This window comes from Rattus norvegicus, chromosome 16 (genome assembly GCF_036323735.1).
Source record: "Rattus norvegicus strain BN/NHsdMcwi chromosome 16, GRCr8, whole genome shotgun sequence".
Lineage (NCBI taxonomy): Eukaryota > Metazoa > Chordata > Mammalia > Rodentia > Muridae > Rattus > Rattus norvegicus.
Window position 1 is genome coordinate 1,887,501 of NC_086034.1, and position 540,000 is coordinate 2,427,500.

The window sequence follows — 540,000 nt, forward strand, 5'->3', positions numbered from 1 at the left end:
TCGTTGTGGGTCTTTACTGTAAAAGCTAGTTGAAAGCCAAGAGTATTTATGTTGTATGGGTTTCTGCACCATAAGAAAGGAAGGAAAGGCTGGTGTGCTGGTGCAGGCCTGTAATCCAAACACTTGGGGGGCGCAGCCAGCAGGGTCAGGAGTCGCCTCATAGCGACAGTGTTAGCCTCATAGCGACAGTGCGTTTGTTTTTCACAGGCTTCATAGCAAGCTTGGACCACTTGAGACCCTGTTTGTTCTTGTTGTTTTGTTTTAAGAGGGGGATTTTGAACCAAACTTTGCTTTTTAAATATTTATTTTGTAGGCAGTTTCTAAAGTCTCCAAATTTTGATGGCTGGTTCAAGACCCGGAGAAAAGAAATGACCCACAAATTGGAGGCCCTTCATCTAGAAGCTCTTTGTGAAGAGGTCAGAAGAGTGTCTTAGTGCATACAAGTGTTCAGGGTACAAAAGTATTCTTAGATGCTTAGAGTAACAGTTTATTATATTTATATACTTAGTGTGTGTGTGTGTGTGTGTGTGTGTGTGTGTGTGTGCGCACACACACACACGCGTGCATGCTGTAGTGTATGATCTGGATGGACATTTCAGGAGCCAGTGCTCCGTTTCTCCCATGTGGGTTCCAGGTCTAATCCGGGGTTATCTGCCTTGACAGTAGTGCCTTTAACCACAGAGCCCTACTTTATCATAAATAGTAGTCACAGCTAATGTTCTCCTGTCCTGTCCTATGAATCAGGACTCTCTCAGTTGTCATAACGATTCCTTGAGGTTGGCGGATTGTGACCTGCAGTATGCTGCACCTGTGGTTTAGGAGTTCAGTGAGCTTGCCTCAGTTTGCACCCTGCAAGCTGTGAAGCCATGGCATGCTGTAGTCTGCTTTTTGGTCTATAACTGCACATCTCTTTCCAGTTGTGTGTTCAGTGACCTCGGTCAGTAGCATGAAATCACCTGCAATGGGAATATTATACCCTGGAAATTGGCAAATACTAAAGGAGGACTCATGTGTCTGCAGGCTCAGTCCCACTAGCTTCTGGTGTGACCTAGTCACCGTTTCCAGTTGGCGCTAGCATCATAATTGTCTCATAGCCTCCTTCAAGGACCCTTCTTGAGACAGTACAAACCGAAAAGTTTCACTTGTGTTGGGCTTAAATGTTGAACTGGGCTGGTCTCAGTGTTGTCTTTTGTGTCATAAACTCCTAGTGACTGCGGCTTTGAGAAAAAGACTCTTGACGAAAGCAACCTCAAGTAAGCCCTGTGAAGGGCTCATCTGAAGATACAAAGTTTACATTGAGTAATGTGTTCATGGTTGGTTACCTTGATTTGTTAGCTAGATACTCCTTATAAATCACTGATATAGCAAAGATTAGTACATGGTTAGTTATCTCGATTTGTTAGCTAGATACTCCTTATAAATCACTGATATAGTAAAGATTAGTATTGCATTGAACTGCTGTTTTGGTTTTCCTTCTTGACAAAAGGGCCACCTCAGAAAGGAGTTTTCTTATATTTTGTTTACAGTTGCTTTTGCTGATGTTGAAATTTATCTACTTAACACTTGTAGATTTTCATGAAAATTACCCTTGTGCTGTCCTGCTGTGTTGGAATTATGTGCCCCATCTTCCTCCCCATCTTGTCCTTTCCACTAGCCTTCCTGGCAGAAACAGAGAGGTTCTTCTGAGCATAAACTAACTGGGATTTTCTTACTGTTCTAGGACCTCCTTCTCTGGATCCAGAAACACACAGAAGTAGAAACAGTGGACCTTGTATTGAAGCTGAAAAATAAGCTGGTATGTAACTAAAGAGATGAAGATATAAAATGGACCTTTTTGTGAAAATGTTTTTCTCATCTGATCTAACACTCACTCTTTTGTCTTCTACAGAAGTCATTTTTTAAATGAGAACATTCAAGACTGGCAATTGATGATAGATCTCACTAGAAATATTTGGATCAAATGACTCAAATGTAATGACTCAAATGGATCAAATGATTCTAAATTATTTGAAAGACATTTAAACAATTTTAAAAATTATTTTATGAGTATAAATGTATGGCCTGCTCTTAGTAAGTGCACCATATGCATGCAGTGCCCACAGAAGCCAAAAAAGTGACACCCCCTCCATTGGCAGTGTTAAGCCATGTGTATGCTGGGACCTGAACCCACGTCTTCCACAAGTGTAGCCAGTGCCCTTAACTGCTGAACTCTCCATCCCTCAAAGACACATAAAACAGTCTTTTGAACTCTCTGAAACCATGTCTCGCCTAGATTTTATGCCACATAATACCCTTAGGCAACATCTGTAGATGTACAGAATGATCTTTTATTGACGTCCCTTTCCACCCCTCCCCCACTTGATGTTCTCTACAGTTTTAGTTACTGTAAATTCTAGGCTGAGACCTAAAGTTCCAAGTGATCATGCTATAAAAGGGTGTTTATATAGCAAATACAATGTATTGATACAGACTCACTAAAATCATTCCTTATGTAGTTGCAGGCTGACCGAGAGAATTTACCTGTGAAACCTGACACTGTGGAGAAGTTACGGACACATATAGATGCGATTATCCTCGCATTACCGGAGGATCTGCAAGGCATACTGCTCAAGACTGGCATGACATGATACTTAGCAGATTCTCCTGCCAGAAAGGACTGTGAACCATGAAGCATACTGACATTTTATCTAGACGCACACAGGAGCTGTCTTGGTGGCAGGAGCACGGAAACCGGCAGCAGTTGCGAGATACAGGTGGAAGGACTGAGCATATAAACAGACATTTTTAGTGCATTCTGTGGTGGTTCCACAATACTGGAATACCGAACGGCGTTTCCACGTCTGTAATCATGTTCTAAAGTGCTCTTAGGAGAGACCTGTGGGGCCATCCATGTAAGGCCTCCGAACTGCAGTGCCGGCACTGCAGATATTTTTTTAATTGGTGCTGCTTTGCCCAATCAATGTTGAAACTCAGGGGAATATAAAAATAATGTTCACACTGGCTGTCTTCTTAAGAAGGAAAACTGAACTTCCGAACTGTAGTTAGATATAACTGGGGCTTATGTAGTGCCTTCCATTGTCCTATATGTTTCACAGGGTCCCGCTGCTAAGTTTAAAGCTTTTTCTTTTTTAATTATGATAACTTTAAAGGCATTATATCAAGTAATCATTTGCTTAAAAGTGTTTCTCGTTGCCCCTTGTGTTTATTGACTGGTATTTTAAATTATCATGTGGTTCTCATGTCACAACTCTACCATTTTCACAAGTAAGACTTAGGAGTTTCTCCAAAGGAAGGAGGCATATGTAGTTCTGCTTATGGGAGAGTTGATTTCTCCCTTCCCCTTTCCTCCCTGGGCCTGTGTACCCTAATGAGCACGAATGTCTTTTGAAGACATTCTTACTATGAACACCATAGTCAGTTGCTTTTTAAAATAGTTATTCTTATGTCAAAGTACCCATAAGCCATTCATGGAATAATTATTTGAGAATTTTACACATTATATGTTGGGTGACACTATTTCCCCTAAATGGATGATTTTCAGAAGGCTTTTCCTGATGTTGTTTGACATGGGACCTATTGTGTAAATCAGCGTTATACATTGGTTTGTTTGTTTTCATTTTGTTTGTACTACCTTGCCAAAAGCAGACTGAGATAGTTTGGTTTGTGTTTAGATGGGAGTGTATGCAGAAGCCACTGTTCAGATAGGTACACATGAAGTAGCACAGATGTAAATAGCTGTGACTTCAGTCCCCTCCCTTCCAAACAGCCAAACCTAGGTGTATGTGTCTGTCACACTGTGACTTCAGAAGCCACCTCTTGTTCTCCGTTGATGTTATTTCTAAGGGCATTCCTGGTCTAGGAAGGTTTCTCTGTGCTTGTGACTGTGGTGTCATATCCAAGTGTGCCCTTAGTCATGGATACGGTCTCTTGAAGCATACCACTGTCCTAGGAAGAATATGGCATTTGGATGAAATCATTTGTCTGAATTGAATGGGTTATTTTGTGAAACAGTACTGACCTTTCAGAAAAGGGGCAACTACTTTTATATGCTAAAGTACTTCATAACTTTCTGGGAAACTTTATTTAGGTAGAAATGGCCATCTTATTATTTTTCAAATAAATGTATTTTAATAATTTCACAATTTATATGCAGTTTGTGACATGAATATGGAAATCATTAGTGTTATATCAAGGATTTTTGAAATATATTTCTACAGGATATATCATTTGAAGTTTATTTTGCACACCTAAAGAAAAACATAAAATATCAATTAGCATGAAAATGCTGTCTTTACATTTACCACATATAACAGAAACTCAACACATGTTGAAAACGAAATCATATTCTCCTACTTTATCTCTTAATTTCAAATTATGTCTGTGCAAGAATAGCTTAAGGTTGCATTGGAAACCCAAGGAAGACTGAACAGTAACTTAAATTTTTATGTGATTTTCAGAATTGTCTCTTTCTCTGTTTTTAAAGAGTTTAGTATTCAAACCCTGCCGTTTAATGTGTTGTCTCCACCAGCATCAGAAGGATTCAGTGCTTTTAGGGTGTTATGTAATGCCTAGTGCCTTCTATTTACAGTGGAAAAGAGGTTTTGTGGAGGCATTTATGGTCATTACCAAAAGGTGAATTAAAGGCCTTGGATTTTAAAACGTGTAGGTGGCCTGTGTTTGTCTCTTCTTTTCTGGTGTTTGCTTCCATGTTCCCCAGCCTGGCTTCAAACTCCATGCACAGCCAAGGTGACCTTGAACTTCTGATCTTCTTGCTTCTGCCTCCTCAGTGCAGAGGTTGAGGCCTGTCCCTCCATGCCTAATGTTTGCAGTGCCGAGGACTGAACCCAAGACTCCTGTAGTCTAGGCAAGCACTCTGCCACCTGAGCCCAGCCCTAACTTGAATTTCTTATATTTGGAATACTTGGAAAAACATACATAATGAAACTTGTAAATTATTAAAATATTTTATTTCTAGATTATTTTTTCAAACAAAACGAAAACCCAAATCCTTTTTTGTGCATTTTACTATGAACAGGTGAAACTATGAGATCCCAGCCAGATGCTGGTGGTACACACCTTTAATCCCCATACTCAGAAGGCAGAGACGATGAAATGAAAGTGTCCTGAAATGTAACAGTGTTTACACAGGGCACTCATTATGGGTACTTGTGTTTTGGTTTATTTGTTTTTATACAGTGTGTCTTTATGTAGCTCTAACGTCCTCAAACGCACTAATGTAGTTCCGGATGGTTTTGAACTCACAGGGATTCCATGTCTCTCCCTTCCAAGTGCTGTGATTAAAGGCAAGTGTCACCATGTCCAGCCTAATGTATGGGCACTTGTATGGGTGCGTAAACCAAAAATCAGTTTTGAGTGCTGCTCCTCAGGAACCATCTACTTTGGTTCCTGACACTCTCATTAACCTGACACCAAGTAGGTTACGATGGCTGCACTGGGATTGCAGGCCTGTGTCACTGCACCTGGTTTTTTAAATATGTGTTCTGGGTCTGAACTCAGGCCTTCATGCTTGTAAGGGAAGCATTTTACCAAGTAAGCTATCTCCCCAGCATCTAAGGGTAGGTAAGTAAGTATGTATGTATGTATGTATGTATGTATGTATTTTGTATGTATTATGTATGTATTTTGGTTTTTCAAGCAGGGTTTCTTTTTGTAGTTCTGGCTGTCCTGGAACTCACTCCACCTCTCAAGTGCTCAAATTAAAGGCATACACCATGACCACTTGCCTCATCTTTTACTCTTTTGTAAAAGGTAGCAATTATGCTGTAATAGTGGTAGAATGTTTGGCTACCAGATGCAAAGTCATAGGTTTGAGCTTCAGCATTAACAAAATGAAAGAAAAATGAATCTTAAAGTAGCCATGGACAAGATTGCTCAGTGGGTAAGGGCCCTTGTAGCCAAGCCTAATGACCTGAATTTGATCGCTAGGCCCAACATGGTGAAAGGAGAGAACAAATTTCCACAAGTCATCCTTGAACCTCTACATGTATGCCATACCATATGTACATGTGTGCATACAGTCTTTTTAAATGTTTAGATGAGTGTGTGTGTGTGTGTGTGTGTGTGTGTGTGTGTGTGTGTGTGTGTAGACGTCAAAAGACAATTTATGGAATTGGTTCCGTCTTTATGTAGGTTCAGGAAGGTTCAACGTGGTAGAATCAAGTTACGTCCCTGGTTTGCATGGCAAATGCCTATGTTCTGAGCCATCTTACCATCATGGAAAACACATTTTAGTTTTGGTTGGTTTGTTTGTTTGTTTGTTTGTTTTGACAAGGTACATTGCCCTAGCTGGCTTGGAACTCTGGGTATACCATGCTGGTCTCAAACTCAGAGATCTGCCTTTCTCTGTCTTCTCAGTACTGAGATTAAAGTCCAAATTTTAGTGACAGTTTTCAGGACACTTTTGTGAACTGCTCTGCCTTTCTCCTGAGTTTGTAACTCCTTTCCCCATCTCTATTTCTGGTCTTAAAGGAAAACACACAGTATCTAATCAAGTATAATATGTTAATTAGAGTTCTTTTACATTTGTTTTTTACTGTGTGTGTCTGTGTGTGTGTCTGTGTGTGTGTGTCTGTATGTCTGTGTGTGTGTCTGTGTGTGTGTGTCTGTGTGTGTCTGTGTGTGTGTGTGTCTGTGTGTGTCTGTGTCTGTGTGTGTCTGTGTGTGTCTGTGTCTGTGAATCTGACAAATAGCTGGCCAGTGAGCTTCCAGGCATTCTTCTGCATCTGCCTTTCATCTCTTGTTAGGAGCATACACCCACCATTTATGGGGCTCTGGGACTGAAGCCCAGATGTACCTGTTTGTGTGGCAAGCATTTTTATCTGTTGAGCCATGTCTCCAGTCCCTGCTTCCTGTTTTTTTAGGGATCGTTACCTGCAGCCTCTTAAAACCACCGTTTGAGTTTGTGCTGTTTTGGGAGATAAATCTTATCCTTGTTCCTTGATCTTTGCTAGTAGGAAGATCTAGCAGTGTAGTTGTAACAGGCTTCTAGGCTTGAGAAGTCTTACATTTGAGACCCTAGATATATGAGCTCAACATTAGGTAATTAAAACAAAATACAGTCTCTTGCTATATAGTCTGTTCTGGAGCTTGCCTTCCCAGAGTAATTCAAACTTGAGATCCTCCTGCCTCAGCCTTCTGAATGCCGGGACTATATGCCTGTACCGCCTCATCCTGTTAGTGTGAGGTAGTTGCTGCACCATCACTGCAGCTTTGAAGACAGGATTAATCTTGTTAAATGTAACTCAATTACTGCACCATCACTGCGGCTTTGAAGACAGGATTAATCTTGTTAAATGTAACTTGAGGGCTGTGGAGCACTTATTGGGTTGCTAATGCCTAACTTTTTGAAGCCCAGGAGACAACTGGGATCATAGAAAGCATTTGTGACAGAAGACATGGGGACTCACACATGCTGTAATCCAGCATGTGGAAAGCTGAGGTGAGATTACTATGAGTTTGAGGGCAACCTGGGCTACGTAGTGAAATGGATAACAACCTGTTTTGCAGGGATAACCTGTCTCAAACAGAAAAATCTGGGCTGAGAGTGTGACTTATCTCATGGAGTCCTACCCTAACATGCCAGCATGCAGCAAGCCCAGCATAAATTGGACATGGTGTCTCTCCTGGAGTTAAGAGGACCAGAAGTTCATGGCCATCCTCGACTACATGTTAAGGTTGAGGTTAACCTGGGCTACATGAAAACTGTCTCCCCCCCCAACACACACACCCCTGCTGCCAAAAAACGACAAAAAGAAAAAAGGAAAAGAAAGAGTAGTAGATAAAAAACTCCCTGTAAGAAATGCTAAAATAGTTCAGTGCACATGTAATTTTTATTTTTAAAGCAAAAGGTGAGGAGAAGTACTTTCCTTCAGGAAGGGAAGTTGGTAAATGTGGACTTAGAAAGGTCAAACAATGGGGTTGGGGATTTGGCTCAGTGGTAGAGCACTTGCCTAGGAAGCACAAGGTCCCGGGTTCGATCCCCAGCCCCGAAAAAAAAGAAAAAAAAAAAAGAAAAAAGAAAGGTCAAACAAAGTATTATTCTATTCCAAGTCAATATCATTTCCCAAAATTATAAAAGAGCAGGCAGACCTTGACACCCAGGGAAGTTTAGATCAGATATATAAGACCCCTCCCAAAATAATTTGTAATAAGTAAAATATCTTGTTTTAAAAGGAGTAAAGAGGGGTTGGGGATTTACCTCAGTGGTAGAGCGCTTGCCTAGCACACGCAAGGCCCTGGGTTCGGTCCCCAGCTCTGAAAAAAAGTAAAAGAAAAAAAAAAGAGTAAAGAAAGGAGCCTGGAGAGACAGCTCAGCAGTTAAAGTGTGTAGTATGTACTTTTTGCTACACAACTCTGTGTTCCTGGCAGGATGCACATGCGGCACCTGCCCTGGAGCCACCCGTGATCCATGGGTAAAACGCACTTTAACTTGAGGGTATAGCTTGACCTCTCTTCCATAGGAATTTTAATATAAGCCACACTCATTTTGTAAATAAAAATAATTCAAAGCAAAGCAATTTAAACAGATATTAACCGATGAGCCAGTGCTTCTGCTGTGCCCTGCCCTGCCCTTCATGAGATTAAGGCTGAATTATGTCTATAATGTAAACTTAAATGTCCTTCTGCTTACTGTATAAGCCTATTTATAAGATACAACTTTTATCATACTACACTGACAATCCCAGAAATCTTATGTGGACCATGTTCCAAGATCCTGAGAAATTGTCCTGGCAAGGCTTCTACACGTCTTTAATCACGTATTTGCTTTTCCTAACGTCTCTCTTCTGTGGAGCTTAACACCTGCTGCATCTCCATATGGCTCTCTGCCTCTCGTCCTAAACTCTTTGTATTAGTTTCAAACTGAAGGAAACAGTCCCCACGTGACTCAGACAAAAATCTGTCCTTAAAAACAGTTAAGTCAGATCTATAGCTCTCTGTCCTTTATGTATCTGGTGGCTGGAGGCGGCAGCTGTGTCTGCTTCTCACTACCTCAGTCCTAGCACTCAGGGAACCAGTCAGCCAATTTGCGCAGCAGGAGTTCCAGCATCTCTCAGCTGAGGCTCTCCCAAGCAGCAGCTGTGTTTCCTTGTTTCATGACTGGAGCCTTGTAACTGCTCTGCTCCACTGAGAAACCAGTTCTAACCACTATTAAACTATATCATCGTGTGTGTGTGTGTGTGTGTGTGTGTGTGTGTGTGTGTGTGTGTGTGTGTGTGTGTGTAATTCATCCAAATTAATAGTGGATTCTCACCTTCCACATGGCTCACTACCAGCCTGCCCAGCTTCCTTTGGATCTAAGGATGAAACACACACACACACACACAGTAGCTTATTTTTAATATGCTTTTAGCTCAGTGGCTAGGCTCTTCTAAGCCTTCCTCAGCTAGCTTGCCCTGCTTTTCACTCCCAGCTTTACACCTCTAAATCTGCCCTTAGTTTAGTTGTGTTTCTAATCTCTCACCTGCTTTCTCAGACCCAGTCCAGGAAGAGGCCAATGGCCACTCCACCCATGATCTCTCATGACTGGCAAATTCTTTCCTCCTCCTGCATCTGCTAACTGGCCTGTGGGAACCTGGAAGTCCTGCCTCTTCCACCCCACCATTGGCTGCTGGCATCTTTATTGATTGATCAAGAACCAATTGATGAACAGGATCTTCAGCATTCCCAATTCCTGAACAGAGCATCAGAACCACGCCCTATAAAAGTATGCCAGCTGTTCTTGGTAAGGACCTAAGTTAGATTCCCAGCACCTACATGGTACCTTACAACTGGCTGTCACTCCAGTTCCTGAGGCTTGGACATCTGGCTTCTCTGTGCACCAGCCATGCACACGATGCACAGACATCTATGCAGGCAAAACACTCATGCACATAAAATAAAAATGAAATTTAGAGGGCTGGAGAGATGGCTCAGTGGTTAAGAGCACTGACTGCTCTTCCAGAGGTCCTAAGTTCAATTCCCAGCAACCACATGGTGGCTCACAATCATCTGTAATGGGATCTGATGCCCTCTTCTGGTGTATCTGAAAACAGTTACAGTGTACTCATAAATAAAATACATCTTTAAAAAAAAAAAGGAAATTTAGAAAGGAACCAAGGGATGGTTATAAAAGTCATGAAAACTAAGGTAAGGTTTACTCTCTAGCAGGTTGGTCTCCATGGACCACTCTTGCATGTGTCTCATTAATGTATGGAGATTCAGTTTGGACATGTTAACATTTGTGTTACCACACTCCACATCTCTGTAACTGTTTCCCAGCCACAAGTGTCTGAGATCCAATGTTGTTGGTAAACTCACTGCTGTTCCCAGCTATGTGAGGAGCCCAGGTTTGTGAATGGAGAATCAGCTCCCTGTTGGTGAACACCTCCTAGGCAGCTGGGTTACACATTTCTGTGGCTCCATGTTCCCTCTTTGTTCATTGAAAAGGCTGGATGAGCTAAAGACTCCAAACATTCCACACTGATGCCTCCTGGAGAAAAGGCAGGTGGGTAAAATTCTTCATAGGCACATAGATACTTTTCTACTATTAAGGATAAATAAGGTTCAGAAGATGTAACTTCAGAAGATGAGTAATGGAGTAACAAGAGAATGAGAGAATGATATAGTTTACAGAGCCTACGGGAAAGCAAGGGCAAAAATTCTGCTGTTGTACATTGATTAGTAGACCAAGTTGCTTGTATTCTCTGGATAGTGATGATATATGTTAAATTGAGATTAAGTTTTATTTGTTTGCAATACTGGAATTTGAATGAATAGCCTCATGCTCACAAGGCAAGTTACCACTAGGCAAAGTAAGCAGATTCAATGGAGTACTATATGCTTGGTGCAATGTCTGGCTTTGTAGTGCTTCATAACCACTTATTACTGCTGATATTAGCACTATAGAATGTATCCTCTCAAATGTTTGAAATGTCAAGAGAAATTTAGCTCCTTTTTTGTTTTTGCTATGTAGCCAAGTAAAGTCTTTGAACTCACAATCCTCCTTTCCCAGACTCCAGAGTAGTTGGGGTTATAGATATGTGCCACTGTCCCTAGTTACAATTAAATGGCTTTGAAGTGTAGAAAAGCCTACAGCATTAAGCCCAAAAGGACTACATATACTACACTTGTAAGCTGAGAGATCACATTAAGAATAATTGGTCAGGGGTTTGGGGATTTAGCTCAGTGGTAGAGCGCTTGCCTAGCAAGCACAAGGCCTTGGGTTCGGTCCCCAGCTCCGAAACAAAACAAAACAAAACAAAACAAAAAAGAATAATTGGTCAGAGATAGGTGTGTGATCCAGAATTAGAGAAGCTGAAGCAGGAGGAGCTTGAGTTCCAGGCTGGGGCTATAAAGTTAGATGCTATTGGAAAGAGCAAGATGGTGAAGAGATAATCCAGTGATTGAGTGCACTTGCTATCCAAGCATTGTGGCCCAAGGTTGGCTCCTCAGACCCTTGTAAGAACTTAGAAGTTGGGGTTGGGGATTTAGCTCAGTGGTAGAGCACTTGCCTAGGAAGTGCAAGGCCCTGGGTTCAGTCCCCAGCTCCGAAAAAAAAAAAAAAAAGAACTTAGAAGTTACATGCACCTGTAACCCCAGAACTGTAGGAATAGGGGCAAGAGAATGACTGAGGCATTCTGGGACCAGTGTAGCTTTGGTTTTAGTGAGAGACTCATTACCAGGGGAGTAAAGTGAAGACTGACAGAGCACCTGATGTCCTTTTCTGGCCTTTAAATGTGCACGGTGCACATAGGCATAGAGACCACAAACATAAAACACACATAAATTTACATGTATGCAGATAAAAAGTGGGGAAACGGGAGAAGGGCTTGAGGAATGAACTGGTGTGTTGATGAGAGTTGGGGCAATATTATAACAACTATCAAAGTTGTTAGGATTAATGAGGTATAGGAAATGAAGTATAGAATTGACCTGAATAAACAGGAGCAATTTTTCCCCTCTGGGGTTCAGTTACCTTATTTCTCAAGTTACAAGTCATTGTGCAGAATGGCTACATAATAGTTACCATCAGAAGAGAGAGGTTACTATCCTCATTCTCTTCCCTTACAATGCTTACAATCTCTCTGATCCTGAATAACCTTATCTGTGCAGAGCATTCCAGCATGCTAGCTGTTAACGTTGTTTTATACTCAGTTGCCTACTTGATATATAGCATACTCTTAATTGGAAGTCTAAAAATATGGTTTGATACTACTTTTCCTTTTGTTTGTTTTAGGTTCTGAAGAGATGAACAGAATGATAGAATATTTTTATTTGTTTGTTTTTAAGATTTATTTCATGTATGTGAGTGCACTGTAGCTGTCTTCAGACACACCTGAAGAGGGCATCAGCTCCCATTACAAAGGGTTGTAAGCCACCATGTGGTTGCTGGGAATTGAACTTAGGACCTCTGGAAGAGCAGTCAGTGCTCTTAACCACTGAGCCATTTATTCTTCCTAAAGAAGGATCAGAAGTTCTCTTGGATGCTGGGATCAGAAATCAGGCCCTAAAGCCTGAAGGCAGGGGAGGAAGATTACATAAAGTTTGTGGAAATTTGAAGACTAAATTTGAGATCTTTTTAGTGGTGAGGATGTAGCTCAGTTGGTAAAATGTTTGTTTAACATACATGAAGCCCTGGGTTTGATCCTACCATAGTAAGTTTGGGGCCATCTTGGAATATGTGAGCCTCTGGGAGAGATTGGGGGTCGTGGTGTAGAGACATACGCAGAGAGGGAAGGAAAGGAGGACACTTGGAAAAGCAGCAAGTACTCTTCGCCACTGAACCATCTCTTCAGTACTTTTTATTATCTTTTTTGTTTTTAAGGTTTGTCTAGGTTGTTTGTGTATTTCCTGTGACTTTTTAAAAGATATATGGTTTATATTTTAGTTTTTGCTTTGGACTTTAAAAACAGTTATTAAATAAGGGCTGGGGAGATAGCTCAGTGGTCAAGAGTACAAATAAACCTTTAAAAAGACTAGGGGTCGGGGTTGGGGATTTAGCTCAGTGGTAGAGCGCTTGCCTAGGAAGCGCAAGGCCCTGGGTTCGGTCCCCAGCTCCGGAAAAAAAAAAAAAAAAAAAAAAAAAAGACTAGGGGTCAATGGCTGACTAGAGGCTGTTTGCAAAGAGAGGTTAAGTACAACAGAGTATGGTTAAGTTTGTTTTGCAGATAACATAAAAAGTACCAGTGGTCTCATGAATAAGAATATAGCAAATAGTTTTATTCAAGGCCAAGTGAAAATAGAGTCTGTATGCTACAGGGGAGCAGCTGGTCCCAGTGTGCCCTGGTTTCTGCTTCAGGCTTCCTTTTGCAGGCCCAAGAAAAGGGGAAGTTATTTCCTAGGGGTGGTGTATGCAGGTGGCTTTTTGTTTTGATTCACAGGCTCATGTTTGTCTTTGTTCGTGACGCATGTCCTTTCTTACATTACATGACACATGCCCCATCACAAATAGGCATAGGATAGCCAATAATGGCTTTCCCTGCAAGTTAATGCACAGGATAGTTTGGCACATAACATGTACATCCAGGGCCGATTTAGGCTAGGTTGTCCCAGTGCCCTCAGTTTCTGGTTACATGTTTGACCACAAAAGGGGAGTTACTAAGGGTTCTCAGGAGCTAAGCTTAGAGCAGGTGAGGGGCTCAGGTTGCAAGTTGCATTATTATTCAAGCTAAGAGGGCCCTAGGCTGTCAGGGTATCTCTATGCTCATCAGCCTTAGAAACGGATATGTGACAGAATATGTGCATTAAATTGTACAGTCAAAATTGGCGAATCATCGCATGAAGTTATATCTCCGTAAAGTGATTTTTTTAAAGTACAAATAAAACTCTTTTTTTTTTTGACTGTTTCAATATGGGTTTCTCCATTCCCTGGAAAGGTTTCCTACCTCGATAGTTAATCAGGTAACTGCTAATGACTACTGAATTCTATTTTAAATCCCCGTGCTGTGTCTACATGCTTGCAAACATACATACACAGTGACAAACTGTATATTGCTGGGTTCTCATAGAGTTAAGGCTATGATGGCCTTGTCTTCCTGATCCTCCACTTTGTATCTCCCAAGAGCTGGGATTACAGATGTGTCTGTCCTATCCTAAACAGCAGAAATCTGTGTTTTGTTTTACAGTCAGTCTCATGCAGCCCAGGCTCACCTTAAACTGCAGTGGAGCATGTTGGACTTCCCGATCATCCTGGGGACGAAGACGAAGTTCTTATGACAAGACTTTCACTAACTGAGCTATATCCCTAGAATTCTACTTTCATATCGCCTTATTGTATATACTATTTGTCCTCCACTCCACTAATGCTACTTTGGGAATATTTTTATTAGGATACTGTGTAGAGTTCTGATTTATTCTGGTTCCTCATAGTATTCTAGAGTGTGGATATGCTGTAGTTGACATGGTCATTTCCCTGTCATTGTTTGCAGTAGGCCAAGTTCTCTGCTTCCTTAATGCTTTTAGACTAGAGGGGAATGGTGTGGTCTTACCAATAACATTTAATAGGAGCCTTATTTATGAAGAGAAGTCATCACACGTTGAGCCTAAGAAATAGGGAAGGAACTATTTCAAACAAAAGGTACCTTCCCAGGCGAAATACTCATGAGTTGGTGTGATGGTTTGCATATGCTTGGCCCTAACTAAGACAGTTGGTGAACATTAACTAGGAAGGGTGGGATCGCCGGCACTACTAATTGTAAACTTCAGCAATGGGAAGTGGGGTGGAGAATTTGCATATATATATATATTTTTCACCTTATTTTGTAACCAGTAAAATAGTAGTAAATCTTTCATTATTATTCTGGGAATAAAAATGAACAGGACAGTCAAGGTTCCTGTTTCAGAAACGCAGTCTTTAGTTGACTTCTCAAAGAATTAATACTCTACTGGGTGTGGTGGTAGAAGTCTAGAAACCTGGCCACTCTGGATGGTGCTGTGCTGTAGGAGGATCACAGATTCAAGAGTGGCTTGTCATCTCAAAAGAAAAATTGTCCAAAAGTGGTAGAACGCTCTTAGCACGCTTGAAATCCTGGGTTCCGTCCTCAGTACTGGAATCGGATGGTAAACCGTCAGAGCATTCTCGTCTTATGATTAAGTAGAATTAGTGATTTCAGTATAACTTGGCGTAATGCCTAGGATTTTCCACCTTTAATCTGCCAGCAGGTCTGTTTTTTATTATCTCTGGAAAAGCTAGAGTCAGATGCTGCCATGCTTTTACTCTAATACTTTCACTCAATTGCAAAAATCAGAGACCCCTCTCCCCTTAGAGGGAGTCTTTAGATGTCTATAAGTTAAAAAAGTGAATAAAAATAAGTCTATACAAGACTTTCCTTTGTTATGCGTGTTTCCTTTGTTGTCTTTGGTTCTCCTATCCTCGCCTGCTGTGATCAGCGAGCTACTAAGAATGTTTCACTGAAATCCGTCTCAGCGCATGTCCCTACCCAGCCTGGAAAATCTTTATTGTTTAAACAGGGTCCATCTTCGTTCCTTCATTGTGACAAACATATTGCTCGCTTGCAAGGTTCGATTACATTTGTGGGAGTGGGAAAACACCAAGACTCCCCGGAAGGAAGAAGTCACCCAAAGGTCAGCAGCAACGTCACTACTTAGCCTACAATGCACATCTCGCCCGCCTGGAACCTCGTACTACTACTATTCATCCGGGCGGAAGCCACTCACCTCGAACCCCATTGGACGAGATGCAGCAAGGAATCATGGGAGCCCGCCTGTCCTTCCGTACGCTTGTGCCAACCGTCCGGGCTGTGCTCCACGTCCGGTGGGTCGCAAGTCTGCGTAGCAGGTTTAGGCCCTTTCGCGCAGGCGCTGTGGCACGGGTGGCGTCTGCAACGCAGGGGGGTGGGGCAGCGGTGACGCGATTCTGTCCGCGTTGGAGCGGGCGGGCCACCGCCTGAGTCTCCGCGGCCGCCGTGTGACGTGGCACAGCCGAACACTTAACGCCGCGCCGGAGCCACCGCACCAGTCGCCGAGCAGGTCCCGGTCCCGCTACGTCGTGTCCCGCGGCTCTGCCGACACTCCGGCCTGAGAGACGGGTCTTCAGCCTTTTCTCTTCCGCCCACTCAGTTGTGAGCCGGAACCGTGAAGGCCCGAGGGCGGACCAGACCCTCTCTTTTTGACCATCAAGTGCCACCACCGCTATGGGCCTCACCATCTCCTCTCTCTTCTCGCGCCTCTTCGGCAAGAAGCAGATGCGCATTTTGATGGGTGAGTGGGGCCGGGACCGGGAAGGCCATGTGTCTACGCCGGTGGCCCCGGGCCCAGCCTTCTCTGACTGCGGTGGGGGAGGGCGGTCAAGATGCATCCTTCAGGGGGAACAATGGGGGCGTGGGGCGAGGGACGAGGGACGAGGGACGAGGGATTTGTTCCCCACAGAGGCTGAGCCAGAGAGTTGGGCTAGATTTCCTGGCTCTTGGCTTTGCGTGCCTTTCTTTCTCTTCCTGATCTGATTGAGAACCTAAGGAGATGGAGCGGAGGTGTAGGTCCGGTTCACACTGGCGGAGCCCATTCTAAAGGTGCAGTTCTAAGGGTGCAATCTTCCACCTCGCTTTCCTGCCTACGGGCAGCGGTCGAGAGTAAAGCTGGCCTATTCCAGCCTTCCTCCTCCCCCTTTCTTGGTCGTGTACGCCCTGTGCACACACCATTGGTATGTGACCCGGGCTAGAAGCCGCCTGGGGCAGGAAGTGACCAGTCCCACTGTGGCGAAGGAGCACCCAAGGTTCGAAAAAAAAAAAAAAATCCGAGTCTTCTGAGCTCATTTTGCTAAACTTTACCTTGCTCTCTGGATTCGACATTTTTTCCTCATGATTATGAAGCCTGTTCTGTGAAAATGGAAGTTATCCCATGGGTGTCTTTCAGTTCTAAACCTGTTTGGTTTGCTATCCTTGCTCTTTCAAACTAAATATATCCATGTGGTCTGGATAGTAGTAACATCAAAAAGTCAGCTTTTAGAGACGAGATATATATTTTTTTAAACCGGATAGTTCTAAAGCATCTTAATTGAACCAGTAAAAAAAAAAAAAAAAAAAAAAAACTGCTTTGTGACAGGTTTTATTGCCCAGCGGAGGCCATTCGCTTGGGCATTGTAAAGAGGTCTCTACCTCACAGCTGAGTTGCAAGGACTTGAATGGTGCCTTTTAAAAAGCCCAGAACACTGAGTGTTGACACTTGTTGAGAGTGAGGAGAAAAGGATTCTTTTTAGCACTCACTCTCATGTAGCGCTTCAGTTTCTGTAATATTGCAGAGTATGGCTGTACGAGTTGGTTATTGTTCTTTCCTTCAGCCTCTTTACAGTTCATAAAAACAATTGTTCACGATCCATTCACAAAGATAAGTGAAAATGTTCTTTCATAGTTTTGCAGATACCCTTTATGAAAGGACAATTATCTGAAGAGGGCAGGCATGTTATTTAAGCTTTAAGTGGTTAGAAATTGGCAGTGTGAAAAAGGCTGAAGTCAAGGGGAGGACTTTGCACTGTGATAAATGGGTTTCTAAGAGATTAGCCAGTACAGGATTGTGTTAATGAAAAATAAAGAATTTATTGTACACGAATTCTGTTTTTCATTGCCAGAGTCTTGTGATGACTAAAGGGCTGGAGGGAGAAGAGTGGAATGATGCTTTAAGCACTTTACTATGTTTGAGAAACTTTCCTGTCCATCCCAATTGATAGAGAATGGAAGTAGACGAGCGTTTAGCTAGTTGTGATTATGGAACGGATAGAAGTCGGGGTTTAAGCTTACTCTTTTAAGTACTGAGTCACTCAGGTTTGTTTTTCTTTTAGGTGGTGGTTGTTTTATGACAACAGGGTCTCTACATAGCCCTGGCTGTCCTGGTACTCACTATGTAGTACGCAGACTAGGATGGCCTCAAACTCACAGATACCCACCTCTCTACCTGCCAAGTGCTGGGATTAAAGGTGTACACCATCATGCTTATGCCCAGTTAACTGGTCTCTTTTGAGCAATAAAACCTGTTACTGAGAAGCAGCTTTTAAACAGTGGTTTTGTTGTTGTTGTTGTTTTTTATAGCTCAATTAAGGTGCTTTAGAACTATCTGGTTTTAAAAAATCATTTCTAAAAGTTGCCTTTCTAATCTTATTATTCTCCAGCCCAGATGGATAAAATTATTTTGAAAGAGCAAAGACAATGAACAGCAGGTTTAGTGTTGTAGGTTTAGAGCTGAAGGACAGCTATGGGATAAATATCCTTGGTTTACTGTCCTTATTTTACACTGTAATGTAGAAATATGCAGTTTTTCTTGTTTAAAAGCAGTCTAGTCCTAAAGTCAACTTTTATGGAAACTCATCAGAGGAAATAAAAATGTCAGGGCTCCGTGAGTCGACTTGGAAGTCTGGTAATTTCCTGTGTGTTTGAGTTTCATTTTTTGTCTTTGTGGCTTAATAAGTGATTGACCTTGTCATTAATAATCACTTTTATGATATTCTCCCCATGGGAGTATTAGGAATTTTAGTGAATGAATGGTTGTATGTACACGTGTGCACATGTGCTCTTGTGTTGTTGGGGTGGATGTCAGTGTGTGTGTGTGTGTGTGTGTGTGTGTGTGTGTGTGTGATGTGGTTTTGTTCCTATACTCTAGCCTAGCCCTAAATGTTTGTTTGGTTTTGTTTTCCTCCCTTTCATTACTGGGCTCTTATTTTCTTTATTGGCCTTATATCGGCCTCCTTAACTCACAGGCTTCTCATACTCTTTATTTTATTTTTTGGTTCTGGGGATCAAAATCAGGGTCTACAAAACTGTTGAGCTACACCTGTAGTCCTAGATTACTGTTTAGAAGTGTATGAAGAAACCGTAATTAGGGCTAGAGAGATGGTTCAGAGGTGAAGAGCCCTGGTGGCTCTTTCAGAGGTGCTGAGTTCAATTCCCAGCAACCATTTGGTGGCTCACAACCATCTGTAATGAGATCTGTAGCCCTTGTCTGGCATATAGGCATGTATACAAGCAGAACACTGTACATAATAAATAAATGTTTAAAAAAGAAAGAGAGAAAGACAGTTACCCAGTGTGTTGGTTTGCCCAACTACTGTGGAAATGGAAGCTTAGTTTATATACTAGCTGATCTCCCCACATTAATTTGAGATGTTGGATAGATGCCTAATAGTTAACCGTAATTAAGAATGAGCCTAGCCAGGGAACTCCATGATGGCGTGTGTCAGTAATCCAGCACCAAGGAGGCTGAAACAGGAGGATACTGTGTTTTAAACACCAACAAGTAAGTAGCCAGCACAGTATATTGAATTTATCAACTTGTAGACAGTTGATCAACAGAAATGACGTACTAGGCATTTATTAGGAAAGCAATAGATCTGAACTGTAACGTAGGTCTATAAAAAGGTGTACTTTTGGCAAATAAATACTTAACTTTTTTCTGTAATTACTAATGTATTTGTAGAGGAGTTATTCATTTTAATCTAATTTCTTTAAACTTGGTGAGAATTCTTCTTAGGATTAAATGCCTCTAATTACTGAGCCACTGTGAAAGTTATTTGAGACAGGCTCTCATGTCGCCCAGACTGGCCTACTCACTATGTAGCTAGGGATGGGCTTCAACTTCTGTTCTGCCTCCTGAGTACTGGAAGGAGCCTCTGTTTGCTCATTTAAAAAATAAACTAGGTAATAAAAATGTACCATTAAGTGAGGCTTTAAGCTAGAGTGATGGATGTTCCATTTTATAAATCCTTTTATTAGGTAATTCTAGGTTCTGATTATTTTTTTAAATCCTTTTTGTGAAATTTAGACATGAAAAAAGTGTTCATAACTTGTAATTCACCGTTATATACTTTATGTGGGAATTGGACTCCAGTCCTCTAGAAGAAGAGCAAATGCTTACCAGTGACCCATCTCTTCAGTACCTACTTAGCACATTTACTCGCCACAGTTCAAAAGGTTTTGTGTTCCCTTTTTACTTAATAAATTACAAGCATTTTCTTATGCCATTATTTGCAAACGTAGTTGCTAGCCTTTGATAATTTGTTTCTAACTACTTCATTCATAAAAAAAGAAAATACCCCTCAATTGTGTTAGGTAGAAGCAAAATCTAAACATTAATTTTAGCAAAACCTAAATTTATTTTTCTGTATCTGTTTGGTCTACTTTCTGTTTAGATGGTCAATTCCCTGAGGAATTAAATAAAATATTAAGATAAAATAGTCTTAACATGGTAAAGATAAGATCACAGTATATAAATAGTATTTGAGAGCTGCAGAATTAGCTTTCTTATGTTGGTGGGTGTTTTGTGAGACAAAGTCTCATATAGCCTAGGCTGGGTTTGTATTCCTGATTCTTCTGTCCCATCTCCCATATTCTGAGAGTATAACAATGGGCAACTCTTTTGCTTGTTTTTCTGATTTTTGTAAATAGAGGTTTCTGATTATAAATTGTAAGTCACCCTGGGCCTTCAAGATGTCCCAGCAGATTCAGGTATCTGCTGCCAAGCCTGACTGCTGGAATCCCTCCCTAGAATGGAAGGATAACTGACTCCAGCACCACGCTGCCTTCCGACTGGACATGCACGCATACATACACACAGAAACATTTCATGATGGAAATGAAAACACTTCATCAGTCCCTCCAGTCTCCCTCTTTGACCATCCACGGCAACCACTAATATATTCTGTGTGGCTTTTCTGTTCTGGATATTGCAGCTAAAGGAATGAGTAATACATGGCAGGCTGTTTTACTTCTGGTGTTTTTACTTGGCATGGTTTTTTTTTCAAAGCTTGTTTAACATGTATTAGAATTCTGTGATGTTTTGTGGCCAAATGATAATTCCATTGTATTGAAAACCACAGTTTGTTTAAACACAACGAAGTATGGAAATACATACAACAAACTATGAATACATAGTTATTTTTTAGTTCTCATGAATAATGTTGTGCACATTTGGGAACAGCTTTGTGTGCAGACTCAAACTTACAGAGGTTCACCTGCCTCTGCCTACCAAGTGTTGGGATTAAAGGTCTGACATCCCATCGAGTCCCAAAGTGAATTTTGGTGTAAGAATTGAAAGATTTCATTGGGTGTTTTGCTCCCTTTCCCCCTTTTTGCTGAAGTTACCATTAAGCTATCACACTCAGATGTGCTCATCTTATTGATACTATTCCACACTTGAAAAACAAACATTTGTATAACAGTTAACTGACCTTTCTAGGGCCTGTAAGTAAGGATAAACTAGGCACTGACTAATATATATGTCATAGTCCATTGGAAGGAAGAAAATGTACCCAATATGTTCAGATGGGTGTCAGGGTTCGGTTAGAGAGCATAAGAATAAGAAAATGAGGTGGGCGCTGCTTATCCTTCTCCCACCCCTCGACACCCCTTCTCCCCTCCCATACTCTGCCAAGTTAGATTCAAATAATGGGGGGGGGGTGCAAACTAAGTCATGTTGTCAAGCCCTAAGGGCCTTCCTTTTGTGTTTCTGTCAAGAGGAGTGATAACTTTATTTTCTTCCTTTTAAACATCTTCTCCAGAGAGCTCCTACTGTTTGCAGGATACAGAGTAGAAAAGGTTGTTTTATAGGTGGAGGTCCAATTCCTGTAGCTTTTCATTTCTCTTGGACCAAATGAAAAAAGTCACACCTAAATGCCCAGGAATATAAACTGTGAGCGAGGCTAAAGCCTGCTAGCGTTGTTTGCATGTGTTAAGTTGTGGTTTGATTTAAACAGTAAGTAGGTGGTTTTGCCAAAACTAGTACTCAGTTGATTTAGTTATAATTTTTTTTAAATTCTTGGATAAAATAATTGCATGCAGCCAAATGAGATGTTCCTTAAAAGAAAAAAAAAAAAAAGTAGGGCCAGGTGTGGGGGCCCAGGCCTTTAATCCCAGTGCTCAGGAGGCAAAAGGCAGGTCTCTGAGTTTGAGGACAGCCAGTGCTACACAGAGAAACCCTGTCTCATAAAACAAACAAACAAAAAATAGTAATAATAAATTCAATTCAGTTGTTAGTTATTGATCTTTTATTTATGAGAGCTTTAGTATATAAAAGATGTAGGTCTTGAGAATTATACTTCAAATATTTAATTTATTTGTTCTTCACTACTACTACAATAGAGGTTTAATAGAATACCTTCTGCTGTACCCCATAAATAAGCTCACCCCCACCCCAGCTGTATCTCATGGATTAAGCACAGCGACATACTTTAGCACTTCAGAGGTAATGGCAGAAGGATCAGGATGTTCTAGCCAGCTTTGGTACAATATGAGTTTGAGGTCAGATTGGGCTACACGAGATCCTGGTTCAGAAAACAAGACCACAAAATTAAGAATGAGAGAAGAGTATGATGGGCCGTTTTCATAGCACAGATCAAGACTTTGGATCTTACCTGTGCATGTTTGATGCTAACACAGATTTAGGTAGCGGCAAAATCAGTCTTATCAGGAAACGCACATAGTTATGTATGTTACCCCTTAGCATTAACAACTTTTTAAAAGGAAGATTTCATACTTAATTTTTAACTATGTGTGTCTGTGTGTCGGTATGTTGGTTGTACACATGAGTATAGTACCTGTGCAGGCCAGAAGAAAGCATTAGATTCCTTAGAGCTGGACTTACAGGCACTTGTGAGCCCTCCGATAGTGGGTGCAGAAACTAAACTAGTACTTGCTCTTAACTAAGTCAGCTCTCCATCATGAAGAGCATTTATTCAATGCTCTTAAGAGGATTAATTTTTGGTCTGCAGATGTCCATTCCTAGCAGGCACAGTTTGTCTACAATCCTAGCACTAGGATTCAGAAATGTAGAGTCAGGAATATCAAGAGTTAAAGGGCACCCTTGGCCACATAATGAGTTTGGGGCCTCTCTGGGATACATGAAAGACCCTTTCTCCAACAAAGGCACTCAGTCAGTTGGTGGCACAGTGCCCAGAGATTAGATAGAACGCAAGTCTGCCAGATACTCTTTTTCTCTGTCTGTAGGAGTAGTTCTTAACCTTTGTAATGCTGAGAACCCTTAATACAGTTCCTCGCGTCCCCATCATAAAATTATTTTCATTGCCACTTCATTGCTGTAATTTTGCTACTGTTATGAATCATAATGTAAACATCTGTTATGTAGGTGGTCTTAGGCAACCCCTGTGAAAAGGTTTTTGACAGCCCCCACCCCCCAAAGGTATTACAGCACAGATAGAGAACCATTGGTCTATAAGTCTAAAGAGAAAAATGGAAAGGGTTATGGGAAGTATTGATTTGGAGGGTGGGGCAGAGATGAGAAAAAATTACAGTTAACTCACTTATGTATCAAGCAGTTAACTTTTCCTTGGAAACTGAATTGTTGAATTGCTTCCTTGTATATGTATATGTTGGATCAGATTTTAAATCTACGCCGTTTTCTTCTAGTTGGATTGGATGCTGCGGGCAAGACGACGATTCTGTATAAACTGAAACTAGGGGAGATAGTCACCACCATTCCTACCATTGGTAAGACAACTTATAGATGACCTTATACCGTGAGAAATTAAATTTTGTTTTTGTTAATTTTAGAGATGATATTGGTAAGACTTAAAAAGCTAATCTAAGAGAATTCCACATTAAAGGGGTTTATTTTTGTGGTACCTTATTAAGCACAGTGGTCATTTTGTTTTTTTCTTACAGGTTTTAATGTGGAAACAGTAGAATATAAGAACATTTGTTTCACAGTTTGGGATGTTGGTGGTCAAGATAAAATTAGGCCTCTCTGGAGGCATTACTTCCAGAATACCCAGGTGAGAAATGCCGTACATTTTTAACGTCACAGATTTTATACTGTTTACTCAGTTTCCATTCCTCTCATCACCAGTCTCATTCTTTAATAGACTCCGACTCATGCCTTCAAAAGTTCCTTTATGCAGTGTGAAAGAACTAAATCTCCAGTGAGATTTTGAATGGGAGTGAATGAATTCTCAAGAATGAATTACTTCAGACCTGGCCTGACCTTTATTCCAGCCCTTGTAAGGCAGAGGCAGAAGCAGGTGGATCTCTGAGTTGGTGGACAGCCAGAACCACACAGAGAAATCCTGTCTTGAACACCTCCCCATTGTCCCCCCAAATACCAAACAAAACAAAACCCAAAAAGAATGAATTATTTTATCAGTAGTTCTTTTTATTCTAACCTTAAATTTGAAATTAAGGTATGCATCACAGCGGCTCTAATAAGACAGTGGTAGAACAGTATTCTTAGCATCTGCCTATTAAATGCTAATAGCAGCTCACCTTCCCAGTCAACGTGTGACAACCTCAAATGCTTGCACACTTGCCATAAAAACTCCCCGGGACAAAATTATTTTCTGGTGAGAACAACTATTCTAGTTCTCCTGTTCTTGTGGTTTTGTTCTTGTTTTCTTCTTTCTCCCCTGAGTATTGCAGACATCCACCATTGTGCTGGGGTTTCTAAATGTGAGGAAACTGAAACTTAGAAGTGCTTCAAGATAGAGGAGTTCTAGCTGGGCCGCCATGGCAGGTATCTGTAACTGTAGCACTTGGAAAGAAGGGGCTGAATGTAAACTTGAGTCCAGCCTGTTCTGCATAGCAAGTTCCAGGTCAGCTAAGGCCGCATAGGGAGAGTCTATCTTTAGAAAGAAGATTGAGGCGTTCTCCTCTACCACATGAGGGTTACACGTCAGGTTTTGTTTACTACCAGAGTTGAAGATTTTTGAAGTAAGGTAAGCATCTGGGGTATTAAGATTTGCAGTGCTTGTTGTCCACCAGGGTGCAGTGTTGCCTGGTAGTAGTGACCACACTTGTTGAGTGGCTGCAGCAATCCTTCTTGGCTTAAGTAGTTTATCTTATTAATAGTAAGTGTATGAGAATCGAAATAAACATGTGGCATGATTTATTCCTGAAAAGCAAGAATATGTTCATTCACATGATTTTGGATAGAAAACAGAAAAAAATAGAAACAGAAAAAAGTAAAGGCTTTAAAAAACTTGATTGGAAATAGAAACTAACATAATAAATTCATGTATAACTAGTGCGGTCAGTTACTAGATATGGTCAGTACGTTTAACAAATACTCATTCGCAACATGTTAGCCCCTTCAACTGTTTTAAGGTAAGGTGTAGATATTTATTTTAAGGAGTATATTTTTGAAACAAAATTAGACAATGCTTTTTGCATTTCTAACCAGTTCTTCTAACTCTTAACATTTAAACAGTTAATTGTTTATTGTGTAAATTCCTCTCCCCTCATTAAATAAATCTAGTTCTTTTGCTTTTCTAAATAATTTTTTGCATTTTAAAAAAAGGTTCATTTTTATTTTGTGTGTGTGCACTTTTTGTTTGTTTGTTTGTTTGTTTTGGCCTACATACATGTATGTGTACTACATGTGTGTCTGGTGCCTGCAGAGCTAGAAGATAGTATTAGATATCCTGGAACTGGAGTTATGGATGGTTGTGAACTGCCATGTGGGTACCAGGGGCTGAACCTGGCTCCTTTACTAGTGCTCGTAACCACTGAACCAGCTCTGCTGCCCCTAATTTGTTTGGCTTTTGAAGTAGTCTTTTCTTAGAACAGATGGATTTATCTTTAGAAGCCTAGATTTTCCATACTGTTGTTCCTAGGCTGTTACAAGAAAGAACTAACTTGGAATTTATTCTTAAACTCTTCTCGTACTAGTATTACTTGGACTTGATGACAATATTTACATTGAGTGAGATTGGGGCTGGAAAGACGGCTCAGCAGTTCAGAGTGCTAGCTGCTCTCACAAGAGGCTGGGTCTGATTTCCAGCATCCACATGGTCTTGCACACCTCTCTGTAACTTGAGTTTCAGGGGGAGCTGATGCCCTCTTCTGACACCTCTGCCTCGCACACACATACCCATTAAAGAAGTAAAATTAATTAAAAACATTCTGTAGGGGTTAGAGTTAAGGAAAGAATATTTAACAGAACATTTAAGTGTAAGGTATAGACTTTTAACAAAGATGTAGTTTATTGTTTTATCAACTGAGAATTTCATATACTGTGCACTTTTAAAATTTCCAGAAGTCTTAAATCAGTTGTTTCCTAATGCTGCTTTTTTTGTTGTATAAAATTGTAACATTTATGGATAGCTTCAAAATTCTTACTGCTACCTTTTCATTTCAAATTTTTTCTTTGATATGTAAACCTTGAATTTTACATGAGATATTTGCTTGGGGCTTGTTTCTCCCAATTAGAGAGTTACCAGGCTACATTTTCTTTCCTCTGATGAAGTATATAAAAACTATTGACTGAACAGATGATTTATGAATACACATTAACGACAGGAAAAAAAAAGGGTAATGAATTTGAAAGAGTGTGGAGGGTTTGGAGTACATGGGAAATGTTAGAGGGAGAAGAGGGAAGAGGAGAAATAATTATATTTTACTCTTAAAAAATACCATAACTTAAAAAGGAAAAATTATATTTAAACAATTATGTTGCTAATGAAAATACTTTTTCTTAAAGATGATTAAACTATTGGGAAGTTATTCTTATAATCACACACCTGAAAACAACATGTTAGTACCATTATCCAATTCTACAATCCAATTTATTTTAAAACAAGAAACTCAGTACGTTGTCTCTCCACTTTTCACACTTTGTCATGCCTTTTACTATATACGTAAACCTACATTGCTCATGACATTTGGGGATCCTCTGTTTGTTTTCCTTTTGTCTTCACCACTGCCTTGATTTGTTCATTTTCTTTACTTTTGAGACTGGGGCTCACATAGCCAGAGCACCCTGGAAGTCAGTGTAGCTGATAGTCCCTTGTGATCGCCTGCCTTTATTTCTTGGATGTTGTAATCACAGAGGAGTGCAGCACCATGCCCAGTTATGCTCAGTGGAAGAGCTCAAACCTAGAGCTGCTTACAGGCTAGGCAAACATTCTTCTCTCTGAGCTACACCCCAGGACCTGTAGCTGCTCTTCTGCTGCCTAAATATTGGTGGGGAAGAGAAAGGGGTTACAGTTGTTTCTCTTAGCATGGAGAAAGGTCATTGGTTAATAAGATTTTTGTGCTTTGGGTGTGTGCGTGCGTGTTTTGTGTTTGTTTTTGTTTTGTTGGGTTTTTTTCTTTTTGGATTTGAAGTAAGAATTATAGGTTAAAATCACATGGTGCTTGAATCAGTTCTTAATATATGAGCCTTGTGCTTATGTGTTGTTTGGTTTTTATTTCAACAGGAAAGTCTTAGTTAGGGTTACTATTACCATGGTGAAACACTGTGACCAAAACAATCTGGGGATGTTTGCCTTATGCTTCCACACCAAAGGAAGTCAGAACAGGAACCTCCAGCAGAGCAGGGACCTGGATGCAGGAGCTGATGGAAGGTTGCTATGGATGGTTTGCTCTCTTCATTGCTCAGCTTGCTTTCTTGTAGAACTCAGGACCACGAGCCCCTGGATGGCACCATCCACAATGGGCTTGGGGCTTCATATATCAATCACTAGTTAAGAACATACCCTACATTCCTGCCTATAGCCTGATCTTTGTTTTTGTTTGTTTGTTTTGTTTTTTTACATATTTATTTTATGTATGCTTACTCTATTTGTATGTACACTTGTGTATCAAAAGAGGGCATCAGATCCTAGTATAGACAGATGGTTGTGAGCCACCATGTGGTTGCTGGGAATTGAACTCAGGACCTCTGGAAAAGCAGACAGTGCTCTTAACCGCTGAGCCATATGTAGGGCTTTTTTCATCTGAGGCTCTCTCCTGTCATATTGCATCAACTGACATAAATTAACCTGAGCAGAAACTTTTTCTTTTTAATTTAAAGTCACTATATTCTTTCTGTGTGTGTGTGTGTGTGTGTGTGTGTGTGTGTGTGTGTGTCTGTGCGTCTGTGGCTGTGGGGAGTACCACTGAGACACAACTCGAATTGTTGGGAGGAATCTACTCTTTCCTCTCACCATGTGGGTTCTGGGGATCAAACTCAGGTCATCATGTGCCTTTACCTGCTGAACTGTCTTGTTAGCCCCGTGTTAGAGACTGTTAAAAACTCTGCTTAGGGTTACTATTGCTGTGATGAAACACTATGGTCAAAGCAACTCAGAACCACCAGCCCAGGGACAGCACTACCTACCATGGGCTGGGCCCTTCTATGTCAGTAACTAACGAAAGTGCCCTGCAACTGGAGATCTTGTAGTGAGGTGGCCTTTTCTCACTTAAGGTTTCTTCCTCTCTGATGAGTCTGATGTCTTGGCGAGCCAGGACACAAGAACATATTTTCTACCCCATGTCTAATTCTCCATACTTTTTTGCTGGGTATTTTATATTTATTGTGGCTGTTTTAATTTATTGGAAAACATTTTCCCCAGGGTCTCATTTTCGTGGTAGATAGCAATGATCGTGAAAGAATTCAGGAAGGAGCAGCCGTGCTGCAGAAAATGGTAAGTATAGACTTTAGGTTGACCATCTGGAAGGTGTGTAGTTTTTTGTTTTTTGTTTTTTTTTTTTGGTTCTTTTTTTCGGAGCTGGGGACCGAACGCAGGGCCTTGCGCTTCCTAGGTAAGCGCTCTACCACTGAGCTAAATCCCCAGCCCCGAAGGTGTGTAGTTTTGAGTATTGTCTGTGGCTACATATTTGAGGGGTAGAAGTGAACTTGGGAAACTATATTGTTTCCAAGTTTTTAGCAATGCACAGGAAAGCACTCTGTGCCCCTGGTTCCTGTATAACTGTCATTTATTTTAGATTTGATGTAAGTGTAGCAGTCATTTAAGACTAGAGTCTTTCACATGGCATGTTATATCCACATTGTATAATGTATTACAGTTACTTTTATCTGTTCTTGGCACACTTATTGTACTGGAAACTGTAGGAATCCAAAAAAGAAACCTACCTAACTAAGCTTGCCACTTCAGTACCATATGCTCATGGGATACATACTGGTGATGATACCTACTTTTGTCCTTGTCCGTTTGAACCTGAGTGGTAATCATGAAGGCTGAATGGTGGCAAACATCATAGAATGGAGGATGATTGGCTTTAAACAGCTGTGCTGCAGGAAAGGCAACACAGGCCTGTGATTCTCAGCAGTTGGCAAGCAGAAACGGCAAAATCTCAATTTGAGGCTAGTTAAGGGAGAAACAGTAACAAAGGCAAAAATGTTTCTTTTCTTAAAGGCAAATTATTTGCTCAAACTGAAGGATGTGAAATTTATAAGAGTGTTTAAAATTTACATAGAGAAATGCAATTGGTGTTCAATACCTTGTTTAATGTTAAATAAAATGTGCATTTAGGAAAGCTTGTGCATAGTTTGGTTTCCGATGGGCAACTACTAATGGTTTAGCCTTCATCTCCAGCTTCTGGAAGATGAGCTGCAGGATGCTGTGCTGCTGCTTTTTGCCAACAAACAGGATTTGCCAAATGCTATGGCCATCAGTGAGATGACAGACAAGTTAGGTCTTCAGTCTCTCCGGAACAGAACAGTAAGTATTGGTAGGGGTAAAGTCGGGGTAAGTAGGCTAATTCTCAGCTGTCTATCAGCATTGTTTTGTTATTGTTACTGTTTGGAGGTGGGGTCTCACTTGTAGTCTTGGCTGGCCTGGAACTTACTATGTAGACCAGGCTGGCCTCAAACTCAGAGAGATCTGCTCACTTCTGCATATGCCACCATGCTGGCTCAGTTTAAATGTGTAATAATTATTTCCTTTGGACATACAGGACATTTGTAAAATGTGATTTAACAGTCTTTTTTTTTTTTTAACTGTAAATACTGCATTGAATTTGGCTTTTAAAAATACGGATTTTTCTATTTTTTAATTGTATTTTTATTTAATTTTATCTTCTGTATTGACGTATTAAGGGTGTTGAGTTGAATATGTAGAGGTTACAGACATACTTAAATTTCTACAATTCAAATAGCTCTACAGCTATGTGTCTTTGTGTATATAGTGTTTTATTTTTACTATTCCCTATGGTGTTGGGATGTGAACCCTGAGTGTTTTTTTGCACAGGTTAGGGTAATTATCCTACTGCTGAATAGCATCTCCAGCTTAGCAAGAATTTTATACTTGGTTTGCTTCTTTTAGGTGGTGCTCACTAAATATAGTCTGTGCTGGCCTTAAACTAAGGAGCATTCCCCTGCCTCCTGCTCTTCTTTCCTCGGTGCAAAGATTGCAGGCATGCAAACATACCATGCCCTACATGTTGGGTTGTTTATAAAAGGCCTGGGATGTATCGACTGTAATTAGATCATATTGTTTAGTACTCTGTGCTTGTTGACTTTTAAACCTTATGGAGAAACCTCTACTGGTACATTTTTTGAAGGTATTTTAAATACAAAATTACAAGAAGTACTGTGCCTGTATCAAATAGCTTAACATTTTATACCAGTGATTGATAATATCCCTACACATAGAAATTATATGTTTTAGACCTTGTTTTTTAAAGAAAAGAAAACAAAACAAAAGATGCTGTCAAAAACTGAGTGTCCGTCCTTGATAAGCGTCTTGCATTAATTTGCCAACACAGCAGATACTATTTATTTACTGTGTTGCGGTGCATGGATTAAAAAAGCTATATAGTAAGAGAGAACGTTTTCGTGCTATGGAGATATGAATTTCTGTCTCCCCTTCCTGCTGGATTAGTAGGTATTTGGTCTTTAGATAATTGGCAGCATGGTAAACCTATAGTGACCTGCAACATTAAAGTAAGATTTTATTCTAAGGTGAAATAAGACAAGACTGTTAAAAATAAATAAATTTTCCACTAAATGTGAATTATTTTCTAGGTGTTTCAAGTTTTGTGAGTTTTTTTTTTTTGTTTGTTTTTGTTTTGTTTTTAGTTTTTTTTTTTTTTTTTCTTTTTTTTTTGAGACAAGGTCTCTTTTTTTTTTTTTTTCTTTTCCTTTTTTTCGGAGCTAGGGACCGAACCCAGGGCCTTGCGCTTGCTAGGCAAGCGCTCTACCACTAAGCTAAATCCCCAACCCCCTCCTTTTTTTTAATATTTGGATTTTGTTGTGTTCATACAAGCAAGTAAGAATTTTTATTGTTTAAAACGAGATCTTTTGGAATATGAAACCAAAGACACTAAAATTGTTTATTAAAAAATGAAATTACTTGAAAAGTTAAAAGCTCTTAGAATATCAGCAGACATCTTTCGGAAATGTCCCCCTTTTACACTGTGAATGTGGGTTACTGAAGAGGGCTTGGGCTTGCCTAGCATACGAGAGACTGAGTTTGGTCGCCAGCATTACAAAAGTCAAAATTCGCTGTGGTCTACTTAGTTTATAACGAAGATCTTACGGATTACGTAGGTAGTTTGAGATTTTCCCATTATTCCTCAGATTATGTGGGGGAAAGGTGAAGTGGTAAACACGTCAAAGAATCGACGTAGTTTTCCACGGGTAGAGTGAGAAACGAGGTGTGTGAGCATATCCGAAGGAAACTATTGAGTGGCCTTTAGAGTTAGCCAGAGCTTTAAGTCCATGTTTGTGGGATGTAAGCCCTTGCTCACGTTCAATGCTGTGATTTTATAGTGCTGTTTTGTATACTTGTAACGACTTACTCAGTAGTGCCCTTAGGCATTTATGAGGAGGGACTTAATATTTTTTGTCTAAACCTGGCACTGTGTATTGTCTTGTTAATCAAGTATTTTCTTGTTCTTTTTTTCACAGTGGTATGTCCAAGCCACTTGTGCTACACAAGGAACTGGTCTGTACGAGGGGCTGGATTGGCTGTCAAATGAACTTTCAAAACGCTAAATGAAACTGGATATCTAACCAAGGACATGTTTGATAGAATTGGTCTAGGCTTGTTACAACAAAATTAGTTTGCATCTTGGTTATTAAAGGATATCTGAGACGGTTTGGGCAGAAATTACAGCATTTAAAACTTGTTTTGTTGCCAATTATTGTTTACCAAGAACAATGTTGCTGTTTAGCAATATGCTTGGGTTTAAGAGAAATTCTCCTTGGGGGAAAAAAGTGTCCATTATTATACTTCCCCTGAACCTGAATGCCTGGATAGATAGCGATTGTGACACCCTTAAATAAATCTGTTTTGAGTGTTTTTTGAGCCCACACCAATAATGTTTTAAAGTTACCCCCTTGGAACTCACTGATACCTATCATTCCTCGGGCAGTCTGCTGAGTTAAAAATGTAGCATTCCATTTGTATTTATTTCCCCCTTGCCAAAAAGATTTTTCTAATAATGCTTGTACTGGCCAGGGATGAGCTCCACAACACTATTCAGTTTTCTTGTACTGAGGATTCCCCCACCTCCCTCACATTATTGACTCCTGGCTTCTATCAGCCAAACTTTGATGTAGTTTGGATTTGATAGCTAATTCTGGGCTGGTTTCAAAGAGTTCATATTGAGATAACTTTTAATACTCAGCAAATTGTCTTCCTTTATATTATCTTTTTTATGTTGCATGTTGCTTTTGGAATCAGCCTGACTCTTTGCCCAGCATATGATAGTTCTGCTGGTATTTTACTGTTTACTGATGAACATATCTTCATTAAGAATTTTTTGAAAACTCATCAAATTCAATGAATAAGTTTTCTTCATAACCCATTTGGAATTATTCCTAATAAAATGATTTTAAAAAACATGATTGTGTGTTCTTTTGAGCCTTTGCAATATTTGAAACTGATTTCCTTACATAACAAAGTGGATTTTCATATTTTACATAGTATGGACAAATCCCAGTGAATTTACTTATGGTTTAAGTTGTCAGTTAAAATGTCGTGTGAATTAAAAAAGTAGGGTGCAGTATGAAGGCTTTTATTTTTTTTTCTAGTAGAATACCATTTAAAGCTATGAGTTCAGAGGTCAGATCTTGAACTCCAGAAGCAGGGTATGAAGGGTTGGTGAAGAAGCTCTGTCAGCAGAGTGCTTGCCTTGTATACATTGAGTTCGATCCCAGTATTGTGCCACAGAGGTGGTAGGACTCTCAGAACTCACCATCGTCCACTTACTGAGTTCGAGGTCTGCATAAGACCTTTCTCAGATATGACAAGTGGGTGTGCATACATTCAGCTGCTAATGTTAGGTGGAATGCATAGCTATGTGATGCTACTCTAGAGGATAGTCCACAAGCACTGTGGAGTGGCATTTCAAAATGTCCGCACAAGAGGTATACCACTTGTTGGCAACAGCGAGACATGCTGTAACTGTACTAGTAGGAGTGGAATTTTGTCTACATTGTCTCATGTTTTATAAACTGATTTTTTTTATGATTTGTGAAAGCTCTTACAGATGTAGATGAACTCATGGATTGAAAATTGTATTTAATTTTTCGTTTGTGTTCTGAGGCAGGGTTTCTCTGTGTAACACCCCTGGCTGTTCTGGAACTTGCTTTGTAGACCAGGTTGGTCTTGAACTTAAGAGATCCACCTGCCTTTGCCTCCCAAGTGCTGGGATTAAAGGTATAAACCACTACATTCAGCTTTAAAATTTTATTTCTGAAGTCAATTACATGCTTGTAAAATGTGTGTTTTTATATTGTTCATAAAATAAAAAGTACTGAATTTAGCAAAGTAAGTGAAGTTAAGCAGTTTGAGTATCTGAAATAGGCTATTGGATAAAGTATATTTAATTAGTCTGCTTCATTTGATGTGCTTGAAATGTCCTCAGCTCTTCTTTCCAAGTAAGAGGTGGTCTTTCTTTTTAGAGAAAATTAAAATAGTGATGTGTGTGTTTTTTATGGGATATAAAGTAGGAAATATGAAACTAACATAAGTTAAGGGGTTGGAAGTGTAAGTTAGCACTACAGTAACTTCAAAAACTAAGCTAGAGGGACGGCTCAGTGGTTACAGACTGGCAGATTGCCAGCACGGAGGTGGGCCTCACAACTATCTGTAACTCCAGCTCCAGGGGTTCCAAAGCTCTTTTCTGGCCTCTGGGCACTGTGCATGTGGTGAACAGATACACATGAAAATGAAACAAAGTGAAAAAATTTTAAATATTTGCCAGGCAGTGGTGGCAAATCCCTTTAATCCCAGCATTTTTGTTACATTTAGGCAGGTATTAATGAATTCCAAGGTTATTTCTGTAGTCCATGTAGCATGTTTTAAGTGGTTAAATTAAACTAGCTTCAGTAAGCGTCAACACCAGGAATCAGTCAGTACGTAAAGCAGCAGTGTTGCTGATACCTTCTAGATCATTGTTTACAACAGAAGAAATGAGACTAGGTTCCCCTCCAGCTCATACCCTCTACTCTGCAAACGAGTGTCATGTGTTCAGTTCCTGGGGCACTTAACGACAAGCTCTTACAAACGGTTCTGGCTTAGTAAACAGTGGTTTGTTTTTGTTTTTTGTTTTTTTTTGTCCAGATGTAGTGCCATTCAAATAGACGTGTATGGTATTCTGTCCACACAGTAATTTTCCACAATTTCAGTCCTTGTGTTCCATGTTTTAAAAGTTAAATGGAAGTTTTAAAAAGAATTAGGTTTTAAATAACTTGTAATTTTCCTTCCTTGCATTAGTTAACTCTCATGAGCACATATGCACACATGAAACTGATCCAGGTCTGGTGCTGTTTAGGACTCCATTTGGAGTCTTCTAAGTAGGGGACACATGTTCCCTAGAGGAAAGAGAAATGTGAACCAGAAAGCAAAAGTGGTGCACTACATACTAGAATCCTATAATCCGAAAACTTCATGTTGAGGGTGTATAGAAATCGGAACTCTGTTTGGCAGGTGGGGATTGTGTACCTGCCTTCAGTAATACTCTAGCAATTTCTCAAAAGGTAAGTGTTTCCACATGACCCAAGAGTTCTGCCCATGGCAAAGGACTGCCCAAGAGAAATTAAGACACCCACACAGAACTTGTACACAAATGTTAGCAAAATTACTAGTGGAAGCAGTATGAATGTCCATTAATCCATAAGTATAAGCAGTATGAATGTCCATTAATCCATAAGTATAAACAGTATGAATGTCCATTAATCCATAAGTATAAGCAGTATGAATGTCCATTAATCCATAAGTATAAGCAGTATGAATGTCCATTAGTCTATAAGTGTAAGCAGTATGAATGTCCATTAGTCTATAAGTAGATGAAAGTATGATAACCTAACAATGGAACCCATTACAAAAAAAACCAGTACGGATGCTACAACATGGAAATACCTAAACAACCTAAGTGAGAGAAGCCAGTCACAAAATACATACTTTTAAAATACATATATATTTCAAAGTAGACATTTCCTGGAGACAAAGGTAAAGAGTTGCCAGGGCAACAGTGACAACCCACAAGTACAGGGTTTCTTTTAGGTGTCAGACTTTGTCAGTCTGACAGTCAAATACAGAGTTCTTAAGGTAAAGATAGTTTAGGGTAAGGGGAATGTAATTTGTTTCAGATCATGTTAACACTACCATTAACCCAGCCTTTCTTTAACTGCACGGGACAGTCTCAGCATTCAGGCTGGACTCCCACTTAATAAGCAGCTGTGGGTAAAACTGAACCGATTCGTGTGCTTCCATCTCCCGAGTGCCAGGATTACTGCTACGTACCATCTTCGACATCCATCAGAATAGAGTGTATTTCCTGTATAACTTTATCATCAGCAATAACGTTTATATATGATAAATTCTTTTTAAAGTGCCTATTCAATATAAGAAAGTCAACTAAACTGTCAAATTCCCTTTGGATTCAACACCAATGGTTACAGAAAGCACAGATAAACTATCAAAAATGCACCTATGAATATTTCAGTATCCTAAGGAAATGTGCAATGGCAACTCTCCAGGGTATCAGAGGAGTTGCTAGATGAAATAGGCTTAGATTCACCATTAAATGGATATATGATGAGATAGTTTTTTAGTGTCCCAAGAAAATTGTTTTTGTTTTTCAAAACCGGGTAACAGACCTGGTCGTCCTGAAATTCTGACCAGGCTGGCCTTGAACTCAAGACATCCACCTGTCTCTGCCTCCTGAGAGATCAAAGGCTTGTGTCATCCCACCCAGCTTCCACTGAGTTTAAAAATGAATAATAAAAGTATTACAAGGGGTTGGGGATTTAGCTCAGTGGTAGAGCACTTGCCTAGCAAGAGCAAGGCCCTGGGTTTGGTCCCCAGATCTGAAAAAAAAAAAAAGTATTACATATCCAAGTTGTGGTGGTGCACACTCGTATTGCCCGCAGTCAGGTACAAATCTCTAGTTTGAGGCTAGCCTGGTCTACAAAGTAAGTTCCAGGACAGCCAGAACTACATAGAAAAAACCACAAAACATCACAGAACTTGGGTTTTGACAAATCAACAAGAGGTTCCTATCAGAATAAATCAGACTGGAAGTTGAGTGATATTAAATCAGCTGAAATGACTACTTTAACTGTTTTTCTAGGGTTTTTTTGTTTTTTTGTTTTGGTGTTTTTTAAGTTCATGGGTATAAGTGCTATGCCTGGATCACAGAGACACCAGTTGAGGATCCTGGATTCATTCCCTGGACCTGGAGTTACAAAAGGTTGTGAGCCACCATGTGGGTCCTGGGAAATGAACTCCAGGTCCTTTGGAAGAACAAGTGGTCTCTTCAGGCTCAGGTTTAATGTTTTAAATGTCACTTATTAATAGTTATATAGTGCATCAACCAGCTCAACTGATAAGCTTGATGTTTGAAATTAGTTTCTATATAAATTAAATTTTAGCATTTGTATTAATACACTACAGGTGGTCAAGTCATATTTTTCCCACCCCTTATTTAACAGGGTAAATGCCAGCTTACATTTACTGGCCTGAAGTTTGTTAACTTGAATTTAGAGATTTTTAAATCTATAATAGCTTGGACTTTTCATGATTATACATTACTCTTTACTATCATACTCAATTATATGCATCTCATTTTCTCAGTATTTAGACATTCTTGGCACCTGCTAATCTGTACCCAAAATAGGATTCTAAGTGGACCAATTTAAAAGTAAGTTCTTAGGGTTGGGGATTTAGCTCAGTGGTTGAGCACTTGCCTAGTAAATGCAAGGACCTGGGTTTGGTTTTCAGCTCCAAAAAAAAAAAAAAAAAAAAAAAAAAAATCTCAGAAATTGCAGTAGTGTGAAATATGGCCTTTTGTTGTGCAGGTCTTAGGCCTTTACCAGAATTCTTTGTTTATAGTCAAGGTTGTATTTTTACCTTTGATATTCACAGTTTTCTTTAAAGGAAGCAGTAAAACCTTTCCCACTTGGCACAAACTCATAAATAAAAGTAGCAATTCCTGAAGGTGGGCTTTGGAAAAGAAGGTTCAATAAGATGTTTAAAATAAGCATGTAGTATTTCATTAAAGTATCACTTCATATTAACTAGGATGGTTGTTTAAAAAATGGACATAAGTTTGTGAAGATGAAGGAAAACCTGAACCTGTATATAACAGTAGTGAGGCCACCGTTGCAGAAAGCCAAAGAGAATTTTGACCCAGCAATTTACTGAAGTATATACTCTAAAAGAACTGATAACATGTTTGGACTGGGTGTGTAGCTCAAAATGTGTGGACAGGTCCAGGGTTTGATTCCCTAGAACTACCGAAAAAGGGGATGTTCAACCAAAAACTTGAGCACAAGTATCCATAGAATTAGTCACAATAGCAAAAAGAAACAATCTAAATGTTCAGATAAGCAAGATGTATTATCCACACAGTAGAGAATATTCAGCTGTAAAAAGATGAAGTATTGGTACATTAACACAGATAAACCTGGAAAAAGATGACGTATTGGTGCACACTGTAACACAGGTAAACCTGGGAAAAGATGACGTATTGGTGCACACTGTAACACAGGTAAACCTGGGAAAAGATGACGTATTGGTGCACACTGTAACATAGATAAACCTGGAAAACATACCAAGCCCATACACACAGATATCAAAGATGGCAGACGATATATCCACACCAGTAGAGAATGAGTTTAATTTAGGCTTTCCTTTTTGAGTGATGAAAATGCCTTAGACTCAGTTCCACAACAGTGAATGTATTAAATACAACTAGGTTGTATACATTCAAATATTGGGGTTGGGGATTTAGCTCAGTGGTAGAGCGCTTGCCTAGGAAGCGCAAGGCCCTGGGTTCGGTCCCCAGCTCCGAAAAAAAAAACAAAAAAAAACAAAAAACAAAAAACAAAAAAAAAAACTTTCAAAAAAAAAAAAAGAACAAATATTAATCTAAGTTTTACCTCAGTGTTTTGGTATTATAATCAGAGTGCAGTATTATACTGTAATGCTAAAAGCTCACCCAGATAATAACTCATCACCACTTAGCAGAAATGGCATATTTCTTAAAAAATAGGACCATAGAACTTACTTCATCAGTGAAAGCTCTTAAAATCATTTCCTCCCTACAAATGAAATCAAGATAGTATTTCTTGCAAGTATGCTGAGCAAAAGATTTGCAATCACATTTTTGAGTAGTGCTTATTAAATTGGTGTTGGCCATATTTCAGAAGACTGCCCTATGGAGTTTTATGCGGAGTACAACAATCTTTTATCTTCCCTTACATTATAGAGACTTTTAGATTTTTAAAGAAAAGATACTGTAGCCAGAAATGATATTCCTGCTAATGAATTACAAACTGTGTTATTAGAATCAACTTTAAGAGTTGATTTTTAACAGAATAACATACTCTGAAATATTCACTTTTCCTTTACTAAGAACTTGTGACATAAATGTGCTTTGCCACAAAATTGCTAGACTTCTCAGAAAATTAAAATTTTCAAAAGTAATAGAAAAATCACGAAAATAGCTTTAAACACTTATGATTAACACCTTGTCCTAACTCCTAAGTACAGATAAGTTTGGTACAATCTCCATAGAGTCTTCCCTACCTTTGTATCCAATCATCCTGATATCTGTATGCTGGAGTCAAATCTTTACACTTCGTTATCTGAATATCCTGAAATGTCTGTATAGAATTGGATTATGCCATTTAATCCACAAATATCAAATTTCAGGATTTAGGATGTGGGATGTTTGGTAAATTACACAGTTCAGTCTCAACATGGAATTAATATGGGATGTCAATGCTTAGGTATGAATAATCTCATATTACAAACATTTTTCTTTCAAAATGTTGGCTTCTTGCTGAATAAATTACTGTTAGTTCCTTAAGAGTTCAAAAAAGTTTGTCAACATGGTTATCTGAAGGCAAAACAAACCAGATTTTGAAAGTAGTAGCTTTGATGTAGCTTGGCAGTATTACACATAGGTAGCATGCTCACGATTCTGGGTCCAATGCCCAGCAACACAAATAAAATATTGAAAAAATATTTAGCAAAAGAACTAGTTCTGACTATATAAACTGCCACTGAGATGCTCTCAAAAGGGGCACGCATATGGCTGGAAATGTAACTGAGGGCCCTGGATTTGATCCTTGGGAAGAGAAACAACCTACTATGGTATTTAGGAAGGCACAACTTGGTAACATCGACTTTTTAATCAACTTTTTTTTTAAGCATCCCAAGACACTGTCCCTTTACTGATTATTTCCCTTTAAGGAATCTGAATAAAGGTTCAATGTGAGGTACAAATGAAATGCTTATATTCCCAGACTTAGTAACCCAAGAGTAGCTGACTGCAGAGTATGAACATACACCATGTTAGAAGAATATGGGGAAAAACACTGAATTTACAGATTAAAAATGTTGAAACGGGCTTCAAGACAGGAAATTAAAACCTCCTCTTGGGGTGAGAGGCCTTTACTATCTAAGCCAGAAGTTAACTGCAGAAAGCTATTGCTTTGCTACAGTTAAACCCGGAAAATCACAAAGCGATGGCTAAAGCATCACGAAGAAGGTACAGCGAGAACAAATGCAGTAAAAGCATCTAAACTAGATGTTAACCTGGAATTTCTCACCTTACAACACTGGCTTCATTTAAAAACTGTCTTTATAAATTATGTGGCACTGTTCTGTTCCTTGAGCTATAATGCTTACATCTATAAAAAGTTTACTTCAGATACTGTCCCCTTTTTTCCTGTTTGTAGCCCGAGCTGGCCTTGAACTGTGTAACCCAGATCAGAACTGACCTCTAAGCAGTCCTGCCTCAGGCTCCTGAGTGCTAGGCTTTCAGCTATAAAGCACCATGCCTGCTTCCCTTTTTCCTATTTATAAAACTGACAGTTTTGAAAACACTTCTAGCTTAGAAATGTTCAATGATTCATTGACATTCTGAAGCTTCTATCACAAGTTTCTCATAAAATAATTGTGCTGTATTCTTTCATATCATATGGTCAAGAACCCTGTGTGCTTAAAAATATTTGATTTGAGTAAGAGTGAAGGCAAGAGATCAAGTCATGTTCCTGCTCCCTTTGAATCCTCTATTGTGCTTGCATCCTACCATTAAAATGAGTTTTAAAATGAGTTGAAGTGCAAATGAGAAGAAAATTACATGCATTTGTACCGTCATTTGTACACTCAAAAGCAATGCTAACTGAAAAACGAAGAAGCTGTAAGAATTGGTAATGATATATTTTAATCTTTTGTTAAAGCTCCAAAATTATTATAAATTCTAACTAAATTGAGGTAGTGATAGACTAATGTATTCCATGTGTCTCTGAAGTCTCTCACGTTTTACCTGCATGTCCCCTCCTTCCCCAATTATATTAACATAATTCAATGTAAAATGTGCTTTGAAAGAAAAATTGAGATTATTCAAATAGTACTTAAAAATCTTAATTACCAGCTTAAAAAAACTTATAAAATGTACACGATAATTCAATTTTCTTCTTGCTAGTCATAAATGCTTTCCTCCAAATGTAGGAAATTAAAAAAAGAGGGTAAAGATATTATATGATGCAAACATTATGAATTGGTTTTGTAACAAAGCCATCTGAAACGTAACTAGTAGGGAATGACAGTAAAGTTTAGTGTCTAGATCGCCTCATTGAAGGTTTATATATAAGCTTTGTTTCATATTAAATTTTCTGAAAAGTACTTAGCTTCCTTTCAGAGTTAGTGAAGCAAAATCTATTTCCATTTTAAGTCACATACAAGTGCTATGTGATCAGAAGGATGAGAAACACTAGGTAAGGCCTGGTGGGTGGTAACTTCTTCATGGCTAGGTAATGGGATCACCTGTTCAACCTCTAAAGCATTTAAGTCAATGAAAATGTAATCGAGACATCCATGAAAGCCACCGACATAATTTGTGTAGGCAGGTTCACCACAAGCGCTTTTCAGTTTGAAACAGTGTGTGAGAGACATGCCACATCTCTCCTCCTCCCCATTGGAAGCCCAGTCTTCATGATCCTCCGGAACGCTGCCATTGATGACAAAATGATACATTCCTGTTGATGGTGTGCTATTAAAGTCTCCACAAAATATAACTGGTATGCCAGGATATAGATCACAGGAAACATGTCTAATGTGAACCAAGGCTGCTGCCATTTGAATGAGACGAATGTATCCACCTACAAACAAACAAACAAAATTAGTGCTAAAGTTCTTTTAAAGAGCCCCCTCCAGGGCACACTGCAGCCACAAATCATGTACCTGAATAACACACACACACACACACACACACACACACACACACACACACACACCACACACCACACACATCTTACTTTTATTTTTTATTTACTTATTTTCTTGATAAGAGTTGTGAACTACGTGTTGGCATGAACTTGAAATGCTTCTGCCATAGCGTCCTCAGAATGGATTACAGGGTGTACCCCTACCCCAGCCCTATCTTGAAAGTCATCACTCAGACACTGTAGGTATTTCAAGTTGCTAAAGCTTACAGGAACCTATGTCTTGGGTCTCAGCTGGTGAAGTCTACCAAGTCCAATAACCTGAGTTCAATCCCAGGGACCCATATGGGGGAGCAAGAGAATCAACCCTGACCTCCACACATTCCACCGTCACACACATGCTAAATATAAACGTGTGTGTGTGTGTGTGTGTGTGTGTGTGTGTGTGTGTGTGTGTGTGTGTGTATACAGCTTTCGTAACATTAAGTCACAATGTTTAAGTTATTGTAAAGCTAAATAAAACCTACCTTTTGGGTGCCAGTAGAGATGAGTATTAGCAACACAGATCTTTTTAGAAGAGTCCGTGGTAGACTGAAGAACTGAAATCTGTAATAGGAAACATCAGAGTTCAGTCGGTATCTGCCAATCTCCTGAAAACATTTGTGGTTTTGGTTTTGGTTTGAGACAGTTTCTCACTGTATACTCTTGGCTGTCCTAGAACTCCCTATGTAAACTAGACTGGCCTTGAAACTCCTAAAACTCCATCTGCCTCTTCCTCCAAAGTTCTGGGATTAAAGGCAGATGCAATGCCCGACTCTCAGGAATGCTTTGTGTTTAAGACTGTAGGTAGAGGGGTGGGGATTTAGCTCAGTGGTAGAGCACTTGCCTAGCAAGCACAAGGCCCTGGGTTCGGTCCCCAGCTCCGAAAAAGAAAGAATAAAGACTGTAGGTAGAGCTATTTTATTCCAGTCTCTTGAAAACTAAGATACCAATTTTTAAATCTGATACTGCAAGTTTTAAGGTATGGTAATATGAGTAAACATAAGATTTTAATAACCATCCAATATGCACCATTATGAAAAAATACATTGTTGTGACAAAATTAAGAGTGAATATTGTTTTCAAGTGTGAAAACACTTGTCCTGGAGTCAGATCTAGCATTTACAGCATTGTGCCTCGTTGCAAGGTAAAGAAACCATATCACCTCCCTCATAGGTGTGTGTATTCAATTAAATGAACTTACACAGGAGTGCATAGAACACAATGGTGCTCAAAAATGGGTAGACATTCATTTACTCAGGGCAAAACCCGTTACTTAAAAACTCTGAACAAAAACAAACAATGAAAATGCCTGTAAAGACGACGGGCGTAGTGGCACACAACTTTAATCCCAGCACTTAAGAGGCAGGTGAATCTCAGTGGTTCAATGCTAGACTGGCGTACATATACAGTTCCAGGACATCCCCAGCTACACAGACCATGTCTCAAAATATCAACACAATTCAATAACAAGCAAAAAAAAAAAAAAAAAAAAAAAAAAAAAAAAAAAAACAAAACCCAAAAACCCCAACAAACAAAACAAAGCACCACAATTTAAAGCTTCGTTCCCATCCTGAACAATAATGCTAACATTGTCAAGTGGCTATGAGTCCTGGCTTCATACTTTTATGAACAGGCATAAGGGTGTTTGAACATTTTCTCATTTATGAAACAAAAATCGTTATCTGTAAAAACAGATAAAAAAGTCAATGACTTTTTTTTTTACACATTAGTAGCAATGGTAACAAAACAGGTCTTAAAACAGAGGGCACTTACACTTGTGACTGCTTTCAAGTGCTCTTAAAACGGTGCTTGACAAGTTACTATGTCTACCTGGATTTTACAATCATTAAGAATGTCTATTCATCTTGTTCAAGGAGACCTACGGCAGGATAGGCACACTAGGAGAGGTTAATATGTGCTGAATTAAGGAACAGGCTACACGTTTAAGATGCTAGAGCAAAAATAAAGACATATTTTCAATGACAAGTTCTAATATCCATCCCCCCTCTACTCCGCCAGACCCTAAACATGGGCGAGTATGAAGAAAACAGGCAGAGCTACTTGACCTGAAGGACAGACGATCTCTGGAGTACTTTCTCCTGTGCTAACGGGTTCAAAGCCAGTTTCTCTAGTAATTCTTTGTGCAGTGGGTCCGACTTCAGGGCTTCTTGAAAAGAAATGTCATGTTGGCTAAGGAGCCTGAACTTCGACTTCCGGTAGAAAGTGGCCAGGCCTTCGTGCTGCTTGATTCGGAACACACCCTCCAGCCCGAAGGCCTCTAGGGCCGGTACCAAGCTGTCCGAGAACACTGCGCGGTCCACCTCCTGCAAACAGATGAGGTCTGCGTTGTAGCCTGTGAGCTCCTTTTGAATAAGGTTCTGGCGGTAGTCAAGCTCCAGGGCGTAGGGGGCACAGTACGGGTACAGGACTGTCCGAGAAAACTCAGTCTGGGCGTACGTGTCTGCCAGGATGTTGTAGGAGACAGTGCGGATGAAAGAGTCCTCTGTCACCTTCTTGGTGTATAGATGTCGATGGTCAAAAGTGCAGGTGCCAGGCCCGGCCTCCACCGGGCACACGCTCTCTAGCTCGCGGCTTGGCCCGAAGCGCTGCCCATTGCCCGGCGTGCAGTGAAGCTTGAGCCGTAGCCCGATGTCAGCATTGCACGGGGTGTAAACGCGCTCGTCCACACCCGTCTCGATCCAAGCTGAAGACTGCAAAGAGTGAGACGATGACGCGAGACCGCTGTCTCCAGGTTCTGCCGCCCCGGGTTTGACTTCCTTGTACCAGCGGAACACGGAGCTGGCGGGATCCCCAAATTCCAGACCGAGTTTGGGACACACCGGGAAGCCAGCCATGATGTAGCGCGGCAATTGTAGCTCCGTGAAGGCAGGCGGGTTGCGCTCCACCTTGTACTTGACATCGCCGATCTGCAGCACCGCTCCGTCCTGCCAGGCGTCCACATTGAGCACATCCTCAGCTACCGCCTCCTCCCGGTAGTACAGCTTCACCACCGGCTCGCAGGTCGCAGCCGGTTCAGACCCTGTCGCCGCGCAGGCCGCGCCACCGCTCGAGTGGGCTCGGTTCTTCCTGCTCTTTTTGGCAGCCGCTACCTTAGCGTGCCCCTTGAGGGCGTTGGTAGCGATCCGGCTGAGAGCACGGCCCAGAGGCTCGCTCTGGTCCCGCTGCATGTTTTTGTGGCTGCCGTCGGCCAACGCAAAAGACAGGCTGAGCTTGGGCTCCGAGGGCACACAGCGCACCACCGCGCGCTCCATGGCGCGCACCGCCTCGTGAGTCGTTGCCTCGGCCGGGCTGCGCTGCTCCACCACCGACCGGACCCCACGAAGCGCGGCGCGGCCTGGGAGCCTCCACATGAACCTGGCAGCCGACGAGATCAGAGATTCAGAGACGCCCGGTTTTAAGTCCAAAGGGAGGAGCGGCGGCAAACAGCTACAAGACCCATTCAGACCGGGGACTTCCGGTCGGAAAGCAAGAACAAGCCGCGGTGTGAGCATAAAGCGCGCGGTGTTCCGAATGGCACTTTCGCCAAGTCCACTTGCTCGCTCGTTCTTGTCTTAGCCGCCGGTCTTGAGATTCAAGCGTCTTGGTGTTTGTATTCAACATGGGTTAAAGGCAAAGAGAGAAGGAAGTATAAAGGTGCTGGAGGGAACTACCAGACCCTGAAGTTTTGTTGAAAGTGCAGGCTAAGGGTGGGAACATTAGGCTTACGGAACCGGAAGTGACTGGTCGGTGTCTCCGGGAAACGCTAGGCTTTCTGTCATTCCTGTTGCTCCGGTCAGGATTTGGACGTCCGTTCTCCGCAGTTGACGGACTTGTTCCTTGTTTTTGGAGGTGTGGCGGATTGAGTAAAGCTAGGCCCTACTGTCGCGGAACCTGGGTAGCTAAGTAGCTCCGAGCTGCCCGCCAGGTTTCTCCACCAGCTAATGAGCGCCGAGGATACAAAACACAAGACACATAATTTACTTAAGCCTCACGGTTTTGTTGTTAGTTTTTGAGGTAGGTTTCGTATCCATCGCGGAACCCGGAAAGACTGAGTTAAAGCTACACAGCATAGTAAATTGACAGAAAAAGTCCCGACTTGTTTTCGAAAGCGGTTAGTGTTTTAAGTAGTAAAGAGCTTGGAAGGTCTTGTCTTCGTAGGGTTGCAGGGTTTAGCAAATAAAATTACAGGACACGGGTGAAACTTGAATTAGGAACTCCTTAAACGAAGATGCTAAACCTCTCCCCCTTTTACTTTATTTGAAGTTAAATTTAGCCGAGAGTTTTATTTCTATTTTTATTTCTTTCAAAACTCTTAACACGAATGATCTTGGTTTATTTGTAAACGAACAGTGAGCCCAGGGAGCAGTATCTTGTAAGAAAGACCCCTCGACTGTACCGAACTCAGATTGTCAGGTCTGGCAATAAACACCTTTATAAACCCACTGAGCCGTTTCGCCAGCCCAGACCTTTGGTTTGCATGATCTTTTATTTTTCAAGAAATATTCTGAAAATGTCAAATCTCATGGAAAGCTTGTTTTTTAATCCACAAGCTTGAAAGTAATGAGTAAATGCCTTTTTGTTGTTTTTGTTTTTCGAAACAGGCTTGCTTTGTGTATTCCTGGGTGTCCTGGAACTCTGGAGATCTGCCTGTCTGCCTTCCAAGTGCTGGGATTAAGGGTGTGCACCACCATGCCCAGCTGTAAATGCCATTATTGAAGCTATATTTTTATTAAATTGATTTATAGTCCATTTGTAATTATGTAGTTGAAACTTGACATTGAGCGATTAAGCAATAGTATGATTTTGATAATACATACTGGGGATGAAATGACTAGGAATAATTTTATTCTTAATTCATGTCAAGAAATACAATCAGAGCACTTGACTGTTCTGAGAAGTCCTGAGTTCAATTCCCAGCAACCACATGGTGGCTCACAATCATCTGTAATGGGTTCCAGTGCCCTCTTGTGGTGTGTCTGAAGACAGCAACAGTGTACTCATACAGATAAATATCAATAAAAAAGAAGAAACAAACTAAGGGTACAGTTCAGTGGTAGAGGACTTGGCTAGCAAGTGTGAGGATTTAAGAAGGGTGTAGAGAAAGAAAGTCGGCACTGTTGGTGAGATAGCATAGTTGGTGTAGTGTTTGCCATGCGAGAAAGAGGATTTAAGTTTGATCCCCAGAACCCAGATGAAAATGCTAGGCAGAGTGGTATGTGCTTGTAACCCCAGCTCTGGGATTACAGGTTGGAGCCTCAGGGTTCTGGGCCAGACAGCCTACCCTAATGAGAGACCCTGTCTCAAAACCCAAGGTGGTCATGCCTAAGGAAAGACACTGGAAGCTGACATCTGACTTCTATATATGAGCATACATGTGCATGTTCACCCCCTGCCCCCCCCCACACACACAACACATGTGCCAACGTAGACACATGATTTTCTTTTAAGTTTTAAAAGGAAACCTACAAAATTAAGCTAGGCACGGTGGCACACACCTATAATCCCATCATTTGGGAGAATCATGTATTCTAGACCAGCCTGGGCTAGTAGTGCTAGCTCAAAATAAATAAACAAACAAATAAATAAATAAATAAATAAAGCAATGCAAAAGAAACATACCAATCTCTGTGTATCATTTATAAATCTCCCAATGCTCACATTCATTCTGATAGGTGATGTTGGAAGTAAACCACACAAATCGCTTATATCCTATCTATACTTAATAACAAAATGATACTGTAGTTTTGGGCGATAGCACTCGGAAGTTTTGAGTAGTACTTGTTATCAGTTTGAGTAATTTCCCCGTGTAATTTGAAAAAGAACAACAAACAAACAAACAAAATACCAGTGATTAACAAAAGACCAGGAACACCTTTGGGAACTATTTCCTCAGAGTTAGCACTCAGAAGCTTTGGGAGGGAGCCAAGGCTATTCACTAAACTTGTTAATATGTAAATGTTTCCTTGTGGAACTGGTTTGGCAGCAGGAAAACTGCAGGATTGCAGGGGTCATGGAAAAAAGCTGAGAGTTTGCACTGCATGGCAGGGTTGGAATTCCTGAAGAGAAGCCAGGAGACCACTGGTGAGGGGACAGTCTCGGAGATTCTAGTATAGGGGAGCTGGCAAGACTGTGGAACGACCAAGGACAGTACTAGGTGCGAGTGGGACAGCTTTCTTCTGCTTCGGTTCCTGTTTCTAGGTTCCTCTAAGAGTCTTGTTGATATGAGCTCTCATTGGAAGAAGCAAACACCCCAAACTGAACCAATTCTATTCGTGGCCCTGTGGAGGAGGAGTGAGTCAGCATTGTTCAGACTAGCATCTCCAATGACCCAAGGAGGCGCATTCACCAATCCTGGAACCTGCCTGACACCCAGAGACAACAAAGAAAGAGTGTGTAACTGTGGCAGCCAATCGGCTGGTGCCAGCTGTGTGACCAGCTGTTATGGACTGAGGGGAAAGGTATAAAGGCACTCCTCACTATTTCAGTAAATGAGTCTGCTTCGGCTTCTCACCTGATTCCCAGAATCTGTATCATTGATTCAGTGCCTTCTTACCCTCTACCCCCAAGGATTGTCTGGGGGGTGGGGGGAAAGCTAGGGCAACAGGCATGCAATCAACCCTTAAGAGTAGTTTGTTTTCCTGGTGAGATTCCCTTGGAGAAAACTAAATTTTTATTTGCAAGTTGTTATCAATTGGAGCTAGCTTTTGGGTTAGGGATGGGGGTATACGTTCACTTCTCTTTTCAACTCTATGACCTCAACTGGTACAGAACTGTACCTGTGCCTTGAGTTCTTCCCCTGGCTTCCATTTGTGATAGAGCTGTAAGCCAGAGGTATGTCCTTGTTGGAATAGGTGTGGCCTTGTTGGAGGAAGTGTGTCATTGTTGGGGATGGGCTTTGAGAGCTTCCTCCAAACTGCCTCAGGATGCCAGTCTTCTGTTTGCTTTCAGAACAAGATGTAGATTTCAGATCCTTTCCACCACCATTTCTGCCTGAACACTACCATGCTTCCCACCATGATGATAATGGAATGAACCTCAGAACCTGTAAGCCAGCCCCAATTAAATGTTGTCTTTTATGAGTTGCCTTGGTCATGGTGTCTCTTCACATTAATGGAAACCCAAACCAAGACACTCCCCAAGTTGTTTTTACTCAGTATTTTGCTTGGTTTGTTTTTGTCTTTTCCAGGGCAAAACCTTTTTGTCACAATCTTTTGTTTTGTTTTCTGAGACAGGATTTCTCTAGGTAATCTTGGCTGTCCTGGAACTAGCTCTGTCAGAGATCTGCTTACCTCTGCAGTACTGTTCAGTGTTTTATCATAGCAATAAAAGGCAAACTAGGACAATGTCCAATGTCAGAGAAGCAAATCAGCTCTGTCTTGCTCTGTTCTTCAGTCTTGTTTTTCATTCATATCCTCCCTTTTTTCTGTCTACTAGGCTTTCCCAAAGACTAGAGGTTGGCTTGCTTCATGAGGTTTGTGTCTATGCCTCCTGAGAGATATAACTGTTTTAATCTGATTACATTTCTTTGCCTCTCATTTTTTTCATTCTACTGTTAGGCAAAAATGTCTCACCTTCCTTCCCTTGTCACTTCTATTTGTGTTCCCCTAATTATTCTCAATCTCTTAGTGCATCCCACTCACACCCACAATAATATATTACTGCACACACCCTTCTATCAGTTTCCCTTCTTACAGTGACTGGCAACTAAGACATGACTATTTTTCTGTACCGTCACTGTTTTCATACCATTCCTATTCCTTGAGAATGGTTATTTTGCAGACAGTATTCTCTACGGGGACGTACTGGTGATCAGCCTGGTCCCATGAACAAACATGCATCAGAGGAAAATGACATCAACTCTACTACCTACTCATTCTTGAATATTGCAGATATTTCCAATTAAAGAATAAGAAGGTTTTTAAAAAGTTCAACCTGGGGCTGGAGAGATGGCTCAGAGGTTAAGAGCACTGACTGTTCTTCCAGAGGTTCTGAGTTCAATTCCCAGCAACCACGTGGTGGCTTACAACCATCTTAATAGGATCCAATGCCCTTTTCTGGTGTGTCTAAAGACAGCAACAGTGTACTCATACATAAAATAAATAAGTAAATCTTTAAAAAAAAATTCAGCCTGGGCTAGCAAGATGCCTCAATGGGTAAAGGCACCTGTTTCCACAATTGAAGTGTGGAGCCGAATACGTAGGACCTGCGTGGTTAAAGGAGAGAACCAGTTCCTACAGGTTGTCCTCTGACCTACACACACACACACACACACACACACACACACACACACAGAGAGAGAGAGAGAGAGAGAGAGAGAGAGAGAGAGAGGGAGAGAGAGAGGGAGAGAGAGAGAGAGAGGGAGGGAGAGAGAGAGAGAGAGAGAGAGAGAGAGGCATAAGCTAAATAAGAAAATGTAAAATAAAAAAGTAACACCAGATATTCAGTTCCCATGAAAATAAAACCGAGAGGCAGCATGACTGCTCCACAAGTTACTAATCCTTAAATACTAGCTTCTAATTGCAATAAGTTTGATGAAATCGTAAAGAGCACAAAAGAATGATCCCAAGTATGCTCACAGAAATTAAAAAGGATGCACATTCGTGAAATGTGTTCCAAGACAACACACAGCTGGGTGAAATAAGGAAATCAATACATGATATAAAAATTGAACAAAGAGTTGAAAATACTGAAGCAAAATCAAACTGAAATACTGGAAACAAAAGCCCCAATACCTCAAGTGTCACCAACAGAAAGGATCATGGGAAGGAAATGTCAGAGCTTGGAGACAAGGAGAGGAATTGGAACATTCATACACTGACAAAGTATGAACATTTGAGATCTGTAAGACACTATGAAAAAACAAACAAATGAATTATGGGAATGAAAGAAGAATTTTATGCTAAAACAATAAAAAACATTTCAGTAAAAGCAGATTTCCCAAATCAAGGGAAGGATGCTCACCCATGTGCATAAGGCCTTTAGAACAGTTATGACCAGCAAAGAATCTCCCTCCATCATCTAGTTAAAATCCTAAATATAAACAAACTATTGAAAGCTATTAGAAAAACATGTAATTACAAATAAGAAAAAAAAATTTACAGAAATGTACAATGTACAAACTGAAGCCAAAGCTACATAGTGGTGAGACCTTGTCTGGAAGGAAACAGACATTTACAAAAATCTAAACTTCATATGGAAATACAAAGGGCCTACAACAGAAAAACTGATTTTCTTCATCAAAGAGCAAAGAAGTCTTTCATAAAAGAGCAAAGAAGACCAAAACTATGTGGTTCTAAGACTGTAATTGTTTTACTAAATCATAGTGATCGAGACAATGTTACATCACCCATAGTCAGGCATTCAAATCAAAGGAATACAACCGAGAGTCCAGAAACAAAACCCTACAGTTACATTATATCAAATGAGGGATTTTTGTTTTATTTTGAGATAGGATCTCGCCATATTGTACAAGCTGGCCTTGACCTCATAAATTCCAATTTCAGCCTTCTGAGTACCTGAAACCATAGACCTGTGTGCACTACCATCTCTGGATACTCGAGTGATTTTTTTAGAAATAAAGATGCCAATGCACATCAATGTCAAAAAGACAGTCTTTTTCAGCAAGTGATACTGGGGTGTTTGTATTTTCTTTTTTAAAAATAAGATTTATTTTACTTTATACATATGTTTTGCCTGCATGCATGTGTATATGCCATGTTTGTGCCTGGTGCCCAAGAAGTCTAAGAAGAGTCATTAGACTCCACGGAACTGTAGCTAAGGCTGGTTGTGAGCCACTATGTGGGTGCTGGGAATCCAATCTGTGTCTTCTGCAACAGCAACAAGTGGTCTAAACTGCTGTGCCATCCAGCCCTTGCATTTGCATATTCTTATGCAAAACATTAACTTGTAACCATGTAAAGATATAATGGAGTAAAACACAAAATTAGAAGAAAACAGAAACTCTTCATAGGAGTATCTACTTTTCATAAATGACCTCAAAATACACATTGGCTTTGTTGAGGTTAGACATGATTGCTCTTCAAGGACACCATTAAGGATAAGACAAAATACAGAGCAGGAATGATTATGTATATATTTGCAAAATATCTAATGTAAGGTTTGCATTTAGAATATACAAGGAACTCTTAAAACTCAGTGTTAAGAAGATAAATAGTGTGTGTGTGTGTGTGTGTGTGTGTGTGTGTGTGTGTGTGTGTGTGTGTGTGTGTGTATCTAGTTATCTCCTAGTCTGGTGAGATAGCTCAGCTGACAAAAAAGCTATGAAATCTTAACCTGAGTTTAATCCCTGGAACCCATGTAAAGGTAGAAGGAAAATATGATTCCTGAAGTTGTCCTTTGGCTCCAAAGGTTTGCTATGACATGTCACCCTCACCCCAGTCAGACACATGTATAATAATGATTAATTTACTTAAAGTTTTTCTTATGATATATTTTTATTCATGTTTTTTCTTCTCCTCCCCAACTCCCCACCCACCCAACTTCATGTTCTCTCTCTCTCCAAAATAAAAATTAATTAAAAAACTTAGTGAGACAAAAATATCAAAACGGAACAAAAAAACTCATGAAATTTGTTGGCCAGCTCCATGAGGCCTGCTCGGGAGTATAGTTGATATACCCAGTGATAATCAACTGAAAAAACTCGTTTTCCCTTTTCCAGTATGTATCAATTGCAAAGACCTTCTTCAGTAGAGGTGAGACTTTGTCCAGTTCTTCCTTTCAGTGCTAGGATTTTGTCTGGTTTAAACCTGCACAGAGCTTGTGCATGTGAGTTCAATCAGTACTGTTATGACAAATAGACACTATTTCCTTGGTACCATCTACTGCCTCTGACTCTTACAATCTTTCCGTCCCTTCTGAGTAGATCTCTGTAGTGGTTTGAATAGGAGCAGCCTCCATAGGCTCAAATAAAGTTGGATGCCTGATCATTAGAGAGTGGGGCTACCCGAAAGAGATGAGGAGGTGTCTTTTTCTTTTTTATATTACATCTCGACTGCAGTTTTTCTTCCCTATTCTCCTCCCAGCCCCTTTGCTCTCCTCCAGATCCACTCCTCTCTTTCCCTTCAGAATGAGCAGGCCTCCAGGGATGCCAACCAAACATGGCATAATTAGGTACGTACCTTTCTATCAAGGCATCCCTTGACAAGGCAGCCCAGTAGGAGGAAGAGTGTCCCACAAGCAAGCAAAAGAGTCAGAGACAGCTCCCGCGCCCACTGTTAGGAGTCCCATAAGAACACCGACCTACACAACCATAACATAAATGCAGAGAACCTAGGTCAGACCCATGCAGGCTCTCCAAGTCTCTGTCCAGTCTCTGTGAGCCCCTATGAGCCCTAGTTAGTTATTCTGTGGTCCATTTTCTCATGCTATCCTTGACTTGTTTGGCCCCTGCAATACTTCCTAGTGTTCTGCAGGCTTCCCAGAGCTCCACCTAATGTCTGACTGTGGGTCTCTGCATCTGCTTCTCAGATACTACCTCTTTATCAGATATATAATTGGTAAAGATTTTTTTTCTCCTTCTGTAGGATGCCATTTTGTACAAATCTGTCTTTGCTGTACAGAAGTCTTTTAGCTTCATGAAGATTCATTTATTAATTGTTGGTCTTAGCACCTATGTGAGTGGTATCCTTTCTTGCGCCAATGAGTTCAAACCCATCCCCTACTGTCTCTTATATCAGATCCAGGATATCTAATCTTATGTTGAGGCCCTAGATTGATTTGGAGTTGAGTTTTGTGTAAGTTTATAGATATGGATCTATTTCCTTTTTGTAAAAAATCTTTATTTTATGTATATGAGTACACTGTAGCTGTCTTCAGACACACCAGGTCCCATTACAGATGGTTGTGAGCCACCATGTGGTTTCTGGGAATTAAACTCAGGACATCTGGAAGAACAGTCAGTGCTCTTAACCGCTGAGCCATCTCTCCAGCCCCATCTATTTTCATTCTTCCATATTCAACTATCCAGTTTGAACAGCACCATTTGTTAAGGATGCTGTCTTTTCTGAAATATGTATTCTTGGCTTCTTTGTAAAAAAAACATAGATGTGTGGACTTATGCCTGGGCATTCAATTTGATTCCATTGATTAATGTATGTGCTTTTTATATTAATACCATGCTGTTCTACTATGGCTCTGTAATATAACGTGAAACCTGGCATGGTGATACCTATAGTAATTCTTTTATTATTCAGAATTTTGTTTTTGTTTTCTGTTTTTAGCAATCCTGAGTTTCTTGTGTGTCCATATGGAGTTGAAGATGGTATTTTAAAATTTCTTTTCAATTTCTGTAAAGAATTGTGCAGGAATTTTGATGAGTATTGTATTGATTTGTAGGTTGCTTTTGGTAAGATGGCCATTTTCACAAAACTAATGCTACCGATCCACAGCATCATTCTATGGCTTGGTCTCTCTTCTTCTTCTTCTTCTTCTTCTTCTTCTTCTTCTTCTTCTTCTTCTTCTTCTTCTTCTTCTTCTTCTTCTTCTTCTTCTTCTTCTTCTTCTTCTTCTCCTCCTCCTCTTCCTCCTCCTCCTCCTCCTCCTCCTCCTCCTCCTTCTTCTTCTTCTTCCTTCTTCTTCCTTCTTCTTTCTCCTTCTTTCTCCTTCTTTCTTCTTCTTCTGTTTCCTGCTTCAATGTCCTAAAGGTTTTTGGTTTTTGTTTTATTTGATTTGGTTCATTTTTTTTTCAAGACATGGTTTCTCTGTTAAGCCATAACTGTCCTGAAACCCACTCTGTAGACCAGGTTGCCCTCAAATTCAGAGATCTGCCTGCCTCCCTGCCTCCCTGCCTCCCTGCCTCCCTGCCTCCCTGCCTCCCTGCCTCCCTGCCTCCCTGCCTCCCTGCCTCCCTGCTTTCCTGCCTCCCTGCCTCCCTGCCTCCCTGCCTCCCTGCCTCTCTGCCTCTCTGCCTCTCTGCCTCTCCACCTCTCTGCCTCTCCATACTGGGATAAAGACATACACCACCACGATTGGCTCCTATTGTTTTTATTAAACAAGTCTTTCACTTGCTTGATTAGAGTTTTTCTGAAGTTTGTTAGTTTGTTTGTTTGAGGCTATTATGAAAAGTATTGTTTCCTTAATTTCTTTCTTGGTATGTCTGTCATTTGTATATAGGAAGGCTATGATTTTTGTGTATTAATTTGCTATCCTGTTTCATTGATGAAAGTGTTTATTAGCTATAGAAGTTTCCTGGTATAGTCTTTATGGTCTTTTATATATAAAATCCTGTCACCTGCAAATGAAAACATTTTGACTTCTTTCTTTCCTGTCCCTGTCCCCTTGATCTCCCTCAGTTGTCTTCTTTCTCTAAGACTTCAAGTGGTATATTGAATAGGGGTGGAAAGGATGGGCATTCTTGTCTTGTTTTTTAAATTTTAATAAAATTGCTTTGCATTTCTCTTCATTTAGGATGATGTTGATGATGGCTTGCTTTAAATTGCCCTTATATGTTGAGGTATGTCCCTTGTATTTCTCGTCTGCCCACCATGAAGAGATGTTGGATTTTGTCAAAGGCCTTTTCTGCATGAAATGAGACAGTCATGTGACTTTTATCCTTCAGTTTGTTTATGTGGTGGTTTGTGTTCATTGATTTATGGATGTTGAACTATATCTGCATTTCTAGGATGAAGCCAACTTGACCATGGTGTATAATCTTTTTAACGTTATGGTGGTTTGAATGAGAATGGCTCCTATAGGCTAATAGATGTGAATCCTTGGTCACCAGAATGGCACTATTTGAAAAGATTAGGGAGTATGGCCTAGTTGGAGGTCACTGGCAGTAGGCTTTGAGGTTCCAAAAAGTACTTCCCAAGCTCAGATTCTCTTTCTTCCTGCCGCCTGTGGATCTGGATGTAGAGGTGTCAACTACTGCCTGCCCCTCTGCCCTCTGACAGAGCTAAACCTGTGAAATTGGTAAATGCTTTCCTTGATAAGAGTCACTGTGGTCATGGTCATGCTTCTTCATAGACAAATATTTTACTGAAACGTTTTACATCTATGTTCATAAGGAATATTGGTCTGTAATTCTCTTTTTGGGGGTGTCCTTGTGTGGTTTTGGATTAGGGTAATAGTGGCATTGACTCCATCACACACATCAAATAATTTTTTTCAGTTAAATGACCAAATTTGTTAACTGGCAAAGGGTTTGAATAGGTATTTAATAAAAAAAAACTTTTAAAAAGAGACTACTGATGGAGACAGGTTGTCCAAGGATGTTCTTCACAGATTAACGTCGGTTAATGATGATTTGATTTATATCTATAAAATCTCTTCACTGGATCACTAAATTAATTCGTGTTTGCCTTCCCTTTTGTCCTTGTGTTTTAGCCTAGTGAAAGTAGCATGAAAAGCCCTATCACATAAACATGCAAGTATTTTGTTTTATGCACACAGATACTTGGTTTAACATGCTACAGCGTTCTATAACGTTCATTCTCTTACTGAAGTCACACATATGGAGCACTTACTGTGTGCCGGACACGGGAGTACATGATGCTTCATCATTAAACAATATCTGAGATGGCGACTAGCACACAGAAGATACTCACATGTTGCTTAAAAAATCAATAAATTTACCATCTGGAAACTGAAAAAAAAATCAGCTTTAGAGGAGATATCTGCACTGGGCCTGAGAAGCACGCTCTGAACTAAATTGTGGTCTGCTATGCCTCCTTTCCTCCAAGGCTGGGGCAAGAAGGGTGTTTTTGAGAACAAACCCTGTTGCTTTGCTGTTCTGCCAGGGAGAGAAGAAAATTTAGCACTATAATCTCCAAAACCTTCAGTACCAAGCAGTTCCTCAGAGTGGACAACCTTGCAAATAGGAAAAATGAGCTAATCCTGACAAAATCACTGATGCAGATATACTCAGGGGAAAATCTGTAGGGACTTGGTGGGAGAAATAAGGCCCGGGAAGAAGGAAAGTGTTTAAACACTATTCCCCACTCTTGGCCTGGCCTTTGAAAATACCAACTTAAGATTGATAGTTCCAGCTATCCCTAGAACACCAGAGGAATGGATGTAGCGTGTGGCAAGACAAGGTGTTAAATGTGGCAGGTCATGTCTGATGAAACAAGCCAGACATGGATCTCATGGGTTCTCCTGGCAGGGGTTTTATTTGAACGCAAACACAGTGATAAAGTAGAAAAGACAATAGCTGAGTGGAGCAAAGGAGCCAGTGTGGGGAGAGCACAGGAGAGAGTGAGTACAGGAGTGACAGAAGGCTCAGAGTGAAACCATTAGGTATGCAAACAGACACAAAATATTCCACAATATTTTATTCGTCCCTCATAATCTTCTTGGACTATACATTGGTGTTTCAGGTTACAACATTCCTTCCTTAAACATAGATGCAAAGTTTGCATACCTTAACCTGTTTGATTTTTGGTAAGGACTTCCTGAAAGTGTCGTATAAACAAACAGCAAATATAAGAACAAGATAAATTGTATTGAGGCTTGGTTACAGTAGTTTCATAAAGTCACTTTGGGGACACTTGAAGACTATTCTTCATTGACAATGAATATTTATATAAATCTATATATTCTCCAATGGATCCAATTTTCTACTCATGCCTTTTCCTGTAATTTGAAAATCTTGATTTCCTGGACTCCTTTCAAGGTAAGGCAGTTAGTTAAACAGCAACAACAGCAACAAAAACCAACTTGGCCTCAATTCGCTTGAGTTAAAAACAGTGTAACTGTTTATCTTGAGTCTGTCTTAGTTCAGCAACGGCCTCTCCTAGCAACCTTCATCCAGCCCTTCTGGTAGGTCATACAGTTTCCATGGTGACTATGTTGTTTCTACTGGATTGCTGTAGCCCTTCAGGAGAGAAACTCTTGTCTGTCTCTGAGTGGCAAACGAGAAGAATCAGATAGGTACCAGTTCTCTGCATTTCTCTTCCTTTCCCTCTAAGATCTATGACTTGGGTGTCTGCAGAAAATCTCCAAACCCCGGGGGCATTTGGGGCAAGTGTAGTTGAAACCATAGTTACAGTGTTGAGTGTTTATGCTTGCCATTTGCTTTGCATTAACTATGACTATTTTTTTGTCAATTATCACTTTCTAGGATGTTAGACAGTCTGATTCAATAATGTTTTAAAAAATATTAATGATATTAAATACCAGCTTGGGGGAGGGGCAATTTTGTTGTATTTTTTTTTGTGGTTTGCGTCCAGGGGAAAACAACAAACCCAGGAGTTTAGAGTTGAAAGGCTGTTTAAAGCATGTCTAATTCAGTTCCTTAATTTCAGATTTTAAAAGCTAAATAATTTGGCTTCATTTCTTCATAGCAAGTGGCTAGCAGAGCTGTGTTTAGAATTCCTGCCCACTCCTCTCAACTGCCATTCTTTAACCACTACCGCACTTGGTAAGTAAATCTGAACAGCTGGGGTTTTAGTTACCGTACCGGTGTGTAACATACACCGGATATATTCAGGCTTAATTTCATACAATAATGGCTTTATAAACTTTCTCTTTGCAGAGTATAGAGTATTTAGATCCTTAGGAGACCAAGATGTCAGATCCTAACAAAACTGCCATTACAGCAGAAAAGGAAGCTTTGAACTTGAAGTTGCCCCCTATTGTTCATCCCCCCAAAAACATAGGTGTTGACACACCAAAACAAAGTGAGTTGCTAAATTACCGAAGATCTAAGGAACAGCAGAAGAAAATCAATCAATTAGTGTAAGTAGCATATTAGTAAGTAATTATTGCTTTGGCTTAATGATTAGTGTTCTAGACTCAAAACTTTAGAAGACGATAGAGGTGGTCCATGGGTAAAATAAGGATTAAAATTAAAATTAATTAGAAAAGCAATTGAGAATTAATCATAATGATAACCAGTTTTGTAGAGTGCCTGCTTATTCAGATAATGTTCCTATTACTTTATCAGTATTTCTCACAGCACCTTGATGAAATAAATACTATTATTAAACTATTTTTATATTTTTTTTATTTTAAAACCATTACATGTGTGTGTGTGCATGCGTGTGCGCGTGGCACCTGAGTTTATGTGTGTGTAGTATGTATATACAAGAGCCCAGGGAAGTCAGAAAAGGAACTAGAGTTGTGAGCTGCCATGTGGGTGCTGGAAGTCAGACTTAGGTCCGGAGCCATTTATCCAGCCTCAACCTATATTTTTTAAATGAGTGAATTAAGGAGCAGAGAAGTAGTTTTCTCACGCCCCTGAGGTTTAGACCCAAGTGGCCTGTTTCTGAAGTTCAAGTATCTTGTTATTGTGTCTACTATTATACTAGCAACTGTACTGATATTTGAAAACAAATCAGGAATTTCCCTTCTTGGTCAAACTCTCTTATAAGAGGTTTTACAAGTGAGTTAAGTTTTACTGTTACATTGTTGACGGTCATATTGTCAATTAAGCTTTGAAAGTTACGTTTTATAGTTAACAGGTCTAGAATCATATAACTTCTTGGATTTATATAATTATTATCCTATCATTCACTTACTCATATTTAAAGCTAAATTTATGAGGAATTTTAACTTATATTACTATATATGTTGATAGAGGTCCCATGTCCTCTTCATTCTTTTAAAAACTCTTTAATGTGTGTGTGTAGCTGTGTGTGTGTAGATGTGTGTGTGTGTGTGTGTGTATCTGCAAATGTACCTGTAAGTAGCTCAGGAGCCACTAACGGTTCCAAAGATACTGTATATTCCTCTGTTTAAAGATATGCTTTGTAATTAAGATTTAGTTTATGGATTACCATGTCTAGAAAGTGTTTGAATCCCTTCCACACATTGCTTTAATCCTTTCTACAAATTTATATCATTTCGTGTGGTGATACTAATTCCCTGATTACATTGTGTGCCTGTCACTAGGAAGAGCATAGAAAACAATAGTAAAAGACTGTGTTTTTAACAAGTTTGCTTGCCAACAGGATAAGACAGTAAACACATAAAAAACAAGTTATAGGAACTCCTTCTATCAGTGGTTCTCAACCCATGGGTCATGACCCCTTTGAGGATTGACTGACCCTTTCTCAGGGATCACCTAAGACCACCGGAAGACACAGATATTTAGATTACCACTCATAACAATAGCAAAATTACAGCTATGAAGTAGCTACAAGAATAATTTTGTGGTTAGGGGTCACCACTACATGAAATACTGTATTAAATCACTGCAGCATTAGGAAGGTTAGGGACCAGTGCTTTAGAGGATGAGTGCTTTTTAATTTTTTTTTTTGAGGCAGGATTTCTTTGTGTAGTCCTAGCTGTTCTGGTACTCACTGTATAGACCAGGCTGGCTTCAAACTCAGAGATTTGCCTGCCTCTGCCTCCCTAGTGCTGGGATTAAAGATGCACCACCTCTGCCTGGGAAGATGATGATGACCTTTGAAGAAACAAGATATAGAAAGCATGGTGTGGGGTACATGCCTGTAATCTCAATACTGAGAAAGCTAGGGCAGGAGGATTGTGAGTTCAGGCTAGCCTGGGTTGAAAATAGTGGGATCCTGTGTGAATAAGAAATAAATGATAAGATAACATAATAGAGCATTCTCCCAGAATCATGGCAGGAACAGCTGGTGGAGACAATATTTAATAAATAGATAACAAAGGAATGAGAAGAAACCTTCCACTTAAACAAACAGGAGAAAGTCAATCCAGGGACACGGATAGCAACCACCAAAGTCAGGAAACAGGAGCTGACAACTGTCAGTGTCAGGAAGGTACGGTAAGCCTGGGGAAGACTGTAGAAGGTGAAGAGGAAATGGAAGCAGGGCTTTATAGGCCATGATAAAGAACTCAAGATGTATTTTAGAGCAGTGGATGCCTTTAAAATATTCCAAATAAGCCAGGTACGGTGGTGCATACGTTAATCCTAGCACCTAAGGGGCAGAGGCAGGTGGATCTCTGTAACTTCAAGACCAATAGGTGTACACACCAAGTTCCAGATCAGCCAGGAACATAGTGAGAAGAGGGAAGGGGGCGGAGAAGGGGGAGGGGGAGGGGAGGAAGTGAGTGAATGAGTAAGAAAGGAAGGAGGAAGGGCAGCCAAATATTGTAAACAGAAACACGACAGGAAATTATTAGAGATATTTTAATAAGCAGCAAAAGGGGAAGGTGGTATTGCTTGCATGGATGACAAGACAGTTTTTGTTTTGTTTTGTTTTATGTTGTTTTCAAGACAAGAGTCTTTCAGATCTATACCACTTTGATTTGCTGCTTGATAAAATATACTGCCTCAAAGTTCCCAAAAGTTCCCAACCATAGGACCATATTAACAACGATGAAAGTAGAACTTCCATGTATTTCTTTCCAAAAAAAAAAAAAAAAAAAGGACTGGAGTTAAACGTGATTTATTTACCTACCACAACTTCAGTCATGCCACCAGCATTTGCGATGGCCTCTTGAGTATCTCTGGCGCTCTTCATGTGACTGTGGCTCACGTGACCCCAGTCTGTTTTCCTTGTCTCCTCAGTCTCGATGGCATGTCAGCTGAGAGAAGCTTTGTGACGTCTTCAAGAGATATTAATACAGGGCATAAGGAAAGCTTTCTCTGATTTGTTGACATTTGAACAGAGGATGGCTTAGTCTATCTCAGGGTTCATTTGTAAGCTATCTCTAAGTTATGAGTGAAAAGGTTTTCTTTTTCAGTATTACTTCTTTATGGTATTCTTAAATAATGTAAAATTTAAGATATCATTGGTAATAGCCGCTAGGATTTATTTCTCATAAAAAGTTGAGTCAGTGGCAGTCATAATGACTCATACCTGTAATCTCAACACCCTGGCAAGCTGAGACAGTAGGAGTGCCATGAATTGCAGACCTGCCTCAACTACACAGTGAGTTCAAGTGTGAAAATAAGTAAGTAAGTAAGTAAGTAAGTAAGTAAATAAATAAATAAATAAGGTAAAGTTCTCTTGAAGATTTCTCTGTTTAGTATTAATAGATGTCTAAAATGTTCGACTTATAGTATTTTAGTGATTAATGCTCATTTTATCATAAAAATTTCTAATTGTAAATTTCAGAATTTCTGCAGCTAAAAAAAGTCTAGATAAAACCCTGGATAAAAGAATCCCCCCGTTACCGGAGCCAGACTTCCCTCCAACGGTGAGTTCTCACCTGAAAGCCCTGTACAGTTTTATGCCTTATGGGAATCTCAATAGCAGTCTTTGTTTGGTTTGTTTTAGAGACAGGATTTCTCTGTGTAGACCAGACTGGCCTTGAACTCAGAGATTCTCTTGCCTCTGCCTCCCAAATGCTGGGATTAAAGGCATGTGCCATTACCACCCAGCTTTGAACTCACTTTTAAAAGAATGGGTATATTTAAGATTTTATTTGATTAAAATGTTTTAAACGTCCTCATTGTTTGCTTTTGTTTTTTGTTTTGACAGATGACCAGTGAAATTAAAAAAAAAGGAGTGAGTTGAATTTTTTTTTGTCTTGAAAATGTTCAAAATAATTACCACAAAGTATTCTTCTAAGACTACCTACCAAGTCTCCTCCTAGGGAAGATGTCTAAACAGATATATATTTCTCTATCCAAAGGAGCAAGCATGTTGCAGACAACAAATGAAATTTTAAAGAGTTGTATTTGTGATGCTATCCCTTATTTGAAGATAATGTGTATAAATATTTTAGTTCTTATTCCAATTCCAAACTATTGAAAAAATATTCAAAATAGCAGTTATAAAAGAAATGCATCTGCCTCATAGAATTGGTATAATAATTATCCTACTGTTGCTATAATGTTTATTTGCACCTAGCAAGTACTTACTGAGAGTTACTATGTATTAGCTATGTGCCAGGTGCTATGCACTGTGTCTTAGAGATACTGCATGAGTAACAGCACAGGCTGGGAAATGATTGGCAGACACAAGACAACATGTAAGAGTTATTTACTAGTAAAGGATCCAGGAGTAGGAAACTGTGAAGCAGTTTGCAGATGGGCTATACATTTTCTAAGTCCATTAAGATTTGAGTGGGGTAGAGGCTTGAAGACATAACCTCCTTGTGAACTGAGAATATTATGGAAGAACCTTTTTTTAGTAGTCAAGATTTTTTGTTTATTTTATCTAATTAAAAAACATTACATTTATTATTTACTGTGTGTATGTGTGTGAGAGAGACTTTTTGAATATTTTTTATTCTGAAAGAATGTTGTTTTAGAAAACAGAATTTAGGTGCTAGACTGAAATGCTAAGTCACTCTGACCATTTGGCTTGTTCTTTTAATGTTTGCAAGTTAAACTACATATTCATGAAGCAGTGTGTAGAGAGTAGCCCTATAGTACCGATTCAGCCACAGTGGCTGGACCACATGTTAATGCTGATACCTGAGCACCTAAAGGAAGGGAAAAAAAGAGAAGAACTGCTCGGAAGTCTCATAAATGAGGTGTCAATGGACTTTGAAAAAAGCATGAAGAGATATTTGGGTAAGTAACATTTGGCACACACCAAGCTTCTTTTACCGCTGCCCATGCGCACATCTGTAATACCAGCCCTTGAGAGCTAAAGTTGGGGGAAAAGAGTTGAAGGTCATCCTCAGCTGGACAGTGGGTTTGAGACCAGCCTGGGCTACATGAGATCTTGTCTCAGAAAAGCAAAATAACTCTGGCAGTGGAGGCACACACCTTTAACCCCAGAATTTGGAAAGCAGAAGCAGGCAGATTCTGAGTTCAAGGCTAGCCTTATCTACCCAGTGAGTTCCAGGACAGCCAAAGCTACACAGAGAAACCCTGTTTAGAAAATACTAAAAGCAAAACAAACAGAAACCAAATACAACAAAATAGTAGAAGTAAGTTGAATATTGAACAATACATATTTTAAATGCATGTGTTTCTTCAATATAATTTCTACCTACATTTTATTTTTGACATTACAATCTAAAGACTTTGTAATTTAAGGGTACCTTTTGTATTTATCAGCTAATATTTATTGCTATTTGATTTTTCACTTTGTCCCTATGGTTTGAGATATCCTATTTTTATAATTGTCAGAAAACATTAATGTATTTTAATCTTTGTAATTTTTATTGGAATGTTGTTGTTGCTTGTGAGACAGAGTATCACTTCTCAGCCATAATAATGCTTCAAAATAATGTATGCATTAAATTAGTTAAACTAAATTAAATATTTTAAGGTGAACCAGTTAACATCATCTATGTGCTGAAAATGCTTAAAAGTACTGTTAAGTATTTGTAAACAGTGTGTTTTTTTTTATCTTCATAATATTGTATAATAGTGCTCCAGTGTTTTCCTCCTAGCCAGCTGAAATTCTCTAACCTTTTACTAACATTTCTGCAACCCCCATCCCCCCCAATCCCTGGTAGCTATCTTAGAATGAATTTCTTAAATGGCCATGCCAATGATCTTTGAACAGATAGAATGAAAAGGACTGAGACCTAAGGAGTGTCTCTGTATTGGAAGCCACCTTCAAAGGAAGGCCAAAATAATGCTAAAAGCTTGCTTTTGTGCAAGAAAGGGAGTTTTCCCTCATATGTATTTTAATGTACAACAAACTCTACCTTACAATATCAAGTTAGAGACTTAGATTACAAAAACTAACTTAATTAGAGAATAGATCTTACAAGGATTTTCAGGACATATTAACACTTATGCGTATTTTAGTACAGAGTGTTCTTGTGAAACCTCCAGTTAAATGGCTTGAAGATGAATGGGGCCCTTTGCCTGAATCTCCTGAGTGAGTAAACTATTTTTAAAAATGGTATAACGTCTAGCTTTGGATACAATTTAAAAATCAACTGATCTTACATTCAAGTCTACAATCGTGAATTAAGGAAGATTAAGTAGATTAAGGAAGGCCAAGGAAATGGCTCAGTAGGTCAAGGATATTTAAAAAAAAAATCTCCAAAGACATTCTCCACATTCATCACCTAGTTCTGCTTACAGTAGTAGGAGGAGCTATGTGAAAAATACTTCAATGTAACCTAATATACATTGTGAGGTACCTTACACCTGTAATCCTATAGCTCAGATATGGAGGCAGGAGAATCAGGAGTTCAAAGCCAACCTCGGCTATGCAGGGACTTACATGAAACTTGATCTAATAATAATAATAAAGCAAGAAGCAAATCTAACTTACCTTTGAGTAATCTTTGATGTATGCTGGACAGATTTTTCCATAAACCTAAAATGTTCTTACTTTTGTATTTTGAGTAGCCGATCTAAAGCAAAGTAAAAGTTAAGCCATGAGTCTGTGTCAGCCACAAATTATCTCTCTCCTCTGAAGATAATGCGCAGTTTCAAAATTCAATCATGCTTGAAAGATTATGACACTTCCTTTCCCGACCATAATTGCTTATTCCAAGCCCCCAGTTTTTCCCTGTAACATTAATTTCACAACTCATGTGGTATGTTATTTCAATCATGTCTGATGTGGTGCTTTGCCTTTCCAGAGGACTAGATTATTCCAATCCTTGGCATTCTAACTTTGTGCAGGCAAGAAGTCAAATATTAGCTAATTTGCACATTGTTCATCCAACTATGAAACTATTACTGGAGCTTGGTTATACAACATTTTCTGACATAATTCTGCTGGACTTAACAGGAATTCGGTAAATTTTATATATATACACACACACATATATATATATATATATATTAGTTAAAGCTTAAAAGCTGAATGACTTTTTGTTTGGCATATTTTATTATACAATTTTAAAACTGTTTATACACCTCTAGGCCTTTCTTTATATTTGAGAACTTTAAAATTATATGTCATCTGATTCAACAACTGTATCGAGAGCAGTTTGTAATTTGTCTGAATTATTTTCTTTCGTTCACCGTAGAGATAGAGGCCCAATTGACTGCGAAGCACTGAGAAATGATCTGTCAATTCAAGCGAGAAAGGCAGAAGAGAGGATAATGAACACGTGGTATCCAAAGGTCATAAATCTCTTTACTAAGAAGGAGGCGCTAGAAGGCATCAAGCCTGAAAAAGTGGACTCCTTTTATAACTGTGTTTCAATACTTATGTCAAATCAGGTATATACGTGTTATACATGTATCTTGAATACTTAAAATTCGATGCTTTAAATAAAATCAATTTAAGCAGAGCGCTAAGCAGTTTTCTAAAAGTAGATTAAGGAAGGCCAAGGGAACGGCTCAGTAGGTCAAACAGCTGGGCACACAGCCACCCAGGGTCCATTCCATCTGCCTTCCTACTCAAGACGATGAGGAGACAGGAGAACTGCTCAGAAGCTTACACAGTCCGTGCCCCAACAGAATCGAGAGAGGCTCTGCCTCAGCAAGGTGAAGGACAAGATCTGACTCCCAAAAAAGTTGACTTCTGACCCGAGTACCATGGCACATACATATACCATGTCAAGTACACGACTATCTTCATATACATATCACACACAAATTGTTTGTTTGTTTGTTTAATGTGTATTGGTGTTTGCCTGCATGTGTGTAGGTTTTGGATCCTGGAGTTACAGGCAGCCGTGAGCTGCCATGTGGGTGCTGGGAATTGAACCTGGGTCCTCTGGAAGAGCAGGCAGTCTCTAGTTTTACAGCAATATGTTAACAAAAAGACTAGCCTAGTAAATACATTTTTGATTAAATTCTAAGAATTAATTCTTCACTGAACTCTCATGAAAGGGTTATTTCAAATTGTTTCTGGTCATCTTTAGTTAATAAGCATAAAAAGAACATTAATCTTGTACAGTTGCTTTATGGACCCCTTACATATCTAATACTTTAGACATACAACTCTAAAAAATTAGTTTTGAATGAAAACATTCCTTTCAGTGAAGAGCTCTAAAAGTTCACGTGTTCTTCTTGCTTCTGCCTTGCTTCTTCAATAGGGCACAGTACTTAATTGGCAGATCTGTCCAACACAGTAACGAGTAGTCATAGTTTCCTTTCCCCTGCCTCACTCTCCTGGGGACCATGGTTACTGGGTAAGAAAAGATGAAGCACACTTGGAAGGTTGTTCAGATCCATGCAAGTCCTCTGGGCTAACTATCCAACAATTGATTCTAAGTAACAATGCACTTTTCATACTTAGAAGCATTGTGCACATTTCTAAGTTTCCATGGCTCTGCCATGGATGTAGAAGGGTAGTGTGCTAGAAATCCAACTCTCCAGAAGGAAAAGTATCCCAGTCCTTCTGTTTACTGATTTCTGCCGTATAAACATTTTCATCATGTGGAATTTAAGTTTCTCAAAGTTTAGCAACACCTCGAAGTTGTGATTATTTGATAGTTGGCCCTTCTGACAGTAGGAGCTGTCTTTAGTATCAGGCCATTGCCCACTCTTGCCTTCATATGGAAGCCTTTCTAATCACCAGGCTTCTCCATACTGTTTGGTCTTTTGAAATGTTTTATGTGCCAGGGACAAACTTACTAATAAATGTGGAAATTCTACACAGCCAATTTTAGAGTGCTGATATTCTACTACAAAACTTTGGTTTGCAAATATTGTTCTATTTGCTGTTTATTTATTTTTATGTTTACTTTGATGTGGTTTGTCTTTTTAAAAGACAAGGTTTCTCTGAGTAGCTCTGGCTGTCCTGGAACTCGGTCTGTAGACCAGGCTGGCCTCCACACAAAGATCCATCTGCTTTTGCCTCCAGAGTGCTGGGATAGGCACGTGCTACCACTGCCTGACTTTTATTTACTGTTTAGACATTTATAAGAATGGTTATGACTCCAGGAGTAACAAAGTTTATAGAGTTCATGTAATTATACACAATAATTCACTTTAGATAAAGATTGAATTTAAACTTTCTGAAATAATGGTAACTTTTGATATCATGTAGCTAAAAGATCTCTTATGGAGAACTGTAGAAGAATTTGTAAGACTCTTTGATTCAAGATATATACTCAGGCTTCCAATATTCAAGATGGAATTGACATTTGATGACGATAAAATGGAATTTTATCCCACCTTTCAAGATTTGGAAGACGTTGTCTTGGGTTTGATAGAACGGATATCTGAAACTTTGCAGGTATCACTTCTGTCCTAACCCCTGTGTCCTTATGTTGCTATGTCAGTATTTGAATTGAATGTCACTGTACTCTGTATAAAGGTAAAATACCATGGCACTTTATTCCCCTCCCAGCTATTTTAATTTATAAATTTTTTTTCTTCAAAAACATGTTAATTGGAGATGTTTTTCTTCTTTTGACCTTTTCCTATTGCTCTGAACTAACACCTTTGCATGTGTCTTGGTACTAAATTGTGAACGGTTTAAAAGAAATCTAAGGCATGATGGCATATGCTCTTAATCTCAACACTTGGGTAGATTACTTGCAGAGGTAGGCAGATCTATGAAATTGAGACCAGTTTGGTCTACAAAGAGAATTCCCAGACAAACAGGGATACATAGAGAAACTCTGTCTCAAAAACAAATAAAAACAAAGCAATATCTGAGTCATATTTCTCCTTTCTAATGCTTTTTAAGTATTACCACACCTCGATACAGTTAATAAATACTTGTAAAATGATAGAAAACTAACTAAACCTAAGGTGTTTTTTTTTTTTTTTTTTTTTTTTTTTTTTGCGGTTGTTCTTTTGTTTGTGAGTTTTTACATTTTGAAACATGATGTCACTTTGTAGCCTAGACTGGCCTGGAGCTGTATGTGCTCCTATTTTAGCCTCTATAGACAATCTGCTGGAATTCAGACATGTATGAAGCTCAGCTCCAATTTAAGTTTTTATATTGTATTATAAGTTCTTAAATTATTATTTTCATTCAGTGGCTTTTTTCTTGGACCACAGAAATTTAAAGAAAATGTTATTGATCAGTTCAGTTAGATATTTATTACATTCATTTTTGGTTTTGTTTCTGTTAGACTGTCCAAACAGTGCCTTCTTGGCTGTCAGGAACTACAGCGCCTGTCAATCTTGATACAGAACTTCCAGAACATGTGATGTACTGGGCTCTCAGTACACTGAGGATAGCAGTACATCAGAACTTAGAAGGTGTAAGAGCACATTATAAAACATACGGTACATATGAACTATATTTTTTATCATTCTACGCTTTAGCTAGAATTTGGTCAGCTATCTGGGTTTCTGCTGCTGTTTTGAAAGAGCCAGAGATAGGCAGTAGCATGGATCAGACCTGAGAAACTTGAGTTTTATCATCTGGGCTGCAGGGTGACTACCAATGGAAGTAAGGTGATAGAGTTAAGAGTTAGGGACAAGAAGAGTTGTTGGAGTTATAAATTAGCTAAAGCAGGGTGACCCAAGTTAGTTTCTGAAAACAGTTTGAAAAGCCTGACGTTCAGTTTTACTGCACAAGTATATCTGATATCGGAATGGATAGTTGTCCTTTGACAGGCTCTTGACTAAAGTCTGCTATCTAACGTAATCTATTCCTCCAAATTATTTTCAAAGCTTCAAGGTTCGTACTACAGGGCTGGAGAGATGGCTGTTAAAGGGTAGGCTCACAACCAAAAATATAAGTATTGTACTACATTTAACAATTAAGATGTGTCTAGGCAGGGACTGGAGAGATAATTCAGCGGTTAAGAGCACTGGCTGCTCTTCCAGAGATCCTGATCAATTCCCAGCAATCACATGGTAACTCACAACCATCTGTAATGAGATCTGGTGCCCTCTTCTGGTGTGTCTGAAGACAGCAACAGTGTGCTCATACATAAATAAATACAATTTTTTAAAAAATGTGTCTAGGCAGACAGTTCTATTCTCTCTTTGCAATATACTGAATAAAATTGTCTTTTTAGCTTCAAAATGTATTTCACTTGGTTTGCCTCTTAAATCTTTAAAATTTTTTTATTAACTTTAAAAAAAAGATGTATTTATTTTATGAATGTCCACTGTAGCTGTCTTCAGACACACCAGAAGAGGGCATTGGACCCCATTACAGATGGTTGTGAGCCACCATGTGGTTGCTGGGTATTGAATTCACGACCTCTGGAAGAGCAGTCGGTGCTCTTAACCACTGAGCCATCTCTCCAGGCCTTTTATTAACTTTTTTAGGTTATCATACAAAGCAATGGCTATTAAATCTTTTTAACTTATTTCTTTAAATGTAGTAATCTACATATGTTCACAGTTGAGTAGGCTACTCTTTGATAATACAAAATGCATTTACTATATTAAAATGTTATTCATATTTTAATTGGAATATTAATTTTCAGTTACAAACTACAACTGGCTCCTTGATGGGACAGCAACAAAGATGATAGAGAGATTTCAGTCAGAAAACCATACTTTTGATGAATACACAGAAGTAAGTGGTAATTCTTTTTTTCATATTTGCTCATATTTTTAATTATAATTACAGCATTTGCCTCCTGCCCTTTCCTTTCTCCAGCCCCCCATCACATATCCCTCATTCCCTTTCAAATTCATGGCTGTCTTTTCTTTGTTAGTGTTAAATATATATGTATATTGATATATTTAGGCATATATGTAATATATAGGCATATATATATGTGTATATAACATATATTATATATGTAATATATATATCTAAATATATAAATACAATACTCTGACTCCATTTAATGTTGTTTGCTTGTATATAATTTTAGGACTGATAAATTGGTATTGGATAACCAATTAGGGGGTTTATCCTCTGGGAAGATTAATCCCCTTCTCTCAGCAGTCCTCAGTTGCCTGTTATTTCTTGACTGTGGGGCTCTGCTCTCCCTTGAGATTTTCCCTTTTCACATAAGCATATCTATTGGTGTTGTTCTTTTGTAGGCCTTGTTGTTGCAATTTCCTGGGTGTACCTTCCCTGTCACTTAGGAGACATAATCTCACAGCAGAGTTCCTGGTCCTCTGGCTCTACAATCTCTTCCACCTCTCTTTCACATCTGAGCCTCAGATGCAGTGTTTGTGTTATAAATGTATCCACCGAGGCTAGGCATCTCACAATTGTTCTCTGCACTTCAACCAATTAAGACCATTACAGACAACTGGTTTTTTAAAAATGCATTTTAATTAAAATATAATTACCTTATTCTCCCCTTCTCTTTCCTCCTTCTAGCCCCCTCGACATCCCCAAACCCCTTCCCCCACTCCACTGATTTCTTTTTGTTGTTTGTAGTATATGGTTCCGGGACTGAGCATGTTATCTTGGATAGCCAATAGGGGCTCAGTTCTAGTTTTCCCTCTCTCAGTAGAGCGTAAGAGCCACAATGCCATACAACATGCCTTGAGACTGTCTCTCCTAGAAGTCACCACAGAAGCAAGACCCAGCCAATCACAATGTGAATAGACATGCTAACTTGGATAGGATAGTTCTCAGAAGGATAATTCTGTTTATTTTTAATGAATACTTTTGGAATTTTATTTAATTAGGATATTTCTGCTCTAGGTATAAATGCTTCAAATAATGTAAATAGAATTTCTTTCTTTTTTTTTTTCTTTTCTTTTCTTTTCTTTTTTTTTTTTTAGGAGCTGGGGACCGAACCCAGGGCCTTGCGCTTGCTAGGCAAGCGCTCTACCACTGAGCTAAATCCCCAACCCGTAAATAGAATTTCTTATCCAAAGCATCATTTTATTAAGTTGATTTACCTCATAACTATTTTATTGTTAATTCAGTCATATATTAAGTTAATAAAATTTTATTAAAACATTTTAAGATAGGATGGATTTATCTATTATTTATAGAGAGAGTATGTGTGCATGTGGAAGTCAGAGAGTAGTTGGTAATAAACTTCAGGCTAATCTGAAACTCAGTGTGTGACCCAGGCTGGCCCGTGCTATATGCCTGACCCTCTTGTCCCTACTTCTCAAATGCAAGAAGCACAGGGACACAGTACCATGCCCAGCTGAGCTCTGATCTAAGCAGATGTTTATCTGGAGATAGAAGAGAACAGAGAAGAAACGAATGATGTTTGATTAAAAAGAGAGGCCATCAATTTGAAATGGAACAAGAAAGGATTTGTGGAAGGATTGGAGGGATGAAAGAAAAAAGGGGAAATGGTGTAATTAAAATTTCAAAAACTAAAGGAATTTTTTAGGAGACTGAAAGTTTCTTATATGTTAACAAATCAAAATTTAATATAATTAGTAATAGAAAGCAAGAGAAGCTACAGAAACCATATGTCTGTCTGATACAGTCTATGGAGGTCATTCTTTTTACCAAATTTCTTAAATTGTTTTAGTGAGTTCTTAATTTCTAAGGTCTCCAATTTTTTTTGTAATATTTATCTCTTACCTGAATTTCTAATCCACACTGATGATTTTCTCACCATTTGAATTGAGTTCTTTAGTTATTCATCAGTTTATTTGACAGTACTTTTTATTTGGGAATTTTAAAAAAAAGTTACCTGTTCTTAAGTCTTTCTCTTGCCTATAGTTTTCCCCTTCCCACCCCAAACAAAAATAATAAATGGAAAAAGGGACAGGGAAGTAACATGGGGCAATGTATGAGAAAGTCATGTAGGGGAGCACAATACTACAGATATAGAAGAGAACACGTTTAAGTCGACCTCGCATTCCTTTCTTGCCGACTGTAGAAGATAGGCATTGCCACACTTCGCCCGGCCTTGTCAAGTCCGCTCATGCAGACGCGGAGCTGACCGCAGGGTCTTGCTCTTCATCCTGATACTCTGTGTCGCGCTTACTAATGTGCATCTACCGAGCCACTTCTTTGTACCTGGGCGACTGTAAGATGTTGGCAAACAGGTAGTAAGTTCAAGAGCTGCCTGGGCTACAGACGGGTGCGGCTAAGAGAGACCCTGCCTCAAAAGAGAAAGTAGAAAGGTGGCTGATGGTAGACTGCCTGCTGGGCAACAAGCAACAACAGAAAAAAAGAAAACAGAGAGGGAAGGAAAAAGGAATATTCTTTTTACATTTGTGTGTGTGTGTGTGTGTGCGTGTGTGTGCGCGCGCGCGTGTGTGTGTGTGTGTGTGTGTGTGTGTGTGTGTGTGTGTGTGTTACTGTAGCATTTCTGTGGAAGTTAGTTCTATCTCTACCATGTGGTTTCTAGGGATCAATCTCAGGTCATCAGGTTTGGTGACAAGTGCCCACTGAGCCATCTCACTGACTTAGAAGAAAAAAGAAAATCTGAGTTTCCTTATTTATGTATTTGTTGTTCCACTTGTTATTTAAAAGTAAGTTATTTAATTTCCATGTATTTGTATAGTTTCCATAGTATTCTTTATAGATTTCTAGTTTTGTTGCATATTCTATATGATTCCAAGTTTTCAAAGTTGGTTGGGCTTTGCTGTGTGGTCTGTTCGTATGATTCATGCTATCACTATGAGAAGAAAGGGAAGGCATATGATCACACCGTTATACCCAGCCTTACATGCTAGGGATCACAGTCAGGTCCTCATGCTGGACAAGAAGCACTTTGACTGTTGAGTTGTCTCTCCAGCCTATCAGTCACTCTATTTTTAGATCATAGAATCTAACACATTAATTAATTAATGATTAATTACTGATCAATGAGGTCTTATGATAGCTGTATGGTAACTGGTTTTCTAGTTCTGTTGTGTTCTCTATGCCCCTCTCTGACAGTAAAGTGGTATTCTCATTTCAGATTCTGTGTTCCACAGGCTTTTTTAATGAGTTTCACTTTTCCTTCTATTTCCTTTATTTTCTTGAATACGTTCATGAACGTATGTATGTATAGTAGAGCACAGGGATATTGTCTGTATCATATAAGGGCTTTTCATCCCCTGCCCCAGCATCTTTGTGTTACATAAACCTAGAGTTGTTTAATTTTGTCTCATGACAACTTTACATGAACTACACTAAAGTGATGGTTTGTTTTATGGTCCCCCCCCCTTGTTAAATTAATCAGTGCTCACTATTCTCTGTTAACATTGGCACTATTTACTTTTGGGCTATTATTTTTCCAGCTAACAAAAAGCAGCAGGTATTCAAGACAATCGTTAAATCAGTTAATGCCCCCTGATCAATTAGACAATGAAAAGGTTAAATTCAATTCATCACATATTGCAAACTGTAGGAGAATAGGATAACTTTGAGATAAAAATGAAGGAAAATCTTTCCCAAATGAACAAAAGGAGCAGGCTGTTTGGCTGTGGGTGGAATAGGGATGACAAGGAGGGAAGGTGAGGGAGCATTGAGGTGGGCTGCGACTTTAAGTCAAAGACTGCTGAGAGTTTGCAAGCCTGTTTCTCTTGCACAAAAATGTAACATGTGTTGTCAATGTTTTATACTCCTTTGTTTCATTTTTGAAATTCATCCCAGTGTTTAAGTATTAGGAAGTTGATATAAATTCCAAGATCTCAGATCTTTGGCAATGCCTACTTTAGCACAAAACAAAATGTTTCTTATATTTCTTTTCCTAAAAATTAAATTAGAACTATCAGAGAGGTATTCAATAATGGCAAAACAAATATATGCAGCTATAAACATTGTTGTATAAGTTTGTTTCCAAACAGAAATGAGGTGACTCAGCATATTTTTTAATTGAGGAAACATTGCAAAATATGCAGATTTTAGGCTATAGCACACTTGGTATTTACTAGTAGATTGACTTTCACAAAAAACCAAGAATGTTTGGGCACTGGCTGTGAAGTTCATATGCCCAGAATCTTCAGGCCTTGGGTTTAGTCTTGGCACCAAGAGAAAAAAGTTTGTGTATCAAAAGGAATAGGAGTCATTTAGCAAGAATAATATATTACATGATTAAGTATTTCTTTATAATATAGTTCTATAAAATCACTAATTATAAAATTCTAACTTTTTTCTAAACACTTTTTTTAAAGTTTATAGAAAGATTTTTCAGTCTTGCTTCAGAAATAATGCTTTTGCCTCAGTGGGCTCATTATCCTATGGTTCGTTTGGACTGTGAAGACTTGAAGACAGGCTTGACAAATAAAGCAAAAGCCTTTGCAAACATTTTATTAAATGACATCGCTTCAAAACATAGAAAAGAAAATGAATCGTAAGTAAAAAAATTAATTACTGTATTCAGAATAACAGGGCCAAAGAAACATTTCACCAAAATTACTCTTGTTCAAAAACAAAAGATTAAACATATATGTGTATGTTTTCCAACCTACCTGGAGAGGTATTCATACTTCTCTACACAGTATCATAGAGTTTAGAATATTTAAACAAGAATTTGATCTTCTTATTTGCTACACTGTTTCATTTCACAGGGCCATGAACTATGCTACACTCATTCATTCATACATTCATTCTTGTATCACATATTTCAGCAGGATGGATTAATAGCTTCATTTTATAAATACAGAAACTGGATCTTGAAGGTTGGTCTAAACTCATGACTCGTAATGAACACCATGCTGTGATAAACACCATGGCCAAGAACAACTTTGGGGAGAAAAGGGTTTATATGGCTTACACACCCAGATCATAGTCCATCATTGAGAGAAGTCAGGACTCAAACTCAAGGCGACGCAGAAAAAGGCTACCTAAGAGGTCGACTTGTTCCCCTTGACCTGCTCAGGACTATTGGCCCAGCGGTGGCTCGATCCACAGTGGTCTGGGCTCTCCCACATCAATCAACTGCCCCAGGGCAGTGTGATGGAAGCGAGTCCTTTACTGAGGTCTCTCTCATTAGACCGCAGCTTGTGTCAAGTTGGCAAAACTCCACAACACTCTTGCAGTAGCTGAAGCAGGGTTATATTAGGACTGTTAGACTTACGTCTGCTACACTGCTTACCTTAGTCTTGGAGAGTTTAAAAGATCACTAGACTTTCATTTGAAAATATTAGCTTGATTTTTATTGATATGACCTATGGTGACCTCAGACAAGCTAAGCTCAAATATTATACGATGTCTTAATGAGCCAGCCAGTTGATTTCAGCATAGAGATTTCCTGTTTTGTAACAACATCACATATTTATTAAATATGCTACAGATTACTTACCATATTATAGTAAGTCAGAATGTTCTGTCAGTATTTGCAGTGAATTTGAAACAATTAAAGAGCATGCTCTACGAGTTCCTGAGACAACAGAAGAAATGATGGAACTAATTGCTTTCATAGAAAAAGCTCGAACCACAGGAATTCAGAACTTGGCTCAAAGGATCCAGGTAAAACAAACAAACAAACAAACAAACAAACAAACAAACCAAAAATGAAAACTGAGAAATGATCATGAGGTGAATTATGAGCACTGTCATCCCAGGTCAAAAAGCAGAACAACTCAGAAGACTTTCGTGAGTTCTTCTGGTCATGTCATTGCTCTTTCTTCTCTTCCCCTGTAGACTTCTATGTGATTTTCTCTGAAATGATGTGTTTGATGTTCTGTCTTTTCACCAATTATGTGCATATTCTTAAACAGAGTTAAGAAAACGTTTTTGACTATCTCCATCTAAAAGTAGTCTTAAAAAGTTGAACAAGACTGGGCTGGAGAGATGGCTCAGTGGTTAAGAGCACTGACTGCTCTTCCAGAGGTCCTGAGTTCAAATCCCAGCAACCACACAGAGGCTCACAACCATCTGTAATGAGATCTGATGCCCTCTTCTGGTGTGTCTGAAGACAGCTACAGTGTACTTATATAATAAATAAGTAGATTTAAAAAAGATTCTATATACATTTAAAATATTTAACTTTCATCCTGTTTGTATTTTTTTTAACTTATTCACTTTATACCCTACTCACTGCCCCCTCCTGGTCACCCTCTCCCACAGTCCTTTCCCCCACCCTAACCCTCCCCCTCCTCCCTCCCCTTCTTTTCTGAGAGGGTGGGGACCCACTCTGGGTGTCCCCCCACTTTAGGATGTTTTAAAACTGAGTAATTCCTACCCAGGGAAAGAAGAGAAGGAACACTACAGATGCCCGTCATCACAGCCCATCCTGTCAGTGTGTGAACACTGTCCTCATTTTGATTACCACTTTCTTACTCTTCTTTTTTTTTTTAATTTTTTTTTTATTAACTTGAGTATTTCTTATATACATTTCAAGTGTTATTCCCTTTCCCGGTTTCCGGGCAAACATCCCCCTCCCCCCTCCCTTTCCTTATGGGTGTTCCCCTCCCCACCCTCCCCCCATTGCTGCCCTCCCCCCATAGTCTAGTTCACTGGGGGTTCAGTCTTAGCAGGACCCAGGGCTTCCCCTTCCACTGGTGCTCTTACTAGGATATTCATTTCTACCTATGGGGTCAGAGTCCAGGGTCAGTCCATGTATAGTCTTTAGGTAGTGGCTTAGTCCCTGGAAGCTCTGGTTGCTTGACATTGTTGTACTTTTGGGGTCTCGAGCCCCTTCAAGCTCTTCCGGTTCTTTCTCTGATTCCTTCAATGGGGGCCTATTCTCAGTTCAGTGGTTTGCTGCTGGCATTCGCCTCTGTATTTGCTGTATTCTGGCTGTGTCTCTCAGGAGCGATCTACATCCGGTTCCTGTAGGCCTGCACTTCTTTGCTTCGTCCATCTTCTCTAATTGGGTGGCTGTATATGTATGGGTCATATGTGGGGCAGGCTCTGAATGGGTGTTCCTTCAGTCTCTGTTTTAATCTTTGCCTCTCCCTTCCCTGCCAAGGGTATTCTTTTTCCTCATTTAAAGAAGGAGTGAAGCATTCACATTTTGATCATCCGTCTTGAGTTTCGTTTGTTCTAGGGATCTAGGGTAATTCAAGCATTTGGGCTAATAGCCACTTATCAATGAGTGCATACCATGTATGTCTTTCTGTGAATGGGTTAGCTCACTCAGGATGATATTTTCCAGTTCCAACCATTTGCCTACGAATTTCATAAACTCGTTGTTTTTGATAGCTGAGTAATATTCCATTGTGTAGATGTACTACATTTTCTGAATCCATTCCTCTGTTGAAGGGCATCTGGGTTCTTTCCAGTTTCTGGCTATTATAAATAAGGCTGCGATGAACATAGTGGAGCACGTGTCTCTTTTGTATGTTGAGGAATCTTTTGGGTATATGCCCAAGAGAGGTATAGCTGGATCCTCAGGCAGTTCAATGTCCAATTTTCTGAGGAACCTCCAGACTGATTTCCAGAATGGTTGTACCAGTCTGCAATCCCACCAACAATGGAGGAGTGTTCCTCTTTCTCCACATCCTCGCCAGCATCTGCTGTCACCTGAGTTTTTGATCTTAGCCATTCTCACTGGTGTGAGGTGAAATCTCAGGGTTGTTTTGATTTGCATTTCCCTTATGACTAAAGATGTTGAACATTTCTTTAGGTGTTTCTCAGCCATTCGGCATTCCTCAGCTGTGAATTCTTTGTTTAGCTCTGAACCCCATTTTTTAATAGGGTTATTTGTTTCCCTGCGGTCTAGCTTCTTGAGTTCTTTGTATATTTTGGATATAAGGCCTCTATCTGTTGTAGGATTGGTAAAGATCTTTTCCCAATCTGTTGGTTGCCGTTTTGTCCTAACCACAGTGTCCTTTGCCTTACAGAAGCTTTGCAGTTTTATGAGATCCCATTTGTCGATTCTTGATCTTAGAGCGTAAGCCATTGGTGTTTTGTTCAGGAAATTTTTTCCAGTGCCCATGTGTTCCAGATGCTTCCCTAGTTTTTCTTCTATTAGTTTGAGTGTGTCTGGTTTGATGTGGAGGTCCTTGATCCACTTGGACTTACGCTTTGTACAGGGTGATAAGGATGGATCGATCTGCATTCTTCTACATGTTGCCCTCCAGTTGAACCAGCAACATTTGCTGAAAATGCTATCTTTTTTCCATTGGATGGTTTTGGCTCCTTTGTCAAAAATCAAGTGACCATAGGTGTGTGCGTTCATTTCTGGGTCTTCAATTCTATTCCATTGGTCTATCTGTCTGTCTCTGTACCAATACCATGCAGTTTTTATCACTATTGCTCTGTAATACTGCTTGATTTCAGGGATAGTGATTCCCCCTGACGTCCTTTTATTGTTGAGGATAGCTTTAGCTATCCTGGGTTTTTTGTTATTCCAGATGAATTTGCAAATTGTTCTGTCTAACTCTTTGAAGAATTGGATTGGTATTTTGATGGGGATTGCATTGAATCTGTAGATTGCTTTTGGTAAAATGGCCATTTTTACTATATTAATCCTGCCAATCCACGAGCATGGGAGATCTTTCCATCTTCTGAGGTCTTCTTCAATTTCTTTCCTCAGTGTCTTGAAGTTCTTATTGTACAGATCTTTTACTTGCTTGGTTAAAGTCACACCGAGGTACTTTATATTATTTGGGTCTATTATGAAGGGTGTCGTTTCCCTAATTTCTTTCTCGGCTTGTTTCTCTTTTGTATAGAGGAAGGCAACTGATTTATTTGAGTTAATTTTATACCCAGCCACTTTGCTGAAGTTGTTTATCAGCTTTAGTAGTTCTCTGGTGGAACTTTTGGGATCACTTAAATATACTATCATGTCATCTGCAAATAGTGATATTTTGACCTCTTCCTTTCCGATCTGTATCCCCTTGATCTCCTTTTGTTGTCTGATTGCTCTGGCTAGAACTTCAAGAACTATATTGAATAAGTAGGGAGAGAGTGGGCAGCCTTGTCTAGTCCCGGATTTTAGTGGGATTGCTTCAAGTTTCTCTCCATTTAGTTTAATGTTAGCAACTGGTTTGCTGTATATGGCTTTTACTATGTTTAGGTATGGGCCTTGAATTCCTATTCTTTCCAGGACTTTTATCATGAAGGGGTGTTGAATTTTGTCAAATGCTTTCTCAGCATCTAATGAAATGATCATGTGGTTCTGTTCTTTCAGTTTGTTTATATAATGGATCACGTTGATGGTTTTCCGTATATTAAACCATCCCTGCATGCCTGGGATGAAGCCTACTTGATCATGGTGGATGATTGTTTTGATGTGCTCTTGAATTCGGTTTGCCAGAATTTTATTGAGTATTTTTGCGTCGATATTCATAACGGAAATTGGTCTGAAGTTCTCTTTCTTTGTTGTGTCTTTGTGTGGTTTAGGTATAAGAGTAATTGTGGCTTCGTAGAAGGAATTCGGTAGTGCTCCATCTGTTTCAATTTTGTGGAATAGTTTGGATAATATTGGTATGAGGTCTTCTATGAAGGTTTGATAGAATTCTGCACTAAACCCGTCTGGACCTGGGCTCTTTTTGGTTGGGAGACCTTTAATGACTGCTTCTATTTCCTTAGGAGTTATGGGGTTGTTTAACTGGTTTATCTGTTCCTGATTTAACTTCGATACCTGGTATCTGTCTAGGAAATTGTCCATTTCCTGAAGATTTTCAAGTTTTGTTGAATATAGGTTTTTATAGTAAGATCTGATGATTTTTTGAATTTCCTCTGAATCTGTAGTTATGTCTCCCTTTTCATTTCTGATTTTGTTAATTTGGACGCACTCTCTGTGTCCTCTCGTTAGTCTGGCTAAGGGTTTATCTATCTTGTTGATTTTCTCAAAGAACCAACTTTTGGTTCTGTTGATTCTTTCTATGGTCCTTTTTGTTTCTACTTGGTTGATTTCAGCTCTGAGTTTGATTATTTCCTGCCTTCTACTCCTCCTGGGTGTATTTGCTTCTTTTTGTTCTAGAGCTTTTAGGTGTGCTGTCAAGCTGCTGACATATGCTCTTTCCTGTTTCTTTCTGCAGGCACTCAGCGCTATGAGTTTTCCTCTTAGCACAGCTTTCATTGTGTCCCATAAGTTTGGGTATGTTGTACCTTCATTTTCATTAAATTCTAAAAAGTTTTTAATTTCTTTCTTTATTTCTTCCTTGACCAGGTTATCATTGAGTAGAGCATTGTTCAATTTCCACGTATATGTGGGCATTCTTCCCTTATTGTTATTGAAGACCAGTTTTAGGCCGTGGTGGTCCGATAGCACGCATGAGATTATTTCTATCTTTCTGTACCTGTTGAGGCCCGTTTTTTGACCAATTATATGGTCAATTTTGGAGAAAGTGCCATGAGGAGCTGAGAAGAAGGTATATCCTTTTGCTTTAGGATAAAATGTTCTATAAATATCTGTTAAGTCCATTTGGCTCATGACTTCTCTTAGTCTGTCGACATCACTGTTTAATTTCTGTTTCCATGATCTGTCCATTGATGAGAGTGGGGTGTTGAAATCTCCCACTATTATTGTGTGAGGTGCAATGTGTGTTTTGAGCTTTAGTAAGGTTTCTTTTACGTATGTAGGTGCCCTTGTATTTGGGGCATAGATATTTAGGATTGAGAGTTCATCTTGGTGGATTTTTCCTTTGATGAATATGAAGTGTCCTTCCTTATCTTTTTTGATGACTTTTAGTTGGAAATTGATTTTATTTGATATTAGAATGGCTACTCCAGCTTGCTTCTTCTGACCATTTCCTTGGAAAGTTGTTTTCCAGCCTTTCACTCTGAGGTAGTGTCTGTCTTTGTCTCTGAGGTGTGTTTCCTGTAGGCAGCAGAATGCAGGGTCCTCGTTGCGTATCCAGTTTGTTAATCTATGTCTTTTTATTGGGGAGTTGAGGCCATTGATGTTGAGAGATATTAAGGAATAGTGATTATTGCTTCCTGTTATATTCATATTTGGATGTGAGGTTATGTTTGTGTGCTTTCATTCTCTTTGTTTTGTTGCCAAGACGATTAGTTTCTTGCTTCTTCTAGGGTATAGCTTGCCTCCTTATGTTGGGCTTTACCATTTATTATCCTTTGTAGTGCTGGATTTGTAGAAAGATATTGTGTAAATTTGGTTTTGTCATGGAATATCTTGGTTTCTCCATCAATGTTAATTGAGAGTTTTGCAGGATACAGTAACCTGGGCTGGTATTTGTGTTCTCTTAGGGTCTGTATGACATCAGTCCAGGATCTTCTGGCCTTCATAGTTTCTGGCGAGAAGTCTGGTGTGATTCTGATAGGTCTGCCTTTATATGTTACTTGACCTTTTTCCCTTACTGCTTTTAATATTCTTTCTTTATTTTGTTCGTTTGGTGTTTTGACTATTATGTGACGGGAGGTGTTTCTTTTCTGGTCCAATCTATTTGGAGTTCTGTAGGCTTCTTGTATGCCTATGGGTATCTCTTTTTTTAGGTTAGGGAAGTTTTCTTCTATGATTTTGTTGAAGATATATACTGGTCCTTTGAGCTGGGAGTCTTCACTCTCTTCTATACCTATTATCCTTAGGTTTGATCTTCTCATTGAGTCCTGGATTTCCTGTATGTTTTGGACCAGTAGCTTTTTCCGCTTTACATTATCCTTGACAGTTGAGTCAATGATCTCTATGGAATCTTCTGCTCCTGAGATTCTCTCTTCCATCTCTTGTATTCTGTTGGTGAAGCTTGTATCTACAGCTCCTTGTCTCTTCTTTTGGTTTTCTATATCCAGGGCTGTTTCCCTGTGTTCTTTCTTGATTGCTTCTATTTCCATCCTCAATTCCTTCAACTGTTTGATTGTGTTTTCCTGGAATTCTTTCAGGGATTTTTGTGTCTCCTCTCTATGGGCTTCTGCTTGTTTATTTATGTTTTCCTGGAATTCTTTCAGGCATTTTTGCGATTCCTCTCTGTAGGCTTCTACTTGTTCTCTAAGGGAGTTCTTCACGTCTTTCTTGAAGTCCTCCAGCATCATGATCAAAAATGATTTTGAAACTAGATCTTGCTTTTCTGGTGTGTTTGGATATTCCATGTTTGTTTTGATGGGAGAATTGGGCTCCGATGGTGACATGTAGTCTTGGTTTCTGTTGCTTGGGTTCCTGCGCTTGCCTCTCGCCATCAGATTATCTCTAGTGTTACTTTGTTCTGCTATTTCTGACAGTGGCTAGACTGTCCTATAAGCCTGTGTGTCAGGAGTGCTGTAGACCTGTTTTCCTCTCTTTCGGTCAGTTATGGGGACAGAGTGTTCTGCTTTCGGGCGTGTAGTTTTTCCTCTCTACAGGTCTTCAGCTGTTCCTGTGGGCCTGTGTCTTGAGTTCACCAGGCAGCTTTCTTGCAGCAGAAAATTTGGTCTTACCTGTGGTCCCGAGGCTCAGGTTTGCTCGTGGGGTGCTGCCCACGGGCTCTCTGCAGCGGCAGCAACCAGGAAGACCTGTGCCGCCCCTTCCGGGAGCTTCAGTGCACCAGGGTTCCAGATGGTCTTTGGCTTTTTCCTCTGGCGTCCGAGATGTGTGTGCAGGGAGCAGTCTCTTCTGGTTTCCCAGGCTTGTCTGCCTCTCTGAAGGTTTAGCTCTCCCTCCCACGGGATTTGGGTGCAGAGAACTGTTTATCCGGTCTGTTTCTTTCAGGTTCCGGCGGTGTCTCAGGCAGGGGTCCTGCCGCTCCTGGGCCCTCCCCCACGGGAGCCCAGAGGCCTTATACAGTTTCCTCTTGGGCCAGGGATGTGGGCAGGGGTGAGCAGTGTTGGTGGTCTCTTCCGCTCTGCAGCCTCAGGAGTGCCCACCTGACCAGGCGGTTGGGTCTCTCTCTCACCGGGTCTGGGAGCAGAGAGCTGCTGCGGGCCGGGTTTCTTACTCTTCTTTATAGCTTTGCCAACTAAGTGTGTATTTCTACTTCATGCAGTTTGCCTGGCTTTGATATCTATTAAAGGGCAGTCATTTTTTTTGTATGCCTTTGCCCATTACCAGTGTTAATATCAGTGAATGTCACCCCTTTCATCTTAATCTCCTTGAAACCTAGTCCTTTTCTGATATTACATCAGCGTGCAATAATTTAGCTTCTAAATCGACTGCACAAGCACAAGGACCTGAGCTTGATCCCCAACATCCACCTAAAAAGCTGGGCCTGGTGTTGCATGCTTGTGATGTGGGCAGGGGAGGAGCCTGAGCTTGCTGGGAAAGCTCACCCATTTCATCACTGAGCCCTGAGCCAGGGAGAGGCTCTCTGAAAAAACAAGGTGGGCAGGTGGGCACTCTAGAGGTAGAGGCAGGAGGATCTGTGTGAATTCACTGCCAGCCTTGTGTACATGGCGATTTCCCAGGACAGCCAGAGCTGTTGTGTCCATATTGCAAAAAACCCCAAAGGGACCACCAGGAACCACAACTCTGATGCAAGCCCATGAGAGTCTTTCTTCAAGCTTGCGAGCCTGGGCCAGGAACCTTCCTGATGATGGAACAGGATAGGAGAGCATCCCCAAGGTCTAGGGGAAGGGGGTTTATAAAGGGAAAAACCTCAAGCTGGGGTTTCCAAACCTTGGCGTTATATGGGAGGTTAAAGGAATGTTGGTCTTTCAGCTAATTGGTTTACAGTACCTGGTTAAACCACAAGGAGGGAGCCTACATCAGAAAGAGCCCCTTGACCTGGGAAAGACATAGGTTTCCTTAGCCCCCTCTGTTGTTATCAGCCAGCTGCAGCTGCTGTGTCTATTTTGCCACTGCCAGGGACATTTCATGATTTTTCTCAGACCTTAAAGGTTGGGGCCAGGCCACCCTAAGGGCAAGTTAACTTAGAATGGAGTCTTAAGAACAAAATGGAGTTTATTTTGCTACCTCAGTCCTTTCAGAGCTACACAGACAGAGCTTTGGTTGTTTCACAAAACCAAAGTCAATTAATAAATAATATAGACAGCTCCTAAGGAGTGATACCAGAGATTGACCTCTGGCCTCCACAGCACATGGACACACACACGTATGTATATCTGCAAACACAAAGGCATTTTTAAATTTTAATATTCTGGATGTTTGATTATTATTTGTTGTCATTAATGAGCATGCAGCAGAAAACATTTCTCTACATTGATCCTGGAGACTGCATTTGTGCATTTCTCTCAGTGTGTGGAGGAGACTGGAGAGGAGAGAGGGAGGAGTAAGAGACTGGAGAGGGAGAGGGAGGAGGAGGAGGAGGAGGAGACTGGAGAGTCTTGCTAATTGTATAGTGTAACCTAGGCATGCCTTGAACTTAACCATCTTCCTTTCTGAACACCCTAGTATACCACCAGACCCAACTTTTTAAAAATTACATTAAAACGAATGGGTTAATGAATCCATGTGCGAGTGTGCACATGGTAGGACCTGTGTGTGGAGGTCAGAGAACAGCCCAAGGGAGTCGGTCAGTTCTTACCCTTTGTGTGGTTCCTAGGGAGGTTGTCGTGCTTTTCCTACTAGACTATCTTACCATCCCCAACTTTTTAAGTGTTACAGCACTGTAGCACAGCATATGATTCAATGAGACCTATAGGGACCACGAGGAACCACAACTCCGATGCAAGCCCATGAGAGTCTTTCTTCAAGCCTAACATATCCTGCCTCTCCAGTTAGATCTATCTGCAGTACTGAGTGTTTCCCTTTGCCCTTCACACCACAGTGCTTTCTGGGCTACCGTCATTAAGTTAGACAGTCAAACAGATGATAAGGCTACTGGAGATGTCTGTCGTTATGCTAAATCGTCAAAAAGATAAGATTATGGAGATGCAGGATTTAAGACAAATGATGATAAAAGTGACATCAAAGATTAAAAAACAAATCAGAACAAGGATAGTTCAAGACATTTTAAAATAAAAAGTTTCGAAGGTTGCCAAACATTTGATTTCCCTTTAAAATCATGTACAAGGACGTCAGAGAGTTACCTTGATATCACGTCAACAGTGAGTGAGAAATAACTCTGCAGGTGGAAGTGTGTTTGTGGGGGAGGTGCATGTGGGTTTTGTGTGTGGAGGGCAGAAGTCAGCACTGGGCGTCTTCCTTCTCTCTCTCCAGCTCGATTGTTCGTTTGGTTAGGGTTTCTCTCACTGAATCTGGGGCTGGCTCACTCACTCAGTCTTTCTGGTGGGAAGTCCCTCAGATCGGCCTGCCTCCGCCTTCGACATGCTGGCATCACAGGCACACGCCACTCCACCTGATTACTGTTTAGCGTGGGGGGGGGGGCGAACCCAGGTCTTGTGCAGCAGGGTATTGCACGCTGAGCCATCTTTGTTTTGTGTTTTGTTTTTGAGACAGGGTTTCTCTGTGTATCCCTAGCTGTCCTGGAACTCACTTGGTAGACTAGACTGGCTTCGAACTTACAGAGATCTACCTGCCTCTGCCTCTACTTCCTGAGTGCTGGGATTAAAGGCGTGCTCCACCATGCCCTGCTAAAAAGGTCTAGCCCAGGCTGGCCTCAACCTCGTGGTCCTCCTGCCTCTGCCTCCTTCAGCAAATCCTGTGGGCGTGTGCCACTAGCACATTTAAAGTGCTTTAAAACTTACATTAAGTTGTAGGTGTGTGACTTGAAGCCAAATAAACATATGAAATAAACTGTTGAAATAGCCATGTGAGTTGGACAGTGGATAAAATACTAAATGTGAAAGAATATTAGAAATTGTTGGCTCTATTGTCTTCTTTTGTAGGAATCTAAACGCCAAATGGGTTACTTTTTAGATACTTTTCTATTGTCTCAAGAAGATTTAAATTTAAATGCAAGTGTCCTCTTGTGGCCTAGTAAAATTAACCCCGTCTTTGATGAGAATGATGAAGTAAGTCTATTTTAAGTGTAAAATTCGTGCTCTGGCATTTTTAGTATCATTCCCCTACTCCCTCCTTCTACTCTCTCTCTCTCTCTCTCTCTCTCTCTCTCTCTCTCTCTCTCCCCCCCTCCCGCCTCCCACTCTCCCCCTTCCCCCTCCCCCCTCCCCCCTCACTTCTGCTGTGGGGCCTGGGTATTGAACATTGAACTCAGGCTGTCAGACTTAGCCTCAGTCACCTTTACTGGCTGAGCCATCACACACTCTTTCCACATTCTGGCATTTTAAGTACCGTGAGGACGTTTCATTTTCATACCAACTTGCCACTGATTTTTAAGAACTTCATGTCAGAAGTCGATTCACTTATTCAAGTTCACAGAGATTGGAAGTAGAAGACTTAGGATTTTAGACCAGATTGAATGTAATTTAAAATCCCCAAAAGTAATCAGTGGCTTTATCCTGAATAAAATGGACAAAGTAGAGACCAAGTAGAACAATAACAAAGAGCACGGGACAAGCCTGCTTTTTCTTGTGTGACCCTGTAACTTTGGTGTCCCTCTCGACTTCCACAAAGCCCTTTTTCTTTGAAGAGAAAATAATAGCAACGTAGAAAGGGCACTTAACAGCTCTTGATATATGGCATGTGTATACTCAAAAAATGTTGACTTTTAATATTATACCAAATGATTACTATATATTATATAGTTGTGTTTTGAAAACTCTTGGAAAGTTTGTCACTGTGATTTTCTCTTTGCATTTTTTTTTTTTGGTTCTTTTTTTCGGAGCTGGGGACCGAACCCAGGGCCTTGAGCTTCCTAGGTAAGCGCTCTACCACTGAGCTAAATCCCCAGCCCCTTCTCTTTGCATTTTTATGTCAGTCATGGACAGACAATGATTCTGTCTCCATTTTTCTCTAAATTACTATAAAATGTTCGTGTTTTCCTTTGAAAATTCCTTTCTTTTTACTACATTATTTAACATCATTAAATTATCTTTTTAAAAAGCTCATTGAGAATTCTAAACGTACGAAAGAAAATGAACTAATAGCCAAGAGAGAGAAACTGATTTTGGAAATAGAAAAAGAGTCGCGCCGCATGGAGGAGTTCACAGAGTTTGCAGAACTGGACCGCATGCAACAGGTCAGACACATGTAGGGCTGGGACTGTGGCTGGCTATAGCTTAGTTAATATAGGCAGATTAACACTGGCTTCAAAATATAGAGCAAGCATGAATTTACCACGTCAAAAAAGGTTTACTCGGTACTTAAGCCTGATACTGTGTGACTTATTATCATCTAGCGTGAGTAATGGTATCTTACTCCTCATCATAGTGATGTTAATACTTAAAGTCATTGTATAAATAAAAGAACATACCTGATGAAGTATTATTCAATCTTGTTATAATATCATCTGGATATTTCTAGAATGAACATTTGTTTGCTTTTAGTATGTGGCAGATGTAAGACATCTACAGAAACGTATTCAGGATTCGGAAGAAGCTGTCCAGTTTATTAATAAAGAAGAGGAACTTTTCAAATGGGAATTGACAAAGTATCCTGAACTGGAAAAATTAAAAGTCACCATTGAACCCTACCAGAAGTTTTTCAATTTTGTTCTGAAGTGGCAGCGAACAGAAAAACGGTAATTTTTTGGTAACACAGTAAAAACAGTAAGCAAATGATATAAACAGTGTTCTTAATCGGTTTGCATTCTATGTAGCTGGTTCACAAAATTAGATGTAGGGTGAAGTTTGTATTTACCTGGATAGTGTTATTGCCTCCTTGTAATTGATGTTTCTACACAGGCCTTGTCACCGAATGATGCTGTTAAATCTATTTTTTACCATCAGCTCTAGTTGTGTGCCTCAGTTGTCTCTCTTACAGAAAAAAAAAAGAGGAATCTATGCAAAAGTTTCTTAATACTTCTGCACACTTAAAAAAATGTGAGTTTTAAATGACTCTCCTTTAAATTCAGGTGGATGGATGGAGGGTTTCTGGACCTTAACGGAGAAAGCATGGAAGCTGATATAGATGAGTTTTCCCGAGAAGTTTTTAAGACACTGAAGTTCTTCCAAACTAAGCAAAAGAAAGAATTACAAGAAAAAAGAAAGGCAGCAAGAAAGCGATCTTTGATGGAAGAGAAACCCGAAGAAGAACCAAAGGAGAGTCCTACAATTACAATGTGTGCTACAGTAATGGAGCAGATAAAGGTCTTTAAGGTATACGTGTGCTCAAATGGCACTTAAATATTACACATCTCTTCTCAGCAGTAAGTTGTATAGTATATAAAATATAAAATCCATCCTCTGATCTTAGGCTTTGTATATGTCATTAGTCCAGCTCCATGTAAAAAGGGTTTAATTAATAAATAGCCAGTCTTCTCCTCCGAGTGCCTGATGCAAGATGAGCTAGTCCTACCTCGTCATTCGTGGGGCTGTGGTGATTGGTTCAGGGATAAGCATGCAGCCCATACTGGGCTAATAGTATTCCTCCTTGGCATTTTTAAACTGCCTCTGTAAAAGGAGTCTCTCTCCCTCCCCCTCCCTCTCCTTCTCCCCCCTCTCTCCCCCTCTCCCTGTCCATCTCCTTTTCCCTCTCCCTCTCCCTCCCCGCTTCCTCCTCACTGTTATGGGGTCACTGCAACCCCAAGCCAGAATGCTCTAGAGCTTTTAAGCATGCAAATCACAAAAAGCCACAAACATCTTTGCCAAGTTACAGTTACATTTTCCACCTAGGAACATTGCTTTGTGGCACACTTATCTGTTCTCACTGGTTGGTGTGCTCAACTGAGGCAGGAGACTTGCCCAGCATCCATGTGTCAACTTGCCAACCTTGGGAACTTAAACTTTTCTTGACCCCTATTCAAAAATGGAAGATTTATTCAAATTGGTTCCAATTTGGTTCCTGCTTATATTTACAGGATTTTAAGGGTAAGCTGTGAGTTTCCTGTAGCTCTAAGATGGCAGTTTTGAGAGGATAACATTGATACCTAGAGAAAAAGGGGAACTATGGAGGTTGATAGGGTGGCACATGCCTTTCCTCCTAATACCTAGAGGCTGAGGTAGAGGGATTACAAGTTCCAGGCTAGCTGGGCCATCTAGTAAGATCTCAAAAAACCCAAAACAAAAGAAAGATGGACATTGAGATCTACATCATCAGTGCAGTTTGAAAATATTTTTTGCCTCAGTTTTGGGTCAAATTCCCACCTTTATTCTAGGCAGAAATATTCATGTGTATGCACATGTACATGCACATGTGTTTACTATGCGTTCGTGTATGGAGAAGCATGTTTATGTACAGCTATCCATCCTCGCACGTGTGTGTGGAGCCCAGAGAACAACTATAGCTGCCATTGCTCAGGTTCATCTTCCTGTGCATGCACATGCATGCCTACGTGTGCGTAGACGTCAGAGAACTGCACACAGTGAGTTTTCTCCTTCCTCCATGCAGGTCTTGGAACTGAACCCATGTCTTCCATTTTATCATGTAGCCCAACCTGGCTGGGAACTCATGTAACTCAGGCCGCCCTCAACTTCATGATCCTCCTACTTCTACCTCCAGCACTAGAACTGCAGGCACAGACCACCACACTAGCGTCACTTCCTTCTTTTATAAAGTGGGCTGTGCACCAGTGGTTCTACTGGAGATGACACGTGTGTAGCTAGCATGTCCAGGCTACAGGTCTGTGAAGTTCTGCCCTATCCACGTCATACTCTTCCAATGATTGAAGGAGTTGCCTCATTAAAAAAGTAGTAAACTACTTAAGGATTACTTTCAATCTTTGATACAGTTTATGGTCCAAAAATTAATATCTGCAAACTCTCCTCTCGTAGCTCTCGTCTCTGTTACTCAGATGGTCAGTGTTGGCACTTTCCACAATATTTTCAGACTTCTATTACAAATACAACTGTGAATATATTGTCTTACTTTCCGTAACATGTAGCATGTGTTAATGTGACCCCCTTATTTTGCTTAATTTACCCTGAATATCATGTTGTTAAAACTTACTATAAGACTGTTGATAACATCTATTTTTTTATGTAACATCTGCTTCTCCTCTGGGTTTTCTGTGCTTTACCTGTTCCCACAGTCCCTCCAGGACTGTGGAGTGAGCATAGAAGTATTCTCACAGGTCACATGAGAGAACAAAGGAGCTTGGTGCTTGCTGGGTAACACACTTTACACTTGCCATGATCATCTTTGGTGGCTTTGACCACTCTAGTGAGTATGAAGTGGAATCTCATGGTTTTGACTTGAATCTACCTGAAGGCTGAATATTTTCTCACAAGCTCATTGGCCATTTTCATGCCTTCCTTGGAGAAATGCCTTTTTAGATCTTTCTCCCTTTTTACTGAGACTAGCTCATTCTCTATGCCCCTGCTTAGCTTGTTCACTGTGTAGCACGGACTGGTCTCAAAATGGCAGTGCTGTGATTACAGGTATAAGCTCTTACTCCTACTCCTGGCTCCTGGCCCATGTTCTTCCTTTTCCCACCCCTTCATATCTTCTCCTTTAAAAAAAAAATCCAACTGGTGATGGCTGCTGGAATGTTATCTGATCTTGTTCACTCAATATTGAGCAGGCCTCGAACAGGCACCACATAGCTATGGCAATTCACGACAGTTACGTCATGTCTGGAAGACAGTATTTCACAGACTTCTTTTCACCCCTGGCTCTTATATTCTTAACACTTGCCTTTCTACGACATTACCGGAGCCCAAGCAGGCATGTGATATAGAGGTCTCATTTAGCTCTAGGTACTCAATAGGGACTTACTCTTAGCACTCTGGGAGTCTCTGCACGAACTGCTGCCCACCAAAGATAGAAGCTTCTTCGCCTAGATGAGAGCAGTACTAATCTACGAGTCTATGCATAGCTATTTAGAAGGCAGTCTGACCTGCATATTTAATGGAACGACAGTAGTGTGTTCCCCCACAAAGGCCCATGACCTCCTGAGCCATGGGCTTGTCACTACATTTACAGTACCAGGCATTGGTTGGTTCCCTTCTGTGAAGCATGCCTTCGATCCAGTCAGAAAGTAGTTGATTATCCCAATAACCTTCATGTCGCCATTGCACCTTAAGCACATCTTGCCTGGTAGGTCTGTATTGTAGCATGCAGGGTCCAGCACTAGGTGACCCCACCAATTTCTTCTCTTCCTCAGCAGCCTGCATAGTACTTTCCATCACTATGGAAGCTAGCCAGCATGGAGGAAATTTTCTGATCAGTTTCAACTTGATTATGTATCCTACAACCAAAATGCTTTGTGTCTTCAGCAGTAAGGTCTTATCGTGACACTGAAAATCGGCCTTCCACAATCTGCGAGGAATCATGTTGAAGTTATGGTGAGGGCTGCATTGAACTTGTAGATTGCTTTTGGCAGGATTGCCATTTTTACTGTATTATTCCCATCAGACAATGAGCACGGGAGATCGTTCCATTTCTAGATACCTCTTTCAATTTCTTTTTTGCATTTGTGTGAAATGTTCTGTAAATATCTGTTAGGTCCCCCCCTTTTTTTAACAACATCAGTTAGCTCTAGCAATTTCTCTGTTTAGATTTTGTCTGGGTAATCTCCTACTATCAGTGTGTGCAGGCCAACATGTGATTTAAACTGTAGAAGTGTTTCTTTAACAAACTTGGGTGCCCCTGTGTTTGAGGCATGGATGTTAAGAATTGAAATGTCGTCTTGGTAGATTTTTCCTCTGATGAGTTTGTAGGGTTCTTCCCTATTTCTTTGATTAGTTTTGGTTTTGGAGTCTATTTTGTTAGATATTAAAGTGGCTGTACCAGCTTGCTTCTTGGGTCCATTAGCTTTGAATATCTCTTTCTTACCCTTTTCCCTGAGGTAATGTCTATCTTTGATGTTGAAGTGTGTTTCTTGGATGCAGCATCAGAATGGATCCTGTTTTGCATTCATTCTGTTAGTCTGTACTCTCCTAGGGTTGGAGTTTTTCTCTTAGAAAAACTTCTGTATGGCTGCATCTGTAGGGAGATATTGTTCAAATTAGGCTATAGACTATCTCATTTTCTCCATCTATGGTGACTGAGAGTTTTGCAGGGTGTTTTGATCTAGCACCTTAGAGTTGCAGCATAGTTCATTGACTGGTGCTGAGAGGTATCAGCGAGCAGTGTTTGTTGATTCCTGTTGTTTTGTGTTTGTGTGTTTATGTGTATGTATATGTGTTTCCCTTCTTTTTTTTTTTTTTTTTTTGGTTCTTTTTTTCGGAGCTGGGGACCGAACCCAGGGCCTTGCGCTTCCTAGGTAAGCGCTCTACCACTGAGCTAAATCCCCAGCCCCGTGTTTCCCTTCTTTTGTGATATATTTGTGTGTGTGTGTGTGTGTGTGTGTGTGTGTGTGTGTGTGTGTGTGTGTGTGTTTGGGTGTGTTTTACCTCTTAGGTTGAAATTTTTCTTTTGCTGCCTCTTGTAGGGCTGGATTTATATATTTTTTTTCCTTCGGAGCTGGGGACCGAACCCAGGGCCTTGTGCTTCCTAGGCAAGCGCTCTACCACTGAGCTAAATCCCCAACCCAGGGCTGGATTTATAAATAGATATTGCTTAAAGTTTGTTTTATCATGGAGTTTTATTGTCTTCATCTACTGTGGCTGAACGTCTTGCTGGGTGGAGTAGTCTGGGCTGGCATTTGTAGCCTCTTAGAGGCTGAAGGACATCTGTCCAGCCCCTTCTGGCTTTTAGTCTTCATTGAGAAGACCTAATTCTAATGGGTCTACCACATCTGTATTTTCTTGTTCTCTTAATGTAGCTCTTCTCCATTCTGTCTACTTGCTATTTGGTTATTATGTGCCGAGGAGCAGGGCCTTTTTGATCTAGCAGTTTTGGTGCTCTGTATGCTTCTTGTACCTTGAGAGGCATCTCCTTCTTTAAGTTAGAACATTTTTTTTGTCTATGATTTTGTTGAAAATATTTTCTGTGCCTTTCACTGGTTTTCTTCTCTTTCCTCCATTTCTGTCATTCTTAGATTATGGTCTTTTCATAGTGTCCAGATTTTGTGGATGTTTTGTGACAGAATTTTTTTAAGTGACTTTGTTTTCTTTGACAAAGGTATCTATTTCTTCTATCATGTCTTCAATGCTTAGGATTCATTTTTCATCTCTCATGTTGTGTTGGTGAGGCTTGTCTTTAAGGGTCCTGTTTGAAATCCTAAATATCTTTCATGTCCAGATTTCCCTCAGTTTTTTTTTTTTTTTTTTTTTTGGAGCTGAGGACCAAACCTAGGGCCTTGTGCTAGGCAAGCGCTCTACCACTGAGCTAAATCCTCAACCCCACTTTTGGTTTTCTTTATCGATTCCATTTCCACTTTCAGGTCTTGAACTGTTTTGTTTATTTTCTTTTACCGTTTGTGTTTCATAGATTTCTTTAAGAGATTTATTCAGAATATTCTATCATAAAGGCTAATTTAAGTTCTCTATCTTCTGCTTCAATTATATTGCAATAATTGAAGCATACTGTGGTAAGGTTGCTGGGCTTTCCTGAAGACATATCGTCCTTGCTGTTATTGTGTTTTTATGCTTACATCTAGGCATCTGCACCTGGGAGAACTGTAATTCAAGGTGCTGATATCTGGTCTTGTCTTTGGTGGGTGAGTGTTTTGTTCCTTGGTTTCTTTTGCCCTCTCTATTTCTTAAGAAAGTGGGGTAGCTGTGTGTTGTCTGGTAGGAAAGTCACCTGGGATCCTAATAGGTTTGGGCACTGGGGATTGTGTGTAAAATGTGTTCCTAGGTTTTGGGAGCTAACACTTAGGAACGGTAAGCAGGCTAGGAGATCAGGGTCTGAGGATGTCCACAACAGAGAGGAAAGTAGGGTGTTCCACCAGGATCTCTTAAATTTCCTGGGAGTGGTGACAGAGAATGAGGAGGGGCCACAATAGGTAGTTTGCTACAAAGCTGGGATTGAGACGGGAGGCTTGGCTCTGGAGGAGAGGATGGAGAGCGAAGATCCATAGCTGGACCTGCTTTGCTGGCTCCCTTGCTTGGCTGGTTATTCGGATAACCAGCATTTTCCCAATCAGCTTGTGGATTTCTGCTAGAAAGGCAACTGGGGTTTGAGTGGGGATTATGGTAGTCTGAATAAGAATAGCCCCCATAGGTTCATATAGTAAAACAGTTGGTCCCCAGTTAGTGGAGCCCTTTGGGAAGGTTTAGGAGATACGGCCTTGTTGGAGGAGGTATGCCATGGGGGTAGGTTTTCAGGTTTCAGAACACTCCTGGGACTCCCCAAGCTCGCTCTCTGCTCCTGGTTGTGAATCAAGATGGGAACTCTTAGCTGTTCCTTCACTCTGCTGCCTCAGACTCTTAATTCTCTGAAACTGCACCTGAATTAAGTGTTTTTTTTTCACAGTAATAGGAAAGTAACTAACACAGATTAAATTTATAGACCAATTTGTGTAGTACTATCATTTAAGACCATTTATTCTTTTATGACTAGTTTTATTAATATTTGAGAATTTAGTTGTTCTGATTAGATTTGTTCACTGACATGTGTTTAGGAAGAAGGAAATGTCAGTTGAGGAGCCTCCATCAGACTGGCATGTAGGCATGATTGTGGGGGCATTACCTTGACAGATAATTGGTATAGGAGGGTCCTGACCACTGTAGGGGGCACCAACCTTGTAAGTAAGCCAACCTGTAGGTAAGCCTAGGCTGCAAAAGAAAGTAGCTGAGCAGGTCAAGAAGAACAAGCCAGCAAGCAGCATTTTCCCACGAGCTCTGCTTCAGTTCCCGCCTCTAGGCTCACGTCTTGGCTTCCCTCAATGATGGTCTATATCCTGTAAGCCAAACAAACTCTTTCCTCCCCGATATTTTTGGTCATTGGTTTATCATAAAGCAGAGAACGTATTAGAACATTCATACCTTGTATTTTGATTACATTCACCCCCAGATCCTTCCAGATCCATTCTTTCCCCTTCCATACCCATCCAACTTTGTGCCCTCATAGTGTGCAATTCGTGCTGCCCATATACTTTTGGGTGTGTGCCCATCCGATACAGCAAGATTGACCTACCAGGGGCTGTGACTTTAAAGAAAATTCTCTCTCTCTCTCTCTCTCTCTCTCTCTCTCCAATCATTTATAAACAATAGCTCCTAATCTAGAAATGAGGCTTCATGGTCACCATCTCATCCACGGGTGGGATTTTGTCTGACTTGGTCTTGCATGGATCTTGTGCATGCTATCACAGCTACTATGAGTTCATACATGCAACTACCTTCTTGTTATGTCCAGAAAACTGTGTTTCCTTACAGTCAACCACTATCTCTGGTTCTTGCGATCTTTCTACCTGCTCTTCTGTTATGACCTTGGAGCTTTGGGAAGATAGGGTGTGACAGTGATACCACATTTAGGGGTGATTACTCCAGTCTTCACCCTCTGCACCTTGTCCAGTTGTAGTCTCTGTGTTAATTATCATCTACGGCAAAAAGAAGCTTCTCTGATGAGGTTTGAGAGCGCCATTACTCTATGGATGTAAGTAACAGTAAAGCCTTAGGACTCAGTTTAATACTGTGCCCATTTTGCAGAGTAACAATAGTATGTTCTCTCCCCCAGGGCCTATGTCCTCTCTAGCCAGTACAAAGCATGGTTTCCATCTTGTACAGGGGGCATTATGTTCAGTCATAAAGTGGTTGACAACTCCCATAACATTTAAATGTTACTATTGCACAAGAGGGCTTATCTTGCCAGACTGGATTACTTTTGTCCTCTGGTAGCATACATTAGCATCTTCCAGAACTAGAAAAACTAGCCATTAGGTATGATTTATCCAGGCCAGTATCTTCTTGGTTTCTCCATGTTTGGTTACTCAAGTGTGTGATATCTGAATGGTAAATAAGAGCAACAGCAATGGCCTGTTGTGATGGTTTGAATATGCTTTGCCCAGGGAGTGGCATTATTAGGAGGTGTGATTTTGTTGGAGGAAGTGTGTTATTGTGGGTATGGGCTTTAAGACCCTCATCCTAGTTCCCTAGAAGCCAGTCTTCTCTTGGCTGCTTTTGGATGAAGTTGTAGAACTCTCAGTTCTTCTTGCCCCATGCCTGCCTGGATGCTGCTATGCCCCCTCCTTGATGATGATGATGGACTGAGTGAGCCTCTGAACCTGTAAGCCAGCCCAAATTAAATGTTGTCCTTATAAGTGTTGCCTTGGTCATGATGTCTGTTCACAGCAGTAAAACTCAAACTAAGACACCTGCAATATTTTTTTGGGGGGGTGTCTATGGTACTTTACTCCAACAGAGGTAACTCATTTCCTGGCTTTTCATGTTTTTTTTTAAAGATTTATTTATTTATTTGTTTACTTATTTACTTATTATCTGTACGTACACTGTAGCTGTCTTCAGACACACCAGAAGAGGACATCAGATATCATTACAGATGGCTATGAGCTACCATGTGGTTGCTGGGATTTGAACTCAGGAACTTGGTAGAGCAGTCAGTGCTCCTAACCACTGAGCCATCTCTCCAGCCCTGCTTTTCATGTTTTGACCTGTGGTGTTTAGTAGGGTCATTGTCACCCTGATATGGAGTAACTACATCTAATCTCTTTAAATATATCTCTGTATATATTTTAGAAAGCCCACACAGTGGTGTAGGTTTTTAGGTGACTTTCAAAAGGTCTGTAGTACTGATTATCCTTTCCTGATATCCCTCCTCTACTCTGTCCTTAACATGATTTATTCTTCCAGTATGTTAGCACCTTTCCAGTTATTTAGATCTCTATTTCTTTTAAAATTATATTTGTAATGTTTACTATGTAGTCCCCCCACATTTCTTAAATTTGTTATTAAATTCTTTATTTTTGTGATACTAAGTTTCATGGAATTTTTTTTCTTACAATTCTTACTTTGGTAATTTATTGATTTATCTTACATGCCTAACATTGCAGGTGAACTTTGTAATACTTTTGTTCTTTCTTCCTTCCCTCTAAAAATCTAGTTGATGCTTTGATTATGCTCAGGTAATTTGAAGAAATCCAATCTTGCTATTATGAAGGTTTGATTTATAGAACCAATCTGTGTGGAAGTCAAATGACGTTATTGTTTGTGCTTTCATTCCTAGGAATATATCCCTACAGTCTCCATCCTGTGCAACCCAGGAATGAGAGCTCGTCACTGGAAACAGATGTCAGAAATTGTGGGCTATGACTTGACTCCAGATTCTGGAACTACACTGAGAAAAGTTTTGAAATTAAACCTTACACCATATTTAGAAAGTTTTGAAGTTATAAGTGCTGGTGCGAGTAAGGTAAATGTGGAGAAAATGAAACACTTGATGGGTTTGTTCTCTGATAGTCATAGTTTTGTTTTGGTGTGATGTATATAGTACAGGATAGCAATGGGAAGATATAGGAAGTAGATGATGATTGAAGACCACCCTTTTGTGGCATAAACATGTGCTCGCCTCTCTGAAATGCAGACTAGAAACTGTTCCTTTGACATCTTCCTAATTCTGCCACATTCTGATACAGTGGGTGTGTATACAGTGGGCGGTTGATATTAGCATTGGTGTATAGTTATTCCATTTCCATTAAGAATCCTGGGTGGATGGATATGTATGTATTATACTGTGTGTGTGTGTGTGTGTGTGTGTGTGTGTGTGTGTGTGTTCCAACAAAATCAGTATGGCCTTCGAGAAGGTTCTTGAAATAAGCAGAAAACTTCAAGCTACAGGCTATCTGCTAAAGGCCGCTTCAGAGATAGTCCAATGAGTGTTTTATTCAGTTGTCCATTTCAACAGTTTTCATAGCAACCAAAATTAGGATTTTTTCTATTTTTAATTGAAAATAGAAAATTTTCATATAATATATTCTTATTATGGCTTCTCCTCCCACTCCCTCCCTACCTCCCCTCCATTAGAAATCAGACAGGCATCTAAAATATAATAAAATAAAGCGAAACCAAAGAAACCAGAATAGAACAAAACAGAAGGGCTGAAGAAAAGCACAAGAAACATATCAATGCAACAACTGGCTTGTTTACACACACACACACACACACACACACACACACACACACACACACACAGAGGAATCCCATAGAAATGCAAAACTAGGGGCTGGGGATTTGGCTCAGTGGCAGAGCGCTTGCCTAGGAAGCTCAAGGCCCTGGGTTCGGTCCCCAGCTCCGAAAAAAAGAACCCCCCCCCAAAAAAAAGAAATGCAAAACTAGAATCCATAGCATATAATATGCAAAATACCTCTAAGGTTTGCTGGACATCTGATGCTAGGCATGGTGCCTGCCCTTAAGAGCGGTTTACCCAGTGAGAGTCCACCGGAAAAAAACTGACTTCTCCTTCGTGAGCTACCCTTGTGATGCCTTCTGGGTTCCCCTCCCAGCACTGGAACTGCAACAGGTGACATCCCATGCATGGTTTCTGCACGCTAACACATTCTCTGTGAGTTCACATGTGCATTAGTCTTGCTGTGTTTGGAAGGTCTTGATTGATTCCTTTGTCCTCCAACCCCTCTGGCTTGTACGGTATTTCCACTTCCTCTTCCACAGGGTCCCCTGAGAGAGGAGGAATTTGATGGATACATTTCATTTAGGACCGAGTGTTCCACAGTCTCTCACTCTCTGCACATAGTCCAGGTGTAGGTCTTGGAGTTTGTTCTGACCTACTGCAGGAGGGAGCTTCTCTGATGGCAGCTGAGCAAGGCACTGGCCTACGTCATTTTATTGTCATATCCCTTCAGCAGAATAGCAGTGGCTGGTTCTATCCTAGGCCCATGGCCTCACAAAAGAACTTTTAAATCATTAGAAAAGACTCCCTCCTTGATATGATAGGACATATCATATCATAGGGAGATAGACATAGACAGTTATGGTATATGCGCAATGTTTACTGAGTTATCCAGAGGAAGTGAATAACATAAATAAGTTCCTTTTTACATCATCCCATGTCCCCACCCCACCCCACCCCACCCCCATTTTACTCATCCTACTCTTTTTTGCATTTCTCCCTTTCAGGAATTTTCCTTAGAGAGGGCCATGAATGCTATGATAGCAACTTGGGATGATATTTCTTTTCATATAAGTCTATATCGTGATACTGGAGTCTATATCCTTTCTTCAGTGGACGAGATTCAGGCAATTCTTGATGATCAGATTATAAAAACACAGACAATGAGAGGTTCACCTTTTATCAAACCATTTGAAAATGAAATCAAGGTATGTTAACTATGATAGATAGCTCCTAGTCATCTATAAAATCTGAATTCATACATGTTCTCATGTACATATTTTGTATGGCTTTTTAAAGTGTCTATTCAAGTGAACTTTGGTGTTTTATGTGGTCAGATGTAGACATACACATTTGGAGATTACCGTGCAATCGGAGGCTGAGGAGAGGGTGTGGTGGTAAGAGCACTTGCTTGATTCCCAGCATCCACAAGATTTGTTCCCCCCCCCCCCCCCGGAGCTGAGGCCCAAACCCAGGGCCTTGCGCTTTCTAGGCAAGCGCTCTACCACTGAGCTAAAGCCCCAAACCCCACAAGATTGTTAATAACCATCTGTAACTGCAGTTTTAGAGGATCTGATGCCCTCTTCTGGCCCCAGTGGGTACTGTATGCACATGCTAAATAATAAAAGGCAAAACACCCACATGTATGAAAATTAAAAAATAAACAAGAAAACGGCATGCAATAGATTTGAGACATTAATATTTTTAAGAAGAAAATCACATTATACAAGATTTTTATTCAACGATTATAAATGTAACTTTTATTCTCCTGATGTAACTATTGTCTCTGAGGCTCACTGCCTCAGTCTGCTAACCTAGGCCTAGTCCTGGAAGATTCTAGCCTTCGTACAATCTTATCTAGACCTAGAACGTTTTCAGCCTCTGAGGCTTACTGCCCAATATGCTCACACTTTCTTAGCTCTTTCTGAACTCTGGCTGGCTGGTTCAACTCAGGTATTCTGGCTCAGATTCCTCTTCAAACTGACTGATTCAATCTGGCTTTGCTCTCAGCCTTTGACTGAATTGCTCTGCTTGATCTCAAACTAACTCCATCAATCTGTTCTAATCTTGTGATTCCTTCTGTGTTTACCTGTGTCTAGCTTGTTCTCTCCACAACTTGTCTCTGCAAAACTCTTCTGGTAAAACTGCCCCCTTGCTTGCTCTCTCTGTGCTTCTCTCTCTCTCTCTCTTCTCTCTCTCTCTCTCTCTCTCTCTCTCTCTCTCTCTTTCTCTCTTCTTTTCTTTTCTTTTCTTTTTTTTTTTTTTTTTGGAGCTGGAGACCGAACCCAGGGCCTTGTGTTTGCTAGGCAAGCACTCTACCACTGAGCTAAATCCCCAACCCCTCTCTCTCTTTTTTAAAAAATTTATTAGATATATTTCTTTATTTACAGTTCAAAAGTTATTCCCCTTCCTGGCTACCTGTCCATAAGCCCCCATTCCTTCCCCTTCCCCTCCCCCTCCCCCATATGGGTATTCTGCCTATACATCCCCCTTATTGCCCCCCCATGTATTCCCCTGCACTGGGGGTCCAACCTTGGTAGGACCAAGGGCTTCCCCTTCCACTGGTGCTCCAACAAGGCTATTCTCTGCTACAAATTCAGTTGGAACCCTGTGTCAGTTCATGTATAGTTTTTTGGTAGTGGTTTAGTCCCTGGAAGCTCTGTTTGGTTGGCATTGTTGTTTTTATGGGGTTGCAAGCTCCTTCAACTCTTTCAATCCTTCCTGTAATTTCCCCCAAGGGGGTCCTATTCTCAGTTCAGTGGTTTGCTGCTAGCATTGACCTCTGTATTGGCCGTGCTCTGGATGTGTCTCTCAGGAGAGATCTATATCCGGCCCCTTTCCTCATGCATTTTCTAGCTTCATCAATCTTATCTAGTTTTGACGGCTGTATATATATGGGCCACATGTGGGTCAGGCTCTGAATGGCCATTCCTTGAGTCACTGCTCTAAACTTTGCTTCCATATCCCCTTCTATGGATATTTTCCCCCTTTTAAGAAGGAGTGGGAGCATCCGCATTTTTGGTCGTCCTTCTTCTTGAGCTTCCTGTGGTCTGTGGATTGCATCTTGGGTAATTTGAGCTTTTTGGCTAATATCCACTTATCAATGAGTGCATACCAGGTGTGCTTTTCTGTGATTGAGTAACCTCACTCAGGATGATATTTTCTAGTTCATTCCATTTGCCTATGAATTTCACGAAGTGATTGTTTTTGATAGCTGAGTAGTATTCCCTTGTGTAGATGTACCACATTTTTTAAAATCCATTCCTCTGTTGAAGGGCATCTGGGTTCTTTCCAGCTTCTGGCTATTATAAATAAGGCTGCTGTGAACATAGTGGAGCACGTGTCTTTGTTATATGTTAGAGCATCTTTTGGGTATATGCCCAGGAGTAGTATAGCTGGGTCCTCAGGTAGTTCAATGTCCAATTTTCTGAGGAACCTCCAGACTGATTTCCAGAGTGGTTGTACCAGTTTGCAATCCCACCAACAATGGAGGAGTGTTCCTCTTTCTCCACATCCTCACCAGCATCTGCTGTCGCCTGAGTTTTTGATCTTAGCCATTCTGACTGGTGTGAGGTGGAATCTCAGGGTTGTTTTGATTTGCATTTCCCTTATGACTAAAGATGTTGAACATTTCTTTAGGTGCTTCTCAGCCATTCGGCATTCCTCAGCTGTGAATTCTTTGTTTAGTTCTGAGCCCCATTTTTTAATAGGGTTATTTGTCTCCCTGCAGTCTAACTTCTTGAGTTCTTTGTATACTTTGGATATAAGGCCTCTATCTGTTGTAGGATTGGTAAAGATCTTTTCCCAATCTGTTGGTTGCTGTTTTGTCCTAACAACAGTGTCCTTTGCCTTACAGAAGCTTTGCAGTTTTGTGAGGTCCCATTTGTCAATTCTTGATCTTAGAACATAAGCCATTGGTGTTTTGTTCAGGAAAATTTCCCCAGTGCCCATGTGTATGAGACTGTTCCCCACTTTTTCTTCTATTAGTTTGAGTGTATCTGGTTTGATGTGGAGGTCCCTGATCCATTTGGACTTAAGCTTTGTACATGGTGATAAGCATGGATCAATTTGCATTCTTCTACATGCTGACCTCCAGTTGAACCGGCACCATTTGTTGAAAATGCTATCTTTCTTCCATTGGATGGTTTAGCTCTTTTGTCCAAAATCAAGTGACCATAGGTGTGTGGGTACGTTTCTGGGTCTTCAATTCTGTTCCACTGATCTATTTGCCTGTCTCTGTACCAATACCATACAGCTTTTTATGACTATTGCTCTATAATATTGCTTGAGTTCAGGGATAGTGATTCCCCCAGAAGTTCTTTTATTGTTGAGTATAGTTTTCGATATCCTGGGGTTTTTTGTTATTCCAAATGAATTTGCAAATTGCTCTTTCTATCTCTATGAAGAATTGAGTTGGAATTTTGATGGAATTGCATTGAATCTGTAGATTGCTTTTGGCAAAGTGGCCATCTTTACTATATTAATCCTGCCAACCCATGAGCATGGAAGGTCTTTCCATCTTCTGAGATCTTCCTCAATTTCTTTCTTCAGAGACTTGAAGTTCTTGTCATACAGACCTTTCACTTGCTTGGTTAAAGTCACACCAAGATATTTTATGTTATTTGGGACTATTGTGAAAGGTCTCATTGCCTTAATTTCTTTCTCAGCCTGTTTATCCTTTGAGTAGAGGAAAGCTACTGATTTATTTGAGTTAATTTTATACACTGACACTTTGCTGAAGTTGTTTATCAGGTTAAGTAGTTCTCTGGTGGAACTTTTGGGGTCGCTTAAGTATACTATCTTATCATCTGCAAATAGTGATATTTTGATTTCTTCCCTTCCAGTTTGTATCCCTTTGACCTTTCGCTGTCTGATTGCTCTGGCTAGGACTTCAAGTACTATATTGAATAAATAGGGAGAGAGTGGGTAGCCTTGTCTACTCCCTGATTTTAGTGGGATTGCTTCAAGTTTCTCTCCATTTAGTTTGATGATAGCTACTGGTTTGCTGTATATTGCTGCTCTCTTTTAAGTAGCCTCCCTTCCCTCTCTGTTTTTGTCAGAGTTGGTCACATCCTATTCTGTCAAATCTTTCTCTCATTTGTCACTTTGTCAGACACTCAATTAAGCATCACTTTTAAATATGGGTGCTTGCTTCTACAAACTAACTTTACCTTCATTATTTGGGATTAAAGGTATGTGCTAAGGCTGAGACACCACAACTAGAAACAGGTTTTTCCAGTAAACAACATAGTCTCAGGGTTCACAGTGTGATCATTTTTTCTTTTCTTTTATTGGGTATTTTCTTTATTTCCATTTCAAATGTTATCCCCTTTCCCCTCTGGAAATCCCCTATCCCATCCCCCCCACCCCAGCTCCTAGTGCTCCCCTCACCCAATAACCCACTCCCTCCTGCCTCCTCACCCTGGCATTCCCCTACTCTGGAGCATCAAGCCTTCACAGTACCAAGGGCCTCTCTTCCTGTTGACGGCCAACAAGGCCATCCTCTGTTGCGTATGCGGCTGGAACCACAGGTCCCTCTGTGTGCTCTTTGGTTGGTGTTTAGTTCCTGGGAGCTGTAGGAGGTCTAGTTGGTTGATGTTGTTGTTCTTCCTATACGGTTGCAAACCCCTTCAGCTCCTTCAATTCTTTCTCTAACTCTTCCATTGGAGACCCTGTTCTCAGTCCAATTGTTGGCTGTGAGCATCCGCCTCTGTATTTGTCAGGCTCTGGCAGGAGACAGCTATATCAGGCTCCTGTCAGCATGCACTTCTTGGCATCAGCAATATTGTCTGGGTTTGGTGTCTGCATGTGGGATGGATCCCCAGGTGGGGCAGTCTCTGGATGGCCTTTCCTTCAGTCCCTGCTCCAAACTTTGTCTCCATATTTCCTCCTCATTCTTTCCCTTCCCTTCCCTTCCCTTCCCTTCCCTTCCCTTCCCTTCCCTTCTTTCTCCTCTCCCTCGTCTCAAACTAGCCATGATTGATCTGCATCAGAGGCTGAGTATTGGAATTATAGCATGAGCCACCACACCTGGCTCTGTTTTCATGTCTCCTCTCACTCCTCTTCTTTCCTCATTCCTTACCTGTCTTCTTCCTGTAATAGGACCTCACACTTGTTAAGTGCACACTGTAGACTGACAAGCAGATTTTTATAGCAAATAGAATTTAAAAACTTAATTCTTAGGAATTTTTAAATATAGCTAATTTCTAATTTTAGAAAGCTCAGATCACATATTACACTGTATCATTGTAGTAAAGTTCTCTGGGTCACTGTTTAATTCTATTTGTGAAGGGGTTGGGGATTTAGCTCAGTGGTAGAGCGCTTGCCTAGCAAGTGCAAGGCCCTGGGTTCGGTCCCCAGCTCCGAAAAAAAAAAGAAAAAAAATTCTATTTGTGAACAACAAGCAGGAGGGTAATAAATGAATTACTGTTCACTTCAGAAAAAAAATAAATGATATCTCTTATTGTTGATATGGGTAACTATGGAAAAATACAAATTATGACAATACCTTCATAGTTTAATGAAGTCCAGTGCTTTTGCCCCTTAGCGAGTACAAAGCCAAAAAGTTCAACCAGGAGATAAAAGATTAAGAAAAAGTTTGAGATTCCACTTCAAACCAATCAGAATGGCTAAGATCAAAAACTCAGGTGACAGCAGATGCTGGCAAGGATATTGAGAAAGAGGAACACTCCTTCAGTGTTGGTGGGATTGCAGACTGGTACAACCACTCTGGAAATCAGTCTGGAGATTCCTCAGAAAATTGGACATAGTACTACCTGAAGACCCAGCTATACTACTCCTGGGCATATTACCCAAAAGATGCTCTAACATATAACAAAGACACGTGCTCCACTATGTTCATAGCAGTCTTCAGAAGCTGGAAAGATCTCAGATGCCTTTCAACAGAGGAATGGATACAGAAAATGTGGTACATTTACACAATGGAGTACTACTCAGCTATCGAAAACAATGACTTCATGAAATTCATAGGCAAATGGAATGAACTAGAAAAATAACATCCTGAGTGAGTGTAATTCTAATACGCTGTCTTTGATAAATGGATATTAGCCCAAATGCTCGAATTACCCTGGATGCACAGAACACATGAAATTCAAGAAGGATGACCAAAATGCGAAGGCTTCACTCCTTCTTTAAAAGGGGAACAAGAATACCCTTAGGAGAGGATAGAGAGGCAAAGTTTAGAACAGAGGCTGAAGGAATGGCCATTCCGAGCCTGCCCCACATGTGGCCCATGCATACACAACCACCAAACTAGATAAGATGGATGAAGCAAAGAAGTGCAGACCCACAGGAACCGGATCTAGATCGCTCCTGAGAGGCACAGCCAGAATACAGCAAATACATAGGCGAATGCCAGCAGCAAACCACTGAACTGAGAATAGGTCCCCCGTTGAAGGAATCAGAGAAAGAACTGGAAGAGCTTGAAGGGGCTCGAGACCCCATATGTACAACAATGCCAAGCAACCAGAGCTTCCAGGGACTAAGCCACTACCCAAAGACTATACATGGACTGATCCTGGGCTCCAACCTCATAGGTAGCAATGAATAGCCTAGTAAGAGCACCAGTGGAAGGGGAAGCCCTTGGTCCTGCCAAGGCTGGACCGCCAGTGAATGGGATTGCTGGGGGGGGGAGGGTGGTAATGGGGCTGATGGGGAGGGGAACAGCCATGTAGAAGGGGAGGGGTAGGGGTTAGGGGGATGTTGGCCTAGAAACCAGGAAAGGGAATAGCATTTGAAATGTAAATAAGAAACACCCAATTTAATAAAGATGGAACAAAAAGAAAAAAACAAAAGAAGTAAATATATGTATATATACTAAAGGCTAACCATTATCATTATATATGAACTGAATATATGAAAGAAAAAAATTAGACAATTAAAAAAAAAGAAAGTAAGGGTTGACACACATGTATGCATGTGTATGTGTGCATGTACATGTGAGTGCACAAGTGTGCATGTGTGTGTGTGATGACATTTATACTGAGGAGGTAAATGTCTCTAATGTGGTCAGGTAGGCAGATTCTTGTCCATGCACAATTAGACATTAGTTTTTAGCTGTTCCTAGCAAAGCTTGTAATCCTAGACTCAGGAACCTGAGGCAGGGAAATCAGCATGTATTCCAATCTAACCTAGGCTACCTAGAGAGTTAGAGGCTAGCCTGGAATGTGTGACAAAGTCTTATCTCAAAACAAACAAAAAGCAAGCAAGCAAACAAACAAACAAGCAAACAAACAAATATCATGCTTTGAAATACATTGAATATTCGAAGGTGGCGGAGAGAAATTCCTCTATACATCATTAAAAAAATTCTACACGACCTGGAAGAGGAGTTGGGTAACCTTGGCTGATTTTACCTCGTTCCTCAGTTTTATTTGAAACAAAGAACCAACCTGACAGGATGTTTGTAGTCAAAAGCTCTCTTCTCCAACTCAAGAACTGTGTCACCCCTGTAAGTTTCCACTAAGTAACTAACAATAATATAATAATATAATATCAGAGCTCTAACTGGGGGCTATATAAACTGAGGAAAAGAGAAACCACTGACTGTTTGATTCCAGTTTTGACTGATGTTTACTATGTTGGTCACCGGTTTAGTGGCTTCATATTTACTAACTCATTTAATCTGTAAGCAGACCTTCATGGTAGGCATTATTATATGTCTGAATAGATAAAAAAGCTAAGCAGGGGTAATTTGCTAAATTTTACTATTAAAACAATAGCGAGTTCTAAATACTTTCCCCCTGTAATTTATAGTTTCTCCCTTTCAACCTGGAATTGAGTACAGTGTGCTTTTTATTAAGGCCTGGGAAGACCGTCTGATTCGAATCCAGGAGACCATTGATGAGTGGTTGAAAGTGCAAGCTCAGTGGCTGTACTTAGAGCCCATCTTCTGTTCTGAGGACATCATGCAGCAGATGCCAGAGGAAGGGCGGCAGTTTCAGACAGTAGACAGACACTGGAAGGATATCATGAAGTTCTGTGCTAAAGATCCAAAGGTGAAGGGTTTGTTTTCTTTCTTATGACAGGTGAACCTTAAAGAAAGCATTTGACTTTCTTCTGATTATTAAAACACAACTCATGCATTGTATACAAATTGGAAAGACCATAAAATGTAAGCTCATAAATGTAAGTTTGAAAGTATCAAAATAATTTTATTTTTCACTTCATAAAAGTACTACTTGCAACACACACACACACACACACACACACACACACAGTGTAACTACTTTAGATGAACAGTTAACTGAATTGACTCCCACTATATTCAACCACCTCAGAAAGTAAACAGATACATAAAACAGTGAGATAAAGCAGAGGACGGAGGATGTGTGATCAGCACAAGTGACTGTGTTTGCTTGCAATTGTTAATCAGGGAATACAATTGAGACCTCGATTGGTCTCGGTTCCTGTGTGCCTTTCCTATTAAGAGTACCTTGTACAGGATTCTAATGTTGAAAACCAGTTTTTTTCCACGCATTTAGCATAAACCACAGCTATGCATCGACTTTTAAAATGCATTCAACTTAAGGAATAAGTTTTTTCAATGCTGAGAGAAAAGCTAAATGCATACTAGATTTATTGAGCGTTAATTAGAGAAATGTATGGATTTCAAGGAAATTTATCTTCCTTTTTTATTTAGGAGCTTGCACATGATGTCTTGTAGATTAGAGGTCAGCAGTCTTCTTCTGTGAATAGCAGTTAACACATTTCGTTAGGCTGTGTAAAGCATGCAGTCTATTTTTCAATCCTTTGTTCACCCATCATATAGTAAAACGCAGCCAGAACTAACAGTTAACGAATGGGTATGTTTCTATCATGACAAAATATTGCTCATAGACACTGGCAATGTTGTTACTTAGGCAGGGCCTCTAGCCCAAGTTGCTTCAAATTCTCTCCGTAGCTGAGATGACCTTGAACTTCTCATCCTCCCACATCTACCTGTGGAAGCCTGGGGTTGCAGCCGTGGGCCAGCACGCTCAGTTTACACATGGTGCTGGCAATAGAATCCTAGGCTTCACTCATGCTAGGCAAGCATGCTGCCCCTGAGCTGCTTCCCTAGTCCTCTTTTAATTTTTTAACCTTCTGAAAGTATAAAAAAACATTCTTGGTTTGAGGACTATACAGAAGCTATCAGACAGCTAGATTTTGTTGGTGAGATGTAGATTGCTAAAGCCTGCTGTCAATCAAGTTTAAAATTCACAGTTATAAAACCTAAAATAATGAATGAATAATCATAAAATATGCACATAACTAATAATAATATGCATAATAACTAATGTTATTGGATTATATGTATGATGTAGTGAATTTTGTAATTTTTATATTATAAAAGAATTTCAAAGCTGGATGTGGTTCCTATAATCCCGGCATTTGGGGGGCTAGAGCAAAAAGAGAATTACAAACCCATGGCCAGCCTGGGCTATAGTGAGACCTGTTTCAAAAAGGAAGGGGAGGGAATATTTCACTACTAATTTTATAAAGCTTCAAAAAAGTTAACATTTTCCATTTCCCATTAGTGTTTATGTCTTCTGTGAAGTACATAGGTATGTCTCATATGACTCTGTGTCTTTTAGGTTCTTGCTGCTACTTCTTTAACAGGCTTGTTGGAAAAACTACAGAATTGCAATGACCTTCTGGATAAAATCATGAAAGGACTGAATGCATACCTTGAGAAGAAGCGACTTTTCTTCCCTCGGTATGGTAGACGGTCAACTGTGCTATCACTGAACATGTCTGCTGCGTGATGAGTTGCCACTAAGGGTTTTTTTTTTTTTTATTCCCATATTCTTTTCTAGCTTTTTCTTTTTATCTAATGATGAAATGCTAGAGATTTTGTCAGAGACCAAAGATCCACTCAGAGTTCAGCCACACTTAAAAAAATGCTTTGAGGGCATCGCTAAGTTGGAGTTCCTGACTAATCTGGATATTAAAGCCATGTACAGCTCTGAGGGTGAACGAGTGGAGCTGATTTCAGTGATTTCCACGTCTGCAGCGAGGGGTGCCGTAGAGAAATGGCTCATTCAAGTAGAAGACCTAATGCTCAGAAGTATCCATGATGTGATTGCTGCATCTAGACTGGTACGCTTCCTAGGATTAAATGGATGATCTGTAGTCTACAGATGCTGCCATTTGTTCATTTGGTGAACATTATTTTCCTCTGTGTTTCTAACATTACAAGTAAGAATTGACGAGACAGTATACTTCATAACACATACAACAGTATGTTATAAAAGGAAAATGTATTAGCAGAGAGAAGTAAAGTATATCTGTTTAGAATGGGGGAGGGCAGGGATAGGCTTACAAAGGAAGTTAGCCCGAGTTTGAGATATGAAAGAAAAGAGAAAATAGCTTAATAAAGAGTAGACATATCGGTATCCCGTGTAAAGGCCCTAAACACAAAAATGGTTTCATGAGAAACCATCAGAAGACTTCTGTGTGCGGAACAGAAGAGTGAGTGTAACGGAGAATGAAGATCGAGGGAGGAAGGAAGGAAGATGCACAGGGGGTCATTTTGTTTACACATGAAGGTCAGGAGTGTTTCTGTCAGGAGAAAGCCATACTCTGGTTTATATTTTTATACCACTTGGACTATGGTATAAAGAACGGATTAGTAGACTATCAGAACAGGAAGACAAATTAGGAGAGCCTAGAAGATAGATGGTGCCGGCTGACACTAAACAAGTGGTGGAGGCATGGAGGGAATTAGACACTATTAGAGAAATCTACTTGTATCCAATTTTAACAGGTCTTAAATCGATTGTACAGTAAAAGGGGGAGGAGGTCTCAAGAATTACTTTAATATTTTTGACAGGAGTGTATAGGGGAGATTTATTCTGAGGGAATGCTGAGAAGTAGGTCTGTGGACGCTTGTGAAAGATCAGAATTTTATTTTATAAATGTCAAAACTGAAATGTACCAGACACATCAGCTCACAGCTACAGTGTCAGCACTGGAGAAGCTGAGGATGGTGTGCAGCTCAGAGTTAGAGGCCAACCTGCTTTCCACAGTTGCATTTCAGGCTACAAAGTAACTCTATCTCACAACAACACAAAGTAACTACAACACAACTACTACAAAGTAACTCTATCTCACAACAACACAAAGTAACTACAACACAACAACTACAAAGTAACTCTATCTCACAACAACACAAACAAACAAAACCACAGGACTGGCTGACCAGGTGATGGGTCTTGCTGGGGCCTGATGGTCTGACTTGTGTTCCTGAAATCCACAGGATGGAAAAGGGGAGCTGATTCCCATGTGTTGCCTATTGATCTTCACACCTGCACTTTGGCATTTATCCCCGCCCCCACCATAGTGAGTCAAACCCTTTCAAAACACAGCAAATAGAATCCTGCAGTGTTACTTACACATTTCTAGTAGGCAGACAGCCATGTGCTTTAATATTTGCTGATCAGACCCTCTCAAACATGGTGTTAAATAAATTATTCAGTCCATTGTTGCTTTTGAGGCTTAACGACTTAAAACTCTAAATGAGATGAACACTCATGAGATGAACATTACGAATTGAAGGAAATATAGCACCTGGATACTTTTATGTACCTCACTTAACGCTAATCAAAATATTCTAATCTTGAAATGCATGCATTACTTCGTTCTGCTTTTAACACCACAAAGGAGCAGTTGTGCCGTGGGAGTAGTTTTGAAAGCCCTTGCTACCTAATTCCAGGAAGTCACCGCAAGAGTGAGGCAGCTTTCTCTTAAAGGGCCCTGTGAAGCGTCTCTTTCAAAATTATCATTATTTTAATTATGTGTAGTATTTATGTGTCTCCGTGTGAGAGTATGTGCACATCAGTGCAAGTGCCCACGGAGGCCAGAGACATCACATCCCTTTGGACCTGGAGACGCTGCCAGGTGCGAACTGCCAGACATGGGTGCTGGGAACTGGACGCTGGTCATTTGGAGGAGTGTTTACACTTCGTAACCTCTCTAGCCCAGGGCTCATTTTCTTGACTGGCTCTTCTGCAGCATCATTGCTTTTTTACAATTGAATCTTATTTCTTCTCCTTTCTCTGTGATTCCAAACAAACTAAAAACATGTAGGAAAGCATCAACATTACCTACGATGGAATGCCTTCATTGGCAGAGAAGTGTACCAGCACACATCTGGCAATCACTACTTTTACTTATCGCTTACATTGCTTTGTTATTTGAATGTAGCTATAAGTATCTCAATAAGAAACATCTCATAAATAATATCTCTATATTATGTTTAATGTATTTTTAATGAATATTTTTCATTAGCATCACCTTGAAAATATATTCTATAAAGTTTTTTAATTTATAATTTGTATTTGCTGTCCCCACTTTGTTATCAAAGCAAGCTACTTTTAAACTATCAAATCTTCCTTCCAAAATACATTTAAAGCTTTGAAACATGAAAGTATTAGGAATAGAAAGAAGCATATTGGGGTTGGGGATTTAGCTCAGTGGTAGAGCGCTTGCCTAGCGAGCACAAGGCCCTGGGTTCGGTCCCCAGCTCCGAAAAAAAAAAAAAGCATATTTCAAATTCAAATGTACAGATTGTTACGGTGCATATCATTTAATAAGTGTAATTGTATATCCTGGTTACATGAGTTTTTGGAAAAGTTATAGATAAGTGACATAAACCTTCTACCTACTAGCCCAGTTTTTTTTTTTAACATACTATGTGGTCTTTGTCTTAGTTGCTATGTTGCTATGATAAAAATAACCTCATCTAAACGACTTAAGGAAGTGTCTATTTTAGCTCACAATTCAAGGTGTAGTCCATTGTGACAAGGGAGTCCAGACAGCAGGAGCCAAGAGCAGCTGCCACACTACAGCCATAGCAAGGAGGAAGAGAGTCATGAGTGCTTGCTAGTGATTAGCTTTCTTTCTGTATACACATCAGAGTCATCTGCCCAGTGAATAGTCCCACCCACAGCTAAGATGGGTTGTAATCAAGTTATACCCCATAGTTACACCAGAGGCCTGTCTCCCTGGTGATTCTAGTTGACAACATTAACCAGCAATTTTCCTTTTTAATTATAATTTGACATCAATATGTATTTTTGATTTGTTTTCAAGCCTTTGTACATTCATAAACTATACTTAAACATAAACCCATCTCATAACTTTCACCCTCTTTATGTATGACTTTTCAAATGGTTTAGTGAAACTTTATATGTTCTTTATAATAGAAATAATTTGTATTGTTCACCAAAAACTGGACAACTAACCCAGCAAAAGAATTTAAAATTTGTTAGATGTTTTCAGCTCCCCTTCCTCTTGTAACCTTTTAAAACAGAAATTTATTTTAATTATTCAGGCTTACCCAGAATCTGCAAGGAAAGACTGGGTCAGAGAGTGGCCTGGCCAGGTTGTTCTTTGTGTGTCTCAGATGTTCTGGACTTCTGAGACACAGGAAGTCATAAGTGGTGGAAACGAGGTAAAGTATCATTTGATTTAAAACAACAGCATTCTTTTTCTCGTTCCATATTTTTTCATTTTCTTGTCAGTAATCTGCAACTTCTATATGTAGCATTAACATTTTTGAAAGCTTGTTATTTTTTACTAGGCTTTCACAAATCCACTCTGTAACTCACTTATATTTTGAAGTAGACTGTGAAGTCAAAGTTATTCCATAAATAAGTATATGCATAAGATATATGTTCTAGGCATAACTGTGCGTGTGTGTGTGTGTATGTGTGTATGTGTGTGTGAGTGTGTGTGTTGTGTGTGTGTATGTGTGTATGTATGTGTGTGTATGTGTGTGTATGTGTGTGTGTTGTGTGTGTATGTATGTGTGTGTATGTGTGTGTTGTGTGTGTGAGTGTGTGTTGTGTGTGTGTGTATGTGTGAGTGTGGTGTGTGTGTGTGTGTGTGTGTGTGTGTGCAATGCCAATTAAACTGCTGCCATTTTGTAGGGGTTAAAGAAGTACTACAAGGAACTCCAGTATCAACTAAATGACATTGTGGAGCTGGTGAGAGGGAAGTTATCTAAGCAGACCAGGATCACTCTGGGGGCTTTGGTTACGATTGATGTCCACGCTAGAGATGTTGTCATGGACATGATTGATATGGGTAGGTGACCATTTCTTTAATATAAAATGTAAAGAATTGATAGTGACTAAGAAACCAAGACATGGGTTTTTTCTTAAGATTTTTTTTGAATACTCTTTGGTTTGCTTTCTTTTTGTTTTTCAAGGCAGGGTTTCTCTGTGTGGTCCTGGTTGTTCTGGAAGTAGCTATGTAGACTAGGCTTGGCTCAGACTCACAGGATAGCCTGTCTCTGATGCCTCTGATTGCTCAGATTAAAGGCAGTCACCACAATTTCTTGGTGAATGATCTTTTCCTTAATTTGAAAACAAATTATTTTAATACTTGCTGTTACAATAAAATATTACTTTTCAAATTATTTTCACTTGATAATTTTATTGCATTCTTTCTAGGTGTCTCACATGATACAGATTTCCAGTGGCTCGCTCAACTTCGTTATTACTGGGAATATGAGAACGCTCGAGTTCGTATTGTCAACTGCAATGTCAAATACGCTTATGAGTATCTTGGTAACTCACCACGACTTGTCATAACTCCTTTAACTGACAGATGTTACAGAACATTGGTATGCACTTATGTTACGTTGTTCACATGTTAAACATTAGTTTTTGGTACAGAAAATTTTCTTCTCCAAATTTAATATATGCTATCATTTGTTTAAAACATTTTTTTACAATTATTTATGTGTGCATGTGTGTGAGAGTGGGGTGCTGCCTGTACCCAGGTCATAGAACAACTTCCAGGAGTCTGTTCTCTCCTACCTTATGGGATCTGGGGAGTAAACTCAGCTTGTTAGGTTTGGTACCAAATGCCTTTACCTGCTTTGTCGTCTCTCCAGCCCCTCTTTTATTAACTTATCTTTAATAGCCAAATGCACTTATCCTTCCCTAACCATTTAGTGTGTGTGTGTGTGTGTGTGTGTGTGTGTGTGTGTGTGTGTTCTCTAAGGGAAGAAGCGACGGAACTTTTAACAAACCATCCATTGTTCATCTGAAATTTAAGTTTCCCTGTGCATTTTCATTGGCCGCATCTGCCAACCCAACCCAGGAACTGAGGCAGGTGTGAAGAAACAGCAGCTCCCTAAATGCCGAGTAGTTAAAGTGCAAAGGCGAGCTCTCTAGTAGCAGATGACATGAGGATTATTGTGCATGTGATTAGAGAAATGACTCACACACTGCTGAGGTAAAACTCTGACTAACAGGTTGGGGATTTAGCTCAGCGGTAGAGCGCTTGCCTAGCAAGCGCAAGGCCCTGGGTTCGGTCCCCAGCTCTGAAAAAAAGAAAAAAAAAAAAAAAAAAAACTCTGACTAACGAGGAAGGAGAATGCGTACCAACTATAGACAAAGTAGAAAGCCACGGCAGTGGTCAGAGAAACACAGAGCAGTCCTTTGAAGATGCAGAGAGTAGAGAACATACTGTAAAGGGCACAGCCACTGTGCCAGGCACTTACCCTCCTTGTGACTGGCCCTCAGGAGAGGGTCTTCCTTATCTTCTACCCAAACCTCCACATCTCCTTTCTGAAGAAAACTATCCGGAGTTAATTTTACTGCCTCAGAGCTAGTCTCTCTGTTTTTGAAGGGGGAACTAGTACATGTGAAGAATTACACAACAAAGAGATTCTGTTACATTTTACTAGCTGTAGGCCCTTTAAACTTTCTGTTTGTATAGTCATAAAATTCTATGTTAAAAAGATAACAATATAGTAACACCTGGCTTCCCCGAAGCTACAAATACAAATAACTTCATGTGGCCAATAGCTGTCTGGTTTGTTTACTTGTTTTAGCTAATCATGCATTCTTTTCACCCAAACTGTTTTCTTTTCCAGATAGGTGCCTTCTATTTAAACCTTGGAGGTGCTCCAGAAGGGCCAGCGGGCACAGGAAAAACGGAGACCACCAAGGACCTGGCGAAAGCCCTTGCTGTGCAGTGTGTCGTGTTCAACTGCTCCGACGGGCTGGACTATCTAGCGATGGGAAAGGTAATATCACATGTCACAGGCTTCCAGCTAGGTCTGCCGGGCACACTGAGCCAGTCCCCATGCCAATAGTCCTGGATTGTATTTTATGTGGTACTTGAGCTTTGATTTTAGTGGTGAAGATAATGAATATCCTTGGAGCCTTTTCCTCTTGGAGTCTTTTAAGCTTAATTTTAATTTTGAGTTATAAGGTCAAATGTCTTTAAAAAAAAAAATTCACCATCTGCCTCCTGTCTCCTTAGTTTTTTAAAGGCCTGGCTTCTTCAGGCGCCTGGGCTTGCTTTGATGAATTTAACCGCATTGAACTGGAAGTGCTGTCCGTGGTGGCACAGCAGATCCTTTGCATCCAGAGAGCTATTCAGCAGAAACTGGAAGTGTTTGTCTTTGAAGGGACAGAACTTAGGCTCAATCCAAACTGTTTTGTGGCCATCACCATGAATCCTGGCTATGCAGGACGTTCTGAATTGCCAGACAACCTCAAGGTGATGTTTTGGGAGTATAAGTTTGTTTGTTGGTCATTTCCTTCTTCCCTTTCCCATGTGGTATAAGTTAAGCTCCAAGCCCTGGTTTGTTTGGTGATGCAGGGGCTTGGACTCACACACACTAAGCAGCCCTCACAGTCTTGAGACAGTCTCACTAAATGGCCAAGGCTGGCACTGGACTTGTAATCCTCCTGTGTCCGTCTCTAGAGCAGCCATCATTCCACATTTGTGCTTCTGTGCCCAGCTTCCAAAAGTGGTTTTAGACGTCCCAAACTATCGAGTACACAAAAACAAATTTAACTACTGCTGAAAAAAATCCTTCCTAAGTAGATGTTGCATTTAGAGAATAAACTTGACTGTCCACCCCTTTGGATCCTGCTTCTGCTCAGCTTTAAAAATGGCCTCTTTTACATCAGTAATGTATTGCATTTATCATATGCCTCAGGTTCTTTTCAGAACAGTAGCTATGATGGTTCCAAACTACGCCCTCATCGCAGAAATCTCCCTTTACTCCTATGGGTTTCTAAACGCAAAGCCTCTGTCTGTGAAGATAGTGATGACCTACCGGCTGTGCTCCGAGCAGCTGTCCTCGCAGTTCCATTACGACTATGGGATGCGAGCAGTGAAAGCCGTGTTAGTGGCAGCTGGGAACCTAAAATTGAAATACCCCAATGAAAACGAGGACATACTGGTGAGTATTAACCACGTATGTGCACTGTGGCCACCTGGGTGGGAAGCTGACCCTAGTGAGATCACCCAAGAGCTGTGACAAGCAATTGAGAGGTGAGACTGAAATGGTAAGTTGGGTTGTCTAGTGTACTTTATGCTTTGTGTAACGGCCCTTGGCTCTGATAAGCAAGGTTTCTGATTGTGGGGATTCTAGGAGCGATGTAAAATCAACCGACTTTGGCTAAGTGTGTGTAAGTGCAGGCGATTAATTACATTGTCCTCTTGTGATTTTAGCTTCTTCGATCAATTAAAGATGTAAATGAACCAAAGTTTCTCTCACACGACATACCTTTATTTAATGGAATAACTAGTGATTTATTTCCTGGTATTAAGCTTCCTGAAGCTGACTACCAAGTAAGTGAACCCATGAGAATCATTTACTCCGTACAGAAATCCAACTGATAGTGTGATTATTTACCATCTGATATTAAGTTGGGGCCTCAGTCTGTGTGGATGGTTTTGGAGGGGACTTTGCAGTCATTCCTTATTTTTCAAAAACTTCTGGAAGAGTTTGATAAGCATTAATATTAGTTTTTAAAAGATTTAGCAAAACCCCTGTGATTATTATGACCACAGAAGTACACAAAATTTAAATCAAACTTGAAATGGGAAAAATTTTAAAGATACTTAGTATGCTTTTATTTTGAATCTGTTAAGATTTAGTTTGTAGCTTAATACATGGTCCATTTTGTAAGTTTCCATGTATGCCTAAGAATTTGTATTCTATTGCTACTTGGGAAGATTGTTGAGATCTATTAGTTTTACTTGGACTCAAGTGTAATTCAGTTTGTTTCTGAATCCAATTGATGTTTGGCTTGTCTGCTAAATAATGGAAGGAGAATGCTAGCACCCTTTACTATCGGTGTCTCGTAATCCACGCCTGCTGCAAACCTTAGTGTTTGCTGTGTATGACCAGCGGTGGCTGTACTTTTATAACTGCCTTGGCATTTTGTTTTGTTTTGTTTTTGAAAATCTATCCTCTTTGTCATTGTCGAACACTTTGTATGTTTTATTATTTTTTATTATTTTCTAATTTTTAAATATTTTTATAGTTTTCAGCTTATTTTGTCTTTTTGGCCTTTTACTATTTGTAAATATTTATTTACTATTTATAATAAGTGTTTTTATTTTCACAGCTTATCTTTCTCATCCACGTGGTTTCGCTCTGTGAGTGCCCTATAAGATGAAACACACAGCGAATACTTTGGTTTTGTGTTTGTTAATCATTCAGTCCTTTGATGCATTTTTATTGGACCGTGTAATCCATTTGCATTCAAAGCCATTAAAAATTACTTTTTGTATGTGCATGTGTGTGCACATGCGAACATGCATGCCACGGCTCTCACATGGAGATTGGAGAACAGCTTGCAGAAGTCAGTTCTCTTCCTCCAGCATGTGGCTCTCAGGGACTGAACTCAAGTTGTTAGGCTTGGTGGGTGTCAGGTGCCTTATCTGCTGAGTCAGACCCAAATCAATTATTGATATGTAAGGTGTAACTCACGTTATTTTCATTGTTTTCTTTGCAATTTGGTTTTTTTCCCTTGTTTTCTTTGTTGTTTGAAGGCGATAGATATACTTTTCCTGGGATTTGCATAAAACATATTTATAGCTTGCTCTTTAAAGTTGGTAGCAACCTTGCTTGGCAGCTAACATCCACATAGAAGCAGATGGGCACAGTACCATCGCTGTCTTTCCGCGTCTGGGATCCCTCCCTCAGGATGATTAGTTTCTAGTTCTATTTACCTATGAATTTCATGATCTCATTTTTTAAAAATACTCCACTGTGTAAATGTACCCCATTTTCTTTATCCATTCTTCTGTTGAGGGACATCTAAGTTGTTTCTGTTTCTAGCCATTATGAACAGAGCAGCAATAAACATGGTTGAGCAGATGTCTCTGTGATAGAACAAAGTATCCAGGTATATGCCCAAGAGTGGCATAGCTTGATCTTGGTTTCTTTTTCCTTGTGTTGTGTGCGATCCAGCTATATTATAGGTCCTTTCCTTCAACAGAAGGGAGGAGAGGTAGGTTGAGACAGGGTCTCACGGTGTATCCCTGGCTGGTTTGGATCTCACTATGTAGAGCAGACTGGCCTAAAACTCATAGATTTATATCTATGTGCTTTTGTTCATAAGTGCTGGGATTAAAAGTATGAACATTAAAGCGGCCATGCTAGCATGACATAACATGACATATCACATGCCATGACATGATATCACATAACATAGTTGTAGTTGTGTTTGCCCAGTATCTTGTGAGGGTTTTTATTGCTGTGATGAAACATCATGACCAAAATCAACTTGGGGAGGAAAGGATTTGTTTGTTTGTTTGTTTGTTTCAGACACGGTTTCTTTGTGTGGCCCTGGCTATCCTGGAACTCTGTAGACCAGGCTGATCCCAAACTCAGATCTACCTGCCTCTGTCTCTTGAGTTCTGGGATAAAAGGTATGCACCACCACATCCAACTGGAAAGGATTTCTTTAACCTACATTTAATATCAGAATTCACCATCAAAAGAAAGTCATGACCAAAAACTCAAGCAGGACAGGAACCTGAATGCGGGAGCTGATGCAGAGGCCATGCCTGCTGGAGCTGATGCAGAGGCCATGCCTGCTGCTTGCTGGCTTGCTCCCAACAGCTTGTTCAGCCTGCTTTCTTATAGAACCCAGGACCACTAGCCCAGGGGCAATACCACCTACAGTGGGCTGGGCCCTCTCATACCAATCACTAAGTAAGAGCATTCCCTTCAGGCTGGCCTGCAGCCTGGTCGTGTAGCGGCATTTTCTCAATTGAGCTTCCCTCCTCTCAGATGACTAGTTTGGGTTGAGTTGAGTTGACATGAAACCTGCCAAGACATTCAGGAAAGACTAACCCATTTCTGAACTTAAGTCCCATCAGAATGATTTGCAGCAATAGTGCCTGTGGCTTTTTAACTTTTACCGATATTTTAGCTTCTCTGCTTATTCATAGCTGCTATGGTGTGAGGGGTTATCTAGCATATTCTTTTGTTTCTGAACCAAAAACAGAATTTTGGCAAACACCATTAAAAATAATGGTTCTTATTTAAACAAATATCCAACGCGATGATCATTAATATTAAAAGCATTTCAGTTTTATTTATTCTTTTTAATTTGAAAAATTCTTCCTGTATGATAATAACACTTTATAGAAACACATTTTACTTTATTTCAGGAATTTTTGGAATGTGCATATGAAGCCTGCGAAACACAAAATCTTCAGCCTGTTAAATTTTTTCTTGAAAAAATTATTCAGACATATGAAATGATGATTGTTCGACATGGGTAAGAATATTGATTATCTGTCGTAGTTTAGTGTTGTTTTAAACTAAAGAACAAAAAGAAGCGATAAACTTTTTAGGAAGGCTAGGGAGCTGCTTCTCAGGAGCTTACAGCAAAAAACAAAGCAGCAGGAGAGGACATGCACACTTGTACTCCTACTTGTGAGCATCAAGGCAGGGGGTCCTGAATTCCAGGCCAGGATGGCCTGTATATGAAGATCCTGTCTCAGAAACTGAAGCAAACAGAGCTTACATTGTTAGGTAACAATTCTGAAATCCACTTGGGCACCTGATAGTCCCATTTTCAGATATGCTTTTACTGTGAAACTAATGCCGTATAAACTTTAGGACCTTGTCTTTATAGGGAACCATCCAAGCAGCTATAATATGTATATAACTTATTTTGTAAGGTGGATATGTAATTTTGTATTCATAACTATATGAATATTTTTTCTTAAAAGAACTCTTAAAATGTGTAAACTTGATGTTCTTTATAATATCATGGACCTGATTCTGCTTGATTTTTGTTTCCTGGAGGGTCTTTCTAATCAGCTGCTTTCCACAGGACTTGACTTAACATTTGGAAGGTCGTTCTTCCTATTTATGTCTTTTTCCTCAATATGCATATAGTAACAAGAAAGAAAAGTGTTATTTTTAGTGACTGAAGAATGATTCCAGCCATTTCCTGTTTTCTGAAAGTTGGGGGGTCTAATAATCACTGTTTTTGAAAAGTTAAAATAAAAACATTTGTATTATGCAAAATTGGAAACACATACTAAAAGGAGGGAATAGTAAACCAGTCCTTATACATCCCGGGTTGAGCACACATATGCGCTGTTAGCCCAGACTCAGGAGGTAGAAACCAGTCACCATCTTCCAAGAATTATAGTCAGCTTTTATATGTTTTATCCTCCATCTGCCCTAAGTACAGCTATACTTCTCTAAATCCTTGTGGTAACCTTAGCCCTACCGGCTTAGTCGACTCTACACCCCCGGCCAGTTTGCGTGGAGTCTTGTTTCCTCCCGAAATGGCTGTGGCAGCCCTCCTTACCTGCACTTCCCATTTCTACACTTAGGTTACCACAGTCGATCAACCGCGGTCTGAAAACACAAAGGGACAATTTCATGTTTGGAGAGAGAGCACTGTCATAAAATCCTCTCAAAGTATATTATTATAATTATTCCATTTTATGACCAGCTATCGCTAGTCTCTTACTATGTCCGATTTATAAATTAGCCTTCATCATAGTTTTGAATGTGCAAGAAAAGACATAGTAGTACATGCACTTCTATAGTGCTCATGGTTTGGGGTATCTACTGGCCAACTCCCAAAGGATGGGGGACTTCGATCCTGAGACCCATATTAATCCTTCACAGATTTTAATACTGTGATAAAATAGCCCTGTCCTTGATTTGATCCTTTATACCTTCTAGATTTTCACTGTTGGACGTTTTCTTGTTTGCCGGCGTAGATGAGGATCCTACAGGTTCCCTTCCTTCTCCTTCACGCCCACTTGCAGACAGACCTGTCCCTCATGGCCCCTGGGCTCCATCTTTACAGTTTCTTGTTAAAATGCAGATGTCTCTCCAGTGTGCCTAACAGCACTGTATTCACTACCCTTTCCCCTTCCCCAGCTAGATCATGTCTTCCAATTTACCTGAATGATTAGATTTATCAAACATTCTACCACTGCACAAAATGGTCAATCATTTGTCCTTTGGGAACAGTTAATTTGCCCTGGCTTCTAAGCCAATGCGTTATGTCTCAGTTTTCTTCCCTGATGTGCTAAGCGACACTGTTATTTACAATGCCAAGGCTGATCTGTCATTCGTTCTGTATGTCCATTCATAGGTTAGCAGGGCGAACTCTGTTTATCCTAGTCACAAAAAGTAGCCACATCTCAATCCCTCCAGTCCCCTTCTTGCCAGAGGGGAGACAGCTCTGTGGGTTCCCTTCCTGGCAATTATCTACCGTGAATGACCTTGGTTGGAATTAGACACCTGATGTTTCTATAGGAGTGGCAAAGAGGCCTGTGTGGCAGGAGGAGGTCTGGAAATCTATGGCAAAGAGCACTTGTAATCACCATAGCCATCAAAAGCTTTAGAAACAACTCTTCTCATGGCTTTTATTTTAAGAATATAGAGATAATAAAATTTTACTGTCATTTTGAGAGATTCTACTATATGCCATCTTTGAGGGTTATGAATGTGGAAAATTTAGTGTAGACTTGATCAGTTTAGAAGTTAGACATATTTTCATCATATCTGGGGAAACATTTTAGAAATTAAAAAAAAAATATATATGGGGATTACCACAGAGCGATGTTTTCTATGTGGATACAAATAATTTGGTTGGTCATATTTTTACCATCTGCCTGTATAATTCTCTCTCATAGTTTCATGTTGGTAGGAGAGCCTTTTGCTGCTAAGACAGAAGTGCTGCATATTCTGGCTGACACTTTAACTCTTATGAATGAACGCAACTATGGAGACGAAGAAAAGGTCATGTATAGGACTGTAAACCCCAAATCAATTACTATGGGCCAACTTTTTGGGCAGTTTGACCCAGTGTCTCATGAGGTAATCTACAAGCTAACCTTTTCTATAAACAGTGCATCTTAAAGCAAGTAGTTAGAAGTATTTCTATGTTTAAAAGAGGTAAATCCAATTTATTTTGTGAAGGAAGCCTTTCAGCTTTTCCTCTGTCTCCTCAGTGGACGGATGGTATCGTGGCAAACACGTTTAGAGAATTTGCCTTAGCGGAATCACCTGACCGGAAATGGGTTGTGTTCGATGGCCCCATTGATACTCTGTGGATAGAGAGCATGAATACAGTACTGGATGATAACAAAAAGGTAAATCGCTATTACTTAAAGCACAGCTTGTTCACATAAAACTAAGCCATTGTAAGATTAGATATTTAAACTAAAGTGTATAAAAACTGAATATGTTTATTAATTATCTTCTCAGCAAAGATTATGCCATAGTCTTCTGTTTTTCATGGAATACATGCGTGTTATATTAAAGCTACTGTGTTAACAAGGTAATTGTGCTAGTCCCTGTTCTATTGCTGGGAAGGGACAACAGGACCAAGGCAGCTCTTAGAAAAGAATGCATTTGATTGGGGTCTTGCTTACAGTTTCAGAGGGCTGGACCATTATCATTGTGACAGAGAGAGTGGAGGTGGGCAGGCACTGGAGCCATAGCTGAGAACTGCACAGTGATCCTTGAGGGGAGTGGGGAGGAGAGATACACTCTGTGCTTGACGTGGGGTTTTAAATCTCAAAGCCCACATCTAGTGACACACTTCCTCCAACAAGGCCACACTTAACCCTTTTAATCGTTTCAAATAGAGCCTGGTGACACAGTCATTCAAATATATGTAAGTGAGCATTGAAATATATGAGCGTATGGGAGCCATTCTTAATCAAACCACCATAGTAATCTACTAAAAGATTAAGTTGGGCTGGGGAGATTGCTTAGCTGTTAAGAACACTGGCAACTCTTTAGAGGACTGAGGACTCAGGATCAGTGTTCAATTTCCAGCACCCGCCTGATCTGCTGCTCACTCACTGTCACTGTGCACTGGGGTGACAGATGCTCATGTGACCATAAACCTCAGACACATGAAAAAGAGTAATTCAAGTTACTTCAACCCAATAATTTCAGATAGACGTTTATAGAAGTGAGAAGAACATAAAGTCTCATTTCTTTTTTTAAAAAAACATTAAATACTACTTTAGTGTTTATCTGTATAATTCTACCCTGGGACATGAGAGGTATACAAAAGAACTTGACAGTGGAAGTCTTATAATGGTTCTTTTAATTGAGAATAAGTGGACATAAAATTCCAGAACCTGAATGCTATGATTTTAGTGGATTTGAACATTTTCACAGCTGTTACCAAAATAAAGATGCGGAAAATTCTCTGCACCCAAAGGTTTCTCATGTACCTTACAAGTCAGTATATTTTCTAGAAGTCATCACTTAATAAGTAATAACTGGTTTTAGCGCATTTTGAAGTTCATGTTAGTGGACTCATTCTTTAGTTCTCTCCTGTTTTGATCTATGTACATAAGGTGTCTGTGCTGTTTTCTACTTTATTCCTTATTCTCTTTTATGTCTGTATTAGTATCTACTCTGTGATGTCTCCGTTTATTTCCGTACTTAGTTTGTAGCATTAAGGACTGAATCCTTGGGCAGATGTTTGAGCAAGAACTCTACCATTGGGCCATTTCCCCCACCCAAGATTTTTTAAATAAATACATGAAAAGACTATCTTACTAAATAGTGAGTTCATTTAATTAGTACCCAAATGTATGTTTAAACACTTTATCATTGTGGTCATAGTTGTCATTCAGTAGTATTGATCGCAGTGAGAGAGAAAAGTAAACAGACAGGTGTTGATGATTCAGAAAGGAGGCTTAATCCGCAGAATGAAATGTAAGAATTTAAACTCACACAGAAGGCTGCTCTCACATCAGATGCAGGGAGTGTCATCTGATACACAGTTTGGCTACACAGAGTTGGTGGTGACAAATAAAATACAGTCCTTGTACTGACTTGTGTTCATGAAGTGGTGAGCCTCAGTTCTTTTCAGAAGAAACGAAGCCATTTTAATTAGCCATGGTGAAAGCTGGGAAGTAGATCTGCTTAGCGGTGCTTCTCAAGCTGTGGGTTCAACTTGAGGCCCCTTTGGGGTCACTTATCAGAGATCCTGCCTATCAGAAATCTGTATTACATAGCATCATAACAGTAGCAACAAAATAACTTTATGGTTGAGGGCACCACAGCATGAGGTGCTGTGTTAGAGGACTGCAGCATTAGGAAGGCTGAGAGCTTCTGGCTTACTGAGCACAGAAGCATATGTAGGTAGCACTGAGGACCGGGTTAATTTAAAAGGCTAGAATCACTCCATTCTACCAAAGGCTGTCTTTGCTAAATATTCGCTACACACAAGCAGCCTGGGCATAGGTGGAGGAATGGTGTGATCCTGAAAATGCACCCAGACTCTAAAGCTAACGGCATGCGCATAGTAGAAGCACTGCGCGCACAGCAGAACTTACCGAAGGAAGGAAGTAAAAGCAGCTGTGAGAAGACATTCCTCAGCAAGATGAGGCAAGAGGGAGTGAGACCCAGAATCAGGATACATTAGGAGGAATGTATCCCTTCTCTAATAACAGGAAAGAAGGAGTATCTGATGTTAACGGGCAAGAGAACTGGATGGAGCTGTGGGCAGAGCTAAGATGCTTGAATCAAATCGTTCAGAACTACGTAGGGTTTTTTTCCCGCAGAGATAAATTTCCAGATATATGGAATGAATGTCTGGAGCAGAGTAAGTCAAAATAAGTGAAGACAGGATGGTTAGGACCATAAGATGCTATTCCTCTGAAACGCTTACCTCATGAACACTGGCCCAGTCTGAAATTGGGCCAGGAATGGAGTACTTTGGTGAGAAAATCCTCCAGGCCTAGCAGGCGGCAGCAAAAGCAAGGCTTGCCACGGTCGGCGTTTGATAGTGGCAGCGCAGCAGAGTGAGGGTGATGCTGGTGTGACTTCCTAACTCCAGAGCAAGTAGAACAGTGTTCACAGTGTCATCCGATACACATTTAAAAGTATTCTGGATTACTTCTCTCAAGTGGTACTTTCTACAATTCTGGAAACTCTGCACTGTTAAGGTAGACATCATTCAGTCACTTGTGGCTTGTCAACACATTTGCAGAATTGCTTAGTGTAGTTGAAGAACGGAACTTGGGGTAGGGAGATAGCTTCGAAGTAGGGTGCTGGCTGGTATGCATGAATAAGGCCCTTGCTTCATCTTGTGCAGCAAGGAAACAAAGGTGTTGGAAGAATGGAACTGTGTTTAATTTTACATTGGTAAGTTAAATCCGAATAGCCCTGTACAGCTAGCAGCTGTCGTATTATGCAATACAACTCTTTGCCACTCTATTTTATACCTAAAGAGCTGAATCCAGAAACGTTAGCTGCTTCATTGTTGGCATATGACTAAACAGAGTAAACACGAGTCTAGAATGAAGATTATAGGAGCAGAGAGGAAACAAGAGAGAAAGGGGGGTGGTTGAGACTTTGTAGTGAAATTAATTTGTTATAAGAATAGTCGATAATAATAGTCACTAATAGTATTAAATGTAATGATCTCTAAGCCAAGGAACTTGAGATAAGGTAGTTTTAATGATGATGATGATGATGATGATGATGATGATGATGCTGGAAAAGAAAAGAATTTGAGAGATAGGATGTAATTGGTAAATTCAAGTTTTGAACATATTTGATAGAACAGGAAATGTTTTAGATTAAAGAAGTTAAGGAGGCATCATAAACACAGGGCTAGACTAGGATTTTTTCTGGCTTCCATCCATTCATGCCTTTATATCTCAACACATCTTTTATCTGTAAACAAATCAATTCTATCTAAATTTTAAAATATTTGAAAAATATTTGCCTTTAGCTTTGCCTTATGAGCGGAGAAATCATTCAAATGTCCCCTCAAATGAGCCTCATCTTTGAAACAATGGACCTTTCACAGGCTTCGGTAAGTTCGTAATATATATATAATATTCAGTTTATAGTTTGTTTATTCATTTATTGAATCAAAGTATTTTATTTTGTGTCCTAAGACGGACTTAGCACTGGATAGACAGATGACTAGGATGGTGTATGTTTAAGGAGGAGGAGCACATGCTAATGAATAAATGAACACACAGTTACATGTAAGTGCCCTCAGAGCATGGGGCGGGGGCTGAGTATCCATGGGAGCCATGGCAACAGGAAGACATCAGAAGATGTTTTGCTGGACCTAGTTTTGCAGAAGACTCAAGACTTCTTCAGGGAGATTAGTTAGGATTGGTTATTTCAAATCATGATCGGAAGATGTCTAAACACGAATAGGTACAAGATGCCTAGGGACCTGACGAGAAATAGTTTTGTGTACTGGAAACACGTAGCGTGTTTTAGAGTATAAAAACAGGCACGTATAACCGACATCCTGAAAGGATGTGGAAGTATTCGCTATACTGGTCAGGGACCACTCATGGAAAAGCAATCCTTTTTGCAAATGGAAAAAGGAAATGTGTGCTTCTTCTGCAGCCAGCCACCGTGAGTCGCTGCGGCATGATTTATTTGGAGCCTTCACAGTTAGGATGGGAACCAATTGTGGCTTCATGGTTGAACTCACTGAAAGAGCCTCTAAATGAACTAGAACATCAGAATCTGCTGAAAGAACTTTTTAACTGGCTAGTGCAGCCTTCTCTAGAGTTTCGCAGGAAGAAATGCAAGGTAACAGCACAGTAATTCTCTGTCTGACTCTATTTTCTGAAGATTCTGTACTACTCAATTAAATTTACAGTCACAATGCTGGAATGAACAAAGTCAGTTTTTCTTTATCTTTGTTTTTTATGTATTTACTTATTTACTATTTGTTTGTTCATTTACTTTGGCCTTGAACCCACTATGTAACTGAGGAAGAACTTGACCTTCTGATCCTCCTGCCTCCACCTCCCAAACTCCAGGTCATAAGCATCTTCCTTACATACCCAGCCTTCTTTGCTTTTATAATGCTTAAATTACAAATATCTTAAAAGCTAAAATTTAGCTAGAATATTTGTATTAAATCATAGTTTCTAGACCTTTAAAAAATCCCAAATACTTCTATACATTTTTAATTATTTTATTTATTATATTTTTATTTCCAAATGTTGTTCCCTCCTCCCAGAATTTCCATTTCATCTACCTCCCCTTTGCCTCTGGGAGAATACTCCCCTCTGACCCCCTTCACACACACTCCCAGTATCCCCCTTCCCTGGGGCATCAAGCCTCTATAGGATTAGGTGTATCTTCTCCCACTGAGGACAGACAAGGCAGCCCTCCGCTACAGATGTGCCAGGCCACAGACCTGCCCATGTGTGCTCTTTGGTTGGTGGTTTAGTCTCTGGGAGCTCTCAGAGCTCCAGGTTAGTTGTACTGTTGTTCTTCCTATGGGGTTGCCATCCCCTTCAGCTCCTTCAGTCCTTCCCCCAAACTTTTCAGTAGGGATCCCTGACTTCAATCCAGTGGTTGGCTTTTGTAGTAAGATGTGGTAATTTTTTTTTTTATTTTCGTCAGTTTCTGTTATGTCTCCCTTTTCATTTCTGATTTTGTTAACTAGGATTCTGACTCTGTGCCCTTTAGTTTGGCTAAGGGTTTATCTATCTTGTTGGTTTTCTCAAAGAAACAGCTCTTAATTTTATTGATTCTTTGTAGTGTTCTCTTTGTTTCTAATTGGTTGCTTTCAGCCGAGTTTGGTTGTTTCCTACAGTCTACTCCTCCTGGGTGTGTTTGATTCTTTTTGTTCTAGAGGTCTCGGGTGTGCTGTTAAGTTGCTGTTGTAGGATCTCCCCAATGTTTCTATGCAGGCACTCAGTGCTATGAGTTTCCTCTCAGCACTGCTTTCATCGTGTCCCATAAGTTTGGGTATGCTGTGCCTTCATTTTCGTTAAATTCTAGAAAGTCTTTAATTTCTTTATTTCTTGTCTGACCAAGTTATCATTGAGTAGAGAATTGTTCAGCTTCCATAAGTATATTGGCTTTCTATTGCTTTTGTTTTTATTGAAGACCAGCCTTAGTCTGTAGTGATCTGATAGAATGCACAGGATAATTTCAATTTTCTTGTATCTGTTGATACAAGACTGATTATATGGTCAATTTTGGACAGGTACCATGAGGTTCTAAGAAGAAGATATATTCTTTTGTCTTAGGGTGAAATGTTCTGTAGATATTTGTTAAATACATTTGGTTCATAACTTCTGTTAGTTTCTCTACATCTCTGTTTAATTTCTGTTTCCATTATCTATCCATTGATGAGAGTGGGGTGTTGAAATCTCCTACTATTATTGTGTGAGGTTCGATGTGTGTTTTGACCTTTAGTAATGTTTCTTTTCTAAATGTGGGCGCCCCTGCATTTGGGGCATAGATGTTCAGAATTGAGAGTTCCTCTTGGTGGATTTTTTCTTTTATGAGTATGAAGTGTCCTTCCCCATCTCTTTTGATAACTTTTGGTTGAAAGTATTTTATTGGATATTAGAATATGGCTACTCCAGCTGGTTTCTTGGGGACCATTTGCTTGGTATCTTATCTTCTATGGCATCTTCTATGCCTGAGATTCTGTCTTCCACCTCACTTGTGTTCCTGGTTATGGCAGACCTCATGGGAGTCAGGTAGACTGTGGGGTAGGGAGCAGGCATGTGTATTTGGCGTATGTTCTGTTCTGGTGGAGGTATAGACCAGAAGGATGATCCTTCCTATATTTTATAAAATGTTTAGGTGCTAGAGAGATGCTCAGTGGTCAAGAATACACACTGCTCTTATAGAGGACCTACATTCAGTTCCCAGCAGCCATATTGAGTGGCTCACAACTGTTTATAACTCCAGCCCCAGGGGTTCTGATGCTCATCTACACTCAGATACTAGCAACACGTACTATAGCATACATAGATTTTAAAATATCTTAAACACATGTCTTTATACACTCACATGAATGTTTGGTATTTTACAAACTCTCTTTATGCTGTGCTATTTTATTAAGGCTTTCAAAACAAATTACTACAAATGTGGAGTCTTTTTTTTTTTTTTTTTTTTGGTTCTTTTTTTCGGAGCTGGGGACCGAACCCAGGGCCTTGCGCTTCCTAGGCAAGCGCTCTACCACTGAGCTAAATCCCCAACCCCAAATGTGGAGTCTTAAATAACAGAACCTTACTTTGTCGTGGTTCTGGAGATTAGAGACTGGCATCAAGGTGTTGGCAGAGCTGTGCTTCCTTGGAAATACTAAGAAAAAAGTCTTCTGGTGGCTCCAGTTCTGTGGCTCATGGCTACATAACTCCAATCCCTCCTTCCAGCTTCTCATGCCTTCTCTCTATGGCATTTCTCTGTGGCACTTGGGGTCTAGGATTTCCTACCAGTTGGATAGTACATAATGATGTCCTCATCTCCAGATTCTCAACCACATCTTCATAGATCTTTCATCATAAATTCTTGGTATTATAATATAGAAGAGTCTTGAAAGACCAGCATTCCGCAATAGTGAACACACTTAGCCAGATTTAAAATAATATACTGGATACAGAAAGATACTCAATAGCTTCTCATCTTAAAATATGGTTTTAAAAAGAGAAAAGCTATGGAATTTACCAAACTAGACAGTTAAGATTACAAAGATTATTTATGGTGACTTCATAGAGAAAATAAAAGTTCTTAGCAGTATTTCAGTTTTAAATCTCTAATACTATAGAAATAAATAATGCAAAATAACTCCATCTTTGCAGGTAACAGGTGAGGTGATGGATTCTCTTTTCACAGCTGTCAGGATTTCTATACGTGGCCAGTTCTAAAGTGCACGTGGTTTATTTTCTCCCTGGTGATGGTTTTATGTGTCTTTCCATTGTTCTCCAACCATCTCCTCACCTCAGCCTTTCCTGTAGAGTAGCCTCAGTTCTGACCTCATCCCCTGCCTGAATCGTCAGGAGAGCATTGCTCTGGTGCAGTCTACATCTTACAATGAGAGTGAAGACTAAGTGCTCACCCGTCCTGCTTATTCCCTACCTTACAGTCATCCTTTGGAGGTTTCTTTCTAAAATGAACGCACTGCAGCCCACATCTTCACCTGCCTTCACATCCTGCAGGATCTCCTGAGGAGTCTGTATCGACATATCCTGCCTTACACATCCCACCCAACTCTATTTACTTAACCCTTATTTACCTTGAACATTCAGTTCAGCTGCTGCTGCTTCTCTTTTCTCAGGTTCCCTGAAACTAATTTCTGGGCCTATTTCTATCCCAAGTGCTACAGCAACATATCTCTTCTGAGACCGGCTCCTTTATATAATTATCCCACTTAAGCTTTTCCTGTTTTGTCTTAGAGTCATTCCTTTTCAGGGACCGAGTCTCTTATGTCTACTTCTCCCAGCTTGCTCTATGACTAAGTATATGATTAGTCTTTCATCAATAGAATAAATAACTGAATGGATGGCTCTAAGAGGCTTCATTTCTGCTACTCTTAGAACATCATTTATTCTCTCGTATACCATGTTACCATTTGTCAGAGGACTGAGGATACGAATACATCATGTACAACTTTGTTATACACTAAACCAAACTCAAAATCTTTGAGAAATGTTTTTATTGTGCCCACAGTTTATTTTCTGTAAGTTTAGATGTCATTAAAAACATATCAATACTGTATATGTTCTTATTTATTTTTATTAAGTGAAATACTTTTGTTCATTTCTCCTCCAAGTAAGATGGAAAAACTTTAAAAACATTTCATTATTTTCCCTTTGCAGGAATTGATCCCTACAGGTAACATCAATGCGGTTGTGGCACTCACGCGCCTCATTGAAATCCTGCTCTGTACTGTGGTGGAAAATGATCCCAGTAGCAAGCACATCCGTGTCTGGATTATGGTTGGTTTTATATTTCAAGTAGTTTTAAACACAAAATAAAGTATGGTTATAGAAAATAATGTTTGTGTGCAGAAAGACCCAGAGCAGGTTCTGATGATCGCTAAAGAGCAGCTGAGGGCACTAGGTTGGCCCAGCTGGTATTCTGAGTCTAAAGAAAGTAAAGAATGCCAGAGTGGATCAAACTGTGCTATTCTTTACGAAATGCCGTATGGGGGCTGTCCTTGATGAGGTGGCACAGGATTAAACTCACTTGCTTTGGGGTAATTTATTTTTGTCTTAGTGCTAAGCAGAAATATAGGCAGCCTAGAAACTACCCATGAAAGACTGGGGGAAGATATCCAACCAGATAGGTGGATACCAGCAGACCCCATGGAGAATTCTTTAGGACACAGCAGCAGTAGTCTTTGTTAGTTAATGCCTGGAGTTCAAAGAAGACCAAAGACAATGGCAGTACTGCACAGAAGCTACCAAGGAGAGAGAAAAAATTGTTTTGCTTTAGTTCCACATCTTTTAAAAAATTAATTAATTAATTTACATACCAAACTCTGTCCTCCCTCCATCTCCCCCTCCCCCTCTTCTCTGAGACAGTGTGGCCCCCCTGAGTATCCCCCGAACCCGGTGCATCCTCTCCCACTGAGGCCAGACAAGGGAGCCCTGTTGGGGAATGGACACCTCAGTCGGGCTACAGCCTAAGAGAGAGCCCCTGCTCCAGTTGCTGGGAGGCCCACATGGATACTGAGTTGCAAATCAGGCCTCGTTCTATCCCTCGTGTGCTCTCTGGCTGGCGTCTCAGTCCCTGAGGGCTCCCAGGGTCCAGGTCAGCTGACTCTGTTGTCCTCCTGTGGGGTTTCCATCCCTTTCAGGGCTTCAGTTCCTTCGCCCAACTCTTCCATGAGAGCACACAGCCTCCATCCAGTGTTTGGCTGTGGGCGTCGGCGTCTGTCTCAGTCAGCTGCTGGGTAGAGCCTCTCAGAGGACAGCCATGCTAGCTCCTGTCTGCAAGCACAATGGGGTATCAGTAATCGTGTCGGGGTTAGTGCCTGCGCATGGGATGGGTTTCAGGCTGGGACAGTTACTGGTTTACCATTCCCTCAGTCTTGGCTCCATCTTGGTCCCTACATTTCCTTTAGACAGGACACATTTTGAATTGAAAGTTTTGTGGGGGGGGTATCCTTTTCCCTCCACTAGGGGGTCTTCCCTGGCTACAGGAGGTGGCCTCTCCAGGTTCCATGTCCCCACTGTTAGGCGTCTCGGCTGAGGTCATCCACATTGACTCCTGGGAGCCTCCCCCATCCCAGGTCTCTGGGACTTTCCCGAGATCCCTATCCCCCATGCCTGGCCCCTGGCAGCTTCAGATTTCAATTCATTCTCTTGGCCTTCCGGCCCTCGCTCCTGTCTTTCCCCATACCTGTTTCTACACCCCTCCCCTCTCCCACCAGTTCCCTTCCTTCCTCTGCCTCCTATGACTGTTTTGTCCCTCCCCCAAGGGTGATTCAAGCATCTTTGACTGGGTCTTCCTTCTTCTTGAACTACTTTGAGTCTGTGGGGTGTTTCATGGATATCCTGTACTTTATGGCTAATATCCACATATCAGTGAGTCCTTTAGGGTCTGGGTTACCTCACTCGGGATGATATTTTCTAGTTCCATTCATTTGCCTGCAAAATTTATTATGTCCTTGTTTTTAATAGTTGAATAGTATTCATGCGTAAATGAACCACATTTTCTGTATCCACTCTTCGGTTGAGAGATATCTAGGTTGTTTCCAGTTTCTGGCTATTACAAATAAGACTGCTATGAACATGGTGAGTGGAGCACACGTCTTTGTGGTATGGTGGAGCATCTTTTGAGTATATACCTAGGAGCAGTATAGCTGAGTCTTCAGGTAGAACTATTTCAAATTTTCTGAGAAACTGCCAGATACCAGTTTGCAATCCCACCAGCCATGGAAGAGTATTTCTCCTTTCCCCACATCTTTGCCAGCATCTGCTGTTGCTTGAGTTTTTGATCTTAGCCATTATGATTGGTATAAGGTGGAATCTTAGGGTTGTTTTGATTTGCATTTCCCTTATGACTAAGGACATTGAACATCCCTTTAAGTGTTTCTCAGCCATTTGAGATTCCTCTGTTGAGAATTCACTGTTTAATTCTGAACCCCATTTTTTAAATTGGGCCATTTGTTGAGTCTATCTTCTTGAGTTCTTTGTATATCTTGGATATTAGTCCTCTGCCAGATAAAGGGTTGGTGAAGATCCTTTCCCAATCTGCAGGCTGCCCCTTTGTCCTATTGACATTGTCTTTTGCCTTACAGAAGCTTTTCAGTTTCATGAGGTGCCATGTATCAGTTGTTGATCTTAGACCCTGAGCCATTGGTGTTTTGTTCAGGAAGTTGTTTCCTGTAGCGCGCGCACACACACACACACACACACACACACTTATATGCAAAAAGATAACTATAACTAAAATGTAATATGATTTTTTAACTCTAGAACTCTGTCTCAGACATTTCCTGTCCCCGACTTCCAGCCAAATCTAACCTCCTGCTTTCTGCCTGCCTTCTCTCCTTTCACCCTTCACCAATGTGTTATGTCAGGTTGGTTTATCCCTTTTCTCCTTATGTTTGGAGTTGTCTTTTTCAGAATTTTCTTTTCACATTCTTCTACATTATCATTGTTTGCTTTTATATAATTATTCCAGGAATAGTCTGTCTATATATAAATTTCTGTACCTCCAGAAAGTTTTTGTTCTCTTGATAAACCTGAACCCCCAACAATGGTTCAGAATCATTTTATGACTTATGTAGATGAATCCATGAATGAAAATTTGAGGATAATTTTTTAGCCAGATTTTTTTTAACATATACATTGAATACAAGGCAAAAGGGCTATTTTCCAGTCAAAGCAGTCCTCCAGCCACCCTCAAGGCAACTATTGTTAGAGCCTCGCATAGCCCTGTAATGACATTTTACATATATAGTCTTTCCTGTGTGTGTACTTTATATGTGCCAATTTATTATATTTACTAATTTGCACCTTACTTGCTGTGTATCTTGATTTTTCCATGTCAGCATGATAGCTACATCATTTTTTAGAGCTGTATATACATTATAGAGTGTGTGTAGCATACTCTAAGTAACCAGAATGCCTGTTGAAGAAATAGTAGTGTAACAAATATTTTATGCATACGTCATTGTCACTAGTAGAAATTTATTTGAGGATAAATTAAATAAATGTCCCTAGGCCATTTGTGTAGGCATTTAAGTTTTCTAGCACTATTGCCAAAGAAACAGTTCTTTATAAGACTTATCTATACTCAGTTCTATTTTTTTTTTGTCTCTGCATGACCTTGTCAAGTACTTTAAACAGGTCTTAATATATTAAATTTTAGCTGTTTCTCCTAAATGTTCTTTGAAAAGTAATTGCTATAATCTTTTCCACCAACAGGCCACCTTTGTATTCTCTTTGATTTGGTCAGTTGGAGCAAGTTGTGATACAGATGGTCGTCTTGCTTTTGATAATTTCCTACGGTCACTTGTAACAGGAAAAAATGACAAAGCCCCAATGCCAGTCTTCATCAATAAATGGGAATGCCCATTTGATGAAAAGGGCCTGGTCTACGACTACATGTATGAGGTATGACCTAAATATGTATTAAGATGAAATGTGAACCACGAAAGTCTGGGCCGACTTGCACAGCGCCAGCATGCACAGCGCCTGCATGCCCAGCATCTGGGATTTCATCAGAGGGTTAGGACTCTCATGGAGAGACGCTTAGTCCCGTCTCCTTACGTCTCCTTGTAGAACTCGTACTTGTATTTTATGATGCTGTGTGCAATTTTAGAGCACTTTTCCACTCCAAAAGAATTCATCAAAGCCTTCTTTCAAACAGAAAACATTTCACCTGTCATCTTACTCATGCAAATTAAATTTTACAAGCATAAGATTTAAGTAGAACCTCGGTTATAATCCTACCTAAATTAAAGAAATCTGGAGGCAGAACTCAAACCCAGCCAGCAGTGGAGAACTAACTCGTTCACCTGCAAACACAGAATTTTAAGAATTTGATCGGAAAGTTTGTCTTGATTAGTCCTAGTAGAAAGTCAGCGAAATAATCTCTAAACAGCAAATGTTTCAGTAGCACAAGCATGTTTTCTAAAAACTGAAAGTAAATATCAAAATCCAGTTTAAATAGGTAATTGCCACTGAGAAAGAGAAAGTGGAAGTGGAGAACTATTCGTTTTCTTAACGTATATTGTTTTGTTATTCGAGACTGAGTTTCTCTGTGTAGCCCTGGCTATCCTGGAGCTCACTTGGTAGACCAGGCTGGCCTTAAACTCAGAGATCTACCTGCATGCACCACACCTGGTATCATTTTCTTGAATTAATAAAACTTTTAACTCAAAAATACATGTTTCTAAAACTTTAGTATGACTCTAAAAGGTTTTTTTTTTTTTTAATGAGTTACTAGGCGGCCAATGAGAAGCCAATGAGTAAAACCACTTGGCACACAAGCTTGAATATCTGAGTTCTGCCCTGTGTGTCCCACAGAGGAAGTCCAGGATGGATTCCCCAGGACTGTCCTCGGATCTCCACATGCATGTCGTGGCGCCTGATAGAACACCAGAAATAAATCCTTAGCGCCGGCTATAACCCAGGAGCAGGTGCTAGACACCTACTGCTTTGCCAGGAATTAACTCTTATAATTTGATAGGTGACCTGGGAATCGACAGGGGGAAGAGAAGACTTTCAGGAGAGACAAATAACAGTTGAAGCTGTTACTGACATGCAGATAGCAGAAAAAACATGCAGATAGCAGCACATTCAGCCGGTAGTTCAAAAGAACCTCAAGACTTTCCTTGTTAATTTAGTCTGCTGATTATCTTAGCTGAACAGCAGCCTAGATCAAAGAAACAAAATGGCAAACAAACACAGAGTTCTCAAATGATGTTTTATTTTTACTTAGAGTGCTGTTCATTTAAAACTTCAAAAAACATGAAAGATACAAACCAAAATCTAGCAAGTTGTACTTGTTACACTAGGATGACTTTGAAATACTCAGTGTATGCAAAAGACCATATTAAAGGCATTTAGGGATGATTAGGTAGTAAGAGGATATAAATTCAGCCAGCCATTGTGGTGCATGCCTTTTGTCCCAGCACTCAGAAGACAGAGTCAGGTGGATCTCTGAGTTCAAGGCCAGCCTGGTCTACATAGCAGGGCTATCTCAAAACCTACAGGACACAAAATTAGGTTTGTTGAGTTTATGATAAACTGATATTTAAATTCTTTGAATTGTGATAGACTGATATTTATATTCTTTGAATTATCATTAAAATTGTATTAATTGAGTAGTAGATTCATGCTTATCTATTAATCTGCTTTGTGACTTAAGATATTACTTATATTTTATATGGCTTATGATACTTCATTATAAAGGAGGAAAACACTAACGTTTTTAATTTGAGGGTTCATTTACGATATTTTAAAGTTTTTATGTGTACTGGCGTTTTGCCTGACGAATGTGTACGTGCTGTGTGCGTGCCTGGTGTCTGCAGAAGTAAAGGGAGAGCAACAGATACCCTGGAAGTGGAGTTACAGTTGTGAGCCAACGGATGAGCTCTGAAAAATGAATCTGGGTCCTCTGGGAGAACAGCCAGAGGTCTTATCTGCTGAGCCATCTCTCCCTGATTTAGGATTTCTGATAAAACTTAACTTTTCAAAGCCACAGTAAGTCCCTTTTCCAGTGCTAATGATCCAGGAACATCGGCTCTGGTTATGAGTGTATGTCCTCTCCATGTTGTCTCAAGCTGCAGGTTTTTACTGAGCAGCTGCCTGTTGCCCATTTGGATCTATCCCTCTACAAACTACACGTTTTTTCCTTTCCCCATCTTTCAACTAAGTTAACTTTTCCTCGTCAATTGATAAAAACTCATTGTGTGCTATAGATGCCAAGTTTTATCTAAGGCTCAAGCTTTAGATAGCAAATGGTCTAAATGTTGGAAAGATTCTTTCAGATGTAACAAGTGTACAGTTACAGTATTCAAAACATATTCTCTTCTAGTTAAGAAACCGAGGTCGCTGGATCCATTGGAATGACTTAATTAAAAGTTCTGATATAGAAGACAGACGTACCAAGATTCAAGATATTATAGTCCCTACAATGGACACGATTAGATATACTTTCCTAATGGATTTGTGCATTTCCCATGCAAAGTAAGAAACTCTAAACATGAGTTCTAAATGTAACAGTGCCTTTCTAATAAAACGTCAGCCTGTTTTAGAGCAAACTTTGAAGTCATGGTCACCGAGTTTCAGGCAGCTGAGACAGTGTCTGGGAGCTAATTAACATGTTTTAAATGACATCTAGTGTTATTGGAGAACCTAGAATTCAGCTTTTTTTTTTTATTACTCCAAGATTTTAACAGAACGATAGTACATTGCCTCTTAAGTCACCCAAACTCACTTGCAGTGTTATTATTGAAAAGCTTTATACTTTTGGGTAGGACATGGCTCGGTCAGGAAAATCCTTATTTCATAAGCATGTGGAACCAAACTCCATATAAAAAACAGTGAGTTCAGGTTGGTATAAAGCCAGAAGCATGGTGCACACTTGTAATCACAGCCATAGCAAGACGGGAGACAGACAGGCATATGGGCCAGCTAGCTTCTTGTAGCTCCTAGACAAACTTCCAGGGAAGAACCCTGTCTCAAACAAAAGGAGGAAATGCCTAGGATATCACCAAAGATATCTCTGAGCTCCATACATGTTATGCCCGTGCCTACCTGCTCATCAATATACACTTACAGAGAAGGGTGCACAGACAGGAGCGTGCACACATGTGCACACGCACGCGCACACACACACACACATGCACACGCACCCACTCACACACACACACACGTGCACACACACACGCACACGCGCACACACACGCACCCACTCACACCACAAGTTTATATATTTTACATACGGGTTCAGTGCCTCCAGGCTAGGAGGGCAGTGGCCTCAGGCTTGCATGGCGAGTGCTTTTACCTGCTGAGCCATCTCCTTGGCCCTTCTTTTACTGGTCTCTCATGCACTGCTGTAAGCATGGGGAGTATTAGAAAGAAATGACTTGACTACTGTTTAAGGTTTTTAAAATATGTATTTGAGTTTCTTTCCATAAAAATGCTTTTCTACCATTTTGGACTATGTCACTTACTGTTTCCATAAAGGCCGCTGCTCTTTGTGGGTCCCACTGGCACAGGAAAGTCAGTGTACGTGAAGGATAAGCTAATGAATCACTTGGAAAAGGGAAAGTACTTTCCTTTCTATGTTAATTTCTCCGCACGGACCAGTGCCAATCAGGTTCAGGTGAGTATAAAGCCAGAAAATTGGGCTTATAGTTATTATACTTTATCTTATCTGATAAATATTAAAGCATTCAAAGCTCCACGTTAACCACGAAACTTTATAAATCTGTGAATCAAAAGATAACACTTTTATATTAGCACTTAATTAATATTTGTCACTTCCTTCTATACTCTTCTCTATGGCTTTTAGGAGCACTTGCTGCTCACAGGATTGGTCCAGCTCAATTTCTGTTGATTCCAGCCAATAGATTTGCCCTAACTACAAAGTCTTGCAAAGTTACAATACTGTAGAATTTTTTAAGTAAAGACTTTTGGTATTCAGTTTTACAATGGACAAGCAAGCTTTTTAAAAAAATATCTGGAATAATGCACACGCCCAAATCCTAGCACTTGGGAGGCACAACAATTCAAAGTGCAGAGAAGGGTTTCAACAGATGCCATCTAAAATGATGCTGGGTTTACAATTTAGTATCAAGTAAGAGTAACTCATAAGGAACACACACGTAACAATGCTTACTGACTCCATGCTGTGGACACTGTTCCGATATTGTCTTAGACAATGGAAACAACAGCAAGGCTGTCACACTGTCATACGTAACTATGCCTCTGTCTTTTTACATTTTTAGAACATTATTATGGCTAGATTGGACAAAAGGCGCAAGGGAGTATTTGGACCACCTATGGGAAAGAAGTGTGTAGTGTTCATAGATGATATGAATATGCCTTCACTGGAGAAATATGGAGCCCAACCTCCTATTGAGTTATTACGCCAGTTTTTTGACTGTGGACATTGGTAAATAATTTAAAGTTTTAATAAGCCATGCTAAAGTCATAGCTCATTCTGTACTTTAGTTTTTCAAAGCAAAATGATGTTTTCCAAGTTATTTACAGAAAGTGATTATTGGTCAGATTGTATATATAGAAAATGTGGAAGGATTTCTTCTACACTTGTGAAACTGCTTATAGCTGAGTCTCAGCTTCATAATACATCCTGGGAGAGTGCAGAGATTTTTCTCGTGTATCTTTTGCCCTCACAAATGCATTGCTCACCACCCTTCTCTGCAGATGGCAGGCGCCTCCCAGTTCCTAAGCATGAATCGATACTCCATTGTAAGTCGGAGTTCTTAGTATAGAGCTCGCTTTTTGTTTAATATGGTCTATGAATGTAGAAAATGTACGGTGACACTCATTCATAATTTTGATGCCATAATTTGGAGAATTCTCTACAGCTTTATGCTCTGCACTGTTTTCCACTTCCCCTGACACTCATAGGCCCCTGCAGCCAATGATCCTTATAGTGTTTCTACAGTTCAGCCTTCCCATAATATTACTGTGCTAGTGAACGTTTAGTTGCCCGAACAAATACCTGAGACAATCAACTTACAAAAGAAAGAGTTCATGTTGACTCACGAGTTTTACAAGTTTCACCTCACCCTGGCTGGCCTTCTTGTTCTGGGGCTTGTGGCAAGTCCATACATCATGGCAGGGAATTTGTGGAAACTAAATCTGCTTATCTTATAACTGGGAAGCACAACAGAAGAGACTGGGTTTCTGCGATCCTCTCCAAAGCCTGTCTCCAGTGACCTGAATACTTCCCACTGGTCCTCATCTCTCCAGTGTTCTGCTTCTCGGCTGGCTGTCAAGCTTTCCCTTTGTGGGTCTTTGGGGACCATTCCAGATCTAAATTGTAGTCACTACGTCATTGAAATCAGTTAATGTATGGCATTTCTAGACTGGTTTCTTTCACTTTGTAACACACATTTAAATTTCTTCCATGTCTTCTTGGTGTTGAGTTTCTGTCCCTTTGTGTACATGTTCCATACTGTGTTAGCCACTCTCCTGCTGAAGAACACCTTCAGATTGCTTTCAGATTTTGACAACTATTAATTCTAAAACTGCTATCAACAGTTGTATGAAAATTCATGTGGATATATTTCAAACTGCATAGGTAAATACCAACTACAAAAATAACTAGTGTAATTAGTGTCTTTTTCTTCTGTTGCTTTGATAAAATACTCTGCCAAAAGCAACAACAGAGAAGGAGCTAATTTTAGCTCTTCCAGGTCACAATTTACCATGATGGAGAGACACCGGGTGTGATGGTTTGTATATTGTATATTGTATATTCTTGGCCCCAGGGAGTGGCACTATTAAGAGGTGTGGCCTTGTTGGAGTAGAAATGGCCCTGCTGGAGTGGTGTCACTGTGGGTATGGGCTTTAAGACCCTCATCCTAGCTGCCTGGAAGCCAGTATTCTGCTAGCAGCCTTCAGATGAAGATGTAGAATTCTCAGCTTCTCCTGCACCAAGCCTGCCTGGATGCTGCTGTGCTCCCACCTTGATGATAATGAACTGAACCTCTGAACCTGTAAGCCAGCCCCAGTTAAATGCTGTCCTTATAAGAGTTGCCTTGGTCATGGTGTCTCTTCACAGTAGTAAAACCCAAACTAAGACACCAGGACATCAAAACTAATTATTCACAGTCTGTCTTAAGTCAGAAGAGAATGTAGGCATGCTACAGCTCAGCTTGCTATCTCTACCCTTATATAACTCAGGATCCCCAGCCTAGGAAATGGTACCGCTTACAGTGTACAAGTCTTCCAACCACAATACAATTAAGTTACTCTCCCATAGAGATTCTCAAAGGCCCAACTCCTAGGGAATTCTAGATTTTGATTGTTAAGACTAACCTTCACAGCTTGTTGCTCCCACAGTGCGCCTCTGGGCCCCTGAGTCCCCATGGGACTCCACTATGGCTGCGGGCACTGGATTAGAGAGGGCCAAGCACACTTATGTCTGTGCTTCCCCTCCTCCCCGATGCCGAGGTGGGAGGGGGGGATTGGGTTGGTGCTTGGGGCTGGTTGCTGTCATGGGAGAAGGTCACGACCCCCTGGAGGCACCTCACGTATTTGCCTGGCACATGTTGTGCCCTGTGTTCCTCAAGAGACAGTGGGCTCAGGTCTGGCCCAGAATGACAACTCCCAAGATTGACCAGGCAGTTGGACCAACAACCATTAAGACTGTCAGAGAAACCCAGCTCTGGGTCCATCGTTATAAGCTGTGAGCAGACAATTTGGTCTCACCATACAGTCCTACCTATCCAGGAACTCACTATGTATAGACCAGGCTGTCCTAGTGCTTGGATTAAAAGTGTGCACCACCATGTCCAGCCCTCACAGATTTTAAAAGCTGGTGGAAGATGTTTTGAAGTGCAAGTGAAACAGTGAAGACCTCATCCCTGAAGCCTTGCGGAACATCAGCCTGCACCTGAGACTTTCAACCTTGCAGGTGTTCTGCAATCTCTGGGAGGCAGAGGGCATCGAGGAAGCCTCGAAGAATTAAGAGCTATACCCGGCAGCTGGCTAGGAAAAGGCTGACTGATAAACCCTGCCTCTCAGCACCCAGCCTGCCTGCTCGGATGGTCCTCATGAACGCTGCTCCAGTGGTGGAGTTCCAATCCAGATAGGAGGCCTTTGGTCAGCCCAGGAGAGTCTGCTTTCCAGACTGCTTCTCAGAGTCTAAAAGAGAACACCTCCAGGGCTTCAGTGAGTGCAAGGGTACAGCATGCTGCAGAGAGACAAGGCTGCCCTGGGCGTGACCTATGAGCGTGTCACACAGAGAGGCCGACATGCAGAGAAGTCCCAGGACATCAGGCTGGCCCCCAAGCCTGCTGTGTGCAGAGAGCAGCCAGAGTTCCCTGCCTGTGGTCTTGTTGCAAACCGCGGCACCGTGGAGAAAGATGAAGCTGGGAGACATGGTCCCTTAGAGCTGGCTTCTGACAGTGATGACTCGGTGGACCGGGACATTGAGGAGGCTATCCAAGAGTACCTGAAGGCAAAGGGTGGGGCTTCTGAACCTGTGTCCCAGGGGGTCCCCTCTGTCCCAGAGCCTGCCCACAGCAGTGCCCTGCCCATCCCGTGTCCCTCACAGCTCACTCCTGGCTCAGGCAGTGTTCCTGTGGGAGCCAGTGAAGACCAGGGCTCCACCTCCCCAGCTAGCATGAGCAGCGAGGACTCCTTTGAACAGAGCATCCGAGTTGAAATAGAACAGTTTCTTCGTGAGAAAAGACAGCGTGAACTCCCGAAGTGCAGTGGGTCTGTGGATACAAAATCAGACCCAAATGAGAGCCCCGCCAGACTTAGAGGAAACCGAGAAGCCTCAGCCAGGGCAGCTCTGATAGGAACCGGTAAGGAGTTCATCTTCCGAAAACCTCCCGGGCTAACAAAGGTGAGCACACAGTCGAGAAACTCACAGCCTAAGCTCACCAAGGAGCCTGAGACGCCAGTGAGCACAAAGCTGGCCGCCCACAGACCAGAGGCTGCCCAGAGCAGGGGTGGGACGAAGAGAAGCGTGCCTGCCCGGCGCAGCAAGCGCATCAGGAGCTCAGCCCTCAGGAGCTCAGCCCCGGTGCACCAGGCATCGGACTCCAGCAGTGACGATGGCATTGAGGAGGCCATCCATCTGTACCAGCTAGAGAAAACCAGGAAGAAGGCCAGTGGGGACCAACCTCTGAGAGCCCAGCCCAAAGAGGAAAGCCCTGGTAGTACCCAGCCAAGTGCCTTACCTGAAGCCCACAGGAGACCCCCTAGCAAGAAAAAGCTAGCAGTTCCAAAGGTTATGGACACCACCCAGGGGGGCCTCAACCCTGATCCCCTCTCTAAGCTCCTAACAGATTCAAGAGCCTCCATACCTCCTAGACATACAGCTGCCAAGAGTGAAGCTATGCGCCAGGCCTCACACCTAGCACACACATCCATCGAACTGATGTGTACAGAAGCAATCCTGGACATCTCCAAGACCACCCTGTCAGCCCCCATGGAAGGCAGTGACAGGCCACCATCCAGGAACCTACTCTTCTGTCCCCAACCCACGCTTCCCCGCTCTGAAAGTGACAGCAGCAACTCTGACAGTGATGACAGCATTGAGCAGGAGATCCAGAGGTTTTTGGGCCTCAAGGCACAAGTAGGGAGTCCTCAGCCTGCTCAGGGTCCACTGTCCTCACTTGGCCCCATTGACTATCCTGGTGTCCCCAAGGCCCCTCTTGCTAAAACACCAGATCTCCTTCTGGGCTGCAAACAGAAATGGAGAGGTGGGGACAGCACTACAGTGACCAAGAAAATAAAGGAGGGTAGAGAAAGTGCCCAGGACGGTGGCCACATCCGGGGGAAGGTTCAGCCTGGCCATGATGGGTGGGAACCTGTCAGGCAGGGCAAAATCACAGAGACCCAAGGAGGAGAGGCTGAAGTCAAGGACCGGCCTGTTCCTTCCAGGACAGCTGGGCTCAGTGATATACACCTATCACAAGGCCACGGGCCCCTCAGGAAGGTCAGTGAGGAAGAGAGCTCCGAGGATAAGAACAGTTCTCAGGACAGTGACACGGACTCGGACATGGCCATCAAGGACTTGTTAAGATCTAAGCGGAAGTTTAAGAAGAGGTGCCGAGACCCACGGGCTTTGTGTAAGAAGGTCAGTTTTGGCAGCACAGAGACCCGGTGTGGGGAATGGGAGGACCACAGACAGCAGGCCCTACGAAGCTGTCTGCCCAAGTGCAGAGGGGACAACAAAGACAGCCCAGGGGCCGAGGATGCAAGCCCCACCTTTCTGCCAAGGAGGAAAAGTCCAGAACGGGGTCCTCCCTCTAAGGACACAGAAGCCAGTGGCCATCCTCCTTCAGCCTCCAGCCCCACATCCGAGGACAGCTCAGTGGACAGTGATGACAGCATTGAGCTGGAGATCAGGAAGTTTTTGGCAGAAAAGGCCAAGGAGTCTATACAAAACACAGAACCACAAGGGGGCCCTGCCAAGCCGGAGATGGCCTGTAGGAAAGAGCCAACTCTGGGGTTGCAGCGTGGAGTGCGCACACGGAGCCAAAAAGCCAGCGGCACCCCTCAGTTGTCCGAAGGAAGAAGAGGCCCAGAGAGAACTAAGACACCGGCAACCAGCCTCTTGAGCCAGACTGGGAGGGGCACCCTCCGTGCTGAGCAGGCCACTGCCCTGGGCCAATGCAAGAACACCAGCGGGAACGACTCTGCCAAAGCCTCTCCACTAAGCAGGAAAAGTGCTAACGTTCACAAAGACCATGGCCTATAGGGAGCCCAGACTGCAATAGCAGAAAGTGTGTTGGGTCAGGTGCCCAGCTGTGCCAAAACGGGTGCCGAGGTTGGAAATGCGTGCGGGTTTGGGGGAGGGCGCTTTCACCTGAACTGGCTGAGCCCAAAGGCTCAGGGGACCCTGAGACAGCAGGACAGGAGGAATTCTGGCTCTGAGGACAAAGTTCTAGACCTGAGATGTCAGCACAGTGTTGGCAGGGAACAGCAGGACCACGAGACCTTGGGTAGTGATGCCAGTGAATTCAGTGACACTTCCGTGGAGGATGGGGGCAGTGCCACGGTGAGCAGTAAAGGCCTCAGGTTGTAATAGGCATGTCATGGCTCTTGCCATAGCCATGGGAATCAGTGTCCATGTCCTGTCTGATATGTGTGCATGCATACCTCTGTGTGTGTGTGTGTGTGTGTGTGTGTGTGTGTGTGTGTGTGTGTGTGTGTAAGAAGGGAATCCTAAAGCAAGATTGGGTCTCTTCCATGCAGTCCCTCTGTATAAATATGGACACTAACCTCAAATGACATTTTTATTTAATGAATGTGTCCTGGTACATCATTTTCTGTAGGTTTTTTTTGTCAATTATTTTAAAAGTGTTGTAAGAAATACTTTTTGAAAATGTCGTTCAGTCTTGCAGCTACAATTCTGTGCTCTCAGTGCATGTATGGTAGATGAGTAAATACTTGTGAGATCCCTGTGAGAGTCAGAGACAGGGGCTGGCACTGTTAACCATTTCTAGTGCAAATTCAGGCCTGGAGATAGCAGCTATCCACCTTGGAAGTGCTAATGTGGTTGAGGTGTGTTGGGATACCACTGGGACAAGGGGTCCCTGGCCAGACGCTGTCTCTGAATGCTGTAGTCATGGCCTGTAATTAGAAAACACTCCAAAGCACAGCAATTAGCAAATGGCTAACCAACCACCCCTGTCTGTGTGGGAATCTGGCTACTGGCTCTGTAGCTCAGCTGAGCCCAGGTCATCTAGGATCCAGTTGCTGGGGATGCTAATGTCCATATAAACCCCTTCATATGAGAGCTACAGGCTGGCTTTTAATCATGGCTCTAAAAAGTGATTCCACATATTCATTTTGACTGTCCTATTCTTGATGTATGTATGTATGGGTGAGTAGTGAGGCCGTGAGATAGATGGCTTGCTCCCCAAACACCTTAGCCACCTGTGATGGTGAGTCCCAGCCCTGGAAACAGTAAGGACAAACCCCCCCTCCCGCCCCGCTCCTGCTGTATGTGACTCAAAGCCCAGTTGTATGTGACCACTGATAATACCAGCAGTCTGCATGGCTTTCTGCAACCCTGCTCCTACCCAGGAAAGAAGGGCTTGGCCAGTGCTGAGGCCAGGCTGCAGGCATCGGGGGTCCTGGGAGTCAGGCAGAGTGATACCACCTTGGCGCTGAGGTGCCTGTGGCAGCTGGAGGCTGGGGATGTGCTGGATCCCAGATGTGAGGATTACATCTGTGTTGTGATTATCTACCTGTCTTCCCCTGAGTTCTGTAACTCAGTATACCAGATTGCTATGTGTCTACTTTGTGGCTGAATTCTGTTGGAATTGTAACAAGGAAGTAAGTTTTCTACTTTACACACCTGGGTCTGAATTGTAAATCACTTCTTTGCCCAAATGCAGACACATATTTCCACCATCCTCCGTGTCTGCCATGTTGGAGCTTTGATGTGGTACAGCATCTGTGGGCCCATTGTGGTCCTATATGATCTGGATCTGTGCATGATAAAGCCGTGTGCATATTTGATCATGTGTTTCTGAGAGAAACAACTTTGTGTCATCCACGTTCCTACCTTAAATTTTTAGAGTGCTTTTAACCCTCGGGGGAAAAAAAATCTTATTCTTGTATATAGGACCCACCCAGTTTTGGTTTTTGTGTTTCTAATAAATAAACCAAGTACTATCCAAAATAAAAAGACTGGCCTTCATAAATTATTTTGGTAATATTATGTTTAGCTTTAAGATGAGTATGGTAAAACACATCTGTATTCCTAGCAGTTCAGGAGGCTGAAGCTGGAGGCCTACAAAGTAAAACCCAGTGTGTGTGTGTGTGTGTGTGTGTGTGTGTGTGTGTGTGTGTGTGTTCTATGCCTTATGTTCTTTACTGACTTTCACAAATAGAAGTCTTTATTTTAATGAAGACCTCTTTTTCAATTATTTCACAATTTCACAATTTGAGTTTTTGTTATCATAACTTAAAAACTTATTGTACCTAAATTTAGATTTTTCTCAAATGTTATTTGTAGCTATTCTTTTGCAGGTTCTTCTTTCTTCCACCCTTCTCCACCCCTCTTCTTTCACCCTTTCAACCCCTAACACTAGCTAGGTGAGAAAAAAGGGCAGAGGGGAAGAGGGGTGATGTCACCATTAGACTACTTCCTGCTGAATGGGAAAGTTTGATCTTCACCACTAGGATATCTAGTTTCTTGTTGTTGTTGTTGTTGTTGTTTCATCTTTGTTCACAACTACTTAAACTGCAGCCAACAGCCCACCAAAATATATATACCTTCAAAAGAGTCCCCAGAATCCCCAGCATCACACAATTGCAGAAACTATCTGCAGCTGGCAAAATCACGCCCCCGCTAGAGCACCAGGCCAATCATAGTCAGCTGCAGGAGACAGTGTGAATCAGCCCCATGCCCCACACCTGGGACTGAAACAAGCATGTTCTTCTATTTCTGTGTTTTTCAAAAAACAAAACAAAACAAAATTCTCGCTAGAGTTATCTTTTAAGATTTTGATGGTTTTGCACTTAATGTTGAGGTCTGTGATCCACTTTGAATTAAATACTGTAGAAGGTGTACAGAGTCAGTGTTTTATTTTCTACATGTGGATGTCCTAGCACTACCTGATGAAAAAACACCATTTTTTGGGCAAGACCTTTGAACCCAACTCCCCACTCCTCAGACCTTCGTATGAAAGCTTCAATATTAAAGATCTTGATGGCCTGTGGAAAATAGTCGACCTAATTTTGTCATTTTGATATCTAATTAGAACTTCTCTGAAGTTTTATTTCTCCGTAATGGAGCCCTCTCTCTCTCTGTAAAACATGAGCTGGCAATATTTCGATTATTATTAATCACTCTGAGGATGTAACCTAGGATGGTAAGATCAGGGCTTTACTATAACCAGTGTGGTGTATCATTCAAACTGAGACAGAGCTGAACAGACCAGGCTCACTTTAGGCAAAGCGGGACCGTCACCCCTAACGATAACCAGCTACAAGTACACCGTGGGAACACTCTGTGAGAGGACGGATGGAGCTGTGGCTTAAATGCTCTCTTCTATGGAACTAAAACTAGATTGAGTGTCTCAGGCTGCCATGTTTCTTTGTCTTCCCTTTCTTTCTCTGTGTGCTCTCTAGGTATGACCTTAAGGACACCACCAAAATCACACTGGTTGATATAGAGCTCATAGCTGCCATGGGGCCTCCAGGCGGCGGAAGGAATGCCGTCACCCCGCGTTTCATCCGACATTTCAACATCTGCACCATCAATTCCTTCAGCGACGAAACTATGGTCCGAATTTTCTCATCAATCATGATGTTCTACCTTAGGACTCATGATTTTTCTCCAGAGTACTTTGTACTCGGACACCAAATAGTTAGTGCGACTATGGAGGTGAGTAAGTAACACACACACACACACACACACACACACACACACACACACACGCTGTTCCCTTAGCCATCTGTGGTTTCCACTCAGAGAGCCTGGCAGCAAGAGCATGGATTTGGAAGCAGAGATTCTAACTGTCGTTGAGCCCTGGCTGCTGTCCCTAGGTGGATCTCCTTTTGGAGGCCCAATTTTTTAATCACTGAAAGGACATATAATTCATGGGTAAGGAATTTGCCCATAGCCAGTGCCTGCCACATCGTAAGCATTTCCTTGGTGGTTAGGTTACACTGTGGTATTTGTTATTGCATTTTCTCTTTCCTATCTATCTTCCTTCTTGCTCTTCATAATTTTAAAGAGAGAGGGGAGAGAGAGAGAGAAAGACCTTAAGCTTTTATACACATTACTTTTCCTCAGACCAACACATTGCCATGAAATATAAGAGCATGCAAGGATGGGAGTAAAGACCCTCACCCCCATGGTAGAGACCTCCTGATGTGCTCAGGTGTATTATCGGCCCTCACTCAGAAGCTAGAACAGCCTCATATCCAGTGACAGAAGGGAAAATGCACCCAAAGGAAATTTAGTGGCAACCTCACCAAACTTGGGAAGCTTGATAGCGAGGGGGTCTGGCTACAAGGAATATCTTTCAAGGACACGCCCACATGGGCCTCCAACTGGGCCACATCTTCTCATTTCTCTAACTTCCTGATGATGCCACTGTGCTGTGCGTCCATCATCAGATCAGAGCTCCCAGTATCTAAGCCTTCTTCTGCCATCCAAGCCTTTAAACATGACCACCATGGGTGGGGACATTTCAGACTCGAACCATGACTGGGTAGAAGAATTATTCTACCACAAGAAAGTGCTTTTATTTGTAAAATGTAATATTTCCGATATTGCTTGGAGTGAGTTGTTGGACCTTGGCCAGGTAGAAAAGATACTTTTTTTTTTTTCTCTCTTGTTGGAGCAGTGGAGAGACCTACCATAAGTAGATGTTGGGACAGGTGATAAATTATAAAACTCATCCAAATGAAAAATAATGTCATTCTTTTTCTCAGGACATATTTTGAAATTAATTAACCTTCTTTAAAAAGAGTATTAACTTTCTTACTTTGCAGCACTCAGGAAAAAATATACTTTGTTTCTATATTACACCAGTTAAGATAGGAGGAAGATGAGGAACCAGCCTGGCTAATGTTATTTGTAATTTAAAAGACATTATTTGGAGTGCTGTGGAATGAGCTACCTGGTTTTAATTTCTAGTGAATTTTAAGGTGCTTGCTAGCTTTCAGGTCATCTGTAGTGGAACAATTATAACAAATGGGGAGTAAAGTAAGATTGAACAGAATCCAAGTTAAGGGGCTATTAAGTTCACCCAACATCGCAGTACCTGGTTTACTGCTATAGAGCAAAATGAACATGTACACCGTGCTACGCTCAGTAGATACGTGGTCCCAAAGTGATAGAATCTAGTAGGATGGGTGAAATATTGTTTATACCACTTCGTCAGGGCTCTAATTATAAGCATTTTATTTTTGAGCTGCGCTTTTCTTCCTTCACAGATATATAAACAATCTATGGGAAATCTTTTGCCCACTCCTGCAAAATCTCACTATACTTTTAACCTGCGTGACTTCTCACGTGTCATCCGGGGCTGCTTACTCATTGATAAAGAGGCCATAGAGAGCAAACACACTATGATCCGCCTGTTTGTGCATGAGGTTCTCCGCGTGTTTTATGATCGTCTTATTAATGATGAAGATCGGAATTGGCTCTTCCTATTAATTAAGAATGTTATAAAAGACCACTTTAAGGAGTCACTTGAAAATGTCTTTAGTCATCTGAGGAGAGGGAACTCCTCCGTAAGTATGCTTAAAAATTAAAAACATGTCAGGTTAGAATAGAATTTCAGCCGCAGTTGTTGTAATTAATGAGCTTATCTTACAAAAACGCACGTGGCTTTTATTGAACATATTCTCTTACTTTTCTTATGAGCACCTGCTTATTTTGAGATTAGTCTGTAGAAGGAGAAAAAAAGTGATACAGAGGACGAAACCCTCTGTGGTAGGTAGTGATGAGATGGTGCTGAGCACATAGCATGGTTCCATTTCTCAGAGACTCTTCTTTTACAAAGAAAGTCAGAAAGATGAGTTTCCAGTCAACAGAAAAGGCGTCTGAGGACACTCAGCAATGGCTGCTCTTTTTTTTTTTTTTTACGGAGCTGGGGACCGAACCCAGGGCCTTGCGCTTCCTAGGTAAGCACTCTACCACTGAGCTAAATCCCCAGCCCCGCAGTGGCTGCTCTTGCAGAGGACCTGAGTTAAGAGTCCTACCACTCTCCTAGCTGCTCACAACCACCTGTAAGTCCAGCTCCAGGGGATCTGACGCCATCTTGTGGCCTCTTCAGGCATAGCACACACATGATAACACTTGTATACATACCAGCAAAGCACTCATAAAATAAAGATAAATCTTTTGATTTCCAGACGATAGCAAAAGCAATAAAACCTTCCTTTTTATTATACAAACCTATCATTTTATTTTCTATCTCAATGTTTAAAAGATTAGATAATAGTCAACTATGACATAAAATAAGTTTTTGTATATTTTCTCTTTAAATTTATTTTTTAATTAACTTCTATTCAACAGATAAATGAAGAAGACTTACGAAACCTCATGTTTGGGGATTATATGAACCCTGATCTAGAAGGAGATGATCGGGTTTATATTGAAATTCTGAATATTCACCAGTTTAATGAAGTTGTTGACCAGTGTTTAGATGAGTATAATCAAACTCACAAAAGAAGAATGAATCTTGTTGTGTTTAGGTACCTCTCTTTTACATTTATGTATGTGCTCAAAACTTTTATTTATAAATTTTCATGAAATATTTAAGACAAAACATACATATTACCATATAAAATATCAGTAATTTATTAGTTTCTTATTTCGGTCTGCCCTCTCCTTAGTTTGTAATACTAAAAAGAAACTCCCATGCTTTTAGACAGAGTATGGAGGTCAGAGGGCATCCTTGAGGTGCCTGTCCACATCTTTCCACTTGTTTACAGCAGGACCTCACTGCCACTGGGTAAGCCAGGCAAGGTGGCCCCATGAGCCTCTGGAGAACCAGATTTAAGCTGTTCGGTTTGCTGCACGGTCTACTCCCTCAGGAAGTTTTGTGTATCTATATACTGAACATGATGTTGTAAAATATGTATAATAAAGTGACAGGTCAATCTTCATGTGTTTGGCTATGGATAATAACCCTTACTCTTGGCAGGTATGTTCTGGAACATTTGTCAAGAATATGCCGCATCCTAAAGCAGTCTGGTGGCAACGCTTTGCTCATTGGGCTTGGAGGAAGCGGCCGGCAGTCTCTGACTAGTCTGGCTACATCTATGGCAAAAATGCAGATTTTCCAACCAGAAATTTCTAAGAGTTACGGCATGAATGAGTGGAGAGAGGATATTAAGGTAAAATTATGAAGATACCTCAGTGAAGAATGAAAATAGTGGATCCCTTGACTAGTAAAGGGGAGCTGCCCTGGGTAGCTATGTCTACTGAGTGCTTATGCTAATACTGACTACTGAGTGCTTATGCTAATACTGTCTAGTGAGTACTTATGCTAATACTGTCTACTGAGTGCTTATGCTAATACTGACTACTGAGTGCTTATGCTAATACTGACTACTGAGTGCTTATGCTAATACTGTCTAGTGAGTACTTGTGCTAATACTGTCTACTGAGTGCTTATGCTAATACTGTCTACTGAGTGCTTGTGCTAATACTGTCTAGTGAGTACTTATGCTAATACTGTCTAGTGAGTACTTGTGCTAATACTGTCTAGTGAGTACTTATGCTAATACTGTCTAGTGAGTACTTATGCTAATACTGTCTACTGAGTGCTTATGCTAATACTGACTACTGAGTGCTTATGCTAATACTGACTACTGAGTGCTTATGCTAATACTGTCTAGTGAGTACTTATGCTAATACTGTCTAGTGAGTACTTGTGCTAATACTGTCTAGTGAGTACTTATGCTAATACTGTCTACTGAGTGCTTATGCTAATACTGACTACTGAGTGCTTATGCTAATACTGACTACTGAGTGCTTATGCTAATACTGACTACTGAGTGCTTATGCTAATATTGACTACTGAGTGCTTATGCTAATACTGTCTACTGAGTGCTTGTGCTAATACTGTCTAGTGAGTACTTATGCTAATATTGACTACTGAGTGCTTATGCTAATACTGTCTACTGAGTGCTTGTGCTAATACTGCCTAGTGAGTACTTATCACAGTGGCCACTCACTCTGTCTTTATCCTCGTCTGAGAAGATATATTTCACCTGGCTATATGCTCTCCATAAGGTCTTGTACAGACAACCACAGCTGCTTTGAGTTCATGAGAGCAACAGCCCTATCTTATCCAAAAAACAGTATCTCACCAGCCATTGCCAACTTCCGGCTCTTGCCGTCTCTCTGCTCCCTTCTCTGTGCTGTGATGGTACCTGAGCCTAGGGAGAGGGGGGAGAAGGTTTCCTGTTTGCAGCCGAGCATTACACAGTCACTGACTCTCTGCAGCTTTACTAGTTGTGAGTCTGTGTTAATGAGCATCCACAACAGTAAGAAAATCCTCTAATGAGGGAAGAGAGCCGGACTAATCTGTGTGGGTAAAGGGTAAGTGTTTATTAGGAAGTTTAATGCTATCTTAGGTAGGGTTTCTATTGCTATGACGGGACACCATGGCCAAAAGCAAGCTGTAGAGGAAAGAGTTTATCTGGCTTACACTTCTATAGCATAGTCCATCATCAAAGGTCAGGACAGGAACTCGAACAGACAGGAACCCAGAGACAGGAGTTGATGAAGAGGCCATGAAGGGCTGCTGCTTATGGGCTTGCTTCTCCTGGTTTGCTCAGTCTGCAGACCAGGACCACCAGCCCAGGGTACTGCCACCTACAATAGACTAAGCCCTCCCACATCAACCACCAATTAAGAAATGCTCTACAGGTTTGCCACAGCGTGATCTTGTGGAGACATTTTCTTCATTGGGGTCCTCTCCTCTCAGATGACTTTGCTTGTGTCAAGTTGGCATAAAACTATCCAGCACAAACACTATATCCACTCAGCAAAAACAATACCTTTAGGTTGTTTTCCCTCAGGAGAAGTCACCTTCCCTAGCAAGGATTCTTGGCCAAGTTTACAGTGCCATGTATGAGATCCCTCGGGTAGATCAGGCCTTGAAATCAATCATAAAACGATTGGTTGTCCCCCTGCCTGCACCCCATAATATTCATTCCTTTGCAGCACTGGGCATTACTGTGAAGGCTATCTAGCAGGGGGAGGGGCGTCCAGTCATTACAAGGGCTGACCGTCAGGTCTGGCAAGTGTTAAAGAGCGTGGCAGCAGCCTGTGCTGCTGTTTTTTCCCCTTCATGCGTGTAGGAAATCGCTGTGAAGCCCATGCCTGACAACTCCAACGGAGGTAACTCATCCCAGTCACTGGGCTTTTTGTTTAATAACCTGAGGCTTCTGGGAAGAACAGTGTGGTGTCACTTAACTTTAACCCTGTATCTAACAATCTCCTGAAAAGTTGTTGAAATTTTAAGAGTCATTTTTAACAGACAGCAAATCAGCTCTATCATACTACTAAGCCCATATTTTTATTTCAGGAATTTTGCTTGCAATTGGCCAAAAACAAACAAACAAACAAAAATAGCTCAACTAACTTAAGAAATAAAGGAAGGTTTTGGTTTACAGGATTTAAACCAAAGCCATTCATTCATACAGTCATTTAACAGGATTCAATTTAAGAGCACAAATTAGAAGTTTTTCTACATTCCCTGGCAGTGTTCTCCATTTGTCTTCCTTCTCCAGCTGGTTCATTTCATGAGGCAACACAGTAGTACTTAGTACTACTCACTGGCCTTTGTAAGCACCCTTCTCTGTACAACAAGGACTGTATTTTAAGTCCATCTCAGTCCTCAAAGTAACAATTTGAATGAGTCCTTCTTGATCCCATGCCTTCTGAACTTGAGGGCACAGGGTAGTTTGGATTGCCCACCAGTGGGAGACATGGAGGTCTTAATCGACAGCCCCAGCAGAATCAAAGCACCCTTCCATCAAAGGGTGAAAAGAAGGGGGAAGCAAACCCAGCCCACGCCCACCGCATTCTTCTCATAACTACATTTTCTCTTTAAGTCCTTGTTGAGAAATGTTGGTGTGAAAGGCCAGAAGACCGTCTTCCTGATCACAGACACTCAGATTAAGGAGGAAGCTTTCCTAGAGGACATCGACAGTGTGCTCAACACTGGTGAAGTTCCTAACATTTTTGCAGCAGACGAGAAGCAAGAAGTGATGGAGGTGAGCGCCCTTGCGGGGTGGGAGGGTCGGGGGGTGGGGTCCCACTCTCCGCACAGGGGTTCCTTCATCATGAAAACCTTGTTCTGCTCTTCAGGATAAATATAACTCACACAACTACGCAACTAAACGTACCTCACATGTCTACAGGATGTTAATTTAATACATCATTTTGGTAAATTTTAAATTCTAGCACACCTGTGAGAAATTGATTTATAGTTATTACCTCCATAAAATAGCAATGGTTTTATGTAGCCAGGCTTTGGCTACTTTGTAGATTCTTCTATCTTCCACCCCCTGACACTAGATAGGGAAGGAAAAAGGATACCATGGAAAGGGAGTGATGTTAATTGTTAGACAACTTCCTACTGGTTAGGAGTGCCGAGTTCCTTGGGGCAAATTTGATCTTCACTGTTAGGATATCTAATTTCTTATTATTTCTTCTTTGCACATGAGTTCTTAACAAACCATGTCTAACAGCAACCACCACCACCACCACCACCACCACCACCATCACCACCACCACCACCACCACCACCACCACCACCACCATCACCACCACCACCATCACCACCACCACCACCACCACCACCACCATCACCACCACCACCACCACCACCACCACCACCACCATCACCACCACCACCACCACCATCACCACCACCACCATCACCACCACCACCACCATCACCACCACCACCATCACCACCACCACCACCACCACCACCACCACCACCACCACCAGCCATCCAACCACCACCAGCCATCCAACCACCACCAGCCATCCAACCACCACCAGCCATCCAACCACCACCACCACCACCACCACCACCACCACCACCACCACCAGCCATCCAACCACCCACCCTGTCTCTCCGGGCCCTAACATTTATGTACCCACTGAAAAGTCCCTAGAATTCCCAGTATCACACAATTGCAGAAACTATCTGGCAAAGTCACGCTCCTGCTAGAGCACCGGGCCAATCACAGTCAGCTGCTGTGGATAATCTGAAGCAGCTCCATGTCCTACACCTGGCACTAAAACCAAAACACATTCTTATATTTCTATATTTTTCAAAGAAACCAGAACTTTAAAATTGTTAGTACAGTTTTATGTGTATGGTGATATCTTGCCAAAAGGAACTTTCTCTGATCAAGGTCGAGAGCAGCCATGACTTAGGAAATGAGCATAAATATTTGGAAGGTAGTTTGACAACAGTTCCACTTAACAAAACAGCCGGCTTCCCCCTAGGGTGTACGGTTTCATGAGCCATGGCTTCTGACCGGGTTTAAGTACCAGGAGTGAATCCCTCCTGAGCAGCAGGCCTCAGATCCAATCAGAGAGTGACTGGTTACCCCCATATCAGCCATGCTGCTCTTAGACCAGCAGGCAGACCTGGCCTTCATATTTTTAAACTTAACACAAGGGACTTGGATTCTATGTATTCTTTCATTACTTTGGGTTTTTTCATTCATTTTATTTTGACGATCTTACCATAGCACATCTTGATAGTTGTGTTTTTGTTATTTCAGTATGTGTACAAAAGAACAGACTTTTCTTATGACATTGTACTTTGCTCATCTCCTTCCTTTTGCACCTTCTCTTCCCTGCCAGAATCTCTCCTTTCTACTTTAAGTTCTACATTTGAGAGAAAATTTTCAGTATTTGGCCTCGTTTCCTTTCCCTCTTACTGTCTTCTTATTCTCCTCCGCCTTTCTGTAGTCTCCTTTCTCCACATTTCTATTGTATATCATATATATCATATCTATTTATTATATATGTATAATATATACATGTATGTAAAATCTTGGTTTTGCTTATGAGAGAAAGCATGCATTCAATATTTGTCTTTCTGAGTTTGCTTTTAATTTCTGGTTTAAAAAGTTGTGTGAAACCCAGAATAAAGGTTATAAGGATGTTTTATGAGTTTAGTTAGTCCCTTACTGGTGGATATTGCAGTAGCTTCTATTTTTTCCTCTTGAATGTTGCATTTAGGCCTGGATATAATCTTGATGAATTTTTCTGATTAACTTTATCTGGTAAATTCTTGACAGATATTTGATTTTAAACTGTAAAATTATAGTGCAGGCAGAGATTTTTGTAAGCATAAATTGTATCAAAACCATCCCTTTGTTATAAAAAATAAATTTTTATCGGATATTTTTTATTTATATTTCAAATGTTATCCCTTTCCCAGTTTCCTGTCCATAAAACCTCTGTCCCATCCTCTTCCCCTTCTTCTATTAAGGCATTTCCCCCATAACCATCTACCCCTTCCCACCTCTGTACTCTGGCATTCCCCTACACTAGGGGGAAGGTTTCCAATATTGGCAGGACCAAGGGCTTCTCCTCCCATTGGTGCCCAACAAGGCCACCCTCTGCTACATATGCAGCTGGAGCCATGGGTCAGCTGATGTATAGTCTTTGGGTGGTGGTTTAGTCCCTGGGAACTCTGGTTGATTGGTATTGTTGTTCTTATGGGGTCGCAAACCCCTTCAGCTCCTTCAGTCCTTTCTCTGACTCCTCCAATGGGGACCCCATTCTCAGTTCAATGGTTGACTGTGTTGTAATACCCCTGAGGTGGTCTTAGCTCAGGTCACAACCCACAGAACACAGCTTGACGAACAGATCAATGCAATGGCGAGAGGTTTATTGATCCAGGTACGTGGGGTTGCTCATCCCAAACTCAAAAAGCATACAACTTTTATACTTTACAGAGGGCAGACCTCAGCAACAGGGCTAGTTGACTTATTCTCATTGGTGGAACACAGGACAAAGGATCTGGTCAGGTATTGGCTGCCCTGCTCAAGGGGCTGTTCTTGGCTTAGTCAGTCAATTTCCTCATCTAGCCCTGCACCTGGCCTTGGAAAATCACTGGGAAAGGGCTAAGTTGGAAAGTCCCTTGTTGGGGGGAGAGGGACTGGGTGGTTGTGCGGGGTCAGGATGAAATTTCGTGGTTATTTTCGGAATTTACCACAGGGAGCGGTATAGAGTTCTTCCGAGAACAGTTATTATTATTTTAGCTGATCTTAGCCTGGTCACTTTGACTCAATACCTTGATCACCAAAACTTTGTCATATCATTAGGCAACCTGACCACCAGATGTTAGTCTCTCAGAAAGGTCACAAGTTTATCATCTCACTGGGCATCCTGACGTCAGATGTATCTCTCAGAAAGGTCACAAGTTTATCATAGGCATCCTGACGTCAGATGTATCTCCCAGAACCTTGTTTTTACGGCTTTGTTTTTCACATCTGTGAAACTTTGCTTCTTAGCTGCTAGCATTCGCCTCTGTATTTGTCATGCTCTGGCAGAACCTCTCAGGAGACAGCTGTATCAGGCTCCTGTCAGCGTGCACTTCTTGGCATCAGCAATATTTTCTGGGTTTGGTGTCTGCATGTGGGATGGATCCCCAAGTGGGGCAGGCTCTGAATGGCCTTTCCATCAGTCTCTGCTCCAAACTTTGTCTCCATATCTCCTCCTATGAATATAAAGATAAAATTTTAATGATAGTTAATACAAAACTGATATATTAATACCTGATAGCTGATAATCTCCTTATAGTAAATCTGTTTATTTTGATTTCTCTTCTGTAGGGTGTCCGTCCAGTAGCTCAGGTGGGCAATAAACATGGTGAACTCAGTCCCTTAGCCCTGTTTGCCTTCTTTGTGAACCGTTGCAAAGATAATCTTCACGTCGTGGTGGCCTTCAGCCCTATAGGAGATGCCTTCCGAAATCGTCTGAGACAATTCCCATCCCTCATCAATTGTTGTACTATTGATTGGTTTCAGGTCTGTTTTATTTTGTTTTGTTTTGTAAGGAGGGAACAGAGTTGTTAATTCTAAGAATTTTATCAAAATTTTGTTTAAGCTTGACTAATATTCAGCAACTGGTTGGCTAATGATTCATTGCTAATTAGTCATTAGCAATGACTAATATTCATTGATCAGTTAGTATAATAATGGACTTGAAGGAGCTATAGTACGTACTTACTAGGAGCTGATAATGTATTTCCCAGGAAGAGTTCATAGTCTAGACTAGAAGACATGAAAGACAATAGGCTGGAAAAGGAAAAGGCATAATATTGATATGCAAAATATATACTAAGGAAGAAAGAGAGTTTATAAAGTAGAGAGATGAATCAGTTGCATAAAAAGATGGATGTGGAACCACCATAGGATAGTATTTGTGTGTGACTCTGTGTGTGTGTGTGTGTCTGTGTGTGTCTGTGTGTGTTTGTGTCTCTGTGTGTGTTTGTGTCTCTGTGTGTGTGTGTGTGTGTCTGTGTGTGTCTGTGTCTGTGTGTGTTGTAGAAGGACTATGAATGGGTTTGGACCCCATGATTATGGAGCCTTGCAGTTGTTAAGATCTTCAGTCCACAAACTGGGGCCTTGGAGAGTCAGTGGTACAGTTCTAGTATGAAGGCCGTGAAGCTCATGACCTTGAAGAGCTCAGGATCTGAGATCTTCTGAATTCCCAATAAAGCCAATGTTCCAGCCTGAGGGCAGTCAGAGAGGGTAAACTGCTCCTCATTTGGAAGAAGGGCAACATTTTTCTTTAGTTCAGGACTTCTGATTAAAAGAGGCCTGCTGACGTGAGGGTGGTGGGTTGTGCCTTTGGGAAGCTGAGGCAGAGGAGTGTAGCCAGAGCTACACAGAGAAACCCTATCCTGAAACCTCCAGAACCCCCAGAAGGAGGATCTTAAAATGTGCACTGCTCTAAAAGGAAAGAATTACAAGCATCTTGTTGAAGATGAGTGAAAGGAACTCTGAGAAACATTCTAAGGAAAGTAAAGAAGCATAAACTGTTTACTTAGATATTTGAATATTGGTGTCAAGTGTCGTTTTAGGCACTCCTCGCTCCCGGGGGTCTCATTCCTTCTGTCAAGGCTGGAACGGAAGCCAGCAACAGATAAATGAGTGAACGAAATGTGCGGTGTTAATTAGTAAGTTCCGAAGATGACTCTCGCAGCAGAGACAGGCTAATAACAGAAAGAAGGTTGTTCTAGAAAGAGCATTCTAGGAAGAACTTTATGATAGTTTGGGACATCAACATAAAGAAAGTGAGAAAGTGAAGCACATCAATGTCTCAGAGAAGATTGTTCTGGTCAGAGAAAACAGCAAGAAAATGGTCCAGGAGCAAGATCACAATTGGCATAGTTCAGGACAAAGCAGGAGAAAGCACCACTGAGGCAGGAAGGATGGGCAAAAAGAACTTTTGGTGGAAAAATACCCAGAAACGCCAGCTTTGTGTGTTATGATAGGGATTGTGAGGCACTGCCAGGGACAGAAATCCAAATTAAAAAGGGGTTCCCTTTTCCTCATATGGGAGAAAGGGCTCGTGGGTACTGAGCAGACAGACAGCATCGTCTACAGCAAACATGCTAAATCGAGATACCTAATGGACAGCCATGCAGAGGGGCGGAGAAGGGGGTAATTATGTCCTTAATATGCAGCCCATCATGAGTCCTCACCGTGCGTGCTTGTTTTCATTTTAATGTATAAAAAATCTAAACATCAGGCCCTCAGTCTGCTTGATTCTGTTTCCTCATAAAAGTTTCAACTTTGTAACCCTAAACTCTTCCCCTATGTGATGTCACAACTTACACGCTTGCACTGAGGCTGCTTCAGCTATAATCCATTTTTCCTTCCTCTTTCCAGCCGTGGCCTGAAGATGCCCTGGAACGTGTAGCTGTGAGTTTCCTAGAAACCGTGGAGCTCACTGAGGTGGAGCGGCACGAGATAGTCCCGATCTGTAAACACTTTCACACTTCCATTATGAATCTTTCAGAAAGGTTAATAATGATGATATTTTAAACTATGCAAATTCCTTGTATTTTAAATGCCTTGTATTTCCCACATAAGCCCAATGTTTTGATGTTATTTCTTTGTCTTCTAATTTTACCGGCTACTTAATTAATTTAAACCCTCAGCTAGCTAACAAGAGAAAGGAAGAATTTATTATGAAGATCCAAGAGTGCCTCACGAAGACCTGGAAAATGAGCAGCAAAGTTAGACTCTGATAAAAACACACAACTGTTTTCTGATCTGCATCGCTGTGTGTGTTGTTCAAACTATCGATCTTTTACCCTTGTACCACAGAGTCATGAACTTGACTTGTTAGGTTGTCCGTATAGAGTCAGTTATCCAGCATACTTGGCTTGGACAGTGGAGACAAGCAGTGTGCTGAGGTCTGCATACTTGGATATCCCTGTATGTCCCTCCACATAGACGACATACTGTAACATGTATGTAACACACCATATAACTCATTTTTGTCCCATCTGCAGTCTCCTTTCCTGAGGCTTGCCTACCTCATACAATAGCTCGAGTGTCTTACAAGGCTAGAGCCTCCTAGCATATGACACATAGAAAAATGAAGACTGTATCTTTGTTTGCTGTAGCTCACCTTTCATAGGCACTCTTGATTTGTGCTTTTTCAACACATCACTATTGTCTGATATTTTTCAGATAAAAACTTTGGATATGGTTGCATGTCGATATCTAGAGTTCCATGAAGTTAAATCCTTAGCATGTTCTACATAACCCTTGAGCTTTATTCCTAATTGCCTATCTTCAGTGCTTGCTGAGTTAACACCATTGTGAAATCCATTGTTAATGCTGTGGTCTACTGCCTGACTCCTTCAGGTTCTTAGAAGAGCTGGGACGACATAACTATGTTACTGCTACTTCTTACCTTGAACTGATTGGCTCATTTCGGCAGCTTTTAACCAAGAAGCGGCAGTCTGTCATGGAAGCAAAACAGCGCTATGTGAACGGACTTGACCAGTTAGCTTTCGCCGAGTCTCAGGTAAAGCCCATGAGCTGTTCAAAATAATAAAATGTTCTGAGCGGGGGTCGGGGAGGGGTGGTGGCTGCACACGCCTCTAATCCTAGCACTCAGGAGGCAGAGGCAGGCAGATCTCAGTGTATTTTAGGCCAGCCTGGTCGACAGAGTGAGTTCTAGGACAGCCAGAACTACACAGAGAGACCCTGTCTCCAAAAACCAAAACCAAAACCAAACAAACAAAAAAGAAAAAATTAAAAAGAAGAAATGTAAGAAATGTAAGAGCAGCGTTGGCTGACGGTGTGTTACGTACACGGCCTGTGTCCCGTATATCACACGCACTGTTTCAGTTACTCTTTTAGCAACTACACGAGGTGTTCATCATCCATGTCCTCACTTTACAGATGAGTAAATGACCAACGAAATGATACTGCTGGGTTGTACCTCCACAGGGAAGGCTCAACAGCCCAACCTCATGTCAGTATTTTATGCAACAAGCATTAGAGACAATCTGTAAGCAAGTCCTCGGTCTGTCATTCATCATTATGTGAATGACATTTTGTTGGCTGGTTTGACAGAGATGTTTTAGAAAGTATGTTTAAGGTAACATAAAGAATTCTGCCGGGGTTGGGGATTTAGCTCAGTGGTAGAGCGCTTGCCTAGGAAGCGCAAGGCCCTGGGTTCGGTCCCCAGCTCCGAAAAAAAGATCCAAAAAAAAAAAAAAAAAAAAGAATTCTGCCATGGTGGGGTTACAGATGCTCCAGAAAAAAAATATAAGGAGGAGAGTCACTAAATTATTTGGATTATAAAATCAACCAACACATTCTTTTTACAGAAACTCTTTAAGGTGGCCCAAACCACAAACTCTCAACTTGTCATTTAAGAGTACAATAAATACATTTTAACAGATGTTAAATATAAAATGGACTTTTTTCTAGCGAGTTCAATGCTATTAATAGTTACTAGTGGTTTTGTTACTATTGTTGTTGTTGTTACTATTGTTGTTGTACACTGTAGAATAATTGGATTGCCTGTGTGTTTCTTCCATGGCCACTACCTTTTCCCAGTGCCTTGTTAAATACCTAAAGATTCAAAGCCTTTTGTGACAACCAAATATGCTCTCATGATACTGTTAACCATGCGAAGAACTGGGAAGATTAAGATTTTTCATGTCCAGAATTTTACGATGCATTTAACTTTCTGATTTCTATATCCACTATTCCAGAAGGTTAAAAGCCTAACGACAAACTGTCTGCGTAGGTTAAAACCCTAACGACAAATTGTCTGTGTAGGTTGGCGAAATGAAACTGGAGCTGGTTGAGTTACAGCCCAAACTGGAGGCAGCGAAAGTTGAAAATGCACGTATGATGCAGGTAGGGTATCAGTGTTTTCTTGATTCATGGGACAATCAAATACTGTAAAACTAGTTTTGAAAGTAACTCTTAACATTTTGTCACTGGAACCTAAATAGTTTATGCTATTCTATCGACTGGGAGTCTCACTGATTCTGCATGTTTGTCCCTTTTAAAGGGTGGCGTGAAACCCATTTCCAAATAAGGTGACTTGTATTTATGTTTCCTCTTGTTTTATTCTAGAACTGGCCTTTTGTTTTAAAACATTTTCTTAGTTCTTTCAGCATTTCACACACTGTATTTTAGTCATCTTTAATCTCCTCCCAGGTCTACTCCCCATTCTATACCCACCCAACTTTGGGCCTTCATTTTTTAACCCGTTGATTCCCATTAGTGTTACATATATACTCCTAAATACTAGAGAATGTTAGATCTGCCAGAGGCTGTGCCATTAGAGAAAGCAATTCCCTCTCTTCCAACAGCGATCACTTTCTAATAGCTCTTCGGCTAGGGATGGTTGTTGTGTGGGCTTCCCCGGGGCCCACTGCATACTGGCCTAGTTGTTGGGTTCACATACTCAGCTCTCCTGTTTCCTTGCAGTCATCTGCTGCCTCTGCCTCTTAAAGCCTCTCTACTCCCTCCTCTATCATGATCCCAAACCCTGTGAGGAGAAGGATGTGACCTAGAAGCTTTCTGGATGAGATTTGAGAGCTACATTAATCTTTGGTTATAACAAGGAATTGTTAGGACTCAGCAGAATAATGGTTCTCGCCTACAACCAACCCATGTGGTTCTTGGTCCACAAAACAGTGTCAAGTATGGGTTGCATCTTGAGATTGAGGCCTTAAATCTTATTAGAAGGTATTTCATTACCCCTATTCCATCTATTCCACCATTGCACCAGTGAGGATTTCTGGCCAGGCAGGTCTCTATGGCAGCCGGCCCAGTTCACAGCTGGGTAAGACTGATAATTACTTTTCTCCTCTGGTACCGTGCATAGCATCAGCACTATGGCAGCTAGCCAGTTGGGGTCAAGCTTCCAAGTTAAAGGCCACCTTGATTTCTCCATGATCTAGGTCTTCTCCAGTGTGTGATGTCTTCAATGACACTGTCTTATCATTTAGTTCTGGAGGGTCACCCAGAGCAATGGTCATGGCCTATTATATTTAGGTGTCTATGGAAACTTACTGGCCAGCAAGTCCTATAGATAGAGGTAACACATTTCTGACACTGGGCTCTTTGTAGTGTCTAGTAGGACATTGTTAAGAATAATTCCACTCAAGTTCCCTATGTATGTAGATATCTGAGGAGGCTTTTGCAGCAAAAATTTTCTTTCTCAGAAAGTCTTCAGTGTTAGTTGTTCTCCCTTGAATCTCTTCCTCTAATCCCATGTAACCCTTCCTGCCACATCACTCCCCTTTCCCATTTACATCACTGCGTTCGGTCTTCCCTCCTTTGAAACCTGTTCCTGCTCTGCCTCCTTATTAATTTTCTGATCCTGTGGTTATTCTGAGACAAACACATCTAAGAGTCAAAGCCACCATCCACAACTAAACGGGAAGATTTGACGTTTGTTTCTCTGGGTCTGGACTGCCACTCAGAATGACTGTGTCCAGCTCTAGTCATTTGCCTTCAAGTTTCATAACAATTTTCTTAACAAACCTTTCTAATATGCACCATCGCACGTTGAATTCCCTAACATTCAAGTAGTCTTTTGTCTCTAGGCATGAAGAAACAATGGGTTACTTGAAATTTTGTTTCCATTTTCCCACATTTCTTTTCTTCAGATAATTGAGATAGAATCTGCACAAGTAGAAGCAAAAAGAAAGATTGTGAAGTTGGATGAAGAAATAGCCAGCGGGAAGGCTGAGGAAGCCCAGGCTCTGAAAAACGAGTGTGAGAGTGACCTGGCGGAGGCCATTCCAGCCTTGGAAGCAGCGCTGTCTGCACTAGACACCCTTAAGGAAAGTGTTGGCTTTGCCCTGGGGTTTCATCAAGAAAAGGAAACAATGTGAAGTCTTTGATTGATCTGACACACTGTATTGTGGTGGTCTATGTCATTTAGTTGTCAAGTTAAATGAAGCTTGCATCTAACAGGTCTTCTTTGATACAATGCTATATTTACACATTTGTTTTTCCTATGTCAGGTATAATTTTCATTCAGAATACTTTAGTGGGATTGGAATGAATGGTCTTTGTGAATCCAAAGACGTTCTGCCCGTGGGCCAGAGGGAAGGAATGGATAGAACTGGAAACAGTCATTCTGAGTGGCGATCCAAACCCAGAAGAACAAACATCATATCTTCTCCCTCAGTTGTGGATGTTAGTTTCAAATCTTTAGATATTGTTATCTCTTAGAATAACCTAGAATGTCAGGAAATTAATAAGGAGATAACATGTAATCTTTGTAAGGACTTAGGAGCCCTCAAACATTTGAGAACTATTAAGCTTGCTCAGTGATCAGTTCTTTGTTGCTAATTCTCTTTTATAACCAAAAAATACTCATTTTTTTTCATTATTTCCCCAAATAACCTTTCTTGTTTTGAGATCACATCTCACCATGTGGCCCAGGCTAGCCACAGCTCATAATCACCCTTTCCATCATCTCCTGTGTGCTGAGACTAATGAATAACCCCACGCCTGGCCCTGACATTACTTTTTTACATTCTCATTATTTAAAGATAAACTATTGTGTAAGGATGTCTTGTTGTCTTTTACTATAGCCAGCCGATATTACAATTGTAAAATCAATGAAGAATCCTCCAGCTGGGGTTAAACTAGTCATGGCTGCTGTCTGCGTCATGAAAGATATAAAGCCAGAAAAGATTTCAGATCCTTCAGGAACTGGAGGCAAGGTAAGGACTGATTCGAACCACATCCACAATGCACAGATCCTGTTTGCAGCGACTGTAATCAAATTAAATACCAACAGCCTATAATCCAGGGAAAAAGTACTTACTGTTCTCCAGGTGGAGGGGACTCAGAGGTAACCGCAGAGCAGGGTCTGCATCTGTTCTAGTAACTATAGTGCCAGCCAGGTATCTTCAGTTCCAGTTGCTTCTGGTTTCCCCTGCTGTGGTGCTGTGTGTTCTGAGGCCTGTGCTCTGTAGCTAAGATTTTTAAGAATGTGTGACATACAACATACTGATGTGGTTTTTGAGAATCGAAGTAAAAGAAAAGAAAGAAACAAACAAACAAATCACCACACAGTGCGTGTCACCACGTCTGGTGATCCCAGCTCTCTAGAGGGGAGGCAAAAGGATCAAGGTCATCATTCAAGGGCAGCCTGTGCAGAACCTGTCTCAGAAAAAGGGGCCGGGGAAGGAGGGTGTTGTGTCTGACCTAATTCTAACACATGAGAGGCTGGGGCAGGAAAGCTGAAGTGAGCTCCAGGCCTGTTTGGGTTCTATGTTGAGTTGAGAGACAGCCTGAGCACAGGGTGAGTCTGTCTGTAAAACAATAACATAAGAGCAAAGGGCTCTGGATCCCAACATCCACGTTCTTAACCCTTGGCCCCAGTGACCACGTGACCTCTAGATGAATTGTCTTCACCTCTGGGTGACTCTATTCAAAAGATCATCAAAGCATCCAGGTCACAAAGCCAGAGGATCTTGGCTAAGGAACATCAAGTTCTTCTGTGGAAAGCCCCACAAACAGCAAACACACAATAAACGTGGCCTGCGTTGCCAATGTAACTCAAGGCATGCGTCCCTCAGAAGGCAGGCGTTCTACACTGAATTCACAGATACTTTCTTTCCACCTGGGCTTGGATTCCTAAATTAATTTTTAAATTATATTTTCCATTAAGATAACATATAAGTAGACATTGTCTAGTCATTCAAATTTGCACAGACACTAAATAAACTTAATAAAACTAAACAAAAAAAACAATCTTTTAAAAAATTAAAGTAATAAAAAATTTTAAATGTTATTTCTTTTTTTTTTTTAAATATTTATTTTATTTATTATATATGAGTACACTCTAGCTGTCTTCAGATACACCAGAAGAGGGCATCAGATCTCTTTACAGATGGTTGTGAGCCACCATGTGGTTGCTGGGAATTGAACTCATGACCTCTGGAAGAGCAGTCGGGTGCTCTTAACCGCTGAGCCATCTCTCCAGCCCTATTTTTTATTCTTCTTTTGTATATTATTGGATCCTGATTACAGTTTCCCCTCCTTTCTCTTCTCATAGTAACCCCCATCACCTCCCCTCTTCCCCAAATTCACTATTCCTCTGTTTCCTTTCAGAAAAGTGCAGGCAAAAGAGTCAGAGACACACTGGCTCCCACTGTTAGGAGTCCCACAAAAACACCAAGCTACACGACCATAACACAGATGCACAGGGCCTAGGTCAGACATACAGGCTGTCTGAGTATTGCTTCATTCTCTGTGAGCTCCTGTGAGCCCTGCTTAGTTGATTCTGTGGGTCATTCTCTTGTGGTGTCCTTGACCTTTCTGGTTCCTACAATCCTTCCTCCCCATTTTTCACAAGATTTCCCAAGCTCTCCCTAATGTTTGACATCCGTTCTTCGACTGGATGAAGCCTCTTTTGATGATGATTATACTAGGCTTTGGTCTACAAGTATAGTAGACTATTGTTAGGAATCACTTTTATTTAGTTGTTTGTTTATCTATTTATTTATTGGTTCAGTCATGTGGTTCTAGTCTAGGTCTCTGGCTGCTATTCAGTCTCTGGGTCCTAGTCATCCAGGTAGTGTCAGGTGTGGCCCGCTCATGAGGCGTGGATTTCAAGTCATACCAGTCATTGGCTGGCCACTCCCACAGAGTCTGGGCCACCTTTACCTTAGCACATCTTGCAAGAAGGGCAAATTATAGGTTGAAGGTTTTTAAAAGACTGAAGTGATAAAATGTATTTTCTTACATGAAACTGTTATCATAATGGCCACAGTAACTGCTTTTTTTAATTGTCAAAAGAAATAATCACCTCTATTTTCACTGATTAAAATTTTAATATGTCTATTCATGTTTAAAATACTTCATATTTTATTTACTTAACATTCTCAAGGAGAGGAGTCTCTTCTCCTCTCCTCTCCCCTCCTCTCCTCTCCTCTCCTCTCCCCTCTCCCCTCTCCCCTCCCCTCCCCTCCTCCTCTCCTCTCTTCTCCCCTCCCCTCTCCTCCCCTCCTCCTCTCCTCTCTTCTCCCCTCCCCTCCCCTCCCCTCCCCTCCCCTCCTCCTCTCCTCTCTTCTCCCCTCCCCTCCCCTCCCCTCTCCTCTCCCCTCTCCCCTCCCCTCCCCTCCCCTCTCCTCTCCTCTCCTCTCCTCTCCTCTCCTCTCCTCTCCTCTCCTCTCCTCGACAGCATTTCACATATCTCCCTGACTGGCCTGGAACACTGTAAGTTACCCAGGCTAACTTTGAACTCACAGAGATCTGTCCACCTCCTCTAGTTAGCATGCTGGAACTACAGGCATGTGTCACCACATCTGGCAGGAAATGAGTCTTTGTTTTCAGAAAGAAGTTAAGATTTTTAAGATATAAACATTTTTTTCTGACTAATGTGCACTTTTAATTCTACAGCTAATACTTTTCCCTAAATTTCATTTGTAGATATTTGATTACTGGGGACCTAGCAAAAAACTCCTGGGAGATATGAATTTTCTCCGAGATTTGAGGGAGTATGACAAGGAGAACATTCCAGTGAGTGATGTGGGATTTTCTTCTCTAAGTGTGATGTTGTCACAATATGGAAGGTCATTTACTAACAGCTATAATGCAAAAATAAAAACTTGCTTTCAGATGAGACTTAATAAATTGCTATTTTGGTGTACTGTTGACTTGAAAAAGTTCTCTAAATATCTTTGTGTAATAGTTTCTTTTCGGGCTGGAGAGATGGCTCAGCCATTAAAGGCTAGGCTCACAACCAAAAATAGTTTCTTTTCTAGGAAATATTATTCATATTTACATAAAATAAGAAGGTATCAGATTTTTCATGTGAATTGCTACTTATTAACATGTAATTGTTTGTATTCTATTTTCAAACAGTCTATCAATCCACGGAGTCTTTTTTAACATTTATGGTTTTTATCAGGGATATTTGTTTCTTCTATAATTATAATTTTGCCTTATTAAATAAATATTTATTTACTTTACATCCTCTCCTCCAAGTCCTTCCCTCCCCCAGCACCCCCCCCCTCCATTCCTCAGCCGTTTCTCTTTGGAAAAGGGCTGGCCTCCCATGGCTATCAACCGAACATGGCAAATCATGTTGCAGTAAGACTAGGCACCGCCTTTCCTATTCAGGCTAGAGGAGGCAGCCCGGCAGGGGGAAGGGGTCGCAAAGGCAGGCAACAGGGTTAGACGCAGCCCCTGCTCCTGCTGGCATGAGTTCCACATGAAGACCAAGCTGCACAACTGTAACATGTGTGCAGAGGGCCTAGGTCTGTCCCGTGCAGACTGTCTAGCTGGTGTTTCTGTCTCTGGGAGCCCCTGTGAGCCCAGGTCAGTTGATTCTGTAGGGTTTCCTGTGGTGTATTTAACATCTCTGCCTCCGACAATGCTTCTTCCCCCTATTCCTTTGGATTTCCCGAGCTGTTTCCATCAGCTGCTGGGGTGAGCACAGGGTTTGAACTCAGATTATCAAGCTTGCTGTCTTTATCCAATAAATCATCTCAACTTCTGCAAATTACATATGACTTTCTTATGATTATATGATGCATGCTATGGTTTTAAAGTCTAAATCTTTGTTATATAGGTGGCTGTTATGCAGAAGATTCGTAGCGAATATTTGACGAACCCTGAATTTGATCCCCCTAAGGTCGCTAAAGCCTCTTCTGCTGCTGAGGGTCTGTGCAAGTGGATCATGGCTATGGAAGTGTATGACAGAGTTGCAAAGGTATTTTTAGGATTAGCGTATCCATTTCTTACTAAAATATTCTCAGAAATAAAACCGTATTCCTTAAATTTCTAAATTTATTTTGTATTAGTTCTTTCAGAATTTCATACAGTGAGACTTGACTGTTTTCACTTCTCCCCAGTCCCTCCCAGATCCACCCCACTTCCCTGCCCACTCATCCAACTTTGTGCCTTGAATTTTAATCCCACCAAGTCTAATCTGGACTTGGTGCCCCTACATTCTTACATGTGGTCTTCTACTGGAGAGTGGTTAGTGAGTCATGGCAACACTCTTAAAGAGAACTGACAGTCTGCCCCCACCCCCAAACCCCAACCCCAACCCCCAACCCCGACTCCCAGTAGCTCCTCAGCTCCTGGGGTTTCCTTTCCACCTCCCCTGTCCTTTCTGGGTATTGCTTGAGTTTGAGTGGGCCTATGCATGCTGCCACAGGGCTGTGAGTGCATAGATGCAGCCGCCCTGCTGTGTCCAGAGGGCACTGTCTGCTTGTACTCGCTCACCCTCTTTGGCTCTTAGAATGTTTCTACTCCCTCTTCTGCCTAGATCCCTGAGCTTTGGGGGCAGGTACAGTCAGTATATATGACTATTTAGGGCAAGAAACTCTGCAGGGTCTTATTCTCTGTACCACGGCCATTCGTGAATCTGCTAATCACCGTCTACTGTGACTAGAAGCTTCCCAGCTGAAGGCTGAGAGATGCAGTACTCCATGAATATGTTAATAAGTCATTAGGAGTCAGTTTAATACTCTGTTCATTTAGCAGACTATAGTAGTAGGTTCTTCCTAATACCTAGGATCTGTCTAGCCACAAGAGAGAGAGAGAGAGAGAGAGAGAGAGAGAGAGAGAGAGAGTGTGTGTGTGTGTGTGTGTGTGTGTGTGTGTGTAAGCTTTTACAGTAGTAAGGTTCCTATATGATTTTTTTTAAGTCTTTAGAGTTAATTATCACTTTTTTTTTTTAGATCCAATTGATAAGATATAATTACCCACCTTAACATACAAAGCCCGGTACCATCCATCCCTTAGGAACATTAATAACAACCTGTAAATACACAGAGCAGAATCTTAACATCACCTGCCATGGCTTCTCACCTTCTCCTCTGTCTCTCTCCTTTCTCCTAATTATCACTTCTTGTATTCCTTCTTCATTAATCCCCTGTAACCTCTCTACATCCCTGCTTTGAAAGCCCTACCCTACCTCACCAATTTCTAGACCCCCGTGGGTATTCCAAATGAATCATACAGGTCTGAAAATTCAAAGCTAACCTCCACAAATGAGGGAAAACAAGTGACCTTTATTTTTCTGTGTCTGGGTTACCTTCCTCAGAATGATTGTGTCCAGCTCCATACATTTACCTGTGAATTAAATAACTTCATTTTTCCTAAAAGCCAAATACTATTCCACTGTGTAAATAACACCACAGTTTCCTCGTCGACTCATCAACTGATGGGCATCTAGGCCGTGTCTATTTCCTTGCTATTGTGAGTGGCACAGCAGTGAGTCTGGTGAGGACCAGGCATCTCCACAGTAAGCTTTGGGGACGTCTAAGCGTGGTGTGGCTGGGCCGTGTGGGAGAGCCATTTTTAGGTTTTTGAAGAACCTTCCCACTGACTTCCTTATCAGATATACCAGATTTCACTGCCATCTTATCTATTCTGACTTGAGTAAGACAAAAAAAATCTCAAAGTAATTTTAATTTACGTTTCCTTGGTGGCTAGGGATGTTGAACATTTTTTTAAATGTTGTTCAGGATTGTTTTTCATCTTTGGAGAATGTCTTTCATTCCGTGCCCTATGTTGTAATTGGAGTGTTTGGTTTCTTGGTGTTTAGGGCTTTCCCTTCTTTGTATAGTCTAGATACTCACCCTCTAGCGGACATATTGCTGGTCAGGATTTTCCCCATTCTGTGGGCTGCTTCTTTGCTCAAGTGATGGTGTCCTTAGCTTTTTAGTTTTAGGAGGTCCCATTTATTAATTCTTGGTGTTAATATCTGTGTGATCAGGGTTTGTCCCAAAAGCCCTTTCCTGCCCCAGTGAGATCATGTGTGTGCTCTCCTCTGTTTTCTACCCAGCTCAGGGCAGCAGATCCTGTGTAACAGTCCTTGGCCCATTTGGAGTTGTGTGGGATGAGAGATACGGACCGAGTGACATTCTTCCACATGTGCTCTCCAATTCGACCAGCATCATTTGTTGAAAATTCTGTCTTTTCTCCCATGTGTATTTTTGGCCTCTTTGTCAAAAACCAAATGACAAGTGTCCCGGCTGTGTTGGGGTGTCACTGTAGGACAACTTTGACAGAGTATTGGTTGAAAGGAGTATAACCAAAACTGCAACCAAAGGGTAGCCTCGTGCTCCAGAATAATCTCAAGAAAAAGCACTCCAGGCAACAGTACTGGGAGGTCGGGCATGAAACGAGAGGGTGGGGAAATCCGGTCAGTTAGCCTGGAAGTTGGAGGCAATGCTCTCCTAAAATAAGGAGGTGTTAAAGTAGCTCTAGCTGACAATTTGGAGATGGTGACACTCTTGGAAGTATGCAGACTAAAACCACTGTTGAAATAGCATCCCGTGGAAGAACTATTCTGCTAACATTCTCAAGTAATTCATCATTTAAACAATTCCCATGCCTCCCTTTTATAAAGACTGGTGACACCTTAAGTAATAGCATCCATTGTCTCTGAAAGTTAGTTTTGATGTACCACCATAAACATTTGCGAATGAAAGAATACGGGGCTGGAGAGATGGCTCAGCGGTTAAGACCACTGACTGCTCTTCCAGAGGTCCTGAGTTCAATTCCCAGCAACCACATGGTGGCTCAGAACCCTCTGTAATGGGATCTGATGCCCCCTTCTGGTGTGTCTGAAGGCAGTGACAGTGTACTCACATACATAAAATGAATGAATAAATCTTTACAAAATAGATAAATGAAAAACAAAAGCAAAAAAACTAAGTGGCTCTAGAATGGGTATGTCATATGTGTTCTATTCCATTGACCAGTGGGTCTGATTGCAGGGCAGTCTCACAGTGCTTTACTACCACAGCTCTGTAAGTATAACCTGAAGTGTGGAATGGTGACTTTTGATGGGGATCGCAGTAAGTCCTTAGATTGCTTTGCTTTGGATAGCCATTTCACAATAGTTATCCTACCAATCCATGAGCACCTGAACTCCCTGACCAGTCAGGACTAGAGAACAAGAGCCTGTCTCAAAAGAACAAGTGAAATAAAACAAAAGGCAGAAACGGAACCACAGGGCTTTACCCCTCCTTTTCAGTTGAACGGCAACCTCTCATTAATTGAAAACACTTTGCTACATATTGTGACATTTTTACTCTACATTAAACTATACTATTCCAGAATAATTTATTTTGTATACCATAGTCGAGAAATCCAAATGATTTGTCTGTTATATGAATTATGTAGGTGTTTTTGCTTAAGATTTGAGTGCTTATCATGTGTAATTTATTGTTAAACCTCATGTCTGACCATAGCATCTTTTACACAGAACACAAAACATCTGTGTATTGTCCCCTAACAGGTGGTTGCTCCAAAGAAAGCTCGCTTAGCGGAGGCCCAGAAGTCCTTGGCAGAGACAATGGAACTTTTGAATCAGAAGAGGGGTGAACTGGCCCAAGTAGAGCATCATTTGGAAAACTTACAGAAGACTTTTCAAGAGAAGACGGAGGAAAAGGCAGCTCTGGAGGATCAGGTGGAGCTGTGCGCTAAGAAGCTAGAACGAGCCACCAAGCTAATTGGAGGGCTAGGCGGAGAAAAGTCAAGGTACAGCCGCTTCTTGAGGGCCGGAGGACAACAGGCTTGAGCATGTGACTGTCCTCACCTGCTTGTCACAGCTGCATCTGGTTTTACAGTGGCTGATTGGGAATCTGAGGCCTTCTGTAAAGCACATGGCTGGGATTCTCCAAAGGAGCAAGACTAGTGTTGAGGATAGAGTTGATAACGTGTTTTCAAAACGGAAAACAAAAGGAGGGAGAAGAGGAGAAAAAGAGAGTGCAGTGTTTACGGTCTTTTATTCAAAGTGCTATTGGCATTCTTGCCCAGTTTTCTACATATTTTTAAACTGGATTGCACAGCCAGCTATCTCATTATTGATCATGTTTATTCCAGGAATTGCATGATGTAGTAGTTTAGTCCAGGTAAGATGATTTTGTAATAATTTCTATTGTCATGGCTTTTTTTTTTTCTGCAGAATCTAAACTTTGTAACTTAATATGTATCAAATAGTCTTGCTGCAAAATAGCATTTCTGGAATAAATTTACAATGTTTCCGGTTCTTATTATCTAGAAGTACTGAAACAAACACTAGCACAAAATCATCCTAGAGAAGATTTTGAAGTAAAAACGCTGGGGTTGTGGTTGTTAGAAAGGCAGAATACTACTGGACAAGCTACTGCCCTAAGACTGAAGTGTAGACATTCATATACCGCAGAGTAGCAGATCTAAAGGGATCTGATCTACTCATTTTACACATAGGCCTAACATGGCATAGCCTCTTCTTATAGGATTTAGACAAGAAGGCCCGTGCACTTTCTTTTTCTATTGTTTTGATTTTATGTATATGACTGTTGGCCCGCATGTATGTCTGTGCACCACTTACATGCCTGGTGCCTGTGGAGACCTAAGGAGGATGCTGGATCCCTGAACTTTACAGAGAGTTGCAAGCCACCACGTGGGTGCTGCAAACTGAACCCCAGTCCTTTAGAAGAGCAGTCGGTGCTCTTAACGATGAAGCCATCCCTCCAGCTGGCCCTTCCCATACAGTCATCTGCTGTTTCACCATTGGTTTGTTACACAGATGGTCTCAAGCTGCAAATGACCTTCAAGCAACATATGAAAACCTAACTGGTGACGTCTTGGTGTCAGCAGGAGTCATAGCTTACCTTGGTGCTTTCACTTCTGGATTTCGACAAGAATGTACGGAAGATTGGAGCAAGCTGTGCAAGGTATGTGGTTTACAGGTAGTAAGATTTGATTTAGAACATTAAAAAAAACATTCAAAGTGTATGTTGGAAAATATGGCAGCGATGAGAACATCAAAAGAAAACACACTGAACAATGGGAAGTCCTTTTGTCTCTCTCTCTGTCCCCAGCCTCCATCCCTCCACTTCTTCTTTGACTTGTAAAATACTCCCAAAGTCTAACATAAAATGCAGTTTTATTTCTGAAATATGTCATGACAATGAAATATGTATTTTAACTTAAGGATTGTTTCAATTAATAAGATGAAAAAAATGGACTTTTATTTCTTACAGGAGAAAAAATTCCCGTGTTCAGAGGAGTTCTCATTGAGTAAAACCTTGGGGGATCCAGTCAAAATTAGAGCTTGGAATATTGCTGGGCTACCAACAGACACGTTCTCCATAGACAATGGTGTGATCGTTAACAATTCTAGGCGGTGGTAAGGAACATAGAGTCTCCTCCTGTTTCATTTGGAACTATTCAAGCATATATAAAAGCTGAAAGACTGACAAGAAATACCAGTGTAATGGCCTCCCCTACATTCTGCAGTTAGTATTGTGTCCGATTTGCTGCTTAATCACCGATCCAGCTACTTCTCTGCTAACCCATCTTTCTTTTCTTTTCTTTCCTTTTCTTTTCTTCCCTTCCCTTCCCTTTCCTTTCCTTTCCTTTCCTTTCCTTTCCTTTTCTTTTCTTTTCTTTTCTTTTCTTTTCTTTTCTTTTCTTTTCTTTTCTTTTCTTTTCCCGGAGCTGGGGACCGAATCCAGGGCCTTGTGCTTGCTAGGCAAGCGCTCTACCACTGAGCTAAATCCCCAACCCCCCAACTCATCTTTCTAAGCATGCTTATGGATGAGGGGCAGACATGCACTTCCCCCTTAGCTGTTTCAGTATGCATATTGTTGACTAAAGATCGACTTTAGTTTATGTATTTTTAAGGTAAAAATGTGAGCTGAGTTTCCTCATTTGGAAGAATAAAATTCTTTTTTATTTTTTAAATTAAATTATTCCTTTGACAGTTTCCTGTGGGTATATAAAGTGTTCTGGTCAGATTCATCCTTTTACCCTCTCGTGGCCTCCTCCCACCACTGCTAGCCCCACCCCCTACTTCCTCCCACCATCCCTAGCCCCACCCCCTACTTCCTCCCATCAAGTTCCCACTGTACTTTCATGTCTTTTGTTTTTGCTCTGTGGAACAATTTTTTTTTAACTTTTTGTTTTAATTTAAAGTTCTAATTTTTGAGACTTGCATGCATGAATACTGTATTTATACAATTTCTATCCTCACTCTCCCCTCACCCCCCAACTCCTCCAGTGGTAACCTCCCTTCATAACATAAATATATATATATATATATATATATTCATTCCTAGGACCTTTAAAAGATAAATCTTTATGTAAAATACTTTGTATTTGTAACAACTGATGACTGAACATTCACTTAAATTGCATATCTTTTAGAGAAATTGCAGCATTTATGTGTCCCTCTTGGAATTTCCCTGTTAATTTCCAGGCCTTTAATGATCGACCCCCAGGGTCAAGCAAATAAGTGGATCAAAAACTCTGAGAAAGATAATCAGCTCAGTGTTATTAAGTTATCAGACTCAGACTATATGAGAACCTTGGAAAACTGCATTCAGTTGGGAACTCCAGTTCTCCTGGAAAATGTTGGTGAAGATTTGGATCCCTCCTTGGAGCCTTTGTTACTCAGACAAACTTTTAAACAAGGTAGAAACTGAAAGATGGTTGGATTATCTTGAAGTATGAAAGAAAAATAAATTTAATAATGATGATAATAACTTAGAATTGGCATGTCATTGTTATGTATGGGAAGAAATCTGAAGCCAGCTTTCAGAACTGAACCTTAATCCAGCATCCTCAGATAAGGACTTTGCTTGGTCTTCTTTGCCTTATTGACCACTCCCTGAATTTTATTTAGCTCTGTTGAGAGTGTGAGACAGTTGAAGCCAATCTGAAATCCCCTTGTCTTATAATCACTGATCTCAGAAAGTTCACTAATTATGAATAATAACAGGAATGCAGGCCAGAGTTGAATCTAGGTAAACCTTACCCACATGTGTGTTCCTGCTGATGAACATTGATCTCTGTCAAGCTCTGCCACTTTGGTGAGCTTTAATCACATACAAAGTTTGGAAATCTGATAGAAAAAATTCAAAAGCTATCTTCTTTGTTGTTGCTGTTTTAGTTTGGTTTTTCAAGACAGGGTTTCTCTGTGACGTCTTGGCTGTCCTGGAGCTCACTCTGTAGATCAGGCTGGATTGGAACTCAGAGATCTTCCTACTTCCGCCTCCCCCAAGTGCTGGGATTAAAGGTCTGTGCCACCACTGCCAGACTCAAAAAGTACCTTGATTCTAAAGTTCCATGACCACTTGACACAGTGTCCTATGTTTCAACAGAGTGCGTTCTATTGAATGTACTTGCACATTTGCCTCTGCAGAAGTGGTTTTTGTCACAGCGGGTTTTCTATCTCAAATTACTTAAGACTCTTTGCTTATAACTTAGGTAAGGCTTAGAAGTGCACAGGAAGAGAGACTAAGTAACTTTGGTTCACTTGTTATCTATTTTGTTTTTCTGGAATATAGGTGGTATTGACTGCATCAGACTTGGTGAAGTCATTATTGAATATTCTTTTGATTTTAAATTTTATATCACCACAAAACTGAGAAATCCACACTACATGCCAGAACTGGCTACAAAAGTGTCTTTGCTCAATTTCATGATAACTCCGGAAGGGCTGGAAGATCAGCTACTAGGCATTGTTGTTGCCAAGGAGAGGTTTGTATTTTTCAGATGCTTCATGTGGGTTAGAGTATCTGCAGGCCAGTCATACTTTTGTTTGGGGACTATTTTGAAATGACTAAAAATTTTATATCTTGTTATTATACATTAGACAATTATGTAGTCATTAAAAATAGCCATTCAGTAATAACCTTTAAGCCAAGTCTTGTTACTTCGGTCTTTTATTATGGGTAATGAGATTCACAGTACATGCCATAACTTCTGTCAAACTGAGCTAGGAACTTTGTCCACAGTAACACAGGCCCTGGGTAAAATCAGAAGCATATTCAGAGACTTCTATACAGAATGTTAACTTTAGAAACTTCTCAGGAGAGGGTATGAAGATAGGAGATAAAACTACATATGTGCTATAAATAAGGTTGTATTAAAAAATGATGGGTGAATCTGTGTTCAAGATGAAAAAAGAAAGGATTCAGATGAAATATACCTGAATATTATCAGTTATTTTACCTAACATATAAGAGCATAGGTAATTTTTATGGTTTTATTGGTTTGTTTTGTATTTTTCCATTACTAACATACACTGTTTTACAAATGAGAAAAAAATAACAAAACCCAGAAAAGCTACAAGAAAGAAATGCTTCTGGAAGAAAATAATTGATTTGAGTTGAATATTAATATGACTTTATTAAGTGGTCTGTTAAGTGAAATCAAATTAAAAGGTTATAAAAGTAACTTTATTACTTCCAAGATTTAAAAATAAGCCAGACCTATGTTACAGTACTCTCTATAGCAAATGGTGTTACTCTGACGTTTTACCCCATTTTTGCTCACTGATGCTCAACGTCAATTTTGCTTTTCACTTAAAAAGCCAGTCAGACCAGTCTTCCTTCTGGTGGCTGTTACTTTAGAAGAGTAATTGGTGACAAAGCCTGTGAATTGATAAGAAACCTCCTACTTGGAGTCCTTTATTTTCCAATATATAACCAGCAATACCACAAGAATAATCCAACACGTCCTTAGAGTTGCTGTCGCATTTTAAGTATACAAATGAATTTTCTTTGCTTAAGCTTCTCAAATCAATATTTGTATGAGCCTTTTCATTATCTATTGCTGTGATTGAATATGTTGACGAAAAAGAAGTTGTGGGAGAAAGGGTTTATTTTAGCCCACAGTTCCCATTTTTAGTCCTTAGCAGGGAAGTCCCAGCAGCAGGAGCAAGCATGGGAGAACGGGTCACGTGACGCCTGCTATGGGAAGAGAGCAATAGATATATGTGTACCAGCCCTCAGCTCCCTCTCTCCTTGTCACAGTTCAGGGGCCCATCCATAAAGTGGTAGCCAGCCTGGTCTAGATAATCCCTCACTAAGAATCCCTTCCCAGGCAAGTTTAGATTATATCACGTTAACCATTAAAACTCACCATCACAGGCTGTAACTATTTCCACCTTACTGGAGTAAAATTGATTCATTTTCTTTACATCTATATAATAGGTCAAATATTCACAAAATGTCATACATAATATTTAGGTAGAAGTTAGATTAAAGGCCACATATTTACAGTAAATGTATCTTTTTTTAGACCAGAGTTAGAGGAGGAGCGAAATGCTCTCATTCTTCAGTCCGCAGCTAACAAGAAGCAGCTCAAAGACATCGAGACAAGGATTTTAGAAACACTGTCATGTTCTGAAGGGAACATTCTGGAAGATGAAAGTGCGATAAAAGTCTTAGACTCTGCCAAAATGATGTCTAATGAGATCACGAAGAAACAGCAGGTGAAAATAAAGACTCCTAGAAATGTTTGGATCCTAGCATCTGAGTTTGTCTCTAGTCCCTGAGGAAACGCTGCAGTAGGCTTTCAAGAACAGCAAAACCAATGTTAAACTCAGAAGACAATTGTCTTACCTTTGAATTTCTCTACGTCTAGTTCAGTCTATACATTATCTATACACGGAAGAAGCGAAATGACTTGACTGGCTAGAAGGCAGCACAGTCAGGATTGCTTAGTTGACCCTTCATCTAGAAACTGCGCTTTGAAAGTTGTCTTACCCCAGTTAGTGTTTGGATTCTGAGGTGTGTGGAGATTAAGTCCTGAGTGCCTGAGCACCGAGTGGTTCTTGGGACCACTAGGGGATGTTCTGACACCAGCTTGTCATCTGTGTGTTTATTGGAGAAGGTGGGACGGGAGGGAGAGAGAGAGGGGAGAGAGGGAAGAGGAGAGAGGGGAAGGGGGAAGAGAACAGACATAAGTGCCAGATGGTCTACAGCCAATGATACATTCCAAATTCATCCAACAGGCGAGCACTATTTTTATAGCACATCTCTTCCCCACCCCCCTGAACACTTATTTATGAGATGAGACATGAAGCAAAGGCCAGCAGTGCATATGTGGAAGTCAGGGGCCAACTTCTGAGCACTGGCTCCCTCCTTCCACCCTACTGAAGCCAAATCTTTCTTGCTTTCTGCTGCTGCATCCTGACATAAATGTTAAGCTGAGGGGAGCGGGAAGGGTTAGGGGGATGTTGGCCTGGAAACCGGGAAAGGGAATAACAATTGAAATGTAAATAAGAAATACTCAAGTTAATAAAGATAAAAAAATGCATTCATAAGATAAGGCTGTAAGCAAGCCTTTAGGACGTTTTCTTAATTAGTGGTTGATGGGAGATGGCCCAGCCCATTATTGGTTAGTGCAATCCCTTGACTGGTCCAGGATTTTATAAGAAAGCAGACCAAGCAAGCCATGTGCAACAAGCCAGTAAGCAGCATTCTGCTATGGCTTTTGCATTAGTTCCTGTCTCCAGGTTCCTGCTCTGTTTTGAGTTCCTGTTTTGACTTCCTTCAGTGATGAATAGTGATATAGAAGCATAACCCAAATAAACCCTTTCCTGGAAAAAAAAAATGTTAAGCTGACTCTCCTGTCTCTGCCTCCCATTTTGCCATAGACGTTCTAGACTTACAGCTGGCAGCCACCTCAGCTGCCTTTTTGCATGTGCTCTGGAGAGGGAATCTAGGTTGCAAGAAGTGCTTTTACTACTGATCCGTTCACTTTTTTTTTTTCTCTTTCCTTTAAAAATATTTTTTGATGATTTTAATTTTTTAAGTTTTGTTTTTATTTTCGTAAGTGTACGAGTGTTCTGTCTGCATATCTATCTGTCCACTGCATGCATGCCTCGTGTTTTTCTGGGGCAAGAAGTAAGTAGGAGATGCCCTAGAACTGGAGTTAGATGGTTTTGGACTGCTGTCTAGGTGCTGGAAACTGGAATAGGGTCTCTGCAAGAGCAGCCAGTGCTCACAACCACCGAGCCACCCCTCCAGCCCCTATCACTCTATCCTTATATCTAAAGAAACCAAAGCAGAGGCTGCATCCGTCACTCAGCATCTCCAGCTCCACTCCGGGACAAGAATTTTAAGAGATTCAGTTTTGTAATAATGCGTTGGTGAAGATTCTCTCTGTCCGATGTCATCCCCCCCCCCATTTTTGACATTTTTAAAGAACCAAAGAAGACAGTGTCTTAGAGAAATACTCTATAGCAGCCCATACCCGAGAGCGTGTCTAAGATACTCTCCGGTATCTGTCTTCCCAATTCCTGTTCATCAGAGCAGAGGAAACGCTGGTAAACTTCCCATTGTGCCCTCAAAAAAATGATCCTGAGAGAGGAGAAACACCCCTGGTTACTTTCCCTTACTGTGGTGAAACTGCCTCAAACCAACACGGGAAGAGAAGGGTCTATTTGGTTTGCAGGTTGCAGTCCAAGAGCATGGTGCCCTACCCTTCATAGCTTGCTCAGCTTGGTTTCTTATACAACACAGGAGCACTTGCCCACGTGTGGCCTCGCTGAAAAGAAAGAGGCTGGTGGAGGAAGGAAGGAAAGGTGGGCCAAGGTTTAAGTAGGAGTAGTACGGTTTCCACAAAACACTATTAATTCTCAGTTGCTGCTGACTTTGTTTCCTTCTTACAGACAGGGCTGAAGTTCAGAACTTTCAGGTCATTTGCGATTATTTTATCCACAAAGAACAGACCTCTATCCAGGCTAGCTAAAATAACAAAAATTACATTTTTATTTCACCATTTAATGAAGATTCCAAGAGAGGAGTGTAAGATCTGTCTTTCTTCCTTCCCTCTTTCCTACCTCTCAGTTTCCTCGGCCTTCATTTTCCTTTTTTTTTTTCCCCCTAGCTTTTAGCTAGAAACCCCTCTCCTGTAGAATGTACTTGAATTAAGTTCTTATAATTTGTCATTGCGTTAAGGGCTTTTCAAATGTGTGTAAAATTCATTGTAAGAAAAGCTCACAATGGAGACCATCCCTGTTCATTCACCTTGGCTCTTCTCTGCTGCCAGGTTGCAGAAAAAACAGAGCTCAAAATAGCAGAGTCTCGAGAAGGCTACAGACCCATCGCCAAACACTCGTCAGTGTTATTCTTCAGCATTGCAGACCTGGCCAACATCGATCCTATGTACCAGTACTCCCTCACCTGGTTTGTGAACCTGTACATCAACTCCATTCACGACAGGTGAGCAGACCCCCAGCTTCCTCCAGTCTCCCCAGGTTGGATTCTTCACTATCCTTCCCACTAGAAAAAGTAATTATTGTCTCTAGTTAGTGCTCTAGAGTTCCCATGGTAGATCACTGAGGGAAACAAGGAAAAACAGAACAAAGGAAAGACAACTAAAGTTTCCCCTGTAAAAAGTTGTTTCACATACCTAAAATTTATGCATGGAGGGATGGTCTCACTATGTAGTCCTGGATGACCTAGTACTTGCTATTAGCCCAGGCTAGGCTCAGACTTGAGGCAATCTTTCTGTCTCTGTGCCACCATACCTGGCTCTTCTTTCTGTCTTTTAAACACTCCAATGATGCTCAAGACTTCTTTGTGCTGACATTCTGATGTCTTTCTCCAGCTCTAAGGTGTCTAAAAGGCTGTGCCACATTTATAGTCATTCCCTAGAGATTTTCACTTTAATGGGTTAATAAATGTATTAGTCACTCTCCTTGTTGTTAGGACGAAACACCTGGGAAAATCAACCTAAGAAAGGAAGTTTGTGTCGTTTCACTTAGATGGTCCATCGAGGAGAAGGCATGGTGTAAGGGTGTGAGGTGGGTAGTCACATTATGTCCATAGTGGAGGAAGCCAGAGATGGACGCCGGTGCTCAGTTCTTCCTCCTCTAGCCACGGACTGATGCCACCATTTCAGTTAACCTAATCTAAAAACCCTCACAGATATTCTTAAACCATGATTCTGAGTCAATCAAGTTAACCAGCAAGTGTAACTGTCACAATGAGTGTATACACATTTTGACATCACTCAATTTCCATTTTGCCTGATACCAGCCACAAGACTTTAGAAAAGTCAGTTACCCTTTCTGTAATTGCCTCGGTATCCATCTTTATAAAAGCAAAAATTATAATTCTCTGGTAATTCTGAAAATTAAGTGAGATGTTTTCAAAGTGTTGAGAACAATGCCTTGCATTTAGTAACTTCTGTCCTTGGTAAGGAATATTAAAATGTGACTTGAACCCACATGTGTACCATGAGAAATCTCTTTTTGTGTCAGTTCCTGGTAGAGTAATGATGGAGGAAGGTCAGGCTGAGGGATTTAAATGTCATTTACATATTTCATGATGACTTGGAGGAATTAGAACAGTTAGAAATTACTCACATGGGGTTGGGGATTTAGCTCAGTGGTAGAGCGCTTGCCTAGGAAGCGCAAGGCCCTGGGTTCGGTCCCCAGCTCCGAAAAAAAGAACCAAAAAAAAAAAAAAAAAGAAAGAAAAAGAAAGAAATTACTCACATGTGGCAAGTTTTACATTTGTATGTGAGTGATTGCAAATGCTTCTAGTGATGAAAACTTGAATAAAATTAGAACAGTTATAGGTTAATCTAGGTCACTTTACTTTCCCTATTCTTGTTTAATAACATATTTTTCTGATTTGACCTTTTAGCAACAGATCCAAAATTTTGGAAAAACGCCTGCGCTATCTAAATGACCACTTCACATACAACTTATATTGTAACATATGCCGATCTCTGTTCGAGAAAGACAAGCTGCTGTTCTCCTTTTTATTATGTGCTAATCTTCTCCTGTAAGTGACTTGTGTTCCCTTATTAACTTCATTGTTTTTACTTATTCACTTTACATTCTGCACACTGCCCCCCTCCCACACACCCCCTACCACGACCCTTCCCCCATCTCCCCTTCCCCTTCTCCTCTGAGCTGGTCCCCAACCCCAGGTATCTCTCTAACCCTGGCACTTCAAGTCTTTGAGAGGCTAGATGCTTCCTCTCCCACTGAGGCCAGACAAGGCAGCCCAGCTAGAAGAACATATTCCACAGACAGGCAACAGCTTTTGGGATAGCCCCGGCTCCAGTTGTTCAGGACCCACCTGAAGACAAGCTGCACATCTGCTACATATGTGCCGGGAGGCCTAGGTCCAGCCTATGTATGTTCTTTGGTTGATAGTTCAAACTCTGAAAGCCCCAAGGGTCCAGGTTGACTTTGATGGTCTGAAGGGTTTTTTTTTCCTCATCATTCAAAGTTTTTATTACATTTGTGTGTGTGTGTGTGTGTGTGTGTGTGTGTTCTTTCTCTCCTTCTATCACTTGAGACCTAGAGATCTCTCTCAGGTCACTGGGCTAGGCAGCAAGTGTCTTTTTCCACTGAACCATCTTGTTGGTCCATCAACATAACTTTAAAAAGATTCATCTGGGAACCTATTGTTTGCATTGTTTTTTTTTTTTTTTTGTGGTGTTCCATTGTAAGAATACATTAAGGTTTTGGTGGACATTTGAGCTGTTCTCAGTTTGGCACTATTATAAATAACAGCACCACAAACACTGCTGTATGAAGGCCTTGGGGCTCTCATGTACACACTTCTTTTTTGAAGTGAGCTAGAAAGAAACTTGCAAGATGTTCCCATTTATATCCCATTAACAGTGCAAGCTCCTATTGTTGTAGGTCTGCACCAAAAGTGCGTATCACCCAAAATACTCTTTTTAATACTCATCCTAAGTAGATGGCCTTGAACCTTCAACCTTTCTGCTTCAGTCTCCCAAGTGCTGAATTATGGGTATGTGTCATCTATTGTCATTTTCAAAATACATATTAGTATGTGACAAGCATTGTTCCTTGTTGTTTAAGCTTCCATCTCTGTGATGATTAATGATGTCAAGTCATATACATACACACACAACACAACACACACATACACAACACACATATGCACACAGCACACACACATACACATACACACACAACACACACATACACATACACATACACACACAACACAACACACACATACACAACACACATATGCACACAACACACACACATACACATACACACACAACACAGCACACATATACACACAACACAACACACACATACACAACACAACATATGCACACAACACACACACATACACATACACAACACAGCACACATACACACACAGTACACACACATATACAACACAACACACGCATACACACACACAACACATACATATACACATAGCACAACACACACATACACAAACACACACATATACACACACAAACACAACACATACACACACACACATAGGGTTTGGGTTTTTTTTTTTGTTTTTTTGGTTTTTTTGAAATTTATTTGTATCACTTTCCTTTGTTTCTGTTGGGATTTTGTTGTTGTCTAATTGACTTCCATGGTTCTTCATATAATCTAGATCCAAGCCCACTAACCATGTGTCATTATCATTCAGTATCTAGAATGCTTTTCATTCTCTTAATTCTCTTATTAACACGAATTCTTTTTTTTTTGTGCCAATTTAAATAGTTTTATTATTCCATGTTACTTGTTTTGGGTCCCTGTGGAACAATGCTATACCCTCTACTTTGACTTAATCGACCTCTTCAATGGTGGGGCCTGAAGAAGCACCACCAGATGGAGGAGCTCCTCCACCAGGGAAGCCACCAGGCATTCCTCCAGGCTTGCCACCAGCACTCTGGTACAGCTTGGTGATGATAGGGTTGCAGACCTTCTCCAGTTCTTTCTGCTGATGCTCAAATTCTTCCTTCTCCGCAGTCTGGTTCTTATCCAGCCAGCTGATGATTTCATTGCACTTGTCAAGAATCTTCTGTTTGTCTTCATCATTGATCTTGCCTTGAAGTTTCTCATCCTCAACAGTTGCTTTCATGTTGAAAGCATAAGACTCCAGCGAGTTCTTAGAGGAAACCTTATCTCTCTGCTTCTCATCCTCAGCTTTGTACTTCTCAGCTTCTTGGACCATGCGCTCAATATCCTCCTTACTCAAGCGGCCCTTGTCATTGGTGATGGTGATCTTGTTCTCCTTTCCTGTGCTCTTATCTACAGCAGAAACATTGAGGATGCCATTGGCATCAATGTCAAAAGTAACCTCAATCTGAGGAACCCCACGGGGTGCTGGAGGTATGCCTGTGAGCTCAAACTTCCCAAGCAGGTTGTTGTCCTTGGTCATGGCCCTTTCACCTTCATACACCTGGATGAGTACACCTGGCTGGTTGTCAGAGTAGGTGGTGAAAGTCTGGGTCTGCTTGGTGGGAATGGTGGTATTGTGCTTGATGAGGACAGTCATGACTCCACCAGCAGTTTCAATCCCAAGGGAAAGAGGAGTGACATCCAAGAGCAGCAAATCCTGAACATTCTCAGACTTGTCTCCAGATAGAATGGCTGCCTGGACAGCTGCACCATAGGCAACAGCTTCATCGGGGTTAATGCTCTTATTCAGCTCTTTTCCATTGAAGAAGTCTTGCAGAAGTTTCTGGATCTTGGGGATTCTGGTAGAACCACCCACCAGGACAATATCATGGATCTGTGACTTGTCTAGTTTGGCATCACGAAGGGCCTTCTCTACAGGGTCCAGTGTGCCACGGAACAGGTCAGCATTCAACTCCTCAAATCGAGCACGGGTAATGGAGGTGTAGAAGTCAATTCCCTCATAGAGAGATAACACGAATTCTTAATTTTAACATTACCTGGTTTATAGTCTTTGGTTACTGAAGATCTTTGCCGTCAGTCAACTATTATAAAAAAAATCATAATTACCTTTAAACTTCATTATTTTCCCTTTACATTTAGGTCTAAGCCAGGGGCAAAAGATCTGTGGGCAGGACCTATGTAGACGCCATGCTTTACCTTAGTCCACATGGTGCTACCCATTAAAGTCAGGTGTTCCTCTGCCTTTAGATGCTGCTGCTTTCCTCTAGCAAGTTCTACCATCCTTTCCTCGTTCTGCACACTCAGTGTTTGATGATGGTGTGTCATGGGGAATTTCTCCTCTGGTCCTGTCTACTTGGCCTTCTGTATGCTTCTTGTAACCTCCTTGTTAGATTGGGGAGTTTTCCTTTTATGTGTTAATAATGTATTTCTCTGCTTTAACCTGCTTTTCATGTCATTCTTCCTTCCTATTAGTCACAGGCTTGGGTTTTTTCACACTGTCCCATGTTTCCTAGATGTTTTGTGCCTCAATTTCTTTAGATTTGACATTTTCTTTGGCTGAGCTATCCTCCCTCTACCTTGCCTACAAGGCCTGAGATCCTCTCTTCTGTGTCTTGTGCTCTGGTGAGCCATTCCTCTTGGTTTTGACATCCTAAAATTCCCACTTCCAGTTTAATTTCACTTGGGTTGGTATGTAGTCTTGGTTGGATGTTGATTCTGTTCCATGGTTGCTGCTGCCTTCTCTGGGTCCTAGCCAAGCACAGTGTCTACTATGAGGTGTGGGGGTAGGGTGAGGAGGGGCTCCCGCAGGCAGGCTGCTGTAGGACTAAGAGTAGCAGAGGGTCAGAACTAGTGAAAACCTACTGAGTCCCAACCCAGTGTGGCCACTGAGGGCCCCGGCAGAAAGCATTTCTGAGGCTGACACAGGAATGAAGACAGTGTCCCATGTGAACATCAGCAGTTTACAACAGCTTATTGTTTGGGAACACAGGGCCAAGAAAGAGATTGAATACCAGGAACTGATGTTTCTTCTAACTGGAGGAGTAAGTCTTAAGAGTGCTGAAAAGAATCCTGATCCAAACTGGCTACAGGATAAAAGCTGGGAGGAGATCTGTCGAGCAAGTGAACTCCCAGTCTTCCATGGACTCAGGTAAACCGTGTGCATTTGGTGACTTAACTGTCTGTGTCTGGCCAGTACCAAATGAATGGTCCTCTGAGGGGGGAGTGAGGATGGTTACGGGAAAGAAAGGAAGGAAGACTCCAAGACAAGGGTTGGAAATCTGGAGGGCTGCCCAGTCAGTGCTGCTGCAGCCCTGAGTTTAATTCTCTTAGGCTTTACATTGTCTTGAAAAACAAAGCCACACAAAGCTAGCAAACAATTTACTAAAGTGTACCCGAGACATCCCTTCCCATCCCAAAGCCTCTGTTCCTTCCGCAAGGTCAATAGAATCTTCAGCCCCTCGTCCTGAGCCTCAGGCGTGCACCCTCTAGTCGTTCCATGCCTCTGACCTGCCTTGGCTCTGCCTGGCAGGCAGACACTTCTCTTCTCTCTCTCTCTCTCTCTCTCTCTCTCTCTCTCTCTCTCTCTCTCTCTCTCTCTGCTTCAGAGAATCAGCAAAATGGCTCCCAACACTTAGCTTTGAATGGTGACTTAAAAATTTGTATTCTAAAAGTTTTCCGTGATTCTATCTGGTTTACTGGCTATAGTAGAAAGACGGGCTCCTCACATAATGTAACACTTCACACACAAAGCCATGGTCTCCTGCAGCTTTGTCATCCCAATATACCAATGAAAGAGAGAGCTGACCGACCGTGTGGCCACACTGGAAAGAGAAACAAAGGGGTCCAGTAGCTCCCCTCCCAAGTCATTATTCAGAGCACTGATACGGGATCTAGGTCTACAGGGGAAGACTTGGGACAAGATGTGTGTGTAATTAATTAGTCCCAGTGACACTGGGCCGGTGAAGACCCAGTCACCTGGTCAGAAGGAAGGGTTTTTGAGTGTGACAGAGCATCCTAGCCTCAGGTGGGCTTTAACCCAAGAGCTAGGGTAAATAAGCTCACAGACTTCTCCAGAGTCAGTGGTTCCAGGTTCTTGTCTTGTAAACTTGAAAAATGGAATTCCTTAGTCCCAGAAGGGGCCTTAGAAGTTTTAGGAGAGACCATAGTGGGGATCTTAACAGAAAGAAGGCAGGGTTCCTGAACAGCAGGAGCAGACCCCCAGGGAACAGGCTGCTGTTGACTGATAGCCCAGGAGGATTTTATCCGGCTTGTAGAAGAAATGATGGTGAGACAGCGAGAGATTAGCTGGTCAGTCCACTCAGCCTCAATGTCTCCAGATGCCTCACAGTTTCCCAGCAACAGTGTGCACTTAGGAAAAAGAAGATAAGAAACCAAAGCAGGAAGAAAGCCCACCCTACTTTTCCTGGCCTCTAGCCAGAGCAGAGCCAACACTGTTTCCAGCTTCTGACTGTACACAGAAACCAAGGTCCGTGTCCTACACTACCTGACCAATCCCTGTCTCCTGTTGTCACTGCGGGTCCAGGTGTGTCTTCCCAACCATTGCTCCAGTCCTGCAACGTGGTCCAAAGAAATCTTCATGAGGGTTTTTGGGAGACGAACGAGTACGTCAGTTTCGGCGTGCAGCCTGGCCCTCATGGGTAATTGCCTTCATCTGGGAGGCAGGAGTCCACCCTCACACAGAAGGGGACTGCAGGTTTAGAACTATAACTCACCTCTTGGTTTCTAGAGCGGCAACACTTCTCAGACCTGTAATGGTCTCACTGCTGCAGGAAGTTCACACCCAGTTCAGTTAAACCCCGAATGACTGTCTGTTTTCAGTCGCTTTACCCTTTTTTATACATATGTGAGTACACTGTCGCTGTCAGACACACCAGAAGAGGGCATCGGATCCCTCCGCGGATGGCTGTGAGCCACCATGTTGTGGCTGGGAATTTATCTCAGGACCTCTGGAAGGGCAGTCAGTGCTCTTAACCACTGAGCCATCTCTCCAGCTCCCCTTTTATGGTTTTTAATCCCAAGTTAGCAGTAAAGTTCCTCACCATCTGTGAAGGCCAGGACAATAGAGCACGGACATCCAAGTGCTCCAGTGACACCCAGAACACAATGCATTCCAAGTTGATGAAGCAGAGGTGCTGATGTACACGTGTGATGAACATAGAAATCTTTAGGTAACTGTCATCTCCTTGGAGTCTCTTCTTTGAGGAAAGCTGGTCGGGGGTGATGTCTGCCAGTGTGAGGTTAAACTGGTCACTTGCCAGTTCAGATGGACCTGGGATCTGACTCTGGGCCTTTCTAACTCAGCACAGGGGCTAGTCACTGATGACAATGAAAATCAAAAACAAAACCGCTCTGGTTATTTTATTTCTCTGCTCCTCTCTCTCCATTTCTTCAAACCTGATGCTCTTCTTTTGTGGGGATATTATAATGCTTATATCCAGAGAGCAGGAAAAAGTGGCAGTCCTTTTCAGGACTGAACCAATCCTGTGGTGCCTCTGACTTCATTCAGCCGAATCTGTCAGCCCTGGGGCCAGCGACCTGCAGAGGCCATCGGAGACCCAGACCCTAACTCTCAACATCTGTGTTGTCTGATCCAAGGGTTCCGGCTTCTGTTCCCTCATCCTCTCCTCCTCCCCCGGAAGATTGTGTTTGTCTGTTCCTAGATAGTCATTCTCCGCCTCCCTCAAAACAACTCCTGTAGCCTGGTGGTTTTAACATGGGCCCCTGCTGCCTTATTCCTTCCCTTGCTCAATCATCTCAAAATGTTTCTCAGTGGAACACAGCCCTCTTTTATTCCTACTAGGGAGCATTTTTGTAATCACATACGTGAGTGGGAGGATATTTACAACAGTAAAGAGCCGCACAATATGAAACTTCCAGAATCAATGGACAAGACGCTGAACGAGCTGCAGAAAATAATAATTCTTCGCTGTCTAAGGCCTGATAAGGTAGAAAACAGATTTGAAATCCAGACACAATGCAGTTTATGACGTCCCAGTCCTAGACACAGTAGTTCTGTGCTGCGTAATGATACTGTAGTCTATGGTGGGCCTCTTAACCGAAAAATAGTGAACTGGACTCTTCCTCTGTTACTGGTACTGAAAATCTAGACAGAAATAAGCAAAGGGAAGTGTATTTTTCTTTTTCTTTTCTTTTTTCCTTCTTTCTTTATTTTTTACTGTTTTAGCCAGAGTTGAAAGAATACGGGGTAAAAACTCATGTTTTTGGGTCTTGCTTATAGAAAATGTGATTTCAGCACTAGGGAGTCAGGAGAAACCACTATGTGTTCCAGGCTAGCCTGGGCTACAGAGTGAGACCTTGCTTCAAAAATCCTAAATAAAAAGAGAAATGTTATAAAATTTAAATGCAGAAAGCATATAGAATTAGGATAGAAAAGGAAATATCTTTATATGCTGTACAATGTCTACATAAGCTAAGTGCTAGAGTGTTTGTCTTTTAATGCTGTGCAATGTCTATGTAAGCTAAGTGCTAAGATATTCAAAAGTTGTGTAAACTCATAAAGCTAACAAGTAAACTAAGGGCAATTTCTTCTTGAAGAACAAAAAACTCTGCTGAACTGACCCAGTAAGACTCTTCTGGCCACACCCATTTGTGCTTAGCTGATTGGCTCTCTGGTGGGCACTGGCGTTAGTCCCACATCATAGAACTTACCCCCTAGAACACTCAATACTTGCTTATTTGTTAGGGTCTCTCCTAGCAAGGGAACTAGTGACACTGGGAGCCCACAGCTTGTTCTCCTGGATATCTCCAAGACTTAAAGTGCTGCATGGCAGGTATCATATGGTCAGTCAACTTCTACAAACTGGGTTGAACAAAGTTGAATTAAAACATGTGTCATGTAGGAATTTCCAAAAGCACAGAACCCATAGGGTAGAGAGAAACTGGTTGAATTTAAGGAGGGGATCAAGCTGGCAGCTCAGCAGGGGTCCTGGGAGAACTAAGATACAGGGAGGCACTGACCATGCTGCTTGGATACACGGGGCGTCTGAGAAGATCTCTGTCCCCGTGCCTTTTTGTCCTCTAATCTATCTCATTGGTTGGATGAGACCTACCCATGTTACACTATAGTGGGAAGCTAGCTTTATTTAATCTACAGATTTAAATCTTAATCTTGCTAAATGTCCTAGTAACAAAGAGTGGACTACTATCTGACCAATGCTGGGGTATTATGGCCCTAAAAGAAGTCATTTGCTTGTTTATGCAGCAGCATGAGAAGCAAAATAATAGATCTAAGTATGGTTATAATTTATATTTTATCATAATAACTATTAGTGTAAAATAACCCACTCTAACAAAGACACCGAAATACAACTGCTTAGAGATCAACTTCTCTCTCTACAGCCCAGGACAAATGGAAAGGCCCCTTAATGTACTTGCTTGTATTTAGCTCCCTCCTTTTTTTCTTCCTTCCTTCCTTCCTTCCTATTTATTTTATGCACATGAGCATGTTGCCTGCATGTATGATGTGTTAGTTGCACTGTGTGCATGCCTGGTGTATGATGTGTGACTTACACTGTGTGCATGCCTGCATGTATGATGTGTAACTTACACTGTGTGCATGCCTGCATGTATGATGTGTAATTTGCACTGTGTGCATACCTGGTGTATGATGTGTAACTTGCACTGTGTGCATGCCTGGTGTATGATGTGTAACTTACACTGTGTGCATGCCTGGTGTATGATGTGTAATTTGCACTGTGTGCATGCCTGGTGTATGATGTGTAATTTGCACTGTGTGCATGCCTGCATGTATGATGTGTAATTTGCACTGTGTGCATGCCTGCATGTATGATGTGTAATTTGCACTGTGTGCATGCCTGGTGCCCATGGAGGTCACAAGAGGGCATTGGATGCTTTGGAACTGGAGTTGCAGGTGGTTGTGAGCCACCATGTATGTGCTGGGAACCAAACCCAGGAGACTGCAAAGGTGAAAAGTCCTGTTAACTGCTAAGCCAGTCCTCTGCCTCTACTTGTTCTTATTTGAGACTGTTTGCTCTGGAACCGCAGCAGGTCCCTGCCTCTGGGGCTACCCTGCTAGGCTTACTTTGTTTTCAAGATCATCTAGAAATTCAGGTATTTTTGCTCATCTAGAAAAGCCTCTTTGTCAGCAAGATTGAAGCTTCCTCATGTACACTACATCTGTGAGAAGAAGGCATTGAAGCAAACATCCTTATAAAACTATGGTCCGGCAATAATATATGTAATTTTTACCTGTGGGCTAATGAGATGACTCAGTAATGCAAGGCATTTGCTGCCAAACCCAGTGCTCTTGAGTTGGATTTCTAGGACTCACCCGGTGGAAGGAGAGAGCTAGTTTCCACAAGTTATCCTCCAACCTACACAATACATATACAACAACACATAAATATATAAAATAAAATAAACAATAGTAGTAATTTATACTTGTGTCTTTCTACCTAAAACAGTCATATGTGACATTAGCCAGAAGAAATGCTGAGAAATACATGGGGCACTATTACCTAAAGGACACAAAAATGACTGAGAGTTTTCAGTTTTTGCCATATTAAATGAAAAGATCTTATTTTTTAAGGGTTTTTAAAAAATATTTTACATATGTATGTGAAAGAGAGTGTGTTCTGTGTGTGTGTGTGTGTGTGTGTGTGTGTGTGTGTGTGTGTGTGTGTTTGCCTGTAGAAACCAGAAGAGGGTGCTGGCTCCCCAGGAGCTAGAGTTACAGATGGCTGTGAACTGACAGATGTCGATGCTAGAAAAGAACTCAGGTCCTCTGGAAGACAAGCCAGCACTCTTCACTGTGGGCCATCTCTCCAGTCCTGAGACGTGTCTTCCTATGTTTGAGATTTACTAGTGTTTCTTTCTCTGTAAACAGGTTCTCGCCTTTGTCCACTGTCCTTTAGAATGTCTTCCTCGTCCTGTCAATCTACAGATTATTTCTTTTCACATCAGGGAAATTAGTGCTCTTATGGTACATTGCAAGCCTTTGGCAATTATGCTTGAATTTTAATATTTTGAGTTTTTCAATAAATCTTTGCTATGCAGCAAAACATTCTCAAAAGACCATGTCTTCTCTATTCCCAGATAACCCCAGCTATAACAAATTATGTGACTGACAAACTAGGGAAAAAATTTGTAGAGCCTCCACCATTTGACTTGACAAAGAGTTATTTGGATTCAAATTGCACCATCCCTTTAATTTTTGTGCTGTCTCCTGGAGCAGATCCAATGGCCAGTAAGTATATGTACTATAATTAACACACACGCGCACACACACACACACACACACAAACACACATGCAAGCACTCACACACACAAATACACACACATAAATACACATGCACACACACATACACACACACAGAGTTTAGTCTCTGTGTATGTTTTGCATGCGACTGTATAAATGCACCGTGTGTATGCAGCATATATTCTAGTCTTTGACATAACTAAAATACTTTGTTCAATATACATTGTTACGTGACTGTAAATTCATCAGCAAGTGTGGTGTTCAGGTAAAGGTAGGCAGAAAGTTTCAGGAACTATAAGCCAGAACAGAGGAAGAAGAAGTCGTCATCTATTTTTGCCCTTTGCAGGCCTGCTGAAATTTGCAAATGATAAATCTATGTCTGGAAATAAATTTCAAGCGATTTCACTGGGACAAGGGCAAGGACCAGTAGCAACAAAAATGATTACAGCAGCAATAGAAGAAGGAACTTGGGTTTGTCTACAAAACTGTCATCTTGCTGTCTCCTGGATGCCCACATTGGAAAAAATCTGTGAAGATTTTTCACCTGAAATCTGCAATCCAACCTTTAGGCTTTGGCTCACAAGCTATCCATCTCCAAAAGTATGTTTAATTCCTGTGACGAGGTCCAGTTCCTTTGTTTAGCTGTCTGTTATACTGTATTTCTCAATTAAGTTTTAAACTCTTAACCGTAGAGACTTGCATATATTCCGCAACCTGTACTTATTTTTTAATGCACTGGTGTGTGCATTTTTATGGCTCCAGACGGTTGTCTTGCATAATACTCTCCATTTGTTTTGTCATAGTTCCCAGTAACAATTCTACAGAACGGAGTGAAGATGACCAATGAGCCTCCCACTGGCCTCCGGCTGAATCTCCTTCAATCATATCTCTCTGATCCAATTTCTGATCCTGAGTTTTTCAATGGATGCCCCGGCAAAGAACTGGTAATGTGCAGCCTTCAACACTCTCCAGTTTTGTTCTTATAGTAGTTAAATATGTTGATATAAGGTTTTTATTTAGTATGTTTTCTAAACTGGGTGTGTTTCCTAGTGCAGTAGAAATTGTTTCTACCTGATTCATCATTTTATCCCCAATGGTCTACCTTCTGCTTATGACATAGTCAATACTGAAATAAATAATTTTTGAGTGAATATAGTTTAGTTTATAAACTAAAGGCCAAAAGAGTTTTAAATTACATCAACCACAAAAACCCACTCCTAATGAATCAAAGCAGAAAAGAAACAGCTAACTGAAGAGACAGCCTAGAGAGTGGGAAAAACCTTTGCTAACTACGTAGCTGACAGAATGAATCTAGAACATACAAACAGCTTAAAAACCTCAACAAGAAATTCAACAACTCAGTCAATCAATGATCTAATGGACAAAGGGTGTAATGCGAACATTCAATAAAGATGAAAACATGCACAACCTCACTAGTTATCAGAGACACGTAAGTTAAAACTACATTAGGGGTTCCTCTGACCCAAGTTAGAATGGCAGCCATTTAGAAAACAAACAAAAGGCTGGGGAACAACTGAGTCGCCCACACAGGGTGTCTCACAACCACCCGTACTGCCATGTGCAGGGGATCCAATGGACTCTTCCAGTCTTCATGGGCACTGCACATACAGGGGAGCAGACACGTACATTATACATAAGTCTTTTTTTTTTAAGAAAAATGTTTTTTAAGGAAATAAAAGTAGCTCTACCATACAACACATGTGGATCTTTCTTCAAAGGGCTCCACGTCAACACATCACAGAGACAGCTGCACACATGTTTACTGCAACACTGCTCAATAGATAAGTTGTGGAGCTGCAGTGCACAGACACAGTGGGCTTTTCAGCCATAACGAAGAGTGAGGTTGTGTCACTTGCAGAAAAATGGATAGACAATGTATAAACATACTAAGTAAACTAAGCCAGATCAAAATTTTTCTGTAATTTGGTCTCCTCTATTTTATAAAATAAATTGTGTATGTGTATGACATCAAAGTAGAAGCAAAGATATCTAGGGAAATAAAAGGGAATAAAACAGGCTGGGGAGGATCATGGGAAGCAGAAGTGGGGGGTCTGAGGGAAATATGCTCAGTGGACAATGTACTATTCATGAAGTCCTATTCATACCCCGTAAACATCACGTGCCCTCCTCGGGTCTTGCCTCAGTATGTGTCTTGTCTCGGCACAAGTCTGTCTCAGCTGACATCACTCTGTCCATCAGCCCGAGTCTGTGGAAGCAGCAAGAAACTATACCACACCATAGGAAGTTTTGGTGTGTTTCTCTCTATGGAGTCCCAACAAATGCAGCTCAGCCATGCAGTGTAAGGCGGACCAGTACATGCATGTCACTAGTAGTCACACCTGTGTCCACTTTAACGAAACGTTCCTTCACATGTTTGCCCCAGCAAAACACCATTCAACTGACTTTCCAAAGAACCCTTAGGTTTCTGTTTCAAATGCTTGCAATCTACTGTGTGGGTTCTAAAGAGATGGTGATCATGCCACAGAGCGCTGGTTCAGGAGGCATGTACTTGGCATCCATAATGAATACTGGAAGACAGCGTGAATAGCTCAACTAATGCTTTCACCAAGGCTCTCTGAAAGGAAAGAAGCAACACTGGGAACTGCACATTGGAGTTTAGTCACATTCTCTTCACTAGTCATTCTTTTGCACTTATAGTCTGAAGCACATGCCCACAAATCTACAAGATAATACTGACTGCTGGGATTAAAGACAGCTGTGAATATCAGGTACCATTAACCAACACATTTAGAAAATATTAATTATCTGTATTTTAGTAGCATTTACTATTATAATTTGCTTAGTGTTAGATATTTGAATTAAGCATAAGACGAATGCTTTTATAGAAAGTATGTCTTTAGATACATGCCTTTTTAAAATAGAAGTCTGAAAGGACATCTGACTATAGACCCTGGTAATGAAAAGGTCATCTATTTTTCTAGTTTTACTGATGGAAATCTAATCAGATTTTTCTCTTGTACAATTTTTGCATTAAGGCATGGGAGAAATTGCTTTTTGGAGTTTGCTTTTTTCACGCCCTTGTTCAAGAGAGAAAGAAATTCGGTCCTCTAGGCTGGAATATTCCATATGGATTTAATGAGTCTGACCTACGCATCAGTATCCGGCAGCTGCAGGTAAGATAAGACAGAGCAGCACTTTTGAAGATCACTGCTTAACAGCCCCTGGCCACAGTTAACGGTATTTATGCCGAACATTATAATAAAGATTATTTTACAGAAATTATTAATACTTAGCTGAAGATGTAGCTCAGTAGTAGAATGCTTGCCTAATATACATGAGGCCCCAAGTTTGGTCCCCAGTACTGAGAGGGGGAAAAAAAGAGTTAAAAATAAATTGTTAGTATTTTATCAAATCTTTTAAAAATAACGAATGAGAAACCTTCCTGAACTAAGTCCTGCACTGTGAGAATCCATACAGCTGCTGAAATCCCCACTTTCAAACTGTAATGTAGGCTGAATGGCAGAAACCTGTGTTTGCAAATCGCAATACATGCCGAAAGACCTTGATTTCAACACTGATTTTGAAACTAGCAGTCAATGCAGAGAATATTTTACTTAAAATATTTGCCACCCAACCTGTAAGCAACCAACTAAGAACTGGACGTCTGCCAGGCCGCAGAGAGCGTTTCCCGTGGTCAATCTCCCCAGCACCAACACTGAAGTCCACAGGCATCAGCTAGATCCACCTTCACACCTTTAGGGGTGGAGACTGGGAGAGACTCGTCTAAACCACCCTCATCTGGTCATTCTATCAGGGGCCTCTCTCCAAAGAACCAGAACTCACAGCTGAGTGAGTAACCAACAGGAAAGTGTCTCCATTTCCTGCATATGGTACAAATTTAACATTCTGTTCTCTTGGGGAGACCCAAACAAACATTCATATGTCCTTCCCTAAAGGGAAAACATTTTCACATATTACAAAATTCTTTCCCTCAAAGAATAATCTTCTGTCTTTCTCAGTCCTCTCTCAAATCTCTTCACAATTCTCTTCCCCTGCAAACATGGGAATCTTAAACAAGACTTATTTTAACTGGGCTCAACCATTTATTCTATAATTCAGAGACAGGCAACACTCTCTCAGCCAGTAACATAGCATTGCAGCACGCACACACGCGCGTGCGCACGCGCGCACACACACACACACGTGCACATATGCACATACATTAACATACACCAGGAATGGTGGTCACTCCTGCCATCTCAGCAAATAAATGTCTGAAACAGGTCTATTAGCATGAGTCTGAGGCCAGCCTGGCCTCATAGCATACGAGTAAATAAATAGCAATAGATTTATATATCAGAAAAAATGGGGAATGGAGAAAAAGTATTTCCAAATCAAATACTGAATACCAGACATTCCCTAGCTCCCATAATAATTCTTCACCCCCCCTTTCTGCATAGGTGGGAAAAGAAAAGAAGACTGCCATTTTCACATTGAAATGAAGTGAAAGGATTTAATTTTTTCTTTTCTCACTTCTATCTTTGCTTCAGTTGTTTATAAACGAATATGACACAATCCCATTCGAAGCTATCTCTTACCTGACTGGGGAGTGTAACTATGGAGGGAGAGTGACAGATGACTGGGACCGGCGCCTCCTATTAACCATGCTGGCTGACTTTTACAACTCATTAATCATTGAAAACCCTCACTACAAGTTCTCTCCCAGTGGAAACTACTTTGCGCCTCCCAAAGGCACTTATGATGAGTACATTGAATTCATTAAGGTAAATTGTGTCCAGAAGCTTGGATAAGACAGGTGTGTGTGTGTGTGTGTGTGTGAGAGAGAGAGAGAGAGAGAGAGAGAGAGAGAGAGAGAGAGAGAGAGAGAGAGAGAGAGAGGAGGGAGGAGGGGAAGAGAAAAAGAGAGGGAAGGAGAAAGAGAAGGGGGAGAGGAGGGAGGAGGAGAGGTAGGGAGATGGAGAGAGATGGAGGGGGAAAGGGGGAAGGGGGAGAGGAGGGGGAGAGATTTAAGTGAATGGTGAGTAGTACCCTGTAATGTACAAGTTTAGGCAAGCAAGATTTTAATGACCTTTCAGACTCATTTTTTGTTCGTATAATTACTGGACATCAGGAAATCTAAAACTTGTGGTACTTGATGCATAGTTGACTCTTAACCCCTTATTGTTTGTATATCTGCCATATGAATTAATGCTTCAGTAGGAAAAGAAAAAAGGACCTGCTTCCCTCTGTCCTTGTGGCATTATCTGGATGAATGGCAGCTTAATGGGAGAAAAAAATCACATAATTTGTATTAATTTAATATTTGATGTATACAGGAGCTTTAGTGAAAGATTGAGAACCTAAAGAAGCAGTTTACTTGGCATTTATAAAGCCATTTAAATACACAGCGACTATAGAGAACTGAATACACAAAGGGGAAACCCTGGCTCCTACAAGGTGCTAAACAATGAGAAAGGGATTTCGACATTTGCAGGGGACGGGCGGGGGGGGGGGGGGGGACGATGAATAATGTTACCTCAGTGAAGTCTGCAGACTCTTTCTGTCTCCAGTAAGAAGAAAATCCCTCCTCCTCTTGGCACAGCACAAGGGGAAACTTACACCGTGTTGTTAGGCAGATTAGGGCAGGATGAAGACTCTAAACCCGTTCATATTAAATAACCTTTAGCTCAAAGTGACTGTTCCGCTAAGGCAGTGTTAACACTGCCTTACACAGTGACACACCCTGATCCCACTGAGTATGTGATGCGTGCTTCATGTCTTCCCTTAGAAACTTCCGTTTACTCAGGAACCCGAGATATTTGGATTACATGAAAATGTTGATATCTCCAAAGATCTTCAGCAAACGAAACTCCTTTTTGAGTCCTTGCTCCTCACCCAGGGTGGCGTCAAGCAGACAGGCTCCTCGGGAAGCACTGACCAGATCCTGTTAGAAATTACTGAGGATATCCTCACACAGGTAATGCTTGGCTTAAATGCAGCGCACGTGCTGTGATGGAAATGTGGTCTGTCCTGGGAGTGATTAGCAAGTTCTTTACTTGCCAAACACTAGTTCCAAATCTGCTAGGTGGTGGGAATAATTTCAGTTGTTGTAAGGGCTTTTCTTTTTGAGAACTTAATTTTTTTTTTGAGAAATTAATTTAAAATAGTTTGTAAAATGCCTACTACATAGCCAAGTGCTTAGTAACTACAGTTGTGGATGAACTAATGTACGTACGGTGTATTTCCATTTCTAAATAAAAGATTTTTTAGAAATAGAATGTTCTGAACCTGCTGGTTCAAGGAGCATCCGGTTTTTATCTATATCTCGGGAGGGGAGGTGGAAGGCACAAGGAGGTGATGTCAGTGCTCGGCCAGCATCTACATCCCACGGGACAGCCCAGTGCACTCAGCCTTCTGGGTACTGCAGAGAGGTGCTGTGTTGTCACCTCTACTCTGTCTCAAGTCAATAGAGTGCCTGAGGGAAAGTCCAGCAGATGATAACCCTCACAGCCATCTTTATAGTTCCCTTGTGATGTAAACACTGGATATACGGCCATACATATCTGGCCCCTAGTCCACTTGCCTCCAGACTCCATGGGCTGTACCACCACAGGATTCCCTCAGTAATCCTGGCTATGGTCACTAAAGTAGGAAGGGGCATGGCTCTACTTGCCACCCTGCGGGAAGACAACAGTCAGTCAGAGCCTCCACACTGCTGACTCTGCAATCTGCCTCTGTGGGGAAAGGCTGTTGACTTCACAAGTGCTCTCTCCAATAAGAACCGTTACCCCCGTTGAAGGAATCACAGAAAGGACTGGAAGAGCTTGAAGGGGCTCGAGACCCCATATGAACAACAATGCCAAGCAACCAGAGCTTCCAGGGACTAAGCCACTACCCACAGACTATACATGGACTGACCCTGGGCTCCAACTGCATAGGTAGCAATGAATAGCCTAGTAAGGGTACCAGTGGAAGGGGAAGCCCTTGCTCCTGCCAAGACTGAACCCCCAGTGAACAGGATTGTTGGGGGGAGGGCGGCAATGGGGGGAGGATGGGGAGGGTAACACCCAAAGAGAAGGGGAGAGGGGGGTTAGGGGGATGTTGGCCTGAAAACCGGGAAAGGGAATAACAATTGAAATGTAAATAAGAAATACCCAATTTGGGCTGGAGAGATGGCTCAGTGGTTAAGAGCACCGACTGCTCTTCCAGAGGTCCTGAGTTCAATTCCCAGCAACCACATGGTGGCTCACAACCATCCGTAATGGGATCTGATGTCCCCTTCTGGTGTGTCTGAAGACAGCTACAGTGTACTCATATACAAAATAAATAAATAAATCTTTAAAAAAAAATACCCAATTTAATAAAGATGGAGAAAAAAAAAGAGCCCTAAGAAGGACCCAGCAGGAGATTTATGACTTGTTTGGGGTAAGGGAAGTAGGCTGAGTCAAAGTCTTTAATACCAAGAGTGGCCTATAACTCTGGGACAAGAAAGGCATCTTGACTCTCAGTTCAACCATTCCCAGGCTGGGAAGCTCCCTGGCTGCTTGAGGAGCATGAACTCCAATGTCTCAGGACTTGTCAACATTCCACAAGCCTTGTCATCTTGTCACCTGAGTGTCCATGAACTGAAACCCCTTACTTTCTCCCTGTGCTCTAGAGCATTTTTACACTTACAGGATTGGCTATTGGATAGGAGGGTAAGTTAACCAGTGATAATTGGTTATAAGTAAATATAAAACTGTTATAAAATTGTGAATAAATTTTATCAGTGGGGAACAAGACTTAGTTTTAAAAAAGAAACGGTACAGCCTCTTAGAAATATAATGTCTTCATCTGTAAAGTGGGAATTACAATGCTTACCTATGTGTTAGCTATTATTGACCTTAGAGTGGAATGAAACCTATTGTCTGCTCTGAGAGCAACCCGTGATTTTCAGCATCTGTTCTTTCAGCTCCCAAACGATTTTGACATTGAAGCAGCACTAAGGAGTTATCCTGTGAGGTACGAAGAGAGCATGAATACTGTGTTAGTGCAAGAAATGGAACGCTTCAACAAGTAAGTAAATCCCCAGGAATTCAGAGAGCAACCAACCAAAACTGATAAAATGACAAGCTGGTATTGAATTTAAAAATCTTTTTAAAAGTATTAAAATCCTCCTTTTTTGTCTTTTTTGTTTCTGTTTTTGTTTTTTGTTTTTTTCTTAAATACCATACCCTTGGGCCCCAGGAGAATTTGGGGGTGAGGAATGTTTCAGGACAGAGTCTCTGTATAGTCCTGGCTGTCCTAGAGTTTGCTCTGTAGACCAGACTGGCCTGAAACTCAGAGAGATCTGCCTGCCTCAGCCTCCCAAGTACTGGGATCAAAGGTGTGTGCCTCCACTGCCAGGCAAGGAATTCCTTTATCATGTAAAAATGGTGATGACAAAGAGATCCAATGACTGGAAATAGTCTTTAGTCACGTGACTTCCCATCTGTTACTGTCCTCCCTCTTCCCAAAGTAAAGATGGGGTTGGAGAGATGGCTCAGCAGTTATGAGCGTTATGAGCACTTGCTGCTTTTCCAGCAGACTGAATTCTGTTCCCAGCAGCCTCATCAGACAGCTCACAACTACCTGTAGCTCCAGTTCCACAGTTTCCAACTCCCTCCTACGGCCTCCATGCAACAGTACCCATACACAGATACCAAACATGCACATAATTAAAAAGAGAAATTAAAAAAAAAAAAAACAAGAGAGTGAACTTGAGCTGGGTCTCTGTGTCCTTTCTGCCAGTTTCTGACACTGGCATGTGCTTTCTTTCTCTTTTTTAAGAGCTGTGGCCCAGATTAGCCATCAATTAGCCATTAGACCTCATTTATTTGTTGTTTGGTTGGTTTTTGAGACAGCATAGCCCAAGTTGACTTCAAACTTGCTATTAGCTCCCACTGGCCTTGAACTCCTAAATCTTCTGCCTCCACCTCTGAAGGTCCTGAAGTACAGGTGTGTGGTCCTATGCTTGGCTCCCTTTTCTTACTGAAGTGGATTAGGTATACCATGCTAAATAAATTATTTGTTCTGACTTCTATTGATTTTTTTTTTTTTGTAATTCAATATTGGATCGAGAAATAGAAAGTTGTTTTGTTGTGAGTTTTCTGTAATATTTCTATGTTTATCTTGTTTTCTGGACTTGTTGATATTATAAGGCTCAAAGTGAGTCTTAACTACCGGGAGACCTCCCCCCCACCCCCCAAGTGAGACACGAGAATGAAGTTTGATGCAAATGCAAGAGGTTTATTTTCCAGCGCGTTGGGGACAACCTTCAATCAGCCCCTTGTGGCAAGTGACTAGAAGGCGACCCCGAATGGCCATAACAAGCAGTTTTTATACTTTTTAGAGGTACAGGTTGCATCAGCAAGGTTACAGTTTAAACTTATTAGCTAAGCACATTGACCCTTGAATCTACTGGCTAGCAAGCATATGACATGTATTAGAACTCTTACCTGGGACCAGAGGGTCAAGTGACCATCAATACATTCTGTGCTTCTTCAAAAATGTCCTGTCCCTGCTCTTCCTGAGAATTGTGGGTGGAGAATGGATCTTGGCCGGGCCTTGGCCTGAGGCGGGAAGCTGGTGCTTGGCCTAATCTTGACCTGAGGCGGTGGGTGTAAAACTGGCAAAAGCCCCTAGCATCCCCATAACCTACCTACTTTCTACCAGGTTAATAGCTCTTACACTTAGTAAGAACCAGGGCCCTTCAATATATTAAGGTAAAGTAATTAAAATACCACGCTGCTCCACTTAACCCTGGAATCTTTTAGGGCATGGAGTCCGTTTCCTTGCCTCTTTGTTAGACTGGATCCTAAGACCTCACGGATGCTAGCCAGATGTACTCCCACTGAGCTACAATTCCAAGCATAATTTAGCATTTCTTATATAAATATAATAATTATATATACATAATCTCTCAGCTCATCAAGCTTCCTTATCCACTAAGGTATATTAATGGTGATTTCAACTGTTGAGCCTGAGTAGAAAGCAGAGTTTGAAAATGTACAAATCAATATGTGCTTTATGCTTCAATGCAGGGTTTCCATTTTCAGCCATTATATAATACTTGTTTGGTTTTTGTGAAACAAGGCCTTGCTCTATAGCACAGACTGTCTTTGACCTCACTGTATAGCCTCAAACACAAATCCTGTCTAAGTGGTTCATGCATGGAGAGCACAGTGTATGTTGTCATATCCTGTTTGCTTACCCTTTTCAGCTGTCTCTATGTTACCACGTTACCTGTGACATCATTTACCCTTATTACCTCGTTACCTGTGACATCATTTACCCTTATTACCTCGTTACCTGTGACATCATTTACCCTTATTACCACGTTACCTGTGACATCATTCACCTTTATTTTTCCTTGGGTGATTCTTTGCTTGTGTCCATTGTGTCCTCCCAAATGTCCAGAAATCCAAAGAAACCCGTAGGGGAGTTCAAATATGACATCTCACAGCCGTAGGGAGAATAGTCCTAGAGTTCACGCGACTTAGGAAGAGTCACAGTATTTAATGTAGCTACAGGCAGAAGCAAGGCTGGGACGGCCTGAACTCAGTGTACCTTATACAGTGGTTGAAACAGAAACAACATTAAGCATGGCGCAGAAGAGAGAGCGCAGAAAACAGAAGGTAAGCTTTTACAGTCGACTGGCGACCTGCTGCCAGTGACACACAGTGGAGGACCTGCAGCTGGGGACTGGTGGGCATAGTGCGAACCTAACTCAAAACACAGCAAGACTTAACCCCAGGCTGGAGCCATGCTGGGGCTGTGGTGCAGCGGGGGAAACTAGGCGGGCATAGTGCGAAACTAACTCAAAACACAGCAAGACTTAACCCCAGGCTGGAGCCATGCTGGGGCTGTGGTTCTACTGTAGGCTACAAGCCTACCATGCGTACGGCCCTGAGTGCAGTCACCAACACCACAAACAAACCAACAACCAGAGACGATAAAACGACTGAAAGAAAACACAGAGGGAAATTGTAGGACTCTAGTCTGGATGGTGATGTGATTTTTTTTCTTTTTCTTTAAGATCTGATGCCACCCTACCCCACCCCACCGCCCCAGGGTGGGTGGCAAAGATAGACAAATAAAATTGTCTGAAAATACAAAAGTTCTCTATATCAAAGGAAGCAATCAAATGGTGGGAGATATAAAACATATCTAAAGAATCCATGCAACTTACAGAAATCAGGCAAGCATTGTGATTGATCAACAGGCAAGCATCTTGAACATTGTCACGCAATATCTAAAGGCCATCAGCAGCACCTTTTAGAGATGCAAGTAAACAAATGCCATCCCTCGCTCCCACAAGGACAGCAGTTACTTGAAAACAGCATGGCGTGTCCTCAAAAAAATATTAGCATACCACCCAGCTGTCTCGGTTTCTAGTATTCACTGTGTCAAAGCGAGGTCCGACTCCCACTGCAGCATCCTTCCCAACTATCGTGTTATAGAATCAACCCGCCCCCAGCAGAAACTCCCACACCAGTATTTATTCCTAAGAAGAAAGGAATTCTTTCATCCGTGACAGCAGTGATAGAACTGAAGGACACTTGCTGAGTGAAACAAGCCAGACCCAGAAAGACAGACAGTGCACACTCTCATTTTTACGGGAACTAATTACGGGAACTAATCGTATATGAGCAAAGAGTACAAGGTGGTTATCTGCAGCTGGGAGATGGGAGGATGGAGGATAGGGGTCTGGGTGTGCAAAAGCTCAGCCACACAGAAGGGAAAAGCTTGGGCTGTCACGCCTAGTACACATAGTAATTTTGCACGTGTTTCATTTCAATTCCAAAGAGCTGTAAGTTTCCAATGTTCTCATGACAATATTTGCAGTAACATGTTAGTGAGTTTAATATAAATTTCCAATTATATTGAAAATTGTAATACCACCTTGCATTCCATAAACATACAATTACAAGTTATCAATATATAATTTTTAGAGTTATTTAGGTCCTGGGAAATAATAGCCAGAAGTTAATTTGATATTATTTGATACTAACATATAATAATAATAATAATAATAATAATAATAATAATAATAATAATAATGGCACGACTGGTATTAGTCTATATTTTAAAGTGGTTTACCACTTATGGTGGTGCATGCCTCTAATCCTAGCACTCAGGAGGCAGAGGCAGGGGGATCACTGTGAGTTCAAGGTCAGTCTGGTCTACGTAGCCAATTCCAAATCATCCAGGACTGCATAGTAAGACCCTGTCTCAAAAAAAGTATGTAATAGCTGAAAAATACTTCTTCAAATGGCACCTACAGTTACCTCCCCACCTACCGAGTGCACACAGCCATGCTTTGGGAAACACACCCGTAAAGCATGTCTCCTGCTGTCTCTTCTTTGGCAGATTGTACATTGTTCTATCAAATCTGTTGATGATGAAGTTCCTTTCATTGCAGTTTAATTATAACTATCCGTAATACTCTGCGGGACCTCAAAAAGGCGATTAAAGGTGTAGTTGTGATGGACTCTGCATTGGAAGCACTTTCTGGCAGCTTGCTTATTGGAAAGGTTCCAGAAATGTGGGCACAGCGATCGTACCCAAGTCTGAAGCCCCTTGGAAGTTACATCACAGATTTCCTGACCCGGCTGAAGTTTCTAGAGGTAAAGTATTAGGTAGATAGGTGACAAGTAGATAAGTAGATGATAGATGGATGGATGAACAGATAGATCATTTTATACGTAAAATATACACTATTTCAAATGAAAACTATATATCAAATGTTGCCCCAAATGACCACGTAGCACAATATGGACTTAGCACTGTTGACCAGGGGTCATCTCAATGTCCCCAGGTGGAATGGACCATGATTGATAACTCCTGGTTATGTAACCAAGTATACGAAGATTATAAGATGCACGCACTTTGAAGCAGAAAATGGACATTTACTTTACTCAAACTCAAGTGACATCTATATTTATGAAAGCTCTTAGTCTGTGATTCCCAGACACTACTGTTTACCTTGTGACTTTATACAAAATTGTCCTTTGTCTAAAAATGAAAGCCTTTTCTTCTACTTTATCTCAAAATTGGAGAAATCCTTTGAATCTACCTTCCTAGGCCTTCCCCAGCATGTGCACATGCATATGCATGTACATGTGCACACGTGTGTGAGCACATACACAGGGATGTTCAGGGCACAGGAAAGTATAAGGTAAGAAACTGGTTTTCTTCCTTGCCCCCTCTGCTTCCTCATTTCATAGTCTATGTTTACACGAAGGTACAATATGGGGAGAGCTAGAGGCATACTTTGAGAGTAGGGTGCTCCCCAAAAGTCGTACCAAGTGCTGCCATACCTTTGGCTTACCCTCTGTCATCTGCCACCATGAAAATGGCCAGATGTCAGTCACATGTCCCACTCCAGTTGGTCGGCAGAGTTCTACCACTAGGAAAGTTGGACTGGACGTACAGCAGGGCTGAGGAAGGGCGGCAGTGTCTTCCCAGAGACAGAGAGACACAGTGCTCATTCCGTACAGGCAGGACCACCATATAGTCCTGGCTAATTAGAGAAAAGAATTCCTGAAAGTAAAGGGCACACCTAAAAATATTCTCTGGGGCCGCATCATAGAGGATCTTGAATAGGACACCAGGATGTTTGGTTTTACTTTGATGGGCTGCTGACAAGATGACAAATCTGGCCCACGCCATGTAGGCAGACGAGTTTCAGGGACATTGTTGAGATATTAAGTAGACAGGAGCAAGAGAAATGTGCACACTGGCACAGAAAGAAGACCGAGAGCCCTAATCCTGAGGGGCAGTGCACCCGCAGACACGGGGACACCAGGGCTCCCAATCTGGAATAGCACAGGTTAAAGCTTCAGCTGATGGGTAAAATTTCTAAAGATGGTGGCTCTTTACTGGGCCAAACAACACAATGAATACTCACAATCACGTCTTCTCTTTTGTAGGAGATTTGAATCCTTCAAATTAAAGTTACTCAAATTAATGCTGGAACCACTTTGAATTTCCAAGAAGAATAACTAGAAGAAAACAAGGGGGGAAGAGAACATTTGATGTCAGGGAAAGTCTTGTAATGAAAGTAGGGGCAGCCTAGATGAAAGCAGGAATTGTGTGTAGCGGCACTTTTGCAAACATAGCCGTAATGCATTTTGTTTTTCTTTACAGGATTGGTTCACTATGGGGAAACCCAATGTGTTTTGGATCTCTGGTTTCTTTTTCACCCAAGCCTTTTTAACTGGAGCTATGCAGAATTATGCCAGAAAATACACCATCCCTATTGATTTGCTAGGCTACGAATTTGAGGTACAAAAGGTCACTTCTTTAACTAAACAGTTAAAGTGATATTAAATCAGTCATATATTTGAGCAAGAAGAATAAGCAAAATGTACATGTTAAAGCCAAATATAATCAAATTAAATTACTTTTTATTCTTCGTGTTTTATAAAGTATGTAAATTTTGTCTTGCTGTATCTAGAACTTTCATAATCTCAATATTTGATACAAATAATTCAGTATTGTTCTTATGTTGACAAAAATTAATGTGGGGTACAATAAAACCTGATAAAATGCTTCAAAATAACTGTACACGGCTGGGTAGATAGCTCAGCTAGTAAGATGCTTGCCACAGAAATCTGAGCACATGGCTTCTGCCACCAGAACCCATGTAAAAACACTGGGCAGTGACATGCGTTTGTAATCCCAGCCCTAGAGAGGCGGGTAGCTGGATCCCTGAGGCTCACAGGCCAGCCAACCAAGATGGATGTCTCCTCAAGAATGACACCCAAAGGATGACCTCTGGCCTCCAGACACGGATGCACACCCAGGCTCTTGCACCTGCATGTGCACACCAATGCACGCCCTTGTATGCACACTGCACACACACACACACCAACAGCTATACAGTATTATATATTCCTATAGATTATGGATAAAAACATCTCATAGTCTAACAGGTTTTATTTCTATGTATCCTGACTGTTCCACCAGGGTTTTCTTGTGACATGAAGGTATGTAGTGAACAATATTAATAGCTATTAATTGTTATTAATAGTGTGGTTATTAATAGTAGTGTTAACCTCTTCAGGTGATTCCTTCCGATAACGCCACCAATCCACCTGAAGACGGCGTTTATATTCATGGACTGTATCTTGATGGCGCACGCTGGAACAGGACCAGGTTAGTGTGAATGAGGGGCTCTCTGCCACCGCAGATGACACACCCTCTCCTGCCTGCCACCGCAGATGACAGACCCTCTCCTGCCTGCCACCGCAGATGACACACCCTCTCCTGCCTTCTTGAACCCAAAGGAACTCTTCTGTAAGAAGTAACAGATCCTCGGAATCCTTACACAATGTCATTGTTCAGGCTGGGACAGTTGATGAGTGACTGTATTAGGTCCTAACAACTTTAGCTAATGTTCCAGTCGTCTCCTGCTTCTACTTGATGACAGCTCCCTTACGTCCTGTACTGTGTGGGACTGAACCAATTTGAAACAAATGACAGATTAATGAAGTTCCCATTTATGGAAAGGAAATCTGTTTACATCTGATTGTGGGGGGGGGGCAGGGGAGGGGGAGAGAAAGAGAGGGGCGGTTGCCGTTTTGTTTTGAGAAACATAAGAGCAAACCACTGAGCTTTTCTTGGTTTAGAAGAAGTAGGGATAAAAAGGCAGAACGTTTTTTTTTTCCTTAGAACCCTGGTCCTTAACAATTCATTTATCCAAACAGTCTATTTTCGAAGACAGGGTTGGACTTTGCTCCCAAGTCTTAAAAGATGGAGGCAGGAAGATTTGCCAGTGAGGGAGCAATACAGGAATTCTATAGAGATAATTCCAAGGCAGGGTAATGAAGAGGCCCATCCACTTCAGGGCCTCCATAGGTTTGTGACCACATCATAATGCAAAATGTATCCAGTCCAACTTCAAAAGTCCCTGTAGTCTGTCACAGTCCTACACTGTTGAGGAGTCTACAGTTCCGAGGCTCTTCTGAGACTCATGGCTATCTGTGTACCTACCTGTAAAGTCAAAGGCAGATCCCTTCCTTCCAATGTACACAGGGTATTCATTGCTATTCCAAGGTAGGGAAGGGATGTGACAAGGGATGACTGAGCAAAGCAGGGGCCAAAACAACTGGGCAGATTCCAAATTCAAACCCCATTCCCAGATAACCGCTCATTTCTGTCTCCTTTCTGATCTCTGTCTCGCTATGTCTATCTCTCTCTTTGTCTGTCTGCCTCTCTCTCTCTCTCTCTCTCTCTCTCTCTCTCTCTCTCTCTCTCTCTGTCTGTCTGTCTGTCTGTCTAATCTTCCCCCTATCTCTGGTCCTCTCATATAATGAAGGCCAGTGTCCTGCTAGCACTCTGTTCTAATGAGCAGACCTCAGCAGTAACTAACGTTGTCCATCTATTTCTCTTTTCAGTGGACTGCTGGCTGAACAACATCCCAAACTTCTGTTTGACCTGATGCCCATCATATGGATAAAACCAAGTAAATATGTAACAAGTACATTTGTTTTACAGAGAGTAATGGTGGATGGTCATTGTTCCCCTTGTTTTTCTCAAACCTTTTAGGGTTTAATTCAGTTTTTGATTTATAAAAGATGGACTGTCTGTGCTGTACATATTTTGCGGCATTTCTATTGTTTTGGGAACAGCACTCTGCTTCTTTATGCTCTTGGCTTTAAGGGCTGGAGAATGGCTCAGCAGCTAAGAGTGCTTGCCATTTTCCCAGAGTTCAGTTCCCTCACCCACAGCTGACAGCCTGTAACTCTCAGCTCCAGGGACCTGAGATTCTCTTCCAGCCTGCTGGTAGCTCTAGCCGAGGTGATGTGACAGGCATGTTCTACACACACTGTGTAGGCACAAGTTCACACCTGGCACCCATACACATAGACACACACGCATAAGACGTGAATTAAAAAATAACCATCATTTTGAGATAGCCTTGTGTACTCTATTAGGTTGGCTCCACCTCTTTTTTTTTTTTTTCTTTTTTTCGGAGCTGGGGACGGAACCCAGGGCCTTGCGCTTCCTAGGCAAGCGCTCTACCACTGAGCCAAATCCCCAGCCCCTTGGCTTCACCTCTTAAGAGAGGCTTTCACATCATCCTCATCTTCCCTTATTCCTTCCTTCCTTCCTTCCTTTTTTTTTTTTTTTTTAATTGTTTGGCTGTTTTGTTGGTTTGGTTGGGTTTTTTGAGAGAGGGTTTCTCTGTGTGGCTCTGACTGCCCTAGAACTCAGAGATCATCCTACCTCTGCCTCCCAAGTGCTGGGGTTAAAGGCCCATCATTGTTTTTCTTTTCTTTTCTTTTCTTTTTTTTTTCTTTCTTTTTTTTTTTTTTTTTTTTTTTTGGTTCTTTTTTTCGGAGCTGGGGACCGAACCCAGGGCCTTGCGCTTCCTAGGTAAGCGCTCTACCGCTGAGCTAAATCCCCAGCCCCCATCATTGTTTTTCTAAAAGTGAACTAATGACAATAATAATGAGGCTCATTCACTTTTAGTTTTAGCTTTTTGAAATGATGTGATCAGACCTAGCGCCTCTCACGTACGAGGCCAGTGCTCCACCACTAACGCAGATACACCCTTATTTCTAAATAACAGTGGTAAACATATCCACAACCTACCTACGCTCACCACCCAACCTATGAAATGTCTTTCCTATTAATGGGATTCAACCATGACAAGTGGGGCTCCAACTTAGAAAGGCTCCTAATGCCTTAGATCTGGCTTCTAGGAGTGGTCCACAGGGTGTGCTGTGAGTTTACAGAGTTGGTATATTCTCCTTGTCAGCGAGCCGCTGCTTCTAATTGACAAGGCATAACGCTGGCGAGTAGACTGGCTTCACACCTGCATGGACACTGGACTTCTTGGCATTTGCTTCATTTGTAAATCAAGATGTCCAGTGCAGTTCTAAAGAGTCCTATTAGAGTTCAAAGTCGTTTCTCCCTCAATCTCTTCTACCACACACTATATTTGACTTCTTCTTCTCCAACTTGTCCCCTTTCCCTTCCCTCCATATCCTCTCTACAGGTTTTTCATGCCTGTTAAGAGATCAAAACTGTTTTTCTAAGATTCGTTTTTATGTAGCTGGAGAGATGGCTCAGCAGTTAAGAGCACTCCCTGCCCTTCCAGAGGACTCGAATAGTCTCCCCGCACCCATGTTGGGTGGCTGACAACTGCCCGTAACTCCAGTTCCAGTGGACCCAGTGTCCTCTTCGGGACTCTGTGGGAAACTGAACTTACGTTCACGTGCTCCCATCCCCACACAAAACGCACACATATACCCACAATTATCTTAAAGTTTTATTTTTTAAGTTATGTGCTTGTCTTTGTGTACCTGTGAAGCCAGGAAAGGGCGTCAGATCTCCTAGGTCTGGAATTACAGAAAGTTGTGAGCTGCCAGATGTAGGTGCTGGGAGCTGAACTGGGGGCTCTAGGACAGCAGTCAGTGTCTTAACCACTGGGCCACCTCTCCGATCCCATAAGAGGACAAAACTTTACAGTCAGCTCCTGGTTTCTAGGCCTAGACTCATGTCCCATATGAAAGTGCTTGCCTTGATATAACAACTGTTTATATTTAAATTTAAATCTTCCAAACATCACACTCAAGATCTTGGACATTCTATTACAAGGTAAAGAGGATTATTTTAGAAACGGTTGTTTCCTCTTTCTTTAATGAGAATGTTTGTCTCTTTCTCATTTTTCAAGATGTAAAGACTGAGATTGTGAAGACAGATGCCTACGTCTGTCCCCTCTACAAGACAAGCGAACGTAAAGGAACTCTTTCCACGACAGGACACTCGACCAACTTTGTCATTGCAATGCTATTGAGGACAGAACTGCCTGCTCAACACTGGATCAAGCGCGGGGTGGCTCTGCTCTGTCAGTTGGATAACTAAGTCAAGCGAGTTTAGAAAGTGTCTGATCATTTTTTTAATTTTTCACCTACTTAAAAAAAAAATCCCCAAACTGAGTATTGTGGTGTCTTCTTTGAACTTGTCTTTGCTGTGTTCAGTCTGGCCCCCTCATCCCTAGCTAGAAAAGTTCCATAACCAGATCCCCTTGTGAGTTTAGCTGGATGCCTTCAGAGAGATGTGGAACCAAGTGTTACATTGAGACATACGAAAGTCTTTATAGATTTCATTTAGTTCCTTAAAGCTTGATAAAACATAGGAAAACTTGGCATCAGGTGGGTGTAATTGAGCTTATGTTAGCGGGCATGTCCCTCACGAGGGCTGACCTGTCCAGCTCCAGTCATTGCACACATCCTCTCAGCTACCTGAAGTCACTATGCACAGACACTCGGACACTCAGAAGCATGGCGAGGAAAATACTAAGACAAAGAGCCAAAACCTGTTTCTCATACTTCTAAGATACTATTCTAATTTCTCAAAGTATCCTTGTGAGTAACAAGGAAGTGAAGGGACATGGCAAAGCAGACTGGTGGTTAGTGCAGTTCCCATGGCTACAGTGACTTCATTCCTCTTGGCAGTTCACTTTTTTATTGGAACTGTCAAGTGTTTTACATTTTTTTTCCATTTTGTTTTATTACTAGTAGTAGTATTAGTATGTGGAGAGAAAGGGTAGAGAGAGGGAGGGAGGGATGGAGGGAGGGAGGGATGGAGGGAGGGAAGGAGGGAAGGGGGGAGGGAGGGGGGAGGGAGGGAGGGAGGGAAGGGGAGGGTGTGCATGCCACAGTGTGTGCAGTGCGTGTGTGTGTGTGCGCGCGCGCGCGCGCGCGTGTGTGTGTGTGTGTGTGTGTGTGTGTGTGTGTGTGTGTGTCAGAGCTGATACTCTGCTTCCTCTTCCTCCTGGGGACTGGGACTCAGGTCATCAAGTTTGCACACCAAGCACCTTTCCCCTCTGAGCCAGCTTGGTGACTCCATCTCTCCTATGTTGTTGCTAATACTTGATGTTCTTACCACTTATTGTGCACTGATAATATTAACACACACGGAGAATTCATAAATATCCCAACAAAAAGATTTAGTCAAAATCGTTTCATGTTGCAGGGCGAGGGAGATCACTCAGTTGGTAAAGGGCTTGTCATTCAGGCGTGAGAACCTGAGTTCAGCCCCCTGAACCCGTATACAGACTCTAGATTGGGAGCTGGAGAGAGAAGGCTCAGCAGTAAGACATGACTGCTTTTGCAGAAGACCAGAGATTAGTTCCCAGCACCCACATCCGGTGGCACACAACTGCCTGTAACTCCAGCTCCAAGGGATCGAATACCCCCTCGTGCTTCTGTGGGCAGCTCACTCATTTGCAGAAGCCCACACGGAGATGACCAAATACACACATAATTTAAAACATTTTTTTTTCAAGTTTTTAAAAGCATGACTGAAGTGACCCGCACTTTGCAACTGCAGGGCTGGGAAAGTGCAGAGGAACAGACTCGTGGGACTCACTGGCCAGCCTGTATAGTCAGCAAGCCCTAGGTCTCAGGGAACAAGGCGGAGGGAGGCTGGAAACGTGCCTCAGTGGGTAACAGTGTTTTCTGTCCGGCAGAGAAACTAACTGGGTTCAGTTCTCAGTGCTCACGTCAGGGGCTCACAAAAACCTGGTACTCCCTGGAGTTATAGGGCATCCATTGTGGGTCCTTAATGGCCCAGAATTAAAGGAGGAAGAGTTGAGGAAAGCTTCAACCAGGACGCCTCAAATGAGGACAGCAGTGGTTGGCTCCCTTTTCCAACCTGACGCCAGAAAGCCGGCTCCACAACCATTAACCCTAGTAAGAATGTATTACTCCAATAGTTTTCGGGTCTCACTCCTTGTTTGACCTTAAAAGGTTTTTAACCCCTTAGATTCCCCCTGAGTATGCAGATGAGAAGTATCTCCCAACACCTCTGCCTTGGCCAATTGTACAGGGCCCCACAGACCCTGGCCACCTCCTCGGGGGCATAAATCCTCCCCACCCCCGATAAACAAACCAGTCTGTGAAGCTGGCCCAGAGCGTGCGTGTTCTTTTCCGAGCACTACTACCAAGGCCTGTATTGCACCCACCCAGCCTAACTAAGCTTCTGTCCTACTGGCTACCCCAAGGGGGAGAAGTGGACTGAGCGGCCATGCATCACCCTCTTCTGGCCTCCAAGGGCACCTACATACACATGGTACACACATACATGCAGGCGTATACACATAAAATAACCTTTTAAAAGGTGGGTGGCTTCCGAGGAATAACACTTCAAGGTCTATGTCTGGCCTCCACACACTGTGCATGCATGTGTGCAATGCCTACACACACACACACACACACACACACACACACACACACACACACACACACTTTTAAAAGCAAGTTCTGTTGTATTGTGGTTCCCTCCTTAGGGTTCAGAAGTTGCTTAAGGCTGCAGTTCTACAGCTCGGAATACGTAGGGTACAGATGCACCATGAATATGTGGCCCAGTTAATTGTTTTAATGGCATTGGGATTTAACCTTGGTTCTCATGCACGCGGGGCAAGCACTCTGCCATTGACAACACAGCCCCAGCGCACTTTTATTTTGAGGAAGGGTCTCACTAAGTTACCCAAGCTAACCATGAACTCACCCTGTAGCCCAGACAGGCCTTGAACCGGAATTCTGCCAACCTTGGCTTTTCTAGTAGCTGGGGTTACAGGCCAGTGCTTTTAAGGTTGGCCGATAAGTCACTTTTGATAATGCCATCAGAGCAAAATTGTTGGTTTCTCTTAATTAAGAAATTCTGTTTTCCAGTGGCTATGTGCCTAAGTCTTAAGAACATGGATTCAGTTTCGTGGGCAACACCCAGCAAATACTTTGTATTTCCCAAAGAGGGTAAAAGCTCTTAAACCTGACGAATCCAGCAAAGCAGAAAAGATATCACGTTTCCAAACAGCACAGCCCACATGTGAAAAGCAAGGCGAACACGCCAGACTGTCTTATGACCAAGTATTTATAGCAAAGCTATTTATAATGGTCCCCAGAGGGGAGAGGCGATCCAGAGACACCTGCAACATGGGAACTTCAGAGCAGCTGTAAAGGATATAAAAAAGGTAAAATTTAGTCTTTGGAACCTATTCTCTATCAAGAGAGTAACGTACTTTATAAATCATTTAGATCTTGCCTAATACACTGCTGTTTTTAACTGCTGCCGCTCCTACTCTTTGTAGTATATTTCCCATAGCACGGTCACTTTCAGTGTTTACTAGATCGATGCTGTGTTTTTAGCACAACATTTACTGTGCATAGGAAAGACCATGTGTTGGGTGCTATAACCATTGAGAAAAACTCACCAGCTGTGTCTAAAATCAATAATAAACGTTTTTTTTTTTACTTTTTTATTGGATATTTTACATTTAAATGTTATTCTCTTTCACAGTTTCCTGTCCATAAGCCCCCATCCTCTCCCCTCCCCTCTTCAACCACTCACCCATTCCCACCCCATCCCCTGACAATCTCTTACACAGGGGGTTCAACCTTGGCAGGACCAAGGTCTTCTCCTCTCATGGGTAACCAACAAGGCCATCCTCTGCTACGTATGCAGTTGGAGCCATGGGTCTGTCCATGTGTACTCTTTGGACAGTGGTTTAGTCCCTGGGAGTTCTGGCTGGTTGGCATTGTTGTTCTTATGGGGTCGCAAACCACTTCAGCTCCTTCAATCCTTTCTCTAATTTCTCCAATAGGGGTCCCATTCTCAGTTCAATGGTTTGCTGCAAGCATTCACCTCTGTATTTGAAATGTTCTGACTGGGTCTCAGAAGACATCTATATCCGGTTCCTGTCAGCATGCATTTCTTAGCTTCATTAATCTTATCTAGTTTTGATAGCTGTATATATATGGGCCACATGTGGGGCAGACTCTGAATGGCCGTTCCTTCAGTCTCTGCTCTAAACTTTGCTTCCGTATTCCCTCCTATGGATATTTTTCCCCTTTTAAGAAGGAGTGGGAGCATCTGCATTTTGGTCATCCTTCTTGAGCTTCATGTGGTCCGTGGATTGCATCTTGGGTAATTCAAGCTTTTAGGCTAATATCCACTTATCAGTGAGTGCATACCAAGTGTGTTTTTTCTGTGTTTGGGTTACTTCACTCAGGATGATATTTTCTAGTTCAATCCATTTGCCTATGAATTTCATAAAGTCATCGTTTTTGATAGCTGAGTAGTACTCCATTGTGTAGATTTACCAGATTTTCTGTATCCATTCCTCTGTTGAAGGGCATCTGGGGGTCTTTCCACCTTCTGGCTATTATAAATAAGGCTGCTATGAACATAGTGGAGCGTGTGTCTTTCTTGTATGTTGGGGCATCTTTTGGGTATATGCTCAGGAGTTGTATAGTTGGGTCCTCAGGTAGTAGAATGTCCAATTTTCTGAGGAACCTCCAGACTGATTTCCAGAGTGGTTGTACCAGTTTCCAATCCCACCAACAATGGAGGAGTGTTCCTCTTTCTCCACATCTTTACCAGCATCTGCTGTCACCTGAGTTTTTTTTTTTTTTTATCTTAGCCATTCTGACTGGTGTGAGGTGGAATCTCAGGGTTGTTTTGATTTGCATTTCCCTGATGACTAAGGACTTTGAACATTTCTTTAGGTGTTTCTCAGCCATTCAGTATTCCTCAGCTGAGAATTCTTTGCTTAGCTCTGAAGCACACTTTTAATGGGGTTATTTGGCTCTCTGGAGTTAACTTCTTGAGTTCTTTGTGTATTTTGGATATTAACCCTCTATCAGATGTAGGATTGGAAAAAATATTTTCCCAATCTGTTGGTTGCCATTTTGTCCTAATGATAGTGTCCTTTACCTTACAGAAGCTTTGCAGTTTTACGAGGTCCCATTTGCCGATTCTTGATCTTAGAGCATGAGCCATTGGTGTGTCAACAAAACCAGGAGTTGGTTCTTTGAGAAAATCAACAAGATAGATAAACCCTTAGCCAGACTAACGAGAGGACACAGAGAGTGTGTCCAAATTAACAAAATCAGAAATGAAAAGGGAGACGTAACAACAGGAAATTCAAAAAGTCATCAGATCCTACTACAAAAGCCTATATTCAATGAAACTGGAAAATCTGGAGGAAATGGACAATTTTCTAGACAGATACCAGGTACCAAAGTAAAATCAGGAACAGAAAACCATCTAAACAACTCCATAACTCCTAAAGAAATAGAAGTAGTTATCAAGTCTCCCAACCAAAAAGAGCCCAGAACCAGATGGGTTCAGTACAGAATTCTATCAGATCTTCATAGAAGACCTCATACCAATACTGTCAAAACTATTCCACAAAATAGAAACAGACGGAGCACTACCAAATTCCTTCTATGAAACCACAATTACTCTTACCTAAACCACACAAAGACCCAACAAAGAAAAGAACTTCAGACCAATTTCCCTTATGAATATCTACGCAAAAATACACAATAAAATTGTTGCAAACCAAATTCAAGAACACATCAAAATGATCAACCATCATGATCAAGTAGGCTTCATCCCAGGGATGCAGGGATGGTTTAATATACGGAAAACCAGCAATATAAACCACTATATAAGCAAACTCAAAGATTAAAAACCACATGATCATTTCATTAGATGCTGAGAAAGCATTTGACAAAATTCAACACCCCTTCATGATAAAAGTCCTGGAAAGATCAGGAATTCAAGCCCATGTAAAAGCCATATACAGCAAACCAGTAGCCAACATCAAACTAAATGGAGAGAAAGTTGAAGCAATCCCACTAAAATCAGGGACTAGACAAGCTGCCCACACTCTCCCTACCTAGTCAAGATAGTACTCAAATTCCTAGCCAGAGCAATCAGACAACGAAAGGAGGTCAAAGGGATACAAATTGGAAAGGAAGAAGTCAAAATATCACTATTTGCAGATGATATGTTAGTATATTTAAGTGATCGCAAAAGTTCCACCAGAGAACTCCTAAGCCTGATAAACAACCTCAGCAAAGTGGCTGGGTATAAAATTAACTCAAACAAATCAGTAGCCTTCTTCTACTCAAAGGATAAACAGGCTGAGAAAGAAATTAGGGAAACAACACCCTTCACAATAGTCACAAATAATAAACACTTTCAACGTTGCAAAAATGACATGGGCTTCTTTTCTTAATCCCTTTAAAAGTTCCATTTAATTATTTACAAATAGGGAGTTTTCTGTTTGTTATTTTACATTATTTACACACTGCTTTACGTTTTGAAGTTAGCAGGCAAATGGATTTTAGTATAGCATTTTCATATGTGCATGCTCTAATACTCTGTCCCCTGTTCTCTGGGTGAGCCCCTTCCTTCCCTATATAGTTCTCCTTTTGACGTTCATATTCTATGTCCCTTCGCTCTCTTCTCTCCCCTCCTTCTTTTAAGACCATTTCCTCTGTGCTCCCCTTTCTACGTTTATGTAGCCTATGTGTGTGTGCATGTGTGTATGCATGTGTGTATGTGTATTCACATGTGTGTGTTGTGCACGTGTGTGTGTGCGCATGTGCACTTGTATGAAGGGAGGAGGCTGATGTGGGGTGTATACTGTATTGTGCTCCACTTTATTTTAAATTTCCTTCATTCTTTGCATTTTTTTTTTTTTGGTTCTTTTTTTCGGAGCTGGGGACCGAACCCAGGGCCTTGCGCTTCCTAGGCAAGCGCTCTGCCACTGAGCTAAATCCCCAACCCCATTCTTTGCATTTTTAATAGGTGCATATAACCATAAATGGTTGTCTATCTCCCCCCCACCCCCCGCAACATGTTCCCTTCCCAGCCTCATGCCAAGTCCGGTTGGCACTGCCCATATGTGTGAGTGTTTGGGGCAGGGTGAGGCTGTCCACTGGAGCACGGGAATCCTATCAGTAGTGACATCTTTAATAAAATGACTTCTACTCCCCTAGAAAATGTCAGCTGCAATCATTCTGCAGTGAGGGATGGGACCCAGACACCATCTGTTGCACCTCTGATGGAGTCTGGTGGGTTGTTTGATCCTGTGCCGTCTCCTGCAGGTTTCTACAGCTGCTGTGAATCCCTGCATGTGGCACTGTGAAAGCTAGCCAGCGAGGACGAATTTTACTGGTTGGTTTGCGATTGGTTTTTGGTTTGGTTTGGTTTTTTACTGCAGGGAGAGTCTTGTCTTGGGGGCCTTGTCCACAGTCAATGGCAACAGCCTGTGTTCTTTTGGAGACCACAGAAAGCTACCTCACCTGATGTTTGGATACCAGGTCCCTCACTGAACCCTGTTCTCACCAATTGTCTAGACTGGCTGACTAGAAAGTTCCAGGAGTCTGGCCATCTCTAGCCATGAGCCCTGGATGCCAGGGTTAGAGATGTCAGCTTCTGCACATGGCTATTATGTGGGTGCTGGGATCCAAACTTAGGTCTGCGTTTGTGTACTAACTGGGCCCTATCCCCAGACTCACAAACCAGTTTTAACTTGTGTTTACCCAGTGGCTGAGGAAATTGATAGTAACTGACCATTTTCGTTTGGTTAATTTTTGGCTTGTAAATATTTTCATTTATTCTTTAAAATTTTCATCAAGCCATCTTGATATCCACCTACCACCACTTCAGTCCCTCCTTGGACCTCCCGCTCTGTGTCCTTTCCCAGAAACTTCATTTACTGCTACCCAAACCCGCCAGATACCATCAGTCCTGCCCATCTATGTCCATGGGTATGGGCCCATCCCCTGTAGCAGGAACAACCTACCAGAATCGACATTTCTAAAAGAGTAATTTCCTCCACTAGATGCAGGAGCTCACAGGGCCTCTCCTGCGCCTGTGCTGGCATTTAGACTGGTTTCATTTTATGTAGATCCTGTGCTAGAACCATAGCTGCTATGCATTGATGTGTGCAACAACCATACCGTGTCCAAAAGTCGCCCTTACACCACTCCTCCTCAAATGCCTGCCCTTATATCCTCTCTGCCCCTTTTTCCTCAATGTTCCTTAAAGGGGACTGTGGACATAGGACCCGCCCATACCTGAGCACTCACAGTCAAGTGGGCAAAGGACCCGCCCATTCCTGAGCACTCACAGTCACGTGGACGTAGGACCCGCCCATAACTGAGCACTCACAGTCACCTACACCCGTCACTTAAACCATTTGTTAAGTCTCTGTATTAACTGCCACTAGTTGCAAACAGGAGCTCCTGTAGCCAAGATTAGAGCAGCAGACTGCTCTAATAACAAACGTACTGAGAAAGCAGCTTGACAGCACATCCATTTAAAACAGCAGGGGGGCCCCTCCAAGGACCTATGATCTATGTCCTCAAGCAGGATGACCAAAACGACGGCACCAAGCATGAACTCCTTCCTGTGTGCGAGCGTCATAGCCAGTCAGCAAGCGATTTGTTCTTGCACCCCTGAGAGCATCTTCCTTAACATGCTGTCGTAGGGATGTAGCCTCCAGCGCTGGATGAGGCTCTGATGTTTTTCCTCCTCTAGAAGCCTGCATAGCACCTTCTGCACTATGTAACCAGGGTTCTGGCCATTTTAAATTCTCTTTGAGAACTGTCTGTACACGTCATTGGCCACTAATTATCTAGATCATTTGAGGGGTTGGGTATTTAATTTTTGCAGTTCTTTATATATTTTAGACATTAATCTCTGGAATATCATTGGCAATGATTTATGACCTAAGTCTAATATAAAAGGAAGATTTTCTCGAATAAGCTTTAAATGAATGTCTATTTACAGAAACTTCTAATGTATACTGACTCTATGGCAATCCAGAAAACTCTTATAATCATGGAGAATTTTTAAATGTATCTTTTGTTTTAAAAAAAATGTATTTTATGCAGTCATCAATCCTATCAAGTTTCCATTCTTCTAAATGTCACCTATATTTTGAAGCGTTGAAAAAGACTTTTCACGACTGGAAAGAGTTTAATTCCTCCTGACCTGAAAATGAAGCTGTCCAAGCGTCCCATGGATCAGCAGAGCAGTGACGAGGATGCAGACACTGACTTTGACACCCAGATCATCATCCAGCAAAGTTTGCTGGATGCGTACAAGCCAGAACTAACTGGACGAACTCCGGAAGATGAGAGGTAATGTCTGTCTCTCGGGCAGTGAGCGTTCCGCAGTATTCAGCAGCTGAGAGGACTGGTGACCTTAATGCTAATGTGACAAGAGCAGAAGGGAAAGTTGGACAGAAGACAGGGAATTGTTCTTTTGCTTTTTCAGTAGTGATTGGAACTGACCCCAAGGCCACATGAGTGCGAGGAATGCACTGTACCACTGAGCTACACTTCCTAGAGAATAACTGTAACTTAACAGGTAGAAAACATGATGCCCAAATGCACAGGAAAAAAAAAAAACTTGGAGAAAATTAAGAATTTTTAAGAGGTCTGGAGAGATGGCTCAGCAGTCAAGAGCACTGGCTGTTCCCCTAGAGGTCCTGAGTTCAGCTCCCAGCAACTACATGGCGGCTCACAACCATCTGTACTGGGATGTGATGCCCTCTTCTGGTGCGTAGGCATCCGTGCCGGCAGAATACTGTATAGATAATAAAGAGCTGCTGGAAGGTACAATCTGGATGAGAAGACGGTCACTGAAACCAGGAGGATGGAATGAACCCAATCTCTGTAGGGCCAAGGAGGACCATATCACGACCGTCCCGTGGAGTCTAAGTTACACATGAATCTAAGTGAGACAGACACGTAGACCATCTTCTGTGTGAGGTGGCCAAGGGGGGCCCAGTCTTCATCTCCTCAAATCCAGAGGATGCATGGTAACCTCAGAAAAGACTTATGCCTGGTGGGTGGATTAGAGTAGAAATGGCCAGTAGGTCTCTAAATGGTGTAGGAGCCTCTGTCACCTGGGTCTGGACAGTTCACAGTCACAGCCACTTGCATGCACTCTAATCACCCACATTGACCCGTGAGGGTGAAACCATTTTTTTTTCCACCTGGGCAGACAAGCCCAGTTTGGTTGGCATGGCAACCTCTATTTACCTGCCCAGTGCCACAGGATGTTTTCTAACCTCAAATGATCTTATAGTTACATATGGAAATGACGGGTTACATGGAAGCTTTAGGATTTTTAAAGATTTACTTTGTATTTTGGATGTCTGTGCCTGGTGTGGAGTTTTGTTTGTGAGTGCAGATGGCTTCCACAGGCATCAGATGGTCCTGGAGCTGACTTATGGGTAAGGGTGAACGCCCATTGTGGGTGCTGGGAACCAAACCCTGGTTCTCTGCGAGAGCAGTACATGCTCTTGGCCGTTGAGCCATATCTCCAGGTATCCTACTGTGTTTTCTAAATGTGGCAAGCCTGTGGTGTGCTCACAATATGCCATGTATTGTGTAACCCTTAACTCACTTAAACATTAAGTCTCATTACTTCCCTATGGGGAGGTGCACAAGAATAACTTACTCAAGCTCACTCAACTGATGAAAGTCCAGGCAATCTGACACCAATTCTGTGCTTTTTTTTTTCCCACATTGTTCCTATACATTGCTGTTCACTTTAAGGTGATGATTAAAAAAATACATAAATGCTTAAGGTTTTACAAAGAAATCAGACTTATTAGGTTGTCTTGTCCTGTGATTATGATTTTAAAATGCACCAAGTAATTGATTTTGAATTAATAATTTTAGCCCAAAAAGTGTAAGATATTTTGCGTAAGTACAGCATAAAAATGTTTCACAGAAGTTGAAATTGTAGTCATTACACAAATTTCATTATTAAACTTCAAAATTTGTATGATACCTAGGAAAGATTGCTGGTTAGGTCAGGCACTTGTTGGTAAAGGAAGTCACCAGATGCTGACCTCTGGTGCATGAGTATTCATGCAAACATGTAAACACACACACATACACACACACACACACACACACACACACAAAGGAGAATCCAGAACCAAAACTGTAAGGTAACAGATTTGTGCTCCCGTAAACCAGTAAGAGTGCAGTAGTTTTTTACAGAGCATATGGACACTAACACAGCACCAAGCCCATTAACACAGTCTTAAATATTAAAGAGAATCAACTGACCACATTGTGAACAAGACACAGTGTCTAAGAAAATTCACTCCCTTCGACCGAAATTCATTGAGTAATCTGAGAAAATAATAATCTAGGACTCATATATTGAATTCAGACAGTAGTGCATGCCTGCGGTCCCTGCAGAGGCAGAAATGAGGCGGGAAAATGAAGCAGCCCTGGGCTACACAGTGAGAACCCTATCTCAACATTAAAAATTTCATATACAAAGCTTTAATGTTTAGGTATTTTCATAAAAATATAACTTAAACTATCACTGTTTCCTGAGGGAGAATTACAACTATGGGGACATTTTAAAGTTCACACTCTGGCTATGCATTCTTTTTAGCAGTATTTTTTTTAAATCATAGAGTAGCTATCAGTTTTTCCATGTTGTACAATGATATTTCAATCTCAGACGGATTTGAGTCAGCAACATTTATTGAATATACTAGGCTCCCATGAAGAATTGTTTCCTTGCCTCCCAAAAGCTGTATCTAACAAGGCACGGCAGGCGTGGAGAGGCAGTTTCCCTAAAAAGTGTGGAGGAACAACATACTACATTTTATAAATAGAATATCTCTCTTCCACCCCACGTGCTCATGCACAATCGCGTGTGTGTACGTGGTCATGTGAGCGTGCGCACAAAATGTGTGCACTGGAGATCAAACCCAAGGTGTTGTGCATGCTAGCCTAGCACTCTAACGCTAAGCTGCTCGCCCACCTTTTAGCGAGTGCTCTTTTAGGCCTCCTTGGTTGCCTCGGACTGGACCGCCACCCGAGCGCCTGCTGCTACCTTGGGTTCCCATCAGAACATCAGATTTAAAATTGCCTTTTTTTTTTTTTAACCTGTGCAGATCCCAGTCTTTTTCAAGTGAGGACTATAAGAAGATAGTTGAAGCAATCGAGACAGTTAAGTACTCTTCCTATCCCCGTCCCAGTTTGTAGTGAGGTACGATGGTGATGGCATTTCCTTCCAAAACGTGGAAAGCAGCCTGGGCTTACACAGAGCTAGGGGTGCTCCTGGGCCTGGGCAGTGAGGAATGCTGGGTACAGAGCTTCAGTGCTTGCCCTGTGACGTTGAAACTTGCCTTCCGTTTAAGACGGTGCTTGGATTCTGCTCTTTCTCACTGGCTTTGGCTGTAGACTTCAGAAGCGGTGCGGGCTCCTGTGCGTGCCAAATGTGAATCTGTTTGTTTTCCTCGTTACTAGGTAAGGAAGACGCATTGGCAAGCTTTGCCAAGTACCATCCCGCCTTTGATGAAGCCAACGGGAGTGGCTGGCTTCCTCTGCACAAGGCGGCAGTGCAGTTAAACAAGAACATCTTAGAAATAACCCTGAATGGTAAATTCCTCTTCAGCCCTCGGGATGCTTCTGGGGAAGAAGTTTATTTGTGCACCTTAACCTGTGTGGTGTGGTGAATTTATTTCAGCTTCCAAACCCAGTGCGTGGGAACAAACCACCCGTAACGGCGAAACACCACTGTTTTTGGCTGTCAGCAGTAGCCTCTTGGAAAACGCCCATTTTCTCCTTCTCAATGGCTGCGATCCAAATGCTAAGAATTTTGAAGGCAATTCTCCTCTTCTTACAGGTACATGCGCACATTGACCAGGACTCTTGGTCCCTTCCACGCCCACATGCTTTTTATTGTGACACTGACAATTCGGCTCCCACTGATCAGACACAGAAACCCTCTCTCTGGCTTGTAAATGGCTGGATGTGGTGACTTCCACTTACAATCAAGTATTCTTGACTCTGAAGCCAGTCCGGCTCACAGAGTGAGTCAAAAGCATTTTGAAGACATGTCCCAAGGAGAAAAATTTAAGACAGAAAAATCCTCCGAGTAAGAACAAAGATAGCTGGGAAAGGTAGGGAAATCTAATCTGGTCCTTTAACCTGGCACAGTACAGCGCTGCCCATTGTCTCACCCGGCTCCGAGTCACGGAGCCCAAGAGCCTCTTCTGAGAAGGCTGTGTACAGCTACAGAGCGGTACCCCACAGGATGTTCAAGAACTGGGGGTCAGTGCCACCCTCTTGAAACCTCGGGTGCCTGTGTGATAACAGCGTGTGTAAACGTCACATGTTAAAAACAAGCACATGGTTGGGGATTTAGCTCAGTGGTAGAGCGCTTGCCTAGGAAGCGCAAGGCCCTGGGTTCGGTCCCCAGCTCCGGGAAAAAAAAAAAAAAAAAAAGAACCAAAAAAAAAAAAAAAAAAAACAAGCACACGTTAGACTCCGAAGACGCTCAGCGATGGTGGGAAGCTGGTTTCCTCTCTGGAGCACAGCCTTCTGTTCACTCACCCTGACTGGTGCTGCGCACGTCCTGGGCTGCACCCTGCTTGTTGGTTTCGGTTGTTGCTAACTGCATCGCCGTTTTAATCCCAAAGAACCTCATGGAATATCCTGTACTCCACACTTTGGAAACCAGGTTCAAACCCCCACTTCCTGTGAGCTCAGCCATCCTCCTTTGCATATTTAAATTACATCGAAGTCCTCCATCCGTTTGCCGACATGGGCTCTGTTGCTGTTAAGTTTTCCTTCTCAGCAGCTACCAGTGTCTTAAGACTCAGGGCTCTCGTTTAGACTCTCATTGAAAATATACAGTTCACTTTTATAAAAGATGGTTTAGAGAAACGATTCCAAAAATAGAATTAACATGGAAATAACACTTGTCACCGCTTCTCCATGTCACCGGTGAAGGAGCAACTTCACAGCAATGTCAAGTTTAGGTTCGCCCTGGTGCCCTGTCCTTCTGAAGCCTCTTGAGGCATTTCGCATGCATTTCTTTTCCTTTTTTAAAAATATTTTTACATGTATGTACTCATGTGTGGGTGGGGATGTTGGGGGTGCACGTGCCATGGCACACGTGGGAGGTCATATGACAGCTTGAGGAAATTGGTTCTCTCCTCCTGCCATGGGTAGCCTGGGGTGGAATGTAGCTTGGCAGGCATGGCGGCAAGTGCCCGGGGCTGCCTCACTCTTTTCTTTCATTCTTAGAAGAAAATAAGAAAAGGTTAGCATAGATTATTTACGAATAACACTGGGCGTCCCTGTAACCCTGTAACGTTCCTGCACCGTGAAAGGCTTTATACTGTGTGTGAATCTTTAGGCGGTGACACAGGCTTACTTTGTACATAAGTATGCCATCTTATGACTTTTTCACATCTATCTAATGTCCTTCTGTCCTGTTCACTCCCCCTTACCCTCTCCTGCCCCACTCTTCCAACCCCCTCCCTCTTTTCAGATACCCCACTTCCCGTCCTTGTTTTTGATGATCCATGAATTTGATTAGGGTTGCTTAAGAACCATAGGTGAGAGGGTGTTTGCAGGAGCATGGACAAGCTATTAGTGGTCTAGCACTGAAGTGTGATTTCCTAACCTCCAGTGCCCATTAACTGCCTAAGGATCCTGGGGGCGGAGCTTGTGAGCCTCTCCTCTGAGCTCCTATTCTCTAGAGAAAATAAGATAATAACTTGAACTTTGTCTCAACCATGTAAACACCCAGTAGACATAGCTACTCACAGGTTTTTGTTTTTGTTTTTGTTTTCCAGAGCTGAGGACCAAACCCAGGGCCTTGCACTTACTAGGCAAGCACTCTACCACTGAGCTAAATCCCCAACCCCTGCTCACAGCTTTCAAAAACCAAACATCCCACTGACATAAAAGTGCTAACATCACTTTGTATCTGTGTCATTTAAAATGTGCTTCCTAAACACAGAATGCCGGAGCATGGGGGAGAGGCAGGCCAGGTAACGGGCAGTAGTGGCGCATGCCTTATACCAGAACTTGGGAGGCAGAGGCAGACAGATCTCTGTGAGTTCAAAGCCAGCCTGGTCTAGAGTCCAGGACAAGCATCACTATTATGCAGAGAGACCATGTCTCAAACACCCAAAAACCAGAAAGAAGAAGCTAAAGGGCACCAGTGAATGTGACATTTCCCTCACACTGTCATAACGCCCACTTCACAATCTCCTAGCTGTTCTGAAAGACTCCTACGACATGGCCACCTTGCTGATCAATCACGGAGCGAATGTCAATCTTCGGTGTGCCAATGAGAGGACAGCTCTCCATGAAGCTGCCAAGCTAGGCAGACAGGACATGGTGAAGCTGATGCTGAGCTCTGGAGCAAACCCAGATGCACGGAGCTCCTACGGATTCACACCTCTTGCCCTCGCTGCTCAAGGCGGACACACTGAAACCATGCAACTACTACTGCAGAAAGGCAAGGCTTACCCGACGGTTATTACAGGGTACTGAGATCCAAGGGTGGAGCCTCTCTCTCTCTCTCTCTCTCTCTCTCTCTCTCTCTCTCTCTCTCTCTCTCTTCCTGTGTGTGTGTGTGTATGTGTGTGTGTGTGCATGTGTGTGTGCGTATGTGTGTGTGTGTGTGTGTGTGTGTGTGTGCATGTATCTTGCCTGCAGGTTTGTCCATTCACCATGTGCATGTGAAGTCCACAGAGGCCAGAAAAATGAGTCAGATGCCCTGGAACTGGAGTTAAAACAGTTGTGAGCTGTCATGTGGGTGCTGGGAAGAGAAGCCAGGTCCCTGGAAGAGTAGCCAGTGCTCTTAATAACCACTGAGCCATCTCTCCAGACCCCCTGGAGTTCCTCGTGATGGGGTATTTCAAAATAATAGAAGGTAACATTTTATTCAGGCCAATGTTTGGCAAAATTGTGTGTGAATGTTGGTAATTAAAAAGCCTGAACTCATCATAGAGACTGAAATTCTTGTGACACAATCTTACTAAAATTGAGACTGCAGATGACTTTTGCCCAATACTCCCTCATCTACTAAGAAAACTTTAAATTCTTGTGTTGCTTCTCCTTCCCTACAAAAATCTCTGCAACAATCCATGTTCTTTCCCTTCCCTCTCCCTCTCACCCCCCTCTTTTGTCTCAGCCACATAAACACCCAGTAGACAGTAGCTGCTCACAGCTTACGAAAACCAAATCTCCCATTGCTAACTTGCTAAGATTATAGCACATTCCTCCTGATGTCTTTGAATTGAGCGCTCACCCTCTGCTGGAGTATAGCCAAACTCCAAGGGAAGGGAAGCACAATTCATGCTTCCTGAGTACTTTGTATCCAGCAGGCAGTTAGGTGTCTGCAGTGCTACATGCAGTCCCTTAAACATGTGAGTCCTTTAACCCTTCCTGAGCTTGAAGAATCAGGACAAAGATTGTACCAGCTGAGCATTTCTTCCAACACCCCCTCTCCCTTACGGCAGCACTGTGTTACAAGATGACCACTCTAGACTGATTTAACTAGCGTGGATACTTAACCCAGATAATGTATAGATCACTGAAATCATCATTAACATACCCACTGACACAGTGTATCTGTAGCTTTTAACTACCCTATACCCAGATTTAAGGAAAACTCAACAGTGTAATTTTCTTCTTCTTTCTCTTTGTGTCCTGAAGTTTTGTTTTTTAGTAATATGTAGTCCAGGTTTGCAATACCTGACAGTCCCCTGTTACAGGCCAGCCCTGTACTTTGTACACTTACTTCTTTTCTATACAGGAAGCAGATCTCCAACTAATGTCATTGAGCTTTGGCGTGATGCCTGACGGGTGATCTAAGAGACGTCTGAAGTTGTTCACTAGGAAACCAGAAAGTAGACAGGAGCTCCATCGTCTTTGAGGAAAGGGGCCTTGTCTGTCTCCGTGTCCCTGTGTCTGTCTCTCTTGTGCTTTTGGGGGTTTAAACCAAAGTCTTCTGTATTCTAGGCAAGAACTCTAATAAACTACATCCCTAGCCAATGAGTTACCCTTTGCTTAGGGTCACCGACGTAAATACAGATATGGAGGGAAGGCAAACTTAAACCCTGTACCCTTCAGATAAACTAGCATTTGCTGGGTGGGTGCCCATTTGCCAGTGAGCCAGGATTCGAAGCCATATCTGACTCTAAATCACACTGTTTTGCTACCTGGTATGGCCACAGCAGTTACGTGGCCCTCACCTTTAATCCCAGTACTCTGGAGGCATCGGCAGGCAGATCTCTGAGTTCAAGGCCAGGCTTGTCTACACAGTTAGTTACGATAGCCAGGACTGTTACACAGAAAAACCCTGTCTCAGAAAACAAAAACAAAACAACAAAAAGAGAGTAAGCTTGGGTCTGGAAAAATGCACACACGTCTTAATTGTCTTTCTTGTTTATTAGCTGAAAATCTGAGCTGCTTCACCTTTAAGTGAGGCTATTAGAACCTACTTCTGAGTTTGGTTGTAAAGTTTGGAAGTCCTTTCTTTTTGTTTATCTTTGATTTTGAGACAGGGTCTCTGTACCTCTTGCTGTCCAGGAGCCTGCCATGTAGACCAGGTTGACCTCAAACCCAGATCTGCTTGTCTCTGCCCCTCAATGCCTGGCTAAGATTTTTTTTTTTTTTTTTAGTTACGTGTCTATCTGTATTCCATGAGTGCGTAAGTGTCAAAGAAAGCTAGAAAGATAGCACTGAACCCCCACAACTGGTTGTGAGCCGCCCAACCTGGGCACTGGAAAGTGAATTCTGGTCTTCTGAAATAGCAGCAAGCACTTCTAACCACTGAGCTATCTCTCCAGTCCAGTTTAGGAATTTTTACACAGATAAAGGGACCAGGACATAGTGAACATTAAAATCTGCTTATTAGATTACCTAGTGCACCCTAGGAGTGAGGGTCTTGTGCAGCCCTTGTGACAAGGAGTCTGTTCTATACTAAAGGCACACCCTTCCACTGGAGTTGTAAAGCTCTTCAGAACGTGCTCAGCTTCACCGCGACTTCTAACAGCTTCCTTTTCTTCACCCCCAGATCCGCCTCCCAGTCCTGCCCTAGATCTAGAGGACACTGACCCTCCAACTGACAGTCAAGGTGCACTGATCCTTGTAGCTATCAAAGTTAGGGGCTGGAGAGACGGATCGACAGTTATGAGCAATTGTTGCTCTTCTGGAGGGCCAGGATTTGGTTCCTAGTCACAACCATCAGTAACTCCAGTTCCAAGGGATTCGATGCCCTCTTCAGACCTCTGTGGGCACCATACATGTATGGGATGCACATACATGTAGAGGAAACACTTATGGGTAAATAAAAAACAATTAGCATGTGTTATATTAAAGCACTAAGAGTCAAAGATGCTATAAAATATGTGCTCCCTTTTCTCATGTTACCTATATAAACTAGTTAGGGAAGAAAGGCAGGGGATAAAAGTAGTTCTAAATAACGGTTCTGTTGGCTTTCAGAGGAGTTTAATATCGCTTGGCCCTTGGAACTCCATTAGGAATACTTGGTAAAAGCTAGCTTCCTTTCTAGGCTGTCCTGTAAAAGCCACCCTAACCAGTAACACCCTTGCATGGAGAGTGGCTCTAGTAAGCAACTATATTTGCCATGTCTCCTAATGGTATTTTGATGAAAGGGGCGATTTTTAACTTTAAGTTATTCGAGACTGTTCATAGTAGAAGACCCTAATTCCTCCTAGTTAAAGTTGAGGACTGGTTGAGTTACTGATGGTTGTGAACCACCATGTGGTTACTGGGAACCAAACCCTGTTCCTCTGGAAGAACAACCACTGCTCTCAACTGCTGAGGCCTCTCCCAGCCCTAACCTCTTTCCAGCAGAAGGAGTGGTGCATTAGGATTGCTTGAGGGATGCAGTGAAAAGAATCTGCCTGATGAGGCTTCTTCTTTCAGGAGCTGACGTTCACAGTCAGGCCTCTGACTCCTCCTCCGTTCTACTCGAAGCTGTTAGAGGAGGGGATCCTGACTCTGTGAGTCTCTTGCTAGAGTATGGAGCTGATGCCAACATCCCTAAAAGTTCAGGCCACCTGCCCATCCACGTGGCAGCTGACAAAGGCCACTTCTTGTAAGTTCGATTCTGTAATTGTAAATAACAGGAAATCATCAAAATAACTAGTTGCTCTTTTTGTTTTTTTGTTTTTGTTTTTGTTTAAAAAAAAAAAAAGACCTGCTTGGGAAATATGGAAAGTATTGGGTCTCAGATGTCTGAGCTAATTCAGTTTTTAACCTAAAGAGTTAAAAATTTAGTTCTACTAAATTTTACTTGGCATCTGAGTTTATTGATGAAGGAACTCCCACTTTCATTAGGGGTCTCAAATACTGCCGGATTAACAGATAGCATGCAGTGTAGGGATAACAGTATCATAAACGGGGTAGCTCTGCACTGTAACAACCTAACGTGTATTTTGAAATCCTTTCTCAGAGCTCTAAAGGTATTGGTCCCAGTCACAGACATAGCAGCCATCAAGAGGAGTGGAATCAGCCCGCTTCACTGTGCAGCAGCTGGGGCGCACCCCCAATGCCTGGACCTTCTCATTCGGGCTGGATTTGATGTGAATTTCATGCTGGATCAGAGAGTCCGTAAACATTATGACGATCAAAGGAAGTCAGCCTTGTATTTTGCTGTTTCAAATGGTGACCTCTCTTCAGTTAAGCTGCTTCTGAGTGCTGGGGCTCTACCCAATCAAGACCCAGTCAACTGCCTACAGATAGCTCTCAGGATGGGCAACTATGAGCTCATAAACCTATTACTGAGGCATGGGGCCAACGTCAACTACTTCTGCCGAGTTAACCCTCTGCATTTCCCATCAGCACTGCAATACACATTGAAAGATGAAGTCATGCTCAGGATGCTGTTGAACTATGGCTATGACACTGAGCGATGCTTTGACTGTCCTCACGGGGAAAGGGTTCATCGTTGTTGTACTTTTGAAGGCTGGACATCTACCGTTATTAAAGATACTATGGTAAGCCCACAGTACTGGTGGTACTCCCTAAACATTTATTATCTTCTAGCCTCAGAACTGTAACAATAAACACGATGTGCTCGTGGAAAAGCTCGTGCTTGGAAGATTCTGATACCATAAAATAACTAAACCTAACAGTGGGAAGATGTAATACAGAAACAACTTGGAGGAGAAAATGACTTCAGTCATAACTGAGAATGTTTCACAAGTTCAACCTAAGAGCCAGGCTTTAAGGAATGGATACAGTCTTGCATTCTGGCTACTTTCTCTTTGACTGATTTATTTAGCTAAAATGCTTCTAAGTTCCCTATACCTGTGATCACTGGGTCTCTTTGGTTATCTCTTTTAGCGCTCAGATCTGATCACCCATTTCCTCTGGCCACCCTTCTAATGTGCAGAGACCCCCCCAGCAGTCTCTTCACTTTGCCCTACCTCCTCGGCCGGCCGTCTTCCTCAGCCCCGGCTCTGCCCAGGGCCTCTTAATGACTTCTTCCTCTCCAGCTCTCATTCCAAGTGTCCTTTCCCAGAGACCCCTCCCTGGCCACCTTAAGTACTTCCCTCTCAATCATTCTTAGTGTGGAGATCAGTTCTTTTATAGCATTTATGTAGAATTATCACTTTAATTCTTTTGCCACCTCACAGATATATGAGCATCAGCTCTGATTCACTTGCTTCTAGGCTTTTAGGTCTGTGCTTAGCACGTAATGGATGTTTTACACATACCTGAATTTATATTACCAAAATTTGAAAACAGGATGCTGAATGGGAGACTCTGAAACAGTTAAATGGAGTGAAAGGTTTTATTTTACATGATCGGGGCAGAAGTTTGTGCACTAACTTGGCATTTAAACATACACCATCTGGTATCATTTTCTAAACAGTTCAATTCTCATTTGGGCATTTTGTCTAAGGGCACAAGACAGAAATTGTCATATTGTTCAAGCATCAGGATCAGATCTAGGTTATAAATAATAGAAAATGCAAAAAGAAAATACAAAAGCTTTAATAAAGTGGCATCTGGGCAAGGAGGCACACATGTGGTCCCAGCTGCTCAGGAGCCATTACTTGAGGCCAGCCTGAATGACACAGTAAGACTCTATCTCAAAAAGCAAAGACAGGGTTAGCAAGATGGCTCCCCGAGTTAGGGTATTTGACACTAAGGTATTTGACACTGTGTTTGATCCCTGGAACCACAATGGAAGGAGATAACCAACCCTGTAACATTGTCCTCTGACTTCGAAACATGCCAGCACATGAACACACATGCACGCACGCACATAAACAAACGTTTTTACAAAGATAAAGTGCTTCATTCTCTTCTCCTATAGAACCAGAAGTGATCTTCCAAGCAGACAGTGTCGCCACTTCATGTTCAACAGGAGAAACACTCCCACATTCCAGAAGCCGGCCTGGGTCTTGCTTTTCTTTGAGTCTCTGGGTAGCTGCTCAGACTCCCCTCACATCGATGCCTAAGCCAAAAGGCCACAGCCAGGCAAGGCAGTCTTGGCAAGGCAAGCCACAGACATGCAGATCAATCTGCCACTCACTGCCTCTGTGAGGTTCTGAGGCCACACTGAGATCAGGTGAAAGAGCTTAGCTCAGGGCAGTTTACACTCATCTCCCTGCTCAACCACAGTGCTCAGGGCTGATTTTCATTTGCTTTCTGCTTGTTTTCCTCACAGTTTTGTGAAGTCATAACTTTGTCATGGCTACAGCACCTCTCAGGAAAAGTCGTTCGTGTGATGCTTGATTATGTTGACCAAGTTCAAATCTGTTCAAAATTGAAAGCCGTGCTCGAAAAACAAAAGCTCTGGCCAGAAATACATGTTATCTTGAGTGAGTATCGTTCTTAGAGAAAATTCTTACCAAAACACTAATTGTGTTTTTATTTTATTTTTAGAACTTTTCTGATTAGATGGTTGACCTAAAAGAGAATAGAAAAACATTATTCCTTTAAAATGGTACTATTCATAACCACAATTAATGTGTGCTTATCATTACTACTCCCCAGCAAATGACATCTAATGACTTTGTAGGTAGGTAATACATTTTTCCCCCGATCGACTTAACCTATGGCTATGAAACAGTTTACACCCAGGAACTGTAAGCTAGAAACAGCAAGAGCAGGGGGAAGCTCAGTTCTAACCCGGCAGTGTATCAAAGGATGCACTTCCACATGGATTTGTTCACATTAAATTAAGATCAAATTAAGACTTTCTTATATCTTGTTTCTCCTGGGGTGACCTTTGAGCTTTAACCAATCCCAAGATTGATATGTAACTACTTGAAGGATCTGAGTCTCACAAGCCAGACTCACAATGGATGTAGCTCTGAAACTGTCTATGTAAGAGACCGTGATGAGGACTGAAGAGCCGTTTCCTACAGATAGGGATGCCAAATATAAACCTTGTTAACACAGATATCGAGTACATTTGCCAACTAAACCCTCAGGTCAGCAAAAACTGAGCTATCTTTTTTTTTTTTTTTTTTTTTTTTTTTTAGCAAACCCCCGTTCTCTACAACACTTATGCCGCCTCAAGATCCGGAAGTGCATGGGACGGTTACGCCTGCGCTGCCCGGTCTTCATGTCGTTTCTTCCGCTGCCCAATCTCTTAAAAGCTTACGTCCTTTACAAGGAGTATGACCTTTATGGTCAAGGAAGCTCTACAGGCACACGGTAAACTGGGCTCTGCTGGACGGAGAGGTAAAAGCTGCAACATCCTTCTTAACAATTCGCTTGTTGGCAATGACTTTTTCTTTTCTTCACTCAGTAATTAAAGTCTCAGAGTAGACGACGTTGTTTCAAAAGCTGTTCTATGTAGGATACCTCCCTGTGACCTGTTGGTCAGAGGTTTCAGAAACCTTTCAAATAATACATTATCTGAACTGTTATTGAACACAAATAATCATTGTTCTTGGGGGCTGGAGGGATGGCTCAGGGGTTAAGAGTACTGGCCGCTCTTCCAGAGGTCCTGAGTTCAATTCCCAGCAATCACATGGTGGCTCACAGCCATCTGTAATGGAATCCAATGCCCTCTTCTGGTGTGTCTGAACACAGTGACAATGTACTCACATACATGAAATAAATAATATTTAAAAGAAAATCATTGTTCTTGAGTGCACACCATAGCCCAGTGAGGCACTACTGCTGAGGATATCACACATTCTGGTCGAAGGACACAGAGATCAAGAAAGGAGCTGGAAGTCTCCCAGCTGGCTAGCTTTCCTAGTTGTGGAAGTTGTTTTACAGTCATCTGGGAGTGGCTGGGACTCCTCACTGCCTTACCCAGTTGGGGCCTCCGCATGCTACAGTAACTCACTACCAGGCAAAATGTGCCCGACTGTGATGGGCTAATCAACTACACTCTGCTTGGATCTGAGACTACATGGAGGAACTCCTGTCTGGTACTTGGACCCTGCTTGTGGTGGAGGTAGGAGTGTTGAGCCCCAGGCTGCAAAGGTCCTGAGTCCTAGGAGGGAGCTCTTCCTGATGCTTTGCTGAATGAACACATGATACTGCCTTTTAAATGTTATACTCATGAGTTATCTCGGCCTTGGACAGACTTGTTTCACTATTAGTGGTGTCAATTAAGGCAGGGACTGCTAACTGGTGCAACTGCGAGAATAAGGAACTGGTAAGTGCTCGGCCTCAAGCAGAACATTCAGAATCTCCCACTCCAAGGCTCAGAGCACATAACAGAAGGAGCAGAAAAACTGCTAAGAGCCAGAGGACGGGGCCATGAAAACTACACGGCATGGTCATCATGGTCTCATGAACTACAAACACTGTGGCTGACTGCACGAGACTGGGCTACCAACATCCACCCCACCACAGCACCAGCCTAACCACCCAGTGAACTGGACAGATGGGTAGATAGGTAAGAGGACGTACTGCAGGGAAAGAAAGGGTTTGGCAGGAATAGAAGGGGGTGGGGATGGGGTAAATATAATCAAAATAGATCCACGTCAACAATAAATTTTAAAAATTTTAAAGGAGCTCTGAAGCCAGGCATAGTGGCCCATAATCCCAGCTTGTGGGAAACAAGGCAGAAAGATCAAGAGTTCAAGGTCACCCATGGCTACATGGGAATCCAAGGAAGCTTTGGCTGTATGAGACAGTCTCAAACAAATAAGTGGCTTTGAACACAGCTTCTCAACAAGTGGCTAAAACTGTAAGGCAACTAAAATTCAAAACCAAAACTCATCCAAGTACAGCAGCACATGCCTAGAATCCAACTATTTAAGAGGTAAGGAGGGAGGACTTCAAATCAAGGCTACAGCTTGAGAGCTAATACAAATTCCAAGTAACTGAAACACACACGGTCCTAATAGCGTGCTGCTCTTATAGTAAGTGTATAAATGCAATTTCTTTGTGCTAAAACAAATGTCACTCCGACCACTTTCTTCTTCATTAGGCAGCTCTGCTGGCCTGGAACTCAGATCTACCTGCCTCCGCCTCCTGACGGCCTGTAATCTTAGAGAGTATGTCTGAGATTCAACAGAGTAAAATAGCCCCATCACATGTACAATCCCAGCGCCAACTTAACTCCTGCCACCATTTCTTCATGGCCAAGCACACAGGCAGGGTATTAAGAACTCTGAATTGAAATTTTATCACTGATAGGAAAAATGCTAGCCATCTTTCTGGAAACTCCTGGTTAGTTCTCCACTTACCAGTTAATGTGATCCCTAGCAAAGGAGTTTAAATGTTTTCAAATCAATGAACTTATGTGTTTTACACCCAACACAGGCTGGTACTCAACAGGGAGGCTCACTACTCACAGAAGATGCCAGCCTTAAGTTTTCATTTCTATACTGTATTACATGTCTATACATTGTTATTCTTTTACTAGTGTATTTAAGTAAAAGATACTTAAGTTTTTTACTCAATATATACAGGCTGGTACAAAAAGTTGAGGAATATAGGTGCTGGTTAGGCCACATCTACATCTTGTTCAAACAGCACAGAAGGGTAGCACCCCCCATTTTGCCACAGCCCAGTCAGCCAGCACACTGGCGCTCTCATAGCACACTGGCGCTCTCATAGCACACGTCTTAATACTTTTAGCGTCAGTATAGTCCATCTTGGTACAAGTCTTTGATTTCCAATAAAGGGACCCATGGCCACATTAGCTACTTGAGTAAACACAGACTTTTTTACACTAACATTTGTGCAATACTAGTAAACTTGAAGACTTGTTTAGGTCATACATGCACTTAAGTAAATTATAAAATTCTAGTTAAGTTCATCCACTCTCTTGACCTACAAGTATATATACATTTTTGTAAAACTCAAATTAATATACAAATTCTAAGTTCTTGTTTAGTTCTGTAATAAACTACACAAAGCACATGTAATAAACCCATGAGGGTTTTTTTTCTTTTCTTTTTTTTTTTTTTTTTTTTTCGGAGCTGGGGACCGAACCCAGGGCCTTGCGCTTGCTAGGCAAGCGCTCTACCATTGAGCTAAATCCCCAACCCCAAACCCTTGAGTATTAAACCTAAGGTCCAAGCTACTGAAGCTAGAGCAAACAATAACCTTTTTTCCTTTTTTTAAAAAAGGTTTATTATATATGAGCACACTGTAGCTGTCTTCAGACACACCAGAAGAGGGCATCAGATCCCATTACAGATGGTTGTGAGCCACCATGAGGTTGCTGGGAATTGAACTGAGGACCTCTGGAAGAGCAGTCGGTGCTCTTAACCACTGAGCCATCTCTCCCACCCAATAACCTGCCTTCTTAACTAGGGAATTTCTTCAAGTAGGATAACTGCATAAAGCACAGATCATAAGTAAGTTAGTGGAGTAATTATTAAAGTCTTTTCCTTTGCTATAAAAACCAACAAACTTTTCTTGATACGTGTCTCCCCTTTGGCCTGTTGTGGAATTGCAATGGGGTCAGAATGTGCTACAAAAGGTTAGCATTTTTAATTCTCGGTATGCCTGTGTCATGTGAGCACAGTGGCCATCAGTGTTAGGAGGGAAGGGTCCACTGACTGCAGCTGTAGGCAACTGTGAGCCATCTGCTGTGGGAGCTGGAACTGAGCTCAGGCCTCTGGAAGAGGAGTACATTGAGCTATCGCTGCAGCCCTAGACCGAAACATCTGAACTTACTTGGAGAAAACTTCAGAGTAACTATCAAATATTTCATACAAAAATACTGTAAAAATCATGGACTTTTATTATACATTTAAAAAATCCAACAACATATTTCTTGAAGCCTTGTCAGTAAATACCTATTTTGACAAATGAAAAAATAAGTCCTCTGCTCCACAAGCTACACCATGATCACAAATCCAATTTTAGAGATGCTGAATGATTTTTAATTGTACACTGCACAGTTGGTTAATATCAGTGATATCAATTTACTTACATTACAAAAATCACAAAACATACAAAGCAGTCTTACACATAAATTATCATTTAATCCCCAGTGTTCATGTAACTGAAGTTGTTTACTTACAAGTATAGCCAGAGACTACAGTTCAGTGTAGACAGTGGTCTCTCCTTGCTGCCTTTGACTTGGCAGAGGCAAGCGGATATCTGATCTAGACCAACCTGGTCTATATAAAGTTCCAGGGTACCCAGGGCTACCCAGAGAAAACCTATCTCAGAAAGAATCCTCTTTCGTAGGTGTCTCAATCCTCCTTCAGATAAGATGGTGCTCACCAGCGACACACCATCTCAGCAAGGAGTAGCATTCAATTCTAGAGCAAATCAGAGGGTTATTCAGATAGTAGAAGTGCAGAAAGATCCAACGGGACTCCAAAATCCAAAATTAAGAAAATTCCCCAGGGACCACCTTCTCCTCCTGCGCCTGTAATGCACTCTCCTCCTGGGAAGACGGCTGTAACCAACCAGCAGCAGTGGAAACCCCTCCTTGTATTTCCAAGTGCAAGAATCTAAGGGTGCATGTGCCAGTCCAGGAGACGGGTGGCTGCTGCAAGAGGGCTTCAGACGGTCCACAGAAGTGAAGACATGGCCCAAGTCAGCCGAGCCTGACTGAAGTGCTAGACACTGCTGATCGGAAGGCTAGAGATGCAGGAAAATGCAAGCCCAAGTAGAAAGAAAGATGGCTCAAAATGAAAAGAAAGAAACATGGACAGAAACTTAGAGCAGTGGCCCAGAAAGTCAGAGAAAGGAGAGCTGGGATAAAAAAAAATTTTCAGTATGATTCTAGTTTCAAATCTTTATGTTATTAATGTAGAATAAAAATCTCAGAAATTAAACAAATTTGCTAAAAACAAAATTAAAAGTTTGCTTTGTATATACACTGGTGTGTTTAAATATTTTAAAGTGTGATCTAAATGCTCAGACTTTTATTAAAAGCAAATATTTTTTTTCATTTCATCTCATTCCTATGTCAGAAGACCAAGTAATTATTAAATAATGGCCAAAACAAGATTTCCTCAGGGATCCAACGACTCTGATCAAATGGATGGTTTCCATCTCTAGCAAGTTTATAACAAGTCTCTCGCAAGGACATAGAAGTGATTTCTATTGAGTTTAGGACCACAGTTAAGCAAATACTGTCAATATAGGTAACAGAATGCAGAATATAATTAGTAGGCTAAATTTCTTTTTTTTTTTTAAAGCAATTTTGTTAATTTCTAAAAGCTGGGAGAGACTGTGGAGGAGAGTGTAACAGAAGATCTGCACTAACATTTAGGAAGAAGTTCACAGGACGCCTTCTTCAAGCAGGAGAGCTGACTAAAGCTGAGAAGCAGAATTCCACAGTTGAATGGTGATGGACAGAAGTCAGATCATCTGAAACTGTCTGGTCCTTGCAGGATGTGTCCTGGGCATTGGAACCCATATCCATCTGACTCCTGGGCATAAACGTGACTGGGGGAATTCCTATGAAACACGACTTAAAAAGAATTAGAAAATTTTACCTCTGGCCTAAATTCCTATCCAAATAGCAGTCTTTTATTGCCACGCAAAGCACCAACCAACACTCTGAAGTCAGCAGGACATCTATCAAGAAAAGACTTCCTGAAACTGCAAACTAGGGCTGGGGGTGTGGCTCTGTGGTAGTTTAGTGAGACCCTAGGTTTGATCCCTATCACTGACAAAATCATCAAAAACAAAACAAAACCAATCTCAAAAAAAGTCTTAAAATCAAGACTTGCCACCACTAATCAAATTCTAACCACAGCCGTTTATAGTTTAACAAGAAGGAAATACTACTATGAAAGCATTCCCTTTAGTAAGCCCAAAACAGACTTTTAGTCAAATGCACTCTATAAATTGATACTTATTAACTGCATGTTTGGGTAACATAAGACTTTAAAGAGTATTAAATAACCAGTCCCATTTGGCACATGGATAAAAAGAATGTCGTGATCCTAGATATACTGTTATCGTGTTCCTACAGAAAACAGTGGACGTACAGAGTGTGAAACTGAGCTATATGCTGAAAACTACAACAGAAACCATTTCTAATTCAGAACAAAGAAAACTACTTGTGAAATTAGTGGTTAACCTCTTGAAAATCTATAAATGTATGACTGTAAAATATTAATCAATATATTTAACTTGTATACATATGTATATATACACCTTTTCATGTAGAACGCATGAAAATAAAATCTATAAACACAGTTTAAAATCTAAGAAATCTTGACAGAAGACAGACTGGAGGGACATGTCAACCTCGGTAGCAAGCTAACTCCTTCCTTGGTCCTATATTATATGAGGTGTTCCATTCCTTTTCAGTCTTTCATGGAATTAGATCTTTTACTCATTTGAAAAGTAAAAGTATTTACAATAATTAGTGCAAATTATTCTCCACTCATAAATTAGTTATTTGCCTTTGTGGTATAAAGTGGCAATTCAATACATTATCAAAATGTGGGATTATGAAAATACTGGGATTATCAGTCTAAAATTTAAAAGATTATGTTTTCTAAACTAAACTGCACATTTTATTTAAGCAGTAAACATAATTGTTATAGAACATCTTTTGAAATGTCACTTATTAAAAATTATTTCACAATACAGAAAATACAATGTATCAGTCTACAACACTCCCTTTACATGTCAATTGTAGTATAAAATGTTTGAACAACGACAACAATCTCAATAAATTCTTAGTCTCAGCCTAACCCTTACTGCTCTGCAGCAGTGAGTCAAGCCCCAACCTGAGAGCGGAGATGACGGTAACAAACACCAAGGACGGCACCAACACCAACAGACATGTGAGGGCTCTCCTCCTGCCATGATCTAGTACATTAGAGAAACAGAGCAAGCCACAAACCATCCTGTCAACAGCACCATCTGCCGTCCTAATGATTTTATACAAATGCTATTGCACTCGATATTGTTAGAACATTTGCAAACTTGCAGAGTTCTCCACAAAAAGGATTTGAAGCTCATTCAGTTGAACACTCCCTCACTACCAATAAAACATTCCTAATGAAAGGGAGAAAGTACACACATAAACGTCAGAATCTGAAGAAAAATGATTTCTTATGGAGACAACCAATTACAGTGTAAAATAAAATGTTCACAATTTAAAGGAAAAATATCTTGAGCAAGTGTAATTCCTCAGTAATCTACTACAGGAAATTAAGCGGGTCTTGTTTAGGAAGCAGAGTTGGAGGATGATGCATAGCATTTTATTTTTAAGGGGAAATGCTCAATATAACCTGTTATCAAGTTCAGTCTTTTTAAATGAAGCCGGAACACGCAAATATAAAGTGTAATCTCTTCCTTGATCTTTAGCATGGATGCGACACATTCCAGGGAAAGGGGAAATCAAAAACAACAAGTTCACGCTTCCGACTCTCTTTTTTTTCCTTCTTCTCCCAAATCACTCTCCTCTGATTGGCTACTGCTAAGAACAAGCTGGCCCTCGCTACCAGACTGGCTTGGTCTACTGGAGGCAGCTATCAGCCGACTCTGTTCTTCCAAGTCCTGGTGGAAAGACAAAAAAGAAACTAATGTAACTGTCAGCAGGCACATGAAACCTATGCAGCTCCCTGCCGGGCTTTGCTTGCTTGAGAGCTACTCTAACCCTGTCACACGCATTAATTCTGATAACCTAATGAAAAGAAAGACTATACTCAACAAATGAGACACCAGCATCAATCTTGGCGCCATGTGAATGATGCCAAAAAGCAAAACATGCAAAAAAAAAAAGCTTTTTTTAACCCCCCCCCCCGCCCTTCTTTTGGCTAATAACCAAGTTCTGATTGTCTTCTCTCATACACTGTGTAAGAAGTAATCTCAGTCCAAGTGTCATGGTCATTCTGGACCCACTCCCCACTCCCCTGCAGATTTTCTCTACTCTTGCCCTGTTTATCTTGCTAAATCGAGTGTTACTTCCCTCAGTTAAGCTGCACTTCTGTGCTGTCCTGGCCATTTTCTCCTCTCAGCCCTAGAGCCAGCTCTCTCCCAGTTAGTTCCTAGTGCTCTCTTCACACACACACTCCCCAGTTACCTTCTCTCTCCTTTCCTACCATTGATGCCACCCCCTCGATAGGCTCCTATAATCTCATGGATCACCTCACCAAGGTCTGCCTCTGAACACTATATACTTCTAATTACTCTTCTGTAGGTTTGAGCCTTAATACCAAAACTCCTTTAAAAGTGTGTTGTAAATGAATGGAGGAAGGCCTGAGGGACTGCACTGTTGACATGAGCATGGCCTTTTCAAGGACTACAGTGTCTCAAACCCATGGGGAGTGGCAAAGCCACTGGTCTGTGTGCAGATGCTGAGAGTGCATGCAGAAACTAGTAACTGCAGCTTCCCACTCCTCCTCCCACTACAGGAACGACTGCAACTGAAACTGCTCCCTACACACACCTACTGAGACTGCCTACCCCACCTCCAGGGCTGTACAGAAGGAAATCTGAGTTTGGGGGTCGCTGTGTACTAGCAGTTGGGCGCCTCCATCAGAAAGAGAACATCCAAGCTTCTCTGTGAGTGCTGTCTGTCTTCAGCATCTAGTCTTTCTTCATTTCCTGTCGCCCCAGTCAGGTTTCCAGAACCAACCTGTGCTGAATGCTGTGTGCATGCACATGTTTATGTGTATGTATGTATGCATGTGCATGTGTACACATAATCATCACACTCTTGCTAATACCTAATAACTATTTCTCCTTCCCACAGACAATGACATCTACTTAAAGTCTCTCAAAAGACCTTCTTATGCAGACAGAACCCTACTTGGTATATGAGAATCCTGGTTTGTTGCTTTAAGAGCAAGTTATAGGATAGGCCACAGTGGCTTCTACACAATTTGGATGTCAGCTCTTTCCTGCTATGCAATGAATCAACAAGCAGAAATGGACTTCCATTTGGAAATTAAAATCTGAAAGTCACTGCTCAATTAGCCATCATCAATCCCACATGAAGGGACTACATACATACCTTCTCGATCTCTTTCTGTTTGCTGAGTTCTTTCTGTTGTTTCTCTTTTACTCTCTCTATTTCCTTTTGTTTTTCTGATGCCCTACGATCCTAAAAGGGGAGGAGGTAAATAAAACAAATATGATAAATAGTAACTTTAAATTTTACACATTTCAATTAATGAGTTTTGTAACTTTTCAGTACTTTTACTAGGCATACCATTTTCATTCTACAACACACATTAGTCCAGATTTTTTTTTGTTTGGTTGAGGCTTGTTTGTTTTTTTGTTTTTGTTTTGGTTTGGTTTTTTCGAGACAGGTCTCTCTGTATAGCCCTGGCTGTCCTGGAACTCGCTCTGTAGACAAGACTGCCCTTGAACACAGAGATCCACCTGCCTCTGCCTCCCAAGTGCTGGGATTACAGGTGTACACACTGCCTGGCTCCAGATTCTCAGTGCTATGCAAGCAATAGCACCTACTTAAATCTTCTTTACAAAACAATTTTATTCACTGCTATTATGAAAGCTTTTTTTTTCTTTTTCTTTTTTTCAGAGCTGGAAACCGAACCCAGGGCCTTGCACTTGCTAGGCAAGCGCTCTACCACTGAGCTAAATCCTCAACCCCATGAAAGCTTTTATTACAGTGCTTTAGCGTAGACATTCTTGGAAATTAAGTGGCTTTGATTCTTACCAGTTCAGCATGCAAAGCTATCTGTTTTGCCAATCCAACAGAATCACAAATCTAAAAGGAGGAAAAGTAAAACCTTTATATTTAACTAAATACTTTTATATACACTACAAATTTTAAATACCCAAATGGATAACATAACTAGTTTTATAAGACAATATACTGTTTCAAATAAGAATTAGTTTAATATTTCAACCCCAAAGAATCTCAGCATGTTTCTTTCAGAATCGATGACCTTGTACTGCTGCTGGCTTTTCTCCCTACCATGTGTCCACGCTACTTCTCATTATAGCAGACTCACTACTGACAGAGATCACCAGAGCACTACTGGTCAAAAGTAACTGTAGCAGGCCCAGGCCCAGCTGACAGACCTGCTATCTACAGCACAATCCCTACACTTAAGGCTAAGGGAAAATCATTTAGTTGACCCTCTTTCTGCAGGACCCCAAACCATAATATTGATCCCGCAACATAGTAACCCACAGGCCACCACATGGGTGACTCCCGGCGCAGACCTCAGTGCCTCAGGGCACTTAATTTAGCCACCCACTTCTCCCCACTCAGCCTACATAATGACGACCCCTCCTACTGCAATCTCCTACCTTTCCCCAAGCCCTGCCACCACTCAAGAGCCCTTTCCCAGAACTGCTTCTCTGGTGCTATCATCCTGGAAGTTTGATCTCTGAGGCCCTCAAGGCTGCTTAGGATGGGGGTTACACTCAGTCCCTACAACCCTACATCTCCCTGGAGACATCATGGAGGTCTGAGTGCTGATGGCCAGTGTCCCTCCCCACCTTGCTCCCGACAACAAAGACCAGCAACCCCCAGAGGGATGAGGTCCTTCTGCAAACCAGGTGTACCTGGCCACCAGAACCTTCCTCTGACAGATGATATACTAAGCTCAATGGGAGGAAAAGCATGGGAAAAGGAAAAGTATCACCCCATTAGTGAATAAAGACTTGTAAGTGGTTTTAAAAAGGAGAAAGTTGAAAAGACTGTAAGAGAGCCAGGAGACCAGAACACCTGCGGGTAGACAGTGCCTGCTAGACGTAAGAAAGCTGTATCTATGAAACGTCAACAGTGCAATTGCCTAAACAAGACCTGAAAATTGCTAACAACTGACATGCCAATGGAAATCTCACAAGGCCCTACCCACAGATGAAGAGCTACAGGAAAAAGACTGTTTTGTCCAGAGACAAGCCCTGGTAGGTTATCCAGTGCTAAGTGGTCAGACCTAAACATATGAACATAAGAGGAACACTAAATGGACCAGGTAAGTTGCACTCACGCACCAATAATGATAATAATCATGAATTCTTGAGAAAGGACAGACACAGGAGAAGTTGGAAAGGGGAGAGGAGAGGAAATGATGCAAATACATTTTCATTTATGAAGTTAGCAAAAACACAAAAACTTAAAAACATGATTTCTGAAATAGTAGGTCATGCAGAAAATGAAGGATTTAGGTAATGACACTGGTATGAATTACTGACACCTAAAAATGACTACGGGAATGTATCATTCCCAAGTTAATGATGCAAGCCCAAATCAGCTGTCCATAATCTACAGCACCTGACAGGCTCCACCGCCAGCTCAGCTCTCCCCGCAGAAGCATGCTCTCATCAAGCGCTCAGCTAGATGAGGCATTAACTGAGAGCTATCCCAGGAATGTGAGGTTCAAACCAAGGCTCTCATAGTACTTTATAAAATGAACAGTCTGAAAACCAGGTACCTTTTCCCCCTCATTGTTGGACTCAAATATATAGCAGACTGATGACAGATTACTCTCACTTCTTCCGCCTGAGGTCCGGAGAACAAATCCAAAAAGCCGTTTATTTTCCTGGTGCGTAGCATACAGAACTACATATGGTAATGGAAACTGCCACAAAAACACCATAAATATGAGATCTTCCACATCATTTTAACATTCATATGATAAACTCTCATGATAGATATTAAAACTATCACACAAGAATTTTAAAGACAAATTTTCAATAGAAAAATCTAGGGACAAATGCCACATTTGGTTTGGAATTTACTAAAAAGAGGTTATTAAATACTGAGTTTTTCAATAACATAATACCAATATAAATTTAACTACAAAAAAGTGATCTATTCAATAAATGATTAAATACATACAAATGCACCTACAAAGAAAAATAGACTTATAAAATAAACAAATTATGTTCATGTTTTGATCACTGCTGATAATTTCTTTGGTGCATAAACTCTCTAGAGATAAAAACATCTCGAGGGTTAACACCAAAACATGTTGACGCTTTATAAGAGCTCAGTAACTTTCTGGAACTTGCCATATGTAACTACAGCCTAAGGACCAATCTTACTGATACTGTCATACCTGGATACATAGGACTACATTATTATCAAACTATAAAATGTATATATGAACAAATGATAAAGCTTTAATCACATAGAACTCACTGTGAGCCTTGTAACTTGGGTCTGTGGATCAATTAACCTATAATTAAAGATTTGGAAAACTTTAATTAGGCTAAACTAAAAAATTACTTTTCCTATAACTTTGTTTGGAGAGAGTTACTACTTACTTCAGACAGTCACAAGTGACTAATAAATGTGATTCTGTCATACGGAAGATGTTGTGGATGGCCCGAGCAGCTAAGATCTGACGCATTGTTTCATAGACAACATCTGGATGGTCATCTGACTTTACCTCCATAGAACCAAGGAATCGGACAATAAACAACTGATGAAGAATAGAGTCTGTAACAGAACATGGCACACGATGAGAGATGCTCTTTTCAGTCTTTGCAGCACAGGTCGGCCGTAACTCCCAATGCTCCTGCTTTAGTGTCCCAGATGCTCCCACTACAGCAGGCATCGTTCTGCCTCAGGATTTATGTATTTTTCAACCCCACCCCCTGTCATTTCCCAAACCTAAAAAAGGAAAGTTTCCTCTGAAAAATAAACCTAAAAAGGAAATTTAGAAATAATCCTTACTCCAGTGTTCAAGTTATTAGAAAATTAAGGTCTCAGTTTTAAGTAGCAAAATGTTATGTTACAGTGACATGGTTTATGGTGGTTTGAATGAAAATGGCCCCCATAGGTTCAGTGGCACTGTTGGAGGTGTGGCCTTGTTGGAAGAAGTAGGGGTGTAGCCCCAGAGGTGACAGAACCTCAAGCCAGATCCAGTGGCTCATTCTCTCTTCCTGCTGCTTGACAATCCAGATGTAGAACTCTGAGCTCTTTCTCCAGCACTATGTCTGCCTGCACGTCTCCATGCCTCTTGCCATGATAATGAACTAAACCTCTAAACTTTAAGTTAGTCCCAGTTAAATGTTTTCCTTTATAAGAGTTGGGGAAGAGGGGAGGGGAAGAAGGGAAAGGGAAGGGGGGAAGGAGAAAAAGAAAAGAAAACTAGCTGCTGGGGCTGGGAACAACGGCTCAGTGTGTTGTGTGCTAAGTATTTCCTGCATAAGCACGTGGACCTGAGGTTAAGATCCCGGCAGCTACATAAAAGCTGGCTGGAAGAGCAGGTGAGATAGTGGGTGTCTGTAACCCGGGGCTTAGGGGCATAACACAAAGACAGAATTGCTGGCCAGCAAACTCCAGATTCACTGAGGGGCTATGTCTCAAAAAACAGGTGAAGATAGAGGAAGATACCCAGTGTGTACACACACACAGAGGAGTATATGCACACCTCATATACATGCACACATACACAATACACCCAAAAGCAACAAGAAAAACAACTACTGGCTGGGTATGGTGGCACACACCTGTGATCCTAGTACTTGGGAAAAAGGGGGAAAGATTAGAATTCAAGGTCATCCTTGGTTACATAGTGAATTTGAAGGAAGCCTAGTTATTTGAGAACTACCTTGAAAGAAAAAAGGATGAAGGAAGAAAAAGAGAAATAGAAAATTGTACAGACCCTTCCACATACTCTCCCCACACCCAACCCACCTGGGTCCCATGTCAAGTGGCCTTAATCTAGGCACACCCATGTGAGCCTCCACCAACCTCTAGGACCCTACCAACACCTGCCCTGTTTATTCCCAACCTATAAGCCCTTCCTACACAATCTCTAACCTCTCCACCTAGCAGCATCTACCTCACATTCCAGGCTTAGACTACGACACATCTGTGCACCAGCCCAGTCCACTTTACCTACCTGACTTCCTTCTATATAAGCCATCTCTTACTTCTAGGGCTAACAGCCTGTACTTCCTTTCTTGTGTCCCAACATACTCTGTCCACAACTGGCATAAACTTAAGAAATCCATGTGCCCAGATCTTACTGCAAAATATTCAAACAATATGAAAAAAAAAATCAAGCCAGTATTTCCTCTCCAAAACCTACCAGTGCTATAGAAATGTCTGCCAAGGTGAACCCCAAGACACAGAATTTAAAAGATCATAAACTTCAAATAATTTAAACACTTTAAGACAGAAGAAACAGCTCAATGAAATTGAGAAATAACTTGAGAAGAACAAACACCTGAGGATACCAAGAGAAGGTAAACAAAGTTGGTGGAAATTATGAAGAAAATCCAGGACTTAAGAACAGAATTCAATCAAGAGAATCACTGTAGAGTAAGTACTCAGATGAAATGAGAATGAATCTGAAAAGCCCAGTAAACCAACTAGAGACTTAAGAGAAAACCTTACAAGTAAAACGCAAAAAATAGAATATTAGGTTTTGAAGATAAAGTAAGAGAATTTAGACCAAATAATCAAGAAATATGAAAAAAATTAAAAACACAACAAACAGGGAAATGAGGGCACACAGAATACCAACTGGACCAGACCAGAAAAGAAAACCCCATCGTATATTGTCTTGGTGCTTATACTGCTGCAACAAACATCATAACCAAAATGTTTCCCCTACCCCTTCAGGAAAGAAAGGGTTTATTTAGCTTACAACTTCCAAATTGCTGTTCGTCACCAAAACAAGTCAGGACAGGAAGGAACTCAAAAGGTAGATCTTGGAATAGGAGGTGATGCAGAGGCCATGGGGGATATTGCCTATTGCTTGCTTCGCATGGGTAGCTCAGCCTGCTTTCTTAATAGCATCCACGAACACCAGCCCAGGAATGGGACTGCCCACAATGCCCACAATGGGCTGGGTCTCATGGAGGCAATTCCTCAACTGAGCATAATGGTAAGCACAACTGAGGTAATGATAAAACGTGTGTGTGTGTGTGTGTGTGTGTGTGTGTGTGTGTGTGTAGATAGGTATGTATTTAGAGTTATGCTAAAATCTAGAGAAGCAAAGGTAATTCTCATAGATGCTTTAAGTCTTTGGGCCCTGATTAGAGATAGTTTACACCCTAGACATGAAAGAATGGGTTTGAGAAAAGCAGTCCTCCCACATATCTGGGGATGCTTTGGCCAAAGAGAAGGAAAATGAATGTAGGCTGTTTCAGAACTGTCTTGGGGACAGGAGGAGATCGGGAGAAGTACTGCCTCCTCTCTGGCTCCTACTGGAGGAATGCTTAGTTCTGGTTCTGGGTCTCTTAGGTAGGATATATGGGTCCCTTTGGTGGGACATCATCTAGTTCTCTTCCCTTTCTGTCTACTGTCTGTCCTTGGCATGTTTATCTGTCCACGTTTGTCAAAACTGACTGTTTTATGTAAGTCTGTGTTTCGTTTTGTTGTTTGTTGCTCTGTGTTTCATGTTCAAAAGAAAAAATGGTTACAACTTTACCTGCTGATCATTCAACTCTTGATTTAGTTTTAACTGAAAAAGCAGTCTCGACTGGCCTTTACAGCCCTGCACCTGTAGCCAGGAGTCAAGCTCAGCTGCAGAAGCCTTGCCAGGAGCTGACTGTGTGCACAAGCTGCTCTTAAGGAGCCAGCTGCTGCTTCTTGGCTTCTATGGTAAGGGAGCTGATGGCTATTTTTCCTCGAAAAAATCTCTGTGTTTGTGATTATTGTATTCAGCAGGTGACAATACATTACAAGGTGTAATATCAAGGTGCTCCTCCCTTGACATTACAGGTAGAAAAAGTAAGAATTTTGTTTGGTCTAAATAAGTAAATGTGTGCAGCCACTTCATGTTTGTTTCTGACTGGTTGTAAATGTATAAATATGCTCTCTAAGTTTTGGTTATAGATTATTGGCTTTTAAGTTATTGAGTATGATTAAAAATCTCTGTAACATTGGTAACAGAAAGTTGGCTTAAAACTGGTAACTCAGGGTTGGAGTCATTCAGAACACATGGCATGAGCTTACCCCAGGCAAACAGGTCTCTAAAGAGATCCCTAAATTAGGATAACATTTTATGTCATCCTTATCCTAGAAACCAGACTTATAAAAAAACAGGATCTAGGGCAGTGTCTCTTTGGTGAGGGATTGGAGGCTGCACTGCTGTGAGTTCATGTGCCGAAACTGGCAGCCAAACCTTGTAACATGGGGGTGATGCACTTGGTATGGATTTTGGAGAGACTGGATTGTTTGTTGGAGGTTGAGTTTTGCTTTCCAAAGTTATACTTGTGCTCTGCTGTTTCAAGGGAAACTTGAAGACTATGGTTGAACTGCCAGTGCTCCATTGGCTGCTGTTTGCAGTTCGATCACAGGCTCGGGATTTTAATTCACACATATATTGTAATTAAAAGGAGTGATCGGGCAGGTGGAGGCTGTTGCAGGTTTTGCAAAAGGTTAATGAAACTAGAACTCGTGGGAGCATTACAGCCTGGCTTGCTTACTCCAACTGCCAATCCAGAAAATGCATATAGAATTATTATGGATTTGGAGCACTGTTTTTATGTACTGTTTCTTTGCATCCTGGTGACTGTGGGAGGTTTGCATTTGGTGTGCCTGCTTGTAATGTGGCAGAGCACATGAAGCAATATCACTGCTAAGTTTTGTCTAAGGAATGGCTAAAGCCCTACATTATGTAAGAAGTTTGTCACTGCTTCATACGAGTTAGGACTTTGAATCCTTCAGTGTATGTTATTATATGGAATGGTATGTTATTAGCTGAGCCCTCTGGAAGAGTTTTAACTACAAGCCTTTGCTCTTTTAACACCCTATTATGAAGCTGTTGCTGTGTTAATACAGAATTGTAGGACAGAATTCCCAAAGTATTTTGGGAAAAAACCTGATAAAATATTTATACCTTATACCAAATAGCAATTAAATTGGTTATTGCAGAATACTGATATTTGGCCTAAAGACACAAATTGTTACAATTTGCCTCTGTACATGCTTTTGCATTTCCTGTAAATTTGCCCGTGCAGCCCATAGAAAATGCATTTACTGTATTTACAGACAGCTCATCTAATGGGAAGGCAGCACATGGAACTGGATCACATGTTCATTCTCTTGAGGTTCCCCTTGCTTCAGAACTACATGCTGTAGTTGCTGTTTTTGAAATGCTGAAAAAAAAATCAAGCTTTTAATTTGTATACTTACTGAGAGCCATTATATAGCCCATGGTTCACAATTGCTTAAAACTGTTCCTTTTCTAGATACTGCTAATTCTCAAATTTTGCAATTACTTATGCAAATACAACTCATCTTAAGAGAACATACTATTCTCTTATAGGGCAATTGAGAGCTCACATTGGACTGTCCAGACCCCTTAGTGAGGGCAATGCCAGCAGATTTGTGTACCAGGCAGATTATAGGCCTTACCCAGGAACAATTAGTCAAACCATCTCATTCTTTACATCATCAAAATAATAATAGCTTGAGACAACAATTTGGTATTTCTAGAGAATGTGCACATCAAATTATAAAGACTTGTCCTCAATGTCCTCAATTAATGAAGTTATATTTGTAGTGGATAAAATTGGCATAGGATCTGGACTTCGAACAAGTAGTAGAGCATGTGTTAAGGCTCCTAATCTTTTATTAATTGGTCATGTTAAAATTACTTTTGTTTCTTCCTCAGTATTTAATGTAAGTTGTATTGATTGTACACTTCTAATTTTGTTAATGTATTGAAATCTGATATGCCTGTTATGGTGGTTTATCAATCAGTTTTTGTTTTATTGCCTGTATTACAGGACCTTGGTATTCTGAAAAAGGCTTGCAAACACTGGAAGAAGTGAGGAGTAAGAGTGTAGTGGGCTTGATCATTGCTGGTATAGCAGCTTTAATTGCATTAATAGCTAGCACCACTGCTTCTGCAATTGCTTTGACACAGGAAGTTAGGACAGCTATTTCTGTTAATCATTTAGCAAAACATGTTCCTGAGTATTCAAGAGGATTTAGATAGGCATTTGGATTTTTGGGTTGATGTTCTTAATGATACTATTCAAGTTATTGGAGGTTCAGAGTTTAAGAGTAAGAAGTCATCTCCAGTGTCATGCTAAATATTAATGTATTTGTTTACTTCTAAAATTTACAATGACAGTCACTATAATTGGGGAAAAGTTCAAATACACTTCCAGGGTACTTGGCATGATTCTAACACCTCTCTAGATGTTTTGACTTTGCATACTGAGTTAATGAATTCAAAGAATGCTGCTCTGCTGAGCTTTGATTACTGATAAAATTATTCATGGCCTGAGGTCAGTATTCCCATCTTGGTCAAGCTTCGAGGATAGATTAAATAGCTTGATCACGCTAGCCCTTCTTGTCCTAGGAATACTTTTATTGCTGCCCATTGTGATAAAGCCTGCCTTTAACAACAGCAGCATGTTGGCCAGCAAAATACATGGCTTGAAACTAAAAATGGACCCCCATACAGAGTTATTAATTTAACAGGTTGGCAGCCAAGAATGGTTAAGTTCTGGACAGAACCTTAACAACCAAAAATGAACAGCATTGCTCTTGATAATGCATAGCCCATGACAGGTATTGTCAGAACAACCTAAGACAGGCACAGTCTTGTTTATTAAATTAAAAAGGGGGTGAAGTGGAGAGTTTTGAGGGGCTTTTAGACACTTGGCAGGAATCTGACATTGGGCCAGGACAAAGGAAATAGGTCCAGATTAAGAACATTTACATTTCAGTTAAAGCAAACCTCAGAGCAGGTTCAGTGGAGGCATATGTGGCTTTCCTTTTGTCTTGGTCATCCTGACTAACCCTAGAAAGGTGTTTATAGGATTTTGTTTTTTGCCTTACTTGTTCCTTGACCCAGACCTGATCTATTTATTTTGCATGTACTTAAAGTGGTATAAAAGCAGACTGAAAAATAAAAAACCTTTTTCACCCTCAAAGCTGACTGGGGTCATGCTACAGTGTTGTCTAATTGTTGTTTGTTTGTTTGTTGTTCTCTTTTTAATCCTTGCTCCTGCCCTGGAGAACCTGTTGACTGACTGAGCTGACTTGGTCATTGAGTGAAGAGACCCAGACCCAAAAAGACAAACATTACATTTTCTCACATCTGGCACTCCTACCTCCTAATGTTCATGGGTGAGCATATATAACTACAGAAACAAGGAAATCAAAAAGGGATCATTGGTGAAAAGATAGGGGACTAATTAATAGATAGCATCAGGGAAATGGGAATAAAGGAGGGGGGTCTAGTCACAGAGGCAGGAGATATGGAAGGAGGAGGGCAAAATATGGATGTCTGAAAATGTCATAAGGAACATACTATTAACATAGCTAACAAAACAACAGCCACAGCTCGATAAGACTGCTAAGTCTAAGCATAAATACACATACAAAGTTTACATAAAAATTTTCCATTTGGGCTGACAATGCTCCCTCCAAGAGCCAAAGACCATCTAACAAAAAAAACCAACAAGCATGAAAGGCCCTCTTTCAAGTTGTTGTTCAGAATTGTCAAAAGACTAAAACAGTACATGCCATTGCCTTTGGTTGCCCCTGAGAGGTGGAAGGTAAGTCCCCTATTGCTGAAGACACCAACTTTAAATGTTCGGCCCAGAGACTCCTGGGCTGAACTGCCTCTTCCCTGAGAATTAGCTTTTATGGTACCAGAAGACACCACACAACCTTCCAAAATGTACCAACAGTTCATCCCAGCTTTGATGCCTATGAACCACAAGCACTACCAGCATGGCACGATAATCCTCATGTACAACAGCAGACATACATCTTGGTAGTAACAGTTCTCTAATTGGACTTAAAACCCACTCAACCAGAGGGAAAGCACTCCAAGTAATGGAAACCTAGCCACTGCCAAGAGTTAGTTAAGTCAAGGATCTTGGGGTTGGAAGATAAAAAAAACACAAACTTTTTTTCAAAAAAGCTTAAGAGATAGATTATGTACTAACAATTTGACAATGAGGCCAAATGTCTATGACACTGTAATCTCGTATGAGTTACGTCACAAGTTGGATTAAGTTCTGGTTGCCTTAACAATATTATGAGAGGGCTGGAGAGATGGCTTAGCAGTTAAGAACACTGACTGTGTTCAATTCCCAGCAACCACATGGTGGCTCACAACCATCTGTAATGGGATCCAATGCCCTCTTCTGGTGTGTCTGAAGAGAGCAACAGTGTACTCACATACATAAATACTATAAGTAAAGATTCTGAAGTAAAACATCAAAACTGGGCACAGCAGCAGAACAAATGCAAATGACACACTTCAAATCTTACTACTGATCACTCTAGGATGAACATTGCAGTCTGTTCTACCTTCAGTTTCTGATTTTGTGCTTCCTCCAGATTCTCCAAATGGATTTGTACGCCTAAAGTTTAGGGAAAAAAATGAATAAATGTCACCAAAAGCCACATGCAAGAGAACAAAATTAAAGACTGAGTCATAAAACTTTACATGTTTACAAAGAAAAGCTCTAGAATGTCTCACTCTGCTAATGAACAAAAAGATAGTTTCACTCTCATACTGAGTAGGAGGCCAAACCCAGTGTCTACACTAACTGATGTATCTACCACAGTCCTTTGTTGCTGTGTTTTATTTATTAGGTATAAATTTAACTGCACACAACAAATCCACAGAAAGGAAGACCAATGTGGCGACAATATTGGAGTCTTCAGAAAATGCCAGGAATTTTCTAGAACTATAAAATCCCAAGTCTGGATTTTACAAATTACAGGTTAACTATAAAGATCTGAACACTGTCTAGTTCGAAACATGTATTTCTTTTTCTCCATGAACTGTATTTCCTGGGTCTCTATATAAGTATTACAGGTACAGATAATAGTACTGTAATAGATAACAGATAAGTACTGGCTTGCCTATGATGCACACAAAGCCTGGGTTTGATCCCCAGCACCACAAAGTGAGAGAAAACTAAACTCTATTTCTCAAGGTTTCAGTACCAACGCAAGAAGAAAAGTAAACCAAAGATAAAGCTACTTCCCCATTCCTGTTCTTTACTTGTTGCACAACCACAATGAGGTGGGGGTGGGGGTCAATTCAAAGGAAGCCTTATAAGAAGCAGGCTAAAATAATAATGGCATTAAGAAAACAGGGCAGGGGTTAAGGACATGGTTCAGTCAACCTTAGTTCAACCCCCCCCCCCAAAACCTACGTAAAAAAGCCAAGCAACCAAAAATAGTGGTACATGGCTTTAATCCCAGCACCAGGGAGGCAGAGTCAGATGGAACTCTGAATTAGACTACAGAGTGATGGCTAGGGCTACACAGAGAATCACTGTCATAAAATCTCCCAACACACACACACGCCAAGCAAGGTTGCACGTGCAATCTCAGCTCTGGGAAGGCAGAAATGGATAAACTGGAGCTCATTGGATATCCAGCCTACTTGGAAGCTCCAGGGCAGTGAGAGATTCTTTATCAAAAAGTTAGCTAGCTAATAACACCACCTGAATTGTCCTGACCTCCACAAACATGCACATATACACACACACACACAAAAGATTGATCTTTTCTTTAAAACAGATTCATTTACTCTTACTGTATGTGCATAGTAAGTACCCACAGGCATTAATATGCACTATTTATGTGTCCGGTGCCTGCAGAGAAAAATGGCCTCAGATCCCTAGAGTTGGAATTATGGATGGCTGTGAGCTACCATGTGATGTGGGTGCTGGGAAGTAGACCCGGATCCTCTGCTAAAACAGCAAGTGCTCTTAACTGCCAAGCTATTTCTTCAGCCCAGTACTGATTTCATTCATATCAGCTTGGCATATTATATCAAATACTATGCATACATAATATATTTACACGAGTTTTCATAATTCTATGTCATATCCAAATTTAATGTATTAAGTGCCCAACCTCCATAATAAATGATTTGCCATAGTTTCATTTCTTTATGTTTATGTGTGTTACTGTGCACCATATGCATTTAGGAACTTGTGGAGGCCAGACGATGGTTTTAGATCCCCTGGAACCAGAGTTAGAAGCAGCTGTGACCTGCTACACGTGGGCACTGTGGACTGAACCTGACTCTGCAGAACAGTGAGCACTTCCAACTTCCGAGCCATTTCTCCACCCAGTCCCCTAAAGTAAGATTAAGTCTGACAGGACTTCATCATCAACAATAGCAGCAGCAGCAAGAAAGGATCTCGGAGTTCAAACCAGACTTGAATTTGCTAGATAGCCAAAAAAATCTTGAAGCTTTTGACTCTCCTACTCTCAACTCCCAAGTAACTGTAGTTGCAGGCATAAGGTAACCATGCCCAGGTTTTAAGTGGCGCTAGAGATTGAACCCAAGGTTTCATATGCACACTAGGCAAGCACTCTACCAACTGAGCTACAGCCCCAACCCCTTGTTCCGACACAGAATTTTTAAAATAGTGTCACAACCTAAAGATAAAATTACCACTTCTGCAATTGACAGGGCAAATGCCCAAGCAATAGGCTTGATAAGCAATTCAAAATTAAATTTTTTGATATCTGATTATCCTAACACCTTTAACAGAAAAAGAAGACCAACAGAAAAACCTGTATAGTTCTACCCTAACTATGAAAATGTTAGGCAATTATGCAAAAGAGAGCATAGTTGATAGAGAAATGTATCATAGATGGGTCCACAAATCTTATAGACCATAGCACATTGGCTTTCTGACATCATTACTCACCTGCCTCCTTGACCAAAGGCTTTTGCCTGGCCAGGCTGATCTTCACACACAGGAGAAATTATATCAAACTGTATTGGTGTATCTGGAGCAACAAGAGAATCTAGAGAGAGGGCAGCCAAATTTGTAGACTCTGATCCCAAGGATCCTGAACTGCTGGTTCGTGCTGTTGGTGGTCGAGATTGTCTAACCACAAAAAAAAAAGAAAAAAAAAAAACAACAAGGCACTGAATTTAGTTTTTTCTTTCAAACGTTCAATGCTTAGCAGACTACAAGAAAAGAGTATTTTAAGTCAATGAGAGTATAAATCAAACTCCAATAAAAAACATTACCTTTCTGTAATCCTTACACTCAGGAAGTGGAGGCAATGGATCACAAGTTCTGGGCTGGCCTGGTCTATAAAACAAGACCCTGATTCAAAGAGTAAAGACTTAATCACAAATCAGCTAGCTAAAGGATTCCTTTCTTTCCAATTAAAAAAACATAAACTGAGACTAGGGAGATGACTTAGCTGGTAAAGTGCCTGTTGTCAAAGCAGGAGAACCTATTTACAAAAATTTTTGGGGAGATGGGGTTTTCAATACAGTTTTACTGTGTAGCCCTTACTGTCTTACAACTCTGTAGACCAGGCTGGCCTCAAACTCACTTGCATCTGCCTCCCAAATGCTGGGATTAAAAGCGTATGCCACCAACGCTCAGTGAGAACCTGGGTTTTAATCGTCAATACTCATAAATAAATAATAATTTTAAAAGGGGGGGAAAGCTGCCCCATGGCAGCATGCATCTGCAACCACAGTACAGGGGTACAGAGACAGCCAGATTCCAGGGACTCACTGGCCAGTCAGCCTACCAAATCAATGAGCTCCAGGTTTGTGATTCTGTCTTAAAAATAAAATTCTCCATCATATCAACCTCTGGCCTGTGCCCTTATTAGTAAATTTATTTGAAAACACACTTTTGTTATTCAGAAATGATTTACTACTTATCTAAGTAGTACTGTTATAATCAGAGAGTTCGCTAACACTTTAAATAATCCCACATACTAACTCACCCTCCTGGACGCAGGCTCTCGTGTCTCTGCTGGAAAGATGGGGAAGGAGTGACAGCTTCTAGAGCAGACTGATTCACTCGTGCAGCGGTTTCCTATTTTGGTTTATTTTTTTAAAAAAAGAGTTAGTATTAATAATGTAAGAAACTAAATGTTTGATGTAACTCTTAAAACTGTTAGTAAGCTCTTGAGTTGTGCTTAAAATATAAACTAAAGCTACTGAGTGAGGTATTTCCATTCTCTTGCCTTACTAGTAAGGCACATTAATTTCAAACATTGTGAACTTCCTGTAATTCAAGATAATTCTAATTCCTGTAATTCTAATTTCTTTCTACTAACATGACAGGAATATATTCTTTTTCTATTAATTTTTAACTACCAGTTACTTTGGATTAAGGTTTGTACGGCTGTCACCTAGTACACTGCCTAGTCATTCAAAATATTTTATAGAACAAAAATATTTAGTAGACCAATCATTTAAATATAAAAGAACTCTTCTAGAATATAACTATTAATTTATAACATTATTATAAATATACTTGATGGTATTGCATTTTAACAAAAATAGAATTCCTTTTTCCCTAAATAAAAGTCTTTTAAAACCTGGAAGTCATCTTTATCATTTTCTTCTTTACCTTTTACTCAGTTGGTTACTAACTAGTCTAGAGCCGCCTATCAAATCCCCCATTACAACAACAGTAACTTAAGCTAGGATGATGGCACATGCCATTAATCTGGGTTGGGGGCAATAAAGACAGGCAGATCCAAGAAACCCTGTCTTGGAGGCTTGGGGGGAGCTTAGGACTAAGACTTTCAACTGAAATTATAAATCCCTACCTGGCTCTGAGAAACACCTGAGCTTACAGCATGGCCAACCCATATCTTAACAGGAGTCTAGACAGATCCTGTCTAGGACCAAATCCTTTCCCAACTTGGATACAAAATAGACTCAGTTCATTCTCTCACTCCATTCTTACAGCTACTGGTTCCCTCAGATTGTACCTGAGCTCGAACTGTAGCTATGGCTAAGTGTACAAGCAGAGGTTCACTCTGTTTGAAACCCTTGCTACTCAAAAGAGTAATGTGCAGACTGAGAGCTCAGGGTGCATTATTACAGATGCACCAAAATCACAGCGCTTTTGAATACGATCTCCACGTGACCTCAGTGCACACTCTAATTGTCTATTTTGTACCAAAAACTTTCATTTACACTGCTAGTTCCATCCACATGTCACTTCCTTGTCGGAGCTTTAGTTTCACTGTATTGTCTGCAGTGTCTCCTTTTTTCCTTAAGCAAATCTTAGCACAGGATTCCATCATCTCTACAGAATTTTCTCTAAAACAAAGTCCTCACTAATCCTAACATTCTCAAAATGTAAGCCTATAAGTAATCACCATGTATTTTTTTAACCATGTGCTTCTAATCACGTTATACATAAAATATCACACAGCTTCCACTTTGACTTACCAGTAACTCCTAGAGGAGGCCATGCAGTCTTTCCTACATTTTTACCTACTCTACAACACTCAACATGAAGGTAATTGTCTATACCAGCTGAGTAACTGATCTCAATACGTTTTGAAGTAACAGCTCTGTGATGACAATACACCATGGTACATCGCAGCTACCCAAACAGAATCATATGCATTCTGTAATTGAAGTTACAGAACTTGAGAAATGAATCAATTAATATTAAGCCACATAAACCACAAAATTATTTCATTTTGATAGTCCTGGATAACAAAACAAAAATATTACCTCTGGATTTTCACTCAAATATATTTGTTTAGATATGTTGTTTATTGTACAGATCCACTGAAAATGGAAAGAAATAAGCATTATTATTGTTTTTTTTCAATGGAGCCTCTCTATTAGGAAAGGCTATTAAATATTAAATTGAAACAGAATTTCCATTAGAAGCACCATATAATTTTCATAAGAAAACATCTTGAGAATGGGGCTATAACTCAGTGGGAGAGCACATACTTTTTGACGTTTTAACAAAACATGTGAGGTCCCTGGATTCAATCCCCAGCACCACAACCAAAACAAAAACAAGAGACCCACTATAAACATATGCATGTAAGAGACCTTCAGATTGAATTATTTTTAAATAAATGTATTTATGCAATAAAATAAAAAGTAATCATGTTAAATCATAACTTAATAGCATATATTTATCATTTTATATTATTTCCTCCATTAATTCCCACCAAACATGGTAATCTGAACTCAGTTACCACAATACCTATGTAAAAAATTAAAATACAAATTCTTTCTGGGGAATGTACCTTATATATCTTCCTTTTTCAAAATAGGGATTACTAGTGCACATCTTCTATTTCACTGTTATAGATTACACCTTTGGATTACAGTGCCTGACAGGTCTTGTAAAGTTAGTTCTCTGTTGGTAAACCATGCAGAGAGCAGAGACAGCTGTGTTCTCAAAACCAAAACTACTCTTTCCCATGGGAAACAAATACATGTAAGTCTCTAAGACTTTCCAATTCTGTCTTTTATCAATAAAACTGTAATACCAAATAAAATGAAGATTATTTCTGAAAACCATTTTGAAAGTTTCAATCTGGATAGCACCTTACCCTCCACATGTAGATAACAGAAGACTGGAGCCAAAACTGAAAGGCTTGTGAGTAAGAACAGAGACTCCCAAACCTCTGTTTTTCTGTCTTTCATTTCCAAGTGCTCTAAGCCTGCAATGCTTCCTCTTGTACCACATCTGCTGCCCCTGTGTTCTAGCTGCAGTAAGTAGCTCCCAAAACAGTGCTCTGCCTGCCAGCAGGTGACACTGGAAGGTTACCAAGTAACACTTTACGACAGCACAGAAATGGTGTCTATGATTCCTCCAGCTATAAAATGGTGTCTATGATTCCTCCAGCTATAAAAGTCTGTTAGAAAACTAAGAATGCTGCTTGAGAACAGAGGACTTAAAAAGTCATTTTTAATTAACTAGGGTTTTCCCAAACTTTAATGTATAAATGTATAATGTATAAATACATTAATACGATTTGTTCTCAGAAAAAAAAACACAAAATAAAATTAATTTTAAATGTTGCTGAAGAAAATAACTTTATTACTAGCACTCAGGAGTCAGAAGCAGGTAGATTTCCAGCCTGGTCTACAGAGTGAGTTCCACAACAGCCAAGGCTACACAGAGACACCCTGTCTCAAAAAAACAAATTAATTTTATAAGAAACTTTTACCTCTTCATGGTCTTTTTTACTCTCTGCTTGCAAAATTGAAGATCTAGGAAGAAAAAAATGAAAAGTTTTAGCCTCAACCTTAAAATTAAATTAAAAACACAAGTGACATAATTACTTTAGGGAAAGAAGACCAGCAGCAGCAGCAGGACGTAGGCTTATGATTCCAAGTGGCTATCCACAGCCCAACATGCAAAACCAAAGGGCAAGGCCAACTCTCAAAAGACAGAACACAAAAGAAGAAAGCACTTCAACCTACTGCATTTCTATTGCTGATCTAACCAAGAATGTTAACTTCATTATTAATAATTTCTTCCTTAATAGGTTTAAATAAAAATTCTAACCTATGAACCATTACAGAAATGTCGCATTTTAAGAGAAATTTTCAATTTTACTAACTTTCTATCTTATCAGGAAAAACGGGAAACCATGCCAACCATTAGCAAAAACTAAAAATACAAAGATGTAAATAATGTAGTAACATGTTAGCAATTTACTAATTCTGCTAACAGAAAACAGGAACTCTAATGTACAGCATTGACATTCACTGTCTGTCTAGAAGGACTAGGAACACAACCGTGTAGCTAAGATAAGTGAGCAAAGCTATCTTTTATGAAGAAGATAATCTTAATGTACATATATATGATGGAGGAAAAATGACTTTCAGAGAATCCAAGAGTTTCTTCTAAAAAGTAAATAAGGAAGTTGAAAGGTCAAAATCAACCTCAGCTAACTTAAATATCTAGCATTAGGAAAATGTTTAAACTATGTTGTATGGTTTTTAAAAAATTAGAATGCAGTCATTATGAATGACTTTTTGAAAAAATATTTTATTATATGTATGTGAGTTTCTGTTTACCACACGAGTGCAGGTGCCCTTGGAGGACAGAAAAGGGTGTCAGATGGCCTGGAGCTGGACCTGCAGGGAGTTCTGATCCACTGGAGGTGGGTATTCGGAACCAAGCCTGTATGCTCTGTAAGAGTAGCACCTGTTCTTAACTGTTGAACTATTTCTCCAGCCCTATAAAATGTTTTTTTAAATGGATGCAGATCTAATTTATGTATATAAAATATCCTTCGATAATTCAAGAAAATGTACTTAGACCAGGAATGGTAACACACGGTGCTAAACTACTTTGGAGGCTAAGGTAAAAGAATGACAAATTGAAGGCCATTACACAAAGTTTGTGGCTGTAGCTCAATGACAAAGACTTGCCTACCCCAGCTCCGAAAAAAAGACCCCCCAAAAAAAAAAAGACTTGCCTAGATTGCTCAAGGACATGGGTTCAAGGGGAAGCAGTGAGGGAATGGGAAGGGGAAAGGAAGGAAAATGTACTCAGGATAAAAGCTAGAAGGAAACAAAATGCTATAAAGAAAATTATTGGTTTTTTTCCATTCTCCTATTTATATTTATGCTTTTAAAAATAACTGTATTAAAAAGCAAATTATCTTAATTCACAGTAGTTCTAAATGTCTATATGAAACAAAAAGGAATTACTCCGCATTTTAAAATGCATATCTTATTAGCAGCAGAAAAATACTAACTTTTTTCCATCAAAAGAAGTGATCTGAAAACAGTATCGTCTGTCTTCGCAGTCCACAGCCATCACTGAACAGTTGTCTATGTCCATGGCTAGGCCTCCTGCCACATCTCCACGGGCTTGACTCATTAAGTTTCCACCCTGCGTGAAGTAAAACTGTCTATCCCAGGTAGATGACACCAAGCCTGTTTTACTAAAGAAAGTAATTGATAATTTCAGTAACAACATCTAAACAATCCCTTGTCATTAGTAGACATAAGAAATAGTGTGTGAAAACAAAACTTGCAAAACGGCACCAGGATGTCAAGAAGATGTCACTTTTTCTTATTCTAAAATGATTTTGGGCATGTTGACTCACTGGTGTGAATGTTTATAGTTTCAAAAACAAGGCTAGAATTCATTTAAGTTTCAACTGTTACAATGATACATCAAAAATCCAAGTTACACTCAGTACGCAAGGGAAGAAATTCAATTTTATTTCTTGAGTTAATCTATTTCACCATCATATCAAGTGAAGGCCAGGGATTTAAGTCAATGAGACAGTGTGTGCCCAGGATGCTCAAAGGTCTGAGTTCCAACCCAGCACTGAGAATTGGTGAGAATAAAGAGGAGAAGGGGAAGCTTGGCACATTTTCAAATGAAAACTCAATGTTTACTTGATATAATCACATATATAAGTATTAATATTTAGTAACATGATATGATAGGCTTATTTAGACATAAATCAGTTTCATCCCTTTTATAAATTCAAATAATTCAATAAACATGAAGGTAGGATTTTTTTTTTCGGAGCTGGGGACCGAACCCAGGGCCTTGCACTTGCTAGGCAAGTGATCTACCACTGAGCTAAATCCCCAACCCTGAAGGTAGGATTTTTAAAGTTTTCATGTATCTCCATGTGTCAATAAGCTTATATAAATCACCACTAAAATGTTTCAACCTTGAGTTCCCAAGATGTCATAGTGCTTAAAGGCATTTCCTGTCAAGCCTGGTGATTGGATTTCTATCCCAAACACCCACATGATGGGAAGGGAGGGTCAACTTCAGCAAGGTGTCCATGTATCTCCACTCCTAAACTGTGCTATGGCATGTATACACACAAAATAAAAATGGACGGACACACACACACACACACACACACACACACACACACACACACACAAATAAAATGGATTTTTTTAAAAAGTGTCAACCTTTAGTAAAACCAAAACAATCTAGCAAACAGTACTAATTATACATTATATTGATTTGCTATTACAACGTGTAATATGAAAATAACAGGGGTTGGGGATTTAGCTCAGTGGTAGAGTGCTTGCCTAGGAAGTGCAAGGCCCTGGGTTCAGTCCCCAGCTCCTAAAAAAAAAAAAGAAAATAACAATAGTTCTCTTACTTCCTAGCATTTAGGTATCCAGCCTTTCGGGTTAAATTTCGATTGACGGGAAACTTGGTGGGATCTGGGTCAGGCAGATATAAAGGGTCACTGGCTACTTCCAAGTCTTCTATTGTCTGTTGCATGGTCTCCACATCCCCATCCATTTCCCTTCGCACACTGTTACAGAGAACAGATTAGTTACCATTAGTCACATCTAACAAATCATGCCTTATCAATCCTATGTGCCCACAGAGTTAATTTTTTAAAGAAGCAACCGTAGGATGGTTAAAGTAACAAAATAATTTTAAACATTTTTAAGGTATTTTGGGAACGATATCAAATTTGAACAGTAATAAAGTAACCAGATACCCAACTGTAGATTACTTGTCAAACTTCTCTGTGGTATAGCACTGACCTGTGTTTAAGCACTGCAAAAAACAAAATGAAAAATCCTAAATCTCTTCTCTCCCTTGCCTCAGACTAACAGCAGTGCTCCCACACAGCACAGGTAACTGGAACTGACCTCTCTCTAAACACTAGAGCCTAGAAAAGAGGATTGACTTAGTAATTTTCCAAGCAAGGTTGACAAATGAAATTTTTAAAAAAAATGTACTCATGGACCATCACTGTTAGGTCTTTATATCACTCAGACATAAAAGCTACTTTCTATCATTAAAGCTGTCATCAAATTCCACAGTGGGGTGAAAGCCAGAGCCTACATTCTAGGGAAAAGAGAGTAGAAATTTCCTAATTTAGCAATAAAGCTGAGAAACACACTCCATGGCAGGAAAACTAACCCTCAGGAAATTAAGTTCTAAATATTTATGGCATTTAGTTATTAACTTACTGACATAATTTCATTTTCATTTTAGTGAAGACAAAATACTTACTTCTGTACACTTGTTCCAATGTTAGCTAAAAATTCTTCCAATTGTCCATTGAGATTTTCAGAACCCATCTTAAAGAAACTTATCTGAGGTGGGAGAGGAACAGAAGGTTGTAAAACATAATCATACACACAAAAAATATTTAGAGAAAAATCACACCAACAATTCCTAGGGTAGAATTACACAGAAATGACAGTGGGTTGTTTGATCTGTAAAATAACAGGTTGAGGTTTACAATGTCTACAGACACAGAGTCGCTAAGGAAACCAGGATTCAATCCTACTATATATCCTTTCACATTTAGGCCGTCTGCTGTTGTATTTGACATTAAGTCTCACTTGTAATCCAGGGTGACCTCAAATATTTCCCTAACCTCAGACTACCATGACTAGTTTTTTACAAAAAAAGAAAAAAAAAAAAGGTACTCTTATGCTTAAAAGGATATTCAAATTTCTTGGTTTTTAAAGAACTAATATATTCCCCAAAACTCAATTTTCTAGCCTCTTTCCTAATGTATACTTTGTTGGGCATTTGAATATTTTATGCACATGGATGTTTTGCATGTGTGTATGTCTGTTCATCATGTATGTGACACATGCCCTTAGAGGTCAGATCCCCCACCATGTAGACACTGGAAATTGAATGTGGGTCCTCTAGAAAAGCAATCGGTGCTCTTACACATCTCTCCATCCCTTCAACTACTATTTCTGACTCAGGAAGTATGTGAGGAACATGGGACAGATGCAAACCTACTCATTCTTTATCCGTTTGTTTGTTTGTTTGTTTGTTTGTTTGTTTTTCCAAATGGTTTCTCTGTGTAGCCCTGGCTATTCTAGAACTAACTCTCTTTGTAGACCAGGCTGGCCTTGAATTCAAGAGATCCTCTGCCTCCCAAGTGCTGGGATTAAAGCTGTCCACCACCATGTCCGATTCAAACTTGTTCATTCTTTCTCAGGTTTCTAATGAAAAAAAGCTCCAGTTATTAATTCCTCTAGCTTTCTGCTCTCTGTCTCCAACTGAGGTGGGAAAAGTCTTACTACAATGTACTTCCATTTATTTAAAACATTTTATATCTTCATTTGCAAGAAAAAACATTCGCCCAATCTTCTTAAAATAAGACACTCATGACAGTCTTTAAAATTACTTTTTAAAACCACAATACAGGGGCTGGAGGGATGGCGCAGTGGTTAAGAGCACCGACTGCTCTTCCAGAGGTCCTGAGTTCAATTCCCAGCAACCACATGGTGGCTCATAACCATCTGTAATGGATCCAATTCTCTCTTCTGGTGTGTCTAAAGACAGTGACAGTGTACTCACATAAAATAAGTAAATAAATCTTTAAAAAAAATAAAGTAAAACCACAATACAAAACTGTTGACAACAGTTTATTATAGCCCTATAGTTAATACAAAAATCAAACTTAATACAAGGCTTTTAGGACAGATATAATCCAAAACATATTTACCTGAGCCTGCATGTATCCAAGCAGAGGTTCTAACAAAGCTATTTTCTTCTTGTACTGAAGAGTATTTAGTGCACAAAAATAATGCATCATGGTCTGGTGTTGCTTTTTCCTGGAAGTATACACATCCTCTGTTACTTCATACTTTACCTTTGAATGAAAAGAATAAAATATTATTTAATTTTGAATTATCTCCAGTAGAGTGGAGAAGAGTCTTTCAAGGAAAATGGAGAATCAATAATTACTGAACATAGCCTTCCTGTTTTCTACTCGATTGGAAACCCATTAACATACCAGGTCAAGTCATTTTTCTGTATACCAACCATATCACTTACAAAACACATATCTGCATGCAACTATAAATGTAGGCATCTGCACTAACAGGACAGAGTCACCATATGGGTTACTATTTAGCCAGCGATGTCTGATCTGAATCAGCTCACAGCACAAATTCTCCCCTCCTGGTTTTCTCCTTACCACTCTTTTTCTCTACCTGCTTATTTTTCTTGACTCACACTTAAAATACATATGCTCCCAAGTTATTTCACCCAAACGACTTTTCTTTGAGCATTTATAGAGCCTACTATGTATTAGGTAGGCTCTTTTCCTTCTCTACTTGGAATACCTATCAAGTTTCGACATTATCAGTGCACACTGGCCTGGTGGTGTGAATCTGTACCTCCTCTCTGGCAGTCCCTGTCCCAAGTGCCAGAGAAAGGAAGGCTGGGTTCTTTTGTATATAAGAATGAGTGTTTATGTACACTGAGAATGCATAGACTGAAAATAGCTTCTTCCTTACAGCAGCTGTCCTTCCTTATTGTTCTTTCCTCTCTCTAGGAAATGTCAATGTGGATCTCACCTCCTACTATAGGACTTCTCTCTTCCAAAGCAGGGCTAGGAAGTGAGTCTCAGTGCTTGCCTACCATTAACAAGGTCCTAGTGAGAGATAAAGAACAAGTCTCCAAAGCATTCTTTTATAACAATCTTCTTTGTGACTGTGCAAGGAAGTCTCATATCCCACTGGTATCACTCTAGCACTCTCCCTTTCATGCTGTTATTATTGCTTTGGTTATACAACATAACTAACTGCATGGCACTATTTACCTACCTAGAATCCTTCCCTGACTATTCACTTCCTTTAACAAAATTTCAAGGTGGTAAATGCAGCAATCTGGCTCCAAACTATTCCTTGTTAGGTTTTGACAAATGGGATTGTTGGTCTGTTTTAAGATAGTGTCTCATTCTGTACCCAAGTTAACCTTGAACTCCAGGGTGGCCTCAAAGTTTCAGGGATCCCTTGCCTCCCAAGAGCTAGGATCACAGGTGAGAGCCATACCACCCAGCCCCCAACGACTTTGTCAACCTCTCCCCAAACCCATCCTGAGAACTGAGAGGTGATCACCTCCTGTTGTCAAGTAATGATAGAACTCAGTGAAAACTGCTGCTCTGCATTCACTGCCTAATTTCACCATCACGACTGCTGCTCTGTGGGTCCCTCTTCTGCACAGAGAAGAAAGGCATGGAACCAAGTAACTAGTGCATGGCTTCAAATAAAGGAAGAGCAGGCCTCAGATACGTCCCCCAAATCTCACTCCATAGCCAGTACTCTAAACCTTCACAGTGTTCAAACTCCAGAGCATGCCTCTACAGAGAGACCGTTTTGGTTTGGGGGATTTTTGCTGTTCAGTTTGGGGCTTTTTTAACAAAAAGTCCTTTTCAATCCCCAAAGTGTTGTCTACTTAACTACATTGCACATGCAACCTCCTCAGGCTCGATCTGTACTGTCTAGAAAAATCTTTATTAGTGCATCTAAGTCATGTCACTGCAGTCTCTTCCTCCTTGTACTCCGGAACGCATTCACACTAAGCGTGCAATGAATAGGAGAGCCGGAGTGGTCCCTACTCACACTGTTCCCTGAGGAACTCAGCATACTGCCTGATAAATAGATGCTCAGTAATTTTTCTAATTCAAAAAAACATTAATTCTTTTTAAAATACTTGGAATAGCCAAAAGCAATATAAATATACCAAATTTTATAACCTAGACCTTTAAGTACCTCTCTAAGGCAAAATGACTACTATAAATCTCAAATTGTGTACGTTTATTGGTTAACTTGGGAACTAGAATTAGAAATGGAAAGCAGGGCTGGAGAGATGGCTCAGCGGTAAAGAGCACTGCCTGCTCTTCCAGAGGTCCTGAGTTCAATTCCTAGCAACCACATGGTGGCTCACAACCATCTGTAATGGGTTCTGATGCCCTCTTCTGGTGAGTCTGAAGACAGCTACAGTGTACTCATAGACATTAAATAAATAAATAATTCTTTAAAAAAAAAAGAAGAAATGGAAAGCAGCTTAGAGGAGTGATCACTCACTGTGTGAGAATCATTTCCTTTGTTGCCACAGCGGCTCCTACACAGTAGATCCTACTGAGCTGTCCACTTCCGTAAGTAGTCACTGTGTCTCTACCAGCAGCTGTGACTACGGCTGCAAATACCAAGTCCTGAAGAGGTCACCGCATTTGCAAGCATTGGTATAAGCTGTAACTCAGGACTTCAATCACCCAGAACTTGTAAATATTCTCTTCTTTGATCTTTAAATGCATTCATCCTCAAATATTATGTAGTACTTCTGGGTTTCATTCTTTGAAAAAATATCAAGATATAAACGTTCCCTTTAAATAGAGAAAGCCTTATACCAGAATTTCATTGAGTTCCATGTGTGACATTAACTGAAATATGTATGTGACTTACTTTCACTTGTTTTATTCAAGATTTTTAATGAATTTCCAGCATAGAGTGTTACCATGAATACCTATTTAAACACTCATATTCACACTTCCATACAACTAAATACAAAACTGAACTTTATCTCCTTTTCTATCTGAGATTATAATTGCAGCATTCGTCCTCCCTTTCCTCCCTAAACCTCCAATAAGCCTGTCCTGTTCACTTCACTGTATGTATTTACTGTAGCATCAAAATACAAAACAAAAACCAGTTTTATATATTGGGAACCAGTCATCCTTTTAAAATAGTTATGTTTAATTATACTATCAACTATTGGCAGAAGAGAAGCATTTTGTTTAAAGAGACCAATTACCAGAAATGATTTGAACATCTAGGAAAAATTATGAGAGTAATACCATGACAATGGTTTGTTGGCTCTATTTTTCAATAGGAAAAACTAAATAACCTAATAAAATGGTCGTCACCTTTGATATTGACAGAGTGCATGTAGGCTAGAGCAGTAACGGCTCAGCAGTTAAGAGCACTCACAGCTTTCCCAGGGGATCCAGGTTCAATCCTAGCACCTACATAAGTTGGCTCACAATCATCTATAACTCCAGGTCCAAGGGATCTGACTCTCTCTCCTTGCTTTTTCTGGTAAATATACACAGTACACAGATATACATGCAGGCAAAACACCTATCCATACTAAAAATACTTATAAAATGTTCTTAAGAGTATATAAACATACCTTGTCATTTTCTCTCTTTTTTGACAACCGGCTGTACCTATTAATTGCGGCATCATGATCTGGAAAACAGAAATGAGTGTTAGCAGTACAGTAGTACTTGGCAAGACTACACCTATCCTAGAGCTAGGTAAGAATTCTCTGCCACACGATCACTATGTTCAAACTTCCCCCAGAGCCTACTTTCCCTTGATTCTGTGACTATGTATAAACTGATGGAAAACACTAACTTCCAAAGAAACTAGAATCTATTAAAAGTGCCTGCTCATCTCTGGAGGGAAGTGGAGGGGTGGTGGGTCTGGGAGAGAGGAGCAGTGGCAGAAGAACTGGGAGTTAAGAGGAGGGAAGGCTACAGTAGGGATGTATTGTATGAGAGAATAAATAAAAAGAGAAGTGGAAATTTTTTCTTTTTGGTTTTTTGAAACAGGGTTTCTCTGTCCTGGAACTCACTCTGTAGACCAGGTTGGCTTTGAACTTTTAGAGATGCACCTGCCTCTGTCTCCCATGTTCTGGGTTTAAAGGAGAAAAAATATTTTTAATTAAAAATCGGAAAACTCAAAAATAGAAGGAAAAAAAGGGCTGAGGTTAAGGATTTATCTCAGCATCTCAGTGTGAAGTACCTGTCTGGCATGTACAAGGCCCTACTTTCAAGACCTAGCACAGAAAAAATGAGAGAAAAAGAAAAGGAAAGAAAAAAAGGAACCCGGAATATTTAGAAAATAAGTAAAATATTTTATAACTTCTTTAGGTATTACAAAGATAGTAAATTATAAGACTAATATAACATTTAATGTAATAAAACAATTTTATTAAAAGTATATCCAAAGTATTAACACTGATTTACATAATGTTATCTTAACCATTTAATTGAGCTAATTTTTAGAAATTATTACAAAAACACAGCCACGATGTATACTGATAAGAAGATCAATAAAAGAAATTCATGTCATGTATAAAGATCTAAGACTTACCATTACTAGCAATCTGAAATACCTCTTTTAGTGTCAATATTTCTGAAAAAGTTCAAAAATAATTTCAGTTTAGCATATTTATGAAATTAATTAATCACAACTTAAATCACAACTTAAACTCAAGCAAGAATTCCTATTACTGTGTTTGAGGTGAAAAAGGTTACTGTTTCAGCTAGTCTACATTCAAAATAATTAGCAATGCACCACCAGAAAATCTACTTATAACAATTATGAGGCAAAACAAATATTAAAATGCACTTTAAATGCTAAGATATGTGAATACTGACATTAGAATCTAACATATTAATTCATTTTACATATGACTAGTAATATCAAATACTGTGTAAGAGTGTGCCATGCAGTCAGTCTCCGTAGATTGTGAATTCTTGTTCTATCTTGAAGCTAGACATTCTTAAAGACCATTGCAGTTATTAGCTCCTCCTTTAAAAGGCATTTGCTTTAATTTAAGAACTTTACCACTCACTGATATGCTTCACTTTTTTTCTATCTGCTTTGAGTTTATAAATTATAAAAAGAACCAGATCTATAAAACAGTCATCTGCTCACTTACTAACCTTAAGGAACAAATGTACCTAACAACTAGTACATGTACTAACTAGTGCGGGTGTCGGATGCGCCGTGCCCAGTTCCCCAGCCTACCCAGCCTCTGTGGACATGAGCCTCTGCTCTGCCTCCATCATCTCCAGCCTTCTTTGTTCTCTCACTGTACTCTCACAACCTCTTAGTGAGAATCCACTCTATGCCCAGCTCTGAGAACAAAAGGGCGTGTCTCTTCAGCCTTAGAATCCACTGGCTTCTTTTGCTCATGTACTCAGGTCCGACCTCTTTCCACCCATGTTTTAGCTCCATCTTATCTACTACATTCATCTCTTGCCTTGCTTCACCACATCCAGCAACGCATTTCTTTCTTTCTTTTAAGATTTACATATTTTATGTATATAAGGACACCATCACTGTCTTCAGACAGACCACAAGAGGGCATCAGATCCCATTACAGAGGGTTGTGAGCCACCATGTGGTTGCTGGGATTTGAACTCAGGACTTCTGGAAGAGCAGTCAGTGCTCTTAATGACTGAGTCATCTCTCCAGCCCTGGATTTTATATTATTCTCAAAACACGTGATATTTTTCTACAGCTTATACCTTTGTGCATTCTATTTTCCCTAACAGAACAACTGCTTTCTCTTAATTTATTTCCCTGCATTGTTCAATGCTCTTGTCATGTCTTTGGTGAAGCCTTTCTGACCACTTCCTCTGAGCCCCCATAGCACCTCACTCTCTATGAAAAACTGTCACAGTGTGAACTCATCTCCGTTTAGAGGAAAGGACATTATTATTTGTTAGGAACTAATTCAGTATCTATCAAGCATTTCTGTAAGTGTTTAGTACCTGCTTAAAGTAAAAGTATGTCGTGGTCAGAACTGGTTTACTAAGAAATAAAATGGACTGCACTAGCACCGATCTTCTGACAGCTGAGGAAAACAAACATAAGGTTGGCTTCAATACCTTTCAGATCTCTTTCTTTAAACTGGGAAATGGGGAACATCATGGCATCAGCGAGTTGAGTTGAAAGAACTGCATGACAAGAACTAAGCTAGTAAAAGAAAGACCAAAAAGACCAAATAACTAAACGATGGCACAAGTGATAAATGTCTAGACATAACTACTTACTAATGTTATAGACATTAGAATCTAGTCTTTTAAAAGGCTAGATATATATAGCCTTTGTTATATCTTCATGGAGACTCAAAACTATATAGTATAATACAAAGTATTATATGGTTAAAAAAAATTTTGTTTTTGGTTTTGTGAGACAGGGTCTTTCTACATAAGTGCTAGTAGTCCCAGGACTAGCTATGTAGACCAGGCTGGCTCCAATCTCAGAAGCCTTTGCCTTCCAAGTGCTTGGAATTAAAGGTGTGTTCCATCATACCCAGACTAATACTTTTAAAATATAACTCAGAATGATCTTTTATTTGACAACAATTTCTTAGATATAACACCAAAAGCACAAACAGCAAAATTAAATATAAAATGGTCTCTATTAAAATAAAACTGTGCAGCAGAAGATACTATAGAGAGAGATGACAAACAGAATGAGAAAGCTTTTGCCAACACCGCCATCACAGAAGAACCCTGCATTGAGGCAGTGAACTCTTACAATTTAATAACAACAAATAGCCCAACTTAAGAGTGGGCAAAGGAGGGGTTGGGGATTTAGCTCAGAGGTAGAGCGCTTGCCTAGGAAGCACAAGGCCCTGGGTTCGGTCCCCAGCTCCGAAAAAAAGAACCAAAAAAAAAAAAAAAAGAGTGGGCAAAGGATTTGAACAAACACTCCCTCAAAGACTACAAATGGTTGACAATTACATGAAAAAAGTTCAATGTAGTATTAATTATCCAAAAACCGCAAGTCAAAATGAAAATGAAATACCACTTCACTCCCACCAAATGGTTATCATTTTTAAAATGAAAATACTTGGTAGCAAAGATAAAGAAAAAAACAGAACTCTCCTACACGGTTCACAGGCCACACACAAAAAATCTGGTGATTTCTCAAAAAGTTGAACATAAAATTACTATAAAACCAAGCAATCCCACTTCTGAGTACATACCAGGAAAGAACTGAAAACCAATGTTTAAAGGATTAGACTTTTATGTTGATATATACATATATGAATACATCATAACTAAAAGGTAAAAACAACAGAATGCCCACAAGTTGATAAGCAAAATGAACATAATGAAATTTTATTCAACAACAAAACTGGCACAGATAAACTCATATTCAAAATGAAAGAAGACACACCTTGAAATCCACAAATTACATAGGTTAATTTATATGAAATATCCACAACAGGCAAATTTAGAGACAGAAAGCAAAATGCAATCATTGCCATGAACCTGGAAAAACTCCAGGGTAAGTGACAGATAAAAGGGAAAAAGACTTCTAAGATGATAAAAATGCTCTTGGCCTAAATAAACACTGTGCATGTTTAATCCTTTTAAAAGCTAGAAAACATTCCATTTCCTATAAGCATTTGGGGTTTTTTTTGTTTGTTTTTTTTCCGGAGCTGGGGACCGAACCCAGGGCCTTGCGCTTCCTAGGCAAGCGCTCTACCACTGAGCTAAATCCCCAACCCTAGCATTTGTTTTTTTTGAAGTGAAGGGGTCAGACCCCCTTATTCACACGCTAGTCAAGTCCTCTACCACTAAGCTCCCTCCCTAACCCAGCACCATTACTAACACTGATTGCCTATGATAATACTCTGCTAAAGTGAGCTATTATGATATTAGAAAAAGTGGGGCTAGTATAGCTCAGTGGTAGAGGACTTATCTAGCTCATTCGAGGTCCCAGGTTGAACCCCATGTATGACAAAGGTATGTATATGAGAATAAACTCACACATGCACATACGCACACATACACACACATACATGCATAACACATCCACATAAATATACACACACTCACATGTACACAATAAATAAAATGCAATAAAAAGCTTTAGAGTTTCCAGTAGAAAGCTGAATAACTTGCGTAATTTAGTTAAAAAACACCTACTCAAGCAAGATCAAAGCTTACCTCATCTATGACCTTGGAAAACTGCTGCAAAGTAGAGCTCATAACTTCATCATCACCCCCCAGAGGAAAACGCTAACGAGAGAGAAATATAGACCAGATCAACGCTCAATGCTATTTTTTTAATAACCCAAATCTTCTAAATAACTTTAGAGATTTGTAAATTTTTTAGCATTCTCCAAAAATATCCTTTTAATAAAATAATCTTCATAATTAATACACTGTTTAAAATAACTGTTAAGTGATCAACTAACATCAATCATATACTGGAATGTTTTCAGTAGAAGAAGTTTGAAGATTTGGCTTTCAAAGCTCAGGGTCCTCCCAACAACTAACAGTGTAAGTTGAACAAAACTCAGTGTCTTTGTGAGTCAAAAGGAAAAATCTGCCAGGTGGTGAGGCGCCCGCCTTTAATCCCGGCACTCAGGAGTCAGAGGCAGGTGGGATCTCTGAATTTGATCTTAGTCTGGTCTACAGAGTGAGTTCCAGAACACCCAGGACTACATAGAGAAACCTTGTCTCAAAACATATATGTATGTATGTATGTATGTATGTATGTATGTATGTATGTATATTTACAAAAAGAGAAATATAGAAAAGCAGACAACCTTTAAGTCACTAACAAGGACTTCGTGAAATTTCAGTGGCGTATTTTATAAACTCAAGCAGTGCCAAAGCAGGAGGACCCTGAGCTTGAGAATAGCCTGGACTACGTGGTGAGATCCTTGCTTGGAAACACTAACATAAAAGCATCTGGATGAAAGTGTGTCCACACGTGTACTGTATGGCTACCATGTGAAAGTGTGTCCACACGTGTACTGTATGGCTACCATGTGAAAGTGTGTCCACACGTGTACTGTATGGCTACCATGTGAAAGTGTGTCCACACGTGTACTGTATGGCTACCATGTGAAAGTGTGTCCACACGTGTACTGTATGGCTACCATGTAAAACTGTGTCCACACGTGTACTGTATGGCTACCATGTGAAAGTATGTCCACACGTGTACTGTATGGCTACCATGCTGAATCATGTTTAAAGTGTGTCTACACGTGTACTGTATGGCTACCATGCTGAATCATGTTTAAAGTGTGTCCACACGTGTACTGTATGGCTACCATGCTGAATCATGTTTAAAACCTTGCAGCCTTACCTGCTTCTCATATTCTTTCAAAAGTTTCGAAGTCAGGTGAGTTGCTGCACTTAATTCATTCTAAGGAAAAAGAACAGGATTTGATCAAATGAGCACAATATTACAGACTGGGAAAATAGTTTATTTGATAATATCTAAGCCACCTTCATTTATTATTACTTCATACTATACACATTTTTTTTTATTCTCAGCAATGGAAAAGGAACTACCATTAAAAGTGTTTCAAAAGAAAATGCAAACAAAAGAGAGGCACTGTCAAAAAAACTAAGCAATGTTCCAGGTATTATTTTTTAAGACATGGATTCACATAGTTCAGGCTAGCCTCAAGCTTGCTATGTAGCTGAGGATAGCCTCAAACTCCTGATCTTCCTACTTGTATCTCTCAACTGCTGAGATTGCAGGCATATACCACCATATCCAGCCTCAGATATGTGCTTTTTACCTGACTTTTGTTTTGAGGGTCTCTGCTAGTGAAAGCTAATATTAAATATATTTTAAGCTAGAAGTAAACTGTACAAAATGTCAACAAAATTTGTAGTCTATATGAATGATTGAGTATTCTTCAATCTAGAAAACACGAGCATTCAGTAACATCACAATGTGTTTAACAGAGGACATAACAAAGCAACAAAGCCAGATGAAAGGTATTTTGATTAATTCAGGGTTTTTAGCCAGTCACGATATAATAATACTTCACTTATTAACTGAACATCTTGGCCAGAATAAAGCCTTGCAAAACTTATCACAATGGAAGGAAAAAACAACCATCATAACAATAGTTAGGAATAGAAGAAAACAAAATTGATACACTTAACTAATTCCAAATAAAGTACATCAATAGAACACAGGCTGCTGTTAAAGCTGGTAAGTTATACAGACATAGGCTCAAACCTTTTATCTATTCTGCAAGAAAAATTAATCATAGCCTTCTACTAACTAGAGGCTATGATTTCAAATCCTTTACTCAAACAACAAACAGGGGTTCCTTAAAGTTAAAAGCATGATTAAGGAAAATACAACAATATGGGGTCTTCAGTCAACTCACTATCAGTGAGTTCCAATAAGTAAGTTCTTGGGCTGGAGAGATGACTCAGCGGTTGAAGCAATTACTGACTGCTCTTCCAGGGGTCCTGAGTTGAATTCTCACAACCATCTGTAATGGGATCCCATGCCCTCTTCTGGTGTGTCTGAAGATTTATTTATTTATTTTTTTTATTTATTTATAAGAGTACACTGCACTCTCTGCTCCCAAACCCCGTGGGAGAGAGACCTGGTCAGGTGGGCACTCCTGAGGCTGCAGAGCGGAGGAGACCACCAACACTGCCCACCCCTGCCCACATCCCTGGCCCAAGAGGCAACTGTATAAGGCCTCTGGGTTCCCGTAGGGGAGGGCCCAGGAGCGGCAGGACCCCTGCGCCTGAGACACCGCCGGAACCTGAAGGAAACAGACCGGATAAACAGTTCTCTGCACCCAAATCCCGTGGGAGGGAGAGCTAAACCTTCAGAGAGGCAGACACGCTTGGGAAACTAGAAGAGACTGCACTCTGCACACATCCAGACGCCAGAGGAAAACACCAAACGCCATCTGGAACCCTGGTGCACGGAGGCTCCCGGAAAGAGCGGCGCAGATCTTCCCAGCAGATCTTCCCAGTTGCTGCCGCCACGGAGAGGACTTAGGCAGTACCCCACAAGCAAACTTGAGCCTTGGAACCACAGGTAGGACCAACTTTTCCCCTGCAAGAAACCTGCCTGGTGAACTCAAGACACAGGCCCACAGGAACAACTGAAGACCTGTAGAGAGGAAAAACTACATGCCCGAAAGCAGAACACTCTGTCCCCATAACTGGCTGAAAGAAAACAGGAAAACAGGTCTACAGCACTCCTGACACACAGGCTTATAGGACAGTCTAGCCACTGTCAGAAATAGCAGAACAAAGTAACACTAGAGATAATCTGATGACGAGAGGCAAGCGCAGGAACCCAAGCAACAGAAACCAAGACTACATGGCATCATCGGAGCCCAATTCTCCCACCAAAATAAACATGGAATATCCAAACACACCAGAAAAGCAAGATCTAGTTTCAAAATCGTATTTGATCATGATGCTGGAGGACTTCAAGAAAGATGTGGAGAACTCCCTTAGAGAACAAGTAGAAGCCTACAGAGAGGAATCGAAAAAATGCCTGAAAGAATTCCAGGAAAACATAAACAAGTAGAAACCCATAGAGAGGAGACACAAAAATCCCTGAAAGAATTCCAGGAAAACACAATCAAACAGTTGAAGGAATTAAAAATGGAAATAGAAGCAATCAAGAAAGAACACATGGAAACAACCCTGGACATAGAAAATCAAAAGAAAAGACAAGGAGCTGTAGATACAAGCTTCACCAACAGAATACAAGAGATGGAAGAGAGAATCTCGGGAGCAGAAGATTCCATAGAAATCATTGACTCAACTGTCAAAGATAATGTAAAGCAGAAGAAGCTACTGGTCCAAAACATACAGGAAATCCAGGACTCAATGAGAAGATCAAACCTAAGGATAATAGGTATAGAAGAGAGTGAAGACTCCCAGCTCAAAGGACCAGTAAATATCTTCAACAAAATCATAGAAGAAAACTTCCCTAACCTAAAAATAGAGATACCCATAGGCATACAAGAACTCCAAATAGATTGGACCAGAAAAGAAACACCTCCCGTCACATAATAGTCAAAACACCAAACGCACAAAATAAAGAAAGAATATTAAAAGCAGTAAGGGAAAAAGGTCAAGTAACATATAAAGGCAGACCTATCAGAATCACACCAGACTTTTCACCAGAAACTATGAAGGCCAGAAGATCCTGGACAGATGTCATACAGACCCTAAGAGAACACAAATGCCAGCCCAGGTTACTGTATCCTGCAAAACTCTCAATTAACATAGATGGAGAAACCAAGATATTCCATGACAAAACCAAATTTACACAATATCTTTCTACAAATCCAGCACTACAAAGGATAATAAAGGGTAAAGCCCAACATAAGGAGGCAAGCTGTACCCTAGAAGAAGCAAGAAACTAATCATCTTGGCAACAAAACAAAGAGAAGAAAAGCACACAAACATAACCTCACATCCAAATATGAATATAACAGGAAGCAATAATCACTATTCCTTAATATCTCTCAACATCAATGGCCTCAACTCCCCAATAAAAAGACATAGATTAACAAACTGGATACGCAATGAGGACCCTGCATTCTGCTGCCTACAGGAAACACACCTCAGAGACAAAGACAGACACTACCTCAGAGTGAAAGGCTGGAAAACAACTTTCCAAGGAAATGGTCAGAAGAAGCAAGCTGGAGTAGCCATTCTAATATCAAATAAAATCAATTTTCAATTAAAAGTCATCAAAAAAGATAAGGAAGGACACTTCATATTCATCAAAGGAAAAATCCACCAAGATGAACTCTCAATCCTCATCTTCGGTTGGTTTATATACAAGTGTGCAATTTCTAGGCTTGAAAGTAAAATGATGCTATCTGGTGCTGGATAGAGGAGCCTTATTTTTTATTATGGCAGCTTGCTATTTTTGTAACATGGTGATTTGGTTGAACACAATAAAGTACAGTAGTAACTGATCTCCCCTTCTTCCTGGATGAGTGAGGAGATGATTAAATGTTGATGTCAGCATCCTTGAGAATATTCAGATGAGCTTCTGCTTCTGTTGAAAAGGATGCTGTGTTTCATTGTGGTCCGAAGCTTTGAAGCACTACTTGGCATCTCCTTCCTTGGAGGTCTCACTGTTTAAACATAACAGATTTGATAGCTTGTTTCTAAGGTGAGGTCCAGCTTGTCTCCACTAGGTCATCTTCATGTGAATCCGGTGGTTATACGGTTTTGTTTTAGGGATATTTCATTTTTTTAATAACGGTTTTAGCTGACATTCATGGAGAGAATGAATCCTTAGAAGTGTGCCACTAGGGAAAGGAAATCCTGTCTAGAGTATGTTTCTTTACAAAGCTGTGTCACACCATCCTTTGGGCCCTCTGCTGGAAAAGTAGAATCAAGTCTCAAATAATGCCTTTTAAATTGTATCCTCTAGTATTATAGATGTAGGACAGTACTGTATCATACCTCTGTGGATGTAAAATAGCTTGTACCTGCTTTATGATACGTAGTAGTAACCGTGCTTTATCAGAGCTGTTTTTAATGATGTTGCTCAGAATGTTTTCTTTCCAGATGATGATTGAGAAGCTAATTTTAAAAAAAAAAATGGTGCCAGGTACCACAAGAGTAACAGAACTGTGCTGTTTTCTCGGGTTTTGTTTTTTTACTTTTTTTTTTTTTTTTTTTTTAATGGAGTGTGCTGGATGTCTCTACAGTTTTGTTCAGATGACTGCAGAACCTGGAAAAGCTGTTGCTGCTGTTGATGCATAACACACTGCTATTATTGGTCTTTTTATATAAATATAAATATATATACAGATATATAATTTGAATTTTTGGAAACTTTAGCTGTGCTGTCAACTTTGGAAAAAAGTATCCCCGTTTACTGTGTTGAGTTGGCACTGTACAAAAATTAACAGCCATATTGGTCTAGAAATGTTGAACTTAAGTTTTTTCCATTTGTACAGGGGTAACGCACTGTATTAAATATGTAAGGTCTTATCTACGTGGGTTTGATTACAAAAACTAATAAAGTATTCTCTAAATTTAAAAAAAAAAAAAAAAAAAAGAGTACACTGCAGATGTCTTCAGACACACCAGAAGAGGGCATCAGATCCCTTTACAGATGGTTGTGAGAATTCAACTCAGGACCACTGGAAGAGCAGTCAGTCATTGCTCCTAACTGCTGAGCCCTCTCTCCAGGCCCTTCTGGTGTGTCTAAAAAACAGCTACAGTGTACTCATAGACATTGATAATGATAATAATAATAATAATAATAATAATAATAATAATAATAATAATAATAAAGCTCTCACTATGTTTGAAGAGATGGGACAGATGCACCAATATTGTCCCTCTTTAGTACAAATCTAACTGAAATGTAAGTTCTGTTATAAACTTGTATTTATTCATCCTTTCAACAGACACTACTCTGCCTAAGAACAAGTGAAGTTTGTAGCAGTAAGTCTGTCCTCATGTGCTGAGATTCTCTTTTAAGCAGTATTGTGTTAGCCTTTAGTTCTTTACCTGTGCATCATAAATCCGATGCATAGCTTGATACAATTGGTTCATATAATTAGAAATAGCAGTAGCATCTTCTTCAAATACGCCCAGTAAAGACCTTGTCTGTAAAAAAAAAAGTTTACATAAATCAGTATATAAATCAACTGGTAAAACATTTTTTCTAAAAGCAGTAAAATACTAGAACTCTAGTAATTCTGACTTTTCATCTATTTAAACTCTTTTAATAGTAATATCAAGAAGTCAAAGGATTTATTCTGCTTCATTTTATTAATAAAAGATGGTAGCACACACCCTTCATCCCAGCACTCGGGTCTGTGAGTTTGGGGTTAGCCTGGTCTACAAGTGAGCTCTAGGATAACCAGGACTACACAGAAACACTGCCTCAAAAGACAAGGCAAAACAAAACAAACAACGAAGTAGCAATACAAGCAGGAAGAACAAAGGTGTGCTGCAGTCCTGCAATTAAACCTAAAAACAGGAGCAACGCATGGAGGCCATATTTAAAAAAAGAAAAAAAAAAAAAAAAGGAACAATTAAAGCTCAAAATCCAAAGGATGACACTTTCTCCCCCAACCCCAATACACACATATAGTTTGGGTCATACAAACATACACATATAGATAGGGTCAAGCTGGCCTCAAACTCACGGTGATCCTTCTGCTTCAGCCTCTGAGGTGCTAAGACTACAGATGTAGTAAGCTAAGGCAGGCTTTATGTTCTTATCCACTAACTTCTCACATTCAAAGGAGTAACTTAAGCAGTAAGCTGTGTGGAGTATGGCACAAGACCTTCTGTGACATGAGGTCCACAGTCTCCATACTCTCCTTCTCAAGACTTTCTTTCCCTCTCAGCATCCTGCCTCCGCCTCTTAGTAGCCAGATGTAACAAACTCTTCTTAGCTCTCCTGTTCTATTCCCTGTCTAGGTGTGGTGGTGCATGCTGCTAATCCCAGCACGCACGAGACATCTAGAGGCAGGTGGACTTCTGGGTTCGAAGCCAGTCTAGTCTACAAAGCAAGTTCCAGGACAGCCAAGGATAAAGAGAACCCCGCCTCAAAAAAAACATCAGTAATAATAATATTTAATTAAATATTAATAAGATTGACTGATAATTAATTAACAAGATTCACTATGATGCCTATTTTCAAGACAACACAAACAAGGCACATCCTAGTAGAAGCTTACATTTTTTTTCTCCTTCAGATCTTTTGCCAGGACTGGTGTGTTTGGGGTATATCACTTTAAATACCCTTAAGTTAGAGTAGTTAGATTTGGACTGTGCAACCTTTACTGTGGAAAAAAAACCTTAAAAGCGAGAGCCAGATATGGGGGGGCTCTAGCTGAGACTCCTAGCAGCTGGGGATATGGAGACTACAGGTAGGTGGGACTTGCAGTAGAGGAAGGGGACACCAACCCACCCACAAAACCTCTGACCCAAAATACACAAAAAGATGTTCAGGATAAAGATGGAGCAGAGATGAGGGAATGGCCGGCCGGCCACTGACTGCCTAACTTGAGGCCCGTCCCTTGAGGGTGAGACAACCCCTGACACTATTAATGACACACTGCTATGTTTGCAGACAGGAGCTTAGCATGGCTGTTTCTTGACCAAACACTTCGTGGAGCTCAGGGAATCTTGTGGAGGAGTGAGGGATCGGATTGAGGGAGTCAGTGAAGTCAAAGACTCCGCAAGAAGATCGACAGAGTCAACCAACCTGGGCCCATTTGGGGGCTCACAGAGAATGAACCACCAACCAAAGAGCATTCCGGGACTGGACCTAGGTCCCCTACATTTGTAGCAGATGTGCAGCTTGGCCTTCACGTGGGACCCCTAGCAACTGAAACCAGGCTGTCTCTGACTCTGTTGCCTGCCTTTGGAGCACCTTCCCCAGCTGGACTGCTTTGTCAGGCCTCAGAGAGAGATGATGTGCTTAGTCCTGCTGGGACTTGATGTGCCAGGGCAGGTTGGTACCCATGGGGCACCTCCCCTCTCTGGTAATTGGGAGGAGGGAGTATTGGTTTGTGAGGGAGACTCTGGAAGGAGAACGAAGGGGACCTGCAATCAGGATGCAAAGTGAATAAATGAATGAATGAATGAACAACGAAAGGACCAGAGAGCCAGGCAGTGGTGGTCCACACCTTTAATCCCAGCATTGGAGGTAGAGAGATCTCCAAGTTCTAGACCACCCTCATCTACAAAGAGTTCCAGGACAGCCAGGGATACACAGAGAAACCCTGTCCCCAACAAACAAACAAGCAAGCCATCAATATAGCTGAATTCAAGCCCCAACAATAAAATACAAATCTTAAAAAGGTAAGTATAATTCAGGATTTTCCAAGTCTTATACAAGCTCTAACTTTTTTACTCACCAAGTTAACAGGCCACTTTGTTGGGACTGGAAGAGCTACAGCACTAGCAATCCTGTCTACTTAACTACTAGACCAGGGTTCTACCACTGACTTACATCCTCAGTCCAGTGGCTCCCCTTTGATTAGGATTGAAAGATCTAATTTTTTTTTTTAAAGTACATTAGGAGCTTGAGAGTTTTCATATTCTTGGTTATTCTGGTTGGATTATTTTCTTGATAAACTGAAACAAGAATATACATTCAAAGCATTAATTGTAGCCCTATTTGTTGGAAAAACTCCCCAAGTCCAACACTGGGAGCTGGAGATGCTGGAGTTGGGAACAGTTGCAACTACTCTGGCAGCTGAGGCAGGCAGATTTCTCAAGCTATCCTGAGCAACACAAGATTTTCCTCTCAAAACAAAGATCTTTTTTAAAGACGTGAAAGTAAAAGGACTAGCTGGGAGAGGAAGGGGGAACAAGGAAGGGAGGCAAATATAATAAATATGAAAATGTCATAATGACTCATTATTAATATGTGCTAATAAAAACATTTTTAAAAGATAAGTCTGTTAACTCACGTAAGGAAATATACAGTCTAGGAATTTTAACTTAAGAACACTATGAAGACATTTAAGCTATAAAGCACCCATGTAAAAAGCTGGTTACAGTAGCAGGTACATGTAATCCCAATGCCAGGAAGGCAAACAGATCCTTGGGGCTTATTGCCCAACCAGCCTAGCCAACACGATCCCATGAGAGACCCAGGTCTCAAAGGGAGATACTATCTCAAAAAAAAAAAAAAAAAAAAAAAAAAAAAACAAGCTAGGCTGAGGCTGAGGAGGAACTACACTTGAGGTCATCCGCTAGCCTCTACACGTGTGCATATGCAAGAGTACTTGCACACACATAAACACATACTAATAGGGCTGGGCAGATGGCTCAGTAGATTAAGGGTTTTGCAAGCTTGAAGACCAGAGTCCTGATTCCCTAGAACCCTTGTAAAAACTAGGCAGGTATGGAGATCACATGTACTCTCAGTACTTCTAAGACAAAGACAGGATACCTGGGGCCAGTTGACTAGACTAGCTGAATTTGCAAACCCTCAGGGTTCTGAGGAAGACAGTGTGTCGGTAAATAATCAGAAACCAATCAAGGAAGCTACACCAATTTTGGGTCTCCATGCACATAAGCACATATACACAGAGATGCAAATACACACATACATGTGTAACACACATATACACAAAAATTAAGTAAATAAAAGCAAAATTGAGGATTTATCTTAGTAGTACAGCATTTGCCTAGCAAGTGCAAGGTCCTGGATCCAGTCTCCAGTATCAAACAAACCACTGTTTAAATTAAAAAACAGGGGCTGGGGTGATAAATCAGTGGTTAAAATATTGACTGTTCTTCTAGAGAACCAGGCTCAATTTTCAGCACTGATGGCTCACAACCATCAGTAACTCCAGTAAAAAGGGATTCAACGCCCTCTTCTGATCTCTGTTAAACACATGCAAATAGAACACCTACAAACCTAAAAACAAATTTTAAATTAAAAGACAACAATTACAACTGAAAGTAATTATGGCTCAAGCTTGCAGTAAGTACTCAGGGAGACAGAGGCAGGGAGAAGCTCATGTTTGAGGCTAGTCTGAGCTACACAGAATGAAGACTGATTCAAGCTGTAAACTACTTACACTGAAAATTCAGGGCTGTCTCTACATCAAAAGTCATAGATAGGGCACTGTGTAACCCATTCTCTTTATAGTCTTTATTGAGCTATAAAAAGTCAGCTGGGAAAAATTAGTTCAGACAGCGTACTGAGTCTTAATTCTTAAAAAGGAAAACGATAAAATTCTGACCAATACAACCACAAAATTGCAGCAGATCATCTGAAATAAATATATCTTAAGACTTTACACTGAGAAAATCACTAAGCACAATTTAAACTACGAGATAACCCAAAACGTGGCTTCTCTTTTTCACAGTCTGATAAGAATCCCTTCAAGCAACTGGCCTATAAAGATAGCCTTCAGAGAAAAGAATAAATCAATTCTACAATCTGAGCGCAATTTCAACTTGGAAATCAAAAGTGGCACAAAATCCACGGCAAAAGTGCCATCCAGGAAAACAAACGCTAGCCCTTTTCTTTTCCTTTTTCTTTTTGGTTGGAGGGGCGCATATTAAACTACAAATGCATATGAAGTATGTATTTCTCAGCAAGTAATATTTTAAAAAATCTACCAGCAACATTGTTTTATATCTCTCGCTATATATAAAGGTTGGCATAAGGATGAAGTTTACACAAGTTAGAGGCCCCAACACCCTTTAAAACACAATTGATCTCATTCAGTACAGAAAAAGAAATACAAATTGTCTTCAGCCAGAGCAAGCACACCAGCATCATCTCTAACACACAAAAACGGGGCTTTCATTTTGACGAATTTATTCGGGCCAAATCTGCTACCCAAAGCCTCAGCCTCCTCGAAGCAGCGTAGGCGCCTTCCGTCACCCGCGGTGCACAGCTCAAGTGACAGTCACCAGCCTGAGACTCGGGCACCGATACAAGACGGGAAGCAAGGAGCGCACTCCTGCGTCCACCCGGCGTTGCACACTCCTGCTCGCAGCCCCTTCCTAAGAAAACTAGCCACTGCGGTCCCCCGAATGCCGGGCCTCCTTTGAAAACGCCACGACCAGGACTTATCTCACATCCTATCATCGCGATAAAAACAGCACCTCCCGTGAAATGCAGAGGAGACTCGGCGCGGACTCAAGCGCCAGGCCCCACCAGAGACAGCGGCGGCCGCCGGGTCTCCGCCCCGCCCGTGGCCCAGCCGCGCGAGCACGCGCGGGCCTCTAGCCCGACCCGGGAATGTAGGGCGCGGCCCCGGCAGACAGCGACCCAGAACGGCGGCGTCCACCTGGGCCGCGGGCACCTGAGGCTCCAAGCCCGCGCTAGGCCGCGCGCTGTCCTCAGCCGCCGCCCGCGCCTCACCTGCGGACTGTCCTCCAGGGTCTCTTCAATGGGCAGCTTGTCGATCCCCGGCATCGTGGCGAAGGCTGGGCGGCGGCAGGACACTCGGCAGCCGCCCACAGCTCCGCGCACGGCCCCGCCTGTAGCAGCTGACCCGGTCCGCCCTCTCGCAGGCGCCGCCGCCCCAGCCCCGAGCTCAGCGGCCGCCGCGCGGGAAATCCCGCCCCCCTATGCCCAGCAGCCCCGCCTCCAGCGCACCATTGGATCGCTGCGACGCCGGTCACTGCTACGGGGCTGGCCGGGAATTCCTCCCCGACCGCGGGCTCTCCACTGACCAGTGGTCGCGCGGACCGTGCTGTGTGCGAGCGTCTACCTCCATCGTCGGGCGCGCGTATTTGAGCACGTAGTCTGAATCACGCCGGCGCACCGCTAACCTGAGCCTGGACTGACTACGGCTCGAGGGGACCTGCACCGTATTTCATCAGCAGCCATAGAAAAACCCCAACGCCTGGCGCCATAACCTTCCCAAACCTGCTCGAAGTTTTCAGTCTTAACTCCTGTCAAGTGGTGCTTACATACAAATCTGTGAAATCAGCAATTGTGTCATTAACAGGCTTTACCTTAATTTGTAGTAGTAGTAAACCGTTTTGTTTTTTTTTCCTGGACACCCGGCTATCAGCATCAGTTTAAAACCCTTGATTTTGTTGACAGTTCATTAGTTCTTACCTGGCCTTGAAGTTTGACAGTGCTGAAAATACGATCACCCTATTTCTTGTAGATCACAAAGGAAAACTTTTTTCTAAATGAAAATTTAAAAGATACAGTTACTGGAGGACTTACCTCCATTGTTAAACGCTTCTCTCACAAACCGACTGGCATTTCTGTTTCACCAAAAAGTTATGGAAGAGACTCAAATAGCTTCTATGGTTTCCTTGACTGTAGAGTGAAATTCACACACAGTTGGAGATTTGGCCTGTTTTGTTTTGTTGTGTTTTATGGATTCAGCCTTGATGGACCCTTTTCTCCTGCTTCACACTTTTTTTTTTTTTATTTTTCTGTAGTGTTTATCGATACACAGGGGGAAAATGACAAAAATCACTAACATTCCCCCCTCCAAAAAAAATCTCCCCATTAATTCACCAGTCCGTTCCACTATCATTCAAAAAGTATGATATGCTGAGAGAGGGGTATTAGCCTCCTGGCTCTCCAGCTGCTCTGAACCAAATCCAGACCCTGGAGCAAATCCAAATATGGTAATAAAGATGAGGCTGCATGTTTGAGATTAAAGTTACCCGATTTTCCCCCATGATCTCTTGAAAGATTAAAAACTATGTTTCAGGAGTGTTATGATAGACTTCAATTATATAGTTCCACAGAACTATCTTCAGTGATATGATCCTTTTATGAGAACTTGCCCCTTAAATTCTCTATCAAACAGGCACCCTCCTGAAGAGATCCTTAGTTTTGAGGAAAGATAGTTTAGAGCCAATTCTTCCATTGTATGGGTATTTTATTCTTGATATTTCTTTCTTACTTAGCTACCATGAGCACAATGCACCTGGCTGTAAAGAGACAAAACTTTCAAGTAAGGTGTGTTGACACATGTCCATGTTCCCAGTATTCTCTGCATTCAGGAGACAGAGAGTCAAGGATCCTTGCAAGGTGAAAGCCTGGTCTAGAAGACCAGCCAGGACTACACAGTGAGACCTGGACTACATCGAGACCCCATGCCAGAGAAAGATGAAAGGGGTTGGGGATGGGGGGAAAAGAGAAAGAAAGCTTTCAAGATGCGTGACCTTCTTGACTAACCTGTGATTTGTAAACGGAAAGAAAAAGGAGCACGAAGATAACGGATAATAATTAGGAATGATAATTATCAAAGAACAAGAAACACACTGGTGGTGGTATAATGAGGAGGTCAAACCAAAAGGGAGGAGGAGGAGGAAGAGAGAGAGAGAGAGAGAGAGAGAGAGAGGGAGAGAGAGAGAGAGAGAGAGAGAGAGGAGGGAAGAGAGAGCATCTGAATTATCTGGATGTGATAATATCTAAATAATTTTTTTTGTTGTTAGCCTTTCTGAGCTGTTCTACAGAGTGGTCTCAAGATGCTTTTATCCTAAAAGGGCGAGAAATCCTCACCGAGCCTAGCTGGTTATAAAATTAAAAACAGATTGTTGATGAGTTACATTAGGAAATGTAATTAGAGGTGGCTCAGCAGTTAAAAGCACTGGCTGCTCTTCCAGAGGTCATGAGTTCAATTCCCAGCAACCACATGGTGGCTCACAACCATCTGTAATGGGATCTGATGCCCTCTTCTGGCGCATGCAATTTAAAAAAAAAAAAAAAAAGACATAGTTTAATCAGATTTCAAAATTATAAAACTAGAAAGACTTAAAAGTGCCCATAACTTTAATTCTCTGTATACCTGTTCATCCAAACATATACTTTCACTTATTATTTTAAAACAGCTCTAAGGCTGAAGATTTTGTATTTTCTTTTGATAACCAAAAAGTTAGTTCTTTGTTCAGTTTTGTGGGGGGGGGGGGGAGGAGTTGTTTTATTTTTTAAGAAAGTCTCTCGTAGCCCAGGCTGGCTTTAAACTTGCTAGATAACAAAGGATGAACTTGGACTTCTGATGCCTGGCCTCCATCTTCTGAGTGCTGAGGCAGCAAGATGGCCAGCATGCCTGCTTTCCTGAGGTGCTGGAGATGAAGCTCGGAACTTCATGCATGCTAGGAAACTTGAGGCAGCTGGTAATTTTTATGGAAAGCAAATCGGGATTAAGCAGCACCCATCAAAGAATTCTTAGAGATACTTTACACATGTAATTTATTGAGATGTTTCACACATGCAATTTACAACAAAAAGAAATACAATCCCATTAATAGACTTGTTAATTACTAGTCTTCTGAAGTTGTATTCGGTCTTCTTATAATTAGGTTTTTACATGATAGTCCTGAAAGTGCTGGTCTGCAGTTTATAATAGGGAAGAATTTAACAACTCAAATGGTGCTGGGGCTCTACTTTTAAAAATTAATCCCCCTAGGGACTGAAGAGATGTCTCAGGAGTTAAGATCACAGGCTGCTCTTCCAGAGGACCTGGGTTCAATTCCCAGCACCCACATGGTGGCTCACAACCATCTGTAACTATTTCCAGGGGCTCCAACACCCTCCTTTTGCCTCCATGGACACTGCAAGCATACGATACACAGACATGCATTCAGGCACACACATACACATGAAATAATAAACTAAAAAACAATTATTTAAACCAGGTGTGTAGTCCACACTTAGGAAGCAGAGGAGGGTAGGTATCTGTGAGTTCAAGGACAGTCTGGTCTACAAAGCAAGTTCCAGAACAGCCAAGGCTATTACACAGAGAAATGCTGTCTCGAAAAAAAAAACAAATAAGGGGCTGGGGATTTAGCTCAGTGGTAGAGCGCTTACCTAGGAAGCGCAAGGCCCTGGGTTCAGTCCCCAGCTCCGAAAAAAAAGAACCAAAAAAAAAAAAAAAAGAAAAAAACAAATAACAACAACAAAATATATCCCTCTAGGTCAGTGGTTTCCAAATGTAAGCACAGCACATATAAAAACCATCTGAAAGGTTGTTAGCAGACAAATTCCTAACCCTGACAGAAACTGCTGCTATGGGTACAGAGCAAACCTGAGAACCTATATGGGAAAACCTCTGTCAAAGACGAGACAGAGCATGAGCTCTTCTTCCCCAAATAACTTTGTGGTTTAGAAATTATTCAGCCAGTACCAGGGTTATAACTCCATGACAGAGTGTGTCTCTAGCATATGCAAAGCCTTGGTTTCAGTCACCAGCCCAACATTTAAAAAACACGAATACAGACAGAAGAGTAATTCCCAATGGCCAGAATGGTGAAAGGAGCCTCAATTCTGGGATCATCTTGAAAACCAGGAAACTGTCTATGCACAGATAGCCTCTCAAAGACTCCTCCATCTGAACTTTGAAGGGATTAATGAGCCTTTTAGAAGTATAATGTGGGGCTGGAGAGATGGCTCAGCGGTTAAGAGCACCAACTGCTCTTCCAGAGGTCCTGAGTTCAATCCCCAGCAACCACATGGTGGCTCACAACCATCTGTAATGGGATCTGATGCCTTCCTCTGGTGTGTCTGAATTTACAGTGTACTCATATACATAAAACAAATAAATATGTCTTTAAAAAAGGAAGTATAATGTATAAGCTGTGGTGCACACCTGTAATTCCAGTGCTACACACACATGCTCACAAAATCCTTTTTGAGTGTCATAGTAGTGGGACTTACAGATTGTTCCTTAGCTGCAGAAAAGGCTGAAGATGTAGCTTAGTGAGTATGTGCTTGCCTAGCATGCATGAAGTCCTGAGCTTCATCTCTGGTACCACAGAAAATAAGACATTGTGCTCCTCCACCCGCCCACTCCTTTCTCTCTGGAGGCTGTTGGTCAACCTGAAGGGAGAAAGGAGGCAGAGTCAGAGACCAGGGTTCAGATGACCATGAATTCCTGCAGAATGACCTCCAGAAACCACTGCAGCAAGATGAGTCTACATTACTGTTTCGGGGGATGAGGTATGTAAGGGCTTTTTCAGGAGTATAGGCGGACAGAACTAATCATGTCATGTCATGTCATGCCATGTCATGGAGCAAGCAGGAAGGCCTAATTAGATATACTACAGCACCTAATAACAATGCGGGCCAGAAGCCAGAGAGGGACGTGTGTGGTAAGTTATGTCACCTTGAAGAGACCTCTGTACAAGGTCACTTTTCAGACAAGGCCAAACAAGGCCAGCCACCTGTATTCCGAGACACTCTCCAGACAAAGACAGGCAGAGACAGGGAAGCTCATTTTGTGACAAGCTCAGAAAGCCATCCGGGCCTGGGGGACTGCTACCTTAATAGCAAGGTTCCCCAACAAGGCACGGTGGCAGATCCTTAACACACAGCTGAGCTGAACACGCCAAGTTCAAGAACTGGATATATGAATTGGAAACTCGGAAGCTCAAATCATGCCACCTGGTTTAAAAAAACACAACTGCCTTTCAAGAAAAAGAGTATGAATTCATTTCTTTGTTCAGACCAGGAATTTTGCCTTGCATTTCTCATAGGGAGGGCAGGAGAGAGCCTGGATTATGAGCTTTTGGTTAGGTGTGATGGAGCCCACCTACCTATTTTGAAATCCTGTCTCCAGCACTTAGTAGTTCTGTGACTTGAGCTGAGTAACTTCCCTGTGTCTTTGCTCTGCTGTCTGAGAAATGAGGCTTTATAAAGAGAGCTACACTGTAGAATTGCTAAAAGAACCAATGAGCTTCAAGTAGTACCTAGCATAATAAACAATCAGTAAAAAGAAAGATACCTGTCCTCTTCAATATCTACTGCTCAGTATTAAGATGCTTTGTTTACACTGAAGCTTGAATTTTCTACACTTTTCCTTTATCCTATCTAAAGAAACCATGTGTTCTGAATCAGATGACTGTGCTCATTATCTTAGGGACTTCCAATACCATTTTAAACAAAACAACTATTGCATTTCTTCTAGGCTCCGCCCCCACAGTTACCTGGCAACAGCCAGGTGTGCCTGACTCAGAATAAAAGGGGCGGGGCTGGGGATTTAGCTCAGTGGTAGAGCGCTTACCTAGGAAGCGCAAGGCCCTGGGTTCGGTCCCCAGCTCCGAAAAAAAGAACCAAAAAAAAAAAAAAAAAAAAAAAAAAAAGGGGCTGCACGTCCTCTCCTCTCTCTCTTGCTCCTTTGCTCTCTTACCTCTTCCCCCTCTGTCCCTTCTCTCCTCATCCTCCCCAACACCCCCCATCTATCCATGTGCTCATATCCAGCCTCTCCCTCTCTCTCTCTCTCTCTCTCTCTCTCTCTCTCTCTCTCTCTCTCTCTCTCTCTCTCTCTCTCTCTGCCTTTCTCTAACTCTACTCCCTCAATTCCCCTCCCCATGCCCTAAATAAACTCTGTTCTATACTATACCTCATGTGGCTGGTACCTGGGGGGGGTGGGGCGGGAGGGGATGCCTCGACATGGGCCCACAGAGACACCCTCTCCCCCCAATACCGCACCTCTACCAAACACATATCCCTGGCTTCTTTTTCTTTTTATAAAACACAGCAATCATTAATGCTTTATTGCTGTAACTTAGAAGCTTCTGTGGCCAAAACTAAGATTTGAAAATAAATAAGGTATTTAGCCTGTTTTCCTTCCTTTGGTTGTTTTTTTGGGTCTTTCTTTTTTTTTTTTTTCTTTCTCCTCCCACCCCCACCCCACCCCCTGCCCAGGGGCTCACACAGCCCAGGTTGACCTCAAGTTCCCTTTGTAGCCCAGGTTAACCTTGACTTCTAATCCTTTTACCTCTACGTGGAGAAAGCTGAGATTACAGAAGTACACCACCCCCACCCTTGGTTTTCTTAGTCTGCCTTAGTCTGTTTTCTCCTGGTACAACTCAGTGCCTTGGATTAATCTGTAAAGAAGGAAGACTTATTTGGTTCGTGGAAGACTAAGATGTTCAACACTGCCCAGCCATGTCCGAGAGGTCCTCCTTGCCTGCCACTTGAGGTTCCCACGGCAGCCGAGGATTCATGGTGAGGCAGAACATCCTAGCTCATGTCTCTAGTCCCCATTTTATAAAGCCAGAGTCCGTTAGATTTGTGTCTTACCTTTAGGGTCTCATTGAATCTATCAGAATCACATCATCAAATACCATAGTTAGGTAATTTTTTTTTCTCTCCTCGCCTTTCCCTTGTCATCCTCCTCCTCTCCCTCCTCCTCCCCCTCCTCCCCTTCCTTCTCCTCCTCTTCTTTCCCACTTCCAAGTCTATGTGTGTTTTTTATGTGTATTCATGGGATGGGATGTCTGCCCTTGCTTATAAAAGCCCATATGGAGGCCAAAGGTCCAATCAGTATGTGTCTCTTGGTCTCCACCATACTTTTGAGATGACGTCTCTCACTTGCTATTTTGGCTTGTCTAGCTGGCAAGCAAATCTAGAATCTGGTTTTCCCCCACCCCACCGACATGGTTACAAACGTAAAGTACCAAGTCCATCTTTTGTGTGTGTGCCAGCTATCCAAAGTCAGGTCCTCTCGCTTGCAGAGCAGGTACTTTACCTGCTCAGCTGACACCAGCCCTTCCCCTTCCTTAATACCTCACAACGAGGATTAAATTGCAACAGGAGTTTTGGTGAGAATGTTCAAACTACAGCATTTGTATTTCGATATTCTAGAGAAAGGCTGTACCACAAGCAAAGCTGCAATGACTATCTGATGTTTTTCTTTGTTTGTTTTTAGGAGAGGTTTTGGAATTACCTCAAAGTTAAAAAAAAAAGATGCATGGCCCAGAGTGGGAGAATTCACCAGCTGCAACACTCAGGAGATCAGACCCTGCACCTCGCCCTGGCAATGCTGGCCTGGTTGCCCAAGTTTCAGGTAATCCAGTCCCGAAAACATGAGAGCAGACCTGGCATTGGATGGGCCAGCCACAGCAGGGCAGGAGAGCTCCTCTAGGTGGTGTGGGTGCAAGAGAGCTGGCAGGCTGACCAGCTCAGATACCTCTCAGGCCCAGATCTAGAGCTTTGAATTGACCAACACCAGCATCTACCTCATTGATAAACTGCTGGAGTACCTGAAGGGGCCTACAGATTCAAAATGACAGGATCTCCAGGACACAGGGTAACAACAGAATATCCGAGAAGAGTCCCAGTGAGGTTCCAGTATTGATAGTGTAACAGAAGTCAGAGAGTCCTGAAAACAGACCAATGACTCACTGCAATGAACATTTACAAGCAAAGAAATCTGTACAAAAGGTTATGCTGTGGAACACACTGTGACACACTACAGCTCCCACAATGGGATTTTCCCCCTCTACTGGGGAGGGGAGGTTGCAAGAGAGGAGGGCTGGTACCAGGGCAGGAGGAGATGAGTGGGATTTGGGGGCATAATGTAAAATTCACAAAGAACGGATACAAAGTTTAGAAAAAGAGTCCTGACCTTTATGATGCTTTTTACAGCATTTTTTATGATACTTTTTCCAGCATCAGAGCTCTGGAAGACTGGGTGAAAGGGGAAGAAGTTACTATTAGAAAAGTCAATGTATCCTGTGAGTGTTTCACAGCCGTGAATGTCTTAATTCACAAAACACTAAGCGAGGCTTAAAAACAAAACAGGGTAACTGAGAATTGACTAAAGTACAACTTTCATCACGCAGTTAGTGCAAGTCGGTCTCAGAGTTAATGAACACACCCTTGCCTAAGCACTAGGTGGTGGTGTTTAGTTTGGGAATTCAAACTACCTTAGGGAATGGCTGTCTGCATTCAACAAATATTTGTTCCATAATTAACAATCTCTGCCCTGGTGGAACTATTTAGAAGGTTATAAGGTGTGATGACAAGAAAGACTGTTTTTTAAAAAAAAAAAAGATACTTAGTATCTATTATGTTAGAAACTGCAGTGAGAACGGAGCAGGAGAGTGGAATGGGAGGCACTCTCAATGTTAAATAGGATTGTTAAAGTACCCTTCATTGAGAAGTTGACATCAGACCAGAAACATGAAATCACAAGAGTGAGCCATGGGGACACCTGAGAAAAGAACATCCCAACGGGAGACCGTGAGCACCGAAGCCAAAGCTCTGAGGAGGGAGTGGCTTGGCCTGACTCGGGAATAGCGCACAGGTCAAGGAAACTGGAGAACATCAAGGCGGGCAGGCTGAGAGACAGGTAGGAAGAGGAAGGAGTCTCGATCATGTAAAATCCTGGGACAGTGTGATGACTTCAGCAGCATATACCTTGATTTCAAAACAAACCCACTTCAGTAGAAGTTGTAACCTGAAAGAAATGAGTGAAACAAGAAATCAAATTGGAGAAATCGATATTGTTTTAAATAAACTTAATAGTTTATGGGCTATACTTATCTAAAGGAAAATTTTATTTTAGTGGCTTAGCCAAAAACAGACAAAGTGGGTGACTTAAAAATGGAGGACACTGGTTTGATCTGAGGATGGGCCCATAATACTTCTTCCCTTCCTGCATAATTCAGTCCAAAGCCAATACATGGGGCCCAGATAAAGTAGGAATCTGTGTAGAATTTTTTAATTAATTTATTTATTTTATATATGTGAGTACACTAGCTGTCTTCAGACACACCAGAAGAGGGCATCGGATCCCATGACAGATGGTTGTGAGCCACCATGTGGTTGCTGGGATTTGAACTCAGGACCTCGGGAAGAGCAGTCGGTGCTCTTAACCGCTGAGCCATCTCTCCAGCCCAAATCCGTGTAGAATTAAGCAGGATGTTTGAGTCCAATTATGACAAGGAGGGTATTCCCACATACCCCTTTTCAGAACAGAGATGGCCTGGGCAGGATATGAGTGCCGAAGTGGGACGAGAGAGGAATGTACATGAGAAAGCAATTTTCCAGTCCGTACACTGAAAAAAAAAGAGAAGGGCTTTTTGTGGGAGCAGGCGCCTGACACAGAATGTCAAAACCCAAGATGGAATGAGAATATCCACAGAAGAAAGTAGCCCGGCACGGGATATCGGAGCCCTAAGCCTCAACAGGAGCTAAGAGAGCTCCCACAGAGAGAGTGGCGGCAGGTCCACACGGAGAAGGGCTTGTACCTGCCCGAGCACCTTGTGCTAGCCCAGGCTATTGGTATTCACGTGAGTTAAGGAAAGTGTCCATTCAGCGAGGCTACCCAGGACATCGGATCCTAACTCAAGTGAGGGAGGAAGGCATCTCACACCAGCGGGGGTAGGGTGGGAGGTGGGACGGGGGTGGGGTGCTGCGGGGCGCGGGAGGGGTGGGGGACAGGGGGCTATATGCATAGAAAAAATGAATAAATACAAATACACCGGACGTCAGGATTTTCACAGTCAGAGAAGATGATGGTGACGGTGAGAAGGAGAGAAGTTGGAACAAACTCTGTAGGGCTGGATTTAAAACAGAGTTTCCATGTAAACATAGAGGTCCCAGTGAGTGTATAGAAATAGATACAGGTATCCCCACATATATATCTTACACATAGTATGGGTCTTGCCTCTACCATAGAATGCTTGGGAACACAATCAATTCACCATACAGATCTTGACTTCCCATTAGTTTGTAATTGATCAATAAAGATGCCAGAGGCCGGGGTTGGGGATTTAGCTCAGTGGTAGAGCGCTTGCCTAGGAAGCGCAAGGCCCTGGGTTCGGTCCCCAGCTCCGAAAAAAAGAACAAAAAAAAAAAAAAAAAAGATGCCAGAGGCCAATGGCTGGGCAAAGGGAGATGGTGTGGGACCATCTTAGATTTATGTGGGCTAGAACATGGGAGGAAGGAGAGAAGAATCTCCAGGTTTCAGGGGGAGACCGATCAGATTGAGCTGCAGAAGGAGAATCATCCGAAATGTAGGTGAGAAGGAATGCGGTCCCCGGAAGGGCTGCCCAGAAGCGTCTTTGGGCAGCAAAGGTGAGGGGGCCGCCCAGAAGGAACATGGCAGCAAAGATTGATCATAGAGTTAGAGGGTGTTAAGTCAGGAGTTCCGGGGGGAAACCTATGATAGTTGGATGGAGGATTTGAACAGCCAGCCTTTGAGCTAGCCAAGGCGTTTCGAAAATTAGCTAATGTGTGTTTGTCTTTCATTCTTGGATCCAAAGAGTGCTTGGGTGGGTGACTGGAGGCGCTCCACCCATCGGGAGCACAAAGCAGTATAGCTAATCTCACCAATACACAGGAGGGTAAGGGCAGCCTGGGCTACATAGTGAGACTGCGTCAGAAAAGCTGAGTGGTGGAGCTCTTGTCTAGTACAGAGCCTGAGGTTCAATCTCTAATACAAACCATAAAGCATCCCCCCTACGAAACACTCTATTGTTTAAAAAGATAATCAGTGACTTTACAGTGAAGACGCCTGGGGGACATCATTTGTTTTCTTTTTTAATTCTTCGAGAACTTAACACAGTCTATTTTAATCATATTCTTCCTGTCTCCCAACTCCTGCAAGTTCTAGCCCCACCCCTTCCCTACCAACTCCATGTCTAACTCCTTCTTTATGAAGCCCATTAAGTCCCACCTGTACTGCCAATATGCTCGGAGATGTGTGACCTTCTGCTTGAGTATGGCCAACCTGCCGGAGGCCACATCCTTAAAGAGAACTGACTTCCGGGGTTGGGGATTTAGCTCAGTGGTAGAGCGCTTGACTAGCAAGCGCAAGACTCTGGGTTCAGTCCCCAGCTCCGGAAAAAGAGAGAGAGAGAGAGAGAGAGAGAGAGAGAGAGAGAGAGAGAGAGAGAGAGAGAGAGAGAGAGAGAGAGAGAGAGAGAGAGAGAGAGAGAACTGACTTCCCTCCCCCAGCAGCTGTTGGCGGCTGCCAATAGCTTTTCCGCTAGGGATGGATCTTCATGCCCCCTCCCCCCTCCATGCTGGGATTTTAGCAGACGCCATCTTAAACCCTCGGCATTTAGTGCCCCCACTAATAGGAAATATGAAAAGAACACGTTATTGCTTCTGTTTTGGTCCTACCAAGTATCCGTCCTAACCCTAATCACGAGAAGACATCAGATGGTCTGAACAAAAGGGCTCTCTAGAAAGTAGCTGCAATTTCCTACGTGCGTGTGGAGGAAGGGTGAGGCTCTTGCTGATCAAATGAGACTTCAACACACACTTGAATTCAGTGCCGCACTCTGATCGGATCTATTATTTGTGAACGGCAGTTGATGAAACCTGCATGGGGTTTGATAATTACACGTCCGTGGCGTGTCGGTGTTGATTTCCGGCCTTTGATGTCTGTGTTGTGGTGGGAGAGGAACGTCTCTTCAGGAAAAACAGTCAACTACTCGGTGAAGTATCATGGTGGCAACTGCCCTCGTGTGGTTGAGGAGGAAAAGGGGTTTTTTGAAACTTATCCTTAAATTTTAGATTGCTTCAAAAATTAATTAGAAAACATGCATAGTTGTGATCATGAATAGAACGATGGATATATTTTAAACAGTTGTTTTTTTCTTAAGATGTTCCCACTCTTAAAGGTATTAGTCAGGCTGGAGAGATGGCTCAGTGGTTAGGAGCACTGACTGCTCTTCCAGAGGTCATGAATTCAATTCCCAGCAACCACATGGTGGCTCACAACCATCTGTAATGAGATCTGATGCCCTCTTCTGGTGTGTCTGAAGACAGCGACAGTGTACTTATATATAATAAATAAGTAAATCTTTTTTTAAAAAAGATGTTAGTCGGGCTGGGGATTTAGCTCAGTGGTAGAGCGCTTACCTAGGAAGCGCAAGGCCCTGGGTTCGGTCCCCAGCTCCGAAAAAAAGAACCAAAAAAAAAAAAAAAAAAAAAAAAAAAGATGTTAGTCATAAACAGAAGTCCTGACTCTAGAAGACATTGCTAGTTCTGGAAAGAGTGAGTCCTCTGAACACTCAAAGTAAAATATTCCAAAGATTCTTCCTGTTCTTCCCTTCCTACACTCTCAGTGTAACTGTCTTGTATCTTTTATATTTGGAGATTTCACTTGCTTTTAATTTATGTGTGTGAGTGTCTGCCTGCCACATGCAGTCAGTGCCAGTGGAGATCAGAAGAGGGCATCCGAGTCTGCGGACCTGGAGTTACTGCAGGTGGTTGTTAAGCCACTACAACAACCACTACTTCTCTGGAAAAGCGGCCAGTGCTCCTCACCTCTAAGTCATGTCTCCAGCCCCTCAAACAGAATCTGTTTTGAATGGAGATCTATATACCACTCAAAATTCAGGTAGTGGACAGGTGAGATGGGTCCGGGAGAAAAGGTGGCGACTGGGAAAAGGTTGCGTCCTGGGAGCCAAGAGTGAATGGAAAGAACTGTATCTCAGGAATTGTTCGTTGATCTGACATCCACACACATATGCTGTGGCACACATGCAAGCACATATCTAGAATATAATTTTAAGGTAATAATCCTTCCTTTGTCCAAACTCCCTTATTAATAGTGCCATCAACCCACCTGGCTATCCAAGAGAGAAATATGAAAATTACATTAACTTCCTTCTTCTCACTCTTTTATACACAATATGCTCATCACACATGTGTACACACAAGCACATGTACACACATACACATGCACACATGCACACGCAGAAGCACAGATGCACAGGCACTCACACACAGGAACATATGCACAGTCACATTCTGCCACACACACATGCATGTGCGTGCACATACAAGCACATGTACACACACACACACATGCACACATACACACATACACATACCTCCACATGCAGAAGCACAGATGCACAGGCACTCACATAAAGGAACATATGCACAGTCACACACATACATGAGCATGCACACACAAGCACATGTACACATACACATGCACACACATACAGGAGCACAGATGCACAGGTCACATTCTATCACAGACACAGGAACATATGCACAGTCACATTCGAACACACACACACACACACACACATGTGTATGCACACACAAGCACATACACACACACTCTTTATCCCTGCTTGGGCTTAGGTTTTGCTGCTTGTTTCTTTTTTTTTTTTTTTTTTTTTTTTTTGGTTCTTTTTTTCGGAGCTGGGGACCGAACCCAGGGCCTTGCGCTTCCTAGGTAAGCGCTCTACCACTGAGCTAAATCCCCAACCCCTTGCTGCTTGTTTCTAATGTTTTTAGAAAATATCTCTGCTTCAAACAAACAAACAAATAAACCTCTGAGAAACCTTCTAAACATGATCAGTAACAGTAACAAATACTACCAATTTTTTCCTGGTGCCAACTGTACCAAGGGTTTTGCAGAGAATTTTTTTTTTGCATTTAATTTTTATTTAAGTACACAATTATCTTCTCATTGTAGAAGAAAGTGGGAAGTTCCCTATGCAAAGTCATAACACTGAAACTAGATGGAGCTCTAATCTAACATCAGGGTTGGCCTCTTTTTTTTTAATATTTATTTATTATATATACAGCATTCCGCCTGCCTGCGTGTATGCCTGAAGGCCAGAAGAGGGCACCAGATCCCATTACAGGTGGTTGTGAGCTACCATGTGAGTTGTTGGGACCTGAACTCAGGACCTCTGGAAGAACAGCCAGTGCTTTTAACCTCTGAGCCATCTCTCCAGCCCAGGGTTGGGCTGTTGACCCACCTTCAATCCTGTTTAATTTTACCACAGCATACTGGATTCTTTTCTATTCCTATACTCTCTTGTGTATATATCTTTATTTCCTCATGCTGTATTTATGTATACAATATAAACATAAAATATACAAAAAATACAAAAATCGTGGGGCCAATAATCCACATTAGAGTCTCTACTCATTGGAGGAAATAAGCCTACGTGTCATCGCTGTGACCCAGTGCTTACCAGTACTTTGAACATTTGCTTCAATTATTTCTTCCTCAGTTTTCTTTTTGTCTTCCTGAAGTATCCTGTTGTTGCTGCTGCTGCTGCTGCTGCTGCTGCTGCTGCTGCTGCTGCTGCTGCTGCTGCTGCTGTCGTTTTTGTTTTCAGACAGGGTCTCTTCGATGTACTCCTGACTGTCCTAGAACTTGCTGTGTAGACCACACTGGCCTGGAGCTCACAGAGATCCTCTAGCCTTTGCCTCCTGAGTTCTGGGATTAAAGACATGCACCACCACCAGGCCTGACCTTCCTGAAGTACCTCAAAGCAAAACCCAAACGCTCTAAAAATGTTACCCATAAATACTTAGTAGGATATATTTTAAAAGAGCACGTGTGCATTGCCCATGTATGTGCTGTGTTTGCGCGGGTATGCTTGTGTGACAAATGTTTTACCCATCTGAGCCGTCTCCCCATCCCCTAAAAGAGCTTTTAAATATCTAACCATAAACATATTATCATACCTAATAAACTAATATGAATTACTATCCTCTTAATCATGGCTTCCTTTTGAGATCTGTCTATATAACCCTGTGGCCTCAAGTTCTTGGTCATCTCTCTGCTTCCTCCTACCACAGTGCTAGAATTGCAGGCATATGCCACTGTGCCTGGCTTAATCATGAGTTTCTTGAAGATAGATATAATTTTGTCTTTATGCTCTGAGTGCCTCGCACAACCCCTAACACGGAGTTTAACGAATATTTGTTGGGATTCAGAGGTTTGCTTTTAAGTTGTTTAAAGCCACATAACATTTATCTCACAGAGACAATGCAGGAGTAACTATCAGGTTAGGTTAACTAACAACTCCAACTTAATCTACTCTGATTAAATTAAGTAACATCGAATGTGCCTGCGCCCCCTGGAGCCAAAATTCCTAAGCTGGTTGATCTTTAGAGTCTGAAGAAACCCGAGTCTAATTTAGTTGAGCCCCGAGATTTCTTGTCCCTAGTGTCAGTTGGGGTAGGACATAGCAAGATCTGCATTGGTCATTGGTAAAGACTTCACAGAAGGAAAACTAGAGGCATCTGCCAAAAACAATCTCCTCTTCAGAGGCATATTTCCACGGAAGCTGCTCTGCAGATGTATTAAGACGTATATACTGGGTTGGGGATTTAGCTCAGTGGTAGAGCGCTTGCCTAGCAAGCACAAGGCCCTGGGTTCGGTCCCCAGCTCCGAGAAAAAAAAAAAAAAGAGAGAACCAAAAAAAAAGACGTATATACAACCTGTATGGCTCGCATCACACGTACAGTTCAGTAGGTACAGATTCACCTTGTCAGTATGGTACCCAATGGCTACTGAAAACAGCAGTCGGACTCATATAGGCTTAAACGGGGGTAGAGCAGCCATAGCACAAAAAAGCTCATGTACAAAGTCAATGTGGATGAAAACACATGGATATGGGGACATCTTCCTATTTCTATCAGGACATTTAAAAAGTCAGGGGCTGGGGGTTACAAGTAGCAGAATACTTGTGTAGCATTAGCAGCCAGTAGGAGTGGGGTGAAGAAAATTGTCCTATCTTACTTTTTGCACCACGCTGTAAAATGAATCTTTTTTCAAAGTAAAGTTTGTACGTGGTTTGGATTATTTATGTATGGATAATTTTTAAAATCCAAATCCATGTGATTTGGATTATTTTATGTCAAGTTTCTATCTATAATCCAAGAGAAGAAAGGGGGGGTAGACAGGGAGGGAGGGAGGGAAGAAGAGAGAGAGGAATGAAACTATCCAGCCAGGCAAATTCAAGCACTGGAAGGCAAGTGGATCACTACAAAGAAGTCAGTCTCCACCGTGAGTTCCAGGCCCCAGGACTAGGTTATATAATAAGACCATGTCAAAGAAAAAAAATAAGAAAATGAAAAATATCAAACTTTACTTTTGAGTTTTGAGAAAAGTAATGGCTGGGCAGGCTAGAAGTAAAATAAAGGCACTAAGTACCAGGCGCAATGACTTGGCTTGGGTTCCCGGGATCTGCACGGTAAAGGAGAGAACCAACTATTGCAAATTACCCTGTCGCCACCATCGGTGTGGGCAGGCAAACCTGTACACACACAATATATAAATATACGTGTAGACAAAGAAACCCAAAGACTAAGATATTTTGTCAGTATTAGAAGTAAGTTGAACTTATTCTAAAGATCATTTAGTATCTTTTTGTATGATAGGCACCATGCTGATTACATGGAGAAATAAAGGTAAGAAACAGGGCCCAATTTTCTGGAGATGGTAATCACTGAAAAAGATACATTGTATCTCCAATACCAAAAAGTGGTAGACCAGAGCCCTGGCAACGGCAAGATGTCAAAGGCAGGAATTGCTCAGCAGATTCTGCAGATTGAGACTCCATTTCATGTCTTATTAAGTTCTGGTTCCAGAGTGCTCTAAGACCACATTGTTGTTGTGCGTGTATGTACCATGCATGGGGTGTGTGTGGTGTGTGTGTGTGTGTAGATCTGGGAAACTGTCTCCTTCTTTACTGAGATACCAGAGGTCAAATGGGCTTCCGGGCTTGATCGGTTAGCACCTTTACTCACTGAGCCCCCTCACTAGCCCCACAAAGCCCTTTAATGCTTGAGCTGCCCTGTGTTAATACATAAACCTTGGAGGTTGGTGAAACTGCCCTACCGCATTAGAGCAGTTGTAAAGTGCTCACCCACAGTATTTAACTCGCCTGTCGACTTTATAGATGTTATCCTCTTGTTAGCCCCATCCATCTAACCGCCTGTCTCTTTATTCACTAGCTCAGCTAAAATTTACTGAATGTATACTTTGAATTATTCTAGGAGACACAAACCATAAAAACTAAACCTTTATTGATTGATTAATCAATGCCATGCATTGCATCCGCAACCTTGAACATTTTAACATTTTAAAATACTGATACGAGAAGGACAAGCCTGGCATGCTAGTACTATGAAGGAGACTCAGCATTATTTGAATGTTAAAATGTGATTTCTAGGGGTTGGGGATTTAGCTCAGTGGTAGAGCGCTTGCCTAGGAAGCGCAAGGCCCTGGGTTCGGTCCCCAGCTCCGGAAAAAAAGAACCAAAAAAAAAAAAAAATGTGATTTCTAAGGCAAAAGTTTATTGGCTCTGGTGGTACAGCTTAGTAATGCATACATGCTTAGAGTGTTCAAGGTTGCAGATTCAACACATGACACTACCACCCACTTACTGGATCAAGAAGCAGCAACAAGTGTTGGAGAGATGGCTCAGTGTTTCAAAGCACTTGCTGCCCTTCCTGAGGACATTAATTTCCGTTCTCAGCACCCATGTACCAGTTCACAATTGCCTGTAACTCCAAGTTCCAAGCTCCCTCTCCTTTAAACACTACTCCCGATGATTCACCACCTCCCACTACCTTCTCTAGAGTGTGGACAGACAGACAGAATAGGAAGAGCTCATGCTTCTGATAGCTGGCCTTAACTTTTACACACAATGCTTCTGCTCCTATTCACAAGATAAGCGAAAAGTCCAAAGACCACATGAATGTATAGTGTGTGGTCTAGGAGATGTAGTTATTAACCCTTGAGGCTTCTGTTGCAGCTGAGGACATATAAATGGATTTGCAGAGAAGTAGTGGTCTCTGTAGAGGGCGAAGATCTCATTACGTCTGCTGGTTATTTCTGCTGGTGGGTGGCCTCAGGCATTTGGTAATCTTCAATTATGAGTTTATACTTTCTTGCTTTTTAGTTCTCTGTGTGTGTGTGTGTGTGTGTGAGAGAGAGAGAGAGAGAGAGAGAGAGAGAGAGAGAGAGAGAGAGAGAAGGTAGGGTTCAATGTAGTCTTGGCTGTCCTGGAACTCACTCAGTAGACCAGACTAGTCTTGAACTCAGAGATCTGCCTTCCCTGTGCTGGGATTAAAAGCATGTCCACCGCCACCCAGCCCTAAACTCTTAGAAAGCTAAATTTAGAGTTACTTTCCTCCAGAAATGGTTTGGTCTATTTTTTTGACAGAGATCAAGAGGTTGATCGTCCTGGCCTAACATGTTGTCTTCTGTTCAACTCCTTACCTACTGCTGGACTACTGAAAGCCCTTACTTTCAGTGGTGCTGAAGATACTTGCCCTTGGAGGTGACCCCACATTTACCATCAGTGCTCCCAGTTGGGGACTTCAGTGCTCTGTCGTTGGATCTGGACTTTGGCTTTATTTAATGAACAAATGAAGTGCCCTTAACTCTTTTGAGCTCCCAGCAACGCACTTAAGGTAGGTTTTGCTTAGATCTAGTGGTTTCTTAGAAAAGGGATCTTTCAAGGAGTGTGGCCCAGACATCAATAAATCAGATACATTCCATTCACTTTAAGCCTGGGTTTCAAGCTTGCCAAACACACTTTCTCATTAAGGAACTTAATGGACACTTCTCTGTCTTCGTCTTAACCCCTTAACCACCGTGACACAGGCAAACAGCACCTTGAAAGCAGGGTTTGAAGAGAACAGACAAAAGTCCTAAAGTAAGAAGAGATGGGCGGCAAACAATACGCATAAACGACCTGCTTTGGCTGAGGGCTGTGACTGGAAACGGGAGCGGGCAAGAGGCCTACTCTGGGGAGAAGATCGTGGTTTAAAGAAGAGGTGGGGGAAAGCTCCTCGCTGAACAGGTGACACCGGAGCAGATGCTAAAAGGAGGAAGTGGTCGGGAGCAACAAGCATTTCAGATATCGATAAAAACACGTGCGGAGGTCTAAAGCCGGGTTTGTGCTTCGAGCATTCACGAAGAGGAGGCGCCTGCTGTGTGTGGCTATAAAGTGACCGGAGAAGACTTAGAAGCAGTACGTAAAGAAAGCCTCAAGGCTACTCTAGAGACCTAACACTTACTGAGAGGGACAAAGCACTTCCTGCAGAGTGACAATATGAAGTTACCGACGTGTCTTCAACGATTTTTCTAGCTGCTGGTTGGAGAGAAACCCACAGGGGATCCAGAACGGAAGCAGACTCTGCTATGGGTGCCATTGCCTGCATCCTGTCCTTGGCTCTGTTCTCTCTCTTGTCTCTATTCTTTCTTTTAAAAGTCTCTTCAAACGTTCGTCATTGCTTCTTGCAGAGTTGCTTTGGTTCAGTAGCACCATCTTTTTTTTTTTTTTTTTTTTTTAAGATTTATTTATTTATTATATATAAGTACACTGTAGCTGTCTTCAGATACACCAGAAGAGGGCATCAGATCTCTTTACAGATGGTTGTGAGCCACCATGTGGTTGCTGGGAATTGAACTCATGACCTCTGGAAGAGCAGTCGGGCGCTCTTAACCGCTGAGCCATCTCTCCAGCCCCAGTAGTACCATCTTTGATGAGGCTCAAATAAGTTTTTAATTCCAGCACTTGGAAAGCAGAGGCAGGCAGATCTCTATGAGTCTGAGACTTGGCTGGTCCACATAGTAAATTACAAGAGAGCCAGGGCTACATACAGAGACGCCGTGACAGTAGTAGTGGTGATGGTGGTGGTGGTGGTGGTGGTAGTAGTGTAGTAGTAGTAGTAGTAGTAGTAGTAGTAGTAGTAGTAGTAGTAGTAGTAGTAGTAGTAGAGTGGGCAGCCTAGTCCAGTCTGAGTCCTTTCTTGTAACTACCTCAAGTTTCTGGGTGATCACAGATGAATCTGTGACTTTTGAGACAACACCATTTCTGGTAATTACAAGCCTTGAGCTCCTGCCCTGAGCTCACCCATAGGTCTGCATCCAATAACTACTTTGTTTCCAAACTGGAGCTCTTTGTTTCTTCCTAATTTCCCCAGCTTCTTTCTCAACCTCCAGTAATGGATACTGTTTAAAAAAAAAAAAAAGGCTAAAGAAACGATATTAAAAGCAGCAAGAGAAAAAGGTCAGGGGCTGGGGAGATAGCCCAGTGGTAAAGAGCACTGACTTGCTCTTCCTGAGTTCAAATCCCAGCAACCACATGGTGGTTCACAATCATTTGTAATAAGATCTGATGCCCTCTTCTGGTGTGTCTGAAGACAGCTACAGTGTATATAATAAATAAGTAAATCTTGAGAGAGAGAGAGAGAGAGAGAGAGAGAGAGAGAGAGAGAGAGAGGAAGATGGAGTCACTTATAAAGTAAGGCCCATTAAAGTATAAACTCAGTGGTTATTGGACAAAAACCTTTATTTCTCTTTCTTTTCTTTTTCTTTTTTCTTTCTTTTTGTTGTTGTTGTTTTGTCTTTGGGGGCCTTGTGGGGATTTATTGGGGTTTTTTGTTTGTTTTTTGTTTTTTTGACAGGGTTCTCTGTGTATAGCCCTGGCTGTCCTAGAACTCAATCTACAGACCTGGCTGGCCTGGAACTCATAAAGATCCACCTGCCTCTGCTTCCTAAGTGCTGGGATTAAAGGCATGTGCCAACACCCACCTTAATAGAAACTTTGAAACCTGGCATATTCTATATTCTGAAAGAAAACAATTGTCAACTTGGCAAAAAACTATAGACTAAAATTGAAGACGAAATTTTAAAAAAATACCATGAAAAAAACAAATTTATTTTAAAAATGAATTTGTGACCACTAAGCCATCTTCACAGAGGACACTAGAAGGAATGTTTTGGTTAGAAGAAAAGGATGAGGGGTTGGGGATTTAGCTCAGTGGTAGAGCGCTTGCCTAGCAAGCACAAGGCCCTGGGTTCGGTCCCCAGCTCCAAAAAAAAAAAAAAAAGAAAAAAGAAAAAAAGGATGACTATATTAAAGATATTACAGGGAATAAATAATTCCAGAACAGTTCCACAAAGGAGGCCACCACAGACAGACAAAATGACCGTAATTTTCACACATTGATAACTAACAACTCTTAGGATTAGTTTCTCAATTCTCCAATGAAAAGATCTGGACTAGCAGGTTGGATTATAAGACAGGATCTGTCTTTTGGCTACCTCTAAGAAAGACTTATCATCAACGATAGGCACAACCTTAAAATAAACGGAATTCCAAGCAAAAGGAACCAAGACACGAGGAACTGTAACTGTTCTAATATCCAGCAAAATAGATCCCAAGCCAAAACTATAAGAGGGTTAGTTACCTTGTCCCCCCCACACACACACACACACCCGGAGCTGAGGACCAAACCCAGGGCCTTGCGCTTGCTAGGCAAGCGCTCTACCAATGAGCTAAATCCCCAACTCCAAGAAAGAGGGTCATTTTATACTCTAAAAGAGTAATTCACCCAGAGGATATTATAATTTAAATGTATACACGCTAAAGATGCACCCAACTTCATAAAAGAAATACTGTTGGATCTAAAATCAAAGATTAATCCCAACACAGCGATATTGGGTGCCTTCAACACACCTCCTTCAGCAATAGACAGGTGATCTGAGTAATACTAAACAAAGGAACATTGGAGTTAAACCAGTTTGACCTAGTTAGCAACTACAGAACATCCACTCATAACTCACAGCATCATAAATCAAATGGACCTGACCAGCATTTGCAGAATATATTCCACCCATTAAAGGACACACATTCATCTCACTAGCCCAAGGAACTTTCTCCAAAATTGACCATATACTAGGACACAAACCAAGTCTCAACAAAGACAAGAAATTGAAATAACATTGAGCATTTGCGCTGGCCAGTTTCACATCAACTTGACACGAGCTAGAGTTATTTGGAAAGAAGGAACCTCAACTGGAAATTGAGATTTTTCTATTGGCCTATGGACCAGCCTATGGGTATATTTTCTTGTTTGGTGACTGATGTGGGAGGGCCCAGCTCACTGTGGGCACTGCCACATCTGGGTAGGTAATCTTCCGTGCTATAAAAACATTGGTTGAGAAAGCCACCAGAGCAAATCTGTAAGCAGCACTCTTCTGTGGCATCTGGATCAATTCCAACCGGCAGGTTCCCGCCATGAGTTCCTGCCTCGACTCCCCTGGATGATAGATTACAAGCTATAAGTCCTCTCTAAGTCGATTTTTGGTCATGGTGTCTTATCACAACAGTAGAAGCCCTAACCAAGATGGCATTCTATCTGATCATAACAGAATAAGCTGGATATCAACCACAATAGAAAACACACAAACAATACACTGTCAGGCACAACTAAATAGCCTTAGAGAGGAGAGAACACAAATTAGTATGCAAAGTATAGAAGAATTGGAGGGAAAGGAATAGAAAACAGATCGAATTAAAAAACAAATTCCTGTTTGAATATTAAACAGTTTTTAACCTTTCATTCATTTTGTATCTTGAGACAATATCTTGCTCTGTAGCCCTGACTTCTGTTGAACTCATGATCCCTGCCTCTGTGCTGGAACCATTAACATGTGAAAGGACCCCCAGCCAGAAACATTCTTTATCCTCCTCTTCTTCTTCCTCCTCCTCCTCCTCATCATCATCACTTATTCATTTTACTTCCCACTCACTGCCCTTCTCCAGGTTACCCCTTCCCACAGTCCTTTCCCCCTCCTTCTCCCCTTCTCCTCTGAGCAGGTAGGGCTCCCCCTGGGCATCCCCCCGCCTGGCAAGCCAAGTCTCTGTGGGGCTAGGCACATCCTCTCCCACTGAGGCCAGACAAGCATCCCAGCTAGAAGAACATATATATAACAGCTTGTGGGATAGCCCCCGCTCCAGTTGTTTGGAACTCACATGAAGACCAAGCTACACGTCTGCTATATGTGTACAGGGAGGCCTAGGTCCAGCCTGTGTATGCTCTTTGGTGGGTGGTTCAGACTCTGAGAGCACCAAGGGTCCAGGTTGGTTGACTCTATTAGTCTTTCTGTGGAGTTCCTATCCCCTTTGGGACCCACAATCCTCCCTCCTATTCTATAAGAGCCCATAAGCTCCATCCACTGTTTGGTTGTTGGTGTCTGTATTTGTCTATGTCAGGGGTTGAATGGAGCCTCTCAGAGGACAGACATGCTAGGAATCTGTAAGCATAACAGAGTATCATTAATAGTGGTACTTGCCCATGGGATGGGCCTCAAGTTGGGTCAGTTAGGGTCGACCATTCCCTCAGTCTTTGCTCCATCCCCCTTCCCTGCATTTTTGGCAGACAGGATACATTTTAGGTCAAAAGTTTTGTGGGTGGATTGGTGCCTCTATGGTTCCACTGGGGTTCCAAGCTACATTCCACAGACCCAAAGAAGCTAAACAAGAAGGAGTGAACGCCCAAGCAAGGATGCTTGACTCTCGCTTACAGGGGGAATACAAAAGTCACAAGAGGCAGACAGAGGGAGGGAACTGGAAGGGAGAGGGGATGGAGAAGGGAATGGGGAAGTTCAGGATCAGGGAGAGATAGGAGAGATGGCCTTGAGAATGAACTGAAATCTGCAACTGACAGCGGTGGAGTTGGGGGGCATCTCCAGGATGATACAATGATCTGGGATAAGGGAGGCATCCAAGAATTAATAGGGATGGCCTTAGCTGTGACTCACAGCACTGTGGATATGGAACTTGAAGAGGCCACCTCCTGTAGCCAGGCAGGAATGCCAGAAACATTCTTAATGCCCCCTTTCCTTCACTTTCACATCCAGCCAATGAGCCATTTCTTCCTAAATTGCTAGGTATGGTTGTTCTCACTTGTGGTGACTAGTGTACTAGCGAGGCTGAGGACCAGCCTGGGCTACATGGCAGGACTCTATCTATACAGGATTGGGAGTCCCACTAGAGAGACAGCTCAGCATTGAAAAGTCCTTATTGTTTTTGCAGAGGATCCAAGTTAAAGTCCCAGTACCTACATGGCAGCCCACAACTACCTGTAAATCTAGTTTCTAGGGGATCCAATGCCCTCTTAGGACCTCCACAGCCATCATCTACACACATAGTGCACATGCATAATTCAGGCACACACGTATACATATGCAATAAGTGTATCTATTTTTTAAATTGTTTAAGAAAAAGATTAAAAGATCGTACATGTAAAAATTCCCACCAATGTCAGTGGCTTTAACTAGTTGTTTTTCCTGCTTAGAAAATATCAGGCCAAGGCTGGGCATGGTGGTACACCCAGTACTAAGAAGGCATGCGGATCTTCGAGGCCAGCCTGGTCTACAAAGGGAGTTTCAGGACAGACACAGAGAAATATTGTCTCAAAAACAAAAACAAGCAAACAAACAGAAACAAAACCAAAAATGAGAAAGAGAGACAGAGACAGAGACAGAGAGACAGAGAGAAGAGAGACAGAGAGAGAGAGAGAGAGAGAGAGAGAGAGAGAGAGAGAGAGAGAGAGAAAAGAGAGACTATCAGGCCAGTTGGCATTTGACTGAGCTTTGCTGGACTCAGCTGATTTAACTGTAGCCTATAAAATGGGTTAAAGCCTGACTGGCATGTCTGTTCTAGGGCTTAGGCTGAAGGCTGAAGGGTAGGAGCTATCACAGGGATGATGTCATGGCGTTATCAGAAAGCAAGGCAGACCAATCATGCTGATATATTTTGAGCTGTTGCTTACATTCCTTCCTCTGGTCAAAGCAAGTCACACAGATAAGCCCTAATTTCAGTGTTCGGCAGGCAGAGAGAGACAGATCTGTCAGTTCAAGGCCAGCCTGGTCTATAGAGTTAGTTCCATAACTGTATAATGAGACTTTGTCTCAAAAGAAAAAAAAAAGGATATTTAGCTATGTTCTTTGAAATAACTTATAGAAATAAATTATTCTCCGTAGTATATGAACCTCATGTAAGCTTGTGTCTCATTTAAAAGAAAGAATGAAAGAAAGGAGTTAGCCCATTAATTATTTCAAATACGTGGTGCAACTGTTCCTATGAATTAATCCAAGGCACTTGGAAGACAATTACACTCTGTGTTAATAACATTACCAGGCTTTTCCAGTGTGCTGCACTCCAAAGAGTGCGGTGTTTTCATTGACAACATCCCCCATTATACATGCATATGGAAAACAGGCATTTTCATCAGAATTACTGTAATAGCATTAAGAGATTATTATTTTTCCCAGTTTCCTTGGAAGAACATTCACTAAATCAGATTATTTATTACTTGACTGCTCTTCTATCCGTCCTGTACATTTAGGTAACTAGAATCCTTGAAAATACAAACTTTCCGAATAAAAATACGATTTTATACATTAATGGTCTCAAATAAAAGAGGAGTGCCGTGTTTGTGCATCACTTCTTTCAAGAAAGTTAAGTCTGTGTTCTGCTTAGGAGAGATAACACTTTTTGTCCCTGTAGGTGGCCCCCTGGTGTAGCCATTAGTTGCTAATTACTTGCAAACAAATAAACAATTAACTCCTTAAGCTGCTGGCTGGGCAAGTGTTCATTGACTTGCTAAAACTTTCTAAAACGGGATTTTAATTAGTGACGTTGGAAACCCGGCCCCCTAGCCAGCGAAGCTACAAGGTGAACTGCTGGAAGATCCCGGCTTTGCACACGTGGGGCAGGAGCCCTCCAGCTCTGTACGACCCAGAAGAGGATGTCTCCCAGCCTTCGGGAAGTTGCTCAGCTCCGGGAAAGCAAACCCTCACCCTGCTCCTTCTCAATCGAGAGCATTTTAGGACTGGACCAGAAAAAAGATTGCGCAACGTCAGTAAGACCCCACAGACCCTGGACAGACACCTGCGGCGACTCAGGTATGCCGCAGTTTAACTTCTAAATTCGTTTGCCTTTTTCGTTTGTTCTTTATTTCACACCGTATAGGGTTATAAGACGCGTTCTCGCTCTGTTCTGTAAATATAAAAGGCCTCCCACAGGGTCGTAAGGGAATGCCTGCTGTAGGTGGCTCACCCCCAGAGAGAAAGAGCATTTGCTTCAGAAGATCCTCTGTGTACACGTGCCATGTCAGGCGTTCTAAATCTCTCTTGACTGAAAAATGAATGGTAGAGTCCAAAATGTTCTCTATCACAAAGGCAGCATCTCTCTCTCTCTCTCTCTCTCTCTCTCTCTCTCTCTCTCTCTCTCTCTGCCTCTGTCTCTCTGTGCATGTCTCTTGTCTCTGCGTGTGTCTGCCTAGTCTCCCTCCCTTTCCTCTCTTTCTGCCTCTCTCCCTCCCTTTTCTCCTTTGTTGCTGTTGTTGTTGTTGTTGATGATGATGATGATGATGATGATGGGGGAGGCAATTCTTTTGTGAAATCATGAGGAATTCCCTAGGAAAATTCAAAATAAGTTACTGAAATGACTTTTTTCCAGAACGCTGTGGGTCACAGGTAATCTAAGCCAGATCTTATCCTTCTGATTTTAGAGAAAGACGGTAACCCACGTCTACATGCCCCAGGTCTTCCCAGTGAGATTTCATTTCCTTGTCCAGTGGATCACCCAATGCCTGAAGAAAGGGCTCCCAAATATGAAAATTACTTTTCAGCCTCAGAAACACACTCTTTGAAAAGAGAGTTGAGTTGGTACAGAGGACGAAGGCCAAGAACCGCTTTTACACAGAACCAGGTGGGAAGATTTTTCAGCCTATAGTGACAACACAAATGTTCTAACCAATACCCTAGTGGAGATGCCAGTTCTCTGGGGTCCCAGGGTAGGAGTAGCATTAACAAAGGGGTGGACTCACAGTTTAACAGTTTCTGGGTTATCAATTTTTTAAAAAAATGCATTTAGATTAACTGCCCAAATTTAAGTGCATTTTTATCTGCATGAATGGAAGCCCAATTTTGGTGACATATGGAGTATTGTCACTTTAAAGAATTCCTTTTCTATTCTAGGTCGAAGTACTAGAAAATGTCTTCAGAATGAACTGCTATCCTGGCATTGATATCAGAGAGGACCTAGCTCAAAAGCTGAATTTAGAGGAGGACAGAATCCAGGTAGGGTTCAAACACAGTTGTACCCATTGATGATAACGTAGTGATGTGGCTGAGAACTGTTTTGTTTTCCCCTGATTCTAGATTTGGTTCCAAAACCGTCGAGCAAAGCTGAAAAGGTCCCGGAGAGAATCACAGTTTCTAATGGCAAAAAAGCCCTTCAATCCAGATCTTCTGAAATAGGTAGAAAATTATACATGTGGGCTTCTCTTCCAGTTGTAGAATGCAAGAAATCTATGGAAATACCACGTACTTAAAATGTTATGGTTTCTCTCCTGTGCCTAATCCGGATATTGTCATTCTTTGTGAAAATATTGCAAATAATTATGATTCTAGCACAGTACATGTTATAACTGGACATTTTTTAGTTATAATGAAAACCCCTTTCCTATATATTTTTAATAAACATTTTCAGAAATCACAGGTATTTTAATATACTTTCTTCTTTGAAACTTTCACAGATATATACAATCTACTTTAATTATATTTAACTCTTCTTCCCCTAACACTTCCCAGATTCACCCCATTCTCCCTCCCAACTCCAACAATCACTATTTTCAAGTGAGTAAAGTTAATCTAATAAGTTACTATGTGTGTTAAAATCAGTGAGCTCATAACTAAATGATTCCATAGGCTGGTTACAACTTACAAAGTATTTTTAAAATGTAATAATAATAATAATTTTTTAAACACAACTATACATACCTATATTACACAATGAGTTATTTGGGAATATTCTGTTTATTTTCTGGTCATTCACTTGAACAAATCTATAGCATACCAATTTCAAGTTTTTTTTTCTTTTAAAGTCATTATGGCAAAGTACAGACATAGAACCGTCAACTCTCAGATTCCCATCACTGTATCGTACTGCCAAAAAGAATTGAGCAGCAGAGCTGGTGTGATGGCTCAGAAAGTAAAGGTGATTGCTGCCAAGCCCGGTGATCCAGGTTCTATCAACTTCCCAGATCCCACAGGACACTGAAAAACTGTCCTCTGATCTCCACATGAGCGTCATGAACATGCATGCATGCATGTGTGCACGCACACACACACACACACACACACATGCACACACACACGCACACATGCATATACACACAAATAAATAAGGGTATCTAACATTTTTAAATGAATAAATTTGTAAATAAACACACTTTCCAAATAGCTTTCAGATTCATTTCGTATGACCTTTTTGTGTTGTTTTAAGTGAGAGTGGTCATTGTCTAGTTTCTGTTTTGAGTTTAATGATTCCGATCAACTATATACTTCAGTACCATGCTAGTGTCTTTTGCGTGTGCTTATATACATATATAAGTATTAAATAAGTATAGATATACATATATACATGCACAAATACATATGTAATATATGTATATCTATACTTATCTAATACTTATATGTAAGTATTATATATATTACGTAGACTTATTGCTAATATTAATACTTATTATCATATATAAATATAGTATATATGCCTATTATGTATAAGTTGTATATGTAAGTATAAGTTATATATATAATTTATATAAGTATACAAGTATAAATATTATACATACCTATATCAAAGTATATTATATATAAGTATAAGTGCTATATATTTATACATACATATGTATAGCAAAAACATGTATATATGTATAGTTATGTATATAACTATATACTTCAGTACCATGCTGCAGTCCTCTTGCGTGTGCTCTGACACAGCTACTGGAAATAACCAGGGTGCTTTCTACGGGACAAACCATACCTGCCCCATGAGATGGAACAAGAACTATGCAGCAGGAAGGGAATCCTGAAAATGAAAGCAGACAGCAATGGCAGACCCCCAGGCATTCATTTTCTAGTTAGTAGAAAACTCTAACTGGGTAGGTTTAGTTTGGTTTTGCAAGGCTACTTTGAATGCTCTCTCTGTTCGAGGGCCGCCAGATCCCACTTTCCTCTGCCTGTATTGAATTTTGCCTTCTCTTTTCTATCTCTCAATCCTCTGTGCATCCTATTCCCTGTGAGCAGCAAAGGGAAGGTTTCATTGGATTATAAATCCATTACACAGTTTCTGGGGCATTTGTTTATTTATTAATTGAATAACAGCTTGACTCAGAACTTTGTGAAATTATTGGCTGCCAGCACACTGGGGGCAGAGAGCTCAGTCCGCAATATACTCCTCATTCTTTTGCACTAGTGCCCAGACAGGGAAGGATCTCGGAGAAAGGGAGAGGTGAGCAGAGCTGTCTGTCACTAGGAAGGCCTGGGGGTCAAAGTGCTTCTTAGCAAGACTGGGCCACTCCTGCCAGAGTAATGGGTTACTACCATGAGTAAATGGTTGGAGCAGTCCTTGTGAAGCACGCCAGCCAACATTTCTCCACTGGCAGCTTTCTTTGCTCCCCTGGGCTCCTATGAACATGTTGGGTTTGATGGCTGGAAGCTAACAGAGCAGGAGGAGGGAACAGCATGTCATGGGACATGAATAAGTTTTTCTTTTATTTAGCAGTACTGCTAAGGTAGAAGCCCCCTCGAGTCTTAGCCTTCAGAGAGAACCACCATTAAATACAGATCTTAGAGATCATGAGCGAGTTGGCTTTTGGTTGGTTGGGCTACTGTTTGTTCAATTATGACCATAATCTGCATATCTTGCAGTGTCACCGTTACTGTTCTCTCTCCTTCATGTCTGCTTAGTTTACGGAACGTCAAGTCTTGAACAAAATAAGAAACTACTCTTGAGTATCAATATTTGAACACTTTAGAAGTTGTGTTTTTCATACATTTTGACTTTAGACCCAAACTACAGTTTATAATTGCACCAAACTCATAGAGAGGCCAAGGGGGTCTGTAAAAAAAAATTTCACAATCTAAAAGAAAATGAAACAGCTTCACAAACATTAACCAATGATTAACGACCTTTAAAAAGAAAGCATAGGGGCTGGAGAGATGGCTCAGTGGTTAAAAGCACCCGACTACTCTTCCAGAGGTCCTGAGTTCAATTCCCAGCAACCACATGGTGGCTCACAACCATCTGTAAAGAGATCCGATGCCCTCTTCTGGTGTGTCTGCAGACAGCTACAGTGTACTTATATATAATAAATAAATAAATCTTAAAAAAAAAAAGAAAGAAAGCATAAAGGCTGGTGTGCCTGCAAGTCCGACGAGATAAAAAGCAGATTCGGTACTGTCCTCCCCCTGCATGTCCCCGCGCAATGCTATGTGTACAAGTGACTCCCAGGCCCTAAGTCTCAGAAAGGCTTACAACTAAATCACATAGAACTGATGGGACTGTGCTTTTGTAGCAGAAATAACAACACAGTAGCACAGTAATTACAAATGCATGGTGATGGAATGAGCACTGGGCTCAGTAGCAGAGCACTCACCTAGCATGTGTATGACCCTGAGCTTGATACCAAGCACGACAGGAAAAGCTACATTGTAGTTGAAGTAAATAATCTGCTGGGTGGTGGTGGCGCATGCCTTTAATCCCAGCACTATGGAGGAAGAGGAAGGAGGAGGTTGGGATCCTGGTCTATAGAAAGGTCCAAGACAGCCAAGAAATACACAAAAACTATGTATCAAAAAGAAAGAAACAAAGAAACAAAGAAAGATAGAAAGAAAGAGAAAGAAAAAATGAATAAAAATAAAAATAAATGTATACATAAAACCATTTGATTTTAAATATTAGTAATAATATCAGTTTCCTTATGATTCTTATGAAACAAATTCATACTGTATGAGAATACTCAAGAAGCAGGATAAAACACAAGGTCGGCACTGCTTCCCTTAAGACCATTCAGAAACCTGAAAGGTAGTGGCTGATTTTGTTACTGAAAACGAGTCAGTAATACTTTTGGAATTAAAATTGCTAAAATCTGTAAAGAATGCAATAACATTCAGCGGGGAAACTGGAAGTTAACTTTGAGGAGGGGGAAAACAAGCGAAATGCAAAGCTAGGGTAGAATTCTCTTTCCCTTGAGAGCCAGGCCCTAATCCACAGCTTAACTCCGTGGCCGGTAATTCCAGGCCTTTGTCTCCAGTAAAGCTCGGGACAAGGTGAACAGTAGTAGCAAATCAAGCTAATGCAACCAGGCTAATACCTGCAGCGTCTCTATTATCTAGCCTCCACCCAAATGAAGTTATTTGGTCTCCTGTAATGGCATTTGTCCCGCCTAAAGCCAGCCAGACAAAGCCCGTCGGGAAAGGGTTCTGGTGGGAACAATGGTTGTGTGTGCTGGTGGTCAGCGTTGGGGTTAATCAGTGTTAATAGCAGCTTTCTTCGCTTGCATTATCACACATCACACAAACGCCACAAACCCCCCACTCCCAAACCAAGCACACAGCGCCAACCAGGAACTCGGGAACAAGGAGGGTGAGCTAGTCCACGTGTGTGATGTGAAATTCAACTCACGGAGATAATCAGGAACTTGCCGTCTCGGTTCTCCCAGTCCCAAACTAGACAAAACTTGGCTTAGCCTAGTATTAATTTTCTGTCTCCTTTTGCACCCACACAGGGCAGTGTCGGCAACTCCTGGCATCATGGAGACACCCAACCCTGTGAGGGTCACCCCCTTTCCAGTTTCTTCTCTTATTTTCTCAGTCTCTCCCTTCAAAGCTTGGCAGGCCTGCTGGTGTCAGTGAACTTTAACTGAAATGAGTCCCACAAATGAACCCCTCACAAAGGAACTCTGCAAACTCCAACAGTTTATGCTATCTTCAGCCTGCTGTAAAAGCCCTAACATTTTGGAACCAAACCACCTCCGTCCCTCTGCTCTCTAATCTCCTAGGGTGACTGGGGGTTCCATCTGCTTTAACTGACATTTACAAGATAATTTCAGTAAATTAAAATGACAATGCCGGTTATGTCCTCTTTGCTACATCAGAAACTAACAAACAGGGACTGGATGGGACCAGAGAGAGAGCTCAGTTGGTTAAGTACCTGCTGCAGCAAATGTAGGAACCAATACAGAGCGGGGACCTGTCTGTTGCTGGTTGGGGTTTGGATAGGGGCTGAAACCGGAGAGACTTGAAGCTTGCTGGCCAGCCAGCCTAGCTGAATCGGTGACCTCCAGGTTTGGCGAGAAAACCTGTTTCAAAACTAAGGTGAAAGGGCCGGCGATTTGGCTCACCGGATAGAAGTACCTACCACCAAAACAGACGACCTTGAGTTTGATCCTGGAGAAAGACATGGTAGGAGAGAACCTTGCTCATACAAGTTGTCCTCTGACCTCCGCGCAAACACCATGGCGTGAGCGCACGGGTTGCGCGCATGCTGGCCTGTGTGAACCCACACACACTCAGTAAAGAGCATAGAATAGTAAAGGAATAGAATTATGGGGATCTCTTGCCTCCACACACCATCTGCACGCAACACTACAACACACGAGTACACTAAGCTAGCAGATAGTCATGGCTGAGCCTGGCTCCTTCTGCCAAATCCCTGCCGAGCCACCGATGTGGAAGCCAGTTTTCAGCCTCTTTTAGGAGCTCCAAAAGCAGCACTGCAGCGGCTCTATTGAACGGGGGAATCTCATGGTGATGTGTACTAGCTTGTGTGTGGTAAAGTTGTGGTGACCATACGTTTCTCTTTACTTCTGAATGCTTTCCTTGTAATTTTACGGCCGCTCCAGTTCCAAGAATTCAAACGTGAAACCTAATCCCAGTGTGATAACATTCAATGGGGGAGCCTTTGGGAAGTGCATAAACAGCGAGGGAAGCCTGGTAAACAGAATCTGCACCCCATACACACACACCACCCCCAGACCTCCTCCTGTTCCCCTACCCTCCCTACCAGGATACAAAGCAAAACCCAACCTTAAGGAATAAACCACATGTATCTTTACAGATGTAACTAGACAGTGTTCAGCCAGATATCCTGACGCCATAAATGATGTAGTCAAGTTAACATGTGAAATTTGCTATCATAGTACACTAAAAACTGCTATCTTGTATACATGCAAATATTGGATTTGTGATATATAAATTCTATCTCAAAAAAATTTTTTTTAACAATTTTGGGGATTGCACACAGGGCTTCAGGAAGACCAGCCAAGCATTCTACTCCCAAGCTACATCCTTAGCTCTTCCTCTTATTATTTTTAACACAGAAAAAAACAAAACAAAACAAGAACTTGGCACGCTAGGTGGTGGTGGTACTCACCTTTAACCCCAGTACTCGGGAGGCAGAGACAAGCAGATCTCTGAGTTCAAGGCCTACCTGGTCTACAGCCTGAGTTCCAGGACAGCCAGGGCCACACAGAGAAACTCTGTCTCAGAAAAACAAGCCAAACCAAAATAAAACAAAAGGCTTGGTATATGCGAGCATGGATTACAGAGAAGGATTGGGCAGCATCTGGATGAGCAGTGCCTCTGAGAGAGAAAGGGTGGCAAGGAAGGCAGAGGTGGTCTTAGGGACTGCAGTAGGGAGAAAGGAACAAGGGCCAGATACAGACTAGGAATGGGAGTGGTGCTGGTTTTTCTTGTTCTCATGCCTGCACTATGGGGATGTTCTGGAGGCATAAGTTGACTTCATACTTTCGAATGAGTTAAGGAAAAGAAAAGCTTTTTATATTGTTGTGGTGGTTTGAATATGCTTGGCCCATAGGAAGTGGCACTACTGAGATGTGTGGTCTTGTGGAGGAAGTGTGTCACTGGGGGCGTGGGGCCTTGAGGTCCTATGCAAGCTCCTCCAGTGTGGAGAGAGTGTTTCTCCTATTTGCCCTAGGATCAAGATGAGGAACTCTCAGCTCTTCCAGAACCATGTCTGCCTGCACACTGCCATGTTTCCTGCCATGATGATAAAGGACTGAATCTCTGAAACTGTAAGCCAGCCCCAATTAAATGTTTGCCTTTATAAGAGTTGTCTTGGTCATGGTGTCTCTTCACAGCAGTGGAAACCCAAACTAGGACAATTGTCCTTGCAACATTTAGGCTCAACAGCTGCAAAAGGTGTTTCATTAAGTCTCACACACACAGATTAATGAGGAGTGTCTTGCTCTAAAGACTAAACAGCATGAGGCCGGAATGGTTTTCCAGCACAATATGACAGGTGTTTAGTGAATCTGTAAGGTAGTCAATGAGAACTGGAGCCAAACATCCAATAGAACCTAGGGTCAATCTCCAGTACTGCGAAACATCTCCCCCACCATAAAATTGGGTGGGGGTAACGGTAGGGAAAGAGGTAGAAAATTATTGAATAGCACTAGGCCATTGTGCTCAAAGAAAACATTTTATATATGTGTGTTATTTAGGTCCATGGTATCTTGTTTTGTCTTGTTTGTGAGAAATGTGAAGTCAGTTTTTGCTACTTTTCCTCTGGCGATTGCCCAACAATTTGTTATGCTTGTCACAATTATTAGTTGAGGGCTCTTAGGTCTACTTGCAACTTTTGTTGCAAATTCAATAGAGTTTCAAAACAAAAAGACTCTTCAACCTGAATGTTTTCAATCTTCCTGTTAAAGGAATCCTAAGAGAAATGAGAAAAGCAAACCCGGGCTGGTGCCTCTTAGTCAGTGAAGGACTTGCTGCTCATACACGAGGACCTGAGTGTCTCTCTCTCTCTCTCTCTCTCTCTCTCTCTCTCTCTCTCTCTCACACACACACACACACACACACACACACACACACACACACACACACCATATATACATATATATGGTAGGTAGATTGTCTGATCTCAAGACTGGACAAAATAGTAAGAAGACTCTTTCTCACCGGTCATCATACTCCACAGACAAAGCCAGAGATACAGTGATGTAGATCTGTAAGCCTGGCACTCCTAAGGAGAGACGAAACAGGAAAACCAGCTGTGTGCTCACGACTGGGCTAACCTGGAGTGCCCAGAGTGGCAGAAACAAAGAGAAATAGTCTCTTAACAAGTAGAAGGAGGGGTTGGGGATTTAGCTCAGTGGTAGAGCACTTGCCTAGCAAGCGCAAGGCCCTGGGTTCGGTCCCCAGCTCCGGAAAAAAAGAAAAAAAACGGGCTGGGGATTTAGCTCAGTGGTAGAGCGCTTACCTAGGAAGCGCAAGGCCCTGGGTTCGGTCCCCAGCTCCGGAAAAAAAAAAAAAGAACCAAAAGAAAAAAACAAGTAGAAGGAGAGAATGGATTCCCTGAGACTCATCCATCAAGCAGTATGTGTGCTGTGGGAAGAAAGTACCAACACACACACACTCACACACACACACACACACACACACACACACACACACACAGAGAGAGAGAGAGAGAGAGAGAGAGAGACAGAGAGAGACAGAGAGAGAGACAGAGAGAGAGACAGAGAGAGAGACAGAGAGAGACAGAGAGAGAGACAGAGAGAGAGACAGAGAGAGAGACAGAGAGAGAGACAGAGAGAGACAGAGAGAGAGACAGAGAGAGAGACAGAGAGAGACAGAGAGAGACAGAGAGAGAGACAGAGAGACAGAGAGAGACAGAGAGAGACAGAGAGAGAGACAGAGAGAGACAGAGAGAGAGACAGAGAGAGAGACAGAGAGAGAGACAGAGAGAGAGAGAGAGAGAGAGAATAAATTTTTTAGAAGAAAAAGCAAAAGCTACAGTGTTTCAGGCCTTTAAATGAATACATTTGAAAATCTTGGGGGGAGGATTGCCTTTTAACCACCCTCCCCCAAAGGGGGCTGGAGAGATGGCTCAGAGGTTTAGAGCACTGACTATTCTTCCAGGACCTACACGGCAGTTCATATGTGTCTGTAACAGCAATTCCAGGGGATCTGAGGCCCCTTTCTGATCCCTAAAGAAACTAGGCATGCACGTGGTGTACATCAGTACACATGAAATAAAAATAAATAGTTTTGAAAAACTCCAGGTTTACAGGTTGGAGATGTGCCTCAGAGGTTAAGAGCACTGGCTGCTCTCCCAGAGGACCCTGGTTCAATCCCCAGCACATACATGGAAGTTCACAGCTGTCCATAACTCCAGTTCCAGGAGATCCGACACCCTCATACGGACATACATGCAGGCAAAACACCGATGCACACAAAATAAAAATAAATAATTTTTAAAAATTTCATGTTTACAAAGTTTCTTTTCTTTGGAGCTAGCTGGGTTGTGTTGTCTTGTCTTGTTTTGTTGTTATTGTTTGAGACTTGATCTAACTTTCTAACCCTGGCTGGACTAGAACTACACCAGGCTTAGAAGTAGAAAATTTGAATCCCTAATTCTTATAGAAGAAACAGAATTTTACTTAAATAAACACCTATTTCACATGAAAACACCAGCTACATGGGAATTCCTTAAATCTCAATTTTATTTGTTTATTTTATTTTATCTCATGTATATGAGTACACTGTAGCTGTTCAGACGCACCAGAAGAGGGCATCATTACAGTTGGTTGTGAGCCACCATGTGGTTGCTGGGAATTGAACTCAGGACCTCTGGAAGAGCAGCCAGTGCTCTCAACCACTCTCTCTCCAGCCCTAAACCTCCAGTTTCAAAGGTTTAAGTTCTACCAAACACACCAAAACTTGCTCTAGAATGTTGAAAGAGAAGGCACACTTCTAAATTATTATATTGCTATTATATAGCAAGAAAAGCAAAGAAAATCTTATCCATTATAACTGAACAGCACTGATGCAAAAATACCAAAGAGAATATTAGCTAACGGAACCCAACACCATTATAACAGAACAGCACAGAATAGGCTTATTCTAGAAACGTAAGATTGGCTCAGTGCTAGGAAATGTATTAATACAGTACAGCATCTTAGTACACTTAAAGGGAGAACTTGTGTGCTTATATCCACTGATCCTCGTCAATATAGAATAAAGTCAACCTAATTAAGACTAAAGCTGGGCCGGGCAGTGCTTGATGCATTCCTTTAATCCCAGCACTCAGGAGGCAGAGGCAAGCAGATCTCTGAGTTCTAGGTCAGCCTGGTCTACTACAGAGTGAGTTCTGGAACAGATAGGGTTACCCAGAGAAAACCTGTCTCAAAAAAAAAACCAAAACCAAAACCAAAACCAAAACCAACAAAACAAAACAAAAAGCAAACAAACAAACAAACAAAAAAGCAGTGACTTGTGCAGAATAGAACACCACCAAATACAGTTGTTACATCTACAATACAAAAGCAGAGTACACCTTCCATTGTGTGTGCTGGGGTTGAGGGTACTGGTATCAAATCTGGGGTCTTATGTAACTTAGGAAAATGCTTTCTACCGCTGAACAACACTTCTCTCCCACCCCACTCATGTATAGCATCTGAAGTGCTTGCATTCTGGGTAGTAAAAGCTAACAGACCGATAAGAACCGAAACACTACACATTCTGCCAGAATGGAATCAAACCTACAGTGAAAAGGTTAACTCAGTAAGTTTCAAGTATTCAAGCCCTGCACATTCCAAAGAAACTGGCCCTTGAAGGCTTGTTAGGAGAGAGATAACTTCTGAGCCCTTGCAACATTCTGCCTGATAAGAGGACTTTTGTATTCCCAGTATCGATCATGGTAGATAAGACCTGTAAACCAAGTACTGTAAGGTGATGTCATAGAGCACACTGTGGCAGGGTCATCTGTAGAGGGGCTGAACCTGAGCAAGTCAGGTCCCGGTCCAGCAACCCTAATAAACCCTGGGTTCCAGGACTCTGGTGAGCTCCCCCCATTGACAGTTTGCGTCTTGCTACCCATTGCTGGAAGACTCAGGAACTGTCTGTACAGCCTTTGTGGAATAGATTATCTCAAAGCTTTTCTGATTTCTTCTTTTTTTGTTTCTGATTTCTTTTAGATTCTGCCCTATATACTTTTCCCCCCCTTTTCTTTTTTTAGGAGCTGGGGACTGAACCCAGGGCCTTGCGCTTGCTAGGCAAGCGCTCTACCACTGAGCTAAATCCCCAACCCCTGCCCTATAAACTTTTAATCTTTGCTGATTTCTTCTCTTTTTAGATGAGATCTCACATATTCTAGTCTGACCTTGAACTTGCTAAGTATCCGAGGATGACTTTGAACTTCTGATCCTTAGTGTTATGATTGCAGATAGGATTCTGTTTTTGTATAGTGCTAAAAATCAAACCTAGTGCTTGGTGCTTCCTAGGCAAGTCCTTCTCCCAACTGAGCCACATCCTCAGTCCTCACCTTTGGTGATTTCACTCTGGTTTGGTTTTGGTTTTGGTTTTTGGATTTTGTTGTTGTTTGTTTGTGGTAGAAAGTCTAATTATGAGAATACCAGGAGAAATAATCAAACTAATTCACTGGCTCTGAGAACGGTCTTAGAGACTCCAACTTCTCTGAAACACTCAACTGAGATCAGTAACAGAAAGATAATCTAGAAAGTTCTCCCAGATACTCGGGAAGTAACCTCTGAATGACCTACATGGGTCAAAGAAGAAGCCTCAAAAGAAGCTAGAAAATACTTCAAACTCCTTAAAAGTGAAAATAAAATACATCCAAATTTATGAGAGCCAACCACAGAATACTTAAGAGAATAATGCCCCAGGCTAATAACATTTTTATTAAGAGTTTACCTTAAGAAAATTGCCCTTAAGAGGACAGAGACTATATATAGCTCAGTGGCTGAGTGCTTGTCTGAGGATGTGCAAGATCCTGGGCTCAATCTCCAGCACTGCCAAAACCAACACAAATTCAAGGGGCAATATAGGCAGAATAGTCACTTGCTGGGCATGGTGGTGCATGACTTTGATCACAGATACAGATGTAGGTGGATTTCTGTGATTTGAAGCCAGTCTTGTCAATACAGTGAGTTCCAGGACAAGCAATGCAGCATAGTGAGGTCCTGTCTCAAATGAAGACAAAAAGAAACTGAAAAGGGCAAGGTGGTGGTGGTGCACATCTTTAATCCCCGCACTTGGGATGCAGAGGCAGGCACATTTCTGAGTTCGAGGACAGCCTGGTCTACAGAGTGAGCTCCAGAGTTACATGGAACCTGTCTCAAAAAGAGAAAGAAGGAAGGAGAGAAGGAAGGAAGGAAGGAAGGAAGGAAGGAAGGAAGGAAGGAAGGAAGGAAAAAAGCATACGTTCAGAAATAGCAGCAAGACAGTAATAAAGACCAGCAAGTACTAGAGAAAAGGAACCAACTCGACCTCAGATTCTTTGATAAATTATAAATAAAATGTATAAGACTGTAGTCCTGAAACAATAGTTTTAGATCTTTGAAAGAGGAAACCCCAGGCACTCAGAGTAACCCCAGGCACTCAGAGTATCCCCTGGCACATCCTATGTAGTGTTGTAAAAGAGAAGGCTAAGGTGCGGGTGAGTGCATGCCTGCTGCTTGCTGGGAGAGCTCTACAGAGATGCTTCAGAAAATCCACGTGGTGAGGCTAATACTAACCCGATACAAAGTTAGAAGTTAGACAAAAGGTAGAGGCAAAAGGATCGGAACTGAAGGTCAACCTCAGCTAGGCAGGGAGTTCAAGAGTAGCCTGGGTTACATGAGAACTTTTCTTTAAAAATAAATAAATAGCCGGGTGATGGTGGCATGTGCCGCCCTTAATCCCCGCACTTGGGGGGCAGAGGCAGGTGGATCTCTGAGTTCAAGGCCAGCCTGGTCTATAGAACGAGTTCCGGGGTAGCCAGGGCCATGGAGAAAAACCCTGTCCTGAAAGCAAAGTAGTAGTGAATGAATAAGCAGGTAGCTTAGTGTAGAGCACACATGTAGCATGTCTGGGGCCCTGGGTCTCTAGCTCAGGGGAGTAATAAAACATAAAAGACAAATGACCCTCTTCAGGGGAATGCCTAAGAAGTCTGATTCTACAAAGCATACCAAGAATCTACCAAACACTACAAAGGACTAAGGAAGGATGGTGAGTAACCCGGGGGATCGACTATGTCTAGACACTAGAAATTCAGGATGGTCAGGATGTCAATCATCCCAAAAACGATGTGAAATGTAGCACAATTCCCATCAAAACTCCCGAAGAACTTTCTGTATCAAAGGGCTGTTTACAAAACAGGAGGAAGGCTAGAGAGACGGCTCAGTGGCTAAGAGCATTGGCTGTTCTTCCAGAGGACCCAGGTTCAAGTCCCAGCACCCACAGGGTTGCTCACACCTGTCTGTAACTCCAGTTCCAGGGGATCTGACCCCCTCTCACAGACATGCATGCAGGCAAAACACCAATGCACATAAAATAAAAATAAATAAATAAAACAAAAACGAAAATGAAGTGTCACCCAAGCCTTACAACTTTCACTCAAAACATTTAGCTGGCAAAACTGTGGGGAAGCTGCACTCTCATACATGGATAGTGGCATACAAACTGCTAAACACGCATGAAGAGAAATCTAAAGACATTGAGCAAAATGGCACTTGTTCAGCTTTTGATTTGGCAGTACAACTTCTGGCAGATTTCTTCTAAAAACATATTTCTACTGAACAGAAATCTTATGCAGGGCTGGGTGTGGCCAAGTGCTTGTCTGGCATACATGAGGACCTAGTTTCAATTCCCAATACCCATGCACACAAAACTCCTTATGTATAAGAGTGTTCACTGGGGCATAACTTTTAAAAGCAATCTGATGTTCAAGCGCAGCATGATTGAGTGATTCTAGAACACCCCCATGGTAGGACATTACATAACTGACAGTGGGTGGTCTCCGGGGTGACCACTCGGTGTTTTTGTTTGTTTGTACTCACTCTATAGACCAGGCTGGCCTTGAACTCACAGAGATCTGCTTGACTCTGCCTCCTGAGTGTAAATGCATGTGCCACCACCACCCCAGCAGGGTGTATCCTGTTCTACAGAACAAAGAAGAGTGCAAAAGAGTGCATGTTTAAAGTGTGGGAAGGACAAGCAAGAAAGGAAGGCATAGATATATCTGGTTATGATTTAAAGATACACAAAAGCACAAAGCAGGAAATGAGACTGGTTGCCTTGAGGGAGTTGAGATTGATGTAGGGAACAGGAGCCTGGGGACAGGGGAGAGGAGAGAGGAGAGAGCTTTCCTGCACATACCAATGATACAAACTGTGACGACTCTCAGACTCTGTATCAGTGTTTCAAACTTAAAGGTGAGGATAAAAGAAAAAACATCTCTTTCCCCCCCACAAGATTTTATTTATTTTATTTATCTGAGTGCTCTATCTATGTATACACCTGCATGCCAGAAGAGGGCATCGGGTCCTTCATAGATGGTTGTGAGCCACCATGTGGTTGCTGGGAAGGAACTAAAGACCTCTGGAAGAACAGCCAATGCTCTGAAGCACTGAGCCATTTCTCCAGCCCTGGAAAAAAAAAGAAAAAGAAAAAGAAAAAGAAATAGAATTCATTTCTTAAGTGTAAATAAGACCAAAGACAATGAAGTTCAGATTAATTCAAATGCATTGTGTGGAAAAGCAGCACAGGGAACTTTAGGGTGCTGTTTTGCCTATAGAAACTCAGATTAAAGATAAAGAAGTAGGAACTGGAGCACTGACAGCAGTCAAGAGCACTGGGATGGAAAGATGGCTGCTCTTGCAGAGAATCCAGGTTCATTTCCCAGCACTCACATGGAGCCTTACAACTCTGGCTCCAGGGCATCCAACACTCTATTCTAGTCTCCATATAACACACATGCACACACACACACACACACACACACACACACACACACACACACACACACAAATGCTTTCAAACTCTTTTCAAGATTAAGAACTGTAAGTGCTGAGAACGTAGCCCTAGCGTCGGATCACTTACCTAAAATGTTGGTGGACCCTCGGTTTGATGCCCTACTCAATGTATATGCATACTAAACACTATGTCTAGTTAGTAAGCTCGATTTCCGAGTCGGCCATGCTCAAACTGTCCTGTGCATTACAGGTTTGCGCAGGTCGATGAGACATTGAGGAGACTGTGTGCTGGTTTCTCACGGGTGTGGCAGTACGGGAAAGGCAGGCTAGTGTGAACCATTGGACGGCTCGGACGGGATGAGAGCCGTGCTGTACTCTAGAACAGCACATGAGGGTGGCCGACAGTGGGCCCGTACTTGGACTAGCATTCGTAGAAGCCTCGTGCTCTGTGTCTTTGTGTCTGCCTGTCTACAGTCCAACCTTGGCACAGACTCTCACGTAAATCTTGCAGTGCTGTGGACAGAAGCCAGGGCCTTGCACATGCTAGGCAGAGTTCCACCGCTGAACTGCATTCCAAGCTGGGCCTTTCTCTTAAATTACAAAGAGGATCATCTGCCAAAAGGCACCTTCTATTTCAAGACTTGGAACAATAGCAAAGAAACCATCTAAGGCCAGTGGATGAGTCAGATGTTTCCCTGAGGCGGGGGAAGAAACAAGCTGAATCTTTGTGGTGCATTAGGAGATCCATAGGCTCACACTGGAAGGCTGCTTGGAAGGTCTAAGCTCTCTCTGGATCCGAGCTCAAGGGAGCACTGTTTTTGTTATCTTAGGCCTCCTTTGCTGGTGGACATCTCTAGCATGCCTGGCTCTAAGGGTGGACTAGTCTTTCTTTTTTTTTTTTTTTTCTTTTTCTTTTTTTCAGAGCTGGGGACCGAACCCAGGGCCTTGCACTTGCTAGGCAAGCGCTCTACCACTGAGCTAAATCCCCAACCCCTGGACTAGTCTTAATCCAGGGAGACGGGCCACCTTACCAGCAGCCTCTGGAACCACAGGAATTGGGGCAGGATTTTCAAAAGGAAGCAGAAAGAAGGAAGGCTGCGCGCGCACAGAGAAAGAACGAGACCCAGTGCTTGTCCTTGCTGCAGACTCCCTAAAGTCCTGATTTCTGGTTAAGCTTCCCAGGCGGGGATACATTTTCAAACAATATCGAATAAGCCTAGCCAAACAGACCACTTTGATCTGTGAGCAGCTCCTCTGGGGATGGCCAGCCCTTATACAACTGGCTAGACCTGAACACACTTTCTGGTGTCATGTACCCCCATGGACTATGTTACACAGGAACTGATACAAAAAGAGACTGTCACTTAAAAATCCCAAAGACCTTCAAAGTGGTCCCCTATGGGTCAGTCTGTCCTCAGTGGGCCTTCCCAGCACACGTTCTCAGGCAGTAAGTCGCTGAGACAAGTGTCTGAGTCTACTCGCTATAGAACTCTTTCTGGTTCAGTCTTCAAGCCTGTCCTTAAAAGAGGGGATAATTAATTCATATGCTGTGTGTTTAACTTAGTATTAATAGCTAATATCTCCCACCTAATTGTGACCATTGTCAGTCTGTGTACCAGAGGCTATCCACGGAGACCTCTGGCTAGCCCAGTGGGAGGGTTCAAGCGAAGGGGAAAACGCACAAACCAGGAGGGGGTATGGCCTCTGCTTCCACTGCTGCCGCCGCCATTGTTGCTGCTCTGGTGCCACTGCTCCTGCAGCTGCTGTTGCTGTGAGATGCTGCACTGGCTATGCTGGGCCGAGCTGAACTGGTGGAGGGCTGTCTAGCCTGAGGGGGGTGCTGGAGACTTCTGGTGGTAAAAGCTTCAGGACAGCATTCTCTTTGCAGGCAGTGTTACGGCTCTTGTGACAGATGCTCTCAGACGACAGATGGAGTAATTCTCACACACACCCTATTCCTGACATCAGGGCTCTGGATATGCAGTTTGGGGTCTTATATACAGTCCGCAGGTGCTTCCTATTGGCTTGGCCTGAGATGCTTCAGCTACATGGAGAGGGACTTGTGGGCGCTGCCCCTCCATGACTGACGGCCATAATTTTCCCTATGGGAGAGCTGTGGCTATGTGACTGAGGCCTGCCCAGCCAAACTGGTGAACTCCAGGTTTAGTGAACAACCCTGTCTCAAAAGTAAACTGGAAGGTGTTGTGACCCACTCCTATAATGAGAATCAGGAGTTCAAGATCTACCTCAGCTGTAAAACAAGTTCAAGGCCAGGTTAGAATACAGAGGCCCTATGGAGAACAATTGATGAAGACCCTCACGTAGACTTCTGGCTTCCACACACGCGTAAGTACACACACACACACGCACGCACGCAGGCACGCACGCACGCACGCACGCACGCACGCATGTGCGGCTCTTCTGAAGCGTGAGGCTGCTCCTGTATCTGCGGTAAGAGCTGTGCGAGCAAAGCGAACAACCAAGTCCTATGGTCTTGAGACAGGAAAGTGATCCAGGAATAATCAGCCAGTAAGGAAAAGGCAAAAGAGCAGGAGCCTAGGAAAACGGCAGGTCCTCCTGTGGGATAAGTAAACGAGGTTTCTGTCGAAACTACGGAAAGTCTTATGCTGGGAAAAATAAATCTGATTTTCCATCAAAAAGAAAGAAAGAAAAAATGCTCTGGGCTAAAGAAATAGCTCTGCAGTTAAGTGCAGTAAAGGTCCTCTTCTCTTCCAGAGGACCTGAGTTTGGTTCCCAGAAAAGATGGCTACCAACCATCTCTAGCTCCGTACCCAAGGAAGCTCTCTCCCTCCCTCTTCTGGCCTCATTGGGTACTGCATGTATGTAGTGCACAGATGTCCGCAAAACACCCAAGCACTTACAACAAAAAATAAGTAAATGTTTATAAGAAGGAGGGAGAGGAGGAAGGGAAGAAGGGAGGAAAGAACCCCTCTGAGCCAGGTGTGGTGGTGCATGCTTGTAAGCCAGGTGCTCAGGGCATGGAGGAGGACGGGGGTCAGTGAGGATTTCAGACATTAGATCAGTTAGTCGATGGCCCTGTTCCCATTTTCTTTTCTTTCCATTCCTTTCCTTGTCTTGTCTTGGGTTTGTTTGTTTGTTTTTGGTTTTTTTTTGTTTGTTTTCTAAATCCGGGTGTATATCCCTGGCTGTCCTGGAACTTGCTCTATAGACCAGGGTAGCCTCTAATTTACAGAGATCCCCCTGCCTCTGCCTCCAGAATGCTGGGATTAAAGGCACGCGCCACCATTACCTAGCCTTGCTCGTTTTCTTTTGTTCCAGTTAATAGAGCCCTTCCCTCCTCTGCCTTTCTTCATAGTGAACTTTCTATTGGGAAAATAATACATTCTCGTATTCAAAACTGTGAAACATAAGGAAACTAAGACAGCAGGCACTAACCAGCAACCCACGATCCTGGGAGAGTCACTGCTCGCCACGCACGCCCATGTACTTCGCACAAGAAGCCCCTTGTCACACATGCACTTTTATAATGTGCTATACTGTTGGTGCATATGCGTGCGCTGAGTGTGTATGCTCATGTTTGTACGGATGTGTGTATGTAGGTGCATGTGTGTGTGTGTGACAGAAGCCAGAGGTTGACAGCCAGGGTCTTCAGAAATTGCCTCCCACCTTCCTGTTGAGAACATGGAGTTCATCGCTCAGGTCAGGGTGGCTGGTCAGTTAGCTTTGGGGTTCTGCCTGTCTTTGCCCCTAACTCAGCACTGCATTTCCATACACATGCTACAACTCCTAGCTGTCGCCAGGGAGGCCCTAACTGGAGGCCCTCACACTTGTGCAGCAGTCACTTTACCCCCTGAGCCGTTTCCTCAGCCCCTGCAATGTGCTTTTTTTTCTCATATAAAACATCACCAGCAGTGGTCAGGCGATAGGCAGAGGTGTGTGGGAACAAAACACTCTCACACACAAATAGGATAAACAGCATTTTTAAAATGTTAGTGTTATAGGCAAGGCAGAGGGCTACAAGAAGTTGGCACGGTGCTTGTCTGGTACACGGGTGGCCCTGGGTTCAATCTCTAGCACAGCATAAGCTAGGAGTGGTGGCACCAGCCTAGAATCTTAGTATTTAGGAGGTCGAGGCAGGAAGATCAGAAGTTCAAGGTCCTCCTCAGCTACATAGAGATTTCAAGACTGGGCTACATGAGACTGTGTTGCAAAGAGGTCAATATTACTATTAATCCTTGGGGTGCATGAGCTGTCCCACAAACCACACAAACACTGATCTCCATCAGACAGGAATGGTTTATTCAATGCACATCATAATACTGATCTATTAGGGTTATAGATCAGAATTATCTCAGGCTACAATGATGAGCATCTTTCTCTGTCAGCTTATTAAGAAAAAAAAAAAAAACCAAAAAACTACATTGAGCTCATAGGCAGGTACAGGAAGTGCTGCCCAGTGGTCAGCTCTGACTCAACCCATTTTAGACATAACAGTTCATATTGACCTTTAACTTGATGAGCCCTACATAAAGCTTTGTGGTTATTTCTTAAGATTAAGAAACCTCAGGGCTGGAGAGATGGCTCAGCGGTTAAGAGCACTGACTGCTCTTCCTGAGGTCCTGAGTTCAATTCCCAGCAACTACATGGTGGCTCACAACCATCTGTAATGAGATCTGATGTCCTCTTCTGGTATATCTGAGGACAGCTACAGTGTACTCACATACATAAAATAAATAAATCCTTTAAAAACGAAATCTAATAGTAAACAATAACAAAACATAAAACGCCACAGAAAGGTCATCATTTCAGACCTACACGCATCCAGCACTGAATGAAGAAAAACATAATTTCCCTCGCCAAAATTTCCTTACCATTCATACCTGTTTCCTAAGTCACAGAGAGACTTTTAAAGGCTACAGCCTTGGAGTCTGTAAAGTTACAAAAGACAAGTAATTTCTTTTTTTAAGATTTATTTATTTTGGGCTGGAGAGATGGCTCAGAGGTTAAGAGCACCGACTGCTCTTCCAGAGATCCTGAGTTCAATTCCCAGCAACCACATGGTGGCTCACAACCATCTATGAATAAAATAAATAAATCTTTAGAAAAAGGATGTATTTATTTTATGCATACAAGTACACTGTAGCTGACTTCAGACACAACAGAAGAGGGCATCGGATCTCATTACAGATACAGATGGTTGTGAGCCACCAAGTGGTTGCTGGGAATTGAACTCAGGACCTCTGGAAGAGCAGTCAGTGCTCTTAACCTCTGAGCCATATCCCCAGCCCGACAAGTAATTTTTTTTTTTTAGATTTATTTAATGTATATGAGTACTGTAGCTGTCTTCAGACACCAGAATAGGGCATCGCATCCCATTACAGATGGTTGTGAGCCACCATGTGGTTGCTGGGAATTGAACTCAGGACCTCTGGAAGAGCAGTCAGTGCTCTTAACCGCTGAGCCACCTCTCCAGCCCGACAAGTAATTTTCTTAAAAGTCAAGGGAAGGCCTAAGAGATTTAAAAATTAAAATACCAGAAAACACACTCCAAACAGAGGCGCTAAAACCGAGTGCAGGAATTTCCTCTGGTGGGGGGTGGGGGAATTCGATGCCAGGTTAAGAGTCCGTTGTTTGTTTTCCATGGTCTTAACCTGAGCTAAGTAAAAGGCAAAGAGCTGTGGCAGGGAATGCATCCTGGCGGGGAATGGCTCCCACATGAGCCCTCTAGATGTCTCAGGGTTTGCCAGGAATCTTCCCAGACCCAAAACATTGGGTTCCATTGATGGCTGGCTCCGCTTGCTGTCTTACTACAATCTTAAGTTTTCTTTCTTTTATGTCATAAGAGGCCGAGGCTCTTTGGTTTGTTTTTCACTAGCGGATAAGAAGTTTGGTAGTTATCTTTAGTGATATGGTTACCTAATCAGCTTGGCAATGATCTCTTTCTCCTTTTAGTCCTGAAGTTTGGGGACAAAGCAAAGCTGAGGTCCCCAAACCCCTGAGGTCTGTTCTCCATCAGCTGCTCTCAAGCAGAACGTACTGTGACTCCGAAAGCAGAAAGGGAAGCAGGCCCTGTGTGTCGGGGAAGCAGGGTTTTCAAGGGGCAGCGATGGACTGTGGGTGGTAGGTAGAGGGCGTTTCGTCGGGCAGCTTTACTCACGACGGCTTGGTTTCATTAGCGGACGGACAACATAGCAACCACAGGCACTTCAGAGTCTTACATTTTATGCTAGGGAAAGGCTGTTTGCCATCGTCCTCGTCACACTGCCTCCCGGAAGCAGACGAATTAGCCTCCCCACGGTGTGTTCTCAGCTGTCTCTGTTGATAGAGTTTCAAACCCTGGACAAGTGGCTGTGGTACCTGTTTAACACATCAAAGTGGACCTGGCCTCCAGGTTTTCTCAGAGTTCCTCAGTGCCAACCTGTCTTGGTAGAGTATGGCTGGCACTTCCGGCCCTCTACCCTGAACTCTCCAGCTCAGGGGCCAACCTGCCCTTCCCATAGCTTCTTCCATATAAAATCCAGACATTTGGCTACCTGCCCCTTTTCGGACCTTTGGCCTCTGGGCTGCTGGACTTGGATCCCCTCTCTCCCATCCTGTCCCCTCTCCCACATGGTTGAGGCAGGGTCGGGACCACTCTGGACTCTCCCAGTCATACCTGCCTCTGACTGTGCTCTCCCATACATCTACAGGAAACTTTCTCCTCCGCCATTCCTAGAAGCAGTCACGGCCTTTCCTTTCCTTTTCCTTTCTTTCATTCAGATATCAAGGTTGTTTCTCTCGTTTTTCACACTAATAGAAATATTGCTACCGCACAGCCCTGATATCTGTTACCCCTCACCCTGATTTGTGTGTTGAGCCCCTAATTGCCAGGGTGACAAGAGCGGGCCTTTGGGATTCCTTTGAGGTTTCTGAGAGTAGAAAGAGAGTAGAGAGTGGAGTAAGTGGGATTACTGTTCTCATAAAGGAGACTGGAGGGTGGGTGTGGCTCTGTGATAAAGGGTGTATTTAGCATATGCTTAAGGGAGGCTAAAACATTGCCAAGGATGGGTTAGGACCATTGTGGTAACTGGCTGTTTGTGGCAGTGGTGGGATCTGGGTTGGGTGTTTCTAGCTTCTTGGCCTCTTAGCTAAAGAATTGAAAACAAGGGCTCACATAGATCTGCAAAAGAAGTGAGATAATTTTATTTGGAGCAAAGAGATAAAACAGACCAAGGAGATATACACTATCAAGATGGACCTAAAGCCCCTGGAGCAGGAGTATCCAGGGCCTGGGTTATTGTTCTGGTCTCCTTTTAGGTGGTTTAAGGGAGTGAGGGGTGACTTCTTTTTTTTTTTTTCTTTAGGCACTAGAAACTGTATTTTATCCACCTCCCTGTGTTAACATTCTAAACAGTATATAAACATAGAACAAATTAATCTGTTTGTGACCCAGGCTTGTGATAGGAACTATCAATTATACTGTAGTGACAGGCCTTTCCCTATTTGTTTTTCCAGCCCCTTTCTGTCTCTGTCACTTGTCCTTTCTTGGTTAATCTGTCCTAACCCTTGTGAAATAGGGACCAAAAGTACCAACTCAGTATTAGGAGGTTTAAGAGACGGCCCAACAGTAAAAAGGCCAAGCTCTCAGGAGCCTTCAAACTCCAGTGGTTCCTTCCCCCATGGTAGAGCTCCTTCTCGGGTCGAGGGGTGACTTCTAAGCGCTCTCTATTTTTTTTTTTCTTTTTTTTGGAGCTGGGGACCGAACCCAGGGCTTTGCGCTTGCTAGGCAAGCGCTCTACCACTGAGCTAAATCCCCAACCCCTGGGCGTTCTCTATTTTAGTTGATAGTCTAGGTTGTGTACTCATTTTTCTACTATGCCTGTCCCGTCCCTTAATACCTCTGATTGCAACCACACACACGCCCACTTATGCATGGACAGAAGATAATAAATAGGGGATTCTCTCTACTATAAAACACAGCTTTGCTCACCAGGTCAGGCCAGCTTAGCCCTCACGTTCCTTTTTTTTTTTTTTTTTAAGATTTATTTTATTCATATGATCACACTGTTGCTGTCTTCAGACACACCAGAAGAGGGCATCGGATCCCATTACAGATGGTTGTGAGCCACCATGTGGTTGCTGGGAGTTGAACTCAGTACCTCAGGGAGAGCAGTCAGTGCTCTTAACCACTGAGTTATCTCTCCAACCCCCTTATGTTATTTGGATATATTAGGAATGTACTTGGACAGAAGCTGCCTTACTCTGTTCTAAGTGGCAAGGGAACTCAAACGCTGTCCAGAGACGGGAGTAAGTGTATCTCTAACACAGATGGGATGTCGAGGGGCTTCTGAAGACGCTGAGTGTTTGCAGAGGGGTGTATGTGCCTGTTACACACGGGGAAGGAACTAGGCTGCCAAGTGCATTGTTACAAGGGAGGTGGAGTATTCTGTATGCACAATCTCAAAGCGAGTGGGGGCTCCAGGGTACTGAAGCATTTCTGACACCTGCCTAACTCAGTTTTTTTTCTCCTCAGAGAAACACTGGGGAGCCACTAAGCAATTCTGGAACTATCTCAGGTACAGACTAGCCTGCGTCCAACTAGTACACAGAAACCATATAATTTAAGCAGGAAAAAAAAATAAGGAACTAATGACTATAATAAGAAATAAGAGAAAGGGGGGACTGGTAAGTTCAAAATAGAGGGAACACTATATAGAGTATATAATCAAAAGACATTGCATGAAATTCTCAAAGAAAAAGATTAAAAAAATTTGTAAAGAAAGTTGTGGCACACAGCTGTAAGCCCTACAGTTAGGAAAATAAAGCAGGAAGACATTCCACCTCACACCAATAAGAATGGCTAAGATCAAAAACTCAGGTGACAGCAGATGCTGGCGAGGATGTGGAGAAAGAGGAACACTCCTCCATTGTTGATGGGATTGCAAGCTGGTACAACCACTCTGGAAATCAGTCTGGAGGTTCCTCAGAAAATTGGACATAGTACTACCCAAGAACCCAGCTATACCTCTCCTGGGCATATACCCAAAAGATGCTCCAACATATAACAAAGACACACGCTCCACTATGTTCATAGCAACCTTATTTATAATAGCCAGAAGCTGGAAAGAACCTAGATGCCCTTCAACAGAGAAATGGATACAGAAAATGTGGTACATTTCACAATGGAGTACTACTCAGATATTAAAAACAATGGCTTCATGAAATTCATAGGCAAATGGAATGAAGTAGAAAATATCATCCTGAGTGAGGTAACCCAGTCACAAAATAACACACATGGTATGCACTCACTGATAAGTGGATATTAGGCAAAGAGCTTGTAACACCCACGACACAACTCACAGACCACATGAAGCTCAAGAGGAAGGAAGACCAAAGAGTGGACACTTCAGTCCTACTCAGAAGGGGCAACAAAATAGTCAAGGGAAATAGAGGGTGGGAGGGACTTGGGAGGAAGAGAGGAAGGGGAGGGGAAAAAGAGGGGAGGAATCAGGTATGGGAGGAGATGAGGAGATGTACAGAGGGTCGGGAAGTTGAACAGAGCTGTGTAGCACTAGGGGTAGCAATGAGAAAATCCCAGATGACAGGAAAGCAAGAACTTCCCAGGACCCCATGGGGATGACATTAGTTGAAATACCCCACAAATGGGAGGGAGAACCTGTCCAGACCATATCCAGAGGTTAGGAATGCGCTCCCCAACCCCTGTTTGAGGGATGGGACCACTCACCCATCTCCAAAAATTAAACCCAGAATTGCTCCTGTCTAAAGGAAATACAGAGACAAGGTTTGGAGCAGAGACTGAAGGAAAGGCCATTCAGAGACTGCCCCACCTGGGGATCCATCCCACATGCAGACACCAAACCCAGACAATATTGCTGATGCCAAGAAGTGCATGCCGACAGGAGCCTGATACAGCTGTCTCCTGAGAGGCTCTGCTAGAGCCTGACCAATACAGATGTGGATGCTTGAAGTCAACCATCGAACTGAGTACAGGGACCACAATGGAGGAGTTAGGGGAAGGACTGAATGAGCTGAAGGGGCCTTATCTGGCATCAGTGGGAGGAGAGGCCCTTGGTCCTGTGAAGGCTGGATGCCCCAGTGTAGAGGAATGCTAGGGTGGTGAGGTAGGAGAGGGTGGGTCGGGGAGCCCCCTCATAGAAGCAGGGTAAAGGGGGATAGGGTAGGGGTTTACAGAGGGGAAACCGGGAAAGGGAATAACATTTGAAATATAAATAAGTAAACTATCCAATTTTTTAAAAAAAGATAAATCCTGTCCACTTTCCCTCAAAAGAAAACAAAAGAAGCAACAGCTACTGCTTGGAGCTGAGGACAACCCAAAATAGAGCCCCTCTGCCAGAGCAGAGACCTGGGTCTGGGGAGGGCAGCCAAGATTCCCGGGCGGCAGAGAAACTGCTGTGCTATCTTGAGAGCCACTGACTCTGATATGGTTAAAACCGCTCTTTCATGAAATTTCCCAACAGCGAGAACAGGAGCGCTCTGGCCACTGGCACTTCTGGGTGCTGAGTATTGCGGGAGGCAGCTTTTGTAAAACCTGGTATTGGGAAAACTGCATGTGTACCAGACAAAGCTGGACACTACTGAACCAGCGGGAAAAGCCACCCAGTGGTGACTGAAAACGAGCTGGAGAAGACGCCTCCAAGAGCCTGCTAGACTGCAGGAATGCTTCAGCAGGAGCGTGCTTCTTTATTCCTGTGGCGTCTCTTCATCGCCATCTATTGACAAGTATAGTATAATGCTGGCTGACAGGAAAAAAGTAGACCAGCTTCATTTTTTGCCTATCAGTTATGATGGGTGAACTTTGAACCTAAGCGGTAACAAATTGATAACTAGTAAACGCTTCCCTTGGTACTCACCTTCCCTGTGCTCCTCTCACACACGCCCAAAGGTCCATGATTTCTAGGATACAGGAATGAAGATGCTCTCATCTTTTGGGAGAAGCTCTTTCCAAAATGACAAAGCAGTCCCAATAGTAATTGTATGTATTGCTAGCTATATTAATTAGTCACTGTCCCACTGAATATTCGGTTATTTAATGTCTAAACTAGAGCCAGGCAGGGAGATACAAGTCTGGAATCCCAGTACCTCAGAGGTAAAAGAAACATTAGGAATTCAAGACAGTTACATAGTGAACTCAAGGCTAGCATGGGCTATATAAGACCCTGTTTCAACCCCACAAAGGACTAAATTGTAACTTCAGCAACTTTTATATGCAATTACAATGGTAATTTAATTTTGTATAACATTAAAATATTCAACACAGGGCTGGAGAGATGGCTCAGTGGTTAAGAGCACTGACTGCTCTTCCAGAGGTCCTGAGTTCAAATCCCAGCAACCACATGGTGGCTCACAACCATCTGTAATGAGATCTGATTCCCTCTTCTGGTGTGTCTGAAGACAGCTACAGTGTACTTATATATAAAAATAAATAAATAAATCTTTAAAAATATTCAACATGAACAATTCCATTCATATATCAGGGGAAAATATGTAGTTTCTTTAACATATAATTGAGATCTCTGACCCTCCTACACTATTTCCCCATTCTGTGTCTCCCTTACCTTCAGAGAGGTTAGCTGGTGGGAACTCTTCAACTGATTGATGAGCAGACTCAAACCTCAATTCCCCAAACTCTGAATACCCAGTACTCCTGCTGTTCATTATACATGCATACATACATACATACAAACATACTATGCATACATACATATATACCATACATACTATAACACATACATACATATATACACACATACTATACATACACACATAAATACATATATACATACATACTATGCATACACACATATATACACACATAAATACATATATACATACATACTATGCATACATACATACATACATACATACATACATACATACATAGTTAATGTACAGGTGTTTTGCCCACGTGAACGTCCGTGTACATGCAGTTCCCAAAACTGCCAGAAGAGGGCAATGGATCCCCAGGAACTGGAGTTAGACACAGTTATGAGCTACTGTGTAGGTGTTGGGGATTAAACCTGGTCCTCTGGAAGAGCAATCTTAGTGGCTAAGCCATGTATCCAGCCTCGGCTCTGCCCGGTTGTTTGTTTGTTTTCGTTGTTGTTATAGTTTTCCATTAACAGCCATGGAAATACTGAGTGCTGTACCCAAGAGTCCCTAAATTCCAGAGATCACGATCTTTGCCCCTACTGTGGAAACACATCGATTTCCCCTTTGAATTAGGGATCAATCACTCCAGCCAGGAAAGAAATACCTTTCGGTGGCAATAGGGATCCAAAATGGCCTTGTGACAGCCTGACCTTCCGATCCAATGGAGTCATCACTAGGTTTCCTTTGAGATTAAGACTGCTAAACCAGCAGATCTCAAATTTCCTGGAAAAAAAAGCAAAGCGATTCCAGGGAGCTAATAGGTGTAATGAGAGATACTGTTCCCCCCTGCTGATTCTCAGAGTTGTTTACTATGATTTGGGAGAAATGGCACCAATAACAATCTCTAATTCCAAAGATACACTGGATCCTTATGGAGCCATCTTTGAAACATTATCGAGTATCTTCAGTAAACCTCTCCAAGGCTCAGTTAGGCCATCTGCCTCATGGAGGGATGTCATAACGCCAGGGGATTCCCTGGGCACTCCCAATTGTGCTTCCCTTCATGGGAAATGACTAATCAGATGCAATGATTTGAGGATGTCTGATTTGGTTAGTACATTGCTCTGTGAATTGCCAGATATGTTATGGTGCAGGTAAACTGTGTTGTGAATGATAAAAGGCAAATTTCTCCTTATGGCAAGAAGAAATGACAAGATAGAATAGAAGGCTACAATGAGTCTGTGGTGTTAGATTAGAATTCAAATTATCTAAGGAACGCATGGTAGATCTATACACACATATGTACACACAGAGAGAGGTAGATAAATCAAATATGTACAAATATATAAATACATACATATATTAAGACATAAATGCATATCCTGTCCCCTGAGAAGACCTAGGAGCACTGAGATTTCCAATAGGAATGCATATAGCTAGAACATAGTGTATAAATGGGAGACAATATAGGAGCCATAGATTCTTGGAGAAATGGTTTATTCTAGAGCTAGGCAGGGAAAATACAAGGACCGAAAGATGTGGATAAATCGGAGAAGTCTGAAGAGATACGGTAATTGAATGCAAAGTAGTATTCTGGACTGGGGCTGCACTTCAAGACTGTGGTTCCCTGTCAGAAACCTACAGCCCACTTTAGACAATGAGCTTTGAGAATAGTCCTCAAACCATCTAATGTGCACTCCTCAAAACCCTCAAGGTCATCAAACAGAAAGTCTGAGAGATTGTCACAAGGAGCAGCCTAATAAAGTCAGATAACTACATGGAGTCTTGATTGTGAAACAAGGGAAGCTGGCGCTGGAAGGACAGTTTAGTGAATAAAAATGCCTGCTATTCTCCAAGCCCCTCGTGGTGGAAGGAAGAACTGACTCCAGAGAGTTTGCCTCTGACCTAGACAGACAGACAGACAGACAGACAGACAGACAGACACACGCATGAACGCACGCACACGAACACGCACACAGTGGGGGCACATGTTTGAAAGTATGTGATTCATCTCTTCTAGAATTTAAGGTTTAGGTAGAATACTTACCCAGCCTGTTTGAGGCCCTGGATGCCACCCTTCCAGCACTGAAAAACAAAACCCTGAATACAACAAATAAACAAAACAATGGAGAAAATGTATCATAGCAACATCAACAATAGAGACCAGGAAGAAATGTGGTTCATTCATAGGGGTTGCCTAGCTTACCTCTACCAGGCAGTCCTGAGCATCACACCCGGCACTGGAGGTGGGGATCGAAGAGGACAAACTGGGTATAAAGCATATTGGAATTCATTCTATATTTTTTTCTGTTTTCATAGATAACAGACAGACAGACAGAAATGTCTGTGCTGTGTGTGTGCATAGGTGCATGTGTGTACAGACGTTCTTTTGCAAACCAAAGTTCAATATCTGATGTCTTTCCTCATTAAGCTTGATCTTCTTTTGTTGGGTTTTCTTGTTGTTTGCTTTACCTTTTGTTTATTTTCAAGACAGGGTTTCTCTGTGTAGCCCTGGCTGTCCTGGAACTTGTTCTATAAATGAGGCTGGCCTCAACCTCACAGAGAACCTCCTGATTCTGCCTCCCAGGTGCTGGGATCAAAGCCTCTGCTATCACTGCTCTGCTTACCCTACATTTTTTTCCTTACTTTTTTACTCAAACAGCAAGAACAATGGCGACATTCTAAAAGCTATAGATAACTATATTGCCTTAAGATTCTGGCTTCAACAATCGCACTCTGGTTACACAGGAGTAAACCTTTGCAGTCTTTGGGTGAAAATTATTTTTGGTACTCTGGGAACTATTTCTGGACTACTTCTGTGAGCTTAAAATCGTTTTTGTGAAAGATTTCATTTGAACCGAGCTTGAAGTGTTGCCACTTTTCAGAAAGAGAAACCTGGTCTCTGGCCCTGCATACCACTCTCAGCACTGGCCTCCTGACGACACATGCATAGTTTTGCAGGCACAGACTGTGAGAGTGACCTGTTCACAGACGGCTGGATTTTATGGAGAGCAGTTTGGAAGTCATGAACAAAGTTGGAAGCTCCACGGAGGCAGTAAAGGAGACTGCCTCAAGGGTCCCTGGGAAACATTGTGAGACATTACATAATGGCAGCCAGCAGGGATGGAAGAATTTATTGCAGATTTCCACTTTATCTATTTATGTGCACTGAAGGCCAGTGGAACCCTGTAGTGAAGGAAGGGGTGAGCACTTGTATCTACCCTGCCTGCGCTAAACCACAGAGGTCTCCATCCGTACTTTAGGATGTGGGAGATGCAGCTCTGCTGTCCCACTCGAGGCCACCAGGTCGCTTGGTGAGGAGAGGAAGCAGCCTGCAGTAGGTACTTCCTGGGGTTTCTCAAAGCTAGCACATTTTGTTGCAGATGTGAGGTTTTGTTGCAGATGTGCGCCTGAGTTATTTTGTACCTGAGCTCGGCTCAGTGCCCTGCTCTGTTTTTGCAAGCTGTTACTTTCTGCTCCACCTGAAGCAAACTGTAGCTATACATAGACCCGTAGAATCTCCTAGGCCAGGGCCTTGGGTAGGAAGAGAACTGTCAGAGTACAGCTGCCAGTCTGTCCCACAGCAGTGTGTACCTCACTTCCTGGTGAGGAGCTTTAGGCTCTGCCTAACTTGGGAGTACAGAGCTCCTCTGGGGTAGAGCTGGACACCTGCCACCTAGAGGCAGAGGCTGGAGGATCTTGAATTCCAAGTCAGCCAAGGTTATAACAAGTTCCAGTCTGGGACAGAAAGCATGAGCATGCCTCTAAATTAATTAATTAAAAATAAAAACCACAGTAGCCGGAGAGCAGGCTCAGGGGACCAACGTTCCATTCTTAGCACCTGCAACAGGCAGCTAGCTCCCAGTGGCTTGTAACCCCAGCTCCAGGGGAGTATGATACCTCTGACCTCCACTGGCAGCTGCATTCATGGGTACAAAGCCCGCCCCCCCCCCCCAACACACACATACACATAATTTAAAAAAAAACTAATCTTAGGGGTGCTTAAGGGATGTCTCACTGGTTAAGAGCACCAGTTCTTCTTCCAGAGGACTCAGTTTTGGATCCCAGGACCCACACTGCAGCTAACAGCCATCTCTAAGTATGCTAAGCAGAAAATTCCAGAAAGACAGGAATCATGCATTTTAAAATCTGACCTGAGTCGATTCATACAAAATGGTGTGCGGTCTTCTAAGAAACTCTGAGAGACTGTCATAGCCACTCAACTTGAGACATGACAATGAAATGTTACATGAGACTGGGGTGGTTTGGATCCAGATGTCCCCCATAGTCTCAAACATTTGAATATTTGGTCTCCAGTCATCAGTTTGGGCAGGCTTAGGAGGCCAGCATGCTGGGGCCTCTCATTCCAAGATAAGAGAGACAACCAAGAGAGCTCACAGGCCTGATTTAAAGTGCATTAGGGGGATTCAAGGGTAGGTGACCTCTATCTTAACCTCTAGGGCAACTTGCTGGGGAAGTCTGGAAACTGCTGCTGGGGAAGTCTGGAAACTGCTGCAGACCCATTGCCCTTGCCTCAGGCCAGGTGTCAGGGCAGCTTCGGAAGGCAGGGCAGTTTCTGACTAGCTGCCTGAAGCCTGGGTTTGTTTTTTTTTCTAGGAACTGACTTGCCTGGGCTTGCCCAGTTCTTAGGCCTAGTCTCCTGAACTGCCACTTTGCAGGCTATCATGGAATCAGCCTAGCCTTTTTAAGTCATGCTGGAGATGGACCCCAGGGCCATGCAACGTGCTAGACAAAGGCGGTACATGGTGATCGGTGACCGATTGGTAGTATCTGACTGCTGTGCCAAACAGAGTGACAACCAGTGAGGGCAGAGAAGTAAGACAGGCAGGAATAGTGAAGATGTCTGTAGATGCTCCCCCATCCTGCTCCTGGTGGGTAGGAGCAGACCCTGCCTTTGGGGAGGGCTCCCCTGTTCATCTCTACAGCAGTGTGGAGGAAATCATGATTCATGAGGCCGTGTGGGGTCCTGTTCTTTTATCTTTTTTTTTTCCAGGTTAGAAGCTTCAGGTCCCTCCCTGTGGCTCTCAACATTCCAGAAAGCCAGGGTAAAAGAGGATAATCACCACGGAAGACCAAAACGGCAACAATGTTGTAAAACTTCAAGTTACAGCCTAAACTTCCTGGCCAAACTAGACCCTTTGATGTATGTGGCTCCTCTTCTCACTTCCACACATGCTTGAGGTCTTGTTAGAAGGTAAGCAGAAGGTCCTTCATTCCTTGGGCCTGAGGGATGTCTTTCCACTGTGTTCTAGACTGGACACCCCAAGGTTTTCCTTCTGAACCCACCATCTTTGTTCAGAAAAGCAGAGTAGTCTCTGGACTCTGCAGCATGAAGCCCAATGCCTTCACTACTACAATATCACATGATAATGTGAATAAAACCCAGGTGGCAACACTCATCCCTAACCCTGTCTGTAAGGCTCTCTTCCATAAACTCCACGTGTCGCTTCCCCTCCCTTCTCCTCCCTGCAGAATACAACTTCAACAAAACAAAACAAAACAAAACAAAACAAAACAAAACAAAACAAAACAAAACAAAACACCAAGGAGCGTGTACCTGGAAACTGTACTCCCAGACTATCAACATCTTTTTGGCAAAGACAGTTTCTTGCCAGCTGAAGATTCAGGACAAGTAGAGGGCCACGTATTAAGGACAGAAAGGTGAGCCAGACAGGAGGGAGAGGTGACTGAAATTAGCACCACCCCATTAGCAATCAGAGAGGCAATTAAGGTGAAAAAATAGTGAGGACTTTGGTAGTAGTTCACGTCCATAACTCAGAAACCTCAAGGTTAGAATATATATCCTTAAAAGAAAAAGAGAGGGAGGGGGTTGCTGGGGATTGGCTCTATTGCTTTGATAGTCAAAGGAAGAGACATGATTCCCACCCCCACCCCCCACCCCCAACCCCCACCCCCCACCCCCACCGAGCTGAGGACCAAACCCAGAGCCTTGCACTTGCTAGGCAAGAGCTCTACCACTGATCTAAATCCCCAACACCCCCCCCCTCTATTGCTTGTCCCCGATTGGTTTTTGATCAATCAATGAAGAGCCAATGGCCAATGGCTAGGCAGGTAGACTGAGGCAGGACCTGTAGATTTGCTTGGGCTAGGAACTGGGAGAAACGAAGGAGAGAACTGCTGTGACTCAGAGAAGGATGGGATGGAACAGCTGCAGGAGAGACATCTGATCATCCATGTAAGAATTCGGGGTTGGGGATTTAGCTCAGTGGTAGAGCGCTTGCCTAGGAAGCGCAAGGCCCTGGGTTCGGTCCCCAGCTCCGAAAAAAAAGACCGAGTGTCACTTCCCCATTGGGCCTGGGGTAGTAGGGTAAGGTTTAGTGTCCAATCTTTGAGCTAGTCACAGCACGTCATAAATTAACTGACGTGTGTGTGTGTGTGTGTGTGTGTGTGTGTGTGTGTGTGTGTGTGTTTTATTCTCAAATCCAAAGAACTCCTGGGTGGTTGGGTGTGAGTGTGACCCACTGGAAACCAAAATTACCACTACAGGGGTGGAGAGATGGCTCAGTGGTTAAGAACACTACTCTTCCAGAGGTCTTAAGTTCAATTCCTCACAACCACATCGTGGCTCACAACCATTTATAATGGGGATCCAACGCCCTCTTCTGGCCTGCAGGTGTGCACGCAGATAGAGTGAGCACAGAAAATAACTAGAGAGAGAGAGAGAGAGAGAGAGAGAGAGAGAGAGAGAGAGAGAGAGAATAGTTTAAAATCGCTGGGCCTGATTGATTAGTAAGTTATGGAATATGTCTAGACAGTGCATGTAGATTAAGGAGTCAATAACCTCATGATTTTCTCAGTCTTTCCCCCAAAGCCAGGTCATCCATCCTGACAACATATCTTCTGTGGCAACCCTGAGCCTGGGCAGCCTTTGCTAAGGAGACTTGGAATGCCTAGAGTAAGAAGGAGGGTGGAAGGAAAGCTCTAACTTGCAGATTCTTGAGAGGAGCAGTGTGCCTCTTGTGTCTACTCAGGGAAGGCTCATCTGGAAGGGCAGTCTTCTGTGGACTTTATGGCCCCACAGGACAGGCGCCTAACCACTCTGGCTGTCTTAGCTAGGGGTCCCACTGCTGTGAAGAGACACTAGGACCAAGGCAACTCTTAGAACAACATTTAATTGGGTGACTTACAGGTTCTGAGGTTCAGTCATCATCATCATGGCAGGAAGCAAGGCAGCATCCAGGCAGCATCCAGGCAGCATCCAGGCGGACATGCTGTGGGAGTTGCTGACCAAAGGAGGCAAACATCTTCAACCAAAGGAAGCCAGGAACAGCTTAGCTTCCTGGCAGCTAGGAGGAGGGTCTCCAAGCCCACCCCCCATAGTGACACACTGTTCTTTTCCAACAAGGCCACACCTACTCTAACAAGGTCACACCCCCAAATATAGTGCTACTCCCTGGGCCAAGCATATTCAAACATGTCTGAACTCTTTTTTTTTTTTTTAAAGATTTTATTTTATGTATATGAGTACACTATAGCTGCCTTCAGACACACCAGAAGAGGGCATCAGATCTCATTACAGATGGTTGTGAGCCCCCATGTGGTTGCTGGGATTTGAACTCGGGACCTCAGGAAGAGCAGTCGGTGCTCTTAACCGCTGAGCTATCTCTCCAGCCCCATGTCTGAACTCTTGACAGTGACATATAAACCAAAACATTCTTACCTGCCTCTGCCTCCTGGGTGTTGGGATTCAAGACAGGAGCCACTATGCCCTGCTAGAAGGAAGGTTTTCTGGGCTCTGAAATGTGAAGGAGGCTGCCTTCTTGAATGGACAAAAGGACAGTTTAAAAAAAAAAGATCAAGATTGAGTCAAGGGGGACTCAGTACAGTTAGAGACAAGAAGTGAGGGCAGGGTGAAGACCTGGATGGGTTTCCTTTTTGAACATCATTACTGAAGAGTGTTAGCTGGGAAATTAAGCGATCTGTGTCGGGGTGGATGTCTGTACGGTACAGTACGTAGGGGTGGGAGTAAAAGGGGGTCAGCCATGATGAAGCTGCTGTAGAGATGAGGGTGCAAAGTTGAGGGCTGGGGGGCTCCGATGCACAGATGCATGGTGTGGTTGGGGGTGGCAGAATAGCAGTAAATTTGTACATTTTGCTACTGTGAGACACATTTCCTAAGGTAAGTTTGACTTGTGTCTGAAAAGAACGCTAATTTTCAGTTCTAGTTATGTGACCTTACACAAGTCAGTTCGTGGTTGTAGCCTTTATTGATTGCTTCCTGCGTGTTAGTAGAGCTCTCTCTGGATGAAGAGTCTTGCTCTCCATTTTGTCTTACTGGGAGCAGCACTTCGGAGGAAGTAAGTAATTTGTCCTAGGTCCCGGGAGTAAATGCAGAGGCAGGATTTCCCTAGAGGCTTTATTATGACATTTCCTTGTCATTTCATTGGTAGGATGCAAGAAGGAACTTGACATTTGAAAAGCAAGTACTTATTAAATTATTAATTTTAAAATTACTATTATTATATTCTTTGAGTCGCCCCAAGTTTTTGCACGGAGAAATCATTTGGACAAATCCTTTAGATTAAAAAAAAAAAAATCCCTTAGCGCTGAACCTCATGCTGTGCCAACCTCCAGTTGAGGCCAGAGTCTCCGCGGCAGCGGGGCGGGGCCAAGACAGAAGGGCCGGGCCACAGGGGCGGGACTAGGGCAGAAAACTGAGATTTAGGGCGGGACCTGGGGGAAAGAGGCGGGGCGAAACACGGCAGCGCATGCTCGGTGAGGGCTGCCATCCTCTGCCGCCGCTGCCACCGCCCACTCGGAGCTAGAGGGGCTAGAGAGCGAGCTGCAGGCTGCAACTTAGCGGAGACCAGCCCGGCTGGGCGAGCGTACGGCCATGGCCCCGTGGCTGCAGCTCTGCTCCTTCTTCTTCACTGTCAACGCCTGCCTCAACGGCTCGCAGCTGGCAGTGGCCGCGGGCGGCTCGGGCCGCGCGAGAGGCGCGGACACCTGTGGCTGGAGGGTAAGGCGAAGGCTTCTCCGGGTTCCAGGCTACCTGGGGGCGCGCCGCGCGCACAGGTGCTCGCACGCTGGCGAGCGGGGGCCGACCGATCGCTGGACGCCCGATCTGCGAGCAACGGGGTCCCCGGCTCCTCTAGCCCATCCTGCGTCTGGATCACCGGGCGCGCGTCTGCAGGTCCGGGCCCGGATGAAAGAGGCCGCCGACCCCTGGCTTTGTGTTGTTAATGAGGCGCGGCCGCTGGCTGGGGTCCCACTCCTGAAGGCGGGTGGCTGGGCGGAGAGGCGGGGGCCGTGCGCCCCACCCTTTGTTCCCGGCCCTCTGCCCCGGGGGCTGCGCGTCCCGGATTGGGATCTTCCGGGCTGTCGGCAGGACCGGTGCACTTCGGAACCCGTGTGGGGTTCGTGCCCTGGAACTCCAGTCCACAGCTCTGCAAGGGCTCAGGTCAACCAGGAAAGGGGACCTGGGGTGTTAGGGAAGGATGCACCCCTTTTCTCACAGTTGCTTTGTTTCTTTTAGGCAGCGCCGTCACCCAACTTCTACCCAATCGCCGATTCATAACTTTTTTCAGAAACGCTGCCATTTCAGCCTTTCGTCTGGCTAGTGGTCCCCCACCCCATCCCATACTCCGGGGTCCCAGCTTGAGTTGAGGATGCTTTTGTGGCCAAAGGGCAGCGAAAGTTCGTCTGCTCTGCCAGGTGTCCCAGACCCGAGACCATGGTGGCTCCCAGACTTTTCTCTGGGAACTTGGAAGCCTTCTTCTCACAGCTGAGTGTTCTTTTGATGCAGTCTAGATACTGCAGTCCCCTGGCCTGGGGACTTTGAACCTCCCACAGAGACAAGGGCCACTCACACCTTCAATCCTATTGTGAGAACACGGGCTTTGTGCTCAGACAGCTGGGAGCTTGTTTCCTCGCCTAGAAAGAAGGAAAGGGGGTTGGGGGGGGTGGCATGTTGTTACTGATTTCCCCAGGGCACAGGGATACATGGGATACTTCGGGGCTGTTTGCTTAGACCAATGTTGACTTATATTTTTCCATGGAAAAGTCTGTACAGCCTCAGTACAGACAAGGCTCAGGGCGTGACACCTCTTATGAACACTTGCTTCACTTTTAGAGGGGAATCACAGTTCAGAAAAACAGGTACGAGCCAGGCACTGTGATTCTTCTACACTTCATGAACGCTGTTATATCTCTTCCCGTTTAAGTAAAGCCTCGCCATTTCTTCCTGTGTTCCATTGCAGTCAGACAGACATCACTGTTGGTTTTAATAGATTCCAGATATCTTTACGGTGATCTCCAAGTTGACCTATCGATTTTTTTTTAGAAGATTTCAGATCCGGATTGGTTTTGGCTGTTGCTGCCTTCCTGGAGTAGCCTAGAATACATGCCACTTGTAAAGTTTTAACATTGGGTCTGTAGCGGTCTCTGAAGAAGCGAGAACGGTTGTTTTGTGTTTGTTAGGAATGTATCCCTGGCATGATGACCCCCCCCCCCCCCCCAATGTGGCCCATCAGGGTTACTAACATTTGGTCCTCTTGGGAGTGATCTCAACAACTCCTGCCCTGTGCCTTCCTACAGTCCTTTCCTTGGATCATCATCCCCTTCCTGGGTGAGCCTGGGAGATTCTGGGCCTTCTCCCGGATTCCAGGCGCTTTCCCACGGCTCAGCTCCTTCCGTAATTGCCTGCTTGGTACCTGTGAGAGTAGGTCCAGCTTACCCACCTCCGTGCACAGCCATCTTTTCTGTCCCTTCCTCCGTCCCTGTTGCCCAGCTTCTGAGTCCTTTCACACCGTCAGGGCATGCTTCACGTTCTCTTCTGCTTGGCTTTACAGTCAGCTCATGGGCTGCCTCTTCCGGGAAGCCCTCCCAGAATGCCACGCCCCGTGCTTTTTATTCAGGCTCAGACTCCTTATTCTGGTGTTTGCCAGTTCTGTGTGTTTTGTTTCCTCGGTGGCCACAAAGCCTGGAGCCCAATAGATCTTGGTTGAGGACAAGTAGACTCTGCGATCTTTCTGCAAAACCCTCTATTAATTGATTTGAAGCATGAAGAGAGCAGAGCCTAGTGCTGTAATGCCAGCTACTCAGGTGGCTGAGGCAGCAGGAGCAACAGTTTTGGGCCTGCCTAGACTAAATAATGAGTGTCAGGGCTAGCCTGGGCAACTTAACGTAGAGAGACTGTCTTAAAAGAACATAAAATGAGTGTTGGGGTGATATAGCTCAGCGGTAGAACATGTGTGTGTTGTGCCTGAGCTCTGGGCTCAGTCTCAAGGGTGGACAGCAGCACTGGGAGCTCTCAGCACTGGGTTTCTGAGTTCTGTGCCTTATCTGCAGTAGGCCTTAGCACAGGCTGTAGCCCCTGAGAGCAGTGCTCCTGGCTACAGCTACCTTTAAATCTTGGGAAAATACCATCTTTGTGCTTTTTATCTCTCTAGTGTCTTAGCTCCAGCATGGCTTCTTGCAGGAAGCCCTCCAAGTCCCCACCTCAATAATTAAGATGTCCCCCAGAGGTTGCTATGTCTTGGGGTTCTAGTAGGTACCAGTGTTTGGAATCTTGGATATTTGAGTCATAATCTGCCTCTCTAATCAGGTCTGGTACTCAGCCTGTGGATGTTGGGTTCGTATAAATATATAAAAATAAGGGCCAAAGGCTGAGAGGCAGGAGGATAGCTATGAGTTTAAAAAAGAAAAGAAAAAAAAAATGAAAGAAAAGGAAAAAGAAAAGGAAGCAAACAAAGAAAAATTGGGGAGGGAGCATTAGAATTGTAGCCCATCAGTAGCGTCCTTCAGGGTCTGAAGTCTCCTCCACTGTGTAGAGGGTAAGAAGGGTAAGGAATAAAGGTGGGTGTGAGTGGCTTGTAGCCTTTAGTACCAGCAGTCAGAGGTACAGGTAGGCTGGTCTGTGCATTCAAGGCCAACCAAGGATATGTACATCCGTAGCCCTTAAACGAGCAAGAGTGAGGGTAAGTTATATGCGATATGACCAGAAGTGGGTATCCTGGGGTCTGAGTTTCTCTTAGAACCTTGAACCTTAAAGCCCAAAGGAGGGGCCGGGCCAGGATGCTGGAGAACAAATGAATGAACGCTCCCTTAATCGCAGGGACATTTGGGTCAGAAACCCAGGCCACTGGAGGACTGATTTTCCCAGGAGAGCTGCTCGAAGGGCTGTGAGCCGGCCTAGTTTAAGTGGCCAGGTTTCACAAACTCCTTATTACTCGTGGGGTAACTAAGGAACTAATACCATCTCGGACACAGCTCGGTGTTTTAGAAATGAGCTGTGGGCACACTCCCTCAACTATTTGAAGGGGAAAAAAATGTCTCAAAGTCTTGGCCAGGTAAAGTTGTGCTTTGAATGATAAATACTGGTATTTCAAAGGAGTCGCAATTTATAAAGCTTCCAGAGGGGCTGGCCCACACATTGACACTCGCTCAACTCTTTCCTAGTTTCCTCGATTTTTTTTTTTTTTCAAAGTGTGTGTTTTATGTCATCGATTTACTGGATTAGGCTGTGCAGGTGTGCACTTATGCTGAAGCCAGGGGATGTCAGGTGACCGTTCTACTACTTTGTTTTATTCCCCTGAACCTGGGTCTAGGCCAGCAGTCAGCAAGTGCCCGTGATCCTCCTGTCTCTACCTCCCACAATTACTCACGGTATTGTAGGCATAGCCACACGAGCATGGGCAGCCATGTATGACTTTTACTGAGGTGTGGTAGGGATTGGAGCTCAGGTCTTCTTGTCTGCTCGGATTGTTGTTGTAAAAATAGAAAAAAAAAAAAAGTATAGTTGCCTTTTACCTTGTTAGGTTCAGCACTGAGGTGCCCCAAGATATCTACTGAATAACTTAATTCTCACTCAGCAAAGCGTCTCACCTGCTCTGCTCCATTCCCTGTCACACTGCCAAAGGCCTCTCTCTGAGCCTGGCAGCAATCTCTCTACCTATCTAGTTCCCAATGCCAGAAACACACATCCCAACCCCCCCTGGCGGCCCAGACTAGCCGCCCCACACTCCATTACACTTAAATCTACACATGAAAGAACACACAACACAATAACCTTAGGCCTAATTGATAAGATATAATTGCCCACTTAAACATACAAAGCCCAGTACCATCCATCCCTTAAGAACATTAATAAGAACCTGTAAATACACAGAGCAGAATCTTAATGTCACCTGCCATGGCTTCTTGCCCTCTTCTCTCCTCTCTCCTCCTTTCCGTTCCAGTCTCCTCCTCTTCCTTCAAACTTCTCTCCTACCCATCCTTCCGTCTCCTCCAATGACAGGCCTCCTTCAATCCTGTACCTGGCCCTCACCAGTACTTTACAAATTCAAGGGGAAGAAGGTTCTGGTGGAGTCACCTGAGTCCTGAGTACCTGACTAGGCAGCTGTCCTTGGGGCAGTGGAATTAGCATCAGAATACTCCAGTGCAAACCTCAACACCAGATCTTGTATCCATTGGATCCTCTCTAGCCCCAACTCTTACTTTTTTCTTTTTTCCGAGCTGGGGACCGAACCCAAGGCCTTGCGCTTCCTAGGCAAGCGCTCTACCACTGAGCTAAATCCCCAACCCCCAACTCTTACTTTTTGATGGCCAGTTTGTTCTATCTGTGATGGATAACTTTGTGTGTGCCTTACTTAATATGTCAGTCCCTTGTGGAGAGCTTCCCGAACTTCCCCCACTGTCTTGCTAAGAAGGAATTACAAAGCCAGGCATGCTGGTCCTAAACACTTGTAGGGCAGAGCCAGGAGGTTGAGAGTTCAAGGCCAGCTTGGAGGTTATATTGTGAGTTCTGGGCTAACATGAATTATTACATAATGACATCCTATCTTAAAAAGCAAGTAGGCAAGTAAGCAAACAAACAAACCAGGAACCTAAAATTCCATTCTCACGGATTTCTGTTTAGTAGCTTTTTCTGTGAGCCATTTCTTGTCTCCTACCCTGGATGGGGTCTATTTCTTGGCCTTTTGTGTCTGAACTCCCATTTCTAAACATCTTCCCCCAGGAGTGTCTTCAGCAATTCGGAAACTATGCTGGCATTGTCTTTACGGTGAAGTACGAGTTTCCCATTTAAGGCAAATCCTTCATCTCCAAAGGTAGAAAGGAATAGAGTGGTATTGGCGGGGGTGGGGTGGGGTGGGGGGGGTGAGGGTTCCAGCTGGTTAAAATTTAGGTCCCTGATAAAAGTCCAATCCAAGAATTCTCCCTGGCTGAGAGCCCGGGCATCTTTATTTGATTCTGAATTGGATGCGTTTTCATTCACTTGCAGCTCATGACTCCTAAACCCCGTATCAGGTCTGCTTGTTCTCTGGTGGACCATGTCGTAGATGCTCTGGTGTCCCTTACAGAATTCTTAGTTAAAAATTATTTTTGTTTTGGGTTGGCGTATTTCTCTCAGAGCCATTTTGATGATACGTGCAGTGCCTTCTGCCAGCCTGTTTGCTAGTTGATTAGGAGCCTGCCTGGCTTTTGTTTCTTCGGATCTTTCCATCACTCATCCATCCAGCTTTAGCTCCTGAAGTACCTGCACCGTGTTGTTAATGACCAACCCAGCGATTCAGCCATCGAGTACTGCTTGGAACATTGCTTCTTTCCAAAGGTGGTTTCCCAAAGACGTCTGCAGAAGCTTCTGGTATCAGCATTGCCTTAGGAACGTGTTGGAATGAGGGTTCAAGGTTAATGGGCCCTGAATGAGAGTGTGGTAGAGCATTGGCACAAGGCCCTAGGGTAAGATGATTCTGGTGCTGTCTGAGTGACCAGACACGTCCCTGTAGTGACACGGTCTCTGAAGTTAGAAGAACGGAAAATACTTTCGTAAATATTTAAAACTAGTCACATTGGCTTTAGATTATCTCACTGGATTTAGACACGCATCGACTTTGTCAGAACACTACCAGTAGTGAGGCCGTTTGGAGAGTCTGGGGTTGTGTTTCTGGGGAGCTAGCTAGGCAGGGCATCCTGGCTTTGGTGGGGTCCTCTGGTCTAAGGCTAGAGACAGAGGAGGCCTGGGAGAGAAGAGCCACATGACACTTCTACTGGGTTCCTCTCCAAACAGCTGGGCTTGTCTGGAAAACTGTCTGAGGAGGGAGTAGAGCAGGATCCAAATCTGTCTCGGCAGTTCCGACCTGACAGACAGCCTCCCCACAAAGGAAAGAGCGGCTCATGCTCTCTTCTGGCTTTATTTTAAGCTGAGTATTTGTCATGCTTCATTTGGCTTAAAATGTGTTGGGTGTTTTTTTGTTTTGTTTTGTGTGGTTTTTTTTGTTTTTGTTTTTGTTTTTTATTTTTTGGTTTCAAGCCCCCATTCCCTCAACTGTCCCTGAACTTTTTACTCACTGTGTCCCAGCTCACCCCCTCCCCCCATCATCGTTTCCCCCCCCCCCCCCCCAGTGCCCCCATGCCCAGCAGATGTCTGCTGCTGCTGGGGCCACTCTATCAACAATTTTATTGTCCTCTTTCATTCCGACGGCCTCTTGTGCTTGCCGGTGATGGATGGCTTTTTAGGCTTTTGGAAGCTGGGGCCCCCGCCTGCCATTTGTAAGAGTATTGGTGGGGGCGGGAGGGGTGATGGGGGGTGGAGGGGTAGCTCAGGTACACAGGGCAGCTCACTGGACTGTATATACTCTGGACAGATTTCTCTCCTGCTTCTCCAGCATCTGCACTTCCCCAGATGTGGAATGTCAAGGCTTTCAGCAAGTCTGGGGCTATCTCTGCTTCCAAGGGGGGGCCAGACTTGCCCAGGCAGTGGGAGGCGTTCATTGTCCTTTAGGGCAGTGTTTACCTTTGGCTGGCAGGAAGCTCTGAATGGTCCTGACACGGGATTAGGTGACTGATGGCCCTCCAGCACATTGTCTCCTCTGGGCCCAGGCCTTTGAAGCTCCTCCTGGTGGGAAGTGAAGAGACTATTTGCTCTGTTAAAATGCCTTGGCATTTCCTCTGTTTAACCACAGGCCACTTCCCCTCTGCTACTCTAAACCCGCCAGGGGCCACCAGCTGATTGAAAAGACACAAGCCCTGGATGGATCCAACTGAAGCTGTCGGCTATGGCTAGGGCAAGTCTAGGAATCTAGGTAGTTCCTTGTCCTTCTCACAATTTAGCCAGTAGACATAATTCATCCTTAAAGTCCTCTTTAAATGAGGGAAACCCAAAATTAGAAATTAAAATTGGAGCATGTTTTATCTCCGGATGCTTAGTTAACACAGGTCAATCAACAGACGTTTGTTTTTTTTTTTTTTAATGATTTCTTTATTTTTATTGTATGTGCATCGGTGTTTGGCTACATGTGTGTCTGATCCTCTGGAGTTACAGTTGTGAGCTGCCATGTGGGTGCTGGGGATTTAAACCCAGGTCTAGAAAAGCAGCCAATGCTCTTAACCATCGAGCTATCTCCCCAGCCCACCGCAGATTTTCTTAATTGTGCTTAAGAAGGGCACAGTGCCTAGTCATAGATACCACCACTGTGCTGGTCACTCCGCACTGTGTGTACTTGGGTCTCCCGTGTACAGAAATCCACAGGAGAACTTTGCAGTTTGAATGATACCTTGAACATCCCCAGGGAGACACTCTAGTTCTTCTTCAAGCATTATCTTGAAGAAGGTTTAATTAATAGCACAAGTCAGAAAACTAAAAATGGAACAACTTAAAAATCTTAGTCAAGAGTGAGGGTCAAAACTTTGGCTGGATCCTGCTTTTGTGGAAGGGTCTGACAAATAGCTAGTCACTCTGGCAGAGACTACTGTTTAAACATTTATCCCTCCATTGTTCAAAGTATCCATTTAAAAAGGGCTTCCCTTTCCTTTGGTTCCTTGTTTGGAAATGTTGGGGGAAGGTGGATATAGCTAATTAAGGCTACCACATTTAAAAGGGGGGGACTTAATAAATCCCATCTGTCCTTAACAAATCATGGAGCAGCTGACAAAAGAGAAGATGGGATGTGAATGCACACAAAACTCTTCTGAAACGGAGGTCGGCCTATATGTTTTCTGACATAGTTGTGTAAATGAGAACTGCCTCAACAGAGCATGTTCACAGAGCATTTCCCTTAGAGTGAGCCCAATGCTAAATGTCACAGTCAGGCACGGCTTTACAGGGAGAGTGGTGATTATTGCTGGAAGCTTAATACAGTAGAACCAGGTTGGACCTTACACTGTCCTAAATCTGAAGGTCTAAGAGACATCAGCATGAGGCTCTGCGTTACAACTCCCACCCACCCTCAGCTGAAAAGAAATGGCAGAGGGTAGGGTGGTTCAGTGGTAGGGGTTTTGCTCCTGAGCGCGTGCATGCACGAGCGCACGCACGCGCGCACACACACACACGCGCACACACACACACACACACACACACACACACACACACACATGCACACACACTTTATATTCTCAAAACCTAAAAAGAGTCTTTCCAAGGGTTCTGTTTTGTCCATTTTGTAGATTTTCCTCTGTGCTCAATAGTAACCCTTTTCAGATCTCTGGCTGTGGATCTAGATTTCTCCTCTGGGCTAGACTGCTCTATTCAGGGGTGGGAGGGTCGAAGGGAAGGGGTGGGTTTCTTTGAGTGAAAAGGTGCATTTTCTTTTTTTTTTTGGTTCTTTTTTTTGGAGCTGGGGACCGAACCCAGGGCCTTGCGCTTCCTAGGCACTGAGCTAAATCCCCAGCCCCAAAGGTGCATTTTCTTAAGGTGGGCCATATGGTTTAAAATCTTCGCCCCTGGGATTTTATTCCATCCAGGTGATTTATGGTTTCTGCTCCCCCAACCTCATCTTTGCAGTACAATGAAGGCCAAATGTAGGAGCAGCCAGCCTGCGTTCCCTGCTGGGTGCCGGCTTTGGCCTCCTTCTGGGATGTACACATTTGCTGTGGGTGGGGCACTGAGATTCTCCTTGTTAGAATTTATTGTAACTGCTCAGTATCCTAAACTCTAAAAGATGTATTTGGAGGAGAGAGAGTGGTCGTGGTCGTGGTCGTGGTCGTGGTCGTGGTCGTGGTCGTGGTCGTGGTCGTGGTCGTCGTGGTCGTCGTCGTCGTCGTCGTCGTCCTCCTCCTCCTCCTCCTCCTCCTCTTCCTCCTCCTCCTCTTCCTCCTCCTCCTCTTCCTCCTCCTCCTCCTCATCCTCCTCTTCCTCCTCCTCCTCCTCCCCTCCTGGTTTGCTTGTTTTTGTTTTTAAGGTGGAGACTTCTCTGCCTAAAGAGCCTAAAAAAGCCCAAGTGTTAAGTTGTACCGTAATGCCAGAATCTGTCCCCGTAGAGAGGAACATGGTCTCGTGGCTGGGATGGTTCCTGAGCCCACAGCACAGAGCCTCGCTCTGTACCATGCTGCTGATCTCAGAGAGACAGGTCCAGCCCCTCCGCTCCTCAGGCTGTGGTGACCCCTGCAAGGCAGTTTAATGACAAGAGCGTTGCTGAGGCCCTACTTGCTTGGCCACCTTGGAAACAACCTCTGGCGTCTTGTTCTGCCTGGTCTCCCCAGCTTTAGAGGAGGCCCCATCTTTCTCCATGCAGCTTCTCTGGATGTGGGTTTTACCTGTGCTCACAAAGCCTGCATTTGATAAAGTCAAAACAACCCTGTCTCCACCCTCCAGATTAATGTGAGTGCAGCCAGGCCATGTTCACAGCCTAGGCTAGCCTGTAACTCACTAAGTAGCCTAGGATGTCTCAAAGTTCAAGCCTCCAGCTTCCCGAACACCGATATAGTACAGGTGCACACCACCAAGCCAGGACACGAGTAGGGTGCTGTTACAGGAGAGCCACATCTTGCTGTGCTTGATGTTTTCAAGAAAAGTAGTGTGGAAAGAAAAGAAAAGAAGTTCCTCATTCCCTGCACCAAGGAGAGAAAAATAGAAAACATTACTGCTGATCACCATTTAAGCAGTCTGGTTTTTTTTGTATCTTAGTAGTGGCTCTCATTCCTTCTGAAAAACATTCTTTATAAAAGAGGCACAGACCTCATTTTGTCACGATAGCCCCCCCTTCTGTGAATGTGGCTCATTTTTCTGAGGTCACGTGATGGCCCGCAAACATCAGAGGTGCTCCTTGCCTTTTGGGCCTGGCCGGGGAGGGATTTGCTGGCCAGCTGTGGTAATGAGTTTTTGTGAGCTTTGATTTTCATGCCTCACTTCCCTGTGGGAGGAACTAGATATTTCTGATTTTACCTCTGCTCATATTCAGATCCAGCCAAGCAATCAGTGACTTCCCGGGCTTTTTTGTGGGAGACTGTGGGAAAAGTCCTGGTTGGCTGGCTATGAATTAATGAAGTCCTTAGAAGGCTTCGCTAAAGATAGCTCCTGTGGTTTGGGAAAAAAAGAAAAAAGAAAAAGAGAGAAAGAAAAAAAGGCATTGCCTTTTAATTTGAGAAAGAGGTCATGGAGTTTTACCGAAATTAAGTAAGGAAAAAGAACGGAACATCTGGCAGTGCTGGCTAAAGACTGCTTCGTGGCTGTGGGTTCCCAGTACGCACTGCTCTGTGGGGCTCACTACCCAGACCCCTCCTTGCTGCCCTAATGAATGATGCTCAGCTTCTCATTGTTCACTTCTTGGGTTTTGAAGTCATTGAGAGACAGGAATTCCACTCGCCACAGCTTTTCACTTGAGCGCATTTCCTGTCCGTCTGTCCCCTGAGCTGTCTTCTTTCTCTTAGTGCGGTGGTTTTTAAGTGCATAGTTTTTCAAGTTGGCCAGGTCTGGTGTAATCCTTGGCTTTTATCCTACTTAAAAAAGGTTAGGATGGATGACGCCAGAGGGGAGTTTGGGGAGAAGGTGGGGAGGGGGATGTTAAAGAGCTCTAAAACATTTTTAAAATTAGGAATTCTGATAAGGGAGAGATAAATTGCTGGAGAGGTTTTGCAAGTGACCTATGACTTTTAAAAGCTGACAGGTACAGTGCCAGACACTTGCAATCCTAGAAGTAGAGAGCCCTAGGCAGGAGGACAGAAAGTTCAAGGCCAGCCTGAACCACACAGAGAAATCTGGAAAAAAAAAACAATGCAAAAGACAAAAGCAGAAACACTATCTTAAGTGTGTTATGGACATACCACCCCCAGCTAAGTGAATGATAAAGCAGTTTGTGTTTTTATTTAAAAACATACAAGTCACGGGGCTAGGGATTTAGCTCAGTGGTAGAGCGCTTACCTAGGAAGCGCAAGGCCCTGGGTTCGGTCCCCAGCTCTGAAAAAAAGAACCAAAAAAAAAAAAAAAAAAAAAAAAACCCATACAAGTCACGTATCTGTTTGGTGTTGTCCACATAAATTAATTTCTTTCTTTCTTTCTTTCTGATCCAATTGATAAGATATAATTGCCCACCTAAATCTTTCTTTTTTATTGCTTGTTCGTTTTTCAAGACAGTTTTTTGTGTAGTCCTGGCTGTCTGTCCTGGAACTCACTGTAGACCAGTCTGGCCTCAAACTTAGAGATCCACCTGCTTCTGCCTTCCGAGTGTTGGGATTAAAAATGTACGCCTCGGGGGCTGGAGGGTTGGTTTAGTGGTTAAGAGCACCCGACTGCTCTTCCAGAGGTCATGAGTTCAATTCCCAGCAACCACATGGTGGCTCACAACCATCTGTAAAGAGATCCAATGCCCTCTTCTGGTGTATCAGAAGACAGCTCTGGTGTATCAGAAGACAGCTACAGTGTACTTATATATAATAAATAAATGAATCTTTAAAAAAAAAAAGATGTACGCCTCCACCTTTAGTTAAATTTTCCTTGTTTTCATTTTAAAGATTTACTTATTATATGAGTACACTGTTGCTGTCTTCAGACACACCAGAATAGGGCATTGGATCTCATTACAGATGGTTGTGAGCCACCATGTATTGCTGGGATTTGAACTTAGGACCTCTGGAAGAGCAGTCAGTGCTCTTAACTGCTGAGCCATCTCTCCAGCCCATATTTTTCTTTTCAATATTAGTATTTTGATGCTAAATCTGTAGGCATTTGCAGCCAGCCGTCTGTATGCAGGGGGGTGGGGGGTGGGGGCTCTGTTGTGTTCTTTCTCCTCTCTTAAGTACTCTGAAACCAACTCTGGAAAGGTGGGCAGAGTAGGAAAGGGGTGCTCATATAGCTGGGCCTCGGTGGTTCCTTGGCTTAGACTGTTTTTATCGCCTTTAGTGTAAAAAGGTTCCTCCTGTTCTCATGATCAAGTCCCTGAGCTGTCTTTCCAGCCTTCCATTGTAGAAATATGGGAGCTTCTCAGGCATAAACCAAAATTTGTTTGTAAGTAAGAATTGTTACAGTTAGAGGTCTTTCCAGCAGGGATTACATTGTCTGTTTTTAATATGTAATGTTTTCCATTAGGGCTTTTCTCACTTAATTGAAGGTCTAAAGGACGTGGAGGGTGTCCTGGGTTCTCCTGTAACAAACCCTTTCCTGTGTTCTCTGGAAAGTAGCAGCACTAAGTTTCTGCCAGTCACCGGGGCCTGTTGCAGACGGTTGTAGAAGTTGCCTTTGGTGACTGGGAACAACAACTGTTGAATCCCTCTGTTTGGCTCCAGCAAGTTCATGGCTGAGTGCTCCTCCACACCAAAATTCAGCCATTTCTTTGTGCTAAGAAAACACTGAACTCTGTTTCCAGCAAGCCCAGTTCACTCAAAACACATCCTAGGAGTCAGTTTCCAGCCCTTTTGATTGCTGTGATCGCTTCTGCCTGAGTTATCAGAGTCTCCTCCACACAGTTTCTTCGGTGTAACTTGTATTACTGTCTCCTACCTAATTACATGGCTTTTCTTGCTGGTGTTTGTTCCTCACCGACTTAAGGGCCAAGACCCGTAAAGTTAATATTGGTAATTTTTCAAAGTGAGTTAAAACGTCAAAAGGCGACAAGTTGTTATTCTTACAGGGTACCAGGGAAACGACAGACAAAACCCCCATCTTTTATTCATAAGTCCAGGGGGACTGTGAGGGCGCAGGGAGGCCTGTGTGCCTGGCGTTTGTTCAGCTCACAGGCCTGGGCCTCCTCCCCTGCTGGCCGTGAAATGTCATGCGGAGACGGAATAGTGGGACATTCAGTATCCGGAGAATGGATCTCAGAGGTTCAACTCTGCTTTTCACTTTTCTTTTCTGGCACCAATTCTGCAGGCTTCTCAGTGGCCTGACAGTGAGAGGCCAGAAAGCAGCAGCTATTTGGACGCTGACAAGGATGGTACTGTGGATAAGCCCCGTCCTGAGGGCCACCCGGGACCCCTATGCTGGAATGTATGCCAACACAAAGGCCTTGTGAGGGGCACTCAGGAGGGGTAGCAGCTTAGCTTGCTTTTGCCGGGCCTAGTTAGTTCTGGTCCCAGGAGAGACTTCCTGTTTCCATGGTTACACCACCTCAGGTTTGGTTTGGTAGGTCCAGAGTGCAGGGTGCTTTTGATTTCAGAATTAACTGTTTCTGTGTCGAGGGAGGCGTTGAGGTCAGAGAGCTGAGGCCATGGAACTGCCCAAGGTTCCACCTTTTTCTCTAGATGAAGAAAGGCAACATTTGCTATAAGACAAGAGTTTGACTCAGATCAGTGGGTTTCCATTGGGAGTGACTGGGAGGGGTTTCTGGAGAGACTTCTTCTGGTTGTGGCAGCCTGGTGGTGGTGACCCTGAGTGGGTGGCAGGCCCTTTATGCAGCCCAGAGTCCCAACACGAAGGAGAGTTATCTAGCAGGGAGCAGCAGCATACGAATGTTGGAGCTGTTCAGGGCTTTTCAGCTTACTTTCAGCTTCTCAGAGCCCGGTGGCTTCATAAGCCTGCACTTGGGATGATTCGCTCCCCCAGACTCTCCCAGACATGGGATTAACCTCTCGGGGTGCTTCTTGAAGATAGACTCTGAACGCAACTACTATTTTACATGCAAAAGACTTTTTCTTTTTCATGCTATAATTTGATCAAAGCAGCCTAACCTGCGCCTCTGTTTTTGTTGCTCACGGATGGTCTGTGGATAACATTACATTTTTTCAGCATGAAACCCAACACTTCAAATCCCTAAAGCAGTCTCAAATTTATGGTTAATAAAAGCATTTATTGTACTGGATGTCATCTGTTATATCACTCTGGGGCTAGAAACTGGCAGGCACTGGACAGGAAATATTTTGATTTCAAATCGCTTCAATCTTATGGTCTAGGGGCAAAAGTGTCTGATTTCAGGAAAGCCACGGTGAATAGCGTGGTAATGAATGCATTTTTAGCTGATTAAGCAGGCATTCTCCTCTTGCAGTCTTCCCTCTTCGGCTTGGTGGGGCTAAATAAACACGGGGGTATTGAATGATAGCATTTTTCCCCCCTATCCACCGATGTCTTCACTTTGATCATCTTAAGATTTTAGCGTTTTCCAGGAATCCTGAGTGGAGCAGGAACAAATCCACAGAGAGAAGCTCTGCTGTACTAGGGACTTTGTGCGATTGCTTCTACCTGGCCAGAACCTGCCTTCTTTCTTCCTCCCTTCTTCCTTCCCCTTTTGAGGTAGTCACCCTATGAAGACCTGGCTGACCTAGAAATGTAGGTCACAGATGAAGCTGGGTTGGACTTTGTGGCGACCCACTGCCTCCGCCCTCCTTCAGAGTGCTAGGGTTGTAGGCCATTCCTCACTCTGAGCAGAGGTGCCAGCTCTTCTGAATTCCCCCTTTAAGATGGAAATTGGTACCTTGCCCTTGGGATCATGAAGTTAGGAGGAAACGATGTTTCCATTCTTGCTGTTTTAAAGGAAGTCTGAAGTTTCATTGTAGTCTGAGGTGTCCACATCTAACAAGTGAACAGCAGGGGTGAGGAGAATTCTCTGCAGATGAAGCCCGTGGGATGTTGTATTTAAGCCACCTTCCTCAGGCTGTCCTATGCCTTTGAACATGTCACCTTCTGCCATTCTCACTCTCAGCCAGAGGCAGCTAGGTGATTGTTTGTAATAAGCTTCCTTGTTTTCCAGATGAGAATTCCTTTGCAAGAGTCAGGAAGGGATTAAGATGGGACCGAAGAGGTGTGACTTGGAGAGGTCTTCCCCCGCCCCCTCCAGACGCTGCCCCCATCCACACCCCCAACCAGATGCACTTGCCCTGTCCTCCAAGCATCCAAATGAAGTGGGACTTGTGCCACACGCAGCAAAGTACCTGGTGGGGAGAAGAGAGAGACCAGCGGGCACTTTGCAGATCATTAAGTTTAGATGAGGCACTTACCACAGAGGTTCCCAGCCTGGCAGAGTACCAGAATCACCTGAGGAAAATTCTTGGACCCGAGTAGGGTTGATTACCAGCCTTACCACAGATGCCTGCTTAAGTAAGATTTCTCAGGCAAGAAATCAGAATTTTAATTATCTCGAGTCTGTCTGCCTGTCTGTCTACCTATCTAATTTATTGATTGATTGATTGGAGGCAGCATTTTTTTTTCTCTGCGTAATAGCTCTGGAACTCATTTTGTAGACCAAGGCTGGCCTCAAACTCTCAAAGGCCCGCCTGCCTCTGCCTCCCCAGTGCTGCCTCCCCAGTGGTAAAGTTGCCCACCACTACACCTGGCTGGAGGTGGGGTTTTAAAACAAGCGGTCAGATCATTGATTACCAGGGTTTTGGGGGGATAGAGGGAGAGCTTGACCGTAAGGTGCAAGGAATGGTGAAATCTCTTACATGCATTTAGGGTGGAGAAAAGGCCAATCAATGTTTATGTGTATTTTTGATTCAAGAACACTTATTTTTACCGACTACAACATTTTTGGAATATCTTGATTAAATTTAGGTATCTACCTGATCTGCCAGTTGAGATGGCAGATTGTGCCTAGTACCAGCGGTGAGACAATTTTACTGGAACTGCAGAGGCAGGCATGGACAACTGTGGAATTTCGTGCCACAGTAATGTCTAGTAGAACTATGGTACTGAGCACAGTTTTTCTTGTGCTGTCCCATTTTGGGAGCCACAAACTATTCACTTGTAGCCATTGAGCGCCTGAATTGGGAGGCTTTACTTAGATTCTAGGTGATTCACACCTGTGATGCCAGCACTTTGTGTGTGTGTGTGTGTGTGTGTGTGTGTGTGTGTGTGTGTGTGTGTGTGGTTTAGGAGGAGCAGGAGGCAATGTCAGTTTGAGTTACACAGTTGGAGTTAGAGCCTAGAGTGGACTATATGAGACAGTTTCTGAAAAATCAGAATCTTATTAAAATAAGAAAACAGTTAACCATTAAACAGGTACACATGGCTAGAAACCACGCAATTACACTGCTTTCTCCTGGCAGTTGTCCGTGTTGATGCTGCCCGACTAGACTGTGGCATTGGGATAGTGTAGATCTTTGGCTCGGAGCTGGGTGCACACTGAACCCAGGGGTATTTGATGCTTACGGGGCAACAGTGAGTCATCTCAGGGCAAAACAGGAACCTAGGAGGACTTGCCAGCTGGGGTTGGTAAGGTCTGAGAAGGAGGTGCCTGGGAATTAGGGTGGACTTGGGACCTTCCCAGGCAGGGAAGGGAGCCCTGCCCGCTGAAGAAATAATGCCTTTTCTTCCCCCAAAGATAGCATCATGTTTGGTCTAGGTCATCCTCCAGTTTTCAACCTTCTTCATCTTAAAAAGTGTAGGGATGAGGGCTGGTGGGATGGCTCAGTGGGTAAAGGCTCTTGACAACAAGTTCAATGGCTTGAGCTTGGTCCCTGGGATTTATATGGCGGAAGGACAGAGCCCACTTCCACAAATAGAGAAATGTGCCCAATAATCCCAGACATTTAAGCTTTTGGTCTACCAGTTTGTGGCGTTGTTTGGGGAAGGTTGGACGGTGCAGCCCGGCTGAAGGAGCTGGTGCTGCTCGCTTGGGCGCAGGTTTTGAGATTAAAAGCCTCATTCTGTGTCGTTCCATATCATATATTATTCCTGTCTCTGCTTCATGCTTGGGTTTGAGGATGTGAGCTCTCTCTTGGCTTCCTGCTCCAACTAGCGTGCATCCCTTTGGCTCGATACCACGATGAACTGTTGTTACCTTTCTGAACTGTGAGTCAACATAAACTTCCTATAAAGTCACTTCGTGTTTTGGCGTTTTCTTACAGCAGAAGCAAAGTGAGTGACACACTCCCGCAGGTATATGCTCCCCTCTGTAAAGATGAATAATTGTGCTACGGAACCGTGTAAGGGCGCAGAGGATGGGCTACTGATTAATTGTTGTTCGTTCCTTTGCAGCGATAGGAAACAGTACAGGGTTCACGGGTCCCTCTGTAGCGAGCTTAGCAGTGTGTGGCGTGAGTGGCCTGCCCTGGGTGGGCTTACCTCAGAGGGACACTGAAGAACTTCCACCGTTACATACTTGCCCTTTTTGGGGGAACGAGGTCAGCATTGAGCACAGAGCCTCCCATCGGCATTACAATTCTGTTTCTCTAATGGTACCTTATTTGATGTTGGAGAAGATCTTTACCTCCTTTTCAATGCCTGGGGATTTTTTTTTTTAAAAAGGCTTCAATTTTTCTATAATTTTTGAACTTGACTCATCGTTACTGTGTATGTGTAGGGTGTACGTGCTTGAGTATGAGTACAGTCACGAGACACAAAGTGGAAGCCAAAGAGCAGATTACAGGAAGGAACCAGTTCCCTTCTATATCCACTATGGGTCCCAGGATCAAGCTTAGGGCCTCAGGCATGACAAGTGCCTTAACTTGCTGAGCCGTCTTGCCTGCCCAAGAGGACTGGCGGTTGATTACCTTCTGAGTGTGTTTTGGTGATCTTGTGACTGGTACGTTTAAAGTTAAATATGGATGAGATGTTGATAGGTTGAATTTTCAGGAAGATGCTTAAGTGAATAGATAAGAGCTCTTTCTTTCCTCCTCCTCCTCTTCCTCCTCCTCTTCCTCTTCTTCCTCCTCTTTCTCTTCCCTCTCCTCCTTCTTCTCCTTTTCCTCCTTCATAAGGCAGGGTTTCTCTGTGCATTGTGACTGTCACAGAACTCCCTCTGCAGACCAGGCTGGCCTTGAACTCATTCACCTGCCTCTGCCTCCTGAGTGCTGGGATTGAAGACTGTACCACCAGAGGGGCAATAAGAGCTTTAAAATAACATTACTAGCTAGGCATGGTGGCCCGTCGCTGTATCTCAGTCCTCATAAGGCAGACTGGAGGATTACAAATTCCGGGCCAGGTAGAGACCTTGTTTGAAAAGACAGAAGGAAGAAAGGAAGGACAGACAGACCCTAACCAGTCAAACAAACAAAACCCCCAAATAAAAATAACAAAAAAAAAAAAATTGAGTCTTCCCGACTTAATAGCAAATTACAAAATTTTTTTATTCTAAAGCATTATGGTGGGGGTGGGGGGGGTTCTGCTTGGGCCACTGATTTGTTCCATTTTGTCTGGATTTTTTAATGTTGACACTGTTAATGATGGAGAAAACAGTTGAGTTTTCTGGGCCATGAGCTTTTAGGACCCAGTCAGTCATGGACACTGCCCGACCCCTTCCCGACCCCTTAAACTCTGAATTCCACCCAGTACTGACAGCTCTTTCATCAGCAGCGTTTGGCTTTGGAGAGATTTGGGGTATTGTGGGAGGTGACAGAGGGGCAGCAGAAAGGCCGCTGTTGATAAAAACTGAGTAGCTGACCCACAATGGTGATTGCAGAACTGAGTAATGGTTTTGTTTGTTTTCCCCTTCCAAGCTGTCTTATTGGAAAAGCAAAAATTTCAGATAGTGTACACACACACACACACACACACACACACACACACACACACACACACACACACAGTGCTTCCTTACCTGCTATAAACAATGAGTCTTTGCTCAGAACCCCAGTGTGACCTGGGCAGAGCATAGCAGTTTGGGTGAAGGGAGAGAGAAGAATTCTCTGCTGAGCTCCTGTTCAGTCATCCACGGTTCCTTGCTCTCTTCTCCTAGGTAGCTATGCCCTGTTTTCTTTCCCGTTATGTCCTTACGTAAGTACAGAAGCACATGTCTATTTATAAAGTGCAGGAGCCCACTATATTGCTTTCATGGGCCCTTGGGAGTGTCCCTGCATAGGATAAGAGTATTTCTGGAAGAACCTTGCAGCCATAACTCCTCTCCTCCACAAAACATCCCAGGCTAAAGTCCCCAGTGAGCAGGTCTCGACTCTGACACACCAAAGGGTGACACTGAGGGGACCAGGCACAGAGAGAAGAGAAAAGTGGAAGTATTTTTGAATAAGACGAAGTGAAGGCTTACACTGATAAATAGACTGTCAGACGGACACATTCAAGAGGGCTCTGTGACCCAGGCCATAGGAGGAAGGAGTGCTATTAGTAGAGCTCACCCATTTAAACGTGTCCAGAAGGCCAGCCTCATCTGATAACAGCCTGGAGCTGGAAGGCACCAACAGAGCTGGTTTGATGAAGAGTCTTGTCTCCAGGGGTCATGCCCTCTGGAAGCTCTGAGCTTAGGCAGGAGTGATGACAGGCTGTCCTGGAGAGGAACTAGAGGATTTTGAGCAGTATTTTCACCTGCACCCGTTGCATATAGCCAAGCAGTTTCTTAGTTCTCTGGGGGAAAAAAAAGGTGCAAGATAACAAGAGCGTGCGGCTTGTACCTCAGAATACTTTGGTATCAAAGGCCGACCCTGAACCCTTACCAAGCACCCTGTGATTTGGAAGCCCCTCTTTGTGACTTACGGCTTGTGGCCCCAGCCCCTCAAGTCCTCCAGCAGAGAGCATTCATGTGCTTCTCCTGCCAGGAGGCTAAGAGGAAGGAAACGTTTAGTCATTGTGGGGAGCGCTGAGGATAGTTGTCACCCAGGCCACTTTTGCGGAGAGCTTTGGCTCTGGGCGAGAACATCTTCCTATCTGTGAGGGCTGAAAAAGGCAGAGGCAGGGGCTGCTTTCCAGCTTCTGTATCTCCCACTCGGGGAGGTACTTTGGGAATGTGAAGCTGTCCCACCCCTCCACCACACGCCCAGTCTTCTTTCAGGTAAAAGCAAGCTATTTCTTTCATTTGAATACCATAGCCATGGGTCTGTGGCCATCCTTAGACATTGTCCCAGGTTAGAGCCTGTAAATACATCTTGGGTGCTCTGTGAACCAGGGCCGGATACCTTTAGGGGACTGTGGGATCTGGATGCTGTATAGATCTGTAAGGGGAGAGGACTGTGGGATCTGGATGCTGTGTAGATCTGTAAGAGGAGAGGACTGTGGGATCTGGATGCTGTGTAGATCTGTAAGAGGAGGGGACTATGAGATCTGGAGGCTGTATAGATCTGTAAGAGGAGGGGACTATGAGATCTGGAGGCTGTATAGATCTGTAAGAGGAGAGGACTATGGGATCTGGAGGCTGTATAGATCTGTAAGAGGAGAGGACTGTGGGATCTGGATGCTGTATAGATCAGTGTGATGCTGTCTTCCTGCTCCTGCTTTGGGAAAGGACTTGAAATGGTCCACCCTGGAGGTGATGTCCATCTCCCCTCGGGAAGGAGGAGGACCGTACCTCTGATCCACGACAACCTTTTTGCCCCAGGTCCTGATGAGGATGACTTACATAGAGTGTAGATAAGTAAATACCTTCTGGTAAGTACGACAGTTCTGAGCCTTGGCTAATAAAACACTCCAGAAAGGATTCCTCCCCTGTGCCTTCCTAAGGTGGCGGAAGGAAGCAGTGGCTGACAGGGAGTTAAACAAACTTGAAGGTAGGTCACATTTTTGACATACCAAGTCCCTCCACTGACCTAGCAGCTGCACTGTACTTTGAGAGGGGCTTAGCTGTTGCTATAAACTTGGGTTTGTGATAATGTAAACTATTACTAAGATTATCTTTTTATTCATAATTTATGTCGGACGCTCTGTCTGCCTTATTTATGTTCTGTTTAAAACACTCACTTACCTTCGGAACCCAAAGCCAGCATCATCACCCCCTTCACATGAAGGAAGGCTTTAGAATAGACTATTTATACCTCTCTGGTTAAAAAGGGCTCTGGGGGGGGAGGGTTGGGGATTTAGCTCAGTGGTAGAGCACTTGCCTAGGAAGCGCAAGGCCCTGGGTTTGGTCCCCAGCTCCGGAAAAAAAAGAACCAAAAAAAAAAAAAAAAAAAAAGGGCTCTGGGAAGGAAAGCACTAAGTGGAGGAAGCTTCAACTCCTAGTGACGTCCCCACATCAAAGCTGGGATGTACTCTTTTGACAGAGCATTTCAGTGTATTCCACAGGCAGTGGCTCTGTTCTTGGAATTTTTGACTTCCTGAGTTTGCCTGAGCGTTCTCCCCCTAACCCCCGTCACTATCATCTGGTAGAAACATTTACCACTAAGGACATTATGGAAGGAAGCGAGACAGCACTCATAATCTGGCTGGTGACCCTGTGTTGGCCAGGCCTGGCTTCCCTGCGCCCAGACAGGAGGAATGCCTGGTGAGTTCTGCCTCAGGTGCTCCTGCCTCATTTGTCAGCCCAGAGCTGGTTAATGTTCGAGCCAAGAAAATCTAATAACTATTTCAGTTTTTAATAAAACGTTTCTCCCACCCTTTGTTTCTCCCTCTACACCACCAAAAGAGGAGAACAGACTGAAATTTTAAGCACATCTGGACGCTGTTTTTGTAAAACTCACCCTGAATTCCCAGAAGGAATGTATCGGTTCCCAGTTTTTGAAGCAAAAAGAATCAAAACATTGCCTTTGTAAGTCCTGTGCTTGCGTGTTCTGATGAGGCAGCAGGGAAAGAAGCTGTCACGGTTTGAGAACCCTCTGTCAGGCCCAAGCACTGCCCATATGACGCCTTGGAGGGGTGCAGAAAGTTTGAGTGGCCTTTGGTTTGTTTTCCCCACATGGTGGGAAGCAAGAGCCCCATGTGCCCTTTTGGGGGGTGACTTTTTCTAATTTCTATGGCTACTGGGGTTAAGGCTGTGGGGCAGGGCACTTCCAGACTTGGAGCCCTCTCCCATGAAGCCTCCTCTATGAACACTGTAGATAGTCCATGTGAGCATGTTCCAGATCTGAGGGCCAGAAGGCTCGCAGTGGGGGTGGAGGCATGTTTGCGATCTTAGCTGAATCTTCTAGAAGCTTGCCATTGTTAAGAAAGAGCTAAGAAAGAAGGGTTGATTAGCATGCATGTTGGGAGAATTACAAAACTGGTAAGTAGCTCTTAACGGTGAACCATAACTCTGCTGTTTTGGGGAAACATAACTGGTCAAACTGGCCACTGCAGACCAACAAGTATAACCAACAAGTGGGTGCTGGTCTTAAAAGAAATGATAAAAGACACACAGTATGCAGGGCCAGAGAGATGGCTTAGTGGTTAAGAGCACTGACTGCCCTTCCAGAGGTCCTGAGTTCAAATCCCAGCATCACATGGTGGCTCACAACCATTTGTAATAAGATCTGATGCCCTCTGCTGGTGTGTCTGAAGACAGCTATAGTGTACTTCTATAGAATAATTAAACCTTACACAGTGTGCACCTCTCCCCTACACACACACACACACACACACACACACACTGCACAAGCATACTTGTGACACCTGGCTGATGGATGCTGGCAGCTTCGCTGAGGTCTTTTGTAAGGTTGAGCTGACTTTACTGACTACGCTGGATAAATGTTAAAAGTGCAGGGCATTCTTTCCTTCCGTGCCCAGGCCATGCCTTGACTCCAGTCACAAAATGGACTAATTGTTTTCTGTCCCCAGCTTGCTCTGTAGAATTAACCCACCGTGCTGGTTTTCTCTTGCCTCCCCTGACCCTCTGGGAAGAGTTTAAGTTTCCAGAAGCCATAATGTGATTACTCTGAAGGAAGGGGGAAGTTGTCAGCCTGCTTCCTGGATTTGACAGTTTCCCTTTGAATTTTACACAGTTCTGTTACTCACATGAGACCAGTCACCTAATAATAAAATCCCTTAAAGTTATGTAATTTTAAAGAAACATATAGGATAAATTATAGTAATTTGGTTACCCTTCAGAGCGGCACTCAGGACACCAAGCCAGAACACTTGCCTGGTATCAACTGTTCTTGCGCAGTACAGCACTGGTAATTTGTCTGTCTGTGCTTTCCATGGATACAGTGTTTCTTTAGATCGGGAAAGGGGTTGTCTTTGCCACTTAATAATGTGCCTTCCTGTCGTAGGAAGTATCGGTGAATGGTTAGAGCAGACTGGGACTTAAAAAGAAGAATTTGGTCCAGTACTGCTAACAGCTCTCACCTTTTTAGGTTCTTGAAGTCTGGATGAAGGGGGAGAGGAGGAGGAGAAGGGGAGGAGGGAGAGGAGGGGGAGGAGGGGGAGGAGGAGGAGGAATAGTAGACAAGAGGCTGCCCATCCCCACCTCCTGCTCCAAAAGCCTTGGCTCTGCTATGCATCTGGGGATTTTCCCTTCAGCATCAGTTGGGAGGCACTGGGCTTTGTGTTCTGAAAGCAGGGCTGCTCATCTTAACAGAATGGCCTCACCTTGACCTGGCTCCCATTCTTACCTTTGAAATGACTGTAGCTGGAAACTTAGACTTAAAAGAAAAAAAAATTTTTTTTTTCAAAAGAAGTTTTACACTGCTTTTAATCCTTTTTTGGCAAGCCCCTACTTTAGGACAAAAAATGTTACAGGCTTCTGATCTATTTCTGTTGTGTGCTTTGAGTTTTGTAAATGTTTTCAGTGGGAAGTCTATATTGAAGGAGACTGATGCAGGGATAAGGAAAAGAAGGGCTCTCTCTGTGTCTCTCTCTGTCTCTGTCTGTCTCTCTCTTTCTGAGTGTGTGTGTGTGTGTAGAAGAATGGATGCTGGGGCCATTCCATCAGGGGAAAATGTACTCCTACCTGCAGTTCCTTCTGCCTTGTCTGCCTGGGAGATTTGCTCTGCAGTTAACCTTTGCTCTCTGTGGTAATCTACGCTGGATGCCTGCAGGGAAAGCTTCGTGCCTGGGAGTGGCATTACTTCCTGCACCCCTGAAACATTTATCTAAACTTAAAAGCATCCAGGTGGTCAGTACTTGATTTTCATACCTTTCTTTCTCTTTTTAAAAAACCCTTTTCAGAAGGACTCATTGGTTATTTAGGAAAATCAAATCAAATCTGGTTACTTGGCAAACACAAGTTATTTCCTGGCCTAAGTATCTACAATGATTTAATTGGTGTGTGTTGTTGCATGTGTGTGATTTAATGGAAATTTCATGTGGTATCACTGGGAACTTAAGAAGAAAAATTTCTAGATTTATTGCTTGTAGTTTTAGGGCAGAGTCCTGGCCTCCATCCAAGAGCCTAAGGAGGCTTCAAGTTGGGGGCTCATTAGTGTTTGAATGCATCCTTCCTATTACTTACCGTCTACAAATCAGTTGACAAAAATAAAAATCAGAACCAGTGATAAACTCATTTATCCCTTGAAATTCTCGGGACTGACAGAAATAAAGCTATGAGGGACTTGGCATCGGGAGGTGGTGGCTTTCTTCGCCGTGAACCAGCGTCTGTGCCAGTGTCCTCGTTTTAATGTTGTTTGTATCTCGCCACTGCTCTGGCATAAGAGTCAGAGTTTGTATATCATGGAGGTTTGGAGTTTCAGGCTATCCCTCATAGTGACGCTTAGGCAAATATTTAAAACTATATCTTAAACCTTTGCCTAGTTTATATGCCAACCACAAAAAAACCGCTCTGTAAAGGCAGTTTAGCAGGACTGAGGAAATCAGCTGTTTTCGTCATCTCTAGAGACTGCATATTTTCCGCAGTACCTAGGATTGAAGAACTTAAAAAGGAGCAGGAATTAGCTACATTGTAGTTTTAAACTCAATTTCACTGAAATTGAGCAGACTTGGCACCTGCAATTGAAAAGCCATAGAGGCCCCCACCCCACCCCTAGCTTATCCCATAAAACAACATAAGTAGTTGTTGCCTTTGATGATGATTCTTTGCACACTTAGCAGTTCCTGGCACCTGAGACAAAGTCTTCAATTACTCAGTTGAAACAAACGCTGCTTATAAAAGTCTTAACAGCGGCCTTAATCAAGAGTCCTACTTAAAACTGGCTTTATACCTCCAGTGACCTGCCCTTCCGTTTGAATTTTGTGGTTGTTAACAAAGTGAAGTAACAGTTTCATTGAGTAGACCTGGTTGGTGTTGGGAGGGACTGGAGTCTCTAGCAATCAGATGAGGGGCTGGGAGCACGCCACAGGTTTTTATCAAATTTTCAGACATCCATCTCCTTCCTTTAAAAAGCTGGAATTCTGTTGGAGGATCTTAATGATGGAAAGATAGATACCAGGATTCCAGCGTTTAGCAAGTCTTGCTCTCTTTTGGGGTCAAAGACTGGAGCTATTATACAGACGTTCTGTAAGGCCTTGCACCTTGACACCTTGCCTTTCAGTCTCCAGCACACGTGAACGGTTGGTCCTCAGGCTCTGTTTAACCTGGTTCTGGGTTGGCTGAGCACCGTCACCTTTGCTCAATCCTTACAACCTGTGAGAACTGGGCAAACCCCTGTTTCTAGCGGAAAGGCTTTAAAGGAACTAAGATCTGAAGGCCCCTTGGAGGCTGCTGGCTCACTCTGTCAGCTTTGTGACTTCATATTTCACTCAAGTGAGGCTGATTCCCACAGCTGGAGAGAAACTGTCATGAACTGCCCAGAATGGCTGGAGCAGAAGCTTAGGGGAGGGCTCTGGGAGGAGAGCCTTGTTCACATGCTTGTTAACATTTGAGGGTCTTTGACAAAGGAAGTCTTAATGCCCTGCCCAGGTCAGCCGGCATTTGCCCCGCCCCCCAGGCCCTGTTGTACACAGGAAGTCAGACGCTAATGATGTTAGTGAGGGGACAAAGGCGCCCAGCCGGGAAGGGCCTAATTGCTGTGTCCTGCTCCCAGGCGGCCAGCCTCCAGCTGGAGGGGGCTGGGCAGGATGCTCTAAGTGTTAACACCTGGAGCTCGAGATGCTGACTTCCTGGTTTTTTGAGGGCTGGGAGGGAGCATGTGGGCTGACTCCTTCACTGACAGATTCTCAGGGGCACATTTTAGGGAAGTGGTATCTAAGAGATTAGATGCAAATGGTTCCATCTGGAGGCCAGGTTTTTAGTGTCGCCCATGAGAATGAGGGCTGGTGGAGAACCAGGAGGAGCAAAACTTGTACCTGCCCTTCCAGACTGATTTTTGCTTTTGCTTACTTCCTGACTGGCTGATTTCTTCCCCTTTCTTCAACAAATGGACTGGGAAAGGCCAGCTCTTGCAGAGACAGATGATGGGAAGGATCACTCTATGTGGGGAATTAGAATTAGAATTAGTGGAGAGATGCTTCATGAAGCTTTGAGCCAGCGGGACAACCCAGGAACCTGGCTTCCTGGCAGCTGAGGAGTAAGGGGAGCACTGGAAGGATGAGGAGTGAGGGGAGCAATGACAAGATGAGGAGTGAAGGGAGCACTGACAGGATGAGGAGTGAGGGGAGCACTGACAGGATGAGGAGTGAAGGGAGCACTGACAGGATGAGGAGTGAAGGAGCAGTGACAGGATGAGGAGTGAAGGGAGCACTGACAGGATGAGGAGTGAAGGAGCAGTGACAGGATGAGGAGTGAGGGGAGCACTGACAGGATGAGGAGTGAAGGGAGCACTGACAGGATGAGGAGTGAAGGAGCAGTGACAGGATGAGGAGTGAAGGGAGCAGTGACAGGATGAGGAGTGAAGGAGCAGTGACAGGATGAGGTGTGAAGGGAGCAGTGACAGGATGAGGAGTGAAGGAGCAGTGACAGGATGAGGAGTGAAGGAGCAGTGACAGGATGAGGAGTGAAGGAGCAGTGACAGGATGAGGAGTGAAGGGAGCAGTGACAGGATGAGGAGTGAAGGGAGCACTGACAGGATGAGGAGTGAGGGGAGCACTGACAGGATGAGGAGTGAAGGGAGCACTGACAGGATGAGGTGTGAAGGGAGCAGTGACAGGATGAGGAGTGAAGGGAGCACTGACAGGATGAGGAGTGAAGGGAGCACTGACAGGATGAGGAGTCAGGGGAGCACTGACAGGATGAGGAGTGAAGGGAGCACTACTAGCCATCCAGCTGGGACTTTACCATATGTAACTATAGGTACCGGTGGTATTTAGGAAGCACATTTAGAGGGAGCGGTTGGAAGTTTGCATTCCAGGAGTGGACACAGCCAGGCAATGCCTGGTTTCAAGTACAGTCTCAGGATTCTTTGTATGTAAAGGAATGCTAGAACCCGCTGAAATTGTTAAGGGTTCTGTGGGAGATTGGAATGTTATAGGCTTCTCCAAAGGTGTTCTAGAAACCCTTTCCCTTAACTACACCAGAGTCCTCACTAACCACAAGTGTCACTCTGCAGAGATCTGATGAGGGCTACCATCTAGTGAAGAGTCTTAGGCTGGGTTTTCTGCTGGGCTCAGAGAGGCAGGCAGTCTGAGTGCAGTAGTCATTTGGAGTTTTGTAGGTGGGGAGTGAGAGCTTGTCTCTTTTCTAAATCAATGACCTGGGGCTGGAGAAAGCCATAGAGAAGGAATGTAGTGTTAGCTTGTTTCCCACCCATTTTCGGTACAGGACCATCCTGTGGACAGATTTAATCATCTTAACCTTTGGTGTTTCAATTAACACCAAAATCTAAGACGGTGGCCATCCACCCTTCCAAATCAGAGAAACCTACTTTGGAGGCAGTATGTGTGAGGACCTGTATAGAGGGAGGGAGGGAGGGAGGGAGGGAGGGAGGGAGGGAGGGAGGGAGGAGTTGAAGTTCCCATGGCAACATCACAGTCTCCTCTTTCTCGGGCATTTGTGCTGTAGAAGCTGAATTCCAGATGTGACACAGAGCTGGAGACCCCTCCTGCCTTCAGAAACCCGTGTTTAAGTGGGTGCAGCTAGGCACACTGCTCCCTGTGTGGTCCTAAGGCTTTTATTAGGACTTAGGTTTTGAGCTGAACATTTCCTCTCAGTTTAAGCATAACAATCATGTTTATAGCTTAAAGTTTTCCACCGGTGTCTAATCACTGTTTTGCTCTCTGGGAAGAGACTTCCTTGAGCTTCCCTCTTGAAGTCTTTGTTCCCTTCACAGCTAAGCGGGAGAGAACCAGTTGCCCGTTTGCCGGTTAGCCTGGTTGCCGGTTAGCCGGGTGGGTATTTCAGGGGCTGGTTAATCTCTGTCTGAGAGCTGGCTCTGTAGACAACCTAGCTGTGGGTAACCTGCCCTTTACCTTGAAGACGCCGGCTGTCTGACATGAGGTTCTCATTTCAGTTGGGGAAATGGGGTAAAGCACAGGAAAAGGTCCGACTCCCGGTCCCAGAGGCATGTTTTATAGCCTGCCTTTGACGTCCTCAGAACTAGATGGGGAAAATGCAGCAAGCTGTGCGTTTGTGTCGGTCACAGGGACACAGGGCTGAAGTCCTCAGCAGAGTCACTGGAGAAACGGCTTAGCAAGCCAAGGAGGCAGTGGGCATTGCTGAGTTTAAAAAAAAACAAAACTGCTTTTTCCGTATGTAGCCCTCGGTGTTTATGCACCCATGAGTGAGTACAGGTGCCTACAGATGCCACAAGAGGGCAGTGGAGCCCCCTGGAGCAAATGCTTTTAACCACCGAGACGGTTTTCCATTCCTTTGCATGATGATGAGGATGAGGATGATGAGGATGATGATGAGGATGATGAGGATGAGGATGATGATGATGAGGAGGAGGATGAGGATGATGAGGAGGAGGATGATGAGGATGATGAGGAGGATGATGAGGAGGATGATGAGGATGATGAGGAGGATGAGGAGGATGAGGAGGAGGATGATGAGGATGATGAGGATGATGAGGATGAGGATGATGATGGTGATGATGATGATGAGGATGATGATGAGGATGATGATGATATTTGAGCCAAGATCTTCCGTCGTAGCTCTGACCAGCTTTGAACTCACTGTTTGCCTTAGGCTGGCCTTGAATTCATGGTTGTCCTCAGTCTCCCAAGTAGTGAGATCGTAGACATGAACCTTCATGCTGACCCTCCATTTTATTTTTAAGCACAGAAGAAGAAGGCCAGCTTGTGTGTCTGTTCTTTTGTCTGTGTAGCGTGTGCACATGCATACATGTATGTGTTGATATCTTTGGGCTTTAACTGTACGATTACGTCCCAGCATCAAAGCAATGACAAATCGTGAAACGGACAAGGAATTCTAAACACGAATCCCGCAGAGGCTCCCGTTACTCAGATCCGAGGTATTTGAGAGTCAGCTTGTGTAAATGTCTCGACCCTGGTTATCTTAAATGGATTGGTGGAAGCCTGGATGCTGCAGGGTAGGGATAGTGACGTGGACCCCGGAGGGAAGCGGGAGATGAGTTTGATAAGAGGGACACACGATAATTGGCATGTGGCTCCGTACGAGGGCTCAGCAATAATTGTCCCTTCAGCTCTCCTTTGGGAGCGTGAAATGAGGAACATGTGTGTTCTGATTAGCAGCATGTCAGAAATGCATCATGATTAGGGCTCTGGTCTGGCGCACAGACCACGTTTTGAACTAGTGATTTCCTGCCTCCCCAAGCAAATCTTTTTAATTAGCTTAAGATCTCCAGGTCTTTGGGGGCCAAAGGAGTAATTGCTAGTGGGAACCCCATGTTTCTCCCTGAGAGCGCGTGTACTCCTTGCTGGTCATCCAAGACCTTACCTCCCCAAACCAGACTGGCTAGCATCCTTCAGAAACTGGTGGGACCTATGGAGGGAGAGAGAGAGAGAGAGAGAGAGAGAGAGAGAGAGAGAGAGAGAGAGAGAGAGAGAGAGAGAGAGAGAGAGAGAGAGAGAATAGCTCCCAGGAATGTGGAGGAATGTGTCCAGAGCAGATCCAGGCGTGGGCTGGGCTTTCTGATTCATTTTCTTTGTGTTTTGGACTCACCAAATTCTCCTTAGCTTACATCACCTGGGGCGTCTCTGCCTGCCTCCCTCCCTCCCTCCCTCTCTCTCTCTCTCTCTCTCTCTCTCTCTCTCTCTCTCTCATGCTCTTTCTCTCTTTCTGCCTTTGTTTATAAAGCCATTTATTTGCAGTACAGCCGCACGACCCACTCGCTGCACCCCTCCCTCTTTCTTGGTGTTATCCAATCGTGCAATTCTGGCCTCACCAAATTTTCTGCAGTCGTTCGTTCTTGTCAGTGTGGAAACTCAGGGTGGAGCTAGAGCTGCAGGGAGTAGAAAGTAGGACCTGGCCTTAGCTATGGCAGTCACTAGGTTTGCCTGGTTTTGTTTGTTTGTTGTTTGTTTGTTTGTTGCTGGGCTCTAACTCACCCAGAACCAAATTGACAGAGGTGACAGGCAGGTCAGGGCAAGGTGGAAGGTGATACACTGACCAGTACATAAGGAATGTGTTCCGCTGATACTCATGGTGGGAACTCCATCTCCCCGAAGATGTGTAAGTCGGGAGTGGGAGAGACCAAGGTCAGCACTCTACGTGCATATGTGCCAATGTGCCACCCCCACCTCCCCCGTACACCCTTCCAGAAAAAACAAAACAAAACAAAAACCCTATCTCATTCCTGGGCTTGGCACACCGCCTTTGATAGATGTGTTTTCTGCCTAAATAAATAAGTGCATGAGTAAGCCAAAAACCTCACCTGGTGAGGTTTCCATGGTGTTTTTTTTTTTTTTTGGGGGGGGGGCTACTTCTAGAGCTGGTCAGCTGCTTTGTAAACGCTTCTCTAGGAAACAGTCCTGGGCCTTTAACGACCACACCATTTTGATATTTAATGAGGAGAGAATTAAAGGTACTTGTTTGTTGTCTGTTATTCTAAACCTATAAATGCCAATGCCCGAGGCTTCAGGGTGTTACATTCTTAGTTAATTAACCACCCCCACTGCACTAACGGTAGCTTTTAATTTGTTCCAAAGGGAGCTAGGAAGCCAGACCCTGTGCCTGAAGCTCTGCTGTGATTTTTTTTTTTTTTTTTTGCTGGTGCACTGCAGTATGAGCCAGCGGAAGCAGTAATGAAAGAGAACTTGATGCTGTGCACAAGATGGAGGGGACAGGGAGATAATTCTTTGCTGCTCTCTAAAGGAATAAAATTCAAGATGCAAAATTTTATACCACGGTCTAGCCACAAGAAGCAAAATTTTGGGGCTGGAGAGATGGCTCAGTGGTTAAGAGCACTGATTGCTCTTCCACAGAGGTCCTGAGCTCAATTTCCAGCAACCACATGGTGGCTCACAACCATCTGTAATGGGATCCGATGCCCTCTTCCGGTGTGTGTGACAGTGTGACAGTCTGACAGTGACTGTGTACTTATATAAATAAAAATAAAATTAAGAAAAAAGAAGCAAAAGCTTGAATACAGAGTGGTGGCTGTGAGGTAGGATCCTTCCCAAACACAATGCTGCGATGGCCAGTTTCCAGAGAATGTCACAGGATTTAAAGCTATCTGAAGACAATGATGTCCCAGGGTAGCATTGTGGGTCCATCTCTGATGGTCTAAGTGCCATTTAGACACTTAGACAAGTCGAGCTCTAAGCTTGACAACCCCCTTTCCAAAAGAAAGCAGGCCAAATGGTGAACCGGCCGAAACAGGACTCCATTTTATGTGCTCGCAGTATAGCTCAGTTGGTAGAGTCTTGCCCTCCTGTGTTTGATCCCTAGTGCTGGTCAACTGGGTGTGGTGACACTGGCCTAGAATTCCAGCACTCAGGAACAAGAGGTAAGAGGATTCGTTTAAAGTCATCTTGCAGTAAATGGAGTTTGAGGTCTGCCTGGACTAGGGACCCTGTCTCAAAAAAAAAAAAAAAAAAAAAAAAAAATCTCAGCAAGGCATGGTGACCTTTAATCTCAGCAGAGGACAGGTGGATCCCTATGCCAGCCTGGTTTTCCATAGCCAAACCATCAAAGAGACAAGAATGCTCCCATTCGAAGCAGCTAAGGAACTTTGAGAATGCTGGTCACAACATTCAGTGAACAGGCTACACAGTACAGATCTGGAATGAAACTTTTAAGAACATTTGTACAAAAGATCTGAGCTGCGTGCGTGCGTAACCCATCCCCCACCCCTTTTCTTTTTAAAAACACACCTATTCCACAGTGGAGAAGCAGGGAAGCAGGGGCTGAGAGGTTCTTTTTTTTTTTTTTCCCCGGAGCTGGTGACCGAACCCAGGGCCTTGCGCTTGCTAAGCAAGTGCTCTACCACTGAGCTAAATCCCCAACCCCAGGACTGAGAATTTTAAGAGCACGCGTTTCTCATACATCACCTGGCTGCAGTTCAGTCTCAGGAAGCTTTGCAGAGATGATTCTGTGTCAGGTGCAATGCCCAGCACTTGGCGTCTGTCACCTCCTGAGTCCTACACTAGTCTTTCCTTTTAAATGGCTTTGTTCTACTGCTTGTAGCTCAGGGAAGTTCAGCAACCTGCCTGAGGTCACACAGCACTGGAGGGCAATGACATCTGATAACCTTAAACTCCACCCCTTCACTCCAGACGACCTCCAGGGATTCCGAGGCCCAGCTCTGAGGGATCATTGTTTCCCGTCTGACTGAAGCCAGGGTGACCGTGATTAGCTGTGGGTAGGTACTAAAGGGGAGACCAGATTGCCCTGGCACATGCTGTCTTCGTGTTATACTGAGATTCAGGTAATCTAGACTGTGGTCAGAGCAGGCACCTGTTGAGTCTCACAGCCAGGACAAGTGGCTAACTAAGGTGCCTATTTAACATATCCAAGTGGACTTGGTCCCCAGCTCCTCCCAGAATCCCTAACCCTAACCTGTTACAGGACATGGCTGACATACTCTGCACCCTATCCTGGGGCCTGGTTGCCCTCCCAGCCACCAGCCTTCCCTATATAATCCAGTCATTTTGGTTACCTGGCCTTTTGTCTTCCCTTTACCCTCCTGGCTCTTTTCTCTCTCCTCTTCTCCATCTTCCCTTCCCCCTCCTTCTCCCCTCCCCCTCCCTCCTTCTCCCCTCCCCCTCCCTCCTTCTCCCCCCCTCCCTCCTTCTCCCCTCTCCCTTCCCCTCCATCCCTCCGTCCATCCCTCCCTCCCTTCCTTCTGTAATTCTTTTTTCATTCAGCTTTTCATCCAGCTGTTATTCTGAAAATTACCTTGAGCTTCATGGCATAAGATAACACAAAGTTCCTGTCTTTCTGGAGGTCAGAATTCTGAATCTCAAGCCACTGAAATCAGTGTTGGCTGCTTCATGAGGCTACAAGGAAGGAAGAATCCATTCCTCGCCTGGCCCAATTTCTAGAGACTGCCCAGTCTTGGCTCAGTAGCTCCCTCCTCTTCTGACCTATTCTTCAGTTAGCCTGCCTCCCTCTTCAGCCTCCTACTGCCATCTCATCGCCGCCTCTCTGATACCAGCCCTTCAGGGTCTTCTAAGAGTCTTCACATTAGCCCACCAGGATGACCCAGAACACTGTCCCCATTTTAGCATTGGTCTCCACAGTCCCTGCCACTGTACAGGACATGGGCCCCAGGTTCTAGGGCTTGGATGCCGCATGTTTAAGAGTTTTCCATTTCTATCTTAATATAAAGGAAACAACAGCATTTTGCGAGCTAGCCTGGGCACGGTCTCCAAGGTGGTTTCTGTGAAGCAGCTAAAACAGTTTGACTGTAAGGGCAGCAGCCCTGTGGAAGATCTACTGCTCACACGCTAAGAAACTTGCAGGAGCATTGAAAGACTTAATACCAGTAAAAAGTCTTTAAAGTACAGGCAAAAGATGGTAACCAGGAAGGTGCCCTGTTTTGAGCCTCATTGCTAGACATGGTTAATTCCAGGGCTTAGGAGCTCCAGCTGTCTGTGGAATTAAAACCTCCGCCACATTTGTGTTCACAGGAGTGCCATGCTCGTAGAGTTGTATTGACCACAATGAGTATAGACAGACGGTGTCAGGACCATGCTGTGTTAAGGACCAGACAAGATAAGTCAGGCAGCCTATGGGGATCAAGATGTGGGTAATGGGAAGGGATTTGTGCGGAACATGAAGAAAAGGGAATTCTGGGGACACAGGAGTGCCTGAATAGAATTGCAGTGACTTATGGGATTGTGACTGGGGAGGGATTTGTTGGGGAGTTAGGCAGTTAAGGGCACATCAAGAATGTGGTGTAGAGGGAGCCAGGGAAGGACTGAGACCATGGGAACGAAGGAAGACTGGTGATGTACATGTTTGTACCTCAACTTTATGCCCAGAGCCATTTGAAGCTAAGGTTTGGATCTGATTTATAGCTACACACCCAGCCATGAGGGCCCAGCACATGTTGGAAACATCAGTGGGTAAGGGGGTAGGAGCCACACACAAGTCTCAATGTCCTTGAAGCCAGCTCCCCCAAGCCTCCTTGGACAGCTCCCTACATTTCAGAAACCTTATTTGGATTAATTCAGGTCCTTGTGTGTAGAGCACAGCACACACACAGCTCATTAGCCTTTGTAAACGCCTGCTAACCCCTGTTACAGACACAGCTCAGTTGAAATGTAGGAGGAGCAGACAAAGAGATAAGGGGAGAGCCAACCAAGTCCCATAGGTCTTGTCCTTAGTCACTAGCGTCCCTGACACCTGCTCTTAAATGGAATGTTTTCCTTATTAAAAAATATTTCTATGTGGCTCTGTGGTCTTCTTCAACTCCCTCTCCCAGAAGGAAGCTGCTGTACACATCCTTTTAAAACAAACAAACAAACAAACAAACAAACAAACAAGCAAAACCATTCAGATACTTGAGACGGTAGCCTCAGTCGTGGGGAGCCGTGTCCCTCTGTTGTCAGCTGTGAACACTGATCTTGGTGTCGACACTGGTTCTCCTCTCTGGAGGCTGCTGTTCCTCCATTATCAGCCTCTCCTCTGTCAGGCTCTGTGTGCATCTTTTTTCTTTTTTTTCCTTCCTTTTTTTTTCGGAGCTGGGGACCGAACCCAGGGCCTTTCGCTTGCTAGGTAAGTGCTCTACCACTGAGCTAAATCCCCAACCCCCTCTGTGTGCATCTTGTACGAGTTGTCCTGATCCTTCCCTCATCCTTATCGAGGTCCTGTCTTGCGGAGGAACCCTGTGTTTCTCTGCTGCTGGCTCTATATGTTAGCCACACGCACTTTCTTCTCTCACTGGGGAATGCTCAGTGGGCAGGGGGTTTGCAGCTTGTCTGTACCCAGTCAGTCTTCTGTGAAAGGATGAGCAAGCACCAGGCGGTTCATGTGGGCTCGCCGCATACCGCCGTACCTAAAATAATGTCTGGCTCAGCGTGGAACGTGAGTTTGTTTATATCCTGGGGCTCTGTCGGGGAGAGGAATGGTGTGCTTGGCGGTTTTGAACATTCCTAGAGGGCTGTGGGAATTGGATTGTCCTCTTCCTGGTAGTTCCTTGGGTCTCTGCCTCCTGGAAGTCAGGCAGCTTCTGTTTGTGCAGACCGATGCCTAAGGAGTGATGGATGCTCCTAATATTTCAAAGTTTTATATCCAGAGATGAGTTCTGGAGCATCATACTTTGCAAAGAGGAAAAGGTGGGGAGAGGAAGCTGCAGCAGGAAGGGTGCCCCAGGGGGTGCTAGGGCATCTAGCTGCTGACTTGGGCTTGGTACTCTTGCTCTCTTATTCCTCCTCCCTTGGCGTGTCTGCGTGCCTGCCTGACTCTTTCTGCACAGCTGCGACTCTCCAAGGCCTGTGTCCATCTGAACTCAGGGATATGGTTTCAGTGGGCGGGCCTGGCTTCAGGATAAGCAGCGTGAACATGGCTGCAGCATGTGGAAGTGACGGGGTTGTGGGCTGACATCCTGCGCCCGTCAGAAGTGTTCTCCACAGTGTGTCTCAGTGTAACAATTGCCCATTAAACACCAGGCCGCCAACATATGGTGTTCCCCAACATCTTCCTTGTTAAGGGGAAACTTTAGCTGTGTGGTTAAAACATTTTCCCATCATTTAGCACGTTAGAATTAACATATTTTGGAGAATTCCCCGATTAATACCGAATGGCACTTTTGCAGATCATTAGAGAGATATTTATACAGTCAGTAGGCCTGGCTTGGCTGACCCAGAGCAGTTCTTTCTCTTGAGGCTCAGCTTTGGGGTTAGGAAGAGGTGGGGTCATTGTGAGGATCTGGTGCCCCCTCTGTGGCTGCTCTAATTAGAGTGGGAAGTCTGGTGGAGTTTTTACCCTAGTATGAAAGCTACAGACAAGCTAATGGCCACATCACTTGCAAGTCTTTTTTCTTTTATGACCCACCCTGCATATTTCCAGGTATGGAGGTGAGGCAGTGAAGAATTCTCTCATTAAAAGTAATGGCTTATTCCCACATTCATTCCTCATTTTGGAATGAGAACTGGTTTCCGTAGACTTGGGGAATTGTCTATCTGTCTTGCCTTGCTAGAGCTTTCTGATGAGGCTGTCTGGTGGGCGAGTTTAATAGCCAATCAGAGGATCCAACTGGAAGGACTCCATCTGGCAATCCTGGTCTCTATCCTAATTGTACTGCTAGTGAATTATTTAACCCCTACACAGACTAGTCTGTTCCTGTTGTCTTAGGACAAAGAGTGCCCAAGATCCCTCGTGGGTCCATTCCCTGGGATGGAGGGTGTTTGGAGTGGGTGGTGGGGTCAGGAGCAGTGTGAGGAGTAGAAGCTGACCTATAGTACTGACCTGACCCTGGGCCTCTATAATGCTTTGTGTGTTTAGATTCTGTGGGGAATCTATGCTGGGAAAGTTAGTTGGCTTCACTCTATCATGTTCTCTTGTTTTCCCACAGGGAGTGGGGCCGGCCAGCAGAAACAGCGGGCTGTACAATATCACCTTCAGATATGACAGTAAGTACCTAGCTTGACCACAGAGAAAGGGGTCCTTCCCAGAATCCAGAGCTCACACACTTGTGCTTTGTCGAGGACACTGCAGACCTTCAGGCTGAGGACTTTTCTGAACCTATTCGGGATTGTCAACAGTGAAAGCATCGTAGTCTCCATTAAGCCACCAAACAAAGCTCGAACAGGTCAAAGTGTCTTCAACTCACCATATAGCCCTGTCTGTAAGAGTAAATACAGGAGTCAGTAGGTCACACTAGGGGACAAGGGTAGGCTTGAAGGCAAGGATGGAGACTATGGCAAACCGGTCAGTCTGTCTGATCTGAAGTGGGCACTGGTTCCTAACTCCAGCTCATTGTGGTCTTGTGGCATTCCCATCGGGAGTGGCCAGATGTGGTTTCTAAGAATACCCAGAAGTTCTAGGAATAACTATCCCACTCCGTAAAGTACTTTTTTTTTTTTAAAGATTTATTCGGGGTTGGGGATTTAGCTCAGTGGTAGAGCGCTTGCCTAGGAAGCGAAAGGCCCTGGGTTCGGTCCCCAGCTCCGAAAAATAGAACCAAAAAAAAAAAAAGATTTATTCATTTATTATATGTATTGTCTTCAGATACACCAGAAGAGGGCTTCGGATCTCTTTACAGATGGTTGTGAGCCACCATGCGGTTGCTGGGAATTGAACTCAGGACCTCTGGAAGAGCAGTCAGTGCTCTTAACCGCTGAGCCATCTCTCCAGCCCCCGTAAAATACTTTTTAATACTGGCCTTTATTTAAGATTTTCTTTTCCTCTCACAAACACAGACTGTACCAAGCAGATCTGTGTTTCAGGGTGGCCGGGGTCTCTAGTTGGCCATCTCTGACGTAGGCCTCAGTACCAAGTTCAGTTTCCTGTCTGTCCGTGTGAGGTGTAACAAGTGACTTAATTTTTCTTTAGCATCACTTGGAGGCTGAAATGGGGTAGTACTTATATTGTCTCCCCATGTGGCAGGCCTGCCTGGATGCTCTGTAAACACTGTCTACTGTGTGTGAATACAGCAGCAACATTTTTTGCTGAACTTTCCGGACTGGATTGTTTTCTAAGGTGACTTTCCCTCTGATTAAACATTTACAGTCAGTTCTGAACAGCCATTGTCCTTCCTCAGAAGGAAGTTAGAGCTCTGAGCATTTTCAGCATATAAGCACTTATTTAAATGCAAACACAAGAGGGATCGAGACTCCCTTTTGTTGGCTCTGATTGCTTGCTCATTTCTTAAGGAAGATCAATAGAGTAATCGTCTGTCCTCTGACCAAGCTTGTGTTGTTGAGGTCATGAATAGAGTCTGACAACCTTTATTTTTTAAAGAATTATTTATTTTATGAGTACACTGTAGCTGTCTTCAGACCACAAGAGGGCATCAGACTCCATTACTGATGGTTGTGAGCCACCATGTGGTTGCTGGGAATTGAACTCAGGACCTCTGGAAGAGTAGCCAGTGTGCTCTTAACCACTGAGCCATCTCTCCAGCTCCAGGCTGACAGTTTTAAGATAGGAATATGTGTTTTAAATTCACATCTGGGGTTGGGGATTTAGCTCAGTGGTAGAGCGCTTGCCTTGCAAGCACAAGGCCCTGGGTTCGGTCCCCAGCTCCGAAAAAAAAAAAAAAAATTAGAAAAAAAAAAAATAAATTCACATCTACAGATGCTAGCTTGAGTATTTTAAGTTACCCAGAAAGACTTGCTCACGACAAGCAGACACTTCATGTCCGTGACGTGTACATGTTTTAGGTAAATGTCATGATGGTAACGAAGGATGTGCAGTACTCGATTCTGCTAAGTTGAGCCATGTGTCGAGGAGTTGCTCGTTGTTAGTGATTAATAATCTATGCTCTCAGTCCTGGCGGATCTTGTGAGTCAGGAGCTCTTCTGCAAGCAAACATTTGTGTTTGTAATCTACTATGGATTTTTATGGAGGGGGAAAAAAGCTATGACTGTAGAACTTAAAAATATTTTATGGTTCTTGTGTGTGTGTGTGTGTGTGTGTGTGTGTGTGTGTGTGTGTGTGTGTGTGTGTGTGTGCGTGCATGTGTGCGTGCGCATGCATGCTTTTGAGACAATTTCACGTAACCCAGGCTGGCCTTGAACTCTTGCTCTTTCTGCCTCAGCCTCCTGGGTTCTGGTTTTATAAGCAAGTGCTACAGTGTCCTGACGTGTCGGATTACATTTTTGTCCGTGTGTCGCTTGTCTCTCAGTCATTACTTTCTTCTTAATGCTTCATCATCTACTTAGAATTTAATTCATGGTTCACACTGGCTTCTGAAATATTTGAAGTTCAGTTACTTTTTTTTGGCAAGATATTTAGGCAGAAAGGTGTTTTTTTGTAACTATAATTCAAAAGTTTAGGTCAGCTAATAATTGTTATAGGTCATGTTTTAAATACTGGATTCAGTGTTTTACAATTAAAAAAAGATACCTATCTCTTCTGTAAAGAATTTATTGATTGATCAGTTAACTGATCACTAATTCTGTTTAAAATAGTTATGAACCCAGCCAGGCATGATGGTGTATACCTTTAATCCCAGTAGGCAACTCCAGAGGCAGGTGAAATCTGATTTCAAGGCCAGTCTGGTCTATAGATCAAGTTTCAAGACAACCAGAGCTACATAGTGAGACCCTGAGGGGAGGGGAAAAAAGAGAAAAAACAACATCAGCAAAAAGTGTTTATGGGTACTGACAATGGCTAGGAACTTACAGCAGGAATGTGAATCTGTTCAAATAGATGTTTCTGGTGTTAGTGTGTATACATACATACATACATATACACACATATACACACATACACACACACACACATATATACATATGCACACACATGATCATCTCATGTCATAAGACATTTATCCATTAAGCATAATATGCAAGATTATGTGTGTATAGGTATATACACATGAAAATGCAAAAGGAAAGAAACACTCTTAAAATGTGTGCTGAGTACAGAGGGACCTAGAGAAGGGGTGGGGGAGGATTATGCCATGGCTTTATTGTCCTCTGATCTAATAAAGAATTTGTTGGGGCTGGGTTATAGAAAGAAAAAAAAGTTTAAAAACCGGTTACCAAGTTTCCACCATAACTACCGAAATATAAAGATCTTATTTTCTATCCTTCATCATTTGATGTGAATAAAGAAAATGGTATGGGCTGGAGAGATGGCTCAAAGGTTAAGAGCACTGTCTTGCTCTTCCAGAGGTCATGAGTTCAATTCCCAGCAACCACATGGTGGCTCACAACCATCTATAATGATATCTGGTGCCCTCTTCTGGCCTGCATGTGTACATGCAGGTGGAATGCTGTATACATAATAAATAAATCTTAAAAAAAAAAAAAGAAAATGTTATGGGGTGTAGTCAGAGCTGGGTTTCACATGTCTCCCAGCCTCTTTTGACCCTGCTCTGAAACGGGGGTAGGAAGGTGGTGGGGGGTATGCCCAAGTCAGTTTTAATGCATTTTCTTAATTCTTAGGCTTTCTGCTTGCATTCTTGAATTCATAGAAACCTGTTGTCAGTTTTGACGTTAGGAACCGGAAAAGATAAAGACCTGGTAGCCTGCTCTTGTTCATTGCCTTTTCAGACCTTAGGAAGCAGGCTCCTGTATTACAGACCTCAGTAAATGAAGAGACTGGAACTTTACAGGCATGGTCAAATCTTGTCTTTTTCTGTACTGGGAAAACTAAGCTGGTCACACTTGAGATTTTTACAAGCTGAACACTTTGAACCCAGCTTAAGCAAACAGTAAGAACAGCTAGAGTCTAGGGTATCTCCCCCCTCCCCCGACCCCCTCAAGCTCTCCCGAGGCTGCTTGTCATCATTCTGCCCCTGGACAAGTCAGTGACGGGTAGCCACCTACCTGGGATGTCTTTCAGCCATAGTTTTCTAATATATATATAGTATGGGGGTTGGACTGGTGATGCACGCTCCCCCCCTTCTCTAGGTCCCTCTGTACTCAGCACACATTTTTTTTTTTTTTTTTTTTTTTTTGGTTCTTTTTTTTGGAGCTGGGGACCGAACCCAGGGCCTTGCGCTTCCTAGGCAAGCGCTCTACCACTGAGCTAAATCCCCAGCCCCCTCAGCACACATTTTAAGAGTGTTTCTTTCCTTTTTGCATTCTCATGTGTATATACCTACACACACATTTGTATATGTATAGGCACACATGTGTGGAAGTGAGTGTACATGTGTGTGCATGTGGTTGGGTGTGCACATGGAGTCTGGAATTTGATATCAGAATGATCTGAGATTAGTATTGACCAAGAGATGGACTTTTGTTAGGACGATTCCATGACATTTCCTAGCTGAAAATGGCCCCTTGTTACAGGGGTTGATCAAGACAAACCTAGAGGCCACTGTACTTTCCCACAGACCAACCATAACTCGCAGCACTCAGGGAAGTTAGCTGGTCCTTAGGCAGGTGGTGTGTAAGAGGTTCATTTTTGGTGTTATACAAGATTTCTTAATCACATCCACCTCTTACTGCTATAGTCAGTCTCAATAGCCTACTTGATCTGGTCATCCTCCCAAGGCTGGAGCTGCAGGACAACAGAAGCTGTGCCCACAAAGCTGTAATATAGGTTCTGTGGATCTGAATTCCAGTCCAAATGCTAGGCATGCTAGCAGTTTAACCACTAAGATACCTCCCTCCTCCAAGACTGATGTTTTAGTTAGCACAGGTAGAATTTAGTTGGTGTGCTTATGTTTGTGTTCTGAGGTAGGGTTGCCCTATGCAGCCCTGGCTGTCCTGGAACTCACTCTGTAGACCAGCCTAGCCTCGAACTCACAGGGATCTGCCTGCCTCTGCCTCCTGAGTGCTGAGACTAAAGGCGTGCGCCACCACTGCTTGGCAGAGACTTAAGTAGTATTACTGACATCCTTTTAAGCAATACTGAAATAAAAATGCAACTGATTTTGAATGAAGCACTTGAAGTTTAACAAGGAGAACCTTGCCTGATGTGGTCAGGCAAGAAAGCAAGTCAGGCAGGGAAGAGGCTGGAGTTTTAGAAGTTGGTTTTGCAGGTAGTATATGGATATATTTTAGTAGAAAAAAATGACTATTATGCTGACAGGCTTGGGAGGTCCCTTCCCCTGCTCCAAGTCTTTAAAGTGAGTGAGAATATGGGTGAGCTTCGCATTGCTTGTAAATCGTTCTCAGTTGCTTCCTTTCAGTGTTTTTCATTTTAAAAATGGAAAATGAGCAGTGCAGCTCACAAGGGAAAATACAACAGATTCACAGAATCGTGAGAGAGAATTGGAGCCAAGCAGTGTGAACAGTACGGATTGATACCTGCTGTTGGAGCCACGGACAGCTCTCTCAGCAAGGGGGATCTGCCTTAGTGTGCTAATTCTCTGAAGGTCCAGCATGAGTCTGGCTCAGAGCTTCTGGTAGCCTCTAAATGTGCATTCAGCAATCCCAGGTGTCATGGAGGCTGCTTACATGTAAGGTGGAGGCTCCATTGTACCCTCCAACAAAAATATCAAAGAAAGTGGTTTTTCTTTTCTTTTGTTTTTCTTTTTGAGCCATTAAGTTGTGGCTTTGGAGACTCGATGGGGATTGCCTGAATCTCCAAGGAAACCCACTTTGAGAATGTTAGCTGGTGTCCTCATCACTCAGGGTTCAAACATGGTGCCTTGTGTTGTAGGCTGTGAGTCATTTAACAGTTTGCCTGTGAAATTACTCCCCTGTGGATTCACACCCTAACGTTAGTTCCTTTTCCCTAGTGACCTTTCCCCCTCTGTCTCTTCTAAAAACAAACACACTCCAAAGCAGTTAGCAGGGCTGTCTTCCCCGTTACTCCTTACGTGCTGGAAACTGATAGAACTATGTAAGTGCTTACTGGTTTCCGCAAAACAGCCTAGGAGTAAAAAGAGAAACAAAAGGCCAACAAAGCTAACACCCTCACAAATGTCTACTCTGTAGCCAGCCGTCTTTGCAACATCCAGGAATTTAATTTAGCAGAGGGGGTGGTGTTGCCGCAGTTAAAGCCCTCTGTAACATATTATGTTTCTCCAGCCATAGTCAGCTTCTGTGTCTTATGTGAGCTTTTGGCGAGGTTTATAATAGGAATGGATTTGGTACCTCTAGATGTACTCAGCATAGTCTAGTAAGAGGAAATTGAAAATAAAGGTTAAAGATTTCACTTTTCACTTTTTCCAACTCTAGACTGTACCACCTACTTGAGTCCCGTCGGGAAGCACATGATTGCCGATGCTCAGAACATCACCATTAGCCAGTATGCTTGCAATGACCAAGTGGCAGTCACCATTCTTTGGTCCCCAGGGGCCCTTGGTAAGTGGTAGCACTCGCAATTTGTAGAGAGTGGATGGTGCCAGTATGTGGCTGTCTGGTGGCCTCCAGGTAAGCAGGAGTTGACAGTGACACTGAGAGTGCCGTGGACACTGGTCTGCTTTGCGCTTGTATCCTTGAACCAGGGACACACACCACACACACACACACATACACACACACACACACGCACACGCACACGCACACATGCACACACCATACACATACACCACACACACACACACCACAAACACACCCCCACACCCCCATACCACACACACACACACCACATACATCACACACACACCACACACACACACACACACACACACACACACACACACACACACACACACACCACATGCACAGCTTAAGCAGTGTTGCCATGGCCTATGTTCGTTTCCTTGTTTGAGAGAATTGTGAATTTGGAAAGGTTACGTTAGTGGTAATGCTTTTATAGTTTTAGGCAGATGGGTTCTTACTACATAGTCAAAAGTAGGGGGCTGAAAGTGCTGGGGGCGCCTGTGTCTGTTCAGGGGCACATTGGCTTTGGCCTCCAGCATTAGTGGTCTCTGAGGTCACAGTGACATGTGGACCCATCTATGGCATATTTGATTTTTTTTTTTTTTTTAAGGAAAAGTTTTGTTTTCACGAGAAAGCATGAAATCATGGACTTTAAAGTTGGAGACCAAGTTGAATTTATTTTCAGGCCTTGTAGGCCAACAAAATTCAGAATGAAATAAATAGAAAGCAAGCAAGCCCACCTTCTCTAGCCAAGTTGTGTAACCAAATCTTGTTTTTTGGAGGGTAGCAGGGGTTGGGGTGTTTGAGACAGGGTTTCTCTGTGTGACTCTGGTTCTCCTGATACTCATCTGTACACCAGGCTGGCCTTGAACTCATATCTGTGTGCCTCTGTTTCCCAAGTGCTGGAATTATACACGTGTGCTGCCACACCAGGCTGAGTCTGTCTTGAATGAATGGATACCTAAGAGAGAATGGGGTAGCCAAGCCAGGATGACCTAAGATTCTTTAACTCCATACAAGTGAACTTGATTGGTAATTTCTTTTTGTTTACTTGTTTTTTGAAATGAGATCTCATGTATCCCTGACTGGCCTTGAACCTACTATGTAGCTCAGGCTGGCCTCCAAAACCTGATTCTCCTGACTCCACCTGTCTCCACCTTAAAAGTGCTGGGAGTAGAGGTGTGCCCCAGCACGCTCAGCAGCTCCCTCTTGTCTTTTTAAGTATGGCCTTGTTATGTAGACAATGCTGGCTTCAACAAACTGTCCTTCTTGTCTATGCCACCCAAAGGCTGGAATCCTATGTATGTACCAACTTACTGCCCAAAGGCTGGGTACGTGTGCACTGCCATGCTTGGTTGGGATCCTATGTGTGCACTGCCTTGGTTGTGGGATCCTATGTGTGCACTGCCTTGGTTGTGGGATCTGATGTGCACTGCCTTGGTTGTAGGATATGATATGCACAGCCATGCTTAGTTGGGGCCAGACTTTCACGGGAGGCATTTAAACAGTAGAGCCCTTACTTGCCTGGGTGCCAAGTGGAGATGGATGTTGCCTTGTGGTTGGTGGCCAGAGAAAGCTGCCCAAGAACAACTGCTGCTGTTACCTGAACCTGGGTCCCAAGCCTGCACCGTCCTTCTGACTTTGTGCTGGCCTGGGGTACCTTTTCAGCATATGGCCAGGGAGAAGTAAAAGAAAGCCTAGATTTCTTAATCTGAACAGCAACATCCCAGAGTTATAGTGGAGAAGTGTAAGGGAGAGGGAAGGTGGAGGAAGTGTTGGGCAGACTTTCCCATCCACAAAAATGGTGCTGGGTCTAAACCCTATGTGTTTCCAAAGAAACTTTTATCTCAACACATAAAGATTGAGATTATTCTCTAGATAAAAGAAGCGGTCATTGAAAGAGCTAAGCCTTGCTCTGACAAATGGCCGCCTCCCTCTTTAGAGGATAGGAAGAGAGTGGTGATTTATGGTAGGTGGGGTTGGGTGGATGAGGATGTGATCTGTCTACCAAGGTAACCCCTCGGAAGTCAGGGAAGCACGAAGGCTAAGGACAGTGGCTGGAAAGCTCTATGTTTCCAGACTTTGTTTACCATGAAGGGGTGGGCTGGGTGAGGTGAAGTGGTGGTATCAGTTCCCCAACCCTTTCCTCATATGTAAATGGATGATAGTGCCTGCCTCCCTTGTTAGGAGGGATTAATGAGAGTTCTCTGCTACCTGGGTATAGGTGTATCGTGGGAATTAAGTTTGCTGTCTCAGTCTACCTGCAGCCCTATATTTAGTAATATGATTTCAGTTTTCCCATTGAAAAAACATGGCTCAGCCCTGCTGGAGTGGTGCATGCCTTTGATCCCAGCACTCAGGAAGCAGAGGCAGGCGTATCTGAGTTCCAAGCTAGCCTGGTCTACAAAGTGAGTTCTGGGACAGCCAGAGCTACAGAGACATCCTGTCTTGAGAGATGGTTCCGCGGTGAAGAGCACTGGCTATTCTTCCAAACGTCCTGAGTCCAATTTGCAGCACCCACATGGCCCACAACCATCTGTAGTGGGGTATGATTCCCTTCTTTTGGTGTGCATAAATTAAAAAATTAAAAAAACAAAGCCCCCCCCCCCAAAAAAAAACCAACCAAACAAAATGAACCCTGAACCTTTGGTAGAGGAGTTTTGTTTTGTTTTTTAATTTTTTTTTTTTAAACTATGCATCCCTGAGCTGATCCGTTTTAAGATATTGTGAGGGGTTTGCCTTTAGTCCTGAGTCATCTACCTTTTGTTAAACAATCTTTATGGAAACATTGTTCCAATCAAATCGTATTTAAGTAGTCGTTCAGAAGTCTTTTCTTTCTTAGTCTTGAAAGGCAAGTTCCTGTTTGACCTAAATAGTTGGTTGGTCCAGTAGAGATGTTGTATTGTGTCATCCTGTCTGAATCTCTGGTTGGATCCCCTGACTGTCAGCACACTGGAAGCTCCGTGACTGAAAACCCCCAGGCGCTGTAGGCCTCCCAGCTTCTACAGTACGAGGCTCTTAATTGTGCCTTTTCCACCCTAGCCACTACGAAATATGTGCTCTTCATCAAATAATTACAGAATTGGAGGACCTACTCAAAAGAGAAAAGATTTCCATGACCTTTGCCACCAATGATTTTCCCACCTGGTTAATTGCATCCTGTGTAATTACATTTGCCCTGGGAGGGGAAGGGTTGAAAATGTCTCCTTGTCTGGCTTTCAGAAAGAATGTGAAATCGATACCACGACAATTGAGGCCAGCAATGGGGATCTCCAGCTGCACTTGGATACAAAGCCCAAGTGCTGGCTCTTGTGGCCATCAGAGCTTAATCCTCCTGACAGCATCTAGTCAGATATGCAGTGGGAGGAAACTCAGGTGCCGAGGCCGGTCGGGCACCTTTCATCAACACTGTGGTCATTTTGTAGCCTCTGAGGGCAGTGTGCCCAGAGCGCACACTGGGCAGCCTCTGACTATCTTGCCTTTTGGGGGTGATTATAGCAAGACTGGCATTCCCCTAAAATATTTCATCTGAAACCTAGGAGCCCTCTTGGGTGCAGACATACAGTGTGTTGGGAATTTTGTAAGCTGCTCAGTAAAACATATTAACAAAGTATATAGTAAAACTTTAGATTAAAAACAACGTTTGGGGGCTGGAGAGATGGCTCAGCGGTTAAGAGCACTGACTGCTCTTCCAGAGGTCCTGAGTTCAAATCCCAGCAACCACATGGTGGCTCACAACCATCTGTAATGAGATCTGATGCCCTCTTTTGGTGTGTCTAAGATAGCAACAGTGTACTTATATATAATAAGTAAATCTTTAAAAAAAATTAAAAACAAAAACAACGTTTGGGCCATTCACTGGGAATTATCAGTTTTGTGCACCCGAAATGAGACATTCCACTACAGACTTTGTGAGCAGTTGAGACTCGAGCCTAAGTATTTGAGCCCAAGTGTCACAGAAGCACTAGATATTTGTCAACGGGCCGAGAGGGATAGAGAGTGTTCTAGGAACAGTGATAGTGATCACGTGTCCCAGAGGAGTGGATGCAGGGTGTGTGTTCTTCTGTCCTGTAGACGTCCTTTAGCTGTGTCGTGTAGCTGGAGGAGATGGGACCTCTGAGGAGGGAAAGTGTGTTCAGAAGTAATTAGGTCCGAATCTCATTAAAGCCTCTGCTTTGCTTAGGCATTGAATTCCTGAAAGGATTCCGAGTAATCCTGGAGGAGCTGAGGTCGGAAGGAAGACTGTGCCAACAACTGGTTCTGAAGGACCCAAAACAACTCAACAGCAGCTTTAAAAGAACTGTGAGTCACATCCCCTGAAGACACCATTGTCTCGGGGTCTGAATGCTCTATTGAAAGTCTGAAATTGGAGAAGGGGGCCTCTGGGGTCCACAGCCCAGCCAAGGTGGGAGAGAGAGAGAGAGAGAGAGAGAGAGAGAGAGAGAGAGAGAGAGAGAGAGAGAGAGAGAGAATGGGAGGTGCGGAGGCTGAGCCGGTCACACTCCCAGGAAAGCTCTTTAGTGGGGCTCTGGTAAACACACCTCTCTGGTTACACGAAGCAGCAGCTATCCCAGGGTCTATGCTCTGGAGAGCTCTGTGGGCTCCCCCCTTATCTCTAGTTCCCAGGCTCAGTGCTAATGTGCTGTGGCTTTTTGGTCCAAGAACAGACAGCACTGTCCTGTAGCATCTGGGACTCGAAACCCAAGCTAAGTCCTTCAAGTGCACCCGACTTTCTGCTTTCCTGGGATCCGCTTGGCCTTGGAATTGCGTCTGAGTGACAGTCACTGTGGAGTGCAGGTCCTTTGTAGGTGGGGGTGGACAATTCTCCACACTATGTGTCTTTGTTCCCTTTTAGGGAATGGAATCTCAGCCTTTCCTGAATATGAAATTTGAAACGGATTACTTTGTAAAGATTGTCCCTTTCCCTTCCATTAAAAATGAAAGCGATTACCATCCCTTCTTCTTCAGGACACGAGGTGAGTATGGTCTTCCCTGCCTGCCTCCTGATAGAGTCATTTCTGCTCTGAGTGACTGCAAACACACCAGGAACCGATACAGAGTAAGTAGGTGAGAAAAAAGTCACATCAAACCACAACAACAAACCAAAATGGACAAGGTCTCTCTACAGTCCAGGCTACCCTGGAATACTACAGGTAGCCCAGGTTAGACTAAAATCCATGTTAAGTCTCCTGCCTCAGCCTCATAAGGTTCAAAAGTGTATTTCTCAGGATAAAGGCTAAGGGCTGGAGAGTTGGCTCAGGACTTAGGAGTGTGGGCTATTCTCTCAGAGTGTTTGGGTTTGATATCTCGAATGCCAAGGAGTCCAATGTCTTCTTCTGACCTCTGTGGACACCAGGCAGACAAGTGGTGTACAGTCACACATGCAGGCAAAATACTCATACATATAAAATAATATAAAGTAAGTAAGTAAAAAGTAAAGGCCAGCAGCCCAAGGCTCTAGCTCAGCGATGGGACACTTGTCCAGCATCTGCAAGGTTCGTCTTTAGCATTGGGTGGAGGCTAAAGCCATGGAAGCACATGCCTGCAATCGCAGTACTCAGGAGAGGAAAGCAGGGAAATTGCTGTAAATTTGAGGCCAGTTTTATTTGCATAGCAAGATTCTATCCTAACCTAAAGAAAACATGCCAAGAAAAAGGCCAAGCCTTCTTCCTGCTTTGCTTTGGATCAAGCATGGATGTGTGTGTGTGTGTGTGTGTGTGTGTGTGTGTGTGTGTGTGTGTGTGTGTGTGTGTGTTTAATTGGGAAAGTTGGCTTTTTCCTTTTATCCCGTGGTTCCAAAGGATCAAACTCAGGCCATCAGGTTTGAGGGCAGATGCCTTTACTTGGCTGACTTACCTACCAGTCTAGCCTTTATTCTTTTGAGGATGCTATGATCACTGAACACATCCATGTATAAACACTGTGATGTTTGTTGGCTAGTGTGATTTTTGTAGGTTGGTTGTAGAGCACTTACCTGGCTTGCACAGGGCCCTCTGATCACTAGCATCCTATAAGAAATGACTCAAACAATCCAAAAACCAGCCAAGGAATAAAAAGTCTAAGTTGATTTTTGAGGTACACTATGAAGGTAAAATGTCGTAAGGTTATGAGTGTGGTTGGGATGATGAAAGCCATGGCCCGCAAGGTGGTTCAGCTGCACAGGCCAGCAAGCCTGACCACTTGAGTTCAGTTTACAGGATCCATGTGGGAAAAGGGGAGAACCCAAAGATGTTCTCTGATGTTTTGAGTGTGGCATATGGGCTGTGGCATGCATATGCCCCCACATATAAGATAAATGTAGATTAAAAAAAGCTTTACCACTTATTTCTGGAAGATTTTACAAAAGTTAATAAAGTTTATTCAGGCCCTATTCTAAATATTTTCTAAATATTAGTGCAGTCCATCTCTGTAGTAACCCTTTGAAGAAGCGCCCGACCCCCCCTCTGGTTCCCTGTGCACAGAGAGGGCACAGGACTTTGTGGGGAACTGGGGTTTGAGCTCTAAAGTCTCTGAAGCCCATACTACCAACTACCAACCATGCTGCTTTTAAATATGGTGGCCAGTCACCATGAGACCTTCCTTCAGTGGTTTCCTCCTGATCATATTTCTTCTGGGGTTCTTGGTCTTGGATGGCCAGACGCTTCCAGGGATCCGCTTTCCTTGTGACTGGTCTCTATTCCTCATATTCGGTGAAATATTCGGTCTCAGCCCTAGCCTGCGTCCATGCTTCCTTTAGTCATTCTTAATGAGATTGTTTTCTATGCTGCCAAGTTATTTTGTCTTAGTTTCATAATTAAAAATGAGACTCATTAGGTCAAGACAACATGTGTTTGTCCATCTGTTGTTGCTTTCTGAATAATGGTCAGATAGAAGATCCAAAGAATGTGTTTATGAGAAGAATCCTGCCTTAAAAAAATAACCTAACTTGGGATTAAAATTTCCCTTTGGAATTCCTGTTTCCGAATGAGACACACGATGGGATGTGTACAAGAATATGGATATTTATGTACCGTGTCAGTGCGCTGTGGCTTTGCTACCACCTCGGTTTTCTTGATATTATCTAGATCTTTCTGGAAGACTCTGGCTTAGCATTACGGACTGCTACTTGCTCAGCCTCTTGGCCTCTCTCTACAGTGTTACTGGTATGGAATATCGTTTCAAAGGCCCTGGCTATGAGATAGGATTTTCAGTGATAACAGATTACTTAGTAACTGTCTGTATGCCATTCCTAGGGCCCACCAAGAGGAGTTTAAGTTAGAATGCCTGTGAAGCTAGAAACAATGTTTCAGTGGTTACCAGACCCACCCGAGCGCTCTATGGCTGTAGACATCCCCACCACCGCGCATAAAGAGTGAAGGAAACATGGATAGTTCCTTGAAACTATGCAATAGTGGGCGAACTTTAAAAGCCTCGGTGACTTTACACAGCTTCCACTTCGGTAGTGTGAAGTGCACCACATTAATATTTCTATGTTGTATCTTTTAAATGGTTGTTATGGCATAATTATAATGAAAATTATTGTTGAATTGATATAATTTGTGTCTTCTCCAGCACAGCAGACCCAGTACATATTTATTTTGTTCAATTGTTATAGAAGGAAAAAAAAAAACTGTCCTAAAACTAAAAATCTTTTTATTTTTTTTAATGTAATAGCCTGTGACCTCTTGTTACAACCTGACAACTTGGCCTGTAAGCCCTGTAAGTATAGCTGTCTGTCTGTCATGTGTCAAAGTGTTACCCCAGAAGGCTGTTGGGGCAGCCTTTGGGTGCTTACTCTGGGCCCTTCCTCCTCACAGTCTGGAAGCCTCGGAACCTGAATATCACCCAGTACGGTTCCGACATGCAAGTGTCCTTCCACCATGCACCGCAGAACTTTGGCTTCCGTGGCTTTCATGTTCACTATAAACTCAAGCACGAAGGCCCCTTCAGACGGAGGACTTGCAGGCAGGTGAGCGACTGTGTGTTAAAGGACACACGTGTTTCAAAGTGATACTGGGTGGCGGGAGTGAGTGTAAGGCTACAGCAGTCAGTGGTGGTTTAAGAATGACCCCTGGGTCTGTCTCTGACTGACTCACCACTGTCCCTTGTCCCGTTATCTTCACCTTAGCTGTTTTGGGGTGGTACGCTAGAGGATCGAGAGCACAGATATTAGTAGTTTGACTTCTGTTTTAAGCATACAGGTGGTGTGTGGCAGATAAACCCCTAAACTTTCTGCTTTTTTTTTTTTTTTTTTTTTTTTTGGTTCTTTTTTTCGGAGCTGGGGACCAAACCCAGGGCCTTGCGCTTCCTAGGCAAGCGCTCTACCACTGAGCTAAATCCCCAACCCCAACTTTCTGATCTTTAGATCTTGACTGCGCATCAAATAGTTTGCTCCCATTCCTCCTTTATAGGTGGAGAACCTAGGCCTCAGGGAGGTCACCTGGCTTCTTGGAGGTCACATAGCTAGGAACTAGTAAAAACAGGCCTCGAGCCAAGACACTAGGAAATCACTGGCCCTTCCTGGATTTGTGTGTGTGTGTGTGTGTGTGTGTGTGTGTGTGTGTGTGTGTGTGTGTGTGTATTAATAAACAAAAGGCCAGGGTTAAATAGAAACCTGATAATGAACATCATGAACTCAGTGTCACCAGAGCAATGGGAAGTTTAGGGACTGCCACATGGTTCTGGAAGCCCTCTCCCTGTGTGCCAGGTCCAGCCTGGCTCTCCTGCAGCCCCTCCCTTTTACCACAGAGCTCAAGTTAGATGATGACATGAATGCAGACCTGTCACACCTTGATGTACTCAGGCTGTCCTTGAACTCAGTCTTACCTCTGCTTCCCGAGTGATGGTCTTAAAGGCGTGTGCTACCGTGACAGGCCCTGTTCTTTCTTAGACAGACAGAAAATTGGTTTTTCTCTGAAAAGGTTGTTTTTTAAATATTGACATTCTCTTTTTTAAAGATTTATTCATTTAGACATTGAAGCTGTCTTCAGACACACCAGAAGAGGGCATTGTTTCCCATTACAGATGGTTGTGAGCCACCATGCAGTTGCTGGGAATTGAACTCAGGACCTCTGGAAGAGCAATCAGTGCTCTTAACCACTGAGCCATCTCTCCAGACCCTGAAAAAGTTTTTTTTTTTTTTAAATATTTTATTCATTTATTATATATATGAGTACACTGTAGCTGTCTTCAGACACACCAGAAGAGGGCATCAGATCTCATTACAGATGGTTGTGAGCCACCATGTGGTTGCTGGGATTTGAACTCAGGACCTCGGGAAGAGCAGTCGGTGCCCTTAACCACTGAGCCATCTCTCCAGCCCCCTGAAAAAGTTTTTAAGCTAGTTTTATTTATTTATTTCAGGACTGCACATACAGGTGTATTTTTATTTTATGTGCATGAATGTTTTGCCTCTGTGTGTGTCTGAACCACATGTATGGAGTGTCTGCTAGAGTCCAGAAGAGGGTGTCAGATCCCCTGAAATTAGCATAGCAGGTGCTTGTGAGCTGCCCTGAAGCTTCTAGGATCCTGGCTGAAGGTCCTCTGTAAGAGCATAAGTGCTCTCAGTTGCTGAGCCATCTCTGTAGCTTCTCTTCTCACCTTTTTATTAAGCAAAGGGTATTCTGGTTAATTTCGTTATTTTCAAATCACAAGGATGAGGCACTCCCAGCTAGGTACAACACTTCTGTCTTTCTGGAACTGGGCTCAAACCAGCGGCAGGTCTCCTTCAGCTCCAGGACGAAGAGGCCCGTTACCTCTTCTCTACCACATGAGCGTTTGAGTTTGCTGTTTGCTTTTTTGCAGGACCAGAATACAGAGACTACCAGCTGCCTCCTTCAAAATGTTTCTCCAGGGGATTATGTCATTGAGGTACGTACAACAGCAGACTGCCCCTTCGTCACTTCAACAGAGAGCAGGTTGCATGGAATTCTGAGCCTTTTATTTATTGGTTTTAAGACTGAGTCCAGGGTAGTAGCTCAGGCTAGTCTCAAACCCCTATAGATCCGAGGATAAGTTTGAAAGACAATTGTCTCCTGCCTCTGCCTACTGTGATTATAGACACCCACACTATGGTCGTCGCTTTTATGCGGACCCTGGGGATTTGAACTCAGTTCTTCAAGCCTACACAACAGTACTTTAATCCACGAAGCCATCTCCTCAGCCCCATCTTTTTTTGTAAATTTTGTTTATTTATTTTATGTATATGAGTACACGTAGCTGTCTTCAGACACACCATAAGAGGGCACTGGATCCCATTACACATAGTTGGGAGCCACCATGTTGTTGCTGGGTATTGAACTCAGGACCTCTGGAAGACTCAGCTCTTAACCGCTGAGCCATCTCTCTAGTCCCAACCATCCTTTTTTTTTTTTTTTTTTAAGTTGAACGTTAAACTATCACCATTATCTGTCCTTATTGGCTCCCACACTCATTGCCTGGGGGATGGAAAGATGAATGACATCACCAGTGTTCTACTTCCCTCCTAGATACAATGTATAGAAGTGCTACCATTTACGACACAGTAACACACAGCTTTCTGTTTTGTAGCTGGTGGACGACAGCAACACCACCAGGAAGGCTGCTCAGTATGTGGTGAAGCCAGGTAAAGCTCTTGGGCTTGGATTTGACATCACACTCTTGAGAGCAGGCTTCTAGCATTTTCTGTGCTCTGCAATTCACGGCTTACAAAACACCAGTCACCCCACCTTTCCTTTTAAATGATTGTTCATCATTCCTTCTGTGTTGTTGATGCCTGGAAGGTCAAAACCAGAATGGCGTCTGCCACCAAGACTAGGCAGTTGTCCTTTAGAAGACAAGTAGGGGTAGGAGGCTTTCTGTCAAAGAGTTCTTGGCATATCCAGAGCTATTGAATTATTTTCTACAACACTTTATACAAAGGAAATATTGACTCCTTTTATAATCACAACAGCGGACCTAGAGTAAGGTGGTTGGAACCCTGGAACCTGTTAGTCAGCTTATGTTCTAAAAAACAAAAGGGTGGAAAAGCCTTTTCCCTCTTCTGAACCTGTTCTGCTGCTTGAGTTTAAAAGCTTTCTCTTTGAAACCTCCCAGTGCAGTCTCCCTGGGCTGGACCCATCAGAGCTGTGGCCATCACCGTGCCTCTGGTTGTCATATCCGCATTCGCAACACTCTTCACTGTGATGTGCAGAAAGAAGCAACAAGGTATCTCTCTGCTGTGCCTGCTTTCTCCACCCTCTAGTTGTGCCAGGCCAAGGGGTGGGTACCGACAAAGACTGGGCCTGGGGAGCCCTGCTTCCCTCAGAAGGGGCCTGGGACCCCTCACACTTCCTACTCAGGGAGTCTGAAGTGTGAGAACAGTCAGATGGAGGGTGTCCATCATTGAGAAGTTAGGTCCTTCACCTAGAAAACTGTAGATGAACCACACCTTGATCTGGATGGGGTTACCCAGGTGACGCCACACATAAAAGTCATAAAGATGGTCACTTAAGATTTATGTACTCTCAGCTGAGCATGAGGCACAAGCTTGGTATCCCAGTGGCTTGGGAGACTGAGGCAGGAGGATCTCTCCAATCCAGGAATTGGAGGATAGTCTGAGTAATATAGTGAGATCCTTTGCCAAGAAAAAAAAAAAGTAATTTTTGTTGTTTTGGTTTACTTTACCTGTGTAAATTATACTTTTAAAAAGTATTCTCGGGGTTGGGGATTTGGCTCAGTGGTAGAGCGCTTGCCTAGGAAGCGCAAGGTCCTGGGTTCGATCCCCAGCCCCGAAAAAAAGAAAAAAAAAAAAAAGTATTCTCCTCCCTCAGCTAAAGTTTAGTTCATCTGGTTGCCAGAGCGATCACTGGGTCCTTCGCTGACCAGAGGGGGGCTGCTGCTGTGTTTCTTGGCATCTCCAAGGGCAGTTTCAGGTTAATACAAATTTTTCCCTTTCTGATAGACCACCACAGAAACCGGGCAGCTTGAGGCTGATGTCGTTAAAGACCCGAGACTCTCCAGGTGGAGATGTCCGCTGCTCCTTTTGGTAAATTTACTTTTGAGACTTGGATCTCATGCAGCTCAGGCTGGTCTCCACCTTGCCAAGTCGTTGAGGATAACCACGAACATCTGACCTTTCCAAGTGTCCTCCTCCCAAGGGCTGGGATTTTTAGCTGTGAGTCACTATGTCTCAGCTCAGCTGCTCATTCCTGAAGACTCTGAGCCCCAGATCATATGGATAAAGACAAAGCTTTGTTTATAGGTGTCAACCTTATCTTCTTTCCCAATTTAGAAAATATATATTCACATTTAGATGAAGAAAGCCCTGAGTCCTCCACATACGCTGCAGTTCTCCCCAGAGACAGGCTCCGGCCTCGGCCCAAGGTCTTCCTCTGCTATTCTAGTAAAGACGGCCAGAATCACATGAACGTGGTCCAGTGTTTCGCCTACTTCCTACAGGAATTCTGTGGATGTGAGGTACGGAATCTAGTTTCTTCTCTTACCCTGGGCAGGATGTATACTCCATCAGATTTTTCTTCGTGCCATCTCCCCATTGCAGGGCTGGGAACCTACTTTTGGCTAGTACCTTACTTTCCAGACCACAGTCTGTCTTAGTTTGTCCTGTCTGTCACCAGCAGCAAAGGTCTCCTGTGACACATTCATGCTTGAAACCATTGAGTGGCACCCACACGGTAGGATGCTTTGTGAGTACCCTGGTGTGGAACAGAGTGTGAGACTGTCATGTGACATCATGGGGAGCGCCTGTAGGGTCAAGCTTCAGTGGGGTATCAGGGAGAGAACACAAATGAAGACAGCTTTAGGAACTGAGGCAATTCCCTGAGGGTGGTTTGCTAGGATTGGGAATGAAGGATGGGGTCTCCCCTAGAAGGGATCTTGGGGACCCAGAAGGAGTGTGTAACAGAGGACTGAGATTGATTGGTATGACGTCATAGAACCGGTGAGGGCTCCGGAATTTAGAGAATGTTTGGATGTTCATGCTGGTTTCTTAGTTTTTCCTCCTCCCCCTCCCCTTCTCCCTGTTCCTCCTCCCCTTCTTCCTTCTCTTCCTTCTCCTTTTGTTTTTTCTCTGTAGCTCTGGCTATCCTGGAATTCAATTTGTAGATCAGGCTGGCCTCAGATCTATAGAGATCCACTGCCTCTGCCTTCCAAGTGCTGGGATGAAAAGTGTTCATGCATCCCTGTGCCCGTCTTTCTGAGTCTTCTTGAATTAACTGTCATCATCAAGTAGCTTTTCCATCAACTTTTAACTCTTAGAACGGTGTCTTAGCTATTGTTGAAGGCATAACCTGATTGTCACAAATGCAATTATCATGTGACAGCTTTTTAGTCCATTTGGCCCATTTGTTTGGTGAGACTGCCCTCTGGTGTTAATAAGATGTATTTAAACCTGGTGAGATTGCCTCCTGTTGGGAAAGCCTTGAGTTTAGCGGATGAACAGCTGCTGAGAAACACTGCAGACTGCAACTGTAGCCAGTGCGTTCCCTGTTCTTTTGTGCGTAGATGAAACTGCACACAGGGTTTTCTTTTGAATAGCTACATCATCTATAATACTGACTTAGCATAGCTTGTGAAGCTTCTCTGTTCTGAGCTGGCCCATTTCTGACAATTTCTCAAGGATAAATGCCTTAAAATGGAATTGTTCAGAGATAGGAATATTCTTAAAAACACTTGTTTTATTTATTAAGATGAAATCAGCTAGTACAGAGGTCTTTTTGTCTTTACAAATTCGTAAAACATTCCACATCTGATTTAACAAACTACACAGGTCAAGAGATTAGTAGACAGACTGTTTTTGTGCGATATAGAAACCTAGGAGCCACATATTTTAAAGAACCGGTTTGCTGGAATGTGCATAATATGTAGTTTTTAGCTATGCTGCTTTGTGCTCCTGGAGGGGCATGCACTTCCACCCACCCACCCAGGAGCTGTATGGGTCCTTGAGTGAAACACCCACACACCCCTCCCCCCCCAATCTTATTTTCGAAATGCCTTGGCCATTCAGGGCCTGGGCAGATCTAATTCTCCCCCTGGCCATCATAGATTTTCCTCTGGTACTCCTGACTCTACATCCTCTAAAACTATGATCTATCTTTGCTGCCCTGTTTCTTCTGGGCAGCCCTTCCGGGGACCGCATTCCTTCCCACCTACATTTCGGATGATTTTCCTTCTGCAGCTCTAAATCTGATCTGTCTCCCTCCAAAACCTGGTGACTCTCCTCTCTCTTCCTCTCTCCCTTGTCTGTCCTAGCCTAAGCAAATCTGAGGGTCCCAACCAGCCTCCCTTTGCCCAGTGGCATCTTTATTTATCAATCAAAAGTCAATTGAGGACAAGGTCCTTCAGCGTTTGGACACACAGGTTCCCAATTAAGTCAAAACAGTAGCCCCAACAATAATGTTAGCATGGATTAAAGTATGGAATGAGTCAATATTCTTTTCAGCAGATGGATACATGTTGGGGCTCTCTTCTCGGGTACCATTTTAGAACAGGAGGGTTTAATCCTTCCAGAGTAGCCCTCTGCTGTATAATCTCTGTTTGGCTGTTAGGGATTATTTTTTTGACTACTTTTGAGTCAGGGGACGATGCTTACAGTATCTCACAGGAGAAACTGTATGAATACAGTTTCCAGGGGGCGCTGCTTACAGTATCCCACAGGAGAAACTGTACTAATACAGTTGCCAGGGGACGCTGCTTACAGTATCCCACAGGAGAAACTGTACTAATACAGTTGCCAGGGGACGCTGCTTACAGTATCCCACAGGAGAAACAGTATGAATACAGGTTCCAGGGGACACTGCTTATAGTATCCCACAGGAGAAACTGTACTAATACAGTTACCAGGGGATGCTGCTTACAGTATTAGATGAAAGCAGTTTGAAAGAGTAAAAATCCATTGAGGGCATCAGACATACTTAGATTTTTTTGCTTTTTCAGGGATCCCACTACTCTCTTGACCTTTCTTTTCAAACCTCGTGGTTCACAGGTCCAGTGGAGCTCTGACACTGTAGATCTTATGAGATCATAGAGAAAGGTGCAGCCCTGAGAGGGTTAACCAGGAAAACTATACTATAGGTCAGTACAGCAGGCTAAACCTGGGTCTATAAATACAGCCACAGAGGTCTTCTTTCTCAGTCACACTCTGAATATGAGTCAGCTGTCATTGAAGGTGGCTTTGGCACCAGGCCTAAGCTCCATATCACAGGACAGTATGGGGTCACTTTCTCTCCTCAGAGCCATTTAGCCTGTGTCCAGGATCTTTCTGTTCCTTGTATCCAGCAGTCTTAACTCATCACACGGACCACTCACAGTTCCTTCCCATCATGCTGTAAGACATCCTCAAGGCGCCTTAGACAAGCTGCTGAAAATCCTGGCTTCTGTCTCTCCTGTAGGGCAGCAGTGGTAGTGACCCCGTGTGTTATCACATGATGTCATGGACGACAAGCACTTTCAGGAAGTCTGGTGTGTGGATGCGGTTGTTGGCCACAGAGTGTGTGGGCATGCACATGCACATACACATGCACACTGTGGTAACCCAGATAGATCCTCCATGAATCTTGGTTAAAAATGGCTGAAGGGCAGATGATTGGACCTCATTGCCTTGTTCCCGTCTTTGTGCTGGGCATCGGTGTAAACGAGTACCGAGGTGACCTGTGCTCTTTTCCAGGTGGCTCTGGACCTGTGGGAAGATTTCAGCCACTGCATAGAGGGCCAGAGAGAATGGGTCATTCAGAAGATCCATGAGTCCCAGTTCATCATTGTCGTGTGCTCCAAAGGCATGAAGTACTTTGTAGATAAGAAGAGCTACAGACACAAAGGAGGCAGTCGTGGCGGCACGGGGCAAGGAGAGCTCTTCCTAGTGGCCGTGGCAGCCATTGCTGAGAAGCTCCGTCAGGCCAAGCAGAGCTCATCTGCGGCACTGAGCAAGTTCATCACCGTCTACTTTGATTATTCCTGTGAAGGGGATGTCCCCTGTACCCTGGACCTGAGCACCAAATACAAGCTCATGGACAACCTTCCTGAGCTCTGTTCCCATCTACACTCAGGAGAACAGGAGGAGCTGGGCCAGCACCCAGGACACAGCAGCAGAAGGAACTACTTTCGGAGCAAAGCTGGCCGCTCCCTGTATGTTGCCATTTGCAACATGCACCAGTTTATTGATGAGGAACCTGACTGGTTCGAGAAGCAGTTTGTACCCTTCCACCCGCCCCCTGTGCGCTACCAGGAGCCAGTCCTGGAGAAGTTTGACTCAGGTTTGGTTTTAAATGATGTCATAAGCAAACCAGGGCCAGAAAGTGACTTCTGCCTGAAAGTTGAGGCTTCTATACTTGGGGCCACTGGGCCAGCTGACTCTTACTCATACCTGGAGAATCAGCATGCAGGCCTGGACCAAGACACTGAGGCCCAGCCCGCCTGTGATGGTGGCCCTGCCTTGCAGCCCCTGTTGCATGCAGTGAAAGCTGGCAGTCCTTCAGATATGCCACGGGACTCAGGCATATACGACTCCTCTGTGCCCTCATCAGAGCTGTCTCTGCCTCTGATGGAAGGACTCTCCCCTGATCAGATAGAAACGTCTTCCCTGACGGAGAGCGTCTCTTCCTCCTCTGGCCTAGGTAAGATGCCTTCGGACAGGGCCCTTATTTTATCCATCTGGCTGTCTGCCTTATCATCTATCTATCTATCTATCTATCTATCTATCTATCTATCTATCTATCTATCATCAGGCATCTATTGGGTTTTTTTATTTTATTTTTTTAAAGACTTATTTATTTATTTAGTATATGAGTACACTGTAGTTGTCTTCAGACACACCAGAAGAAGGCATCAGATCTCATTACAGATGGTTGTGAGCCAGCATGTGGTTGCTGGGATTTGCTCAGGACCTCTGGAAGAGCACTCTTAACCACTGAGCCATCTCTCAAGCCCATCTATTGGGTTTTTATTGGTTTGGTTTTTTTTTTTGTTTGTTTTTTTGTTTTTGTTTTTTTTGTTTTTGTTTTGAGACAGGGTCTTGCTGTGCAGCTCTGACTGTCCCCAGAACTCACTGTAGATCAGGCTAGTCCTGAACTCATAGAGATCCACCTGATTCTGCTTCCTGAGTGCTGGGATTAAAGGCTTACACTACTATGTCTGACTAGGGACTGGGCCTTTGGTACAGGCCATACAGCCAATGCTGGTAATTCATACCAAACCCCTCCTCCAGTGTTATACATGCTGTTGCCTGTGGAATCGCCTTTTTAACAATTTATGTTTATTTTCTGTGTGCACACACACATGAGAATGAGGGCTGCGTATGGCATGAGCCCTGGCACATATGGACCAAAGGACACTTTGTGGGAGTAGATCTCCTTCCACCATGTGGGTCCCACAGGGTAAGCTCTGGTTGTCAGCCTTGGTGGCAGTCTCCTAACTCTGAGCTGTCTCGTCTGCCTTGCGTACCCTCCCTGCACTCTGAAAAGATTGGAATACTAAATGCATGCACTGGCAAGGGTTTATGGGATTATGTCCCTGCTGGGAGCTGAGGTCTTTGCTGCCTTTATCCTTCCACTGCCTTTAAAGCCCAGGTGTCTGTTGAACCTGTGTTCACGAACACTGTATTCTTCTCTATGCAAGTTTTGCACAGTGGTGCAGGAAGGAGGGCTCTTCCCCAGAGAGCCTCAGGAATCCACCACACCTATAATTTCTTGGAGTCATACGTGTAAAACTTTGGCTCTAAAGGAGGGGATCTTTCTTCCACTGCTAAGAGGACTCGATCCTATTAAGGGGATGAGAGTGTTACTCTGAGCCAGTTCTGATGCCTGCCTCTTTTGTACAACACACAAGAGCGAGCGAATCCCAGCCACACTGTGGCACTGGGGGTCTGGATCAGTGACATGTACTGATCATGGCTCTGTCCTTTCTTCTCTCCTTAGGTGAGGAGGATCCCCCTACTTTCCCTTCCAAGCTCCTTGCCTCTGGGGTGTCCAAAGGAGAACATGGTTTCCACAGCTACACTGATGAACTCCAAGCAGCTGCCCCTTTGTAAGAGCACGGAAGAACGTAAATGTCGTCACTTTAGCTGCTGTTCTCGCTGGTTCCCCAGCTCCTCTGGTCGTACAGCCTGCTTGGAGCTGAGGAGGGCTCGCACGAGGATATCTGGAATGAAATTCTGGCTAGCACTCAACCCGTTCTGCTCCAGCCTTCTAACAGATACTTAGCGATGTCTCCCATTTCCCAGAAGCATATGGAACCCTGAAAGGCATGTCCATTAGATCTGACCACAGCTGTCTGCGTGAGGTCCTTGCTTGGATTGGAGCCTATTCTGAGGGGTAGAACGGAAACAGGTAAAGAGAAACAGGAAAGCACCCGCACAGCCTGCTCTGGCTTTACTTGAACTCTGCAAACTCTAACTTGGCTACTTAGACTCAAAACAATTTGTCAAGAGGGAAAAGCCCGATTGACACTATTACAGTTACCCATGTCAAGTACCATCGGGACCCGGGCTGTGCTGCAAGTGATGTTTCTGTCCATTTTGACGTGGAACTTACACTGTCCTGAGTGTTAAGAGAACTTTGAGTCCAAGGTCCAGACAATGACTGAACGTCCATCCAGTCACTTTTTGTGAAACAACTCCCTCTATTACTGGGAAACATGGCCAACCAGGACGGAATCCTGTGGGTCCTGTGGAGCAGGCTGACCATCTTGACTGTTGTATGTGAAATGGGTTGATGAGTGTGCAGAAGGTGTCAGAACCTGGGTGTTTTCCCTGCGTTGAAGTAGCCATCACGTGGGAGCCCTAGCCATCTGTTTCGTTTCCCTGGGATACATTTACTGCTCTACCGTAGCTCGGGTGGTGACGGCTGGAAATGGAGGCCTGGTGTCCATTACCCAGCTGGGCAGCAACACTATTGGAATTTGTGGCTGTTGCTGTGTCTTGAGCGTTAGAGAGGTCAGAATCCACTAATACACGACAGGGCACGGGAGACGGTGGCCAGTTAATCTGCTGGTTTTGACAAGTGACAAACCTCCTTTGCAGAAGGCTGAAAGGAGGAGATTTGTTACAAAAGTAAATGCTCTATTTTTTATGAATGAACCTTGTACAGACACTCTGTTCCCAAAGGTAAAGCATCTCTTCATGTCCCACATGTTAATGAGATGTATATGATGATGTGTCTGTCCCCTCTGCGGAAACCCTCGTCCCTCGCCCCGGCGCGCTTGGTGTGTGCATCCTTCTCCACTGTTATCATGGCTGCTGCTGGGTTTTGGCAGCCTGTCTTCTGTCAGGGACTATTCATTTTTCCCATTCCCCCTCCAGCTTGGAGCAGCATTTAAGGGGTTGCCGAGGAAGATCCCAAGGTCGGGTGTGGAGGGCTCAGGGGTTTTCCTTCTAAGCACCTTTTCCGTGGGGGCAGGAGGGACACCTCAGTTCCTGCTGAGAAGAAGAAGCGGTTTGTGTGTCTTTTGGATGAAATCATCCTCATCCCCGCTCTGCACGGGCAGCTGGCAGCTTCTCAGGAGAACGTGCTCCTGTGTTCTCTGGCAGAGAACAGAGCAGCTGCTCTGGGCAAGCGGTGAGCTGGTCTCACCAGGCATCTCAGCAGAGGAGTTTGCACCGTATTATCACTGGAATCCACACTGGGCAGGCAGAGCTCCCACCTCCGCAAGGCTCTCCTGGCCGTGCTCAGTCTTGGCATTCATTCTGTGAGGGAGATTGGTGGGCCTACATTGCTAATGTATGACCGCTCCCTGGGAACATCATCAGAGAGGTTTTTTTTCCTCTTTTTAAATTGAGGCCAAGAAATATTTTATGTCCCCCAAAGAGCCATTAGAAACCACATTTAGGATAGATACTCAGCTTTGCATAGGGACTGTGAGGTCCCTGAGAGTGCCCAGGAGCAGCATGGGGCCTTGGGCTTAGCATTAGCTGGATCCTAGGCCCAGGCAGAGAGCTCACTGCTTGAATTCAGATGAGGAAACTGTAGGGAAGCCATGTGAACCATGTATCTTGCTAGTCTGAAAAGTCAGGGTCAGGCGATGGTTTTTGTTTGTATTTAGCAGTTGGGATGCTTTTATTTTGACATACGGGAGCTTCTGATCAGACGACCCAGATTCTAACATACCAGGCGATGAAACGACAGTAAGGTTGCTTAACCCAGAACGAGCTGATAGTGGGTGGAACAATATCTTTCGTCAGCCCCTTCCCCATACAACCTCATCATTGAGCCAGGAGTGAGAATTGCCTTGCAGGTTAAGGCAAGGCGCCAGCTCCGAACAGAGCTGCAGTCTTTGACTCAGAATTGCCCGTGGAATAGAGAAAGGTTCTGAGGAGGCACAGGCTTTTTGATGCTGTAGGGAAACAAGAGTTCAGGGCTAAGAGTGAACCGTTTGTGGAGAAATAGACCAGGTCCACTGGAAGGGAGGCCAGGGCGCCAGGAAACCAAGGAAGTTGTTGACCTGTGTTTATGGGTGTCCCACAGGTGCTTCTCATGTATGTGACTGGCTCAAAGGTGAATCAGAAACAAAGCTCACCTGCCCTTGAGGTCCCAATTTACCGTGTCATAGTGGTGCATGTTGCTAATTTTCTTGACAACCTCAAGTGGTAGGTCCTCTGACTTTTATGTAAGTAACTAAATAGGGAACTGCTCCCCCCAATGTGTGGGATTGCAGGAGTGCAGGAGCTTTTCAGAAGGAACAGGGAAACTGTTATTCCTGGTGGTGAAATGGCACAAAAGAAAGGAAAATAGCAAGTCCTAGCTACCTCAGCACAAGAGAACATTCTGCCCTTATTGGGAAAGGGTAGGCAACACCAATGTGAAGGTTTCTAGTCTTTTTAAAAGTCCTCCATTGTTGGGGATGGTTGCTGGTAATTGGCAAAGTTTGTGTTTTCTGGGGCATCAGTATACCCAGGCATAAGGAAAACGGTAACATAGCACCTAGAGGAGAGACAGTAGTGCCTGGTGGTGACTGGAGCAAACCAAGGCACCCTTGCCCAGCCTTCAGGGGTAGAGGGCTTTCCAGATGCAGTATTTCCTGGGCTTCTGCTTTTCACAAAAAGCTGAAAGTGTCATTTTGAAGCTGTTGATGTCTAGCATTGGCAAGACAGCTCAGTGAATAAAAGCACCTCTGGAACAAACCTGGACAACGTAAGTTTAGTCCTGGAACCCACAGTGGAAGGAGTGAGGAATCCCTGTCCCAAAAGTTGTGTTCTTTGGCTTCCTCATGCTGGCAGTGGCACTCGCAGATAGCCATGGCATGGCGTCACGTGCATGCGTGCGTAAGAGAGAGCGTGCTTTCGTGTATCTGCAACACCAAAATCACACACAACCGAAAAATAAGCCAAACGTTGCCAATCGAACTTTGGGAACTACTGAGGTGACCCAGGACCAACAGAATGTGTAGCTAGATCTACTTTGCCCAGCGGCTGCCAGTTTGTGACTTCCGCTTTGTAGGATGTGAAATGAAAACCACCCGCAGTAATAGCACGTATGTGGAGCCCTGGGAAGCGCTGTGCTAGCCCTATCTATCCTCCAGAAAAATCATGCTCTCCCGATGATTTTGATTCTTAAAACAGGGTCTCTAGTAGCCCAGGCTAGCCTTGAACTGCTGATACTTCCCTCTCTGATGTGTGCCATGCATAGCCTTAATATGATTCTGAATACGTTTTAAACATCTTGGTTGTGTCTTTTATTAGTGTCTCAAGAGAAAGGGAGGTCAGCTGTTTTTGGTGGTGGTGGTTTTTTGAGACAGGGTTTCTCTGTGTAGCCCTTGGAACTCTTTAGACCAGGCTAGCCTCCAGCTCAGAGATGTGCCTGCCTCTGCCGCTGCCACCACATCCCCTTGTTAATTTCAAAGTCAGATCTCTATCGTCCCATATTAAAAAACAGGCAGCAGTTGCATTTAAAAACCCCCAAGACTTATTTATAGCTTAGTTCTAATTATAGTCGTGGTTTTGTGTGTGGGTGCAATTCTGAGCTCATGCCAAGGTGTTATTAGGAGAATTTATTTGGGGGCTACAGCAGAGGGTCTCCCAGAGTGTCCTCACACTGGGTTTTGCCATCTTCCCGTCTCTGCAGTCTGGGACAGGCTCTTCTGGAGGAATGCTACAGGAGACAAAGAAAAGCTCTCCTACTGTCGAGATCCCAGGTGTCCCCGTGCTGTTTGACCACCCTTGTTATTATCGTCACATTTCCAGACTTTCCCAAGAGGGAAAGCTGGCCAAGGGAGAGCCAGCAGTAAGTGGTTGGGTTCAGTTCCGGTTTTAGAACTTGGGGGCGAAGAAAGGCTGAGATCACCCAACACGATCCTCGGCTTGACCGGCTGCGCCTGAGTTGTTCCAGACGCACGGCTGTGGCTGAGACTCTGGCTCTTCAGCCGAGGGGATTCTGTAACCTCCCTGCTAATCGGATGGTCCTTTGTATGTCTTCCTTGCAGAAATTCAAACCAGCTTTCTTTTGTCTACAGCGCAGAGGAGAAAGAACAGCTGGTCACCTTCCCAGCATAGAAAACCACAGTGAGGTCATCCCCTGGTGGGCTCCCCCACCCCCAGTAGTAAATAATCCCACCCACTTAAGGTCTTTCATAGCTCTTGTGCTCTGGGGGCTTAACGATTTCCACCGTTCTTGGACTCCTCAGCCTCACGTTCAGTTTTGTTATCCGAATGACACCCATGCCTTATTCGCATCGGCGCCGCCTGACAGCCATGTTAGGATTACAGGGAGATTTGTACAGGCCTGCTGCTCTCACTGCATAAAAGTATCATGGCACTTTAAACACGCTCATTCAGAACACCACTCGTTTTCTCGATGGTAGTCCTTGCTGTTGTGGTTGCCCGGCAGGTGAACAGCTGGTGCTCTTTCCTGAGGCATCTAGTGCCTTCCTTTAATCTGAAGACGTTCTTCAGCACCTGTCCTGAGTGGCAGCTACCCCACACCCCAACCTTGGGTTCTATTTTTACCTCTCTCTGGACTTGCCTTTATTTTGTGAGCACTTCACCAGAACCCCTGGCGAGGCGAGGCCAGAGTGCTAAGTGCCAGCTTCCCATTAGCTGTTGGGGACTAATTTCCAAACACCTTTGAATGCCTCAGGGAGGGCCTCTGGAGAACTCTGGCCAATCGTTGTCTTTCCTGCCCCTTGGTTCATTCTTGATACTCACCTGGAATCACAGATCCCTCCAGGGCCTCTCCCTCCTCCAGGGCTGTATCTCTCTCAGTTAAGCAGGCGTAGGGTTTGATACGATCACCAGACAGAAGCAGTCATCCTGACTGGATAGATAGCTAATGTTTGTATCACATGGACTCGGGCAGGAAGGGAAGAAGGAGCAGTTGCCCTGCATGGCTACCACTGGATTATACTCAGAGCAGTCATTTTGAGAGTAGCTTTGCTTTTCGAGATTTGTTATTTTTTTTTTTTTACTGTGGAAGCTCCCATGTTAAGGAGGAAGGCCCGCAGGCACAGCAAGGATTGGTGCCGTTGTTCTGTTTTGTCTCCTTTAAGTTTGTCCTTTCTGGGATTTTTGGCAGAATGGTAAGCACTGACAGCCTGTAGCACTGTGCCATATTTTTACGTTGGAGATCTTGGTGGTATATTGTGGTATATTTGACTGTATAAACTCTGTAAATAGATGATCATAAGTCATGACTGACATTTGTAAGATGTTTTTTTGTACCTTAGAGTTTCTACATCAAATAAAATGTTCTCTTGTAAGCCTGCAATAGCTCCTTATTTTAGAACATCTGTCTTGTTTCCTTCTTAGCTTGCCCTCCTGGCTGCTTGAGGAAGAGTCTGCCTCAGACTGAGAAGGTAAGGAGGGCTCACATGTGCTCCTCAGGGCGACTCCTGGAGCTTATCACTTCTGAAGTGGGTAAAGTGTACCCGGAAGTGACAGGTATCCAGAGAGGGCAATGTCTGATGATAGCAAGGACACAGGCTATGGCCTCTGACCACTACCTAAAAAGGAGATGGTCACAATTTGGGGTCCTGGGAATGTAAACAATTAACAGGGTCCACCTTACTTCTCAGGGTCAGCCCCGGGTAAACATAGACATGAAGTCGTGGGGTTGAGAGACACCGAAAGCTTCCTCAAGAAGTGAAGGGAAATGGGGTCAGCAGGTGGCTTCCTGGAAGGGGTTTGTGTCTGTTGTTACTACACCTGACACAAGAAGGAGCCAGCAACAATCCTCAGCGTGGGTGCCCCGGCCAAAAGCACAAACCACGAATTGGCAGCCCAGGGATGGAGACGCCATCACCTGCCGTTCATGGGTCACAGAGTTCTCAGGTAGTGATCGTAGCGACTGTTCTTTCCTGAGTGTGAATGTTAGGAGTCAGTCTTGTTCTCCTGATCTTTTTGCCTGGACTTCTGCTGTGAGGCCCGGTTAGTCAAATGACCACGCTTACCTCAGGCATTCACAAAAACGGGGGTTTGTGGAGATGAGAGAAAGCTGAATGAATGTGTAAGGAGCGGATGAGGCCCTGAGGTAATGTGTGTTGTTGGAATGAGCACGTCAGGGATGTGGGCCTCAGACCCACAGGAACGGCAAAGCCTCCCCCTGGTTTGTGCGGGGATGCGGACTGCGGAAATGTGATTGGAAGCTTCCTCCGCTGGGAGAGAGAGACTCCTACTGGGACTAGCCAAGCCTTTTTTTAGTCAGCTCTTTATAGTATACCAGCTCCTGCTGGCCTGTACTCCCAGATTAAAACTGCCTCCCAGGTTCAGATGTATGAAAAACACTCTCTGTTTCCCTGAGTGCTCAGCGTACCCGATCCCAGCTTTGTTCTTTCTCTTATTTTTAAAGATCTCCTTATTTAATGTATATTAGTATACTCTAGCTGTCTTCAGACACACCAGAAGAGGGCACCATGTGGTTGCTGGGATTTGAACTCGGGACCTCTAGAAGAGCAGCCATTGCTCTTAGCCACTGAGCCATCTCTCCAGCCTCCCAGCTTTTTCTTTGTGTGTGTCTCTGTTCTTCGCTGCCTATCACCCACGTAGGTTGGTCCCTAAGCTGGGCAGGTCTTAGAAGGATTAGCAGTACTCCAGGATGAGATGGCTCTGTGCCCACTTCCCCACTGTTGCAGCACATGCCAGGAAGTGGCCAGATGCTGGTATCAGGCCAAACTGAGGCCAGGCCAAGAGGAACTGGGAGTCAGGAAGGTAGGGGCATGCCTTGAATGCAGGTGGAGGCAGGTTCTGCCTTTGGATTTTAACTCCTGAGGGTCAAGGCACGGAAATATCTGACTCTAGGTGGCTCGCCCTGTTTGGCTATCTGGAAAACCAAGCAAGGCTGTTTTGAAGTTTGACTGTAAGTCGTTCTGGACATTGAAGCAGACACATAGCGTCTGTGGACATGCGGTCACCAGGGGGCAGGGCAGGTGTGGTAAAGTGAGGTTTTCTTCTAAAGCCTTCCTCAGCCATGGCCTGACCTATAACAAAGCAGAACCTCTTGGATGTCTCAGTGTAGAAGGGCTAGAAATGGCCCTTGGGGGAGATGGGCACTTGATTAGATGAAACTCCTTATTTGAAACCAGTGGTGCTGGGGTAAATACCAAAGTTCTTACATAGCCCTTTGCTATGTAAGGGGGATAGACCATCTGGTTTCCTTCTCTACAACAGACACTTTATAGGTAGGTAGGTTTGTTTGTTTCTTTTCTTTTCTTTTTTTTTTTTTTTGAAGACAGGGTGTGTGTGTGTGTGTGTGTGTGTGTGTGTGTGTGTGTGTGTGTGTGTAAAAGCCCTGGCTGTCCTGGGCTCTCTTTGTAGACCAGGCTGGCCTTGAACTCTGAGACTCCCTGCCTCTGCCTCCTGAATGCTGGAATCAAAGCCACCACCTCTAGCTACTTTCTAGTTTGTGTATCTGTGCTCCTGTCTAGGGCCTTGCCTATGCTGTTTTTCTGTCTGAAATACCCTTTGCTTGCACTCTACCCTTGCGGTGCCTCTGCTACTACTGTCTGTCAATCTAGTCCCAGCACGGATCCTTAGGTGGCCTCACCTCAGCTTGTGTGAGCATAAGATGGGCACTTGTACCTCTGGACTGCTTTTGTGTGCTCTGGGCGGAGGTTCTTCACTTTAACCAGCTTGTGACCCCAGGCCTACTGGGGAAGTCCTCTCCTGTGGGTTCTCAGTGTCAGCGGGAGGTAAAATGTACTGATTCATGGGCCCCTAGAAGGATGAAACACTCGGAGGGTATTACATAGCAAGTGCTCAGAAACGTTTTTCTCTTGTGAGCAGGTCCTAATGCGTAAACGAAGAAAGGTTTCCTTGGGAAGAGAACCATCTTTACAAATTGCAATCTGGTTCCAGCTGGCTCCTAGGATCCCCAGTATTCAGGACCATGTAGGATACCCCTGTTCCCTCCTGAATGGCTGATCCTGTCTCTGGTTTTTCTCTGGGGTAGGGTTCTGTGTGAAGATTGGACAAAGTTCCCTAGAGACATAGGGCTGATATATCACATGGGCTCTATCCGAGTCACCCAGGTGTTGGATAGACTGCTCTGACCAGCACCGTGTCTACTCCTGAATGCTCCCTGCCCACCCAACAGGCTCCGGAATTTACATAGCGTGCAGCCTTGAGGACGAGAGTCAAACCCAGGTGTTTCCGATGTACAACTTTGGCATCGTGTTTCCTCTAACCCAGGGAAGCAGAAAGGACCTACTTGCATAGAATCCTTCCATAGCTACTTTCAGAGTATTGCTTTGACGTGAACAGTAAGACCGAGACTTCACGCTTCTTGCAGGCAATGTATTCCCCAGGTGGGAATGACATCATACTGTGTTGTTACATCATCAGGCTGCACCATGATTCTCAAATGCTGCAAACAAGGGTAGGGAGTATCGGTGTGGGTGCAGGGTGTAGCCACAGGCAAAAGGTTTGGTGTCTCTTTTAGAAATTCCATTTTTAGGGTTGTGTGTGTGTGTGTGTGTGTGTGTGTGTGTGTGTGTGTGTGTGTGTGTGTGTGTGTTGTAGTTCAGATTGCCTTCAAAATTGATGTATAGCTCAGGAGGTCTTGAACTCCTGTTCCTCCGCATGCTGGAGTACAGATGTGAGCCAGCACATGTGCTTGTGGGCCTCATTTTAGGGATTTATATTGGCCCTAAATAGCCAGAAATGTGGGTCAATGTTTATTCTGCAAAGGTTCTCATCACCAAACATGATCACGGTGGTGAGACACGAGGAACCAAGTCACAGCTGGAATTCAGTATGAACGGGCACATTCACAGAACAGGCTGACGAGTCACGATGCAGGGGAATAGCCTGGTTGGATTGGTTGGATGGAAGTCATAGCTCTCAGTAGAACAGTGTTTGCCTGTTAAACACGGGCCTTGTTTTTTTTTTTTTTTTTTTTTTTTTAAAGATTTACTTATTTAATGTATATGAGTACACTGTCGCTGTCTTCAAACACACCAGAAGAGGGCATCAGATCCCATTACAGATGGTTGTGAGCCACCATGTGGTTGCTGGGAATTGAACTCAGGACCTCTGGAAGAGCAGTCAGTGCTCCTAACCACTGAGCCATCTCTCCAGCCCCGGGCCTTGGTTTTTATCCCAGGTACAGACAAGCACTAAAGGATCCATGTCCAGGAAAATACCGGCAAGTATGGTAAATAAAACATGCACACACTAACACCTCTGGTGGTTGTGGCAGGTCTTTGTACATAGTCCTGGCTATCGTGGAACTTGCCGTGTCGGCCAGAGTGGCCTTGAATTCATAGAGATCCTCCTGCCTCTGCCTCCCAAGTGCTGGGATTAAAGGCATGGGTCACTATGCCCAGCTTTTCTGCCAGTTTCTAAAGACTAGAGAATCCAACATATTCCCTGCTTATTTCCTGCCCCACTCCAGTGGGAACCAAGTCCCATCCTCCCACCCCCAGCTCCCTGTCCATCCCCAGGTCCTAGCCTAGCACGAGGGGAAGCTATATATGAACTAAATTCTTGTGAGAGCCAGGTCTGCTGGCACAGGACTGTAATCCCTATACTCGGGAGTCTAAAAGGTAGGAAAATTCTGAGTCTTGAAATTACGAGTCCTTAAAAACCTTCAAGGACTGCCTGAGTAACTTAATGAGACCTTGCCTCAAAGGAAAGGCAAGAGCACTTTGCACATCTGAAAACTGATCCCTGAACTCAGTCCCCAGCACTGTAAACTCTCGTGGGATACTCTTACAAGGTCTTGTTATTCTTACCCGTGGCACTTGCAGATGTGTTTCACTTTCTGGCTATCCTGACCCATGAAACAGGAAATAAGGGCTTTGCCTTTAGTAGTAATAAAAGGCACATCTCCTCTCATCCTATATAGGAAGCAGACCACTGCGTCCACACTTAGATTAGCAGTGTCATGCCTCCAAACCACATACTGCTGTCAGAGCATTTCTATGGACAAGGTCTGACATCTCAACCTGACCATGAAGCCCCCTCTGCCTGTTGTCTCAAGGCCTGTCCACTCTGGGGCCTTCCAGTCATGTAGCCTGTGCTCTCGGGCTTCCCCCAAGCCATGTCAGGGCTCAGTCCAGTACAGAAGGCCATCCTCTGCCTTCACGAGCACCTCCTCTTCACTGTCTTTTGCCACATCCTATTCCCTATCTGCCTGTTAAGGGTGTGTCTCGCTTATCAGTTTCATGAGGTCATAAAGGGAATCAGCTTTGGTGACAGTTGCCACAGTTCTCTAGAGCCTGGTCTAGTGCAGGATGTGTACTAGACATTCAAATGAAAACAATTACCTTTTTAGATAGATTTTTTTAAAAAGATTCATTTATTTATATGAATACACTGTAGCTGTTTTCAGACACACCAGAAGAGGGCATCAGATCCTTTTACAGATGATTGTGAGCCACCATGTGGTTGCTGGGAATTGAACTCAGGACCTCTGGAAGATCACTCGATGCTCTTAACCGCTGAACCATCTCTCCAGCCTGAGATAGATCTTCTAGCTGAGCCTGGCTTCCAATTCTCTCTTGTGTTAAGTTGAACCCAGTGGGAAGAAAACGTTGACAGAGCTGTATGGGTAGATCACCAAGTGTGGAAGCATGAGCTGAGAAATCTGCTGTGGCTTCAGTAGCTAAGTGGTGACCCTTTAGCTAATAGGAGCTTGTGCCTGTGTGCAAGCAAGTAACTGAGATCGGAGAGGACATCAGATCTCCTAGAACTTGAATTACATGCAGGTGGTTATAATACACAGTGTGTGTGTGTGTGTGTGTGTGTGTGTGTGTGTGTGCGCACACGTGCGTGTGAATTAGTGCTCAACCAGGGGTCACTAGGAACTCTCAGAGCACTGATCTTGTGTCTTAACTAGCAGGGAAGCCATGAGTTATCTTAGCACCTTGGTTGCACAAGTTCCTCCTCTATATGCAGGTGTCCCATTGCCATCTCCATAAATGACTTCCGTAAATGGTTTCATCCAGGCTTTAGACTCTAAATCTTGACAAGTGGAATCCCACAGAGACTTACACGTACTGGGCTGGCTGCTGAGAATGTTAGATTCTATCAAGCACCTAAAACAGCATGGGTCAGGTGATATGTAGAAGCAACCAGTGAGTTTTGTTTTGTTTTGTTTTGTTTTGTTTTTTTCTCAGCCCCAGGGTTTACACTTTCATGACAGCCCAGAAACTACCGTTTCGTCTACAGCATTAATTATCCTGATTTTATGAAGTTCCGAGAATGTATTCATTCCAAAAATAGCTTTATTTCGACTCGGTATGTTTATTTCTGTGTGTGACCCAGGCTACTGATGGCCCTACTCTTATTGTGCTCCACACTTACCTATAAACCATCAATCACTGACAAGCTGCTGGGCCCACACCATCTTCATTTTCACCTTCAGACAGGAAAAGGGTTAGTTGGACAAGGCCTGACCTGCCCAAGATTAAACCTAGCAGCGGGGGTGGAGGCTTCAAGCACAGGCTTGGGTCCTTGCTCTCCAGGGCAAGTTCTGTCACTTCGGCATGAGTTTTTTCCTTCTCCAGTCCGGCTATAATCACGATCCAGAGCCACCACCAGAGAGAGCTGGCGGTGGGCTGTGTACCCTTTCTGTGCTCTAGTGACCTCTCCAATTGAGTCCTCTTTGGTGTCCCCCTCCCAGTCCCTTCTTGGTCTACCCGGTCTCTCCGGCCAGGCGTGGGACACGAGGGTACTGAGCCTTGGCTGCAAGTCTCCAAGAGTCTAGGTCAGTCCTCCGCCAGCAGCCAGGCCCATCCTGAGGGGGGTCCCCGGGCCCGCCTCCCGCCCACGTGGCCCGCCCGGCCTCCAAGGCTCCGGCCCCGCCCCGCCCCGGGGAGTCGTCCCCGCAGTCACCGCTGCGGCCCAGCAGGGCCGAGTCAGCGGGCGAGGTAAGAGCCGCAGGAACATCGCGTCGCCTGATCGTCCTTTTACCCGCTGCCCCTACCAGAGAAGAGTCCCCATGGCCACTCTGTGGCGCGTTGGATAGACAGTGCCACTGCCTGCTTCTGCCCGCGTCCGCTCCTGCCGGGGACCCCAACTTCGGTCCTCCGATAGCTCCTGGGAGAAAGTTCCTGGAGCCACTTCCGGGAGGGAGGCGCCACCTGTCTGGGGCGCGCCCTGACGCTGGACTTGTCCAGGTCAGTGTCTTTGGTCACTTGGCCGGGACGCGGGTACCACCACCGTCAGCCAGGATCCTTACTCCGGAGACCGCGTCTTTTAAACTGCGCAGCGGACAGTCTTGAGATGGGAGGCGCCCGCCCAGAGCTGAAGGTGATCCGGAACGCCTTGTAGCCAGAAGCTAGTGGGCATTTTCTGAGGGTAGAAAAGACTGGAGCCGGGTTTGAATCCCGGTTCCCTTGGGCTTTGCGTGGTGAAGGGCGGCCCTGGCGCCAGTAGTGTCTTATCCTGGCTGGAAGGGTGCGGGAACAGAGCAGCTTGTTCCTAGAGGACTTGGCTTGCTCCGTTTATTGCTTGAACCAGGCTTGCTTCCAGAATCCAGCAAGGATGTGAATAGAAGTTGTCCGGAATGCACCGGTGGAAACTGGAAGCCTTTCTGGCATTACACAGGTGTATACCTTGTTCCCTAGAGGAAGAGGATTTTGCTGTGGTTGTCTTGGGTGTTTCATAGTTACACTGCACGTCTGTGCTGCCATAGCTTCATCTCTGAGAGAGGGGTGACACTAGCACAAAGCTTTAACGGTTTCATAGGGTTATCTGACCACCACACTGATCTGCTCCAGGTGAATTCTCTCTCTGTGCTGCCTTCTTGTTATGACTGGCATCAGTGTCATAGTGGGCTCACGTCTTCAGCTGCCCGATGAGGTGACATGCAAGTCCATGCCTCTTCCTCTTTTGCTTGGGCTCTGACCTTACCTATCCAGCACCATGATGCTCTGTTCAGATTAGAAAACTTGCCTTTGTAAGAACGTCTCCTGTAGCTAACCAGCTTGCACAAAGTGTATCTGAGAATGTGGGATTAGACCTAACCTTTGTCAAGGATATATATTGCTGGGAAAGGGGGTCTTGGATGTACTGAAGACTACGGTGTTTGCCTTTGGGGTTCAGAATGGATGAGGTTTCTCTGGAATTCCTCTTAGCATTGGGGCCATAGTCAGCTGACATCAGTGTCTAAGCGTTGAGTCTTCTTCTGAGGCCATTACACAGGTCTGAGGAGTCTGCTCTTGTCTGGTTCTCAACGGTCCTATCACCTAGAGCAGAATGAAGGTATCCTGCATCGTTTGGTGTCCTTCTGGACTGCACCTGTTTAGTTTCTTTCTGGAACTTTGAAAACAGGAGTGCTGACTAGGGTTCTGGAATCCTCTCGAAAATGACGCATACTCACTGCAAGGAGCCTGTGTGCCACAGAAGTGGATTCTGAATCGCCTGTGAGTCATAACAGGTCCTCACGGCTCTCCAGGACACTCTCACACTTTGGGGGAGTGGAGGTGGGACATGTATGCTGTTTTCTCTGTGTGCTTGGAGCATACATGTCATAGATGCGTGTCTACTGGAGCAGCAGGCCAAGCGACTATCTGGGCAAAGATGGTGGCAAGTCCTGGGTTAGGGACCATAAGCATTTGTGGGGCCTATAGGATGGGATTCAGCTAATGGAAATCTGAGTTTGGGGTGTCTAAGCCTCCTAAATGCTGGCATTCCAAGTGTGAGCCACTGATCTCCATGAGAGGAGTAGTGTTGAAACTCTTTAAAGGCAGGAACTTACAACCGTCTGACATAGCTGGTTTCGCTGAAACAAGTAATTATGGGGATGAAGAACCAAAGGCCCTGTGCCCCTCTGAGGGTAAGATGTGGCCTCGAGACTTCTGCTGCTCTTGTTCTTCCTGTCAATTTTACTTCCTGATTGGCTTTCCATTCATACCCAGCCAAGACAGCTGTCCGAACTTCTTGCTATCCCTGGAGTCCCTGTGTTCCAGCCAGAACTCAGGGTGCCACTGAGTCCCGGGTGAGCTGCAGGTAAAGCAAGGGGGTGCTTAGGAGGCTGAGGCAGGAGGATCAGGAGTTCAAGGCCAGCCTGTTTCCAGGAACCAAGACAGGCAATAAGAAAGAGAACAAAAAAGAGGAGGGAGAAAAGAAAGAAAAATCAAAGGCACGGCCATAATCTAGAAGCTCTCAAGGCCAAGGTCTGGGTTGCTCAGGCCCCTGATGCTGCATTGGGGTGGGGGTGGGGGTGGGGTTGTTTGATTATCTTTTTTGTTTTTTTTTATTTTTGTACTTCTGTTCTTCCCTGATCTTTTCTGAATTATTCTTGAGTCGATTTATTCATTGTGGTCTTTATCGTGCTGACTGAAAACTTTGGACCCTTAATCTTAAATCTTAAGGATTTCTGCAAATATTCTCTGATTTGTATTATTTGACGTCTATAATCAAAGAGATGGGAAATGAAGTAGCTGTGTGTGGTCCTGATTCATTGAGGTTTCCTTGGGACACATACATGGTCAGTCAGTCAGTCAGTCAGACGGACAGACGGACAGATGTGAGCCTAGGTGTGTGAGCCTAGGTATATGGGCAGATACATATGGGGCTCACCCAGGCTGGCCTCAAACTCCCTATGTAGATGAACCGACCTTGTACTTCTGATATTCCTGCTTCTGCCTTTTGGAGGTGTGAATGACCTCACCTTGTTTATATGATGCTGGGGGTTGAGCCCCTGGCTTTGTACATATTAGGCAAGCACTCTACCACCCAAGCCACATTGCCAGCTGGCCTCTTGAACATAGGGTCAGTCTGGTTGAACTTGAGAATGGGAAGGGAGTGAGGCAGTGTAGGAAGGGGGCCCTCCCCTCATCCTAACCAATGGCATCGTGCGTATGATGTTGGATGGGAAAGCTGGTACTCCCTTTGACCAGGGGCTGTGAGCTTTGCAGTCATGCAGCGAGTTGGATCCTCCCAGAGGGTTGGGAGGCAGTAGTGTCAGGGGAGAAGCTGGTTCTAAAGGTCTCCTGTAGGACTCGCTTGAGTGCACAGCTCACTGCTTTTGGTTGAATTGCTGGCACTGGTGTAATGCCAGCACATAGTAGAGTCATGGGGTATGGGGGACAATGCCTGGACCTCTGGGTAACCATAGAACACAGGGCTGGAGGAGCCAGTGCCTTTATTTCTCGAATGTCTCCCAACTTTTCAGAGGTGTGCTCACAAGTTGAGGGAGAGGTAGATGTGCAGCCAAGTTGAAATCAGTATGTCCCAGAAAGATATGCACATGGCCAGAAAGGAAGAAGGACAGAGAAAGTTCACAGCCTCTGAGGGTCACGAGTCTTTGATGTGGGGGCTGCCTCTAAGTTCTTCATGGTCTTCAGCTGCCTCTCACCCACAGTCACCCTCAGGATAGCCAAGGAGAGCCTTGCCGAGGTGACAGAAACCTCAGAGATCGCCTCCTCCTAGCTGTCATTCCTCTGCCTGTTCTTTCATTCCACTCAGCTCCCAGGGTGCTGGCGCTCCATCGCCACCCCCTCCCTCTTTAGCCCAAGAAATTCTGGCCATCTTCTTATTGTGTACAACTATAAGTTGTAGAGTAGAATGGGGAGTGGTGCTGCTTATTCATAAACTCAGCACTTGGGAGGCGGAAGGCAGGGAATCAGGAGTTCAGGGTCATCCTTGGCTGTAGATTGAGTTTGAATGTGAGGCCATCCTGAATTGCATAACACCCGGTAACAATCATATAAATGTTGTAGAATAAAAAAAAAAATGTTCTTCTTTTCCACCCATCAGTGCTTCCAGAGAAAATATGTGCTCTTTTTTTTTTTTTTTTTTTTTTTGGTTCTTTTTTTCGGAGCTGGGGACCGAACCCAGGGCCTTGTGCTTGCTAGGCAAGCGCTCTACCACTGAGCTAAATCCCCAACCCCTGTGCTCATTTTTATATGCTGTGTGTGTGTGTGTGTGTGTGTGTGTGTGTGTGTGTGTGTATGTGTGCATATGCTCCCATACCTGTGCCATTGTATGTGTGTGGAGAGGAAAGGACAATTTGTGGAACGGGTCCCTCCTTCCACCTTGTGAGTCTAAGGGATTGAACTCAGGTCATCGGGTTTGGGAGCAGGTGTCCTTCCCTGCTAAGCCATCTGTAAAAGCTATCATCGTACTTGAATCATTTAAATGTATCATTCAGCCATTAACTTTTCTCCATTTATCTATGTCTAAGAGCGCTTTCTCTATACACGTGTAGGTAAAACTTTACATAAACCCGCGTGGGCATATGTTTCTTTTCTCTTGAATACATGTAGCAGTAGGCTTGTCTTTTGGGGGGTGGTAGTGATACTGAGCATTGTATTCAGGGTCTCTCACATTCTACACATGTGCTCCATGCTTAGCTTCATGTGCAGCCCCAGTTACAGGGTCACATGGTAACACCGTTTGGAAAGCATAGTTGACAGCGATGGCAGCAGCTTACAGCCCCACACCAGGGAATGTGAGTTTCAGGTTCTCCACATCCTAATCACTATACGTTTTCCGCCTTTGTGATCACTGCCATCCTGGTGGCTGGCCCATGTTCTTGATGTGGCTTTTTTTTACTTGTGTTTCCCTCCTGTCTGATGATGAGGATAGAGAGAGATCTCTCCACGGGGCCGCCTGTGTAGCAGCTTCAGAGGAGCTTCTGTGGAGCCGCTTCTCTTCCTCCACTCTTAAGTGGTTTTCAGGAATCAAACTGAGGTTGCCAGGTGACTTAGTTAGGGTTGTATGCTGTAAAGAGACACCATGACCACAGCAATGCTTAAGAAGAAAAGTGTTTAATTGTTCTGGCTTACAGTTTCTGAGGTTTAGTCCTTTGTTGTCATGGCAGCGTGCAGGCCGAAGTGATTCTGGAGAAGGAGCTGACAGTTCTAAATCTTCATCCTCAGGCAGCAGAAAGAGACTATATACCACACTGGGCTTAGCTTGAACACAGGAGACCTCAAAGCCTGCTCCCATAGTAACACACTTCCTCCAACAAGGCCATACCTCCTAACAGTGCCTCTCCTTATGGGCCAGCATTCAGACACAGGAGTCGGAGGGCCATTCCTATTCAAACCACCAAACCAGGCTTTCTTATGAGCCATTTTGCTGCCTCTCGTCTGCTTATTTTAAAATTGGATCATGCGTCTCTTCATTATGAGTTGAAATGGTTTTTATGTATTCTCGGTTCAGCCCATCAGCAGGTAAGTGCTTTTCAATATTTTTTTTATTTGAAAAATATTGTTTCCCTTCCTTGATAGTGTCTTTCAAAGCACAAGATCTTAATTTTGGTAAAATTTATATATTTTTAAAATCTTGCTTCAGTTTTTATTATCATACCTAGGAAACCTTGGCTTATTAAGGCCGTAAATGTTTATGCCTACATTTTAGTATAAGAGTTTTATATTTCAGATCTGAGATTAAAGTCTTGGACCCACTGAGCTAACATTTGTGTGGTATGAGGTAGAGATATCCAGCTTCAACTTCTCCTCTTCTCCTTCTTCCTCCTCCTCCTCCTCCTCCTCCTCCTCCTCCTCCTTCCTTCTTCCTTCTTCCTTCTTTTCTTCTTCTTTTGGAGACAAGGTCTTTCTATATAATCCTGGTTGCTGGGGACCTCTCCACATAAACCAGGCTGGTTTTAACTCACAGAGATCTACCTGTTTCTGCCACCCAAGTACTGAGACCAAAGTTGTAATAGGACCAAAGCCTTGGCCACCAGATCCCTCCAGTTTCATTCCTTTGTATGTCTCAGGAGACTGAGTTAGGAGGATCACAAAAGCCCAAGAATTTGTGGCCAGTCAGGGCTGTATAGCAAGACTCTGTCTTTTTTTTTTTTTTTTTTTGGTTCTTTTTTCAGAGCTGGGGACCGAACCCAGGGCCTTGCGCTTCTTAGGTAAGCGCTCTACCACTGAGCTAAATCCCCAGCAAGACTCTGTCTTTAAAAACAAAGTTGCCAGCCCGGATGGCACACACCTTTAACCCCAGTACTCAAGAGGCAGAGGCTGGAGGAGCTCTGTTGGTTCAAGGCCAGCCTGGTTTGCATAGTGAGTTCTAGGCTAGCTGGACTCTGTGTCAAATAAAGACAAATCCCAGAGAATTCTCTGTTGTATTGTCTTTATGAGTTTGCTAAAAATTACAAAGGCAAGCATTTCTGCCTTCTTTTTTTTATTTTTTATTATTATTATTATTATTATTATTTTTTTGCATTTCTGCCTTCTTAATGCTGTCCCTTCACTGGTGTGTCTCCTGTGTCAGTGCTGAAGTGCATGTTTTCTGGACTGAGGCACCCTTAGTATGACTTCTCAAACTTTGTCTTTTTTTCTAGCCTGTTATTCTCTGACTCCTATGAGTTTTAGGGTGAGCTTGTTGATGTCTATAAAAAGGCAGCTGGGATTTTTAAAAAATTATTTCTATTTTTATTTATGCGTATGAGTCAGAGTCTCCGTATACCTATGCCACATGTATGTGGGTGGTCAAAGAGGGCAGAAGAAGGCATTAGATCCCCTGGGACTAGTTAGGCTATTGTGAGGTGTCTGATGTAGGTGCCTGGAACCATCCTGGGGTCCTCTGGAAGAGAAAGGAGCAAGCACACTTGAACTGCTGAGACATGTCTCTACCCATGGCTGAGATTTCAATAGGAGCTCTGGGGTGTAGAGAGCTTGAGGAGTTTTGTCAGTTAGTAACACTTAGCATGGAACCTGGGAGTGTCCCTCACTCAGCTCATCCGATTACCAACCAACTCTGAGGAAGAAACATCCAGAGGCGGGACTGCAGCCGTGCTGATACAAAGGCAGGGATGTAAACTGTTCCCCTTCTCTGTCCAACACAGTAACCCAGTGAGGTTAGTGGGAGTCCAAGGCTGCAGACCTTGGACAAGATGTTTCACTACTGAGTTGGTGAGATGGGGGGGGGTCTCCAGCGGCCCTGGCTTCCTTTATGCCAGGAGCGAGGACTACAGGGGTCTGGTAGCTTTGTATCACCCCTCCCCTCAGAGAAGAGGTAAGAGCTGGGGGCCCTGTAGCCCCACAGAAGCCAGTTGGAAGTGAGAGTTGGACAGACCTTATCAGTGTGTAGGTAGATTTCACTGGAGGAAAGCAACTTTTGTATCATAATTTGAAGAATGAAATAAAAATAATAAAAGGATAATGTCACATACTGCACGTTTAGTTTATATTCCTGCGTGTATTTATGTGTTCCAGATGTGTTCTGGCAGAAATCAGATTTTAGTCTTAAGGGACTAAAAAAATAAGTGACTACATTCCCATGGCTGGGAAGAAACCCCTTCCCCCCCTTTTTTTGGGAGGAAACTTTGTATTCCAAATTTAAGTAACAATTTGGAAACTACAATTGAAACTTTGAATTTACTCACCCAGCTACAGTGAGGCGTCACCATTTTAAACAAAAGCATTGCTTCTCTGTGCTGTGTGTGCTTTGAGTTTTTATCATTGTTTCAAAAGGGCAATTAAAACAATACTAACTGGGGCTGAGATTTTAATTTGTTTCGAAGGGAGATAGGTGCAATAGAAACTTTTGAAATCTTTAAAAATCTCAGCTCTCCTGGTTTAGCAGATGCTCTTCACTTAAGCTGTCACGTCAGGCAGTTCGTGGAGATTTTATTTCCACCCTTCAGTATGAGGGTGAGTGTACACGGAAACTTAGGGGAAAAACACAATGATACAATCAGGCCCCAAAACAAGGAAGCACGTTACAGAGCTGAGGCTTGGTGCCTTAACTCTTGCCCAGTCTGGAAGGTTCAGCTAAATGACCTTGGGTAACCTCTGCCTATGACACATCTCCAAGGGGTGGGGAGGACAGTTTCTCTCCAGCATGATTTTAAGTTTTACAAAAGCCTTTTGCAGCCCTGCAGCCTCTAGCGACTTTCTCAACAGATCACTTGCATTTGGTATGTTCTGGGCCAGCATTATGAGTCAGACAATATTTAGATGACCACCCATGTCCTTTTGCCGTGAGAGAGCTGGCAAGTGGGTAAGGGTTGGGGGAGGTGCCTGGTTCTGCAGCATCAATGTAAATGTTAGTGGCTTTATCCCACGGTACCAATAAATGCAGGTAAAGAAAGTTAGCCCGTTATCTTTTAGAATCAGATGCTAATGCTGCCGCTACCATGTTTAATTAAACATTTGTTAGGTGGTGGGATGGGATAGCTTTTCACATTTGCTTTTTACTGGGGCCTGTCATAAGAAAGCAGTCTAGACTGTGTTCTCTGTGTGTATGTGTGCATTCAGATGTGCGCCTCAAGCAAAAGGGCAGCGAAGCAGTCTCGTGCTCTGGAGTTTCCTACGATAATCCTTTTCTCTACTGGTCTAGATTGATGTTACCTTTCAACTGTGGTTGCTGGTTCCACTGAGTTTATTTCACAAATGAATCAAAATGTGATCTCTGAAAAATGCTACGCTAGGCAGTTGTAGTCCTCATGCCAATCGCACAGAGCTATCACTGCTGTTTCGTAGGTGGAGAGACTGAAGCACAGAGAGGTGACGTGTCTAGGGTCATAGTGTTGGTGAAAGGAGGAGCTAGGATCTTTATTTTCCTTTTTAGTTTTTTGAGACAATATTTTACTATGTAGCTCAGGCTGGCCTTGAACTTACGCAGTTATAACTTAGTCCGTTGAGGTTGGAGGCCTATATTCCAATACTTGCTTCTGACCCCAAAAGTCAGAGTCCTATTACATGTTCATGGCATGTCCAAAGCAAGTTTTGGGGGTCTGAACCCCAGAGCTAGGAAAAACAAAAAAAGTTCATGGTCTGAATCCATATCATATACCTACCTCTGCCTAATGAATTGCTATATATCGGAAGAACTAGTCACAACATTACTGGGAAATTATTATCAGTTACCCATCTAAGATTTATGCAAATAACAAATGCAAGCACTATGAAGATCTGAATAAAACAGAGAGACTGTTTTTCTGGGTTGTCATATTTTGTGGTTTTTTTTTTAATCTTGTTCATCTGATGACTTGAAATTTCATGCAAGTTCTGGTCCTTAGAGATGGTTCTGATAGAAGTCACATGTTTTGGGTGTCTGTTAGTATCTAGAGAGAAAAGTACAAGTAGAGTATATAATCTATCAGCTGTTTATTGAGAAATTTACTTTAAGGAATTGCTTATGTAGTTGTAGGGACCCCATGAGTCTGCAGGGTGGCCAGCAGGCTAGGGACTCAGGAAAGAGTTGAAGTCATAGTCCTGCAGGGTCAACTCTTGTTTGAGTTGATCAGTCAGATTCTGTCAAGTTTGTTGTTGTTTGTTTTTGTTTTACAAGACAGGGTATCTCCATGTAGCCCAAGCTGTCCTAGAATTCACCGTGTATAAGGCTGGCCTCAAACTCAGAGATCTGCCTGTCTCTGCCTCCCAAGTGCTGGTATTAAAGGCATTCACCACCATGCCCAACCTGTTCAGGCTTTCAACTGGTTGAAGGAGGTCATCCCATACACTGGAGAATAATAAATCTGCTTTATAATAAACCTTTGTTTTACAGTAGCATGGTCACTTGGTTTAAACAAGCTGCTACTTCGGGCTGGGGATTTAGCTCAGTGGTAGAGCGCTTGCCTAGCAAGCACAAAGCCCTGGGTTCGGTCCCCAGCTCCGAAAAAAAGAAAAAAAAAGAGAACAAGCTGCTACTTCAAACTAACCATCTGAGAGAGTAGGATACTTCTTGGAGTTTTCAGAAGAAAGAACACAAGGCAGTAGATAGGCATGTGGTTGTTACAGATAAGAGAATGTCGGAGATGTACCCCCTTTCTCATGGCCAGTTCTAGCCCCTAACCCCCTTTTCATGTCTCCTGTCATCCAGACTGGCCTTGAACTTGCAATGTAGCTGAGGATGACCTTGAACTCCTGATCTTCCTCTTATGCCCTAATCCCAAGTGTAGCATTCGCAGGCGTAGAATACCATAGCCTGCTTCTTGGCCCCTCATGCAGTTGTGGACACACACTGCGAAAGGACACTTTGTAAAGACATTTTAGCATTTCTATCAAGGACAGACCATTTGTATGACCACGTCCCCATGGAACTGTAGTGAGACTGAACAATCCCTATTGCAGAGGGATGGCACAGCCATCAGAAAAGTCATGCCTGATTCATGTTCATGGCGATGCCTATACAAACCACTCCGTGCCCGCAGCTGTAAGAAACATAGCGTGCATTGCATCTCAGTGGGATGCCTGGCACTTGACAATGACAATAACAGCTACAATCCTGGCTTGTATATTGACCGTATCTTGTTTGTTTGCTTGTTTTTTCCATTTTTTTAAAAACTGGGTATTTCTTATTTACATTTCAAATGTTATTCCCTTTCCCAGTTTCCTGTCCATCAGCCCCCTAATCCCTCCCCGTCCCCTTCTATCAGGTTGTTCCCCTCCCCATCCACCCTCCCTTACCTCCCCCCCACACAATCCTCTACACTGGGGGGTCCATCCTTGGCAGGACCAAGGGCTTCCCCTTCCACTGGTGCCCTGATCATATCTTTTTTTTTTTTTTTTTTTTTTTTTTTTTTTTTGGAGCTGGGGACCGAACCCAGGGCCTTGCGCTTCCTAAGTAAGCGCTCTACCACTGAGCTAAATCCCCAGCCCCCTGATCATATCTTTTTAATATGTTGTGTGTATGTGTATGTGTATGTTGTGGCGTGTATGTAGATGTCAGAGGACATCTGTGGGGGCTACTTCTCTTCTATCTGTTCCTGGGCTGTAGGAACTGAGCTCAGATCGTTAGGTTTGTGTGAAAAGCACTTTATGTGTGGAGCCATCTCATTGGCCCATGTATTTTTTTTTTTTTTTTACCGTTACTTCACTTTTACTTTTTAAAGTTTAGCTATGTATGGAGGCACAGCCCTATAGTCCCAAACATCGAAGAAGCCAAAGCAGGAAGGTTGAGCGCAGGGATTCAGAGCATAGAGCTGTGGCTATCTGAGGCTTTCCAGGTGGTCATTTAGCCTATGTAAGAGTGGCATTCCGGATGCCATGGGGTATCTCTGTAATCCCAGCACGCAGGAGGCGGAGGATCTTGAGTTTGAGGTCAGCTTGGATGCAAAAATCCGGGTTCTCAGTGGTAGACGATTTACCCAGTGTGTGTGAGGCCCCGAGCTAGATCTCTAGAAACATTCAAGAAAAACAAAAAGTCCTCCTCTCCGCACATCTCCTTCCAGTTTTCTTTTCTTTTTTCTTTTTTCAGGTTCTTAGCTTTCTTATTTCAGTTCTCTAGCTTTCTGCTTCACACTCCCCCACCCCCAGACAGAGTTTCTGAAACTTGGAGATCCACCCACCTCTGCCTCCCCAGTGCTGGGATCGAAGCTGTGCACCACCGCTGCCCCGCTAAAGACTGATTTACTTAACGCATTTTATAGATAAGGTACTTTGCATGTACATCTGCATACCAGAAGACAGCACCAGACAGTTGTGAGCTGTCACGTGGGCGCTGAGAATTGAACCGAGGACTTGGGGGAGAGCTGGGAACGCTCTTGTCCACTGAGCCATCTCTCCAGTGTCTTTTGTTCTGAAAACAATGATGACGAGTGCATATGCCAGAGTTTACCATCTTCTTTATGTGCGTTTGCTTGCCCAGGCGTGTTTCTATGGAGCCAGAGGTCAGGTGTGTTCCTCAACATCTCCACGCCTAATGTTTGAAAACTGTATTTTATTATTATTTTTGAGAATTTCATACATAGGTACCATATTTGCATAACTCCCACCCTTCCCTGTCCCCTTCAGCTCCTCCCATGCCTTCCCAACCCCTTCTCTCCTTCATAACAGTCTCTAATTATTATATACACGTGAGCTCGAGGCTCTTCCTGCTGCCCCATCTTCACCCTGCCGTCACAGAGGCTTACTCTCTGTTAGGTAAACCTGTGTAAGCGCTTTATTTCATAAGTCGCCTTGGCCATGTGGTGTTTTATCAAAGCAATAGGTAAGTGACTAAGACACGGTCATCAGTTTTACCATGGTGAAAAAATCGAGACTAAGAAGAGTTGGTGTGAATTCTACGGAGATGTTCCTGGAGTTGTTTTGGTTTTTTCCCCTTTATAGATTACAGGTAAATAATTTTAGAGCACGCAGTGAAAAAGCACGCACAGGAAAGAATTGGTGGGAATGATGATGATATTAGTGCCAATGCTGATAGTGGTGATGCTGATAGTGGTGGTGGTGGTGGTGGTGGTGGTGGTGGTGGTGGTGGTGGTGGTGGTGGTGATGGTGGTGGTGGTGATGGTAGTGATGGTGGTGGTGGTGGTGATGGTCTAGATAATGGTGGTGGTGGTGGTGGTGATGGTGGAGATGGTGGTGATGGTCGTAAGTGACAATGGATGTAAGGGTGATGTAAACTCACAGGACCCCAAGACTCCCCTGCATTTACTGCCACAATGGGATCTTGAGCTGCAAGTCAGCATCCCCTCAGGGGCCAGTGCTGGGGAAAGAGGATGATGTTCCCATGTTTCTTTAGTGATGTTGGACAGGGCAGCTGAACAGGGTCATGGGTGCAGCCCAGGACTGGAGTCCATGTGAGTCACAGCTCACCTCCTGTGGAACAAAGGGACCCAGCAGGGAGGGGCAGTATGATGACTCAGAGGCCACTGCCGTTCCTCCCCCTCTCTGCTGGTTTCCTCTGTGGAGTGGAGAAATTCACCCCACTTTCTGGGCAGGCTGTCCCTCCAGAACGGAGTATGTATCTAGAGTCATTTTGACCTTAGAAATAGCTGCACTTGAATCACTAGAGTAGTGGTTCTCACTGTGGGACATGACCCCTTTCAGGGGTTGCCTAAGATCCTTAGAAAACACAAAGATTTACATTATGTGTCATAGGAGTAGCAAAGTTACAGTTCTGAAGTAGCAATGAAAGCAATTTGATGGTTGGGGGTCGCCATAGCATGAGGAAGTGCATCATCACAAGGGCTGCAATGTTAGGAAGGCTGAGACTCACCGCCCTACAGTCTTTGCTGTCTGGCCCGACGCTCTTCTAGTCTGTTGCAAACCTTTCTGACAGTGTACGGGAACCTCAGCAGTCTCCCCTCCCAGAAAAATGAAATGGTTTTCTTGGGGGTGGAGCAGCCCGCCTCAGGCCATACGGGTGACAGAACCACACCTCGCCATCACCAGCTCAGGAGCCGGGACTTGCCAGCGTGCAAACACGTGGAAGGAGGCATCCCGAAATGTGATGTAGTTCCAGGCTACAGGCGTGTGGAGATGTGGACAGTGCACTTGTGTTAGAAAATGCCCGGAATACTTCACAATGGAAAAGACATTCTTGGCCTTGGTTGTGGGTCAGCATTGCAGAGCAGTTCTCACGTGTTAGGTACCAGAGGTGGCCCGTTGTGGCCACTGTGGGCTATCACAGATAGGGATGGTTCATGTAAGACGCTGATGCATCGTGGGAGTACCACACTCCTTGGAGCAAGCCGCCATCGTGGTGAAGATATATAGGTGTCAAATAGGTGCAGTGTGTCCATTGAGGACACAAACCATGACCCACACTTCTAAGACATTCTTGTTTTCTGTGGCTGTATTGGGGTGTTGGGGATTTAGCTCAGTGGTAGAGTGCTTGGCTAGCAAGCTCAAGGCCCTGGGTTCTGTCCTCAGCTCTGGGGGTGGGTTGGGGTAGGGTGGGAGGAAGCCATATTGGTTTATAAGAAGAAATCATCTTTTCCAGGATCTGTATTTAAAAGAGATTATGGGAAACATGTAACCTCCCTTGTCATCCAGTTCTTTTTTGATGAATGTGACCACGACACCAGGCCTGAAGAGTCTTATTCCCATAAATGTGGGACAAAGGAAACTGTTTTAATCAATATCTTAATCTTATCCCCTGCAATTTTAACCAAGTTGCTTACCTGTTGGCAAAAGCCAACTGACCCATTTATGGGTCCTTCCTCAATTTTCCCTGTCCTTTAATATTAATAGTAAAATTAGTGAGAACTCCAAGCACTCATTGTGTGTTTATATTCATCCATCCATTCATTCACTCAATCTACACGTATGTATTGAGCGATGTGACAGTAGGAACTTTCTCTACTGGGTGGAAGAAGTCATGAGTTTTGGAACAAGGACTGACAATATGGCTCAGTGGCTAAAGATGTCTGCTGCCAAGCCTAAGGACCTGAATTCAATTTCTGGGACCCACATGGCAATAGAGAAGAACTGACCTCTGTAAGTTGTCCTCTGACTTACATGTGTATGCACACACATGCATATACAATGTAAATTTAATAGCAATTAGGAGTGAGTTGCTCATTGAAGTTGTATGATGTCCTTTCTATTTATAGGACACATTTAGTATCTTTACTTTTATACTCTGAACTTTTATACTTGAAAAAAATACATAAAATATATCACTTACTGAAGGCAAGGTCCTGTGCCCAGTCCTTCTGGAGACAGTAGCCTCATTCAGGAATTGAATTAATCTCATAGTCACATGGATGCAAGAGATGTAACAGCTGGGACTATGAAGAGTCTGTAGTGTAGACGCTCGAGGCAGGATGCAACAGAGAGTTAAGAGGGGCCCCACCTGGGTAGGTGGGGTGAGGGGTGCTTAAGTCCAGGACTCAGAGCATTGGTGCGTGAGCAGGTTGACTACTGCAGTTATGACCAGAGGTCATTTTGGCTCTTGTCAGGTTGAACCTGTAGTGTGATGGAAGGACCTCAAGGGAGACCATTGCCTACTGCCTCACAGTGGACTTTTGTGGTGTGTGGTGTAGAATCCGAGCTCTAGCAGCAGCCCCAAGTGCCTTCTGATTTTGCTTAGAAGAAAGCACTACTTTTTCTTATCTCCACTGGAAAGCCCTTCTGCTCCATGACATGCCTTCTGGATTCATGGGAGTTCCCAACATGTTCCTCTCCTTTCCAGGCTTCGGTGTGGCAAAATGCCCCATCCCTTAACTTCTTAAAGCCAGCCCCTTCTCATGCTCATGCTCAGTGTTGGGCCCTAGTTGTGCCATGTAGCCCAGGCTAGCCTTAGGCTTGTGGCAGTCCTCTGCTTCTGCTTCCTGAGTGCTGGGGGTATCACCATACCTGGTCTCTTCCTCTGCTTTTCACTGGCCTCTTCTGCAGGTTGTCAGCATAGTGATTTAGGACTTAACATACTCTTTTCTGTGCCCCTCCCCCCCCAGAGAGGCTCATAGGGTGTTCATTCCTGTCTGGTATGCATTCCTGTTCCATTTCTGGGCATTTATTTCCCCCCTTCCTCTTCATTTTGCATTTTTTTTTTGGTTCTTTTTTTTTTTCGGAGCTGGGGACCGAACCCAGGGCCTTGCACTTCCTAGGTAAGCGCTCTACCACTGAGCTAAATCCCCAGCCCCTCATTTTGCATTTTTAATGAGATATTGACCCAAGTACAGTTATCCAAATGAACTCATGGGAAGTGGCAGAAACTTTATATAAAATATACAAGCTTTGTATGTAGTCTGTGTTGCAAAATTCTCTCAAACAACCGGCATACATTTACGTGAAGTCTGTTGGGTTATGGAACGAATTAGAGTTAGGTTCCTGCAAATGGTTCAGATAAGGATCTAGGGTGTGGGAGAAACTGTGTTGTCAGGAGCCTGAGGTGGGGTGGGGTGGCACAGAGGTTGACCTTTCTGTGTACATGGTTTTTGGTCATGGCCAACAGAACTTACTTACCCTAAACGTATAACTCAGCTACTCCTATGTCATGCTACACAAACAACAGACTCAGCCAAGAGAGCTGAAATTCTATTCTGGCCATGTTTCTGTTGTTATGATAAAAATACCCTGACCAGAAGTAACTAGAGGAGAACAGATTTATGTAGTTTACAATTCCAGGTTACAGTCCATCATTGTTGGGAAGTCAAGGCAGGAACTAAGTAATCATATCCACAGTTGAAGGAGTAAGCATGTGTTTGGAACCTTGCTTGATTCCTAGTTTACTCTTGAGTAGCTTAGAGCCCAGCCTGGGGAATAGCGTCTGTCTTAGTTAGGGTTTCACTGCTGTCAACAGACACCATGACCAAGGCAACTTATAATTGGGGCTGGCTAACAGGTTTAGAAGTTCAGTCCATCATCATCAAGGCAGGAATATGACAGCATCCAGGCAGACATGGTACAGGCAGAGCTGAGAGTTCTACTTCTTCATCTGAAGGCTGCTGGCAGCTTACTTCCAAACAGCTAGGACTAGGGTATTAAAGCCCACACCCACAGCGACACACTTGTTCCAACAAGGCCACGTGTCCTAAAAGTGCCACTCCCCGACCCAAACATATACAAACTAACACAGTGTCATCCATAGTGGACTGGATTTTCCTACATCAAGTCGTCATAGAGATAGTCTCCCCCAGACACGACTCTGGCCAAACGGATCTTGGTAATTCCTCATTAAGACTCTCTTCCAGGCAATTCTAGGTTGTGTCAGGTTGACAGTTAAAAACTAGCCCAAGTGAGAAAGGCACATCTGTGATGTTTCTGGAAAATCGTGGAGAATATCTGTGGAATTGGAGGAGGTACAGTTTTCGTTTTACTTAGGGATTCTGGGGATTGAACCCAGGGCAATGCTTGAAGTGCTAACCATGCATTCTTACACTGACCTACATCCATGGCCCCATAGAAACAGGTACCTTACACAATATACAAAAGGCTCTACCGTGAAGGGAAGGATATAAATGAATTTTCATCCAAGTCAGGGACTCCAGGGCTTAGGAATGTAGTTTGTAGCCCTCCTGAGTTCCTAGGTTCCATCCCAGCACCAGATAGAAACAAAGAACTCTTCAGTAAAAGATAACAGCAGTAAGGCTGGGCTGGTGGCACACACCTTTAATCCCATCAGGTTGGCGACCTCTGTGAGTTCAAGGCCAGTCGGGTTTACGGAGTGGGTTCCTGGACAGCCAGAGCTAAGACTCTTGTCTTAGAAACATCAGTGAGAGTAGAAGGGCAAATGGTAGTCTGGGTAGAGTTTGAACACACCAAACAAAGGACTTACAGGCTGGATAAAGAGGTAATTAAAAATAAGAACTGAGCAAGTCTTATCGCCAAAGGGGGAATGTCCGAATGATCAAAAAACAAACGTGGAAAGAGCCTTACGATCTCAGCGAAGCAGGCAGCAGGGGTAGCCAGCACAAAGACTAACCTGATACCAACCTACACCAGGGTGTAGTTTAGACGCACACAGCCAGTGGGGGGTGCGAGTTGGTTAAAGCCACTTTGGGAAATTGTATTGAAAATGTGTGCCCAGGTGGAACATCTGCCTGCCCATCCTGCAGCAGCTCCCCTACTAGACGTGAACCCAAGAGACATAAGCACAGAAGGCACCAAAAGGTTTGCACGCCAGTGTGCACAGCAGATTATTAATAATCGATCCCAAGCCGAGTGGTAGCCCTCCATGCCTTTAATCCCGGCACTTGGGAGTCAGAGATAGGTGAATTGCTGAGTTTGAAGGCAGCTTGGTCTACAGAGCAAGTTTTAGGACATCCAAGGCTACACAGAGAAACCATGTCTCAAAAACAAACAAGCATAACTGACCCCCAACAGTCCAAATGCTTATCCACAGCTGTGCGGGTAGTCAGAATATGGGGTAATATAGGGTGGGAAACACTTAGCAACGAGAAAAAAAGAATTACTACAGCAGAGATAAAACTCTTGTCATAGTGCTGAGTGCACGAAGCTGAGGACAGAATGTGTGCTGTACAAATCCACATTTCAATACAACCAACACTAACCATGCTTACAAGTAAGGCAGTGGTTACTTTGAGCATGTCATTATTCTGGGTGGATATAGAGAAGCCCTTTTTCTAAAGACTGATAGTGTTTTATATTTTGATTTGTTTGTGTGCTTGTATGTGTACATGTGTGAACATGCATGTGTATATATGCATATCTGTATGCATGAGGAGGCCAGGGTTTGATATTGAGTGTCTTCCTCAATCTCTCACTCACTGAACCTAGAGCTTGTCCATTCAGATAGACTTGCTGACCAGCAAGTCTCGGGACCCTCCTGTTCCTACCTCTTCAGTGCTGGAATTATAAGTGCATACCACCGTGTCTGACTTTTCCTATGTGGGTTCTCAGAGGTGTTTTCTAGTTCCATCCATTTGCCTACAGAATTCATGATGTCTTTGTTTTTAATGGCTGAGTAGTATTCCATTGTGTAGATGTACCACATTTTCTTTATCCATCCTTCAGTTGGGGGACATCTAGGTTGTTTCCAGTTTCTGGCTATTACAAATAAAGCTGAGTGGGACCTTAGATTCTCTCACGTAAGGGAAACACTTTCCTGATTGATCCACAGCCCTCATATTGATTTGATTGATAATTATATGAGGATATAATCATATAAGAGTAACTTCTCACGTAGATGGCCTGGGGAAGTCCTGTCAGTCTTCTGGGGCAGACTCCAGGTTGAGTAGACTCTGGGGCCAGGCACAGGGTTTGTATTTTTCTGGTCTCTGGACATGAGCTCAGATGGTTTCGCTCCATGGTTTGCTGACCAGGAAAGGGACACATTCCTTCAGACCCATGTGCCAGCTGCTACAGGGTGCAAATTATGTCCTGGCTGTGACTTGGAGGGCTTCATCATCTGTGTGTTTGTGACCTGCAATATTCCACAGAAGTTCTAATACACCTTTCCTAGAAAAGGTGGGAATCTGTAGGGATCAAGGGGATAAGCCCTAGGTCAGAATGTCTGGTCTCTCAAGCCAGGCATGAGACTCAAAGACTGGAATGTGAACTATGAGAGGAAGCAATAGAATAAGGGACTATGTACTGGCCTGTGGCCTAGGGGAAGGCACACCTCAGCTTCTCACTTGGATGATAGAGGACAGTGTGGATGGGATGGGACAGTAACAGCTCACACTTCATTGCTGTGTGGGGAGAGCATGCCCTGATGCTCTTGAAGACTGCCTTCGGTTGGCATGGCGACGATGCTGAGATGCGGAAGGGTGCTAACACTCAGAGACAGGAGACTAGTGAAGAAGGCAGAAGTGATGGGCCCAGTGAGCATGCGTGGGAGGCTCTTAAGGCCCTCTGTAGAGCACAGCACGGGTTCCCTGGCATCATAATCTCTCAGTTATCCAGTGTCCCCACAGCTATAAAATTAAGACACTGCAGTTTTGAAAAGTGTGTTTTAAATTCACTTGGGTACCCAACCTGATCTTAGCTGATAGATAATTCACATACGAGGCAGAAACAGTCCTAGCCGCAGCAGTATTTACATACCTGAATGTGTCCTGCCGTGGTTTTGTAGGACACACGTGATGTTACCTTTTAAAATGCAACAGTTTATGAATTCTGAAGTGTTTCCAACTCCTAGGGGCAGGAAGAGGAGCCAGGGTCTGTCTTCCACGACAGATGCACCGGGTGGCCATTTCTATCATTTCTTTCTTTGGCTCATGAAAGGATGCTGCCGTCACTATCCTTCCTAGACATGGAACTTCTGGGTCAAAGAGCATGTGCACTTAAAATTTGGGCATCCATTGATAGGATTGCCTTTCACAGACGTGAGTGAGGTTGCCATTTCCACCAATGGTGTGTGACTGTTGGCAGTCACTCTCAGTGAACCTGAGCAATGGTAACCTTTGGTGAGAGCCTTGGAGGACTTCATTTCCTTCCTGTTGGGCCAGACGTGCGCAGATAAGCACGTTACTCCCTTGTTTCCCAGAATCCCATGGCTGCTTGTGTAGTTCATGGCCATTTATAGCTATGGCCCCTAGGCCTATGTTCGTGCTCCTTGATGCAAAGTTCGCAGTCTTTTCTTTCTAGTCTGGCCTGAGCCTGTCTTTCCAGCCTCTGTCTGACTCTCTGGCTTTCCCCCTCCTATGAAACTTAACCCTCATAACAACGTCAGTGTCCTTGACCATCAACAACCTGTCCCCAAGCCAACTTCAGTCTCTCTCTGGTGTTACTTTCTCTAATCTGTAACCTTTCTGAGGAAGCAACAGACACAGCTTGGATTCAGATGTTTTGTTACCAAAGGCCTGAGATAAGATGACATGTGGCTAAGGAGGTGGAGAAGGAGAGGGAACAACACTTGAGAGAAGAATCAACCTGCAGGAAGGCCCCAAGGTGAGCTTGAAGGGAAGACTGGTATCTTTAGAAGTCTGGGAGCCTTTAATAGTCAAAGCCTTAGAGCTACATGGCTGGCAGGCCGACTTCACACACCCATGGGTCAGAGCGGAGAAGCTGTTAGTGTAGAGATGGGGTTGGGGGGAGTAGAGGGAGAAGGATCAGGCCTTGGGCCAGATTGGACTGATAGCTAAGACAGAAGAGAGGTTAAAGCACCTTCCAGGTCTCTGGATTCAAAGTCTGCGTGGACAGAGGTGTTGGCTGCTGGAACATGAGACTCAGCAGGTAAAGGTAGAAGAAGGAGCCAAATGATTAGACTTCTCGGTTCAAATCCCACTCCCAGCACTCCTTGGCACCAGCACCTCAGCAGCTCTTTGTAGGGCTGTGGTACCAGCGGCCAAGGAGCTGCATGTGGCAGGTGGCAGGTCTGTGCAAACCTTGCCTTCCCCCAAGCTGTGAGGTCACTCTTATCAGACCCAAAATTGCCTCTGAAGGCATCAGCTTCCCAGCTCTCCTGTCAGGAAGTTCTAGTCAGAAGAGCCCAGACACCTGTATTTCTGGAACACTCCTCCCCCCACCCCCTGTGAGTTCGGCTGCTCATAACTGTTTGTATTGGTGGAGGGCAGGAGGCTCTGGCTTCCCACACAGGGTTGGATGAACCAACTACTTCGCATCCTTGCGCTTCCCACAGGTAAACCCAGCAAGCTGCCTTCATCCCTGGGAACTAAGAAGTGCACATGCCCAGGTCCAGATAGGCCTGTTGCCAAGTAACCATCTCCGCTTAGGCGATTCTGTGCCCTGGCATGTAGGCTCTGAACGCTGACTCTGAAATCCTGTGACGGTCATGGAAATTCAGGGCTCTTCTCCTCAAGCCACACGCTCTGGCGTGTTACCCCATGCTGGGTGAGGCGCCAGGTCACCAGGCGAGGCCTTTAGGTGGTGTCAGGAATGGAAAGGCCTGGGTTGTCCCGATCTCTTGTGTTTCTCTTCTATCACCAGTAATAACCTAAGGCTAAGTCTCTTTACCACAGCTGATGCTCCAACCGCATGGAGTCCTCACCCCCAGTATTTTAGTTTGTGCTCATCTTCTCTTGGGAGGATGACTCTTCCCTTGCCCAGGCCTAAGCCTTTCTCTCCCTATCTTAGCAGCAATGGGGCTGAAGTGTCAGCCCTTGCCTCGAGAAGTATCTATTTATTTCCATTGCCTGCCTTTTGTTGGACACACACACACACACACACACACACACACACACACACACACACACACACAATGACTATAACCCAATGGGAAGGCCCCAAAAATTTTCAGTAGGCTCTGTGGAAAGTGTGCTGTCGGATATCTGTGCACATCTGCCAGGCGAGGAGAGCCCATCATGGTGGGAGAGGTGCCCCCTAGTTGAGTCTAACAGCGGGGGAAGGGCTGGCAATGGGCAAAACAGGGCAGAGGCTGGGTGTGGCTGGCAGGACTTCACAATGTGCTCCCTTCCGAGTTATTCTGTCTGCGAATGGAATCTTTTGGGATCTGGAATTCTGGAGGGTGTCTGACCCAAATCTAGGAGCCCAGAGTTAGGGGAGAGAGGAGATCTTGTAGAAGGTTGGTCGGGAGTGGGGTGGGGGCAGGTGTCTGGAAAGAGGCCTCCAGCAACCCAGGAGGAAGGAGTTGAAGTACTCAAGAGGGATATGGAGGGTTACTCGCTGACTGGCTGGGGCGCTGGTTTTCAGCCTCCCGACATCTCTATGCGTGTACAGTCTTGCCTTCTGGGTGGGTCTGTAATGTTTCCTCATAGGGTATTTTTATCTGCCTTCTCCTCACCTTCCGGTGTGCCTAGCCTCCATCCTTGGCAAAGCTGCTGGGTCTATCCTACAGACCCTTTAACAAGCCAGCCACCCTAGCCTTGGTTGGCCCAGCAGAAGTCTCGTGTCTGTCAAGTTGGAGGTGGGACTTGCTCACCAGCTCGAGCCTCCAGTGAGGTGTGAGGTAGCCTACCTGACAGTCGCCTTGCCTCCTCATGTGTGTTCTGTAAAGGAGGAACTATAGGTGGGGTACCATGGTGGGTTCTTGTGCTTGACTGTTTCCTTGAGTCCTCACAAACCCCCCACACAAACTTGATTCCTTTACAGGGCCCTTTTGCAGTTGGAGAAACTGAAGCACAGAAAAGTCCTTTCCCAAGTCTTATAGCTTCTAGGTGGGGGAAGCAAAATTAGAGTTCTGGGAGTCCAACTTTAGAACTTAAGGCCTCCATCGGTAGTTTATATCATGAAAGATTTTATAGTATAGGTGTTTTAGTAGCCTGTCCATCCTGAAATCATGTCGTCCTGGGGTTCTTGTAGCATGGGCTTGGAGTCCACTTGCACATTATGGTCCTCTCATCTATGCAAACCAAATTAGAAGCTTAAAGGGAAAAGACAAAGGAATAACCATTTAGTCTGTTTAACGAGTGTGTGTTCTGGAAAGGGTAGGAGAGTGAGGTTTCTTAAGCTGGTCACGCCTACCCCTGTTGCCCAGCTAACAGCGTCAGTCTAGTGTGCACATCTGGAAGTCACAGGCCTCTGCTGCCTGCCTTCCTTTCCCCTTTGATTGTGCCCCCACGCCCACCCCAGTTTGCTTTGGGTTATGGTCTCCTCCTTGCCAGCTCATCAGAAGGGATGCCATTGGGGAACAACTCTTCTACCCTAGAAGAGCGTAGGGCTCGAGTCCTCCCCCACTTTCCCCTCCCTGGTCCCTTTTCCCTTTTCTCTGCCCCGCCTGTGAATGCTGTGACCGAGTATATAACCAGCCTCGTCTGGAATCCTCTGCCTCAGCTTCTACACCTGCCTCCTGTTATCTTCTAGTTCCGATGGCTGATGTGATTTGGTACTGCAGTTATAGCTAGCCACCGGCCTCAGCACCTTTCCACGGGAGTTCCCAGGGTAATTTTAGGTTCTGCAGGATTTCCCCCACAAACTTCATTATGTGCCAGACAGCGTTAGATGGATACAGTTGCTCCTTCTCTTAGCACCATCTTTCTTAGCTGACACTTGAGGGTCAGAGTATAAAAATGACACTAACATACAGCCAGACGGTTGTCATAGGAGGCCCAGGCTGTGGGTACTCGCTCTTGGAACCTATGAACTGTTAGGACTTTGGGAGGTTTGGTCATTCCATGGTGCTGTCCAGTTCTAGCTGTCCGAGCTTGGTCACTCTGCACAGGCCAGAGTCTGTCTCATTCTCTGAAAGGTGAGGGTTACAGTGTCCATCCATTGGCCTTTTGGTGACCTCATTCACGGGGTGCAACTCTGGGTGGGCCTTGGTCATTCATCACTCGGGAGGCAGAAGCAGGCAAATCTCTGAGTTTGAGGCCAACCTGGTCTACAGAGAGTTCTAGGATAGCCAGAGTTATACAGAGAAACCCTGTCTCAAAAAGGGGAGGGGGGCATTCTAGAGCGCTCACCTGTTTGTGGCATTTTAAATTTTTGGCTGCTTGGGGGATGCTGTCCATGTGCCCTTGTGTATAATAATTGGCAGTGTGGCAGACTGGGCTGCCATTCTGGAGATGAGTGAATTCCGGAGTGGCATGTGTCAGCGCCATGAAACTCATCACTTCAGTAGACCCTAGTAGGCAAAGGGTCAGGTCAGCGAACTTTGCCTGGTCAGGGGATCCAATTTTGCAGCTTCAATTTGAAAACTGAGCACGAGAGCATTTAGTGGTCATTTTACATGGTTCCTCTATTCCCACCACTTCTGTTGGGGACTTTGGCTACAAAGGATAAGTGTGCTTGACTTTTAGGATGATGTGTTTCTTCTTCTTGTCATTGGCTTCTCAGCGCCTGCGTGTCCTCGGCTGTGAGGAGATGAGTCTTTGCTGTGCGTGCTGCTGAAAGGGTCCAGTAGAAAGGAGAGTTGGAAGCCCCAGCAGGTGCTGAGCACAGGAGAGAGCCTGGCTCCATTGCTATCGACGCTGTGGAAGAGGGCAGCAATGACAGTGGTCCTCAGACCCCTGGGCAGCCTATGTATGTCCCTTCCTGAAAGTGGACTTGTCTTGGATGTAGTCAGCACAGGATGGGAAACCCTCGACCTGTGTCCACTTACTTGGGTATCTCACGTCCTCCCACCGTTGGGTCTCCCGTGGTTTTATAAGCTACCAGTGTGTTTCCTGTCTGCCAAGAAAAATGTATTGAGCATCCACTGAGAACAGAGCACGAGGGGCCTTGAGAGAATCAGGCGGACAGTAATGTGGCTTTATACAATTCAAGGCTTTTCTAGGTTTGGTGTTGCATTAAACTGTTTACTTGCGGGGTTGGGGATTTAGCTCAGTGGTAGAGCGCTTGCCTAGCAAGTGCAAGGCCCTGGGTTCGGTCCCCAGCTCCGAAAAAAAGAAAAAAAAAACTGGGGGCTGGGGATTTAGCTCAGTGGTAGAGCGCTTGCCTAGCAAGTGCAAGGCCCTGGGTTCGGTCCCCAGCTCTGAAAAAAAAGAACCAAAAAAAAAAAAAAAAAACTGTTTACTTGCTTACTAATTTAGAGTTAGGGATCTCATGATATTGCCCAGGCTGGTCTTGACTTTCTTGGTCCATACAGTCATCCTGTGCCAGTCCCCTGGCATAGCTAGAATTACAGCCCTTTGCCACCACACTGAGTTTTCATTTTCTTTCTTCAGGGTGCTCAGAATTGAACCTAGAGGGCCTTGCACCTCCAACTCTGGAATCACCTACTCTTTAACATTACATTACTTACTCTGTGTGTGTGTGTGTGGTGTGTGTGTGTGTGTGTCTGTGAAGTGTGTATCTGTGTCTCTGTGTGTATATGTGTGTGCTTGTATGTATGTGTGTGTAGTGTGTGTGTCTGTGTGTGCTTATATTGTGTGTATGTGTATGTTTGTGTAGTGTGTGTGTCTGTGTGTGCTTATATTGTGTGTATGTGTATGTTTGTGTGTGTGTAGTGTGTGTGTCTGTGTGTATATGTGTGTGTAGTGTGTGTGTCTGTGTGTGCTTGTATGTATGTATGTGTGTTTGTGTGTGTAGTGTGTGTCTGTGTATGTATATGTGTGTGTATGTGTGTGTGTGTGTGTGTGTGCGCGCGTGTGTGTGTGTGTTTTCCATGGCACTCATGTGGAGAGGGGAGGACAGTGTGTAGGAGTGGACTCTCCTTCCACTCATTGGGTCCCAGGGATTATACTCCAGGTCATCTGGTTTGGTAGAAAGTGCCTTACCAGCTGAGCTATTCCGATTATTTTGTACAATGGGAACTTTCTCAAGTAAAACATGGGGGAGAAGAGATGCCCTGGGTGAAGCTGAAGTAGCTTTCAGACTAAAGAAGGGAAGCTTGTGGGCCAGCAATGAGTTTCCTTTCCAAGCCCTCTTCTCTTGGAATCTGGGATTGGTTCCTTTCACTTGAGGACTGACCAGATCTCCACCCAAGCCTCCATAAACTAGCATAGGATGGAAGCTAGGCCCACAGAGTCCGTCTTCAGACACCCAGAGAAAACTGGGATGGTCCCTCTGTGTGCAGCTAAGCTCTCAGGAGAGCCCCGAGGCTGCCTGGCAGAGCTGAGTTGGAAGTTCTTGCTGGAGCATGTGTGATCACAGCGCTGGCTCTGGTTCAGCATTGCGGCATCGTGACACTGTATGTGGAAACCCAGCGCCCCAGGCCCTTGTCTGCAGCTCTCTTCTCTCTCCGGGGTGACAGCTGACGGGCCAAGGGTCTTTTCCTGAGACCCTGGTGTGGTCAGATCCTCACCAGGGCTGCATTGTTTTCCCAGCTGTAGCAGCTGTGTGGCGCCCTCGTTAGAGGGACAGCGCCCAGCTCCCCGATATTTCCCATCTGTTCACCAAGTGTTTCGTACATCTGAGTGTGCTCGGTCAGGGAACCACAACCAACACCACCCCCACCCGGGCAGGTGGGGAGACACCCGCTCACACTGGTGGGGTTAGGGTAAGGGAAGAGTGTGGCAGGGGTATGAGGAAGGTACCTTCAGGGCACCTCTGGTGAGGCCCAGGGGACCTCGAATGGCTGAGCTTACATCCTCTGCCCTCTCTCTCCTCAGAGGGGCCCCAGCGTGTTGGCCCTCCAGGCTCTTACGTTCGCATCAGAGCTGCACACATGCAGCGTCTCTCAGGCTTGGCCTTCTTCACCTCCCACCTGTGGAGCCCTTCCTAACTGCTATGTCTCATTGTGCTGGGACGCTCGGTGCTTTTTCCTGTGGGTCCGGGGATGGCACTTGAGCCCTTGTGCACACCAGGCAAGAGCTGTGCCTTTAGTGTTTGGTGTTTTGTTTTTATTCATTTTTAATTTTTATGCTGAGTTTCACTGTGTAGCTCAGGTTGGCTTTGAACTTGTAATCGCCCTGCCTCTATCACCACACCAAGCTGGTCAGTGCTTTAAAAACAACAAAACAAAACAAAACAAAACAAATGTGGAAAATAATGGAAGAGATCCTAAAATCATTAGTGACACTGAGGCCTGCCATCACCTTCAGTCAGCTCCATGTCCTGTATCCCGTCTCAGAAGCAGGTATTCAAAATAGCACTGGGTGCCAGGGAGGTGGCTGAGTGGGCAAAGTGCTTTCCTTGCAAGTGTGTGGAGTAGAGTTTGAATCCTTGACACCTGTGCAAATGCTGGATGGGTGTGTTGGGATCCCGACATTAGGGAGGTAGAGACGGGATTCCTGGAACAAACTGGTTAGAAGAGCTGATTCAGAGCTCTGGGACCAAGGGAGATGGTGTGTGTGTGTGTGTGTGTGTGTGTGTGTGTGTGTGTGTGTGTGTGTGTGTGTGTGTGTGTGTGTTTTGAGGCAGGGTCTCTCTGTGTAGCCCTGGCTGTCTTGAAACTCACTCACCAGACCAGGCTGTCCTCGAGCTCAGAGATAAGCCTGCTGCCGTCTCCTGAATATTGGAATTAAAGGCATGTGTGGCCACTACCATCTAGCTGAGATCTTGTCTTGATATATGGGGAAATAATCAAGGAGGACACCTGGCATCAACATACCTGTGGATTCCACACACATGTGTACACATATACATGCATACATGCACACACACAAACATGCATGCACCCCACACATGTATACATGTGCAAACTTTTTTTTTTCGGAGCTGGGGACCGAACCCAGGGCCTTGCGCTTGCTAGGCAAGTGCTCTACCACTGAGCTAAATCCCCAACCCCAAACTTTTTTTTTTCAAAAAATGAGGCTGTCTCTGTCATTGCCTGCCTCCTTTTCCCATCCCAGTTCTAGGCATTGCACTCACAGCATGGCAGTGCTCTGCTGCTGAGCTATGTCCCCAGCCCCACGGATTTGTTTTTTCCAAGTGTCAGACATATTTGCATACACACAGTGCATATTTCGGATTGTTAAATAGCCAGCTTCGGGGACAGGTGGAAAAAAGGTAGCCATGAATTATGGTATATTCTGGTTTCTTTGGCTTAAATTCCCACCATGACTAGTTTCGAGGCACCAGTCTGGCCTGATTGAGCTTGGTACATCTGGATCAGGAGACACCTGGCACCTGCCTGTGCTTTGAAGCTGGCATGTGTTGGCTCCAGTGCACAAAACAGGCTTTTGGGACAGGAGGATTGCTCTGAGTCCAGACCGAGTCTGGGTTACCCCACATCATGAGTTCTAGTCCCATCTGGGCTATAGAGTGAAACCCTGTCTTGGAAAACCAAAAGCAAAATAGACGCACAAAAAAGAGAAAGAAACCTAAGTTTGCCAGAAGTCCCCAAAGCCATCCTATGCCCTCTTCTAGGTATTGTCTGTCCTTCAAAGCAGCAAGCGGCTGTTCCTGTGTTCAGTCACATCCCATGAAGACGCACCCGAGTCTGTTTCCTTGCCTTCACAGGGGCTCTGTCCTCTATTCTGAGCTGTCCTCATCCACTTGATGCCCTGCTGATGGGCTGGGTTGTTAGTCATTTCTCCTCTCACCCTCAGGAGTCTGTGAGCTCATGGGGCATAAGCATTTCTTGTGTGTATCCGTAAAGATGCTCCAGACCACTGTGGGAAAGCCAAAGATGGCCAGTGGATACTTGGATAGAATACCATGCCGCCACAGCTGCCCTGCGGGGTCCCTGTGACACCAACCTGTGTTTGGAAACTAGCTGAGGAGCAGGTCTTGATGGACGGGAACACTTGGGTTTAAGCCTGTCATCAGCATTGCTGGCTCTGTGTGCTGCCTCTGATGGGCAGCTAGCGGTCTAGCTTGTTATCTTTGCTTCGTGCAGTGTCTGTAGCTGTCCTTGAAGGATGTGGCCTTGCTTTATAGCCATGGCTCTAGGTCATCCTTCTTGGCTGTTGAGGAGATGAGGTCATCTGGGGCAGGTGGCTTGGGACCCTGTACTCCCAGACCTAACTGTTCAATAAGCCTTTATCTCTGCCTTTGGCTCTAGGCCTGAGGCGGGTAGACTACAGGGAGAGATGTTTCCATTTCTCTCTCCTCTCTCCAATAAAAGCCTGGAAGACAAACCCTGACTGTTGGCTGCTGATAAGTTTTTATAAAGTGCATAGCAGGGGACACAGGAACGAGTCTCTCTTGGGGGTGTGGTCCATTTCTGAGATCTACAAATGAGGAGATCATATTTGATGAAGGGTCTTGATACATTTGTTACTTCTATATTTATGAAACCTGCTGGGCTCCAGAAACAGATTGCATGGTTTGTTGTTTGTTTGTTTTTTCTTTCTTCTGCTTTCCTTTTTTCCTTGTTTGGAAACAAGGTCTTGCTAAGGTTGTGCCACAGCATAGGCCAGATTGTACCAGAACTCACCATCCTCTTGCTTCAACCTCTCAAGTGCTAGGTTCCAAGCTTGTGTCACTGTAACTAAGAACTTGGTTATGTCGTGCTGTGAGTTCTAGTCTAGTCTAGGCTACAGGATGAGACTCTGTCTCAAAAAAAAACCAGAAGCAAAATACACACACAAAAAAGAGAAAGAAACCTAAGTTTGCCAGAAGTCCCCAAAGCCATCCTCTGCCCTCTTCCAGACATTGTCTTTCCTCTAACCACTGACCTGATGGTTGAAAGGTTGGGCAGTTGGAACCGCCCCCGGCTCTCTGAAAAAGAGTGTATGAGTGCCATCGGCTCGAGTTGTTGCATATTGTGGCTTTCCTCTTGATGAACCTTTGTGCAGTGTCTGGGTTAGGGGCTTGTGGTAACTTACACAAGATCCTCTGAAACAGCGGTTCTTAACCTGGGAACCTGGCCTGTTTGGGGGTCAAATGAATGGCCCTTTCTCAGGAGTCCCCTAAGACCATCTGCATATCAGATATTTACGTTGCAATTCATAACAATAGCAAAAGTACCGTTGTGAAGTAGCAACAAAAATAATTTTATGTTTACAGTTCCACAGCATGGGGAACTGTATTAAAGGGTCACAGCATTAGGAAAGTTGAGAACCTCTGTTCTCAAAGATGCCCTTGACCTAGAAGGGCGTGGGTCCCATCACTTGTAATACTTGAGAGTAGGTGACCTTAGGTGTCAAGAGGGACTCTGTAGATGTTAGGTTAAGGATCTTCCCTTGGGCCAAATTGTCTTGAGTTATTCTAGAGGGGCCAGTATCATCCCAGGGACAGAGGGAAGTTGTGGGGAGGCAGTGTCCAAGATTGAGACATGACACTTAGAGCTGAGGGAGGAGCAAAGGTTTGAAGATGCCACATTGTTGTCTCTGAAGATGGAGAGAGAGATCAACTGAGGGGTATGTACAGGTCAGCCTCTGGAAGCCAGAAAATGCAAAAGAAAGAAAGATCTCTAGTGCTTCCGGAAGGAGGGGCAGTCCTTTTAGAGGACATATTATGTGATGGTTTGTATATGCATGGGCACTATTAGGAGGTGAACCTTGTTGGAGTAGGTGTGTCACTGTGGGTGTGGGCTATAAGACCCTAGTCCTAGTCAGTCTTCTACTAGCAGCCTTCAGATGAAGATGTAGTTCTGCCTGCACCGTGTTTGCCTAGATGCTGCCATGCTCCCTCCTGGATAATAGACTGAACCTCTGAACCTAAGCCAGCCCCTAATGTTGTCCTTTATAAGACTTGCCTTGGTCATGGTGTCTGTTCACAGCAGTAAAACCTTAACTAAGACAGAAGTTGGTGCCAGGGACCGAGGCATTGCTGTGATAGGCCTGACCATGTTTTTGTTTGGAAGAGTGTGGATTTTGGGGCTTTGGATTTGGAAAGCATTGGAATGCTTTAAGTGGGACTTAATGGGCCATCCTAGTAGGAATATGGGAGACATTGGTGCTGCGAGCGATTTGAACTGTGCAGACCTGGCCCAAGATGATCCAGTGGAGATTATCAGTATATGGCCTAGAGACTGTTCTTGTGGTATTTTGGGGGAAGAATGTGGCTGCCATTGTCTGAAGAGTCTGACTGAGGCTCAGGTGAAGAGATTTAGACTAATTGCTTTAAGAAAGGAAGTCTTGGGGGCTGGAGAGACGGCTCAGTGGTCAGGAGCACTGACTGCTCTTCCAGAGGTCCTGAGTTCAAATCCCAGCAACCACATGGTGGCTCACAACCATCTGTAATGGGATCCGATGCCCTCTTCTGGTGTGTCTGAAGACAGCTACAGTGTACTCACATACATAAAATAAATAAATAAATTAAAAAAAAGAAAGGAAGTCTTAAAACAGCCTGGTGTAAGTTCTGTTGTGTGGTTACTAGAGTCCACTGTCACAAACAGCATTTTAACGAAAAGGAGCAAGGGGAGAAAGTAAAAGTACAAAATATATGGTGTGAGTATTAAGGAGGCACCAGGAAGTGGAATGGAGTTGAATTCTGTGTTCAAAAGTATTTAATTGGGGTTGGGGATTTAGCTCAGTGGTAGAGCGCTTGCCTAGCAAGCGCAAGGCCCTGGGTTTGGTCCCCAGCTCCGAAAAAAAGAAAAAAGAACAGAAAAAAAATATTAAATCGAATTAAGGGAGTAGTGATCTTTGGGCAAGATTCCACTCAGTTAAGTTTAGGTCCGAGCATAGAGGTACACACACACCTATAGTCCCAGGAGGCAAAGACAAGCAGATCTCTGAGTTCAAGGCCGACCTAGAATAGAGCAAGTTGGCATGCAGATCTCTGAGTTCAAAGTCAGTCTATGGAGCAAGTCCCAAGTCAGCCAAGGAGTTGAAAAATAGAAAGCTGGTGATAATGTAATAGAACAAGGGGGCCATGTTCCAGCCCCAGCATGCAGCAGAACTCGGCAGCTTTGGCCATGTGGTTTTTGGTAATGTGTAAGAGTCACCTGGTACTGGTTTTAAAGGCACGAAGGGGTCACAAAGAGCAGCTGAGGCTTAGCACTGTGAGAGGCCATGGAAGGCCGTTGGTGAAGGTGCAGCCTCAGTTGCAGTTGTTGGTGAAGGACTTAGGGGGCCTTGCAAAGAAGTTGAAGCTTGGCACCATGAAGAGAGCCTTTGACAGGCTATTGGTGAAGACTAGTTGCAGTGGAAAACCCCAGCATATTGGAGATGTCAGTACCATGGGATGACCACCAAGAACAGCAGCAGCAGTGGAGTGGATCAACCTGAGCTTAGAGTGCTACAGAGGGCAGAGCTGGAGAAGTGATGCCAGCTCTTTGGAGGAGCCCAGAAGATCATGCGTGGACCCCAGACATTGAAACAAGAAACTATAGCGTTGAAGTTGCCTTGGAGACCCCAAGATGTTCAAGATGCCAGAGCTGTGGGCTATCTGCCGAGGAAAGCTGCTAACAGGGAGGGGAACCAGCCCAGGAGAATGAAGTTTGTTGCAGTCAACAAAGATGAAAAGGAGTTGGAGATCTGAAGACCGCTTTGACATCAGACATGGAGATGTTTGGGGTTTGCCCAGCTGGTTTCCTGTCTTGTTTTGGGGATTACAGTTAAGTGATTGGATGAATTTCAGAAAAGACTTTGAACTTTGGACTTTTAACATGGTTGAGACTGCAGTAGACTATGGGGACTTTTGAAGTTGAACTAAAATATATTTTGCGTTATGCTATGTTTAGGTATGGCCCCCATAGACTCATGTGTTTGAACAAGTCTATAGGTGCCAGAGAGTGGAATGTGATGGTTTGTATATGCTTGGGCCAGGGAGTGGCCCTATTAGGAGGTATAGCCTTGTTGGAGTAGGTGTTACAGTGGGTGTGGGTTATAATAACCTTGTCCTAGCTGCCTGGAAGTCAGTCCTTCACTAGCAGCCTACAGGTGAAGATGTAGAACTCAGCTCCTCCTGTACAATGCCTGCCTGGATGCTGCCCTGCTCCCACCTTGATGATGATGGACTGAACCTCTGAACTTTTAAGCCAGCCCCAATTAAAAGTTGTCCTTTATAAGACTTGCCTTGGTCATGGTGTCTGTTCACAGCAGTAAAACCTTAGCTAAGACACATTTGTTACTTAATCTGTGTAGCAACAGCAATGGGAAAATACTGTTTAGAAAAGTGCAACTGAAGACATTCTAGAACACATCTTGTGCTGAGTGTGTATAGTGACTTGATGTTACCACAGTCTCCCAAGATGCTCCAAGAGCAGCAATCTGAGTCCTGGTGGCTTTACTTTCTTGCCAGCGTCTGTGCCTTCTGGGAATAGATACTTTGAAGGGACAAAACAACAGGACCTCATAGCCAGCAGACACATTAGTACCATATGTTCAGGAGGCCAGTGCTCAGAAAATGCCAGTAAGTACCGACTGCAGGCAGCTGAGGAGCAGAATGAGGGCGTGGTCATACCAGATTCCTCTTCCCGAGAAGTAACTGCGATGGCTGACGGCTTGCGATTGACCCAGAACTTTCCATCTCATTTTTGTCTGGCTCTCACTGACCAAGGCGAGTGGTGAAGAAAAGCCCAGGCTGTGTAGTCCAATGCTCAGTACGAGAATTGCCATCACCTGGGAGCGGAGCAGGTCTCGGCCACCTGGAGCTCTGTAACATCTTCGATCCTGGCTCCCCTGCAGGCTGTGGGCTGGTGCCTTAGGCACTCCTAAGGTCACATTCCTGCTCATTGTTTGTCATTTAGTATCTGTGGTCTGGGTGACCATTTCTTCTTTATGAACTTTTTAAAATTTTGGGGATTGGGAGACAGGAGTGTTCATCTCAGGGACACTAAGTATACCCTCTGACATTTCCAAGCACCCACCTTCCATCCCCAATTTCCTGATGCCTAGGGTGAGGGAGTAGCAGCACCTCCCTACTAGGTCTGGTGTGTGAATTCTTGACGTCCTCCAGGTCAGAACCTGGTCCACGACACCCCTCAGTACTGAGGTAGAAATTGTTGCACTTCATTCAGGTACAAGCTGAAGAGTGATGGCTTCCAAACGGCTCGGTGGTGTGCACTTGTAATACCAACCCTTGGGAATCGAAAGACCGGAGGTTTAGAAGTTCATGGTTCTATGAGCTTGCATAGCAAGTTGGAGGCCAGCTTAGTTTACAGGAGACCCTCTCTCAAAACCAGAACGTAAAAGAGCAACAGAATACTTTCTGTAATCCCAGATCAAGCTAGCCACTCCTCCCAGGTGCCCTTTCCCCGGGCTGAGAGGGCGGGGATTGTCGGACTCTCATTGAGGATGAGGGGGAGGGTTCTGTGCTTCATGCAGAAGACATTGGTATTGAGCAATCTTGGCTTCCAGACTGGAGGGAGGTGGGCTGAGCAATTTTAGCCACACAGGGACTCTGACATGAGCGGTTGATATTTCCCTTCTGCTTTGCGTTACTAAGGCACCCCCAGAATTCTGTACTCCCTGCTTCTTTTCCCTCTCCTTTTCTCAAATCAACAGTTGGTCGGTCGGTTGTCTTCCTGGTAAGCTCTCCTCACTCCCGCCCCACCCGTCCCAGAATTCGTGGGCGGCAGCTAATGAAGTTAGTTCTGATGGAAGCCAGATCGGTGGCCTCACACAGGGATCCAGATACTAAAAATATCTCAAGGCCTGATCTTTACAAGTTAAATGAAAGACCAGCATGGGAGGTAGGGGCTGGGGAGTCTCTCTAACACTGGCTCTGGCTGGCTGGGGGCAGGCATCCTAGGAATCTGGTCCTTCTCACCTGGATCCGAGTCAATCAGATGGTGCTTTAACCTGTGAGGAGGTCAGACCCACGTAGAACAGATGGGGCTGATAAGCCAGAGCACTGCCCAGCAGGCCTTTGAGGCTCAGTGGTCAAGGCTGTAGCAGCAGATTTGCTGATCGGAGATGGCCGGCATCACCCCCCATCCCTGTCTAGGAGGCACTCGGTTGGAAGTAAATATGCTATCCCTAAGAACAACCTTCTAGGGGCTGGAGAGAGGGCACTGACTGCTCTTCCAGAGGTCCTGAGTTCAATTCCCAGCAACCACATAATGGGATCAGGCATACACACAGGCAGAACACTGAATATATATAATAAGTAAGTCTAAAAAATATATTTTAAAAAAAAGAATGGCCTTCTAGAGTGGAAGCTGGCTGCTCTTTTTAGTGTAACACAAAATGAGGTAGCTGGTTTCTGTTTAGAGGCGTGTCTATGAAAGGCATCTTTCTTGGGATATAAACCTCAGTCTTCTTGGTGAGGAATGCAGGAGCTGTGGCTGTATGGGGAGGCTGGGAGTATGCCTCCTGTTCTCCTGGGGACAGATGCTCCCAGAGTGAAGAGGAGGAAGGATCCTCCAAGGCACACGGGATATTCTCTCTAGTTCTTCCCTGTCTCTCCTCTGTCCCCCACTAACCTCTGTTACTCCCGAGTACTTCAACTTGGATCTCCACGTAGGCATCATGAGCACTGAGGGCTCCTGTACCATTCCAGGAGTCATTTTGTGATGACATCATCTGTGCTCCTCACCCTGTACCAGGTCAATAGTCCCATAGAAGATACCGCAAGGATGCTTGGGAAAGTAGTGCTGAGAGCTCAGAAACATTATCATCCCTTTTGGAAACCAGGATGCTTTAACTTTTTTTCAGATTGTGGAATATCTGCATATCCATAATGAGATATCTTGGAGCAGGGCACAAGTCTAAACACAGGATTTATCTTTCATATATACCTTATGCACATAGCCTAAAGTTACCTTTATGCAATATTTTAAACATTGATTTCATGAATAATACAATGTTTCTAGTCTAGAGTTTTTTACTTGGGATCTTGTTAGCATCCTGACAGTTTTAGATTTTGGAGCATTTTTAGGGATGTTCAATTTGGGATTGTGGAAGAAAGGATTGATTTGAGGAGATCCTGGGTAGCATTTGGTATTGTCTGATGTGGCCCTCTTGGTGTGTTTATGACTGAAATACACCAGCTTTGTGTGTGTAAATAAATGATGGTCATTTGACTTATTTAAGTCCTGATTTAAGTTCTTGTAGAGGACCGGGTCTCACTGTGACATTTCCCTTCATATGTGTCATTGTGCTTTGTTCTAATCCATTCCCTTGGTCACTTTGTTTTTCAGGAAAGAAGAGCTGGACCTGGCAAGCTGAGTCTGCAGAGCATTTCACAGTGATGAATCAGTGCATTTACAGAGGGATGGAGGAGCACAAGGAAAGGTAACAGTTAAGGAAAAAAATGTTTGCAGCAACTTGATACAGCATAGCAACTTGATACAGTGTCTCTGGGTACTCCTTGCCTTTTTACATTGGTAGGAGAAACCCAGAAAAGTCTGGAGGTTGCAAGGGGCTAGGCGAGGAGCTTGGTCGTTGAGTGTTTTCCCAGCATGCATCAGGCTCTGGGCTCGACCCTCTGCCCTGCAAACACACATCTCCTTTCACATTTTTTGTTTGTTTGTTTGTTTGTTTTTTGTTTGTTTGTTCCACCAGAGGAGAGAAATCATTGTTAAATATGGAGGAATTTTTCTCAGCCCCAGAAGAGCTGGGATCAGTGGGAAAATTAGGTGTCTTGGTGCAAAACTGTGGATGTTCATCCCAGACACAGTCCCACCTGCTCAGAACATCATGTTTGTGAGTGCTCAGTCTCAGGAGCAAGCAGTGATGGACATGAGTACTTCTGAGACATTTCTCCCTCCCTCCTCCCCCTCTCTTTCTTTCTTCCTTCCTTCCTTCCTTTCTTTCTTTTTTTCTTTCTTTCTTTCTTCCTTCCTTCCTTCCTCCCTTTCTTTCTTTCTTTCCTCCTTCCTTCCTTTTCTTTCTTTTAGACTAACTTTTTAATTTTAGAAATTAAAAAATAATTTTAATTCTCAGTCCTGAACCCATTCCTGTTCTTTCCTATGGTCAATGCAGTCCATGCTTGTCCTTTATATAATATCTACATTTCCTTCCAGAACTTTCCCTGGGTATCTAGATATATAAATGGAAAGCCATTCTTTCATTTCTTCTCCTTGATTCTGTTGTTGTTTTAGCCTTTGTTGTGTTGTTGCTGGTGTGTGTGTGTGTGTGTGTGTGTGTGTGTGTGTGTGTTGCACATGCATATGGAAGTCAGAGGTTGAGGTCAGGTATCTTTCTTATCTCTCTCTACCTTATCCATTGAGGCAAGGTCTCTCATTTGAACCCAGAACTTGCAGATTCACCCAGTTTTGGTAGCCAGTTTGCTGCAGGGATTCTTGCTCCAGCCTTCCCTGTGTAGAGGTTATAGGTGGGCTGCCATGCCTACTTAGTGTATATGTGGGTTCTGGGGGCCCAAACTCAGGTCCTTACATTTGGGCAGCAAACTGTTTTACCCAACCGTGGATCCGTCTTTCGCCCTCCATTTCTTCTCTTTAAAATGCATGCTGTGCTGGATGGCCTCTTTCACAACCCTTTAAAACATTTAATGGTGCATCCTATAATGTTTTTGAGGCAGCCTGTGCCGGTCTCCTTTGTTTTCAGGCCACACCAAGCACGAGGAGTGTCCGTCTCACTGATCGCCGAGCCAGCTCATGATGATTAGACTGGTTCTGGCTTTGTCGGGAATGTGTGCTATGGTATATTCCTTTGGGCATGCAAGCTAATGGTTCTCTGTGGTGGTTACCAAGGAGGAGAGTCACTGGATCATCCTAATACACACTTAGGAATCTAATAAACATGATCAGGTCACTCCTTAAAGATCACAGTTCGGCTTGTCAATGGGGTAGCAGGTTTCCTGTTTACCTACTTCCTGTAAATCTCAGATCTGTTCTTTAATTTCTACTGTTGCTGGGTGGACAGCATACCTCTCTGGGGTTGTGATTTCTTCTCCCTCTTCCTCTGGGGAAGTCCATCTTGGGACTGTTGCTTGGTTTCATCTCTCGGTGGTACCCATAAACTTCTGTACTCACAGGGAGCAATCTCTCCAGAGTCCCAGGGCTCCAGCATACCTGGGCAGTCCTGGCTTTTCCCAGACGCAGATGCAGCTTTGCTTTCTCTCTTGATGAGCATCCAGGCTGCTGTCCCGGGGGTCCAGTGCAGAAGCAGAGCCTCTCTTTTGGCTCTCTGAAGGCTTTGAAGAGCCTGGGGTTAGATTTCATAACTTCAGGTGGATTTCCTTATCTGCTTAGCTGCAGCACCGGTGACCGGCAGAGTGTGTGCTGCGGGTCAACCCATCTCTGTGCATCCGTTGATCTATTTCTCTGCTTGAATCCTCACAGGGGCTCTAGAAGGAATAAGCAGTGCTGCTCTCCCTCTTTTGTAGGCCTGGGCGACAGATGAGACCCCATTCAAAAGCCCTCCAAGGAGCAAAAAGGAAACACGTGACTATTTGGTCTCCTCCTGGAGGCTCAGCTCCTAACCTGTGCTCTTGTTAGATAGTAACTGAGTCACACTGGCTCAGAGGTGAGCTCTCCCGTGGGGCACGGCTCTGCCGTCAGCATGCCCTGACTGCAGTTGCCTTTGCCATTTGCAGCTGTTGCTTGGGTGTCCGGGGCTCTTCTCGAAGAGAGTAGGAGCTGAAAGGAGGGTGGCCAAGGAGGGGACGGTGTCCCCATCCAGCATCGGGCCCTGGGCTTTTCTGTCTCTCCAGCACCTCTGCTCTGTGTATTCTGGAGACCAGAGGCTTCACTCGAGCTCAGCCAGGTCCCCCTGAGGATGGATTTCCCAAGCTGAGCATCTTTGCTGTGGGAACGTGAATATATTTTATTAGGAGAAATGAGTCTGCCGGGATGGAGTGGGGAGGGAGTGTTTCGCTTGTCCTTGGTAAACCTAACTTGCCACTCTGCCCTAAAGTGTTTCCTTTTAGAGGTCATTCGAAGATTAAGCAACTCCAGAAGGGGCTGAAGATGTAGCTCAGTAGTACATACAGCCTTGCCTAGTATGTGTGAAGGCCTAGGTTCCACCCCAGTACCTCAAAACCAAGTACATAGCTTAATGTACAAGTAAAAGAAATGCAGGCGGAGTGCAATTTCAGATACCTTTCTTGCATATTTCAAAGACATAGAAACTTGGGGGGCTGGCTGGATGGCTTAATGGTTATGAACATGTTCTGCTCTTGCAGAAGATCTGTGTCCAGTTCCTAGCACCTATGTTGACTGACATCTACCTGTCACCCTAGCTCTAGAGAATTTGACACCCTATTTAGCCCTCACAGGTACCTGCACTCACACATACATACTGCCTCCACTCTGTAATTAAAAAAAAAAAGAATCATTAAAAATACACAGAGATGGAAGAAATCATAGATTTACTGCATTTCATGCCTTACTGTTTAAGCATAATAGTGAGGAAATAACTTTCCAAATTCAAGCTGTAGGAGCATGTGCTGGCCTCAGGTCTCTGGGGTCTGACTGACTGGGGCTCTTTCCACAGCATCAAAGCTACCTCTTGTGGGATTGGCTGATCCCAGAAGCCTGATCCCTCCCTCTAGTTCACAACTAGAACTTTATTATCTGAAAGTTCCTTGTGAGAGCCAGCCCATCAGTTGAATTGTTGAGTCATTCCGTGGGCATTTATTGTATGTCCCTACGGGTACTAGAAGCAAAAGATAGGTACAATTCGCCTTCTCAGAGAACTGAGAATTGAGTTGGGATGAGGGGCAGTTGCATACTTGGTGAGTGTGGGTCAGTGGAGAACATGTTTGTACACATCCCCTGTCCTTTTTCTTTTCTTTTGCTTTGCTTTTTAGATTTATTCATTTATTTCATGTATGTGAGTACACCGTCACTCTTCAGACACACCAGAAGAGGGCATCGGATCCCATCACAGATGGTTGTGAGCCACCATGTGGTTGATGGGAATTGAGCTCAGAACCTCTGGAAGAGCAGCCGGTGCTCCTAACCTCTGAGCCATCTCTCTGGCCCACATATCCCCTGTCTTTAGGTTGCTATTGCTATGATGAAACACCATGACCAAAGAGAAAGGAAAGGGCTTATTCAGCTTGCATTTCCACAGCACCGTATATCATCAAAAGATCAGGTCAGAAACTATAGAAGGGCAGGAACCTGGAGCCAGGAGCTGACACAGAGGCCGTGTGTGTGTGTGTGTGTGTGTGTGTGTGTGTGTGTGTGTGTGTGTGTGTGTTAGGGGTGCTACTGGCTTGCTCAGCTTGCTTTCTTATAGAATCCACAATCAGCAGCCCACGGGTGGCCCCATCCACACTGGGCTGGGTCCTTTCACATCAGTCACTAAGAAAAATGCCCTAAAGCTTGGCTACAGCCTAATCTGGGTTCATTTCCTCAGTTGACTCTTGGATGACTCTAGCTTGCATCAAATTGACATCAAATTAACAAGCATAATGCAGGACCACAGTCTGGCCCGGAGCCAGCCCACCTTGTGAGGACAGTGCCTTACCAACTGGCTACACGGTTCTCGGCACAGTGCAACTTTGCTCCTGAGATCTATGAACGTCTTTTAACCAAGGTTTTACAAAGAATTCTCACAGTATTCATGGCCATCATTTCCGATTGCTTCCTCTTCTAGGTGGAAACTGATCTTCTAGGGGCCCAAGAACGTCAGATTTCTATGTGATAAAACCCCAGCGAGCGAAGTGTCCTGTTGCACACAGTGACTATGACCAGAAAATATTTTGTTGTGAGAGTTTCTGATGTTCCCTCGGGTGCAAAGAGAATTCTCAGAAGAAAACTCCTTGTCTTTTCTATCAGTCTTCCTGTGAAGTGGGCTTGTAGTGAGAACTTCAGTCATGCTGAGGAACTGGAAAGACCAAGTTCGTTTGTTCATTCATTCATTCATTCATTCATTCATTCATTCATTATCAGTCCACACTCCATTACCCAGCAAGCCTCAGCACTGAAGGAAAATGACCAAGGAAAGGCATTTCTTTCTTTGCCTAGTTTCTACTCACAGGTTGTGTACACATGCACGTCTTCAAAATCAAAGTACTCTCTGGCTTGACTATTACTTTAGAGTTGCTGCTTGGTGCCCATGGGAAATTGGCCCCAGGATCCTCACGAATATCAATATTCAAAGGTGCTCAAGCCTTTACGGTAAGTGGCAGGCTCTCTGCAAAGAAGACAGAGAGCCTTCTAGATCTGTTAATCAGCTCTTGCTGGCCTGTATGAGGCAGTGCAGCAGAAATAATATATAGTTGATAGTCTACTGTATCATTTAAGGAGCAATGATGAAAGTCAGGGGCCAGTCCTGAAGGCCCTGACCTATAATCCCAGGAAATAGGAGGCTGAGGCACAGAATTGAACGTCCAAGGCTCCCTAGGCTACTTTGGGAGTTTAAGACCGGTCTAGGCAACTTAACCTTGACTTAAAATAAAAAATAAAAGGAGACCCAGGGTTACAAAGAAAGCTCAGAGATAGAGCACTCACACAGTGTATGAGAGACCCTAGGACCAATTTATTTTAAATAAAAATCTTTCTCTCTCTCTGTCTCTCTCTCTGTCTCTCTCTCTGTCTCTCTCTCTGTCTCTCTCTCTCTCTCTCTCTCTCTGTGTGTGTGTGTGTGTGTGTGTGTGTGTGTGTGTGTGTGTGTGAATGTTTTCCTGCATGTAGGTATAGGCATGATATATTGTGGGTTGCCACATGATTGCTAGGGTCCTTTGCAGGAGCTGAGCCACTGCTCTAGCCCCTACGCTCTTGGAGTCTGAAGGAAGAGGTTTTTGAATTCCAGGCCAGCCTATGCTGCAAGACCTTGTCTCAAAAACCAAGTCAGTACACAAACTGTTCTGCGTTAGGTTGAATCTGTAGGACCTGCTCGCTGACTGTGAGCCACTCCTGTGTGCTGACTCTGTTAGGCACTCCTCTCCTGGAATGAGGGGCCTTGCATGCTGCAGTGAGGCCTGCTGTGTAGCCCAGGGCACTCCCCTGTATCAGCTGTTGGACAGATTATGTTTGATACCCTTCGCTTAGGGATGGCTTTGGTGGACTGACTTGGTTGGGAAGCAGTAACATGCAGGCCACTCCAGGAAGAGTTTGGTCCCACACTGTGATTGCTCCCAGAGTGGGTCCCAGAGCCCTGTAAAAGTTCCCCGTCCTGCTAGCTGTTGGTCATTATCTTTCCCTGGCCCACTTCTCAGCTGCTATCTCTTTAGCCCTGAGCTGGTCTTATTCATTGGTTTTTATTAGCTCTTTGTTTACCACTTAAAGGGGTGCACGGAACCTGTTCACCTTCCCTCAAGTCTCCAGAGCTCAACCGGTGACTTTTACAAGCTGGAACGTGACAGCTAAGAGTTTGCAGCTCCTCCTTTTCATGACCTTCAGTGAGGCACTGTACCTCTCCCCTCCCCAGTGTTCCCAAGCAGCTCCTTAGAAAGTAGTTTCCTCTTTACAGTAATAGGAACACCAGGAGGGAAAAAAATGGAGTCTTTCACCAAATGTGTTTGGTCAGTGCTGACTAAAAGTTCAGTTAAGTAGACCTTTCACTCAGGGCTTGTCAGAGCCTATTAAAAGATCAGGTTGCATGGCCCGGTTTCTAAATAGAGGTCCATGTTGTGTGCAACCCCCAGCCACCCCCAGTCAGCTGTTGGACAGATCACTTCTGATCCTCAGGGTCTACTGAGTTCTGACATGTGGCCAGGGCATGAGACAAGTGTGCAGTTTACAGATGAGGACCCAAGACCTCTCAAGGCGAAGAAAAAGGCCAGGCTGTGTTTTTAAGGCCCAGATCTAGGCTTCTGAACTTCAAGATCAGTTTTCTTGCTTTCTTCCCCCACCACACCAAAATATATCTAACCTTGTTCTGGCCGAAGGCAGGACTTAGAACAGTGTTTTAGAAACTGTCCTGTGGAAGCCGGTGGCCCAGTGTTCAGAGGACCCGGGCAGGGAGATCGATTGAGCCCATGAGTTTGAGACTAACCTGGACCATGTAGAGGCCCCATCTTACAGACAAACAACTGACAATAATAAAACTCATCTGTGCAGCAGTTAGGAAAAAACTCTTGCCCCTTCCTTCCCCATGTCTTCCAGTGGCTAACTTCTGCATAGCCTTATCTGCTGGAGTGGGAGCCTCTGTAGAGGCTGTCTGTATTCATTGGCTCCAGACCTTATAACAAACCAGGGAAGGATAAATCGCTCACCTCCATTTTGCAGAAGAGGGAAAGGGATTCATAAGTACCCACTCCAAGGTCAGTGGTAATTCTAGGTCTTAGATTGAAGTCAGTATTCTCCCAGGCACAGAAGCCCTCCAAACATACACATGCCTCATCTTCTTGGACCCTCTTTTTCCTCCCTGTCTGCAGAATGGGCTGCAGCTACGGAGGCTGCCCCAGGGGTGGAGTCCTATAGTTTTGAGAGGTATGTATTTAATCCCACTAGGAGAGCTTGGAGTTATGCTCTTAGTTCAGATAGTTATCCTTTCCCTGGACGACCTGCTGTCAGGGCGGTGTCAGGGGATGGTGATGGCTCTCTCCCAGTTGTTGAAATTTCCTGTCACACACTCTCTCTCTCTCTCTCTCTCTCTCTCTCTCTCTCTCTCTCTCTCTGTTGCCATGATAAACACCAGAAACAACTCAGGGAGGAAAGGGCTTTATCTCAGCGTACGTTTCAGATCACAGTACATCACTGAGGGAAGATCGAGAAGGGACTCAGGCAGGAGCTGTAGCAGAAACCATGGAGGAACACCGTTTCCTGGCTTGCTCACTGGTTCATGCCCCGCCAGCTTTCTTATACAGCCCAAATGTATCTGTTTAGGGAATGGTGCCACCCACAGTGAGCTGGGCTTTTGCACATCAGTGACCAACCAAGACAAACTCACAGGAATGGCCAGAGGCCATCTGCTTTGGGAAATTCCTCAACTGACGGTCCCCTTTCCCACATGTCTCTTTTTCTTTTTTTTTTTTTTTTTCCGGGGCTGGGGATCGAACCCAGGACCTTGCGCTTCCTAGGCAAGCGTTCTACCACTGAGCCAAATCCCCAACCCCTCCCACATGTCTCTATGTTGTGACCAAACAAACAAACAAACAAACAAACAAAAAACCAAACTAACCTGTACACTCTGCCTGTCCATGAGAGGAGATAATGGTGAGACACCATCCCTCAAGTTGATGTGTGGGTTCGGTATGCTAAGAAGTAGTTAGCTTGTCTCCTGCACACTTGACTGATATATAGGAAGACACAGTACAGGGCCCTAGGCTGTTATCTATCGCTAAACCATTCTTCTGTCCACCCACAGAGCCAAGAAGGAACTGTGTAAGTGCCCAGCCTCTGCTTCACCTTCAATGATTTCACTGATTAGCAATTCAGGTCCCTGCCGTGCATGAAGCACTCTGTCAGGTTTCCTGGGGTCACAACAATGGACTTGGCCTTCATAGTGCCTGTAGTTTAAGAGGAGATAGGTAAGAGGCAGGGAGACACAGAGAGCTTGCTAGAGGACCCTGCTACTTGCCCCCCACCCCCACCCCGTCATTCATGTTTCTGTTACTCTGTCTTAACATGCATTTTTTCGTGAAGTACAGTGTGAACCTCTTCAGTAAGTACTAGAAAGGGCTTCAGTGCTGGCCTGCCTATCCTCACACTGAGAATACATCTCATGTTGGGCAGAAGTAAGAGAAGAGTATCTCTGAGGGGCTTGAACCTGGTCCACACTCATCTGGCAAAGTTGACACTTAGTAGCCGATGCCCTGAGGTAGTGGCCCTTGTCCGCATACCTGCCCACTCAGGGTGGAGGCCTTGTTCGTCATGTAAATCTGCCTCCTGGGGAATCTGATAGAAAATTCCTGCCAGACAGGAGTGGAACAGTTCTGTAGCAGTAAATTGGCTTTTCCAACCTTATGGCCCAAGCATTGGGCTCACTGAGCCATGGCAGGGTAATACGCAGATAGCTAAACCCTCCCTTGCTGAGGTGCCTGGACCTGATGAAGGTAAGGCTAGTCTGTGTACGTTGCCAAATGCTGGTTTGCTCCAAGGTGATGGGTGCCGTGCGTGGAGTGATAGTTTCTTCTCTTTCTCATGTGTGGAACAGGTTCGTTTTTAATAGTCGAAGAGCATTCATCGGGATGGTTCCCGCTCATCTCGAATCAGGTGCTTTCAGTGCCATCTCCTCCTAGAGGAGCGTCTTTCTGTCAGCCATACTTTTCCACCCGTAGGCTGACATAGAACAGGGGAGCAGCCAACACAGAACCCTACTGTCATGCACAGCTAAAGACCGTGGTGACATTACAGCCTCCTGAGCATTTCAAATCCACCAGGTAGGAAAGGGCTCCACACCGGGCACTTTCTTCTTGTCTCTTGTGTTCTCTCTGGTCTTCTGGGAAGGGATGAAGGAGACCCTTTGCGAGAGGTGTGTTCTCGTAGGGAGGTTGTCGGCACCAGAAAAGCTGTTTTTGTCTTTTTTTTTTTTTTTTTTCTTTCTTTTTTTCAGAGCTGGAGACCGAACCCAGGGCCTTGCGCTTGCTAGGCAAGTGCTCTACCACTGAGCTAAATCCCCAGCCCCCTGTTTTTGTCTTTAATGTGGCAGTCATAGTTTTAGTATACTTTCCCCGTCACTGGTGGTTTGTTCTATGATTGTCACGTGCACTGATTTAAGGGTCCCGGAAGGGACTGCTCTGCAGGGGCCGGTAATCTCATGGGCCTCAATGTTCCGTTGTTAGGGCGGTGAGTTTGAAATGATTTTGGTGCTAAAGAGGGAACTAAGAGCCCCGCTCTTTTCCACCCTAGGTCCCAGGATGGTCCGGTGATCAGAATTGGTAGGAGGTACCCTTACCAGCTGAGCCATCTTATGGGGCCCCTCAGGCTAAGTTTTAGTCAGCTACTATCTTTTTTCCACAAAGGGCTGCCTCAGCTCTCCAGGAAGATCTGGGGAACTCGAGGATTCTAGAGAGAGGACAGGCATCCTTGGGATGTAATAGAAAATGGAAACTGCATCAGGGACACACTGCTGTTAATAAGCACATTGCGCCCGTGCAGAGTAGGGGCGATTTTAGCTTCCTGGAGACCTGGCTGCCCTGTGCCTCATGGTCTTTACCACTTCCCTGTAACATGTTAATGCCTAGCTTTTGCCTTGTCGTTCTTCCTACCCAACTGCATTTGGAGGACTGCTACAAGGAGCTCCATTATGATTTATTAGTGTGTGTGTGTGTGTGTGTGTGTGTGTGTGCACGCGCATGAGTGCATGTGTCTGTGTGCATATGTGTACGCATGTGTGTGTGTGAGTGTGTGTGTGTCTGTGTGTGTCTGTGTGTGTGCGTGTGTGTGTACATGTGTGTGCATGTGTGAATGTGTCTGTGTGCATATGTGTACGTGTGTGTGTGTGCACGTGTGGTTGTGTGTACGTGTGTGTGTGATTATGTTTGGGTCAGGGAAATGCCTGTCAGTGATGAGGAACAATGCTGGCTGCATTGCTGGTGCTGACCTGGAAGACTGAGAAAACAGAGGTATAAAGTGATATTAGCTGGTGACACGTGCTCTAAGGAAAGGGAAGGGTGGATGTAGAGTTGTTCTAGTAGGGCCAGAAGGAGTGCTTTTTTTTTTTTTTTTTGGCTCTTTTTTTTTTTCCGGAGCTGGGGACCGAACCCAGGGCCTTGCGCTTCCTAGGCAAGCGCTCTACCACTGAGCTAAATCCCCACCCCCGCTTTTTTTTTTTTTTTTTTTTTTTAATAAGGAGGACATTTGAAAGCAAACCGAATGTTGAGAGAATGGGCCTTGGGCAACCTTCTTGAGAATAATCATGGTTGCTGCAAGGACAGCACGAGCAAAGGCCCAGAGCAGGGCAGGAGCAGGAGCAGGAGCAGGGTTGACTGTTTGTGCTGGACAATGATCAGGAAGACAGAGCTGATATGTGATAGTGGGATTGTCCTGTGTGTTGGATGGTCAGTCAGTTCTATTACTGACTGCCATTATTAGAAAAATCTAGTCTTTTTCTGTGCTGGAAAGAAAGGACCTGCTGGCTTCCCTGGTTGACTGTGGCGTGGGCAGCCTCAGGTGACAGATTCACTGTGCTAAGACACACACAGAGGGCATGGCAGCTGCACTAGGCATGGTGTTCACTCCCAGAGTCCCACCAGGGGTCACGTGGGGAAAAATATGGAGTGTGGCAGAACACACGGCTATTTGCTTTTGAGATCCTCAAACTCACTCTGAGCCGCTATGCTCAAGCAACCTCCTGTCTCAGCCTTCTGGATGGCTGTTTGTCTGCTGTCTGTGTTTGTATTCATGACTTCTTTTGAGACAGGGTCATTTCCAGTAGCCTAAGCTAGTCTGGGGCTCATTGTATAGCTCAGGCTGGTTTCAAACTCATGGGGATCTTCGTGCCTCAGCTTTCCAAGTGGGAATTGTAGGTATGACTACCATTCTTAGGAATATTTTACGTGTGTGTTTGTGTGTGTGTGTGTGTGTGTGTGTGTGTGTGTGTGTATTATATACATAATATATATATATAAAATGTATATGTACACACATACAACACACACATATAGGTATAAAGATAGATAGTGAGTTAGAGAGTTTGGTTTCTGGAGACAGGGTCTCTCTGAGTAACCCTGGCTGTCCTTGAACTCACTCTGTAGACCAGATTGGCCTTGAACTCACAGAGATCCTCCTGCCTCTGCCTCCTAAGTGATTAAAGGCGTGTACCACCGTTCCTGGCCAGGAATGTATTTTGAATGATCATTTTGCTAGCTGATCACTCTCTCATACTCAGGTTTGCCTGCCTGCCTGCCTTCCTGTAAGAAGGCTATTACTAACTTGTTTTCTTAATATTGAATAACTTCATTATCAAATTATCCTATTCTGATGGGTTTTCAGATCTATTTTTAATGTTATTATTTTGTGGGATTTTTTTTTCCAGACATGTAATTATATAATCTTTAAATTAATGAAATTTTGCTCCCTCTTCATTTCCAGTTGGAGAGACTTGCTTTTCTTCTGTGTAACTGTGCTGGCAGTACTTCCTGGGGGGTGCTAGCTCTTCCCTTGCAACAATGATGAACTCTCCTGCTGATCTCCGGATCTTACGGAAGCATCCCTCTGTCCCTAGCTAGCTACGAGTCAGAACTGGGTGCTGGTATTTAACATGACAAGCATCAGGAGAGACATCTGGTTTTTCCTTTAGATTCAATTAATGAGATGAGTTATATTGACGGATTTCCTAATAATGCATTTTTCCGTTCCTAGAGAGAATAGAATTTAGTCGTGACCTATAATTGTGTGTGTGTTTCTCAAGGATGGGAAGGGTGAGGGCCTAGCAATTCAGTGACTGGTTCAGGGTGGATGTTGCAGATTTTTGCTTCCCTGAGTTAAGTGTGGAAACAGGAGTTGGGGTGAAGGATGAGTTGGCACCTGCAGGCTTGATTAATTGAAAGATTTCCCCAGCTTCACCCCCATGCCTAGCCTCCCACCAAACTCACTCTTAATTCATCGTGGCTATTCTAAGTTGTTCTCTCTTCAAAATGAGCTGAAAATACATGTTTAAAAAATGAGTTTTTGGGGGCTGGAGAGATGGCTCAGTGGTTAAGAGCACCGACTGCTCTTCCAAAGGTCCTGAGTTCAAATCCCAGCAACCACATGGTGGCTCACAACCATCTGTAATGAGATCTGATGCCCTCTTCTGGTGTGTCTGAACAGCTACAGTGTGCTCATATATAATAAATAAATAAATCTTTAAAAAAAATGAGTTTTTAGGGGTTGGGGATTTAGCTCAGTGGTAGAGCGCTTGCCTAGCAAACGCAAGGCCCTGGGTTCGGTCCCCAGCTCCGAAAAAAAGAAAAAGAAAAAAAAATGAGTTTTTAAAACAACAACAATAAAATTTGTATCCTAAAGATTTATGTATATGAATACACTTTGTGAGTTCCTGGGAGTTACAGATTGTACTGAATCACCATGTAGGGGGTGGGAATCCAACCAAAGTTCTTTGTAAGAGCAATGAATACTTTTAGCTGCTGAACCTTCTCTTTAGCCCCAAGGGTTGTATGTATGTATGTATGTATGTATATATGTATGTATGTATGTATGTGTGTACATATATGTATATTTGTGTTTATATGTATATGTGTATGTATGTGTGTATGTGTATGTATGTATGTATGTACATATGTGTGTACGTGTATATGTGCATGTATATATATGTGTGTATATGTATGTATGTATATATTATAGATGAAATATGTTATGTAGCCCAGGATGCCCTGAAAATCACAGTTTTTCTGCTCAGCCTCTGAATTGCTAGAATTACGGGTACCGCCACGACCAACTTAAAGAGTATCTTTGATGAGATGTTAAAGATCTTATGAGTGGGATGCATAGCTGAGCAGGTATATGACTTCTCGTCACCTGGACTCAGGTGGTCACTAAGCCCCCCCGACCCCATCCCCACATGGAGACCTGAATCCAGGCGCAGGTTAGAAACCTGCTCCCGAGGCTTTGTCCTGGGAAGGAAGAGAGGAGCTGCATCAGTGGGGAGACACAGCTGTCCAGAGGCACCATCACTTCAATGGTGAGTATGGTCATGGTCCACTGTGGCACAGGATCCTCCGCCTCCGACTTCTTTATAAGTGAGGCAACAGAGACAGACAAAGAGAAAAGGCATTTGCCAAAGACCATCAGTAGGCATCAACCCGAAGCAGGTGGATGGCCTCTGGCTACAGCTCACACACTGTGGTCTCTGACACCTCCTTAAACATGGCGGCTCAGTCATCAGACTTGGGTGTTCCCAAACCTCATTTTATTCTACTTTTAATTCTTTTCTTAGAAAATCTTGAAGTTCTCTTAAGAGCTGCCATATGGAGTAGAAAAACGCACACACTAGAATCCAGCAGTCTTGCACTCTTCTTCCCGTTCTGTTTTATGACCTTGCACGGGGACATTACCTTGGTGAACCTTGTCTTCCTCTATAAATGTGAAACTATTAGTAATGGCGTCATAGGGCAGGGGTAAGGCTTAAATGAGATGGTGTGACTCACATGCCCTGCGTATACCTGGCGAATGTGAACAGTAGGCAGCTGCCATTGCTCGGTGGTGGGATGTATTCCTAGAAGTGCCATATTAGTGGACTTGGCCCTGAGTGAACATCCCAGAGTGCTTGTGTATTTACACAGCCCATGAAAGACCTGCTGTCACTGGCCAATGTAATCAATGGGACACATTGTACATATAGTCACTCCCTGGCTAACCCATCCTAACATGACGAAGGGTTATATTTGACAAGCTACTAAAAGCGGTCGTCAACTTGACACACTGGGGAAGAGAGAACCTCAACTGGGGAATTGCCTCATCAGATTGGTCTGTGGACAGGTCTGTGGTGGCACTCTTCTTGATTTCTAATGGATGGAGGAAGGCCCAGCCCGCTGTGGGTCACACCATCCTCGAGCAGGGTGGGCCTGAGCTGTGTAAGAAACACAGTTGAGGATGAGGTGGGAAGCAAGCCAATGAGCGGTATTTCTTCACGGTTCCAGCCTTGAGTTCTTACCTACCTCAATAATGAACTGTAACCTGTGAGCCGAATAAACCCTTTCCTCTCCACGTCAGCTTGTGTTAGCGCTAATCACAGCAACAGAAAAGCAAACCAAGACACTAGCCTATAGCACTTCTCAGGCGGGGGAGGTTGAGACATGATATTAAAGTAAAATGATACCATCCCGGCCTCCCTCATAGATGGACATTTTAGCATAACTTTAATTTTATAATTCTAAGTTGAGTTCTTCACAAGCATATATTAGTTGCACAAAATAATGGGTTTAACCGTGACAGTAAATTTGTTTTAAAAGTAATGATGGTGTAGCATTTAGGAACACAGGCTCTGGAGCCTCACTGCTCTGATTCAGATCTTACTTGAACCACTAGCCAGATTTGTTACTTTGGCTGTGTCGCCTGACCTGTCTGTACTGTACCTTCCTCGAGTGTAAAACGAGGGTAATTATAGGCCCTGCCTGCTAAGGTCCTCTGAGGAGGAAGGGAGCAAATGCCTCTGTATGTAGCCTGATGCCTTAGCTGGTGTGTGATAAGCCAGATACCGGATGTAGCTGTCACTGCTATGTATATTCTGCTTCAATGGCCCAGGCTCCCCCAAACATGTTTCCATCTCACCCGTTCAAAGGCGATTGCCATGGAAGCCTGGAGACTGGGGTCCAGTCACTGCAACCCAGGAGAGAACGAACTCATAGTTATCCTCAGATTGCTCCTCCAGCAGTGGGCGTTGTCCTGCGGCAGTGGCAAGAGAGGTAGGCCAACATGCACAGGCCTCTTTTCAAGACTCAGCCTTTTGTTCAATGGGGACAATGTTTGGCTTTCCCGGGTGCTTCATTCCTTGGCATTGATGATCATACTATGAGGAAGGAGGTTTGGTCTGGTGAGAGCACACCAGGAGGGTGATGGCCTGGTGAGGGATGATGAGAGCAGAGAAGAGCTGTCTCTCTCGGGCCCATGGCAGTCGGGTCAACCAGCTGAGCAACTGAAAGGATGTGAGGAAATAAAAGGCGGGCTCGGGTTTTCTATTCTGAAAAGTGCTCCATTCAGGCCTCCCTTGGCCCCTTGTGCTGTAGGGAACGGAGCCAGTTAACCCACATTTAATGAGATCTGGGTTAGTGGACTCCCTTTCTTCTCACAGCATGTCCTGGCCGTTGGACCGCTTCCAGGCTGCGTATAGTGAGGGCCATTTACACAGCTCTAACTGGCTGGACTTTCTTAATGAAGTCTGCCAGCCCCCACATAGACTGTGGGCTCTCCTCTTGGTTTTACCAAGGACCATTCTCTGTTGATCTTTGGGTACCTCTGTGCTTGGGGAAATGCCTCAGCACATCCTTACTGTTGGATACTATTGGGTCTTTTATTTTGGTCTTTAGTAACGGTTTTATTTTCCTGGGAGACATGATGCGGGTTTCCTTCAGTTGGTGGTTTCCTCTCTGTGTGTGTGTGTGTTTGTGTGTGTGTGTGTGTGTGTGTGTGTGTGTGTGTGTGTGTGCGCACTCACTCACTCGGGTGCACACTTCCCACATCCCTCTCCCAGGCCTCACTGTGGGGCCCTTCTCTCTGGGGGCTGGGATGCCAGGCACACAGTGATACAGTGACTTCCTTGTCTGCTTGACTCTCACCAGCTAATAGGCAAGGTCATTTTCAAACTCAACACCTGCTTATCCAGCCTGCCAGCTGCACAGCACCAAGACAGCCCGCTCTCTGGGGCGAGGGAGAGGAGATAAGAATAGACTTGAAGAACAGCAGCAGTGGAGAAAACTGCCCACCTCCCTCAGGCATCGGTGGGCATTTGGTTTGGCCGTGAGTCAACACGTATCAGCTGATGTCAGGGGCCCCTCGCCGAGACAGCCTGAGAGCCTGGGAGGACTCCTATCCCATGACGTCGTTACCTTCTTTTGATTGGGCTCGTAAGGACCGTTACCATCTAGAAGGCAGTTTTCAGCCGTCCACCTGGCATCATTGTTGGGATAGGATGCCCCGAGCTCTGCACAGCGAAGTACATAAACTAGAATGGACCATGTCAGTGAAGGTGTCCACGGACAGGAGGATCCTTGTGTGGGTGTGAATTCTGACAAGGCATGTCCCCGGTGGCACGTCTGTGAACTTCAAGGTGGAACGTGAAGACCTTTTGCTTTATCATCATCATCACCATCATCATCATCACCACCACCATCATCATCACCATCATCACCACCACCACCATCATCATCACCATCATCACCACCACCATCATCACCATCATCATCATCATCACCATCATCATCACCACCACCATCATCATCACCATCATCACCATCACCATCATCACCATCATCATCGTCATCTTTATTTATTATGTATAAGTACACCGTCGCTGTCTTCAGACACACCAGAAGAAGGCATCAGATCTCATTACAGATGGTTGTGAGCCACCATGTGGTTGCTGGGAATTGAACTCAGGACCTCTGGAAGAGCAGTCAGTGCTCCTAACCATCTCTCTAGTCTGGAACCTGTAGCTTACTCAGGGGTCTCCCACCTCATCCAAGCAGGTCTCAGACAAGTTATTTTGGTTCACTTGCAAACTGGAGATGCATGAAGTGTGAAGTGTATGTGGGAGTTTAAGAGGGTTAAGTGAGATAATCTTCAGGGAGCGTGGAATCCGTGACCTGGTGTAGATATCAGCCATCAGTGGTTAGCTTCACTGTTACTATTGCCGCCTCGGTTAAGCTGTCATCCTCAAGGTAATGGCCCTAGGTTCGGGGGCAGGATATGGATCAGACGCCCTGCCTGATACATGCCATCATCTGTCCTTGACCCCACCAGTCCTTCAAGGGGAATAGTGATGACAGTGGCCTCTCCGGATGCTAGTCAGGTGGCCTCTTCTGTGCACTGCTCCTCTGTTTACCCCGTGTGGGCCGGGGAGAGTGATGAAGTTGGGGCTACACTGTTAAAGCACTTTCCCAGCCCAGCTCTCATGAACCGTCAGGGCACAGAGGCTAATTCAGAAACACGGGCCAGCTGTTGACAGTGGCCAGTGGTAAGCAGCTTGAATTATCCCCTTGTGAAGTGAGGGGACAACGTGTCATCGTTAGGACCCTTTCTGATGCCAAATCCATATTCAACACTGAGTGGTTTGGGTCAGGATTTCCCAACCTGGAGACCATGTATACTTCAGGTGGAAGAATCTTTGCTGTGGGCATGCCCCATGCTTTGTTTAGCAGGATTCCTGGCCTCTACCCACGATATTCCATCAGCACATTCCCGCAGCTTGTGGCCATCAGAAGTGTCTCCCAAGTGTGGCCTCATGTACCCTAAATGGGGTAGGGAAAAAGAGGAGGTCTGTCCAGGCACAGAACATGTAAAGACGTTTCAGTCAGTGACAGATCATGCCCATGACGGCAGTCCCAAGAGATTGTATGACTCGGCGTCTGAGTGCCCATCTGAGTTTGCATAACTAATGTGATAGCTTCAATGAGAATGGCCCCCATAGGCTCATGTATTGGAATGCTTGGTCCCCAGTTGGTAGAACTGTTTGGGAAGGATCAGGAGGTGTGGCCTTGTTGGAGGGGGTGTGTCACTGTGGGGTGGGTTTTGCTTTGAGGTTTCAGAATGGCTTTTGAGCCATTCCCAATTGGCTCCCTCTCTGCCTCATGCTTAGGGCTCAAGATGTAAGCTCTCAGCTCCTGCTCTAGCTCCATGACTGCAGATGGTGCCATGCTCCCTGCTGTAATGGCCACGAACTCTAATACTCCGCAGCCTTGAGCCCCGAATAAGACACTTCCTTTTATGAATTGCCTTGGTCATGGTGGTTTTGTCACAGCGATAGAAAGTAGCTAGGAAAAGTATAGGCCTCCTTGTCACAAAATCCTCATGATGCATTCCTCAAAATGTTTCCCCACCACTGAGTAGGGCATAGCGGTATTTGCACAAGGAGGTGAATTCCGGTCACGAAACTTGGATGCTCAGTACCAGCATACTTGAAATGGGAAGCCATTCATCCCTAGAACAGACAAAGTGAGACGTATGTTGTAAAATGTGCATCAATCACCATTCTGATCTCGGGGGACCCTGCTGGCATAACTTGGTCTCAATGTCTGAAAATATATTGTTCTCAACAGCTATGCTTATGTTTGTTGACTGGCCCATATGTTTGTTGACTGGCCCGTATGTTTGTTTACTGGCCCATATGTTTAGTGTGACTAAGGCTGTCACACTGACACCCTCTATTCCTTTGAGTTTTCTGTTATCACACGGTCCTCACAACACCTGTACGCTGTTTCCACAGCCAAGCAGGGTGTGGAGGTGCATTTTACCGACCCCTCAATCCTGCTTTATGATTTCTTTTTTTTTTTTAAGATTTATTTTATTTATTATATATAAGTACACTGTAGCTGTCTTCAGATACAGAGGGCATCGGATCTCTTTACAGATGGTTGTGAGCCACCATGTGGTTGCTGGGAATTGAACTCATGACCTCTGGAAGAGCAGTCGGGTGCTCTTAACCGCTGAGCCATCTCTCCAGCCCTGCTTTATGATTTCTTTTGGCCTCCTTCCTGGGAATACCCTGTGCTCCCTTTTCACACCCTTTTGTCTTTATTTTAGTAGCGAGCAGACAAGCCTGGCATAGTAGCTCATGCATGGGGGGCTGACTTAGGAGACTCACAATGAGTTTGAGGCCAGCTGAGCTAGAGTGTAGGTTCTAGGTTAGCCAGGGATAGAGTGAGACCTTGTCTCAAAAAACCAAGCAAGCAAGCAAGCAAGCAAGCAAGCAAGCAAGCAAGCAAGCAAAAAAACAATCAACTCCAGGTGGTGGTGACCCACTTTTAATCCCAGCACTCAGGAGGCAGAGGCAGGTGAACCTCTGAGTTTGAGGCCAGCCTGGTCTACAGAGTGAGTTCTAGGACATTGAGGGCTACACGGAGAAACCCTGTCTCAGAAAACAGAACAAAAAAGAACAATCAGACTAATGAGCGAGGACCCAAATGTCTCCATTGGAGTAAAGCGTGTTCTGTAAACAGTTCCTGTCTGTTGTTCAGAGCTCTCTCTGCTACGTAGATCTTTGCACACACCCTGGAGACCTTTGTTCTTGATGACTGTGTTTCTTTGGACTCAGAGCTCTCGGGATACAGACACTTGACTGTGGAGAGCTAAAAACCAACAGGTGAGGCATGGGTCGTAAGTGTTCAGAATTAATCTTTGAAATCCTTCAGACCCTGCACCTGGAATAGCATGCATGGGTTTGGGTACACGGCCCTGTAGAGCAACCTGTATATGTAGATGCTAGTGTACATAAACCAACAGCAAGGGGCACATGAAATAAGTCCCACAGTGGTTGGTGGTACCATGGGGAGCTGTGGATGGTGGTGCGTACGTCCCAATCAGCAGAGATACCCATATATTGAAATGAGGTGGTGGGAACTCAGAGTCGTCTTGGGTGGGATCAGCTGGATTCAGAAGGAGGAATCTTCCCCGTCTCTGGGCTCTTACGGTTCTTTTAAGAGTCCATCCTCCTGCTCCAGGTTCTGTCACGTTGGTGTGCTGTGTTTGTGCTTTCTTGTTCTGTTGCTTTCCATTCTGTTTGTACTTGATTACCCGGCTGTCCCTGTGTGCAGCCTGTCCAGCAGGCTGACGAAACACAGATGCTTGATCTCAGGATGCCTGCCTTGTGCTGCACTGTGTTGACTCCCAGACGTGCGTTCTTGGCAGAAGGGCTGAGGGCCTGGGATGAGGGGTGGGGATCAATTAGTCAGCCCGCAGAGGCCGAAGGTCTGGTCCTTGGGGTTCGGGCTCATGCTTGGTAGATCTCCACTTTATGGATTTTGTTTTTAAACACTGTTCTTGTGAAATCCTTCTACATCCCGGCTGAAGTGAAAATTGGAAAACATAAACTATTCTTGTCCCTAAGTCTGGACTGCCCCCAGTCTTAGGGACAAGAATCTCCATCTGAAACGTTCCTCGGCAACTGAGAACAAGGACGGCAACAGCCTGGACAGCCATTCTGTTCCTAGGACTTCACGTCCCATCCTGTTCCAGCCTCCTTCTGGGAATGCCAGCCACTGTGACCAAATCTGCAGGTGTCCCAAGAGAATTCAGAATTCAAGACCCTTTGCTCAGGCTCTTAGGAGAGTCATCCTGGCTTTGAAAAGTTGGCTACTCACTGAAGTTTCTTTTAAGCATTTTGAGTTAAGTTGAAAAAAAAATGGCCAGCTTATAAACGTCAGGGGAGATGCTGTGCCCGCGCCCTTGAGCTTTGTAGGTATGGAAAGTGAGACCAAGAGAGAATGGCCCGTCTTGGTTCCAGAGCTGGATTTCACTGAGGATGACTGTCCCTAGTGCAGTCTTTCTCTTTCATATCTCTCTACCCAGGATGCTTCTGTTGGGCTCCGAGTGGCATTTCAGTGCAGGTGTTGGGGTCATCTAGCCCTGTCTGAGGAGCTTGCAGCATCCGTACAGGGAAGGATCCCCGGAGACTTGTACGCATGGCCCCCTTCCTTGCCTGACTCAGAGAACAGTTGGTCATCTGTCTTAGTCAGGGTTTCTATTGCTATGATGAAACACCATGACCAAAATGCAAGTTGGGGAGGAAAGGGTTTATTCAGCTTACACTTCCACATCACTGTTCATCACCAAAGAAAGTCAGGACAGGAACTCAAGTAGGGCAGGAACCTGGAGGCAGGAGCTGATGCAGAGGCCATGGACGGGTGCTGCTTATTGGCTTGCTCCTCATGGCTTGCTCATCTTGCTTTCTTATAGAACCCAGGACCACCAGCCCGGGGATGGCACCACCCACCATGATCTGGGTGGGTCTTCCCTACATTGATTACTAATTGAGAAAATGCCTTTACAGCGGGACCTCCTGGAGGCATGTTCTCAACTAAGGCTTCCCTTATCTGATGACTCTAGCTCGTGCTAAGTTGACACACAAAGCTAGCCAGCACAGCACCCATCACGCTGAGAAACAGGGATGTAGCTTTGCACAACTTTGTTCGGTCTTAGCAAAGAACAGTTGGTGTGACTCATTGTATGCTTTCCACATAGCAAACCTGTATGGCTTCAGGTATTCTGGAGCTCTTAACAGAGCTAGCAAAATACCTTTAAGGCCAAGACAGTGCAGCTTTGTCCTTGGGCCAAGAAAGGTCAGGCAACCAGGACCATGTTGTCTCATTACAGGATAGTTGCTGGGGTAATAGGATGACAACATTGCTCTGCTAAATGATGGTCCAGCCCAGTGGTCCAGCTTAGCTGCATGACTAAAACTCTCAGAAATGTGTGCTTCTTGTTAGCAAGGTGGAAGGGGTGGGGTTTCATCCTCCAGTTCTCTCTTCTCTGCCCAGTCTGCTTGTAAAAATGAGAACTTGATTTTCCCAAGCTCTATTGTGGATCCCAGATATCAATGCCAGTTTCCCGTAGGAAACCTAACTGCTGTCCGTGAGCAGTTGTCAGGGCCCGTGAGGGTGGCTCATAAATAGTGAAGTTCCCAGAACTCACTCATCTCTGGCCAGCCAGGAAGAAGCTAAGCCAGGAGGGGTGGGGCAGACTGCCACATTGGAGAATAGCATTGTGTGTTACAGACAATTGTCCCCGTGGACAACCAGGCTTTGAAACAGAGGCGCTCAGCCGATCACCGTCCTGGCTACCTACTTTTATCTGGCAGACGAGGAGTCTCTACTTTCCACACCAGCTTAGACTTAGCAAGAGACAGGTGCGGTGGTGGCTGACTTTTCTCTAGGCTGTTGGAAATGTTTCTGAAGGCAGTGTAGATGGTGACGTGGATGGTGGCAGGAACAACTGGTTTTTCAGGCTATTAAGAAAGTGTGATTTACATGGTTGTTGACCACCCATCTCCAATCCCTAAACTTCTAAAATAACATAGGTCATATAAATCAGCATGTTCTTTTTATTAACTTAATGTTGTGTGTGTGTGTGTGTGTGTGTGTCTGTGTGTGTGTGTCTGTGTGTGTGTGTCTGTGTGTGTGTCTGTGTGTGTGTCTGTGTGTGTGTTGTGTGTCTGTGTGTGTGTCTGTGTGTGTGTCTGTGTGTGTGTCTGTGTGTGTGTCTGTGTGCATGTTTGTGTGTGTGTGTCTGTGTGTGACTGTGTATGTGTGTATGTGTGTGTGTTGTGTGTGTCTGTGTCTGTGTGTGTGTCTGTGTGTGTGTCTGTGCATGTTTGTGTGTGTGTGTGTCTGTGTGTGACTGTATATGTGTATGTGTGTGTGTTGTGTGTGTCTGTGTCTGTGTGTGTCTGTGTGCATGTTTGTGTGTGTGTTATTTTTGAGACTCCCTATGTAGTCCTCGTTGGCCTCAGACTCACAACAATTCTCCTGCTTTTCTCTTTCAAGTGCTAGAATTGCAGGTGTGTGCTGTGACACCCAGCTAGGTTAGCTTTTTATGGATGCTAAACCTACGTGCAGAAACTTGTGCCAGTCACGGTAGCTCATTGGGTTTCATACCCCCTTTATAAGAGGATTTTATTTGTGTGTGTGCCTGCTTGTCTATGTGAGCATCTCATACATGCAGGCACCTGTTGAGGCCAGAAGTGGGCATCAGAGTCCTGGATCTGGGGTGCTGGGAGCTGAACCGCAGTCCTCAACAGCAGCAGCAATTGCGCTGGTCTTAGTCAGGGTTTCTATTGCTGGGGTAAAGCAACATGACCAAAAGCAAGTGGGGGACAAGTGGGTTTACTTCATTTTACAGCTTGTAGTCCATCGCTCAGGGAAGGCAGGACAGGAACTGAAGCGGTGGCCATGGCTTGCTCAACCTGATTTCTTACACGCTCCAGGGCTGCTCAGGGGTGGCACCACCCACAATGGGCTGGGCTCCCACATCAATCACCAGTTAAGAAATGCCCCACAGACTTGCCTGTAGGTGATCTTAGGAAGGCATTTTCTCTATCTTCCCAGATAGGCGAGGTTTATGTCAAGTCCACAGACACCTACTAGCACATGTCTTAACTGCCGAGTCATCTCAGCAACAGGTTTCACACTCTTAACACCTCTGCAATCAGTACCACGCTGCAAAACTGTTACCAGTGTCCCAGGGACTTTCCCAAGGCCCCACTCTGTGATTGGCAATGGCTCTCCGGACGTCTAACTTTGTACAAATAAAATCACTGGGATACGGGGTCAAGGGCTGAGCTTAAAGGATTGTAAACAGGGTGGTGGCAGGCAGCCAGGGAGTGACTCCTGGGAGATTCCTGTGGTGTTCAGGGCTCTCGGAGATGTGTTGTTTCATTGGCTTAGATTGAGATGGCTCAGGAGGCGCATCCCTTGGCAGCATTGAAGGTGCTGGAGTTTGGAGAGCTATCAAGGGCAGACAGGGCACTGAACTAATCATCGTCCTGGCAACCACCTTGTCACTAATACATGAGGCTTCTTAAAGACCGATTGTTCAGGAGGTAATAAAAGTCGAGAGCTGCGGGCTAGGGGTGGGGTTTTGAGATGGAGCCAACAAGAAATGCCAGGTGTTGTTACTGATAGAAATCTGACCATCCCCGGATGCCGCCTGTCAGAGTGAAGGCTCCTGGGAGTTGGTTTTCTGATGGCTCAGAAGATGCCGTTGACAGTGGAGACCAGAGGATGCAGCCCGCGTAATGAGTTCTCTGTCTGGTGGTCGGAGGTGTGGGGATTCTTCTAGGGAGGCCATTAGGCGTTTCGGATGGGTTGTCTTAGAACAAGTGACCTCTGTCTGGATGCAGAGCTTCTGTGGACAGCCTCTTCTTGGTTCTGGACACAAACAGCTGAGAGTTTCCCCCACGGCAGGTGCGGCTTAACTTGGCTCCTCGGTGGTTGCCTCTCACATTACTCCAACCGTTAGAGTTACTCTAATACGTTAGAGTCTACTGTGTGGGCTGGGCTGGGCTGGCTACAGTACACACACACACACACACACACACACACACACACACACACACACACATATAGTGGCTCAGGCAACCCGAGGAAGTAGCAGCTTCTGTATAAAGATGTTTCATGTATTCAGGATTCATTCAGCAAACAGTTCCTACTGTCCTTAGATGTGAGCGATAGCTTATCCTGCAACTATAAGGGAAATCAACTTTGGGGTGTGCAGAATTACAGGTGAGATCATTCTTGGTCTGAAGGCCCTGTGTTGTACAGTAGTCCCTCCTGATAGGGGTTGTGTCAAAGAAGACCTATTACATAGATGACTCCTTTTTGGCAAACCCGAGAGTACTTTTGTTCCAGAGACTATAGCCTTCTCCCCATGTGCCCAGAGACCCTGTGTTGGGTCTCCTGCAAACATGATTCTCTTCCTTTCCCATGTCGGTATGGAGTTGATGCCCTGGCTCCTTCAAGTATCTGGTTTGCAGTCTCGCTCTAGGCTGCCAGACTGGGTTTAGCTGACAGGGCATCAAGCACAGGTGGAATGCTGGAGCTAATGACAGTGTAGGATAGAGACAGATAGTGTAACAGAGACAACTGTTTCTGCTGCTGAGATTGTCTGTGTTGGGTCCTCATTCTGCCACACTACTTCCTGTCCAAGATTGGGCCAAGCTACTTAACATCCCATGCCTCAGTTTTCTCATCTGTCAGATGGGATTGACATCAGTAGCTCCGACACGGGATTGTTACAGTGACAAGTCAGTCCGCAGTAAGTGCTTGCTGTCACCCATGTGTACTGAGTGTCCCCACCTCCCGAAGGCTGAAGCTGGGTGTGTTTTATAGATGAGGTGCACACCAGAAGCAATCACTTCTCCTCAATAGCGTAGCTTAGACTTTTGGCTTGGAGGTCTCTTGTTTCAGAAAAGTCTGGGCTTCCTCTTAGATTTTTAAGAAAACCTTGTGGTGGTTGTTGAGACAAGATGTCCGTAATATGCCCCATTGCATGATCTTCTTGCCTCAGCCTCCCCCAAGCTGGAATTCTAGGAATATATCACCAGAATTCGTTTTTTTTTAAACAATTAATTGATTTATTTGCTTTACATCCAAATATATACCCCCTCTCCTCCCAGTACCCCTTATGTAAGTCCTCTCCCCGGTCCACCTTCCCCTTCTCTTTGAACAGGGGAAGCCCCCATCTAGGTGTCCTCCCTACCCCCCTGCAGATCCAGTTGCTAAAGGACTACGTGTATCTTCTCCCTTTGAGGCCAGCCAAGGCTGTCCACGTAGGGGCACGGGATCCACAGGCAGGAAAGCAACAGGTTCAGGGAGAGCCCCCACTCCAGTTGATGGGGTATCTGCATGAAGACAAGGCTGCTTATCTGCTACATGTGTGCAGGGAGGAGGCCTAGGTCCAGTCCTTGCTCACTCTTTGGTTGGTGATCAGTCTTTGGGAGCCCCAAGGGTTCGGGTTAGTTGACTCTGTTGGTCTTCCTGTGGAGTTCCTGTCCTCTTTGAATCCCCTGGTCCTTCCCCAAGCTCCATCTAGTGTTTAGGTGTGAGTGTCTGCATCTTCTTCCATCGGCTGCTGGGTGGAGCCTTCTCGGAGGACAGTTACGCTGGGCTCCTGTCTGCAAGCATAACGGAGGATCATTAACAGTGTCAGGGATTGGGTCTCGCCCATGGGATGGGTCTCAGTTTGGGGCAGTCCTTGGTTGAACATTCATTTCCTCCATCTCTGCTCTGTAGGCAGGACACGTTTTGGGCGGAAGGCTTTGTGGGTGGGTTGCTGTCCTTATCCCTCCCCTGGGAGTCCTGCCTGGCAACAGGAAGTGACCTCTTCAGGATCCATATTCCCCCACGAGTCTCAGCTAGAGTGGCCCATAGACCCTCTGGGGCCTACCCCATCTCAGGTCTTTGGCACATTCTAGAGATCCCTCTTACCTCTCCCTTCTCTCTCCCCACTGTTCTCCTTACATATGATGCACCCCCTCCACCCCACTCTCTTCCTCATCCCCTCTTCTATCCAGATCCTTCCCTCTACCTCTGATATCCAAGAAAGATTCAACCACCCTCTCTTGAGTCCTCCTTGTTATTTGGCTTCCTTGGGTCTGTGGATTGTAGTGAGGTTGTCTTGTACTTTTTGGCTAATATCCACTTTAAAAAAATTATTGTTTATTTTATGTGTACGAGTACACTGTAGCTGTCTTCAGAAACAACAGAAGAGGGCATCAGATCTCATTACAGATGGTTGTGAGCCACCATGTTGTTGCTGGGATTTGAACTCAGGACCTCTGGAAGAGCAGTCGGTGCTCTTACTCACTGAGCCATCTCTCCAGCCCTAACATCCACTTATTAGTGAGAACACACCATGCGTATCCTTTTGAGTCTGGGTTAACCTCACTCCGGATGTTATTTTCTAGTTCCATTCATTTGCCTGCAAAACTCATGATGCCCTTGTTTTCAGTGGCTGTGTAGTATTCCATTGTGTATATGAACCACATTTTCTTTACCCATTCTTCAATTGAGGGACATCTAGGTTGTTTCCGGTTTATGGATAGTGGAGCATCGTTTGGGTACATGCCCAGAAGCAGGACCAGTTTTTAGGGAAATATCTTGTAAATGTCCTCGTGGTATTCTCGTTCATTTATTTCAAGGGTTTCAGGAACCCCACCATAACCTCATAACCTGTGTTGATACCTCTTTAGTGCTTGCCTGGGTCTGTGGATTGTAGTGAGGTTGTCCTGTATTTTATCAGTGTCTGGTGCATGCTGGAGCCATTTGACCCAAACGAGGATCTGTAGGCTGAACACACTGTTTTCTCCCATGGTCATCTGTGTGTGAGCCTGGCCATGGCCAGGGGAAATGTCAGGCATCAGCTGTCTGAGGCACAGGGCCCATCTGAAGGGCCTGGGAGGAACCCACTGGTCAATCCGGATACCACGATATTCCAGGAAGGAAGCTTGGAGGGTGTTGCCCCTTCCCTTACAAAGGGTCTTGTCCCTTACACGTGAGGAAACATTATCAGGGTGGATCCCTTAGAAAGCCAGTGTGTTGAGAAACCCGTTAGTAAGCGGCCCCAGTCTATCACTGTCTCCTTGGACTTTGTAGACTGATGTTGACAATGGTGTTCTGCTGGGACAGTTAAGCACCTTTCTTCAGGTTCCCCAGCAGACTGTGAGGGCCCTTTTGTGATCTGTGGAAGCAGACAGTCCCCCTCCCAGGACTAACAAGCTATGGAGGGTGAGGACTTGGGCTGTTGGCAACAACAGTTCTGTTTCCAGGGCTTCCGTGGCAAATGGCCAGACCGTGGCTTAAACATGTGCTGCTGCTTGCACAGTTCTGGAGTTGAGCAGTCTGCAGTCAGCTGTGGGGGCTGATCCAGATGTGAGCAAACTTGGTCCCTGCTGGAGGCTCCAGGGTGTGTCCACCACGGTCTTGCGTGTTCCAGCCTCTGTAGGTCCCACTCTCCAAGGCCAGAGGTCTCTTCCAAGCACCAGGTTTGCTCAGTGTCCATGGCCACACTTCTGCTGCTACTCTTGCTACTTCAGTCAGTCTCTGTGATCCCCCCAGGTCCCATCCAGCAGATGCAAGGTCCTTTCCCCATCTTGAGATCCTTACTATTTTATCAGTAACATTCCTTTTCCAGGCAAGGCAGAAGTCACATGTTCTGTGAATAGTGCACACCTGTTGTGGCCATCATTCCCTCCTGTACTGTAGCGTGTTCCCGGCAGTGTTAGGCTCACAGTCTCCGATGCTGAGGGTGGGGCTGGGGGTTGTCAGTTTAAATCCTGGCCCTGCCACTCTCTTAGCATTGTGGCTGCCTAGCTACTAGCTGTTGAGGAGTCTCGCTGCCTAATAGGATGAACCTTCCTTAAGAGGTTCAACTGCAGTGCTATGTATGAGGGGCTTAGAATAACACCCTCAGCATCTTGTGACCATTATCTTTAATCCCACCTCCTCCCCCTTCCCTTCATCGCTCTCTCCCTCCCCCTTCTCTTTCTCTCTTTATTGAGTTAGGGTTTCACCGTGTAGCCTTGGCTGGCCTGGAACTTACTATATGCCCAAGATAAACCTTGAATTCCTAGAGATCAGCCTGCCTCTGCCTCTTGAGTGCTGGGATTAAATATGTGGGCTACTCATTGGTTTATCTTAAAGAGCTCTCAGAAGATGCTGGCATACATTGAATGCTTATGCTTAGGAAAGAAAACCCTGAGTTAAAGATGACTCTTGAATGCTTATGCTTAGGAAAGAAAACCCTGAGTTAAAGATGACTCTGGGTTCGGTCCCCAGCTCCGAAAAAAAGAACCAAAAAAAAAAAAAGATGACTCTGACTTTGAGTTTTAGGATTTAAGATAAGACTTAAGCCGTATTTTGGGGAGAGAGTTTTTTTCTTTTCCTTTGTAGAATGATGCATATGTCGTATTGAAGAGTAGGAAGAAAGTTGTATAGTTAATACCCTAATATCTGCCTTTCAACCTGTCCCCACATTCTGCCCTCTCTGTGACAAACTTTGTCCTTTTGTATCTTCTTTGGCTGTTTACCTCCTTCCCTCATGTCCATGTTCCAGCAAGGACAAGGGGGCCAGCCCTCCGGAATCTCTTTCAGTTTACGTGTTTGGCTAGAAGTGCTCACGCTTGCATAGGAGGGGTCTTGACCGTGAAAATACCAAGGAACACTGCTGCACTGAGAGAGGTGTGGGAAGGAGTGCGTGCTGTGGGTGCTTGTCCCTAGACTCAGGGAAGGCCCAGCTTTTTTTGTTTTGTTTTGTTTTTGTTTTTGTTTTGTTTTGTTTTTTCAAGGTAAGGTTTTTCTGTGTAGCCCTGGCTGTCCTGGTTGATCTGCTAGACCAAGGAGGGTAGCCTCAAACTCACAGCTCCACCTGTCTCTGCCTTCCATGTGCTGGGTGGAATTAAAGGTGTGTGCCCACCACCTCCTGGCAAGGCCTATCTTTTGTGGAACCTGATGCATGTAGACTGTGTGCACAGTGTCCTCTTTAACAAAGGTACTCTGTGGTGGATGCTGTCCCTCCAGAAGTCATTGCTAAAGAAACATGGGTGCTTTCTTTGTTCTTGATAATAACATTATAACCATCTGGGTAATATCTTGCATCTACTTACCACACACCAGGCAATGGGAACATGTGACAACTTCTCTCCTTATCTCACAGCTACCTTATGATTCGGACATTGCTGTGAATTGTCCTTTATGGCCTAGGAAGCAAGGCTGGGATGGTTAAGTCATTTACCCAAGGTCACATAGCTAATGTATTAGAATCAGGATTCAAGCCCCTGGAGCAAAATGAAGCATGTTCACTAGGGGTTAAGCTGTCGGTAGATAGTGCTCTTTTCGTTGTAATAATTACATGCTATTACCTTCTCTTCAGTGAAGAGTTGGGGTTTAGGGGCTGGAGATAAAGCTTGTGCACTTGTATAATGTGCATAAGACCTTGGTTTTAGTCTAGTACCTGATGAGCACACATGTGTATAAAGACATTAGAGAAAGCAAAGGCTTGGTGTTTCTAACTAATGGAAGGATAACATCATTAGAAAGCATTTAAATGTTTTTCCTTCTTATCACAGGGGTGTGTGCTCCCAGTGAGATTATGTGATGGATTGGTTTTAATTGTCAACTCTTGACACTGCCTAGGATCACCTGGGAAGGGTCTCACTGAGGGATTGTCTAGATCATGTTAGCATGTTTGCGGGGGATGGTCTTGCCTATAATAATTGAAGAGGAAAGACCCAGCCCAGCCCACTGTGGGCGGCTCCATTCCCTGTGTTTGACTGCTGCACTGGGTGGAGGAAGCGATCTGAATAGGAAACACACACACACACACACACACACACACACACACACACACACACACGTTCATTTCTCTGCTCTGTGATTCGCTGTTGAGTTGAGTTCCTGCTGCGGTGATCTGTAACCTGGAGCTGTGGGCCGAAATAAACCTGTCCTCCCCTAAGTTGCATCATTAGGATGTTTTATGGCAGCTGCAGAAATGAAGCTAGGACAGACGCGGTGTTCCTTAGCTGTGTGTTTTTACAGTGATTTGATAACTGGTCAGGAATGATCTGTGCTTGGGAGCATGACACTTCAGTCGGGAGAACTCAGATTGCTGTCACCAGAGTTTGGGGTCTCCCCCACAAGTGCCCTTGATGTTCGCTGTGGGTTCTCTACCCTGCTGTCCACTGAGGCAGAGAGGACTCTGCACACCAAGGGGACGTAGCTCCCCCTGGGCTTCCAGATGGCCATTTCTACTACATGTAGAAAGTTGAAGGTCATTTAAGCGCCTGTTCCTGGAGACATTCTCAACTAAAATCCAGACCAAGAAAACACCAACAGCTCTCTGGCTGAAGCTTGGTTGTGGCCCCCAAGATCCCTGGGCATAGACTTGTTTACTTCCTCTGGGTTTCCAAGGCCAGGAGAGCAGCACTTGACCACGTTAAGCCGGTGTCCTGGCTGGTGGGGTCAGAAGAGGTAGCTCTCAGTGAGGGTTAATGTTTGTAAATACTGAACAGTACCAGGTGTCAGTGCCAAGGCATCCTTGCCAGACTCGGTCCGTCTCGCTGGCGTGAGCTCTTGACTGTGTGCTGAGTGGCCCCTTCTGTGATGTGGCTCACAGGAAGGGTGGTTGTTTGACTGTTTATAAAGCCTCTGCTGACTGGGGAGTCTGCAGAAGGCAGCAGTGGCTTGCAGTGTTACTGATCAGTCAGTAACTGAACCATGCCGTGTGCCCTCTAGCGTCAGAACACCAAGGTTCACTTATTTTCTTCCTTCTCAGGCTGAGCTTGAGGAAGCTGGGGCTGGAAAAGTGTTCACACAGCTCCCCTCCCTCTGGTACAATTTCACAAGGATTATGATGTTTTTGGAATTGTGGACTCTCCTCCCCTCCCTTCCCCTCCCTTCCCCTCCCCCCTCATCTCCCTCCCCCCTCTCTTTCCCTCCCTCTTTCCTTCCCTTACCCCTCTACCTGTCCCTGCCCCTGTCTGTCTCTGTCTCTGTCTGGTTCTTGTTTTGAGACTGGTGTAGCCCAGGTTGGCCCAAACCAAGCCCTTCCCATCTCAGCCTCCCGAGTGCTGATGTGGCAGGTATGTGTCACCACACATGGGTGTTTTATAGGCCCCTGTGTTACCATGGAATTTTAAAGTTGGAACTCAGGGACCCTGGGACACTGAACATGTAAAACCCTCTGATCTTCTGATAACCCCAAGGGGAAACAGTGGGGCTGTAGGGAGGAGGGCCCTCCCTCCTTCCACCCCATGCTGCCTCTCTGTTGAATCAGCCAGGGGCGTCTGGGGATGTGGTGAAAGCTTACGGACTCTGAGTTCCTGTGGTCCTGCCTGGGTTAGCTGTGTGGGGCCAGCCCTGTCTGGAGCTCTGCAGGGCAGACCTTTTTGCCCTGTCCCTCCCCCAAGTTGTAGGAGCAACCTTTTCCCATCTTTGCCTTTGCCTTTCTATTACAGCCCAGGCTGCCCATCTTTAAGCTGCCTACTATAGCCCAGGCTGACCTCAAGCGCTTGGCCCTCCCTCCTCAGACTTACGTGTTGAAGCTGCAGGCATGCACCATGACGCTTGTATTTCCTTCAAAGGTACACCTTTTGCCATCTGGAGGCACCATTTCCTGCCTTCTTGTAACCTCCCATGCTGGGGAAGGAAGGCAGCTCTCAGGGGTCTGTTTCGTAAGGGCACGAATCTGTCTTTTAAGGGAGCTGTCTTGTGTCCTGGTGGCCTCTCTGAGGCTTCATCCCTGACATCCCCACTGTGGGGACTGCTCTCCGGTATAGGAACTTCAGAACTACACAGATCCCAGTACTGTGGAGGTGTGCAGTGGGGTATAGGAGTGAGGGAGAAGCGTGGCTAAAGCTGAGGACCAGAAGCTGCTAGATTGGGGGACTGGGTCATAGGGGAGGAGGGAGGGAGTTTGAAGAAAAGCAGATGGGAGGGCAGGTCTCTGTGGAGGCTGGAGCCCCACGGTCGGATGGCACAGATGATCCACGCCCCCTATTTGTAGGTCTGTGAACTGGGGACAAGGGGGAGTGATGTAGATGGAGGAGGAGCTGAGCCCTATCCTCTGGTAACTCAGTTGCAGAATTGCTTGTCTGCAGGTGTGGGAGGTGGTTAATGATTGATAAAAATCAATGTTAGCTAGTCTGCATGACCCGTTTCCATTTAGAAAAAAGAGAGAGTCTTCAGTGCCTGGACCAAAGGAGGCTCAGATATGTTGGCTTTTAACCAGTTTATCTGGAGGCCGATGTGTTTAATCATACCTTTTGAGTTTCTCTCAAATTCAAATTCAAAAGCCACAGTATGACATTTTACTCTCTCCTGCCCCCTGGTGGCCGTCTCTTGAATACCAACTTTGGATTCACCACTGGGAGACTCCTCAGGGCTGCTAACTTCCTAAGAAGAGGTACCACAGTGCTTGATCACGCATTGGCCATCCAGTCTGTTCCCAGAGGGGAAGCCATGCATCCAAAGCAGGTCGAGATGAATTCTGCCCTTTTCTGGTACTTTCGTTTTACGTTTTAGCATCTGCCACTACTCTGATGAGCAGTGCCCCAGCTTTCTCAGCCCTAAGCAGAGAGTGGGCATTGCCCCTCCCTCCCCAGTCATTATTTGTAGTGCATCTCCTCTCTTTGGTCCTGGGCTGGTGACAAGAGTAGTATTGAAATATCATGTTCATTGTTTTACATCCAAAGAGGAAGGGAGGGGAAATTACCTGTCTCTGTTGCATCCCTACCTGTCCCGAGAGAGTTAAGACATTTGATATGGGAAAAGTGTGGCTTCCTTGTGAGGGAGAGAGGTGAGGTGGCCTCTGGAGCTCTTTGCCCTTTGTGGAAAATCAGAGAAACACTTGTTTTCGACAACTAGACTTTTAAAAGCAAATGAAACACAAAAGATTGACAGCCATCAATTTCAATAAGTGGATTTCAGTGTCCTTAGATAGATGTCAGTTTTCAATAGGCAGGCATCAGTTTTGCTAGGCAGGTGGTGTTTTGAATGTTTCCTGTAAGTAACTCTTTTGGGTCCCTTCCGGTCAGGGTCCATCATAAAGCCACGCACATACCAGAACCGGTGAGTTCCTTTTGTCCTGACGGAATCCCTGGTTATGTTGCCTGCTTACCATGCCTTCCCTTGTCATTGGTAGACATGGAATTGCGGCCCCATTATCTGAGTGCCACAGTCTTACCTACCCCATGAGGCCAAATCTGTTTGGTAGGACACAGCTGCTGAATGTGGCTGGGGCAGATGGGGGGACTTGCATTCATAATCATGGTGTGGTGTTGGCACAGTAGCTGCTGTAAAAGCCCCGGTGTAGGTACCCAAGGTTGTATGACCCAACCCTTTCTCCAGATGTCACACTTGCTGCCACAGGATGTTTGCACGTGCTATTTCAGGCTGAGGTGCCTTTCTCCATCCTTGGAGTGATTTAGGTTTCAATGGTGTCATGTGAAGATTCATTTTATTGCTCTGTTGAACAAGTATATACACTTAACCTGGGTTAAAAAAGTACTAACTCAGTAAGAGAAGTAACAGGGTGAGGATGAGAATCTTATTTTAAGGATGACCAAGGAATGAACACGGATACACAGAGACATAGACACACACACACAGAGACATACACATAATATTTATGTATGTTTGTATCATATATAAAATATACATATATACATACATGCATATATACATACACACATATAAAATCATGGAAGATGCTACAAAAAAGGGAAGACTGGATTAAATACAAACTTGGATATAAAACATGCTAGTTTCATTTAGGACAATAAAACTAATCTTTGAGACTAGGCCTGAAAGATTATTTTGTTGTGTAAGTTGATAGCCTAACTGTGCAGAGTCTGGGACCAAACCAAAAGCAAATAATGAATCAACCAAAGTTATTCTTAGTGCTGTTTCCTGTTGCTGTAACACTCTTAAAGGGCGCACCTTAAAGGGCGCCTTAAAGGGCGGAGGGTTTATTTGGCTCCCAATTCTAAGTTCCTGGCCATTAATATAGGGAAGTGAAGGTGGCAGGTACTTGGAGCACTGGTCATGTTACATCCATAGTCAAACAGAGGGCAGTGAGTTGGTGCATACACACCAGTGCTCGGCTTGAATTCCCCACCTAGGGAATGGTGCCACCCACAGTAGGCGGGTCTTCCCATCTCGTTTAACACAATCAAGAGAATCTCCCACAGGTAGGCCAGCCTCATTCTAGGTCTCTCACTGAGACCTTCTTCCCAGACAATTCTAAAAGTTGACATGCTAACTATAGTCACCTTCCCTTGAAGTTGGTTCATACTGTAGATGACTAAAGTTCTGTTTTATTTTCTAAGTGGCTTTATATCCTGAGAGCCAAGTAAAGTACCTGGCACAAAGTTGGGGCCGGTGGGGATGGAGAAAAGGCTGAGCCCCTGGGGTTGATGGCTAGAGTGTAATTCCAGGAAAAGCCTTCTATGAGGAAGTGCAGACCTAGCCCTCACATCAGCAGATTCGGGGTCAGGACTGGCCGTGAGCAGAAGGGCAGCCATCGCTGTGTGGAAATCCAGCGATGGGAATGGGGTTATCAAACAGGAAGTGGGGCTTAAGAGCAAAGGGGGCTCAGTGATTAGGGCAAAGAGTGGGGAAGGAAAGGAGCTGTTGTTTCTGGCAATGTTTACACACTGCTTTGTCACGTGAGCTGGTCTCCAGGGCCATCTTAGCCTCCTCCCTCCTCCCTGAGCATCCCAGAACAGGGCTGGGCGTCAGCCCGATGTATTTGGGATTCGGTGAGCTGAGGGACCCTTAGCAAGGGACAGGCCCTCTCTCAGCCCTGATTTCCCTACCTATAAAAACACCACAGTCCCGTGTGTGACTTTGATATATTTGGAGATTTGAAGTGCACGTTAGCCATGGATGGTCTTTCTACCCTGTACTGTGGCTCTCTAACAATAACCCAAGACATTATTTATACACAGTAGCAATCTTCAGTTCTGGATCCTTAGCTGCCTGAAGCTGCCCCGGCTCCACTCAAATCCCCTTCCCATCTATTTTGCCCATAGGATTCTTCTTTTACCCTGGCTTTCATTTTCTTCCTGGATCCTTGCTACATCCCCCACCTCCACCCACCTAACTAACTCCTTTGGAGTCACGGAGAATGATGAGTTCAGACTTTACCTCAGGGAGAAGAAACTGACTAGGACACAAACATATTGTGGGAAAGGTAGGAAACTGGAAGATTCCAGAACAGGCCAGTCAATACCTCCTGAGTCTGACCCCAACTTGTCTTCTCAGCCACTGGCCACTGTCCCTGGCCCAAACCTGCTAGGGCTTTCTGGAAGGAAAAGGCAGATTGGACTTAGGGTGTGATTCGTAATGTTAAGAGTCTAGTAGCCATGAGGACAGTCTCTTAAGATGGTGTTGGGACACTCTGGGCCTTTGGACACTCAGAGAGCACAAGCAGCCGGAATCCTTTGTGTATCTGGTGCTTCAGCACTCATAGGGGCATTCATTCGTAGATGACATTCAAGTGTGCCAGAAAACAAGAATACCAGCAGCAGCAAGAAAACCTCCCAAGGAAAGGACAAATGTAATCTTTTCCTATCAGTTCTTCTGTTGAGAAATGAAACCTTTTAGTTTTCAGTTCCTGTTTTATTTTGTTTACTTAAAATTTTAAAACACACATTGTGTGTGTGAGTATATGTGTAAGTATATGTGTGTGCGTGTGTGCATATGTGTGAGTGTGTGTGTGCATGTGTGCGTGTGTGTGTGTGTGTGTGTGTGTGCATCAGAGGACAGCTTCTGAGAGTCACTTCTTTCTTTGTGCCATGTGTGGCCAGGATCTGACTCCAGTTGTCAGGGTCAAGTGTCTTTGCCCATTTGTCTTGCCACATCTCAATTACAGTGTTTGCTTGAAAGGACTCAGTGATATTGCACTCACTTACCATGTACAAGGCCCTGGGTTTGATCCCCAACACAAAATGGGATGAGGAATACCAAAGATCTGATATGCGGTTTAATATTTTTTTTAAAGATTTATTTATTTACTTAATGTATATAAGCACACTGTAGCTGTCTTCAGACACACCCAACCCCATTACAGATGGTTGTGAGCCACCATGTGGTTGCTGGGAATTGAACTCAGGACCTTGAGAAGAGCAGTCGGTGCTCTTAACTGCTGAGCCATCTCTCCAGCCCCTGATACGCGGTTTAGATTGGTGGCCCAGTCCCTGCAAAGGGACGAGGCTCCTCCTGGCATTTCTGAAGGTGGCCACCAGAGGGCACTGTGCCCTCAAAGGGACGAGGCGCCTCCTGGCATTTCTGAAGGTGGCCACCAGAGGGCACTGTGCACCCACACTCCATGTGGTTTGTCTTCGCTTTGTCCTTGAGGAGGTTGGAGCCGTGCTCTTTCCAACCCTCAGCCCCTGAAAAGATTCACATCCAGCTATTTCCAGTGGAACACTGAGTTCTCCAGGAGGGGCCTTTCCCCATTAAAGCTGCAGCGACCTTGTTATTATAACACCCGGGTCTGCCCAGCAAAGTCCCGAAAGGAGTGCGTTCTCCAGTGTTCCTTTGGCCAGATGGGTGTGTGCTCTTACACAAACACGGATTAATTAATGCTGGACTCCAGAAGAGTTGACCTCTCAAACCAAACACTTCCACTGGACAGGATCTGCCCCCGCCCCTCAGTTGTACAGAAATCAAAAGGCAGTTACAGTAACTAGAGAATGCACGTGCCCAGGAGCTCGGACATTCAGAACACTGTGCTTCTCAAGGGGACATTTCAATTCCATCGAGTGGGTTATTCCCGTCCTACCAGTGCTATTGATAGTTTTGATGGGTAATATCTATTGTGTCGCATGCACGATGGGCATTATTTTAGGTACTTAAAAGCTTTAAAAAAAAAGTTACATTCATGGGGAAGGATATGGAGGTCAGGGGAAAACCTGCAGGAGTTAATTCTCCCCTTCCACCATGTTGGGCCTGGGATCAAACCCTGGTTGTCTGGCATAGCAACAAGCTCCTTTACCCACTGAAACACCTTGCCGTCCTCTCCATGGCTGTTTTTTTTTTTTTTTTTTGTTTTTTTAAAGATTTATTTATTTATTTCATGTGTGTGGGTACACCGTAACTGTCTTCAGAAACACCAGAAGAGGGCATCAGATCCCATTACAGATGGTTGTGAGCCACCATGTGGTTGCTGGGAATTGAACTCAGGACCTCTGGAAGAGCAGTCGGTGCTCTTGACCGCTGAGCCACCTCTCCAGCCCCGTCTCCATGGTTTTATGAGCAGGAGTTTACTAGCCCTTGGAAAATGGGATAAACTTACTACAAGCATGCTTACCCATCTGGTGAGGGACAGTGTAGAAATGACCCTCTATGGCATCACCTGTTCCTGCCTCTCACAAAAGCTCTGCTGCTGGAGAGGAGAGTCTTCTGCAGCATGGTGGCACTGTCTCAGTGGAGCACTGGCTCTGTCGTGGGAGCCCGGGCTCATCTTTGACCCTCTGATTCACACTTATTATTCTGTGTGCTCCAGCTTCTTCACCTGCTGGTTGTCGCTCTGTGTGTGTGTGTGTGTGTGTGTGTGTGTGTGTGTGTGTGTGTGTGTGTGGTGATACTCACAGAAGTCACCTAGAGTTGCAATACCAATTACCTGGGACATATTCTAACATATCTACCCTCCAAAGCTCTTAACAGGACCCCCATCAGATTTCCCTCCCAAGGTCATGCCCTCCTTTTAAATTTGTTTGTTTGTCAGCCCACTGAGTCTGATTAACACTACCCATGGGCACATGGGTGCTGGATTGTCCACTGGGGCATGGGAAATCTATGAGTGGCCGGGCTTCTTGGTATTTTTAAGATTGTGATTTCTGTAACCATTGTATTTCCCTTTCATTTTCTTTCCCAGCCCTCATGAGAGTGCACTGTCTCTTCTACCCATTCTTCCCCCCTACTCTATCCTCCCTGCCATCCAGGGCCTTCCCTGTCAGGGCCACCTTGGTTATCAAATCTCTCTGTAGGCAGAGCAGCCGTGAGAGCTTTGTTCAGTCATCATGGGCTTCCAGTACAGGGTCTGGCCTTGACCCAGCCCTCTTGACAACATTTCTGAATATTTGCTGGTTTCTTCCTAACTGTCCCCAGTTACAGCTCTCCCCAAGGCTGTGGTCCTGGTCATTCTGTCATGTGGATCCTTGATTTGTCACCTAGCCAAGTCGGGGAGATCACATTGATCTCAGCTGTGAATCTCAGTTCCTGTTTGCTGGACCGACTGCCTCCACTCTAGGGATCTTAAGCACAGGCCCATTCTCAAGTTCCCGGATCCTTCCAGAGAGAACTAGAGTACTGACAGCCATTTTGCAAGCAGCTCCATAGGAGGCCGAGTGGAGGCAGGCCCATAGGATCCCAGGGGTTCTGATTACAGACCCTGCCAGGAAGATAGCCTTGCTCCCTGCTTCATCTTGACATCTCTAGTTAGAAGTGGGTCCTAGAAGCCGGTGACTAAGTCACTGGGGAGTAGAAGGTGGTGTGTCTGCTGTTAACTTTCGATGGCCTTGCCCCCAATGAGCAGTTTCCTCTCTGGGGAGGAGAGGAGAGAGTACTGAGGCACAGGTACACGTAGCAGCAAGGATGTGTCTCCTGTGCCCTGCTGTGTGAAGAAAGTCAGGCAAATATGGAAGGCTGAGGTCTGTGGAATTCTGTGGATGTGACACACTGGAAAAGTCAAAATGATAGAAAATAGGAAGCATCAGGAGTTGCCCAGAGTCGGGCTGAGGAGGAGGGGGCTGAGGAGGGGCTTCTTGGAAGGGCTGTTTGGTGGTTCTGTTGTGCTGGCAGGCATACACCCACAAGGTCTACCAACACTCACACGCTCACACCCAAAGAGTGAATTTTACTGAGCACAAGGAAAATTTAAAAAGCAAGTTCAGGATGAAAGCTGCAGCTCAGTTGGTGGATGCTTGCCCACAGCCCTTCCTCTAGCTCTGGCCCTGCGTAAAAAGTGGGGGTGTCTGTGCACACCTGTAACCTTAGCAGGAAGACCGAAGTTTAAAACGGTCTTTGCGTAGTGAGTTTGAGGTCAGCCCGGAGTAGATGAGACCCTGCTTCTTAAGAAATGAAACAAAGAAACAAATCACAGAGCCAAAATAATGAACTAGATAACTAGAAATAAAGTAAGTTAAGCCAGATGTACTGTTTCACATCTACAACCCCAGAACTAGGGAAAGTTGTACAAAATTATCAGGAGACTTCAACCATTCCCAGCTACAGAGTAAGACCCTGGCCCAAAACAAATGAAACAAACAAACTCGAGTGGGGAAAAATAGGTTAATTAATGAAACGAAATTCAGTCCAGGCTCACAGCAAAGAGAGAAGAAATGCTGACGTCAGCTCAGCATTTGGCTTAACTCCAGTTTATAGAGCTGCTGACTTGTTGCAGCATTGTCAAAAGGGTGACCATGGGGAGCAGCACCTTGGGGGTCTGTGAGAGGGGCTCCAGAAAAAAAGAGAGAGGGCCAAAGAGAGAGCCTTTTACCTCAGTGCATTTTGTTCCCTGGATTGCCCAAGGCTGTGCTTTCATGCCTCAGGTGACAAACATTGACTTGAGATATGTTTATTCTTGTTGGATATCAGAACATAGAACTGGTTTGCGTACCCCGAATCTGGATATGGCCTTCTGCTTTGCTTTTATGCCTTCCCAGATATAATCTATTATGTGTGCCAGACAATTGGGCTTAAATTGGTTTCTCCTGAGAAAGTTCTGGGAAAGGGCTGCTCTGTTAATATTTAGTATGCGCTTACTGGCTTTTATTTATGTGTTTTTTTCTGATATTTTTCTGAACTCAAACAACTTCCTTAGACCATTGCTTTCTGTGTTACATTTGTGTGTAAATGCACGTTGAAATGGAAATAAGTTGTCTACAGCACTAGACTACAATCTCCTCACTCTTTCAGGGCCTCAGAGTCCAGTCCAGCAGACAAGATCTACACAGGGCGACTGAAAAGTTGACAGAAACTGAGGCTGGGGAAATGTTTTCTGCCTCCTCTTGCCTCTAGGTCTTGGTGCTGCACTAGGAGCTGGGGACAGAGAGCACCAGTGTAGCAGGCTCTGTCCTCCTCAGGTAGAAGACCAGCGTCCTTCCAGTGAGTGCATAGAAGATGGTAGAAGGGTCTTGTGGTGCCATGGCAGGGTTGGGGGAAGAGGCAGCTCCTTGGGTACTGGCCCGAGTGGGGCCTTGGGGTGTATTGAGAGAGAGGTATCAGACAAAAGGAGGGAAGAGAGGGGGTCCTGTGTGGGGAGCTGCAGCCCTCTCAGCTAGAAGGTTAGGACTGGAGGATACAGGCTCTTTAAAGTGATTGAGGTGGATTGGCTTTAGGGTTCTGTGAGGTCGAGGAGGATGAAGGCAGTTCAGAGCCCAGGCTGGTTTCTGCCTGGTCCTCACCAGCTCGTCCTGACCTGTTTAAGAGCCTTTAAAATGCTGGAAACAAAAGAGCACATGCGTGTGGAGATACAGAGGCTCGTCTTTCTTTCTCAGAGCAGTTTCTGCTCATCCCTCTTAGACTTAACTGCTCTGCCTCCGTCAGTTCATAAGTCAACTCCAGCAGAGCCTGAGGCTCTAACCGAGTCTGTGACATTGAGGTACTTGATAGTTGATACTTCCTTGAGCTGCCTTGAGGAAACAGTACCTTCAGAGGCTTGTCTCCATCCTGTTCACTGAACCAAAACTTCCTAGGGAGCCTCGCTAGCTCAGCAGAATGCTAGTGGCTTCTCCAGCCTAAAGTCCCCCTAACACCTGAGTATGCGTGGCTTGCTCACACCAGGCAGCCCCTGGGAGATGCCAGGCAAATAAATGTGTGTGAGGTGACTGTGATTACAACGTGGGGGGGGGGTCCCCAGACTGCTCTTAGAGTTGCTGGTCACCTGGGGACCCATCTTTGTGTTCTCTTGGAACACAGCTTTCTCTTCTGTCTTTGCCTTGTAGCTGGCTCTGAATTCTGCTGCCCACCCACATGCCTAGCCAAGGTGACAGGGACTCAGCACGGGGCAGCAGATGTAAGGAGACTACTGGCCAGCCCATTGCAGATGGTTTTGTTGTCCAGGCTACCCCAGAGCTACACCAGTACCAAGCTTCCTCAGACTTATATATAAGCTGAGCGTGGTGGCGCTTGCTTGCCTGAGGAACTGGAGGAAATGACCAGAGGTTCAAGGTCAGCTGCAGTACATAATAAACCCGTGGACAGCGTGGGATACCTGAGGACCCTATCTCACAAAGAACCAACCAACCTAAGGCTGGAGAGAGAAACGCAGCAGCCGACAACACTGCTGCTCTCCCTGTATCACAGCTCACGGGCATCTGTAACTCCAGCTCCGGTGGCTCTGACGCCTTCATCGGGCCTCCATGAGCATTGCATGTGTGTGAGGCACATAGATACACACAGGCAAAATGCCCATACACGTTAAGTAAATCTTTAAAAAAAATCAAAGCAAAATAAATATAAATAAACAATAGCATATGCCCACACTCGTTTAAACCCACGTGCTCATTTGGAAGAGCTCTTCAGCCTTTGTTTCCCTTTGAAAGATTTCACAGGCCAGGACTGGGAAAAAAATTATATATGTGTGTGTATGTGTGTGCATTGTTATATATGTACTATATATGCACATATATGTATATATACATATAACACATAGCACATATATAACGGATATAACACAAAACATAACAAATAAACACATATAACATTTATAACATGCTACATGTATGTTACACACACATGTGTGCATGGTATATGTATGTGTTATTTCTCATAACTGTGGAGTATCTGGGATCTGGAGGGTGTGCCAATAATCCCCAGACTAACAGCAGATGTGTATGTATGGGGTGGGGATTAGAGGAAGAACAACAATTGTGTGACCACCAAGCACTCCAGAGGGATGACCGCATTGCCCAGGGTTAGGGTTAGGGTTAGGGTTAGGGTTAGGGTTAGGGTTAGGGTTAGGGTTAGGGTTAGGGTTAGGGTTAGGGTTGTGTTTTGATCTTGAGATCATTCTAAGAGCCAGGCTGATCTATAATATTATTCTTTCTTGTATAGGTCTTTGGCATTTCAAAGTCTATAAAAGTCTGGGTGGAGGAGTGAGTGGTATTCACTTAGTTATAGTTTGAGTTGGTGGCTAAAAATGAGCTTTATATAACCACTAATAGTTGTTTTGGAAAATGCTCAAGGGATGAAAAAAATCTACCACCATCAATACTATATAACTTCAGAAAAAGAAACAAACCATGTACCCTCCTGAGCTGACTCATTATGCAATGTTATGCCCTATTCTCCCCCCACTTCTTTAAAGATTTATTTATTTCTTTTTCTTTTTTCTTTTTTTTTGGAGCTGGGGACCGAACCCAGGGCCTTGCGCTTGCTAGGCAAGTGCTCTACCACTGAGCTAAATCCCCAACCCAAGATTTATTTATTTTATATGCATTGGTATTTTGCCTGCATGCGTGTCTGTGTGAGGACACCGGATTCCCTGGAACTGAAGCTACAGACAGTTGTGAGCTGCCACGAGGGTGCTGAGAACTGAACCAGGGTCCTCTGGAAGAGAAACCAGTGCTCCCAATTGCTGAGCCATCTCTCCAGCCCCTTTTCTGCTTTTTTTGAGGCCAGGCTTCAGGTATTCTATGCTGGCCTTGAACTTGCTGTGTAGCTGAGAATGATCTTCATGCCTTCTCCCCTGGGTGCTGGGGTTGCCAGGGTGCAGTCCTGTGTTTGTTTACCTTTTAATTCAGTCATTTTTTCCTTTTTTAAAAAAAGATTTATTTATTTATTATATATATGTACACTGTAGCTGTCTTCAGACACACCAGAAGAGGGCATCAGATCTCATTACAGATGGTTGTGAGCCATCATATGGTTGCTGGGATTTGAACTCAGGACCTCTGGAAGAGCAGCCAGTGCTCTTAACCACTGAGCCATCTCTCCAGCCCTAGTTTAGTTATTTTAATAGAACTGTTTCCTCATGAGATCCACAAACTAGTAGTTATTTCAGGGGGCCCATCCCCCTCCTTCTGTCTCTGTCCCCACCCGTCTACGTCACTAATCAGAGGGTCTCTTCTGTGAGCGTCTAAAATCTAGGGCAGTGATTCCAGAGGTCCCTGTCTAAGGTATGAGCATTGTATTATGGAATCTGAGCGTGAAGAAAGCCACAGGAAAACAGAAGGTTGTGGAGTCTCTGGGTAATGGGCCTGGGGCTGTCCTATGGTTGGCTGGTACATGGTGGTCTACAAAACTCATCTATGTTGGAAAGCCATATATATATATATATATATATATATATATATATATATATATATATATACACTAGATGAAATTTCTATGCAAAAAAGAAAAAAAGAAGCACCACTGGTTCCTTCCACATGGGCTAGCTAAAGACATGTGTTCAGGTGTATGCAAGGACAGTTGTTGAATGAGACCTCAGCATAGGGAGACACGGAGCCACCCCTACTCTCATCCGAGCTGTAGCAGGGTTGTACCACACATTCAGTGGGAGTTCTGACAGGAAACTGGGTGGTTCTTAGCACCCTTCTAGGCTGTTACTGGAGCAGGGTGGTTTAGAGGGGTTTCTTAGAAACTTTCATGACTACAGTGGTTGAGAAAGATGGTCACAGGCTTGCCAACTCTGAGTGTGACAGGATACAGGAGGGTGCCTAAAGTGAGTGGCTTCAGCAGGCCAGCAGGGGGCAGCAGAGACCCCCAAGAGCCCACACCCTCTTGGGAAGGTAACTGATGGCACCAGGGTCACAGGTGGAAACACAGTCCTTTATTACTGGACTTTTCCAAACCTTTCACTGAAGCTAGACACCTGCTGTCTAAATGGAATCGGCTAGCCTTGAAAATGACCCCAAAATTATATAAACTTGAGGGCCACATAATTCATACCAGCAGTCTCCCATTTCTAACTTGAATGCCAGATTTAGTTTAGGGGTTAAATTGTGATTGTGGTTATCATGTTTATATTTTCTACTTGGCTTTGTAATAAACATCATCTGTGAGCAGGAGGTAAGGTAAGAGAGAAGAAAGACATCTCTGTAACTCAAATGGCTCCTTGGTGTTAATTCTCACGGATGCCCCTGGGTGTTGGGGTGATGGTGCCAGTGGACTGAGGAGGCCATTAGTGGATTCGTGCAGGGAAATGGATAGAGGGCCTGTGTGTAAAATGGAAGGAAAAAAAGGCTTGAGTCTATAGTCTAAGGGACTGCTTCCTGGGACCTGGGGGGTGCTCTGTGTACTTACCCAGTCTACCATCCAGCCCCTCCTCTTAGGGTTTCTTATTGCTGTGATAAACACCCTGACCAAAAGGGACTTGGGAAGAAAAGGTTAATTTCATCTCACAGCTGTAGCCCGTTACTGAGGGAAGTCAAGGCAGGAACCTGGAGTAAGGGATTGAAGCAGAGGCCATGGAGGAACATTGCTTGCCCTTTCTGGCTTGTTCAGCTTGCTTTCTTATAGAACCCAGGTGAGCTGGGCTGTCCCCTGTCAATCATAATCCAAGAAAATGTTCCACAAGCCAATCTGGTGGGGGAGGCATCTTCTCAACTGAGATTTCTTTTTCCCAAATGGTTCTAGCGTGTGTCTAGTTGACAAGAAACTAACCAGGACACACTCGCCACTCCATTCAGTCAGTCAGTCACTCAAGGGATGAATACTTCCGGTCAGTAACTGATCTAGCCTCAGGGACAGAGCAATGAATGAAGCAGACACAATCCCAGGGGAAGGAAAATTAGGAAAACCCATAAGAAGCTGTGAACAAGGCCTAACGTAAGTCTGCCAGTGCTGGCTAACCTGGAAATCAGGCTGCGTGTTCAGGAGTGTTGCGTGTTACTTTTGCTACACTGCTTTGTGTTCCTAGCTGGTCACTATTTTGGACCCACGAATAGAACACACACTCACACACACACACACACACACACACAAACACACACACACACACACACACAAACACACACACACACAAACACACACACACACACACACACATCAGTTATTCCTAAAATCCCTTGGCTAACTCAATGCCTGGCCACTCCTAAACCTTCCCCTGCCCTGAAAACTTACATGGCTGATTGGCTTTATCTCCTCCTCCACTACTGTGTCCCCTTTTCCTCTCCTAGTCTTCCTGATCCTCCCTGTCTCTTACCTGTGCAAACTCTCAGTGCCCCAGCCCATGCTCAGCCATTGGCTACTGACAATTTTATTGATAGGTCAAAAACCAACTGAGGGCAGGGTTGGGGATTTAGCTCAGCGGTAGAGCGCTTGCCTAGCGAGCGAAAGGCCCTGGGTTCGGTCCCCAGCTCCGAAAAAAAAGAAAAAAAAAAAAAAAACCAACTGAGGTCAAGGACCTTCAGTGTCAGTAAACACAGATTCCTGATTAAATCAAAGTATCAGAACCACCCCCTACATCTCACCTTTTCTGTCCAATTTAAAAAAAAAAAAACACCTTTTCTCTCAGACCTAAATTGAGCATAACCACAAGACATGATATACATTTAACATTCAGTCTGTCATGTTTGTCAATTAGATAAAGTATTCTACCATCATTCCTAACGTAAAGAGTTACAATTCTACCCCTGAACTATGTGTCCATTTTAGCCTGTAACAACATCTGAAAACCATGCTTTCTACTCTATATCACATCTTTACTGTTACACCACTTAAGTTTGCTATAATTAGTCTTCAACCCTGTCAGAATTCTGAGTATGGACTAAATATTACCTGGATATATAGGAAGCACCAAACCGGCATTTCAAACTTAAACAATTGCAGAGACAGCTGACTGGACAGTCCCCCCATTCCTCAAAATGGAGCATCAGTCTTCAGCCTCCTGGATCATCTGACAGACCTTTGTAAAGCAGGATGATGAAGGACTGCTTACCCTGCCTTGGCAGAGCGATTGTGTCTCCATTTTGGACAGGATTTTTTCTGTAGATGAAATAGGCACTTTCTGCCCTGTGGCTACCTTGTTACGATGAGCAACCTCACCTGGAAGTAAAGATACATAATATCTTCATGGAACTATGAAGGGGGTACTGCTGGGAGGGAGTGGACATGTCTCTAGTTAAATAATCCTTAGGAAGGAAATAACATTAAATGACAGTCTGTGGATTTCGGATGTTTTTAAAGACTACCTCCCTATGTAATGTATATTTGAATTGTTAAACCTTAGCTACTCTTAGCCATTTCTACTTGAATAAATTGAAAGCACTCTATTGTGATTAGCATCTAACCTAGCCATGAGTTTACCATCTGGTTCTTAACTTGCGTTAACCACCTTGTTCTTAAATGAGTTGCATAGGCACAATGCCTATCTAAGAGTAACAATATTAATTTCAAATTTTATATCAATATGCAGATTCATACCAGTGAAAACCTTAATTCTATATCAATATATAAATTCTGTACCAAGGTAAAAGATAACCAGTTTTATATTAATTACAAAGATTTCTACTAATGTAAGGTTATTGCTACACAATGTTTTAAGAAAATTTAACAATCTATTCTATTTCCTCCATATTCAAAATTATGACCATTCCCAAATTAGCCCTCAAGATGACAACCTGTCTAATTTGTAAAATAACCAAAACCAGGCACCCAAACCTAAGAAATTGGGTTAACAACCCTCCATGGCTTCTTCCCGCTGATTAGGGGCAATGAGAAATTCTTTTAAAGGGGTGTGGAGGGGTAGGAAAATTAGAAAATCAGTTAAACTTAAGAAATCTAGCTTTAGCATCTGTTATCCAGTCTCTGAATGCTTAGAGGGCTCAGGGCTTGGCTGAAGTTCTGAATGGGTCTGTTTGAAAGGTTGGATGAGGTGAGATAATCTGGAATCAGCAGCAATTCCCAAAGCTGTTTTGGTGAGTATCAGGAGGCCCGGGGTCAAGCAGGTCAGTTCAGCATCTCTGAGGATGAGGCTTGTCAAAGCTGTACATTCTGTAATATATGAATCTCACGACCTGTCTTGTTTGATTAGTTTGACTTTTATAGGTCCACGTCTGATCCATACACTCTGGAAGGGGTCCAGGGCCTATTCTCTTTTCCTGTCAACACGAATGCAGAGTGTTTCTCCCAAACGAGCATGTCCTTGAGCCAGTAACTGGAAATCATTGAGGTTCCTTTTACCTTTACCCAGAGGAACCTTAACATAACCACCAAACTCATAACCACACTCATTTTGATAATCAAAACAGTTCAAAGCAATTAAAGCAATCTAAACAAATATTAACAGTGCTTCTGCTGTCCCCTGCCCTGACCTTCATGAGATCGAGGCCTAAATTACTTATACATTTGTATAAACTTGAATCCTCCCTACTGTGGAGATTAATATCTCTGTGGGTACATATTGTAGTATGCTCCTTTCTCTAAATAATTATGAAGGCCAATGTTTCTGCTGTCTGAGATGGGCTAGATTCCCTACTTCCTGCTTTCAACCTATTTTTTTTTAAAGATAGGAAGCCTCAATATTTATATATCTCTGTATTTAACTTTAATTAAATTCCCTTCTACTTAACTGTATAAGCCTATAGACTCTAGTTTTTATCATACTAGGCTGACGATCCCAGAAATCCTGTGTCAACCACATTCAAAGATCCTGAGAAATTGTCCTGGCAAGACTTTTGCTTATTTTCATTTTCCCTAGCTTCTCTCTTCTTCTTGCTATATTTTTAATTGCTTTTGAATTGTTTTGATTATCAAAATAACTGTGGCTATGAGTTTGGTGGTTGTGTTAAGGTTCCTCTGGGAGCGAGATCAAGCTATACCCCACAGGAGGGTGCAGAGAGCTTCACACTCCAGCAGGGTGATCAGAAGGAGGCAGGTGACAACGGACCCCATCACACATGTGGCCAGCACTTACCTGATGTCAGGAATTGTGTGGGGCACAGTATAGTGGACTCCAGCAGCATTCCTCCTTTGTCACTTGCTTCTCTTATAAAGCCTTCTTTCACAAAGAAACAAAACTAATTTTTTTGGTTCCTGATGCAGAGAACCTTACACATTTGCTGAAGTTACTTTTAACAGAAGGCTTAGTTTTCTATCACTGATGACTGCAATGCCCTCAGAAATGGCTACATACAAGTGTCTCCATGTTAGCAGGTACTTTTATTTCCATCTGCATTTCTGGATTAGCTTCTTTCTGTGGTTGACGTTCTGTGGCACTGAGTTTGTACTTCATCAGCTCAGCTGCTCACCAGGACAGACGTCTTTGCCTTAATTCTCGAAGTGTCATTGCCTTTGGCTAGGCAGGGTCACCTGCTCGTCCGCAGGGCTCATGGTTGCCCTTTCTTGAATCTCTGAGAGCAGGGCAAAGATTATTTCTCAGCAGAGGAGCATGTCTGTGGTTGAGAAGCAGCCGGTGGTCCTGCCAAAGGATGAGGGAGAGCTGAAAGGAGGGGCTCCTTTGAAGGTCCCAGCCTCTCACCACAACTATGTAACCCCTCTCAGGGCTTGTTCACCCAGGGTCCTCCCAGATCTCTCACAGATTGACAGCCAGGGACTACACAGAGAAAGCCCGTCTGGAAAAAAACCCAAACCCAAACCAAACCAAACCAAAACAAACACCCCGCCCCATCCCCCCCACAAAAGAAACCAACTAGCACCTTATGATTTACAAAATTAATATACATGAATCATAAAGTTTCATACTCCGGGATTATGTAACAGGAAGTATATGATTCAGGGAGTGTGTGACATCGTGAGAGTGGGTTGGTCTTCACCCTGAGAAGTCACTACTGTGGAATTGGATTTTTAAGAGTTTTAGTGTTCCTTCCTTGACCTTAATGGCTTTGGAAAGCTCATTCATGGCTCTAGTCTCTTAAGAGGTGTTTTATTTAGTGGTATTTTTGACTAGAAACACCATGGCTATCTGAGCTAGGGACGTGCATAGCTTAGAGGCTGAAGCACGAAGACTGAATTTGAGGGCAATCTGGGCTACTCAGGGAGATATGATTTAATAAAAAATTTATTCAGAGATACCATATATCTGCATAACTCTTCGAGATTCGGGGCTCCACAGTGTCAACCCCCACATCTCCCTGTCATGCTCAGCTGTCACCTCTGTTCACTTCCAGCCCTGTGCTTTCTTCCTGACAAGGGTGCTGTCCTTTTGCAGGGTCAGGCTAGGGCATGGGAGAGCGAGTCACCCGTCCTCTCTGTAGATCTCTTTTCTCTACCTGGTCTTTCTGTGAGCTCCACCTATCCAACAGCCTGGTCCCGATACATTCAGGGAGTTCCCTGGATCACATGGTATAAAGGTGTGAGCAAGTTGTGGGTAGGTGAAGGGTGAATTGGCAAGGGCTGGCTGGGTCCGTGAATCAAACCACGTCCCAGAGGGCCTGGGAGGAGCATCTCTGCTTGGGCACCTGGGAGGAGTATCTCTGCTTGGGCGGCAAGGTGAGGTTGCCATGGTGATAACTATAGTAACGCTGATAAAGCACTGGCCCTTCTCTCCCAGCTGGAAGATGAGGTGCCCAGGAGAACAGCCTTACACAGCTCCTATGCATTCAGGCAGGCTATGTTTGGTAGAAATATTTGGTAAGTGACACACAGTTAATATATTCTGGTTAACTGTCCAGGAAAAAAGAAATCCTTATTTCCCAGGTACCTGGAATGGGGCTGCCTGGTTGTACACACATTGAAACCCTGCTACCACCTGTCCACTGTTATTGCCTTAGACCACAGGGTCCTGTTAATTAGCACGGAAAGAACACCACTGGGACTGGGGAGGTGACTCAGTGGATGCCGTGCTTGCTGTGAAAAGCTGGGAGCCGTGGGGTGTTGTGTGCCTATAACATCAGTAAGAGGGAAAGGCAGCAATAAGCGCATGACTTGAGCTCACTGGCCTGCTAACCTAATAACTAATTCCAGGTTTAGTGCTAGGACCTGTCTCAAACATTAAGATGGTTGGTGGCAGAGGACGAATTCCTGGTGCCAACCTCTGGCCTACCTCAGCACAAATGGTATTAATGTCCTGCAAATACTAATAATGCTACTCTTTAACTCATTCCCTTCCCCTTGTACACCTCTCCCCCTTTCCCAGCTGCCCGAGTGGGTGACAGGCCTTGGGGAGTTGCGTGCTGTTTGCTACAGCACCTAGAACCCCTTACTGTTACCCTCACAGGCAGCTATCAGGGGTGGGGGAGCAGGTCATCGTTTACCTACAAACATTGGTATCGAAGGCTTGGCCTTGGCTCATGCCCCTACCTCCGCCCCAAGTCTGTCTTCTTCACATTGGACACTCCCCTCCCTCTCCTCTACGTGTGCTCCAACAAGCCCTCCTCGGGCTAGGCTGCACTACCCTAATTCACTGACAGTTTGGGAATAAACAAGTTTTTATGTGTGGCCCCAGTCACTGCCAAGAACAGCATTTATGGGGCTTCTAATTACCCCGGAGACTGTGGTGGGTCCTGTATCAGAGTCAATAAACTACTTTAAGTGATGCTGGCTAATTTGAGAATTTGTGGTGTCTTAGTTGCTAGGAGCAAGAGAGCATTAATTAGAAACGCCCATTCTAAGGACTCAGTTTTAGAATTTTGGTTTTGGATGCGCTGGGCCACCTGCCTGCTGATTTGTTCGCTGCCGATCAACATATTATTGAATAACATATGAAGAGCTTCTTCTACTCCTCCCTTCTCAGACAAAACCCAAATAGTGACACTTGTTTCCCTTAACTAGTTTATCAATTCGCTTTATGTCCGAATCACGGCCCCTCCATCTTCTTCCAGTCCCACCCTCACAACCATCTTCCCACCATGGCTTCCTCTCCTTCTCTGAGGAGAAAGGGAGACCCCTCCCCACTCCCCGCCATGAATATCAGCCTGACCTGGAACATCAAATCACAGCAGGATTAGGTGCATCTCTCCCACTGAGGCCAGACATGGCAACCAGCTAGGGGAAGGAGAAGTACAAAGACTCTTAAAGGTGGTCCATAAGGTGCCAGGCCATAGGACGTGAGCTTACTCCTTTTTTTTATAATTTAGATAGAGTTTGACATGTTTGGCTTTTTCCTTATAGTATTTTTACACAAGATCAAAAAGATAGTTTGAGTTCATAGTGATTGCTAATATTTATTTTATTTCTTATTTATAGGTAGGGTGTGGCGTGCACATGCTTGTCCACAGAGGCCAAATGAGGGCATCAGATCCCCTGGGGCTGACGCTATAGACAGTTGTGGGCCACCTGACAAATCTGAGTCCTTAAATGCTCTTAACTGCCAAGTCATCTCTTCAGACCGTCTCGGTGATTTAAAAAAAAAAAAAAAAAACAAAAAAAAAAAAACAAAAACAAAAACAAAAAAAACAAAAAAAAACTTTCTAAGAATGAATAAAAAATTACTTTCTAAGAATTACTTGCACTAAATTCCTCCGAAATATTCAGAAAAGCCAGCCATGAAAGTTTTTAAAGGTCTGGAAATGTACGTCAGCTTTGGAACAATTGCCTAGAATGCATGAGGTCCTGGAATTGTCCCCAGTCCCTGTAGAAAAAAAAACAGTGGCCGAGCCTGGTGGTACCTGCCTGTAATTACAGCACTCAGGGCTTAGCAAAAGAGTAGGTGGATTTCAGGCTAACCTGAGACGGTTTCCTGTCTTTAAGAGAAAAGAGAGAGAGAGAGAGAGAGAGAGAGAGAGAGAGAGAGAGAGAGAGAGAGAGAGAGAATAAAAATTAACATAAAACTTACTTTAAATTAAATATAATATGCATTTGGAAAAGTTTATCAGTCTTTTTTTTTAATAATGTCTCGCTGTCTATGTTGTCTGGCCCCGAGCTAGCGACCTCAGGCAGTACTGCCTCAGCCTCCAGCTGCACAAGAAGGCAAACATTCTAAGCTTTCATAGATCTTCATTAGCAGATGTAAAAATCTGTAAGGCTGATGACTTTTTGTTGTATTACTGATGTGTGTGTGTGTGTGATCATGTGCATGCGTTTGTGTCTCCGCCTGTGTCTCTCCCTCCCCAGTGCTGGGGTGACAGAAGCCTTCCAGTCTCAGTTTTGCATGTGTGCTGGCTGTGAACTCGGGTCCTCACACAGACACATCAAGCACTTTGCAGAGTAGGCTATCTCCCCAGCCCCTCCTGTGTTTTGTGTGTGTGTGTGTGTGTGTATATAAGTGTGTGTATGTGTGTGTCTGTGTTTGTGTGTGTCTGTGTGTGTGTATAAGTGTGTGTGTGTGTCTGTGTTTATGTGTGTCTGTGTGTGTGTGTGTGTCTGTGTGTGTGTGTGTGTCTGTGTGTCTGTGTTTGTTTATGGGGGACAGTGTCTTACTATTAGCCCAGTCTGGCCTGAAACTCTATACAGACTAGGTTAGCCTTGAACTCCAACCTCTGGCTTCTGCTTTCCAAGCACTGGGATTAAAGAAGTGGGGACTCCCACAGCTGTCTCCTTTGTTTTCTTCAGATGATAGCCATTTTGACTGGGGTGGATGAAATCTCAAAGCAGATTTAATTTACATCCCTCTGATGGCTAAGGGTGGTGAGCATATTTATTTATATTTCCTTTTTAGAGAATTGCGTATTCACTTAATCAGCCATTTCCTCACTGGATGAGCGTGTGTGCGTGTTTGTGTGCCTGTGCTTGTGCTTGTATGTTTACCGTTCAGGTCCCGTCCTTGAGTATTAAACTTCTGTGGGTCCTGGCTAGGGCCCCTTCTGAAGATGGTCTCTTCTTTGAGCGATTGTCCTTTGCTGATCCTTTAAGTTTTACATATTTTTCAATTTTTAAAGATGTTTTTATTTTACATGTATGTTTGAATGCCTGCATGTATGTTTGTGCACTACATGTGCGTGCCTGCTGCAGAAGAGGCCTGGAAGAGGACTTTGGACTCCCTGAACCTGGAGTTAATAGGTAGCTAGCTGTAAGTCACCAAATCAGTGCTGGGAATCAGACCCAGGTCCTCTGCAGGGCCTTAACCACTGAGCTATCCAACAGCCCCTCGTGGGATTATTTTCTGTGCTGCCACAGTCCTTGCCTGTGCTTGTACCTTGAAGTCTTGGAGCCAGCAAGATGTTCAGCAGGCAAAGGTGCTTGGTCCGGTGGACCCACAGAATAGCAGGACACAACCAACTCCCACGGGCTACCTTCCCTCCATTTGGCATACCCTGTCAATAAATACTTAGGCATCTTATATTATGTGACTGTAGCGGTGTGTGCTTATTTCTGGCTCTTCTATCCCACTGGTCTGAGTCTGTAACAGCACCATGCTGCTCTTGTTGCCATGGCTCTCTGTTATAATTTGATGTTGGACACTGTAAAACTTCCAGCACTGTCATTTCTGCTAAGGTTGTCCTTAACCCTTTGGGGTCTTTGTGCATCCGTATGAGCTTCAGTGTTTTCACAGGTCAGCGAGGAATGCCACTGGGATTTGGGTGGGGATTGCAGTGAATCTGTAAATTGCTCTCGGTAATATTTTTCACAATTCACGATTCTTTCGCGATGGTTTTATCACCTGTTTCTTTTATGCTCCATGGAATGAGAACTGCCGGAGTTCAAACCCCGGCTTTGGCATCGGTTAGCTTTGTGCTTTGGGGCAAACCATTTAGCCTGTGGAAGCCCTGGTTTCTTCATTTTGAAGTAGGAATAACAACAGTATCTCTTCATTGTGGTTTGAAGACAGAATGAGTTGATGTTTGCTTGGCACTTTGCACGGTTCCGGGCACACAGAGAGCACTCAGCAAGTGTGGGTTTGCTGAAAGAAAACCTTAGCCGTCTACACTAGAGGGGCTGAGGGTTCCCATCTGTGCAGGCTGAAAGCCAGTGCGGATGAGGATTGGGTACTGGGTACCAGATTCCATGTTTTCCTCCTGAGCACAGCGATCTTATCTTATTCTACACAGACTGGGGGCAGCCCTCCAGCGGACTCATGGGAGGGTAGAGTCCGAACACGGAGTCCTGGTTATAAAAACACACTCAGGAAAGAACTGGGGCTCCCCAGGCGAGCTTTAAAAAAAAACGACAGTCTGCTGTTGCTTGATTAAAGAGTAGAAAGCTAATGATTCTTTCCTGAGGGATCTGAATCTGCTCTGCCGATCCGTGACCTGCAGGCTCAGGATGTAGACTTCGTAGGATACAAGGAAACCTTTCACGATGCAAACACGCTGTGGTTCAGACGGATGCAGTGGGAGCAATGGAGGGAGAGCCATCCTTCAACTAAAAGTGTCCCCAAAGGCTTCAGAACCATCGCACATAGCCTCTGGATATTAAAAATAAACGTTGCCGACAGTATATTGTCAAACAACCTGTGTTACAAAAAATATCCCTTAAAAATATCCCATGGTTTCTATTGACTCCCGCTACTCACTTCAGTGTCTGAAGTTTGGTCTGCCATGTATGCCTCGGTAACGGGGTGAGAACACCGATGGCTCAGACACTGGCATCCTGTGCGCACTGAGCAAGCATCCTGTAGTTAAGGGGGAGGGGCGGCCCTTTCGGCTGTGTCGTTTCTTACTATCTTTGCCACATGCTGCTAGAGCAGGGCGGGCAGGGCACTGTTGGCCTGGGCTGCCTGAAAGCAGATGTCATGAACGTTCAGGAAAGTCTTCAGATACTGGTTTGTCCCAGTGGATTCTCCGTTCTCCAAGTGGGTCATAAAGACAGGAAACATGCCTGCTTCAAGGAGGTCGTGGGTTCAAGAATTCACTCAGTTAACCAATAGCTAGGATCTCCGGCCATTTCCATTCTGTACAAATAACACTTCTGCCTTACCGTTGTCAGACAAGGGTCTCTTTCTTGTCTCTCGTCCTCAGCACCACGAGCATCCTCATGGCAAGTTGCTGGGGACCCTGTGGCAATATAAAGATGTCTCTGTTCTCCCGACTGTGCTCCACTGACTTCCTTGAAGGATGGCTGTCATTTGACGCCCCGACCCCACAACGTTCCCTGCCTCTAGTGCTTTCTTGTCTTAGCAATGGTCTTCCTGTGTTTATAGGTTAACTACTCATGAATGCTCTCTGCCCTTTGTATCCAACTGAGCATCCTTAGCTCCACCCTGAGGGCTTTATCATTTCAAGTGTGATATGTCTGCTTGTGGGTTCTGTCCCAACTCTGTGCTCCCCATAGACCATCTCTCTGTGCTCAGCTGGGTCTGGAATTCATGGAGTATCTTTAATTCGTTTATTTCACCTGCCTCCCATCCGATCGATGCCTTCTGCCACGGTTGGTCCAAGTTCTTGCCATTCCTAATCAGGGTCACTGCAAGACCATCTCACCTTTGTCCTGTCCTGTGTTGTTTCTTAGAGTTTTGTTCATATTGCACTAAAAGCCGTCCTTTGAAAACAGACCTAGTTGGTCTTCTGTTCAGAGCTTGCATTTCACCTAGACTAGAATCTGAAGATCTTGCCTGTAAGACTCTAACCCTCTGGTTCTTGCTGCTGTGATTTCTGAATTCTCCATCCACTCCCTACACCAGCCTTGCATCTCATTAATGGCACCAAACATTTCCCCGCCTTCCCCAGGACCTTGGATATCCACCACACTCTCTCATTCTTTGAAGGTCCCAGTTAAACCATTGCTTTCTTGGAGAAGCCCACTCTGCCCATATAAGTAGTAGCTGGTCTCACCATGATCCCAAACCCCCAGCCTCGTCCCCATCATTTCCTGTGCCCTGCTGTGTTCTCAGTATAGTCGATCACTTCCTAAGAAGAGCTTCCCAGAGAGCAGGGACTGTGTTTGCTCTCAGCTTTATCTCCCTTCCTTAAATCATGCCCTGCATGTTGTAGACGGCACAGGTCTTGAGCGCTAACATGTACTCAGTGTGATCCAGGGAGACGGCAGAGTGCTTCTTTTTTTTTTTTTTTAATATTTTATTTATTTATTATATATATGAGTACACTGTAGCTGTCTTCAGACACACCAGAAGAGGGCATCAGATCTCATTGCAGATGGTTGTGAGCCACCATGTGGTTGCTGGGATTTGAACTCAGGACCTCGGGAAGAGCAGTCGGTGCCCCTAACCACTGAGCCATCTCTCCAGCCCCGGCAGAGTGCTTCTTAGCAATTGTTGCTTAACTCCTCAGGATAACCCTGTGGAGGTGAGCGCTTTGCGCATCCCATTCCAGGCTGGAGACTGACGATTTGGGGGGAAGTCAGGGAAGCTGCCCAAGGTCACTGTGGACCTGGTATTGATCACAGTGCTTGGATCCTGGAGCAGTCTTTCTCCCACCGCTGGCCTGTCTTTGCTGGCCTGATTTCACTGCAGAAAGGTTTTGTCATGGCTGACCAGCAGTGAAAACATCAGCCGCCACCCACAGTAATTCTTGAAACATGGAGGAGGGCAAGAGCCTTGCCCTGTGTCATGGTGGACAATATCTTTGGAAGTGTCTGAGTTTGTCGTGGCAGTTTGCAGGTCCTTTCTCCTCGATGACCAGGGCAGGAACTATACCAGGCCCTGGGAAGACAAAACTGTACAGGATCCAACACACTCTCAGAACCCTGGGAAGAACCATGCTGCCACTGAGCCCATCACCTCTGCTCGGTCCCCCAGAGCAGAGCTCCTTCCAGAGCTGCCCACATGCACAGCTCTGGAGTGAGGAACTGGTAGACATTTGGTCCCTTCTAGCCACAAAGTGTCCATTAGGGTCTGTAAGGCTGGAGGAAGGCCCAGGGAACAGAAGCAGCACAATGAGGGTGAGTCCTCGGGCTGGCTGGGACTGTGGGGCAGAGGTAGATGGCTCAGCTATGGAAGCTGCCTTCACTAAGCCCCATGTGCATGCACTATGCTCCTGTTGTGTGTGGGAAGTGGAGAAGGTGGGCAGGTGCAGGGACTGTTACTATCCCAAAGTGACTGTGTAAATATGTGAGCCCAAGGCAGGGCCTTGCCTAGCTGCCTCCCCGCTTCTTCTAATGCTTCATGGTAATACCCTTTTCCTCCATGTTCAGGCTTGCCCTGCTCACTCCTCTCACACACAGAATTCTGCCTTGTGCAGCTCTAGGCTATGTGGTTTATTTACATTATTATTATGCAAAGATTTTTTCGCATCAAATTTACGTCTTTTATATTGCGTGAAAATATCTTTATTTTACCTTCACTTAAAAAAGAAAAACTGGTGGAGCTGGGGAGATGGCTCAGCCCGTGAAGGCCCTTGCTGCCCACCCCCAAGACCCAAGTTTAATCTCCGGGACCCATGTGGCAAGAGAGAACTGATTTCTTCAAGTTTTCCTCTGACCCCCAATTACGTGCCATGGCACATCGAACCACCACACACAATAAATAAGTATAATAAAAAATTAAAAGCCTAGATAGAGCTTGTGTGGCCTTTGGGGAGGCACCGGGACTCCTCAGCCTGTGTGTAATGAGGGAGGGCTCCTGTCTGAATCTAAGCCAGGAGCATTACATCACCTGACGGTGTCCCTTAGGGATCATTTGTATGTTAGAAATAAATCATTTGTATGTTGATTGCATCTGGGTTTAGCTGTAGATTTCATTTTCATGGGTTGAAAGGTTGATTTTTCTGTGGGGCTGTGGGACTTTTCTCTTGGGGGGTCGAGCTGGGGTTTGGTGTGAAAGTAGCTGCCAAAATCTATGAATGTGTCATCCACCTCGGGCCCCAGGCCATCTGTCCTGACAGCTGTCCTCTGAGTGGCAGCCACTTCCCCTGTGCACCTCCTCAGTGAGCAGTGACATTTGTCCTTTCTCTTCTAGACCCAAGCGGCCAAGGCAGAACAACTTCTCCATGTTTCCCTCTCCCAAAGCCTGGAATTTCAGAGGGGTAAGTGTCTATCCTAGGTGACCCCATCCCAGTGGTGGGGACATGGTTTGCTGCATCGAGAGCTCTCCTAACAAGCTTCAGCTGGGGACAGCACCGTGTGCTCATGCGTGGAGGTCATGGCCTGCCCTGGACACAGAGCATGTGGCCGTAGAAGACTCTTGTGAAAACACCAAAGTCTATCGAGAGAGCACCACGCCAAGCCCCCATGCCCCTTGGAGTGGAGGAAAAGGAAGCAAGCCGTCTGCCAGGCTGATGATGTGCAGGCTCAAGCCTTCAGGGGAGTTCGCTCTCTAGAGGTTTAAGGCACTCATTAAGTTTCCTCAAGTATAAAACACCGGACTCTTGCTGGCCTAGGAAGGGTTTACTTCTTGGTACCGTCATCTTCCTTGTATGAGTGTGGTGATGACAGTCTTGGCACATGGAGGACCCGAGGTGCTTGGGTGGTTCTAGCTGTGACCTTTGGGTCTGTAGGGATGCTCTGAGTTCTTTCACACCCAGGACATTGCCTGTGGGGATACTCTACCCAGCACGGTGCTCGTAAATATGCTGTTCCAGGCCTGTCCGTTTCCAACTGCCCAGACCTCTGTGGGCAGTTGTTATGAAGCTGGCTGAGGAGCCCTCCAGGTGCACCTGTGTGTCTTACCACCGTATTTGGTTAGGTGGCTGCTGAAGTACTTTGGAAGCATGGAAGCCCCAAGTGGAAGTGTGTTGAGACCTTGTTTATCTCTCGTGTGTGTGTGTGTGTGTGTGTGTGTGTGTGCCATAGTGTATGTGTGGAAACCTGAGGACAACTTGCGTGTGAGAATCAGTTTTCTCCTTCCACCGTATAGGTCCCTGGCTTGAACACAGTCATGTTTCATGATAGTCACCTTTACCCAGCGAGCCGTCTCACTCCCCTACGATACTGCTTTTGCTTGGGTTACAGCGTACTTTCCACTGAGCTTGAGGAGAATCGTACTGACTTTTGAGGTAGGCGTGTGACCGGCTGAAATAGGTCTTGTGTCTGCTGTTCATGTGTTTATGGATAAGATCACCATTTCCCAATTGTGTTCAGGGGGTGATCATGACCTGCAAGAGATAAAAAAGCTTATGGGGTACAGTTTATTTGGGACATGCTGAATGTGCCATATGAAATGTGTTCACCACTGTAGGACATTTTAGAGATGGGTTAGTGTCTGGAGAAGACCCCAGAAGGAAAATTTGCAGCATTTCTCAGAGTCATTGGCTGGAAGTCTCTGTTGACCATGCAGCCTAGACACACTTTGGAAACTGACCACTGAGGTCATTTTGGACCACATAGAACCCAGATCTTTTGTGAGCAAGGCAGTCTTTTGTAAGGGCCTCGTTTTCCACGTTCCTATCTATCCCTCTTCGGTGTTCTCCTGACATTCAGTGTTGTCAGCCAAGAGTGGCAGGCACATAGGGCAGAAGAACCATCCCAGATTGTCAAGGGACTGTTTCGATTTTAGTACACAAAGTCCCACACTTCAGGGACCCAGTGTGCCAAGACGAAGACCTTGCCACTGGAAAGTTATCTGGTGGTGCAGATCTGCAATACAAGTCAATCTCAGCTCTGTTACACTGAGCTGTGCATGCTCTTCCAGGGTTCCTAGAGCAAAGCACCCCTGGAACACTTTGTTTCCTTCTTTGTTGATAAAGGATGGTTTTAGAATCTATGTGCTAGCAAGTTTTCTTTATTTGTACATGTGGTGGAGAAAGCCATTATGGTACAAGTGTGTGCAATTCTGTTGTGCTGTGGCTTGTGGAGGAAAAGGATGCTGAGTGTGCCCACCCAGGTGCTGAGTGTGCCCACCCAGGTGCTGAGTGTGCCCACCCAGGTGCTGAGTGTGCCCACCCAGGTGCTGAGTGTGCCCACCCAGGTGCTGAGTGTGCCCATCCTGATGCTGAGTGTGCCCACCCAGGTGCTGAGTGTGCCCACCCAGGTGCTGAGTGTGCCCACCCAGGTGCTGAGTGTACCCACCCAGGTGCTGAGTGTGCCCACCCAGGTGCTGAGTGTGCCCACCCAGGTGCTGAGTGTGCCCACCCAGGTGCTGAGTGTGCCCACCCAGGTGCTGAGTGTGCCCACCCAGGTGCTGAGTGTGCCCATCCTGATGCTGAGTGTGCCCATCCTGATGCTGAGTGTGCCCACCCAGGTGCTGAGTGTGCCCACCCAGGTGCTGAGTGTGCCCACCCAGGTGCTGAGTGTGCCCACCCAGGTGCTGAGTGTGCCCACCCTGATGCTGAGTGTGCCCATCCAGATGCTGAGTGTGCCACCCAGGTGCTGAGTGTGCCCACCCAGGTGCTGAGTGTGCCCACCCAGGTGCTGAGTGTGCCCACCCAGGTGCTGAGTGTGCCCACCCAGGTCCTGGGCAGTTCTTAGGAAGCAGGGCTGAGGGGTAGAGTCAAGGTGATGGGTTGGTTGTACTGGAAAGATTAGTCCCATTGTTCTAGATGAGAGGTGAAGAGATGTGCACGTGGGGAGGATCTGGGGGTTGGGAGCAGCTGAGGAGTAGAGAGGGATATCCCGCTGCTTTCAAAGGCCTTGCAGGGTGAATTGTTCAACCACCTCCTCATGTTGTACAAGCATCAGGCATGTGCTTTTTTCTTAACTGTATCTATAGGAGTTTTGTCTGTGGACAGGAAGGGCCAGTAATACTGCACTGCTTAGAGTCTGGTCTGCTTAGAGAATAGGTTAGCCCTGTCTCAGGTAGCCATTGTTAAGGGGAGGAGGGTTTGAGGTGGGGAGGCAGGCACTGGCTGGTCAACAAGGAACTCAGCAGTAATTTTCTCTCTTGTCTCTGCCTTCCAAGGCCGTAATTAGAGGCAGCCTGTCACCCACTTCTGGCATTTCTTTAGATTCTAGGGATCCAAACTCTAACTGCTCAGCAGGTCCTTTAACTATGGCGTCACTTCCCTGGTCCACAGAACTATGGCTTTCTCTCTCTGGTCTGTAGATGACCTGGGAAATGCCTCACGGGGACCTCCTGTGCACAGAGTAGTGCTAGAGGTGCTGGAGCTCAGCTAGACCAGCAGGAGCTTCAGAGACCTTCTGGGCTGTCTCCCGAGTGCCTAGGGAGTATCTGGAGACATCTTGAGACTCTCATGTACGTACGGCACAGTCTTTTCTCAGAACTCTGGATGCAGGAGAGGCACTCAATGTGAATTACCGCTAGTGAAAAGGGAACGGATGGTCCGTGTAACTGAAGTAAGCCAAGGAGGGCGGACTTCAGGCATGGCTGTGTCCAGGAGTATGTTCTTCCTCTACTTTGTCTCTCTGAGTCTATATCATCTTCCTCACTATGGATCCTTCTATAAATGGACAGAATGATCTGAACAGAGGAAACAGAAAATTTTGTTTCTAAGGTCCACAGGTAAAACCTATTGCAGAACTCTCCCCCAACCCGAGCTATGTGCTATGTGATGTCTAGCCCTTGTGGTTGAGAGGATGATATCCAACAGCCCAGCTGGACGAGGCATGGTGAGGTGACTCCCTCTGGCCAGGGCTTGTGTCACTTGAGGTGAGGCCAGGCCAGTAGCTCAGAAGAAGGGTCTAATGCTGTTTCCCAAAAAAGAGTCCAGTTCCTGGACTGACAGGAAATAGTTGTGATCGCTCTAAGGGCTGCTCCAAAGGGAGAATTCAGGGCTGGCACCTCTCTTCTTTAGTGAGTCCTGCGTTCTCACCCCATGGCCTTACTCACTCTGCTCCTGGTGTCTGGAAGGGAGCCCTGTCTGAGACTCTCTGACATTCACAACTGAGTGGAGTGAGAGTCCCTCCCACTTAACACCTCGCCAGGCCACATCCCCACCATCCGTGACCTCACTGTTACTAAACATCAAAAGGAGGCAGCAGGTCTCCATCGCCAGGCCCAGCTTCTGCCTCAGCCTCACTTCTGTTTACTGAACAATGGCTGCAGGTCAGACCACGGTATTCCTCCAGTGTAGACATTGCCCAATCCAGTGAGGCGTGAATCCAAGACCTCCCGACATCCAAGTCCCTGGATGCCTGTGTGTCTGCGTATGAGGAGTACATATTCTCTGTACACATTAAAGCACCTGTGGATCTCTGTCCTACCTGAAGTGTTGCAAACACTGTGGGAATATCTGGTTACACTAGCTGTTCAGGGAATAACGGCAAGAAAAGCATTCTGGGGACGGTCACTCTGGGTGTTGTTCCTGGTTTACTTTTCAAGGATTTTTTTAAAATTACTTTTTAATGTTTATTTTATGTGTGCCTGAGCACTTATCTACATACCATGTGTGTGCAGTGCCCACAGAGGCCAGAAGAGGACACCAGGTACCCAGGAACTGGAGTTACAGTGTTTGTGAGCCACCACGTGGGTCTCTTGGTCTTGAACCTGGTCCTCTTGAAGAGGTCAGATCTGTGGATTTAGAACCCATGGATACTTTCACTTTAACGATGGGGGAAGGGTTGAGGAGATGGCTCAGCTGACACAGGGTCTGTCCTGCAAGTACAGAAACCCCAGTTTGTAACCTCACACCATGTGGAGCCAGGGGTGACGGCCTATAGTTCCAGCTATATGGGAGAGAGGCAGGAAGATCACTAGGAACTTGAGACCAGTGTGAGCGATGGACTGAGGCCCCATCACAGAACAAAGCCAATAATAAAGTAAGATACAAAGGCCAGTGAATCCTTCATTGTTAAATTGTGTTCCCTTGAAAGTTCTGGAGATAAGAGATTTGTTCTAGTTGAAACCTTTTAGCACTTGGAATCCTCCTTAACGTGGTTTTATTTCCTTAAATTTTATTTTTTTTATTTACTTTAAGTATATAAGTACACTGCCGCTGTCCTCAGACACACCGGAAGAGCGCATCAGATCCCATTACAGATGGCCGTGAGCCACCATGTGGTTGCTGGGAATTGAACTCAGGACCTCTGGAAGAGCAATCAGTGCTCTCAACCACTGAGCCATCTCTCCAGCCACAGAAATTTTACTTTTAAAGTTTTCATCTCCCTGCATTTAAGACGAGGCCGTTGTCTGTCCCATTCTGTGATAGTAACTATGGCAGTGGCAGCAAGGGCTCCATCAGTCCCACCGGGCTTGGTGGAGCATTTTGTCATCTGACCCCTTCTGAAAGCAAATCCCACGAGTGAGTAGGAGTGCTTTGAGTCTCACCTTCTCTTTGTAGGCGGAGAAATGAGGTCTGCTGACCTTCTATCCTGGAGCAACAAATTTCCATAACTGTGGTGACATAAAACCCATTCACAGCTCATCACGGTACAAGTGAGAGGCCTGAGGGGCAGGGTTTCTGATTGGGGTTTCATAGCACAGAATTCAAGATGTCAAACAGGACTGACATCTCTCCAGGCCTCACCTCCTCTTAGTCTAATTCCTCAGGGTTGCCAGGCGTTGGTCCTCATGCCCCTGCTGCTTTGAGTCCCCACAGGCCACACCCCCTATGCCTTCCACCTTCAAAGCCAACGACAGAGAGCCTCCTCTCCGTCAACTCTGCTCAACAGCTTAGATGAGGCCACCCAGTCAGGGCTCTTTCTAATGATCTGAAAGTTGGCAAGTGACTCCTGAGGTGACAATCTATGTTGAGGTCCTGCCTGCATGCCAGGCAGGGGATCGTAGGAGCCCTGTGCCTTGCCACAGATTAGTAAGGAGAGTAGCTTGTCCCCATGGCCACACATCATAATCCACTGCCTGGACTAACTTCACTCCACTCCAGCACCCCCTCGTCAGCACTCCCCATGTTGTGGGACGTCACTTCCATATAAAGTTATTTGCAAGGGAAAAGGTCTCCGTTATTTATCTTATACCAGCTTTCCAAATGTACAGAGGGCTTTGGCAGAGGCACAATGCAGATTTGAAAGCCTGGTGGAAAAATTGAGGAGTTAGAATGAGCAGTCCCAAAGAGGAGAAGCAGAGGAAAGCCATTCATTTTAACTGAGATTAAAACAGTGATGCAGGGGTTGGGGATTTAGCTCAGTGGTAGAGCGCTTGCCTAGGAAGCGCAAGGCCCTGGGTTCGGTCCCCAGCTCCGGAAAAAAGAACCAAAAAAAAAAAAAAAAAAGTGATGCAGATGTTCCTCGGTAATGTGGGGCACTTAGGTCTTCCTGTGTGACAGCGTCACCTGCTCTAGCAGCCAATTTAGCCAATCCCGTTCTTATCCCCAGTACTCAAGCAACAAGAACGAAACCAGAATCACCCCAGAGTTCCACCATGATGAGACAGACGGTCCAGTTTGCTTAAATTACATTTTACTTATTCATTGTATGTTTGACACAGGAGGGGTGCGCGTGTGCTAAAAAGCGCCCTGGGAGGTCAGAGGACAACAGCACACAGGGTGTCATAGGAGTTGGCTCTTTCCTTTTACCCTGTGGGTCAGAGCATCAGGCTTGCTGGCCAGAGCCTTTACCCACTGAGCCATCCTGATAGCCCAGCTTTTAAACAAATCGGTTTGGCCTCAGAGTCTGTGCTCTCAGCAGTGTGGGTGTGTACATGTGTGTGTATATGATGTAAAGTACCCAGTGTAAGTGTGTAGTCTCCAATCTATAGCTACATTTAATTAGTTTGTTCATAATGAAAAGCAAAGAGAAATAATCTACATTTGAAGGGAGATGACACATGAATCAATGCATAGAAAAGGTTTGTGGAAGCTGCCAGTCTTGACTGACAGTCTGAGATGGGCAAGAGCTTCTGGAACTCTGGTATTGATTACATGCTTTTCATCATGTAGGAATTTTCTCGAGAGGAGGTATATTACATCTATAATTAGCAAAAGGAATAGGAGTGATATTTTAAAAACTTCTTCCATAATCGGTATCTTCTATAGGCAAGAGGAGGTAGGTATATTAACCAAGTTTGGGGTTAGAAGATTCCGCTCCAGGGAACACCACTCATTGATGTTGTACAAGGCCTCTCAAGACCGATAAACTCTGGGTATGCAGAAAGGGTCTGCTTGTCCTATGCCCGAAGACATATGTCCGCATCTTCCCCTCTACCCCTCCCGAGAGCCCAGGGAAGCCACGATGCCCTCTCACGGTTGAGCATCTTACTGTAGACGTTTTGCCGTTTAGCCGAAAACATTGCTGCCAGATTTGTCTTTCATCCGTTGCCTGGACGGAAGGCATAGAAGGTACACAGAGCCAAGGTGAGCAGGCACCCACGGGCAGCCACGTAAGGCCTCCTGTGGGTTAAGCGTGCATTGGTATTTTGTGCCTCTGCATATCCACTACCCTTGTGTCTTATGTGCACTTCAGGTGTGTACGTGGTCCTTTAAGGACTGGCACCTCATGGATGTTAGCCGTCCTTTGCTCCTTCCATTTGTATTTAGCGCACGTATTTTACTTACTAGCCGTACACACGTATTTATAAGTAGCCCTCTATAAGTCAAATCTGACTGCCGCATGATCGCACTGGGGCCATTTGTAATGGATGAGCTTATGTAAGTGTGGTAATGAAATTCCCCTCTTGCTTGAGTTTTGGGCCCAGCCAGCTCCCTTGCCATCCAGCTCTGCAGATCTCCCAAGTCCTAGGCCAGCATTTTTTTTTTTTTTTTTGGTACGTGATTGTTTCCACCCACACACAGGTGGCTCTGGCAGTGGAACCAGCTGGCTTTGACAGTGGAGCAGCAACTTGTACCATCAGTCCCCGACTGCTTGCTTCACACACATTCAGCATAGAAGGAACATTCTGGACATCAGAATACTGCTAATGTGCAATGTCCCCAGGCTGGGTTGGCTCCAACAGCACAGTTAGGAGAAAAGGGGAACGAGGCTGATTTTTTTTTTTTAAAGCAGACAGAGAAGGGTTTGTTTAAAAGAATAACTCTGAGTCGAGAGAAGCACAATGATGCATATCAGGCAGGCATTTTAATGTATGCAGGCTCACCTAAGCCATACCGCAGGAGGGATGGGAGAAAACGGTATGACTCAGTCCAGGTGTTCAGTGACATGTGTGCAGCTGCTTGTCCCTCTAACAATCTTCTTGCAGATTCTAGACCAGGCCTCCCCATACAGTGTGTACCCTAAAACCAGGCAGCAGCTCTGTCTGGCGCTAAGGTAAAGGTGCCCGCAGCTACCGTACTTGCTGTAGCAGCAGAGGAGAGAACATTGAGCGTGGCTTTCTGAGAGGAAGGATTCACTTGGTTCCTTCCTAGGGACCTTTCGCACAATTGTCACTCCAATGTGTGAGGTGTTGTCAGTATTTTATTGTAAATCATGATGGCAGGGAGGCTGGGAGACACAGTACAGTGATCGCTCACTGTCCGGAAGCAACAGCTGCTAATGTTTGCCTTACTTATTACCCTTAGCCGTGGGCACGGCTTGTTTTGCTGACACTTCAGAACATCACACTTGCTGAGACATCAGTGCCTACAGTAAGCATGCCAGCCGCGTCCTTCTCCAGTCCAGCAAAGCTCCCATCCCAGCCGCACCTCCTGCAAGGCTCCCCGTGAGTCTCTCAGGATTGGCTGCTGCACCCCATGGGAGTTTTTGCTTCTTAGTTTTTATCTAACCAAGTTTTTATCTTGTTATGCAGTTTCTTAAGTGTATGTTATCCTTAGATGGTCCCTGTGCCCTGCCCTCTTTGTAGTCTTTTAGAGTGCTTTGAAAAGGTCAGAACAGTTGCTTATAGATATGTCAGACCAGTCATGTTTGACTGGTAAATACTTCAGTCTCATGTGTGCCAATGTGATGGTGTGTGTGTGTGTGTGTGTGTGTGTGTGTGTGTGTGGTGTGTGTACTTGTTGTGTCAGGTGTGTGTGAGGTCAGATGTCAATCACAGGTGTCTTCAGGAACTGTCCACCTTGCTTTTATTTTATTTATTTATTTATTTATTTTATTTATTTATTTATTTTGCAATAGGGCCTTACTATGTAACCAAGGCTGACCTAGAACCTGCTTTATAGATCAAGTTGGCTTCAAGCTCACACATATCCTCCTGCTTCTGCCCCAAGCCCTGTGTTTAAAACCATGCCTGGCTTCCACCTTGCTTTTTGACGCAGGGTCTGCCCCTAGTCTGCAGTTGGCACATCAGGCTAGGCTAGCTAGCCACCGAGGCCTGGAATCTGCCTGCCCATCTCCCCAGCATCAGGGTTCTGTAGGCACACCCCACTGTGCTGGCTTTTTAAAGTGTATGTGCCAGGCATCTAACTCAAGTCTACGTATTTCGTGACGAAACCACTACCTGAGCAGTCCCAGAAGCATCTTAAAGTGTCGATTGTCCTCACCTACAAAATCGGTCTGTACTGTCTAACTTGAGATGTAGAGGGCGACAGATGAAAAACTTGCATTAGGAATTTAGGGATTGTAATAGCTTTCTGTCTGTGTGATAAATATCTGTGGTAAACAACGTTTTAAAAAGGTAAGGCTTATTCTGACTCACTGTCTGGCTGTGGCTTCGTCCTCCTCATGCTGCAGACTTGTAGCACCATAGGGTACCATGCAGGGCCATGTCGTGGAGGGTGCAGCTCCCCCCGTGGTTGCCAGGAAGGAAAGAGAGTAATGGAGCAGACAGGATTGCAGTGTCCTCCCAAGGATCTAACTGCCCTCCTCATGGTGCCAGCTCATGGACAGCCTCCCGTTTGTGTACTAAGACTTCAGCACACGTGCCTTTGGGGAGAATTTCAAATAGGAATTGTAGCATGAGTCACAAAGAGTATTTAGTGCTCTAATGTCATTTCTGTTGCTGTGATAAAATGCCAGACAGAGAGCGGCACAGGGGTGGAAGGGTTTGTTTCGGCTCACAGGTCCTAGTTATAGTCCATGAGCAGGAGGGTGTACTAGAAACCGCCTGTCACATCATACTCACTGTCAAAGGCTGAGAGAAATAAATGCATACATACCTACTGCTCGGCCCCCTTCCACAGTGCGGGACCCAAGCCTAGAGCATGGTGCTGCCCACAGTAGATGGCATTTCAAATTTAATTAAAAAAAAAAGAGAGAGAGAGACAGTCCCCAGTAGACATGCCCATGGGCAGACCTGATTTAGAAAACTTTTCAGTGAGATTTTCATCCCAGGTAGTTTGAAGATGTGACAAACTGACACTGAAGACTAATGGTCACACTTGGTTTTAAGAAAGAAAGAAATAAAGAAAGAGAAAAGGAGGAAAAGGAGGAAGAGGAAGAAGAGGAGGAGGAGGAGGAAGAGGAGGAGGAGGAGGAGGAGGAGGAAGAGGAGGAGGAGGAGGAGGACCCTCACAAAAGACTTGTGTGATTTAAAATATGTGTATTTTCCCCTTTAGGAAAGGGTTCTACTAGGCACCAAAAGTTTATCAGCAGTTTCTAAGACTTCGCAGGAAGAGAAGGCTTAAAGTTGAGACAAACACCTTTCAAGTCTTCAGAAGGAAGGTTTGCTGTTGAAACATAATAACATTTTCCGCTGTCTGTTCTCCTAGGCTTTCCCTCCATCTTTTAAAAAATATACATAACTCATTATTTAGAGTGACTAAGAGGCCCAGCATATGTGTGTCACTAAAATGCCTGTCCCTGATTCGCTATTCTCTTCCTGACACCTGCGGCTCAGGAAGTGACTTTTCCGTGTCCTGTCCTTGGTCATCCTGACGTGGCTCATTGTTCTCTCACTGAGAATGGCACATGAACCTCATCTCTCTCCTCAGTCAAAGCCTTTGCCTCCACTCATCTGCTTACACCGACTGTCTTAAGCTGTCTGCTATGTTTTGTATATAATTTTAAGTCCTTAACCCCAGACTTCTATAACTAGTAAGAAGGACTTTTTGCTGCCGAACTCAAAGAAGTCCTTAGGAGGCAGTTGGACCCTTCTAAGTATTTCACTGAATTCTGTTCTCCACTCCTTTGGCTACTGTTGCATACAGTTGCTGGTTCATTTCTTCTGGCCTGACTGGTTGCTATGCCATGGTGAAGAGCCACTACAAACAATTCCCTTTCCCCTATTAGTGTGATAGCTAGCACAGTCAACTGGCTCCGCCCGTTAAAAGTTGGTGTGGGTTTGCTATGTGCTTTTATTAAAATGTCTGTCACATGAGGAAGGTATGATCTGTGACAGGTGAGGAGGTGCATGGGTCCCCAAGAGGACACTGACACTGCCGGTGAGCTCAGTGAGCTGATGACCCAGTGCCAGGAATTAGTCATGTCTGCAGTGGGTTAGTCATCCAGGTGAGTGAGGGACAACCCTGACTGAAAGTGCTGATGGATGAAGGCAGACTGACCTTGAACTTCTGATCCTTCCGCTTGCCAAGCACTAGGATCCTATCTGCACTGCCATGCTGTTTTAGGTAGTACTGGGAACCAAACCTAGGGCTTTATGCATGCTGCATAGGCGAACTGCTATATCACCTAACCAAGGTTTTCCTCCAGTAACCGTTGTCTATCCCACTAACTAAAGGAGTTCAGTCAGAAGTCCCAAGGCTCTCATGAGCATACAGAATCATGAGCTTTAGGGCTATGCTTTAGTTCAGTTTTTAGCTCTTAGAAGACACCACTTATTGCTGACATTGTAGGAACAAGGCAATATGACATTCTTAAGCCCCCGCATGTCTCTTTGCTGTGTTCTCAAAATGCTCTCCGTGGAGTTGGAGAAACACGACCTAGGACTGGTTAGAGATACAGAGTCTTGGGCCCTGTCCTGCCCAAACCAGTGTCTGCATTTCACAGAGGTTCAGCCTCTCCCATGCAGGGTTCACGTTCTTTCTGGTGTGTGTGGAGTAGCCTTTTGGTGACCCTGAAGCTTTAGTCTGTGCTGTGCTGGACAGCAAAGCCACCTCACCTGAGCATGGGACTCTGGGTCAGACAGCAGTTTGTGGCAAAGACTGGAGGAATCCCACAGCACCCTCTCACTGGACCACATGTGGTCTAAAGCATTTCCTACCTGGGTTGCCTTATTGAAGGGTTCCTGCCTGTCCATAGTCCTGTCTTTTCCTCATCATGAATAGACAGATTTGGCCTCTCTGGGATTTACATATCACTTCATCCCCTGCCACTTCTGGGTGTTTGTCTTGGTTAGGGTTGGTATTGCTGTGAAAAGACAACAAAACCATAGCACCTCCTAATGGTGCCACTCCCTATGGATCTGTGGGGGCCATTTTTATTTAAACACCATGGGGTGTTGTTTTCATGTCTCTCTAAACCCCATGATGTCATCACTCATCGTGTCATCGAGTGATTTAGGCAGAGGGCAAGCAGAGCTCACACGGAGCCTTGGACACATTGCAGAGTGACAATGCAAATCAGTCCGCAGTGATTATGTTTTGTGCTGTGGTCTTGATCCCCACCCTCTTCATCCAAGTCAGTATTCTAGTACAGAATTAGCCTCACTCTGGGCTTCAGAGTGGGAAGTAATGAGGGGTAAACATGGTGCTTAAAGGACATGGAGAAGGCTTTGCAGAGCCCTTGCCCAAGCCTCAGTGGAAATGGTATCCAAACAGAGGCTGCTGCTAACAAGCTGTGTGCCAATGGACCAGTAACGCAACCTCTCTGAACTGCAGTGTCCTCCAGTTCTTGCCTCAGAGGTTGCCACAGTGATGAGGCAGCCACAATACAGCCAAGCTTTTCACATAGTGCCTGCTATGCAGAAGTCACCCCAAACAAGGAATTCATGAAACTGTTCCACAGCATATGTTGGCTGACTCTGCTCTGCAGGGGAGCATGGTCTGTCTTTTGCACTATCCTGTGGCTCGAGTGCTCAAAGTCAGAATGCCTATGTGTCAGACGAGCTGAGTGGTCTTTGGTGAATGTTTAATGTCACTGAGACTTAGATTCGCTCTTTTGTAAAATGCGCCTCATAACCGTATGCGATTCAAGGGGCTGTTAAAAAAATTCTGTAAAATGCATACAGCTGTGCACAGTGTGAGACGGCAATATCGCTTTATTTCCCTTCAAGGAGATAGGAAATCGAGGTCTTACACAGTCGATGATTCTCTTTTATGTAGCTCATGTGGGGCAGTCCAGATAGTAAGGTCTGTATTAGGTAACCCCAGCATTGTAACCTGCCAATGGTAGGAAATAACAACACTAGCATTCCCCAGATGCTTATTCTTGGGGTTCTTGTCTCAGATCCACCCCCCCCCCCCCTTTGAGACAGAGTCTCATATATCGAGCTTGCCTCAAACTCGCTCTATAACTACCAACTTCTGCCTGTACTTCTGGAGTGGTGGAATTACAGGCATGTGCCATCACATCAGCTATTTAGTACTGAGGACTGATTGAACCTGGGAGGCCCAGTGCATGCTGGGTAAGCAGACAGAACCAGATCCTAGCCCCAACAAATTCTTATATTAGGTTAAATAGGATGCTAGTAAGACCATGATTGCTACATTATATAATGCTATGTATTATTTTTAATGGATAATGATCTTGCTACATATGATGATCATATATACATATATCTGTGTTCATACACTAACACCAGCATTATCTATTTGTACAAAATCATATTAGAAATAGCCCAACCATTGTTACTACTCATATAATTCTTCCTTCCTTCCTTCCTTCCTTTCTTTCTTTCTTTCTTTCTTTCTTTCTTTCTTTCTTTCTCTTCTTTTCTTCTTCTTCCTCCTCTTCTTCCTCCTCCTCCTCTTCTTCTTCCTCCACCTTCGAAACAGGGTCTCTCTATGTAGCTCTGGCTGTCCCTGGAACTCACTATGTTGACCAGGGAATGCAAAGATCCATTTGCCTTGTTACCTAAGTGCTGGGATTCAACACATGTTCCACTATACTTGGCCTTATAAAGATTTTGTTATTGTGTGGCAAACCAGCCCAAACAAGCTTATGCCGTTGGCCTTGTTGGCTGTTGAGATTTCCCTCTTAGAAAGAGGCGGTGGGCAGGGTCACTGGACTCTCTTCTGAGATTCCATTTGCTTCTTCCAGCCATTTGTATGCAGTTCTGCCCTACCTGGATATGGCCTTCAGTAGGTTGGTGGGTCGGCTGGGGGTCTTCTATGAGGTACTGGCATATGTAGGGAGTGGTTAACTGAAGGGGCATTGATCTTCGTGGTTATGAAGAAGCCATCATCGGTGCTGAATAAAGACGGCAGCTGCTTTCAGGTCATACATGCAACTAGAGGGAACACCTTATCCCTGCTCTAAGACCCTTGTACCTCCTTGCCTCCCCAGCTGGTGGAATCCTACTTTGGTTTGCTACTGGGACTTTGTAAGGAGAAACAGACAGTGTTACACCTCCCCAGGGATGGAAATCTCGAAATACAACATCAGAGAGGGTCATGGTGGGGTCCCTTCCCATAGCCCCGAGGTGCCCACTCAGCAGTACTGACACCTTTTGTGTCCAAACCACACTATTAGGAAAGCAGCAAGCAGCTTTTGCTTTTAAAGATGACATGGGCCTGAGGTGGGTCTTCCGGAGGGAGTCTTGGTGGGTACGACTGTCAATAAGCAGCACGTGACTCATGGTTTTCTCCATAAACCACCCACTTCAGAGTTCTGTGTAGCTTCATATCCCAAGAGGGGCTGCTGTGCTGCTGGTGGGTTGAGGACCTTGTCTGGCTTCTTCTACACGGAAAAGGGAGCCAGGAGACAGTAATGGGACTTCTTTCCTCTTTTAAACTGTGATGACAGTTTTTTTTTTTTTTTTTTTTGGGCATTTAGATGATACAGTTATGTCTGTGGAATTAAAAATATAGAGGAAATGACCACCAACCCTACCAGCATTGGACCAGTGTTACACAGCTGCGGCATTGTCCTCGACCCTGACAAAGTCTGTTTTGACCTGTGGTGTTTCTCTCTGGAGCACCCCTGCTGGTTTGTTTCCTCCAGGGAGAGGTGGCATTCCTACCTGGATACCGACTGTCTGTACCTTAGTCTCGGCCTTCTGCAGGCTCTGTGACTGGCCCCCTCGCTGAGCTAGACTGCCACTGCCCCTCACTCTTGTGTTCTGACTCCTCCCCTCACCCTAGTAGTTCTCAGGCATCCCTGATCCCCTTGAAGGCATTTCCCTTGGGGAGAGCCTGAAAATTGTCCCTGGCTTCTTCAGGCTGCCAACTTCTTCAAGAACATTAAGTGTTATTTGCTGGTCTGTATCCCATCTGGATGGCTGTGAACTCTTCTGAGGTGTTCATGCACGCCCACTCGTGGAGACTGTTTCTCCCAACTGGGGAAAGCAAGCCCCATCTTTGCCCAAATCAGGATACAGTTCTTCCCTGGGAGGCATGTGGGTGCTAGACTGAATGCTGGCAGGAGAGGAGGGTGTCAGTGTGTGTGCGTGTGTGTACGTGTGTGTCTGTCTGTCTGTCTGTCTGTCTGTCTGGGAGAGGAGGCTGTGATCTGGAGTACCAGGTTCAAAGTTCCACCACCTGTGACACAATTGGTGTTTGTTCGCCCTGTGTCTGTGGGAGCACCGTTGTGAGAAGCCCATGATGCAAATCCCAGTTAAAGTGTTTGTTCATCTCTGTCAAGCCAGCTCTAGGGATAACTCCTTTAACCTTCTGAGCCTACAGAGTGTCTATAACCTTTGTGAAAGTGCAGAGTAGTGTAGAATTAAAGGAACTTCGCCTGCCCTCTGGCGTGTAGAAAGCCCTCCGGCAGCAGTGCTTGCTAATGTTACTTGAAATGGATCATTCGCAGGATGTGGTAAGTTCTGCAAAGGAAATCAACAGACACCTTGACAGGGAACTAAGAGTTGGGGTGTGGAGTCAAGTCCTTGGGACAGCCTGGTCGGGAGGGGTCTCTCAGGAGATGACATTACACAGGGAGGATGCTGCTGCTGTGTGATGAGCTGGGGTGGAGTTTCCTGGAGAGGAAGAGCAGGTGCGAAGACCCTGCAACAGGAAGGAGCCTGATGAGAAACAGAACGTGTGACCTCAGATTGAGGGGGGAGGGAAGGAAGACAGAAGGAGATAAAGTCCAGGAGGAATTGGAGACCACCTGATACAGGGCGTAAGGGCAGGAGGCAGTGTAAGTATGAGAGAAGCCGTTCTGTCCTGGAGCCCAGAACTACTCTGCGCACTTGATTCCTGGACTGTCTCACAGAACTGTGTTCGGGAACTAACCCCTTAGCAATGAGACATGGTTCTCTTAACTAGGAAGTGAATTCACGGTAGCTCAGGGAGAGCTGGGAAGGATCAGGAAATCAGGAACAGCCCCTGATAATACCACTAACAAATGTCTAAGGACATTTCTGCTGCTGTCTCTGGGTTGGGAAGATGCCACTCTTCTACCGCCAGCCCTGACAACAGAACATGACTTCCATTCTGCCCTCACAACCCCTCTTAATAGTGTTCCCCTATTACGCCCACACAATTAGCCCTGCAGTGTCCTGGCTGCCTAGCCTCCCAACTCCTGACCTAGGCCTCAGGTGACAGTACCCAACTGGCTGAGCCTGGCTACTACTCTGGTGCTCTGGCTACAGGGAAGGCTGGGAAATGAGTGGGCAGTGTTCACCTTCCTTGGTAGGACTTGAGCTGGGGACTCCCCAGGTCCAGGAAGGGAGTTCAACTATAGGGCACCCCCCCCCCCCACACACACCCTTGGCTGTTAGAGGCTGTTCCCAGGCCTTGCCGGTCAGCCTGGAAACACGCGGCCTCTTGAGTGTGCACTTCGTGTGTGATAGCGCTCTGAGAAAAGGTTTGGCTGTTTTCTTCCTGGCCAATGATAATTTAAAAAACAGGCCGGAATTTGGAGGCGACTAGTTCTCTCCGGGATGAGAGGTCAGGCGCTGTTTTTAAAGATCCGTTCAGTGTGTGCAGGTGTATGGTGTTTGGGTAACTTGTTTCCCTGTGTTTATCACAGATCTGCATTCCTGCTGGAAATGCCCTGGCTATTGTCAGCCCTCATAATTGGTTCTTGTTACAGCCACACGGGCTGTATTGTCTATCTGCAGTTCTTCAGCAGAGTTTATTGTTTATGTATGTGGTCTCCAGGAAGCTGCATTCGGAAATCTCTGCCTCACCAGGAAGTCTCTCTTAAAGAGGCAGTGTCCTCAAGAGGCCTGCATGGGAGCAGGGGCTACGCTTCTAGTAAGGACTTCATTGTCCCATGTGTAGACACTTAACTCTTTGCCCAGCATCCCATTGGTTTGCTGTTTCCCAGTGTTTTAGTGGTTCCTTTACGATTTTGATTTAAGGAGGTGAAAGTAGCAATTTTTATTCTTCAGATGCACCCAATCACACATTTTAAAAAGGAGAAGAGAAAAGTACTTTACTGTTGGATTACTGGAATGCTGTGCGTCGTGGAGATGGAGTGTGTCTTAATATCTTGGTATTTCTTGAGGGTATTTTTGTAGAATTCTTGAACTCTTTGGACGGACACAGTGGTAAATATGGGCACTCGGGAGGCTGAGGCAGGAGAATTGCAAGTTCAAAGCCATCCTGGGCTATCACATTAAACCCCACCACAAACAAGCAAATCAGAAGCAAACGGAATTTAAAAGAGAATCAAACTTTCTTCACTTTGAAAACAAGTAAAAAAATATTTTTTAAAAAAATTAACAAATATTTAAACCTGTACGGAAATACAACGTGACAACCCCTGGTGTCCTCCTGCCATTTGCTCTGCTTTCACACAGATCAGTGTCCTGTAGTCCTCCCTACACGTTGTTGAGAAATGAAGGCAGCATTACCTGTGTTTTACACATGAGAAAGCTCAGGGTGTAGATTTGACTTGCCAGCTCATCCAAGCAGTATGTGGCCCAGGCCAAACTCATCTTTCTGCAGTGTTCCTAGCCCTGTCGGGTAGTTGTAGCTAGGGTTGCAATAGGGAGGGAGGGGTTGATGAGATAGATGGCTCAGTAAAGGCACTGGAGGGGGGGCCTTACTGTCCGGGATTTCATACACAGAACCCACATGGCGAAAGGAGAGAATCGATTGCCCTGTGTGGGTCAAGGAACATATACATACACAAGAAGTGCCCTGATTGTTCTAAGTCTAACTGAAAAAAACAGAGGAGAAACATTGTAATAAAAACGACTTTTGCTTTCGATACATGTTCTAACCCAGAACATTAAAATGTAGAGTTGTTTTTCTGCTCTAAGGAAATTGCTTCTTTAAAATCCTCCTGGTTATTCAGTGTAAGCTTCAAAAATACCACCCCCACCCCCCACCCCCACGTTCAGACTTTCCACTGGTAACTGGATTCGGCAGTAGACTGACAAAGAGTAAATCTCATTTCCTAGTAAGGAAGTTCTCTGGCTGATAGCGATCAGCTCGTCACTCGTGTAAACCTTCTCTCTTCCAAAGAACTGAGCAGAGGTCAGTAACCCACAAGTTTCACTTTTAACCGACAGGCTAACCAAGAGGACTTGACCGGCCTCAGAGGAGCAGCATGAAGGAGGCTTGTGTTCGAAGACATAAATCAAAAGAGCTGCTTTGGGAAAGCTCCGCCCTTGTAGGGTGTTTGAAGAGTAGTTCACTGGGCATCTGTATTAGTTCTGGGTTGCTGTGACCGCATCAGACAGAGACAACTTAAGACAGGGAAGGTTTTGGTTTTGGTTTACTGTTTCAGTGGGTTCCAGTCCCTCGTGGCAATGATGGAATAGAAAAATCACCCAGTCTGTGGCAGTGAGAGCACGTGATAGAGGCTGTTCAAATCCTGGTGGATCCAGAAGCAGAGAGACTAGGGATTGGCTGAGATAAGTCTGAAGACCCACCCCCTCCCCTAGTGGTCTCTTTCCTTGGTCTAGGTTCCGCAACCTCTCGGAATAGATCCATGCTCAAATCATGAGCCTGAGGGGGATATTTCAGACTCAAGCCAGAACAGTATCAATCGCCAAATAATGTGAGGAATTTGGTTATAAAGGTCCCAATTTGTTTAGAGAGGGGAAAAAAATACAGCATACAAACAATGGCTCAGAGCAAAACTGGCAAGATAAACCAAGAAGATTAGGCAGGTTAGCAATCTGTAAGGATCCCGTGTCAAAGCACTATTTATTTTTAGTTCTTGTGTTGAAACTGTAGATGAAGAGTTTCCTATTTATTTGTTCTTGACCTTGGGCAGCCAGGTCTGTCCCACATGCTTCCCATTTATTTGTAATCTTGTTGGGCTGGGGCACGGAGCACGGTTTGGTCTGAGTCTCTTCAGTTAAGTCACCCTATATCCAGTTGGTCTGACTTGGGTGGCATCTGCCCTCCCCTGCCCTCATAACTCGTGGTAAACAGAGGGAATAGTTGCCCAAGTTCCGTTCACGGTAGTAAAGAGTAGATACAGAGACATTCAGTGAAAGGATCTGACCACAGAAAACACCCAAGCTTGACATGCTCCAAAGTCTTTAGCTATCACTGGCTTGGTGTGGTGCTGCCCCTCTGCCAGGGTGACACCACCACAGACACCTGTGGTTCCTCCCTCCAACTATGGCATAAAATCTGGTTTGCTCTTGTTGTACCCAAATTTGGCAACCATCTTAGAAACCTAAGGTCTGTGCAATACTTTTCCTGTGTCGGGATGTTGCTTAAATCAATGGTAATGGTTGTACATTTCGGTCACTACTAACATCCTGTTCTACACTGATCACTTAACTTCCCCCTTTAGGATTCAGCGCGCGTGTGTATGTGAAAGTCAGAGGACACTGAGAAGTCTGTTCTCAGCTTCCACCTCTTTCATTGTCTCTAGTGTCCTGTGTCCTGCATGCTGGTTAACCCACACATTTCCCAGCAATTCTCCTATTTCTACAGCAGGAGGGCTGGGATTTAAGAGTGTATCATCGCACACACTTTTCACACGGGCTCTGGGGATCAAAGTGTTTTTACCCACTAAGCCATCTCACCAACCCATTTGTTCACTTCTAGTAAAGATAGAATTTTACTGAAAGGTGACTGATATTTTATCCAAATGAAGTTCCCACAACCCCAGTAAACCTATTGCTTATGAAACCTTTGGAGGAAACTGCCTGGAGCTTCTCACTGGGAGATGCTGTCGGCTGCATGGAAGACCCATGCAAAAGGAGCAGCCTTTGTCCCCATGATACCGAGAAGTGTGGCGGTCGTGTTTCAGCTAGAAGTCTAGCTATTGAACAGGCGTGGGAACACAGCCACCGGTGTCTGCACAGAAAGTGCCTTGTGGTAGTTTCCCATGTTGAAACGAATGAATCAACACCCCCAAGGTGAAGGAAAATAGCAAACCACAAGAACCTGTGCCTCTACAACTTCATGGTTTTATTTTTTCAAATTTCTCTCTAATCCATTAAGATTTGCCTTGAACTACTATAAAGTAGGGCTTTGAAAGGAGGATTTTTTCCCCCTAGAAGGCAGGTGAAAGATTCCTTGTATTTTCTAGTGTTTTTGGTTCAATGAGTCAGATTTCTGAATATTGAAAAAGTAGTTTTCTAGATGACTTTTGGATGGTGAGGGGTCATGGGTCAGGGAGTGCGTGCGTGTGCGCACGTGTGTATATGTGTGTGTGTATATATATGTGTATGTAGTGTGTGTAAGGATATGTGTGTGTGTGGTGTGTGTGTATGTGGTGTGTGTGTAAGTATATATGTGTGTGTGTGGTGTGTGAGTGTGTGTGTATGTGTGTGGTGTGAGTGTGTATGTATGTGTGTGTGGTGTGTGAGTGTGTATGTGTGTGTGTGTGATGTGTGAGTGTGTATGTGTGTGTGTGGTGTGTGAGTGTGTATGTATGTGTATGTATGTGTGTGTGTGTAAATGTTCTAAAGGATTCCTCCTGGCACCACTTAGGCCCTGTGCTAAAGGGAAACTCATATTACTTTTTTGAGTTTTAAGCTCTTTTGTTATTGTTTAAAAAACTTCAAAGTAGAATATCATCATAAAATTAAGGCCTTCTTGACAGAGTTGTGAGGGCAATAGAAACAAAAAATACACGGTAAGGGCTCGTGTCAAAGCACCAGCAATCAGTAGTCACAATGTAATATCACAGTGATCGTGGTTCATGATGCATTACTACCCCTACAGGGACACCGTTACTGTGAGCTAAGCACCCAGCACCGGCAGCTGTGAGAACAGACGGCCATAACATAACATTTTGAGCCCGTCTTGCACATTTGCAGTGCCCTACGTTGGGGGCTGATTGAGCTGTACTGAAGTGTTCTCCAGTAAGATGCTGAAAATGCCTAATGGGGTGGGAAGATGCCCTCCTTGGTTGTCATGGAAAAGACCTGTGCACTTGCTTTAACCACATTACCTCCGGCAAAGTGAGTTGTGGCAGGGCCCTTGGAAAGATGCTGTTTTCTTTTTACTTTATATGTCCTGTGCTGCTTGGCCGTATTGCAATGACATATTACTTGTAAAATTGAAACACACATCTGAATCCCTGTAGCCCCTCAGAGTCTGGTAGCAAGAAAACAAACAAACAAACAAACACCCCCCCCCAAAAAAAACCCCAGTTCCTTTATGAGCTCACGTGCTGCAGCTCAAAATGAATGCCACGGGGCAGTGACTTCTCCTCACTATTCCCCTCTCGAGGTGCTGTCTTCACAGACCCATTTTGTTCCTGGAGTTCTTACTCCTGTCAGAATGGGAGCGGCTGTAGAGGAAATGGCTGAGCATTGGCCTTTCTGTGCCCCTGTCCCTCACAGGGCATCTGGAGGCATCCTTTTCTCCCTTCTTCCTTCCTCCCTGACCACTGCCTGCTTTAGGGCCTAGTCGGTTTCATCTGTTCCTAGAAATGCTGTGGCCCCCTGCTCTGGTCCTCTTCCTCTTCCCCCGTTCTGTCAGTAGCTGGAAGTTTGATTGAATCAGCCTAGGCTGGTTGATGTGAGTGGTCCATCCCTCCACTGGAATGAACCAAACTGGAGTGCGCTGTCAGCTCAGGCTTCCCTTGGATGCCCACCAGGGTAAAGCTGGTCTTGGTGATTAGAGCTCTTGGAGGTGGCTTTCTCCCAGGCTTAAAGAATGTCCCAGGGGTTCTCTGGAGATTACCATTCATTCTTTAGCTGGGCTGGCACCTGATAGGGTGTCGAGGAGCCTCTGCAAATGTGGGGTTCTTCCTGAGTGGATTTGGAGCAAAAGTCCTTCTTGTGAGGTGTTAGGCTTGGGGAAGGAGGACCCAGAGGACCATTCGACGCCACCCTTTGGTGGACACATATTTCTGAGTGTGGCCAGGGTGCCAGCTCCAAGGTGACTCATTCTTGTCTTTCAAGCACTTTAGAGTGATTTCACTTCCTTCTTTCTTCAAACAAGTGCAACCTGCTATAGCCTGATTTTTCTGTTTTTTTCTTTTTTTTTTTTCTTTTGGTCCAGTGAACCCTTCCTGGATGCCTGTTTTCCTCTCTCTGAGAGCTCTTCTAAAACTTTGTCCGCATGAAAATTATTTTTCGGGGCTCACGTGTTTGTGAGTGTGTGTGTGTGTGTGTGTGTGTGTGTGTGTGTGTCTGTCTGTCTGTCTGTCTGTCTGTCTGTGTCTGTTGTATGTGCATTTTCCTGGTAGCATGAATGTTGCTAAGCCCTGAACTTAGACCAGTGTCTCATTCAAATGAACCAGCTCTCTATGCTGACCTTATGCTAGGACGAGATGGATAAGAACTTATTAAAAATCTGTGCATTCGAGAGACAGTGTCAGGAAAGCTTGGCTTGCATCTTTGTAGCTAAACATTATTACATTTACAAGATTTTTGTGAATAAATTCAACCTTGTTGGGTTCAACTTTTCAACTTTTAAAAAAAGTACCCGAGAACTTCACAGGAGCCGGGCCTCCTTGGGCTTGAGACTGACAGCCCGAGACGGTTTGCTGTGTTCTTCCAGACACTGTAGATCACAGCGATACTGCCTACTTTACCTGAGAGTGTACAGATCTTGTAAAAAGCAGGGAACTGGGTGTGCATCCCACTGCGACCACCAGTTCATAAAACGAGAAATGCTAGCTCTGAGAAGAGCAGGAAGAAAAACCAAAAGGAAGGTTTCCATCAGTAGCTATTTTTAAAAGGCACTAGAGAGAAGATGAGATGCCAGATTCGCTCAAGTGAAAAGAAAGCAGCGGATGGGTGTGTAGTTACTCTTAAATCATGGTTCTGTATGTGTCTGTGTCTTAGGAAGGACATGAAGTTCAAAGGACACCATTGATTTCTTTGTACCCAAAGGGGGCCTTCCTGCATCCCTCCTAGTGACGCTTCCTTGTCTCTCTATTTCACTCAAGTGTTTAAATATATAGAGCTCCACACAGGAGGCAGTGGAACAGTCCCAAGGGCTGCTGGGACATCTCACAAGTTTCTAGGTAGGGACCCAGTAAGCACAGCTTGCTTCTAAATGAGTCTCGGAGGTGGCTTTTGAATGCCAAAGCCAAGAGTGCTCGAAAGAGCGCCTGTAACCGGCAAGGAAACTACCAGGCGTAGGGAGCCCTGGGCTGGAGCTCTCAGCTTCTGACACTTGTAACGGATGGCCCCTGTCACTTCCTGTGCAACTTAAGTGGTGGGGAGGAGTTCCCTCAGGGAAACCATGCTCACACAGCTCAGAGCGCCCTGTCCACTAGGCTTTTCTGCGGTTAGCAGCCAGGGAGTTGGGGTGGATGAGGTCGGAGCGTCCCATGGTGTGGTGCTGTTTCTTTCTCCGTGCACAGGTAAGTTCCTTGTTGTTCCGGAGCAGGGGATGGGTGTTTTCAACTCTCACCCAAGTCTCCACTGGGCGTCAGAACCTGAGGTATGGGAGGGTGTGGAGGTTTTGTCATTACCCAAGTTGATATTCAGTGAGCTGCTATTAAAAGCAAAAAAAACAAACAAGCAAACAAACAAGCAACCACAAAAGCCCTGGATGATGGAGCCAGCTTCCTGTCTCTCTTGAGGCTTGAATCAAGAAGTTGTATGCAGTAATTAGGACAGCAGCTTGCTGTGTGTGTGTCATGTGCCTGTGCACACACACTAGCTATCATTGCATTATGGCCATCACCCCACTAGCAGCTCTGATTGGAGGAGAGCAAGTGGAGGGCTGGTCACCCGCTGTTCTAGGTTTTGATTTTTTTTTTTTTTTTTTTTTTTTTTTTACAAAAGACCCACATCAGCTAACGGGAAGATGAAGAGAGAAGGATGCACCTCCTCTCTCTTTTGATGGTTATATCTCTAGTGGGCTTCCAGGGTCCTCTTCTCTAGATTAGAGAATGGTTAAACTCGGTTTGGAAGCTCGGTTTGGAGCGACTCTTGTAGGATTCCCTGAGGTTTCAGATGGTGCTGACCCCTGCACAGGTGAAGCCAAACTGGCACAAGCGGAGGCTTCAGCTTCTCCCTCAGAATGCCGGAACGCAGTGCAGGTTGTTTGGGAGTGAGCGGCAGGAAACAGTCTGTTTCTGGGTTGAAGGATGGTTAAGAGCCCCAAAGCTTCCTCTCTCCGTGCCTTTTGATGATTTGTTTGGGGTATGTGTAGACGGCGTAGGGGAGCCAAAATTTCCTTTAAAGGAAAACCTCTCATTTGTTCTAGTCTCACCAGAATTACATCCTCAGACCAATAGGTACAATCCCGGTAGGTGGCAGCTAGCATTCTGCTTTCTGTCTTGACGGTGTGTACATGTGTGGATGTTTGTGTGTGCACATGTGTGCATGTGTGTCTGTGTGTTTGCATGTGTGTATATATATGTGCATTTGTGTATATATATGTATGTGTGTGTCTCTATGCATATGCATGCATGTGTATATGTGTGTGTGTATGTATGTCTGTGTATGTACATGTGCGAGTCACTGTGTGTGTCTATGTTTGTGTGTATATATCTGTCTCTCTCTTTGTGTGTATGTATGCATGTGTGTATATGTGTCTCTGTGTGTGTCTGTGTCTGTGTCTGTGTGTGTGTCTTCCTCAATCACTCACCACCTTACTCTTGTTTCAAAGTTTGCATTCATGATTAGTGAATGTAAACAGCATGCACAGAGGTGGACTTGCACAGCTCACATGTGGAGGTGGACGGACAGGTTTATAGTACTGATCTATTTCTTTGTTGACTCTGGGGATCAAAGTCAGGTCACCAGGCTTGTCTTTTGCTCTATCCTAGGCCACTTCCCTAACCCCCCACAACTGTATCTCTTTTGAGACATGGTCTCTCACAGACCTGGAGCTGGCCAGTTTGAATAGAATGATTGGCCAGCAAACCCCAAAAACCCCCAGCCCCTGCTTCCCACGCTGTGACTACAGGCATAGGTGCCGCCATGCTAGGATTTATGAGGATGCTGGGGAGTCAAACTCAGGCCCACATCTCGAACAGCTTTCCTACCTGAGTCACCTTTCTGTGATTTTGACTGCTCTAAGGATTTGGCAAATCGAGCCAGTGTTTCTCTTCTTGTTACTGAATTGTTTCAGACAACATCCTCAGGGTTAATCCGTGATCTAACATGTGTCAGAATCTTCTCCCTTGGGCTGAATAGTATTCTGTTTTGTGTATGTGTACATTTTGCACACCTGTTCATCCCTCACTGAGCCTGGGTTACTGACATGTTTTAGCACTGTGAACAGTGCTATCAGAGCGTGAATGTGTAAATAGATCTTTGAAACTCTCCTTTCACTTCCTCAGGGTCTGCGTCCCACAGTGGACTCGCTGGGTCATAATTGCAAGTGTTTCAGGATTCATCATAGTTTCCCACACCGTCTGTGATTTTTCTCCGTCTTGCCTGAAGCACACGTTTTTATTTTGTTACGTGTTTCTTTTTGTGTTTATTTAAGGCTGGAGATATGGATGTTTTCATGTATGTTGTTGGCCATTTGTAGTCCACAGAGGAACATCTCAAGTTTGGTGCCTGGTTTTGAATCAGGGTGTTTGATCTTTGTTGTTGAATTTAAGAATTCTTTTTGTATCTTGGATATTCGTCCCTTATCTCATATATATATATATATATATATATATATATATATATATGCACATATATGACATGTTGATATTTTCTCCCATTTTTGTGGTTTCTTTTTTATTCTGATATTACATAAACATGTCTTTTTAATCTTGTCATGTGAGTTGGATAATTTCACTTTCCTCCAACTCACTACACCAGCTACTTGCTTGCTTAACAAGGAATACTTTTTTTGAGCCATTGAGATATGGAAATTGG

General features: G+C 43.7%; 9 protein-coding genes, 3 long non-coding RNA genes and 2 pseudogenes across 33 annotated transcripts in view; 9 read left to right on the forward strand and 5 right to left on the reverse strand.

The window, feature by feature from the left end:
- The window catches only part of Dennd6a (DENN domain containing 6A), a 48,363-nt gene extending 43,698 nt beyond the window's left edge, over positions 1 to 4,665 (forward strand). The window contains exons 18-21 of one of the 5 annotated variants that reach the window (XR_010058291.1): positions 314 to 416; positions 1,721 to 1,795; positions 1,889 to 1,971; positions 2,496 to 2,635. Coding sequence is in view for 3 of the 5 variants with exons in the window: in NM_001134467.1 (NP_001127939.1) it covers positions 314 to 416; positions 1,721 to 1,795; positions 2,496 to 2,627 (310 nt within the window). In the remaining 2 variants the exon portion in view is untranslated. Of the gene's footprint in view, positions 1 to 313; positions 417 to 1,720; positions 1,796 to 1,888 lie in introns of those variants that run through there. The other 4 variants (NM_001134467.1, XM_039094441.2, XM_017600075.2 and 1 more) reach the window with 4 other exon arrangements.
- An 11,072-nt stretch (positions 4,666 to 15,737) lies between these two features.
- On the forward strand, positions 15,738 to 32,512 carry Arf4 (ADP-ribosylation factor 4). 2 transcript variants are annotated; one of them, NM_024151.2, is made up of 6 exons: positions 15,936 to 16,218; positions 23,364 to 23,444; positions 23,619 to 23,728; positions 28,283 to 28,354; positions 29,267 to 29,392; positions 31,582 to 32,512. In NM_024151.2, exons 1-6 carry the CDS (start codon positions 16,152 to 16,154, stop codon positions 31,666 to 31,668), a joined length of 543 nt encoding a protein of 180 aa, NP_077065.1. In that variant the 5' UTR covers positions 15,936 to 16,151; the 3' UTR covers positions 31,669 to 32,512. The 2 variants fall into 2 exon arrangements, with proteins under 2 accessions (XP_063131826.1, NP_077065.1); XM_063275756.1 differs by having other exon boundaries at positions 15,738 to 16,218; positions 29,267 to 31,975.
- Positions 32,513 to 39,306: 6,794 nt separating this feature from the next.
- Pde12 (phosphodiesterase 12) lies at positions 39,307 to 44,883 on the reverse strand. The gene is made up of 3 exons (NM_001411708.1): positions 43,467 to 44,883; positions 41,886 to 41,964; positions 39,307 to 41,295 (listed from the first exon to the last, which is right to left on the reverse strand). Exons 1-3 carry the CDS (start codon positions 44,769 to 44,771, stop codon positions 40,853 to 40,855), a joined length of 1,827 nt encoding a protein of 608 aa, NP_001398637.1. The 5' UTR covers positions 44,772 to 44,883; the 3' UTR covers positions 39,307 to 40,852.
- Positions 44,884 to 45,275: 392 nt separating this feature from the next.
- Positions 45,276 to 211,891, forward strand: Dnah12 (dynein, axonemal, heavy chain 12). 5 transcript variants are annotated; one of them, XM_063275067.1, is made up of 75 exons: positions 55,057 to 57,288; positions 57,702 to 57,778; positions 57,893 to 58,095; positions 61,404 to 61,485; positions 61,770 to 61,796; positions 62,620 to 62,809; positions 64,004 to 64,076; positions 64,792 to 64,950; positions 65,185 to 65,380; positions 67,158 to 67,346; positions 68,194 to 68,350; positions 69,508 to 69,599; positions 74,066 to 74,244; positions 75,227 to 75,362; positions 85,464 to 85,589; positions 86,582 to 86,716; positions 87,024 to 87,217; positions 87,551 to 87,794; positions 96,646 to 96,831; positions 98,553 to 98,753; positions 106,368 to 106,562; positions 108,141 to 108,262; positions 108,363 to 108,645; positions 111,881 to 112,000; positions 112,479 to 112,635; positions 113,004 to 113,176; positions 114,437 to 114,589; positions 114,829 to 115,068; positions 115,514 to 115,759; positions 116,032 to 116,151; positions 118,990 to 119,099; positions 121,492 to 121,675; positions 121,810 to 121,950; positions 125,565 to 125,648; positions 126,203 to 126,391; positions 130,429 to 130,548; positions 133,990 to 134,178; positions 136,607 to 136,758; positions 137,761 to 137,899; positions 138,525 to 138,691; positions 147,373 to 147,628; positions 149,188 to 149,487; positions 150,275 to 150,453; positions 150,906 to 151,098; positions 153,829 to 153,990; positions 157,585 to 157,779; positions 159,649 to 159,782; positions 160,636 to 160,798; positions 162,067 to 162,147; positions 163,914 to 164,096; positions 164,850 to 164,981; positions 167,698 to 167,787; positions 168,842 to 168,982; positions 172,529 to 172,770; positions 173,804 to 173,951; positions 174,261 to 174,406; positions 175,478 to 175,692; positions 176,568 to 176,760; positions 178,306 to 178,498; positions 181,063 to 181,235; positions 182,667 to 182,807; positions 186,672 to 186,830; positions 189,504 to 189,648; positions 192,779 to 192,929; positions 193,289 to 193,542; positions 193,746 to 193,886; positions 195,960 to 196,097; positions 197,475 to 197,708; positions 198,713 to 198,901; positions 200,876 to 200,979; positions 205,367 to 205,571; positions 207,094 to 207,231; positions 208,013 to 208,104; positions 209,346 to 209,413; positions 211,631 to 211,891. In XM_063275067.1, exons 3-75 carry the CDS (start codon positions 57,926 to 57,928, stop codon positions 211,819 to 211,821), a joined length of 11,889 nt encoding a protein of 3,962 aa, XP_063131137.1. In that variant the 5' UTR covers positions 55,057 to 57,288; positions 57,702 to 57,778; positions 57,893 to 57,925; the 3' UTR covers positions 211,822 to 211,891. The 5 variants fall into 5 exon arrangements, with proteins under 5 accessions (XP_063131134.1, XP_063131136.1, XP_063131135.1 ...); NM_001419553.1 differs by having other exon boundaries at positions 57,252 to 57,288; positions 163,914 to 164,090; XM_063275064.1 differs by lacking the exons at positions 55,057 to 57,288; positions 164,850 to 164,981; positions 167,698 to 167,787; ... (21 more) ...; positions 209,346 to 209,413; positions 211,631 to 211,891 and adding exons at positions 45,276 to 45,414; positions 47,599 to 47,858; positions 48,349 to 48,444 and having other exon boundaries at positions 163,914 to 164,443.
- On the forward strand, positions 138,698 to 145,924 carry Ppp1r26-ps1 (protein phosphatase 1, regulatory subunit 26, pseudogene 1; annotated as a pseudogene).
- A 2,911-nt stretch (positions 211,892 to 214,802) lies between the features above and the next one.
- Asb14 (ankyrin repeat and SOCS box-containing 14) lies at positions 214,803 to 243,879 on the forward strand. Of its 7 annotated transcripts, XR_010058318.1 has the most exons (14): positions 214,835 to 214,933; positions 218,862 to 218,931; positions 220,708 to 220,904; positions 223,697 to 223,750; positions 224,050 to 224,183; positions 224,272 to 224,430; positions 226,391 to 226,426; positions 226,816 to 227,061; positions 230,502 to 230,673; positions 231,031 to 231,574; positions 233,257 to 233,410; positions 234,077 to 234,278; positions 242,351 to 242,501; positions 242,692 to 243,879. XR_010058318.1 is itself a non-coding variant. In XM_063275711.1 (13 exons), the coding sequence occupies exons 3-12, from the start codon at positions 220,762 to 220,764 to the stop codon at positions 234,253 to 234,255; spliced, it is 1,821 nt and encodes a 606-aa protein (XP_063131781.1). In that variant the 5' UTR covers positions 214,835 to 214,933; positions 218,862 to 218,931; positions 220,708 to 220,761; the 3' UTR covers positions 234,256 to 234,278; positions 242,351 to 243,879. The 7 variants fall into 7 exon arrangements, 6 of the variants coding, with proteins under 6 accessions (XP_063131780.1, XP_063131781.1, XP_063131779.1 ...); XM_063275711.1 differs by having other exon boundaries at positions 242,351 to 243,879; XM_063275709.1 differs by lacking the exons at positions 242,351 to 242,501; positions 242,692 to 243,879 and having other exon boundaries at positions 214,840 to 214,933; positions 234,077 to 234,369.
- Appl1 (adaptor protein, phosphotyrosine interacting with PH domain and leucine zipper 1) lies at positions 237,734 to 285,957 on the reverse strand. Of its 2 annotated transcripts, none has more exons than XM_039095136.2 (22): positions 285,776 to 285,957; positions 280,435 to 280,533; positions 275,255 to 275,314; positions 274,105 to 274,176; positions 272,029 to 272,116; positions 270,503 to 270,544; positions 269,535 to 269,593; positions 266,062 to 266,208; positions 264,600 to 264,682; positions 263,728 to 263,886; positions 262,342 to 262,530; positions 260,800 to 260,842; positions 259,337 to 259,393; positions 257,581 to 257,672; positions 256,533 to 256,715; positions 254,122 to 254,213; positions 246,186 to 246,360; positions 246,061 to 246,097; positions 245,351 to 245,497; positions 243,622 to 243,672; positions 242,953 to 243,042; positions 237,734 to 241,493 (listed from the first exon to the last, which is right to left on the reverse strand). In XM_039095136.2, the coding sequence occupies exons 1-22, from the start codon at positions 285,827 to 285,829 to the stop codon at positions 241,350 to 241,352; spliced, it is 2,163 nt and encodes a 720-aa protein (XP_038951064.1). In that variant the 5' UTR covers positions 285,830 to 285,957; the 3' UTR covers positions 237,734 to 241,349. The 2 variants fall into 2 exon arrangements, with proteins under 2 accessions (XP_038951064.1, NP_001386013.1); NM_001399084.1 differs by having other exon boundaries at positions 254,161 to 254,213; positions 285,776 to 285,896.
- On the forward strand, positions 244,034 to 245,357 carry LOC134482313 (host cell factor C1 regulator 1-like; annotated as a pseudogene).
- Positions 285,958 to 311,088: 25,131 nt separating the features above from the next.
- Positions 311,089 to 313,194, forward strand: Hesx1 (HESX homeobox 1). Its single transcript, NM_001109106.1, has 4 exons — positions 311,089 to 311,603; positions 312,212 to 312,411; positions 312,681 to 312,782; positions 312,864 to 313,194. The coding sequence occupies exons 1-4, from the start codon at positions 311,447 to 311,449 to the stop codon at positions 312,960 to 312,962; spliced, it is 558 nt and encodes a 185-aa protein (NP_001102576.1). The 5' UTR covers positions 311,089 to 311,446; the 3' UTR covers positions 312,963 to 313,194.
- A 32,024-nt stretch (positions 313,195 to 345,218) lies between these two features.
- Positions 345,219 to 347,633, reverse strand: LOC120097513 (uncharacterized). The gene is made up of 2 exons (XR_005495009.2): positions 346,566 to 347,633; positions 345,219 to 346,128 (listed from the first exon to the last, which is right to left on the reverse strand). It is a non-coding gene; the product is annotated as an uncharacterized LOC120097513 (long non-coding RNA).
- Positions 347,634 to 347,671: 38 nt separating this feature from the next.
- Il17rd (interleukin 17 receptor D) overlaps positions 347,672 to 540,000 on the forward strand; it is a 254,656-nt gene continuing 62,327 nt past the window's right edge. Inside the window, exons 1-15 of one of the 3 annotated variants that reach the window (XM_063275628.1) lie at positions 347,732 to 347,864; positions 384,335 to 384,392; positions 390,567 to 390,692; positions 394,897 to 395,015; positions 395,569 to 395,689; positions 398,367 to 398,411; positions 398,510 to 398,661; positions 400,497 to 400,562; positions 401,241 to 401,295; positions 401,766 to 401,876; positions 402,943 to 403,127; positions 406,333 to 407,278; positions 408,578 to 414,443; positions 456,346 to 456,439; positions 514,072 to 514,138. In XM_063275628.1, the coding sequence (XP_063131698.1) occupies positions 347,739 to 347,864; positions 384,335 to 384,392; positions 390,567 to 390,692; positions 394,897 to 395,015; positions 395,569 to 395,689; positions 398,367 to 398,411; positions 398,510 to 398,661; positions 400,497 to 400,562; positions 401,241 to 401,295; positions 401,766 to 401,876; positions 402,943 to 403,127; positions 406,333 to 407,278; positions 408,578 to 408,690 (2,223 nt within the window). In that variant the 5' untranslated portion in view covers positions 347,732 to 347,738 and the 3' untranslated portion in view covers positions 408,691 to 414,443; positions 456,346 to 456,439; positions 514,072 to 514,138. Of the gene's footprint in view, positions 347,865 to 384,334; positions 384,393 to 390,566; positions 390,693 to 394,896; positions 395,016 to 395,568; positions 395,690 to 398,366; positions 398,412 to 398,509; positions 398,662 to 400,496; positions 400,563 to 401,240; positions 401,296 to 401,765; positions 401,877 to 402,942; positions 403,128 to 406,332; positions 407,279 to 408,577; positions 414,444 to 456,345; positions 456,440 to 514,071; positions 514,139 to 540,000 lie in introns of those variants that run through there. The other 2 variants (NM_001191937.2, NM_001411766.1) reach the window with 2 other exon arrangements.
- Positions 419,365 to 421,158, reverse strand: LOC102548056 (uncharacterized). Its single transcript, XR_360309.5, has 3 exons — positions 421,013 to 421,158; positions 420,391 to 420,445; positions 419,365 to 419,627 (listed from the first exon to the last, which is right to left on the reverse strand). It is a non-coding gene; the product is annotated as an uncharacterized LOC102548056 (long non-coding RNA).
- The window catches only part of Arhgef3 (Rho guanine nucleotide exchange factor 3), a 280,324-nt gene continuing 161,134 nt past the window's right edge, over positions 420,811 to 540,000 (forward strand). The window contains exons 1-3 of one of the 4 annotated variants that reach the window (XM_017600023.3): positions 420,811 to 420,956; positions 456,346 to 456,439; positions 514,072 to 514,138. In XM_017600023.3, the coding sequence (XP_017455512.1) occupies positions 456,396 to 456,439; positions 514,072 to 514,138 (111 nt within the window). In that variant the 5' untranslated portion in view covers positions 420,811 to 420,956; positions 456,346 to 456,395. Of the gene's footprint in view, positions 420,957 to 421,067; positions 421,339 to 456,345; positions 456,440 to 514,071; positions 514,139 to 537,187; positions 537,537 to 540,000 lie in introns of those variants that run through there. The other 3 variants (XM_006252575.5, XM_006252574.5, XM_006252576.5) reach the window with 3 other exon arrangements.
- On the reverse strand, positions 504,524 to 505,972 carry LOC134482440 (uncharacterized). The gene is made up of 2 exons (XR_010058540.1): positions 505,613 to 505,972; positions 504,524 to 504,801 (listed from the first exon to the last, which is right to left on the reverse strand). It is a non-coding gene; the product is annotated as an uncharacterized LOC134482440 (long non-coding RNA).

Coding starts and splice junctions, on each gene's coding strand:
- Appl1 (XM_039095136.2), bottom strand. CDS start 285,829: ATGCCGGGGATCGACAAGCTGCCCATTGAAGAGACCCTGGAGGACAGT. Junction 264,683..266,061: donor TTGGATACATGCAGGCTCAG/GTAAATATGTTT, acceptor CTCCCACCTCAG/ATAAGTTTCTTTAAGATGGG. Junction 262,531..263,727: donor GGATACCTAAATGCTAGGAA/GTAAGAGAACTA, acceptor TACTTTCTTTAG/TAAAACAGGCTTGGTGTCAT.
- Asb14 (XM_063275710.1), top strand. CDS start 220,762: ATGAAGCTGTCCAAGCGTCCCATGGATCAGCAGAGCAGTGACGAGGAT. Junction 220,905..223,696: donor CGAACTCCGGAAGATGAGAG/GTAATGTCTGTC, acceptor TAACCTGTGCAG/ATCCCAGTCTTTTTCAAGTG. Junction 224,184..224,271: donor CTTAGAAATAACCCTGAATG/GTAAATTCCTCT, acceptor AATTTATTTCAG/CTTCCAAACCCAGTGCGTGG.
- Hesx1 (NM_001109106.1), top strand. CDS start 311,447: ATGTCTCCCAGCCTTCGGGAAGTTGCTCAGCTCCGGGAAAGCAAACCC. Junction 311,604..312,211: donor AGACACCTGCGGCGACTCAG/GTATGCCGCAGT, acceptor TTCTGATTTTAG/AGAAAGACGGTAACCCACGT. Junction 312,783..312,863: donor TAGAGGAGGACAGAATCCAG/GTAGGGTTCAAA, acceptor CCCTGATTCTAG/ATTTGGTTCCAAAACCGTCG.
- Pde12 (NM_001411708.1), bottom strand. CDS start 44,771: ATGTGGAGGCTCCCAGGCCGCGCCGCGCTTCGTGGGGTCCGGTCGGTG. Junction 41,965..43,466: donor AGAGATCGTCTGTCCTTCAG/GTCAAGTAGCTC, acceptor TTCCTATTACAG/ATTTCAGTTCTTCAGTCTAC. Junction 41,296..41,885: donor TCTCTACTGGCACCCAAAAG/GTAGGTTTTATT, acceptor GTTTGTTTGTAG/GTGGATACATTCGTCTCATT.
- Arf4 (XM_063275756.1), top strand. CDS start 16,152: ATGGGCCTCACCATCTCCTCTCTCTTCTCGCGCCTCTTCGGCAAGAAG. Junction 16,219..23,363: donor GCAGATGCGCATTTTGATGG/GTGAGTGGGGCC, acceptor GTTTTCTTCTAG/TTGGATTGGATGCTGCGGGC. Junction 28,355..29,266: donor CAGCCGTGCTGCAGAAAATG/GTAAGTATAGAC, acceptor CTTCATCTCCAG/CTTCTGGAAGATGAGCTGCA.
- Dnah12 (XM_063275067.1), top strand. CDS start 57,926: ATGTCAGATCCTAACAAAACTGCCATTACAGCAGAAAAGGAAGCTTTG. Junction 67,347..68,193: donor GGATATCTGAAACTTTGCAG/GTATCACTTCTG, acceptor TGTTTCTGTTAG/ACTGTCCAAACAGTGCCTTC. Junction 209,414..211,630: donor CATCATATGGATAAAACCAA/GTAAATATGTAA, acceptor TCATTTTTCAAG/ATGTAAAGACTGAGATTGTG.